This window comes from Nomia melanderi, chromosome 8 (assembly GCF_051020985.1).
Source record: "Nomia melanderi isolate GNS246 chromosome 8, iyNomMela1, whole genome shotgun sequence".
Classification (NCBI taxonomy): domain Eukaryota; kingdom Metazoa; phylum Arthropoda; class Insecta; order Hymenoptera; family Halictidae; genus Nomia; species Nomia melanderi.
Genome location: NC_135006.1, coordinates 5,816,048 through 6,273,715, shown reverse-complemented (window position 1 = coordinate 6,273,715; position 457,668 = coordinate 5,816,048). Strand labels below are relative to the sequence as shown.

The following is a 457,668-nucleotide window of genomic DNA, read 5'->3' as shown; positions in this document are numbered from 1 at the left end:
TTAAGGGTCCGGTAATCCTTTACGTCTTCGGACATCTTAAAAAATTAATCTCCGTTCTGTCTGTTCCTTTATCCCGTAGATTAACGTTTTGCGCCGATGAAAGAGCTACCCGACAACTTGACCCCGCGATCGTGTGGAGTGGGGTACGGGTGGACGCGGGTCCCGGGGGTTTCGGGGGCGGAGCAACCCTTATCAGCGGTGAACACTCGCGACCCGCGCAGCCTCCGTGGCTCCGACGACTTTCCGGAGAGGATTCACAGCCAACTACCGCTCCGTTCTTGTACGTGAATGTCCTTGCTCGATACCTATCTTGGAATATTGCCAAAAGACGACTTATCTGTCTTCCGGCTGACAACGGCCACCCCCGTTTTAAACTAAAGACTGCTTTTCTCTTGTCTTCGTTACGGACTTACAGTTCGCTGGAAAGCGGAGATGAATGTACAATGTTTTCTATGAGAACATCTACAGTTCGAAATACAAGTTTAGTATTCGAAAATGAAATCTTTTGCAAATCAAAGTCACCTGTCTGCGAATCGGATACACTCGTCGCTAATCAAAGTTATCTGTTTGTAAATCAAATTTACTTGTTGGAAATTAACACTAAACTTACCGACATTTCATACACAGATATTTCTAAAGTCACCAATCAAATAAGTGGTTATAAAATAAAGGTAAACAAGTTAGACGATAAATTTTCCTTATTGGAAATAGAAACAGGACGGAAGTCAAAAACTGAAAAACTGATTAATCGGACAATACAGGAATTGATGTGAAGTTAAATGAATGAAGAAAAACGCAAAATTTTAAATCAAATTTTAAAACCGGTCAGGTTACCTGTTTGCAAATCAAATTTACTTGTTGGAAATTAAATTGAACCGTTGCAAATCAAATTCACCCTGTTGAGACATTTAGGAACATATTTTTGTAAAATATTAAATTCACGTTTTAGTTCTAACAGAGTGAATTTGATTTGCAAACGGTTAACTTTGGCTTGCGGAAGGTTGAATTTAGAATGCCAAACTTGTACGGAACTCTGTAATTTGATGTATTTGCCTTGCACTCTGTATGTATTTCATTTCTACACATCAAATTATAGAAGAAGGTCAACCTTTACAAGTCGAAATTTACATTTGTACATAAGCAGAGACCTTTACAAAATCTCTATAAGTGACTATTTCTTTTCTGTTGCAAGTAAACTCGTATAAAATGTAGTGTACTTACTGAAATGTATACTTGATATATTTTTAGACAATGAGAGACCTTTAATGATATAATTTCTTTATTATGTAATAATCTATGCCTTGTTGACTTTCGCTAAAAATACCTGTTTAGCGGTTGAATCGATTAAATCCGGAACTAAATATAGGTCAATATGAAGAGTTTACCGGATTAAAAGTGAATTGAAACATTTGATAATTGTTATCGACGTTCTTCGAAAATCGAGAAGATTAAAGAAATCTCTGTATCACGATAAATTTCGTTGGAAGTGTTTTTAGTATATCACTATAAGTATTGTATGAGAGCTTGATCGAGAAACTACAGATATTAATGAATTTATAAAGTACGTGGCTGAATAAAATTTTCGTGTCTCTCTTAATCAAATAGCATTTATTAAAGAAAACAGATTTATTAATTAAACATATACCAATATATTGGCATCTTGTTGATTTTTTTCATTTTGCATAGCAAAGTGGCGAATAAAATTAAGTAACTAATTAACTTAAACTTTTATACACACAGGCGTGAAAGTTCAACTCATTGTAATTTCAAAATTACCAGGTATATTCCTTTTTATACGATTATTAAAACTATTGAATGCATTGATCATTTGTATTTATAAGTTGATATTTGTTAATTTTATATTACATATATTTTTTTATAGACACGAAAAAAAATTCGGACTATAGGGGGTTAAACTTTATAATTTATATCAAATCCTGCATTAATATTATATCTGTTATATTATTATTGTATTATTATTGTTATATTCAAAGCTGTATCAAATCAAATGGCGACATGTGAGATATATCGAGTGCAAAGGGTTGAAACAGGTGAGACTCCTTCAGTTAGACGAGCACCGGAACTCGAATAGTTCGAGAAGAGTATCCAATATCTGTCAAGAGTCGCACGTGGAAAACAAACACTAATAATGGGATTAATATGGGGCGGCTGGTTGACGGTGATAACGAAAATTGATTTCACCCTCGTGCCCTTCGGCCCCTCCCCTCTCCAGCCCCTGGTCGACGTGCTCCTCTGTGCTCACCCCGAGCATGGGGATTCCATTTGAACGCGTTGACGTTTCATGGGACACTGCGCAAAACCAGCGACACGCCTCTTTTCTATTGGCACGGCCTGCTCGCCGATAATTCTTTTACGTGTCCGACCATATTCCATTGCCGTTAAGTTTTTCCGGGATACTTTGCCTACTTTCTCATGCAGCGATATTGTGATCGTCAACGGACCAATAAGTCGCAAAACTTGTTTATTAACAGAGTAAAAATATTGCAATTATTTTTATAACCTCGAGTTTTGTAAAATCATTAGAGTGGTCGGCTCGGGTCGGGTTTTTAAAATTTCTGAAATTGTAAGGGATAGAGTGCGAAGTAAAAATAATAACTAGATTGCAGATAAATATGCAGTTATGGGAGGTTTGAAAAATTGGGCAGTAGGTGTGAAATTTGGAAAAATATATAAAATATTCAAAACTCGGTGCTTTTTATAGTGTTCAATAGAAAAAACTATTTTCTTTCGTAATTTTGTTTTTATAAATGTATCCTGAAAAATTTGAATTTGCGGACAGATTTACGATCTAATAATAATCAAATAATCTTTTATTTAATTTATGGTTATTTTCTTCACTCCAACTTGTACAAACAAACTTACTTTCACTTAAATTCGATTTTTTCGTGAACCCGATTCTGATCATTGGGTCTCAACATTTCCATGTTCTTGCACACCGCTAATAATCATTATGCATTTTTATTCAGCATATCAGTATTACGTTATTAGCGTTGTTATACAATGACAGTGTTATTTATTGTTGTCATTAGTTCCTTACTCTGGACTAATTATGTAACTCCTTATCATTACGTTTGTTTATCTTTCTCTTTGCTAGAGACCCTTGTTTCTTAACAAATAAATAAATAGATAAATAAATTACTGTTAATATTTGTTCCAATTTTAAGCGTCGCTATCTACAAAGGAAAAATTCTCAATAATTAAAACAGAGATAAGCTAAAGTATCAGGTAGCGTTGCTCCGTCAAAAATAGTCGGTAAAGGTGGAAGCGATTGTTTAATGGGATCAATGTTAGAAATAAAGTTTTATGTTGCATTCATAATTTATTTTTGTAAAAAGTATTCACTAGGGGTCTCAGCTTTGTTTGACTGCGACATTATTTCGGATTAATTTAATTAAACGTAATTTAATCCTTTGTACTCCGAAAGTACTTCAGTAAAAATATTCAACATTTTCTGATGAGATGCAGAGGACATATTTTGAAAGCAACTTAACGAGACAGTATATATAGATTAAGGAGCACAGTTTTTTTTATTCAATGTTCCTCATACTGATGTATTATACAAAGCTTAACATTTAATATTGAATTTTATAATTTTGTATGTGCTGAATCAAGTGGCCGCTGAGAGTGGCTATTAGAGTGCCAAAGGTTAACGTCTTTTAATATTGTTCTTCGTAATCTGCTCGCGAATTTGTGTTCCCAAGCGACACGTGTGTATATAAGTGATATCAAACGAACAAAGTGTTTGACTCGTCGAAAATTTACTGCCTTTAAGTAGAAACAAAATATTCCCGGACATTCCGAAATCTTAGGCTTTAACGCGTTCAGGTTTTAAGCCAATGATAACGCGTTTTACGTAATTTCTTCGCCGCAATTTTGCGTTTCAATGGATCGACAACGACGGAGTTCGAAATTTATCGTTGTTCGACGACCGTACGAGTGTATTCCACTGGCACTCGCTAATACCCAATCCTTATTCGTTGACACGCACAAATTGAGCTGTGTGTTACCGAACCTGTGGGAAACCGCTACAAAACCTACCCCACGCGACTTTTTGCCGACGCATTTTTAGGGCGGTTCTTACGATTCGATGGGAATTCGGCACGGCACGCGTGAATTCTGAACTAGAAATAAATCATATTTTCTCATTCGGTCTTTTTTGTCGTACATTGATCGTATGCCACCAACACACCAATAATATATTAAGTAAAAAATACTTAACATTAATGATTGAATTATAAGTTACTTAAATTAAAATTAAGCTTATAACTATCATTATTAAATAAATATCTATATTATTTAATTAATTAAACTTAACCCGATTTTGTAAGGGTATATAATTAATTCAAGTGCCACAATAATTATTAATCTCGATAGTTAATTTTCAAGCTCTTGTCCTTTACTATATTTATTTAATATCAAAATCTTTAACATTATTGTTTAGATTGTTCATGATCAAAAGTCTGTTATACACACTTCGAGATTAGACTAAAGTCAATTAGATGACTGAATTTGGACATGTGTTGGTACCTTACACACCGATAATTTTACCCGAAAGTTCTTCCATATTTTATTCACATATAATATTAAAATGTTTCAAACAATTTCATCTAACCAGAATGCTTTTGTAAGAACCAATACTGCCTTCAGATAAAGATTGATAAAGTGCTAACACAACTTAATTCGTGAACGGTTCGCAAACGCGAGTGTACTCGTGACCGGTCAAAAAAGTGTTAGCCATCTGCCATTAATATGGACTATTAAAGGCTTACCAACAATCTCATGTCTACGTGACGTCATCATGATTTGTAATTTGTATTGCATAATGATATGAACATTTGGCTCAAGTGTCATTTCTGCATTAAGTTAAGAACTATAATCAGTGTCTTAGAATTTTTGCAGATTTTCATAGAACTTACAAGAATAAATGGTCAAGTCGGACAGTAGAAGGTTCATATCGCTGGCCATGTTGATGAAAATTTATGTTGTCGGGGGGAGGGTTGAAAATTGTTTCGCACCTATTGGAAATATCGACTGCGCTTTTATTTGTAATTTACCACGCGCTCTTGCCGCAGAAGTATTGTACACCATATGCGGTTGCAATGAAGGATTAGCGAAGACTGAAAAAGATCTACCCCTCGAAGGGTCGCGGCGCGATCTAGACACGCGACTCTATTCAAGGGTGACGCCACGTGTCGTTTATACGCCTTTTATTCCCGGATCGAGGTGTAGATAAAGTTAAAAAGCGGGATCCTAATAGTAGCATTAAAAAAATATATATATCTATTAAATTTACCACGTATGCAAAAATAAAGGGCAGAGAAGTAAAAGATTTAACCTTGATCGGGGCGTAGGGTCTTTTTCCAACCAAATCGAGATTAATTTTTGCTGTGATTTTTTTCAAGGGACGGATGAAGGTTGAAATTTAAATAGTTTCAGTTGTGATACATTTTTCGATTGAAAAATGTATTTCATTCTGTTTAAATATTTATACGGGTTTAATTGTACTGAAAATAAATATTATCGGCGTTTTAATAATCTTCAAATTACGATGCGTGTTAAAAAAACAAGAAATTGCCTGGTTATCTGAGCTCACTTATTAACATTAAATTATCTTTGTCGTATGAAAATAAGTTTATAAGATTGTATCATTATTGTATCTACAGCGAAATATGCATGAGAGAATTGATATGTTTCACAATAATATTCTTGTCAGTGATTGTTTGAGTAAATATGCAAAAGTTAGTGTTAGTATGTAGTTGTTACGTTTCTGAATATTGTAGTACATAAGTGAAACAAAAATTATTTCGGATGAAATTTCATCTATGATTGCCGTTAATGTTAGAAAATTGAGTAAACAATCTGTAAAAGTAATAATATTTTTATTATTGATACAATAAAAAGATAATGTAATTATTACTAATAAGATTATTCAGCTCAGAAAAAATCAATGTATGGAAACACTGTTTTATTTTATTTAAATAGGGTTGGAGTTACAAAGGGTGACACTGTTTTTGTATTTGAAGAATTATTCTTGGAACTGTTATGATTTGTTTGGAAGATATTGTTTGTTTCGTTCCTTGGTTTAGAAGAAACAAGGAAACGATCGTGGCGAAGTCATTCTTTCGTTATCTGCGCGGAGGCTTGTGACTAAAAGTCTCCACCTCCTTCCTGTTCCATCCATTAACATCTGCCTCGAAGATGCTTCCTGCACAATTAAAGAACAAATAACATCGACTCAGCGCCTTATCTAATCGGGCCCGTTATCGTACGCGCGATGTAAAATAAGCCTAATTTTTTTTGTATTTCGTTGAAACGCGATTGCACGAGGCCAATTATTTAAATAATGTGACGCACAGCGAAAGTATTTTGTGAAAATGCATTTTGGAAAAGCATATTTTGGTAGATGAATGTGATTAAACGAATAGAAATTGGTATGATATTGTAATTATGAACATGAACATTAGCTATTGTTAATGTTAAATTCTAAAAGTATTGAAAATATAATTTAATATAACAGATATTATAAAGTAATAACTAATACTTCAATATTAGATTCCAAAAACATTGAAAGTATGTTTTACTGTAACAGAAAATAATTAAGTGTCCATCAATTTGACTCAATATTGAACTCTAAAAATATTGAAAAATATAACTTTATAATTTTCTATCATATATTGAGTGATAATGTTTTAATATGAAATTGCAAAAATATTGAAAGTATAACTGGATAAACTAGAAAATTATAAAGTACCTACTAATTGATCAATACTAAATTTTAAAAAATATTGTGAACGTAATTTAATATATCAGAAGATTATAAAGTACCAACAAATTTAATTTTATGCATTTCAATCTTTAATGAAGTATGCAGGTGCTACGACTGTTCATGTATCTATTTATAAAATACACGGATATATAAAACGGAATGTATAATTTCAACGCTTAGTCAAAATTAGACTAGCTCCCACGCAGATTGGCCGGTAATAGCGCTCGAATGAACACGATCGCAGATTTAATCATTTAATCGGGATCGTATGATGACACTTCCCCTCTGGTTCATCCCGCTGGAAAATCTGTAGCACCCCACGAAGGTGTCACAATAAAACAGCCCGTGGCTGGTGGCCACTTGACAACGGGTGGGGCTCACTGAACTGTCACCCCTAATGTATATTAGACAAGGCTCCCTTTTTCGCTGCATCCCCATCGCCAGTTGACTTTTTGGGGCATGGCTAATAAGAATCTAATTGTTTGGGAATTTTATGAGTGAGAGAAAATATTTTGTTTCGTTAAACAATTTACGAAATATGTAAGAAATCCTGTGATATCGAAAGTATATTTCCTTATTTCAATAAAACACATATCTTCATAGTAAAAAGTTCATCAGTGCATTTGAAAAATATTGTACAATGTGTATATAACTTTTTAGAGCATGGCTAATGAGAATTTAATTGTTTGGGAATTCTGTGAGTGAATAAAAATATTTTATTTCGATAAACAATTCGCGATGTGTGTACGAAATCCTGTGATACCGAAAATATATGTCCTTATTTCAATAAAGTATATATTTTCTTAATAAAAAGTTTATTAGTGGATTTGAAAAATATTGTATACCGCGTGTGTATTTGATTCCTTAATGTTCGAATTACGTTGCACTTGTGTCAACAAACAATAAATATCTTAATTGCTCGTTGAAGATATCGTCTCGGTCAATAGTAAATGTAATTTTTTGAGATTAATGGTGCAATGTGTTTATGGCGGGGCTGTTAATCGAAACGTCAATGTTCATGGATTGAGATACAAGGAATAATATAATTACGTATAGCCGTGCAAATTTGGTGTGAATTTGAAAGAATTTTCTTTCATCATTAGAGTGATAAATAGAAGTGGAACTTAAATATTTTCAATGTAACAAATTAAGTGAACACTTTTTTAGATGCATTCTACTTTATTTCTAATATAATGTATTAATAAAAGTATCCTGATAAAAAATTCATTTCTATTTCATTTCCGCTTTTATAATATGGTCCATAAAGATTTAAATTTGTTTAAACATTCTAAATCTACTTATTATTCATAAAATGAAGTTTAAACACATTCTACATTTTTTTGTCACATCCCAGCGTTCTTTTAATTTCTTGATACATGCTCTGAAATACCCAGCTACATATATTTACCAATTATTAACAGACCCAGTACACACCAATTTTTGTTAGAAAATATATTTTTGTGGAACGTTTTATAAAAACAGTGAAAATATATAGAAATGATATTTGAATTGTGCAACAAGAAATTTGAAATCCGTGATTTTGATGGATCTAATCGTCTTAGCATTAACCTTTTGGCCTACAATATCATATCAGATTCTTAATGAAAATTTCAAACTAAATTTGACAAATGTAAAAATACTATATATTTTCTTTGAATATACATTATATATTACTTCCCTATCGTTAATCCTTGGGGTAAACGTGGGCACAGAATAAGTATAAAATTCTCAATGTTCCTAATAAATTATTAACGATAAAATACTTATGTAATTGTGTTAGTCACAGTTGTGATAGAAGTCACAGAACAATGGTGATAAAAAGAATGTTATTTCAAATTTCCAAAGACGAGTGATACTACATTAGTAATGATTAAAATTCTGTTGTGCAGTCAATATTAATAAACATATGGAAAACGTATTATTGTCTTTTCATTCAAAAACAAGCAGAACATTCCGGTAGATCTAATATAACATGGAAAAATTCAATTCACTTTGTAAGCAAGGGTGTAACCGAATTTTCTTATGTCGTTCAATAAATTGTTTTACAATAAGTAAATATTTTTGTTCAATCGATGTATTTATCCACCGGCGAAGGGTCTAACAACGGCCTAAGGGTCTCCGGAGAGCAGAGGGATGCTGGATACGTGTGGAACAGTATGGGACGGTCCAGAGAGGAGCTCCACCCATGAGGCCTGCGCTCCGCCTTCGCAAAATTCATTTTCCCGGGGGTTGTACCGCACTTTCTATTAGTTAAATCGGCCCGTCTGGAGTCGTCGGTTGGTTTAACGCCGGCCACGATCGTAACCCCGGGCAAATCTGTCAGTAAAGTGTCTCCGAACTGTCGTGACACGCGAAAGTTACTGCCTGATAATTCTTTTTTCTTCTTTCCCTGTTGGCCGCCGCGTGGATTCGCTGGTGACACTGTGAACAAAACTTACCCCCTGGTAATGGTAAGACGACATGTAAAATCGAAACATACCGTGTCAACTATAGTAATTCGAAGTTTTGCTTAGTGCAACCGGTAAAACTACTGTGCGATCGAATTTTCGTTTTGTGACATGTAAACTGAAGAAATCTTTTTAATGTGTTTTTTAAATCTTGTGTGAATTTTGCGGTTGTTTAAACTTCAGAATTATAATATTTTTATTTAAATATTTGCCGTTGTTCGACCTTCAGGAATGGAATATATTTGCATCACAATAATTGTGCTTGTTTAAACTTCAAAAGTGTGATATTTTTACATAAATATTTGCCGTTGTTCGACCTTTAGAAATGGAATATATTTGCATCAATAATTGTGGTTATTTAAACTTCAGAAATGTAATATTTTTACATAAATATTTGCAGTTGTACGAACTTCAGGGATGTAATACATTTACATAAAGAATACATGGTTATTTATACTTTGAGAATACAGTATCTTTGCATAAAAATTTGTTTGTTTGGCATAAATCATTCAAAATGTGTTCATAAGATAAAGGTCTGGAGCTGTTTTGACAAATTTTCACGAGAACGTTGCAAATTGTGTAAATGAAAATATGAATATGTGTACCGCTACTCGGTTGTTCACACGAGGACTTTTACTAGCGAGTTTTATTTTTATTTTATGATATTCGGACTGAGTTTTTTCTTTTGGAAAATTGATTACAAAAATTTAGGCGTTTTATTCATTTACTAGCATCGTTAGTAACGATATTTCATAAAATATTAAAACCTTCTTTTGTATAAATATTTTTGTAAAAAATATTCCTGTGTTTGTGTTTGAATATAGCCTCTCGTGAAGAGATATTTTCGTGAAACTACTATTACAAAGTCTCAAACAAAATTCCTGTTTTGTCTTTCTACATAATTTGCTATGTTCTCGTGAAAATTCGATAAAATTATTTCAAATTTCCATTTATTCGACACTTTACATAGACTTTTACTTTGAAAATTTACATAGAATTATTGTAACATTACAGTTTAAACAAAGGCAAACATTTCGATTGCTAACAGAATAATTCCATAACAAACGTTGATGGTTGAAACTTCGAAATCGATCAACCATTTATTTCTACACAGTTGTATCAATTTTTACCCTGAAAATGAAAAATTGATGTAAAAATATTTTAGCACCAAATTATTGTGAGACATAATTATTAAATTATCAATCGAAATTTAAATGAAATTACAGAATACTGTAACACAATTACACATCGATAAGTTAAAATTAAAATTAAAAACCAAATTAAAAATTCACATAAGAATATCACAAAATTCAAGTTCAAACGAGTGCAAACATTTTGATTGCTAACGTAAGGGTTGAGAAAGCTTCCTTCTCGGTGTTCGACGCTTCAAGAATCGTTCAAGCGAGATTCACAACGACCACCACGGAACGCAGTAATTGACGCGTGCGGCTTGTATATCTACTGAATGTCAGGGACAATAGCATAGAGGGGGTGTGATATGAGCATCCTGTTGGCGCTATGTAGGCTAATTTCGTCCGCGATAATTCAATGAGATTTCCCGCGGCTTTTGTCATCGGTCATTTAATCGTGTCATACGGCGCTAAAACGTTCGAGGATCGGATCCTTGTGAATTTAAAGATCGCGAAACAAAAAAATAGTTGTGGCAAATTCGAACGAATGAGTCGCATGATTCGTCGAGGTACCAGAAAACCGAGGCGAGTAATTTACAAATTCCAGTCGATGCTGACGTACAACGGCTGCGCCGGAGGTGTCGTCGACACGGAGAACGGTTCTCCAGCGGAGTCCTTGTTGTCTGCCGAAGGAGAGCTCGCCGAGGAGGTCGGGGATTCACCTGGAACGCCCAGGGACACTGAGGAAGAGGCGACGTTATCCGACGAGTTTTATTCTCACGACACGGACGACGAGGATGATCAAGGGAAGAAACGAAGGGATCGCACTAACTCTGTGAGCTCATTTTTTGTTCGCTCTCGTTTAACCAGCTAACTGTGTTTAATGAGTATATAGGTCATCTTAAAGCTTGAAATGATATTGATTCTTTCAATGAAGAATTATTTATTTTCTCAGATAAACAATTCTTCTTCGTTTTGCTTTGGATTTTCATTAAAATATACTCTAAGTGCATTCGTTTTGTGTTTGACGAGTATACACTTCATTTTTTGATTTTATTGTGTGCAAAACAAGAGACTTTTTAAACTAAATTCCACAGTTAACAGGTTAACATTAGATTTACGGAACCAGTCAGTTCGATGGACACTGAATTTTTTAAACATTATTTGGCGACGGTTTCAGTCGATTTTGATTCACACAATTATGCGAATACACATTGTGATTCTCTGTTGTTGAGGCTCTAATTTCTACGATCTATATGAACGAACATTTAGTTTTCTAGGAACAATAGAATAAAGTATAGAATAAATGTCCGTAAATATAGTTTTTGAATTGAGTTGTTGACGAATAATTTTATTTTGAGAATTAGGAATTAGGGATGTATGTTTAGTTCTGTTTCGCGTGTAATAGAAGTAATTCACGAGTTAATATGGTGTGTTACTCATAACATTGTGTTTCGATGAGTAACGTACGAGTAATCGTATGAGTAAGGACTGTGGTGACACGGTTCTGATATTGAATTTTTACTAAATTCAACATTTATTTTCACAGATTTCTCATTATTTAATATCATTATTGAATTATTTATTGACACGCCTAATAATAATTAATTGAAGGTATCATTTAAAAGTCATTTGATTTGAAGTGGGTCCACTATAGCAAAAGGGGATGAAACATACTTTAATTACCCTAAATATCGTTATTACCTTCTATCATCTTGCGTTTTGCATAATTTTAAGAATTCTTATTTGCACAGAAAATTATTTTTTCACTTTCATAATAAGATAAACTTCGTACCTTTTCTTTTAATTGCATATTCGATGGTTTTTAAAATCCTCTGTAATAATTTCGTAGCTAGACGGCATTTCGCCCACTGGGGGTGGCCATCTCGGCTCGCCGACACTTCGAGTGGGAACTCTAGGTGTCCGGAAATTATTCACAAACAGCCGTGAACGCTGGAGACAACAGAATGTCAGCGGTGCCTTCGCCGAGCTTCGAAAATTGGTGCCCACCCATCCGCCCGATAAAAAATTATCTAAGAACGAAATTTTACGTCTGGCGATACGGTAAGCACGTTTTTGAAATGTTAGAAACCTGCTTTCCTATAAAATCATAATAGCTGTTTCTTGATATTTACTAAGAGAACAGAAACATAAAAAGTATCGGCTTCGAAGTCTGCAAACATATAACTGAAAATTATAATAAAAATAATCTTGTTATAGTTCAATAAAATGTTCACGAATTATTTATATCACATATAATTCTCAGGAAAGATGTGTCGCTATTTGTTTAAAAATGTTTATCAATCGATTCATGCAAATAAAGATGCAATCTGAATATTTTCAATCTATCAATTACAAATGATCTTATATAATAATCGACATCCATTATAACTAATCTTTCTAATCTATCCATATAATCAATTTCACTTTCTCCATCTAATTAATTTATATCTTTCCAACCCAAGTGTCATAAATAATTCATTAATGAGCAACATTTTCCAGGTACATAAGACTGCTAAGTAACGTTCTGGAGTGGCAGAAGGCGCAGGACCGCAACGAGATCCCCCAGCACGAGGTGCGAATCAAATGCGAGCCGGCGTTCAACACACAGAATTCAACCGTATATTCAAATAAGCCGTCAGTAGCCTTTTTAAAACAAGAGAAACACATCAGCGAGAATCACAATGCCTACAGAACGAACTTTACCGTGCAAAAACAGACTCAACACCCTGTCTCCCACATGGCGTGTGATAAGAACGGCAACAACCTGCTGATGATCGCTCCCAGTGTCCACAATATGTCCGCTTCGATGAACAAAAGGAGCGTGACACCTTCAGCAATCGTTCAAAACACTTTTCCACCCGGTACATTAACTAACGGGAGTCTAATACGTCCTCCTAGGCCTACAACTTTCCCAAAGTCGCCTCAAATCAACGTGCAAACTGTAAACAGTTCGAACATCCTGACGAATTGTTCATCGAATACTAATTTGAGCAACAATGTGGCCACGGTGAACGGAAGCATGTCGAACTGTGGTCAGAAGAGGCTGAAAATTGAAAGGGAGGATGATGAACATTCTAATCAGGTGAAAGACTGCAAAACTTTATCGTCCTCTGCTCACAACGTACCAGTTAGGAAAAGAGTGAAAGTCACGTTCGTCAAAGACTCGAATCCCGGGTACCGCAACGACTTCCGGAACGTCGAGCGGAAGTAAAGTATGGGCGCCAAGTCCAGGTGTTTCGGTCGTGAGTATTTTATATTGGTTGCCCATCGAATCCCTTGAAAGTAGTAATGGTAAAGCGTTTGTCTTTGGAGCGCCAATCGAGTTTAAGGAACGATTCGAGTAATTGATTTAGGGCAATGTTTTGATTGTTGACGCGTTGTTGACGGTACGCGCATGTTTAGAAAAATGTAATTATTTAACTGAATAAGATTTTTTTTTATTAAAATTTAGTAACAGAATAATGATTTTGAAATAATTTCGTTGATTATTATTCTTTAAAGTGTTAAAGAGGATGTTTTAATGTGTTAAGAAGGTTTTCTGTAGTGAGCTGAATTGTATATTGAAATCGTAAGTGGTAGAAAACAAGAAAACTGTAAATTGATCTTTTGTTGTTTGAATAATTAAATAGTTTGTGTAGAATTTTCTATTCTAGATATGGAAATTTTTGTATGCAAAGTGTGAATATCTTCTATCGTTGGTATTTGTGATATGGAAGACTCCAATCGACGCCTTCCGTCAACAATGTGTTAATACGGTGATGTAAAGTTCATTGTTAAAACAATTTCTTTGTTCCTTCGTTCGAACCTAAACAGAACAAAGGAATCGATACTCGTATAGAGTATAAATTATAAAATAGTGAAATCAAGTTGTAAACGTGTTACTCTGAGAAATGTCATTTTCGTTTGTTTGGCGATGAAATGATAGGTTCAAGAAGTATCAGTATACATATATGAAAGTTCAAAGTAATAAGTTATCATAAGAAGATAATAATGGTACTAGATTGTAAAAGAAGTTATTTATCATCAATTATTTCTTTTTAATTGAATTATTCTATGATACAGGGGTTCATTTCTGATGTACCTAAAGAAACTAAATTTGAACAGAAACGAACCCTTTTTTACCATGACGTCACCAACAAGATTTTTTTTAATAAACCACCAAGACGTGTTACATGAATCTCTGTACAGAAATATTCACGTTAGTTCAAATTCTTCAGTATTAGACTGCGGATCTTTATAAATACATAATCAACAAGTATTTTCAAAAACTTATAAAATACAAAATCTAATAAAAATTAATACAATTTTATTTGTCCATTAATTTACGAAAACCAATAGCAAAGAAAGTCAAAATTCATTGAATTCCTATTTCTCTAAATTCTTATGCACAAACTTGTGTAAAAAAGTTCTGCAGTCTATAATTATCTATCAGTCATCTATTAGTCTATTACTTGTTTCAATGCAAAGATTATTTTTTCTTCAAGTCATTTCAACAATCGCCAGTCTAGTCAAAAAGAAAATCAGTCAAGGGAAGAGAAAAAAGTGTAACCAGTAAAAAGATCAAAGTATTAGTCCTCCATAGTAGAGAAGTCGGCGACCACGAGCACGCAATGTATTTCGACGCCGATACTTACCGCGGATCGAATCGTTGTCTTTCTCAAAGAATATTTTATTAGTTAAATCGCATTACATCGTTTGTACAGTATTAATTGCATCCTCTGTTCAAGTAACTCGCGTTCAATTGCCACCGTGCGATGGTGCTGTATCTTTAACAAACACTGGGAGAAGGTATCGAAATGTCTCCGAAACTCGTTAAGATACATCAACGCATTGGCATCGTGATCGAGCACCGGTAACTTGCACGATGACGTTCCGAGTCACACCCGTTACGTGGAAACTTCCGGTCACTGGTATACACGTACCCAAGAATCTCACATTGAACGTGGCGAAAGAGGATCGTTTAAGGGGCGTGACCATTCAACGTTTACATTACACGTAACACTTTATACCGATAATTTCTTTCTACGAGCTGGCTAGCGGATCCACTCGAAATAAACGAAAACTATACGAAACGCAGTGCAGCACACCTTTCGATATCCGTACCTAAGTGTCCTCGAGTCCATTCGAGCAAAACGGAACCAGGAGAATGATCGACGAGGATCATTATATTTTCTTGACTTGATTTCGTTGAAGGAATTGCAACTCTAGAATCAAAGACACTTCGTTTGTAAAAAACATCTAAATACACAAGACTGTCAATGTTGCTATGCTTTGATTTTGTTAAAGAAACTGCAAAATTCATGGAATTAAAAATATTTTATCCACAAGAAACCCATTTGCCAACAACTTTATCACATCCTTCTGATTCGATTTCATTAAAATAGTGCACAACTGGCAGAACTGAAAATTTTTTATAAGAAATTCATGTGTTTAAGATGTTACACCTTCTATGCTCGATTCATTCCATCGAAGAAACTTACATTCGCAGGACCCAGAAATATTTTATCCATAAGAAATTCGTCTGTTTACGTCAGGTACACTTTGTATCTCGTACTGTCCCTTTTCTGGCGTTCCAAGAGCACTTTTGAACGAGCCGCAGCATAACGATCATCGTTCCATTCGACTGGTGGCACCGGCGTTGCTGGCCTTTCTTCCGTTTGGCTGAAAGCTCTTCTTGGCGGAAGTTCCACCATTTTCTGTGTACTTTTGCAATCGACGCTAGCCCTTTTTGCACTGATACTCACGTAACTCGCGTCGCTTGTACGCGAATCCCTTTTCACGGGGCTCACTTCAGCATAGCTTCCTCTGGACTTGGTGCTAGCATCCGAGTTCCTTTTTTGTAAGACAGGCTGGCGGCCATCTTGCGTGCTGTCCGAACGCGAGGTTCTCGCTGACCGGGTTCGACGGACCTTCTCTTCGTGGTCGTCGGAGTACGTCCTCCTCTCCTTTAGCTTTGGTTTCGCTGTACCTAGATCTTCGCTATACCTTAGTCTCTCATTGAACTTCTTTAGACGTTCTTCGTACTCGCTGTTGAAGACTTCGCTGCCTTTCTTCTCGCTTTCCTGCTTCTTCGGCGAAGACTCCTCTGGTTTTTGGAAATCCGATTGCACCTTCGTGTCCTTTAACTGGAAGTTTATGATTATGAGCTTCGCGGATGATAATTCAGAAATAAATGCAAGGAATTGGAATCATTGATGAAATATACAAAATGAAAAAAATGTAATATCGAATTATTTAATTGATTTATTAAATTAATTATTTAATTAATTTAAATGACTCCAATAGTATTTAACGTGTTAATTATTTGGATCTTGAAAATGAAATTTTGGAGGATTTATAAATTATTTTTTTTTATAAAAGTTCTTAATTAGTCGGTTGTGGGTTTTTAGAAAACTTATCATAATAAGCATTCTGAAACTATGCGTATTAAACGTTTAGATAAATTTAAGGGTTGAAGATAAAAGATGCATTTTGTCAAAATGAAAGTGAAAGTTTACTTGTTATTTTTATTGTTTTTTTTTATTAGTAATTAGTAGAGTCTTGTGTTTCTCGATAATTATAGGAAATTTCGTTTCATTGATCAATGTGAGCTCACCTTGATCACTTTTACTCTGTCGTTGAACTCCAAATCTTGACTATTCCTGCGCACAGGCTGATTAGATTTATCTTCCTCGCTGCTACTCTTGCTGATCCATATGTTTTCACGGCGAGCATGCAACGTTCTCTTCGGCCATTCATTCTCTGTTTTGAAATCATACAGATCTTGCATACGTTGCTTTAGTCTGTTCGTTTGCTCGGCCGAGTCAGGGGATAGCTTCTTCGACGGTGAATCTCGATTAGATCCTGCTTCATCTGTAATTATTCATCCTTTTAATTCACGTTTAAAATGTAAATTAACTTAAGCCTCAGTAGATTAAGTTCTATAAACCAATACGATCCTGACTGATCAATAAAAGAACAATTATCATCGTTTTCTTTTACTTCATATTTAAATTCGGGTGACATGACTTCATATAGAAATTTTCTCGCTGACATATCGAACAAATATTATAGTAGTACCTCAATTAACTGAGTCGCTATTTTTCACGATTTATGATGTATAGCCTTCGTTAAGTTGTAACTCAGTAACTCAAATTTTCAGATAATAATTTCAAATACATACGACCGAACTTTACAAATATATTATGAAACGTTTATTCTCAAGTGTTAGCCGACCAATTAACTAGAACTATGAAATGCCTTAAACTGACCTATTGCTGAATTCTTCTTTCCCAATTATTAAAAACGTTTCCATACAAAAATTTGAAAAAGTTAATTCGACTGTTCGGTAGTTCTAGTGTTATTTAACTCTATATCAATTCCCATATTGTCCGATTAATCAGTATTTCAATCTTTATGCTTCCTTTTGTGCCTGTTTTCACTAAGAAAAATTTATCATCTAATTTGTTTACCTTTATTTGGTAATCAGTTATCTGACTAGTTACGGTAGGAATAGGTGTATACAAAGTGCCGCTACGTTTAGTGTTAAATTGGACAACCGAGGTTCCACCGTATAATGTTCGAGCATCGATCGCGCCCCTCACCTTTCTCCTGCGCAGCATCCCCGTCGACCTTAGTCGTCGGCACCGACGAGAACTTTCTCATCGGCTCCCACTTGGGCGATGTGATTTTAACGTCGATCCGCTGCGCGTCCGCCGCCGACGACGTCGATGACTTTCTTTCTGGGTTCATACGAGGTAACGGGGACGGGGACGGATTCTTGACGAACGTCAACCACCTGGCAGCCGCGTATTTCGTGATCTCGCTGCTGCTGATCCTGGCGAGTGGTGACGTAGCGTCGTAGCGGAACCTTGAGGTGTTAATTTGCGGTAGCCACCTAAAGGTATTCGTTACTGAGAAAGCCGTCATTGCCGAGACCCGATGCGATTCGCGTGTCTAACGCCAGAAACGGTCAGTATATAGTATATATAATATATGTATATGCATTATATATACACGTATATAATACGATTTCATTTTTTTTTTGCATCCTATATTTATACCGAAAAAAACGAGAGCTCTCACATATACAACATTCGTTTCATATTATTCTTTTTTTTTCTCTAGTTTCTCTATTCCACAGCAACGACCGACATCGACTATACATACACGGTGCGGTACATCGAACTCGCATTATACGACAAATGTAGTTAAACGTGTTAACGCAGCCTGCTTTTCTATTACGTCTTTTTTTTTATCGTATCGTCTATTAATCCGATTTACAACGAGGTTAGTGCAACGTTATGGTATATTCATTAGTTACTTTTTGTTTTCGTTATCGTTAACTTATCCCACGAGCGTGACGATCGACAATTCTCTATCATTATCGTTTATGGTTATCGATTATTTTAGTGTTATTATGTTATGAGTATTCGTGTTAGTCTATGCGTTCACGGAATCGGTCTCTTTTTGACTAGGAAAATGTGCTCTGTCAACCTCGTCGCGATCATTCGGGGGTCTGCCTCCGTATGCCTTCGTTCCTCGACGAGTTTTTCGTTCTTTGCATGATGGACGACGTCCGCGGCGCTATGGCTCCTGCCGGTCGCCGTTCTGTTTCCAGGGGTCGTCGTCGCCGTCGTCGACGTTGACGCGTCCTCTTTCTCTTCGGCGCCCTTCGTCGCATCTTCCTCCTTCGTCGGTGTCAGTTTCTTTGGAGTGGGCACGGTGGGCTTCAAAATGTCGTTGAACGCCTCCTCGATGTCCACCGTCACCGAACGACGCTTCTCGTCGTCTCTGGCGGACTGCGGTGATTTCTTCGACGTCGTTGGCGTGCTTCGACTCATGTTCTTCGTCAACGGTATCCACCTAGACGGGTCCAGCTTGCTGGTGTCCACGATGTCTGTATGCCTCCTTTCTTCCACTCGTCTTTCCGTGTACTTTTTCAGACAATCAACGTCCGCGCTACGGCTCCTCTGACTACGAGGAGATCGTGAGGGTCTTCGCTGACCAGTGGTGCCCAACGGGCCAGCCCGCTCCTGCAAACGGGGTATCGTTAGTAATATGTTGTTTCTTTGATAGAGGAAATTGGAGATCGTGACCTGGAGCTGCACTTCTTAGGAGTTACTTAACAGCAGATGTTTCATTGTGTTGAATTATTTGATAAGTTTGATTTCTTAGATGAAGCGAGAAGCCTACCAGAATTACGAGAATTGTTTTATTTTTATCATTTCTCAGTTGCAAAGTAAACATTTTCAGAGTTCATTTTTTGGAGGTTCCCTCGGCTGTGCATCGAAGTAATTTTTATAAAGTAAGAAATCAGATCAACTTCCTGAACATCGGAAAGTCGGGATAGACTCAGTCAACTAAAGGCTAGTTAAACCCTCGCCATACGTTGATCGTAAAACACTAATGGATTATAATAATATTTACACATTATTATGAATTATAGATTACTTAGAACATTAATAGATTATGTAAAATAAAGATCATTTTGTTATAATCAATCATTCACATGTACCAACGAAGTAAAATTGACTTTTATTAGATCAAGCTCAAGAAACTCTTACGACATCTCTCGCATGCCTTTGTATGCTAAGAAGTTAAAAGAGGCGCACGTCCAGTTCACGATCTTCCGTCGACAATAAAATGAGAGGGTCACCTAAGTGAGGTGTAGTTTCGCGTAATCCGATATGTGTAAAATACCATGTTCAGCGGAGGCCACGTGCAAGCTGGCGCCGCAAGCTCGGGGATTAATTCTGGATGTGTGCAGCTCAGCCACTTGGCTGCTGCACGCCGCGGCAGGGTCACCGCTCGACGAAAGGAATCCGCTCCAGAATTCGTTCCCTGCGGGAAGATTCGTTTCAGAGATTCCCAGTGGAAATCGCGGGACGCGGACCAAGCAATTGAAGCGTAATCGACAGACCTGGCAGCGCGTTACCATCCCACGCGTACGTCACCACTAGAAGCTTGTTCGCGTCCGTTGCTCTGAATAACCGGGCGTGCGGCTCCCTAAGAGCGAAATGTATCTTTATATCTGCAACAAAATTACGGGTCATTTTGCGGCAATCTCGGTTTCTCATCGGGACAGCACAATTGAAATCGTTAGCGAACCTCCGAGATAGTCGCCGTTCCCAATGTCGCCGCATTTCTGTTGGGTGAAATACGCGAACATTATGTCCGAGACATATCTCAGCTTTTTGTTCATCTTCTTGATCGCGATTTCGAAGGTTTTCAGGAAGTATATTTCTTGGTCCTGCATTATACTCCAAACACCTGAAAATCAAATTCCGATCACTGGGTTGGTACGTGTCGTGACTTTTGATTTGAAAGTTTTGTTTCTGTAGAATGTACATATTATGCTGTCGTTTAATACTCTTTTTGGTAGTTGTAAAAGTAATTTGTTTCATTTACAGTTGGAAGTTGATTAAAAAAACCATGCCTTTCTTGAAGTAAATGTATTTGGAGATGTATTTTTTACGAAATTTTGTCGGTTAATGCTAGTACATCAGGAATTTTAATTTTGTTACAAAGTTAATTGTTTTTTGTTAAATTGCTAGAAACGAAAACATTCGTTTATTTGTTTAAAGAAAAAATGTCCATGTGGCCTTGGGTCCTAGGTGTCAAAAAATGACACCAGATTCTTTTACAAACATAAATTTTTGAAATTTAATTAAAGGTTAAAATAGCAAATTAAAATGGAACATTTCGATACTAACCGAGACCAAATCCTATAATATGTATGAAGGCAGTCGTATTCTGTTTTTCGGCGCGTGTGTTCGCTTCGAGTAGAATAATCTCCACGGTCACAAGGGTCCTTTTCATGTAGTTCTCGACGTCGAAGATAGTCTGACTAGACAGCGAGAGATATCTCTTATTATCCTTCGACTTCACACGCTTCACGGCTTCGTCATAAAGCGGGTGGTAATCTTCACCGTAAAATTTTGCCCATAACGCACGCAATCCTCGTTGCTCCTCTGAATTGCCGGAGTTGGGAGGTCCATAACTACACAAGTACCATGGAACTTGCAGAACACGTTATACAATCAAATAAACATAAACAAATAATAATAAAAATCTTTCTTTTCAGTATATATGAGTGTTAATCTGAATATTTTTATATTATCTGGATCCTTTAAATAAATAAATAAAGTATTTTGAAAATTCACTGTTACAAATCGAAAAGAAACTTGCGATAACAATGGAAACACTATAATTCTTAACAACGTCTGAATGAAAGTAACGTAATAACACTAAAATTTTTGTACTTCATATTTTATGGCAAACTTTAAATATATAATCTTTTTTATTGTATTAAACAGTAAAGCAAATTTAAAAATTCAATCAGGCTATAGTGACTTCCATTGCGCTATTGAAAGTTATGATATTCGTTATCAGTGGTCGACACAACAGCGAATGAGTTCATAAACGGTATGACGGTTTATTCCTTTTTTAAATAGAACTTGTTCGTGAAACTTGACTCACCCGTTATCCACGGTGTTTTGTAAAGGTGTAATAAGAATGTCTTGGTAGTCCATGACGCGTTGTCGTTCGAATCTGCGAAGAATATAATAGAAAGTGAGACGAGTGTTCCCATGTGACGGGAATGCAATTTAATGGTTGGTAATTGACAATTCAATAGGGATGTTTTTTTGTTAATGGTAAACGTTAAATAAACAAAGTGAAACCTTGTTCCCACGACACCTATAATGACTCCTCGCGGCTGAATGGAGTCTGGATCGGTACTCACGACGCCTCTGTTCTCTCGCGAGCCGTCGTTTATGAATTCGGTGTGAGAGGACATCGCTAACATCGCGGACAACTTGATCTCGTCGTAGGACAAGCATTTCGTCAGGACCTGTCGATAACAAAATTCGTTTTAGTTTATGATTAATCTTTCAATTATTAAATTGGAATTAATTTTTCTTCAATAATATCTTCATAATTATGGAATAATTAATGACAATATTATTGATACTATAATTAGTTTGCGCAGTGCTTAAATCGTATTTATGTTTTTTTAGAAGATTCAGTTTGATCAGATTAAATATAAAAAAATTGTATTTTGTTTTAACTCAGCGATATACTGAGAAATAGATTATAATTCTCCATTTTTGTCAATCTTGATGCATTTTGTATCTACATGGTCATGCATGGGGGCACCGCAGTATATAAATTCTCAATCAAAACGATTCAATAAGAATCGGGGTCGCGAGACAAAATGGAGGCCATATTGAACAAGTAATCTATTCGTACTGTTATCGAAGCTTTTGTTTCACGTTCTACACCACTTTTATCAATAATAAATTACTTCCACACGACACGAATGACTTGACATTTCGTTCAATTGTGAGAAAATATTGTTAATAAACATGGATCATAATGTTCCCATTATTTCTGACAAACACGAAAATATTAAATTAATAAGTTACAATAAAATATGTTTACACTTCGTTTTTTTACAATACATTTCAGTGAAGAGAGAAAAATATTCAATAATAGTAGAAGACACGTTTCTAGTAACGTTTCTTCAATTAAAGATAACAGAAAGTCGTACGATTTTTTCTAATCACATAAATAATTCTCAATGTCCATAAAAATATTTTAACCCTTATGTTAACGACCAAGTACCGAGGCACCTATTTTGAAATTTTCCTCTACTCAAATTATTACGTTGATATCAAATGATTATTGAGAAGTGGAAAGTATGACAAAGTTGCTGTGGATCTCCATTTTTTAAATATTTTGTGTCAATTTGTGCTTTAGATGTAACAAACTCATGCAAAAATGTTGTAACATTAGATTTTGAACAAACGCAAACATTTTAGTCGCTAATGTAAGGATTATACAAATGGGACTATGCAAATGGTTCGCGTATACATTATATATGCCAACAAAGTACTAACCAAGGGTTCCTTTTCGTGGTCGGTACCAACGTTTTCCCATCCATCGACTCCAGTCTTTCCATCGATGAGTTTCCATCGATCGTCGGGTCCATAGAAGTGCACCGCTCGCTTCTCCAATAAACGGTGAATAAACTGTATCAATCCCATATCCTTGTACACCGCCCTTTCTATGGCGCTCCCGTACAATTGTTTGTGCTTCAGCCATCGCGCGAGCAATGGCAGCATCGCCTCGTGTATCAACGGATAAACCGAGTTCGCGTTCATCTGCGATGAATGTGAGAAAAAATGAAATCTTACTGCAAGATCAAATTTTTATTCATACAAATTTCTAATACAAATTTATTAAAATTGAAATGTAAAATAGATATTTATATATTTCAGCGTAAAATAAAAAAAAATTATTTTATTAATGGCAAGATAAATATTTATATAGATATATAGATAAGTATTTTTTAATTCAAAATGGCACTGGATTTTATTTTTCATATTTTATGGTTTATTCTTAATAATTTCATATTTTTTAATATTATGGGTCAATATTCAAATTTTCGTTATTTCACAAGAAGCACTATTAAATCCATTTCGAATGTAACCTATTAAAAATAGTAGAAATGTAGATGAAAGGGGAACAAAAATAGAAAGATAACTGAATAAAAAAAAATCCAACAGGACGATCTCTGTTCAACCGGCAATTATAAAAACGAGAACAAGGAAACGTGATTGCTCAATAATAAAGGATAAACCTCGAGTATATCTGTGGCAATTCCTCTGTCCCTCAAAGTAGAGCACCTAGTCGTTTTAATTGGGAAATTTATAGGGAAGGCCTCGCTTCGCTTGATGATCTGTGCCAGGGTCGTGGGCGTCGGTGCAGAGACCTCCAGGCATTTCCTCAGCAGTTCCTTCGTGTCCTCATCAAAAGGCACGCCGTTGGGCGCTCCCAACGTGTTCTCCCAGGATATCTCCGGCGCCTCCTTCAGCAACGCTTGCTGCCTAGCGTCCTCCATTCGTCGATGATTCTACAAAACCAAAAGGAAAAAACCGAGGATAATAAAAACAACCATAAAGATTCATCGGGAGAACGATTTCTGATCGTGAACTTTTCCGTTCGGTCAGGAAATCAGAGCCTGGCAGGCTCGTTGAACGAAGCCGACTTAAAAAAAGAAGGGTTCGAGTAAAATTAATCTGTCGTACGCTTCGTTAAATCGTGATCGAACGTTCTAACATCTTGTACTAAAAAAAGCAGACGTCTTCTTCTTCTACTTATTTTGCTTTTTTTTCTTCGTCAGAAACCTATTTTCCGAACGGTCACTTCCTTTATCAACGAACATGTCCGCAGGAGCTAAGAAAGGGAACGCGCTCCGTAGACAATTCCAAGAAAATTTCGCTGAAACCAAGTCGCGTTCTATTAATACGCGCGCTGATTAGAGCAAGGACGCGATCTCTTTGATAGTTGAGCATGAAATCCGTTAAGTAGCGGAAAATGTATCCGTTCACCCTAAGCGAGCCTACGGGCAGGCTCACCGGGTCCCCGCAAACGCGGATTTAACTTCGTTTTTCTGTTTACCGATTCTGCCACCTGAGCGACAGGGGTGAGCAAGAATTAAAGCTAGGCCCGTGGTCGTGGAAGAATCGACGCGACACCGATTTTTTTTTGTTCGCTGGTAAACAAGTGGCCTCTTCTTTATTTTTCTTTTCGTCCCTGAATCTTCGGTAACCTGGGCTTCGGGACTTCGTTGGAGATTCGTTAATAACGTAACAAAATGTTGTGTTTTTTATTTTTACATATTACTCCTGGATGTTGTGAATTTGCTGATATGTTTCGTAGGCAGAATAAGACTGTTAGTTTTTTACAGAATAAGTGTAATGTAGGCGTGAGTAGTAGATGATTGTAGATTGTAATTGTGGGTAATTTATTTGTGAAAGTGAGACTCCATTTAATGAATATTTTTTAACAGTTGTTGGATGGATGATAATTTAATCTAGATGTCTAATTGTAAGATAATAAATCATTTTTCCTTGGAAAGATAAGGAAAGGTACGTTTTACAAAGTGTAAATAAAAGAGAATTTATAGACACTGTTTAGTAAATACCCTAAAATTTCATGTGAAACTTTTTATACAACATTTTGCTGACCGTTTGAAGATTTCGTTTATTTAAATTAACGAATGGAAAAATTTTCGTACTCGAAATAAGCGTGAAACATTTATGGTCATTGCAATTTAATATAATACTTAATCGTGAACAAAAAAACAATAAATTGCATGAACTTATTGCTTAACCCTCGCATTACCGGTAATTCTAGTGACTATATAAATGACCATGTCTGGGTCCACGCGGATCCATGATCAGACCTCGCCGAACCAAACATTCTGAATTTGCATTTCATTATTTTTATTCTCTTTCTTTATTGCTAAGCAAATGTTACATCAACTAAACAACTGACCAATACAAAAACAGTAAAATAAATAATAGTCATCAACTTTGAAACTGAACGAACTTATGCATGTAAACCTTACAACTCAAATTTTATACATAGAAATCACTTACATTTATCGATTTTTACAGCTCGATAGAAATATTACTGTTCGCCGATTTTTGTGCGACAAGCATCCAATGGGAAGATGAAACTCACCCGACGGATGCAACAGGCGAACACCGACATGTCAGCCGGTCAGTGGTACTCAGCTGGTTCTGCGTCAGTCGAGGTACGCGGAAATCGTCGCGGAAATCCCTATCAGCGAGCTGATTAGGTGTTTCGAAATCGCGTTCACGTGACTCAACCGAAGAATTCGCGAGCTCTCGGCAATTTTCGCAGCTGGCTCAAAGTGCGGTCGCGCGTCCGCACGAGACGAGACGCAGAACGGAACTTCTGCGGCCGAGCGTGGAACACACATGCGTGTCCGCGGTGATCCGCGCTCGCGCAGATTTTCTCGTCACCCCGGGATCACACTCGAAGGAATACGTTCGCGGTCAGCGATAAGCTGGGTTTCGCGATGACTCGGTGATCTCCTGACCCCAGAAACGCTTCCGGTTGAGATGCTCTTCAGACGTTTCCGGACTGATTGGTAGTGTGTACCTATGCTGGAGAAAATAGAGAATTGCGTTTGTCTTTAACGTTTTTCGTAATTAGTTTGACAGAAACGCGTGCTGTTGGTTTATAGTGGAATTTTGATTGTTTGAAGTAATTAGGATTAGGTGGTTTAGATGATTAAATGGGTTTAAATGGTTGTTTGTACCTCTACTAGAAAATGGGAGATTGTGTTTTGTTTTAATATGTTTTAAACTCAATTTGAGGAAAATGGATATTGTTACTTTATTGTAGAATTTGGGATAAATTAATTGGGATTAACGCGTTCCCTACCAGCGTTTATTTCGGTGTGGACCCCGCAATGGTAATATTTTACTCAATCCAATAAATCTTCTGAACAAAACATCAAAAAAATGAAATTGAAATGAGTTGTTGACTTCCTAAATATAATGCTGCAGTTTATAACTTTAAATAACAGTACCTATTAGATTAATTTCATTTGCTTTATGTAAAATATAAGATTGCGCCCGTCACAAATATGTGACACTGGTAGCGAACGTGTAAGATGGTTTGGATAATTAAATAGTTTGAATAATTGGATATTAAAACAAATGCTAAACGATGCCTCCATGCTTTGGTAATCAAAAATTCGAGTAACGGAGGTTGTTCTATTTTGAAGTTAAAAAGGAATGACACTTTTCACTATTAATATTCGATGTTCCGAATAAATCTGAACATACACAAACTATAATTTTTTCATTTTGTTTTATGATTGTACTCTTTAAGTTACTTTAATACTGCATTACAATTTGTAAACAAATAGAATCAATGTATGTAACGATAACACTATTAAATAAATAATTCTAGACACTTAATAAGTCTTCTACTGTAATATTCGGCTACTATCGTCGCTTCCATTGATGATCTCACAACACAGAAAATATCATTGCTTCTGTTGCCGTGACATTTAAATGGTACGCATGACATTTTAGCAGTTGCATGTAGGAAGACATGAATGAAGATGTTGTAACCGGTTGAGATCGTGTTTGAGAAACAAGTGCACTTTGTCCCGAGAGAGTATTGGTACTGTTTAATATTAATACGAACCTTTTGAGTCATGAGTGTGCCATTATTCGAGTACTTAAAAGTCCAATTATTTTTCAGAAAGCATTATATTTTACAAAAATCACTTCTCGCCATAAAGACGAGCAGAAAATTCTGCGTCAAATTCCCTTTAATCGTTCACGATCCCTTTCCTCTTCATTAAGCCCGTTAAAGGAGTACATGGTCACACTTTACAAGCGCATGACGTCACTCTTTTTGTATCTAGCAAGGAAAGTTTTTTAAACAGTATAATAAATAATAAAGGTTCTATTTTAAAACGACATTACGCACTAAGGCAGAAATTTATAAAACATCTTTAAATTGCAGCTCTGCTTTATCAGATATATATAAACAAATATATCAATATTTCATCAATCATAGTGAATTTTCATTAATGAAAAGCATACTTATAATTACTCTCATATAGTTCACAATAAATAATATGCGAATTTTATATCTCCAAAACAATACTCCCAAAATATTCAAATACAAATACAAAATCATACAAATTTATCAAAAACTTTACCCAGAACGAACAAAAATCCCGCAAAAATTCAAACGAACCACATTTCCCGCGCGCACTCAAGTTCCATCTAACGACAATGCCGGTAATCCGTCCATCATACCGACAGCGCAATTCACCGAAACATCTCTCTCAAATATCACAATTCCCCGAAGAATCTTACCCGTTTCCTCGAATTACGTTGAACAAACACGACACGCCGTGTTGAACTCTTTAATTCCGAAAATATTCCGGGACACTTTCGTCCTCCAGAACCGGTTCCACATTACCCGGAATATCGATAAAATCATGCTGTACTCTTCCGCGGGGAGTGCTCGAATTTCTTGCTAGCGCATCATGATATGGTATCGCGGCGTTTAAACCATCGAAGAAAACATTCCAAATCCTATCAAAGCATACGATCAATAAAACAAATCCCTTTACCAATAACTGAACGTTTAGAAGTCGTAGTAGCTTTCGAATGGTTAACAGTTAGCGACCTTCGTCTGTTGGATGAGAGATAGGGATCGATTCGCATGGTACAGCAGAAATTTTTCGAGGTCGACTCGGTTATCAGGCGAGGGATGGAATGGTATGTAATGCACGCGCGAGCGAGGCCTCTGGAAACCGCTGGAATGGATGGAAATAGGTGGGCGAGAGGGACGGGAGGGAAGGAGAAAAATACGTCGATAAAACTGAGGTGAACGCCAGCACGGTGAACGTACGGTACGCCGTACCCCCATTTTGGAACCGAGTAGTTAAGTTCCTCTCTCCACGCGAGGCGGCTCAGGGACGACTCGAGACACCGGCCATCGCTGAATGATTTCTTAAGCCCGGCACGCCGCGCGCCTACTGATTATTCACCGGCGGGCATAACGGGTCTCTTAAAAAATTTATTTTCTTAGTACACTCCATTGAGGCACCTGCGACCCGCAACGTTTCCCGTTGACACCGGCGCGCCTGGAACACACTGGAGTGGATCGGCAATGGGTCAATCGACTAGGTTCGGTGAATGAGGATTTATAGGTTGATTTATAATTCAGTCGTTCGGTAGGTTCAAGAGAGTAATTCTGAGTTTTGAATGTTTTTGGTTTTTGATCCGTTGTTTAATACTTTGTCGTTGAAGGAGGCTTTAATGGTAATTTTGGGGTTTGGCATATGAAATTTAAGGATGCGAATGCATAATTTAGTTGTTTAACATGTTGACTGTTGTTATGGTCACTGATCATTAGTAATTAGACAAAATATTTAGCAGTGTAAATAACTCAACAGTAGTGTCACGTAAGCATTGTGATAATAAATAATTAATCATTGTTTTTATGTATTTGTATTACGAAAGAATAAAGAATCTAGTATTTAACATTTGGATGTATAATTTAGTTTTTAAGGAATAATTGTTTCTAAGATTAAAAAGATCGTCTTCTCGGAGAGTTAAAACACTTGATTAGTTTTTTATTTATAAAATTGTATCGAATTTTCCTGCATTCTGTTTTAGTGAGTTAATTTGATTAATAAACAGTTGTGTACAATCAAAGTATTACGAAATAATTGAAGAAATCGAGGATTAAGTAGAAACTTGTTTCTTTTCCTAAGAATATCAATAAAGGGAGAATGAAGTATCCATAAAATATTTTTTTGATGGAGGAATAAATTGTTCAGTGCAGTCGCCGATTTGTTCAGTTTACCTACACGCAGGAAAATGTCGTTCGTTGAAATCATTTTACAAGGTTTGGTCTCTGTTGCGTTGGGAATACATTTGCAGAAATTTTGTGTAATTTGGGATCTTAACAATCTGTACGTCTGAGATAAGAATCCTGATGTCGCATGTGGGATGTTACTGATTCTTTTATTGCTTGTTGAAATACTTTTAAATTTGTTATGATTTTCGGAGTAGTAATCCTGATAAGAATCGTGTCGCGGCAAACATTCAATATGGCTGCCAAGGGAATTTGTGTATGCTGAAATTTACTGTGCATTTAACTGATGTTTTCATATTTTAGACTGATTTTTTGTACATTTTATAATGATATAAATTACACTATATATTTTATAAAAACCTAACAATCAAGAATTACAATAATATTTCATTTCCTCATGATACATCTTTAATCGGTTAAAAAATGAAAGTTCCACAGCGCTACTTAATCTATCACGCAGTATATCTAACGAAGACTATAGAATACTAGATACCTGAACCGCTCATTGATCAAATCGGTCATCTCCATTTTTAGAGCTTTGAAGCTTGATTAATTTTAAAAATTTTGTAACGATATGGTAAAATACGTTGCATAACGTTTATTTAATTTTCCATTTAACAAACTTTTAAAATCAATGTATATACTATTGCATCACTTTTCTCCATTTCTTGTTTTTTAGAGTTAACCGATTTAGCTACTGAGTGGTCCATTATCAACGCTAATCCACGCTTCGTTCTGATAGTCTATAGAGTCTTTTCATGTTCCGCCGCGGATAACTGGACAGCGTTTCGACGAGTTGCGCCCGCTATCCTCAATTCGAGGAGCAAAAGGTGAACCCATAGGCGCCTCAGCACCGGCTATGCAAGATCGAACTCTAGGCGTGGCCTCGCGCGAAACATTCTTCGCAATGTTCCGGAGCGCTACTCCCTCGAACGCATCCATCGAGAACGAGGTTTTGACACGCGATAATTATTCTTCCGCGCTTAAAGAGCGTAGTTGTCAGCGTGGCCCGCGGTGCAACGGAAAAAGGAAAAAAGAGAATACCCTCGAACCGGATTACAGAGGAGGCACCGGTACCAACGTGGAAGATAACGAATGATGGCAATTTGTATGTTAACCGGGGAAGAATTCGTGGCGACCACGGAGCCACGGTAAATTTGCATTTCCAAGTCGTCTGTCTTAACTTACGGGCGGACATATTTTGGACGATGTTATTAGGTTGGCGAGCGCAAAGCCCCATGCTTCTGAAGGTGAATAATAGTTAACTGTAAGCGTAGGGGAAATGTATTCCTCCGCACGTGGATTAATTCAACCCGGAGATATGTTTAGCTTGAGATTGTTAATGATATTGTTTTAAAAGTCTTCGGTGCCTTTGTTAGCGTAAGGTAGGTTTGGGTAGCAGTTTGGCTGTCGCGATGTTAGAGTGACACGTTAAAGCTGTATGATTTGCGATAATGGAAAGCTTATGATGAATGTTTGTAGAAAGTAAAATTATAAAAGATTTTAAGTTAAGAAATGCATTCACTTTTTCATTGTGTTACATTGTAATCATTTCTTAATAAATGTATGTAATATATTGATGGAAATGTAATACAACTTCAAGGAGAAATGTTTACAAATTTTACTTTTCAATTCTGTAACCGAAAATTCCAATTTCAATGATGTCAATTAAAAAAAATATTATATGTAATTGATTACAAATAACATCTCATTGATCCACCAATTAATATTCTAAAAACTATCAAAACCTCCTTTAAATTTCGTCTCAATCTAACGAACCGAAAATGTCACGAGAAGATATTCTGTAGTTCTGTAGTCAGCCATGGGTCACTGAATGAAACTATCCAACTGAAGTATAATTCTATATTCGTTCACTTCCACATTCGCCAAATATTTGTCAGCAACGATTTCATACTTTTTACTTACTGAAAACCTGTGGTACTTTTAATATATTGAAATTTCTATAACAGAAGCAAATGATCGAGCCAGAGAAATTTAGACCTATTGTAGACAAACAACTTTTGTCATAAGAGTCCAGCATCAATCTTCGATTCATCAAATTTGATGTTTGTCCGTTCTTCAGAAACAGATTAACTCCTTCCACTGAAATGACGAACGCAGCTCGGTTTTCTGTGTCAAAGAAAGCAGTGACAAGCTGTATTCGTCAAGAATGTGAAGCACATTAGTGACACTAACTTTGCTAGTGGTCGCTGTGTGATGATAGTGGCAGTAGAGTGTTAATCATGAAATAAATACTGCTGTTTACTAATAATCAATTCTTTGACTAACAAAGTGCAAGTCTCTAAATTATCCATTGTTCTACGAAGCCAAGATAAATTAAATTGTCTGCTTGTGCAACATCGCCTGCAAATAGAATACAGTAGAAGGAGTAACCCTTTACAGTCCTAAGTCTTTCTGATTCCTTACCCTAATGCTCCCACGAACGTCACTTAATCCTATTATAGTAAATATTGCAACATGAATATCATAAATATCATACTATAAATATTTATAATGACAGTAAATTTCATGTCATAAATATATATAATTACAGTCAATTTTATTTCATAAATATCTATAATTACAGTAAATTTCATATTATAAATATTTATAATTGTAGTAAATTTCATATCATAAATACCATAAAAATACCTAATTATGATAAAAATTCTTAGAATAACTAGACATTCAAATAAATTCGAGTTTGCCTGGACATGGGATTTCAAAACGTTAACAATGAACACAGAGGTCGAACTGTATTCCTGAAGCAGCGCTCCCCAGCGTGCGCCAGGAGGAAGGATCGGAGGAAGCGCGGATCGATGGAGCCGCCACTGCCGCTGGGGCGCGCTCCTTTGCTACGGCCCTGACGCGCGGTCTCACGGGCGAGGGCCTTTCAACTCGAACCGTATATCCAACTATACAGTCTCCCGTAAGGTGTGGTTCCCGGCGTTCTGGTCAGAACTATGCTCGTCCGGAATCAACAAGTGCTACTCGAGACTACGCCGGGAAAACACTTGACCTAACCGAACTTAGCGAACACCTTTTTCCATCCCCCCACGAACCACAAAGAGTATTCGAAAAAGAAGGAAGAGGGGGGAGGATCCACGCATAGCGTGCCACGGAGTAGGACCGACAGTCAGTGTCCACAAATCGGCGTGGATCGACGATCCGACGGAGATCGTGTCTCGGTTCGATCCGAGGATCAATCGTCGTCCCGTTTCTTCGCTGCGATTCAGTTGTCTCTCATTACCGGGAGACCCGAAAGACGTGTTCGCGTTGTGATCGTTTCTTGGTGATCGATGAAGAGGTGAACTGTTGCTGCGATCATCCGCTGGCGTCTAGTGACGCGCAGCGCTCCGAACAGGACCGCCAGGACTCAAGTGCGTACGACGGAGTTCCGCTGCACGTGACTCTTCTCGCGCGAGTTTGTTTATACAGCAGGTTTTTACGGATACCAACTACATCCACGATGACGAGGGACCGTGAGTACCTTGTTTTGCAAACTATCACGCCGTAGGAACGTGTATTATTCGTTTACCACTTGTTGGCTAGCTAGGAAGAGTCTCTAGCGACATGTCTTGTTTGTAGCTTTGATTGGTTTTGTAACTGTACTGATGAATAGCAAATTGATATCGAAAACGAGATGAGGAAAAATGGAAGTTGACCAATTAGACTCGCATTCCTCAGCGAATGCTAGACGGACAATACCTTGTTCCGTGGGGATTTCGTTGTGTTCGGGGCTGTAATTGTTTTTCATTGGCTTAGTTGGGGAGCTTGTAAAAGAGATTCTGATTACAGTGAGGTTTAAATTTGGATTTCAGAAGGATTATAGATGGAATTGCGATATTTAGGTTAACAGGTTGATTAATGGATTTCCAAAAAACAATGAAAAATTGATTCAGAATTCTTTTATCTCCAGATTATTCGAAGTTCATAACTAACATTGCTTAGTTCGTGTACATTAAAACACAGAGACAATCCAATTCTGCGAATGTAGTGCATTTAACAAGAACAGACGTCCAACGAATTTCGAATGATTCCAATTCGTTAAACCTCGCACAGAAAGTACAAAGATTGACTGGTTATAGTCACGGATCGTTAATTAACAATTTTGCTTTCGACGCGTTTCCCTTTTCCCGTTGGAAAGAACCGAAGCGCTTATAAACGGTTCTACCTATAATCGAGCGTTTTCGGGATAACGGTATTTATCGAGCGAAACGTATTCGATCGGTATCTTTATGAAATACTTGTTGCGAAAGTCGGGCGTTAATCAGCGAGCGGACGGTTTCGCTTCGCGAGGCTCGATTCGGCGAACGAAAATTCCACGCGTTTCTAGATGCAAGAGGAAAATCTGCGGAAACTGTCTGTCTGTCCGTCCGTCCGTCGTCGCAGAATAAAAGCGACACGACGCGACACGACGAGCTCGCGCTTCATTCGAAATTCTATGGCGGATGCTTACAATGAGAGAAAGAAAAAAGGAGGAAGGAACGGGTTCCCTGGCGCACCTGTCACCGGTTGGAACGTTTTTACGGGCGTGCACGTGGCACGACCGCCGGCCCGCCCCCGACAAATGAAAACTGCTGCATTATTACGCGAAATCGAGTTTATTCCGCTGCGTAACGCCTCGCGCCGCAATTAAGAAACAAACGCCTCGGTAATATTTTAGAAAGTCCTGGCGACGGCCACAGCTTGGAAAGTCCAACGAACTTTCTTTTACCAACGATGGCCATCTTCTAAATCGATCGCCTATAATGGTGCTCAATTCGATTAAACTGTATCTTATTTAAACCAGACATGTTATCTTATTCATGGCGAAATATCGAGCGTGCACTTTTCACGAAATATGTGGAACACTGGTGAATGTTTCGTAAATGTTTTAGTTTCTTTACTATTGAACATTAGCGGTTCGTTTTTGAGGCGGTATAGATGTATTGTACTCAATGCGAAATTGAAATGTGTTACGAGGTTCGGAATATCAGACACGGAATAAAAAATTCATAAATAAGTAATGCGTTCAAGTTCTGCCTCATGAGTAATTCAGAGCTTCTTTGACTTGACACTGAATTCTGTGTTATGCTTGAAAACGGTTTAGAGAGAAGGAAAATTTGAAATATATATATATGTATATTCTGCCATTCAATATTCGAAATAGTTGAAGATATTGTAGGTTGAATTGAAATCCTAAAATTATATCTTGAATTGTTCAGCATGAATAATTCTGAGATTAAATAAAATGATATTTCACTTTTTCATTATTTGACTCAACGCTCAAAATAATCGAGAACGTTGTATCTGAAATATCAATCTTAAGATTGTACCTGAAATTGTTCTACATTAATAAACATGAGCTTCCAGTAGCTATGTACTAGATAGCTATTGTCGCAAGCTTGCGTAAGTCGTTAACTAATTCGCGGTTCACCAGTCTGGCGTAAGTAAGTAGGTACAGGGCTGCATCAACGATCATTTTCTAAAATGCAAAACAACAATTTGCGAAAGGAACGGAACGGTTGTAATTAGCTAGGCAAAGCATAGAATATGTAAATAATACACTGTTTTCCCAGCGAGGAATTTCTGGGACGAGAAAGGAGCCCGCATACACGGAAACAAAGTGGAATGACTGAAAGTAATAAAGCAACTTGCGGTTCAACATGGAAACGCAAGAATCCAGGTGTAGCTATACACAGTGCGCGAAATGATTCTTGCCGACCTGCGTACAAGCTGGTCGGGTATAAGTGATAAGAATCAATGAACCGCTGTGTATACTGCTCACAGAGGAATTTCTAGGACAGTAGAGTTACTATGGCGACATGTTCGCCAAACACGAAGTCTACGACCCCGTCGTCGTATCGAGGAACGTGTTTGGATACGTGGAACGTTTGATGCAAATCTACGACATTCGTCCAATGAGGGAATGAAATGTGGAATATTACAATATATTTTTATAAATAACGAATATTAGTAGAATATTAATATTAATGTGGTGATTTGAAGTTTTGATTTTCTCAAATTTTATATTTAAACAAAAAATGATTATTTTGTGACATAATTGATCGAAGGAATAAGGACAAATATTATAAATAAGAAATAACAGGTATAACGAATTAAAATGAAATCAAATGATGAAATTAAACGAATTAAAAATGAATGTCTAAGAAATCATTGTTTTCAAGGAAAAAGCAATTAAGAAGGAATGTTCCTTGTGTATATATTTGTCACCGTTTTTGATTTGTAATTCTAAGAATTATTGAAATGGTTATGACGTGTATTCATTAATTTACGAATAAGTTTGTCATGTTTTATCCTGATTCTGTTACATTAGCCGTTTCCCTGGGTATTTTTGTTCCTGGCATTGTGATCTGTCGTCGGCCATGAAAATTAGGTGATCGACAAGAGACGCGTTATTTTATTTGCACAAATGACGTGTAATATGTAGTATGGCTGACTCATAAACGACCTTGTCATGTATAATTCATGCGTTGGCGCGCGAACATAGCCTTAAGCCGATAGGTGGACTACCGCGCGTCTTTGTTTTTAGCTTTATTTGCGGCACTTCCGTGTAGATACAATGAAATTGGTAGCTCACGCGTAAAGCACGCCTAGTATTTTGGAAAACATTCGAAGGACAAACGTTTTACCTTGTTCCCTCGATTTGCATCTGGTGAACACCTGCGTCGCTGTCGCCGGCATGTTATTCTAATGATTTGATTCTTTTTGCTCACTTTCGTAGAATGATGGAAAATTGTCGAGAATAATTTTAAGTTTAGCACGCTGAGAGTTAACATAACATATTATGTTTAATTGCCGAAGGAATAAATTAGTTATTTCTTTGCTTTCGAAATGATCGATCTCTATAAATTAAAAAATCTTTATTTTATAATGCCCCATTCGTTTCTAAGCTCTCTCGTAACGTCTAGCTCGTACTTCTACATATAACGCTATAAAAGTAAATTATGAGAGAGAAATTATTGTACAAACGAACTTTCCATTTTTTTTATTTGATTAAATATTGTTTCATATAACTGCGAAACTCTCTTCGATGTTTGTAATAAATTATTATCACCTCTTTCAAAATCTCTAAGCCTCCTAAAATATTTATAAATGTAGATCTGGTAAGATTAGTTTCAGACAATTAAAAATGAAATTTGTTTTCTACTTCCATTTTACCTTTAGATATTACTATTTTATTTAATATTTTAAGACATGAAGAACAAGCCAAGCCATTCAATATTCAACAGAAGAAAAGCACAAGACAATTTTTTGTTTTCTAATTTACAAAAAAATACCATCGTGTTTTGTACTGAAAATTCTGTTTCACCTAGCTGAAAGAATTCCTGCAGCTTTTACGAACCCTTCAGTTTTCCCGGAATACCGACAACCCCGGGTCAAGCGAAGGAAAGGTTAACAGACATGTATATATCGAGTGCCTGCTATCTAACTTATAAGGTAGTACCGTTCCGACCAAATTAGAAAATTTCTTCGGTGTCATCAACAAGATTGAACGCAAGCGTGCACTAGACCGATATTTGAGAGTTCGCACAATAAGGGGTTAGTAGATTTCAGGCGATTCGCAAAGTACAAAATTTTTAGGTCACTGTGGATCAAGAATTTTACGATTTTGTATACATTTTGATAATGTTTGAGAATGGCATACTGTGATTTTTATTTAACTATATTTATTATTTATTAAGCTATTGTATATTTTTCTATGCATGTTCAGTTTCAACGATAGCCAGGAATTACCTCGTTGCATTTATTTGAACAAAAATAATCAAAGATAATCTTGATATAAATGGAGGTCCTTGAATTGGAGTTATATCGAAATCCCAATTTGTTCTTTATTACCTACATTCGTACAAATGTCAAAAGTAGTACAACATGTCGTTCTTACGGAACTGTAAGAAAATCCGATATTTCTGATACTAATCGTTTATGGGCCCATGTTTATTAACCCTTTGCATTCGAAAGGTATATATTAAGAATAGTAAAATTATAAAGTTTCAAATATAATATTAAACTTTGACGCATTAAAATAAAATAACATTGTTCCTTAATTTATTTTATTTCTAGTGAAGAACTTTCGAGCGCAAAGGGATAAGTCCTCTCTGCTTGTTCCGATGAAAGTTCCTAAAGTGGGCGTTAAATTTTTTAAACGACATGTGTGACAATTTGGAATAGTTATTTTCGGAAACGCTCAAATGTTTGGTTGCAGTATCTGCTGCACAGATGCGACCGCGATTCATAGATCGATGCGTGAGCAGCGCGGCACGGGAGAATAACCGCAAAACACCGCGGCGGGAAGCCTTGTGCTCGTTCCTTCGAACAATGCCGTAATGATACATGATAATAACCGGCGAAGCGTGATTACCGTGCTTCTTAACTCTTGATCTGTCATTCAAACGCCATTTTAATGAATGGATTTTTATCCGGTGGCTCTCCATTAGGACGAGAACCTGTCGGGGAACAATGTCCTCGTTCGGCGCTATTGTAATACTCGCACGCGCATTCTTTTTTCCTTTTCCACGTGTTCATGCAGTCTTGAATACTCTCGGTAACGTAATCGAACGGTGCATCGTCTGTTTTACACTTCGAATTAACGGGAGAATTGTTTGGAAAACTATTTAATTACTTCTCCTACTAATCTTTCACGCTCGAAAGTTTTCACTAGAAAATGTTGAATATGAAATGGTGAGAGTTACGTGATATTTTTTTTATTACTAATTTGAAGAGGAATTACACATAAATTAGGGTATAAAGATATTTTATTTGAATATTTCATGTATTGATGTATTATACAATGTTTAATAATAAATATTAAACTTTATAATTTTACTGTTTCAAACTAAGGGGTAATCTAGAGTTGTCTCCCTGCTACAAATCACTAAATTAGAAAATTCCATTTTTATCTGCTTTAGGTGTCCCCTTATTAATTGCTACAAATGTAGTGCCATTTCGTTCTGAATTTATCTCTCGAGATAACTAGGGGAATATTTTAATAAGGTTCCGGAAGAATATATTTGCCTCATTTGTATTCTTCTTTGTTTGAATTTCATTTGAGTGAATCCTAAGGAAATCTTCTTAGCTGAGCAGTCAAAGGATTGCTTATGATGAAACAGACGACAGTAAACAGTGCTAATAAATACTAGTAATTAACGTACAATAAAATGTAATAAATGAGACTGAATTTCATACCAAGTATTATTCAAGAATATTGTTTTTCATCATTTCTTTGTTCCAATAATGTAGACATTTTGTATATCGTTACTAATGAAAGTCATATTGCTAAATTCCTAATGATCAATATCCTTAGATAAAAACTTATATGCGCCAAAACGAATTGTACAATTCAAAAATGCCGGTAGTCAATATCTCAATTAGTTAATGTTAATACAACCCTTAAAACGCCAATAAAAATCCTTAATTATTCAGCAGAAGCTCGTTTGTTCCTATTTCGTGTAATTAAGGACTTAATGGAACGGGGATTCAAGATCCGAATATTAATGTCGATGATAGAAAAAAGTATCATTGTTCTGCGCTTCGAGGAAGGAGGTTTCTTTCGATATAGCCGTGACGCGTGATGTGAAATATTGTTCGCGGTTTAGCAAGCATCGTGCCTCTTCCACGCAAACTGGATGCACATTTACTTCATCACCAAGACTGGACCGAATACTTGTGATAGTTGTGGTGCAGAAAACTCCATTAAACATATCCTGACTATCTGCATTGAATTAATATTAAGAGTTCAGTATGGATAACCAAATAAATTTGTCATGTTGGAAGAATTAGATTTTCTCAAAGATATTGGACTATGGATATCACTTAATATAGATCAGATTTGTGTTGCTGTAACTCCTCAGTATGGTTAATAATAATAATTTTAACAATGCCATGACTTTAAAAGCATAACAGTAATAATAATAATAATAATAATAATAATAATAATAATAATAAAAGATTTAAAAAATATTAAAATTGTTAAAAAATATCTCACAAGATGAGCTAAAAAACAACAATATTTAGGGGCATTTTCAAATATTAATATTGCTAATATTATTATTATCATTATTATTATTATTATTATTATTATTATTATTAGGTCATACCGTAAGTAATGTCGTTTCTGATCTTACTTTGTTAGATCTTAATGCCATTTAGTAAGTGGCATAAAAAAATTAATCGAAAAACGGGAAATATACATAAAGTGTTAATTCTTTACACTAGAAGTTAGCATCAAAATGGACGTCGTTATTTATCAAATGACCTAGTAATCGTGCCTCTTTTCCGCGGTGACAGATTAGTAGGCGCGCACGATCGAGAATTTTCCCGACGTGACGTCAGACGGAATCGTGGAAATATGCAGACACTCGTTCGCGGTGTTGTAACGGTATGTAGAATTCCATTTATATGAAGCAGAAACCAATAATGCCCTATTATCTGAATTTTAGCTGTGAGCTTCTATTATATGAACCAAAAATCAATAGTATCCGATTATCTGAACTTTAGCTGTGACCTCCTCTTATTATATGAAATAAAAATCAATGATGTCCAATTATCTGCACTTTTGCTGTGAGCTCCTATTATTATATGAATCAAAAATCAATGATACTCAATTATCTGAACTTTAGCCGTGAGCTCCTATTGTTATATGAATCAAAAGCCAATAATGCCCAATTATCTGAATTTTAGCTGTGAGCTCCTATTATATAAACCAAAAATCAGTAGTATCTCATTATTTGAACTTTAGCTGTGAGCTCCTATTATTATATGAACGAAAATCAATGACACCCAATTATCTGAACTTTAGCTGTGAACTCTTATTATACTCCACTTATACGAACAGTTTCGTTACATGAACCGCCTCGTCTCCCAACAGGTTCATACAAATGGAATTTCACTGTACATCACTGCGGCAACCGTGTCAAAGGGACACGCGACGCAAGAACGAAGATTTTCGCGAAGAGTGTTTTGCACGTACGTGCCACGTCGTACTAAATAAATTGAGGTGCATTAGAGGAGACTCAAGATTGGAGGGCGCGGAGCAGGCACGTCGCTGCGATATTATAATATCTTCGCTTTTGTCGCGCCGCGGCGCACCGCTAACTTCGTATTTCGCGAGAAAATAAAAGGCTTAGGGAGTCGCTGACTTTGAAATGCTGCGTTGATGTTGAAGGTGCGGATGTTTACCGGAAAGAAGCGAAATGTGAAAGTACAGAATGTAAACTGGTGATTGTTATTATGAAGCAGTAAAATGCTGAAGATGAAATCTACTGGTACAGACACTAATTAGTGAACTATCAGTTGTAAATGAAATCTTTATAGAAACTTAGAAGCGTGGGTATTTACGGGATAAGTAAAATATAAAAATATGAAATGTAAACGTAAATGATATAGTAGAAGTGATTTGTACAATTAAGTAAATAAATCAAGTAGTACAAGAGAAAGATTTGATTAACTCATGCTTACTCATGCAGATACTATAAAAATCAGAATAAATATCAATTAAAGTGTCCTTTAAATTTTGATTACGAATTAGACAAGATGATGAATGAGGACCTCGCAGGAAAATGTTTAAATATAAGATGTATTATGATCAATGGGACAAGCTGAACGACTCCGTGAACGCTACAGAAATCCGACCCGTGAAAGTTTTAGCGGATCAAGGTATCGTTGACACCGTTTTCTTAAAAGTATTTTACTGTTGCAATAAGTAACACTTGCCTCACCGTTGTCCTATTCTTTACATCACTGTAGATATTTTGAAACCTTGGGAATGAAAGAAACGATTGTTTAAATAATATAAGAATAGTTCCAAGTTTTCTGGGTCATTGGGATTTGTGGATTCTGAAAATTCGGAAAGTTTCAATGAGTTTCGCAAGATGAGAGTCTGACGGATTCCACTGGGGATTTTGGAGCTGACGCAGGTACAGGAGGGTTGCTAAGACAATACTTTTCTCGCACCTATTCCATTCATCAATAACTTCTATATATACCTTCTTTAATTATTTATCGAACCTTCTTGCATCAAGTCAGAGTCTACTAAATACTTTTTAAGTTTCTTTTCTTTAAAGTAGCTGCAGACTTAAAATTTTCCAGTATCTGGAAAATTTGAAAATGATTAAGAGAATTAAGCAAAATTATAAATGAGATTGGTTCGAGATTCTCAGAAAAAAAGAAATGTTTTATATTGGTTTCAATTAGTCCAAGGCCATCGTGATCTTAATTGCTTCGAAACCGCTTATGCCAGTTACAATGGATTTGCGATTGTCTACCTTGAGCTTGACTGACTCGAAATTGTATCAGTATTGGTTCAATTTCATACCCGGGTGATAGGTATTCAGCTAGGTGTATTACGGATTGGTTCCATTAACACATTTGTAATTTAAATTTGATCATCCCAATCGTCTTGGCTGCCTAAAATCGTGTATATTCATCAGAACAGATTCAGGATCATCCAGGACACTACTAGTTGTCTTGAAATTGCTCGTATTAATCTCAATTGAAATTGTGCTGTCCATATATTGGTTCCAATTAATCTAGAACTCTGCCACTAGATGTTCCACTTGATCCTAGAATTTTCCTAAAGATCCCAGTTGATTTCAAGTTGCATTTAAGAATTAAATTAATGCCGAGTTGCCTTTGAAGATCTCATCTGTTACTGTGGCAAGTCTAATTGATTTCGAGGTGTTTGTACCAGTCCTGGTCAGTTCTAGAATCAACTACACTATATGAAGTTATTTTATTACATATATAAATTATATTTAAATGATATATAAATTACTATTCGTATTAAATTATCTTATCTATTGTTAGCTGGAAAGTCCCGTTGTTCTCTTCGGTGAAACGATACAAGATTGAAAGTTCTAAATTAATAATTACACATTTAGCAAAATGTAATCAAACAAAGTAAATAATACGTAATTTACGGAGATTAATTTAACGAGGTAAAATTTGTCTTCAAATTTTATTAAACAAAAAACGACGAAACTTTTAACTAACATAATATATAGAATTTCGGTGCTCAAGTGTTCTTTGTATTGAATTCTATTGATCTTACAGAGTTCAGATTAGATCCATAAGTTTATGTCTCTCCGCGTTAAGTCTCACTGACCCAGAATCCTTTGAAATCCAGTTAAACAACTGGTTTTCCGTCTGTCGAGTCTCGATCTCGAGCGATCGTTAATCGATGTGGAGCGGCTCCACGATTCACGATGATTCAACATGCGTCTAATAGCTACAGGCTACCGAGAAGTGAATGACTTAGAATTAGTGTCCGAGCCGCGCGCGACCCACGCATGAAAGACGCTGACTTTCACCTATTCAGCTCTGCCGGACGACCCACAGGATTTCTTTCCTCTTGCGTTCTTAAACGATCCTAAAACACCCAGTTGTTTCTTATGCAATCTTTTTTAAATACGACACTGCGGGCTGTTGCTTCACGTCGATAAATTCTTCGACTGTGTGCTAATAGAAGGATTCTAATCGCTGTACTGTAAAGAAACGTGCTAATCAACGACTGTAGATTACTTTTACTGCTTTAGTTTCCTTTCCCTTTTCGAATATTTTCATTCTTTATATTTTAATACCTTTTCTATATTATATATATATGTAATGTACATCAGTATTTGTAGATACTGAAGTGTCATCTTAGTGAAAGTATCTTTCTCCAGTGTTTTGGCAGATTTACAGAGTTTCGAGGTATAGCGTAATAATTATTGTATCTTTACGAATGCATGTTTGAAAATATTTTATATTTTAGAATGCCATATTTGAAGAGTACCATTGGAGTTACTGATAACCCCTACCGAATCAAATCACTATAACTCAATTAGTCGATGATTATATGCAAATCTTTCTATATTATAAATAATGCAACCTAATGCGTTGATATTCAACTAGATAAGCGTGCAATATGATAACGCGATTCAATGAAGTAATTTGATATTAAATTCTTTTTGTTTTGCATTTTTCTTTGTGAAATCATCTAGTATTCGACGTGTCAACAAGTCTTCGGATAACTGTAGAAAATGCACAAAATTGACTTTTTCTTATTCAACAGCAAATGGATTAATATTTCATCTTCAGTCCGCAGGTCGGATGAGTCACTGTACGATGCAGGAATTTAGAATTGAAAATAGTGACGCAACGTGTGTATAACTGCACCGAAAAGAGAGAGACAATGGGTAACCATCGCAGTTCATCCGAAGCGGTGACTAATGCCTGCGTTCCCGCGTTAAACAGTTTCAGTGACGTTGCAGAAAAACACACCGTAGAACGCGCGCAACGTTTCATCGCGAACGAGCCGCGAATTCTTGGGAGTCATAACACAAGGCTCGCTTTATTGTATATTATCGGGAAATCACTTGATGGCGAGGCTGAGGAATGTGGGTCTCATTGATCAGTTTTCATTTTTTCTCGCCTCATTTTCGATACTAATCTGCTATTGGTCAATATGGTTACACGTAAACGATCAAAACCATAAAGAAAATCCGTAGCAAGAGAGCCCTCTTGTCCCCGTGCCGTTCTGCTAGACATCAAGTGATCTCCCAGCAGTAAGTACTGTTAGTCTCTTTTTTCCATAGTAGCGACCATCAAGCTTGCACGGGGGCAAGATGAGACGTCCACACAAAGCGCTCGGCCCGGTGGTTATGGCGGCTTAGTTTTGGCACGAATTGTTATTGGTTAAGTCGAGCAGCGAAGAACGCAAGCGAAACAAAATGCGATAAAGTGAGATGTACGAACATTGGCGTCGCATTTCGTTTCTGCACGACGAGAACTTTTTGTGTTTACCGGATCCCGAAGACCCGGAGACTCGGCTATGTTTCCTAGAAGGATCCAGGTGGGATGATGCAGTTGATTCCCCTTGCCCCTGTGCAATTTTAGTTTGGCGGTCGCTACTATGGATGTACGATTGAGACAACGTGGTGGTAGTAAACATTAACAAAAGTTTATTACTCTAAATGGTTAACAGGTGAAAACAGGTGTGTATCTGCCGATGCTCACTGAAGATTTCTTTAGACTACGTTTACACTCTCTATACTATTCTCGATTTCGCTTATCCTGACTTCGACTACGTTCATACTGTCTATACCTTTTACACTGTCCTCCCGCTGAGTTCGCACGCCCTTTTAACAGTCATCCCCAATCACTCTTTCCTTTTCTTCATAGACATCTCTTTTCACTAGCGCCCTGTGCCTTGCATCAATAGCTAACATTCTCACAGTTAAGTGTACACTTTATTAATCACGTTATTCGTACGGTCCAGTCCACGGTTCACACCTCTTCAGCCACTCGAATCATCCTATCTGCAGTCATACTTTCGCTAAACATACCGGCGCCACCCCGTCGTAAAACGACACTGGCCACAAGTCGAAACAGTCAGTCATTTATACCTTAAGAAACTAAACCTTACAATACATAGTACTTTGATCGATCGACAGACTCTTTTGACTGCGGGTGGTTGTCGCTTTCGTCGCAGCGCGCTTCCCGTCCCTACATAGAGAAAAGAGGCGGACAGTACAGTCCACCAATCGTGAATTGGCCGATTATCCACAAGCTAAAAGTACACACGAGCAAGGGGACTCGGTCACATGTTTTAACTCGGTCCTTGCAGGTCAAATGAAAGAAACTGAAGGGAATAGAGTTGCCCCCACCATGACGTTACCGGCAGTTCTACGGTTGTTTCAAGGGAGTCGTAGAAGAGGTAGGAAAGAGTGCGAGACAGGTCTTGATCTGGCCACACTGGTTACATCTCACTTCATCACATTATATTCCGTTTGCTTCCTTCGTCATGCGGCTCGGCCAATTACAACAATGTGTCACATCCGAGGTGTCACAGTTATTCTACAGCTATTAACGCGAGCATCCTGAGTGGAAAAGTCCCCTGGCCCCTGTGACTTTTTAGCTTGAGGGTGGTTGATTAACTCACGATCTGTGGATGGTACATGCAGATGTTCCTAGAATTAGAGTGACATCCTTGCGCACGAAGTTTTCCTCGCGCAATTATTACGAAGCTTGTAGGTCGCGGGAAAGGGGAATCAAGTAACGTTCATCTATCTCGTATAAGGATTGATCGTCAGTAGAATCGTTTTTTGCTGGATGACTTGCCTCGCTGGTGCCCGTAAGATGCTCAGCTTGGATTTGGTGTGCCCTGATTTCCATCTGAATATCTAGTGGTTGATGACGTTTGATGATTCCTGTTCTTTGCAGACGAATGATGCTGTAATGAAGTTTTCGGGCTTTGATGTGTACAGTGGAATGTTGCAAATGAATGAGATAATTATTTAAATAAAGAGAGACTGATGTAATTAAAAAAAATTTAATCTACATAAAAGGGTTAACTATGGTATTCCTTTTTTTACAATCGTATATATGTATTTCAGACGTTTAGAAACCAAAATGACTCCACTTTCTTAATTATTTCAAAGCTCAACGCCAAAATATTTATTTGATGCAGAAATAATATTATTTTACGAATTCTATCAACTTTTATTTTATAAAATTATTTACTTTGACAACTATGTAGATGGCTCATTTAGTCTCCTTTCAACACATATTAGAATTTTATAATCTACATATTAATATCTTGTCAGATACGTATTCAATGCTCACATAAATATTTATATATAATGTAATCTAAACATTTATCCATCAAATGTGTAAATTAAGTCTGTAAATGTTTATATATAATATAATACAGATATTTATTCATCAAACATACATATAAATCCTACATGTAAATGTCTATATACATCGAATGCAATATTTGTTGCAGACACGAAAGTAACGCTTTTAATCTCCTTGAGCTTCCTCTCGGCGACTGTACTGGGTTTGCCAAATGGAGCGCCGCAAAGCGCATGCAAGGACTTGACGCCCCGTCACCCCGGAGGCTCGAACCAGGAATCACATCCTCCGCCTTACCAAGTGCTGCCGGCTGCGGGACAAGGCAGGGTCCGCCTGATTCTGGGAAGCCCCCAGGGTCTCGCCTATGAGGGCTTCATGATACAGGCGCGCGACGCAGAGAGCGACGAACTCGTCGGGGAATTCGCGAATTTGCCTGAATCAGCGCAAACCATCGAGTGCACGGACGGTGTGAAGGTAAACTCGCATGACCGCGTTCCTCGTACGTTTCCGCGCGGCGAACGGAACTGATCACTCCGGTTAGTTAGAGGATCTCGTTTCTTGACGATCGGGGACAATGTTCTTCAACGCGTCGCGTACAGGGTCACAGAAGACCTTGCTTTCACGTTTCATTGTACTCGTGACTGTTTGATAGATTTCGAGAAACACTTGATTAATTATGATTAATTGTGATCAATTGAACGATTATGCTGAATTATGCTGAATTATGATAAAATGATTAAGCATGGTTAACTATGACGAATTGATTAATTATGATTAATCAGTTCATAACAATTAACCATGATTAATCAATTTTTCTGATTAATAAGTTATACTGATTATATCTGACAATATTGATTAATTAAGATTAATTACAATATATTAATGTGTTGATAAAAAACTTGGAATCGTGTGGTGCTAGGTTGTGGTTAAAATCTAGAAGAAAGCAAATATATACTACGTTTCAAATATTTTTTATAATTAATGAAAACACAGTAGAATTGACTTTAATAAGGTACAATATGTTTATGACAATGTTTATCACAATTTTTAATTTTTGTCCTCGATTTTCGAAACGAGTGTACGAAAATGTGAACTTGAATAGAGATTTCCAGTGTAGTAATAACAACGTGATGTTGTTATAATATTGATTTGTTTCTATTGTATAGAAATATTGTGTATATATATATTGTGATGTTGTTATAATATGTATTTGTACATCCCAGCATTAAAATCTCCAAAAAAACTGCCCTGACTTCTCCAAGCGATTTTAACACTAGAACTATTGAGCAGTTAAATTGGTTTTATTTGACTTTCTTTTAAAAACTCTATAAGTAAAATTTTTAACTTACATCTCTCCGTCAGTATAAAAATTAAAAAAATAGACTTCATCTACCGAAACTTTGTACCATTTACAACTCAGTTTGCGTATTACTGGATCCGTTTCTTTAGTAACTCCACAAAGATGTATTTGTAGCCTTTTTAATAATTGTAAAAAACGAAATAAAACAATCGATCGTTTTGACACTTCCGGTAATTTTAGTGTCAATTAATGTCAAGGAAAGGTTTCTTCGAGAAACTAACGTGGTAATGGTTCACTGATTGGAAACCCCGATAAATTCGTAACAAACGTGTCTGCGGTAATATCGTTCCGATCGCGACGAAGGTTCACAAGGCTGAATGACTCATGTGTCCCGCGTTTCTCGAAGGACGCGGTGTTAAGGTTTTACCAACCGGATAAAATATTTTCCTTGTACTGTTAAGAACACGGTGACTCACACGAACACCAGCAAGAAGCACAATCTCGAGTTCGATTGGGAGGCACCGGCGGATTACGAGGGAACCATTGTCTTCAAGTGAGTATTAAGCGTCCCGCGCAGGATGTCCCCAAACGAGGGGATATTAGCTGGGAGCCTAACGCACAATAATGAATAATGATTTCAGTACATGTATCTTCGTAAACACATTCTTAAACAGTTATTGTCAATATATCTTCTGCATAACCATTCTCGCGTGCTACGCCATTTTTCTCTTGAGATCCGAACTAGCTGAACGGTTCAAATAGTTGTAATGATTAGCCTTTAACCGTTGAGTTGGAAGATTAAAGTAATACTGTTAGATAATGCTACTATCTCTTAATTATAAATTGTTATTAATTATTCATTGAAATAATAATCATATATTAGTTATTAAAACATAGTTATACATTAAATAACGAATTGCCACGAAACGAATTTGGACACTTCAGGGTTAAAATAGGAAAAGAAAAATGAATTTTGTCAAATATAGTATACAAAATTTCCAAAAATTTATAAGTTTTGCCACTATCCTTCTTGAGAACAGTTTTCTTCCTCCGTTGTTGCCTCTGTTAATTTCCGAGGATTCTGAATGTTAAAGGTGAACCGAGGGAAGTTCCGGGCAAACAGAATTTATGAGAAATATGTTTACCTTGATTTAGACGTACGTGGTACGGCTAATGCGGCATGACTATACGGTTGTTGGCCGCCTAAAGGGAATAACTGATAGGCATGCGGAAGCAAGGTTAAATCGAGTCACGAAAATCAAGTACCAGCGCGTACTTTCACATTAAATTTCCTCATAATCTCTGTCAGGTTGTCACGACCTGTTGGATCTAAAGGTCTTCCACTTTTTAGCGTCGGCTCGAAACAATACGCCGTTCTCCCGTTCATTAGATTGTAAATTCTGTATCAATTAGAACGATTGAAATGTAATGTATGCTTTCATTCGATTCGATTCGATCCTTCCTGTGCTTGTTGGTAGATTCAGAATTTTCATTGTGCAGATAATAAGTATAACGTATATTTCGTATTTTCAAAAAAATATATTCGTTGGATTTCGAAATCAATCTTTCCTTTATGTGTTCGTTCCAGTCGTAAATAATGGTATTGATGATAAAATAGAGTTAAAAAAATGTAACGAAAAAAATCTATTTTCGAAAGGAAATTTCGTATTAGATCGTGATGTGTCTAAATATAAGTAAAATAAGTGTTTTCAATGGTGATTTTGCAAATATTTTCACAGATTTTAACACTGGATTTATAGACACTGATTTATACTTCATTGCATTAATTTCGAAATAATGGTTGTAATACTGTATAAGTAGTCAAAACTTGGAGATTGCAGAACTTAAATCTAATTTATGTTTTGTACATATAACTACATCAATTGAAGACAACACAAATCTCAACACAAAGCATTATTACTTCCAAAAGACTACAATCAATCTCTCTGAATGCTGCACATTTATATTAACCACAGAACCTTACTCCACGCTTCCCTTATCAACCTGAATTTACCCAATTCGTATACCCAGCATGAAACACTAAATTTACGTACAAGACAGAACATTCTCGTGGTCGCAAAACAAAAACCACGAAACTGATTATCGGAAACGACAATAATTCCACAAACGTATCGCTCAAATCTCTCAAGACCGTACTACAACGCGCAATCGTTCAATTACTCGAAGAAACATATCACGACAGGCAACATCTATCATTGCCTTCGTAGTAATAGAACTTCCCCGAATGTGGGAGAAAGGAAAAAGGGAAATAAAAGGAAAGAAAATGGGAGGGGAACACGTCGATTCGTATTCCACATCTCGCCAGATAAGCGTATAAATTACGGGCTTCCGGGTCAATGTGATGTAACCCATTACCATCCAGGCGTGGGAACAAAAGATAACAATGTTGAGAACCGGAGAAACGCAGCGGAATGAAGGGGGAAGGGGTGTTGGGCGGCGTTAATGCTAAAGAATCATTTCGAAAATTCGGAGAAGTAAAGTTGGGTGATCACTTGGTGGCTGGGTCGAGGAATGCAGGTATAATTGGTCGGTTTATATTTAGTATCATTTCAATTTGGATGCTAATTTGCTATTCGTCGATTAGGTTACACATAGTGTTGTAGAAATTAGTCCTCAGCCTTGAACTTTAAAAGTTGTAGCTGGGACTCAAGCCTTAAGAGTTAGAGCCCTCAGGGCTAAAGCCTTGAACTGTAAAAGTTGAAGTCTTTATGCCTGAAGATATTGTACGGTATTAATAAAGCAACAGAAAATTTGATTCTTTGAGGACTTAAGCGTTGATGGCTATTAAAGCTTAAATCGAGTTTTCAAAGTTCTGAAGCTTCAGAAAAAGACTTAGCCTTTAAGATTAAACCTTTGAAGAGTTAGCCTTTAAGATTGAGTTTTGAAGCTTCAAAGACCTTTCTTGTCCTTGTGCCACTTTGCTACACATCAAGTCATCTTCCAACAGTACACGACGTTCGAAAGACAGTTTCACGCGGAACTGATTGTTTATAGTTATTGGGGCGGCGAAGTTCTAATGGGGGCCTGGCGATTTGCCGCGCCCCGTATTAATTGAGTATTCAGCGAAGAACGGGCCGGCTGGCACCGATTATGAGCGGAAAAGTTTATAACGAACGTCCCCCAACCGAGTCGGCCCGCCTCGCACCGTTACACGCGTTATATTATATTCCGCGCACGGGGCCGATGTAACCCGTGCCGCGTGCCACGCGCTCGCTCCTAATCGTAATTCATATGCCGACAGATCGCGGCGTGTTACGTGCCCGAGCCGCGCAACGCCGCACTCTAGACCTACGAGTTCTGACCCAGAAATTAAACGTCCAATTAATCGTCGTCGCTACCGTGCACGCGCCCCGTACTCGGATTTCGTGTCGGAAAATTGCGCCGGTTGCTTCACTGCTCGTTAAAGCTGCTGTCATTGTACGCTTCGATGGTATAGAAACTGACAGGATGAAATTTTTTGGGGCGACGGAGGGCGAGCGTTGATTTTCAACGTAGGATTTGTGGAAATGGAATTAGACAAATGTACTTTGATTGTTTGTTACTGATAATTGGATTTAATCAGATTTTGTAATTGTTCGCGGTTATTAATTTATTATTGGGGTTGAAGAGATTGTAGTTAGTACTGATTAGTGATTATTTAGGTGTATAAGAGATTATGCCTTTTATGTAGCATTTTGTTTAAAGTAACGTTTTAATTAGAAATAACTGTATTTTTTATGTTGTTTGTTGATATTTAAATTATTTTTAGAGGTTTAGTCAAATTAATGTTACTCCCATTATATTTCATCCCTTTGCGGACGAGAATTACTTAAACTTTTAAATAATTAAATTACCCATTTGTAGCTTCCACATTTAGATATTGAAGCTCAAAGTCTATTTTATGGTGGCATTCAGCCATAAAGAGTTAATATTTTTGTTCTTATTATTAATTAACTACATTTGCATAAAGTTCTTATATATTGAATCAATTAATATATCATACAATGTAATGTTATATAAGTTTAATATAATGTTTCATTAATTAGAACTGAAATATTTACAAAATCACCAATTTCAATAACAAGGTTTATGAAATTTCATGTATTTATTAGTCGATCGAGTCTGACTCGAATCTTCCTATTCTCCTTTCACCGATCGTACTAAGATTCCCTCAGTGATCATAGCCACCGATTCCTTCCTGCCGCAGGTCGACTTTCGCGCAGGATTACAGTACGTACTGGGTCAACGTGGAATCACCGAGAGTCAACGTTAACAAAAGATCCATCGACGTGCTGACCTCCTCCACGCCGATCACCACGCTCAGAACAACCACGCCGCCCTATTTCAGCCCGACCGTCGATCACGAGGTAAGTACTCTTTCTATTACAGCGCTCCAACCGCCGATCACGAGGCAAACGTGCTTTTCACACCCGATAATCATACCCATCGCGATCGATCACACACGGAAAACAAGGGAAGTGAAATCCTCGGGTGTAACGATCTACGAAATTAACGTCTCTTTCTCGACATCAATGTAACTAAATGACAGTGTAACTTGTTTTTGAATAACTAGTTTTACTTATTATTGAAGATTGTTGGGAGTATTAAAAAATGATTTATCGTTTTTGATATGTTATAAATTGCTTTTAAGTTGGTTGTTGATAAACATAGTGTAGGGTGGTGGAAAATATTATAGAATATTGATAGATATAATATCTTCCTTATTAGACTGCAGAGTTTACACTGGAAGAGCTTATTTTTTAAAAGTATATTATATTAACAATATCGGGATCTTTCGACCTACCTAGAGTTTAGAATCCAGCCAGATACCTGTTTACTCTATGAAATCAGAACATTTCTTAATCACACAGTCATGCATTCCAACGGCAATTTAAAATGAAAATCCTTTATCACAATTTCGTCTATAAATAGAAACAGATATTGTATAAAATCTATACATAGTAAAACAAACAAAAGTAAATTTTCTCATAGAAAGTAAATTTTTTAATTTTAATTTTAATTTTTTATTTTTTAATTTTTTAATTTTTTCTTCTTTCAGTTATATTATTCTTAAATAATATCATAAAAAAAGTATTTATTTTCTTTTCACATTCTTACTTTCATCCCATATTTTTATATTTAGCACACCAGCCAATTTTGTAATCTATCAGTAGTTCCAGGTCATTTTTACAATGTCCTTGGTGAAAATGAAAACATGTTGTAACATAACAATGTTATAATATAACATTAGATGTTTGATCTTCCTTCTTAGGATAAAATTCGCATGTATGATAAATACAATAATCTTAGGTTAACCTTTTCAACTTCGTTCACTAAAATATTTAATACTATAAATTGTGTCATAGTAGAGTCTATAGAGTGCAAAGGATTAATGAACTTTATATAAAATAATAAATTCCTAAACTATAAACTTAAAAATTAGTCTTTCCTCATAGAGTACTATCGACATACGTGAAAAAATCTAAAAAAAACGATGCCCCGAGGTAAAAATTCAACCTAAAGAAATTCCACGAATTGTTCTCACGTTGATCATCGAAGATTTCGTTGACGGTAGTAGAGAAATTTTGCGCGAGGGCTGTTGGTTCATTTATGAGTCGAAAGTATGTTTCGCTTTTTAACGAATATCGCTCGCCGGTTGGTCCTATGTATTATGCATGTTACGGTACGCGCACACTATGCAGTTAACTGTGTAGAAACGCGTAATTTGCGAACGGGCGAGATACGTTCTCCGCTTTATGGTTTATGTACTTTCGCCGGTGTTCACTTTCATATCAGCCGATCCGGCGGACTATGCCCGTAATTCTTCATCGGTCCGCTTTTTGCGAGATTTTATTGTCTGTAGGTGCAGATCCACTGGCGAGTAATTTGCAGAATTTTTTTCTGTTAGCGGCTCTAATGGCGCGTGTGACGGCGCTTGAGATTGCTGGTAATAAGTTCAATTCATTTGTGATCGCAATAAAATGAAATGGAAGTGTGAAGGCTTTTGCAATAGGAAATAATATCGCGAATTTCTTGCTAGTGTTTCTGTACCTTATTAATTCAAGTAACATCTAAGGAAAATGGGATTCTAATGATTCACCGTATTAAAATGTATTTTAAGATTTAAACTTTGAGGAAACGAAAAATTTAATCTATTAAAGATGAATGTTGTCGTTCTGAAGACATGAAACTTTCATAATTGGAATACAAAATTGCAAATATCTAAATAGTTTAACACTAACCATATCGTGAATCGGTCGTATGACCGGTTTTAAAATTTGATTTAAGATTCTGCGTTTTCTTTTATTCATTAAAATTTATATCAATTCCTAGATTGTCCAGTTAATTAGTTTTTCAATTTTTGTCTTCCCTATTGCTTCTATTTCCATCAAGAAAAATTTGTTATCGAATTTGTTTACCTTTATTTTATAGCCAGTTATTTAACTGGCCATGGTAGGAATAGGTATACACAAAGTGCCGATACGGTTAGTATTAGTTGTTCAAATAATAAGAGTTCGATAGGTAGTTCGTTGTTTTTTCTAATATTTGGGAGTTCGATATATAACTTAGCTTGCTCTGTTACATTTTCTGAGTATTTAAAAAAATCCTTGTCTGCAAAGATAATTATTTAACACCATTTCTACCGAGCTATCAAAAGACATCTTCCGAAATTTTCAGTTAAAACTCTTTTTCAAGTTTAATCGTATACTCAGAATTGGCTTGTCAACTTTTTCAATAACGATTATGAAAATAAGTATAGGAAATGTCGAAAATTTAATGGAGGAAGGATTATTAACCCTTTTAGTGCCGGACGACGATATATCGTCGTTCGCAACACTTGCGAAAAATGCTAGCGACGATATATCGTTGCGCATCCAATAGCGCCTTACTATTCGCATTGCGGGAGAACTCTGTCTCAAAATAAATTTATAAAACGTTATAAACGGTTTAATTTCATTGCAAGAATTTTTTTTGAATTATGTAAATATCATTTTTAGTTTGGTTTTTATGAGCTTTTTCCCAAACCTTAGTAAATTCGTCCGGTTATTTTCGCACAGGCACCCGTTTTTCGCCTGACACTAAAAGGGTTAAAGTGAGAAGATAATTTTAAGCGAAAATTGTCTTCTGACACCTTCGGTAGAAATAGTGTTAAATGATAAGAGACCAATAGATAGTTCTCTATTTCTTTACTGTTTAATTAGTCAATATATAATTTAACTTTTCGTGTCGAATGTTTCGAATACTTTAAAAAATCTTTGTCTGTAAGAGGTTAATTAGTATAGAAGATCTGCGACACCGCTCCAAATGTTTCTTTCTTGGATGATTTTTAATTTTCTAATGTAGAATAAAGCATATAGTTATAAGGAAATAATTTTAAGGAAAATAAACGAATATATTTTTAGCAATAGATAGAACCACATAAATAAAGGAAATAAATAAAAAAAATGTCTGTGAAACAAACCGCGAACAATGGGAGTTCTTCTCACGGTCTTTCATAATCATTAACGCGGCGGATCGTCGAGAACCTTCTGCAATTATGCTAAAAAGTAGCTGTTCGCAGTTATCAAGGATTTAATTGCATTGAACGTAATTTAATTGAAACGAACGTTTACTGCTATACACTTAAGACGCCGTTTTATTTAAAATTTGCAGAATAGAACTGTGGCAGTAAAATTTATGGAAAAATTACTTGTGTCGTATTAAAGAAAATATGTATTGTTTTGATTGATGTACAGTGAAAAAGTACAACATGTTATTCGCTAAATAACTGGCTTCATTTTGCTATAATATATTCCACAGAATAATCACGGGAAAGAAATTATTTTAACGATGCGTTGAAATAGTGGTTCCCTGATTTTTAAGGAAACGAGTAAATGAAAACTTTAAGAAATTTTAATGTGAAAGTCATAGTCCTCTTTTCTCAGTAAATTCATTGCTTGATTGGAAATAGTATAACCGCTTAAATATCTACGTTGAGTAAAATAATGATTTCGAGGCAAACAAATACTATTTAAATGTATTATGGCAAACAGATCGGATCGACCGGTTCGCAAAAGAAACGCAGACTCACCTTCTTGAGTTTTCCCAGTCACTCGACATAATTAATACAAAAACTCACGCATCTTTGCGCAAGAAAACTCGGCAATTACGAAAGCAATTACTCGAGTCCATACAAAACCACATTACCGTCGGCCGAATGTAAATAAAAAGCGTAAAAGTATAGTAGTGGGTTGAGTAACGAGTACTAACAGTCGTGGCACTGTAATTACTCTGTTTCGCGGAGTGTGTCTAAGTTGAAGGTTGGTCATCATACTTTTCCTGTCAAGACAACGGGCCTCCCTGTGAGCCTACCCATGGCTCATCGTGCCTGTAATTAACCATCGGGAAAAGATAACCAACCGGTCTAATGGAATGTTTGAGACGGTTTCACAAATCTTCGGGAGTCACTTACGAACCATTTATTCGTCGAAGTGATTGACTCTTCAAAATAAAAAGTGGAAGATGATATTACGTGCATGAAAAATTTGACAACACTCGATAAACGGGGTTAATTGCTTTGCCCTGTGAGTGAGCCATATAATTCTTTAACAAAATGTTATATGAACAGAATGGCAAGAATTATTTCAATGTCTCACAATCTGGTTCTTATTTCTACTTTTTCGGTTAGTGATTGGTTTAAAATACGTTTATAAAAATTGTAGACTTTTGTACATGTACAGATATTTTTTTATAGATTTACAGAAGTGAATATTCTTCTCCTTAATACATATTCTCCATAAATTACGTACCAGAAGTATTAATAGTTTCACGTTTCCTCATATATTCTTCGTGTTCTAAATTTGACACACAACAGTATGCATTACTAACACTAAAATGTATAGAAAATTCTATGCACTGCAATAAATCAATTTTTAACACCTTGCCATACAATAACGAGTGAGACTTGTGACGAAGATTTTTAGATTAGATTAAAAAACTATTTTGCTACTACCAATTTACTAGCTTTAAAGTAAATATGGACTTACAGTGGAATAGAACATTTCTGCGCGTTCATTTCAAAATGTTGATAGTACGATGTTGCACGAGTTTAGTAACAAACATAAATAATACGGCAATGAGTTAACGTAATTCATAAAAATTTTAAAGTAACAAGTGGAGGATAAGAATATAATTGTCCATTATCCATTGATTTCATTTATCGCTATTACATGATCCAAACAAATTTGTGCTCCCTTGTTGTCCTTAGTTATCAGTTATATTTTATCTTAACACGAAAATACAGAGTTTTCAGATTTCATTTCTTTTCATCGTATTACCCAAATAAATTCGTGCTTCGTTTCCGAGGCAGCTAGTAAAAAACCGATGCACAGTGGTCGATTTGGTCGTTTTAGGCGGCTAAAAGTGAATTTCAGGAATTTCGTCTAAGCTGAACAATTTTTGCTCTTCGAAATAGTTGAATGTGTGAGAAATAAGGTACCAATTGTTTTTATTCATTCTTGCACTCATAAACTCGTGTGCTTTTTTGAAAGTTCGGAGTTTTCGTTACGTACGATTTGCTCTTATAATACTTCAAAACATTTTTGTGTGTTTCAAAGAAATTGTGTATACTTTTTTCCAAAATGAACGTTTCTCAGGGAAATATATACTATACTTTTGATAGTATGTGATTCGTTTATTATGTATCTTTGTGTTGTTATTTATATTTAAGCGTGATTTATAATCAATGATATTCCTTACAATTGTAATACTTCATGAATAATTTTGTTATGCTGTCCTGTGAGATCCGGCCATATATCAAGCACGATTATATTCGGCAAATATTTGTGTTTATTATGCACAAAAAATTTACTGATATTTGCTCTTTTTGTTTTTCAAGAATTTTTTCTAAAGTGCGATACGAAGCGTTCAAACGCCCGGGCGCCGCCATATGCTCGCATAATTAACATTTATTAACCTATTCTATATTATATAATTGATTGTAATTATATATTATTACCTATTGCGTTATTTTTATTTATTATATACTATGTAATGTTACTCATTCTATATAAATATGCAACTTTTTATATGTATAAATATAATATTTAATATTTATTCATTTATTATGTACTTCATAACTGATTATTATTATATATTATTATATATGTAATCATATTTTCTCGAAAAAAAATTTAACATGTACGTATTTTTAACTTTGGCCAGCTAAAACGCCCAAAATCGGCCACTGTGCGATACATGAATCGCGATGATTCTGGATCGTCTCGCATGACACGAAAACGACACTGCCCTGGGTGAACGTTTCACTCACGGTATCGTCGCTGCCGTGCCAGATTGACGGCGCGATGAATGAAAAGATACGGGTCAACGTCTTTTTTGCGTATCGTCCTCATTAACCGGTCCACTTTCGAAACAAGATCAGCGTGAGAAAAGGCACCGCGCGGATCCCCCTGGTTTCTCACTTGGAAACTTTATTGAGGAGTTTCCAGAGTAGGTCTGAACTACTCCATTAAACTGCTCGACGCTGGTTATACAGAACACAGTTACACACGTACACTGCACTGATAAGAATACACATATTGTGGAATCGGATTCCTTCGGCCGGAAATATCTTGGTATTTTAGATGAAAATAAATCTTTCGGAAGACTCACCGAACTTTCCAGCGGCTGATTTATGCCCGACAATAAATGTAACATGGTGAATGATGATGTACACCTCTGCCAACTCTTTTCATTAAGACGGATCGACTGCCAAATTGATTTCGGGTTATTTATGTGACGAACGTCGAACGATTTTTCTTCCAATGTTTTTTTTTGTGTGCAGAAAAGTATTTTCATGTCCGACATGTATTGAATCGATATTTTTGTAATTTAAAATTTTTTCTATTTAATACTCAACGTATCGGTCAAATGGCCGGTTTAAAAATTTTGCGTTTTCCTTCATTTATTTAACTTCATATTAATTGCTGTATTATCAGATTTCCAATTTTTGTCTTTCTTTTTGTTTCTCTTTTTATTAAGAACAATTTATTGTTTGTCCTGTTCATGTTTATTTTGTAACCAGTTATTCGACTGGTTACGGTAGGACTAGGAATATACAATTTAACGTTAAAACTAGAGCAGTTGTTAGAATGAAATAAAAATGTGTATAGGAAAAATGTTTCAAAAGAATATTGTCAACTCCTAAAGAAATGTGTAATGGAGAAGGAAACTAGTGTTGAAAATTTTTTTGCTTAACATAATAATCAGGAATTGAAAACAGTTATGCTATCGGTTTCGGTTCTTGAAACAGTTATGAAGAACCTAAATAAGTTATAACTGTTATTCGGTATATCGGTTCCGGTTCTGGTTCTATAAATGTTATTTTTCGGTTCTTCATTTCAATTCTTCATAACTGTTTCAAGAATCGAAAAATGATACTTATAATAAAACTGTTCTTATATCACTTATATTATTTTTCATATTACATTGGTTCTAGAGAACCGGAACCGATATAGCTCAGAACCGATATACCGAGTAACAGTGATGACTTATCAGTCGAACAGTGATGTTCTCCATAACTGTATCAGTCGAAACCGATATATAACAGTTTCAAACAGTTATTTTCGGAACTTTCCTAATCCCTGGTAATAACTGTGAACGTGCTGTTATCGATGTTTTATTTTCGATGATTCATTCATTCATTTACAATGAACAGAAAATTTTTTTGTGAGTTATTACTGGTAAAATAATACAGTCGAGCATAGTCATAAAGAAGATTATATGACAAGAGGTTAATCATGAAGAACATTTTTTCAGTTATAATTGCGGGGTTCGTTTGCATTTCAGACGAAAGAATCGGAAGACTCTATATACACCGGATGTGGCTCCGAAAAGAACTGCTTCGGTTCACCCGCAGGATGCATAGAGGCCAAAAACTGCAAGGCAATGGTCGCGGTGCTGGTTCGTGGCGAGAGATATCTCTTCGAATTGCAAGCACATGACAGTAAATATGTCGCTGTTGGTTTATCCAACGACAGTTACATGGTAACGTCATTCTGCTAATAACTTATAATTGAGCTACGGATTTTTATGTATTTATACGAAATTTGAGACTGCAAAACCATATATAAACTATTTAAAGTGTAGTATTTTCTACAGTATTTACCAGGGAAAGTTATTTTTTTGTCGTTATGTTTTTATACATTTGAATTTACATAAGGATCCGTAGTGTATTACTATTCGTCGTTAGAAAGAAATTCAAATTTTCTTTCGGTATCTTTTCACGTTCAAATAAATTATCTTGGTACATAAAAAAGACGATAATAAATGAGGGTAAGTGATAAATTCTATATTTTGAATATAATAAACATAATAACTTAATTTTCATGAATGTCAAATACCAATGACGATGAGCATTTTGTTTTTTCGTGAAAAATACAGTAATTTAGCTTTATTATACTTTTTTCACATTTATTATAATTTATGTAGAATTTATCACACTTTATAAAAGTAATTTATTTTTCACTATTAATATTGAAAATATTAGAATTTTCCATGCAAGACTGGTGATAATAAATATTAGAAAACATTGGGATTTTCCTTGTAGGGCTGATAATAACATAGAAATTCATTATCCAGCATGTTCCCTATAGAATTCACTAATTAACTCGGATTACAATTCGTTCCTGTAGCAATTGTACAACACGAATGTTTTGTAATAATCACGCTAACTAAATTTATGGGATTAGAGGCGTTCGTAGATCGCAGTAGCCGTGATTTCCATAACTTGAACGTCGCGCGATTATTTAATCCTTTCTGTCTGATACAGGGCGACGATAGCGTGGTTGAGTGCACGAACGAAGACGGAGAAATAGCATTACATATGTCTTGGAACTCGGGGAAGACCAATAAGCGGCTGCCCATGGTACGTGTCACGATATTCGCAACGTTGAAACCTTCCCGCGGCGTTATTATTCCGTCGAGCAACATAATGATCTGTCAAAACAACGAGTTTCGTTCGATTACACTGTGGAACAAATTTTGACCTATGTTAGTTTTTTGCAATAGCCACTATGTAATTCTTATAGAGTTCTTTACCCTAAATACGAATCCGAAAACCAAATTGCTGGGTCAGGTCCAGTTTTCGAAAAAACTGGGATTTTGTAAAAACGGTCGAATTTTTCAGAAAACCAAGTGTTACGTGAAAACTAAAAACGATAGGCAGTTAAAATTTATCGCAAAAAATAAAGGAGACTTGCCCGATCACGTAGCTATAAAAATTTTGAATTTTGCTTATCATTAAATGTTTGTAAAGGGTGATCAAAGTTTAAAAAGGGGTAGATGCGCGTACTTTGTATGCACTTCTGTTACATTTATATGAAACGTGGGTTGGCCAGCACGAATTTGCTGTGCACCATTGGATTCTGCAGACATTTCTGAAGAGGAACCCCCCGTGGGAAGCGTGACATCGGTTTTTCTTTGGGACAGGGTAAGAAAATGTCCGCGAACGGAACTTTCGCGCCACACGGCCATCGCTCGCCAGCCACAGATATGCAGGGCCGTGACTACGCGCTGTATAGACTTGGACCCCGGTCACTTCTTATATGTATATATAATATTTAATTGTTTTATAAATTTTCATCATAGTTATAAGAAAGCTTTTCACGATCGTTCCGTTTTAAATAATTTGGTGTATAATATAATATTTTCATATAATATAATATAAAGCAAAAACATCATTGTAATCGGTTTTTTACATGGTATATCTAATAATATCATTCTCAGTATTAAATTTGACATAAAAAACTATTAAACAAAGTACGATTTACAATGGATGTTTACTGGAAGTATTTTTATATTAACACTAATACTACTGAGTATACTCGAATATTCGTTATAGTTCCAGTAAACTTGATAAGTTTTTAAAAACATTTTACATATCTAATACTTTCAAAATATTAATAATCGACAGATAATAAAGTTTATACCCACCATCTTGACTCATTCGATAGTTTCGGTGTTAATCATCGTAATAATATTACTCGTATATGTGTATTCACATATTAAACAGCAAATTATTTAAAACGGAACGATCGTGAAAAGCTTCCTCATAACTATGATGAAAATTTATAAAACAATTAAACATTATATATACATATAAGAAGTGACCGGGGTCCAAGTCTATACAGCGCGTCGTCATGGCCCTGCATATCTGTGGCTGGCGAGCGATGGCCGTGTGGCGCGAAAGTTTTTACAAAATCCCAGTTTTTTCGAAAACTGGACCTGACCCAGCAATTTGGTTTTCGGATTCGTATTTAGGATAAAGAACTCTATAAGAATTACATAGTGGCTATTGCAAAAAACTAACATAGGTAAAAATTTGTTCCATAGTGTTATATTTGTTGACGCGGACTAATAGGAACTCACCCGATTCGTACACGGAAAGCTTGACTCGTTTCCCTGCTTTACACGAGGCGGAACATTAATTTTTAATTACCTAAAATACGAGTGCGCAAATTACTGTGCAGTATACCTTTGTTGGGGACTAACGAGTTTTATTTGATTATTCATTGCCACTAGAGAGTCGAAAACGAAACGTAATCGGATGAAATCTTCTTTGCCAGAAGATCAATGTTTGTCAAGATTTGATCGAGTATTGCTTACCGCTAATTAATAACAGTTCTTGAAATTCTTAATAATTTCACGGAAAATGTTTACTGGCAGATGAACATAGTAGACAGAAAATAAATATTACCGTATATAAAAGAGGAATATTAAACGTTCTCATAGCAAACAGATGCAATCGATAATGGTAAAAGACATTAGCAACATTTTATTCAATGGCACGCCTGCTTAATGAATATTTAAATACAGTCTTACACTTTTAATTATACTTTGTGCACTATTTTAAAGCAGAAAATCTATTTACAATAATCGGCAAACGGTAATTTAAGCGTTCTCGAAAGGAAAAAGCACGCGAAACGTTTCGACGGCATCATAAGGAATAAACTTTATAGAATTCGAACGAGTTCCTCTGGCTCGTACTTGGACGAGCGTATGCTAATTGATTTTCTACTAACAGTATAATTCCTAAATTAACATGCCACCGTCATGTCCAATTAATCATCGATCGAGATCACGTCGGGAGAGCAATCGTGTTTCTGACATATCGAGGAGGCTTCCGCCGTGGTATCGAGGTCAACGTAACGCGAGCACGCGAGCAGGTGAATTTAATACGATACCGATTCGACGAGCGGCGTGTCGACGGGCGACTTTCGCTCGCGCGTAACATTGTTACACCGATCGGTCCTCCATGGGAAACGGTTACGTCGGCGAGTTCGCGGTTTTGTAATAAACACCGACTGCGACCTTGATCTATTTTCGGCCCCCTTGCAGCAGAATGGCGCAGTTCAGCTGGAGTCGAGCTCCATCAAGGATGACGTGATCGCCTGTAAATTTTGGAGAGAGAAAACGATGGTCGTCCAAGGCTGGCAATATGACCTCGTCCACACGCCGTACAACCTTCTTATCGCCGCCGGCAAGAACTTAAGAAGTGCGTCATTTATCCTCTTTTAATTCCTGTTGTGGTTTCCGGATGATTGATGACATTCGAAACTGTTGCGAACAAGGTTGAGGACATAGTCGTTCGAGACTTTCGCTTAAGAGTTCAATAAGTCCAATATTTTTCCAAGGTTTTGCTATCATTGTATCTGGCTTCGTTAGGATGTCAACGATGCATTGATAGTGGTGTGCAATTTGTAAGACACTCTGTATAGGGCAGTGCTTTCTAACCTTCTTTTGCCTCCCCCTAAGCATCTCAATTTAGTATACGTTCGTGATCAGCGTTTGTTTCAGTAGCAGTCTTCAATGTTACAATACCTTATTAAATTCAACAAATCATCTTTTTAAAATGCACATCAAATTCAAGAAAAAAATCGCGTTAACTTCTAACACTTTACAGCATGCAGTAAGATTTTAGATACAAATACATGTGAAAGGAATTTAATTTTCTGTATCTAAGATACAAAATGTTGAGTATTACATATATGCGATGCTGATTGCGAACGTGCTAGTGTCTTTAATGCTTTGATCATTTTAATTACTATACAATAAAATAAAAGTATCTAGTAAATTCAAAATACAATTTCAACTGACTTGAAGATAGGTAGACTAAAGTTAGTGTAATTCTTGTGTATATACAATGTATAATATACATTTATGTACTATATATGAAGCCCTTAGAACCATAAGACACGCAACAAATTTACTGTCAATGACTCATTCTCGAATGTCCTCGAATTCTCGGATTAAAAAAAGTGGGTCATCTTTCTCTGACTTAGTCCGAATGCATAAAACTCCATAATCTAGTGCAAATCGTTTAATATTAGATTCAAAGAACGAGTGATTGAATTTTATAAACATTTTTTGGTAAATGTTTGATTGATGCAGCTACGCAAATACTATATACCCTAATCGTTTACTTTTAAACCTCTAATTTCCAAGATTTAAATGAACGAATATCAATTTTTCGACAAATAATATAACAAACTGCACAGTAAATGTCCACAAATCTAGTGTTAAGAAACATCCTAAATAAGAGAATCCATGGATGAAACGCTTAAACGCGTGTCGCAATGTCCAGGTAACGGCGTCGCTTTCCACGATACGGAATACTTAGCGACTGACAGCGCAAAATTGTTATCTGACGTGGGTGGTTACACAGCGGCGAAGAACGTTCTGATTCGGGTGCATGGCGCCCTGATGCTGGCTTCGTGGATCGGCTTCGCGTCGATCGGTATTCTCCTAGCAAGATACTACCGGCAGACTTGGGTCAACTCGCAGTTGTGCGGAAAGGATCATTGGTTCGCAGTAAGTATCCAATTTTTCCCGTGATCAGACGCCACGAACCGGCGCTCTCCGCCTTTAAAACTAATGACCAACTAGTTTGTGTGTGATGGCATCTATTTGGCGAGTCGAAGTGAAACGAAATTCAATGCGTCCCGAAAATACTGCTGCATTTGGTTCGACTTTAAACTTGGAAACGGAAGTGAACACCTGTATTGTTAAACATTTCTCTTTTCATACATTTTGTTAACGATGCTTCGTGGTCTAAGGTCATTAGCAAGATGATATATTTAAATATTTACACCACTTAATATACTTGAATTTAATTTACAATGTTGATATACAATATTAACGGAAGAATGTATTGAACATTTTAAACAAAATAGTTGAATAAAATGAATCACGAGTATCATGTCTGATAGAAATAGTTCATGTCTCAGACATGTCAACATTTACATAGAATGACAAGTAAAGTAAATGATGTCTTAAATGTCATTGTGTGTCAAGGTGTTAGTCATGTTACAATTCTCAAGTCAATATTTGAAGCAGTTTTGATTAATTGGTTAATATGATTGTTGGTAACAATTTTGTTTTACATTTCCTAAATAAAAGAGCATTTTAAGGAGAAGAAGATAAATAATCGCAATAATATTAGAGAAATTTAACCTTAAATTCAAATTTTAATTCATCACGATTGGGTCAGCAGAGACCCGAAGGACGTAGTGGGATTAATCGTAGGGGGCGACGAGCAGAAAGCCGGTTTGATAGCGTCCGACCGTTTCCTATGGCCGGAAATGAACGGTCGACGCGGGGACGCGCGATGCCAATTTAAACGCATCCGAACGAATTAATCATTATCCTGGTATAATCAGATTTTAATTGGGAAATTTCGATACAATCGCGGTCCCTGTTCATTCCACGTGGCACGTCATCAATTATTATCTTTTAATTTTTTCATGTTATAAAACGTCATGGATTCTCGCTATGGCAACGTTCTACTTGCGATTTCGTTTATTTAACGACAGATGACATTTTGTAATCGAAGCTCTATGTATTCTCATCTAAGCGATGCAAAGGGATACTCGAGGAAAGTCAAGGGTGAAAGCATACTAGGGAACACTTAAGCTTGGCTGGTGTCCAAAGATAACATCAAGCTTATCTTTGACACTCGGGGAACACTTGAGATGTAATTTTGTTCGAAACGATTTCATGATATTTTAGTCTTAACGCTTTTAGGGTTAAAACCATGCGACCATTTTGCTTTAAAATGTATTTTGAAATGTTTCTCTGGTAATTTCTTTTTTATATTGAATTTATCGCGATGATTTTTATCTTAATTCATTATTGGTCGACGTTAACATTAATGGATAATTGTTTAATAAATCTAAATTAGTTTTCAGAACATTTAGTTTTAGACAATTAGACAATAATGCGTCAGACTCTGAAATCTGCAATAAAAAAAAGGCTCAGAAATAGCTATCATAGTTATTTATACATTAAAATAGTTTCAGTATTAAATTTCATTCCAATAGTTATATGTTTTACCACCATTTGCTACAATTAATCACATCATAGATACATATAATTTTAATACGTTACAAATGCTCCAAGAAAAATAAAACTTCCATAATTAAACTACAACTCAATTAAGTAAAAATCAATACAAGTTCCAAAATGAAGAAGCTTATATCCCTCCTCAGAACTTACAATTAAGAGGCACGAAACAATGAATATTCACCTCTAACATGCTTATCTAAGACTATACTCACAAAATAATTTCTTCTTTTTCAAATTCAAGTGGCACGCAGTCTTCATGTTGATCACCTGGTGGATGACGATGGCCGCGTTCGTCATAATATTCGTCGACCTGGGCGAATGGAGTTCGCAAAATATACACGCATCCCTTGGATTGGCTACGACGATCTTAGCGTTCCTGCAACCGTTTATGGCAGCCATTAGACCCCCTCCGGGTGCACCTCGAAGACCTATTTTCAATTGGGTGCATTGGTTATTTGGGAATGCGGCGCAGATTTGCGGCAGTAAGTTTTATCCTGATACACCATATTGTGTTTTCATATTATTTTTGTTCGTTCCCCCCTTTTCTCCCCGCACTTTCCGTTCGTTTCCTTTCTACTCGGGGACAATGGTTTAACTGGTGCATTGAAATTCCTTTCACAGTAATCGCAATTTTCTTCGCGGTCCGACTGAAGAAGGCCAAACTCCCAGAATGGGTCGACTGGATTCTGGTCGCCTACGTGGTATTCCATATTCTGACTCACCTCATCCTCACGGTAAGGACGACATCTGATATTTATAAAGCGAAGGCTCTCTGTCGCGTGCGTACTTTGCTCCGGTTGTATATTTTACCTGTACAGGTCGTTCCACTTTAGATTGTAAATGGAAATCTCAGGAATTGTGTGTCTCGTCGAATCGGAGAAATTTATTATGTACTGCGCTCACGCGTTAGCGTGGGAACCCCTCGCGCTTAATGAAGAAATCAAGATTGTTCCGTCCCTTTAATAGGATCATGTGCAGCTATCTGTTGCTTTTGTTAATTTTTCTGTTGTTCAGAGTATGCAGTTTTTAATGGATAAGTCTTAAAGTAAAAATCTTTTAACGTTCTTTTTAGAATTCAATTTTCAATTTTCAACGTTCAGTTTACAATTTTCAGTGAATTTCAGTTTCCTTCAATTCTGTATTTTAAAATTTAGCTTTCCCTCAGTAATCCTATATAGGAAGCTCTCAAGTATCCAACACATCAACAGTGAAAGTACTAATAAAGTGCAAAAAGTATATTAGCCATTTACAAACGAACACGTTTCTGCATAAGAAATTAATCAACCTTCAGTATAGAATACAACAACCACCCCAACCCTTCAGACTCTCATTACCAACAGTTATCCCATGATCGCTCTAACGGTGTTCTTCAGCCAGACTGTTCCGGCAATTATGGAGGCAGCGTTTCGAGCCAGCGATAAATAGAGACGCAGACCTCGCACCCACACGCGAAACGTTTTATCAAACGTTGTATGCATATACAACCGTTGAAATCTGAATCGTTGCGGTACCCGGTTTCAGCTATTCACGGAACGTTCTCCAATAACGAAGGAAATCGATATGTGTTATAGTTCCTCGGTTGCGCCTCCGACAAACAAGCCAGTCGGAGGGTGAATTCATTCCCGATGAAAGACATGCACTCCCGCGGCTCGATGGTCCATCCGGATGCCAGACAGGATGCCCCTGTAAGTTTCTAGGTAGTAAGAATCGGCCCGGATGCGCGATGAATTTCACCGGCAACCAGGCGATGTTTTCTCATTTCACATTCTGCCCGACAGTTCTCCGGGATGCGGAAAGTCATCTTCGGCGTGTACTTCGTGGTGATCTTCCTATTCGCCGCGGCCCTCATCGTCATCACGGTCCTGGCGCCCATTGAGGAGTCCTGGGCCAGCTTTACCAGCACTATTAAAAATTATTAAACGTTGCCAATGAAGGATACAGAATCCGCAGGACATTACATCGCCCGATTGACTATGAAGCATCAAGTCTGGACTGAAGCTTTCGGTGTTTCGTGGCAAGTTTCGAACTGTTTTGCACTCTCCAGTGATTGTCTCCATGTAAATCAGCTTGAATGCAACGTACACTGGCGAAGCGCGCATTGTCGTTTACGGGACTGTATCGGAGTGCGATTCGTATGATGATATTGTTTGACTACAACGCTGGAAGGAATTAGCAGAGACGGGGACCAGCACGTATTATCATACAAGTAGTGACGGCATAGAGAAGTGACGTAATTTAATTGTTAATACGACAATAGAGTACCTTGATACACACATCGCCGCGCGTTTTCTCATCTCAGACTGACACGGAATTTCTTGAAAATCACATTAACGCATCCGTCCATACACTCGCGACTTGCACGGAGTGCAATCGAACAACACGTTCGTTGTTCGTTTAATCGAGACCAGGAAAAGGCATTATAGATCGTCTAGAACCCTTCGAAGACATCCGTTCATATAAGGTGCTTTAATATTTAAGTTCGTGTTCATTGATAGTATATATGTTCACAGAAAAAAATATATATATGTATTTATGATAAAATTTACAGTATTAGATTTTATAATGTATTTTTGATTTTTACACCTGTCTAGGTTAATTTTTACTGCGATCGGTATTAGCCTGCGCGCTCTTGACGTTACGAGACCGTGTCAGGCTGACCGATAGCGTAGCGTTGTTCGTGTATGTTATTGACATTGTTAATAAATAAAATATATTATATTGGTAAGAGACGCACAATGTGCGGTGTGTAACGTGATTCTCGGCAATTGAGTTGCCGCTCGGCTGCTCCACGCGAGGCTCCTCCCTCTCGACACGTAATTTTTCCCGAAGTCGCCGCATCGTTAAGACAATTTCATTCCGTCGTAGCCCCTTCAAGATTTTCGTCGCTTTGAGTTTTCCCCGGGAAAGATTATCCGTTTATCGTCCAGGTTCTGAGGAACGGGACGGCGCGGCGGTTCAACTCGATTAACTGCAAGAGGCTGTTGTTAATCGGTTTAAGCGGAATCTGAATTTACTTAAACGATAAGTGAAAGTCCCGGGCTAAGTACGGCCACCGGTGCTTATTTCTCTTTCCGGTCGACAGTCTCTCCTATCCTAGTTTACCCGTTTTCTATATTCTTTTATTGGTTTTCGAAAATTTCTACCCGATCCGACGTGCCATCGCCGGTTTCACGCTCTTTGTATACGCGTTCATTGTAGAAGCTGATTGTTAACTACAGATTTCAATTCGCCCGCTGTGACACGTTATTGTTCTGCATACCGCCGAATACCTGAATAGGCGATCCCTATATTTTAAATCAGAATTCCGGTGTGTCCAGCGTATTTGTTTGACTTTTAATAATGTACGATTCAAAATAACTTGCCGTGGTTTCCGTAATTGAATTTTTAAGTCGGTACACGATTAATACGATGTCGATCGTTTACACTTGAATATTGTTTAGGTGAATTTTCAATTACCGGTTCATTTGCGAAGAAAAAACGAAATGGGGATCCGTTGTGTTCATAACGTGTTTCATTGCGTTACTAAGCATGAAGTACAAAAATTACCCGATTAATATATTATTGGTTAACACGCAAATATTTTCAATCTAATAAACAGAATGCTGTTGATCTTTCAGTGAATTAGAGCACCAAAATTGAAATGGGATATGTTCGTTTTAAACTATTCCATTTTTAAAATGATTGGTTTGAAGAATATTCGGCTGCATCGATGAATCTTTGGATGCGGTACCCAAAGCGCTTGCAGGCCCTAGGTATTTACATTTTCATTATTCTAATGAAAAAAAAACTATAAAATTACAAAATTTTAACATTTTATTCTAGTTTCTTCAATTTCCCTCGCATAAACCGCTATCTATTTTTCTCTAAAAATATAAAAACTATCAGAGTCCCTACTTAAATAATTAAGTCTCCAAAATACACTAAATCGCAACACAGATTCTTTTATTATTTTTCTAAAAACATTACTATTTATTTCTCCAAGAAAAGTATAAAAAAAGAATGTAGTTCTCTTTGAAAAAATAATACTCTTAATCACGGAATAAATTAGTCATCTTTTCGACTTCACAACGTTACCAGGGCGTGTCACAAAATGTTTTTATATATTTCAAAAATATATTTTCGTCGAAGCAACGAAACCGATTTTTCCTCTGTTTTTCGGATGGCGACGGCCCTGAGCTCCGATCGGGAAACAGCGTTCGGGGTGGAATGTTTTCAAGGGGTTAGTAACGCGCTTCGGGAAAAAAATGGCGGCCGATCGAAGGCGGTGGCGTTATGACGCATGCCGTACGGCGACGCTCGGCGTCCCTCGGCGGCGCCACCGTCGACCAACCCCCGCAGTTCGATTGGAGACACCGGCCGGCATCGACGGCTGTTGCGGAGCTCCTTCTTTCGTCGAGTTCGCGTGTGTGCGAAACTCCTTCTGGACACCGCGTTTCTCTTCCTTTTGTCTCGAGGAACGACCGTGAGACCGTTCCGACAGGTACGACGATTCGACGGTTACTCGTTTCTCAGCGGCATTCGAATTTCACGGTTTTTCTCTTCTCTTTCCCGACCATCCTCGCCTACTTTTCTTTTTCACCCGATACGTTTCTTTTTCTATAGCGCAGGCAGCCGTGATAAACCTATAAACACTTATTCCTAGACACTTTCACACTTTATATTGCAAATTATGTTTCACGTATTTCTAAATTCCTCGTTTATTCAAATTTAATTCTGAAGATTCATCAAGACGGTTTCCATTTTTTATTTAAGTGTCAATGTTACACTTCCAGTGACACCACTGCGTTTCCGGTTCCGCTTACAAGCGGCGAACTTTAACAGAGGTTAAAGAAGCTAGGGGAGCGCAGCTCGAGGCACTCGTCAGTTGCCACACGAGCGCAAGCTCAACGGGTCGCGTCGAGGAATCGCGTCCGGTCAAGTCAGTTGTTTATTTTCTTTACCGGAAGTCGTGTTACTTCTTAACCCGCCAAATCGACGTCTGTTCGGGTATCAGTTAACCTAAAACCGTCCGGCTCCGGTATTCCTTCGCGCAACCGTAAAATTTACGAGTATTGACGATCGGTCCAACCGACTGTTTTGCCGGGTACGCAAATGGACATCCTTCCCCTTAAAATATTCTCCTCTGATGGGAGGTCTCTCGAGAATTCGGTGAAAGATACAGGCGCACGTCGCAGCACACAAAGGCGCCCGGTATATCAGTTTCGTGCCCGCGTATTTGCTACTCCACTTTTCCGTCCGCGAAAGTGCATTTCCCTTTGAGCCGGACTGGCCAGTGAAATATGCGTATCGATATATATTGATATGCATACGGTGTCGAGTGAATTTGCATCGGACATCACTGGGAAAATAGAGATCCTTTTCTGCAGTGTCCGGTGACGGATAACGGGAACCGTAAATATCGCGAAGGTTCTCATTACACGCGAGAACGAACGTTGAAACTGTAGCGAAATGTCAAAACGACCGTATTCCTTTCCCGTCGAGGACGCCGGGTCGAGTTGAAAGAAAACGCCGCGGTCTGGCTGCGCAACTCTGTCACACTGTACCTGTATACGCGGCTGCTTGTGTGCGAAGGCACGAGGTTGGCCGGTCGATGTTTTTTGATGCACCGGCACACATACCGACAGCCGGAAGACAATTGTTCAGTTTTTGTCCAGTTGTTGTTGTTTCGATACCTGATACGCTTCCCGTGTCACCTTGACACGCGTTCTCGTACCGCCTCATACCCAGTCGCTGCGAAACGGTTCACGCTCGCGTCTCGAGACACTTGACCGAGTGTCTTCGCGTTGTCCACAGGAGAAGCAGAGTAAGAGAAAAAAGTGTATTCACTCCGGACATATCATCAGTGTGTCCGAGGTGCTTGGTTGCGCGCGTTTCGCCGTAAACGTCACCGGGCGAGTGTCGAGAGATCTATTGAGGTTATAGTGCGCGTTCGACGGCGAGCACTCGATTAGCGAGCGAGCAATCGATCGAGAAGTTGGTCGCGCCGTCGAGTCGAAATGCGAAAGTGAACACTTGTCTCGGGGCGAGCGCGTGCACGTACATCGCGGGACGATGGCGGAAGTTCGTGTTTGCCGGTTCCTCGTGATCCTCGCGCTGCTCACAGTCGTATTAGTGCTCGGCCAGAATCCAGTCGAGGAGAAAACCACCTTCGAAGCCGCGTTTCAAGGTAAGTCGATTTGACATGTAAATCTGTAAAGTTCGAGTATTGAGCCTAGGACAGCAACTCGGTGTTGTCTATGATACCGCCAAATGCTCGACTTGAACTTGCACGTCTGATGAATTATGTAAAGGCTTATAATTTACTGTATCTTTTAAATTAGTAGAAATAACTGGAATAGTTTGTGGTAATATGTAACTGTCATATTAAACAAATACATTTTAAAATGTCTTTGTAAATGACAATATTTGTTAAAATTCTGACTAAGAACCAATTAGTTGACTGCTGTAGTGTACGACACCATGATCTTGTTTGGGTACGAAACAATAAATTTACTGTTCCTGGGTTAAAAATAAGTTTTGAAATTTTTTAAATCAATTTTGAAATTAAGAAAAAGCATAGAAATTCGAGCGATGATGTTAGGATTGTCAGGATTGATTTGGATCTGGCGCCATCGGTATTTCGAAGAATAGCTTGGTATTTTTGAACCGTCATAGACCACTTGATTACTAGAAATACTACATATTAACGATTGTCAGTATGTTGTCGATAATTAATTGATAATTGACACTGAGATATTGATAGAGAGAGCAGGAGTGATTAGAGTAGAATATAATAATATATCAGTTAGATCTGTTTATTCTCATTTGAGTTTATTGTTGATAAGTTAATATCTGTTAGCTCTGACGTAAATCAGCTATTTAATAGTACTTGCGCTTGGTCGAAATTTGAATTCAGTTTTTGCAAAGGTGGGTTACAAAAAAAGTTATTATATTATGCTTCAACTACGAATAAGGCTTGACTACTGTTTGATTATTATTTGCTTTATCTACTTTAAGTGTAAATGCGTATGTAACCCTAGAAGCTTTTTTATTTGGAAATAAGACTCTATGTCCTTCTATGTTTTTTACTCTATTTTTTCATGTAGATTTTTCTTTTGTAGATAATTCAGAATAAGTTTTGATATTTAGTAATAAATTTTCAAAATGTAATCTTCACTCAATTCCGTGTAATATTATGTCCTTTTAAATACAAAATTCACTCCCTTTCTTTAAACAATTATTTTCACTTGTATAAAGCATGTTTCACTTTAGAAGTCTTCATTGAAAGTAACTCTTAATTAATCTGGACTTTTGAACTACGGACCCGAGATACAAAGCTTAACGATTCAATATTTTTTACTTAACATTTTACGACTCGTGAAGGCAGTACACGTGATAAATGTTTCTGTTCTTGGCAACGAACCCCAGAAAGCCAAGGGTAGCTGCCCCATCATCCCTTTCCACGAAGGAACACGAACAATTCGTCAAAAAGTGAATAATAACTTTCAATATTGTCTTTCGTCAGTAATAAACAATATCAAAATTTTCATTACTTTATTAAAAAATTATAAGACGGTGAAATAGACTCTATACAATTATTTAAATATTTCTGTAGAAAACCGTTAGCCAATTCGGAAACAAAAATTGATATTACTAAAAGAACTGATTAAAAATGTTTCGGTTCAACTCGAAAACAAAATGGCATATTATCGAATCGTTTCGATTATCGCAAACAAGTAGCGCGTATTGTTAATAACGCGGTGCGAACGACAATACTGTCATCGACGAAAATATTATTATTATTCACGCGTAACAAGTGTATTTACAGAGCGCATCGACGTTTATTTCGATTTCGTCGCGTTTTCGTCAACCGCAATGAAAATTTTAATGCCGCCTTCTGGATTTATTTCCCGTTCCGCCATTACTGAGCCATTTGTCATCCCCCAGATGGCCGTTCGGGTAACATTTTTATAACGAACACACGCGTATCCGTGCGGGCTGAAACTTAATTAACGATCGCATATTTGCGAACCGTTTTATCGGGGCTACCGGCAAATGAATCCGTATTGACAGAATCGTTCAGACGCATTACTAAATTTTCGAAACTATTTTGAATACGCAAATGCTCCTGGCGACTGGCTGCAACGGCAAATAGTGCGCCCGAAGAGTGCTCGTGCGATTTCGAATCTGTTTCGTATTCCGTTGCGATTCATCGCCGCGCGACACGCTCGCTCCGAAATAAATCGTTTGTTCGCGTGTACAAATGGCGACGATCGATTTGAATAATTAAATCGTGTTCTTACTAGAGCTTTCTGCGATATTGAACATTGCTTGAAATGTGTCTTTCGAGTGGTTGGTCTGGACATAGAAAACCGAGTATACCAGATGAAAATGTATAATGTAATAGATAAAAAATAGATGAGTTGTTCGAAACTTTGGTATTCTTTGCGTTCTTCAGATGACTAAGAATTTTTCATGAAAATACTTATAAATTAGTTAATACTAAAAGGATGTTGGTCAATTTTTCATCAGCGTTAAAAAATTAGCGTCTTATATGAAATAATAGTGTATGTAGTCATTTATTGAAACTGCTATGCTTTTTAATCGGCAAATACGTAATCGCCAACTTTTAGAAAGTATACAATCATTAGACACAAATACTTGAAAACAGAAAATTGAAGATTTTCCTACTTTACAAAAATGTTGTCAGTAACAAGTCTTCGTTTAAAAGCCCTCAATGAGGCGTTAACGAAAAGATTAATAACAGTTTAAAGCCATATTAGAACGAAATCAAACTGAAACATAAATAATATCCTTACCTTCCAAAAATTCTTTCAATAATAAGTCCATGTTCAAAAGCGGTCGACGAGGCGTTAACACTAGGTTTACCGACATTTTTATATACCTATCTCTATTGACACGAGTCAATTTGATCCATGAACAAAATCACACATTTTCATGAAAAAAAAAACACCTTAAAAACGACATAGTTATACACAATGATTTTATAAATGAAACTATGAAATATATGGATAAAAGTCAGTAGAAGAGGCAGAAAAAAATCTAAATGAATCCTGTAATTTCTCTTACGAAGTTCGAAATGAGTCAAAATGACCCGTCCGGAAAACCTAGTGTTAACACTTAACGGACGGGTCGAATTTACCCTGTCTTTCCCAGTTTCCGGGTATATTTACTAACGCAGCCTACTAAAGATTCAAGCAAAAACGTAAATCTACGTGGTCCGAGCTAGGAAGTCACAATGGAAAAACGTAAATTTACGTGACCCGTCTGTTAAGTGTTAATGAAAGGGTTAATGGCAGTTTAAAGTCACATTTGTACAAGACCACAGAAAAACACAAATTAGAATCGGTTTCTCCTGTCTTTTACAAGAGAGTCGGAAGAAAATAGCAGGGTTGGCAATTACCAGGATCCGAGGGAGTCGCGATTCACCAAAGGAGGCGAAGGGAACGGGATTAGTCGCCGACTGGGTTCGGTTTAACTTCCTGGTTGCGCATTGTCGGCGGAATAAACAATGGGCTCAGGCATTTTCGCTTTCTGCCGCGCGTGATTTAAACGCGACTACATCCCCGTGTCTGGAACCCCGAGTAAACAGCGTATTGCGTCGTGTTAATGTTAATGGCGCACACGCCGCTCCCCTTGCGAGATCTCCGAGGTACCATTTGCTAATAGCCAGAAAGCAATTAATATCACGGTCAGTTGCTGCCCTTTACTCGCCACGGATGCGTGGTGAGCTGATTAGCTGGCTGCAGCCTTACGGCCTAGAAACATTTGCTTATGTCCGTCTATGCTGCGTTGCTCTCATACACATGGAGCCATTATTTACCGAAACAGGAAACGTGGGAGGAATATTTTCCTTTTATCCGGATTCTTTGGAATTTCATTTGCTCTAATGTGCGGGAGCCTTGCATTGTGGATGATCATTAATGTCGAGTAGCGTATTGTTTCACGTTTCATTGTACGTTTGGACTAGGGAATTATGTTGCTTTTAATGAATCCTCTGAATGTGCTTAATTTTACTATGGGAATAATCAAGATTGCTTTTTGCGCGTTTCTTTTTTACAGTTCCTTAGCTAACAGTTGATGAGCGCGGGTTTTAGTAATTTTACGGAGTTCGTGGCTTAGTGCAAAATTGGTCTTGCGTTAATGGTATTCTCGACAAGACTTTTTAATGTAGGTTTTTTAATTGGGGACTGTTGAGTGAAGAAATTTGGTTGTGTAAATTATTGTGTAGAATACAAACAATTTCAATAATTATAGTGGAATACAGGACTAAACATTTTTAGAAAACTATTTTCGAAAATTGATCTAACGAAATTATTATTGTTTGAATGTGAACCCATCAACATGAATAGAAGTTTGGAAATCGATCAAATAAGAATTCAGAACTCTCGTAACAATGAATCCTAAACTGTTGCAAGTAGAATAAGTAAATCATATTTAGGCCTATCAATAAAATGTTTAATTTTTTTTCTTCACATAATCCGCTCGCGTACAGCATAAGAACCATACCAAAAGTCACACAAAATAACATTTCAAACATACCAAGTAGAAATAGTCAATAATAGTCAGACGTCTGAGCAATCTCAATCATACAGGTCGTTCCCTGATAAAAGAATCACGTTCCTAACCCGATTTCGCGGGTTTTGACGAGACTGAAATACGACGCGAAATCACAGAATCCAGTTCAGTTGGATATTTTTCTCCTTTCCATAACACGGGGAACAAACGACGTACATAATTATGTATTTCCATTTATCCTTGCAAAAACAGCAGCCGAAATTGCATTTCCTTTGAGAAACAGTTATCCATATTACCTTCCTCTTCAATGCACCAGTAAACTGTTGTTCCACGCTCGGAACCAAATTTCCCCGTGCAAAGGTTGCAAACAAATCTTCTCGACGTAACGAGCATCGTCAAAAGACCAGATTAAACGTGAAATTGATTTCCGTGCGAACGGTATTCCGATAATTAAATTTTTACCCGAGAGATCGGCCTCTCCACGTGCACCGACAAACATTACGCGCCCGGGGAAGTTGTTCGATACAATCTCTTTCTCGCAGCCCGTTTATTCCGGCGACCATCGGCCCGACTACCTCCAGTTACACGTTAATCAGAGGATCCCAGGCTGCACCGCTTCCACGTAGCGTCGCGACGCCGTCGTCGTCGAAATGGAACGGCATCGCGTAAAATTCCGTGTAACCCAAGCCGTTCTCGGCGAGCGACGGCGTCGGCGGCGTCGGTGCATTTTTATCGGGCGTCTTCGATCCGGTCTCATAAGAGATTTTATCGGGCGCGCCGATGAAACTCTTCTCGAGTGCATTTGCGAACCGATGATTGCTTCTTCGGCGGTATCATGTTCGACGAGGCGCCACCCGGCTACCGGATCGCAGCAGAAAATAAGCAAACGGTAAAGAGTCTTCCCCCGTTGTCCTTTTTCCTCTCCTTCTTCCTTCGGGGGATCTGAAACCGGCATGATTTTGGTATTACGTTGGCAAAGCTGCGCTGAAACGAAGGTAGGTTGATAAGTGTCTCGCCTTCGTTCAACATTGCTGTGGTTCTTGATGTTTATGTATTTAAAATATTGTTGAGAAACCAGGAACGCGTAGATTGGTAAAGATTTTTTTATTCCTTCGAATTCGACAGTACAGTGAGTGTAGAAGTGTACATAGTGGAAAGTAACCTCTATTCTTGATAAACTTGATTTTGAAGGTATTTTTAGAAATAATCATGCTTTTGGTATGGGTATTGTAGTATCTAGGATTTTTACCTTAGGATATTTTTAAGAAACGTGAATGCGGAAATGCGTGTGAGCGAAGAACAATAAAAGAGGAAAGTCTAACGGTCGAGGGAAAATGGCCCGCACAACATCGCAAGTACAAAGTTTTCAGTTCGACTTTGAAGGAGTATGTTTGAGCGTTTGCAAAGAGTGCGAGCGAGAAAAATGATTGTGGGGGAAAGAATGATTTTTGAGTGCGAATATCCGAAAGAGAGTCTGTGTAGAGGAAGTTGTGCGTTGGCCTTTGTGACAGTAAGTTGTGTTTTGTTTTACTTATGTGGAGCTAGTATATAGTTTCTAATATTTGGACTTTACATTGCTTAATTATTAAAGTATGTATCGATTTTCTAGGTTAGAAGTTAGCATACCAAATGCGACATTACTTATAAGATGACTTGATTATATTGATCATTAAAATGACTTGGTTATATTAATTCCTATACTAATTGCAAACACACAAACAGAAAGTACCAATATAATATCCGTATTTTAAGTTTCGATAGGAGTCTCGGTTTTCTTCGCAGGGAGAGATCCTTGGAAAAGGAGAGATGAAGGGGTAGCAAGAAACAGGGTATAAAAGTAGAGCAAACAAGAAGGCGGAACGAACGAAATTCGTTCGTTTGGCGGAAGGGCACGTCTTTCCCCCCTTTCCTACTCGAAAATACATAATTCACCGGTGTTTGCTGCGGGACTAGCATCGATCGATCGTTAATCCATTTTCCTTTCTACGTTGCCTATTGTCCCGAGCCGGCCAAGAATTACACCTGGCGAATGCCGTAGCAGCGGGGGAATTAACGCGGACCTCGCGATTTCGTTTTGTCGCGCGTTTTAACTCCCCCTGTCGACTGGCTGCGTTGCTCTTTACCCGGCCCTTGTAAATCCTCCGGCTTTTCGATACGGTTGCCATTCCCTTCCCCTGTTCTCCTCGTTTTTAGTAGTGGCAATGACCATTGTTTTAGCCCCGTGAGTGCGTTCAATGGCTTATTCCGGACAATGGAATAAATTGGCCGGACCGAAGCTGCGGCGAGCTACCTGATGGAATGGATTGTTAAATTCGTCACATTTATGCGCGTGGACGGAGATTTTTTCTTTTACCGTCGAACGAAAAGGCGAATCGTGTTTGAGGATTGTTGCGATACGGGTTGTTCTCTTGCAATTTTCGTTTTCGCTGTAGAATTTAGATTTAACCAGTTAACTGCGTTTGACGAGTATACACGTTATCTTAAAACTTGAAATGATACTAATTCTTTTAATGATGAATTATTTATTCTTTCAGTTAAGTATGTAATTCTCCTTTCTTTTGCTTTGGTTTTTCATTAAAATATATCCTAGGTGCATTCGTCCTGCGTTTGATCAGTATACACTTCATCTTTTTATTTCATTGCGCGCAAAATGAGAGATTTCTGAAACTAAATTCCACAGTTAACAGGTTAAATGCACGAGAAATCGAATTTGGGTATTTTGGTCTAAGGAACTTCGTTGAAGTTACATAGTCTTGTTTGGATTTCAATTGGAAGAAACAGCTTTAACATCAATTAAGTTCAGTCTTTTTACTTATATTTACCGGTTAACTTACTAAGTAAGGAAATGAAAATTATTTACATTACTTGAACACAAGTGTAACCGCAAGACCTGTTCATTGTTAGGTAACCTACTGATGGTGATGGATACGAGACGCAAAGCAGATTCATTATATTATGCATAATATCTGTATATAGAGAATTAAAATATTCATACTCAGTGAATTTATTGTCTCCAAAAGTTCACATTTTTTTAAATACAAAGTATAGTCAAATAAAGGGTGGCAAAATTCACATTTCAGTACCATATTTTTTAGTCCGGCGACCAGTCCATGCTTATAGAAGACTTGTGTCAAAGTGTTAAATAATTTTTCCTGCGAAATTCAAATGTCCTCTTTAAGTTGCCATTTCTGAAGCATCAAAATTGTTCCCGGCTCCAAATCTTCTTCCCGACGTGGCAAGCCGCAGGAACATAGGGGCACATCGAAAACCAGTCGTATCTTTCCGTGCGACTTGTTATGTTCTAAGGGAAGCTTCCCTTATCGAATGCACAGTTTCGTCGCGCGTTGATATTCGTCGCCCGAACGCCGCTCTGAAATCTTCCCGAAACGAGAAAAATGTCCTCGCTCGACGCGGCGAACACGCTATACGCGTCTCGCGAATGTTTACATGTCGTTGGGTGCCGAGCGCGTCTGCCTAACGCGGCCGAAACGGAATCGATTCCGGCGCTGACGATAGCTGCGAGAGAATTTGCATCCGCGCGACGTTACATGTCGGCTTTCGTAATTGTATTTATTGCAGTTTGTTCTCCGCTCCGTTCGACGTTCAAGTGAAATACAAAAACGGGGCGGGAATGTTGGGGAACAGTATTTTTTTCCCTGCTTTCTCGTGAAGTGCAGACTCGGTAGAACATTCTCGCGTTCTGCATAGTTTCACCCTGCAACGGTTATCAGTTCAACTATGCACAGCGTTTCTTGCTTTCCCGGGAATCTACAAGTGAAAATAAGAAAAACGTGTTACACGAAGTTCGTTTGTTAACGTTTCGTTGTAAAGCTGTTGGCAAATATTCAACGTATTTTATGTGTGTTTGTACATTACAAAAAATGTCTTAATATGTGATATGTCAAACTTGTAGATGATTGATTTTTTGTATTATGAATTTAAACTTGCTGCTGCGGACATATTCGAAAAGCTCGTCGCTGAGGTGGACCATTCTTTTAAGATTTATGACGATAAGGGAATCGCATTACCGTTTAAACGCATGATGGTAACGCGAAAATAACCGGCATTCTCTCCACGAGAGATGTACCTGTGCAGTATTCGTACATCAGAGTGGTTCGATCCTTCATGCACATTTCACGTTATGAACGGGGCAAGTGAATAATGGACTTGGACTATTCCACGAGAGTTTAAATTGCGTTCCATGGATGACACCGTTTCTTGAGTTGTTCGCCGACCTTAATCGTGAGCTTATAACTTGGCCACTTTTATGACCTTAACATACTCTCAGAACAATAAAAGCAGATAGTTACCAATGATAAGTATTGAGTCTTCTGAGACTTAAGTTAATCGAGTGTGTTATGGGTGTAGTGAAAAATTCAGTATCTCTGGTACAGTGATTGCCTTGAGTTATTTTAAGTGTCTTAACCTGTTAACTGCGGAATTTTGTTTAAAAAATCTCTGGTTTTGCGGGCAATAAAATCAAAAAATGAAGTGTGAGTATGTTTTAATTAAGAACTAAAGCAAAAGAATGAAGAATTACATGTTTATCTGAAAGAATAAATAATTCACTCCTGAAAGAATTAGTATTATTTCAAACTTTAAGATGACGTGTATACTCGTCAAACGCAGTTAACTGTTTAATACATGGGATATATTCAATAGTTCGAGTGCACTGAGTACCTTTAATATTGGTTATTTTAGTTACCTATCCAATATATTGAATTTTTTAACATCTTCTATACTACACAGCTAGGCATTTTAATGACTTATTCTATATTTAAAAAGCAGTTTAATTGCATTTATTGAAAGTTTGATTAAGAAATCCTTAGGCATTGGTTATTAGTCTTCGAGAAATTGTTTAATAGCTGTTATAGATCACGTGTTAAGTACTATATCTTTAATATCTTCGAATTGTGAATAGATTTATCACTATATATACCGCGAATATTTTCCGAAATATGTATTCAACATATATACATGTATAGCAGAAGCTTCCTACCACAAAGTAGTAACATTTGACGTGCAATTATTTGGAGCGTAACATCATCGTCATGTGATTAATATGTTCATTCAATTGTATATCATGTCATCTTGTTTCGTTTGCTTCTATTTACGATTTAACGCTGATTAATGGCAGCACAGGTTGGTTAACCTGCAACTTGTACGTAGAAATGCCTATTAATCTTACTAAGGATTGCTGATTGTGACGCTTGCGTATTTCACATTGCAATGCCTAAACGAACACTTCGACGAATTTAACGTATCCGAGTAAATATGACTTATTCACAGGTCAATTAAAATGACTGACTCCACTTTTTGTTTCCAAAGTCAATCCTGTTGCTGTTCTCAGTTTATTTATACCTTTGAAATATTGAAGTAGGAACACGTAGACTAACAATATTCGTGTACTCTCAAATTCGAAACTATCCTTAATGAAATGCGAAATGCTGGACAAATGTAATGGTGTTAAGAAAATTTAAAGAATTAATACCTTATCGATTGATCACGAGTTAACTCTTATTTCTACAATCCGTTCACAAATTATATAGACAGTTTACACTTCAGTCATTGTTATCTGAAGGCAGCAGGTTTTTATATGAGCGTTTTACACCGTATCCGTTAGATTAAATTGTTTCAATTATTTCAACATATTATGTGTAAATAAAGTATCTAGACTAAAGTTTAAAGGAATAATTTTCGGATAAAATTACCGCTCAGTTACTTGTTAAGAAGGTCTTATAGAAAGCAACATGATTAACCTTCATTGGATCTCCGTGTACCTAAACTGTACATAATTTCATCAGGTTTCTCCACTTTCTTCTTTTTACGCGAAACACAGTTAATCACTCTGGCAAATGAACAACTCATATGTTGACATTGGTACACGCGTTGACAGTTAGGGACGCATTGTGTTACGACGCTGTCGTGCAAACCGTTCGCCGTCGGTCGCATCGAATCAAACGGGGACGATGGTCCCGAACTTAAGGCCATGGTACACAGTTTGCGCTGCTCATACAATGCATCGCCAATTCGCAAGCTCTACATAGCGCACAGATAGCATATATACCTTCTGATTGGCTGATTCAGTGCAGCCTACGGCTCGAGGAACAATTCGGTTATCGCTTTTCGTTCGGGACACACGCGGGCGCTATCCTGTTTATGGGCGGACACGATCGTTTCTCTTGGTTTTCAGAACCAGTCAGATTTACTCAGCTTTGTGTATGATGTTATAATTAAGTTTTTCTTTAATTTATTCGGTAATAAAAGAAATAAGAAGAAGATTGATTGAACTGGTAGTTTAGAAAAGGTAATTAATAGAATATTCTTTTGTTCTTGGAGTATACGGTGAAATACTGTATCGATTAATCTATTTGCGTAGGAGTGCAAGCTCTCGCAACATGGAATTGCTATTGTATATTGAACAAACAATGATTAATGATTAATGATTAGTAATTAGGCAGTAATTAGTAATTCGTAATTAGTAATTAATTATTAGTAATTAGTTATTAGTTATTAGCTATTAGTTATTACTTATTATTTCCATTTGAATATGTTATGATAGTAAAATTTTCTAAGATTGATTGAATAAAACGAGAAAAGATTGACTAATGGAATCGGTAGTTCAGAAAACGAAATTAAAACTATTGTTTTTCGACACATACGGTGAAATACTGTATCAATGAAATCTATTGGTATCGCAAATTTCTCGATACAGAATTTCGAGTGTGCACTAAAATAAATGACTAATTTATTCCGTCCTTTTACTCCCCCAAGGTCTCCAGTTTTATTTCTTCTTTTAGTATTGATTCAATTGATTGAGAAGTTTCACAGTGCTTCGAAACTTTTCATCGAGGTTTCCTTGGAAAGCACTCGTAGTTCCTTCGTTAACTTTACATGAATTCCTCTCTGTTGCGAAGAATTGTGTCAACACTGAGTGAGTTGGATTAAAATTTTCTCGAAATGGAATAGTCTTCAACAATAGGAATAAACAAATAAAAATTAGTTTACCAATAAAAGTCACAAAATCACAAATAAACAAATACATAAAAGCGGAATATAGCATCTCCCCTGAACTCAAAAACATTACAATATTTCCACTGTTATTCTAATTCATTCATACGTTACTAATAATTTTACTATTTTCGTGAACGATTTCAATTCAACAATTCCGTGCAGTTAATACTCATGTCCCTATTCGTGAAAACATTAAGAACCACCGCTCGATAGCAACATAATTCCGTCGCATATTACTTCATTAGCCAAGCTTTGCCCGGGCGGGTTAATTAGCTGTTTATCATCAGCAAAAACCGTCAGTGACGTGTAACGACCGACGGATTTCGGGGTCGACAGAACTTTCGCCGCACGTTCTGAGTAATTTCACGGCCATTACGGTTCTCCGGTGGATCACCCTGTGGATCCGTGTCGCGTGCCATTCGAGCTCATTCGGCCGGTTCTTTTATCGGAACTGTATCGGATAATATTTTCGTTGCACGAGTTATTTAGTCTTCACCGGCACGGCGAGTTCGACACAACGGGGTCGTTCCCCGTTCGGCGCGCGATCGTTACAGAATTGATCGCGTACAGGTGGACCCACGCCCGTTACTCGGAGGCTAGCCGCTCAGCGTGTAAAATATTGAACGAACGCCCTTCAGAGCTCTCCTGGCGAGAAAAAAACGCGCAACATCGACGGTTTCACTTTATGAAGACGTTAGCCGCGTTCCAAATAGCTCCCGGCCGAAGTAAACATTTTTCTCCCGGGAATGTTTCGAGAGGTATATTTGTCTTTTTTTATTAATCATTCTACGTGCTTCTAGATGGTTTAGTCTGTTTCACAAATCTTGAGATAGAGTAGAGATTTTTAACACTAAACTACCAGACGGGTCAAAATGACCTATGCCTGATTTCTGCATTTTGCAATTATTAAAAAGATAACGGATATTTCTCTGAGAAATAATTAAACAAATTGATTTAACCATACGCAAACTGAATTATAAATCAATTAAAGTTTCAATAGATACACTCTTGAAATTTTTATAGAGGAATTTTAAAAAGTCAATTTAACTGCTCGGTAGTTTTAGTGTTAAAGAGTTTGGGTTAAAACGTGGTTGGGACTTAAATATAGGATTTGTAGATTGGAAGGTATGAATTGAAGAGATGTATTCTTTTGTTGTTTGCTATTATAAATAAATAAAATAATGAAGTTTAGGGTGAGATACTGAACTTGTTTGCAGAGAGAAGGATGTAAGTTGAACAGATGTATTTTTCTTGGTTGATATTGTATAAAGCAATGAACTTTAGAGTGAGACATTGGTACGTGGAAATTTTAGGTACATCATTTAGTTATTATTTCCATAGAAATTAAAAATATTTGGATGAGAATACTGATGATTAGTTCTAGTTAAATGTGGCTTTACTTTTTTATTACCGTAACACTGGAATTGGCAGTACCAATCGCTGCACCTTTTAATTAAGTGGCGTTTCATCTAGGATAGATAAAAATACATTTTAAAATAATAATGCTATCATTCATTGCTACAATAACGTGACATGAAAACCAAATCACAGTGAAGGTATATTCTTAATTGTATTTTGATCACTTTCGATGGACTATGATATTTTTGTACAATATGTAACGTACGTTTAAATATATTTTCAGAACGTATTTCAATTAAACCTATCACAGTTAAGACGAGTTCAATATTAGTCAAGTAAATTCTATGGTATTGGATAAGTTAAACAGTTCGAATGATATCTCTATTTTTAATACAAGATTGGGAACTCCAGAATTAAATTTGTTTATAATAGTGCTTTCGTGGATCTCTGTTTTGGACACTGAATCCTTTTATCAGTGATTCCTGTAATAATCTATAATTATCTAATTATATTATAAAGAAAATATCTTTAACATTATTATCTGTATATCAAGATATTACAGAAATAGTATTAGCGAATGTTAATAGTGACTATACGCATTATTTGCAACATCTGAAATGGCCAGTGCTATTATTCATTGATACTGATTACTTGTGTTTCAGACAATGTGTATCAACAGCCCTTTGTACCCTGAATGTTGTATTTATATTTATATTGTACACATGTATTTGTATCTCTGATTGTCCTTTCAACAGTAATTATTCGGGCCGAGCACAGATACCATTATTAATCTTCTTTATCGTTGCCAATTGAATCTGAAAATATAATTTCACGGAATATCATTTGTCACGTGTTTATATTTTAAATTTTACTTTTATTACTTTAAAGAATCTCTGGAGAGAGAAGCACATATAAAATATTACTCTTATAAAAAGGTCAGGGTATTTATGAAGGTGGAAGACACTTAGATGACGACCTTTTTAATTGCTTTCACGTTATTGTTACCATTCTTAGTCTTGCCCTATTTTCGTGCTTTAATTGAAATTTAAATCGCGGTTGAATCTAAATGTCACGGAAAAGGAACTTTAAACCGGTTTACTGTCGCAATACAAGAGCAAATATTCAATAATATTACAGTTAACAAAAATTGATACATCAGATATTGTGTTCATTTGTGGGAATCATTTAAAAGAAGCTAGTATCTGTAATAATTCCATTTGAGAATATCAGCTTACTTCTTTCTTCTTCTAAATTATGAAATTACACGATATTGTACAAGTTATATGTTTAATATTTATAACATTTTGCAGTAATAAATAGTTTTACATGACAAATTGTTACATTTACCTTAACAAATGCTATCATACAACAAAACACACAGACACATAGACAGTCCAATCTAGAGAAGCTAATTTTAGTTTTTAATTTCTTCTATCACTTGTCCTGCAACAGAATAATTTGCATCATATAATATGCTATGCTGTTTGTTTCAAAGAAAATCTGTAAAAACCTACTTCTCATAAGTTCAGCCTTCCGCGAAATATTTCAAATTCACGAAATAAAGGGAATATCATGTCTTTTACTTTTTGTGTTCTTTTTCTTTCGTTACATCCCACGTGGGCATCCACTAACGATCGTTTAAACATAGAATCCAATAGAAAGTGCATTGGCATTCGCAGGCGTAGTTGTAAAAAAATGTAATGGTCTCGCAGTCATGCTACTGCTCAGTTACACGCGCAATGGGAATTCTGAATTTAGCGGCTTTTTTTTTACGGTGCACTTCGAAAGCACATTCAAGCACTTCTCGTTCATTAATTTGCCTGAATTTCTCATCGCCCGCAGGCCGCGCTAGGAAAAAGTGTCCTATGAGCTTCACGCTTCAATTCACTTTTGAACAAAAATCTTTCTTTTCACGTTAGTTCTAGGTTCGTGTATGCATTTATTTGTTTGGAAAAATTGATAACAAGGAATAGATTTTAACGTAGAATTCCATTAGTGCTGAATTATTGGGTCCTCGAAGCCTTATAGACCTTCTAGACTGAACAATCCTCATTTTTTTTTTTCATGGTACCTCGGTACCGTAATCTAAATGTAATTGAGATAAAAAATGGTCCCATCGACCCATTGGTTAGCAAACTGGAGGCTTGGTCCCAATGAGACCTCGACTATGGAATCCTGTCACTGCTAAGCCCTGGAGGTCCCTTTTCTTTTCGTCCGCCCAAACCAACTGAAATCGACTTTTCCATCCTCAAGACTGGGATACCATAGTCTGGACTCTGTTAAGAAGTTGCCTAACCTTCCTATTGGTCAGCCATTTGGAGACTTGATTCCGTTGAGACCTTGACTCTAGGGTCCTATCACTGTTAGTCAGTCCAGTCTTTGAAATTCTGACGGTTCTTTAAATTGAACAATCCTCATTTTTCCTTCTTGACACTTATATATCATATCCTAGACTTGCTATTCTATTTACTTAGGCCTTTTACAAATGGATACTCCGTGAATATTCTATTTCAAAACATCTCTACCTTATTACTGCTAGAGTTCCAAACTTACTATTGCAACTATAAAAGTCAAATATCAGTACTTCCACCGTGTACTAACAATATTAAAGCTAGTATTGTAGAAATAGCGCAGGATTTCTTTCCATTCAAAATCGATCGACCTTTCCAGAAAACCCGGTAGCATGTTCCCCTAAAATGACCACGTCGGAACAACCCTCTCCAATCGTAAATACTCTCCACATTCTCCGAAGTGTCCTTCAATAACAAGAAACGGTAGAAGGGCCGTCCCGATCGCCTTGCTCCAGCTTCCTCCTAGCCTTTAAGGACCTTTCCCCTGTTTCCGCAGTAATAAACCTCCACCTCTCTGATGTCGCTGAGAGCAAGGACATGCCTCTTCCGCGTTGCTCCCCTCTTCTTCTTCTCGTCATTCCATGTTCTCCACGATGCCCGCCCCCTTTTCTTCTATTTTCATCTTCGCTGACCGTGGAAAATGAATCTAAATAAGTAAATAAACGGACCAGAATAAACGACACGACGATGTTTTGAGGTAATAAACGTCTGTTACACTCACGAGTCGCTCAGTTGGTTGTTTCCTTATTCCGGATGTCGCTGACACGACGTTCGCGGAAAGAAGATAATGTTAGGGTTCAACCCTGTCAGGATACAATTAGGTTTGATTAGTCGTTTCCGATCTTATCGAGTTAACCTTTTGTTGAGAAAATTTTAGAATTTGGGGTTTTCAACTTTTAAAGAATAATGTCGCTACATGAATGACGAAAAATTTTCTTGCTTTGAACTTAAAGATGTAGGTAAAGAACTTCATTACTGGAACAAATTAAGCTAGTGCTTACGAGTTTGACGTATAAATTAGTTTTTCACGGAAATGGTTTTTGATATATATATGCTGTTAAATATTCTTATTATTCATCACTAGTTATTCTTAAAATCTATTATGTCGAGTGACGACATTTTTAATTTTTCGTGGTCTTCCTTAATTTGTTATCAAACAATTTGTTACGTTTCATGCAATTCGAGTATTATCCGTAGTCCACCCGCACGATATTTCCCGCTGGATTGTTCCTTTTCCTATCGTGTTTATGGAACAAATGGTACGCAATGGGCCAGACATTTTTCTACGGTAATATTGGTTTGTTTTTATTGTGACTCTGGAAGATAATATTCAATAACGGCGTGCCTGAAATTTCTGGTTTTTATGGGTTTGGTTACACAGTGAGCATGATACAAATGTTTCTTTTGAAGTGTAAACTCTGTTGGAGTTTATGAAACGTTTTATTGTATTGCGTTTTCCGCATTCATCTATGCGTGATCAACTGCAATACACATCTGTGATATGTTCCAAAAAAAAGGATTTCTCTTTTACGCGATGAATTCGTCATTTTGAGGCAATATCTCGGCGTTGAAATGAAAGATTCCGGAAACAGAAGTAATGAAGAAGAAATTGGTTTTTATTGTAATGCAAAATGTACAGGTGCAGAATGGTAACATACATAGAAGTATTTTCTTAAGCTTATGTTCCAAAGGTTATGTAATAACATATAATATTGTTATATGTAAGAAGTTATTTATGTTGCATATATTTTGAAAATCCTTATTCCATTTATTGAGAGTATCAGAATTATTTAATAGTGAATATAATTTGATATTAGAGAACATGTTCCGTCCGATGCGGAACAAAACGGCGAAAATCAACAAATGCCAACAAATTTATTTTCAGGATTAGCTTTTTTTGAACTCAGTTTATTTATTTTAGTTACAAGGGGGCAATTTCACCCTAAACCATGATAAAATCATTTAGTTAATCCGCGCATGTCCAGACAATAGTTTTGGAATTTTTACTTCGTTCGTACAGACAACCGACCATATCATAAACCGGGAATTTCCGAAGGGTTGACGCGAACCTCGTTCGTAACGGTTCCGCCAGACATGAGTCAACTTGGAGGAAATTTCCAAGGCAACGGCAAATATTCGAGGATCCCTCGCACGTGGCCATTGCCCTCATCCTTGCACCAAGAGGGCTGGCCAAGGGGCGTCGTCCAAGACGCCCCCGATTTTTGGAATTATGCGCTGATTGGGTATTTTCGACTTTCCAATCAGCGCACTCGACACAAAACCTGTAGGTGTTGTATAAAAACACCTACAGTTACGCAGTTAACATCCGAATAGTTCACATTCTACACTCAATCGTTCGGTGTGACAAGATACCGATCAGACTCTCAGACACTCAACCGTTCGGAGTAACGAGATTCTATCAGATTCTACAAGTCCATCGTTCGGGACAACTACACTCCAGCTTCACACTCCGAAGAAGCATCTAATTCGAAATTCGAGAATTCGTTCGTCTCGAAACGCGCAACATCAAAACGGGTTCTCAGTATCGTGAGAAACCGGTGGTCTGATCTCAATCATTCGGAGATCAGAATCGAATCAGTCGATTTCTGAAGAAATTTGGAAATCGAAGCGTCGCGAGTATTAACGAGACCTAAAATTAAAGCTGGGATTTACAACCCCAGCCGAGGAATTAAATCCGCGTTAATAATCGTGTACGGGTGTGCAACTATCGAGGTTGCCACGCTGCGACGTCACATTTTTGGCCCTTCGAGCCGGATCCGCTACGGAACAGTTTTTGGTCCTTCGAGCCGGATCTGTGACGTAACATTTTTTGGTCCTTCGAGCCGGATCTGTGACGTAACAGAACATGCATTTGGAAAGAAATTCTATTTCAGTGGATTATAATTATTTAGAGACCAGTCTAAATGGATTAAGTTCTGTACTTCGAGTAGGATTATCTGTCTTTATCGTTTCTATCATTAATTATGCATGCACATGCAAGAAGAGATTGAATCTTACATATAGATTAAATTCAATCCGAATCGCGAATAAAGTTATTCTTATCAATTTAGCTACTTATTTCTTTGCAAAATTTATCAGTATACATTATACTCTGTTCATGTTTTCCAACGATTATAAAATAATCTTCAATCTCTTCAAATAAAACATTGATATTCGCAGGGAATAATATATTTATTTGTTATTGAAACGGCGGATGCAATAGCACAAACATCGATGCGATAAATTTAATTGTAAAATATGAAACTTCGAACGGCATGAAGCCAGCAATACAAACTTACTTTAAATATCTTGTCCATTACCTTTCCAGGATACTTTTACACATCCATACTTTATGCTACTTGGATTGAAATTAATAACATCAATTAATTTTTCATTTACACCATTTGTTTCAAAATAATATAATACACGTGAATTTCGACGCTATATTACAGATTTTACTTTATTCAAGCACTAAATTCCATGTAAAATGGAAAAACTGAACAATAAAGCTTCGAATAAAATAAATACCATAAATCAGTTTTACTTAAAACGAATTTACGAAATAATTTGCTTTTCACTGTGTACAGAATACAATTTCAAAACTGTTTTTCACGGAACACGAAGCGCATTAATCCTTCTGTTGGCAACCAAAATGTCTGCACTTTTCCAAATTTTATTATCATGATATGGTTACTTAAATTCGTCATTATCGAAGCAAAAAGTTTAAAAAAAATGGAAATCCAAAGCACTTTTGTTAAATTTTCACGAGAAGTGAGGGCTAACACGTTGACTGCCACGAGAATTTTGTGCATTTTGTATAATACAGTGAACGTTGGATAATTGCAACACTGAACAGGACCGGAAGGTTACAATTATGAGGAGATAGAATCCAGTCCACTCCAAGAAACAAACATTTTAGCATGGCAGATGTAGAAAATGACAGCGCGGATGAAGGAAAAAGAAAAACTGACAGTCTAAACGTTTTGCAACATAAAATGCTCGCTATGAGCTGGAGACCTTTAACTCAAAAATCACACTTTTTTATTTTTTACTTTTGACGGAAGAAATTTTCACCGTCATGTTTATGTTTTTTTTCTGATTAAAATGACACCAACCACGATAGAATAAAGATCATAATTGCTGGTACAATAATTGATTGAAGTTTCGGATATAGAAAAAGACTGTGAATAGAAAAAGGACATTGAAATCGTCGAGTTCGACAATAGTTGGATCATGTTACACTCTTCAACCGCGGCCTGTCGTCGAGCGGTATGGTGTGTTAAAAGGAACCTGGTGGGGATATTTGGAAGATTGCAATTGAGAAGAGATCTTCGATGTTGCAATTATCCAGTGTTCACTCTAATACTTACTTTTTTATAACATATAGTATTAGAAATAATTATTAATGATTTAGTATCACAGTATTCATGTCACACTATTATCTAAATAGTTACTTTATTATTTTTATTAATTATATTTATTTATATCAGTATTAATGACCAGATATTACAATACTCATGTTACATTATTACTCAGTTAAATACTTATGGTATTAATTATTTTTAACCCTTTCGCTACAATAAACGAAATATTTCGGTTCCATGATGTTCCATGATAGTATCGTACTTACGACATCAATGATGACGAGATTTCTCGTCCATAGCATCGTTTCTTCGACGTCGTAAAACCGATATCTCATTCAATGTAGCGAAAGAGTTATCCGACATCAATTTTCTTATTGCATTTATTTTGAAGCAATTTCAAAACTCCGACAATCGGTGACCACTGTGATAATCAACGTTGATTATGTTTCCGTATTATAGCAACAATTGAAAATTATTTAGTTCCGCAGTGAACGATATCCTGTAGAAAGGAGATGAATCGACGTGAGCCGGAATGATCGCATTTTTCAAGAACGGTCGAGTGAGCGATGGAGGATATTTCAGCTAGAAATTTCCCGTCAAAAGTGATGCCCCATTCAATCTGTTTGCTAATTGGACGGGATATCTCTTCTCCGGATAATTTCATTCGCAAAAACTGCGCGCTGTTTGAATAATCGAGATTCCGATGCGTTTTCTCCCGTTCCTTCCGCCTGTTTCCTTTTTTCTCTCTTTTTTCATCGGAATGAAACAACATGGCGCCGAGCAACATTCTAATTGGGCTGTTACGCGACGCGATACAACGACCGCGCGCGTGTGACTCGCTCGATCGCGAGTAATAAATGGCCGCGACGCGAAAACGCCGATTTTATCATCGTTTCGACGTCGATGCATTTCTCTTCCGCCCTCATTTCTCTGGTCTTAGTTTTCCGTGAGTAAAACAAATGCATTCGTGGACAAGGTGAGCACCGCGATTTTGTTTAAATATAAATTTATAAATATGATTTTTGAACCAAATGTATGATTATTTCTGTGATGGCAGATACGTACTCGTATATTGTTGTACACAATGAATTTAAGTAAAATCATTAATTTTCAAAATGCATTGTTACTGAAACAATATTAATGGGGGTACAATGTCGAGGCGAATAAAGAAGTGAAATGAAAATTTCGTTTGAACAAATCTTCATTTTGTCAATAACCTGTTTGGGTATCATACATATTGTGTATATGGTAAATTAAAATGAAATCGTTTATTTCTCGTTTCGCTGTGCATTTGTTTTTCAAATAAATAATTCCTAATTTTTAGAATTTGGTTATGTTTTAAGATGAAACTGATACTTTGCTATTTTTTGAAATTATTTTATGCTTCAAGGGTAATATTTTCAGCGACTGAACATTGTGTGTTATGAAAGAAATCAGATGCGTTTGAATGAAAAGAAAATACTGAATACAGAGAAGAAAAAGAAAGTATTGAATATAACTGAACTTATTTATGCTACAACCCAATAATCGATTCAGGACGAGATGTCAGCGCGAATTGCATAGTCGTCGATACGAAATCCGGGGGAATAAGATGTCTCGACTTTAGAATGGAATATTACGTCTTACGAGGCGAACGCATGGATCCTCTGTCGTGTGATACTCGGCTGCAGCTGTCGAAGAGGAATGGACATACGATATCATCCTTTCTCGGAGATTATTGGTCGATGGCTGTACCTACTTTGTTGAAAACAGTATTGCACAGCCAAAAATATAACTCTTTTGTGTGTAATACTTTTGCAATATTCTTTCTATTCGTTCACTTATATTGGCACATTTCTTTAAAATTAATCTACAGTATACTAAGTTATTCCATAAACTACGTACGTAATTTCTTGTACTAAATTAATTAAAAGCTGTAACAACTGGTTGATAAAGCGACAATCAACAAATAATTAAAAAATAAAGAATCAGCGTATGAATAAATGATTGACTCATTAAAAATAGAATTTACTCAAACAATCGCGAGCTCAAAAGACAAAAATTTTCCAATCCTGCATTAATAGACTACCAAAAAAAAGACAAAATTGATTAAAATATAGATGAAGCTAGATGGTCCCACAAGAATCAAGTCCGAAAGTTGACTCATCAAGAATTGAAATAATCAAATACTTGATCGCGGAAACAGAATTTCTTCAATCCTGCATTAACAGAGTACCAAGAAAGAAAAAATTGAATAAGAATACAGATGAAGCCCGAGGGCTCCGCAAGAATCAAGTCTGGAAGTTGGAATAAGAAATCGCAATAACGCTAAGACTGTGGAGTAATTAATTGGCCAGCGTACAGTCGATTGAACGCCGCTTATTCGGCCAGGAGGGACGTCCATTCGGTGTTCCCTCGCGTCCGTCATCTTCTTTTTCAATTAATCCCGACGGAAACCGTGTACCGGCGACGTTGTCGGATTGGCAGTTTCCCTAGTCAGTTCCAGGAGCGGTCTGCCCCGTTCACGTGGAGTACGACGAATTTTAAGGCGTTTCATTGGCAGTCATGTAAGTCCCTCGTGTACCGAAACGCGCTGGAAACTCAAGACCGTGTCTCTCTTTCTCCCTCTCGCAGCGTTTTCACGCACGGCGAGAAACAAAGTCCGTGTTCATTTAATTTGACGCTTTTCACGGAGCAAATTTCCATTCCCCTGCGTGCGACGGCTTCTGGAGACTAGCAGCTTCAAACTCTACAAGAAGAAACGTAACTTCTGAATTTCCTGTTAATTAGCTGGCTAAGCACACCCCCTCTCTTTCCCGTCGCTGTAGTGAAGCGTACTTTTAAACAGGGAGAAGAATACTTCAAGATGGAAGAATGTATTTTTCACTCTTAATAGAGATTGTTTTCTGTTTGAGACTTTAAGAATGGTGTCTGTGTATGGTACTGAATATTGATATCACTCTTGGAAAAAGAATAATGAAAGAATACTAAAATAAATCTGAATAAATAAACATACTTTCAATCTTTATCCTCACGCATCTTCATATGTTTGGGAAATGTCTGTAAGAATTGTACCAGGTCCGTTCGTTAATTGATTCTTGGGTGAAAGCGCGACCGCGCCACGTCCAGGGGTAGTGATGAATACCGGCCGCGGCCAGCCCGGATTTCTCGTAAATATTGCAGCATACACTCGCTAACTTAATAATCATTATTCAAGCGATGCGAGAGTGAAGCTCGTTATCCATGTTTCCCTTCCGATCATCAATTATTTGGATAATTGTTGCAATGCGGACTGATGTTTTTCGGTAATGATCGAATGTCGGTGTGTTTTTCGGCTGAGCCCGGTCCCCCGTTGCACGGACGTCAACATGAATAATTTGTACTTTCGAGTGAGTCGTTAGTCACAGTCAGGGAATTATTCTGTGTGAGATTTTTCGGATGAACTGTAACGAACTGCCTCCTTTATAGTAATTATTTTACTGATAGAGTAAGAGAAATATTGAAGAAATAATTCAGGTAGCCAGTAAAAAAAATCAATTGAATGTAACAGCGTATTTAGTACATTTGAAACTGTTTGCTTGCTTGTAATGTTCACGGTAAAACTAAAAAAAGTGAGAAATTCCCTTGAAAACAATGGAAAATCTATTTCGTTGGAAATGTTCATACGCCATGGCATTATTTCTGTTATAAAAACAAAATCTTTCCATTAACAGTAGGTTCATGGACATTTATTCTAAACTTTGTTTTATTGTTTTTAGAAAAATTAATACTTGTTCATTTAGATTTTAGGAGTTAGAGGCTAATAAACGCACAGTTAGCATTATTCGAAATCGACGTAAACATTTACCAAATAATATTTATAAAATTCAGTATGTGTCAAATTAACTTAGCGTTAAATAAGTACCAAATTATCTTCGATCAGCAGTGTACACGTTTCCTTGGTTATCGTCGATTATTTTATTCGACCAAGTATTTCATTCGCTAACGACACCGCAATCGTAATTTTCCAAGAGTCCGTCCTCGAGAAGTTGTCGCGTTTAACGAGGCCGGCTATCGCCGGCGAAGATTTGTAAACCCCAGGGAATCAATGGCGAAATATCAGACTGGAACACGAGATTCCATCTTCGGCGTACGGTTCATTAAGTCCCTCGCGGGACCGAGCAGCTCTTTATCCGCGGGACGCATCGAGTTTCTATTAGTTTCGTCTGATCGAGTTAGCCAGAAACTTCTACGGGATTCGTTTCTTCCCGTTCCGAATAGGAAACGAAGTCGGTCATCGACTCGCGGCTCGTCATTAGCTTCTTGCGACGATCGATCGATCTTACCCCGTCCCGTCCCCGTGAAAAAATGGAATGGAGGGACGAAGTAAGGTTTCTTGTCTTCGAATCACCCTTTCTTCTAAATGAGACACCGCGATGATCCTTGGGCGAGCAGCGATAGAATTTATTTGTTGTTTTAAATTTGAATGGTTGATGTTATATTAAGTTAAGGTTAGTATTTGAAAGGTTGATTTAGTAATATCTTAGAATTAGTATTTGAAAGGTTGATTTAGTAATACCTTACAATTAGTATTTGAAAGATTGATTTAGTAATATGTTAAAATTTTCCCTTCCAATCTATGATCATTAGCAAAGGCATGCAAAAAATGAAGTGAAATAAACTATATCTCATATCCGTGTAATAAAAAAATGATCAAAGCACAATGATAAAGGGAACAGTGCTTAGGAGAAACATTATTACATTTTTTCCTTCATCCTTGTCATATCCTTTCAGGCAGTTCAGCAGTTCCTATAACAAATTTCGAGCTGTATATTTAAAAGATTCGTTACAATACTCGGAACCGTGAAAAGGTCTCGAAGGACCGACTTCAATGCCCAGACCGTATCAATGGTCTCAAGGGATCGACTATAAAGCTCGGGCCCGGTAAATGGTCTCAAAGGATTGACTGCAACACCGAGACCCGATAAGTGGTTCAGAAATATTGATTACAATACTTAGATTCGTGGAATGGTCTTGAAGGATGTGCTGCAACGTTCGGACCCGAATAGACGCTTCTGAAAAGATTGATTGCCAGATTCAAACTCTCGTTATGCGTGTAATCATCTTCTGAGAGAGTCCCAGAAGATTAATTGCAACTCCCAAGCTTGTTACGCGCTCTCAAAAGATTAATTACAACACTCCAAACCGTATCGTCTCAATGCTCCACTCGGATCAATTTAAATCGAAAATTTGATTTGTACCATTCTACAAATTGTAAATTAATTTTGCATGGCGGGTAAATTGAAGACATATTGGATAATACTGGATGATATTGTAACTTGATTAAAATTTAGTACGATGTTAATGAATATTAAATACTCCATCGAGTAGGAAATAATTCGTATAATCGGTTAATTGTTAATCGAAGTATTCGTGTCGACCGTTATGCTAATGCTTTTTATATTTTCACGAAATGCTATAATGGAGATTTAAATTATTTACATCATAGGGATTATCTTTTTGTGTGATTAATGGTGCATTCTTTAAATTAGTAGTGGTGACCTCTTTGAATGACTATAAGCGAGTTTTTTGGGTAATTAATGGTGAATTATGCAAATAAAGAGAGATGAACTCTTTGAATAACTCTACGTGAATTTTTATAAATTTTCTGCAGTGATGAACTTTTTGAGTAACCATAGCTGAATTTTTCAAATATTTCAAAGTCATTCAAGCAACGGATGAATAATTCCAATAAACAAACAGAATAATTCTCTGCAAACAATATATGCTACTATCCAAATCAAATTCAGATGACAAGATTTACCTACCATCTCGCCATCTTACATTTCAGATAGGCAATCGAAATAATTTTTTAATTAACTAATCCCTGTCGAAACTACACCCATAATAATCAAGCAAACATTACCAATTACTAATCTCTCCTCCGAAACGATCAGCCGCGAAACTCGTAGCAACGCTCCCTAACATTATCTCGGTTGATCGCCTGGAAGACGATCGTCGGCTCGAATTCGAAACTCGTTTCGCGTGGATGAGGCAATAAACCTCCGATCGCGCACGGCTACGAAGCCTCCGGCTTGTCGCGAGTGGTTGTCGGCAGTGGATTATGAACGAAGGATTCGAATCGGAGAAGAGAACTCGCGCGGGATGAGAAACGAAATGTGTCCCGTGCATAAACCGAAACGTTATTGGATAATAAAACGTTGTGTACGCTTCGGTTCCTAGCGAGCCGATACACCTTTTCGTGGATATATAGTAAGCTACAACGAACGAATTTATTCTACAACTTCGTTTATATTACAAGTTCGCTGGTTATACACGAAAATTTCTGGCCGAAGCTTTTGTGTTTCATGTATTAAATTAACCAGTTAACTGCGTTCGCGAGTATACACGTCATTTTAAAATCAAAATGATATTTAATTTCTTCAACGATCAATTATTTACTTTTTCAGGTAAACATGTATTTCTTTGTTTTGCTTTAGTTTTTCGTTAGAATATATTATAGCTACATTTTCGCTGCGTTTAACGAGTATACACATTATCTGATTTCATTGCGAGCATTATCAGAGATTTTTTAAATTAAATTCCACAGTTAATGGGTTAAGTGAAATTGTATCTCATTCAAGTAAACTAATTGAATTAGTCTGTTACTGGTCTCGTATCGACAACTATTGTAAAAATTTCAGTACAGTATAGGCTGAGCTTTAAATTTTATATAAAAAAGGTTGAATGGATTTACCATGTATTATTGAGAATTATAAAAAAATAGTAATTGTGTACATCAACAGAGAATTTAATTTGTACGAAACACGCTGATTCCTTTATAACTATCTATGAAATGCATTAAATTGCATGAAACATGAAAACCGTATTGTTCGGAAATTTGTATCTGATTGAATCCTCTACTGATGCAAAAGTGTATACGATTACTGGACAGCGGATGTTTATGCATTTAAGGGCAATTTAAAAGTACAAAATTGTACAGAATGCGCAGGATACGAAAAAATATATGAAATATCTAAAGTGTAGTGTATTTTCTATCCTAAGTTCACTATCTACCCTAATTCTATTTTTCTAATTATAGCTTTAAAAATTTTAATTTTCATAAAGATCCTAGTAATTACTATCTTCAAAACTCTAAACGAAATACGGAAGGCCATACAATTACTATACAGCGGATATTTATGCATTTACGGGAAATCTAGAGGTATAGAACTGTACCTTCAAAGATAAAATTGTACCTCTAAAAATATGAATGAAATATGGAAAGCATAATGCTTTTCGTAAATTATCTGTCTTAATTTTGTTTTTCTATTCTTCTTGTTTTCCTTTTTTTGTCTTTCTCCTTTAAAAATTTGAATTCGCATAAAAATTCAAATAATTACTATCTTTTTAAAACTTCAAATGAAATACACCGAATCGCATAGAACGCGAAAAGCGATATCGCTTGAAAACTCTTCGTCCATAGCTATATTCCAGTATACAAGCTAACCCGAAACGAACAACAGTGTACTGTGTCGCGAGAACGGTCCGCGCTATCCGTGATTGCGTTTCGCTCGCAGCGCACCGATAAAATCGACGCGTACACTGGCCTAATTGCGGTTACTCGACTGCCCGATGGCTCGCGAATCTCGGCCAGCACTCCCGGACACGCCGGTCGAAGTCAAATTTACCCTGCTCTGAATAATCGAAGGAATTACTTAGGCACTTGAATGATTTCAGCCCTCGGTCGACTGATCGGAATTATTAATGGCTTATGTGGACAGTTAACGAGAATGTTAATTTGTTATACGGATTGTATCGTGTCGCGAGTTCGTTAACTTTATCATCGACAGTAATGATGCTAAATAAACTGGCCGTGTTTCGAATGGAGAGTAGATTTGGACAGTAGATTCTAGGGACATCCGGGAATTCGCATTTTCGGGGAGAGGTTCGATGAAAGTAAAACGCTATATTGCTTCTTATCGTTAGAACGGTTAAAAAGGGATAAATTCGAATGAGATTGTATTGAGATTCGTAGAGGTTTGTATTTCATTGCTTTTTAGAAGATTTCGATATGTCGTGAATCCTTAAAGTTGTCTCGCATTAGTTTAACTTTTCGAAATCCAATTGGAAATTGTATTATGTTGTATTAATTGTATTATGTTAGTCTTCATTTGTTGAAATTTGGATTTTGATTTGGACATACCTTGGAAGTTACTGAGCATGTCCATTTTAAGATCAACTGTGTTAATATTCAGAAATTACAGCGGACTTTTCGCATAGGTATATTATACGAGGATAATATTAAGGAAACTACATAAGTAGCAGATAAGTAGTGTATCTTCTTTTCATGCATATATGCTTTGCATAGTAAACTTTTCTATAGTAAAGTTCCTTTAGAACTGGAGGCACTAACTTAAACTTTCTAGAGAATATTTTGCGATCACATTAAAACAAGTCATTTTTTATTTTCAACTGGAAGTAACAAGTAAGTTTCTTTCTGTGAAAACGATAAATATAAATCCAACCATTTTCTTTTAAAAACACATTATTACTGAAATAACGTTGCCTACATAAGATGAAACATTAAAGTATGTAAGTACGCAGTAAGATAAAAATTTCATTTGAATAAAACGTTATTTTGATAATGGCCAGCCTAAATATAATATATCTGCTCTCGTGTATACAGTAAATATAAATGAAAGCAGGCGGAAAAGTTGCCATTTCGATCAATAACCGCGGAAAAAGATCTCTCATTCCAAATATTCCTTTAGAAGAAATCATTGACCCAACTAGATTTCGGCCACTTCGCTGTATTGATATTTACATTTATGCGGAGGACTTGCAAATATTTTATTCCTTTTATTTCTTATCCCCTTTCTAACAATTGCAAACGGTTCGCCTCACTATTCTTTAACCGGCGCATCCCTGTTATTCTAATTTTACCGCGAGGTTAAAGGTAACGATTCAAATGATAACGAAGCAGCCGGGGGCCTTGCTTGGACAATAATATTCCGTCGCGGATGGAATTTTAATGCTTTCGTTATTTACATTGCGACCCAGTTCGATTTATGCGCTGCTTCTGGCCATCCTCGTACTGGTCATTAGCGCCAGGTAATTAGACGCGGCCTGCGACTTATGGTGAACGAAATATTCGAATACGTGTGCGCATATTATTACTATCATTATTATTAAATACATTATTATTCCTGTTACGATCATTATTGCTAATATTATGAATATTATTAATATTATTTGATGTCTGTCAATATTGATTTCTTATCTCTTAGTTACTCTTTTATAGGAGTAGGTAAGCTCTTTAAGATATATCGAAATAGAAGTATAATTTTCAATACATAGGAAAGATGCAAATATTCATTTGTATCAAGACACTTACCTATTATATTAATATTATATTTATATAATAAGACAAATTAATTATATTTCCATGTTTTTCTGTATGAGTAAAGTGTCAGCATTCAAAGGTGAAAATACGTATTCGGGAAGAAGAAACTATAATAATTGCTATCAAGACAACAGTTAAAGCAACAGTTCAACTTACAGCTCGTCAACTTCATGGACGACATAATTGATTCGAAACAGAATCCGGGCTACCGTTTGTAGCCGACAGGTCGGTTCTCCAAGATCCCCAGTTATAATTAAAGGGACATTTAATGAAACTCAACGGAAGTCGATCGCGCAGCCGACGCACGAAAACCATTTTAATTAGTTTCCCCGCGTCAGGTTCAAACGCGGCCCGCTTAATTTTGTCCTCCACTTAACATCAAAATTGAGCAACGAGACTGACTTCCTGCGTCAGTTGGGGTGCTCATTAAGAGGACCCAGATTGCGGCGTTTCTTTGCCCGCAGCGGCGATCCTTGACACGATACTGTTATCTAATCGAATTCGGGACTTTCTTTCTCCGATTCGTTTGTTGCGCGTTTACTACCAGCATTTGTTTCAATAGTAGTTGCCACGGTTACAGTATCTCATTAAACAAATTCATATAATATTCAAGAAAATGAATCTGTACGACGTCCTGTACATTATACAAGTGTTAATGTATACTTACTTTTTGTTACGTTGCCATAACACACGGGAAGAATAAATACTCTCGAAAAAAGGGTGGGATCTTGTCCGGATTTACAGGCAACCAAAATTGCTTAGATTTGTGCGTTTTATTATGGCACGCGATGACGAGTCCGAGTTGGAAAAACGAGGTAAAGGTTTTCACTTGTTCTTAACGATTGTGTCATTAGGATAATTCTGTTCTTCTTCCTAGTTGATGGAATTCAGGAAAACTCGGAAAAGGAAGAAACATTTGTGCCTTGATAATTCGCACGGGGAGTTGGAGTGTTTAGGCTTCGTCAAACGTACAAGATATTTACAGAGTTCGGTTTACAAGCAAACGTAGTTATAATGCTAATGGAGCATCTCGGTATGAATAATCGTTGCCTTTAGATAGAGGTGATGATGAGACACTATGGTCTTTTTCGACCCAAATCGAGATTAATTTCTGCTGCGATTTCTTCTAAGGGGGGAAGCATATATTACGATCAGCGAATTGCAGATCTTTATGCAAGTTTAACATTTTCAGAGTATAACACTTATGAATATATTGTATTATTTGTGTTTCGAAATTCTAAATCAATGCAGTTATATCTGCCCAAGAAACATGTTGATACTGCAAGTAGAAGAAATCAGTGTATCGTCAGACAAACGAAGGATCGTTTCTAGTAGAATTGAACAGTTTCATCAGACAAATTATAACATTCTATTTTTCGCTGTTCCGATTAGCGACTAATAATCGACTACTGTTGTAATCACCAAAGCATCTTTCTAATTTGGATAATAATAAAGTGAAGAACTAAATTTATAGTATACAATTCAATATTATAATATTGGCCAAGAAGTTTTGCCTTACTTCCCAATATAGCGTTTATATTATATGCAAATAAATATTACAAATAAGCAAATTAAGAAACAATAGAAATCTTCTCAATAAAATAGATAACGTACAATTCAATTAACCTTAATTCAATGAAATAAATTTTTTCTCAAACTTCATTCAAAGATTGAAATGATACTTTCTGTCAAACCAGATACTTTGTTTCACTACGTGGGAAATGCCATGTGTAAGGGGCATAAGGTTAAAATTACGCATTTCACTTGTTCATTCTTTTCTGTTCACGGTCTACGTATGAACGAAATACGTAACGGGCCTGGATAAAAAGAAATAGTACGGTGTAAGGGAGATCGCGTGTGCAGGTGTTGCGAAAAGCTCATGGAATGCCGCATTCGAGATCTTATTGCGTCTGCAGACCGTACAATCCCCCGTTCACTGACACAATTCGAACACTGCCGTGCGCCATTCAGACCATCAGAACAGTTCCCGTGGAAATTCAGGTTAAATCTAGATTATTATGTTGTCATACTGGCCGTGCGCCATCTGTGCTATCAGTATAAATGAAAAAACCTGTCAGGTTCTTTTGGAGGAATACCACAAATGTTCATGATTATCATGAGTCACTGACATTTGTTGCGCTGTTTATTACATTGTTTTTAGAGCGATGGGCGTTCATTCATATTGTAGGGATTGTATTTTAGAAAATCCCATGGGGTGAGGCAGTAAAGGGATAACGGGCTTACAAGACTCACAATTCAACAACGAAAGAGTTTATTAACAAAATAAAAGTAAAGAATGTAATAATACTACTCGCACTGCATTCACTCGCTTGCTGGTTCTCGTAAACTTTCGAAATCTCTCTTAGTTTTGTTAACTGCTCTTGTAGGCTAATACCTGTAGGCTTAAACTTAAATTGTTTAGAACTTCGAATTTTAGATATTTGTATAAACCCTACCGATGTAATATAGTGATGTTTACTTTCAAAATGCAAGAAAGAAATTATTAAATTTCATGACATGGTGCAGGTATTCGAAACTCTATTAACAGATACCTATTTAATGTAATTATTTAACTGAGTAATAAGTTGGAGATCGTAAAATTATTTCTGAACAAAATTACAGTTAATAAATGTAATTAATAGACAGATACGTGAATAAAATCCATATTAATGTTATATATGTACAATCTATATTAAATATTACAATTTGAAACTTTCCATATCAGTTTCTATTTGTTGCCCTCATTATAAGTCATTATTAATGTCGAATAAAAATTCTGTTGTATGTTCCTTTCCTTTTAAAAACATGTATTTTACGTCCACGTCTTACACTGAGAATGCACGCTTTACAAAATTCTTCTCTACACGCGAACGTCCGATATGTACGTCTAGGAAATATGCATTGTGCATGTACGTATCATAATGTGCTGCTAGAACAAAAGAGGGTTCTGTACACGTAAATGGTACAAGTTAAATGGAAAGCATTAATATGCCGCGGTTATTATCCATAAAATATGAAGCACAAGTAGTTCATAATAGTAAGAATATAAATAATTAAAAGCGTTCAATATGCATTACATCGTCACAATTAAACTGTCAATTGTGCGAAACAATTTAACCAAAAATTGCACAATAAAAGAACTTCTATATTTAACCATGTGTCTCTATGAATTATTTCGTCAAAATTTAAATTTCTCCAAAAATCCACATTATAATTATAAACAAAACTAAATAATGTGTATATATATATAACAAGAAAAATCTTTTAATCAGCCCCAGATTCTATGAATTCATAAAACTTTGAATCTATATAAAGATCAACAGCTGTGACCAAAGTCAACTAATCAGAATATTTTAATAATAAAATAACTGTACGTTGGTTTAATAATGTGAGAAGGCAGGTGTGAACGCAGCATGAAGATAGATAAGTGTAGACATAGAATGAAGATGATTGACGACCACGACGTGCCGCATCGACGCTTGAGAGTGGCAAGTTCGAAAAGGAAATGTTGGGAAGGGAAATTTCGAGAAAGGCCTGGAATGTAGAAGAATGTGTGAGAAGGTTCGATTGAGATCAGTTTCCGATTCAGAAGTATCAACATGTTAAGCGTCATAAAAATCTTGATCGTTTTTCCGTAGAGTTATTCGTTTGTATTAAAAAAAAGCAGGAACAATTATTAATCATTTTGTGTTATAATCCTTGCATTACATTATCATCAGCTTAGTTACGTTATTAAACATTTCCATTCGACATCAGTCACGTTGTATATTACGATTGTTTTCAAATAATTCAGAAGCGTCGGACATCAATGACTGACATGGCGCTTAACGTATTGAAAGATCGACCGGCACGTCCGCGGCATAAGTTAATTATGAAAGACCGATATAGCCGCACTCTGTAAAATTAAAACTCTTACAATAATTAATAAATATTTTAATAATAAAGAAAGTAAATTCCTATTCAAGTTTCTACAAGAAACACTCCACACAGACATTTATTTCCAAAAACACTCTCAAGCAGCTTCTAATGAAACTCAACATATCATGTTTCTCCCGAAAACTGAAACCAATTATCAAATTGCCGTTCGCTGTAGGGGAGCGAGACTTGATCACGTGTCGAATCGAAATCGTTTCGTCGATTAGCGGTGGCGTAATTATGCGTGTAATCGGAACTATCTCGCGCGGAGGGAAGAACGATCACCTCGCGAAATGAATCGCGGCAGGGGTGGCGCGTTGCGCGACCGTCATCAGGGGGACCGGAAGGATGCGAGGCGAGGGGTCGGCGTGTCGGCTCCGCGTGGGCGGTGTTGCATCGCGGTTAACGATATAACAGCCGAGCAAGTTTATAATGGGATACACAGAGCTATAGATAGGATCGTTGGGTCGGACCTACAGCTCGCGGTTGGTATAACTAACAAATGAGACTTTGGGAAGCGATGCGAGCACTTCTCGATAGTTTGCCTCGTAAGATAGGGATGTCGCACGGACGTCGAGACGACGGACGTTGCACTTGCGTCGTAGCGTTAGAGACAAGGAATGTGACAAGAGGCGAAAGGAACGTGGTAAGTAATGTATTAGGTTGGTGCATATGAAATGTCGGTTTTTTTTTTACATCTGAACGTTTGTCTCCCTGTTTTCGTTATTCTTTTGTCTTTGGCATAACCTAGTTTATAGTCGCACTGTCCATTGCTAGAGTCACATTTCAACAAAGAAAATTTTCTCAAAAGTATTCCCTTTTGTTATTTGTTTTGAATTTTATACCGATATTCATGTGAACCTTTCTGAAATTGGCAAGGTGAAATATTATATTTTTTTTTCAGTGTTTCGCAATATTGTTGTATGGTCAACTTTTATTCTGGTAGCAAGTTATAGATACAGTTGGATTCGTTTCAACCAATGCTTTCAGAGCATCATTTTTCACAGACGTTTTGGGTCTTCCCGGGGTTCATTTTGTAGGGAAAAATCACCAGACCGAAAATTTTCAAACCAACACTGCACTTTTCGATCGTTAACAGTATTCTCTCCAAAAGCATAACGAAAACAGGGAGACAAACGTTCACATGTTTTCAGTCCTTCAAAGTGGATGTTGGCCGATAAGAAAAAATACGTGTCAAATATTTTATACTGGTTTAAAAGGTTCCTTTGTAAGATTCACGCGGTCACATACACTCTGCGTTTTCACGCCTCATTTTCATCGTTCTAATCACTCACTCGCTCAAGCATTCTTTTTTTGCGCTTCTCTAGGCACTCGACTTTTCCACAAGCAATCACCCTTATTTCCAGACATATCGGTGCCATCCCGATGCAAGACAACGCCGCACAGTGCGATCAAACCCCCGTGTTCTGAACAAAACGTAATAACTTAAAAAGTACGAGTTATGCAAAAGAAATGCACCAGACAAAAGTCGTAAGTCATAGGACTGAATATGGTGGTTATATTTTTTTTACGCAGGCCCAACGTTGTCAGGTTAGCTGTGAAGGAGTGTGTTCGACAGTTTGTTGAGAGCGCAAGTTAGAAGAATGCTTGTGGAGGAGAGAATGATTTTCAGTGGTGAGTGTCGAAAAGAGAGTTTGATAGAGAGTCATGCGTTGGCCGTCGTGGCAATTGTGTTGTGTATTATATTCAGTCGTTATCCAAATTACTTTATATACATTTCCACCCTTTAGTCTTAATAAACATTCATATTTATTCAATATCTACATATATCCCTCGATTATTTCTGTCCTCCATTACACTATGGTAATTTAAAATTGATTGGACTGTGGCGGTCTCGGTACTGCCTTACGCCACTGTCATTTTTATAAAGCACTACTAACCGTCTTTCCCATTGTTCCTCATTTTCTCTTCGCGCAGATTTGTTCAGTCCTGGTATGCATCTGGCGACCAGATCCATGCGGGTCCAAATTATCTTTTCTGAGTTTTCCCAGGTTTCGCTCGGAGCTGTTCCAGGGCAGGCCTTTGCGAATCTCTTCGCGTTCTCTTTTTACGACGATTTCCATAACGTCCGCCGGAACGTTCATAGTTTCGATGCTTGTGCGATTTCGGCTTATCATTAAATTTACAGACATTTGCTGTATTGTTGTTCTATCGTTCTTAGAAAAATTGGTATTCATTCAGTTAGATCTTGGAAATTAGAGGTTTAAAAGTAAACAATTATTAGGATACAAATTGGTGTAACTGTATCAATCAAAATCAATTCATAATTACCAATAATAATGTTTATAAAGTTTAATATGAGTCACGTGTATTCGTTCTGTAAATCTAGTGTTAAAAAGGTGCGACGAGATGGAGTCTTGAAGAGGGTGAGAATAGAACCTTCGAAGGAAAGTAAAGGAGCCCAGGGGGTAGGATAAAAGAAACTCAGAGGAAAAAAGGTGAGATAGCCGGGAAGAGACAAAAAAGAAGCAGAATAATTGGAAAGTTAGCGAAGATTTCTATGCCGAGCTTTCACCAGGCTCCCTGCTCGAAGTTTACAGCTATTTTTCGAAGTTAATACTTCTCCCCTTATTTCAATGAATTTTAATATTCTCGCCGGCTACTCGACCGCGTATTTATTTATTTAATGTTGCCTCAGGAGGCTATTCTTCTAGATGATTTTGTTTGGGGAACTTTTAATAATAAAGACTTAAGCTTCGCACATGTTTCTTGTTTCGCAAGTGTACTGAATTAATTTTTTGAAAAGTGCTTGTAAATGTTGGAAATTTTTCATTTCTGAATATTTTCTAATGCTTAAATAATCAGCTGTTACATTTTATTTTATATGTTGTCTCAGAACTATAATCACGAAATGTTGATTACCAACTTTTTGGCACCAAGAATTGTGGTACCAAATAATTAATATTGTTAATAATTCAAATTGATAATAACTAATTGTTAATAATTAATTATTATCGATAATTGATACTTTGTTCCTTTTTATCTTTGCTACGAAAGAACAAGTGACACATAAAACGTCGAAATTTTTCGTGGCTGGCAACGTATTAAGGGGTTAGTCGGGAATTAAGTTATACCAACGTTCTCCCAACAAAGTTAACCATACAAAGGATACTCTGGGCATTTGAACCTGCTTTCCTCGAACCAAATGATCGCCTCAACAGGAAAGACTTACCCATGATTTCTCGTACATTTAGAACCAACCCTCCGCAGTGGTGTACATATATTTTACGATCCTCACAGTAGCGACACAAAAAACCCGACCGCAAACAAGTATCGTCTCCTTGACCACACCCACGAATACCAGAAATAACAAATGAGACTTCGTCCGCGGGCGATGCAAGTACTTTCCGATAGTTTGTCTGCTAAGACACCGAACGACGAACGGGGTTGGCGGTTACGGGCAAGGGGCGAGTATGAAATGGTCAAAGAAAAAGAAAAGGGACAAAGGGTAGTGAAACAAAGGCTAACAGAGTAGACAGAAGTAAAAAAGAAGTCGAAAGTAGGAGAAAGACGAAAGGGATGTGTCCGAGTCCTACAGGAGATTGCTTTCACCCGCGAAGCGACCCGAAACGGGGACAGACGTTGATTTCCTCTCGAAGGTGGTTGCTGCCGGAACGAAATACTAGGAATACCGAAAATAACAATTGTTCCGATCATTTTTACGAAGACAATCGGTAAATGGAACCTGTTTTGATCAGAAAAATTGAAGAAAGTTTCTTAAAGAGCCACGTGATTAACGAGTTTCAAGTTTCAAACGTTCTACTTATGAATAATTATATGTGATCGAAGATTTTTGTTGACAGTGTATTTTTGTCTTTGATAGTGTAATTTTTCTCGATGATAATTGTTACATCCAACTAATCTAAATTATCCTCACCAATAATAGTTATCGATAATGAAAAACATTTTCAATCACTCATAATTACCATTTCCAATAAATAAACATTTCATATATTTTATCTAATAAATAATTATTATTTTACAACTTTTTGATTTACTTCGTAAAAAACAGTGAAACTCGGATATGGAGGAGGTGAAGATTTCAGAGGTGAAGACAGAACGGAACGAAGTGCCCGCAGAGTGAATGAAATTGGAAAATGTAGGCGGTTGGGATTGACGTCGCCGTCCGGGACAATGCGTTTGTGTTTTCTGGGTGTTCCCGTTTCACGTGGAATCGGGTTCCCGTTGCATTTTGAAAATTAGACGCGAGGGACAACGGAAATGCGATGCTGCCTCGCCCCCGGGATTGAACGGAATGTTCAATCGAGCGGTAAATGAATCATGAAATTCGTTTAGTTGCGGTTTATGGTTGCGTGTGAAGGGCGGTGGGTTCGAGGTGGTAGGCTGGCTATCGATTGGGCGGTTTCTTCCGTGGACGTTTACAAGGATATACGAGGGCAACTTTTGCGCCGCATTAAGTGATACCTTATCCGAGTCGAATGGATTTCATTAATCTTGATCCCACGGCGGCCGATGGCTGCTCTGGGCGTTGCTGTTTTAACGAGAGTTCTCTCCCGTCAGTCCGACTGCTGCCCGGTTTTTAGGGGGATGGATTCTATCGGCTACAAATCATTCTGGGTTTTAGGCGAAATAAGAGAATTTAGGGTTGGATTCTTTTGAAAGGTTGATTAATGGGCACGGTAGCCTGCTGCTTCAATCTGTTCAGGGGAAACTATTAAATTCTTTCAAGGATTGGAGTTTTTAGTCTTTAAATGTTTGAATTTTAAAGTCTTCTGAATTTTGAACTTGAAGGTTCGAATGTTGGAAAGGTTGAAAGTTCAAAAATTTGAAAGTTTTTAAATTCCAATATTTGAACATTTTTAAAGTTGAACATTTGAATACTCGAATTTTCGAATCCCTGATGTCCAGAATCTCCAAACATTAAATTCTCGAATCACTGAGCTTTTAAGTCATTCAACCTCTGAACTTTTGAATCTTCTAGTCCTCGAAGCCTCAAAATCCTGAATTCTTGAAAATTTAAATACCAAATCCTTGAATCTCTAAATAATGAAATCTGAAAATCATCGTATTATCAAGTGAATACTTACTTCACACAATACCAAAAACAAATTGACGTACATTTGTACAGAAGAAAAAAGTAATCTCTTATCATTTCAATGAAAGTGCATGTACAAGCAACTGATGCATCTGTAGAATAATTAGGACAATATCCGGTCACGATAGTTCCTGACACGTATTTTTCTTTCGGCCGAAACTGTGTCGTGTCCACTTTTCGGAACAAAGGCATGTGCATCGTAGCAGTTGGCGCATGAGAGTTAAAAAGAACTACAGGACTCGGGAGTTGTCAAGTATTTGTTAACTCGAAACCGTTTGTCCTATAAAACTTCCGCGTACGAGACTGCGTCGTACAATGTTCTGTTGTTCGTATCGCGACCATAAGTCGCTTCGCGATATCAATGCTTGTTTTTCTTGTCATTTGTTCTTCGTTGCTTTCTATTTTTCATGGTGGGAAGTCTCTTGAACAATTCATGCAACGTTATTTCATGAATACATTCTTCTTTACTCCCGCTGTAGCCATTAGACTGATCATTTCCCTTGTGAGATAAATTAACCCTTTGCCGTATGATTTATTTTTCAATTGTGATCGATACAACAAATTTGTCAGAAACAATTTAATGAAAAAAGGGAAAACTTCTATGTGTATTCTATGTCTACATTTGTAATACAATATAATAATTGATAACAGAAGAATGATATTTCATTTGAATTCAAAAGAATTGAGTAATATTTATATTTGTTAAATTCTATTTAAAATGTTCACCATGAGTCTCATATGTTATTGTAAGGCAAGTGGTTAATACACAGTTACTATATCGAATCATTCAATTAGGCATTAGATTCAGTTAGAAATAATTTTCTCAAGATACGATAAAGATTGAGGAATTGTCCATAAATTCAATGTTTCAATTATAAATCAGTTTTATTTTATCTTCCCTTAAGAAAGCAATATATATATTGAATAATATACTATTGTTCCTGTTAAAAAGAGTCATAACACAAAATGAATAAAAATTACATACATTCAACCGAATTTGAGCTTTACTCATTTCAACGAGCTGAATTAATTCACGAATTAATTGATCACATGAAAATAATTTTCTTGGAATAACCACTAATTTTATATTCCGCTACAGTCGATCGTCTCTTGAAATTGCTTTGAAACTGGGCCGTACGCAATAACAAACCGTTATTATTATCATTCGTGTGTTTACGTATTCAGGCTCGATCGTAGACTCGACTGTGGTAATAAATTCAGTCACACAATAAGTGCAGTCACGTGCGGATCGTTATCAGCGTTATCAATACTTTCACGGGGACATCGGAAAGTGTGGCACGTAGAATTTCACCCATAGACACGATCCAATTCACGTCACTCTCGATTGTCTATTTCACTTTTCTTTTCTGAGTTTCGTATAGAAGAAAACGAACATTTCGAACGTTTCAGAATTGAAATTCATTTAATCCTTTGCGACTGACTATTTTTTAAAGTATCAAACAATTTATTCGTAGAGACAAATTATTTATGGAATCCTTAACATTAGAAATAACAGTTTATGTAACAGACTTTTTTAATTCATACATCTTATATTTATAACGCAGACATTTCCATTGATTTATAATCATTTATACTACATACTAATAAATGAGTTTATTTAACCCTTTGCACTCGTATGTCATGTTGGAGATGACGTTATAGAACGTTAAAAAATGTTTTAAAAAGTACCACATTTTAAAAGATTATAAAAATTAAATATTATTATAATAATAATAAATAAATAAAATAAATATAAAACTTCACTTAATGCAATGTACATTTCTTAAAGCTGCGTATCGCCAGTGTTCGTCCTCGAATCATTCAAGCTTACAAATTTCATTGAGATATCAGTTATACAGCCATCGACGATCATTCTGATTTCATAAAGTCCCTATTCAATTCTTCACGTCCCATATAATTCCCCGATTTTTCTTTCTCATCGAGATCGACCTGGGTTCCGTCATGCACCATATAAAATACGACTGAGAGCTGGCTGGACCCGGATATTGGAATTTTTGCCGGTTGTCCGTTACTATCGTCGAACAACCATGGAAGTATACTGGATTGAGCAACGGACCGCATGATCCGATCGCTGATCGAGCCTCTTCGCGTGGCCGATCCTCGTTTGCTCGAGGACCGCGGCTTTTTTCGGCTTTCCCCAAGACTGGTTACCGAATCAGTCGATACGCGATCACCGATCGATGCTGGATTTCATCGGTTTGACCGCGGCATGGTGGAATCCATCGATACTGGTTTCGTCGACGATGTTTTTGGCCACGGGAATTCATTAAGAACAAGTTTTACTTTTATTCTGTAGTACACTTGGGATGTATACAGTGGGTCAAAAAAGTATTGGCACACCCAGTTTTCTTCGAATATCTTTAAACTATAAAGTAATCTATTAATATTAACTATGTTTATTAGTGCCTTTTGATATACATGAATAGTATGGAATTTTCGTCTGTTTACTTTATTTTCGTATAACAAATAACTGGGAATTCTCAGTAAACATACTATTCATGTGTATCAAAAAGCACTAATAAACATAGTTAATATTAATAGATTAGTTTATAGTTTAAAGATATTCGAAGAAAACTGGGTGTGCTAATACTTTTCTGACCCACTGTAAATCTACAGATTCTATGTATTTATTGTATGCACTGTTGCTTTTTGAAAAATCCAAGCTGGAATGTGTTAATAACGGAAATCTAACGGCGTCGCGTCCTTCAAAGTTTAGTGTCGATCAATGTTTGCTGTCAGTTAACACGTCTGCCGTGTGATACGTTGGCGTGTTACAGGCCACTATGGGCCAGACAGGGCGTGTCAGGCATTTTATTTTATATTGAAATTTTCGCATCAACGAAGTAGTTATAAATTGTTTGGCGGTGACATTCAGCGTCCGGAATTTTCGTTTCTCTCTAATATAACACGCAATAGTGCGGTATGACATTTAAGCCAAAAGTAAATTTTTAGAAGGCTATACCATTATTTGATATGCCAATAAATGAGGAAAAAAGTCGTTATCCGTAGCGCGACGACAAGCAACATTCAAATATTTGTCCTGCTATTCGAATCGAGCCAAAACTTTGAAGTGTACAATTCTAACAAGGTTAGTAAAATAATAAATCTGAAAAATATTTGTATTGTAATTCAATATTTATTTAATATTTTATATAATATTATATAATATAATATTTCAAAACTTTATTATGATAATTTATTATCTAGATGCTACAATATTTACTTTATATAAAATATAATGTATTATCATAGATTTATTTATTTATTTATTTATTTATTTATATTGTTTTCATTAATAAATAGCAGTATTTCATTTCACGCAGTATCGAGTCATAGGTTGTTAAGGTGTTAACTTTGATGCCGAAGGAACCTGATTTCCGTGGATTCCCGTCTAAGAGAACGTTGTCTGTGAAACCTATATCGTTGACCCCTACGTAACTCGGTTAGGACTTATCCGGCGTTGCCTTCTTCCTCTTCCCGATTCCTCTATAATCCCGTATCTTCGGTTACACATCGATGGAGCTCCGCGAACGTTATCGCAATTCGTGTAACTTCACCTGGAACAAATCGAATTGCACGGTTAATTTTGCGGCCGACAGTGTACACCCACTCGTCTGCTGAATAGTTGTTACGAATTACTCGGCGGGTAGAGGGCAACTGATCACATAGAATATACCTTTGATTGCTTACACTGGGATCGGGAATGTGATTTTCCAATATAAAATCATCGACTTTAGTGTCGATTTATTATCCTTTATTTTGTGATTTCAGTGTTCTTTTATTATTATTCATTTCGTAAATATTATCTTTGAAAGTGACTTTCTACTTGGATTACTTTGTTGTGAAAAATTCGATGTTCTTTCGCGTCATCATTTCACTTATCTCTGTTTTTATCTATTTCAATTCCTTCTGTTTCTTTTTATCTATTTTCATTTCTTTTGCTTTTTATTTATTTTATATACTTCTGTTTTTACTTCTTTTAGTCATTTATGTACAACATTAGGTCATGTAATATGGAATGTCGAGTTCTTTTAAAAAATTCTTTCAACGTTATAAATTTCTCAAATCCTATTTTAATATTCATCGATAAATATATATTCCGTAAATGCACTTATAAAATTGCAAAAAGAAGGACAGTTTCCATGTATTTTATTATACAAAACCGTTTAAAACCATTCAAAATATTCTAACCATTCAAAAATTAAAAAAGAAACGAATATTGTCAACATATAAAAATTATATAATAAAATATAACTTACAGTAATTACAATCGTCATCTTAACACATTGTTGACGAGTTAACTCGTGTTTGCACTTGCATTAGCCATTTCAATTTTTGAAACGCAGGGCAATATGGAATATTGCAAGAGCAAAATATTCAGAATTATATAAAAGTTATGTCTAAAGTCTAATTTCAATTCATTATACACGAATAAAGTATATTGAAGTTTATTTAGATTGTTTCACTTGTATATTTAATTACGAAATAATAACCGATGACATAGTATAGCCACAGCGAAAAATTGCCGGTCGGTAATGTGTTTATCAAATATGTATACCTATAATATGTTTGTAATATTTGGAAAAGTTTTAGCAAATATTAGCAAATTACGTTTCTATTAAGATGAAATTGAATGTCAAGCCTGTCTCGACGTAGGACCATAAATGATTAGACTCTCAGCGAATTATCTTTCTACGACGTAGCATCCGGGGAAGCGACTAGCTGCCTCCGTTGCACGATGCGTAAATATTTATTGACGGTTTATTACCTCCGCGGATTATTGATAGGTTCCGCGGACAACTTCGGCCACGGCACGTAATCCGGATTATGCGTTCGCGAGGATCCAGCATTCAGGATGCGCGACGCGGCTTGCATCCCGAACGCCTTCGGCGTTTGCTCTCCGACGCTGCAACCGAGAACGCGAAACCGAAATTACTTCGGTGTTGATAATTTGTTGACTAACACCTTGACACCTGTGATGTATAATGGCGTGCGAAAGTTTTTGGTCGGATGGATTCTTCATTTTGTATTCTAGGAGCGACGCTTGTAATGATTTTGATCAATATCTGTGAAATAGTCAAAATGAAAGAAACTGTTGTAGTGGTGTTTGTTATGTTTTGTGTACTCTGGATGAAAAGTTTTGTATATTATTGTATAATTGGATGATTATTTGAAATTATCATCACCTCTTAATATATTAAATTTGAAGGATGCTGTTGTGAGTGAAGTTTCATTATAAGAGAATTTTGTTTGAATTGTTTTAAACGGGTGATGATTAATAGTTATTCTTTGGGTATGTAGTTAGACTTTTAGGGGATGAGGATTGAATGTCAATGAATTCAGTATCCATATAGTAAATATTAGTTTTGTTATATATTATAGATTCTAGAACTTCAATTTCCAAAATGACATACAGTGTCTTCCTTTTTAGATGTTTTTATTATTTTCTGCTTCCTCTTGGTTTAAATGTATCCATATTCTAAAGGAGTTCATGGTTTCATTATAAAAGTACTTTTACATTGTTCGCAATGTTTCTATAATACGTGTATTACATGGCTGGCGGGTAGTGGCTTGTTCCGCTGCACCGAAACACGTGTCGGACGTGTCTCGAATATGAAGTGTAAGAAATAAATCGAGACGTCTCGGTAAATCTAGGATGGGGATCAAGAAAGGCAAAGTTATAGCCAGGGGGCTTATAGGAATAGCGACTGATAAAAAAAGTGAAAATGAAACATTTGTAACTTGTCATACAATGGGTTCCACATATTGTATTTAAAAACATCTTGCTGCAGTAGTACATTAAATATCTATCGATCTTTAAAATTTCTAAGTACCAAATTGACGACTTGTTCCAAAAGATTCGAATTTTCTCTACATTCATGATACGCATTATAATGGGTGATGAGACGTGGGTTTATGAGTTTGACATGTCAACCAACCAACAAGCTTCGAAATGCTGCTTGCCAAATGAGTCAAAACTGAAGAAACCACGGCAAAATCGATATAAAATTAATTATTAAAGCCATTCTGACTGTTTTCTTTGTCTATCGTGGTATTGTTCACTTAGAATTCCTTTCGCATAGTTATCAAAGAAGAATTATTGGATTTTGCATTACGATAATGCACCATCGCACAAAGCGGTCATTGTCATCGAATTTTTCACAAGAACTCAACGAATATCATCGAGCAAACACCGTATTCATCAGATATGGCACACTGCGACATTTTCCTGGTTCCGAACTAAAATTACCAATTTATGGAACACGTTCAGAGTCGATAAAAACTATAAAACGAAAATCGCTGGTGAAGTTGAAAGCCATACCAGAATACGCGTTTAGAAAGTGTTTTGACGATTCGATTGTTCGTTGAAAAAAGTGTATCGCTTCAAACGGGGTATACTTTGAAGGAGACAAAATAAATTTTGTTGATTAATATAATATTTCGTGTTTTACTGACAATGTCCGGTTACTTTTTCACGAAATGTATATCTATTGTAGTTCCCGTATACTACCTAAATATCGGGAAGGGAATAGCGACTTTATTGAATAATCTATCAACTTGCCCGGGTCACGTCCATTTACCCTGAATCTTCTTCCCGGGAATATCAAAATTCTCGATTGGAGACCGTCCCTGCCATTCGAGATAGAAGGGTCGTGGGTATCGTTTTGTCTGTGGAATTCAGCGCGTATCTCAGACACCCTTCGGACCGGGTGCAATAATATTCCGCAGCCGTTGGGTTTCATGTTTCTGTAAGCCGTAATGGCCGCCCTTATATTGGATTCCCGTTCCGCTGACTGGCGGGCCGCGTATAACTGGAACAAACAGGAGTGTCTGCGAAGATAAAACTCGCGGGTGCGGGCGGCGACGCGACGCGATCTTCAGTGAACAACGGCTGCCCCGGAAAAGTTTTCCTGAAATGCTCACCGGGAGGCGTCGATTTTCTCGCGTTTGTCAGCGATTATCTATAACAAGAAATGTCAGCAGAGGTGAACGGAAAAGTTGGAGAAGTGAGAAACCAACGGCGCGATGAATGCAGCTTTTATGCAGTTTTTATGCAGCTCTTGTGCTTATAACGATTTTATTGGAATCGCGGCGTTACTTTTGTTGAGGTATAAAGCAAATTCAAAGATTGTGAATAATTATTACATAGTAAATAAAGTCTTGGTTCTTTGAGTGTTCTCGAATAGATAAACTATTAAGGTGTAATGGGACAAAGTTGATACACGGGAGAAACTGAATTTTGAAATGTAAATTTTGGAATAATTTTGAATTTTAAGTTAGAGAATTGAAATTTTAGTGTGTCAGGAAAATGATTGAAATATGTTGAAATTGGTTAAGACAGTTAGTAATTAATATTAATAAATGGTACTAAGAACGAAAGTAACTTGTTAATATATACATATTCCTTTTCGGTGATATTATTTTATAAAAATAAAACTTTTGTTACATCTGATCAAATTATATTAAATATGAAAATATTAACATTTAGGATAAATATTTATAGAATAAATCTCAACGTGAGTTTGGAATCTCAAGACGTTTAAATTCGTGTGCGCGTGTCGGAGAACGCTTTCGTCGATCGTGATCCGGGGGATTTTTCTCCCACCGAATATCGTCGTTAATGAGAGTAATTAGAGGGTTAATTTGTATCGGATTCCACACGGCCGAGTTTCCAGGCGATACTCTTTCACGGTTAATTACTGTTTTATTGGATCGTTCGGCTCCCGCGGCGCATACCTTTCGTTAATATGAATTTTATTAAATTTACCAGCTTGTTGCTCTGTCACGGAGGCTCGTTTAATTGCGCGTCCACGGAATTTAGAAGGGTTTCGCAGGAGTGATAAGACGGAGAAGAAAACTCGAGTGCTTGATGAACGAATTTATGGCTTCGTCTGATGCTCCTTGTGTCTCTGGTGCCTGTTGCAGTAATTGTTATGACAATTGATTATTAGAATATCAGAAAATCTTGGTTCAGTGATAGACAGAGTAGTTCGTCTTCGTTTTTAAAATGTAAGTGGCTATTAAGGATTGAATTTCTTTCGGATGAAAAGAGATTTGTAGATTCATTAAAAAAATAGAATTAGATATATACTTTTTAAAGGAATAATTTTGTTAATTGTTTAATATTATAAAAGTCAAGTAATATTCCTTGTTTATCTAAATTTTGTAGAAATGTCATTGAAAGTTGAATAGCTTCGTTACATGAGTATGCTCTAGTTTTCTCTAGAAATTTGATTTAATATCAAGAAATTTAGAATTTTTAATTTATCTTAATCCTCTGATTCCCAAACATCTTAATTCAAAGCTATTGCAATTTCCATGATTAAACTATGTTTATGTTCCTACTTTAGACACCATTCTAATCATTCATCATCATCTTAACTAAATTGAGAACCATGCGGCAACATTGACCTCTTGAATAAAGTCAACAAGAGATAATCGTCTAAAAATATTCCAGACGAGAGAGGCGTCGTATTTTCCGATTTTATAATTGGTACGCCGGAGAAGGTTGGCTCTCAATCTAATTATCCTGCAATCGCAGCTCGATTCATTAACGAACGCGACGAAGTCTTCAAGGATGCGGATAATCACCATAGTCACTGCAGTTCCTCGAGATCCCGGCGACTCGATTCCTGTCGTACGGCGCGAAGGAGATTTTCGTATCAAAGAGGTGTCGGCGCAACAAGTTCCGAGCGGGTTTCCGTTTCACCGCGGCGACGATGAAAAGGAAAACGACTGGCAGACACTATTTTATACCCGGATAAACTTATTCAATCTTCCCTTTACGCGAGATGGTCCTTCGCGAGGCTCATTCTTTCTCTGCCTCGAGCCTGAGCCACGATTATCGTCCTTCGACCAAAAATTACTGAATATCTCTTATTCGCTTTTAATGCGTTAACACTGAAACTACCGAGCACATAACCTGTTAACCGGGGAATTAACTTTTATTACTTTTAACATAAGAAATTGATTTAGCAATACGAAAACTGAATTGTAAATCACTGGAAGTCTTAATAGATGCACTTTTGGAGTTTCTAGAGAGGAATTTCGAGAAATCAATTTAACTGCTCGGTAGTTTTAGTGTTAAAGTAAGAAAAGAAAAAAGTTTTTCACTTGTCGATTATTTATTTTGACAAGATAATTAATGACACATTTAGAAAATATATGAATCAAATATTTCTAGTGTACGAAGATATATTAGTTTTATAAGTTTCCAGGATGAAAAAAGTCGTCATGTCTGTTTTATAATATTTTAAAGTAAGTAACTTTAGGTAATTGATTTAATTGGATGTTAGAATTTAATGAGTTTATGACGTTGTTAAGGAATTGTAAATGCAAATTGATTGCTATTATGAGTTCGTATTTTATTGCGCGGGAAGTATTAAATTAGATGCGTGGGATCCTATTGTACTGCTTGATTCTATTGTGGGAACGGTGTTGGAAAGTGGCACAGAGAACCAATGAGTGCAGTAATAAAGTTTGTTTCCCTATAAACTCTTAAATATTTCATATTATACACGTGAAATCGCAAGTTCCTTTTACATAAATATTTTTAAAATATTACATAAACATATTCTTACAAAAGTAGGTTCTAAAATTGTCAGTAATTCTTTTACTACTAATTCTACATTACATCGTTCTAGCTTTCTAATTTCCAACTAAATCGCTCGCACACAAAAATCACCATTAAAACACAATTTCTCAATACCTTATCAAAAACACATTAACGACGACATTAAAATTGTCCAATAACATTACTATTTACTATTTAAGCTTCACAAGTGAATTAATGGGAAACATCTTCATTTATCCGTGCTATTAAGTCTCGTTCTCTTCGATGCACGAAACAACCCCTTACAATTCGCCAAGGCGCCCACCCCCGCGCTCGTTACTTTCGCGTGGCCGGTCAGCATACAATTAATCATGTCGACATTCGTTGGACTGCCACAAGATCCGGTGTTTCTTTTCACGAGCACGTTGTCAAGTATTTTCGTCGTTGAAATATATCGTGGAGTACTCCCGGTACACGATGAATGGCCATGCGAAAGAACGCTGGCTTGTTGTAATTCTTTTTGACTGGTTTTACGACGGTTTGAGCTGCCCGGAGACACGAGGGGGCAGAAAAGGAAGTTGTTAAGATAGTATCTTCAAGTAGACTTCAGAAGATTCACGATGAATTACTATCCCAACAATGTCACGTCCCGTCCCCCGCGCGCTCTATAATCTCTGCCGTTCCGGCCATATGTCGCCGTGTTACGAGCGGCACGAATCTTCCGTTTATGTGCTCCGTAACTTACAGATTAAACTCTTCCAACGGTTAATTAAAAATTAATTAACCAAAGAGCGGATTCAGCGGATCTCTTGGAATTTTACTGGAATAACCTGTGTCTAGGGCCTGATTCTATGCACCCCCTTTGCGAATTTGCAACCCCCTTCTGTAATTACTAGTGATAAGCTTTAGTAGCAATATTTTTCGCGAATTTTAACGCCAGACTTACAAATCTCGTTAGTTATAATCTAATAATATATAAAATGTGCAAAATAAAAATGATTGCTTACAAAATTACTTGTATAATTTCAAGAAATTTAATATTCGTTATTGAATTAAACTTCTATCATCAAATTTGAATGATATATTTCAATAGATTGCGGAAACAAACTGTTTAATCTAGTTTACTTACTGACGATGGCATTTGTAATAATTATCTCAATATTTTACGAATATGTAGATCCTATTACGATGTACTACTAATTTCTTTGCAGAGATTTAAATGGTGAATCCACTGAACGATTTTCCGTGTCCGTGGTTTTAGCTTCCACATGATTGGCCGTTTTCTTTGAGGAGAATTTTCAAGTATCTTCCGTGACCTTTTCTTCCTTCCCTTTTTTTTTGTAATTCTAGGATGAAATTTCACGTCGGTGGTAATGAGAGAAATTCAACCCTTTATCCCGTAATTTGCAATTCCACTCTTTAGCCGGGGCGAGGCGAATTAGTACTCGGCATCGAGTATCGCCTCCGACATCGTAAAAGGCGCGCTAAAATCGCGCGGAATTCTTCTCATGAATGTTTCATGAAATTTACGAGTACGTGTGCCGTTCACCCGTTAACAAAGACCAACACCGGCCCGGCTCGAGAGGCCGCGACACGCGGCGACAGACATTCGAACACGTCGCTCGCCGGGAATCTAGGTTCGAGTGGTTTGTCGCGGTGGTGAATAATGAGAATGAAATTTTTCAGCAGTGATCCCAGCGGCGAACGATTAGAATGTCGGTTTTTTCGCGAGCTTCTGTGCCGAAGTGTTTGATCTCTTGTTCAGCGAGCATTAAACGTTTCCTTGGTTTTTATTTTCGAAAGAAACTGCGGAAAATCGCGTTTTTAGGTAGTTGAAGTTGAATGACGAGAAAGTATGACGAAGCAACAATTACAGAAGCTTAATGGGGCACAGAGGCAAGCAGAATCAGCCATATGCTCCACCTCGGTACGCGGTTCGGCCAATAACAAGAACGTGTCGAAACTGAGCCGCCATAACTACCATCTGAGCGCCGCGAGTGGACGTCTCCTCTCGCTTCTGTGCACTTTTAAGCTTAAGGCTGATGGAACTAACATGACAGGCGAATAGTACCAGGAATGAGTCAAAATGACCCATTGATAATTTCTTCTTTTTGGAATGATTAAAAAGTTAACAAATGTTTCTCTGAGATATTATTAAAGAAATTGGTTTAGCAATAGGCAAACTGAACTGTGAATCAATTAAAGCTTCAATAGATACACTCTCGGAGTTTCTATAGAGGATTTTCAAAAAGTCTATTTAACTGCTCGGTAATTCTAGTGTTAGAGGAAACTTTAACCAGTTAACTGCGTTTGACGAGTATACACGTCATCTTAAAGCTTGAAATGATACTAATTCTATCAACGATGAATTCTTTATTTTTTTCAGATAAACATGTAATTCTTCTTCGTTTTGCTGTGGTCTTTCATTAAAATATACTCTAGGTGCATTTGTCCTGCGTTCGACGAGTACAAGCTCCACTTTTGATTTTATTGCATGCAGAACGAGAGGTTTTTCAAACTAAATTCCACAGTTAACAAGTTAACAGAGAGAAACAACATATTCCAATGGAATTCAGTTTAACAAATTTTTTAACGAAATATTTTCAGTGTTCTTAACATGAATTGTGCATATATGCGTTTCCAGGGAGAGGTCTGAAGGGGTTGGAACGCGAAGAGGGTGGAACGATAGCGTTTTATCGGGTAATAAATCGAACTCGAGAGATACGCGCAGGAATGCGTGACTCGTAGAAACCTGAAGATTGGATTGTACGTCTGCGTCCGTTTCTGATTTATTTCGTTGATATTAAGGGTCGCGTGGAAAGGGCCGGGTAATCATGCAAAAACATACGTAGCGTTCGTGATTTATGCGCGAAGTTGGCCTTAATTTCTGCCGTCGCGTATCCTGATAAAACCTGACTCCTTTTTTTTTAGTTGTAATTATAAAGCTGACGGCTGATCTCTTGCCGCCATTATAAATTGCGCAGAACGTATGTACGAATATCGCGACGTTTTGTGCGAGCTCATAGTTTATTTGTTGTCGAAGGTAATTACACAAATATCGCGCAGGTATTTCGAGGAGATTATTGGACGGGTCATTTATAAAACGCGAGTGTAATTTCCGGTACGTTTGTGATTTAAGCTGCCGCGGTTTGGAAACCAAATTATAGAATAATTAACCGTGACTGTGCTTTTTTATTCGTTTAATTTTTGAAATTAATATAATTGCTGCGAGAATTTGATAATTATTTACAACACTGATTCCTCACGAATTTGGATGACCTTGAAATATGTTGTCAGTCAACATTTTAAATAACTTTTTCTTATACATGTGGCCGTCGCTCGGTTTTAGGTTTCCAGATATTTGCAAAAGTATGTCCGGGTATGGGGAGATTTCGTACTTATTTACAAAAAGAGTGACCCTCGTATGACCTTGATCTTGACATATATTGTTAAGACCATTGTTTTAAACACCCGGAACTTTAAACTTTTTGGAAGTGAGTATTAGTTCAAAAGTTACGAAGCATTAAACTTTCGTATTGAATTAAAAATTTTCGTCTTCATTTTCATTTATTGCAGTTGTTCTTTATAATATGTGTATTCGAAATTGTCACTAATACCAATCACTTTTTAAAACTTAAACGTTTTTCTTTTATGTTATTCTCAATACATAAATTCCATCTAATTCTTAATTAAATAATCGTACAAGGTATTAATAGCAAGTGATTCAATATTTCCTTCATCTGGAATTCTCGATTGCAATTATTACTGATACTGGTTAAATTATTACGATATTTTTAGTTATTAACTGATGTCCATGGATTTCGAACAACATCGTTTACGAGTGTCTTTCCGTTCCTTTTTTCGTCCGGATGTGTGCAAATGTGATTCGTGCGACGATATGGTGACGTCTTGACGAGATGGTGTTGCAATTATATTGATTATTAATTCATCGAGGCGCCCCATCGAAGTAGATATAGTCTGGATGTAACGAGGTGGCAAGATTGACGTGTCAATTTATTGGGCCTCCCGTTACAGCACGCACGCATCAAAACAATTATCTGGACAGAAGCTTGCTGCATGGCTGTCAAGTATTAAACAGTTTAATTGATACAAGTCGTGCGTATCGGGATCGGTCGCGGTTGCGGCTCGGACGGCTCGCGTATCGCGATAACGGGGCCGAGAATACAAATAGCATTACCGTTCGAATAACCTATCTGTACGTTTTGATATTCCCTTCAGTATCATAATTTATCGTCCGATGAGTTATTCTGGCAACTGAAAATCTACTAATGATACAATCATATTAATTATCGCTTAGTTAATGTAAGTGAAGAACATCATTTTATTTTAATATTCCTTTCAGTATTGTGATTTATTGTTCGCTGGATTATTTTAGAAGTCGAAAATCTGTTCGCGAATGAATAATTTCAGCGATTTCATCGTTTCAGTAAGAAAACGTGCTGTTAACAAAATTAATTAGGGTATTATAATTTCCCTTTGTTCTATGCAAATGTGAGTAATCTTTTATTTGAGAGCCGTGTAATTTATTTCAGCGAGGAAACAGGCAGAACTGGCTTCTGATTTATTTTTTCCTTCCTTCCCATTTTTCTACCGCTGTAGTATTGTTTTGCTTCAAGGATCATTATGCCCCCGTCTGTTCATCTGGTAGATTTCCGTAAGAAAACTTTCATAAAAATGAAGACATTTCAACGAAAGCACACACAGCAGACTAAATTAATAATTTTAAATAAGTGCAACCTAACAATTCCTAGTTTACAATTCCTCTCATTTATTTTCGACGCACAAAATACATTTTATGTATTCTATACACCTGCTTATGTATCTATTTAATTTTATTTAATAATTTCCTTACAAGTCTGACTCGATATTGCACGGCAAAGAGTTAAGATGAAAAACATTTAATAGCAAAGGGGCAAAAATACACAATTCAGTTATTCGCCTAGATGTTCCTACAATCACATCAATCGAAATCGTACCAAATATTTTCCAAGTAATGTTAATAAAATTCGATACACGTGAAATCGTTGCATTCTATAAACACAGTGATAGTAGATAGTATTTATGTATTATCCAGGCCACTTTTGTTTTCTAACTAAAAGTCGTGTTGATCAGTCATTTAGATTGTGTCTGGGTTAGTATTTATTTAATATCATAACACGTTATTAATATTTTATTATTATTATTACTATTATTATTAATATTTTATAGAATGTTTTCTTATTAAATGAGATTGCCTGATTGGTCTCCCTGGGCTCTGACACACCAAGAGGCTCGTGACAGGCGATTTTACTGCCACAGCTGCTCCCCAATTCCATGGGGTGAGCAACTGCAACGGCCCGAGGTTGAAATCGTGTTGAGTAGATGGAGCGAACCCAGGATGACCGCATCCTGCATTTGGCAGGTTTTATTATTGTTATTATCATTATTATTATTATTATTATTGTAATATATATATATATATTGTAATAATAATTATTGCTGTTATTATTAATATTTCATTCTTATTATTATCATTTTTATCACTATTATTATTAATATTCTATTCCTTCAAAACAAAGTGAGTCCATATAATACGTAAATACTTACCTGATAATATCCACGAAGCGTCATCGTTGCAAGACGAGAAAGGAAAACAGAAGAAAACCTATCCCGTTGAAAAGAAGCGGAACGAATTCGTCATCGGTTCCAACACCCGTGGGAAATACGGGATATCATACAGACATACCGAGCAGCGGGACGAGGCGTAACGTTTCATTCAGGTTTCACGGGTGTACGGCGCGTCACCGCGGCCGCGGGAGAAGTAGGGCGTGACGGTTGGACGACGATAGACCGATTTTCCGCCAAAAACCACAAGCGACCCGAATCCTCGACGCGCGCGAGCTCGGCCGTGTCTGCAATATTCGCCTTGCGCGCCGTTTCCCGGGACACCCGCGGTTATAACGAAGCCCTTCGCAATTAACGCGCACTAATGTGACTTGTTACGATGATAAATCATTCCCCTTCGCCGCCCGGCTGGGCGCGCGAAACGATCTGACTGAGCCGCGTAGGGAATGCACCGTGCAACCGGACCCGGCTGTTCGCGAGATAATGGATCCGATAATGGTTACAGCTCAATTTCATCGAAACGTCGGGAATTATTTAGATTGATTGTAAGATTGGGGAACGGGCGGTCGATGCTATGTGTTGTGTGCATATGAAATGTGAGCGAGAGAGGGTGATTCTGCGTGAAAACATAGAAGAGAGAATAATGTTTTGCTATTTAAACCTTTAACACGTTAAGCGCAACGAAAATCTTTACCGTTTTTCCGTAGAATTACTCTTTTATAGCAAAGAAAAGCAGGGATAATTATTAATTATTTGGAGTTACACTGCTTGCATTACAGTGTTATTAACTTGGTTACGTTATTAAACATTTTCATTCGACATCGGTTATCTTGTCTGTTACGATTGTTTTCAAGTAATTCAGAAGTGTTAATTGAGCCTTAGTTTTGAAGCGGTATAAGTCAATGTTTCTATACATTGAGATATTCAAGGGTTTGCGTTTGAATCTGCTTCAAAGTATTAGCTACCGTTGATACGTTGACAGTCACAGCAAATTGCAGGTTACCGGCCAATTTGATTCAATCATATCATATTGAAATAAACTATCAAACATTAAAAAAATGATGATGTTTAATACCACAAAGCATAATGTTTAAATTTTTCACGTGTTTCTGTTGATATGTTTATGTTTATTCTTTTCAATTTACTAATAAATTTTCTGTTTGTGTAGGCCAGCCTTGATTTTTATTTTTGTTCTTAGAAGCTACTTATTTTCGAAACATAATAAAGTTTCTGCGAGCTAACTCGTAGTTGGCAATCAACGAGTTAATCAAATCGAGTAATGTTTATCAAATTGTAAACTTGTTAAATTGTATTATTGCAATGATAATTGATAAAATTGTTAAAGAATATAAACGATTTTTTAGTAACAAATGGATTTATTCCATTTTCAAAGAAAACATTTTTGCTATAACATTTTGCAGTTAAACTTCTTTTGATTAATTTTTGAGAATATCGTACATCATTGATTGTATGATTACAAAAATAAAAGGAGGATATACCATAACTTATTTTTTATCAACTCATATTTTTCCAAAAATGGACTTATACCACTTTAAAAAAAACAGCTCAATTAGTAAGAATCAGATATCTTGCGACTGATTTTCGTTCTTAACACTTTATCTACCACCTGTGATCAAGGCAATCACTTACTAGCTGACAATAGAATTCTCGCTGAGGCCGAAGAGAGTATGTTATTACTTGCAAAGCACTGTAACTTTAAAATCAAACTATAAGGGAACCTCGTTATGTCGTTCTGATTTTATCTATTTGAAAGCAGCGTAATTTTAATAAATTACACATTGTTGAACATTGGTAAATTAAAAGTCGATTAATAGGCTAATCGTAATTATTAATGTAAATGGAATATTCAAAGTGACCGATATGTGGTATTCAGTTGGAAATATCGAAGTACGCGAACATAAGATACTTCATAAGAGTCACGTAAAAAATAGTGCGCCACTGGTCTTTGTTTAAAGATATTTAAAACAGTTGTTACATTAATAAAATAACTCTTAACAAATAATAATCTTATTTTTGATAATGATAAAATGATTGTTTCAAGTGAAAATTGTAAAGTATGAAGTGGCACAGAACAAAACAGTTTCAATGAAAAATAACGAAATTAGCAAATTTTAAAATGAAATTTGAATTAATAAAAATAATGAAACAGTATGCTTTAAATAGTAAAACTTCAACTCTCCCGCCGCGTGACATACAAATTCGTCAGTCTTTGTTTGTCAAATATTTCATTGAAAAATTACACTGCGGTTATTAATAGAAGTTTAAAACATTTCGCCTGTGTTCTAACAGATTGTAATGCCACGAAACTCGTCGAAATTTGTTACGACGTTGAGGGACAGAAGAAAAGAGTGTTTCGATCTTTGTAACATCGTTTACGAGTGATGCTCGTTAAAGGAACATCGCGAGAACGATAAAAATCTGGGGCAATTATATCCGAATGGTATCTTGTTACCATTCAAAATTTAATTGGCTTACGCCCTTTTAGCAGTACATCCAGGAGCAAATAATAAAAGGACGCGGAAAATATTTGTTCCTCTATTTTCCTTCGTCGGGGCAGTCTGTTCCCGACGGATCGATATCTGGTTAAAAGAAGTCACCGTGATTCTTTCGGTTGTAGTTACGCGTGAAAGGCAGCGCATGCAAATGATTTCTCATTGACGGCGGAAACACTTCCGAGGAATCCTCAAGCTGCGTCTAATAACGCTCGGGGTCCTTGCACGAATCAACTCAGGAAAATGGACCCCGGTTTTCTGATTATTCGTAGAGAAAAAGGTCTGATCTAGTTAGTTTCCCCCTTTTTTATTGGGTTGTTCGCGACGGATTCGAGAACTTTCCAAGGAATCCTATTTTGTAAGGACTTTCGTAGACTTTCATTTGATTAAATTGTATCAAAATGTGCAACAGCTATTTTGTTCGAATTTTAATTTAGATTTGTTAATGTACAATTTTTTAGTTGTGCTTAATATTTCATTTTTTTTGGGAAAAGGAGTTGCCAAAGTTAAAAAAAAGCAGGTTCTTAGAAATTTTATAATGTCCTTTTTGGGAAACTGTATTTCTCTTGGTCAAGTTATATAAAGTCGGAATTATTGAAATTTTTGTGTTCTCCATTGAAAGCTTGGGTTGATAATTGTTTTCTGTTTAAAATGAAAATATCAAGTATCTCAACCCTATGAGTCATTCTTCCAATTTACTTCTCGTACTGCCAAAAATCACTCTTGCACAAGAATCAATTTATCCTTTCACCAAGAACCACCAATTTTCGATTATTCTTCTAAAGTAAAAACGTCAAATATTTCAACGCTACAGGACACCATCTTAATTGACTGTTCGTGCCATCAAGAATTACCCTTTTATAAGAATCAGTTTATCTTCTCACCAGAAAACCATCAGTTTCCTATTTTTTTTTAAACAAAAAAACCGAATACTTCAAGACAGGCTTCCGAATTAACTTATTATACCTCCAAAACTCCGTGAACAAAAATTATCTAATCTTTTCTTTAAGAATAATCAATTTTCTATTTTTCTTCTAACACAAAGCCATCAAACATGCCAGCGCCACAAGAGGTCCATTTAATCAATTTATTATATTAGCAAGAACCACCCTTTCATGTGAATCGGCTTATCTTCTCGTCGAACGGTAATTGCGAGGGTAAATAGCAGCAAGGTGAAAATATTTGCTCTTGTTCTCGGAAGCGGGCCCACCTTCTATCGTTGGATCAATATCCGTGTAAAAGACTCATCCCCCGTTCTTTTCCCTCGCTTTCACGCGCGCGGGATAAATGGACGTTCGAATATCTCCGTCAAACAATTTTCATCGGTCCGCTATGAGTTTCGATGACGAAGGGCTGGCGGGAGAGGGACACCGTAAATAAAAACAACAACCGTTACCAATTTGCAAGCGCGTTTATCCGTTTATGTACGTGCATCGCGATCCAACGTTTGAAAGATACCGCGTGTTTGTGCAATTTGTTAGAGATCAACAATTAAGGATAAACGTTTGCTCTTTGTTTGGCTTGCGTTCCGCTTTTATATTGCGTGTGTTTGCAACTTTTTCTCTTTTCGTTCAGGCGTTTTGCACTTCGAGCGACTTTGCTGATTATATCTAATAGTTGCTACTTTTCTGTGGTTGTTATTTATTATAGTTGTTATTTGTTATAATTTCTGTCTACTACAGTTACTGTTTGCTATAATTGCTACTTGCTATAGTTGCTATTTTGCTGTGATTGCTATTTGCTATACTTTCCACTTTTTATACTTACTATTTAGTATAGTTACTATTTACTAAAATTGCTATTTGCTATAGTTTCTATATTGTACCAATAAGTAATTTATCGTGCATCGTTGCATTTAGTGTCCATTTCAATGGAAATCAAAAGTTGGAACTGTTCTAATACTTTTTCAATGGCATCTGTCGTGTTTGTTTTGCAAAGCAATTGGTAGATGTTTTTAACTTACATTTTAATGGACATTTAATTTTTGTATAACGTATAAGCTTTCAAAGCACGTAATTCATATACATTGTACATATTTTTTGAAACTATTTAAATAAAAGGCAATGGTACTATTTGTATGTGATCTTTAAACGAGATCAAAAAAACTTATATTAAACTATTTTATTCATTATTTTGGAAACAAACATTTAATGATTATTTATTGATGAATCTCATAATTTTATACACTGCTTTGGAAAAGTAATAAAAATCTAATTCAATGATATTTATGTACATACTCATACTTCTATTCAAGGACCAGAACATGTAACATAACGGTGTACGAGAACCGAGAATATCGGGTTAGGTTATGTCGCAAATTTTTCTTGGAATTAGGTCAGGATTTTGAAACTATTTCTTGATATACGTATATTGGAATTTCTGAAACTTCGGAATCATATTTCACAGCGAATTTTGTTTCATATGATCAAAGACTGGAATATTTTACCTGTAAAACATTCGCATATTTTTTTGCACGGTTTTAAAGTATAAAAAGTAAAACATACACATAATATTTTTATGCGAAAGAGAAATATGAAATAATTCTTTCTGATTATTCATTTTCAAATAAAATAAGACATAATGTAATTCATAACATTACTTTTTAGCAGACCAAATGAGGCAAAGAAGAATTCATTTCAGTGGCAACAATTTTCATAAATTATTGAAAATATTTAACCAAGCAGTAATTGATTATCTAGTTAACTAAACATTTACTCAACAATGGGTACGAGCACGAAATCAATGACTATCAATATTGATATTTCTATTTGCCGGTTTACATTTCGAAAATATCGCGCAAATGTCCCCATTTATGAATTGCACGCCAAATAGAAATTGTTTAAGCAGCAGTCAAACCTCGATAATACACAAAGTGCACAATCGTGGGCCGCAAATCGTGCCATAAGTGAACTAACAAATGACTCCATAAAACAGTCCAAAAATCTAATAGAATATTTCTCAAATCAATAGTTACCATTCGATAAAACTTATAAATTTTCACACGTTACGCTTTAATAAAAAGTTACTTTTATCAAATAAACACAACTGATTAATCCATTTTCCAACCCCACTTTGCCCGAAAAATCTCTAATTCGTTCTGCTTGCATTATACTACTAAAATCTCCAATTCACCCTATATATTAAATGAAACAATCTCAACCAATGAAAACATCAAAACTCGACACTATTAAAAATACATACGCATTTAACAAAAAAATTCTTCCACTTATCCCTCTAGTACCCTACAAGATCGTATTCTTGCAATCAGCTTACCCTCTACACGAAACAATTCGAACCAATGAAAAGATCAACGTTCAGTACCAACAAAAATACCCACCCGGCCGTCGAAAGGTCAGCGATCTAGTGTCACTGCGAGGGTGGATCAGTTCGCGTCTGATTCGCGAGGCTCAACAAGTGCGAGGACGTCGTTGACGGTGAAAGACGACGCACCGTGACGGACGGAGGCGGGCTTCTGCTCTTTTGATGTTCCGGCTGGAGGGTCCGGAGTGGACCCCGACCCCGTGGAGTCTGGCTGAAGCCGTCTGGGGCAGCCAGACAGGCTGGCAGCCCGGCTTCGTAGACGCGCGATCGCACGCACGCCACCCTCAGCCCGGCCTGCAGACTTTCCACGGGTAATTAAACGTTTATTTTAATTACGGCAGCCGGGGCCGTCCGTTGGTTAAGGGGAGACGAAGCCCGGGGAACCCGTCGACGAAGTGAATCCGCCGGATACGATCGGTGAAATTGTTCGGGCGTAATCGTCGCGATCGTTTTAGGGTACGTTTACAGAGGAACTGCGATGGAAGCTGGAACTATCGATGAGGGCATTTATAATTTTGGAATGTATAGTGTTGTCTTGAAGTATATGCTTTAGTCATTTCTAGTTTTCGAAAATATAATGTTATCTAGAATCATTTATAGTTTTCAGAAGTATAGTTCTATCTAGAAGTACATATATAAGCTTTGGTGCTTTTAGTCATTTATAATTTTAAGAAGACGAGCGAGCAAGACAATAAGTGACTTTGAAGAATAATTGATATTTACTCATTATTGAAGCTTTATATGTTGCTAGTAAATGGTTTGATTATGAATCAAAAGTTTGCATTTTTACACTTTACTTTCATTATTGCTCTGAGCGAGTATCACAACATATATTTTGTTTGTAGGTATATACTTATTCTTGTTTCATAATTTAAGCTATGCTTTTGTTTTATAAACATTTCATCCAATGTGGTTTGTCAAATATCACACTATGTCGCTCGTTTATTATGAAATTCGAGATAAAAGTGAGTCTAAATCGTAAAACTTACCCAGGTTACGTCTGGTTTAGGTAAGCCTGGTCTCCGAACAATCTTGATTTATAGAACTTCACCCCGAACTATCCTGGATCAATAAACTTGCTCGTCGAACTATCTTATGGATTTTGGTTTCAACAAGATTGGTCTGGGTTAGCATCGAGTCTCTTGAAGAACCTCGTTTACGGATATCGGTTTCTGAGCGACCTTCGATCTGTACCAATTGGGTCTCTTATAGTCACTTATCTCTTTTGATCGTAATTACCTAATTCTTGATGCTTCTAAAATCTAGAATACGTAGAAATTTTTATTTTTATTATTTCCCAATTTACCTTCCTTACTCTAGTATAATTGTCTATCCTTCTGATGCTTCTGAAACCAAGAATTCGCACAGATAATTTCTATTTTCATAATTTCCCACTTTATCTTTTTGATTTTGACGTAATCATTTAGTCTTCTGATGCTTCTAAAATCGAGAACTCGTCTGTTCCCTCTTTGAAATCTTCCTCGATCAAGATTATTTCTGAATTCTTGATAAATTTTCTGCACTTCAATTATTACTTTGATCGATCCATTTATTACAGTTATACTATTTTCGCTCTATTCTAATTTATTTATTTTGGCTTCACCTGTCTAGTGCCCGAATACCTCTAAAATAAAGATCTTACTCGTCTCGTTTCTGAGACGTTCCGAAACTTCAAATAATTTCTGATGTTTCATAAATAGTCCGCGTACGTTCCAGTTACATCGCTCTGTTTTTGATCGTTTAAACTTCTATTTTGATAGTTTCTGAATTTTCATTTTACCGAGTAACGTTTCGTCTACTTCTCATGTTCCACTTGTTTCAACTACGTTAACAAAATACTCACTGCCCAGTTGACTTGGGTGCTACGTGCATGTTTATTTCAGTTATTCCGATTTGTTCAATTATTTTCACTGTTTTAGCCATTCCCTCGCCTTTACCTCATTCAACTGCTTCATCTGGTTAGCCTGATTCGTTTCCCCCGTCTGTTTCTATTGTTTCTCCGCCCCTTTTTCCTCTTCGATTCCATTTATCTCGTTCAATTGACTTGCTCCGCAGAATGGCCGTTTAACTTGTTAACCAGGGATGACGAATGAGCTCATTTGTATTCATCGTCTTTCTCGTCATTTGTATTCTGCGGCTGATTCTTAGTTCTTTCATTTATTTGCTCGGAGTTCCTTGCATTGAATTGTATTGTAATGTTCACAGGAATGTAAATGGAATTATAGTTTTATCCGTAATATATAGTGGCGAGATAAAATGCCTCGGGTAATATTTTATTTTCCTTTATTTCCGTGGAAGTTAAAAATAAGCTGTATTATACAGTATGTGAAATGCTGGGAAGTTCTGTAATTTCTTACACAAGCTGTCTTCAGTTCTTTTCTCGTGGAATTTGAAGAATAAATCTAAAGAATAAGGAGACAATATACATATGGACATTCGTTGTACATATTTATATTTTTATATTATATGTACATATATTAGATCCTCTTAAACCTGTAATTAATTTTAATTACTGCTACCTTTTTCTATCTCCACCCACTAGGCTTTTATATAACGTTTCACAGCTCCAGCTTCTCAACAGGAAAGCTTAAAAACACACAACAATAAATAATGTCTCAATAATTTTCTAATAAAAAAAAACGTAGTTCACATTAGAAGAGATCATTAAATTGGTGATTTCTCGAAATCGACTTTCTCAGAATTGGCAGAATCAAATACAAACAAGTGTCCGAGGCAACGTCTTCTCGCGTGGAACAAGTCACTATTGATAGGGGTTGCCTTGTTGACCGAATCACAAAGCTCTCTCTTTCTGTCTGGAAAAAAACGTGTCGGCGTTGCTGCTATATATAAAGGCGACACGCACGCGTGCCTAGATTTGTTCATCGGGCGTGAGCTAACCGGGCGACATGTGCCGCTCTCCACGGTCACGCTTGTTCTGTTTCGCCCCGTGCCACCCCCTTGATGAATCGGACCACAGCTCTGCCCCCTACGAACGTATACCTTCGTCTAAAAATACATGCACATATATCATTTTTAATGGAACTGTAATATATGATGTATATTATTACTGTAAAACGATTTTTATTATCGTTGAATTATACAAATTTAGCATTTTTTTGTTAAATATATCGCTTTATTGTTAAACTCTATTACGCTCGTATGTGTGTACAATTTATTTTAATAGTATCAAATGGGACCATTGTACTATTTAAGAGTATTATATAAATAATATTTTCTAAGTAATATTTCTTTTGCTTCATAGAATTCAAAGTAGCTTACTACTTATACTTATAGCAAAGTATCTTAATTAAACGTCTAAAACCTAGAGGACAGATTTGAAAGATTTGAAGGGCTAATGACTCTTCACTCTTGTCCAGATTAATCTAAATACATAATAAAATAATTCATTTTTCAGATGCAACTTACAAACGCAATAATATGAGTGCATATATATATATATATATATGTATATATACATACAGATTAGCAACAGATAACTGTTTTTATTTTAATTACGAAGATACAACTACTACTTTGTTATAGTTAATTAACATATTTACTGAACTATTGGTAAAATATATTTCTCAGTACAGTACAAATTACAATATACAAATTTCAATCAAATTAACACGTTCGTGACCACGCGTTACATACACTCTGTGTGACACTGTTGATTACTGTCACTATGACAGTAACATATGTTTGGTGTATCGTATATCCTATTGACTCTTCGGCTCCATCAAAATGTCACATATACATGACATTTACGTAAAATGCTTTGTTTGGTTTATTTACTATGTGTATACATATCACGTGAAACAAGAAGGGCATTGTCTACAGTAAGGGTATTTCAGTTTTCACCGTAGTTGCGAACGTGTTAACCAGTTAACAGCATTTGACGAGCATACACGTCATCTTAAAGCTTGAAATGATACTAATTCTTTCAATGATGAATTCTTTATTTTTTCAGACAAACGTGTAATTATTCTTCGTTTTGCTTTGGTCTTTCATTAAAATATACCCTAGGTGCATTCATCCTCCGTTTGACGAGTAAATACTTCATTTTTTGATTTTATTGCGCGCAAAACGAGAGATTGCTTCAAACTAAATTCCACAGTTAACAAATTATCCCGTTGCAAATCGTATGTCTTGTTGGAGATGGCAATGCAAATTTGTTATAGAACGTTTGAAATTGTTTAAAAAAGTAGCACACTTTAAAATATTATAAAAATGAAATCTTATTATAACGGTAATAAATAAAAGTAAATATAAAACGTTGAATTCTATCGTCATAAATTACTCTAATTCGTATCTCTAAAAATAAATATAAGTTTACACCCAACAACATTGAAAATAAATCGAGTGCAAAGGGTTAATTAAAAATCTTGTATTTCTTTCAAGTCGTTACAAGAACTTTCCGACCAAGTACTTTTTTGTGGAATTCTACACAATTTCTCAGCGTGTATAAATTCCCCACGATTCGCTCATTTCCGACGGCCAGCGTCCTCGCGCGGCAAATTTGCGCACGCACGTGCGTGCGTTGCACATGCGGGATAACGCCGCGATGGGAATCGATCCGGCTGCGCTGCGCTCACGATAATATCCGGCACGCGGAATAATAGCCATCACTGCAACACTGTTTTCGGAGAAGCTACGAGCTACTGAATTTTTTATTCGCGCAGAGAATTATCCGTCGTGGCTGTTCAACAAGATACTTGCGTAAGTCTCTGGCACCCCCCGTGTCCGATGTACGCGGTATCCTATTTTAACCCATTTGTATCACACGATAGACGGAAAGATATACCTATCTCGCAAAATTTTGTGATTAACTTTGTAAGAGAAAGAAATTTAATTTGTGATAAATGGAATGCGAATCTTTATGCTTTAATTCTAATTCGACACTACATAGAACCAATGACTTATTGGGCTTGACATGTAATCCGTATTCTTTATACTTATTGTAACAATAGATTTTTTCTGGTTTCTTCATATATTTGTTGTAATATTTAAATGAAACTATTTATTGTCAAAATTATTTCGGATATTGAACCTTTTGAAAATATTAACAATTGCAAATTGAAAAAGCTAATACCCGTCATTTTATGCTATAAAAAGCACTAGATTTTGAATATCTTATTATCTTCTTATCGTATGCATTTTGTGCTATTGTGCACACTCAAATGCCCCGTAAATGTATAAAAGTCAATGGTTTATTAATAAATAATATTTATTTAACGAAAATGAACACAATATGTTCGTATGTATTACTATATGACTAAACTTCGTAGCATTTGCGTCACTCCCCATATGAACCTGTTAAAGAATCGCTCTTTTTGTTTCGACTGTTACCATAACGTCTCATACAACCCCAAGAAGGAAAATCTGAAGCTACACCTATGAAAAAGAGAAATGTTGTAAATTTCATCCATTTTTCATCATAAGCCCCCTTTGGGGATTAAAGTACTCCAATGTAAAAATGTAGCTAAAGCCTGGTTGGTTCCCATTGGGGGTAATAAACTTCTTTAACTCTTGTGCAGTGCTAGGGCCAGTTTGACCCGAAACGAATATTCAACTTTCCGTCCGTTTTTGCGTTACAATTATATGTAGAATAAATTTTTCTGTAACCCTTTCTATATGTTGCCTTGTAGCTTTACCCGAATATGTCATTTCCATTGAATAACACAAAGACTCCAGAATATTTCCTCTAGATCATAAATAATAATAAAAAGTTTGTAAAAATACATAGTTTGCCAATAATTGAACTAATTTTGGTATAAAATAAAATTTTCCAAATGTAATTTAGAAACAAAATCAGCGAAAGGTAAAAAAATAGTTTATTTCCTTTGCTAGTAATTATAGTAACTAAAATTCTAAGTACATGCAACGTTACATTTAATCGTACATTATACTCACATTTTATCACATTCTCTACCACATTCTTATTTCATAGAATTTCACAAAAACCTCTGTTTATACAAACTGATAATTTCTCGAAGTAGTTTGAAAAAATGAGGCTCGAGCAAAAGCAAAATTCTCCTCCTGAAAATTCTAGTAACTTGAAGATACAAATAATACGTAACAATTAAAACTTACTTTCTACTCTATGCATTCATAATTCCTCATAAGCTAACATTCTTAAATTTTCACGAACATGTATCTATTTTCCATTCAATAATAGAATATTCTGCAATAATTCATAATTTCTCAGAAAATAAAATAATATTCTCAAATTCTTACGAACATCTTTTACTCATAATTTCTCGCAAATGCAGAAAAATCCACAGCCCAGTAATAAATCCTATGCATCAGCAACGAGAAAAACGGGAACAGAGTCCCAGTTTATTCCGAGGAGCAAGTTGGCTTGTCCCAGGCGTGTCGGCTATCGGAAAATCTGGCAGGAAAACGAGGTTTGAAGTCAGACGTGCACGGCCGCCAGCTCCTGATCGTCACACACGGCGCTGCTGACACAGCCACTGGCCAGAATGTTTGTTTTAGAACCTCAGATCGTTAATCCTTGACGGTCCAAAGGCGCGGCCGATTAAGAGCTCACCGTATCAACGGATCCGCGTCGGAGGATTTGTTCGGGAATTCGTGCGAACGGGTTCCGTGCGAGATCATTTGCACGCTGACACTTTGACTGCTATGTCATTAGAATTCGGGTGTTAGCATTTTTTACATAGGCCAAGTTGAAAATAGTTGGCCCACTTTTTTCAGAAAAAACTATTACATCGCACATATCATTGATACCTAACAAAACAAAGTATATTTATGAAAGGAAATTACATACACGAAGAATAGTTAACGCTAAATTTACGGAAGGAGCAAATTTGACTCATGCTGAATTTTATAAATTTTATTTAATAAATTTTTGGTTCGAGTTTGACAAAAAAACAATTGGAAATATATTAGATCTACCGGAAAGCACTGTACGTCTTTTAATTCCCAGCGTGATGGTAATGTGTCAGGTCTATTTCTGTAGAATCACTCATCTTTGGAAATTTTAAATCGCATTATCAAGCAGAATTTTCCGGTAGATCTATCGGCCATCTCATCCGGAACTACCTTAAAGTTAACCTTTTATCTGGGGATAACAGGTTAACACGTCATCTAAGTTTAGTTTCATTTTTCAATAGATCTTCGCTTTCGTGTTTATTTAATAAATAATCGTGAAAGTACCCAGTTTAAGGGGTTAAACATTAATTTTTTGGTGATGTATCGATCGAATAGAATTTTGTTGGATGTATGAGCTGTAAAAAGGACAGTAGAGCAATCATTATGAAACATCAATTTTTCATTCAGCATAGGAGTTTTGATGAGTATTTATTTGACAGTCAACGTGTTAAGATGCGTTTATACTTTCGTTTTTCATTTTTTTCAGATATTTTTACATCAATTTTTGCTCAGAATATAAAGAATTCACGCAAAAGTATTGTAATACTGAAATTTGAATAAATTTGAACATATTGGTTGTCGATATAAAGGTTAAACCAGTCGTCAGAATTTTCATCAAGAAAACGGCCACGTTTGTTGCAGCGGAATTTATTCGAGCTTCGCTCGCGATCTTCGATCCTGTAACCTGGCGCACCTCGTAACCGCATCCTTTTTTCCGATACATCGACATCGTCCTGAAAAATAAAAGAAAGAAACGAAATCCTATAGATGAAACTGTGGTGTCTTTCTGGCGAATTTTGTTTGTTATTTGGAAAGTAGAATTCAGTTTGATATATAGCGAGATTGAGCTGGCGAGTTTCTTGTATTAGTGAAAGCAATGGAGTTTGTTTTAAATTTATTAAGATATTAGAACTTTTGTTTGTATTGAAATTGATTTAGATACATTTTTCTCGAATCATAACCTTTATAACATGTGGGATGTTTTAAAAATTGTGGTGGCATCTGAAGGGGTTGGTTATATATAGAAATCTTTTACGAAAAAGTATAGAAACTCTAGAAGAACACAATTTCCTCATTCATTACTGAAATAATTATCGAATATTTGAAAATTCGTTGTAGCAATGTGTTGTTTAGAGATCGACCATAATGTCTGTTCATGGCTGATAATTTCTACTTCTTATGGACACTACGTAAGGAGTTCAAAGTCGGTTACCCCAAAAACGAAAGTTTTTATGGAAAAATTATGCAATATACGTATTCTCAATTAATTTTTTCATGTAGACACCAGTATTATTTTCTTTTAGTATTTCTCATTAGCCTTTTAGGTACGGTGGGACTAGCCGCGAAGCTATACCTCTATATGGCAGGATTTGACATGGTCTGTATATCATAAATGTAGCACTACCATTTGATATTGATAGAATTTTCCATTGCGCAATTATGTTAGATTAGACTATAATGCGCATAGCTATCAGTGACAGAAAAAGAATTGTGCCGCTACAGTGGCGTATAGTAAAAAACTTAAATAAATCTACGTTTCAAATAAAAAAGACTTCGAAAACTAATCTCAACTTCTGAACTTACATTTCTAAACCTAGGTAACTTAGTAATTCTCAGATATCTCTCTAAATCACTGCCAAATATCTCTTTAAACTATTTTCAAGTATCTTTCTAGGTCACTGCTAAGTATGTTTTTAAACTATTTTCAAATATCTCTTTAACTCGGCTTCAGATATCTGTCTAACCCACAATCGAATATATAATTCCCTCTAAAAAAAAAGAAAACCATCCATTCAACGGTTGAATCGCCGAAATTTCCCACCCCCACAGGTAGATCTCCTAAACCGAAGCGTAAAAATGTCCAAGTTAACGATTTCCAACTTCCAAAGTTTCCCTCCCCCGCGTAAGCTGATTACCGCCGAAAGCCGAAATTTCCTGGAAGCCTTCTGTGTTTAACCACCGATCGATATTCGCTCGTTGCCGATGGCCTCTGGCGCGCGTTTCTCTCCCCCGAAGTCAACTAGCGGGTCCCGGCTAGGCCCGAGCCGGCCAGGCTAGGTCGGCTCGGGCCGACGCGACGCCCACGCGAAAGAACGGAGCAACACGTCGACGCGATTAACCGGCCAGCGAACAGATTCCCGGATTTAACGTTTTCCGAATCGCAGCGGCGCGCTGTTCATTCGCGAGCCGGACGACGCGTCCGAAAGCAAGCCCCGTTGCTATAGAAACGCACCCCCGCGTTCCGCTGCGGCTGTTGCCCGACAGGGGTTCTCAAAACCCGTCAGTTGGTTCTGGTGCAGTTGAATGGCATTCTGGATTGGGTTTAACCCATTCAAGACGAATTACACGTTAGGTATTCAATGGATTATTAACCTGTGAAGTCCAATCAGATACTGCGAGTGTCTGTAACGATAATGAATTTCTATTATCGAATGGCGGTGAACAGCTAGGTTACTTTACTGATTAGTTCTTCAGATCTCTATATAAAATACCGTGAATTTTGGAACCAGTGGAATAATCGTTATATAGTTGATACTATTGCTATATAGATTTATTTAAATAATTGAAAACAAATAAATTATTTAAAGATTAAATTCACGTCCATAATTAAAGGTTGAAGGTGTGCAAAAATTGAGACTTGTGTTGCTTTTGAGCTGAGATTTCGAGTAATCTATAATCAATATTTGCGTTTTTAAAAAAGATTCTGGTTTCAAAGGGGTTAAAAACGGCCAGGGATTTGAGGCACAAAGGGTTGCAATTGTGTTGATTTGGAGTTTTCGTTTATTGTACGTATTGTTAGTGGAAAAATTGGTTTTCTTCTGTTTTTTTTTTGAGACTGTAGGATGATTAGAGAAACCGCAAGATAAGATGTTAGAGTTGCGCTGATTTGATTCTTCGTGTATTATTGGAAGAAAAATTGTAATTTGTGTATTTTAAACATTGTTGGGTGATTACGGACTCGCGAAACAAAAGATTGTAATTGTCCTAATTTATTTACTTTTTTGGAGTGTTATTATTAATTTATAGCTTTGCAAAGACGATATTTGTGTAGAGGTAATATGCTTATTGCTCGTTCTATTTATAACATTTAATGATAACTTGTTTCTTCTTTGGAGCCTGTTTCGTAGTTTGTATTGTTGCTTTGGGATTATGTGGGGCTCTTGCGCAATGAAATATAAACTAGATTGCGAAACTCCACGTGAATTTATATTTTCACTGAAAAGTTTGGATTGCGAGAGGGAAAGCGTAAAAGTGTGAAGTGCGTGAAATGTCCAAGAATGTTCTACATTATACTATAAGCATTATTACAGTATTATTAGTGAAATTTTGTATTCTTTGAAGTAAATTTTTCAACGATAAATTAATGTTCACAAGATGATATTTAAAATAGCTATGATACATAGAATCTAACAAAGAATAGCAAGCATTAAGGAAGGTTTCTTTTTTGTCAACGAACAAACGATGATTTACGACGACGTCAGTCTGTTTCCAGTGAATCTTCCATTGAAGTAGCATGACGAATAGTAAAGATTTGTCGTTCATTCATTTTTCATGTCTGTAAGATATATGAGGAAACAAAAGCATAGAATGTAACGCATCGCCAAGGGTTGAGGTCATCCAACTTTGAAATACAGCTTACCGCTACTATCTTACTATGTCAGATCCATTCTCGCGTTTTCATTGCATGATGTTTCGGAATGCGGATTGATTCTTATCCTACTGTCCCACTGATACAATGCGAAGGTGTCAAAAAATACTTCTATATTAAACACAAGAAATACATAGAATAAGTAAATAAGTTTCAAGCGAAAAAACCTACAAGTAGTACAACATTAAAACGAACAGACATCGAATTTGTATACAAGTATAAATCTTTATACGCTGATGAAAATATTATGCAGTAATCTGTTAATCTCTACGTAAGCTGAACAGTTTACTGAATCTTATCAAATTTTCAAATACTAATTTTACGAATATATTGCATTTCGGGGAATCGTAGATACTACAAATAAATAAACTTATGAGTACTATAAACAATAAATACTACGATTAAAGAAACTTATAAATACTTCTAACTCGCTAAATAAACGATCAATCTTCATTTCATTAGCTATTACAGTACATAAAACACCATCTAACAACTATCCCGTTTAACAATTTTCCCATTTCAAATCTCCCTCGACTCTCATCTTTCACTCAATCCTTCTCATTCTTCTCAACAAGTTCAGCTAACATCCTTCATCCCCTCGCTGCTTCTCTCATGACACATACATTTCCACGTGTCCTCAGCAACATACAAATTTTCATCCCTCTCTCTTCATTCTTTCCTATCAATCCTTTTCGACAAACTGCTGTCATCCTTTCGTCCGAACTTCATCCATCTTATACCTAATACTGGGAAACGTCTGCCACGCTAAAAGGCTTCCACATTCAGTCGGAAAGTGGGACAAACTGGCCAATGGATTCGATCCGAAAGAACATCCGACCGTCCCGAGACCACCCGACATTTCCCCAAATTCAATGTTCTTCTACGCCGTAGAGTCTACGGCCACGGATTTCTGTGCGCCGATGCACTACCCGGGATGAGCGCATACGATATCAAGGCTGGCTCGAGTGGGGATCGAAACGCTCGGGAACAAACTGCCCCTCTGAAACAGAGGTTCCCAAACATATTCGGCCCCCTTTTCGCAAGAAAAGTTACTTACCACCCTACTGGAAATCTTCCTAGCTCGACTCTGCGGGGACGATGCCCAATTCAAAATTGATTTCCGTCGAGGTGACGTGATCTTAAATTTTTACTTTATTTTATGTTGCTTCGCATATATGTTTTATTATAGCATAGAGAGAAGGATAGGAGACTCTGGTACAAACTGCAAACGAAATAAAAATGATGAAATGATCTTTTTTTATGAATTTCGAGTTTTAAGGGAAAACGAACGTTACGAAACTTAGCCAACAGCGAAATTAGTCAATAGTTGTGACTACCTTCAACATCTAATTCGAAATCTGTTAATAATTTAAATGTTTCTATATTTTCGAAGCTAATTTGAATAAGTGGAAAATAGAAAATGAGTAGAAGACAGTAATGAAATAATAAGAACGAAATATCGATTATTGGGAACAGTATCTAAAGATTAAATTATGCTAACTATGCAAGGAATGGTACTGTTCATTTTGGGAACCACTGCTTTAAAATCTTTCGAATAGCAGATTCAAAGACACGACCCCGCCTTAGCGATCCTTACGAATACGTCAGGGTAAGACGCGCCGATAAATGATTCGTCTCTTTCATCCCTGAAATTCGGCTTATTTGTCGGGATTGCGAGAGAGGCGGGGACGCGTTCTCGGACAATCGGATCGGGCTGGGAGAGTTCCTTCGACGATTTCCCTGGAAAGCCATCGCCGGCCAATCTAGATGGTAGCCGGCGCGGTCCGGGACGTGCCGGGTCCTCCGGATCGTCGACTTATTGTTAGGGGTGGCTTTTGACCCTGCGGCAACTTCTCGTGTACTGCGATAAACCCCCTGGAGATGGAAATCGGAACCCGTATTTACGGACGCCCCGCCGCCACGCGAATTTCATCCCTCGTAAAGAGTGCACACCGCGATCAGCCTACATCGAAGTGCAGCCAGATGAACGGTCGTTTCACTCCTTTCTTCCGAACCCCTTTTATTTCACTGTGGTTAGCTTATTAACTCATTGTTTTGAGATTTCTTTCGTAATTGCCTTCTTTAAAGTGTATTGTTTTCAATTCTTTGCGGTCGAGAGTGTTTGAAAGCATTGGAAATTTGTTTCGAAGATAAGTACAATATATTAGACACTGATTTCTGAGGTACTAGAAAATAAGAAGATTATGTATTGGCTTTTTAAAGCTTACATAGTTAAATGTTTATTATAACTTTTGATTTTAGGTAGTAGGTTAATAATTAATTGTTATAACGATTGAATGTTAATAGGAGAAGGATAATATTTAACCTCAACTTGGAAAGAAAAAGTAATTCTATTTATTATGTTCAGTTTTAAAATTTCATTCGGTGAATGAAGAATTGAGTCAATAGTAGGTGAATTGATGTTAAAAATGAGTTGCATGTGTTTGAACATTAACATTTTGCTGTTGGGAAAATCATATTACAGTCTGAAGCATACTGACGCTCAACAGCGAGAGACTTGACAGGACTATAAAATAATATGCGAAGCGTGGCGAAACTCATTATCTTTACAGTTTTTATAAGGCATCATTACATAAAGGGGATTGTTTTGCACGTTATCATTCTTTGTTAGAATACTGGATTCTATATTTGAAAAATGTTTGTTTCAACATCATTCATGAGTTATTTTATATCTTATCTGGATAATATTTTTACATTTATTATGTTATTACTATTTTATTTTTGTAGTTTATGTGTTGACCTCACATATATATAACCTTTTGTAACCTAGCCTAATCTTTTGTTGACTGATAGACATATAAATACCGAGATATTTTGTAAGATATAAGTTTAAATATTTTCTCATAATAACATTCTCAAAATTTACCCAAGACTCGCACAATATCAGGAAAATAACGATCGCCAAGACTTTGGTCTTTACATCAATACAATTTTGATATTATAGAAATCATTGATACGCCAGGTGTATCACTTTATGAATTTGCTAGGGTTTGCCGCTACTGCGATGCAAAGTATGTGGTTCCTACTGTATAATTATCTAAGAATATCGTATAAAATGTATTACTACAAAACTCAGAACGAATTATTTTGATCCAACTCTTTTATATATGGGATGTTCCATTCATTCCAATCTTTCCAATGTTTCCACTATTGTTCATAAAATAATGATTACGACGAATATAATAAACAATCAGAGATCCATACACTAAAAACTACTCACTATTCTCTTTCAAACACCACAATTCAATACAACGAAAAAAAGAAAAAGTATATCTTCAATATAAAAACCAAAACACTTTTTATCGACGCTAGTATTCATTCTTACGAGCGCAACGAATAAATATATATATATATGTATATATTCATACATACACATACATACATACATCGATTCATCCCGTCATATTTTTGTTATGGATTCACGCCCCGCGCTCGCCGAGGTATCGTTCCTCGTCGAGATGAACTTTCCGGAACGCGCAAAATTGTTTACCAAAAAAATATTGATCCTCGGCCTGCGATGACCGTTCAACGGAAGGATTTTCCAACGAGAGTCAACGAGGATTTGCCCCGTTAATATCCGCAGGATATTTCGAAAGCTATACGGAAGCAGATAACGGGAATTTGTTGCCGATCCCTTCTCGGCGGAAACAGTTCGTGGGATTGATTTGCCGCGATACTAAGCCATTTAGAAGATTGAAAGACCTTTCTTCGGTATCTTTTCAGGTCACGGGCCGCGGGGAAAAAGCGTATAGGGGGGTGGAGGAACAACGACTTCGTCCAGTTCGCAATTTTACTGTAATCGGATCGCGCGGACATTGAGAACGATCCAATCGACCGAGTTTTCCAATTCTAGTCACCATTAACGGAAACTGTTCGATCTTTCCTTTGTCTTTTTCTCATTACGTCCACACGATTCTGTTGTTTAGAGGTTTCTAGCTGTTTCCAAACACGGGTATTAGGTCGCCGCTGATAAGCGACCGGAAGTCTTTTCCAGGGACAGTTTAGGATGGTTTTGGGGTCGTGATGGCATCAATCGGATTCCTGCGCAGGACGTCTCATTACAACCTGGTTAACATAGCTGGCACAGCTTTGTACCGCGTTTACACGTCTGACCCTTGGCGGATGTCGCTAAACAGCGGGATCCATTGCACTTCAGCCTGTGGCTCCCGTTTGATCGTTTTCCGTGTCGTGGCTCGGTTAAGGGGTCTATCCAATCTGTCGTGAATCGATTCTTCAAGACTTCTGGAATTCTTTGGGGCACTTGGTTTTCAACAGTTTATTTTAGAAATTTGGTTGTTTCATTTTTGGAACAGGGGTAACGTTAACACTTTGATAAAAAGTTGATTGTGATGATTTGCATGAAATAAAAACCGGAGTATGTGTTTTTATTTATTATTAATTACTTACTATTTATTACTTGTTTATTAATTGCTTGCTTGTTGTTAATTACTTATTATTTTGTGTATTTGTATGTTTTTAGTCTATTGTTTATTTACTGTAGCTATCTGTTATTTAATGGTTAAACTGTAGGTTGTTTCAAGTAGACATTTTCATTGAATAGGTAAACTAACAATTACTCTTGATTGCTTAAGTTTAAGGTAGATACGCAGTACTCATAAAATTTACCTTCTGTTTATGTATATGGTCGATATGAATCTCAAAGGACATTTTAGCATTTATTTTCAAGTAAACAGGTAATAGTAGATCTACTCCTCCAATGTAATATAAATAAACATGTACCGTTAACATTAATTTTCAGTTATATCTGTAACGAGAGAGGGAGTTTCAGTATTGATTTTCAAATTAACCCATAGTTTAAATAAATTAAATGCACAGTTTAATACTAGAATTACCAGATGAAATAAAATAATCTATTCCCAATTTCTTCTGTTATAATGATAAAAAAGTACAGTCGCTTTTTTGAGAAATTTTTAAATGAATTGATATAACAACATACAAACTGAAATGTAATTCAATCGAAATCCCAATTAATGCACTTTCGTATTTTCTATAAAAAAGGAGAAATTAATTGTTTATATTCTTTGGTAGTTCTATTGTTAAAACTCCAAATGATACAAAAACGACGGCAATAGTGTAAATTAATTGTATCGTTAGTTCTTCTCCAGCACCCTGTATCCACTCGGAAAACTCCACGATCTCTCTTTCACTCGTTTACACAATCGAGAGTACAAAATGCGGGTCAGGCCGCACAAGGGACGTGACGAAAGTTCCTACCGCCACATGGGATCCCTCATTCACGGAATAATAGAGCACTTGATATGAGTGACGACATCGCTGACGTTAATTATCCTAATGAGCGAGGGAGCCCGTCACCAGGACTGACGAAATTGTCTTCGCGAAATTGAACTATAATTGTTCTTTGACTTTTGGTCGCTGAGCAACAATTTTCGGAATACGTGCGTCCAGATTTTCATCGCGCATGAAAATGATATATTAATTATTTAATTAAAACAATTTTTTTCATTATATTTTCAAAATTAATTTTTAAGCAAAAAAAGGTGACTATAATTGGATTAAAAAGTAGCGAAGATAAAATTTGCATCTTCAGACTTTCGAGTTTGAACAAATTATTCAAAAAATGATATCATGTGAAACTTGGGTCTAAAAGATTTTTTTTTTAAATGTAAAAGTTTATTGTGTTTAATCAAAGTTGTGGTGGAGATTTCGCAGTGAATTTAAGAAATATAACTTTTACAGTAATTTTACTCCTAAAGTGAATATGTAATTTCTGTTTTTGCTAGGACGTAAGCAACGTAAATATAACTTTTGTTATTTCATACGAAAATGTCTAATCAGTGAATCGTTCGTTTATTCAATTATTTATTTATATATTCCCAAATACCAGTCATCTCTACCGTATCGTTAAAATGACTATAAATTAAGTATAAATTAAATTAAGTACAAATTAATCATGGAAAATTCTAACGTTAAATAGAACTTCAACATTACTTGCAAGTTAATATTGATGCTTCACGTTAACACTGGCGGACCACATAAATGCAGCTAATTAAATTGCGTGATATTTCTAAAATGGTTAAAATAATGTGACGAGATTTTTCGTTGGTCAGCGGCCTGTAATTAGTTAAACTAATATCCAAATTATCCAATATATATTCGATATCTTTCAATAATTAAACCAATTAAATCTGACCCGTCTCGAATCAATTTCAGTCACTCTATCATCCGCCGAGCCAATCGTCATTCGCGTTTCTTCCGACGTCCGTTATTACCATTCAATAATTAAACCAATTAAATCTGACCTGGATCGACTCAATTCGAGTCGCTCGGTCATCTGCCTAACTAGTCTTCATTTGCGTTACACCTATCATTTAAAATTAAAAACGCTTCTATTCCGTTAGACATATCGTTACATAGTTGTATAGTTGCATTATACTAGTAAAAATAACAGTGCAAGTTTTTATACCTCTAAAGGAAAATGCCAGACAATTTTACGCAATAATTATGGTAGTATATGAAGTAATTAAATTTTCGCACAATACTAATTATATATTGCATGCCCTTCATTACTAAGAAAATCAAGCATAAGGTCAACAGATTTTACAGAAAAAGATGTAGTATTAAAGGTATATGTCCATGAAAATATGATGTTTAACTCTCTAGAAGTGCAATGGTTAAAATTCAGTGACTAATTCTTCACCAACGTAGTTGGTAGTATGGAACATTTTATGGTCAGGCTTATTGTGAATTATATAAAGCTATGAAAAATTCCAAGAAACTTATTATATCCTAATTCAGAATACAAATGATATTTCACCAAATTTTCATAAGATTTCGCAACAAAAATGAGAAATTATGTTTAACTGAAGAAGTAATACTTTCGATGAGACTTTAATCCCTTCCAGCTCATTGGAATAAAAATCAGTTTTACTTCGTTACAGGTAGGTCCAAATGAAAGATTGTCTTACTATTAATGTTTTATTTTCAAAGTAAATATACAATTAACAATAAGTAAAAAATTTCTTTTTAAATTCGTAAATTAATAATAACGTAAATAAAAAGCATAGTCGCGAAGAAAATCGTATGGCAACGGGTTAACCTTCATCCGCCCTTTAAAACTACCAGACGGATCAAATTGACCTATTTTAGAATTTTTAGTTTGCAAGTATTTAAATTATGACACGGCTTCCGCGAAAAATCGTAAAATAAATTTGTGTATTTGTACAGATACAACAATAATGGACCCATTAAACCTCCAGAAACATATTGTTCTAATTTTTACAAAAACTTAGAAATAAGTAACTCCAATTGCTCGGTAGTTTTAGTGTCCAAAAGAGTCACAGCATAAATTAATCTTGATTTGGGTCGAAAAAGATCCTAGGATCTGATCAAGGTTAATGATCCATAGTGCTAGCGGTGGAATAAAATTACGCCACAAATAATAACTATATAAATGTGATGGCGTGCAACAAAATTTTTCGGTTCGTTTTGAAAATTTGTTGGTCAGCCACTCGTTATTTAGCAAAGGCTCGAGGGAGAATGTGTCTGAACGCGCGAAACAATGGCGGCCGGAAGAATGGCGTGACACGGCGAAGCTCGGAATTTAACGGAGTAATCTCTGAAAATGTTAGCAGGCGGAAAGCGTAAAAGTAATTACACATCTCCTTGGGCTCCTTTTTTTGTCTGGAATGTTGGACTGAACCATTCGCCGCTGGGAAATAGTTCTTTTAACGGACTTTTCATTTTCTTCGTTGCCGAGAGCTGAACGTTGGTACGTGGAAATTTTACTTTGCGCCGGGCGCTCATGTTTGGGGACCGAATGGAGATTAAATTAGATGTGTGCTAGAAATGCAGAGAGGTACGTCGAATTTAAGGGTATTGGATTCTGTGAAAACCGTTGGCTACGTAAATTATGCGATTTTAAAAGGAATATGTGACTTCAGTGAATGTGAATATTGGATGTTTGATCTCTTACTTTTTCTGTGTTATTTTGATACAATAAACAATTATGAATATTCCGAGTATTATACATTATTCTAAATCATAAGTAAAAAATCGTTCGGAATACTGTTAACTGTACCTACTAATTTAATTTATTTTGTGAAGGTTATTGATCTGTAAAAGAATATATTTTCAAACCTCAATGTTTCCAAAATTACATACACGAACTTAAAGCATTATTAACTGTAAAAGAGACACTGTCAAAATATATTATTCAACTTTCGAAACCTCAGAGTCATATATTTACATTTTCAATTGCCAAAAAACTCGAAGCAATCAACTCACATAACTGACATTTGCCAGCATCAACTGACCACCACAAAAATCTTGAAATCTAACAATTTCTTCCGAACATCAACGCACGATTCAAAGATCCTGAGTTCCAACCACCGTGGAGATACTTAATGAAAACCTCCCCATAGACAGTCGGCAGAGTTTTAATTAAGAAACGCGGGTCGATGCGGAAGCGAGCTCCGGTTCTCTGATCGACATCTGCTCGTTTCTCACTTTCCGATAGCCACCGTGCAACCTTTAAATAAATTATTTCGCGACCGGTATGCACGCCAGCGGCAGAGGGAGTTCATAAATAACGCTGTCGTCCGAGGGCGAATACATTCATACGTCTCCGTGGCCATTGTCGGCGAAGAGTTTATCATTATTTATTACTCGAACATCAACGGGAAAGACCGGACCTCGGGAAAGTTATCGGGGAACCGGCATTGCGGTCGTAAAAACACGACTTCACGAATCGTCCATTTTTCTTCACTTCGCTTGTTTACCGACGCCCCATTTACAAGCTTCGAATATACTGGGTGGGCCGAAATTCGTGGTGCAAATCAGGTCAGGCAAATAGTACGGCTTAACTTTTTAGTAACTTTTATTTTTACGCTACCGTGGACGTGTGGTCTCACAGACTGTTATATATGTATAATAAAATATCGTAAATTTTTAAAGCAATGAAATTTTCGTTATATAGTTGATACTATTGGCATTTAGAGATATGTAACATACTGTCGACCGGCAAGTTTACGCAAGAGTTATCCCGTGTCACCGATTATTATTCCATAACTAAATGTGAAAGTGACACAATCTAAACAAACTTCAGAATACTTTATTTCTACATACTGAATTGAAATGAAACTTTAGATATGTTGTATAGAACTTTGAATATTTTGCTTTTGTAATATCCTATATTGCCCTGTTTTTTTTTCAAAAGTAGTTACAAATGTTGTGTTATACTGTTTTCCTGATAGAAATAGGCCCAAAGAAAACGTGTATGTACGGTTGCTTGTTACTATTTTAAGATTTTGTCAAGTATTGAAATAATAAAACAATGTACTGTAATGTGCGTTGGTTTTGAAAGGATTGAAGCTTCGATTTCGAGATAGTTTCAACTAAAAGGTAATTATAATGCATGTAAGTAATTGGTGACTCATTCTAATATTTCAAGCATTAACAATGTGGAACGCTATGCAAGTAGTTGATCATAATTTAATTGGCGTAATACAGTATCGTATAGGAGAAACATATTTCTAAACTGAAATAGACTGAGTTAATCCGAAACAAGGTAAATCTGATTAAAATTAGAACCTTCAATTCATCAGTAAATACTACTTGTTTTAGTTACTTTTATGTTAATTTAATAATTAGTATTCGATGACTAGTATTGCGTTACAGAGTTATTGAACATTCAGAGCTTTTAAAATTAAAAAAAAAGACATTGCTACTCGGGGTAGTTTTAAATCTAGTTTTAATGTACCATGAATTTCGTTTCGTCCACCCTGTATTTCGGCTTAGTCTGCTGATACAACGGTTCCGCGTGAAAACAAGAGTCGACTGGGATCGCGGCAGATCTCGATCACCGCGGATGCTTGTCGAGAGGAATTCACCGGAACGCGGATTTATAGGGTAATTTAATTTTGAAACAGGAACAAGGGTAATCTTGAAGTTTCTATGGTAACTGGGGATGTTTTCGAATTCTTGGGCGAATTTTCTGATCTGCGTACTGTTCACTGGTTGACTTTATTAATAAAAAATGGAGAAATATGTCTAGCATCGATTGAATTTGATGAAATGCGACGAGAATCTTTTTAACCCTTTGAGTGCTGAATACTTCTAGTCGAAACGTTCCGTGTGCTAAATATTCGTTTGCTCAACTGAAGATCGATGAATTATGTTGATGTATACAATTAATTACCTTGTAATTAAATTGTAATTGTAATTCCTCAGTTTCACCAAATTGAATGATACCATGGAACGCGTATATTAATCACGTACATTATAATTCACCATCACCATCACCATCACCACGTACGTGTGAGATTAAATAGATCAAAGAACACATACAGGCGCTCACAGTCCACAGTGATGACTTCCGCTAGGCGTGGAAAGCATATATGCTCCAACAGCACACAAAGGGTTAAACATTGTTGACGAAAATATTTCGTTCTATTGATTTTGGAATTTGAATTTTTTTGTTTGAACGTGATATATTTGGATTTGGATTTATTGAATATCGATTCTACATAGAAGAGTTCGAAAGCTAATTATCTCAGAAACAAAGTTCCCTATGGAAAAAGTCTTCCTCTACATTATCGCAATTTTTCATGTTGATTCACTTTACTCACAATTAAACCACATTTTCAAAGGCTTCCATGCATTTAAACCTTATGTTCCCTTATCACAAGAACAATATTTCATACGTTTTCAATAAAATGTAGATTCTTCACCGGTGCAAACATATATTGCAGATTTTCATGCATTTATGGGAACCTTGGAAGTATAAAATTGTACAAAACATGTATGGCGTGGAAACATATATAAAATGTTCAAAGTGTAGTACTTTCTGTAGTATTTATTAAGGAAAGCAATTTTCCATCGCAATCCTTGTTCTCTATTTATATTTTTAAACATTTCAGTCTTCTGTTGGAAGAGAGTGCAACTCAAAAAAATACGATTTTCGAATTTCTTTCTCTAAGTAATTTGACTAATAGAGTAACTAGTACAGTAAAAGCGAATACTATTCATCACCTTCATAAAGTATATTTATGTAATACTAGAATATTTGATTGATACCGACAATTAATACGTAATCCTTATAACAACGGTAACGATAAATCATTTTCAGTTTCTTCAAATACTCGGTACAATATTAAAGTAGAACTATTCTCTCTCGAAATCATTTCGTATATTTAATTCTCTGACATCAACAATTGCAAAGAAAGAAAGCTACAATCAGTAATTTTAACTGGTACCTACAATATTTGCAGCGGCAACGTCTATTCGCGTTCAAAACAACCTTCCTCCCCTTCCAAAAAAAAAAAAAAGAAAAGAAACAAAATCTGGTGCTGTAACTCTACTCCGCTAAGCGACCAATTCAAATTTGCATAAACCTCCCGAGTCCATTAATTACTATATATTTCAACGAATACATACTACACGCCTCTCACGCTTAAAAGTGTACAGGAGCAAGGGGATTATTCAACTCACGATGCTCAAGGTCGCCTCGGCTTTCGAAGCATGGTTATTATTGTTGTACGCCAATAATAACTATGCGTGGAAAGCCGAGACGGCCCAAGCATCGAGAGTGTTAAAGTCCCCTTCCCCTGTGCACTTTCAGCTTGGTGATCGTTGGGGTAATGTGAAAGCTGCATTGTAGGTAGTACTGTATACATACATACAGTATTCTCGCGATTAGTATATATGTATGTACCCGGTCCGATCTACAGGATGAGTATTTACCTGGTAGTTATTCCCACCATTGAGGGGCGACTCCTCTCTGTAAGCCAAGAAGTTCGATCGAACTGACGAAGTTGCGATGTATCGAACTCGTTCCTCCAGCACGCACGGCTGAACCAACCCTTAGGACCTGAAGGTGGTTAAAATAAACTGGTCGCTAAGGAGTTGGTCAGAGTAAACGAAGACAAGCGAGTAGTCTTCGAGCGAACGTGAACGAGAAAATACGTATCGAACTAAAGACTATATTGTACAATATTTGTATATAATTCTAAATAGAACTTTGAAAAGAGCGTTGAGAACACAATTATGTCGCGGGTGAGCACCTCTGGTTCCAACCAGCGCAACATTGGTATCAGAAGTGGGATTCGCAGCCACGCAAGTCCCACGAAAGATGTTCCTTCATCGTTGGAGAAGATGTTCGAAGCTCTCCAACGTAGTTTAAGCCAACAACTAAACGATCAACAGCGATCTTTCGAGGACCAGATGGAGAAGTGGCGGGTCCTATCTGAAGAGAGGGAGGCTTCCTGTAGGACAGCCCTGACAGCTCGTGAAGCTGCCTTAGAAGGAAGGGTTGCAGTGATGGAAGCGAACCAACAGGTTATCACGTCCACTATAGAGACATTAGCACGAAGGATTATAACAGTGACCTCATTCGTAAGTCGCGACTCTGTAACGGCAGATCCGTTCGGACTCGCGGTTCCAACTCAGCCAGCTCTGCAGTCGACTCCTCTTGTCGAAGACAACAGCGGACCTCGCGGCATACCGGATCTGAGATATGTCATGAGACCATCCGTTTTCAGTGGATGGTCTCATGAAAATTACACCGCGATCGTTTCGGCTTTGAAGTTCCGTTACGGAACGAAAAATCTAACAAATTTAAATTTCGTCCTATTTCAAAATTATAAACAGCAGAAAGGAGAGTCCATTTCCGATTTGACCAGGGAGATAGAGAGGTTGGCGCAGGCCGCCTTTTGTGAATGCTCTGCCGAGATCTGGGACAAACTGGCGGCCTCCCAGTTCGTGTCAGCCCTGGCCAATGAAGAGATGAAAAGATCGTTGAGAATCGGCAGGTTTGCATCTCTCAGAGCTGCCGTTATTCGGGCTCTGGAGATCGAAGCCGTCGAGAGTACTTCAGGGTTCACCGCTGATGAAGTGCGGATATTAAAATCTGTCCCTCGTGTTTTTGAGTGCAATGCGGCTCGAGAAGGCACCTTGCGGGATGATCGACCAGACATGACGAATAGAAGTCGAACCAGGTGGCAAGGTCCCTCGAAGAAGCCCGAGAAGCAGCCGAAGTGCTGGATCTGCGGGAAGATCGGACACTTCCAACGGGACTGCCGGCTGACGGAAGAGAAGATGGATTTCACGTGGACGGAGGAATGTCAAGTGGCGTTCGAAGCGCTGAAGAGGGCATTGGAGAAAACACCTATTCTGGAGTACTCTCGGATGGACGCGGATTTCGTTCTAGATACCGATGCTTCGAATTTCGCCATCGGAGCAGTCCTGTCACAAATGCAAAACGGAGTAGCGAGGGTCATCGCGTATTTCTCTAAGATGCTGGGGAAAGCAGAGAGAAATTATTGTATGACCCGAAAAGAACTTTTAGCCATAGTCAAGTCCGTAGAGCATTTCCATCATTACCTTTATTGACGGAAATTCCTTAGCCGCACCATTCATGCAGCTCTGACCTGGCTCCTGAATTTCAAGAATCCAGAAGGTCAAACCGCACGTTGGATTGAACGGTTACACGAGTACCAGTTTGAGATTAAACACAGAGTAGGCAAAATACATGGAAATGCGGACAGTCTTTCAAGAAGACCGTGTGGGAAACACTGTAAGCGTTGCTTGCGTTTGGAAGAAAAAGTGAATGCAAACGAACACTGTCTCCTCAGGACCACATACCGAAACGAGCAGCTAGAAGAGTGGAGAAAAGCTCAAGACGGAGATGATGAAATTAGCTTGATACTTTTGAAGAAACAAGAAGAAACGAAACCAAGCTGGCAGGAACTTTTGTCTTCCTCGCCGGAAACAAAATACTTGTGGGCAATTTGGATTTCCTGGAAATCAAGGAAGGTCTCTTGTGTAGGAAATGAGAATCTACCGATGGGAACCAAGTTTCTTGGCTTCTGGTTGTGCCGAAGAGCAAAATTGAAGAAGTTTTGAAGGAATGCCGCGACGCACCATCGGGTGGTCATTTTAGAATCAAGAAGACGCGTGCCAAAGTTCGTCAGAGATTCTTCTGGTTGGATCACCGGAAAGCCGTCGACAAGTGATGTCGACGATGTTATACTTGTTCGGCGAAGAAGGGCCCCAAAGAGGGGGGAATAGGGGCCATGAAGGTTTACAGTGTCGGTGCTCCATTTGAGAGGATCTCGCTTGACATTGTGGGTCCCTTGCCCAGGTCTTCGGCCGGAAACAGGTACGCGCTGGTTGTGATAGATTATTTTTCGAAGTGGCCGGAGGCTATTGCGCTACCAAACCAGCAGGCGACAACAATTGTTAGAGCGTTGTTGCAACAGGTGATCAGCCGGTATGGAGTGCCGCTATAGTTGCATTCTGATCAGGGTCGGAGTTTTAAATCTTTCATCTTCAAAAAACTGATGAAGATGCTGGGGATAAAGAAGACAGTTTATTTCAGAACATCAGAAAGACTAGGACGAATGGATTCCAACGTTTCTTCTTGCATATCGGACCTCCAGACATGAAATCACAGAAATGACTCCATCTATGGTTTTCATGGGCGGAGAAGAAGAAGATTTGCAAAAGTTTAAAAAATTGTCGTCCGCAAAGGGTCAATGCAATGATACCACTTTTTTGTAAGAGTTTTTTTGTAAATGAAACTTTTACTAATGCATTTGCGAGATTATTCTTATTAAAACAAGACCGAACATGACATACTTTAAGTCACAATTTACTAGAAGAAAATAAATTATAGTAATTTTTTAAATACGTTCCGAAATATATCGTGTTTGGTCTCGTTTTAATGAGAAAAACTTTACAATTCAGTTGGTACAAGAGAAAAATAAAAAAGTTTCTTTTGATTGTTTCGAAGGTTGGGCGTCTCTCGACAAACTAGAGCCCGGCTCTGATCTTATCTTGACTTCGAATCAACACCACTATATGATTAATACCCGAATACGTACATACAATCCCAGAATATCTCGAAAATATGATTCCGCATCCAAGAATAAACGAGTTCGAATACAATTCCCGATTCAGAGGGGCGTCTATAATTAAATCCCGCAAGGCTAATAATATAATTGTATCTGGTATTTCGGCTCGACATTTATTACGTCAGCCCGGTTCAACAGCCCGTAATTCCTTGGAATGGCGAGCCCGTCCATTTTTAGTCGGTATCTTCGTCGAAACCGCGGACGGCGGTTCATTTATCTTTGAATTATTCCGAGGACGCGGAACGCTGGCTCAGCGTCGTTCCTTTTCGCGTGAAAGCTTTAAGGATTTCGCCCTCGCGCGCGACGCTGTACGCGGCGCCCCCGAAATCGACAAAGCGACCCAGCTCGCTGGAATAATTCACGCCTAACCGCGAACTTCCTGCAGGATTACAATTTCCTGGCCCTCGTAACGCCACGGCTCTCTATATCCTCTTACCGTCCGTCCGTTCCGGCATGATTGCCTCCGGCGGTGGTTCCCATCGGCGATAGTGACCGCCTTAAACCGTCCCATTCGACGTCGGTGTGCTCCAGCCTTAACCCCTAATTGTGGCATTGTTTTAAAGGCAATGGATTTCCGAAATTTTGTTATCGTAACTGTATGAGGAGATTTTAACCCTTTGCACTCGACAATTTTTCACTAGAAATCTTCAACTGACAGTATTTCATATATTGATGCTTTTTGCAGAACTTAATGTTATATATCGAATTTTATGATTTTCTATGTCGAATTAAATGGTGACTGAGAGACACCTGTCGAGTGCAAAGGGTTAACACTAAATTTACGGACATTTATTCTACACTATTGTTCCTAGGAGACTATATGTTTGTTTATATAGATCGCGGAAATTAGAGCTTCAAGAACAAAGAATTGTAATGTGTATCGTAGAATTGCACGAATCAAAATCGATTTAAACTGTTACTAAATAATATTTAAAAAATTCAATATCCGTCAATATCTGAGGGGTCCGTAAATCTAGTGTTAAAAAATTCAATATCCGTCAATATCTGACGTGTTCCGTAAATTTAGTGTTAGACAATTCAATATCCGTCAAATTGACGGGTTCTGTAAATCTAGTGTTAATTATTTAGCTTGTTTTCTTGTGTTGTTTTACTTACAAGGGAACCTTTTCAACCAGCATACGCCGATTTTGATGAAACTTATACGAAACATAGTTTTCAAGCAAATATTTGATACGTTTATTCTTATCGGCCAACATCTGCTTTGAAGGGCTGGAAACACCCCTCAAAGTTGAGGATTGAAAGGATATTTTTTACAATATCTCTGAAACTAAGAGCTGTAGAAACAAAATTTTCTTTCTAAATTGATCTTAAAATGAACAATTTAGATTTCTTTCTTGTGCCCCCTAGTTTCAAAGATATGTAAAAAAATATATTTTCAACCCTGAATGCTAAGGAATGTTTTTACTTGTTTAGACTAAATGTTGGCCGATAAGAAAAAGTACGTGTCAAATATTTTCTTGGCAATTGTGTCTCACAGAAGTTTCATTAAAATCAGCGTGTGCTGATTGAAAAGGTTCTCTTGTTAGACCAAGTTGAATAAAAAATGAATTTTTTTAGTGACAAATAGCTGTAACGTGTGTGGAATATCGATATACAGAAAAACAGTAATTAAGTAGATCTTAGATTTTTGAACACATTATTTACGTGTATAATGGAAAAGATAAAAATGAAATGAGAATTCTCACAAAAAATGGGAAATAACGAACTTAAGAAAAAAACTAATGGTACTACAATGCCTAAACCTTTCGAAATAATTAATTTGATTGTTTCCTTTTCGGAAGATCGTTCATTCAATTTCTATTCTTTTCGACATAAGCGTGGATAATAAAGTGCTAAGAATCTACTATTAGACCAGTTTCCTACAGTTTTACTTCCTTCTCGAATACGAAATCAACACACATTTAACTCCTTGTCCTACAATATTGAATCAGACTCTCGATACAAATTTTCAACCGAATTCGACGAATCGAGATGACGCTTATTCTGTGTCTGCGTTTATTTTGAAGTCTGCTAATAAACAAGTAATATTTCATTTATATGAAAACTAAAAGAATTCTTCTCTTTTTTCACTAAATTATTAACGACAGAGTAGTTTTATCAAGCACAGTTTTGAAGGAAATCCCAGGACAAGAAGTTAATCGCGAATCTTTATTCAAACACCACGTTATACGGTCTCAGAGATTTCTAACCGACCTGATATTTATTCATTTCCGATCCCAGAGAGTGCGAGATCTCTCACGCCGCGGTTTGTTTCCATTTCAGGACGATGCGGGCACGGGTCACCGTGCGAGCAGCTCTGCTACGAGCTTCACGACGGGATGTACGAGTGTGACTGTCGGGACGGCTATATTCTTCATAAAAATGGATACAGTTGCGCCGGTGAGTAGACTCGCAAAGTTATCCTGCTGCCGTAATCTTGCCTAAACCGTGTTTCTCGTCCCTTTCTTCAGCGAATCTGTTTATCCGACGTGCCCCTTTAAAAAATGGTTTCCGGTAACTAAGTACTCGACGCCCCCAGACGCTAGATCGACTTTCACAAATTTTCCAGCGAGCTAATACGGCTTTCCAGCTATCTAACACGGTGTGCTTTATGAAATTCTATGGGAACATTACGATCCGGCCGAACTTCCGGCCGCCATTTGCTTAGGGAGGGAAAGGATTGAGTTAAGAACGGAAAATACGGCCCCGACCCCACTTCCGCTCGTGAATACGAGATTTTATGTCGATCGTGCTTTTACCTTTTCCCGTGGCTGTGGGAAAGTTTAAAAGGGGATGATTTGTGTTCGAAGGCGGTTATTGATCGAGCGATCTTCTTATTCGTATGACGATGTGTGTGGAATTATTTTTGTGAAACTGTGGAATTTTAGAGAATATTTATTTAACACTGGTGTTAGGATTTGTGACTTGAAGTAGCTAGAGGATTGCACAGGAAGAATTAACTTATTTTTGTTCGGGTGACGATAGACGTGGGAAAATCATTTCTGTGAAATTATTGAGTTTTTTGGAATATCTGGTCAATATTAATGTTAGAATTTGTGACGTGAAGTGATAAGAGAATTGCAGAGAAAATGTTTATTTATTTCATTCGTGTTTGCTGGTTTTTGTTGTGTTGTAAATCTGTTGTGTTGGCAAGTTATATAATCGTATTTCAGTTAGCATTCCTGTGGAATTGACTTTCTTATTTTGCGTTTCATAGATTTCCCACGGCTAAGTAATGAATTTTTAATTGTTGCTGGGAACGCGGTATTTCTTTCTCTTCGTATCGTAGGCTATTGATTTCTTAATCCTATAATTGGATGACATTTTAGTTATAATTTCACTATTTTCCAGCCGATTTGTCGTTTCCCGTATCCTCTGCAGCTATTAAAACGATATTCTCATGCTTCGTGGGCAGGTTGATCCTTTCACAGAGCAAGAACAAATTTAGAATGTCGGGCAAACTATATTGAAGTTTATAATAAATCAAAATCGTACAATACATTTTTACTATGTCGATGATTATAATATACAAAGTATACAACGTTAATATATTATTATTATTTATATAACTAATACCTCTAAAATAAAAAGCTAAAGTATCATATGTTTCGCATATGTTAAACATCTATATTATTTCTGCTGGCATTAAAAGAAACAAAAATTAATTAATTTTTGGATAAATCCGCATATTGATTTCAACATGTACATCTGGTAATAAAAATATCCTTACAAAATTATTTCAAGTATCACCTCAAAGTCATCATTTTTTCTATATCATATATCATACATTTTCATTACTCTCGTATTATGCGTAACATTTATGCACAGCATATTACGATTACATAAATCAGATACTAATCAGAAAATAATATTGAACTAACTAAAACAGAAAAGTCCTGTTAATTCCCAATTCGTTGGTATCGTTTTACCGATATCGTTCTCACCGACTAATCCAATCGATAACACGTTTAATAGTATATCGATTAACATTTGAACATTTATTCGTCGCTCGGAACGCGATCGCATTTAATGTACTATTGTGAATGATTAATTTAGTAAATACAAGCTTGAATCAAAATTAGTTATCGTTCAATACTCAATGCCAATAAAACAAAGTAAAAATACAAGGTTCCACTATCATTAAAAAAACATCAGGTTCTACTGTCTCATGTCCGAAACACTATCAAAACGCCTGTAACAAACTTCGGGAAAAATAAGTTGCGAGAGGAGACCCTGTCAGTGAATTTTTAACCCCCCAACGTGTTTTTACTTGTCGCGAAATGGCGGCGGATGTCTTCCCGGTTGCAGACATGTATCCGTGCGGGGGTGGGAAAACGGACCTTGGAGTCCGTTCGAGCGCGATAAACGCGCAATCCGACGTTCAATTTCGAGCGGAGCCGGCCTCCAGCCGCCAAGACACCTTCCTCCCTGTTCCACTTTCTTTTTTCACTTATCTCCGAGTCGACGCGTCGCGATGCGACGCTACCAACGGCTGAGATTCAATCTCGGCCCGTCAAAATCGCCGCGCTCGACCCACGACCCGATCTAAATGGGGTACTTCGTTCGCGGAAATTGCTTTAAGCAGTTTCCAATTGCGTGCGCCAGGTTTCGATGCTTCTGCACAATGACAACACTTCGTTACTTTCGTATTTTAAAACCTTGGCATGTTCTTGGGACTTTAATTTCTTCAAATTTTCGACTATTTTGGAACTGTAAATATATATGTACTGACGAGGACGTGGGAGAATTTTTATCTATAAGCTGGTTTCTAGAAAGAGTAACATGCTTTAAATAATTTCGATGGTTTATTTGGATGTCTACAAAATGAATTTATATTTTGAAATAATTGGAACTTGAGTTCGAATGGAAATAATCACGCCCTTCAGCAGTTAGAAATAACAGAATATTTTGACAAAGACTGAACGGTTTTCGAAACGTTAAAAGAAAAACGAAACGGTCAACAATTTCCAAAAGTTAAGTAAAAGTACATTTTACTTAATTCTGTTCTATTTTCATTAATATGAAATTAATCACTTCAACATTAAAGTTCAACAGTCACATCTACTTGAGCATATTACAAATATATCAATAAATATCTCCGTCGTTCCCTATTCCGTCAATCCCGTATCACATAAATCACATCTGTTAATGAACATCTGTATTCATGTATTTTTTCCAACCATAAGACAGAAACCTTCAATCTAAACAATCTTCATCCCGTTCACCGATGCAAAAATTCAGTGTTCGGTCCACTGGAGAAACAGTGGAAGCTTTGTCGAAATTGTTCTTTGCCCGCCAAACCAGAAGATGAATTTCTGCGGGGGACGGTAAAACGAATCGAGGGGCCGGGTGGCGAAACCAAACTTTGATGGGAGGTTGTTCGCGCGTGAACGGCGCGGACCATTTTGCGCACGGTTGAGAAACCGCGACGCGTCACGCGGCGTCCGCTTCGGTGGGCTTCCGGTCCTCTGGCAACTTATCGGAAGTAGTTAGACCTGGAACGCTATCGTGATCTTCGGAGCGGGAGGATCGTGCTCGTTCGATTCGAAAACGAAACGTTGCATCGCGTTTTCCGTGAACGTGTCCATCGATGCGGAGGGCAATTGACTGAGGGGGTTTCAAGAGACTTGTTCTATGCATAGGTTACTTTTTGATGAGTAAAGTTGAAGAAACGTTTGCTTTGATTTTGAAGAAATGAATAATAATGGGTATATATAGAGCGTTAAAAATGTAGAGCGATCGTGACATGGCGCGTGCAATGATTTTAACATCAAAAATGATAAGTGGTCAATTGTGTGGCTTATACAATTTGAATAGAATATATTTAGGTATGGCGATATGTGTTATATCTATAACAATAGATATCGCTGTGTTCACAAAAGGTTGGTTAATTGTCTATTAAAATTGATAAAGTTCAGTTGAAATTTTGTACAAAATGCAATACCATCCCCTTTGCTCTTCCACATTTAACTATTACTGTTTCACGAATATTAATGACATTACAAAAAATATATTTAAAATACTCCGAAACAGTTACACACACAAGCAAAAGGCGACGAAACATTATCGAACAAAACAGATAACAAGTTCAAATGCACTGGGAAATAATCCATTCAAACGAAACTCGTTCCTAATCTTTGTCAAAAAATGCTGCGCGAAATGTTTTGCCCTACCCGATACTTTCAGAACTTTGTTAGCTGTGGCGCCTATATTATTAGAATAAAATTCCGTCCACCCCCGCTCGGAACAGAGCCCGTAACGCACATATTATTCCGATCCTCTGCCACGGCTCCTTTTTCCCCGTTCCTCGTAGACGAGCCGCGCATAATGCATACGAGGCTGCAGAAGAGGGCCGGGGAAGGGTGAGCATTGTTAAAAACACCGTCGCGCCTGGCAAGTATACGCTAATAACATCGTAGAGGTCCGGCGGGACCGGTAAATAGAGCAACACGCGGTCTCGTCGAGAGGCCAAGTGGCGGGCGCAACGGTGCATTGTTCGCATTTCGACTGTACCCCGTACAACGGCCGCGACATCGAGGCAACGCTCTCTCATTAGCAACCGCCGCTATATCATTTTTCCTGTTTTCCTTCGACCAGCGAATTTTTCTGATCGAACAACAACGGATTGACTTTTGATTTATCTGATCATCTAAAGTTTCGAATGTGGAACTGTAAAATGGATATTTCATTCTCATAGCTGTTTTTAGTGGATTGATTGATTTGGATTGATGAATTTGGAATTTTTGTTGATTGGTAATGGCTATTCAGTGGATTTTGATGAAGTTTATTGAATTTTAGATAATGTATGAAAATGGAAATGAGAATTTTGTTTCTTGCATCTACTTAGATGGGTTTATTACTTTTATTTATAATGTTCGTCATTTTTATTTTATTTTCTATAGTTGATTTAAGGAAGCAGAAGATTTTAGTGATTACACTGCTCAACACGATTTTTATTACAGAAGGTTTAATGAATGATTTTAATATAATAGTATGCCTCATGTTGAATTTGAATATGCAATCCGTTTTTCTTCATCACCCACATTCTTCTCTCCTGATGTACAATGCTTCCGCCTCCGGTTTATACGCGTGACATTGAGCATCATCGTCGATACCTTATGTTCCGTGTAACTACTTTTCACCCTCAATTGAAAACCAATTGTATTACGGAACTTTTTTCAACTCACTTCGCAAGGTAGATGTCTGTTGTATCGAGTGCTGAAATTATATTTTCTCCTAGACGCTTAGTCTTCAAAATAAATTTAAAAAATATTTACAAAAATCGGTGCGTTCTGGGTGCCGTTTTGCCTTTCATCATTGTTTAAACATGTTTAAATGTTTATAATGTTATCCAAATGTACACCATTGTGTTTAGAGAGATTTATAGAATAGTACTGTGCAAGGAAAGTTTGAAAAATTTTCATAATTAAGACACGGCAAATGCTCAGCTTTGAAAAATTGAGAATTTCTTAAAAATTGTTTTTTTTTCAGAAACCGTGAGTGATAGAGAAACACGAATTGCATATTCGAATTCAGCATGACTAATACTACTAAGATCATTCATTAAACTATCTCTAACAAAAAAAAGAAGTTAAATTTTGTAGACCAGTGCCAGTATTTCGTGAGATGGGTCTTTTAGAAGACACTAAAGTCTACTTTATTTTCTAACGCAATTTACAATAATTCTTGACTCCTATTGTAACAGTACAATTTTTTCAGAAGACTCCATCAGCATGTAACAAAAGACCATTCCATTTAATACAAAAGTTTTATTCAAATTTCTAATTGTATTCCGAAAATCCCCAATGTACAGTCACTATTATCACAGAAATGTAGCGTACACGCTGCGAATGTCGTGCAAAAGTTCCCCATTGCAGCATTAAAACGCGAGCGAAACGAATGACAGGACTTACCGTCGGACCTAATGTGTACTCTAAAAATTTGCTATTCGCTTTCCCGTGCCGCTTTGTGCGGCGTTGAATAGCCAGCCGCGTATGCACAGGCGATACAAGGTTAGTCCAATATGAGAGTGGCGCGGCGCGAAACGCAGTCGAGGCGATAAAGGGGCAATCATCGTATATACAGGGTGTGTCGGTTCGGGCAGTACAATCAGGCATGAGTGAATTCCTTATGAAAAAATTAGCGGGGAACGTTGAGTAACGATTTTCCATTTGAAACTTCGTTTACACCTGGTAACAATGCAATTGTATTCTCGTCTTTCTAATCACGCAAACGTTGACGCGCAGATGATTATTAATTAATGTTTTTGTTATATGATTCGACTAACGATTTCAGTTTCTTTGTAGCTTATTTAATTACTTTTTGGTTTTAGACAATAATTTTGTATAATGTTTGTAACAGTTTTGTTGTACATAATAATGATTATTATTATTATCATTATAGAGGCTTTAAGAACTTTTTATAATTATAACATGTAAAAAACAAATTACATGAGAAGATGCTATAAAAGAATCAACACCATATATTCTTTATACATATTTTTTAGAAATAAATAATTCAGCATGTTCAAAGGTTTTCGGCCAGAGTATTTAAAAAGGATATAATGTTTGCCTTTTAATATAATAATAATTCAATGTATAATACTTAACATATTATATTTACTATTTTGTAACCATACCCTTTGCATTAATTACAGCGGTACATCAATATGGTATAGACTTAATTCCAAAAACAATCTATATTTTATATTATTATAACATTGTAATAACTATATATATAAAATGAGAAACTTAAATTTCTCGTAAACAAGGCCTCAAATGGGAAAGTGTTACCTTACATTTCTGATTTATTTTTTCACGAGAAATCCACCCACGATAGATTATACTACTCAAACTGACAGCCTGTATACGTTGCGAACGCATTTTGCGCTGCTAAAACGATCGCTTATCAAAGCGTGCCGCTGCCATCTTTCCCCGCTTACTCAAGATACTCGAATGCCTTTTCGACGGGCCGGTTTCAAATATGATCCATCCATCTTTCCATCTTATCTGCTGGCTGAATCGTTCTTTGCACAGCGAGCGCACTTTTCCACGCGAAACGGGTTTTTTGATAACGGAGATCGCGATTTGTTGATTCGAAGGGTCGGATATTGAACGGGGTAAATGCACGAATCTATGAATTGGAAAAGGGATTGGAACTGAGGATCGAAAATTTGAAAGTAATTGTGAAAAATAAAACTTTATTTTCTGTATTTATATTTCAGAAGAATGTTCTCTCTTTACAATATCAATAATAGAATTCCCTTTCCCGTAGTGTTCCAAATTTTTGAATTTGTAGTTACTACAATTATGAAGGCGCTCTTGTGAAAATTACCTAAATATGTTCATTGATTAATCAAACTTCATTAACCACGTTCCTGCGAGTTCCGTAAAATATTCAAAGCGAGTCATTTTCATTATTCAATAGTTATGAATATACTGAAGCTACCGTACGCACAGTACAGCCGCCTGTGGACTAAACTCCAAAAGTCGACTGTTCACATAACGAAATTTGAAGGTTACCAATGTGTTACTAAGTACTTCCTGCTATACAAAATGATGTTCATTTCAAAAGTAAAATTTTTGTGCAAATAAATTCCGTTTCTTTATTTATATAACGTTGGAATCGAAACGCAAAATATTCATTGTCATTTAAAAAACTTCATAATATTCCCATAATGTAAAAAAATATAACCACCATATGCTTAGCTCTATACCTTACAACTTCTGTCTAAAATATTTTTTTTATATCACTCATACTTTTTAAGTTATTGAGTTTTGTCCAGCAAACTGATTTCTTCCCTTGCAATCATCGAGAAGATACATGAGTTTTTCAGAGAAATTACTAAATAACCTGATTTAGTAATATACTAACTAAATTATAATCCAATGAAAATCTCAATAAATACACTTTCATAATATCTCCAGATGAATAAAAGGAAGTCAATTTGATTGTTCGGTAATTCCAGTGTTAAATTTCAGATTTTACAAAATTAAATTCAACCTCTGAACAAAATTGTCCCAGCAATATTGTTTAATATATTATATTTAATAAGGAACATCAAACAAATTCCCGAATAGGTCTGTAAAAAGTAAAAAAACTGATAATTACATAAGATATACAAGGTAAACAAGTACCACTGCATAATGTTGCACGTACAAGACTAGAACGCAAAATTCATTTTTGCCCGTGGAACTCAGCTCGTCAGTAACTCTCCTAAGTCTGGCCAAGCCAGACTCCACTGAGGGCCTTACGGTCTTGTCGCAGCTAACCCATGGGCATAATCTCGAGACAGTACCCGACCGAGCTCAAAGCTCTGTAATTCCGATGGGTTACAGTTTAATCTCCATCAATTCGCGCCACTGGCTCGTGTTCGCGAACTCGTATCCCCTGAACTTCTCTACCCTTAGCTTCACGATGTCCATGCGAACTCGCGATTCGTTGTATCTTGTCTGGCAACTGATGATGATGTACCGTGAGTCAAGGAATATTGATTTACCGTTGGAGCTCTAACTGATTTTGTAACGAGACCTTCCAGTAACTCCAAGACGCTCTATAATTTCCTTGACGAACATCATGAACATTAAGCAAGTGTTATGTTATAACGTTTTTTGGATCTTTCATTTTTGTCGTTAAGACTTTTTCAAGACGGGTTGAGATAGTGTTCCGCCCAAAACGGCGAAAATCCTGGAAGGTTCGTTTATGATATGGACGTGCCAACAAATTTATTTTCGGGAGTAGCTTTTCTGAACTCAGTTTATTTATTTTAGTTACAAGGGGCAATTTCACCCTAAACCATGATAAAATCATTTAGTTAATCCGCGCATGTCCAGACAATAGTTTTGGAATTTTTACTTCGTTCGTACAGACAACCGACCATATCATAAACCGGGAATTTCTGAAGGGTCGACTCGAACCTCGTTCATAACGGTTCCGCTAGACATGAGTCAACTTGCAGGAAATTTCCAAGGCATCGGCAAATCTTCGAGGATCCCTCGCACGTGGCCATTGCCCTCACCCTTGCACCAAGAGGGCTGGCCAAAGGGCGTCGTCGAAGACGCCTCCGATTTTTGGAATTATGCGCCGATTGGGTATTTTCGACTTTCCAATCAGCGCACTCGATACAAAACCTGTAGGTGTTGTATAAAAACTCAACCGTTCGGAGTAACGAGATATCATTCATTCATTCACACATTCAGTCCATCATTTGGGACAAACATTCATTCAGAATAGTCAGTAAGTTACGGAACAGAAACGAATCGCAGTTCAGAATCACTCAACCGTTCGGAGTGACGATATTCTCAGATACTCAACCCTTCGGAGTGACGAGATATCATTCATTCATTCACACATTCATCAAGTCCATTGTTCGGGACAATCAGTTAAAATCAGTTACGAATCACAACAGAAAGGAATCGTAGTTACGACAAGATACTGATCAGATTTTCAGACACTCAACCGTTCGGAGTAACGAGATTCTATCAGATTCTGCAAGTCCATCGTTCGGGACAACTACACTCCAGCTTCACACTCCGAAGAAGCATCTAATTTGAAATTCGAGAATTCGTTCGTCTCGAAACGTGCAACATCAAAACGGATTCTCAGTATCGTGAGAAACCGGTGGTCTGATCTCAATCATTCGGAGATCAGAATCGAATCAGTCGATTTCTGAAGAAATTTGGAAATCGAAGCGTCGCGAGTGTTAACGAGACCTAAAGTTAAAACTGGGATTTACAACCCCAGCCGAGGAATTAAATCCGCGTTAGTAATCGTGTACGGGCGTGCAACTATCGAGATTGCCACGCTGCGACGTTACATTTTTTGGTCCTTCGAGCCGAATCTGCTACGTACGGAACATTTTTTGGTCCTTCGAGCCGGATCTGTGACGTAACAGGTAGAATTTTTCAGTTTTCTTTATATAGTGGAGTAGTGGAGCTTATGCAGTGCAAAGGAGTAATTTCTCCTACTGGAATGAGGTGTCTCTGTGTTCATTAGCTTCCTTTGGCAAAGAGGGTAGTAGAAAGTTGTATGCGTCAGAAACGTGAAATGCAGTGGTAAGAACTATTTTAGAGATTATTATTTTGGGGAAGAAACATTAAATATCGTAAATGGAAGTGTTTAAGAATTTTTTACCAATAGTTTTTGAGTATCTCACTAATAAAAATAATACAAAATGGTCATGTCTTCTTCTAATCTATAGTATACTACATAAAAAAATGGATTGTAATCCTTTCGCTGTAGCCATTCACAGAAAAAGTTACTATCCACAACCTGACTTTAAAACATTTAAAATTTACATAATACGACATATATTTTTATGCGTACAACATTAAAAATTGCTAAATTCACCATTTAAACATCCAATAATTCATCGTTATACTCTACAGAAATATTGGGTCATCCCACAAATAATGCGGGTGTTTAAATTTCTTTTACTTTTTAAAAATAAAGACAAACAAATCTTTTCTTACAATAATTATAATGCGTAGATAAACACGTTTATAGATAATAAAGGAGAATATGTTTTAGATTAGAAACATAAGTTTTGTTTATCGTTATTTTTAATAATAAAAGAAATACAAAACACTGCATCGTTTATGGGATTACTTAATACCTCCAATGAATATAAATAAAATCTCATTCATTAATGCCAAAGAAAATTGAAGTTTTATATATAAAAACTGCATTAATAATGCGGGAGTTAAAAAGAAAAAGGATGTTGGATGTCGATCACATCAAAGTCGCCAATATCCGGAACCAGGCCAAGAATATTATTTAGAGATTAATTGATGGAATGGCAATGTCCAAATGGAGTTGGGGTCAGACGTGGGGGGAACTCGATAAATTCTCGTCTAGTTAACAAGATCGCGACACTCAATTAAGGTGATTTCAGTGCACGGCTAAGATGTCTCCAGCTATTTTGGATTTCAATATCTCGACATTATTGAAGTTCCGAAGAAGTTTCTTCTGGCTCTTGCCATGCCTTGGTCTAACGGGATTGAATGTAGGAGGTGTACGGTAGAAATCTTTAAAGAGTTGTGCAGTAAGTAGAGGTCACGATTTTCGTCATGTTCTAAAATATGCCTGACATGTGATACGTGTATTAAGGAATTAATTAAGAATTCGTGTTTTTAACAATTTATAGTAGAAATATTAAGATAACTAAATCATTAAGAAACAAAGTTATTTTATGTTAATATTTTACATTTTATGCATTATACAAAGGTTAATATTATATGCAAGACTTTATAATTTTACTATATCAAATCAAGTGATGATTGAGAGTGATCTGTCAAGTGCAAAGGATTACTATACGTATAAAGTGTGTGCACAAGTATTTACAGTTTTTACTAGATTTTTCTATTTACATCTCAATTTAATACATTATTGTATCGATATAATATTTTAGTACAAAATTATACTACTATTAAATATTCAAATTGTAACTACTGTGTTAACTTACTTCTTGAAGAATAAATTAACTAGAAATAAATAAGTAAATAACAGTCAGGAAATACAAATATTTGTAAGCATTATGTGCCATTGGGCAACTCTAAAATTAACATACACGTGTCAATAATAAATAATAAAGTAATAAATATTATTATGAAACATAGGTTTATTCAATTTACCAGATGTCACTGATAATTGTCAATATTTACTAGTAAATGTAATTACTACGTGTTGTTAATCACATTAACCAAAGGACGCGGTTGTTGTTAATACTATCAAGTAATTATTCATACTAACCGGATTTATTACATGAACCGTTACATATTCACAAACACATGAAATAGGAACTACCGACAACAAGAAGTTCATTAACAATTGAACATCGCCAAGCAGTTCTGACGGTTGTCGAACTTCAAAATCCGATCGTGACGGACGTTTCTTATTGCATTACCGCGGCCACGTTATCGGAGATACTCGACGCGCTGTCGATTTCTGTCGAGTATCCGTTGACGCGCGGCTTCGTGCTCGACAGTTTATAATTAGCTCGCTGTAATTCAGTTATTTGCGTTTGGTACTCACCTTGACGTTGGTAATTGCGGAATTTCGGAATGATTGGTGAAAACTGGATCATGAACGTTTGTCATGAAATAATGGGTGGCTTTATGTTATCGTTAATGTTAGTGCACTGAGAATTACTGTAAAAGAAGCGCACCTAATGAAAATAGTATAATAGAAACGATGATCGCTAATATCATAGCAGTAGATTGGACCTTAACACTATTTCTATCGAACATCTCAACCGAATTTCAACATCTCAAGAATTTCATTCTTCACCTCAACTAAATTTTGGACGTTTTCCTGCAGTTAATTTTATTATCGTTATTGGAAAAGTCGAAAAGTCATTTCAAAATACACGACTAAATTTGGGAGATAATTTAAAGGCAAAGTTTCGAAAGGTGTTTATCAACACTTTGTCTTTCGACGACATGATGAAAATTCCAGCAAAAATTCTGTGGACATTAATATTTTGACAGTTGTTGGACGCGTTCGATAGAAACATAATAATGTTAAACTTCACAATGAAATTGAAATCTTATTTCGAACTAACCGTAGCATAGAATAAATGTCAAAGAGTAAATCTATATAGAAAACTAAAACGAAAACTAAGAACAAAATTTTTCCACCTAAAACTTCCCAAGATACCAAACTACAAAACTTTTCTCGGCGCGCATTTATATTCAAAAGTATTTACGATTCTTCACAAACAGGTAAACCTCCGTAAATTTGTAAATACCATCATCTCGTAAACGAGCCACATAAATTGTACTCTGTATGTCCACTTACTTTTCCATGCAGATTAACATGCAAAACTTTCCTGTACCCATCATTGCAATTTCCTCGTTCAATTTCAACGAATTTTGGGCGTAAGCTTGTCTGTAACGAGAAACATTCCTTGTTTTCGTCTGGAAAGATGAGATTGTACTGTTTCGAATAAAAGGGGACGAAGAAGATAAACGAAAGAAGAAATTTGACTTTCGTGCGGTTGCACTCTGTGCGTGAATTCGAATACCGGGAGTCCCCGGTCTGCTTCAGTTCATGCAGTATGAAAAAGAATCGTTCCACGAGCACGGCGAATCGTTGTGCAGATAGTATCGCGGGAATTGCCTTTCTTGCCGGGCCGTCCCGCCCGTTCCATTTCTTCGATGCAATTCAAGTATCGAAAGAAACACGCGGAAATGAACACTCTCCGAGGGTTCCTCTCGGGTTCGATCTCCTATTACCAGCGGAAGCGACCGCATCCGGCTGGATCCCGTTGTTCGATTAACGTTAAAGTCTATTTATTGCTCCTCCAATCGGCTACTTAAATAACTCACGCGAACGGACGAGCGCGCCGCACCATGCCGTGCTGCGTAGGGAATTATCGTGATGGAACAGCGAACGATAATTTCGTGGAATTTCGCGCGACAAGCGAACACCGTAAGTCGCTTACCCGTTGAAGCCCGTTACCGTCTCGTGAAATTTTTACAATTTTCTCGGCATCAGAAACTCGATTTTCCTGTCTCTTTCGTTTCTCTCGGTAGTTTTTATTAACAATTCTTGCCTGTATTTTTATTCTAATTTCTTTCTTATATTGTTGTATTTCAGTAACTCTACGTTTCATGAAAATCAGACATGATAGAGATTGAATGCATGTATTATGGAGTTTAGTAATGAAATGAAATTTCTGTGCAATTATAATGTAAATAGAGTAATTCAGTATTCGAACTATCGAATAGTTTCAGTGTTGTCTTGTTATATTATTTTAGTACCATTTTGTCTATAACATTATATATTCTTCAAGAACGAACTAAATTAGTATAAAGTGGGGCCCTGGACTTACATTCTAATTGATTCTGGAGTGTGCGATATAAGTCGAAAAGGACCTACGTTCTATAATCGACCCATTGTAATCGAATCTTTTCTTTTTTCTTTTCATTAATCGCGTAATTAACAGAAACAGTGTCTACTTATTTTGCATCTAAATGAAATCGGTAACGATGAAGGAAGCTTTCTTTTCTGGCTAGCCCGTTAATTCCAAAGTGAGCGAGAAAAGTCCCCACGACGCTGTTTTCGCCGAGAACATCCATTTAATCCGCCTACAGTTCAATTTTCTACGGTTTATTCAATCCACGTCGCGCAACAAACGCTAGGAGCAATAAGCTTCATCCGTTGTGCTCAGAACGAACTGCATTATTCCCGCCTTTGACACTCAATTATTCGGGATTCCAGTGATCACGTGTCTCGCCGCGCGTTTTTACATGTTTCCCCTCTTATTTCAGTGACCATTCATTCTGGCCTTGGGGATTGAACTCACTTAGTCGTTGATTAACCCTTCACGGGCGGCGTCGATGCGGAATACTAACTTTGATACCGTTCCTAGTTCCTTTATTCTTTTCTTCATCATTTAGTTGTCGTTTGTTTTTCTAGCATTAACTAGGTTTACGGATATTTATTGTACAGTTTATTCTATTATTATATTCATTTAAACGTTTACGAAATATTATTTATAAAATTCAATATGGGTTCGTGAACCTAGTGTTAAAGGTAGCCACGAAAAATAAAAAATTCGACTTATGAAAAAAGGATGGTAACATTATTTTCTTTGGGTGTATTCTCGAAATACGAAAGCATTAAATAAGTAATCGAGTACATTTCAATTTGATGAATTATAAATCCATTTTCGGATATTCCATTTTTGCCTCGGAGATGAAACGAAGATATCAAGAGTAATGGATATTAAATATTTCGATGATTGAAACATATATGACATCGCATCCTTTTGTACATATACGATGAATTCATTTCGAACAGGCACGAAATTAATTTCAATAACCTAATATTTAAAACTAAACGTTACATTATTATTGTGAACGGCCGTTGTACATTTTCACTTACGTTTTACTTAAAAAATTTAAAGATAAATTAACCTAATTGAATCTGAAAGGACATCGTTAATTTTTAAGTATCACATCCAACTTGAAAAATTCAATGCAAACAGAAAATCAACGATATTAATTAGTATAGACTAACACAATTAATATAATATTATAAATGTATTCAAAAAACTACACGAGGATTGAAATTTTCTAAAGAATTAAAGTGGCAGTGCGTTTGATTGAGTTTTGAAGCGTGCTTACCGCGAATATCGAGAAACGCTGTTGTCTAAATACAACCCAATTTTCGTTCATCGATCGAGCAATTGGATCCAAGTGTCGGACGATAAATATTTGTCGCAACACGAGTGTGCCAGTGCTTCGACTGGTAGCTGACAGGTTCAGCATTAATCACCCGAGCGACATTTACATAGCGTCGCACTGTTGAAAGGTGGAGTTCTGTTCTTTCCTGCCATTTTCAAATGTTAACAACGAAACATGAAATTCACTTTTATAGGATCGTTTCCTATAAAAATCCCTGATCCATTACCGTAAATTTATTACCTGCTAGGTAGTGTAGTAAACAAGTTCGACTGCATGTACAAACATATTCTAATTTTAAAATACGATTTTTCAACGTCTCCCTGCTCCATCGAGCGGTAGCTTAAATCCAAAAATTAGTATTTTTTAATACTATATTTACGGAATCCGACAGATATTAAATTTTATAAACACTATTTGGTAAATGTTTTTGTCGGCTTTCATTGATGCGATTATGATGCCCCAGTTTCCAAGATTTATAAGAGTGTACACTTATTTTTCTAGGGACGATATAATAAAATATACAGTAAATGATCGTAAGTCTAGTTTTAACCAGTTAACTGTGGAATTTAGTTTGAAAAATCTCTTGTTGCGCGCGCTATAAAATCCAATAATAAAGTGTATACTTGCCAAACGTAGGACAAATAAATTTATTTATAATATATTCCAACCGAGGATCCAAAAGCGAAACAAAGAAGAATTACACATTTATTTGAAGAAATAAATAATTTATCATTGAAAAAATTAATGCCATTTTGCGTTTTAAGATGATATGTGTATTCGTCGAACGCAGTTAACTGGTTAATTATGTATTATTGGAAATGCACGTAACTGCAATAAATACGAAGTTATTTCTGATCAATTTAATAGCTGCATTGTTATTTCATTGTTACGTGATAGTGATAACGGAAAAAAATATTCAATATATCCCAACGTATTTATCTTATGACCTAATACGATAAAAACTATGCAGATTTATATGAACACAGTTTTCAATGAACATTTTTTTACGACATTGTGTGATAGCCACAGAAAGAATTTTCAGTGAAAATTTTTGTTGACCAATTTTCCTCCATAATTTATTAGTTACAATGAAAACGGTGTACATTTGTACAAACACGATTTTCCATGAATTTTTGTAATAAAATTGTGGCCTATAAATGTTTATTTACCCTGTTAATACGGAAGATGTTTATTAAATAACAGTATACAATAATTTTGTTTGAAGTTATTATTTAAAGAAAAATTATTAAGTTCTTTTTCGATGTAGCTTTTATGCAATTGTGCTAAAAAAGCGGTAATTTAAAAAATGTATTAAACAATAATCGGTGTATAAAGTGTTAAATGTTCCAGCATATTCAAAATAAAACATAAACCGTAATATATTTATAAATAATGAAAATAAAAACAGGCCAAATGGAATGTGGTTAAAATTTTAGGAGAATTTCATTTCGCTCTCCCTTGGATATAATACTTTCATTAAAAAGTACATTTCCAGTTTAATTCCCTTTTTCATAAAGTACGCGACGAAAATGATAATTTCCATTAATATTCATCTTTGAATGGTGTTCATTAGAAAATTAAAAATTACTATAAAGGTCTATGAAATTGCTTTTGCTCTTCAAACTATAATGTTCTTTTTTTAAAAAAAAAAATACTTCGTCCGATGAAATCACTTGTTGTTATAAATCGATATTAGTTTAGATAAGTCTGAGTTTAATCGTTGCCACAGGAATTTTTTGAATAATTACCGATCGATTCGTTTCGAGCCTCGCACGCGGAGGCAACTGCAAATGAGAAATGCCGTCGACGTTCCTTTTTAATAATGAAATTACGAGCAGCCGTGGAATTCGTCCCACTATGGGCATCATTTCTAAATCGACCCAGCAATTGCATTCCAATCGAAATTGCCAGGGCGTCGGGCATAGTCGATCGATTGCCAAGATCGTTTCTGTGGAGTCTCAGAAATATTTGAATATAATCACCGCGGAATTGTCGTGCTATCAGGATATCATTTGTCACTGGCAAATAATCCGCATGTTCCCTTTTATAGCTTCATTTTCTCCTAACGAAATCACGAACTGACAAATTTCATGTTGCCTGCTGGTACCATACTGTTTCTAATTGTAGGCACTTCTAACTATTACTATTAGTTTAGGAATGTTTAGAAAACATTAAATTTTCATGTCATTTGCGAATAATTACATCAAACAGAAATTCCTTTTATTTGTTAATGAATTTAACATATTTATATTGGTTTAGAAATTTCTTCTTATTAGTTTCGGAATATTTAGCTGAAATCAAATTTTCATAATGTCATTTGCGAAGAATTGGATTTAACAGAAATTCCTTTCGTTAGTTAATAATTTAATAAGTTAAAAATTTCTAACGTGTATTTAGATTTCGAATTTTTTTGCAAAATTAAATTCCTTCCGTGTTAATTACAGGATCTCAAATTGAACCGAGATTTTTTGTTGTTTAACAATGATTTTAATACATTTAATTTAAATTCGCACAACGTTGTTATTTGTCCAAGCACATGAAAATATGTACGTTGCAAACAAATTCTTAAAATGGAACCAATTTTCATGTACTTCAGCGGAGGAATGAGATATTAGAAAATCTATCGCCTCCTTGATGCCGCACTATAAATACCATCCACCTCTCCCGAGCTCTCGACGAAGTATCCAAGTTCTACCTATCTGTCTCAGAAAATATTCTAAAGTCCCATGATGCTCCGCTGCTTCACCTCGGAGCGAATAGAACTTAGACTATTCGAGAGACTTCAAAAGTGATGGAACTTGGAAAACACCAACAAAATGCTGAACCGAGTGGAACTGAAAAGATTTTCAAACTTGCAGCTACCTTTGCATCCTGTTCGAGTTTTACCGAATCCCATTTATTTTCGTGCTTTTCAAATAGTTCTATCGTAAAACGTTATATTCTTATATTTACAAAATATAGAAACATTAATTTCTCTTCATCATATCTATATGTTTCATTAAATCCATTACCATCAAGTAAGAAATTGACAAATCGAATGTCGCCTTAATATTATAGGAAAATATAATATTTACATTGATGGAATTCAATTTAAAATCAACCTAAAACCTTGAAAATATTAAACAGACAATATTACCAAATCGAAGAATACTACCAAAATCGAAAATTAGCAAGAGATTTTACAGTTATTAAGATAATTTTCCTAAAGATTAAAAATTGTCTCATTGGAATAATTTCTACCACTCCCGAAAGAAATGTAAACTTGTCCCAGACGATCGAGGAGGATTAGTCGAGCCATTACAAAGGGTTCGCTTCGAAAAGGGTTTTTGCAATTGACACGAGCCGACGACCGACTGGTTCCCCCGAGAAAAAGTAGACGTTCGCTTCGTTATCGAGCGAAATTCAATAACGGTCGTATCTCGGCCTATTATAGTATTCGCTGATAAGACTGAATGGAGGAACAGTGGATAAAGAGGGAGGGGAGAGGGAGGGGTGAGGGAGAGGAAGAGAGGGAGAGGGGGGGGGGGGATACTCAAGGCTAGAAAGGTCGAAGAAAGAGAGAGATCAGAAGATACTCGAGGCTAGAAAGGTTGAAGAAAGAGAGAGAGCAGAAGATACTCGACGCTAGAAAGGTCGAAGAAAGAGAGAGAACAGAAGATACTCGACGCTAGAAAGGTCGAAGAGAGAGAACGAGAGACTTAGAAGAGATAAGTAGGACCAAGGGATAGACGGAGCTGGGAAATGAAGAGTATTCAATGAAAAGATGATGGACGACGCGAAGAGCTGGATGTAACATGGCGAAGAATGAGAAGCTTAATATTCTCTCTGGACAGGTATAAGTAAGTTCTATAGGGTGTTCTAAAGCGAACGAAAGAGAAGAAGGAAATTATGTTAACCCCTTGCCTTATGGTGAAAATATTAAAGTAAACTTAACAAACATAAATACTATACGATTCTTATAAACTTTAATTAACATTTTAATTGCCACGTCACCTGAATTTAGGTGACACTATTTCATACATAAACCAGAAAATTAATTTTCAAGTATATTGATTATAAGAAGGGCAGTAGACCAATCGCTATGAAGGACATTAACTTCTTAGGTTCTCATTTATTAACCCTTTGCACTCCAAAGGTGCCTCTCAGTCACCACTCGATTGGTGCATCAAAATTGTAAAATTTCGTATTTAACATTATGTCTTGAGTAATTTGTCGATACGTGAAATGTGGAAATAAAATACCATTGTCCCCCTTACTTTGTGAATAGATTCCTCGTTAAGTTACTTTAAAAAAATGTCATCTATATCTCATAAAAATAAATTGAACATTTCTAGTGACAAATTTTTGGAGTGCAAAGGGTTAAGGAACCTGTCCCGACAATATGATAGTTTCAATTAGTGTTTTTTCGACAGTCATCGTATTAAATACTATTCTCCTGTTACCAATTATTATACCGCTGAGCAAACGTGGGCATAGAATATGTCCAAAATCTTTTTCTTTTCTCCAATGAATTATTATTGGAAGTAGGGTAATTCCAGAACAAATGGTCACGTTTTCTTTGAAACCCATTGAAACAAAAACGAAAAGAATTAGAACGTCAGACTTGATTTCTAAACAAACTTCAATTATTTTCTTACGAAATAATCAATAAGAATTCAAATTACAAATGAAGAAACTTCAGCTATTTATAGAAGATAATTCAAGTAGCCGTCTTCCCCGGAATTACCCTAATAGCAAAGTACATAGTTACCAGAGGCTAATAGCGGAAGTTAAATTTTATACGATCCATGGGTATCAGTTCAATATTGTATTTCGTCTCATAACATTTTTGATACTGTAGTATTGAATCGGCGATCTCCGAAATGATGTCTCTCATGGTAGCAATAAACGAGCGATTGGCCGCGATGGAAATTGTTCCGCCAATGAGACTGCACCGACGTTATAGCGGACGAACTTGACCGAATAAAGCGATTTTCGGTAAGATTCTTATACTTCGATCTTCACCTTCCAGCGCTTTGCGCTCGCTTTTACCCCACCTCATATCACGTTCTTTCGTCGAACCTGGCCGTATCGAATTTATGGCTCAAGTTTTCGCACACGTCGGATGCCTTTCTCTCGAATAACAATATATGCAGTCAGTCTTTCGTGCGTTACCGCGGTAGTTTTACTCTGCGCGGACCATTTGTCAAGGGTACATTGTGCTTCACAGTTTGAATGGTAAATACAGGTATACTTGTAGTGTGAAAGAAACTTGATGCAGTTGATTGCACAGCAATTTTGTCGAAATTATGAGTTTTTGTAACTAGTAAAACATGCTTTTAATAAAGTTGCAGGGTCTTTGGAATTATATTATTAGACTACTTTCCCTCAACCGTAACGATTTTCTCTTTTATTGGCCTTCGCTCACACTCATTTTTGTATTCATGCTTCTTAAATATATCCTAAGCTAAAATTCCTAGATACTATAATAATTTAATATAATCTAGAATCTATATAAGTTTGCATTATTTATATTATTTGTTTAATTTAACTTGTAACAGTTATTCGTTTGCAAGATATAAATTTCGTTTATTCAAATTCGAAAAATAAGTAGGGACGGAAATTATGTGACATTAATCGATGATCTGAATTACCTTAATTGCCTTAATAATACTGAAGAATTAATTATTAATGCGTTTTGTTAGCAGTCATTGATGTTAAAAGGTATATTCATCGAGTTTCTATAGATAAAGTGTTAGGAATGTTAATACTTTGCACTCGATTTACTTTCAATGTTGTTGGGTGCAAACTTGTATTTATTTCTAGGAAAATGAATTAAAGTAATTTACAAAAGTAGAATTCAACGTTTTATATTTATTTTATTTATTGCTATTATAATAAGAATTAATTTTTATAATCTTTTAAAGTGTGATACTTTTTAAAATAATTTCTAACGTTCTATAACAAATTTGTATTGTCATCTCCAGCATGACATACGAGTGCAAAGGATTAATAGGCGATTGTTTTCAGCGTCGATGCTATAGAAAAAGGTAAGGTCCAACCGGTAATTTCTGATCACCCAGTAGACATCGAGGTTCACAACCTGAAGTGCTAGGAAGAAATATATTTTCTTTTTCTCTCGTTTCGGCAGTCACGGCGCAAGTTTGCGCTATTACCATTCCATATGCTGATCTCCGGCGACATCGTGACAGCGCGGAAGTGAAATTGCTCGAGCTTCGCCGAGCCGGAACGTCGTCCCCTTTCGAACTCGAAGGAGTGCCCGGGAAATTTCGACGTGCGGGCCATTTCTCGCGGGAAATAGTCTGTGTCTGCCGCCATGGGAGATGAATATTGTTCACTTGGAACCGGTCAATCACGTTCGTACGAGCTTGAACTTCCGGTGCTTGCGACTCAAGCCTACGAACACTGCGAAACAATTCCGTACACGCAGAATTATCCGTGCTAAGATCAAAAAATTAATTCTTTGCGGACAGAAATTTTTTTAAAATGAGAAAGTATCTAAAACTTTTAGCAGAGAGTACTAAATTGTACATTTAACTTTTAAACGTTACAGAAAAAGATTTTTCAAAGAAATAGAATTTTAAAAGTCTTCCATCATTGTGCAATGTGAAGTGTAGCTTTGAAAGATAGTTAAAAATTGAAGGTTTAATAGTTCTTTCTGATTCAAATTTTCCGTTCATAATACGTAGAAACTAGACCTGATCAAAATCAGAACTGGTGTCGTTAGATCAGACTGTATAGCTGAAGGCTTTACCTTGATAAGACCATGTGCTTATGCTCCAATCAGTGCTAATTATAGGGTTCCAAGGTGCTTAGCGACTCTCTAGACCGAATAATTCTCATTTTTCTTCCATGACACCTAGATAATATCGTACGTACCCTTTTTGCGCTACAAATTATCCTTTTTTCATATTGGATAACTTGATGGGCTGTGCGTAAATGAAACCAAATGAAACATAAACTCAATGTCGTTTATAGAATGTTAATGAACGGAGTGCTGGTTATTTATTACGTATTTGTCATGCATTCTGTCATATTCTGTACCTCTGGTAATGTAAACGGCTGTCCGAAACGTACACATTTAATTGTGGCAAATGAAGTTACCGTTATCTTGTTCGGTTACAGTTAATCAAGAAATTATTTACGCGTTCATCATCGTCAATAATTATTCATATTGTTGCGTTTGACGATTATGTCTGTCATGGAAAAAAGATTGCGGATATAGATATTTGTTACTTGATATTTGTCAGATACATACTACATATATGAACCTAGTTGACAAAACAATATGTCGTAGCTTAGTATACATGTTTACTGTTGTACGTCATTGTTACGTCCGACTTATTCATCTCGAATTATAAACTAATCGACAGCGAAGCGACTTATGATAATCCCATAATTACAGACCAGGTGCGCGAGCACTCCGAAATCTAACTAATCTGTATAATGGTTATCATAAAACATTTGGATGCCACGTGTAACGCAGCGACAAGGTGCAATCGTAAAAACCCTTAACCATAAAGACCAAATAAATAGTTACAAATCACGACGATAACGAAACGAACCTAGACTTTTGATAATTTCCCATTCTAAGACACAAAATAGACACACCCGCGACCAAAGACAAATCGCAACTTTTCTCCATCAGAACTAGACAGAACACTGAGAACCCTCTCGAAAGACACAAGTCCACAAACGTCGCGAAGCCGAACTTTGTACGAGAGTCCTCAAAATCTGTGTAGTTACAATAAATTGTTTCTTTTAATTAACAACTCGCCGTGTATCATTCCCAATTTACACAGAAACCCTTCCGTATGTTACGATAACGTAACAGTCATATTATTGAAAAATTGATTCCTTTTGATATAACAATATTCTATGGAATATTCATTGGGAATAAATCTCGCAAAGTAAAATTAGTTCATTGAAATAAACCAGATTTGTGATTTTAAGGTATGAATAGTCAGGCGGCGAGATTCACGTGACTCGTAACTCGGTTTCAATAAACGGTTCCGTCTAATCGGGAGGCACAGAAATTTAATTCAATTCCCAGACCAGAAATTCGGCCGCATGTCGAATCGAACTTAATTACCAAACTTGTTCGCGCGAAACGTTTTACGAGCCGCTTCTAATCTTTGCACCCTCGGGGCGCGTGGGATGAATCCACCGATCCGCGAATGCAACAACGTATCAACGGTCCCCACCGTTTTTTCCCATTCAAATCCGACGTGTTGCGCGTTGCAACGCAGCATCCCATCAGACAAATCGAAATTTCGATCGCGTAACACTATCGGGAACAGCGGAATCGTTTCGGAATTTCGAAATGTTTGAGACCTCTTCATTTACCTACTAACAGCCTTCGCACATACACGAACGCGTATCTGCTCGATTTTAATTTTAAATCTCCCTTTTCATTCCTTTCCCTTTTCAAATTAAAAAAATATTTCATTCTTTTTTCTTCTAAATTTTTCATGCTTCTCGAAATTGATAGACACAAAATGAAGCAACAATTTCATATCATTTTACGTTATCAGATTTTGGTACTTTTACAATATTAAGAAAGCATATTCAATATATCACGATTTTAATGAACATATTTTACAAAGCTTTAACTACTTTTAAGTTCTAGAACTTCGAAATATCGAATAGAAAGAAATGCAGATATAATCGATGTGTAGATCTTCATTCACCTACGAATCTATAAAAGAAAATACCTAGAGCTCTACATCGCAAATTCACCTTGTTAATAAAGAATTTATATTTGAAGTACCCTTTACGACCTTTTCTTTTAGTTTTCACATTGTTAAGTAAATTCCTCTCTTTCCGCAATTTTGATCGCCACTCGAAAGTGTTAATAAAACTCGGAAACAATAGCGGAACGTCCGGTAACTGTTCACGGTGTTCGATCAAATCCTCTTTTATCGTCCCTGATATCTCGATCCAGGGAGACATAATACCGGCAACCTTAACGCACGCCACTGCCATTCGTCACATTTTGCGGGTCAGGCTAATCGTTTCGATGGATTTCGCGGTCGTGTACAGCGGTCGTGCGGCCTTCACCACGAAACGAGTACACGCGTGTCCGCAAATGAGTTTGACTGGCCAAGCGCTTGTGCGGGTAGGTTGCACGCGTATCGAGCGTCATGGCACGTTTACAATGCTCGATCCTCTCTCGTTTCGGAAAAATTCAAGTCCGAACGAGTAATCGTCCATTCTCGGCAAACTATGTTCACTCGATTTTGGAAACAAATGCTTCGTTCGCCGTACATTTACGGACACTCGCTCGATTTTTGAAACAAATGCGTTTTTGGCAAGCATTTCTGAATGCTTAACGAATGGTGACGCAATTTTAAAAACAAATGCTGAAGCAAGATAGAGCAATTCAATTTTTAAATTTATCAAAATTCAGGGTAGAATAATACAAAGTCCTTCTAAATAAGTCTATTATATCTTTGCTACTTTTTATTCCAAATATGAAAGTTTGACGTCATCGGAATGACGATATCCGTCTTTAAAGGGTTACCTGAAAAATACGTGCAGGACTTTAGAGACTTACAATCATGAAACGTGTGAAGAAATATATTTTTCGCGGAATAGAGTTTCAAAAGTCTTCTACCACTAAGAGGCAGGCAACCCTGGAAGCGTAAAAGATTGGGTTTACCTAACTTTTTTAGTCTATAAGTATTTAGTAAAGAGCCATGGTTTTTATAGTGAATATTAAGAAACACTTCTTATGTTTTTCATTGTTCAAAAAGAACAAAGTAGTAATATTATACATCGCTGCATCGATCTGAACCTTGTTATCCTGCATTCAGTACCAACATTTCTAAGCAAAACGAGTGTTCGTAAAATTAGTATCGAAAAGAAGATGAGGAAAGATGAAAATTGGACAACTAGACCCACAATTTTCAGCCTAGTCATCAAATGCTGAACAATATTAAACTTGCTGGAATTTGTTTGACGATGAATGGTTGCTGATCATGCATTCGTTTGATTGGTGTAAACACACTTTTACGACAGTAACACGAATATCAAGCCGGTCCTGTGTCCCGACCAGACAACAGGGATTTGGTCTCTCTTCGGTCGGTTCGATTAAATTTTCCGGGGAGGAAAATGAAACGAGCCCCAAAGCATTACCAGCCGCTGCTCCCTGCGTTGCAGCGCAAATTACGCGTATGAGGATGCACAAAGGGCCCGTCGCTTCGAAAATTAGTTTATTATCGGATTGTATCATCAGTACAGATTCTGGAACGGATTTTGTATACCCGTGTGTAACTGAGATTAGATCTGGTCTCTTCTTTTCACTACCTTTTGTTGCCTGAGAGAATTTTTGGAGATTTCTCGAACTTCGGAATTTTCTTAATACTGAAACTACCAGACGGGTCAAAATGACCCATTTCTGATTTATTCTTTTTGTAATTATTAAAAACATGACCGATGTAGCTCTGAGAAATTATTAAAGAATTTGATTTGGCAGTACGCAAACTGAATTGTAAATTAATTAAAGTCTCAATAGATGTGTTCTTGGAGATTCTACAGACATATTTGAAAAAGTCAATTTCGTTGCTCGGTAGTGTTAGCGTTAAGGTTTACATCGGGATTAGAAGCAGCAACTTTTCTGATTACCAACATTCTTCCGAGATTTAGCTTAAAATTGAAACCATATTCTTTCAGATCTTTTGATATTTAGATGTATCTCATTTTTCCGTTCTGATTTATTTTTGTTTTAAAAAGATTCCTATAATATAATGTCCAAAATATTACAGAAGTTTGCTGATTCTTCAGATGAAGATATTAACCTTGAAAAATTGAAAATTGGAACAAAAATTTAAAAAATAATTGCATTTTCTTATTCAAGACGTACACTACTCTGATACACCAATTTTTCTCAATTTGCACACGAGATTAACAGAAGACATACAACAATTAATTAGAAAGAATACCCCGAAATTTGATACCAAATTCTGAACCGATTATCGCTGCCCATTATCGTTTTCGCTGCGAACGATTTGCAATAGCTTCTGTTACAAATTGTTGCACCTATCGGTTAACATTTCCCCTAATCAACAGACTTTGCGCAACGTGATTGCCACGGTGAAATGCACTTGTAACTGGCAGCTTCCTAGTATCCGTTACGCGTAATTGTTTCGTGCTTTAGCCGCGGCGCGTAACGCAGTTAACTGGAATAGCAACTTCTCTGAATAATCGGGCTTATGCAAATATGAAATTACGAGAAATATTCGGATACGAGTCGTTCGGTTCACATTATAAATGGAGTCCGAGCGTGTGTAACCGTGAAAAGGGACGGGGAAAAGGGGTAAAACGGAGTGCATGATGCTCGAAGATACAGGAGGGACGAATAAACGTTGCGGCGTTTAACCGGTTGATTGATATTTTACAAACAGCTCGTTGCTTCATAGAAATTCATTCCTGTTGAATTAATAGGGACTTGATTTAATTAAAACACTGGCATCGAGCCGCAAATATTATTTTCTTCGGGGGTGGGCACATTGTGTTGGCACTCCGCAATACTTCGCGTTACACGAGTGCTTGAGAATATTTAGTTAGTTGCAAACGCTCGTCTGCGATTTAAGGGAAAAAAGGGGAAATAAATTGCAAGCTACTCCTTTGTGATTGTTACTTGAAGCATGAATAACATTTTCAAAATTATGATAGGGGATGGAGGAGAATAACTTTACGCCGCGGAAGCTAGTGGAAAATGTAGAAGGAAGCTCGTTCGTAGGATGAATGGAAGGTAAATTGACTTCAGGAAATTTTATAAAGAAAATCATATTATTAGATTGTATTGTAATATTTTTCTTACGATTCAGGTTAGTTTCTTTACATTTCTAAAGTTATTCTTCTTTTATTCGGATTATTTAACTTTCTGTTATTGTCAATAATTATATTTTTCTCAACAACGATAGCAGCTTAACGGTGCAAAATAGAAGCATAGGTCCAATTGGAATCTGTAGGTTAATGATTAATATTAGTTTCTTTTTATTAAAGATACATTTTCTTACTAATACTTTGTATAACAGCTAACAATGTACAGTGTTCTGTCGCCAATAACGAACGTGAAAATCTGAGGCGCGTCCTGATTGGTGCGTCGGCGGAATTCCACTCGTACATAAAAGAGATCACTAGTGAGCCAAATATTATTTTTCTTTTTCCTGCAATCGCATGGCGAAAACTCTGTATGGATTACATTTTGAAAATAAAAATCGAGCAAAACACAAGAAACGTATCGTGTAAATATTTTAGTATTCTGAGAACTGAATTTTCACACCAATAAAACCACACTTTGTAAGCATATCTCCGTAAGCAATGGCAACAACGACAAAACATAGAAACATAGGCGACACTGGAATTTATAGGTCATGGATTAATATTAGTCTCTTATTATTAAAATTATCTTTTATTGTTCATATCTTGCAACTACGCCTTCCTCAGTAATAATAGCAATGATAAAACATAGAAGCGTAGGTCAAATTGGAGTCGGTAGGGTGATGATTAACGGCAAGGAAGCTCCAATTCGGAGGGGGTGTAGAATTTCAGGTTGGGGTCCGCGACATTTACGAGGCGGCAGGGCAATTGATATTGGACAGTTATGTAATACCATCGCTTGGCATCGTTTTCATTTGACGACGTCTGGCCCCCCACGATACAGCCGCGTTTATAACGCGCTCGCGTCGCACGACTCGGCCGATCTGATTTTGCGGCGCATCCAGCCGGGTCAAGTGAACCGTTCTCCCTCGCCGATTTCTAACGTTTACAAGCACCGATAATCCACCTCGGAACACGCTTTCGATTTTAAATGAATTTCTAATGAAATTATAATAGTAAATATTTGTTACTTAAAATTTTACATTAGGGTTAATGATATTTAGCTTGGAAATATACGGAGAGTTCCTTTACTTTGTGGAAGGTTCCATTTTGAATAATTAATTTTTTATCAATTTCGAAGTAATTGGTTTTTGATGAGAACCGATGGAACTTCGATGTTAACCTAATTTATCGCATCTTTCCGTCAATGAAATCAATGTTTTCTTTAACCTAATTTCCGAAATTTCCGAAACACCGTCCGTTGCACTAGAGTTGGCACTTGGGACGGCATAGAGACAAGTGGGGTTGCCCGTTATGTGCTTTGCTCATAAGTTTAATCCGCTATTTGTAATCGTATTGACGAATAACAAATTAGTATCGAAAATTAGATGATAAAAGATGAAAACTAACTAATCAGACCAAATTGCTAACTTTCGTGCAACGGATGGTACATATATAATAAAATTTTTGGAAATAAACGAATTTTATCAGAAACCAATCTTGAAATCAAACAAATAAAAATCCTCCTTTCAGTGAGATTCGAATAATGACGTTTCCCATGAGCATATAAAAATTCGAAGAGTTTGAGTTACGACACTGTTTTATTATCATGCTCTAGCTTCAAGAATATAGGATCTGCTCCTATCCCGGCGGCCATTTGCATTCGCCGTTTGCGCCCACTCGGAGGAAGCGATTCGAGAGGTGCCGCGCCGATAAACGGGTTCGTCAACGGGCTGTTTTATCTGCCCGGCTGATTTACCGCGCCTTGAGCGGCGCAGCGCGTCGCGGAATTACACGCGCCGGTTGCTTTAGTATATCGGTGGAGCGGCTGACGTACGGCACGCGTCTATTTTCCCTCGGCCTCGGCTAAATTGTAAATTTCTCCCGTAAGCGACGCGCTAAATCTACAAGATAAGTACGCCTATCGCGACCCCGACACACCATTTACCCTTTTGAAATACAACCTTTGAAGAAAAGCGCGGCGTGTGCGTTTCATAAACGTTTCAATTAAAAGTAACGCGCGCAGGGTAGATTAATCCTTCAGGGATGACGCCCTATATTATCAGTTTCTATTAATTCTTTCTGTGTCTCAGTTTCATCTCTGAGGCGAAAATGGAAAATTCTGAAAGGAATTTCTAACTGATTAAATCGTTATAACGCTGTATTAAGTATTTAATCATTTCGTGTTATATCTGTAATGAAAAGTTACAAAAAAAATATTCACCGTAAAATTACAGAATGAAAATGGCTGACGAAGCTGAACAAAACAGATTAACCCTTCAGGGATGACGCTCTATTTTCTGTTTCATTCAATTTTTTCAAATTCTTTCTTTTTCATCTGAGTCTCATCTACGAGGGAAAACAGGAAATTTTTAAATTGATTTGTCATTGATTAAACTGAATTAATTGATTCGACACTGGATTAATTATATAATAATTTTTAGTAGTACTAGGTTAAATTAAAAAACAAATGTTCCCCGAAGGATTATAAAATTCTCAAAGAAATAAAGATGGCTGATGAAGCCGAGCAGAACACGCGATGCGGATTAACCTTTCACGAGCAGTTCCCCGGGTTTTCAATTCTTTCATATTATTCTTCCTCCGTTTTTTCGTATAACTGTCTTTAATTCTAGACAATAGTGCCAAGGAAATGAAATAATTGTATTTTAAACGCGTTTCCCATAATTATAGTCCAATCCATTGTATGGAATTAATAGAATTTCGATTAACTCGTTCTAAAACTTACCTCCAGTTGAAGTTTCTCATTCAACACTTCAACAGTCATTCCACATGAAATTGCAACCAAAAGCACGTAATACTAACAATAAGTTATTATCATATTACAGTATTCATAAATACATACACAAGTGAATAGTGAAGCTTCACATCAACTTAATCATTATAAAAAGCAATGAACCATCGATCGTCATAAAAATCGAGGCTACTCTAAAATTCTAAAGAAAAATTCCCAAAATATGTAGCGCACAAACCTATATCTACATACTCATCTTCGTGGAAACAGCAATTTTAACCCTCTTAGCCGTAAAATAACCCATTTGCTCGGAATCATTCCTGGAATCGAGAACAAGAATCTATTACCGAGCGAATCGAATTAGAGATTAAATGTTCCGATTAATACTGCAACGAAGGATTCCGAAATTAGCGGGTCTAGCCATCTATTCCCCGGGATTGCGACTTACTCGCAGCGTCATTCGAGGTACTCGGCAATTAGAATAATAAATAGACCCGTCGCTTGATAAAGAGCTGCGACGAAATTCGCGAAGATGCATAATTCGCGGCATGGGTCGTACAAAATTCACTTTGCATATCGCGGCGCTGCAACAGAGGAATTAAAAACGCTGGTCTATGGTGATGGTGCCAGTCTTCGTGAATTTTCGTGGAAAATACAAATTTTCTAAAGGATTTTCGGGAAACAATGCTTACGTAGAAACGGATTTTTTTTAATAACTTTCATAATATTCAAAAGGATAAAATAGCAGTATTCTGAAATCCTTATGAACGTTTCTGTGCTTTATATTCTGTGCATTCGTGTTTGTCATAAAAGCATAAAATTCGTTGCACAGTGATGTGCTAGTAAAAGAACGCTTGGGAATTCAGCTTCGGGAGCGATGAAAGATCAACTCTTTAGAAATGGCACATGGTACCGTAGTCTGTCGGAAATTTGAATATTTTTATACTCTTCATAGTTATTTTTGATTCTTTTTAATGCAGGCGAAAATTGAGATTAAATAGTAAATAAAAAAGAAATAAAAATGTTTTTGAGCGCTAACAATGAGAACCTTAAAAAACATTGTATCATGTACAGACATTGTTCCAGAAGAATTAATTCGTTACATTCGAGTATAGGAACTATCACAGCATCTATAATGTCTAGACGTTGTATAAACTGCACCTCCATTGCCACTGTTCAGGTTCAATTCATTCATTCAATTCATTCAATATTTAAAAAAGAATAACTTGGTGCATGAGACACACAATGCGTATTATAAAATAAAGGAAAATCAAAAACATCTAATACATTTAATAAAAAACCAAGGCAAGCCAATCTGCACTAGTTGCAACACAATAAATTCAATGAAAAACGTAATTATATTCTGCCAAATGTATCAACAAGAAAGAAGAAGATTCAAAATCCAAGGGAACATCAAAGATGCTGCACATGCGTCTAAGGACTCTTGCAACAACCTAATCCAGTTTCCAAAGCACAGGAAATTAATTAATTTCATTTAAATTGATGGATATGCGTGTATATATAAACCTTGTAGTTGCTAATAACCCCCGTGAGGCTAATGCAACTTATAAAATAAAAAGAAAATGTCGAAAGTGTATAAACACAAAGAAATTTTTGTATGAACAACAGATAATGAAGATCGAAGGAAGGTATGGATTGGAAAGGATTGAAAAGTGCAAGAAGCACAGGTAGTTCCAGGAAATTTCCAAAAGATTGAGGGATACATAGAAATTTCAAGCGGCGGCTAAACGCGCGGACTGGATTAGCGAGACGTTCGAATAAGCGTTGGCTTACGCGCCGGGCCGAGCCGTTCTCTCTTCAGACCCGCCGAAGATTATCGTTGAAACTCGAGCACTTCGGGATCAGAAAGTTTCTCGTGCACGCCCGGATTTCCCTGGAAGAGGTTCGACGAAGCTATCTCACGGCATACGTCCGACCAATGACAGGACATTCTACTTTCTATACAGTCGCGTTGCCGATACACGGTAAACGTTTCTGTGGGTATTTTTACAGAGGAGCGAAGAAAAGTTTCGAAGAACTTGAAGCGAAGAAAACATACGTAGTGAAGTTTGATGAAAAGTTATAAATGAACTTTTAATGGCCCTTTTAATTGCATAATATTATAATGCTTTTCTTTTGTGATTAAGACCTTATCTCTTCGACGTTTTCGAGTTTTTATGTGTGGCGCGTTTTTTACCCCACGTTAAATTGTTCAACAAAATAAAATTTTTAAGTTTTACAAATTAATAATAATTAAACTTTTGAATAAGTGATAACGGAAAATATATTGTAAAAAAAATTTAATTTAGGGTGTCGAATGGATTTTGCAGTTTCTGACTGAGTATAGCTTTTTCGCAAACCCCTAGCATTTGTTAGGTAGCAATTAGCACTGTACACTTGTATTTGAAGAATGAGATTAAAAATGTATTATAAAGTTAAATGAAATTATAAAAAACTGTAAATTACTTATACACTAGATACATGAGCGTGAGCAGCGTTTGTTAATGATTACGAAAAAAAGTTTGAAGTTTCAAGGTGGTTCTGCACGGAAAATAGGTCGAAACTATAGAATAAAATTGTTTTGTAATTGGCTTCGTTTGTATTTTTAAATCAGAATATTCCTCGAGGCTACGCGTGCGTACTTCACTGCACCAATTCGAATTCATGCTAAATTTTTAGTTTGGGAATCACATTAGCTGAGCTCAACATTTTTTCATCTGTAATTAAAGTTTTCCCATAGTAATTTTATATATACTTAATGAAATTTCAATTTTAATAGCCAATGGTACTTTTTACGTATAACGAATATACTCGTCGTAACGCAAAAAACTAGTATTTCTTCACGATAAGTATACTCGTGTTGAAATTAAGTAGATTCGGTGTTAATCTATATATACTTCCTCATTAGTCAACTTCAAAGAATGTCGCCGATATCTCATTCAAAAATATCGAATATTTTTAATAAAAGAATTTTTGAGTGCAAAGCATTGACAGCAATCACATCCCCAAACAACAATGCATCAAACGTCTTCGATCAATCAAAGAACGTGCTATCGATGCACAACAATAACCAGTTATTTGCCAATCTACACACAATCCCCCGAACAGCGCGCGCTCTCAATGACAAAACAAAAGCGTCCGGTAACAGAAACAGCCGGTCGCTCCCCATTTTCGTTGTCCCGAACAATTTTTCACAACCCTATTCACCGCACGGGTTCATTCATCATTCGAATTCGGTCCCGCGAGGAACGATAAAACAATTATTCCACGCGGCAATATTAAGCGATTCGCGCTTTGAGCGTAAAGGAGGGCGGGTACGCGCCATTATTTCCAAGATCCATTCATTACGAGCGACGAAGCCGTCGGAAGCCGAGCGACGCGTTCGACACGCTCCACCGATACGATCGAGACATCGATTCTCTTGACGGCAACTAAAAACCAACGACGAAAAACGTCGAAAACGAATAAAGTCTCGCTGGGAAACGGGGAATTCGAGTCTTTTGTGCGCCCTTCTTTCTTTCCTTTTTTTATTTTTTTTTTGTTTTTAATTCTTTTGTCGTCTGCACTTCAATTTTTTATTTCATACTTTTTTCCCGTCTCCCTTTTATTTTTCCATTTTTCAGTTCTCGCCGAAATGAGTTGTTCGAGCTGGCGGAAAGATAGAGGCCGAAATAAATTCGTCCGCGACGGGAACGAGCTCGGCCGGATGGAAATTGAAAAATGACAATCTGTTTTAATTAACGTGTCTGTCGCGTGTTCTCATTAATCCGGCGGCCAGTGACGCTCTCTCTTTCTCCCCCTCTCTCTCTTTCTCTATCTTTCCCTCTTTGGCCCGGCGACGGTCGGTTTATTTATTGAAATTGAAGTCGCGGTTTCATTAAATGTCGCACAATTATGAAGCTGATGGTGTGTGGATTGTGGAAAAATTTTTCGATCCCTCGTTTCGTCCGTTTGTACGTCTTGTGCAAAGACGTTCCAGAAAATCAATCGATGTATTGTGTTCCCACAAGATTAATATATTTATTTGTACGAATTATATTATCGTATAAGTAATTAAAGAGTTTAGATAGTTATTTATTTAGTCAGTTACAGAAGTTGTATTTATATAAATTTTCAATTTTTGCGTCATTGTATGTACCGGGTACTTGAACTGTTGCTGGTCAATGCGCTTGACACAAACGACAAGACTTTAAAAAATCGACCAGAAAGAATTAGACCTTGCTTTTGTAAGTAGTATAACAGCTTACACGAATCTCCTCTGTTTTTCAATTTCCCAGACTCTTTCGAAAAAAAGAAAGTGAAATTTACTTATATTATAATTATATTAGATTATAGGTAAGTTTCCTTCAGAACACAACAGTTAACACTAAAACTACCGAGCAGTTAAATTAGCAACTAAAATCCAAAGTACTCTTGGAGTTTCTACAGAGGAATATCAAAAAGTCAAAAGTATTTTTATTGAGACTTTAATTGATTTAAAATTCAGTTTTTGTATTGCTGAAACAATTTTTTTAATAATTTCTCAGAGAAACATCTGTTATCTTTTTAACAATTGCAAAAAGAAGACATCAGAAATAGGTAATTTTTACCTGTCGAGTGGTTTTAGTGTTAATCATAAAAAAAATAGTATTCGGTACAAACTCAAAATATTCGAGCTGAATTTTTGCCACTTCCGTTCGAGAACTTCGTCGCGTGTCTGGCTCGATATTGTATGTCAAAGGGGTTAAACCGAACACGCGGATGCCGGGTGAAGTTTCCACGACGCCGGATTAAAACGGTGCAAACGAGCGACGGCGGCTGCCGGCTTTCATCTCTGCGAAATTAGTATTTCGCTTTTAACGAAAGGTCTCGCATCTGTCCGCGCACAAGGCTTATTAAATTTTAAGTGGCTCGGGATTACGGGTTGGTCGTGTATCTACTCGCCTACGGTTCGAGAGGGACTCCTCGAGGATCGTTTATATTGTGCATGATAAATCGACGGAAAATCGGTGCGCGCGAGACGGAAGGAAACGAGGAAACGCTCTCGAGGACCGCTCCAGGCACCGAACGATTCGAGGCAACGGCAATTAGCCGCTAATTGCTACAATCGTGCCGCACCCTGTCGTCTCCAGGGGCAAGGAGGACAAAAAAGAGGGGAAAGAATCAGTCGAAAGGCTACTCGATGTCGAAACCCACGGCTGAGATCTTAGATTACCTCGCGATCGATCGAGAAATACGCGACGTTCAATTATTTTCCGTCTTCCTTTCCTTTGTCTTTCCATTTTCGAATGGACAGTGAGTACGATTTTTGGGAGATGAATAGTAACTGGGTTAGGTTCCAGTAGTAAAGAAATTATAAAAATTTCGCGTTGAATACGGTAAATTAATTATATGAATGAATGTTGATTGGTAGCAGAATTTGTGTTTCTAAATAGGGTTAATGGTAAAGAATACGTTCGAATTTCATGCGAACTCCTCGTTTTTTAATGAACTTTACGTGGTTAGAGATCATAGGATTAATATTATTGTTTGACTGATACAGATTGTTTTAGTTTTTTGTTTATTGGGATTGTTTATTGTGAAATTTGTTTAACCCCTCGCGCTCCTATGTCGAGCGTGACTCGACATCAGTTTTATTCACAGATGTGCTTCTTTGTCAAGATATTTTAAAAATAGATTATATTATTATGTTATCTTCATAAACTATCTATGTTTTAAAATGCATTTCAAATAAAATATCATAATGATACAGAGTTTTCGAGGAAAAATGCAATAGAAATTCGGAGTGCAAAGGGTTAAAATTCGAATATATGCTTTACTCCTCGATCCAATCGAGAATTTAATCTCTGTTAGTGTGGATCACTTTGATATTTTTATTTGAACTATATATTTTGTTCATACCCGCATTCAAATATTTTTTCACTTTCTGCGAATATCATCAAGATAATTTTATAACAGTATCAAAATCAAGAACATCGTACAACGAACTTCTTCGAAAACAAATTTCCGTTTCTTCTTGTTTTTGCAAAATAAGTTTACAACAGAGATAACCTATTAAATAAAACACTCGATATAAAATCGTTTTCCATTACCCATCTTGTATCATTCCCGAATCCGGGACCGTTCGAATCCATTAACAAACTTGCACATAATCCGCGGGAAACTCGAGACGGATTTCATTTCTTCGGGTCGCGCGAGCGCGTCCTAATTTCTTGCCAGAGAGCTGTGCAGATTTTTCGATCGAATTTCCGTCTCGCGTTTCTGGCCGGCGTCAATTACCGAAACTCGATCCCTGCCGTCGACCCGTATACTCAGCGCAGGCCGCGCCGCACAACGATTCCGCCACTGTTCGCGAACTTCCGAGCGAAGTTGGCCGTTTTGCATTTTCTAACAGCATCGCCACTGAGTTGCGAATGAATTCTGTTTCCGGGAGGGTTTGTTTGCTCCAAGATGGGGCGCTCGTAAATCAGCCTTAAGATCACCGGGAATTAACTTGCCATTCGGGTAATGAAATACTTCGCTTCCCCGAAGAAGCGTGGCTCGAATTTCTTTGTTTTCTCGCTAATTCGACAACCTTTTCTATCTGAACTTAATAACAAGAAGAAGAATCGCTGAGTTCCCTGAAAAGTTCCAGTAGATTCGAATAGATAAATAAGTCTTTACTGTAATTATTTCTTGTGAGTTGTGAATGGTTTTAGTATTTCTGAAGTTTCACTATTAGTAATAATAATGAGAAGAAGAATCTTGGATTGTTAGTAAGGTCTTACAGATTTTTGAGTACATAAATAAGTCTTTGTTGTAATTTTTTCTCGCGAGTATCGGATGGTTTCATTATTTTTTCAGTCTTGTCACTGATGATGATAGAAAGATGAATCTTGGATTGTTTGAGACGATCGTGTAGACTTGTACATTAATAAATAAGTCTTTATTGTAATTTATTCTTGTAAGTTTTGGATGCTTTCATCGTTTATTAAGTTTTTTACAGTAATATATAATTTGAATTATTTTCGAACATAGTATAATTGAAACGGTACGATTCGTCCATCGAATAATGAAATTTTTATTCTCGATTTATTCGAGAAAACTTCATTCCTATAAAAGCTATCAAAGATTAATTTTTTGGAAATATGATTATCACGTCGCGTTGTTCATTATATAACATCTAAAGTAGCATAACTGTTGATAGGTTTAAATAAATGGAAAGATGAGAAAACCCTGCGTTTCATCTAAATAAAACAAACAAGTCATTAGAAATCGTCGCATCGGCAACGATTTTAAAATCCGATGTAAATCATAAATTTAATTCTAACACGTTTCAAACTTCATGTAAATGCGACCGAACTATTCCGAACTTACCCCGTAACCGAATCCAAAAAAAACAACCATGATCACCTTAGTCACTGCTCCAGTATTCAGACCGGTGGTCCGAAGTTCGGCTCAGTTTTCGCAAATTCTCTTTAACGACCCGTTCTGTTGCAGAGTTGAACTCGACGTCGCCGTCGACCAGCGAGCTCGGCGACTTGGTGGAGGAGGTCGAGAACGACGAGCTGAATAAGGACACGGACGACGATGAGGATGCGGTCGAAGACATCCTTTATATGCGCGGCGCGTCTTTTACGATACACTTAGACCCGCCGCCGGAGAACGCTACTACGAATTTAACGAAGATTAACGACGAGACCAGCGCGCCTCTGGATCGAGTCGAGTTAGGAGCCACGTCCCAAGTATGTATGCACCTCTGGGTCCCTTTAGGTCTGATACACACCACAGTGAGCATTGGACAATTGCAATGCTGAACGGGCTCGGAAAGTTGCATTTATGAAAAGGTAGGACCGAATCGACCCCAAGAAACGAAGATGTTAGAGACTTTTAAGATGAGCTTGAGAATTTTAACTTAAAAATCAAACTTTTTTATTTTTCACTTTTGATGAATGAAACTTTCACTATCATGTTTGTTGTGTTCTTCTGGTTAAAATGACACCAAACACGATGGAATTATGATCATAATTGCTTGCATAATAAGCCATTGAAGTTTCGGATATAGAAAAGAATTGCGAATAGAAAAGAAAGGGACGTTGAAAGCGCCAAGTTCGATAATAGTCGGATCATGTTACACTATATAACCGCGATCGGTTGTCGAGCGCTATCGTATGTTAAAAAGAACTTGGTGGAGATCTGGTGGTGATGACGATATTGCAATTATCTAATGTTCACTGTATCAGTCTATTATCAAAATAGCGGCACTTGGCTTATCACGTTCATGCCGACACTTTAAATCAGATTTCGTCCATTTGGCGGCGAAATTCTTAAAATTTTTGAAAATATTGAAATTATCTATGAGTAAATTAATTTTCAACTGTATGGTAATTTTTTCTGTTTACCAAACCAATTTCACGAATTATTTATTATATAGTATATACACGCCGTTTAGTGTGATATCGAAGTGTGAGTCACCGGTTGACGCATCGGTGTTGAACGTGTTAATCATGGGCGTGCTGTAACATTCGAAATATACATCCTGTGTATTGTTCAGGAGATGTGCCCTGAAATGAATGTTGGATTATTGAGTGATAGAACTAGTAACACATTGCACTCGATAGGTGACTCTCAGTCACCATTTGATTTCATACAGTAAAACTATAAAGTTTGATATTTAATATTATACCTTATATAATGCATCAATTTGAGAAATATTAAAATAAAATAGCTTTGTTCCTCAGTGTACGTGTAATTTCTCTTCGAGTTAGTTTCACAAAATACCGTCTTTATCTCATTAGAGAATGTTCAAATATTTCTAGTGAAAAACTTCGGAGTGCAAAGGGTTAAATTGTGATGCAGGGAAGTTTGGAATATTTAATATTATTTCCCTTTTCTGAATTGTTTTTATAATTGATTAACTAATTTTGGGAAACGGTGAAATTGTTTATATGCTTGGAATATACTACATAAACATTTTTCTAAAAATGTAATGGTAAAGGTCGTAATAAAATTTAATGCGACTTTACTTAACTTCTAGTGCGTTGAAATTTTTTACGGAGATATTCGGATTTTCTTTTATGTTAGTTACTCTTAAAAATGATGCTAAATTTTAGCAGGTTTCATTTATCTCTTTAATTTTTATGCACAAGTTAAAAGCACTATATATGTGTATAAAGAAAAAAAAATTTTTTAAGTTTGCATGGAAAATTGAATCTGTTCTATACTGTCTTCGAACTTCTTTTGATCTCGCGGATCAGAATCGATAAAATAAACGTGTTCATTTTAGTGCCATCTAAAACTGGAAGTACTTTCCCTCTAACTTAATATTTCAACGAGCATTTTGATAATTCCAGATTCGGCGTATGGCACGGAATCTGAAATGACTCTGAAAGGAGATAATAGATCGGTCGGATGTGTGCTCGTAAACCCAGAATATAGTTTGCCAAGCCTTAGTGCACTGACTACGAAGTTTATAGCCCTGACCAAAAGTGGTCAAAGAGTGTTTGAGATAGGAAGTAAAAATATTTGTAGGATTCACCCGACTATTATTTTCAAATAATCATTCTTAAATTGATAGTAAAATTGCGGAACAAGATTATTTCATTTAATCATGTTTTTAAATGTGTTCTAAGATATACCTTACCTATTACAAATTTACAAAAAAATGATTATCTTGCTACTTATTATAAAGAAATTTACAGTTAATTTAAAAAGATAATTGCTTTTATGTTAATAGAAGGACCTTCCGAAAATTTCATTTATTCAGTTCCTCGAAATTAAGAAAACCATTTTATTTATAAGAGTGTGAATGAATCCTTTGAATATATAATATTTACGATCAAGATCTGTATTCCGCCTATGCTGTTTGCATTTTCTGGTAAGCATTTTTCTCCCTTCGCCATAAAGTTTAATGCACCGTGGACCAGTGTGTCCATGTAATTAAACATCCCTTGGAGACCTTTTAAATCTTTATGGGAGAAGAGCCGAGAACTTTTCCCTAAGAGCTGTAACTTTTTTACCTTTAAAATATTATCCCGGCACACTGCGAATTCTTCAACTTTCTGGAAGGCCGAGCTTTCATTTAATCGCTGTTAATTATATGTTATTCCCAACGACAACGAAAAGACCAAACATTATTACATAACATCTCTAAGTTTGAGATTTTTTCTTTTTGGTAAATAAACGCTTACTTTATATTATGTTATATTTATTAATCTCAGTCTGGATAAAAAGAAAATTGAGACACAGAATATACAAATACAAACGAATATTTTAATACAATGATTAAACAAATTTTGCAATTAATTGGCTCGCTTCTTTATATCGTGTTATATATGTTGAATTATATAAACATTATGTAGACCTAAATAATTTTTCAATACTATAATATAATTAAATCAAATTAATAGTAGAATTAACTATAGATACAAGTTCACACAAAAAATATGAACCTTTATTCAAGAAACAAAATTATATTAATAAATTATTTTAAAGAACACTCAAACAGATCTTTAAACGATTCTTCATAACGAATTCACTTGTATAATTCGATACTTTTTGCTAATCATTCAATGGATTAATGCAAATTACACCATACAATTACAAACAATTTCAAAGAATATTCAAATAATTTTTCAAACGATCCTCTACAATGAATTCACGCGCATGATTCGATATTTCTCGACAGTCGTTCGGCTCGCAATGCTCGACCCAAAAATCATTGAACCGCAACAACCCGCGACTACATACCTATACATCGTACAGCAACAAAAAACACGTCAAAAAATTGTTGAACATTATTTTTTCCCAGTTAGTCGCGGATCTATTTCATTCGCCGGAATTCTCAACGCAGACCGCGAAATTGGACGATCCTCAATTTATTTCGGAACATCCAAGCGAAATTTCATTGGAAATACACTCTTCTCGCTTTTTATTTTTCATATCATTGCTTTTTCTGGTCGATGATAGTTGCTCGTTTCTCCGTGAACCCTCTTTTCACTGAGTTTTTTATTCACGCGCGTTTCAGTTCCGAGCGTCGCACTGTTGGAAAGTTATTCCGGATAATTGGAAAATCGTTGAAGTTGTTTATCGAGCTGGCTCGGATCTCGGCGTCGGTTCCTGTATAATTTCGCGGCCGGTACTTGCATATCCGGTCCGCTAGAATCACGTATCCGCCGGTCGCTCGCCGGCGTCGAAAATTTCCGACAGCACCGCACGAACGCGGCAACTTATCGAAATAGAAATCTGCGGTGTTCGAATCACGCTGTGAGTGGAAACGATGAGAATTCCAGTGATGGGTTCGGTGTACCGATGAATATTGCAATCATTGATAAACTGTTCATACATGATGATTTTTTCGTTGCGAAGCACTCGTTTGTTGAAATTAACGGTTCGATCAAATATTATAATATATTGAGGTATATTTGCTTCGTCGATTTGTGGAAGAATGGAATGTAGGTTGTGACAGTTTTATTCTTTTCTTTTTGATAAAGTGAATGTAATGAAGTAAATGTAGACTCGATGGTTTTTTTAAATAAAGTTCCGTGAATTTAACGTAACTTTATTATTCTTTTCATATCAAAATACATTGAGGCAAGCATACAGATTTTTCAATGGTTGAGGAAGGTTTATGTTTGGAACGGATTAGTAATCAATTAAACGAATAGATTTGATAATTTTTATAAATTTAAAGTATCCAATATATTTCTTTTAAATTTAGGTAATGTATCACATTGAAGAACAATTTTATTTAAACATTTATACATTTTCCAGTTGTGGTATTTTTCGCGAGTAGAAATATCACATCCGTTTACCAAAAATTCTCCGAAAATGGCCAAAAATAATATATTACAATAATTTCAAAAATAGTAAATTTTTCTCGAATCGTTGCGCTGTAAATAAATGCAAAGCGCAGTGATTTGTTCGTCCGCATCCGTTTACGGAAACTGCACGTTTTCATCGAAATCCCGGTAGTTTGTTAGACACCAGCCGTTTTCACGCAACCCCAGACTTCCTCCGTCCTTATTCAAAAGGTCTTCCGGATAAAAACGTCGTGACGCGTGCAACAGGTCCGTGTACAAGCACTAGTTCGTTCTTCGGCCGGCCTGGGTCTCGTTGCTTCCACCCTCAATTCGCGATAACCACGGGAGAAGTATGGATCGATTAACGGTGCACGAAGCTTCTGGCTGCAGACGGTGTCTTTCCTGAATAATACATCGACCAGGAACAATGGAGACATTTTCCAAAGTTTGTCTGCATCGGAACGAGTCTATTCTTTATTTCACGATTTTCGTGAGTTTGAATTATTACAGAATATTAACAAAAAAATTGAAAGCCGTTTGCATTCAGAAGCCCAACGAAGTATTAAGTATAAAAGAAAATATTATTTAATTGAAAATAGATTCTATACGATGATCAAGGAATTGTCTTAAAGATATTTAGAATTTTTTAATCTTTGGAAAAAGTGCAAAATTGGAGAAATATACAACAATGTTTAATAAATATTCAAATGAACTCGTTTACTCTCTACTTTTCTATCAAATAAACAATTTATCCAATTTCAAAGTTCTTCAATATTTAACGTTTAAATCTCCCATAAAATATATCCCCGACAATGAACAATATTTGCATCCCCAGAGAATTAAACAATTCCTCGCATTATCCTCATTACAAAAGCAACCTCGTCGATTCACCGAACGCATTCGCGAAGACCCTTACAAATGACATTTCCAAGCACCCTCGAAATATCGCCAAAATTCCCGCTCGCGTCCGAAATGAAATTCATAAAAACGACCCAGTTCCCGAAGGAGCGGGACACTCGACGCTTCATAGCAGTCTCCTCGAGTCCTGGAGAACGCTCGAGCGCGCTTACTAATCGTGAACCGCAATCCGTTCTCTGTTCCAGGGGCCGAATTTGGAGCAGAAGCTTCCGTCGACGATGAAGAGTATAGTCAGCACAGAGCCGGCTTGCTCGTTGGATTGCGGCTCGGCTGGAAATTGCTACATCGAGCAGTCTCGAGGCGACGACGTCGAGCTGGTGGCCGTCGACGGGGCCGAGAACGCGGCGGATGATGCCGCGGCGGTAGCCGCCTCGATGGCGATGGATCTCGAAGGGAACGACGTCGCCCCGAGACGGAAGCAAGGGTCCTTCAGACAGAGATGTCAATGCCCCCTTGGCAGAGGCGGCGATCGATGTCAGCTCGGTGAGTGATTTTCATTTAGCTACGATGCACCACGGCGATATAAGTATTCGGGTACTTGGCGCAACCTTGCTAACCCTCGTGTTAGCAACCGACAAGTTTACATTCGTTTGAACTTTGATATTAAAAGGTTTTTGTGAAATTTTTTCATTGTCAAAGTACGAAATGATGAGGTAATTCTTGCGTTAACCCTTTGACTCATATGTTATGCTGGAGATAACAATGCAAATTTTTTATAGAACGTTGGAAATTGTTTTAAAGAGTACTACATTTTAAAGTATTCAAGACAGAATTTAACGTTTCATACATATTTTATTTATTATTATTATTATAAGAAATTAATTGACTTCCCTAAAATTAAATACAAGTTCACAGCCAACAACATTGAAACTCAATCGAGAGCAAAGGGTTAATGTTAGGTACTGGAAAAAGTTCGTTTGGGTTCTTAAATTAAAATTGAAACACACTGAACGTTTTTGTAAAATTTCTTTATTTGATTTAATTCCAACGGCATATACATAACTTGCTGCTAATAGCAGTTTCATTCATTAAACTAGTAAAATACTAATTGACATCAGACCTGAATTCATTGCCAACAAAAAAACCGCGCGCACTTTTTCCAGTACCTAATACTTACCCCGTTGCCCATGTGTATCGCGTCTCTGCAACGCCTCACGGCTGAACAAGAAATAGGGGTGAGGTGGGCTGGTATATAGAAGGTATCTTATAGTTCGTTGGCATCAGCTAGCACACTTACGAGGGCAGATATCTATACTTACTTGGGTAAGAGCCAGTGCTCGAGCGGGCCCGGAATTCATTGGGCGGCGCTCTCTAGAGATTGATGGAAGAGGATTCGATAGGGGTTGTTTAATTATAGCTCGAATCGCTTTTTTCTTAATTAGACTCTTATTCAGCGGGGTGGATTGGATATTTCTGCAATACATTGACTCTAGTATTTCTTTGTTGATTGGGTGATGACAAAGCAAGGTTTGGAGGTTGATAGATTTCGTGGGAGTTTTAATTGATGATGGACGTAGGAATTCATGAAATTTTATTTTATTTTTTATGGAAAATTTGATTTTTTAGTAAAATGATACAATTAGAATATCGTTTCCTAATACGTTAGAATTAAAGAGCTAGGGTTAGAATTTTACTATATTTTTCCATACATATTTTGAAGTTACAAAATGATGAAACAGTTGTAAATATCGTTATGCAGTAACGAAATTCTGATTTGCTTGTTATAGAAAAACTCATTAAACTTAATCTTCTTTCTATCACATACTAAACAACTTTCCCTCGTCCTGCTGACTACCCCTCAAACGATATCCCGCGAAAGAGAATATTCGCAAAAGCAATTTCCCGAAAACTCTTCAAAAAATCATCGTACGTTTCATAGTATTTTCTCGTTGGTTAAATATTTCCGCCGCGCTAATCTCGTATCGATCCGACGGATCACCGTCCGCTCGGTACCCGAAAATCCTCAACTGTCGGTTATTTATTTGGCGCCCGGGTCATCCATTTTGCGGTTGATCCGGGAGACTATGGACAAACGCGGAGATGCATCGGCGTCGACGGGTGGTCGGTCGCTATGAAATCCTGGGCGAGGCTCTAAAAGCATAGATAATCGGAAAAAGAACGATCCTCTGACCTAAAACTCACGCGTGAATCTGGTATGTGGCTTGATCCTCGAGCGAGAGACGCGACGTCGTTGAGTATATATCACGGGTAAATAAATAAAGAGGAAGCACCATCGGGCGTGTCTCTACAGCATTTCTCTCTTTTTTACTTTATTCTTCTCTTTTTTCCTTCCAATATTTCCGTGCCAGCGAAAGAAGGGGGGGGGGGGGGGGGTAAAACATTTCCCGCGAGCACGCCGCGGCCGTCTTGACGTCGAATCACGTCGAACGGCGTTTATTTATTGGGTCACGTCGCGCAGAACCGATTGAAGGCGCGATATACAATCCCCGCAATGACGATCGATAAACTGACGAACCGCGAAACCTCGGGATCATTCCGTGTCCCGTCTCTTCGGTTTTCTTCCGGGTCGGTCGGTAAATACGCCTCGTCCCGAGAGAGACGGGCATGAAATTTTGATGTCTACTGTTGGGGGTTTCTAGATGTATGATAATCTAATCGTGAATTGTGATTTTTTATTGATTTATATTGTGTACAATGGTTATTTGAGTATTTGGATGGAGTTGTTTGGTAATATGATTTTCATTTTAAAGTATTAGAGTTGATATTCAATGTAGATTTTAATGGCCATGTATTCCTTAATTGGTTTGTAAGTTCTTCTTTTGCAAATATAAGTGATCTTTTCGTTTATCAATTTATTTTGGGTAAAATTAATGTACATAAACGTATTATTTTAGTGAATTCCATATATTTGGGATTCAAAGATAAAACATGCTTAGCCATATATTTTTCATTTCAGTATGTCACAGTAGATTGCTTCATTTATCGATAAGTGACGCCAAGTTTAATATTCTTGCATTTATTATTTTTTAAGTAAAAGTTGTTTTCATATGTTTTTCCTGTTTGAAGATGTAAATAAATAAGCAAATCCTGCGATAAATATATCACTTCGTAAGAATAATTAAAGATTCTCGTATTTATCAATTGCAGTAGATCCAACGATGTCATAAATACTGAAAGAGAAGATATAGGAAAATTAAGAATCTAATATTCATTTCCCAGGACGGCCATTTATCGAAACCACAAACGCGAGTACGGTCTACGTTCCTTTCGCATATTCCAGTCAAACAATTGGAAAATTGGTCAAATGAACCTCGTGTAGTTACTCAGCAATGTAAATTATACTGTCGAATGAAAAACGAACGTTCAACTTATGCTAGACGAAAAAATGACGTATTTTATTTATAAAGGATAGTATCTAGGATTACTAAACTCCTTATTTACCAACTTTTAAAAATATTTTGTTCTAAAATACTTCTACAAGACACGTTGATTCCTTTATTAAATCTAATACAATCACTTATATGTTTCAAACGCATTTCTACCAGATGCGTTAACTTCATTAATCCTTCGAAAATTTCTTGAACTTCTAAAGACTCCATAAAAAGCTGAATTCTGCACCAAAGTTTTAAATGCTAGAAAATAAAAACATAATATATAAGTGTTTCTTTATTCGAATAACTAAATTATTCATTTTCACTTCTCGATTTTAGACACCAAAGCCATTACATCGGCATTTACCAAGGATTAAATCTAACATAACGAACTGTCAAATTAATTTATAACAGCTACAAAAATTAATTTATATTTTACAAATGTGCAAAATATTTATAGTTATATGTTGTAATTTATACCGCACAATTTTACGAAATATTTACAGTAACTATGTTTTCTTTGAACAATCTTCAAGTATATAAAGCAAGGGTAGCAATGTAAAGTAAGAACGACACAATGCAGAGCGTACAGGGTTCAACCCAACGGTGCAATTCGTCGGTGAATTAGTCGAGACGATAATGCACGTCTTCGCGACGTAATGCGATTCAAGCGCGGAGCTACTTCCGGGAAGCTCCTGGATGAGGATTGCGCACGCTGCGCGCATTGTGGATGGAACGAGCGGTACTGCAATGGCTTCGGTGACAATACATCTATGTAGTCGATACGAATGTGTTCGCGATACGGAAAACGTCACTGTACTGGCCGGATTTGTAATTAGTGGAATGTGGATTTTGTATGTCCGTGATTAATGCAGCAGCTGTCTTGTAACCAACGATGAGAGTTGGGGGATGATTACTCTAATTAACGAAACAAGTCGTAACTATCGGAAGAAATTATTTTATATATTAACTATTGTTAAAAGTAGAAAGGGCGAATCATTTAGTATTTGAAACTTGATCTTAATTAACCTTTTTTCATTTATTTTGTTTTTGTATTTATAATGAATTACTGATTCTTAGTTTGTATTGTGATTTACTGAACATTATGTTTGTCTCGCAATATTTCATAAAATTGAAGGAAGAATATTCGAAATTTTATATATAATTAGTTTCAGTAGTTTTTATTTCGCTTTAAACATACTGCCGACTCGGCGGAATGAATTTTCATTTAATTTCTGGGTTGTATGGATTCCCCTAGGAAAATAATGAATTCGCAGAGTCATCCACAGTCTAGTCACGAGGCAATCCGTGCTGCGTTAAGTTTTATTTTTGCCCAAACAATTTTATGTTTCCGGGATTAAACTGGACTCGTGGAAATAATGAAAAAAGTTCGTATGAATACGTGTCTCATCTGACCTTGTTCCCAAGTTGCAAAAAGTCTTTATTGGGTTGGTACATATGAAATGTCGTTTCGTGCGGGGTATAGCGACATTTGTGTTAAAAGAAAGTATAACGTTACTCGGAAAACATAATTGCGACTCGCGTAATCGGGAAACTTGCAAAATAGAAAGTTGATATTATTAGGTCGTCCCACAAGTTCGTGCCGTGCTGTGTTAATACTTCTAGTGTTATGTTTTGTAATAACAGAGCGATACGCGACTAAACTGTTTCAGTTTAGTCAGCAGAAAGTATTCGAGGGCGACAGGTTGTGAAGTTATAAAAATTTGATGTTCAGTAAAATATGATTTTATATGGTAGAAAAATAAACGACACCAACTTACAGGGCGATTTAATATTCTAAGTAGAGTACAATCGGAGACAGTAATTCTATTTATCACAATAGATTCTTTGAAATTATATAAATTAAGTGATCGACGGTTGACACTTCTCGGAATTGAAACGAACAATGAAAGCGTTATCGAGACATTAACGGTATCTTCTCCTAGCAATGCGAATTACTTTCCGTGTTCGTCAAACGGCAGTAAATTAGAAACATAAATTAGAAGTGTCCGACTCGATTCACGAATTTCATCCTCTGAACTTCCCGCGACTAACGTTTGTCAGACATTTACTCGGAGAGTGAGACACTGGTCTAGTACAAATAAATGTTTGTTCCATTCAATTATCAGCTAACTTTATCTGGTCGGATTTCAAATTGCTCCCTATTACCCTCTTTTCTGTAAATACGTTCTACCCTGCTCCCCGAATTACCTGATGAGAACCCCTAAATTGGTCTACTCGGCTATACGCGTATTGACGCAATCTGAACGATGTGTCTTGTTATAGTCTGTATTTCGGAACTCGGGAAATCAGTCATAATGATTCGATGAACAAATTAACTTCATAATGTTTTTAAGATATTAATCTGTAGGAATATATAAAAGAAAAATTGATTTTTCGAAATGTTCAAGCTAGAATAGGTGTTCAATGGTTAAATAGGGCATTTAAAATGTTCCAAGTAAAAGCATATTTTCAATCATAACGAAACGCTAATATTCATTCATTGTTATTAGCAACAAAAACTCGCCCCTAGAACATTCATATGCTCGTAAATGGAAAAATTGCAAACTTAGGAACAACAACTTATCCTCCAACGAAGAAACCATCGCCAAACTGAATTACAGTATTATTGAATACAAGTAGCAATGAACTGTATTTTCAAAATGAAAGCTTAAAACCCCCGGGGGAAGTCTACGAATCCATACTTCAAAATTTCCGAACTCTTCCGCCGCATTGAACAACGTTGTCAGACACGTGAGACGCGTTCAATTTTTCAAAGAAGTGTTTCGAACAGCGTTTATCCAGCCCTTGGCTAGGGAGAGAGAAGTGGCTCGCGTCTCGGGGCGAGGAACGTCTGGAAATCCGGCTGATTCGCACACCTTTCCCGCACCTTTGTATTTACCGGCAGCGTATATTCATCGTTCAGACAATAGGCGACGGCAGCGAGAATCCGATGGGGGGTGGCGGTTATCGGTAGCAATTAATCTCTCTTCCGCGGGTACCGGCTTTTCAACGGAAATCAAGGGAAAACCGTGGCTTCCTCTCTCTTCCTCCGCGTCTATGCTTCCACCAATCTCTCACTCTCTCTTTCTCTCTCTAGGTACCTTCGAAGCTGACAAAGATTAAAAAGATTGTAGTCCGTCCGTCGCCGTTAACATCCATCTCCTCTTTTGTTCGCCTCTCGTTGAGAGCTCCACCTTGATCATCGGGCTACATAATCTCGGCATTGGCTTCCTCCCGGAAACGAGAAGAGGCTCTACCCTACTGACTGGATCTTCTTCCTGCTTTTTCTCTTTCTCGTCCCTACCTATTTCTTTTCTTCCGCTCATTTACTGTTCTCATCTCTCTTTCTTCTTTCTCTCTTCTTTAATTTTTCATCTGTCTCTCTTCGTATTTTTCTCCCTTCTACTTCACTTTTCTTTTCCCCCTCTTTCACACTTTTCATCTTTCTTCCTTCCACTTTTTCTTCTCTCTCTCTCTCTCCCTTTCTCTCACTTTTCTATTTCTCTTTCCCTCTTCCCCATACACTTTCCTTCCCTCTCATTCTTCTCCACCTCTTTCTCCATTTTCTTCTCCCTCGCTTCCTGTTTTACTTTTTTTTCTGTGCCAGAATCCGGACGCTGGAGTTCCGCGCCGGTTTGTGTACTCCTTGCCAGACGGAACGCTTTTATCCGCTCAACTCGAGCCATTGTCGGCGAGCCTCGATCGAGAGGGCCGCGTAATTGCGCTTCTTGAACTTTCGTCCGAGACAATCCTCGCTCGCCGTTACACGGCCACTTCTTGCTCGGATCTCGTTCCGCCCGGAACTTTTACCGCCGCGGCGCGGCGCGGTGCGGTCCGCGCGGAACTCGTTGCTTCGAATTTTTAACGATAGCTTGTTCGAGGCGTTAGGCGGATCCGTCTGGATTATTTAGGACGAGAGGGCTGTCGCTCCTCTCTCCATCGAACTTATTCCAAGTGAAATTCAGCGTAATTTGAATTGCCAACTGGCTCGTCAGATTCTTTCCGTATTATTAAATGGGAATTTTTTATCTTGGACTTTAAGTTTGGAATTCCATTTTCTATACTCGCATGAAAACTTTGAGTGAATGGTTTGGTACGTGCGATATAACAATTGTTACATATATATCATTCTTTATTCAGACTTGGAAACTTATTTAGGTGTTACCTAAAAACGATCGTAAGCAATACTATTAAACTTGGTATAAATGATTGAAATTGGATAAGTGGAATTGAAAACAATTTGTTTAATAGTATAGGAAACTAAATGACAAAATAAAATTGAGATTACACCACGAGTAAAATAATCGGCACTCATGAAGGCATCACAGAGTTCGTTTGGTAGACAACTCATTAATCCAGCAATATTTATAACCAGTTTGAAACAAATAAGTGCGTGAATACAGGTATATTTATAAGTACAAGATAAAACGAAATGATTAATATAAATCAGAATTGGTTCCGCGCAATTAACAGAACGTTCCACAGAATGTTTCATTCTTGTGCGCGTAGAAGCGAGATATATTTCAAACGTTGCGCCCAGAAACTCGAGTGGAACGATCACCCGAACCGGAGTAGTACGAACAGTAATTAATCTTTTGGTCGTGTCGCGAACCTTTGAGGACAAAACCGGCCCGGTTTCGTTGTAACGTCGAAAACAGAGCCCGTCGAAATGAGAACGGAGAAGTTTCCTCCTCGGTCGTCGCTCTCGGGGACCAGATGAAATCTCCCGGTCAACTTTTTACTTCTCCGCCATACCAAAGAACTTGCGAGAGATTCGAGAACGGATGCGACCCACGGATGTCTCTCCGAGACTTCCGGAAGTGTTCTTATTCGCACATCGATTCCGCGTTAATCGCAAAAAAACTGGCTTTCCGTTGCTCGACCGATCGTCGGACTATATTTTGCCTCGAGAACGATGCGTTACGAAATGAATTGCGCCGGAAATTCTTTATAGCGAATGGTGATGTTTCTGTCCAAAAAAACGAACGTGAAAGCATCGTTCTTTCTTCGTTATATTAACACGCGTTCCTGGTGATTTCTCAAAAATATTACTAAACATGAATATATAATACACTTTGTAAAGAAAATTTTGTTCGACTGTTTAATATCCGCTTAATTTTCCTAGCTTTCCTGAAATAAGTAGAAACAGTATTTGAAACAATCGTTATTTACAGCTTTGTATTTGAAGTATTTTAGTTACGAAATTTAACACCGCATAATAAAAAGAAGTAAAGAAACGCAATACGCAAGAAAACTTAACACACTCTTGCAATAATAAATTAAACAAAAATAAAAACACAACATTCTCATCAGTTATAGCAGAATATTCCGTAGATACTCCATGTAATCAGCTGCCTCAATTCCGCTATTCATTCATCACCTGGCAATCATAGTCCCACAAAATTCTACAGCATTCAGTACAGAGTCCTGATCAGGAAGTGAGGTTCGAGGAAGTTTCGCTCCCCAGATAGTCGAGAATGTAAATCAATTTATCTGTCCAAGAATACATGCCGAAAGTCGAAAACAGTTCAGCCAAGTAAATATGTAACGCTTAACTTCCCGCCTTGCGGGAAAATATCGGAATTCCCGTTTCCCAAGGAACTACCGTCCCCTTCCGCCCCTAGCGTTCAGCTGCGTCCCTGGCCCTCCGTTTTCCCCGATCAAATTAAAGTTTCCTTTCCACGGTTGTTTCGCGTACCTTTGAAGCTAAACGAGCAACTGGAAAAACGCGATAGTCTCTCTCTCCGTCTGATTCTCTGTCGCTCCGACTACCTCTTCCATTCGTTTCCGGCGGCGACATGAATCTTCGACACCGCCGGAAACAGAAATTAGTCCGGTTGTCCTACGCAGATGGAACTTCGGGCGGCTATCTCCTAACTTTCGGAATTATTAAGCAACCGCATTGTTCTGGGCTAAGTACGGCCGGTCCCCGGCGAAGTTCGTCACTTTAATTGTCCTTTCATGCCGGCTGGAAACTTTCGGCCACCGTCTGGTTACGAATCGGTGTCCCAGGGAAAGTCTGCGGACTCTTTCTAATTGGCCCGTTTCAGATGCTTTTGGAAAATCTGTTGCTGTAATTGGTTCCCCTGGACGCAGATGTTCTCGTTCTATTTTTGCTGGACTCGTTGGCAAATTTTGAACGAGAAATGTGCAAGGTGACTTAGTACAAGGTTTATCACCTGCGGACGAAGATTCTTTGAAACGTACAAAACCTTCAGCAGATGAAGCTAAATTGTATATCGATTGCTTAAACAGCAGTCTTGATGTTTGAGTAATTAAATCATTTGTTTGTGACTTAGCACTGAAACTACTGGACGGGTCAAGTTGACCTAGTTCAGAGTTTTTATTTTGTAAATATTTAAACTATGAAGGCGCTTTTTGGTTTGTGTGTCTGTACGGATACAAAACTGGGAAACCCTTTGAATCTCAAGAAGCTTGTAGTTTTAATTTTTGTACAAATTGGAAATAAGTGACTCTAATTTCCCGGTAATTTTAGTGGTAGTATTACAAATATGAACATTTGATCCGGCCAAAATGTCGACATCCGTCCGTAAAGGATTAACCGGTTAACATTCTCTCTGTGTACAGTGGGGACCCAGACTTACGTTCTAATTAGTTCTAGAGTGGGCATTGTAAGTCGAAAAGGACATTAATCGGGTTACACAGAATATGCATGTACTTACGCATCTGTGCGAACATACATATATGTACACGTATTTATTAGATCAGTAGATACACTTTCTTTTAAACGTATAAAAATGATAAAAGAGATTACATTTATCTAACGTTCACGAAGAACCGAAGAGACCACGATGTTCACGAATAATACTGGAACGTATTGAATGACCTTCTTTTATTGCCATTAAAACACGTTCTTTGTTTTTAAGAAACGCCCTCACAGTTTTTTTCGGCAAATCTATTTTTTAGTTAATCTCAAAACCTTACAATCCACTAGTATCTCTCCTTTTAACAATATAATTTAAGGATGAGAACATCTGACGCTGTGGTGCCATTACGTATACGTAAATAATGGTCTTAATTGTCAATTAATTGCACTTGTGTACTGAGGTTTACCGTAAATATATTTTTATAAGTTCTTAAACTGTATATAAACTATATAATCTGAAATTATTTACCCATAAAAACGTTATAAAATTAATCTATAGTAAAACGAACCCTTTACTCGAGCTTCAGACACAGTTGAAATTAAACACGTACAGCGAGAAATATTGGTTAAAAACAATTGAGTACCGCGTTCCGCGGAGAGGAGGTAACTTCGAAAAGCCCCACTGTATAGAGGTGAAAATATACCCACGATTAATAATAAGGTAAATAAATGGTTGACGAATAGAAGATTTCTAAAGTTTGTCTAGCACTACTATCTGTGATATTTTTTACGTGGCATTTTAACAAATTTCGATAAAATCGATAAATTTGAATGTAGTAGTAAATGCAGAAAATCTTTTTCTACGTTCTACGCCAAAAATGTATGGTGTGCAATCGTACCCCTGTGCACGGTTAACGTTGAAATATTTTTACACAAAGAGAAGGTTAACTATGTTTGACGAATATACCCGTTATCTTAAAACCTAGCACCATGCCAATTTTTTCAACAATTATTTATTTTTTTAGATAGACGTATAAATCTGTTTCATTTTGCTTTGATCTTTTATTTTTATGTATATTGGGTGCGTTTGTCGTGTATTTCACGCGCACCGACGTTGATTGTTTTTATTGCGTACCTCATAAAGAATCGCCTCAATCGCCAGTTAATTTTATACGGAAATGTCGTGGAGTTAGAAATTTAATATTAAGCCCTGTGTAGTGCATCAACCTATGAAATATTGAAATAAAATAGCTACTGTAAAACTTTGGAACTGCAAACGACTAAGCTAAAAATACAAATAACGTTACTTTTTGCCCAAGACTCTATCTAAGAAAATTAATTTTGAACATTTGTCAAATAGTTACGCAAAATGAACTTATTTTCTTCTTATATAGTAAATAGTTATATACTGACAATTCTTATGATTCTCTGCACAGGCACAACAATTATTTTATTAAATCTCAAAAAACATCCTGACGTTTCAAAGGTCCATCAGAACAACTTGCATCTAATCACTAACTAAGAAAATCTACATGTTCCGAGAATCCGGCAGGAAGCTTCGCGTGAACCAAAAATCCAAGAAAATTTACATAATCCTCGATGCTAGTAGAAAACCCGCTGATCCAAACTGCACGCCCTAGAGCAGTAAAGTAAAGCTGCGCCGCAAAACCGGAGGCGATGTGGACGCGGCTTAACGTGATCCAAACTCCGACACTCGATAAATTTCCAGCATGGCCGCGACCACAAGACTCGCCGTCCGCCGGCGGCGGTGCCCGTATCGATAAAATTCGCGCTCTACCGACTCTTTTTGCCTATTGATCTGTTTACACGTGCCGGCCACGCAATGGATTCGTGCCAAGCGTCAGGACATGAAACGTGAACGGGGGTAGTCTGGGTTTCTAGCGCCGTTATAGCCAGGAGGAAAGTTTTCCGCCGTGATCTTGGAATCCTCTTAAGATCTTTTTCGGTTCTACACTTTGTTCTACTTTACTGTCCGCATGGCCCCGCCCGGACAGAGATCCTCGAGTAAGAACGCGGCGGCGCCGCGTCTGGAATCCTCGGGCAAACAGAAACAGAGGGCGGAACGTATCTCCGGGTAAATAAAAGAAAATCCCCGGTAACTCGTTCGTTTCCTGGGGAACACATAATTTTCTGGGGATAAATGGTCGATTCTATCGTGAGAACTTCGTTTCGGTATTGACCTTTCCTGATTTTCCATTTTGGGTCGAGAACGGATCAGCGGTTCTTCTTTTTTTTATTTGACCATCATTTAGTATTTTGTTAGATCGTGGTCTAACGTCAGTGAAGTGTAATTGACCTGTACATAGTTGACGGTGTTTCAAACTGATGTGCCGCGTCAGGTGAGTTACAGGGTAATGGGATTAGTAGCAGTACGCTTTAGTAAATAATTTCGGTAGGTATATTTTTTTCACTTCTTCTCGCATTTAAATACTTTTTTAATATCTTTAAATTTCAGTGAGAAAAGATTTAGTTTTTTTGCATACGTACATAATTTCATCGAATTTTCTATTTCATGTAATTAATCACTTTAGTAAATGAATCCTCCATTTACTACTATTCTACTTTTCATTTCTAATTAACTTCTGTAATTCTGAACCAATCATTCGGTCGTATTAATCATAACAATTGTTTTCACTTGTCTATAAACTTTCAACGTGGTACCACGAGGGCTAGTTTAGCTTAGTTTGGGAACCGCTGGGGTAGAGGATAGATCAGTCGAGATTTTAATTGTTATGGATACCACCCCGGAGATCGAGGAATCGAAACGTTCCCGGCGCACGCGAACAGGAGCAAGATGAACGAGAATTTCCGAAGCAGTTAAAAGATCGCTTAGCGTCGTGTATCAAATGGTCGTCTGAAAGCGCGCTCCCGCTGGATCGAAAGTTAGGCATTACACGGCCGGCGAACTTCGAATTGAGTTTCCCAGCCAGTTCGCGGAAGGGACAAACTGATTTGCATAGTAGATCCCGAAAACCAGCCTGCGAATTATTGGGTAAAACCGTCTACTGGCTTCGATCATTTATGGCTGGACACGGGGCGGAAGTTGCCCGGTCGTCGAGCAACCAATTACAGAAAGTTTTCGACTATACAGATATTCGGATCTCTGCGAATTTCTTAGTCTGCACTACCGTGCATACTAAGTGGTACCCCGCATATCGAGTTTCGGGATTCATAAGCCGAAGAGTTTTTATGAAAAATACTGCAAGTGCTAAAATTGGAAAATATGTTGTTCTTTTTTTTATTATTCGTGCCTACAATTTAGGCACAATTTCTCTTTCTTTTAAGTAATTTCACTAATAATAATGGCGATACTAACAGATGATATCATTACGATATAAAGATACAATACATTCAATGTAACGTTAAGTTACCTTCTTCTTTCTTCTGAAAGATTTGAAATTTTGCATTTGTTATCTCTTCTACAAATACTCTTCGATTGATAATTTATCATTTTGTAGTGTTCATTAATTTTAATAGGTAGTAGTCAGTTCATAGTTCTTTTTTAGTATTACACAGAATGTTTCAACATACGCTTTAGTAGGTGCTATTTACCAACTAATGAATGCTATCCGAATGATTTTTGCTTTTCAAGTACCATCCTATGAAGGGGCTTTTTATAACATTCAACAAAATTAAGTGGCGCTTTAAACGTGGCAAGCGATGGCTGAGGTAAATTTTTGTAGATTCATACAGTTTTCATGAAAATCGGAAATTTATACACCCTTTTTTTACATTTTTTACATTTTTTTTCTGGGAAAAGAGTGTGAAGTTGAAAGTATTATAAAAGAACACAAATATAAAAGGTATTCAAGAGCAACAGGACGTGAAATTACGACAATCTTGTATCTAATAAAACATTATTGTAGGAGAAAGAGAATATATTTGTATAAACAATATTTTTACTACACGACTCGCAATAAAACAATTTCCTCAAATCAAATCGCACTCACTATATATACCTTTGGATACATTCATCTTACGGGTACATTTTCTAGAAGATTCGTTCGTCACCATGCATTAACTTCACTTACACTGCCAGTCAGAAGTTTGGAACCACTTAATATATAACGTCACGAATTAAAAATTATATTGTAGCGTTTAATTTAATCACTAGAATGAAATCTACTGCGATGATATTCTTTTTCGTGCGATGTTCAAAGATGCACTCTGTGCAATGGTTGTAAGCGGAATGCCTATGGTTTTTTGTGAATCCGCCAGCTCCTCTCGGCAGGCCGAAAATTATTCGCATAAAATTATTCACATAATGAAAATTAAAGATTATCAATGTGTTGCTAAGTAGTCTCTGCTATACAAAATGATTTTCATTTCCAAAATAAGAATTTTGTGCAAATACATTCCGTTTCTCTATTTATATAACGTTTTAATCGAAACACGAATTATTCGTTGATATTTAAAGAACTTCATAATATCCCTATAATGTAAAGAAAATATAACCACCGTATATGTTGCTCAATACCGTGCAACTTTTGTCTGAAGCATTTTTTCTCTTTAATATACCTTATAAATATGTGAAATAAAATAACAAAAATTGTATATCTTTATATTTGACCAATACACATATGCCCATATACCTTTATCACGCACAAAAATTCTCCAACAACAGTTGTTTACAAAAAATGGAAGTTTTTTTTAACCGATATATGGTCCCAAACTTTTGACCGATGGTGTGCATTTAGAATATTCTAGATCCATTTACGCAACATTGAATGTCGCAAAAAATCAATTTAGTCTAGAACATTCCACATGCCTTGAATATTTATTTAAAATACGCGCATACGCACAGTTGCGCAGTTCATCTACTCACGCATATTCGCTCATCGATACACCTACCTCCACGTTATTTTATATGGTAGAGAAATAAACGGCACGAACTTATGGGGCGAACAGATATTACGATAATACATGCCCGCGTGTTTTGAAACACTCCGTACGCAACGGAGCGACGCAACAGTCTCCCTCTCAGCCGCGTCGAAAGTTTTCTAACGAGTTCCGCGGGCCTCGAATCCCAAAGAGAGCTCCAGTCCTCTCTATCTCAAACCGAGTAGTTTCCAGCGAACGCGGAAACAAGTGCCGGAGGAAGTTCGACGCACGGCACGTGCGAGAAGAAACTACCGGCCGAGTTTTATGGAGAATAATCCCGTCGCGAAACTTCTTAAATAAAAATCCGCGAAAACGCGTCGCGCCTAGGATTATTTCGCAAATGCGTCCTCCGTGTTGGATACTACCCGGCCGTGTTATGGAGTATACGTGAGCCCGCGCCCGTTCATTACGCGCCACCGGAATAGCGACATTAATTTCACTTGGCGATCTTGGAAAGTAATAACCGGACTGCGGATTTTATGTTACGAGTTTATGGCTGGGAAATGTTTCATCGAATAATGAAGGGGTTTATTGTTTTAACGAGTGTTTACTCCTTTATTATTCGATCACGTGTCTGAAGTTACATATTCAAGAATTGAGCTCTTTTCATTGGGACAAGAAGACTGTTATTAACGATTGATCGAATATCAGTTTCATTTGTGTGATATCGACTATGAAAATCCAGTTGAAGTTTGGAGACGTTGTTCTCTGATGATTATTGTATTCACTTAGAAGTTTGATTTTTGTGCATGGTAGATGTGGTTTGAAGAGTGACAAATGCTAACTGCGCGACACTTGACTAGATGATAAAGGAATTTTGATTGTTTGTTTCATTTACTTCTTAAATGACACAATTACTTCTCATTTATAGTTTTTCTAAATCATTCTAATTTTTGGTTAATTGTTTTCCATTTTTATCAAAAGTAGGTCTGTGATATTTGGTTTTTAACCCTTCCCACTTGTATGACATGCTGGAAATAACGATACAAATTTTTATAATCTTATAATAATAATAATAATAAATAAAATAAATATAAAACGTTGAATTCTACCGCTGTAAATTATTTTAATTCATTTCCCAAAAAATAAACACAAGTTTACACTCAACGACATTGAAAATAAATTGAGGGCAAAGGCTTAAAAGATCCAGAAATGATAGTGCGGGTATTAAAACCTGGAAAACATAGTCGATCCTATCTTCTTCCCCTTCCAGTGTTCAATTGTAGCCGGCCAACACAGCTTGATCAATATTCACGCAATCAAGGGATACATGTTACGGGTTTTCCGATAAATTAGCAAACACCAAAGATCAACATTAATAGCGACAAGATAACGTTGGTGTGGTTATCGATTAGGTTGTAACCGGGATTCGTGGTGGAGCATATCTGCCGACCAGGCGAGCTATTCGATTATCTTTCGAGCGACGGAAGTAGCCAATCCTACGAAGATGAAGCTTCGTCTTGATAATTGTTTATTCGCCCCATAAATTAATTTCGACCCGTCTCCGGTTTGTATACTGCCGCTCATGTGTCAACGGACACATGGTTGTTCTAAGGAAAGTGGAAATTATAATGTAAACCATAAATATGTAACAAAATTATTAAAATAATTGAATTATATAAAATATAATATAATATATACAATAAATATATAATATATATACAATGATATATATATAATGATCCCAGCTGAGCCCCCAATTTTATAGTGGGGCTACTATTATTATAGATATTGAAAAGGTGGATCTTCAGTAAACAGAGAATTAGGAAACAATATGGACAACACGTAAAAATACAACTTAATACCACGAAGGCCAACACACGACTCTCTATCACGCACAAAAATGTTCTTCTCCGCTGTCTCTCACCAAAATGTCCTTCTCGCACGCATTCCCACTCGCTTTTAACACACACCCCCATTCGCTCTGTCTTTCTCACCCTTGCACCCTTCTCACTCTCACCTTTCGTCCATAGTCAAAATTCACGCAGTCACGTACACGCTTTTCTCACGGTCCAGTCGCTCAGTTCCAGACACTCTTCCTCGTATTCTTTCAGCCACTCGAGATTTTCTAAACGCAGTCACACTATTTTCCAAACATCCCGGCGCCGGTCCGTCGCAATACGATCTGGTCGCCCTTACGCACGCACAACAAACCATTCATCCTACAATAAATATTCTAGATACTGCATATATAATATAAAATAATATAATATATAGTCCGTCGGCTACCATCGCTACCGGCGAACCGATAAATCTGGATGCTGATATGTTGATAACGGTTTACATGAAAAATTTCATTTCTATGGTTTAGAAACGTCTGAATATCGACTTCAAAAGTATAGAACTCTATGATTTCTATTTCAAAATCCTTACCAGGACCTTTCAAAGGTCACGTCACGGTTAAATACCTCCCGCCGTGATATGTAGTATTTCATACTGTATAACTTTTGTTTGGCACGTTTGTTCGTATCACTGATATTTTTCGAGATAATTCGGTGTCCTTAATTCGGTCCCCATACATTTTTATTTAAATAAAACCTATTTTTAGCTCGGAAACTATTGAGTTTTGGACCCATGTTTACTGGGATTTTCTACTCAATTTCATGAGTTGTACACGTCGTATCATTTATTCGCAATAATTTATAAACACCCTCTATATGTATTTACATATATAAAACAACAGAATTCTATGCCCTTTATATTATTTTATAGATATACGTTATTGAAATAACTGTTATTCGCAAATAACAATCAGATTGAATTTATTTGTTATTTTAATTAACAAATTTTACCTAATCTAATCAAGCAAGAACGAATAGGTTAAATTTTCGTATTACCTGTGAATGATGAATATATTTACAAATACCATGAAGACGTAAGGGATGGCGAACCAGCAGCCAGTTGGTTTACACCAACAAATCGGTCAGCGGAGGCAGCACTGTTCCATTACGAGCACTTCCGTGACGTTTCACCCAATGGTAAATGGAACCCCCAAACGGTAATGGATAGATGGGTTCACGGTGTGGCGTTTCAGTTTTTAACACACGAATCGACCAGTCTGTGTTTTTATCTTTTTCACTTCGCTGTCCTTTGTTTTATTCAACTGAAGACTGCGACAGAAATTAGATCGACGAAATCGATTGTGCAACGAGAAAAAGTAACGCTGTGTCAAATGAAACGATAAGACGATGGAATTGTAGTTTTTAATGAAGTCTTGCACAATAATCCTAAGAAAGTAAATTTTATAATACGCTTGTCTAAAGAGGTATTGAAATCATCATTTATTTTATTTAATAATGCTTTAACCCTTTGCTCTCTGTAGTCTCCACTACAACGTCATTTATATAATAGTATACAATATTTTAATCAACAAATTTGAAAAAACTCCCCTGAGATTATTGTATTTCTAAAATATTCCAGTTTTGTTCTAAGAAGAAAAATGAAGAATCTTAGAAATGCTATAATATTATATATTCGAATTCTAATTTTGAATTTTTATTATAAAAATGGTTTGTTGCTAGTAAATTAAAAAATCAGCATTTGCAGTAAGGCTTAATATATGTTATAATTAAACTACGGATCTCCACGCAAATTCATATTTTCAAAAATATAATATAATTAGAGATACAGAATTACGACAGACAATCGTTTTCCTTAATAAACATTATAAAAATCGTTGCACCTTAGATTCACATTAGCTGCATATTATAAAATTCGTAGTCTAGTCGCAATATAATTCAATATTAGTTTCAGCAAAATGCTTTATCGCGGAAATGTCTAATATCTTCCAAAGCCATTATTCATAACATTTATTTGTACATTACAGCGGATGTGATAGGAAAAACAACAAGAATTTTCAGTTAATCCAACGCTAAACATTTTTCTTTGCATATTCGAATAAAATATGAAAAGAAAAATTCGACAAGAACGTTTATAATTTAAATAGACAATCCGGCTTCAAAATAATTTATTTCGAGTACAGAGCGCAGTTTATAAATTGGACTCAGAAAATAGCAATTTTCGATCGTGCCTATCGCGCGCTCAATCGCCGGATTTCCTAACAAGGAGAATTTTACTGCAGGAAGAAAACCGGAAGTTATGGCCGGAGATGTAATCGCAGGGCGCGAGTAATTGTGTTTTTCTTCTCGGGAATGGTGAAAGGGCTTCTCTAGCTTTTCTCCGAGGAGTGGGAAGGGAAAAAAGAAAAAGGTCTCTTTTTACGATGGAAAAATTGGCCGGAGATAGACGGTATCCCGTAGAAACCGGTTGAAATTTTCAATAAAAATGGAAATAAGAAGGTACTTTGGGAACTTCGACATCGTCTGCTGTGTAAATAGTATTTCGTATGATTGATTTCTTACGTTTTAGTCTTCATTATCGTTTGTTTTTATTAGCTGAATACAATAATTTACTGTTTGTAAAATAATATTGGCCAGAATGTACATTTACAGCAAACATGAAATATGTATATACAAACGTACATTATTTGCCTCGAATCAGCATTGATCGGGTAATTTTTTTTTATTAAACTTTGTCTGGAATGTTTACGAAGAACCTGACCCAATATTAAAAAACTAACTTCTATCAGCAGAAAACATATTAACAATATCTTCGAAATATAATATCTCTATATGTCTCAAACAAATTTTGAAATAGTGAAAGTCACACAAACTTAGCAGTAATGTAGTTCCTTAGTTATTCTTCAGTTCTAATTGCGTATAATTTTTAAATTCTCACATACACTAAACCATAACATATTTATATTATTCATAACTACATCTCCACATTTATACATTTCTTCCATAAAATTACTTTTTAACACATTGTATGCGTTAACAATAAATAAATAATATTTATTTCTATTTACAATGGAAAATCTCAAAAATATACTGCACAATAAATAAAGAAATCAATTTTAATGAATGTAACGTAACTGAAACAAGCAAAATGGTCCACATTTAACCTTCAAGTATAAACATGCGGTCTCACAGACCTCTATATAAAATATCACAAATTTTGAAACCAGTACTTTCGTTGTATAGTTGGTACTATTGCGGCGTACTCTCTATTTAAAAAAATAAAAACAAATAAAGACAATAAATTGGTTTATTAGTTGATAGAAACTAGAATATTCGGTAATTTTTAAATTACTTTTTAACATACTTACCATACTTAAAAAGGTTAATGTATTAACAATTCAAATTCTCGACAAAGTAATAATCCGTCCAAAGACAGTGAGGCGCGTGGTGTGAAAGGAGTTAGACGTCGAGAAAGACATCGTTCCCCGGTCGTCGCACAAAGCAAAGAATTGAAGACACGGCCCGTGCTTGTTCGGCAGGCGTAAATAATCAAAAACGGCTGACGAAGGCAACGCAGCGAGACGCGAAAGCCCGTGCAACCAAAGCCAGCAATTTATTCAAGCTTAATGCAGCGTTCCCTCTTTGCGCCGCTCCTATAGAATCGTCGTCCTCCTAGTTTCTAACTTGGCATTGTTGCCCCGCCAGGTTTACCAGTCGTATTTCCCCTGATTGATACTTCGAATGAAGGGTCGCCGAGAGCACTCCGCGTTCCGCTTCACCCCCTTTTTTTCCCTTCCCCAATGGTTTCTGTTTTCTTCTGGCATCCCGTTTCATCTTCGACGCGACCTCGATTCCCTCCCGCTTTCTTCCGGTTTTAAATCCGTGTTTCTTTACCTCCAACTGTGAATCTTTCATTTTCTTTGTTCCTTCTTCCTTAGGGTAGATTTATTTTTCCAAGAGAATTTGTGGACCTTTTTTAGCTTCTGATGGAATGGTTTGACACGTTGAGTGCGTATATGTTCTTGGTAGGTATAATTTGATATTTTATTATAATGTAAATTGATAATAATAATAAATGAATAAAACTATAAATTGAATATAATTTTTAATTTTTGGAAACAACGAGAAATTCCGGTTTCGTAACACAAGAAGTCTTATTTTGTAGTTATCTGTAGACTTTTATATTTTTATGTATGACAAATGCTAGATGTTATTTTTAATTAAAAATGAACTTTTGATGAAAGGGAATTATGCGAGAAGAAAAGATTTAAAATAACTAGAACTAGAAATTTAAAGCAGTATAAAATTTGAAAAATTTCTTTTAAAATGTGACAGACTTTTCGTTTGTAATGTTACTAATAAATACATAGGTACACTTTTCTTTTATATAATTATCTTCATGTAATAGTCATATAATCTTGATAATAATACTGAAAGTTAACGATAATAAAAGTTAGCAACAGTATTTCATAGTGATGAGAATTGATGTAAACAGTTTTCGATTAATTATTCCTGTATGAGCATAGCAATCGCTGGAGTTATCGGCCGTCGGAAATATATCTGACAAAACTACGTAGCATGTGGCCCGAAGTGCTCTTATCTGGGTGCACGTATGCTCATACATCATTTCGTGACTAGGATAGTTTCTGTATTTATGTTTGGTGCTATGAAGCAACCTTAACGAAGTCTGAGCGTGACCATGTGATAGATAAACTATTCAATGAAAATAGGTTCCAGATATAAATATAAATATTTATCACGGATATTAATACATAAATACATATATAGAATTATTTACGATTACGTAGAAGATGCAATATTATTGTTTCTCAATGAAATGAACAATATATTACAGAGTAAAAAGTATTTACTTCAAATATTTCTTAAAAATCTGTTAAAATAGTATTGTTTAAAAATTTGATTAGTAATAAATTTCCAGTAAATGTTCTGTAAAATATAATTTTCTGTTTGGAGGTGTATTTTTTGAAATTCCAATGTCACCGACGATTATTTTAAACCGTAGATGATTTCTTTTTATTATCGCAGCATTAAAATCAATAAAAAGGTATTTTCAATCCTATACAAGCTTTCTCGAACGAATTTTCATTCTGCCAGAATGTACAGAATGATTAATGATTCACGACACGAATGACAAAAAAATTATGTAATTCCGCGTATGAAAATCGAAAACGCAGAGTAAAATTTGTTCTCGATGAAATCCTGTTTTCCAGGAAATCCAATTAAAAAACTCATCTGGCGTATGCTTTTCGACTTTCTGCGACTCGAAACGCGTTTATCCGGTTGCGAGGTCGATTACGCGACGTAACAACATCGAACGAGCTCGCTTGCATACCAAATTAATCAAATATAGCTGATTTCTGTATTCGCAACGCAGAATGTTTATTAAATACTCGAATATTTACCAATATTTACAGTCGACGTGCGTGAAACTATTAAGAATTGTTTTCTGCGATAAGTGCGGGCACGTTTGTAAATTGATTGTTTGGTGCACTTAAATATTATGTTACAGTTTGCAAAATTTCTCTGACCGAGATTGCTTGTAATAGTATGAGCTTCGATTACTTTCCGAAATTCTATGTAATCTGCATATTTCGACAGAAAAAATAATGGAACATGATACCAATAATATTTTCAATATAAAAAATAGTAAGAATTATATTATAAAACATAAAAGTAATAATTTTAGGAGTTAAATTTTGGAGATTTTCAACTAAATGCACATTATGTTTTCCACTGAATGTCTATCTAGGTAAAAAATCGATAATTACAAACTTTACAAATTTTTCATGCCAATGAAAATATATTTAAATAGTTTTAAAAAAGAGCAAAAAGTAAAAGAACGAATGTCTCAGCATAAAAACGAAGTAAATCTCTTTATTTTACACTACCAAACCTGTTCGACTATTTTCTAATAATTCTATTTACAACTTACAACACCACAAGCGTCTCACATTTCCCACCAATAACACACCTTCCTACTACCTGATTCTATACAACAGTATTTCGCAAATCAAATAACACCTGCAATACCTCCAAACATTAACGAAAAACATTCGTAAACGAAATTCCAAGACAACCAAATTACCTTCGACTGTCGGAACAAATTTCCAATATCGATTCTCTCTAAATTCAAAGATCCCCGCAAAATTAATAAAAAAAATCGGCCCACATGTTTTATTCATGCGCGTCAGAGAGAATTGCCGTCGAATAAATTTTAATGCCATTAAATTGTTACGCCAGTTTTTCCGCCGCCTTCCAGCGATGGTTTGATGGAATTACCCCTTTTTCTCCACCCCCTGCCCGTCGTCCCTCGGGCCGGTTAAAAGTGCCACGCACAGAGCGTGTACTCCATTTTGCATGACTTGGTCGTCACGTTCGTTTTAGTGGCGGCGTTCGTTTCATCGGTGACCAACTTTCGTCCCGCGCCGTTACGGGGGAGTTATAATAACGGCGCAGGAGTAATAAACCATGTTTATTACTGCCCTTATTATTACCGAACGCGTAGGGAAAAGTGCGGCACAATGGGTTCGCGCGCCGTGGCACGCCAATATGGCGGCCGCGGACCGCGGGTCCCGTTCTGCAGGTTCCGCTAACTTCGCTCTGCTATAAAATGGTAAAAATCCACCGTTATGAATACTTTGCGAGCGCTTTAGTAGCGAATAAAATAAACCGGCAACAGACTTGCGGGTGAGTAATTGTTTAGCGTTTCCTTTGAGTCAGCATTTGTCATTTTCTTCCCGTTTGTTTGTCGAATATGTGTATTTCATGTGAAAAGTGGTGGAACGTATTGTATTGATGATGAATTAACACCTGGCCTTACGATTTCTTTCACAACTATCCTCTTTAAAGTTGTTATTCTTAACACTAAAACTGACCTATTCCTGATGTTTTCTCTTTGCAATTACTAAAAAAATAACAGATGTTTTCTAAAAAATTATTAAAGAAGTTGATTTAGCAATAGACGAACTGAATTGTAAATCAATTGAAGTCTCGATAGATCTTAGAGTTTCTATAGGGAAATTTCAAAAAGTCAATTTAAGTGTACGGAAGTTTTAGTGTTAATTAATTGGTAATGAAAAGAATTCTAGAAGTCTTGTAGGTCTACTTTTAATATAAGGATTAAATGTTCACGAGAGGAAGGTAACATTTGATTTTGATCTAAAATTAAAAAATGACAATTGTGTTTGTTAAACTCAGATTCGATGGTTTTATTAAACTATTTAATATCTTGCAAATGGAACATTAAGATAGTGCGTATCCTGTTGCTTTTATATGAGAAATGAAGTATATTTTTGGAGGCGAATGAAAAGGAAAAACGTCGTATTTGCGATTTATCATTTTGAGATTGAAATACCTAATCCAAATTTGTTGCTTTTGTTTACATTAAATGTGTATAGTAGTAATTCGGTGTTTCCCTTAATTAAACACTGATGTTGCTTTAACGCAACACACCACTTTGCTGTTGACTTTAATCAAAATTGAATCTGATGCAACGGATCATCGACTAATATTATTGTATTCTCTTAGAATCAAATCTGCGAGGTACTTAATCTCACATTCTATAATACCGAATTTTCAAACAATAATTGCAAAAGTATCTATATTATTATCTAAAAGTATCTATAGTATGTATATTAAATGTATCTTTCAAATTAACAGGCCGACGAATCTGTTCTGAATGTAAAACGGAGTCGCATTGAATAGAACAATGCTCGTCTCGACTGTTCGTTAATTATACGGACTGTGTGCGTTCGCGGCGCAAACGATTGGAAAAAAGAACTCGCCGTACAAAATGTAACGTAGTATAAAACCAATTACGTTACATTTCCGACCGAGCGGAATTCCTAATAAGGCAAGCCGAAATTCCATTTTCTCGTGGCCGCTGCAAATTTGTGAATAGAAATCAATGTTTCCGGTTGAATGTTTGTTTCCTCCATTACTCCTTCTCGACCGTACGTGCCCGGGAAATTTGTAACAATTACGAGTCACCGGTTGCGAGCATTACAAACGCGTTGTACCTTCGCGACTGCGACAGGCGCTGCGAAGTCACGCGTATTATCTCGTAATCGTGCACAAGCGATTCCGGTTAATCGATCGTAAATACCGATGGCGCCGATTTGTCCCGGAATAATCTGAATTTAACGATATTTACATGATTTCGGTTGTGTCGCGCGGACCAGACAACAGTAGCAGAGACCACCGCGCGCATGGTTAATCGGCTCGATCTGGCGTGCCAGCCGGCCATTTTGGACGACGGCCAAGCAACTTGGTCACCCTTAACTGCGCGAACGGTTGGCATTCCTTTTCGGATGGTTCGTTGTACTTTTGTCACAACTGCCGTAAAAGATACACCGTTTGATTGTGATTGTAGCCGTAATTATTCAATTCTGGGAAGAAAAATGGATAGGTACGATTATGCTTTTATAAGGTCGCGTTTCGACATTTTACAACGTACAATTTTAATTTATTATAGTTCTGGTTTATGATTTCCTGTAGTTTATATATAATATTTTTGAGAAAAATTTCGTTCTGCCACTGTACCGTGGCATTCTGGCATTTATAGAATGACTATGGATTGAAGCCTTCTAACAATACTCTTTTATTTTATAACAGTAATATTAATTATACTTATGGTTTTTATATTATATTACATTATACTATAATTATAATTATAATATTTGCACAAAAATTGATCTTAATAATTTCACGATATCCAAAATGAATGTAACTTTATTTCTCGTTCAATATAAGAGCTTCGAGGCTTCGTCTTTTTTCACGGGGCAGATGCTTCGTAGAACTAAGAGCCAGAGACATGGTGCACATTCAAGACTGGAAAAATAAAAACGTCGTTGAAGATGCTAGCTTTGATGGGACTTAAAATCTTGTTGGACCGGTGAGCTCAATTTTTTCGTCCCTGAACGTCACGTGCTCCAAGAAAAATGGTAGCTTTACCCTATTTCGTCGGAAATTGTAGGAAAATTAGGAGGGATTCTTCCCTTTAAAAGGGTGCACTGCTGCTTTATAGTATAAGGGTTTATAATTAATCTTAAAAAGGCAAGAGTGGAAGAGCTTCGCAAGTTTATCGTTTTAAAAATATAAAGTATATAATATTTCCTTCGTCTAAAATATTTCTTAAAAATTCTGAATATTCTAAATGATTATATACTCTAATAAGTTCTTTAGTCTTTCTAATCCTTGACATATTAATATCTTACGCATTAAATCAAATCAATCTTCCCTTTTATTTAAAAAAGAACATTTATCTATAAGTCGATCATATTATTCAATAATTAATATTAAATACATTTAAATGTTTTTTTATCAAAAAATATAATGAAAAAAGAAATCGATAACAGGGGATTAACGAAAGAAGGTGATATTATTTTATTTTCTAGTACGAATTATTTATGTTGCATCTTGGTGCAAAAGTTGCATAAAATTGCATTGTACATGTTATTGTTATTAATAGAACGATTTAATCTCGTACTTTTGACTGCTAGTGTCAAATATTTAAATTTGATTAGCCTTAGAGTTCGGACGAGTTGCGTGTATCCAGCATGTCTCGTACAGGCGGAGGTAATCAGATAATTGAGGAAGTTGTCGCGTGCGTGTACATCGTAAATGCAACTGCAGCCCCGTACAAGATGTTCAGAAGACTGTGATACATCGGTTGATAGACGTTATCAAGATAAACTTTCATCGAAAATGCCACTCAAACGAAATCATTATCCTTCTCTACCCCTCTCCAATTCAAATTAATATTATCTTAGGAATAATAGATTTTCCAGCCAAATCACTTCCATATCCCTTTCTTTCAGATTCATACTTAATTACTCTCCACAAAAATGATAAAGCAAAACAATACATAAATCTTGAAATATGTTTTTTCTCGAAACAAATCGAACTGTTCCATTTAAGACCCTTAACTCTTTTTCCACCTTACAGTTTTAATTAATTTTGCAATCAGTAAATTTTTTAATTAATACATTCCCCAATATATTATTAAAATTAACACATTTTTACTAGGAACAAAGATAACTTAATAAAATATAGATATTTCTTTTCGCTAGTGTTCATTTATACAATAAATATCCATTTCATGAAATGAGAAATCATCGCAGGTGATAAAATATTATTACCGATGAAAACCCGAAATACAAGTTGAAAGTTATAGCGAAGACCGCGGTATATCGATTGTTGGATACTGTAAGGGGCTTAAATCAAGCAAGGATCACCGCGATCCGTTTTAACAAGAGGCGAAAACAACACGCGCTGCCCCCTTTTTCTCCCCGAGGTTTAAACGTTAGTAATTGCTCGGTTGTTTGCCGATAAATCCAATCCCGGCTGGCGGTTTAATTGGTCGTCGCGGGTCTCCTACGCGTCGCTATTCGTTCGGCCGAAGCTCCGGCAGCCGCGAGGGCCGTCTGCGCCCGGTAATGACCGCCACGATGGACGACGTTTTCCCATTAAGCTCGATTTATACTGCCCTATCAGACGGGAACGATTCCTTTCGAACAAGACATTCTTATAAGGAACAAGATACGAATGTTTGTACACAACGTAACGAATCCGTTCAGCTACGACACATTTTTGAAATATAGGTCTACCGGACAGTTCTGTCTGTTTTTGAATTAACAGGTTAATTGCCAGTGATATTTTTAGTTATTAGTTGATATTGTTTTCTCGAATATTTTTTGTTAAAAATAATATAACAGTGGGATACTTCTATTAATTATATTTATAGTTACATTTATAATTTATAATATAGTTACATATATAATAAACACTAGATCTACACACATTCGATCTTCGAAACTAGAGGTATAAAAGTAAACAATTAGAATATATATTTGTGTAACCACATTAACCAAAATCGGGTCAATCGTTTATTAACATTTTTCCTTTTAATTGATTATAGTTTCATCGAGTCGAATTCATAGATGACTGCCTTTGACAATTCTATTTTTAATAGTTCATAATTGCAAAAGGAAGAAATCAGGAATGAATCATTTTGTCCCATTTTGTAGTTTTAGTGTTAATCAGTTAACTGCGTTTGATAAATATATTCTTTCAACGATGAATTCTTTATTTGTTCACCTAAACCTGTAATTCATCTTTGTTTTGCTTTGGTTTTCCATTAAAATATACCCTAGGCGCATTCGTCCTGCGATTGACGAGTACACGCTTCATTTTTTCATTTTAGTGCGCGCAATACGCGAAATTTTTCAAATTAAACTCCACAGTTAACAGGTTAGTATGCAGCCTATTGTTGCGTTACAACCACGCAGAAGTTTCGAGTCCGCGGCTAGCAGTGCCGTTTCCGTTTCCCGAGTTTTTTTTCGTCCTTTCACTGTTTCCCTGTTTTCCCAGCCGCTGGGCAGACTATTCTAGCCCCTTCGGTTAGGCCGACGAGAGCTATGTATGTTCTGTGTCCGAGCTGCAACAGGCTGCTTGATCCATAAATGCAATACCCTCCTCGTCGGTTCTTTCGCGCGCATAAAACGCACTCGCCGAGCCTTTGATGCGTGCTGTGAGCTGCGAATGCATTCGTGACCTTTCGACATGCATGTTCGAAATTAGTTTAAGAACAAAGAATACGGATTTACGGCTTGCAGAGGTCCGAGGTAGATTTTTTTGAGATTCTCAGATATTTTGATTTTTTTATTAACTTTTAAGTTCTAAATAAATTATAAATCAGTGCTGAGATATAAACATAAATTATCCGCAATTTCAATTATTAACATGTTAAGCGATACGAAAATCTTGACCGCTTTCCCGTAAAGTTATTCTTTTGTAGCAAAGAAAAACAGAAACAATTATTACTTATTTGGCGTTACTATCGTTGCATTACACTATTATTAGCTTACTTACGACATTATACATTTTCATTCAACATCGGTTATCTTGCATGTTACGGCTGTTTTCAAGTAATTCAGAAGTATCGGTTATCAGTGACTGATATGGCACTTAACGTGTTAAACATTATATTAAACAGTATACTGTGATTAAAATGTAATACTGAAGGACATACAAGAAAGAAGATGCAGGTAGTTAAACGTTTTTTAGCGGTCTGACAGACTGTCACACTTAAGGGTTAATTTGTTGGAAATAGGTATATAAATAGATGCTGAATATTATGTGAATCTGTAGTATTACTTTTTAGTGAATTTTTGGATGTTGAATATTTTATTAATATGTTGATCAATAATTCAGAATGATGCATGTAATTTGAACATTTCATTTGTTTTGAATGGTAAAAAATATTTGAAGAAAATGATTTAATTTGAAAAGATTGTGGGGCACGTAATGCTGCGCTTATAGATTTACACACACTAATTGTCGTCCAGCATGGACCCGTCCTTTTATATACTTTTTGGTATCCACGCTGGATACAACTGACGATCAACGGACGACCGACTCTCTCCACGGTCCGCGCTGCTGCGCTACATTCGTGGCTGTCCACGTCGACCGCCACAAAATAAATATTCTGACGAGTGAATGAATTTTCTTGAAAAGTGTTTTCGAATGAGATTACAGCGGATGATACACACCTAAATTTCAATTTTGGTTCACATTAAATATTCAGTCTTGTCGCAGACCAAATGTTCAATCTCAACTGCAGTTGAAGTTTCAATCCCAGCTAAAGTCGAGTTGCAAGTCTTCGAAACGAAGTTTGCATGTTGATGAAAATGAAACTATGAATTTTGATCGTGATTAAATTTCTCGTTGAAGATCGAATCTCGAACAGTTTCCGAACGGTTTGCGAAGCAAGTTTCGAAATTTTAATAATTTCACGAGAAACAATTAATTAAACTTATTTATTAGTATACTTATCCACTGCAATACACGTTAAGGCAGAATATTAAAAACAAGTCATTCTGAGTGTTAAATTGACTTCTACTGTTAACTTAGAATTAAACCATCTTAAAAATTTCAAATCGAACTGGAAATATTTAAAAAAAAAAGGAAAATTAAACTTGTGTTAAAGGATTCAATGAAATTTCCTTGAAATGGAGGCAAAGTCAAAACATTCAATGAAATTTTCTTGAAATCGAGGCAAAGTCAAAACATTCAATGAAATTTCCTTGAAATCGAGGCAAAGTCAAAACTCGACTTGCCCACTTAACATGAGTTACTTCGAACGACGTTGAAATCGTGTCATGAACCTCGCGATCTTTAGCACGAACGCTTCAAAGGTGCCGCAATGATCAAGACAGATAATGGCAGTTTCGCGCCGATAATGTGACAGCTGAATAATGGTAGTATACTTGCTCCCAGTGTGATTTAGAGACAACGTGCAAAAGCTCGTATTCCTTGCAGCAGACACACGCAATCTAAAATTCCCAATGGAAACCACATTGAAGTTTCTCTTCTGCTAACGGTACTTCACATTTCTTTCCCAGTATTTTTTACTTGAACAAAATGTACATTCTAACATTAACAATAAGCAAACACAGGGCAATCAGTACAACACGTTGGTCAACGAATATCCAACAATAACTGATTTCGTCGAATTATTAAAAAGGATTGTAATAAGATTAACAGTGTTCACAATTACTTGTTTAGTAATATAGGTGACTATACAAAGAATAATATAAAATAAAAGGCGTATTATATACTAAATAATTTATAATTAGATTAATTTCAGTTTCTTCAGACATTCGTTATAGAATTCAAGTGAAACCATTTATTTTTAAAATCATCTCGAATATTCAATGCTTTTAAAGTATCATAATTACGAAAAAAGAAAACTGAAACTAGTCATTTTGACTGGTACTGTACTCCTAGTATTTATGAAATAAGTAATACTTGTAAAGCACATATTAAATATTAAAAATTGGGAAGTATTAGAATCTAAATCTAAAACCCATATTAGAAATTCATACTTATGTAAATTAACAAATCAGTCACTTAGAAATGAATGTTTTTCAAGCTATTGTTAGCTTAAATATTTTCAGAAGCTACAAACAGAAGAGCTTTCTAACCTAGAAAATACGAAGAAACGAATAAATCCATTCATAACAAAAAACAATATTATTTATTCTTAATATTCAAAAATCATCTTAAGCGCATTAACTTCTGGGCGACTAAAATGTCAAAGTGAAAAGCATTTAAAATTCATTAAAAATATTTGTCGAAGTTCGACAATATTTAGACGTTAACGCGATACGGAAATAAGAGAATAGATGATCCTTCTATTTTTGCAAGCGGCAACACGATTAATCCGAGTCCAAAACATCCGTGCCCCAAGCAAGATATGTGTGCAATGCAGCCAAGAGAAGATAAAGATAAAGCGCCACGAAAGAGTGCACCCGTTCGTCCTTGCGATTTCCCTTCTAAATTACGTAGGAAATGGCGCGTTATCTTCTGCGAAGAAGTTGTAACTTCTTCCTGGCTCTTTTCTTTGCTTGGAAGCTTTTAACGCGGCGCGCACCGGGAGAAGACTAACGGGAAAGTTTGACGCGAGTGGTTCTCCTCAAAATTCTTTGTCAGCAATTTTTCACCGAGTAGGCATTACTCGCACTTCCGTAGCAGCACGCTTGTACTAATTTCCGTCTTTGGAGATACTTTCGTCAACGTCTTATTAAGAGGAAAAATTAATTTTCTTGATTAAGCTTTCCGTTCAGTTAAAAACTAAATAAAGATACCTTTCTCGTGTTTACCTTATGTCTCACTTTTATCGAGAAATTGTATAAACAGTTAGAATATGTTAAATTCATTGGTTATCATTGAATATTAGAATTAGAGTTAATTAATTTGATTAATTATTATCGAGAAATAGAATAAGAGTTTATCGATTTCATTGATTAAACTTAATAATGAAAATCACAATTCATTAATTATTATTAAGAATTAGATATCAAGTTTAATGAGATCTTCCTGATGCAATTCACGAAGGCAAGAGTTAACAATCAGTATCCCTGGATTTAATTGTAATTTAAATTTTACTCCGCTCTCCGATCCCCTTATCCAATATAAATTCCCAGTAATCCGCAGTCGAATGATAATCCATAAATCCGATCGCACGAATTTTACGATAATTATACCATGAATATTCCGCAAAAAGGCTGAGTCCTCGTAATGTATCGCAAAACTTTTCAATTTAAATTATTAACTACCACTCCATCGGATGCTGCCGTTTCCTTTGAGATTTCGCTGCACGCAAATTAATTTTATGACGCAAGTTACAAATAAATTCTCTCCTGCAAGGAGAGGGATGAACATTTTATTAGATGACCAGTCGGTCGAGAGCGTCTTGAATATTGAATGAAAACGCCTTTAAAATGGAACTGGTTAAAGAGACTCGGAATATCTTAAATAAGATCGTAACTGTGTAGCGACTCTTTTAATATCGTAAGAACGGGAAGCAATACTTTTTTCCCTCTCTCCCTTATTCTTCCATTCTTCCTTCTTCCGATTCAGGAAAATAGCGGAAGATAGGAGGGTCCTAGGAAAAACCGTGTCGTCCAATTACCATAAGTTCCCGTAATGGAACGCGTGTTCTCATCGCGCGGAACGTAATATACGCTTCTTGCGCGCAGGAATTTCGTGAACCAAGGGCGGGGGTTGGTTTTCTTCTTTGTCCGAATGAACTCTGATATTCCGACGATGCGAGAAACGTAGTTCGTTAGGTCAGTGGATAATTAGACCCTGCACTTAGCCCCCAGCCGTGTAGCCATCTTGCGACACAACCGCACGAGGGACGTGCTCTCTCTCGCGTACCGCTTTGGAAACTTGTGTCCCGGGGATTTTATGCGAATTACCTTCCCCTAGGAAAAGAAACATTGCCACCAAACGAGGTACAAATGATTTTTAAGTTCTTCTTTCGAATTTTTGAAAGTCCCAAGCTTTCGATGTGGGTGAACATTGTTTTGGACACGTACACTCAGCCCTCAATTTACACGGCACGTTTTTAGACGGGACTCCTTTTTACACGGTAAATTGGAACACTATTTACGCGGTAGCTTTTATGCGCGATTTGAATTTAGCAACACCGAATAAAATATAGTTTTGTTTTCTGAAACGTCTTTTGTTTGGTTATGTGAAATAAATGATTAACTCCATTTTTCTAATTTCTTAAGATTTTATCATTAAAACGCCTGATTGGCTCTTAACTTTCTATATTTAATATAAATTTCATTATGACTGGGTTTAGTACCACGAAATAATAAAAAGTCTTTTAGTCATGGAAAAATTGCAATAATAGTAAAGATTACTTCAAGAATATACTATTTTATGTATTTTACGTACCTCTTAAATTGAAGCTGTACCTGTTTTAGTCAAGTAAAATACATTCTATAATGATGATTTCCTTGGATGATTTTCCTGATTTGATTTTGCATTTAAATCAATCGAATCAAAGCCAATATGTAACTGTTGCGTCACTTTTCTCTGCTTTTTTTGTGGAGTTAATTGATTTGTCCAATAAGTAGCTCAAATATATATATAAAATTTATTTCAGCTTTCCTTTCCAATATTTTGGTTACTCTTCTATTGACACTCTATTTATGCGATTTTCATTCGTGTCAAACAAACCTACGTGGAACGGATTTTCGCGTAAATCGAGAGTCAGGTGTAACATGGGAACTGACGTGAGGATATTGATGGTAATCTGATGAATCTTTCGGTAATGGTCAAACACAAATCCTGTATTCAAGGTTTCCGTTACTAATTAGACATGAGGTGCATAATGGATTACCTAGTCTAAAAGACCAATCACCGTGTGTGTAATACTTAGGAATTTATATTGGTTAGGAAGAAAAAAGTGGCTTGTTTTACTAGTTAGCAGTAAAAATGAAAGATATGCAAAAATTCAAACTCATATTAACCCTTTCCACTCTCAGCTGCCACTTGGTTTAATACAGCAGAATTATTTTATATTAAGCTTTGTACAATGGATGAATATATGAAATATTGAAATATAACAAATCATTCCTCAATTTATGTGTAATTTCTCGTTCGGTTAATTTTGAAAAATGTCATGTGTATCTCATTAAAAAATGTTAAATATTTTTGATGAAAAACTTTCGAGTGCAAGGAGTTAATTTCCAGCTATGACCACGAAAAATAGTAACCTCATAATCAAGATCGTTGGAATTACAAGACCGTTAGCTCTTCAATTGCCACGTTGTCCGAATTTGGATGACACCAATTTTTACATAAACTTAAACATTAATTTACTTGATGACGTTTCCACCGAATTGAATTTTGTTGGATGCATGAGGTACAAGGAAAATAGTAGAACAATCGTTACGAAGAATCATGACGTTTTAGTTTCTCCTTTATTAACACTAAGTTTAATCGCTCCCCCTCAGCTCGCGGCTCAGTCAGTAACAAAGACATGCCGAAACTAATTCAGCCATTACTATCGAGCTGAGCGCCGCGAGTTTGATGTCCTCCTTTGCCTTCCTACCCTTTTTCAATGCAGACCAGCTGGGATCACGTGAGTAACCAACTGTATATACCACGGCATTTGACACCTTCGCGTTGGCATGGTAATTCATATTCTTATCTGACAACGAAATTCTTAAAATTTTCGAAAATATTGAAATTATCAATAAGTAAATTAAATTTCCAACTATATGTCAATTTTTTTCTATATACCAAAACTGTTTAACAAACTACATATTTAATGGTACACGTCCTCTTGAATGGGTTAATTCACCGCGCCCGAGTACTTGTTGATATCCAGGTCGACCAGATACCAAGCCAGCAGCTACGCTTCCTGTATCATCTCAACTCGCGAGACCTGTCCAGGTTTTCATCAGCCACGTCCGTGTCCCCGATGTCTGGCCGCTTCTTGTCTCCGCGTCTAGACGACTCCGGGGAACGGTGCAAAGGGGAGCCGGGGGCCGAGGGCCGAGGGCAATTCTTTCGCGAGAAAAGAAAAGCTCTCTCGCAAGAGAGACCGACGAGAGGGCGCGAAGAGAGACGAAGAGAATAGTGGATAGATGGATGGAGGAAGAGAGACATCAGCGAGATCAACGACCCTGCGTCGCTCGGGCTACTGGTTGCCTGGCTTTTTGCGTGTCGAACTGTCGGCCAAACTCGCTGGAACAATTACACGATCGGTACAGGTGAACGGGAACCCGAAAGTATCGGAGCGGGAATTTTTTGGGAACCGAAACGGGTCCCGAAAGTGCTTCGAGGCTTGGCACTATTGGGATATCTGGGAATTCTGGGGTCTCGAAACATGTTTCGGGATTAATTTGACTCTCTGTGATGTATTACATTTATATATAAGATAAGTGAGTAAACAAATAATGAATAAATAATTTGTGCATTTGATATATTCAAAAAATAGAAACTCGTGGATTAGTAAGAAATTGAACATTTATAAGTAAACGAACAAGTAATGGATAAATAATTTATACGCTTGAAATATTTAAAAAAGCAGAAGCCCACAGACTGATAAAAAATTGAAAACCTATAATTAATGCATCAAAATTTAATGTATAATTGCTCGATTTATGTTCTAAGAAAGTGCAACAGTTCCAACGTAAAAAATTCGGTCAGGTCTTCTTCCATCTTTATTAAAATGTTCAATAAAGGCATAGATGAGGAACCTTCCAATCAACGGTGTACAAAAATTCAATTCCTAATTCTCCAATTCTTCTTTTTAAAATATCTCACAATTCCGACGTCAAGGGTTCGCTGAAGAACCCTTTCTAGCTTCATCAATATCGTCGGTGAAGCCTGTCCGAGATCCTTCCAATCGATAATCCATAAAAATCCAAGCTCCCCCGAAGAATCGGTGTAACGAGACCAAAATCAGAATCAGCAACGAATAACGGGAGCAAATAGATTCGTTAGTTTCGTAATCCCGTGGCCGGACATATCTAATAATTTCCGAGGAGAGACATCGAGGAAATTGGCCGCCGCGCTGCCAACCGTTTCCCTTCGGCGCGGAACAATATGTCTGGGAAGTTTCAGAAGAATGGCTGGTAATTTTGGAAAATTCCGCAGCGAGGGACCGCGATGACGAGGAAATATCGCGATAATTTCATGAGAGCTCGGGAAATAAACAATCTTCTTCGAGACGTGTCCGTTTTCGTTACCGCGAACAGGGAAAAATGGGAGCCGCGCTTTATGAAGGGACTTCTCTACACCGTGACGGCCTTTGTTTCTCCGGATGCTACTCCGCGTTGAGATTTATTCCAACGTCGGATAGGAAACGGAGATTTTCTGCTTTTGAATAAAATGTAATCCGATTAGTTGGAATATGAATTTTTATGCAGTCGTGTGTTTACATTATTAAGAATGTAATTAGGAACGTAGAATTATGATTGAAAATAGTTTTTTTCTAGTATTAGAATGATTGTTTACTAGATTACTTCATTACTTGATTTCTAGAATACGAATCTTTAGGTGAATTCTCATTTTGAAGAATACACTTAGGAAAATATTATACGATTGGAAATTTCCTGACACATTTGATTACTAAAATACAAAGCTTCAAACAAATTTCCATTTTTCAGAATGTAATTACACAAATGTAATTACGATAGAAAATCATTTTCCTAATATATATAATTGCATTCTCTGCAATTTTACACTTCTAAATTTCTCATAACTGTGTTGAACGTTTATTTACTTATTTATATATTCTTTTTACCTATTTATCTGCTTTCAGAATTCTCAGCTCACTCGTATTATATCTCTATTTTATCCTATTTCATTTGTGTTAATTATTTCATATTTTCTACTTCATTCTTATATTTATATTTATACACCTTAACTGTTTCACCTTATTATTCATCTAAATATATTGCATGTATGTATTTATTAACTACGCCATCTAATGACGGCAGATAATGTCCTTCATTCACAAATACGCATATACTTAAACAACTCGAAGCACGTTTGAAATAGCTTAAATAGCGAACAACCGCGACGAGAGAAAGTGTGCTAATTTATGTCGGAAACTGCGCAATGTCTTGCGTCTCCGTCATACGATAAAACTGATTTAACCGTACACGAAAATTCACTCCATGCGTGGTGGGGAACAACAAAAGCTCGCGAATATGAGAAGCGGAAACGGCTCACCAAGGAAATTGAAGGGTAACAATACGCGAAACGAAGCTCGCGGTTGGTCCTTTAACGCTGAAAACAATGCCGCTCGTTGTGCCGACAAGGAGGACCGAGTGAGCTCGCTCGTTTCCGTGTTGTTTTAAACCTGTACACCGTATGTACCTATACTTGTGTGCGCACATTTGACCGTACACACAGCTGCAAGACGTGTACACGCGCAGAACGTGGACACGGGAATCTATTTAAGGATTGCAATGGAACGTGAACTTTAATATTCGTCTATTATCCTAGAAATAAAAATTTGAAGCTTTAATTTTAGCAGAAAATCCTCTTCTTGGAGAAATTAGGTTCGGAAATAAAAAGGTTTTGATTTTAAAGTTTTGTTTTTTAATTTGTGGAACTTTAATTAGGTTTTGATTGTGCTGGTTGGATTTTCTTCTTAAGAATGAGACATTCTCTAATTGAGTAAATGTAGACATCTTTTCCTTTGGTACGAATTATAAGTTTGTTTATTAATATTTTAATAATATCGAGATTATATTTAATAATATTCACTAACATTATTTATTGTTAGTAGTAATATTTGCTAATACTTAGATTAAGTTAGTGTATTAATATTTAGATCTTTTATTGCAAAATTAGAAGGCGTTATCTGGAAACTCATAAATATGTTGAAGAACGGGTAGTAATCGTTTTTGAAAGTGTTCTATGATACTTCCTGAGTATCACCAACGATAATTCAATTTGTTCTTTTTTCATTAATTCTAAGTTTGCAGCAACAGTTTCTAAAAATAAGCATAAGCTTATAAACAATATCTTTATCACCGGAATATTTTCATATTTTGATAGTTTCTAGCCTTGTACTTTCTTCTTCGAAAATATTCTCGTATCATTAAAACCATTCAGGACACTTCGGGCTCTCAGCCATTTCATCTTGAATTTTTCATGCTTACCAACCTAACGGGAAGACGATAAACTTTCATACTTGTAACGGATTATCCAGCACCGTTACAGGGATGAATAAACTATGCGAAACGTTCGACTGCCTTTGTCTTTTATTCTTTCAGAAGCCGTATCGTAAGTGGTCGCGAACTTTTAAGTGTAAGTGACGAGACGCGCACCATGAAAGATACATTGTGAGCCACTGATGCACAGCCTTTTACGTACAAAGGTTATAGCATCGTGTATTAGTTACGGACCTTCCTAATCATATAAATTCCCACCCTTCCACTCATAATTTAACTTCAAAAGTTCATACCAAACCCTACTATTTAACTCTTTCATCCTGAGTAGTATACATAGCTACCAAGAACATTTTAAATGACCGGGAAAGCTAGAAAACGCCTAGATAAAGGAAAATTGCACCACACAGAGATTTTTGCTTATGGCTGACAGCTTAAGTGCTACTCAGTAATAAACTCATATTTAAAAAATATATTATTAATTATAGTTTTTAATTTGAATTTTATAATTAAACATAAATGTTTATACATTTCTCTGTTATTATTACCTTCCACTTACCTCATAAGTTTATTTGACCACAATTGATAGTCTAACCTTAAAAACCACTTTGCGATCTTCTCCTACACAATTCATTACGTTCTCGCGAACATTCGGCAAAATAGATTTGGGTAACAACTATTTTAATACTCTCGCATCGATTCGCGCTCAGAAGATATGCAAAGAATCAACGTACAAGTTTAAACAAACACAAACATTCCGGTTGCTAACGTAAGAGTTAATATAGAAAACTGAAGTACAAAGTAACTTTCACACAGTAAGAAAAGAAATTACAGTTCCCGATAAAAAAAATTAGGGACATCATTAATGTTATCTTCGAGAAGATCAGCAATGAATCAGCAATCTAACTCTTGTCTGATTGTTTCCTCATATTAATTTTTTATAACTCAACAAGTAGCAATAAAAACCCTAATTCTGTAAAATATGGAGAATTTTATATTTATTGTCTTAACCCTTTGCCGTATTATTTGCTTTCGCTACTGCGTTCGTATAGCATTTTACTAGCGACAATTTGGAAGAAATGTAACAAAATTTTCTGTTCTACTTTAAATGGAAATTTCATTTGAAGATAATACATTGATAATAGCAAAATAGTTTTTTGCTTTGAAAATTAATTAAATTAGTTAAATTATTTTAGAAATCTTCATCACGACTCTCACTCGTCATTGTATGGCAAAGGGTTAAAGCACCTGTCACCAACGATGACATGTCTCCAAAATCAATTACTTGCGTCAAATTCTCAAATAAAACACTTCATATCAATAATAAAGGTGCACGAGATGTCTCCCCGATAGCATCGTTTCTTCGACATCGTGAAACTGAGGTATCTCGTCCATTGTATGTGGAATGATTAATGAATATAGTTATATATTAGTTTCCTATATTTTCTTTCGTTTTTCTAATCACTCACTTTCTGAAATTCGAAGGCGTGCCGAGGGTTGCGCGTCACTGTTGTAAACGATTACGCTAAGGCGTGTTCCTCGCGAGATGCGAGATGTTCACGGGAAGCTGGTTCCGCTCTCGCGGATGGAACAGCTCTTCCGAGCGCGACGCCCGCCGGAAATTGCTATTCGCGTTGCTTTCTGTTCTCCCTTGCGTCGCAAAAAGGGAACGTTGAATAAGAAACTCCCGGTACCGCAGCGCGAGATGTTCCCGGATGATGAACGAACGCTTCCCGCCCCTCTGAATTTATTAAGTTCCGCGTCGCCGGGGTTTCCGCGCGTGATGAGCCCTGCGGCCGGGTTCGAACGCAGTACTTCCGGGAAATTGGGAACGGGCGACGACGTGAGCCCGTCTTCCCCGGAACTGGATCGAAGTTTTATGCGAACTACACGTCGCGACGGTGATTTTCGAGGAAAAAGGGGATCGGCTTGTTGGGGGCTTTGGAGAGCATACGGGGATTCTTTCTTGTTCGAGGGAAATTAATTTGCTGTGGGTACCTTTTGTGCTTCTAGATGATGTAGGTGAAATGTTCGTGATCTGTTTCGTCCAGCAGATTTAGTTCTAGGTAATTAATTTAATTTTCTTAACACATTACTTATTGCTAGTGAATTAAACATTGCAGTCGATAGTTTTTTCGGTACATGTATTCATTATTTTCTAATGAAACATTGAGTGAACTGTTGATTCTATTAAATAGGAATAACACACGACTCAATGGACGGAACTATTTTATTGTAACATTTTGTGTCATTGCATAATATATGATATCGAATATTGAATTTTATCATTTTTCTGTATCAAACTGTACGGCGAGTTTGAGTGGCTTCTCGAGTGTAAAGGGTTAATACAGCACGTCGGTAGTATTTAACAACCAGTTGCCTGCAAATAGGCTTCCTAAACGTTAGACGTTCAATGTTTTATTTTTTCGACGTTTCATTATTCTTAAGGTTAATTGTTGTAACAAGTCTTATGGATTATTGTTTTGTCTTAAGTTTGTATTTTATTGATTGATTTATGTGATGAGGTCCGTATTAACATTTATATCGTATGTGAAACTAAGAATCATCAGATTCGCTTATTTCTAGAGATCACTAACATTCAGTCTCGTCCTTTGATACTAGCTGCCATATTTGAAGTAAAAGAAAGGGAAAAACGATGTCAAGTTTAAAGGAAATTACAAATTTATAGGAAAGAATAGCGTATGGTTATTTGTTCTTCATTATAATTTCTAATAATTGGCAACAAATTGTCCAGAGTGTTGAATGGGGAAGCTCGAAAAGTGGCGGGAAAGGGGCGAAGATTCAAAATTACCGAAACTATCAACGCGTTCTGCGGCGGTTAATTCTTTGCGGCGCAACAATGCGACCGCATTGTTTTTCGCTGAAAAAGGCGGATGAAGCGTTCGCTCGCGCCATTGTTGGCTGTCTCGGTGTCTTTTTCGTGTCACCTTACCACTTCCGGTTATTCTCCACGGGCCCTCGATTATTTTCTATTCAAAGCCGGCGCCGTCCGTTCGTCGAGTATATCGTTCCCCGGCAGAAACTTCCTTTCTTTTCAAACATCTCTCTCGTCTAACTCTTTCTTTCTTTCTCCCACAATTTTTCTCTCTGTTTCTCTGTATCTTCCTCCATTTTAGTCTCTTTCCTCTCCATCTTTTTCTCTTTCCCTCTTTCTTCCTTTCTATTTTCCTCCTTTTTCCCCTCTGTTCGCTCTATTTTTCTCTCTCTTACTCACTCACTTCCCCAATTCTCACAATATCTTACAAACTGCACGCAGACTCTCCTCTGAGCATCCTTCGAAACTGTGACGCGAATTCTTTTTCCTACCACCTCGTCGTTCTCCTTCCCCAACTTTTCCTTTTCTTTCTTGCAGTCGTGACCTACATACGAGGCGATAGTGAATCGAGCGCCCCGAGGATTCCATCCCCGCAGGGTTTCATAGCAGCGTTTCATTGTTGTGGTTCCTCTGTCATGTTACCCCTTCGAAAAATAATGCGATCGATTCCACCGTGTTCCTTTGTGCAGGCGAGCGGCGCGGGAATTTTCGTGTCACGGGAACGCGGAATCGTATTTTCTGTATCGCTGACGAGGCAATTTACCCCTTTGAGCGGCGAAAATTGAGATATTCCCCGTTCCATATTTTCCTGTAAAACGCGGCGCGCTTATGGTAGTTTGGGTTTCCTTCAGAATGACCGCAATTCGCAGTGCCGTTTATATTCTATTGGCAGTTCATCGTAGATTATTTGAACATTATAATTTTATGCTTGTAACTTAATGTTTTTATAAACATTTGACTGCCCTGTCGTTCATGAGCCCCCATATTTAACTCATATCTCGTACTAGATTGCAAGAAATAACACCTATACGATTTTACGAAAATTTTGATGAAAGCAGCCATTCAACGTGTTCTGGCAGCCAGTGTTGAGCAAATAATATTTAAAGTAACGAACAGAGAATGATGAATTAACTGAATCCGTTTGTTATTTACGAATAACGAATAACTAATATATTCATCATTTACAAACAGTGAATAAACTGAATTTATTCGTCATTTTCAATAACTTTTGCCCAACGCCACATATAATAACATAAGAAACCTAAAGGACATTGCCTTGCTATTGACCAAATTTATAGAATCAAATAAATAACATCAAATAGTAAGTAATCAATAAATTCTCTCAGCAGAAATTCGTGAAGCTGAACTTCAAATTTACATAAAATATAACAATATACTTTTAACAAGCTCCGCGCCATGTCCGTCACTGGTGACCGATGTCGAATGACAATCTTTAATAACGTAATTAAGTTACCAATAGTGTAACGTAAGTGTTAAAACGTCAAATAATTAACACTAAACGTACCACGATTGGTCAAATGACCGGTTCCAAACTTCGATTTCAAATTCTGCGTTTTCTTCCGTTCACTTAATTTTATATCAATTTTTATATTGTCTGATTAATTAGTCCTTCAACTTTCGTCTGTCCTTTTGTTTCTATTCCCACTAAGAGAAATTGATCGTTTAGCTTAATTCTTTTTATTTTATAACCACTTACTTCACTGGTTACGTCAAAAATAAGTATATATAATAATTATGCCTGCTTTTTTTTGCTACAAAAGTATAACTCTACGGAAAAATGTGTTAAGATCTTCGTGGCGCTTAACGTGTTGAATTACAGTTTTTTTAAGTGTTGTGTAAGTTGAAACGCTCAAATAACGATTAGTTACTTATTAGTTATTGTTATTGAAATAAATTTCATTCGAACGATGACCAGCATTGCCAACGGTGTCCCCGCACTCACCTAGCACGAAGGGATAGCAGCCCTAAACCGTCTTTGACCGGAAGCTTTTTCTCCCCGACGCCGTAACGACGTAACTTTGCCGGGAGGCTCGCGCGCGTGCCTAACGAGCGTGGAAGTTTCGAGGGAGCCGTGCCTCGCGCTCGTTTCGCTTCGCGAACTCGTGCCCGTGGACGACCGCCGATGCCGGCGCGAGGGTAATTCAGCGAATAAGTCGCTGGCCCGGTGGGGAGGCCCCGTCTAATTGCGCGACACCGTTTTTCCGCCGACCCGGCCGAGTTTTTGGCCGTTTCGCGCACTGAAAACGAGACCCGCTGGGTATCGCTGCCTTCTCGAGTAGGGCAGTTACGTAACGCCTCCTTAGGGCGGAATGGTGTCGGTTTTTCGGGGGTGTCTTGGCGAGATGATCGCTTACCGTGTATATACTTGGCGCAACGCGTGCCAAAGGAATTTTCGTGAAATTCTGCACTCGGGGCTTAGACGGCGATTTTTTGTGGTAATTGAGACTTTTAAATTGAAATGTTGAAAGGCGAAATGTTGGGGATTGAATTGTAAAGGGTTAATATTTTAGAAATTAAAACCTGAGGAATTGAAACAGCAAGAATTCATACTTTAGAAATTAAAGTGTTGGGAATTACAGTGGTGGAAATTAAAATGTTAGGGATTAAAATGACACAAATCAAAATATTGAATTGTAAAATGTTAGAAACTAAAATTTTAATAATTGAAATGGTAGGTAGAAAATAATTCGGTGTCTTTTTGAAATAAATTTAATGTGTATTTAAAAAAGTAGTTCCGAACAATTTTTGAATTGGAATGTAAAGTTATAAAAATCTTATTAAGTTTATTACGACTTTGTTTCATTTTAAAGACAGAACTGAAAAATCTCGAGCTAAAATAGAGCAAGGTGTTTAAATTCAAAATAAATTTCTAGATGATTGGGAAAAAGGCACTAAAGCAAACAAAAGCGATACCGGACGATTATATTTTATTTTCTACTGATTACTATAATTTATTATCATTATAATAGGAGGATTTTAATGAGTTTAATTAACTGTGACGGTGTTTGTTGAAAATTTTGTTATGACATTGTCGCTGGCTGGCTTTAGAAAGGGGAAAACTGAAATGGTAATAATTGAACTCTGTTTCTTATGTATTTATGTTGAACATAATAATGTGCTTGGCGAAGAAAGTTTCTGCCCTAGCCTTGTTTATGCTAAGTAACCAGATGCGGTCTAATAATAGTAATAATAATAACATAAGGTTATTAGAGAGTGTAAAGTCATTATGTGATGAGTAAGATTCAGAGAAAATGGAATAAGCTGTTACTAACACTGTAGCGTAGCTGTTCCTTCCATTGGGCTGTAAAACTAAAATTGGTACTATTCAATTTCTCGTAAAGAATAATGCGACGTCGTGCATAAAAAAGTTCTTTAAACATTAGGAACCATTACATTTTTGTTTCAATAATATCTTTTATGTCTATCATAATCTGTGAAATGTGCGCATAAGCAGGAAAACATGCACTAACTTTCGAAAGCTGTTTCCACGAAAAGTAGCAAGGGAAAGATTTCCCTAAAATTTCCACTAAAATATCCTAAAAATCTTAGAAGTTCCAAAATTAGGATTTTCAAATGATCAAAACTTTCATTTTAATATTTCCCTGCAAAATTAATTATAAAAGATTGAACATTCCATTTAAAATCAAGAAAGTCAACATTCATTCCTCCACATGCTTGCTATTAAAAAACGAAACTAATTATCGTATTATATTTTCAACGCAATAATTACGCACAACAATTATTTATGTCACACATATGTATCTTCCTTATCTTCTCTCTCACATTCTCCCACAGTCCTCTCAATCTCACTATAAACCTTGGAATTCCCCACGCACCTAGAGAAAAATAACACCCTTTCCCAAATAAATCTATAATTTTTTATGCTCCACATATTTCCCTTCCCTATCTTCCTTTTTACATACTTTCACAATTTATTTCCTCTAATCTACAAAGAGAAGCTTGAAATTCTCCGCGCGTTTAGGAAAGATAAAAACGGCACCCTTTCATAAACAAATTTGCATTTATATTCTCCGCCCAACCGCGCAATATTCTCCCTGGAAACAATGGAGCCACTTACAGCGGTCGAAATTAATGCCGCACACCATGCATTACCAAACAAACGGAATAACACGTCTCCGGTACGTTCCCGCCCCCGAAACCGTGTTTACGAGAAACATACGTTCACAGAGCAACACGTGCGGGGCAAAAGTGCCACCTTTTTTCACGTGGAACCGTTCCTTCATGCGCAGCACGTGCTCCAGCGTTTCGGAGGTGCGGAACATTTTTCCGTGAAATTAGCAACCTGGGAATACTCCCTGCTGGGAGCGAGCGAAAGGGAAAAAGGGAGAGAGATAGTGCCGCATTAAAATTAATCGCACGCGGGAGTGTCAAAAACTGAGAGTGTCTGGGTTGAGACTCGACGCGGATGGCAGAGTCCTTTCAATTTTCCGCTCGAAGGCCGGAGATGTATCCCACGACCCCTGGCAGTCCCGAGCCACTTTCATCGCGCGAAACGTCGTGGAAAAAAACATGGCCTCGCGTGTTTCATTATGGCGCATGCCGTTAAGGCTTCTAAGTGCTCTACTCACTTTAAAATATTTTACGATGCATCCAGGCAGTTTTAGGTTTCGGAACACGGAAGAATTTTGATTATTTGAACATTGGTTTATGAATGTTCGATTATTTTCAACGCTGGTTTTCTGAACGTTAGGTTTTTTAACGTTTTATAAATAAATATTTGTAGAATACTTATAATGAATACAAACTCAAACGGAACCAGAATCATTTCTATAATCACTAAATTCCTTCATTTTCATCATCTCTTTCAATAACGCAAAATCAAAACATCTGTTTATCGGAATTCCTATATAGCCTCCAATTCTTTATCTTGTATAATCAATACACCTCTTGTTATTAACAATAATACTAAAATTAAAAAAACAATATAACTCTTTGAAGCATATGTTCCAACATTAGCGTCACACGACAAACTAAAACGAATCGGTAGTGAAGACAAACTGACGCTGATGCAGCTTTCATGAAACCTAGGAGTCGATGCATGCACCAGAACATGTTTCAACGAGTGTAAAAGGCTTAACGGCCGCGTATTTTCCTCTTTATACTCGATTTTTCCCCATCTCCGCCCCTCGGTCCGAAGACGTAGAAAGTCGGGGATAAGTATCAGGAGGGTCAGAGCCGAAGGGTAGCGTAACTCACGCACCCGGCTATTTTTTCACCCGGCAGCGACGTTTACGAGCGGCTCTCGATAACAAACAACGCCACGCCACGCCGCTGGTTCGGTTCGACAATTTCGCACGATCCTCGTAGAAGTTGGAAAGTTCTCCGACTGGATTTATGTAGACTTCTTTCTTTCTTCTCTTTCGTTCCCTTCTTCTTCATCATTTATGGCAACTGCGCGCGAGGAGAGCGTGTGTGCACTACTTATGTAGTCCCCCAAATAATAGCAACGAGAGCTTTATTTAGCCCTGCTGCAGTTCTCCATTTGTCTGTGCGTTCGAAACAGTATTGAAAATATACACTCCGCAAAACTATAAGACACCTTGTAAAGTCGCATGTATCAGTATTGTGCACTGCTAGTGAATCGTTATTATTTACCTTAAAAATTGTTCTTCTGCGGAATATTGGGTTTATGATTCTCCAAATACATGTATGATTATAAAAATAGCTCTGACTCGCGGCAAAACTATAAGACGGTCGCTGTTTAGTAGTAAAACTGTAAACTTCTATTGAAATACAAGTGAAATGAAGAGCTATTGAACAGAAAATAATTAAAAAAATGTAAATCTCTCCCCAAAAGAAAGTTAGAGGTTGTAAAAGGCAAAGGTGATAGCGCAAGTTATTAATAGAAGATAATAACGTCTGTCTTATAGTTTTGTTGCCGAGTGTAGAATTCAATTGAGTAACAATTTTTGTATACTACTTTCAAATTCGGAAGTATTATTAATGAAATGAGAATATTAAATTGGAAATGGTTGAATGAAATAAAATAGTAGTAAGGAAATAAAAATGTGATAGGATTGAAAGGGATCTGGGATACGTAGCAAGGCTAAAGTTTTCACTGGACGGGGCGAGTTTGATCGTCAGTTGTATTTGAGCGGTAGAATGTATCCATTCGTGAATGGGTTTTTGTTACTTTTGTTGGATGTGATGAATGGCGTAGAAATTGGAACGTGCAGTATTGTAGAAGAAATTGAAAATTACATTATTTTTATTTGCTTGAAGGAATTATAGTTTGGCGGTAGATTGAAGGTAATTGTCTTTAAAAAGTTTTTTATTTATTTACACATTAATCTTCAAGTTTCATGAACGCTTGATAAATTAAACGTTGCTTTTTCGAATGTTTCATAATTTAAACTTTAGTTTCTTGTATATTTGACAACTTTAACGTTTGGTTTCTGAACATTCAACAATTTAGACGTTTTTTCGTCGAAAGCTTACTTAACCAATTTAAAGACACACAAAAACAATATAAATCAAAACAAAAATATTATCGATTCATAAAACAAACAACGAATATCCCGAAATTCGGCGCGTGCTTTTGAACATTTCTAACATTTTCCATTTCACCTAACCCAAGTACAGCGTGACAACAAAAGAAGAATGTACAAAGCCGCGTACCGTTGTCCAACAAACCGTGACGCGTTAAGAAAATCTGAGAATCCATTTTCCCGCTGCCTGTGTGGCAGGGGGATCAACAAGAACGGAAACATTCCCGATTAGGCGCCGGGGGTAAGGGCTCTCTCGCGGGGATTTCCGCGATAACGAGGAAATTGTCGATAAGCCAGCCGTCTGTGGAAGCCCCGTGCCCGTGTATGGTGCGTGCCGTATCGCGGGCTTCGATGGAAATGGTAATAAGCCGGCGAGTCAGACATTGTCGGGAGGCAATAGCGTTGCCGGACACGCGAACTCGTGAAATCCCTTTAGTCACGGAATCCACAGCCCTTCGATCCTCCTCCGCCCCCCACGCCACCCTTTTACAAGCCCTCTTTTTCCAGCCAGCGTAATTCCATGCACGTAATTCCATCTACCTGCAGAATGGCGCTTTTATACAGGCAACGGCTCGAACAAGAGTGTCCGTGGAACGTTCGCACGGCCATTACGGTATATCGTTCGCAAGATCATCAACGGAGCTGCCACGAGAAGCCATCGGCAATTTCTGTTTGTCATGGTGGCAACGTTCCTGCGCACGGAACACTGTGGACGTGTCCCTGTAAATTAAGGAGTTACGGTCTGGGTTAGGTTCTGTTCCCCAGGGAAAAATATCGCGGAATTTCTTCTTGTCGATAAAGATACTAGGCCCTCAGCTTGAATTTGAAATGCTTTTGAAGGGAGAGAAGAGAGAGGAAGTTGCTGTCTATCGGTAGGTTTGGGGGAACTTGAGGAATTGTTTGGAAGTTCGATAAGGGATTTTTGTTGGGTTTCTGCGTGGAGGATTTTTGGTTTAAGAGGGTTTCTTTGTTTTGGTAATATACTTAACACTAAACGTACCGGTAGTTTGTATATACCTAATACTACCACAACCAGTCAAATAACTGGTTACAAAAAAAGGGGTAAACAAGTTAAACAATTAACATTTCTTAATGGAAACAGGAACAGAAGGAAATACAAAAATTGAAATTCTAATTAAACAAGCAATATAGGAATTGATAGAAAGTTAAATAAACGAAAGAAAACGGAGAATTTTCAGCCAAATTTTAAAACTGGTCATTTGATCGGTCGCGATACATTTAGTGTTAACATATTGTTGACCGGTCACGTGTTAACTCGGGTTTGTATATGTATTAACTATTTCAATTTTTGAAACCCAGGGCAATATAGAGTATTGCAAAAGCAAAATATTCAAAGTTATATAAAAGATACATCCAAAGTTTCATTTCAATTCATCATGTATAAGTAAGATATATTGAAATTTATTTTGATGGTTTCACTTTCATATTTAATTACGGAATAATATTAATATTTTGATACTTATGATTTTTATAAACAAGATTTTCAAACGAAAAGATAGAATTCTTTGATAGTTAAAGAAATAAAAAGAAACTTTGTAATTCGATTTTACTCTGTATCTGTCGTAACGTTGGTAGTAGGGGTTTCAAATTTGTCACTCTTTTTTAATTAGTAAAAGTAGATTTAATTTAACTGTACATTCAGCTTTCTATCTTTAATATTATTTGATTAATCAAATTATTCGTTTGCAGTTTTCAATTTGAGATATTGAATTTCTCAAATATTGAAGTAATAAAACGTCAAATCTGAAGAAAATAACCACTGATTTCCATTTTTTTGAAGAAATTCCTTGTTCAATCCAATAACCAAAAATCAGATGGATCTTTTCAGTCGACAATCTAAAAAGGGGATTTTTAGTGTTGCAGTCTATATTCACTTTAACCCCGGAATGCCCGTAATTTTTCCGACACGTTTCGCAGGAATGACGAGAATCTTGCTTCGGCGTCGGACGCGATTCCCGACCGACCAACGATCGGTGTAAAAAAAACACCGCGGAATACTCTTTTCGGACGCATTAGATTGCAAACCGAGCGTGTGCACATTCGCCGATCTACATGGCTTTATTCTTTTTCACGTCGACCGCCGACAGTAACGATGTTCCGCCTTTCTTCAAATCGGGTTAGCGTCGAGCGAAGCGTCACTTAATACCGTTTTTCTTAAGCTTTAGTCACGTTTCCGGGAAATTGAGTTTGCCACCTCTGACGTGTATAAATAATAGACGCGCCCGCGCGGAATCATTTTTAACGGAAACACGATTCCGCGCCGGGCATGAACGACGATATTGCTATAACGTCCCGCCGCGGGAAGTAATTTTGCAGTTCACTATTATATTGTTCGCCCTAACGTCATCGTTGATTTAAATTTATAATCGCTGGTAGCGATAGATATATTGATTTCTTATGGTTCTGATTTTACTTGCTTTTTCATGTTGCTTTAAAATTTATTTGCTAATAATATTAATTTTACGCAATTCGTTATTTTAGTATTTTCTCCTATTTATTCGCTCGAAATACTTTAATGTCAGCTGTATTTCAAAAATTCTGTGTTTCTTTACTAATATCGTACGTTAGTTTATCCGAATTATTCTTTAACACTAAAACTACTAGACGGGTCAAAATGACCCATTCCTGATTTCTTCATTTTGCAGTTATTAAAAAGACAACAAATGTTTCTCTGCGAAATTATTAAAGAAATTGATTTAGCAATACGCGAACTGACTTAAAAATCAGTTAAAGTCTCAATAGATGTACTCTTGAAGTTTCTATAAGGGAATTTCAAAAAGACAATTTAACTGCTCGGCAGTTTTAGTATCAACCTCTCGTCCTATGACTTCTTTCACGACTGCACTCGATAGAACAACTTTATTCCTACTAATTCACTAGGAGAAGAAACACATTTTACACCCATTCTATATTTCTATTTACCCTATAGCACCACGATTGATGATAAGCAAATAATATTTCAAATTCGAAGAGATTAAACGACATTTACATTTAATAGATTCCGTTTGAAATCTTCGCCAATTTCACACTATATCGTAGCGGGTTGACCTTAACGTTTCAAATCATCCAATCCACACATATATAAAATACACTGTGACTGCATAAAAACTACATGTGTACTAAAAACAAACTGAAAATATACTGAAAACAGACCTTCTATCTTAACAAACTCTACCAACACCAGCCTTGTATTAAACAAAACCAAAGCGCACGCTAAAAGCAGCTTTGTACCTCGTATTTCCTCGAAACAAACCGTGTGTCCGGCGACTTAAGAACGAAAACGCCATGGTCCATTCGAAGAGGAAAAACTCCGCGCAAAAATGAAGGTCGGAACCACCCCCTAGTTTCTCGAAATAATTAATTCACTTTACCTCCGGCGACGTAAACAGGCAGAGCGGCTGCTTTTTGTTCGTGGCACGGTGCACGGTAACTCGAGGCGTGGCTGGTCGAGCTAATGACCGACCAATTCTACCTGCGCGTCGCCTATCCGCCGGACGCGTTGAAAATTTCCCGCGAGCGATCCGGCTGAAAAAGTTTCGCTGTTAGCTTTTTCCGTCGAGACGCCGTTAAAAAAGCATGGTGGACACCGTGGAACGCCGGGGAAAAACGGAAACGGAGGGGGAAAAAATACGACGCCGGAGAAATCTGAAATTTTCCCCGTGCGTCGTGGTCGCGGCTCGAGAAAGTTCTCTCTCCTTTTTTTTTCTTTTTTCCCTGTTTTTTTTTCTCCTCGGTTCCCCGCTCTTTTTTTCGACGGTACCAGCGTCGACGTCGTCGAAGCCGGAATAATTAAGTGTCAGACTCTCGGCCGGAAGTTGCAGAACGTATACAACGGACGAGATTAAAGAAGTGGGGGAGGGGCTCTGGTGGTTCTTTGAAAGCGCCGCTGGAAGGGAGATTTTAACGAACCGGCGAGGGGTTCGTTATACGGAGAAGTTCGCGAGCAACGCTGGTAACTTCCTTTCACGTCGAGAATTAAATCGATCAATGTTTTCTGTGCGTTATTGATCAGCTGGCTTCCGTAGCGAAGCATTGTAATGGAAATCGTGATCTGGTTTTTGAGAGATCTGTTCGTAATGGGGAAATTTGGTGTTAAATAGAGAATGCTTGGAAAATGGTTGTCTTATTTTTTATTTTTACTGAGTTTGGACAATGTACAATTACAGGGATCAGTGATTTCTATGTGTTATTAATCGTTTAAGTTGTCCACTGCCTTTGATTGTGGAGCATTATACTAAAATTAATCCATTTTACACACGATGTGTAGCGTAGTATGATAATATTTTAACTTTAATGCTGGAGATGTTTCTATTTTTTAATATTTGTAGCATATTGTAAGATTCATTTTTTTAATATTGCAATCCATTGTTAGCTTTATAAACTGTATTTTTCACAAGATGTTCACTTTTGATTAGTTAGTGGAGTTTCGGTTGATCGATAAATTCAATTTATTTCCAAGAAAGAAGTTCCTTGAATGGTATAGGTTCACGCAGATTTTACTCGTCAGTTTAAAAAGCAAAAAAATTGAAAGTTCGTGGAAAGCGACAGTTCACTAGTATCGTTCTAATAATGGATCGAGGATAAATGAGGGTTGAATTTCAAGTCGCGTCGTTATTAGGGAAAAATAGGAAGGAGTGGCGTTCTAAGAACAAAAGGATAAGGTCGAATTCTCGGGAACTTGCGTGGTAGCTCGTCGTTTCGGGGATGTATCGACGGAACGATTATTTCTTACGTACATATGTACCGCGGGTCGAGTGGTTAGACAGCTGCTGCTAATAATTGCCTGACAATGGGGCTTCCCTCTGACACTTCCCGTGGAAAAGACCGGCCGAGACAGGAAACAGGTTGCCAAGGACGCCGGAAATTTTAGAAACTCTAGAGAATGGAAGAAAGAAGCTCCTCTTGCACACCAATTACAAAATATATGAGAACTGTGATGTAATAATGTACATTGATCTTTTAAATTTCTTTTTGATCTGTCGAACATGTAAAGTGTATAAAATAGTATATCTTCGATGTATATGTATAATCTTTATTAGTAATACAATTTTTGCATAACTAAAATAATTCTTATTATTTCGTGGTATTGAACTTAATAATAAAGAAATATTTTTGTTAAAGAAGGTAACAGTGAATCCAGTGCATCAACGATAAATTTATAAAAACTCTAAGAAGGAAGTTAGTCAGTGAACGGCTCATTTGTTTGGTTTAGAATATTTAAAAAAGAATTATTCATTGTGGTGTACATCTTTAAGGTTAATGGACACGAATACAGTTTGTAATCTAAATCTCAAGAATAATAAGAAGAATATTATAAATTTAATTTAAATTTCAATATTCCCAGCACTACGTTTATATTTTTATTATAAACAGCAGACTTATAAACAGCTAATAAAGTTATAAACAATGAAAATATTTCGCAGTCAAATTTCGAAATGTTAGAGGTATATAATAAAGACAAAGAGAGAATTATTAATGTATGTGGAAATTTGATAATATTTCGTGTTGAGCAAATGTGCGAATTTTCCGAGAATCGTGAAATTTAAGTGATCCAGTATTTAATAAAAAAATCACAACAATTAATCCATTTCTACAGTGAAATACAGTATTTGCCCTGTCAAATGAATGACATTCGTATGTCAAGAGCATTGGATATCGAATCCAAAAAAAGTAGTTTGCATGGCTCGTCAAAGGAAGAATCCTGATTCGATAGCATCGCGGCGTAGAATCGAAGTATTTGATCAGAGCATAGACAAAGGTGAACATATCAAATAACGATAAACCAATTAGTTTTACAATCCGTGCTTATCGAGCAGCCATTTTTATTGTCGTTGAAGATTATACTACGTATAAGCAAATGTCAATAAAATGAAATATTTCTTTCGTGTGGTTGTACTTTGACCATTCTTTCTCTATTATCCTCGTAAAATAGTGTCGTCGTTTTCTTCTTAGCTAAATAAAACCAATGTTTGCAATTCAATTGAATGAACATCAATTAATTTTCCTTGTGAATCTATTACACTTTTATTTTTTCTGCCTTCAATTATAAGAAATCAATTTCTTCAAGAAAATTTTCAAATATCTTCATTATAACATTCATTATTTCAATTATGCTAAAATAGAGCTGTCATTTATTTTTAATTAAATGAAAACAGTATTTTTAACTGAAGATAACGAAAATCAGTTGAATGTTCCATGTAATATTGATTGTTCCAGTATCTACACAATTCGTTAAATGTGGGTCTGCGTTGAATTTACCTCAAACAACATTATTTTCCACGGCACTGGCATTCTGGTACATAGTTTACACGATGATAAAATCCAAACATTAATTGCAAATAATCCTGGGTAAACCCTACGAGAACTGACCTATTTGCGCCGCCCGCGTATGAAAAATTTTATCTAAATACCAACGTTTTAAAAATTATGAGAAACCTAATATTATCAAAAAACCTAATATTATCTAATAATTACAAAAGAAAACATTAAAATAATAAATCTACTTTAATCAAAATTTTCAAAAAATTACAAAACATAGTGTAATAATTATTCAGTCAATCTTCTTGCCATCTTGTGGACTCTACAGAAATTCAGTTCGCAAAATGTGTCACAAGAAAAATTCAATTTTAAGGTCCAAATTTAAGAATACTTTAAAACATCGATTTAAAAAATTAGCTGCTCCCATCAGCTTCGAGAACGAAGCAGACTTCAAACATACCTTCGGAAATCGAAGATCAAAAGCAGAAAAAACGCGAATGGAGAATTAACGCAATGCAAATAGCAATTACCCGGCGCGTAAACATTTCGCGGTGTATTTGCCTATTAGAATTAAACAAGATCGCGCGAACTGTACTCAACCCAGAGGAAAATGCGCTGCTCATCGATCGTCCGTTGCGTTTGTTTATCGTCTTTTTTTTCTTCTTCCTATCGTTCTGCTCCCTTATTTTCGATAAACATCGTTAACATCGAACGCCTCTCGCCTGCCAATGGCTCCCGCTCAATTCTGTTCTCCGTTGAAGGCGTAGAGAATATTCCTCGTGAGGGAAACACTTCGGATGAAGGTGAACTCGCATCCATCTTGCGTGTTTCGTGATAAATTTGTTGGGAAATGACGCGGTCCGTGTGAATCATTTACGATGAATTTTCATCTTGTCGATTAATTTATTCTATAAATCATCTTGTTCAATTCATACTGTGCTACTGAAGCTAATAAATCTGTCGAAATTACTAATTCGTGGATTCTTTAAGAAATTTATTCAGTTTATCAATCAATCTTTCTTAGTGGGAGCAGGAACTAACGGACAGATAAAAATGGAAGAACTGATTAATCGAACGCAGAATTTGAAATCGTATTTTGAAACCGGTCATTTGACAGGTCATGGTATGTATAGTGTTAATGTTATTTCAATGACTGTTTACAGTAAATATAATTTCTAAACGTACGCAAAGAAATTGTTATTGTACTTCCTTTTAAGTGTTACGTGAGTCACATTATTTATAGAAAAATACGATTTTTTATTTACAAATATTTTAGGTTTTATTTTAAAAATATGTGGAATAATTACAAAATTTGTTTTTTTACCAGGAAATTATTAATAATAAAGCAGTAACAATAAAGCATCTCTTATGATTTTAATAAGAAAAAATCATAATATTTGATATGTTACACTAGTGAAAATATTCGAGGACCACGAAAATAGAGGAAAGTTGAAATATAGAAAGCTATTTTCTTTCATCACGTTTCGTACACTCATATACTCGGAAAAAGTATGTAATCCATCCAAGTATTATCTCACGATTTCCCTCGGTTCCACGGTGCGTTCGACACTACAAACATTACGAGGAATCGATCACCGCCGAAATAGTTTTAATTCCAAGCTCCTCTGATGCGGGACAGAAAAGTAAAATCTCCGAAACCAGAAAAAGATAGGAAAAAACTATTTCCATCCCCGAAAATACGAGAGTTTTGTGCATCGACGGCCGATTTATGGATGTACGAGACGTTCGTTGCGAAACACGGTGTGTCGTGATGCCACCAGTATGAGGGAAAGGGTGTCAACATTGATGGAGAAAATCGAAGCCTGTATTTCCATGTTCTCGACTTTAAAAGAGTCCTGAATCGTTAGTTCTAGAATTTTTCAACGGGAAATTGATTTAGGAAAGTCGAATTCTAATAAAATCTGGATTATCAACGAATTGTATAGTAAGATTGAACCTAGATGAAACCTTCGACATGTTTTATTTAAATTTTATTAGATCATAATAAGTATACAAAATGCATCACTCGTTTCATGTAACAAATGACTGACTTTTCAAAATTTAACCTTATTTTTACAAAAATGTTGATTTTTTAAAAGAACCAAAAAAGATCTTGGAAAGGAAAGAACGATCAAGATTTAATTCTGACTTACATTATTCTTATAATAAATAATTTCACAATATTATTTATTAACAAATTTACGCTTTTCAATTTTCAATTCTCGATTTCCACTTTTCAATATCCAATTCTAAATCTTCACTTCTCAATTTCCAATTCTCAATTTCCAATTCTCAATTTCCGATCCACAATTTTCATTTCCGAAACACACAAACAGTCACAAACGTAAACTGTGCGTTCCCTATCTATCTACTATCTAATTGGAGCGTCGCATCGACTCGTTAGGCGTCAGAATTATGGGGAAATGTAAGCGTTGTCGGGACAGGCGTAATCCAAGTGGCAGCGTGCGGTGCACATGCACCTGTGGCGCACCCTGCCCCGCGTACCTAATCGATTGACTATCCGCTGTGACGCGACAAATTGTGTTTGCACGGGAGCTCGGCCGCATTCTGGCCGTGGCACAATACTCCGAGACACCCAGTGTGTGTCCGCCTTTAACCCCCTGACGATCGAGGTCGCGTTGCTCCATCATTTTCGTACTCTAAAATGTCCATTTTATACTCGTACTTATTGGTGCTAACGCTTAACACGTTCGCTACCGGGGTACATATTTGTGATGATAAATATTTCATATTTTCTGCAAAGAAGAGTAAATTACATTTACACATGTTTTCATTTAATACTGTAACGCATGGTGCAATATGCAAAACGTCACGAAGATTTTTGATCTTGAATGTGATTTGTATTTTGTAAACACGATATATTTTATTTAAAAAACTATTATACCTGATATTCGAAGAAATGCTGGTAGCAAATGGGTTAACACTTTGAGGTAGAGAACTTTTCAAACTTCTATAAATTCTTTCTAGAAAAAGCTGAATTGTAATCCTTTTTCATTTCGTTTTAGTTTTTTTTTTGTTTTAACCTGTTAATCGTGGAATTTAATTTCAAAAATCTCTCGGTTTGCGTGCAATGAAATCAAAACATGAAGTGTGTACTTGTTAAACGCTGTTAATATAAATATTAAACCGACGGAAGATTTGTAAAACTAAATTCCATAGTTGCAAATATTCCATCAGTAAACTCCATTATTTTTGTTCACTTCTATTCTTTTTATTCGTTTTAGTTTATTTTAAAATTAACCAGCTTCTCGCATAAACAATTGCTAAATATAAGAAAATATAATAAACATTATAGATAAACTTTATAAATAGACTTTAAGAGATGAGATACAAAGAAAACTACTAAAATTTATTGGTATCTGAGAAAACGACAGACTGTACGACGTATGGAGATTGTTGTTGAAGCCGATTCTTTTCTTTCTTTCTTGTTCATGCCCCTTTTTTCCACTGACAAGCTGCCGGTTAATGAGATAACCCGCTTTTCGACCTGGCCCCGGTCATCCCCGAGAAACACGATACGAACGAGGGTAGATGAACTACGATCCCGTGTAACGCGGCACAACGAAGCGTTTGCGATCCTGTTCCAACAGCGGAGGGTTGCTCCCTATACCCAGTCCTCTCCCATTAGGGTGATTTCGTTACCCCGTTGATACATTTTCTAGAAAATCGAGTTAATTCAGGCCGTTTTGAGACTTTGTTTTAAGTGTTGTTAGCATACCACGCGAACATTCATGGTAATTTACAGTTTTAGAAGGGATTTGAAAGTGGAAAGTAAAAGAAAGTGGGTTTTGTTTTCTTTTTGCGATTTACTATTTTACTTGCTAGTTTTGATGACGTAATGTATTGAATGGAGTAGTTTTTCGTCGTTGTGTATTCGTTAGAACTTTATCAGTTGAATTTCTGGTTACCATAACTATTCAAAAATTGTGGCTTAATGCTGAAATATTAGATGTTGTTATTATTAGTTTATTTGATATTGTATTATGCCTCTAAAAATTACAATTTATCAGAAACTCGACTGATGTATTAAAGAAATGATCCAGTTTCGAATAAGATAATTAAATTCAGATCCATCAAACATTGAAACTATTCTAACCCTTTCGCTCCGAACACCGGATATATCCGGCATCCGCAGAATGACCCTCTGGAAACGAACGTCGGATATATCCAACATGCACGATAAATTATTAATTGATTTATTTAAATATAAAAATAAATTATAATTAATTAATTTAAATATTAATCACTGTGTATTATATATTGTGTTTTATTTTATTACTGTATATTATATATTATGTTATATTTTATTATTGTGTATTATATATCACTGTATATTATATATTACTCTTCCACTATTTTTAATTGTTAATGAAATGTGTACACTTTCGGCGGGGGGTCCCGTTCAGAGGTGGCGCTACGGAGAACCGAATCGCCGTAACGAAAGGGTCAAATGAAAAATTCGTGCGATACAAGCGCATAAAATCCGTAATCCTCTAATGAGATTACGAAAACAAGAGTTAAACCGACGTTACTTTCATCCTTAAACGATTTTAGTAACACATCCCTTATTTTTCGTACGTATACTTTTTGTATATTTGCACTCAATTCATAAATATTGTACATATATACGTTTTACCGATGCGCCACACAGAAACTTACAAATATTTAAAGTATAACGTTATTTTCAACTCGACCAACGACAGCCACAAATTACTGTTTGTCCCGACAAATTGAACAAGACGCAGCAGATTGAAAATAACGCATGAATTTATCAGGGTATGCAAACTTTGCGGATGTACATCGGAATATTCAGAATAAACCAGAGCGCGGCGAATAGATTGGAATATGCCGGATAAATGGAAATGTGCGAAATACATTGAAACACACGGTATAAGTCAGAATATACGGAACAAAATCGGAATACGGAGAATAGATCGAAAACCGTGCATCATATCCTTATATTATATCCCACACGTGCATATTCCTTATCTCGATACTCTCGTTTCATTCCGTGCTCCGTGTGTGCAAACGTAGAAAATTTATTTCACCGACGGCGCAGTATATAAATATTTAAATTAATTCTCAACGATTCGAACGAAACTTATTTACGGCCCTGAACATGGGCGTAACGCGAGTCATAATTCAATTTTCCCGCTAGCGGTTCGCGGTTTCCATGTTCACCATATTGGAAACTAATAACAAAAAATAACGGGAATTCAAATGTATAATGGAGATTTGATTACGTTTTGCATATAAATAAACGCGTTTTGCATATTCTTTATATTTAACGTTTTTCAAATAATTTCTCTTTCGTTGCAGATGTTAATATAATTTTTTAATCATTTAGATTATTCTGATATTTTCCGTAACTGTCTTTAATATCATTTTTTATTGAAAATGGCAATAGACGCTTTTCAAATATTAACTTGTATTTAAATTATGAAGATAATTTTAAGTTTAATCATTTTCTCTCAATTGGTTTTCCTACTTTTCCTATGATAATTACTAGATTAATTTAGTGATATATGTATTCATTTTATAATAAGTTAGTAAAGACAACTTCGACAAAAGTAGCGTTATTTATTAAAAAATACAAAAAGAATGATAATTAAATTATAATAAAAGAAGCAAAGGTCCTGGGAACAGAATCAAAGTCAGTGACATTTATTGACGTTCCCCAGAGGATTAAACTCTCAATAAATAACTTTAAAACTATCCTGTATAATCTGATTGCGCATGCAGATTCTGTGGTATATATCATGAACATCCACTACTTACTTATACGACATGATGACGCGTTTCAGTGACATAGTTTCGGGATACAATAAACTTCGTCTCGAGCTCTTTAACGGGCATACGATGATTTATGGCGACCCGCGCATCATTACTTTCATTAGCTTCGGCCTTTGATCGCCCGGGACGCGATACATCATCCGGGCTCGAATCACCCGATCAAAGTTGCTGAAGCCAGTAATAAAACACGATGAAACGGTAATTTTGCGAAGACTTGACGAAGTCTCCATGCTATCTTCGAATTAAGTAGGATCACTGGTACTCTTCATTAGTTAACCTAATCTCAATAACTATTAGGCTAGAAATGTTTTTCTATTTATAGCTCTTAGTAATTTTACAAAATGGAAATACAAAGTGCCCTAGTTTCAAATGCAATTTCTAATTATTTTGAAATAAAACTATTTATTCGCAGCTTCTTTACATTTATTTGTATAAATCTAAGTTTGCATTAACATTTCCAATCTATTCAATTTTTATCCTAACAAAAAATATTCAGGATATAGTTTTCAAGAGAAACTTCTAACAAAATCCCAAAAATGAACGTATGTTCATCCGCTAATCCGACCTCATTCCGAAAGCAGTCTACAATTGTTCTTGCATGAGTTCACTGATCGCGTTAGAACGAAGCCATATCCTCGAGGCAGCGCATTATACGAGGCCTGTCAGCTGCAATTATCAAAGAACCCAAAATTGGAGTCGAACTATCAGCAAGCATACAAAATTACGATAATATTTATACGAAGCCATTAATAAAATAAACTATTCAAAAGTATTCAAATTAGCCTGCCAGTATAACAAATTATTCAAAAATATTTAAATAACTCTACGGAGTCGCGTCGTGGTTATCCAACATGGCGGAACAAATAGGATCAGGATGCGCAGAGTTCTCATTAAAATTTTAATTACTTTTTGAATAATAATATCGATGTTCGTTTCCATTGAATATTATGAGGAAAAGCTCAAGTTGTTCCCTAGGTTGACCGGAGCTTCCAAATTGCTTGAAAACAATTGCAAATAAGGAAACTGATATCGAATCAAAATGTTTAGTAACATAAGTGACTATATAATAATATAACACTGGCAGTGCGATACCAAGTCTATAATAATTATTTCTAATACAATTTGTTATTGTTATGAAAAAATAATATTAATATACAGCTTTAAGTATAAACATGTGGTTTCACAGACGTGTGTATAAAATATCGTGAATCTTGAAACCTATAAAATTTTCGTTACGTAGTTGTAACATAGTTGTAACGAAAATTTGTATTACTGCTATGTGGAGATATTTAAAGAGGCAAAAACAAATATATACAATAAGTTTGTTTATTAGTTGCTACAAATGAGAACATTTTACACTAATCGGTCATTTTTAAACTTCTATACTTAAAGGTTACAGTGACTTATTTCTATTTTTTAATAAAAATTAGAACAATACTCCTCTGGTTTTAATAAGCAGTCCTCTGGTTTTGTATCTGTACAAATATAAAAATTTAATTTAAAATTTTTCCCGAAAATACCTTGATAATTTAAATACTTACAAAATAAAACTTCTGAAATGGGTTAATCTGACCCATTCGGTAGTTTTAGTGTTAAACGTTAAAATTCTCGTGGCAGTCAATGTGCTAAATGATCGACGAATCACCGTCTCGATCGTTACAAACATATTCGAATAGTTCTTTATTTAGATATGGCGCGCAAACATGATCGTCGCATTGTCGCGGCAATAAAGCCGGCTTCATTGAACACGCGCTGTTCGTTGGGGAGTTTACATTGCGTCTGACTGTCACGGTCCTGAAGCGATCTCTCATTTCCGAACTACGAACGGATGGGGAAGAGTGCGACGAGAATCGCAGCTTATTGATTCCTGTCCCCGATTCACGGGCGCGGCGGAAAATTAAATATCTGACTGACTTTGTTCCGAAATTTCGGTCGATTTGAATTTGAATAACTGACTTCTTTTTGACGAGGAATATTTCATTTTGGTCGACGAAGGATAAATCGTTTTATTCAGCTGTGGCGAACTAGTCATCTATTTTAAGAATATTTTTACAGAATGCGAGGTAGCATAGACAAAAACTTGTGATGTTTAGGAGAAGATCACGTATTTTAGTGACACGTAATTAATTGACTTCGTTCCGAAATTTCGGTCCATTTGAATTTGAATAACCAATTTTGTTTACGAAGTATATTTCACTTCGGTTGACGAGGGATAAAACACTTAATTCAGCTATTGTGAATTATCATGTTTTTATCACACAAAATGGAATAACATAGGTAAATGTTCTTGTTTAAAAAATATTAAACATCTTTACCATACAAAATTAGCATTATCCCATGAAAATACTAATTCATTGTTTTTTAAATATTTATGTATAACATATGCATGATTCAAAATTCAAATTTAAATTGAAATCTATAAATTCCGCACAGAAAAATCTCTACATCCCGCGCAGGTTCTGGAAACGAGAAAATCTTATAAAATATACCCTCGAATATAAACCAACTTGTCTCCAGGTCTTAAACCAACAGCTGTCCGGATACTTCCAAGCAACAATCTAAAGAACTCCGTCCACGTTCCCGCGAACCCAATTAATTCAACCTCCTCGCCAAAGACGGCGGCCATGATATTACACTCGCAGGCGTACGTAAAAAGTGCAGCAACCGCGAAATTAGAAACGAAGACACCATTAGATAGCCGGCAGCCTCGCAGCGTCTAAGAATTAAAAACATCCGCGCTTTTAGAGCAGCCGTAATAACCGAAAGAACAACCGCAATAACGGTTTCACGGTCCAGAAGCGAGCCGCCAGCCAGCCCCTCCATTGGCCTTCTTTCTCGCGAAATAAATAACGGCAGCGATAACGAGCACCGTAAGACATGGCGGGGGGGGGGGGGCTCCGAAAAAGAGGGCTGGGAACGTAAGAGCGAGGGGTGGCTGCCTGCCAATGATCATCGAGGCGAATTAGCCAGCCGCGTCGTACTTACCTATTCGACCGGTTACATCGCTGCCAAGTGTGCTGGGAATCCAGACAGTCGAAACAAATTTGCGAACGATCTCGTGGGAGAAGACAACGTTGCAGATATAGAGGGTGGGGTTAGAAACGCTAATTTTCTTTTGGAGACTACTTACATAATGATATATATGTAGAGAATATGACACTAGTGATATGTAGAGTATAGTACTAGTTATATTCAGAAAATATTGTATTAGTGATGTATAGAGAATATGATACTAGTGATATGTAGAGAATAATATGGTACTAGTGAAATATGGTACTAAATGATGAAAGAGTTTTACTAAACGTGAGTCGAAAAATTAATATCTAGTTTGAAGATTATAAATAATCCTTTGACTCAGTCAAAATTACTTAATCATTTTTTCCTTTATTGATTACAACAAGATAATTGTTATCGTTGGTATCGTGGTATTCATAAAAAGAACTATTAGGTGTTACTAGGGGTTTTGTAAGTAAATACTCTAAACCCAGAAGCTAAAGAAGTACACGTTAACTAGATAAGTAGATTACTGAATTCTCTGGTAAATACTAAAAACGTCAAGTAAATAGTATCCTAATTTCAACTAGGCCACTTGCTCGTCTTAAAAAATATCAGCACTAATTGTTCAGTACTAATGTAAGGTTATACATAAGAAATCTAGCGTTTACTTTTACTCGTATATATTTACTTAATACTCATAAGCATTCACTTTTCTTTATGCAAACATTGTCCCAAGAGAATCGTTTGAATACTACCGTGGATATAAACGTGCATTTAGATACTACCACACGCGTACCTCTAGGTGTAACCGACCTAACAGCTCCACTGCGAACGAGACCGCGCATATCGTGCTAAGAAAGCCTGTGCACCAGTTGCATCGTTCGCAATCGTTTACCGGGAAGTTTGCGCTGCACGTAACAGAGCGGTGCTGTTCGTTCCCCGGAAGAACCATCGGAAAACACGACCGGTTGTTTCCGAAAGTTTCCCTTGTAACCTTTTTCTAACCCTCTCGGTAACCGTTGCGGCTACACTCATACCCGCTTCGTTACGCTTAACGAGGAAGAACGACGGCGCGAACTGCGACTGAGAATTACCCGGTCGAGAGGAAATTTCTACAATCGTGAACCCTTTACGGTGTGTTTTGAATTTCGATGATTTGACAATGGTATTGATAAGTGAAGCGAAAAGGACGAAGAAATTTTAAAGGTTGGAACTTTTTAGGTAGTGCTGATTAATTAATAATTGTGAAACTGATGATACGAATAGTAGTTAATAGTAATGCATTGCTGAGCGTGCTGTTATTGTCTACATTGGCCACCGCGCGTTATTTGGACGTATGTATTTAGATTTTCAAATTAAAACACTCCTGAAGCATTGAGAAGTTTTAAACAATGAGTAATGATTTAATAGTGATGATTCTTTAATCTATATATGTTCACTCTAAATGGTTCCAGCTGAAAACTGAGTGGATAATAAAGGAATTTTAAAAGTTAGGAAAGAAGGCATTGTTAAAGGAAATAAGAGATCTTGCGTTATAATTATGTTGCAATTTCGAGACAGAATTATGAGGAAAATTTTTATCGAAATTTAATTATATAGTTTGGGTATTGTTCAACATGTATTGATTGAAGTTAATAAGGTAACTGCGCTTAATATGGAACACTTGATTTAAAAAGTTTGCTAAAGGAGATATGCATTTTTTTTAATGAAACCTGCATTAAAATATGAAGAAATTAATAACCATTCATACACTGATCGATCAATTCAAACCACGGTAAAAAATGTAAATAAAGTCAAAAACAGAGATCTGAAGAAATGACTCCTAATATGGAATACATAGATAATTAGTAAACAAAACTCATTCTTATCACGAGAAATGAATATTTATGGAATTAAAAAGTATAAATAAACGAATTTTCCTCCTCTTTAATTTGATATTAGGTCAATTTAAAAATTTTTTTTCTTTTATACGTTGGGTACATGAAGGGTACATCGGGACCATTACATTCTACGTAAACACAAGGCATTGGACATATTTGTTTTTATTATTATCATTTTTGTAATTACCACCATAAAATAAAAATATAACCTAATGATATGTAACATTAACAAAGAATGTGCACCCACTATGAGACGCGTTCCATATTATGAACTCATGTATTTCGATAGAAAAATAATAACTATTCTATAAGGAAAATAAATTTGCAACAAATTATTCCTAAATAGTAAGAAACAAACATGTTCAATGATACGTCATGCCTATTTATATTAAGAAATTCGATCATTTTACTCGTCTATCAGAAAATTTAACATACTACCAAACACAATAATGCTTTTCATTCAGTGACGCATTCTTAATTTATGTCTAACTATTAATATGATTGTTTTCTATTGCTAATTAAATGCTTCCCATGATAACTGACACATCAAGCCATTTATTTTCGAAAATATTGTGGCGTTCTATGTTAGACGGCGTTACCCTATCAATTTTTATTTAAGAATGATTGAGCTATAATAGGTTTACTGTCACAGCGAATTTTATATTCTTTTTCGTATTAGTGTAACGGGTTATTTTAACTGCACTTGTAAATACCGTCACAAAATTGAAAAGTTCTCGTGGAAACCGAATTCTAGAGCCATTCGTTTTATGGGTACAGTTTTACGCGTCTCTTTTCAGCAAATATCCAACATCGCCACCATTACTAACCACATACACGCCTGTACGCTATCGCCTGAGCGAATACATAAATATACCTATGTTTTAAAGTGTAATGGACTTTTTATTTGAATTTCAACCAGCTAAAACCTCTGCTCCGACACTAATTTCCATTAAATTCTTTAAAAATGCTACTGCAGAAAATCGATGGAAAATCAGTTTTTTACGAAATTCCACATTTTTCCAAAATATATACCTACACAAATAATTACAAATGTCACATTGAAAAAAAGTGTACAATAAAAATGATTCTTCTACATTTTACCCGAATACATAAATACAAAAATCCAAGTTTGAACATTGAAAGATATGTAAAACAAACGTTGCATCAAATTATTCTCTCACATTTTTGCCTAAGTATATAAATAAATAAACAATAAAAACATAAATACTGCAAAAAAAGTGTGAAATGAGAGTCCTATTAAATTATTTTTCTACGTTTGGGCTCAACCTGAACAAAGCACAAGACAATGAAAAATTCCAATTATCACTATAAATAACATGAAAAGTACCTAATATCATTCTATATTTCACGCTCCATTTTATTTTTCACCAGGAATTCTACAAAAGCGTCAATCCCAGTCGCGTGAGCGCTCAAGAAGGCAAACCTGTTTGAACAGTTTCCGAGGCTTTCTAATTAATAACGTATCGCGAGAAATAAAGGAAAAAATGTGATCGCGTAATTAGAATTCCCCGCGCTCGGATCTTCGCCGATCGGTAGATTAAATCGCGAAGTGGATCCGCGCGACCTGAGCCGAAGGGTTTTTATTCAAAGCCGACTGGCGTCGCACCGTGTCCCATGTGGATGGTGTGACACGTACTTACACGAGGACCGGTAATGTCAGGGACGTTCTCCTCCGGTTAGGGTGGCTCACGACAGCACGTGAAACCTACGCTTTTTCTCTTGATTATAAAATCGATAGCGCGTGAACACGCGACACTCGACTCGCGCTGCACCTCTCCCTCCTAATGATTCGCTGCGATCACAAGATAGGCCATATGCTTCTCGCCTCAATTTTCGTTTCAGCCGTGCCATTACCCCGGGGAGTCCTAATATTTGTATTCTATCGTTATGAATCTTCTAGGTATTTGATAGGGTACTGAATTTATCTTATTTCGAGTAATTCCGAGATTGTACGTGTATTTTCCATTTTGTCTGTATTTCAGTTAGGTAGTAAGTAACGTTTTTCGCGAGGACCTTTTTCTTTTGTCTCCGGGGTAGGGAAGTAATTAACTGGACTTTTTACCTTCAAATTTAAACAATCCTCGTTCGTGTTAAATTTCCATTTATTTTAAGTTTTTTAATAATCTCGAGGTAATACGTGTATTTTCCATTTAGCTTGCATTTCAATTAGGTTGTGCTATCATTCGCGAGAATTTTCGTATGTTTCTTTCATTGATATCACTCTTCGAGGCAATTCAGTCATTAATCAGAATTTTTATCTTTAAATTTGAATAATTCTAGAGCATACCTTGCAACCATATATTTCTCGCTTCAATATTTAGATACTTCCGTTTTCTACCAGAGTCTTCTGCTATTCATTAATCTAGAAAATATTCAACGAAATAAATTTGTTTATTTCAATGAATTATTACTTCATATATTTCTAATTCAAAACACACTGCACATATTCCACTAACATACAGTAATACATTCTCGTACACTTTTACATTTTACAAACTTACTTTTCGTAATTATATTTATTCAACTAACAGCTTAATTAATTCAAGTAATATACACATATACATTATAATATTGTAATATTACTCTATAGAGTATACAGAGTACATTAATTTTTATGCATACAATAACATGTACAAAGCAAAGTTATATTCGCTACAATCGAATCTCATCCGGTTGTCAAGACCAAGACGAATTCAATTTCATCTCTCCCCGTTTAATTATTTCACGCCCAATTAACATCTACGGTTAGTTTTTCTGCGTCGTTAGTCGTCCACGGGTATGTGACATCCGCACGCCGAACAGTGCATATTAATCGATAACAACGGCCCGTTAATTCCCGGTGATAATTCTCAGGAGAAAACGGGCCGGCCGGCGTGGCGCCCCACGGGCAACATATGTTTCTAATGGACCATCGATTCAGCATACGATTATTGACGGTGTTCGTGTCACACGGGCCGCCCCGACCATCCAGTCTGTTAATTGTCGGGGACAAGTGGGACTAATTATGAGTCATTCCCGGCGACGGATACTACCGGTGTTCACGTTCGTCTTGCACGTCCAGCGAGGTTTCTCGTATTTAACCCCTTGTCCGATTTACTTCTCAACTATGATCGATACAACTACTTTATCATTAGTAATTTATTGAAAAAAGAGAAATTTTTAGACATATTCTATGGCCATGTTTGCTCTAAAATATAATTATTGGTAACGAAAGAATAATATTTAATTTGAATTCGAAAGAGTCGAGCTGTATTTATGCTTGCTAAATTTTATTTAAAATCTGCACCACAAGTCTGATACATTGTTACAAGACAAGGGATTAAGTTAATTCTGTTAACCCTTTAACGGTGTTTCACGAGTATACACGTCATGAGAAAATAACCGGTTTAATAAGAATCTGTGTTGTTTATTGCACATGGGTCAAAATGGAATATTGCTTTGTTATTATCAATATTTTATCTTTATCTTTGATGGTTCTATTCTTCTTACCTTCACATAAATATGTCTTGTCACTTTCGCAAGTTATTAGTAGAAAATTTATCATTAATAGTCTACTAATATTGGCACTTTTCTAATTCGTTTGAAAGTATCCGACAAATACGAAGATTGTAATTTATCAGAACATTACAAATAAATAAAACGAAAGTTGAAATTTTCAAGTTAACATATATAACAATTGACCTAATTATCTCTATGTAAGAGAGCTAAAGCTTTAAATAATCGTAAGTGTCGACAACTCGAATTTATTAAAACTGATTCTTCATTTCCGTGAAGCCGCGCATACTGCGAAGCAACCGTTGGAATCGAACCTGATCGATAATCTCGACGCGATAAGGGATGAAGGAGATCTTGGCGGGCGGCCAGGAGGAGCTGGATTCGTTTCCGGTCAATTTGAAGTTATTTTAAACGCTTCGACCGGGAGGAAGTGCACGGCCCAGGTTGCTGACAGAAATGAGTTAAGTTCCACGGCGACGTTGCCAGGAAGAATTTCCGCGTTTGGTGATTTTTCGCGGCTGCCCGTGGCGGCGGTCGTAAACGATTGTCGATGGAAGTTTAATGTTTCACAAGTTTTATGGCCAGCCGTACGAAACTCTTTCTTCCATTGGCTCGCACGCATAAAAAGAAGTATTAGCTTTTACTGGGAATTTTGAAAGGATATACTTCGTTCTACTTGCATAAAGAATGAAGTATTCACTGGATTTCCTGGTAAATACTTCAATTTCTTATACGTAACAGTTAATGCGTTGTATATATAAACAGTATAAAGTAGAAACAGTAATTACTGAATTTCCTGGTAGATAAAGAAATGTCGTATGCATTACAGTTAGTATTTACTAAAAACATCAGGTAAATACTACTGCATTGCCAATATGCCACTCGCTTATCTTAGTTTCTACTAATTTTTTGTAGTATTTACTTCGAATTTTTCAGAATTTACTATCTATTACTGCATAGTAAAAGATTATGCATAAGAAATCTAGCATTTGCTTCTTCTTTCCTATACTTAATACTTATAATCATTTACTTTTTCTTATGCGTACGATCTATTAATAGTCGAACTATTATGGAGTGGAACAATAGGTAGTTTATTACTATTCCGGCATGAGAATTTGTAATATCGTAATGGCTAGAAATAATAGATAGGACAAGTCTTCCGTCCGACATGCTGGAATATTGTTTGGATACCATAATTGGTACAGTAGAGTTCCTCGTGATTGATTACATTAAATTGAAGGGAACGTAATGTTTGTTTCCGACGCGTGAATAAAATAATATTATTATGGGTACTGTTTTCTTCGGTTTCGTTCCATATTATTTTATTACATTTATTATTATTATATTATTTTTATGGTTTAATACCGCGATTCGATTACCTTGTTTACTTAATTCCATTGTATCACATACAGTTCTATCGTTTCATTTTTATTAGTTTATTGTATATAATTTCATTACATTATGTAATTGATTAAATAAAATAACAATCGAATAACTTCTGTATTAACCTCGTTAAGAAAGGGCTGATCAAATTCTTGATTCTTCGAACACTTAAAGCTTTAACTAATAAACCAACAACATATAATTGCGAGAAATAGAGTCATCATGATTGTTCGCGTAAAAAAGTACGACAATAAAAATCAAGATAGAACTTAATTACATAATCACCAAAGAACTTATTAAATAAAAATTTAATTTAACCCTTTGCACTAGAAATGTTACTCTCACTCACCACTTGATTTCATACACTAAAACTGTAAAATTTGATATTTAATATTATACCTCGTATAATGCATCAATTTGAGACATATTGAAATAAAATATATTTATTCCTCAATGTATGTGTGATTTTTCGTCGAGTTAGTTTCACAAAATATCGTCTTTATTTCGTTAAAAATTTCTGTGTTCAAATATTTCTAGTGAAAAACTTCCGAGTGCAAAGGATTTATACACATTACAGAAGCCTTACTCGCTAAAAAAATCTTACAAAAATCAAAAAGGTACTTACCTATTTAATTACTAAAGAACTTATTAACTAAATATATAATTTAATTCAACGTACGTCGTAGACGATCCGCTCACTAAACAAACAAAAAAATCAAATCCCTCGAGGAAAAGGAAAAGAAAGGTGGAAAAACAAATAACTCAGTCGCGGAACGATGAAATTCCACGCAGCGCGTCTCAGTGGAATCTCGCAACTCTCGCGCGTAGGAACAGCAGATACGCGCGCGGGCGAGATTAACCGAGATGCAAAGCGAGTTCGGGAATCCCGGAATTTCAGCCGGTAATAATGCTGGTTCCGTCTCTTCCCGTTCCGACCCGGCGCGTGACGATAAAACGGGCTCCCGGGACGACCGGAAGAAGAACAAGAGAGATCGAGTTGGTCGAGGGTGCTGAGAAGATGAAACGAAGAAAAGGGGTACAGTGTTTCAAACGAACAGAATTCGCGACGGAAGCAGATTCGAGGGCTTACATGTATAGGGTGATTAAAAAAGAGATTCAAGATTTTGAGGGTAATATCTGATACTCGTTAAAAAGAAGGAAAAGGTATGATAACCTTACAATTAATTGAACAATAGATTACCTGTATTTTTATAATATAGGATTACTATAATTCTATTACATAGTATTACAATTATCACCAGAAAAGAAAAACTGATAAGATAAACCCTTGTTTCCACACCATGCATTCGAAAATCAGTCACCTCGGTCGTAAAAAAACCGTTTATTATGTTGGAAATCCAATAGTATTTCCATATATTTGAATCAAACAAAAAATTCAAACTTCCCGTAAAATCTAAATAGAAAATACACGTATAATTGAAACTTAAGTTAAAAAACATATAATATTAAAATGAACAAAAATTAATACCTAATCCTCATTCGTTAGAACTTTTTTCTTCTATTTCATCTATGCTATCTACCCCCGTAATCTTGAACTCTTTTTTCAACGCCCTGTAAAGGATGACGGGGTGGATCGTAAGTGGCCTGGTTTGCACGTGTTCACGGTGTTCGCGGTCCCGATGAAAAATGCAGCGGCGGTAAAAGAGCGTCGGATATATTTGCGGCGGCGAGCAAAGGGGCGCTGGCGGCCGGTTCCATTAATGGCACCCCAGCGCAATTTCACCGGGGGATAATGGTTTTGAACACGCTCCCGCCACCAACTAGCGGCCCTCTTCTGCCCCCGCCGCGGCAAGAGTGCACTTTCTCTCGCAGACAGCGGGTGAGGAGTGGCCCGAACCGGTGAAACGCGGCGGGACGAAACGTAACCGTGTCCCCCAGGTCCTCCAGTCCAGATCGATGCAGGACCTATTCAAGGAACAACATGACGCTCTTTGGAAGTTAGTACAATGGGCACTAAGACTGGTCTTTGTGACTCCTTTCTTCCCCTTTTTTGTTTCACCTTGCAGATCAGCCCCTTATAGGGGAGGCAGGGTGTAGTTCGAATTATTGTAAATAATTTATTATAAAATGTTACTCTATATTTTATATAAGTTTATATAAGTGAAATTTTGTTATAAATTTTATAATAAAGTAATAACTTTATAATAAATTTTGAAAGATTATTATAAAATTTCATATTCAAGTTTTCATCGAGGCAAATCAACGTAAATATTTCAAACTTAAGTTTATTTAACGTTGAAACAAAAATTTAATGTACGTAACTCAGTGAACTGTCTGAGAAATCCAGGGTTGGCGAAGATAATCTGGTAAAAACGTTAGACAGATTGTTTAAATTAAATGGAGAAAAAGCTGGACTCCGAGAAATCCCCAGGCGGGCTGAAAGAAACCGACTTTATTTATCGCCACACTTTTGGGAACCCAGGAAACTGTCCCCGCTCGTTTTTCACTGTTTTCCTAGCCTCTTCGGTCTCCTCTTATTTCGCGATTTACATACCGCCCATGGTACGCAATTAATTCTTCTGGATTCCCTTGATCTACACCGAAATTAGCTCCCCTTCGTTTAATCATTCTCGCGCTCTCATTCTAATTAATCAATCGAACGACACCACGCTTTTTGCAGCTAATTACCGATCCCTTGAGATACGCTTTATCGATGATATTTCTCGAATATCGTCGCAATTATCGTTTTTATCGGTGTTGCAGCGTTATTCCATTTTCCGCGGAGGTCAAAGGATATTATTTTAGCCACTAGATTCTTTGAGCGTATAATTGCAAGTTTATCGAGCTGAACATTTAAGTCCTAAATTTAATTATTGAACGATACGAGGAACTCGTGACATTAATACGGAAATCTGTAACAGATTCATCTGAAATTTTAAGAAGAGAATGTTATTATTAAAATACCTGAGAAATTTTTTATTCTTTATTTTGGTTATAAAATATTGCACTTTTAAAAAACTGAATAAGTATTTTACGTAATAAATGTTATATTACATATTTATTATATATTACGATAGTAATATAATAGATACTTTGTGCTATATAATATGTAATATAATGAACTTTATAATAACTATAATAATGTTATTTTATGTAATAATGATGTTTCACGTGATAATGATATCTACGAAATATTTAACTCATTGCATTAATAATGTTTTATACACTCTTATCTGTTGCGTGAAACCTACCCCTTTATGTTCTCTACTTTGCAAGAGCATGTTCAACTCACATTTCTATGTATCTCGGCCACTTGGTAATCATATAGTATGAGCATTATAATTTGCGATAAACCACTCGTTAATTTGACGTATGTGCATCAGGTTAAATGGAGGAAATTCGTGATTGAGGATCTTGCTCTTTGTGGGATCATGCAACTCATTAAAGCGATATTTGATATAGTTACCGTGAAAATTTCTTTTTTATGTTACTTAGATATTTTTTGAATAACACTAATTTATAATATACGAAAAGAGTTAAAGGTTGTTTTCTGTTTTTAATTAACCTATATGTGATTAACAAAATATCGCAAGAATTTAATTTTATTTTACTTAAAACACATTAATATTTCTTTTCGATTTAAATTAAAAACGAGAAAAACAAGTGTTCCGGCACGGTTTATTTGGTTAAGACACATATCATAAAAAAACGGCAGCTCAACCACCTAAACCCCGAGCGCACAGCCACCGGTACCTTTGCAGGTCAGAAGGGACGACGTACCCCCTACCTCCACTACAAGTAATGTGGACATAGGTTAAAAAACGGTAATTAGCAACACCCCGAGCGTTTTAGCCTTCTAATTTGTCACTAAGGACACCGCCCCATATCAGTATTTATATATATATATATATATAGAGGCATTGAGAGACAAGACAGACATAATCACAAGTTCATTACTAATCACGCTGTACTCACTGGACAACACACACACTTTAACTTTGTATACACATACACATTCCTTTCACTCAATATTGAACAAATACAGTCCACTTTCGAACGAGAAAAGGAGAAGCCTTTTTTCATCACAACTATTTCACACAAGGTTAATTCGGCGTGTGAAAGTGTTACACCACGTCCACTAATACTGCCTGGACAGCGTGCACGAACAACAAGCAAAAAATATTCAGTTTGAAAGTAAACTTTAAGACTTATTTTCCAGAGTTACTGTCAATATGCAATTAAAAATGAGAATAACACACAAAGGATATTCAGAAATATGAAAGTAAACTGTAAGGGTTGTTTTTCTAGATTACACTCAATAGGCAATGCATAAAACATTCATCTTTATATAACAGTATATAAAACACCCCTCTTTCTATTACAGTACATAAAACATTCCTAAAAGAAGCTGAACTGCTCATAAAAAAATACAAAAAAAATCATCCATCATTTTTCTTGATCTCAGTGTTCGCTCTCGGAACTTAAACTCGGAAAATGCGAACTTATGTATAACACGTTCCCCCTTTCGAGTCTCCTGAACCTCCGTCTCTTAAGAGATTACGAGACGGAGGACGCGACGAGTGAGTTGTCGCGGAAATGCTGCACAAACTCTCTCTCTCTCTCTCTCTCTCTCTCTCTCTCTCTCTCTCTCTCTCTCTCTCTCTTTCTCTCTCTGGGATGGGCAAGAGTAAGAGGTTGCGTGACGAAATCCAAAAAAGGGATATAAGACGTCGCGCGGAGTATCAAGGAATAGATCAATTTGATACAAAGGAAGTTGAGATTGAAAATCCAGAAACTGAAAACCGTGGAAAAAGGAAGGATACGAAGGAGGGGAACCGCAGGAAATAGAAAAGTAAATGAAACCAGGATGATGGGAGCGGCGCAGAAGGGGGGAGTGGATGTCTGACGAGCTGGCGGGGAAGAAACCGAGAAAAAGCTCAAGAAGATCTCGCCCGGAAAATAAAAAAGGAAAACCAAAAGAGGAAATGCGGAGGACAAGAGAGATGACAAGCAAAAGTAAAAATCAAAAATATACCAAAGGAAATCTTAAGGGTCTATTAATGAATTAAGGGAAAGGAATGATATAGAGGACTTGATGTCAGGGATATGAAGTCGTGTAGTTTGTACTGTTGGGAGATAACTTGATGTTTAGCGGATAGACACGGAGTCAAAAAGTGTCCTTCTACAGATTTTCAATCTGTAGTTTTTATTGGTTACTTGTATTGCAGGAATTAGGTAATGAAATAAAAAGAAAATTGGGTGAGAACAAAAGAAAACTGATCGATCAAACAAATTCCTGAGCCCAGTCATCAAGTGATCTCCCTACAGTACATTAGCTGACGGATTCGTTTGTTGTTATGTAAGTAGCTGGGAATGATAGTGCAATTACTGTTTCTTAATTCTTAAGAGATTTTTATAAAATATTCTTGAATTAATGGGATATTCATATTACAATTGATAATATTAATGAATAATATTATTAATACAATATACTAATATCACTATACTAATAATAGTATTATTAACATTGTAATATTAGTATTTAATTAATCTAAGAACATTTCATAAAAGCTTTTTTCCCTCGGGGTCTCAGAAATAGGAGATAAACCACTGTTATTCGAAGTATCTTTCATGTATTCCGAACTGAAATAGACAGCCTTAAACTCTTTTTTAAATAATTTATTAATCTTTTTGAGAGTTTTTATCGTACTTAAGATTTACTTGTCTGGATACAAATTACGGGTTAAGTGAAACTTTGATACGTTACTTTACAATGAAAGTTATTACAAGTAGTTAAACTTTCCTCGTATTTTCTGTAAGGTACTTTAAATAATCGTGTTATGGCATACATTAAAGGTTATTAATGATTTCCAAGATCTTCGATTAAATCTGTATCTCACTTTTAACTCTTTGAGGGCTGTTTTCACTTGTTCAATATGAATGATGATCGATTAAAGAAATACATGCTATAGAATGTTGAAAGAGCTACTTCTAACCAAAGCATCATTGAACTCGGAGACTGTTAATTCGATATTCATCCTAGTAAGCACATTTACCCTTTCTCGACCCACTAAACGAAGTCAAGATCAAGAAAAAGAAGGTCAAAGGGTTAATCCGCTCTCGAAGCCACTTCAAAAGCGTCGACTGATTACTGCACTAAAGAATCAAAGTCAATATCCGCAGCAGTTCCGCATAAAATGGTTTTTCACCCTTCATTTGACACATCAAATACATTCACCGGAAATTCTGCAGTTCACTTAACTATTTCTACTGAATTTTCATTTTATTTCCAATATTATATTGCATTATATTCAATATATTTTTTAATATCAATTCCACAAAACATGGAATTATCAGTGATAAGTTTAAAACCAATCACAAGTAGGGTCCGTTATTTAAAATTGTTTGAATTAAATTTTTTGAAAGACATATAATCAACCTTCACTCTTATAATTAAACTAACTTATAGTTACAACCGAATTTATTTACACTGAAAACTAATAATTACACTGTAAACCTTTATGAAAATTCAAATTTTTAAAGATAAAATTATAAAAGTAGGATTAAGACAAGAAATGCTTTTTCCTAAAAAATATTCCACAAAACGTCTCACTTTCGATATTTTATATATGTTTTCATATCGTGCGCATTTTATGCAACTTTCCAATATACTACAATATTTCCCATAAATGTATCAAAAATGTAGTCTGTTGATAATTTCTGTTCCCCAGTTTCTGATAGAAATATAAGAAACTTCCACTGTTAAATTACAATAATTTTCTCCATGTGACCGAATTTATTCATATCACAATCTAATGCTTCATTGGACCCATTAAATTAAACGTATATCAGGAGCAAGAAAAACCTCAAAAAAACGAAGTTTTGGTATACATATGTATATACGGCCACGCGCGAGTCGGCCGCATCGCATGCAAATCTGAATGCCTCCCGTACCGTTAACTGAATTCTATTTTTTCCGTTTCCAAACAGGAATACAACGAGCTGTTTATAATTATAATAAAATCTTTCTGCGAATTTGACCACGTCGAGAAACTTTGTATTTCACGTGGTCTGTTGTTTAACCCTTTGAAAAGCTGTCATACATCTGTGAGGAGTTTCGGAACATTTCAAATGAAAATCGTGGTTGTGTAGAAAAGCATTATATTGCAATTGATTTCGAGCTAAAGTTAGTTTAATTATTTCACAGTATTAATTATGTGTTAGGTATATAATACTATTTACGTGAATTACGTTCTTTATTGGTAAAGAAATTGAAAATAAGTTCCAGAGATTTTACAAAAAGAAGAATGAATTTCTTTACAAAAAGAAAATATAATAGGAATTTTTAAATTTTCAAAAAAGTTTTACATAAATGTCTAAAGAAGAAATATAAGGTTGTTGACATAACTGAGCACTCGTTGGCGTCTCTGGTTGGCGCCATTTTTGTTTTGCGCATACGATCGATGGTGATTCGATTTAAGGCGATTTGGAAATTCTGTTTTGGTCGCGTGTGTAGAAAAAATTTGCTGATTGGTCGTGCCTTTTTGTAAAGTTTTATTTTCGTTGATTTAACTTTTACATTACTTCATTCCTATTTGCACTCTTTTATTTACATTCAGTCAACTTTTATACTATTTTATTTCCATTTTCCAGTGGATTTCGTGCAGTATTTTCTTTTTACGATTGTACTTTTTATATTGTTTTATTATTCCTAACCGGCGTTGTTCATTATTTTCAGATGCTTTGCTCTAAAGCACTGATAGGAGTTTATTTATTTAATGCTGCATAAAATGGAAACCATATTACTTTTGAGTTACACATGAATAATGAAACGGCATTATAATTGTCGTTTAATTCTTCATCTCGAATATACGTGTATCGAATGCTTGTATACGTACAATACTGCTCACTGTAGTTACTGTTTCTCGCTTATTGTTTTACGTTGATTTATTTTTTATACCGACAAACGTGATATACTTGTTTTCCCACTGCGTGCAATAAAACAACAGAAACGTATCCGTCGTGTAAATCGAGGAACGGTCCTGTATACTCTATTTCACATCGTTCCTGTTCAACTATTTTTTCATGGTGTAGACATTTGTAAACATATTTCCGAGTACATTATTTGCATAAACTGTTTTACAAAAGATAAAACTAAGAATTTCATTTGCTATTTAATTAGTACCGAAACTGAACAAATATTCCGTATACGAAAAACAAATTTAATCAACCTTCGCGAAAGATCACCCTTTAAGTATATATCACGTTTTTTATTAACTTATACATACACTTTTAATAATTTATACGTATATAATAATTGATAATAGAAGAATAATGTTTACTTCAAATTCAAAGGAATTGTATATGTTTATTAAGTTATTTAAAATGTTCATCACGAGTCTCGCACATTATTGTAAGGCAAGAGGTTAATGAATTTAATTACCCAATATTTAACATCAGATTTATAGAACCAGACAATTCCACAGATAGTAATTTTCACAAACATTATTCGATAAAGTGTTACGGCTATTATTCCAATCTTCTCTCTTAGAAGCTTTAATTTCCAAGATCTATACAAATAAACCGTTATTATTCTAATAACAAGACACTAAACTATACAACAAACGTCTGTAAACCTACTGTTAATTTCATTTCATTGCAAATTAAAAATCCGTCTCCATCGATGATGACCAAGTTCATAAGAAAATGAATGAGCAACCATTCAAATCAGTTACGACCCATAAAGTCTCGCATTTGCATAAAAATGATCTCGCTCCGATCATAGTAGTCACGAAAATGTGCCGAGTCGATAGGGCCCTAAACCCCGGGGCACTTCTGTCGTTTCTATTAAACGGTTACGGTTCTCGTCTAGCTATGAACCGAGATCGGGATTTAGTATAACGCGCGGCGTCGAACAGTTGCCGAGATTCTATCAAACTTTCGGAATGGACTCGGTGAACCGCAACGCGATGCGACGTGCCGAGAAACCTCGTCGATCGCGCGCGGCACTCTTCTGTTTGGTGTGGCTTGCAAATCTTCGCGCGCGATAAATCGCGCCCCGAAGCGGTCGAAGTGGTTAATTGAGGCCCGGTTCCGGAAACTGGTTCTGGCGACCGGCCAAAGCGACTGACCCTGCGTTGGAGAACGGAAAGACAAAGTTACTGATATCGACGACACGATGATTTCCACCGTACTGATGGCGTTTAATCTTTGGCGCTCGATTTATTTTCAATGTTATTGGGTGTAACATATAAATAAATGATACGCACATGAAAATAAAAGTCGTAGATGTACAATATTTTACTGTTTTATATCGATTACAGATATAAATGTTATAATATATTTAATGACAAAATTTTACACTTTGCAATGACAAATTTTAAATGGCTCTTCTCCGGAGCCCTCGAGTGTAAAAGGTTAAGTGTTACTACAGACTAGTGCTTAATCTAATCTTAACGTTAAACTCCTTAAATATTACTCCTATATCACTTATATACACCTGACTCTTGATTTACGCGGACCTTTTTACGTGAGTCTCTGTTTTACACAGTAAATTAGAACACTATTTGCGCAGTAGTTTTTACGCGCGATCTTAACCCTTTGCACTCCATTTATTTTCAACGTTGTTGGGTCTAAACTTGTATTTACTTTTAGGGAAATGAATTAAAGTAATTTACAGCTGTAGAATTCAACGTTTTATATTTGTTTTATTTATTATTATTATAATAGGATTTATTTTGTATAATCTTTTAAAGGGTACTACTTTTTGAAACAGTTTTCAACATTCTATAATAAATTTGTATTGTCATCTCCAGCATAACATACGAATGCAAAGAGTTAACGCTAAAATTACCGAGCAATTAGATTGACTTATTTTCAGTTTCTTAGAAAAATTAGAACGATACGTTTCATGAGATTCGAAAGGACTCCTAGTCTTGTATTTGTACAAATACACTTTCATTTAAAATCTCTGGCAAAAATGCTTTCATAGTCTAAATACTTTCAGAATGAAAATTCTGAAGTGGATAAATCTGACCCGTTTGATAGTTTTACTGTTAACCCTCCAACCGCGGGAACATGAAATTCGCGTTCTATTACGTCGTGTAATATGAAAATATGCTCTATTCAATTCTGTGCACTTCTGCCAACGTGTTTTTAACCCTTTACCCAAGCATAAATATTACTCAACTCTGTTGAAGTCAAGTTAAACAATACTCTTCTATTATCAATAATTATGCTTTAGGGCTAGCTAGAATATGCTTACAATTTTTCTGTCTTTTCAATAAATTATCAATGGTAATGTAATTGTTGTCGATCATAGTTGAGAAATAAATCGTAAGACAAAGGATTAATGAATATATTCCTTTTTGAATAAGTCTAAATATTCAGAATGAATAAATTCTAAATTCAATGAAACTATTTCAGAGGTTGTATAAAAAACAAAGGAATAACGACAACAGAAGTAAAAACATTTATGAGAAATTTTGTAGAAAAAAATTGTTTTTCTTAACTAATATTACAAAAACACGACACTTCCAATATTTTACATATTTCTCCGTGTCGTGCACATTTTATGCAATGTTGTAACTTTAAGTTTCCATAAATGCATCGGAATCTGTAGTCCGTTAATTACTGTCATGAAATTTTGCACTTGGTATTTTAAATTATTCACTTTTTTTTCTTGAAAATTCAATAATTGTAAGTAGATTGTAGTTCTTTATGAGAATTATAGTTTTCTAAATATACCATTTTATAGAAAAAAGAAATAAAATACTAAGTCAGCTAGAAAAATCCATTGATTAATCCTGTTACTACATCGATAACAATCTGTACAACATTTAATGATCACATAATAAACACAATATATTCGCTTTCAAACATACCACATAATTGAACAATTTCATAAAAGATTTCAAAATGATAACCTTGTCATACCGTTCGTTACATTTCTCAAACACCGACTTTTACTTGCAAATTAATTCAAGCAAAAATTTATATCGAAAAACGCGCGCGCGTGTTTATACGAGGTCAATAAATAAATAAACGTCGTCTATGAAACTCGCATTTCATCGATAGACGAGACCAGCTGTTTTTGTCGGAGAATATTACCCGCCCGGAATACTTTTTCGCGGCTCCCCCGATGGAACTTCCGCGAGCTTGATTGTCCATTGTTTACCGGTGGAACTAAGTGGCTTCAAAATTCGCATAAATCCCGGCGTCGCAGGAGGAAACAACCCGTTAAGAAGCTTTATTCTCGAGTTCCGCTCTTTGAGGATTAACTGAAGTGCCATGAGACGTTCTTAACGTTTCATTGTTTATTAAAACGCGTCGAGCGTTCCGGAGGAGCAAATAAAATTAATGCGAGAGACGCCGTGTCGCATGTACGCTCCCGCGTCGAATGGGATTTAGAAGTTTGCGGTATATGTATTGTAATACCTTTCTAATATTTCAATTCATTCTCTCAAACCTGCGGAGCGTTATTAAGGACTTAGTTCTTATCGAACGCGGTTGAATAAACTAAACAGTGTGGGAAGTTGAATGAGGTATTTCTCGACATGCAGAATTTTATTTTGTTTGAGAAAATAGATTTAATTATAGAATTTACTAGAAAAAGGAAGAATTGTGTATTTATAACAATTGGTAAGAGAAAATTAATATTTTATTTGAACTCAGAAAGATAGAATAAGGAGTAGATATTTATATTTGTTAAATATTGTTTGAAATCATTGAGACGAGTCGAATGGAATATTGTAAGACAATAAATTAATGATAATGGGAATTATCGAATGCCTATATCTAACGATAACAATAAAATTGTACTACTGTTTACAATATTTATAATTTTATTTGCAGTATAATTCAATTTGAAGTATTGTCCAATTTTTTGTTGTCGATAAGTTGATACTTTCTGTGCCGTTCAACTGTTCGTTAAGAATGATAATGCGAATCATTACGGTTAAGTAATGAGTGCATATTCATATAGTTTTGCAGCGTTCCCCGACTCGCGCTTTACATTATCAATTAATTAAACGCGTTAAACGTGTGCTGCATTAGCGCGTGTAAGTAAACCTGTGGATATTCATGGAAATGTAGATTTCTATGTGAGAGTTCGCAGAAACTGTTATTAAACTGGAATTTGTTTCATTTATTAAGGGCAGCTCTATCAAACTGCCCGTGAAATAAACAAATCTCGAACTGAAATTTAATCAAGTACTTTTCTACAGCGGATTTACCCACGGTCGCAGGTGCTACCAGTGCGGTCGCAATTTAATTGCAAGGAACATCGACCATTTACAAAACATACGCATAATTAAAATAAACAATACATAAATGAAGACACATTAAAACGGAGCACCTTCGATAAAATACAATTGTATATCAAATATACTTACATTCTGGCGAATGATTTCATTTAATTTAGACTACCATTGCGTGCATTTACAGCTTATATTGTTTGCTGTTCAATATTACGTTCAATATTCATCAGTCAAATTATTAACATCAATCGATGTAACAAATTTTCATAAGTACGAAGAAAATTATACAAAGACAGTTACATAAAGGTAAAACATATTTGTAACTTTAATGTATATTACTTATAAAAATGTTTAAATACTACAAATAAATGTTCGAACTAAAAATGAAGATAGTAATATAAAAACCGGATGTTTAATCGACACAAAAACTCTTCCTTATTTAAAACAAATCTATACTTGAGAATAATATATTGATCCATCGTATACAATTCTAACCCAATTATTTAACCCTTTGCAATTCCAAAAATCCTCAATTTTTCATTCCAAACCTTGCATCAAGGTTCCTTAAATCAATTCTAATTTAAAAAAGTACCATTCTAATTAATCATTAAACGCTTTAGAAACTGCAAAACGGTATCTATGTATAATATAATCACAAAAACACGACTAAATTTAATGCGAATTGATAAAATACATAACAATTGAAATACACACTTGAATATTGAATATGTTTCGCCATCATTGCAGTTGATTTCATCAGGAATTAAAGAAACACCGAAACGCAAAGTATAATATTCAGCATAAAATTCCTACAAGTCATGGCTTAGGAATAGCCCACGTTTTTTTGAAAGAACTATTACATCATAAATATCACTGATACCTAACAAAACGAACGATATTCATAAAAATAAATTACATATACGAAGTACAGTTAAATAGACTTCTGTACAAGTTTCAATACACCACAGAAAGCAAATGAAAATATAGATACTCAACAATTTAACACTAAACGTACTGGCACTTTATATATACTTATTTCTATCGTAACCGGTCAACTAACTGGTTATAAAACAAAGGTAACTAAGTTAAGCGATCAATTTCTCTTAGTGAGAACAGAAACAAAAAGATCGACAAAAATTGCAAAACTAATTAATCTGACAATATAGGAATTGATATAAAAATAAGTGAACGAAAGAGAATGCAGAATTTGAGATTGAATTTTGAAACCGGTCATTTAATCGGTCGCTTAGTGTTAAATGAAATCGGGCTATCTCACCGCGAATTAGCTTACACCCGAAAGCTTCTACGTATTCAATATAACATTGTAGGCCATGAAAAGCTCTCAAATCAAAGAATTCAAATAAAAACTAATGTCGAGTCTGTTTTGACATAGAAACGCAGAGGTTTTTAGGCGCCATATTTGTTTGGTCGGTAACAAATGCAGACGAGAGCACCGACGAAATCCCTCTCGTTGTTTCTCCGATGTCGGTTCCGCAAGTTAATACGGATGAACGCTAAAACCATGGTGTACTCGGACGCGTCACGCTAATCCTTTATAGAAATTCGACCCAGGGTCGGCAGGTCGTGTCCGTTTTGCGGGCTAGGCACGATAAAAATGCAACGACACGATCGGATGTGCATTGCGGTCATACGTGACGTCCAGACGACACATGTTCGTGCAGGCACAGGTCGCAGTCTACGATCCATTTCCCTCGATTAACTTCCCCTATCTACCCTTTTAATTTTAACTTAATTCGTTCGGACCTGATCTTTGTACAAAATTGTTAGTTACATAAGTAACAACAATGTACCACCAGTCAATGCATCATCAGTAACGTTATTTCGAATAAAATAGTGGTAGTATAGATACTACTGCTAGGAGATCATCCGATGGCTAGGCTGAGAATCAGGCTGATCAATCAGTTTTCATTTTCCTCACCCAATTCTCTGTTGGTTTTATTTTCTAATTATTGATTTTTACACTAATTAACTAACTACTCGTCTATACAGTTATATATAACTAATCAAAAACATGAAACTATAAATTGGAAAAACACCTCTTGCCTCTGTACTGTTCCGGTAGATATAAGGTCATCTCGCAATTGTACGTTTTTGATAGAAGTAGGCTCAAAGGAAAGATGTATATATAGCTGTCTGTCACAGTTTTAATATTTTGTCAGATATTGAAGTAGTAAAACAGTGTACACTATAACGTACCGGGTATGAAGGGGTTAATGTTATTATCCCCTAAGGTTTGCTTATTACGGTAGAGCTGATAATTGCGTGCAATCGAAATTAAAAATCAACTGAGCGTCGGTGTACAAAAAATCGAGGGAACATTGGTTTCTTCTAATTAAGTAGCAGTTTTTTTGGAAACTTGTTAGTGGAGACTTTTTATTGAAAGTTGAAAAATTTTTCTTATTATCAAACACAAATGACATAGTGATATTGAAATGATGTACAAGGGAAAAGTAAATCTGGTATAGTGATAGTTAGATCGAAAGATCAACTATGTAATTTATGTTCTGTTTGCAAAATTATTTATTATTCTGTATTTTCTTAAATTTTAAATATTCTACAATTTCGAAGGTATTTGTATTCAGATATGTTATACAAAAATTCACTGTACTTTCAATAAGGTATACTGTATAATTATAACCTAACTATAATCTAATGTTTTCTTAAGTAAAATACATAAAATAGCATATCCTTGAAATAATTTTCAAAATTATTCTACCTTTCGGATGACCAATGGTATTTTAGTTATTTCGTGGTACCAAATCCAATGATGTGGATTATTCCGAACCTAAAAAGTCAAGAGCCAATCGAGCCTTTTTAACGATAGACTCTTAAAAAATTCAAAAGAGTAGAATTACTCGATTTGACCAATGAGCTACTCAAATCACTGTGCCCAAAGAACGATTGGAAATGCAAGCCGTGATCTTCGGATTGGTAACAATGAAACATCGTGGCCCGGTTTGTCGGGGTAATGAGAGCTGATCCGCAAAACGTCGTAGCCAGGGATACGAGCAACCCTGCCAGAATGATGCTGCTGATTTTTAACGACGTGGGAATACAAACAACGCGATTTCTCGGTTCGTTACGCACGTTCTGCATACATGATGTTCCGGGAATGTTTGCATAATTTTTGGTCTCAGCCCGTGGATCCATGGCGGTTAGGGCGGAGGTTTCCTGCCGGTCAAGGTCGCCGGTTCTTCTAGTAACGCTATAAACCGCTATTTTCACGGTACGTGTTGACCCGAGAGTGTTCGATAGAGGAGGATTCAATAAAGCCACGTTTTGTAAGGAAAAGTGAATTTTTATTGACTATCCGTAATTTATTTTATTGTGAACGCCGCCTTACGTTGAATTTCTTACGTTATTTATTGTACCATCAGATACTATGCAGTCTTTGTTAAAAATGTTTTGTTCAACCGTTGCATTAATTGTATATATAAATGATTAAACTATTATTGAATAGTAAACTATAAGCAAATTAAAAACTGAGCTGTGCAGAGTAAAAAATCGTAAATAAAATTAATAATTTATCTTTTAAGTTTCGATTTTTGAAGACTTTACAGACCACATATTTCATTGGTAATCAGATTTGAGCCAAAATAAAGATACAATAGAATAACAATGAAGTTATTATTAATTTATAAGTTACAATTTGTTAAGTTAAAAACACAAAATTGTTATTATTTATTACTAATAAAACAACGATGGTTCTTTCTTCTTGTCAATTTTTTTCACTCACAATCCAATAGAACTTGATTGTTAAAATTGCAAATGAAATATACGATCCTACAAAGGTTGTAGGTCACGTTCAGATCTCTGAAGGCTCTCCACATAGAAGAATTCCAATTGGCTCACTTCATGAACCTGTTGGTAACATTTAATTTTACTTTTAAACAATCTTTTCCTGTAAATAATTGCATTGACGTGGATTGAGATGATAATGTCAGCCTACCCACTCAGTGCAGAAATTAATGGGATACCGGCACATTGGATGGGTACTACAATTTGTCAAAGGCTCATTAAAAAGTAAATAGCTGTTGTTTTTATATTATAACAAACAAACTCTTAGAAGTGCACACAGGCATGCGAGTCATTTTCGAGGATTATTCTTGCATCTACGCGCTGTCTGTAATTATTAGTTGGTTTTCTATTTCTGTGCTCGAAAGTGGTCGAATAACAGACCACTTTGATTTTATTAAATCAAGGTTTCATGTCAGGGTAACAATACTTAACTTAGATACAGTGTAACTATTGTTAAGAATGAAATTACAACTTCTATTATTCAACAATATAAAGGAACATAAATAAAAATGTCAGATTTTATATTATAATCGTTCGTAACAAACACCACTTTGTGTTAGTGGCAAAGGAAACTAAATTGCTCTGCTGTAACGTTCAAGAAATTAACGAGACCTTTCTCATGTTCTCTTTTTATACTTTATAAAGAAAATATGCTAATTTTAACGAAATAGTGCAACTACGAACATTGTCGTAATGTTGTGTCTACATAACTGTTGTCCAGTTACTTTAATCTCAACTATCTATTACATATTATCACTTCATAAACTATCATACCAAACTATTTGATATTAATATTTTAATTAACATTTTAGTTAAATATTTTAATAATTAATATTTTTATTTAATATTAATATTAAATAGCGTAGTATGATAGTTTATGAAGTGATAATATGCAATAAATAATTCATATTAAAGTAAATGCACAAAAGAAATATTAATATTAATATATTTCCCAATTTCGCTTTCACACAATTTCCAAATGCCACTTCTTCCCCCAGCAGAAGCTATCACCACCATTATCAAACCCACCTAACTAACAGAAAGCAATGAATAAATCGAATAAGAAATAAACAGACGGGGGAATACCCCGAGCAATTCCCGGCGTCTGGCAGGAATCCGCAATACCGCAGTTCGTCGAATAACGTTTATTATGCGAGTGGATTCACAGATCAGGAGGCGTTATTCCATTTCCGGAAGCGTCAGGCGCAACTTTTCCCATTCCTTTCGCCGCGTCTGATTTATCGCCCGCCCTTACACTCGCGTGTACTACCAACCGAAGGCCTCCCAACAACCGGGTACAGTACTGTTCCCTTGACTGATAGTCGGCTCCGCTTCGCCAAAGGTAAAGGATGTTCCTTAAGCCTCGCACGTCCCCGGCAACCACGATTCCCGGCTTCCTGCCCCGGCCCCCTTTATCCTCGCCCTCCTCGACTTTAACCATATTTCTTCGTTTCCTGGGACGCTCGAGGGCGACGCAACGCGGCTTTTTGTCCACGGAAGCCTGTTCCTTGTCCCTTCGACCGAAGACGAAGCGTGGCACCGTTGCGCAGATAGGATCTACGTTTCTTTCGTGCACGAGATATTGAAACTTTTTTGCTGCGCATCGTCTTCTCCTTATGTACTACGAATTCCCCTTGGCCAATGTTTGTGATGGTTCTTGGCTTTTTTGTTGTGGGGTGTCTTTTTGAATATAACAGTTTTGTAAATGGTACTTGAGTGGTTTTTGATAGTTTGCGGCTGTTAGGTGTTATTCTGTGAATAATATATTTATGGTATATGCTGTTCTTAAGTAATTAAGGATTAAGAATTTGTAAGAGTTTATCCAAGCAGGGCTCTGGCGAACAAGAACCATTTTTAGAAATTGTTAATAAATTTTAATATGATACATTTTACAGGGCGAATATTCTAATCTTTGTCAAAATTTGTGTTACGTTGAAAAGAAGCTTGATAGTTGACCGTCGGATAATCATTCATATTTAAAGGAAATTGAAGGAACATATTTAACCTTCTTGTTTAATTCATTGCTACATTGACTATGCAATCCCCTTGCCTGCGAAGAAACAATTAATAATAAAATAACTCTTATCGTCCCAATCAGAAAGAAAATAATACATCAACGAATCAAGAAATTCCTGATTAATCATTTATTTCTCAAATAACCCGCAATTAATCTACCAACCTCATATAATAATTACAAATTACAATTGCTCCGTAAACATTTCGTAACCCTCCCAAATACAAATTGCGATTCGCTGATAGGGCCACCAAAATGGCGGGCACCGCCTGTTGGGTTGGTAACAGTACACCAAGCGAATGGCGACGCTTGTCACGGTCGATTTCCTCGCGAAGATCGTGATAATAAAGCTACATCATCCCGCGACAAGTGAACTATACCTACACACAATAACGACGGTAATTATTTTCGGTTGCAGAGGCGGAAGTCAGGTCGCCGCGTTTCACGGGCTCCAGTTGGCTGGCGTTCCCCGCGCTGAAGGCTGCCTACAAGCACGTCCAATTAGAATTGGAATTCCGGCCGGAGGCGTGGGACGGGATCCTGCTTCTTGCCGGGGAGAAGGACGATCTTCAGGGCGACTTCATGGCGTTGATACTGCATCATGGCTTCATCGAATTTAGGTGAGAATATCTCTCGTGCATAGGACTAAGGGGCTGTATCCTCTCTAGAATTAAAAGCGAAAGTTTCTGTTTCATTATAAATCTGTATACATTCTATCTAAAACCTTCCATATTTCATGTTATATTCTGTGTAGCCTAGGGATGATAATAATTAACCCCTTACCTTAGAATATTTCTTTTTTAAGTTTTTACTTGTAAAAATGATATAGTAACAGCAACCTTACAATAATATTCATGCTGCACTTTATACACACAGTAACGCAAACCACGTATAGATAAAATAACACAGCATCAAAAATAATTGTCCAAAATCTTCTGTATAACATTATGGATCGAACCAATCGTGTTCGAGCTCAGGAAATTCGTGACACCATTAAATCCTCGTTACCAAAGGCTCGCGTAAGAAGGAATTGAATTCGGGAGTTGTCCCCGACAAATGGTCTCGTCGAAAATCAAAAGGACGACCGATGAGGAGTGTCGGTACGATCGATCGGAACGATATAACGAGGGGCCAGCGTGCGCCGCGGACCGTGGCAGCGACAACGTCGTCGAATTATGCGCCGCAACTTTCCCCAACTTTCGGCAGTAACTGAAGTTTCATGTCCCACCAACTTCATTGACCCATTAGCGGCCGGAACATCAAAGGATCGGTGCGAAACCGCGATTTACTTCAATTTGTCGCGATACACGCTGTCCCTGCCGCTGGAGATTGGCCGGGAAGATGGGCAAACTCCGATGAAAACTCAGCTGAAAGACGTGTCCTTTTAAAGGGCGCTTTCGTCCCTGCAAGAGTTACGTACTCCGTTGCATTAGAATCTTGAGGCAGAGTCAGTGAAGATTTTAACGCTAGGTTTACGGACACTCATTGTACGGTTTATTTCACTGCTCCCAGAAGAATTCGTGTTCGTTCATTCGGATTTTAGAAGTTGAAGGTTTAAAAACGACATCTGGTAACTTGTCCCTGAAATTGAAAAGGTAAGTGCGGAAAAGAGTCACGTCCACTTGCGATGAACGTTGAGACCTCGGTTTCAGTCGCTTTTGTAATTGGCGGATTCGTGTAAACGAAGAGTGTAAATGAAACAGAATTCATAGCGATGTCGCACGATCAAATATAAACATGCAATAAAGAAAATGTCAGTTTCATTCATTTCAATCTTACTTTTTCAAACGTAGTGCTAGTAATTGTTCAGATTGTTGTGATTAAAATGAGTCTAAATACGATGTAAATCGGACTAGTTTTGCCGACTTAATGTAATTAACAAAATTGAAGGTTCATTTCCTTAAAATCGATAAAACTAGTCAGATCTACATCGTGCTTGGAATTATTTTAATCATAATCTCAACCATACACTGGCACTACATTTGAGAAAGTAAGATTAATATTAAAGAAATTGATATTGATATTTATATTCGAATCGGTGTGACAAATTGTCAATCAAACTCGTCGTAAACACTTATGAAATGATGTATATAAAATTTAATATGCGTCAAATTGCGTAAACCGTGTGTTCAATTTAAATTGGTGAATTAAATATTATTCTATTTATATTGATCAAGGAAATGTATTTATTTAGGAATGGAAGTTAATATTTATTAAACTTTTGTGGAAAAGCATGTGGTGGGTATATAGAATTTGTTTCCTTGTTAAGAAATCATTAATTCTTTGTGGTCCAGATGATTCTTAGTTATTCAATTCCTACAGAGACTAGTAACACTATTTAATTACCAATTCAAATCAGAGCTGGATATTATTCTAATATCAAATAATAATTACATTTTGAATAAATTTTTCGAATAAAAGTTCGAATAAATAGGAATGGACGTAAAAATTAAAAAAAAAATAAAAACCCAAATCAATTCTATGAATTTGCACGAGAACAAAACACCATTGTACAGTAGAAAACTTCAAAATGGGTACCGTGTTGTCAACATAATAGTTTACAAACATTTTCGACGATCGAAACCCGTCAACGAAACCATACCCCAAATTTCGCGCTGCTTAAAATGGTTTTCTTCGGCGTCTCGTGGAAACCTGCCACGGTACTCCTATGAAGTATCGCGTAAATGAACTTGGTCGGCAGCGTATATTTCTCCGAGCAGAGTGAGTCGAAAATGGAGAAGTTTTCTCGTGGAACTTTTACGGGACAGTTTTAGTTCGATAACATAACGGCGAGACTTTGACGTGGACATTAATTAAAAATTCCAGTCGGGAGCTAATTTTTCGTTTACAGCTTAATAATCCATGACTACCGGCCCGTCGACAGCCGATTTATGAACCCAGAAGTTCGATGTGAACCTCGATGAAAGCTGCATCCTTCCCCTGCGCGAGAATTAACCCCTTATCTTATAATACCGTGTCAGACTCGTAACGAGAAATTGAAGCAGAATTCAATAAACACAAGTGTCACAATTTTTGTTTATTTCAAATGTTATGTTACCGCAACATACGAGAGGAATACTCCCAAAAAAGATGGTAGGATCTTATTCAGATCCAGAGGAAACCAAAGTTACTTAGGTTTGGTGTGTTTTGTTGTATCGCACGATGGTGAGTTCGAGTTAGAAATACGAGGTAGAGGTTTTGACTTGTTCTAAACAGTTGCGTGTTTAGAATAATTCTGCTCCTTTTTTTGGTTGATAAAATTTTAGATAGCTCGGGAAAGAGAGAATTTGGTAGTAGAGAGGGAAAAACATTTGGGCCTTGATGATTCACGTTGGGGGTTGCAGTAACTAAAAATCTGGACGTCGGACTGTCAGCTATATTTAGGCTTCGTCAAACGTACAAGATGTTTACAGAGTTAGGTGTAAAAGTAAACGCAGTTATAATGCTAACGGAGCATTTCGGTATGAATCGTTGTCTTTAGATAGAGGTGATGATGAATACGTTTTCAGATGGACGCAATTATGGTACGATGTCATGATGGGAACGTTGAAGATAGTTAATACGAATATGTAGGGTGTTTAGTGGGATATCATGTGACATCAAATTAAATGATTATTTATTGAATTAAATTATTGATTAAATTATTATTTAATGAATTAAATTATTGATTAAATTATTTTCCTGTTGTCGAATAATTATACTTTACAGCAAACGAAGATGTAAAGTAAACCCAGAATTCTTCTTCTTTTTTCTAGTAAATTATTAATGACATTGTAGTTGTATCGATTATGGTTGAGAAATATATAAATCATAAGGTAAGGGGTCAATTAGCAGTGAAGTAGAGCGGGATCAACGCGGACTCCGTTAATGAATATGTCGCGTCGGAGACACTTGTCACATCGTGACACGTATAAATGCCATGTAATAAAGTATACTTGTTGCAGCTTCTCGCGTTTTGCGACTGATTATTGCATCGAGTTTCTATGGGTTGTTTTATGAGGACACGAAGAAACTTTCGTCGATTAGGAATAATATAATAGAACTAATAAAATAGAAACATTCATCATTATTGGGAAAATTTGCTGCCACAAATGCATAATGATTTGTTAAATAGTGATTACTTGAATATTTATGAAAATTTTTTTATTAATAAATTCACAAAATTAGAATTAATACAATGTTGCATTAAATTTGATTATAATTTAGTTCATCGAATCTGTTCATCGTAGACTGTTCGATAAAATTTCAACAGAAGGTGGAACAAAATTTAATATAAATACATTATTTCGATTTCCTCGACGACGTTCAAAGATTTTCCACGTTGTATAAGATATTCCTGACTAATGAGAGTAATAATAATTGACATCTTGCAAGATGGGAGCTGGGAAATTTGTTCAGATACGGGTATAGCTAGTTAATTACCGGGATGACCCAGATAAAGCGATCGAAACACGGTCTCCATAGAAACTCTCAGCCCGAACTGTTGGTGTAATTTATTCAATGCTGGTAGGATAATCGTTCATTGTTCCCCTGCTTCGTTTCCATAATTCATTAACCGAACGCTAAACGATCGACGGAGAGATTTATCGTTCTGTTAAGCAGAATGTTCGCGGATTAACTGGTCGAAAGAACGACATAAATAGGCTGTATAATAAATCGGCGTATAAATACGGACGTTGCTTCCACCTTTAATCGACCGGCGAATCGAAACACTACATAAAAGCGTTTGAAAACGGCAAGCGGTTATTTGTATATATTAAATAACGCAATCACTCTTCCATTTATAATTCGAATATTTTGTTTACAGAATGATATTCTTCTAGAAAAGTTCTAATAACGAACAGACAAGTATGTTTTCGAATCTAGCAGATAGAAAAGTTACTACAACTATAATTCATAGTTTATCAATTTTTCAACATTCCTTTGTTTATAAAAGTCGTCTTAACATCTTATACGTAGGTAATCCCATTTATCTTAAGCTTGTTAAATATTTTTTCTTATTTTTAACAATACAAAAAGAAAATTCAAACAGAATTTGCAATAAAATTTTGTTTATTCAAAGACACACTTTTAACAATTTTATATGGTTCTATTTAACAGAAAAACATAAATGATCTTGAAATATCCAGAAACATGATCTTGATTCAAAACGCAATTACCATAAAATATTCCCTCGTTAATCAAATTTTATTCGAAACTTCTTTATCACGAAAGATAACAGAACCATTTCGAAATGCAAGATAAACGAGACCCGCTGCGTATTGTACGCTCTATAAATGCACGAAGCTCCACAGTCAACCAACAACTGTTAATCTTATAATAAGTAACAAACAACTAGAGTTAGTCATTAGAAGATAACAAGTTAGAAGCTTTTGAGGGGCTCGATTCAAATCAGTGATTCTAAAGCGAACTCTCGTCAACGATTACGTTTGCACGGTGGAGTCCATTATGCGACAATCTCGCGGAACGTCTAAGCATCTTTTCCACTGACTATGAACAGCAAGAACTTGGGGAATAAAAAGCGAAATCTTTGCGCGAGCGATTCTGAAAGGGTTGCGTCTTCGTTATACTGTCCCGTATAACACGTGCCAGTTGCCGTTCGTTCTCAACGGTGAAACGAAATCTCGGAGCATTCGAGTTTACTGCCTTACGTACTCAATTCAAGTAGTCTTTTCTTCAATTAACCCCTTTCCTTATATTCTGGAATGAGACACGTGACGTATTCTAATTGAAAGTAAAGTTCAGTCTAAATGGAATATCTATAATTCTCTTCTTATTAATGCTTTGTAATAATTAACAGTAAAATAATTACGACCGAAATGGAATGTCTTCGCTTATTTCCGGTCGAAATGGAATGTTATTTTCTAATTACTAATATTTTTTAATTAAAGCTATCCGCCTACTTTCAGTCGAGATTGAATATTATTTCGTTCTTATTAAAATTTCGTAGTTGAAGTAATTGTTCGTTCCTTTAACCGAAACGAAATATTCTTATATTCTTTATAAATATTATTATATTCTTCTTATTGATATTCGACAGTTAAAATAATCATACGTTTTTTTTAGTCGAAATGAAATATTATTTTCTTTTTATTAATATTTGGCAATTATCGTAATTATTCATTTATTTTTAATCAATATGAAGCATGGTTTCCCTTTTCATGAATATTTCATAATTAAAGTAATAAATATAGATCTAGTGTGAATTCAGAAGACCTTGCTCCTTTAGCTAATTAATAAAGACATTTTTTAGTATGCAGTTATATTATGTTTCATTATTTTACGTTATATATTTGAGCACTCACAGACAAGTTGAAGAATCACTTTCACGGTACACCAGTGTCCGCATTATAGATATTTGTACGGCTGTGTTCTGAACGGAAGATAATATCCAGTGATCCGAAATCGGATAGAAATAGAAATTGTATCTTGAAATCTGGCCAAAAAATACAGCGTTAAAGGAATCGTGGTCTTACATTGCTGTCTTCTTTGCTGTTTCATCGGTGATCTACATATCATAAGGGTTTAAGACTTCTGTTAAAAAAATGTAATGGTTTGAAACGAGGAATAGAAAATGCTAATCTGTTCTTCTTTCACTATTGTGTTATGTAAACATATTATTATTACTATTGTTATTATTATTAATATTATAATCTCTTTGAATCGAGAAAAATTGACCACAGAATCAACACTTAAATTTTATAATGTCAATTTTATTTGCGATAAAAACGTCGGGTCGTGCATTTAAAAAAGATAAGTTTGAAAAGGTCGAAGTTATTTTATTAGAATATAAATTTCAGCAAGGAAATTAGTTCATTGAAAAGTGATTCGCTTGAGCCAATTTTCCTGCGTTTATTCAATTATATTTCATCGAGTTAACAAAAATTTACTGTTCCCGTGGTAATATATAGCTGCTAACAAATTCAATGAATTCTTTAAATCACTTCTCGCTTGCCCGTGATTTAAAGATCTATAAATCTCCGTTACAGATGCAGTCGTATTTTCTCTTTAAGGCGATTAATTTCTAAAGAACGTTCCTTCGTGCAATAATTTTTACTAACTCTTACGGATTGCGCTGTGATTTGAAAATTAAATAAGTTCTCGCAAAACCGAGTTATCGATCCAACCATATTTCCTCCTTACACAATGATTATAATATTATTTAAGCAATTCAATTATTATTATAGATTAATTTCATGGATTCACTAATTATTACCGCAGTAATTATCACTGTATGAAAAAGTAATTAAAAAGCTCTCCATGCAAAACATGTTCCAGAAACAAGAACTTGAATATCAGTTAAATTAAAGTGGATGTCCTCAATTTACACTTACTACCGAAAAATGTTACAAGTATACAGTTACATATTTAAAACATTGACAGCATTGAACATTACAAGATTAAAATATTTCACTTTACATTTAACATCATTAAAATAAGAACATTTCTTTTATTTTTCTTCTATTAAACATTTTATTTTATTTAAACTTTGCAACATTGAACATTTTAGATACTTTAATATTTTCATATAATGTTCTATATTCCTTTATATTGTCATTTATATTTATATTCATTTACGTTATCGGTTATATTCATATTTATATTCATCTTTATCGTTTATATCTATATTTATATTCATTTATATTTACATTCATTTAACATTTTAGTTACAAACACTTTTTCCTGTAATTTCGCCAAATTCTACAATACAAGGCTGATCCGAAACAAGTTTCGTTTTGTCTTCCTCGCTGCGGGAAGGACAAAAGGAAGAACCCGGTCTATCAGACGTTGCGCTCATTATCGAATCTGCAACAGTCGTAGCTGGTTACTCGCAACGGAGCTTTATTAAGCTCCAGAACGTGACTTTATTCCAGTCGCATTGTGTAACATCGACGTCGTGGAAATGTCAAGTGCAGTTACATACAACGTAGCCGCGATTGCGGAAAAGTGTGGCTGGAAGAAGGTCAAGGTCGCGTCTTGTGATACGCCCTGGGGAGCTCTTAATTATTTCGCTTGGTCTCCCCGAAAAATGGGACTCCGCCAGAACCGTAACCTCTTGAGCGAAACACGCGAAACCTTCACGCAATAACATCGACCAATAAATACTTTTCCGAGTTTATTATTCAATTATAATCCTTTTATTGTATGCTGAAACAATGATAACTATATTTCGTTACAATGTTGCATTTATTATATTCACACTTTACTTAACGAGAGCCTATTAACACTAAACGCACTTTAGCTACCGATAATATTTTTGCGACAAGAATATAGGTGATGGTTAATTTAATATGGAGACAATGCACAAAATAACTTTTCGGTGATAAGAAACCGATTATATATTTTTATTTGCTTTTAACGAGAAAAGAAAACTATAGATGCATTTTTTAATTTGGAAGTATCGGTCACTTGACCGGGCGTGGTACGTTTACATTAGAAATATTGAACATCCTCCAATGAGATTTGGACGATATTTTTGTAAACCGAGTTAAAGAGAAAACATACGTAAATTAAGGAACATAGATATTTAATGTTTCATGTACTGATGCATTATACAAAAGCTTAATATTAAATATCAAACTCTGTAATTTTTATATATCAAATCGAGCGGTGAATACGAGGCGTTTATCTAATGCAAAGAGTAAATAGGCTTAAATGAATGTACTGTATCAGAAAGTTTCATTATTTTCTTATATATAATGTTCTTGAGAAAAATCGTTAGATTATGTTAAACTAGGTGATTTACTGATTCATATTTATAATTGGTATTGCCGTTAAGAAGTTTCTTGAAAAATCATCGGTTGTTAATCATTGATCTCTGAAGAATCATACTTCAATTGTTAAGAGTTAAAATGTGAGTTAATAATATTTATATTAATAAGACAAAACAGAACAGTGACGAATTCTTAGGATTTGATTATTCTAGTCAAATTTACAATTCATTTATTATTTAATGAATTTTTAACAATTACATTTATGATTCTTTATGTATTATAAATATCCTTGCATAATATAATTCGAAACTATCAAAAAGTGAAGATGAAAAGATCGGCGATCAAAACTTGCAAACTGCAAAGTATAAGAGAACCCGGACGTTCGAATTTTCAAACTCAAAGATTGAAGATTGGACGCTGAAAATTGATGAGTGAATATAGATGGTTATTCACTCGAAGATCGAAGATCGAAGAGCTTAAAAGTATGAACTTGGGTAATCTTGAGTACTTACGGGAAGTTCAGTCTTTGGAAGCACTAGAAAATGAAACTACATAGATCAGTTGAAGCGAAAATAATAAATTTATCAAAATATCGAAATTGAATAAAGACGATTGCTATTCAAATTTGAATATTAAAAAAATTCAAATTTTTTAAATCAAAAAGTACGAATAAAATGTAATATAAAAACGTTAATATTAAACAAAATCCAACCTAACCATAAGTTTTACCTGCATATTCAAAAATTTCAAGAATTTTAAGCTAATTTAAAGTAATTTAATTAATAAAAAATATTCTATAACTATTATTTTATATTCCGTTATAAATATGTTTGGTAAAAAAGTAATGGTAAACGATTATTTATTAATAATGAAATTGTATTTATATTTATATTCATTTATATTATCATTTATATGATAGTATTTAGTAATTTATCATTGATCGATAATTCCAAACTGAAAGGATATTCCGAGCTTCAAGTTGTAACAACTCACCACGAATTCTTGTCGAGATTAATAGATTACGAGAAAGATGTCGAAAGGAAGTTTTCGATTCGCATGGTGCAACGCGGCAGAAAACTTGCAGACAGCACACGTGCCACTGGCGGCGTGCTATTAATTACGTACTTCGACTGCGTAGGATTTACGGTGCACTCGACGCAACTCGTTAAAATTTCTCATTACCATGTCGTTTACCCCCGACAGTGATAATTGCCGCAACTTAGGATCCGACCCTTGGCGCGGTGGTTGAGCACGTCTCACGCGGAACTTTCTGTCTTTCCTGCCTTGCAGAATTGTTTTCGGCGCGGGGGCAAAACAAACCGAAGAAGAACATAAGGGAATTAGTAGTGGAGTCACTAAATGGGTATCGACAAGATTGTGATATTTATTATTAATCCTTTGCGAAGGAGAATTTTTTAGATTTCTAAAAAATCTTGTTTCTATAAGAAACTGAATTATGTATTGAAGTCTTAAATATTAGAATAGAAGAAAACTGTATATCAATCTCCCGCTAGTTGGATAATTAAAGTATTCATTTTAAGCTTTCAATTTTAAAAGGATTAAATTAAAAGAGTCTTATAAGTTACTTTTACATTAACTGTAGAAACTATATGAATATCTTATTTCAATGAAAATGATTGTACAAGTTCCTTCAAATGGAATAATATTTCTTCTTCGAGTGCTGTAAACGACTAAGCATGTTTGAACGAATTTTAAAGCTATGCTGGACATTTCCATCGGATATAGAGTACCGAAAATTTTTATTACAAAAATTTTAAAGGAAGATGTAATTAAAATTTGCAATGCGTCCTTCGTTTGATTTTACGATCAGACACGTTATATATACGTAAACATAAATACACAGCGGAATAATCGAAGTTCTTGGATGACCTGAGTGAAGAAAGTTGACGTGATGTTGATATTTGTTCGCAGGTTCGATTGTGGCAGTGGAGTCGGCACTGTTAGAAGTACGCAAACTGTCAAGCTCAACGAATGGAACACGTTGACTGTCTACAGGCACCGATGGGACGCTTGGATCCAGCTGAATCAAGAGAAACGTGTGGAGGGCAGATCGAAGGTAAGGTCACCGCTTTACCCTTACGACTGTGTTGAAGCAAGCGGATTGCGATCGTGTACAATTGATTTTTGTCAAATTCACTTTCGGTTTGTGACAAATGTAATAAACAAAAGTTATTTCTTTTGAATTAGGATTTATACAATTTTTCGAAATGTATGAATTTAGCTTAGCGTCAAGGGGTAGAAGAAAATTGTGTGAGGTTCATAAAACTCTGAATAACATTACTGTAACTCAATCTTTAAAAATGTGATGTTGCATAAGCTTGACGCATTAATCCAGTGATGAAATGTTAAGAGTATACTTACTCCGTACTTTACTACTCTCTACTTTGTTATTCTGTGACTCCTCTACTCTACTATTCCCTACTCTGTTATTTTGCTAATCTACTACTCTACTACTCTCTACTTTGTTATTTTGTTATTCTACAACTCTCTACTTTATTATTCTGTTACTCTACTACTCTACTACTCTACTACTCTACTACTCTCTACTTTTCACTCTATTATTCTACCATTCTATTACTCTACTACTCTACTACTCTACTTCCATCTACTCTGTTATTCTCCTACTCTACTATTCTACTAATTACTATATATTTCTACCCTCAACTGAATCTCCTTTACTCTCCATTCTCTTCCCATTACTCACCCAAGCAACAAAACAAAACTCTAATTTTACTTATTCTTTACATTCATCATACACGATTCACCTTGACAAAATAGTAAACTAAAACCAGAAATCTGAAAGAAAGTAGACAAACTTTTATCCGAAAATACCGCATTCTCATAGTAACCAAACTAATATCTACGACCAGCAATTCCAATATGAACGCACCGCCGACAATTGCCTTTCCTTGACACGATTTTTCTTTCACTGAAATAAGGGTCGCATTCCCCCAAACGTTTCCCTTTAAATTCCGAGTCGGATGACGTCTTTAGAAAGACGGGCGAATCTTTTCACCGACGTTACCGCGTATTCTTGCCTCGCCGCGGATCCGACGTCGTCGTTATTCACCAGCATGCAATTCCATCCGCGAAGCGACGCCGCGAAAACGTTGCTTCCCAGGGAAATCGTCCGTTTAATGACAAACCTACAGGAACCGGGCTCCCCGCGATCGTTCCTCGAGACACCGACCGGGCGGCCGACGGGCTGCGAATTTTATGACGTTAATTACCAGCCTCCTCACTCTCTGACGTTCCTGTTTTTCCTTCCGCTTCGAACCCACGCGCCTCGCGATTTCTTTCGCGGCTACTCCGCCATTAATAATGTGATATTAATGGAATTTAAATATGTTTTACTTTAAAAAAACATAGGAATAGTTAATTGAATAAAATACAAATAAATAGAAACGATATGGCTCACAGTGTACAGGTCTTTTCACTTTTCAGGTCAACGCAAATCTGTCTCTCTAAATTTCCCGCCATCCGCACTTAAAAATCATTCTCTCTCCCACAAGCATTCTTCTTACTCACACTTCCAACAAATTCTCAAACACACCCTACTCTCACTACCACGCACTCATCATCCTTGCTTACGCATCCCTCGGGAAAACCCATCAAACCTTGGGTCTGGTCTCCATGAGTCCTTTTCTCTTTTATGGCCCTCAGAATATTCGCTGCCCCACTGTTTTAAAACTACGATACTACAATAATTTCCTACAAGAAAATGGAATTCTGTTTTTATTACGCTCGCTCTTGGAGAGGAAACGTTCATCATCGGGGAGTAATACTTCCTTTGTTATCTGAAGGAAGAATTAATAATATTCGTATTTTATAAATCTACAGTAAACTCCTGTATAACGCGGTTAATACCGTACGCGTTGTATGAATTCGCGTTATAAGAAATCGAGATTTTTATGAGGATTATATATTAATCGTGTTAAACTTTCGGCTGTTTTAGTTGTATAAGTTTCAGTTATATAAGTTAAAATAGAAGTAATACTGACAATGTTTCACAATCTTCTTATATTATTTTTATTTAACTGAGATTATTATCGATAATCGATTTTCTTTCGAATTAAATTTCTCCATCAATGCGATGAAAAAAGTCAACGTTAAAACCAAGGATTGAAATGGTTCCGAAAAAAACTGTTTGAAACTGTTATCGGTTCCGACCGAAATAGTTATGGAGAACCGAAGTAAAGTCATAACTGTTATTGACTTTTCTGAAAGTAATGCAGAACTTCAATACAGAACCGAAATGCAGAACCGAAAGGTAACACTTATAGAACCGATATAATATCGGTTTTCAATCACCGGAACCGAAATCGATATACAGTGAACATTGGATAATTGCAACATTGTCATTACCACCATATCCTCACTAGGTTCCTTTTACTGCGTCATAGTCCTCGACGACTGGCAGCGGTTGAATGTTATAACATGATCCGACTGTTGTCGAACTCAACGATTTCAACGTTTCTTTTTTTTATTCTCAGTCCTCTTCCATATTCGAAATTTTAATCGCTTATTATACAAACAATTATGATCATAATTATATCGTGTTTGGTGTCGTTTTAATGGAAAGACATAACAAACATGACGGTGAAAGTTTCATTCATCAAAAGTCGAAAATAAAAAAGTTTGATTTTTGAGTTAAAAATCTCAAGCTCATCGCGAGCTTTTAATGTTGCCGAATGCTTCGACTCTCAGCCTTTCTTTTCCCTTAATTCGCGTCGTCCTTTTCTCCGTCCGTCATGCTAAAATCTTCATTTCTTGAGGTGGATTTGATTCTACCTCTTCATAATTGCAACCTTCCGGTCCCGTTAAGTGTTGTATTTATCTAATGTTCACTGTACTGAATAACAGTCACGACTTTATTTCGGTTCTTCAAAACTGTTTCGACAACCAAAACTAATATCATAACTGTTTTCAAATCCTGGTTAAAACACGCAGGCGTAACAAAATTATATTAACGTGCGATCACGTAATTACAGTATTATACCCGTCGGTCGTCGAACGATGCGTTCTATAATTAATACCATTAATTCACAGAGTGTCCTCTAGAAGTGTCCCGACGCTGCTAAGAAATAATGGTGCAAGCGAGTTCGGGAAAGTGGAAAGAACAAAACTTTTAAGGCCAAGCAATGTTTTCCACTCGATACATAAAATAAGCCAATTAAGAAGTTCGTAAATTTACGAGAGCTTTTCCGTTTTCCTGGAATTTTAAATGCAGTACCGGTACACCTGCGAAACATTAGCTCCGATGGAGGAGAAAAATTTCGCGAGAATAAGAGAAAACGGAAAGGCAGGCGAGATGTTTGTTCGAAGAGAAGAAATTAACTGCATAAATAACAAATTTAATCGCTTTCCTGCTGAGCGAGAATTTAATTTTACAAGTGCGCCCCGCGAGTTCCGGGGAAAGAAATTGAGAGGAGTTGAACTTCAGCGATTCCGTTAACACCTTCATTTCTTTATCACCTTCGAAAATTGTTTGCCTTATTTTGAATGTTTAATGTACTGATTGACACGGTCTATAACATTAAAACGTGATGACACTAAATAATTTCGCAAACAATTTCATTTAAAATGACCGCCGAGAAGTCACTAAAAAGTGATTGAGTAATTAACCCCTAAGGCCGCGAAACAGATTAATCGACGAAAATGAATTACCTGTTCTAATTCTATTGATTCAATTCATACCACAGTCAACATGTATTTCTTTATTCAATTAAACGAAATCTCAAATGTCCATAACCTTTATAACAAAACACATTCACCATTAGATTCGCAAAATTCACTAAAATTTACTAATCAAACACAAAATCTTTAGGATGAAAATCTTCCCCTTAACAGAATCCAAAGAACAGTCCAAACATTCTGCTGTCATCACGAGTGCCCCTGAATCATGGCATTCGCAGATACCAGAAACGATAGACCGTCCGAAGGAGAATGCGCGTCTATCGAAGCTAAAACAAAGAAATTATCATAAAAGGTGTAGCGAGGCAAAAGGGGGAAAAAAGAAGAAAAAAAGGAAGAAAGACATAATCGCCAATTGTATCGGAAAAGGGGATCGGGAAGAGAACAGAATTGACTTACCTTAGACCAGAGCGCGAACAAAAGGATGGATGGCTTCGTTTCGACGTCATTGTGTCTCATTTGTAAAATAGGGAGGAAAAAAACGAAGGTAAATGATGGTCGGGGGATGGAAGACGGCGAAGAAGAGACGGAATAGTCGCGAGGAGTGAGGGTGAAGGGTGGAAAAGGCGGGGACAAAGGTAACGTCGACCCGCGTGTCGCGAAAACCCCGGGTGGTAGCTTGAAATAAAACCGAGACGAGTAAGTGCCGGCGTGATTAAAACAGAGCACTGTAGTTAACAACGGGACGCGTGTATGCGTTTTGTTGGTAGTGCTAGAGAGGGACGGAGAGGAATAGAGGGTGGAGGCAGAGAAAAAAAAGGGAAGAGCACGAAGAGGGAAATATCCGACTTGCTCGCGCGCCTGAAAGACGGGAAAACGTCAAAGAGGATTTTCCGGTGTTTGCGTCGGAAAAGGAGAATATTACTTTCGATGCTTCGAGAGCGACAGCCGTATCGAATTACGCTCCCAAATGGAGCGTGAAAACAGCTGCCGAACTTTGCGCGGAACTCAATTAATTTTTACCGTTTTGATTCGATGATTTCCAATCGAGAAGACCTTTGCGCGCCTTTCCGTGTGAGTTTATGCATTGCGTTGGTAATGTAAATATGTTTGGATATGTTTAACCGCTTGTCCTATGACTTCTTTCACAACTGTGCTTGATGAAAGTACTTTCTTGTTAATTATTTAGTAGAAAAACAAAAGATTTCGATGATTATTCTGTGTTTGCATTTACTGTAGAAGTTAAGATTGGTCGTAGATATGTAATATTTCATTTATACGAAAAATAAATAAACAATGTTTAGATTTGTCTAATTTAGTTGAAAATTTTCATCGCGAATCTGACTCGATATTATAGGAGAATGGATTAATATGGTTTCTGTGCTATTGGCTCTTGAAAACAAGCAAATAATTGTGCTGGATTTCTATTGAACAGGAGTTCAATAGGTTTCTGTTCGTTAGTTATGTACATATCGCGGATATTTAAACACATACTACACATTGAAGTTTTAAACCTATCAGATCATTCGAAACCATCCAATTTTCTTCATTACTTTTTCTGGTCGAATACCCCCATAACGGAGATTTCGATCTTTCATACCTAAATTCGAAAGCTACAAGTGAATAATTTAATTATTAACATAAAATATATCATTTTCTTTTTCCTAGCATGTAAAACCTCAATGCATGCCACAGCTGTTTCCTGACAAAGATTTTCGGCAGTTTAAAAATTCTCGTCCGCGAAGGATTAATAACGCAACTTATCACAGTGCAAGTAATCCGCAACAATGTCCATCGCGCCTCCAAACAACGCCAACAACCGCGACAGCATTAAATTCGAATCGCCCTGTTTAAAGACAGATGGCCGGGGCAGTGAGGGATGAACGGGTCGAACCACGCCCATAGAAGCTAACGTGGCCGCGGCCAGTGTAATCAGTAAAATGTACCCCTGTGTCGGGGATGGCAGCGAAAGTCGTCCATAGTCCGGTCGATTAAGGAAATTCAGTCGCGATATTATACTCGTACCGGTTGTTTATCGATCTCCCTCCTCCCGGTACTCTCGCGCAGCTAATTCTACCCTAATTCATGCCCGGCTGCCATAATGGAACTGGGTCGGTTGGAGTCCAGGCGTCGCGTTTGTGGCACGGTTTTATTAAAATTTTCGTAATACTTAGCACGACCGGGTTCCCATGGTTAATTAAAGCATCCCGCCGTCTAATATTGCGCGCGAGCTTCATAATGGATTACAAAATTCGTTTAATTCATTTTACACGCCTTAGCAATTACCTCGCTACACGGGGCTCGGGGCACGCGTTCATCTTAACTAGTTAACCGCGTTCTTCGAGTATATACGTTATCTTAAAATTAAAGTGATGCTAATTCTTCCAAGGGTAATTTATTTATTTGTTCAGATAAACATGCAATTCTTCTTCGTTCATCAGTTGTTCTAAGAACAATAGCATGAACCGTACAATAAACATCCGTAAACCTAATGTTAAATGCAACAGATCGTTTTCAGAAAGTGTATATAAAATTCGAGATAAACAATCGCGTTAACTTCCTACAGCTTACAGCACGCGTTGCGAGTTTAAATACGAACACACGTGAAGATAATTTCATTTTTGTTACGCAAGATACGAAACTTGTTAAAACGCTCGATTGTTCATGATAATTTCGTCTGAACAAACTCGCGAAGTTCCCGGAATTCATTCTACGGATACCCCGGATTGGGATATTAATGCTGTTCTCTTGTTTAGCGGGCTTCGTCGACACTTCGTTAGCTTATTTTGAAGCTACTATAGTTAATGGATTGGATGATTAATGTCGGGAAATTTATTAACGAGACTTTCGCCTGACGTTCTCTGTAATGAGCTTGTTATTTATCTGGGAATTTTTGAAAGCTTGTTGTTGTTTGGTGAAGTTTGATAAAGCGTTGTAGGTTGTAGCGATCGTTCGATTGTTTGGTACCTGTGGAACGAGATTGTGTAATTTAGACTGATTAAGGATAATAGTTAATTGAATAAGATAATTAAATTTTGAAAATCGTAGTCCAAGTGGAAATTTATGTTTTTCATTGAAAGTTTCGTGTAAAATAATAAATAATAGGATTTATTTTTTAATCATAATGTAATATTAATTAGAAACCAATAATATTAATAAAATTTATATTTTACAGTTTAATTTTATTCTTTATATTAAATTACATTCTGATTGAACATTAAGGGAACATTGAGTCTAGGGCCCCCTCATTAATTTTTATTATGTTACATTAAATTTAACTTTTAGTTAAAAATTACATATTTCAAAAAGCGGAAAAAGTTTCATAAAAAATTAATCATGCTGAATACTCGTTTCACTTCAATATGTATGAAATACTCATTTAAAGGTCACATTCAAAGTTTCATTTATACATGAATGTACATTACAGTTCAAAAACTTGGAAGCAGTCATATCCTTTGACAATTTTCATTTTAAAAAATGTTGTTTTTAATCACGCTCATAAAAGAAAGAAAATTTAAAACCGAATGGTAAATTATAGGTAAAAAATATTTCAAAAAATGAATAAGGAAAGTGCTCAACATTCACTTAGAAATCATTAAGAACCATTAAATTGACTTTATTATATACATATGATATTCATAAGTTTTCACGTGGTATAATCATTTGATTGTAATAACGATCCTTAATTTTATTCTTTTTACAATTTCATGTAACACAATATCCACACTTTTGAAAGGTAATGTTTTTGTATAACGTTCGATGCAAATGAAAGTACTTGTCGCGTCTGTAATATATTGTGAAAAAGTATAGTGGCGTTATACAAAACGAAATAAATTAACCTCGATGTTTTTTCAATTGAAACGTGAAGCAGAAGCAATTGCCATGAAGCAGTAAAAATTTGTTGTACAACGAGCTATATATCGCATGATTAAATTACTTTTCCTCGTGCATATGACCTGGGAGATAAAATAAAAAATAAATTATTTGAATTGTTTGAAAAGCATCATTTTATTTTAAACTATGTTTTCTATTATTTATGTATCCGATTTCAAATTCTTTTACCGTCTGCGCACTTCATTTTGTACAATTTTCCTTATTATTTGTACAGTATCAAATCATTTTTTGTATTACATACGTTTTCTATTTTAATCTTTTTTTCTATTTGTAAACTCTAGTTTAAACAACTTTATTATTTGCAAATTCTAATTTAAACAACTTTCTGTATAATTTCTATATTTAATTTCAAACAATTTGCTTTACTATTCTTCTACTCGGTTTCAAACAATCCTCAGTGATTCAAATTTTCCATCACAGTCACCTAATTTTCGCCATCCCAATTGTCACCGGCGCAAACATTCGTGTCACTTCAAAAATAAAGAATCAGGATAGGTGTTCGTATAATTGCATCAAATGATCAATCAAAATCGGTATAAAGTTTTATCAACTAACGTTCGTAGAATTTCATTTTAAATTTACATTTAATAATATAATAATAGAGTTTCTATGAATCTGCTGTTTAAGTTGTGAATCTTCAACCAAAGAAGTACATAGATTGCAGAAAGTCAAAACTGTCTAGAATTACGTTTTGTTACATAACAATGAAGTTTCCTTCAAATTTCGTTCTGAAGAACTGACCGGCATTTTGTTCTGGAATTAAAAGTCTTTAAAAGCTACTCTCCCCGCCCGTCCTTGTACCTGTCCCTGTCTCGGGCGTTTCTTGCTACTCGTGCTCTCACGGTCGACCTCTCCTCATAAGACTTGCAAATTGTTTCGTTAGAAGTTAGTACCGGCACAGCAGCAGGAGAAGGAGGCGCCACTTTCTTCGAGAAAAAGTGCTTTCGAGTGTTCCTTTAAGAACATGCCCGCGACCAAGTTCTGCGAAACAATCGAAAGATAGAGTGAGAGAGGAGAAACCCGGAGTCCACTGAGAAAACACGTTTTTCTATGTGCTGCATAGTAAGCTGTTAATAGTATCAATATATAAACTTTCGCAACTCAGTTGTCAATGGATAAATAATGTTTTGGTTGTCTGAAATCAGATAATTGTACTATTTAGTTTTATAAAATACTTGCTCATTAAATGAGTTCAGTTGAATTAGGTTCAAGTAATAACTATAAATTGAAGTAATAGTTATAGTTTAAATCTATAGACAGTGAGCAAATTTCAGATAATTTTCCAAATTTGTAATACAGATAGAATACCACAAAGTTCTTAATTATCCAGTGCATAATGAAAGAAGTTCACTGTCAACCAATATCATTAGTAAACTAATATATTAACACTATAATCACAAACGAATGTACACAATTGTTACTACACCGAGATCAGTCTAGTTCAAAATGTTCTATAAACAAAATTAATTTCTCAGAATCCAAAAACGTTCAATAAAATCTTCCATTTCGAGGACAATAGTTAAGAATAATATTTCATGTTAAAGTGAAATCTGTTGTTTCATCGGGTAGAAGCCAAGAAACAAAACTAAATTGCCGTTGCTTGACTTGACCGATAAGAAACCTCGAGCCGAAGAACAATAATCAATGGTTGGCTGAGAAGATCGCTGCTCGAAGACAGGGTTCGTCTGTTTTTCTCGAGGGGGGCGAGTTTAATTGCCTTTAAAATCAGCCAGCGAATGGGCCCGCGAACCGAGCCCACTTTATCTCGAAGTGCCATTAAGCACTCGGTGTCCTAATGACAGCGTCGTAATTAGAGGAGCCAACCCTCGACCCTTCTCCTTTTTTCTCACCCTCTCTCTGTCCCTCCCCTCGTCTATCTCTATCATTTCTGCCCTTCTCGACGATTCTTTTTATTTTTCTTATTCTGGCCGCGAGACAGTCCAAACACAAAAGGCAATGCGTTTCACGCCCGTCGACGCGTCTTCTCGTTCATTTTGAGCCGTTTCACAGCTCTATCGAGACCTACGGTGTATTTAAATTATTAACTCTTTCAATCCTACATTATACCTCTTATTATAATTTTTATTAGCATTTTTAAATTATAATATTGTAATTCTTAAATTATAATTTTATCATTTTTAAGATGTAGTTTCATCATTTTTATATTATAATTTTATAATTCTTAAATCATAATATTACAATTTTTGGCTTATAATTTTTAATTCATAGAAGAATCACACGCAAAAGAAGTATAAATCAAAATAAACAAATATACTTTAATTACTTTATGTATTATATTTTAAAATAGGCAATAAAATCGTCAAATGTTTACGTAATGTTTTGCAGTATAGTTGCAAGGGAAACAAAATTGGAGCAGGGGAGTATGTGGCTGGCAAAAAAAAAATTGAGTTGAAAGATGTTAAACTTTAATAGTCGTAAAACTCCATTATTTGAAAATATAAAAAATGTTACTCTCATTTTTGTTTATTACACTTGCTGTAGATATATTTTCTGACATATTAGATTAACAGCTCTATCAATATTTTCCTTAATTTTGCTAATATTCTATTGTTTCATAGGCTAAGTTAATATTATTAAAAAATAATAAACCTTTAAGGGTTAAAATATATTTCTTTATAATTTAGGCAGATTTAAACATAAGTACAGTTTCATATAAACAAAAATTAAAAGACAACATATTAAGTACGATGTTCCATTTAATATCCGCTTTTTTCTGGTAGAATAATTTCTTGCGTGTTATTATTAAAAGGACGCTTTGGTTTAAAAGCTACGTTGCTCCGTGTAAATGAAAATGAACGTTTCTAACAACGCTGCAAACTCAACAAACAACAAACTCAAAAAACATATTCGAAACCTCATTTTGCTACTCTGGATGATCACTATTTTCGGTCCTTTGAAAACCTTTTTGAAGAGAATTTCCTCCTACAATGTTGCAAAACCACAGAACTGGCTCTTATGTTGCTTTAAAATGAAAATTTCGGTTTTCTTCCGAATTTGATCTCGAATAATTACCAAAATATCCGAGAAACCTTATAAACATTAGCACGAAATAAATATTTATCTATTCGTATGAATTATTTTTCAAACCATCCAAATTCTACATCAATGAGAAAGTAGACTTTGTTTGAACGAATGTATTTTTTCAAAGGATCTAACAATAAAAGTTAGCCAATTTCAAGAAAACTCCTTTTTAGCCGGAAGATCCTTCGTTTCGCGGAATTCAGCGTCAAATCGCGACGAGTACCTGTCGTCAGATGTTATCGTTGTGAGAGGAACGAAAAAGAAACAGAAAATTTTTTAACCAGCTTGATACAACAAAGCAAAGTATATACGGAAGTAAGCCGCTCGAGACACAAAGCACGTTTCTTAAGCATCTAATTTTGCCCGACTTTGTAACGGGTCACGGGATAACTAGCACTTTTCACAGCTGCTTTATACTTTCTTCCTGCTCCATTTTTGTTTCCGTCAGACAACGACCGGCTAGGCAACACGGAAAAATAGGACGGGACCTCGTGAGAGAGCACGCCTTGTCGCCAGCGTATTATCTGAATAATGCGAAAATCATTCGGCAAAAGCATCTGCGTACCATTTCTTTCTTTTTCTTCTATTGTGATGTCTATCATCGATCATAAGTTATCAACTGTTAAAGTTTTGTTTTATTCGATTATCGAGTTTATTATGAATAACTGTTTATCAATAGATAAATCTTAATTTTTATATTACATATAATTATAATAATTATTTGATTTTATTATAGAATCTGCTATGGTGTACAATTTATGAATAGATTAATTTATATTTTTATAATGTACATAATTATAACAATTACTTTATTTTATCATAAAATCTATCGTCATACTTCGATTCTTCACAAGTCCGTATTATAATTCCATAAAATATTTCTATTTTTCATTTTATGAAATTAATCACTTTGACAAACGTTCATTTGTCATTGAATAAATTTCCTTTTGCTTCATCTTAGAGTCTACCATAGATCATAACTTATTCATAGATAAATTTCGTTTTATTCCACCGAGGAATTCATCATAAATCATAATTATCATGAGGCATCATAACTTTCTATCATAGATCTTCATCAGTGTTCAAATAGATTACAAGACAGAAGTTGTATTTACATATTTACACATTCATACAATTTATTCCACACAAATTTCCATCTTGTACGCTTCTCTCTTTTGCATCTCATTTTCTTCCCGTGTTCCATTTCTATTCCTTGTTTCATTTTACTCGGCATGTCCTCTTCGTCTTCATTTGTTTCGCGTTCATTTAACCCGTTAATGGACTCGCATCTTTTTGCCACGAGCGTTAAAAAACGAAACGGACAATCCTAGAGCACAATGAACCGGAATTTGCGAACACATTTGATTCCCTCGGATTATCAAAAAATCGTATCGATGGACGAAACGATTCGTGCGTCCAGCTCCTCCCCGTTTAATTAGAAATTTTCATCTCCTGCTAGGAAAATGATGCTGAAAGTAAGGGTAATGAAAAGGCGAAGCCCGAGAAGATGAGGGAACGTTTTAATCCTTTAAGAGCTACGGACGTGGTTTATGCTTTTAGTGTTCGGCGTTTAGTGGATCGCTTTTTGATTTGTGGCAAGAATATTTTTGATAGATGTAAGCACTGGATGTAATTTTGTAATGAAAGAATGTATTTCTTTATTCTAACCCAGTTTTCTAACCGGATTTGCATTTGCTGTTTAATTATCATTTTCAATAATTGCTTTATCCTCAATATAGAATTTTCAGTAATTACTTATAATTCTGTTATGTTGCTACAACACAGGGGAGGAATACTCCCGAAAAAGAGGGTGGGATCTTGCCCGGATGCAGAGGAAACCAAAGTTGCTTAGGTGTAGTGTGTTTTATTCTGTCACGCGATAGCGAATCCAAGTTGGAAAAACGAGGTAGAGGTTTTGACTTGTTCTTGGCGATTGCGTGGTTAGAATAATTCTACTCTTGTCCTTGGTTTATGGAATTTAAGTAAACTCAGGAACGGCAGAATTGGGTAGTAGAGAGAGGGAAACATTCGGGTCTTGAGGATTTACATTAAGAGTTGGAGTGACTAAGGATTTGGACATCTGACTGTCAGAGACGTTTAAGCTTCGTCAGATGTACACGATATTTACAGAGTTAGATTTACAAGTAAATGCACATATAATGCTAACAGAGCATTTCGGTATGAACAATTGTTATCTTGAGATGAACACGTTTTCAAATGGATGCAGGCATGGTATTATGTCACGATGCGAACATTGAAGATAAAATTAACAATACTGGTAAATAATAGTGATCAGAGCAAACATAACAGAAGGGATAGTAATAGAAATGATCATGATGTCAATAATAATATATAGGCTGTTTAACAATTCCCACTCGAAATTATTGTTACTCAGTAAAACTTAATACATTCATATAAATCAAATTATTTCTAACAGAACAATACATAGTATAAATGATAACTAATACAACAGTTACTGTTTAAATTAATATTAATTAAATCGTACACAGTCGAAATCCCTTCGAATCCTCATCCTTCTTCGTTTATCTCCATAATGAAATTTCGCGATTAACGGGTTAAACGCCCATGCCACATTTCCTCTGTTCTCTACGCCATGAATGTTTCACCGGGACAAAACGAAAGCAGCTTGAAAAGAAGTACACAAGGACGCAGCGGCTTCACCGGTCCCTGCGGAAAAATTCATTAAAAAGCGAGTCTCGGTGTCCCCGTTTACCCCCTGCTAGAGTCACGGGGGTGTGTGCAAACTCTCCAAGTCGTCGGAAATTAGCCTCCCCCTCGGACAAGGGTCGGGGAGCCAGATTAACTGCATCTGACGGCTGATCGCGACGTTGCGGGGCGGCTGTTCAAAGCGTCACCGCACCGGTGAATCCGATTGTATCATGCCGCCTTATAAAGTCGCAGAGAAACGTCGGATTATCCTTCGCCCACCCCTTCTTCGACTTCCATGCCCTGTCCCACGTGATTTCCACGATGTACACCAGGCATGGCAACATTTCCTTGTTCTCCGGCTAAGCTATCATTTTATCTCAGAATCAAGAGCCGGACCAAATTATTAACACTAGAAACACGTCAATTTGACACATACTGAATTTTACAAACATTACTTGGTAAAAATTTATGTCGATTTTGATAGCTGCAATTACACGAATACATATCCTAAAGGTCTATTTTTAAATCCTTAATTCTTAAGATCTAAACGAACCAACATCAATTCTTCAAAGGAACAGTAGAATAAACCGTGCAATAAACGACCGTAAACCTAGTGTTAAATAAAACAAATTAACGTTAATATCAGAACTACCGTACCAGTCAGAATGATTGGTTTCAATTTTCTTCCTTCGCAATTATTGATATCGTGAAAGCATCGAATATTCGAAATAATCTTGAAAATAAATAGTTTCGCTTGAATACTATAATATAATGAATGTCTGAAGAAATTGAAAATAATCTATTGTTACAATTTTTATAGAAATTATGTATTAATCGTATCAAATGCTCGGTAGTTCTAATGTTAAATGATTTAAAACAAGTTGCTACTTCATATTTCATTTATTTATGCCAACGTATAAAACTCTACATCAATTTTATGACATAATGTACGAATAACAATTTAATATAAAGTTTGTCCTTGTTCTTGAAGTACGAAAGTATCAATATCGACGTTAATATCACTTAGGGACAATTGTATAGAATTTTCGAGGTTTTCGTTCGCTATTCTTGTCCGGACTTTTTATTTATTATATTTCATCTTCGAACAAAACTGTACACACATACATGTGCTATCGAAAAGTCAAATAATTTTTCTTGAAAAGTCGGGTTTTGTATATTTTCCTTCCGCCAAGTAAAATTTGTTTCTAATAGTAAACCATACTTATTATTAAATCTATTTCGGCGAAATAGATTAGGACTGGATCAAAACAAGCGGAGAGCAGGATCCGAACTGCGAGTCATCGCAATAGTTGCTCATATGTGCTATACACCGTGCGTTAATAGAAAGTTAGGGTACTTCACACTTTTTTTACTGCTCCTGATCAAGGCAACCGCTCACTAATTAGCTGCCAATACGGCTTTTGCCGTCATGTAGAAGTGTACATTTTCACTTGCAAAGCCTTATAACTTTAAAATCGAAATATAAGGGAATCTCGTAATATCGTTCTGTTTTCTTTTGCTTTAAATCAACGTAATTTTAATAGGTTGCCGATCGTTAAACATTCGAAATCGAAAAGCCGATTAATAGGCTTGCAGTGGACAAAGTGTTAAGTATTCTACGGATCACCTTTGCTTCCAAGATAAAATGTTAGACCTTAACAATCGACAATTCTCTATTAACTTTTTGCGGAAAAGACTGTTTTAAACTTTTAGCATCTTTACACTTTAACAAACGTTAAGACCTGTCTACTTTCACTCCAAGTAATTTAGATCATTCCTTTCACGTGCATTCTTTCCATCAACGCAGAGGGGGATACCAAATAGAGGGGAAACGGGAGAAGTGTTCCGCGTGAAAAATGGCGAGCACGACGAGACGCAAAGAGAAATAAATTGTACGGTAGGTACACACGACCTCCAACCATCTTTCGGGGATGATAAGGTTGTTCCGCGGGGAGCGCCGAGAGAACGACGTGGACCGAGTGCGTGATGAGCACTCGGTTTTGCCATTTTTCGAGGGGATTTGGGAGAATGTCCCTCGTTTTGAAACTTCGAATTGGATATTTGTTACTGTTCTTAGGGGTTGGAAGGGTTGCACAGGAAATAGAAATTGTTGTTTCGGATTTGTTTTGTTTGGGAAAGAAGCTTATTATATTGGAAATGAAAGAAGAAAAAGAAACGAATAAAACATTATGAATTAATTGTTATCATCATGAATTTGGTTAATTGAATTTCTAAATAGTAAGTTTTCTGTTAACTGCGATGTTAACTTTTTGTTTCCTGCTATTGAGTCAGACACGTGAGATTGGTTTTAAAAATTGAATCGTAAATTTATAATAAGCATATAATTTATATTTTATTAAAAATATTAATGATTTTCTTGGTAATAACAAGGCAATTCTTACGAGTTCAGTTACGAAATAAATTATAAAACAAAAGGTTAATAGAAACGAATATAATTTTAATAATATTATTATATTATCGTGTATTATATGTATGTGTGCGAGATTAATTAATCGCAATATTCATTATGAAAATTCTTTTCCCGTTCTCTTGAAATTAAAAGGTGACCCAGATTCGTGGTCATTAGAACTGATGATTCCGCCGAGGCTTGCAGAAAAATAATTACACCGTTCGAGGGGATATCGACGGGTTCACAGTTTAATTGCTAAACTTCATAATAACGTGAGTCTAGGCGGATCCGGAGTGATGAGCAACAATCCCTAAAACATGGCGATCTGCGTTTCTACATTAATTAATGAAGCTCTTGACGATCTACATCGTGTAAATCGATACAATCCACGGGAAATAGTCAGATTTCCCGAAAATTGTTAACTACTTCGTAATTACACAGCTGCACCTAATTGGACATTCCTGTAAATTAGCCTTTCATGTATTGAAATTAAAGGGAAACCTTTGTTATTACAAAGCAAACAATTTATTAAGTTATAACGAACAACAAAATATATTATGAATGAATAAAATATTCAAATATTGTCTAGAGTCTTCCTACCTTACGTGATAAATTTATTAAAAATGATTCATTTTTCCAAAGTTAATTTCTAAATTTTTCATTTTATTCGAGATTTCAAACTGTTACATCAATATTATACTGCAACTGTTTGTGCAGTTATAATGTATAGAAATCATAAACTGAAAAATACATTAAGAAAATACATTTCATTTAACTCTCAAGCGTATCTTAAAATCCATAATATTAAAAATACAGAGTACTTCAAAATAATTAATATCACTGATACAGATAGTATTCAATACAATTAATCCAGTAATTATCTTTCTTTTCCTTCGTTACTTCATTTTATCAAGCTACCCTCCTTGAAAGGAAAGACAGGATCGCGTGTTTGGGAAATGAGTTCTCGTGCAACCGAATGAGCGGAAGTTTCGACATACGAACATCAAAGACGGGAAGCGACTTAAATTTGAATATCTGGCAACTGCAGATCTTTCAACCAATCACAGACGAAATCTCATTTACGCTGACATTCTGAGTATTTTCCCAATCTACAATGTTAATCGGACTCGTTTCACTTTTGTAGTCCATCAATGTTGAAGATCCTCGTTCGCAATTGAAACACTTGGCACATTCAAAGAATTTTCCATTGATATCGTGCAGTACTATTATTAACGACTGTGCTTAAAAAATATTCAATTTGATGAGAACGTATTTGAACCATCTTACGCATAGCAGTACAAATTGATTTCATTGAAAATTTTTAGCAAATCTCATCTTTATAATTCTGTTTCCTAAAAATTGGACAGTACGGAATCTGTTCATTATTATACGTTATTAACCCTTTGCAGTTATATCTAATTTATTCAAATAGTTCAATAGTCGATGAATTTTTGCTACAAATATTTGCAATATCATAATTACATCACACATAGCTATAATGCCAATGTTTCACGAATGTCCTCAAATAAATGACTAAAGTGAATCGTCAATGCGATAATCATTTAAAAACTTTATAATATTCCTATAACGTAAAAAAAATATAACCACCATATGTTTAGGTCTATACCTTACAACTTTTATCTGAAGCATTTTTTTTATATCACTTCTACTTTTTAAGTTATTGAGTTTCGTCCAGAAAATGGGCATTTGACTGCATTGTGCGTTGTGTAGAAACGAAATCCGACATCAATGTTCGTACGTCTCACTTCATCGTATTCTGTTTCACTTGCGTTCCTTGTTGCACGATTCGGCCAATAACGAAGATGTGCTGAAACTAAGGCATCACTGTTGCCATAACTACCGGGCCGAGCGCCGCAAGTGGACGTGTCCTCTTGCCCCTATGCACTTTTAGCTTGGTGATCGCAACTACGGAGTGGGGACGCGAATAGTAGAAGTTTCACAGTGGCGGAAAACGAGACGGAGTATCAATCGTTTAAGCTTTATACAATTACGAGCGGCCCTCTCAGAAGTTCATTCATTGGAAGTCACGTTTCCGGTGTATGGACCCGGCCGCTTTTAATGGGGAAAGCTTGTTATCGAGATGGCTCGGGATTTCACAACGAAACGCAGCACCGACCGATTCGACGATACTCTCTTTTATTTTTTTCCCCTCTCCACCCGCACAGCCAGTCTTTACGCAATAATACAGCTTTAATGCCCCTTTCATTTTCCGCGTTCCCTGTCCTCGACGTAGTCGCTTTTAATCGCGAGCAGGGGATTTTTAAAACAATTTTGCTGAGAATAGTCGGGAAACGTAGAACAAAAGTTTGGTAATGCGTTGGATTCTTTTGAATTGGTTGGATATAATACTGGAATTTAATGGTTATTTTTAAATTCTTTTTGTACTTTATGGAATTTGTAATTCATCCTTAGTGCAATGTAGAAATGAACGAATTATTTTGGGGATTAGTTTGTCTCCTTCAAGTGCCTTGGATTTTTATAACTTTGGTGGAAAATGTGATAAATGTTTTCTGTGAAAATTTCCTGGTAGAAAATGAATTTTATATAATACACAATAAAATGACACAATTTTGTGAACAATATAAATTCTATGTGTCGGTTATAAAGTGGGAAAAATTCTCTGGGCTTTTTATTTCATTTAAATGCGACACGAAGCCTTCTTGGGTATTTTTTATATTTAGAGCTCCTATTTAAGAGAAGAAATATTTGCAATAGTGTTCCAATACAAATTTTCCATTTTGTTGTTACAATATGTATGACAAAACAAGAATTTTTTGAAAAATATAACAACCTATAGAATGAAGATAAAAAGCTGCATGTAATTAAGTACATTTTTCGTTCTATGAATATCCCGGTTAATCGAATATCATTAAGACTGTCGCAATTCTCCTTAGAAGAACGCTAAAATCGTTAACTGGAAGTTCAGTCCGGATGCACCTCTCGCAAAACAGTCAGGCGCTACGTTCGAATGACATTAAAACTTGAAAGTCAATTGCAGTTTATCATTACCTCACGAACAATCTCGTCTCCTAACTTTCATCCAGGTAACAGCAAATACCTTTGAAGTAACAACAATTTGTTTTCATACATATGTCATTAATTTCTGCAGAATACGATTACAATTGCACTCTTCTGTACGCCGTTATAAATTATTTCGCATTTGTGACTGCCGGAAATTGAGCTCAATGTTTTTCGGGAAAATAATGAAAATCAAATAACAGAGCACGATTGATGAAACAGGAACATTAACAACAGAGGAATTATTATCGTCGAAAATTGAATCAATTTCTGTTTAATCTCTCGAGCCCGGCAAATATAATATTTCCCGCGGCAGAGTTGGGTTTTTTTATTTCCCAAGGAAATCTTCCAATTTCGAGATACCTACTAATTGAAAGTAGGAAAAAAAGTCGGAAAATACCGTGACGAAGAAAAATTACGTGCGAAAATCTTGCTCGACTTCGCCGCCGTTAACCGAAAACCAAAGCGAAATAAAAAAGCTCTTGAAGAAGCTCGATAACTGTCATTATCGGAACGCCGGGCGCAGATTCTCGGTTAAAATTATTGAATCACTGGGAAAGGAGTGTCGACTTTCTGTTATACGATTTCTGTGTCGATTTATGTTTCAGAAAATAAATTAGATCCGTAATAAGATTTTATACTGAATCTTGAAATGTAACATTATTGATTGATACTTAGGTGAATCTGGGATTGCAAAAATCTTAATCCATTTGTGATGGATACATTTCAATTAATTCTTAATAAACTAAAATAAAAATATGAAACAATTATAAGCAATATATAATAATACATATAAAACACGAAAGTCATTGAAAATAATAAAAATTATGATTTAATTAACTAATTCATACAATTAGAATACAGTAAACGAAATTGTACGATTATTCGAAACAATGACGGCATATAAAAATCCACATTAACACTAAACCTACCGAGCAGTTGAATTAACTTTTCGAAATTTCTCTATAGCAACTTCAAAGGAGCATTTATCGAAACTTCAATTGATTTACAATTCAGTTTGCGTATTGCTGAATTAATTTCTTGAATAATATCCCAGGGAAATATCTGTCATCTTTTAATAAATGCAAAAAGAAAAAAACAGAAATGGATCATTTTGATCCATCTGGTAGCTTTAGTGTTAACTATAAATAAATTGTGCCAAGATTTGAATCTCCGGAATATTTTTCATGCAATTTATCAGTTCGCAATAGTTTCTAATTTTACACAAGAATGCGGAAAAGAAATTCTACATGATTACCAAATTCCTTTGCAAATTCGCTCCGAGAAAAATCTACTCACAAGATGTTGCTCCTCATTTATCTATAAAAGAAACACTCGCAATTTTCTATGAACGCGAATTTCATGTTTTCCTTGTCGACATTTCGCCACTTATTTTCTCAGGGAACGCACGAAGTTCAAATCGCATCTGAGAAGTGCGCGAACTTTTAAATCAACCCAATATCTTCGCGAGCGCCGACATTTTTCCGTACCGATCGCTACGTCGATAGGTCTCGCGACGGAAGTTTAACAGCCTTCCGATGTGTGATGCGAGGGCGGAGGGCAAAAGATAATTCCTCGGTCGATGCACCGCGGAGAAAGTTTCGAGACTTTTGTAAGTGCATTAACTTGAACACTGTGGAATCGTCGACGGCATTCTCCTACAGTTGCTCGCGAAAGCATGCGCCTATTTGTCTACATGTATGATATTATTGTAACTTAATAACCAGTTTTACGTAGCAAAATACACAAACTGGAAAACATATAATATCAAATTACTTCATCGAATGGTTTTATTCTTACTGCACGTTTACCTTGCGGAATAACAACATATTAGGTAGGCGTATTTATTTATAATATAAAAATATTTGAAAATAATCATTATTTAATGGACTGAATTATAGTAATTCGATTTGGAGGGGAGTCACCGATGACCCCCATAGCATTCAACGTGTTAACCCTTTGTAGTTGAAGCTTTTTTCACTGACATTACCAACAACTCGAAGTAATTATAGTAGAAAAAGCATATTAATATATAAATATTAATTTTTATTAAATAGCATTTATTTCATTTGTACTTTACATGTTTTTTAAGATGTTAAAAGTAGAAGTTTGATTTGTTTTACGTATGACTAAAGGCTGCTTGCAATGAAAGCTTTAGAGAATATATTGAATAATAAATAAATTAACTGAATGTAATTGATATAAATTGAAATGAGTAAAATTAACCATGCTGCATTTTTAACCCAATCACGTTCTAATTGTTATTGCGCCGTTTTATTTGTTTAATCAATATCCAATTAATCCTGTTCTCGCTTTGTCCAGAGTATGTTTAAATTTGAGAATATTATGAACGTATTGTTACATGTCAAAAGTGTTTTTACACTTTTAGTAACATTTTAAAATTTTATTATATAATATTAATTTGACGTAGTCAAGTGGTAATTTGACAAGCGTAAGAGGGTTGATACTTTTCTGGCAAAATGTATGTAGTTTCTTAATTGAATGTATATAGTTGTTCCAACTGAAAATATACGAATTAAAATTTAGTACCATGTAAATTATATCCTGTAACTAATATATATTTTAAATATATTTTAAATACATGGTTTAGAATATCATTAACTTTAATGATTAATGGTGTAGAATATAATATCGAAATATTATTTCAAATACATTATTCTTTAATATTAATGTATTAAAGAAGCGGGCAAATACTTTCATGAGCGACTATATATAAACGAACACCGTTGAAACGCGGGTATAAGGAACTCTTGTCACTATACTGAGACGTTGCCTCAGCAAATATGGGCTACCTCGGGATGCATAATTCGTATAAATTGCTACCATCTCCGACTGCATTCTACATCCGCGTCAATCCCACCTGAATGTTGCGTAGTGATACGGAATATCTAACGTCTGCGAGGTGAAAATGGGAATATTATCATAATTATTCCAATCCGCAGAATGTGTGTGAACTCTTGCAAAACATTTTATATTATTGCACTTAATATTCTTGTTTTAAACAAACTTGATTATTTTAAAAATATTGAGATATTTTAATTCGCAATGGAGGTAAGGTAATCTTCGGACGCTATTTTGTTTTAGAGTACAATCCCCATTTTGTTTAGATTTCAGAAAGGAATTGCCAATAGAATTATTTCTTATCTTCAAAGATGTATGTCACACTCATACTGTTACTAAATTGAAAATGTAACGAAATTCACGAAACTGCTACTCAATAAAAGTAAAGCAGAAAATGAAGAAATCTCCATTCTATTTAACAATAAAACTGAATGATTTTAACTTTTACAGTTATCTTAATTTTATAGTACTTAAAGTGTTGAATTTTTGAACTTTTGATTCTTAAATCTTCTGAATTCTGAAAGCTTGACGCTTTTGAACTCTTCGCACAGCAATCTTTATACCAAATTTACGATCATCTTCTTCGAATCGCCACGGCGAATTTGATGTGCGCCAATTTCGGACAATTTCGCTTTCGGCGGTGTATATACTTACAAACGGCTGCGAATAATTGACAAAATTGGGGATCGCAAAGCGACTCGCTGCGTTATTCGGTTACGAGCGATTATTTCGCTCGATCAGAAACACTCGACGCAAAGCGTAACCGTGACAGCGGCATTTATTGCGTGATTCGTCGAGACGCGCAACGAGCCGCGTAACGAGCCGCGCATGAATTTTATTAGAAACAGTTAACCGCGAAAGTACGTCGAGTTATTGCAAAATCAAGTGCTCAGCTCTTGTAAATGCCGAACCAGCGAATCGATGGATGTGGAATTCCTTCGTAATTACTCGCTCCGAAAATAATTTCCTTGTCGTACAACCGAGTACTGTAATCTGCGGTTCACGCGATATCTTGCCTCAAACGGAACAGATGTTTGTATTAACCTCTTGCACTGAAAAAGCGTACCACGCACGTTGAGATGTTTTTGTTCAAAAATTTCCAATATCGTCTTATATGCATCGATAATCTTGTTACATTACACACACTAGATTCTTTTGAAATGTATCACTCTATACAAAATTACTAACACTAGGTTTATTGCACGTTACGGTTTATTCTACTGCTCCTAGAAAAATTCATGTTCGTTCATTCGGATTTTGTAAGTTAGAGGTTTAAAAATACATAATTGTAGAACATATTGGTATAATTGCATGAAACAAAGTCAACGTAAACATATACTAAATAGTGTTTATAAAATTCAATACGCGTCAAATTGATACGCACCATAAACCTAGTGTTAATAAACAAAATTGGCGTACATGGCGGCGTAAAATAGATAACAAGAAAATTCTTTGCGCAAGGCTTTGCCAAATCTCTGAATTAATTCCCAGTAAAGTAAACAATCTGCAAAAGTAAGCAATTTTCACGATTTATTTTCGGCTGAGTATTGCTAATACGGGACTAAACTTTTTTGGATTATTAAGGGAGGGTTTTGAGGTACTAAAAAGACCTTCTTATATTCCATAATTTGAACATAAGATTCTTAGTCATTAGAATAACGAAAATCAAGTTTTCGAGAATTCATCGTGCCTGTATGTATGTGTAACGGGATTGACAGCTAAGGGGTTAACAGTTATGTACCTTTATTAAATAATACTGTGTAGAAAAGCACTAATTAACCCTTAACGGACCAGAAGTATTTCAAGTTTACTTGCCGCCAAAAAATACCGTAACATAGGTAACAAGTGGAAACAAATTTACAGAAGTGACCTAACACAATACTGAACGTGTTAATTGTAAATATTACTATAATAACAGTGATAAAAATAATAAAATTATTTTGTCACCAGTAAGTAAAAGTGCCATGCTGCTTATATTGGTCCGTTAAGGGTTAATACTGTGTAATTAATTTCTGGATACATAATTAATTATGAGATATAAGCCATATTATAACAAAACAAAACAAACATCAATATATAACCTTTATTTTCTTCAAAATTTTAATATGATTCAATAATCATATTATTTTCTAAACAAAATATAAACAATAAATATCTGTTTTCCTTACATAAATTTTATCTGGAATTCTCAGGATTAATTCTCAAGTATCAGTAAATTTTTATGTTTTTACCCCTGGAAGCAATTACACGTTTCGATGGTCAAGATACGAATATTACTTCAAAATCTGTAGCTAAGAGCACAAGAGTGGCCGCTATAGAGAATTCTGCGAAAGGTTTGCCTAGTTACGTAAACCGGACACTTTTGGATTTGATTGCAGGGCTTGTTTGCGAGGATTACCTTCCGTGAGCCGCTGTTCGTCGGTGGTCCCGGAAACACAACCGGCCTCGAGCGACTTCCGGTGAGAACCGGATTTAAGGGCTGCGTCCGACATTTGGAAGCCAATGAACACCGCTATCGTTTCCCTCTTACGCCGCAGGGGGACGCGACGAATGGTTTCGACGTCGGTGAGTACAACTTACTAATTAAACGTTTGTGAATCTTGCTCCTTCCGGTGTTAATTCCTTCCTCCAACTTTACGCCGTAGAACAACTTCTTCGTCCCGAAAGTTTTCTTAAATAATTAAGCGCCATTCTACCGACAATTTATCTCGGAATAAGATCGTCTTATACGCATGAAACTGTGAGTATATTTATAGGAACAAGTATAAGAAATAAAAAAAAGAATAATATTTCTTTTGAATGCTTAATAAACTGGTTTCGTGTGTCGATAGATTCTAATTTTATTTAGAACTTTGCATATTTGCGAAGAACCACAATGGAACTTTTTCTATGTAACTGGTTTTTATAACAACGGATAATAATTTTAACTTTTTCCATGCAACCTTTTTTTAATCACACTAGATCACAATTGGACTTTTCTTTTAGTAACTAGTTCTTGACAGTTCAGAATAAAAAGATCCCATAAATATTATAAATGTTCTTTTAAAATTCAAATGTACGAAGTACATTCCAACCAACTTTCTGCTCCTAAATTCCCTATAAACGCACAAAAATCTCTATTCTACCAGTAACCAATTACTTCACTAACAAAAGCGTAAGTTCCTAAACTATCCATTGCTCTAGGAGCCCAAAGAAAGTTAACACTACAGCTACCAGACAGATCAAACTGACCTGTCCCAAATTTCTTCTATCACAATTATTGAGATACAAGCTTTTCTCCGAAAAATGAATAAATAACTTGATTTGGTAACGCATGAACTAAAGTATCAGCCAATGAAAATCTCAATAAACACACTCTTATCATATCTTCAAAAGAATAAAAAGAAGTCAGTTTGACTGCTCGGTAGTTCTAGCGTCAAGTCGCCTACCACGCAAAACAGTCCTCAAATAATCAGCAATGGAAGGGGTTAGATCGAACCATTGAATAGACGTAATACACACTAGCAGCCCGCCGAGATCCAATCAAGGTGAGACACGCAAACATGAGCGTCGAGGCCTGTACACCGAATATCCCGAGCGCAAAGCAATAATCTGAAGCAGCGAGTATCAGACCAAGGACCGCGTGTTGCTCCTTATCTTGGCACGCCAAGAACGTCCAGAGACCGGTCAATCGACTACCAAATCTCCATTGAAAGACCCAAGAGGATACGTATAATCCTTCGAAACGTAACCGCTCTCTCCGCGGGGGCGGCAGAAGGTCGGCGGGCGGCTTTTAAGGGCATTCTCGGTTTCTGTCCGAGACGATAGACGTCCGACCACTCCGCGGCGTACGTCTCCATTGTTGGTGCGGAGTGCACAATGCATCAAAGGACCGCGCATTCCCCAAGCCAATGCATTTTTTGGTTGTCGAGCAATCTTGCGCGGTTCTCCTCAAAAGAAAAACGATGCGAGGACTGTAAATCGCAGAACGAAATGTCAAAGCGAATGTTCCGCGATTTGTTCCTTCATTTTTGTGCATGACTCCGATAAGTGCCCGCGGTTCTTATTTGGTTTGGAGACCAAACAGTGGTATTCGGCCTCTTAGCTTGGGTTTTTGATGTTCTTAATGTGTGTGAGGTATTATACTAATTTTTGGAGAATGTTTTGGATTTTTTTATCATTTTTGCAGCTAATTTTAATACTACAAAGTATACAAAGTTATAATTAAATAATTAGAAAATAAGAAATAAATTTTCCTTTATGAAATCGTTGATTTTTATGAATTAATTTAGAGAAAAATGTAGAACAGAAATTTCTCAAATTTAAACCTTTGAAAGAATTGTATCATATATCAGACATGAAATGAATAATAAATAATAAATAATAAATAATAAATAATAAATAATAAATAATAAATAATAAATAATAAATAATAAATAATAAATAGTAAATAGTAAATAGTAAATAGTAAATAGTAAATAGTAAATAGTAAATAGTAAATAATAAATAGTAAATAATAAATAATAAATAATAAATAATAAAATTAGTTAGCGGGTGTACTGTGTCGATATATTCTATGATAAAAGGCAATAAAGTGTTTTACAATGTGTCAATACAGATATTCATAGTATATGATTTCGAAAGTAAGTAGACAGCTTATCGACGTCACGCTAACAAAATTCATCTTCTTTGTATTAAAAACTCGCACAAGGGGTTGGAAGGTACTCGTCGGTAAATCGAGGCCGTGTACAGCGAACGCTGGCGGATGCCCTGGCTAAATTCATGTGACACCTGTTGTGTACCGCGATATACGCGTTAATTCACGCAGCCGATACAAGCTGGCTTCCTCCCGGCCAGAACAAAATGTAACTATAAAACACCTAATTATGAATCGCTGCATTTTAATTTCGGGATTACTGTCAAGGGAATTTGCGAAATCCAAATGAATCACCTTGATAATGTAATTCTCCTGTTTATCCGATTCGTTCTCTGCTCATTATAACACGATTGTGTCGTCATCGAAAAAACTAGCAATCTACATTCATCAAAAATTATTATTGAAAATAATATTATTCATTTTACAATACTTATAATTGCATTTCCTGTTATACCATTAAAACAATTTTGTACGAAACTTTCACAATACAAAGGATGTTCAAGAATATTTTTATCTCACGTTTAAAATATTGTAATTAATATCACATTGCCCGTTAGAATATCACTGCCCATTAATAATCACTTCATTTTACATATTCGAGATATTAAAAAATATTTTTAAATTATCCTAGTTTGTTATAGCGAATTTATATTATACTCTTATACGAGATTGATATTCTCTTAAAAATCGACTCTCGGTTTTATTTGCGACTCGCCATCAGAAAAATCCGCGGAGCCCAGTGAGAAATCGATACTCCTTGCAGAAGTGGAATAAAACTTTAAAAGAAGTACTGAATTCACCTATTCGAAGCATACAAGTTTGCCGGACAATTCGGCCGATAACTTATCGCAGTCTTCGTTCGGTAATCGACGGCGTATAATGCATAGGAAATTTTTGTCGAAAAGAGTAAAAAAAAGGAGGGGTGACGGCCGTTAAATTGGGAAACTTCGACCCGGCGATTTCGACCAGACTAGGAGTTCACCGCCCCCCCCCCCCCCCCCCCGCAGTTGGATCACCCCGATTCTGGCTTGGAGGAAGCGAAGTTCTAATATTGTCTGGACCTTTCATTATTGCGGGGTCCATACGAGTCACGCTTTCTCTCTTTTCTTCTTTCATTTAATGTTCGCCGCTATTTCTTCCGGTCGAATTGCATTTTAGCCGGAGAAAGTAATCCGATTAATCCACCACGAAATATTACAAAGTATGGATTTATTTCGAGGGAAGTTTCTCCCTTGTGATCATCTCACGCCATTTTGTATAGAACTGAATCTCTTTTCTTATCGAAATTATGGAAAATTTTGTAATGGAAATTATTTGTTAAATCATCTGTATAGTTTAATTTATAGGTTTTATAGCATTAGTTGTTTATTGTGTTGATATATATTGGTTGTGGTGCCGATCATCTCGCGCTAATATGTATGGAATTAAATGTCAGTTTTTATCGAAGTTGAGTCAGTTAAATCATTTGTATATCTTAGTTTATAACTTATATAATATATTAACGTATGTATTTAGTTATTTGCTAGATGATACATGAACCGTGTTTTTTAAGTAGTATAAATCCATTTATTCATATATTGAGATATTAAAACGTTTTCGTTTTCATCAACTAAAGAAAATTGGTAAAAATTAATAAATTCGAGTAGGTTTCTGATAACTGTAAATACGTTAGATTTTATTATGTAAAAATAATTAATAAAATTACTAAAGAAAATAATCGGTTTTATTAGATTCAAGTTGACTTATACCACTTTCAATTATAATAAATTATGAAAACTATGCATAATTGCAATTTATAATTTATAGTTTAATTGCAGTTGGCTATTTTGAATAAATAAGATTTCGTTGAAGTTTTAATTTTCGAATCTTCGAAAGGCACACTTACAATTAGCATGAATCGTACGAAGCTCACTTTGCTTCAATTCTTATAGGCAACCAACCTGAGTTGTAAATAAATAAAATATTAGTGAATTGTATAAGTTATTTCGGGACTCAAGAGCCGTTAATTTCTTGATTGATCGTTCAAAAAGACAAGTGATATACCCACATTTGACACCGAGCACGTGTCACGGAGCAAATCGAACACAATTATTAACTTCAATTCATTTCATTTGAGCAATAACACCGTTATTTTGTTTATAACGTTATTTTTTTAAAACATTGGTGACTAGAATTCATAATAATTAGAAAGTGTTTTCAACTATTCATTATTAATAGTGTATTTTGATTAGTTTATGAAGATATTGTACATCAATGGCTGTGTTATCATAATTATAAAAAGATAACGTTTATGACTTACTAAAATTCTCATTCACTCATTTTTGTTTTAAAATAGACTGATACCACTTTTATTGTAAAAAACAGCTCGTATCTGTGAATTGATAACACCATTTTTTCATAGATTTCCTCATTGTTACTAGGTATTTTTATTTTTGACACCATACTGTAATTTCATTTTAGTTAACTGATCTTTTGAAAATCTCACGAAACTCGAAATTATTTAATGAACCCAATGATGAAAATTAAATCTACAAAGTTAAGTTCTACAGTCAATCTTCTTCTTTCAACTTCGCAGATCATAAATTTAGTTGGATTAATATGTCCTCATGAAAACTTATTTTCGAATCTGGTTCAGGAATTGCGTTCACATATTAAAGTCGCAGTCATTTTTACATCATATTTAAAAAGGTCTTTAATATAAAATATTTTATTCGCTCGCTTTAACTCACGCATTATGAATTCTTCGACGCCCTGTAAAGTTGTTTGTTCTTTTTTCTTACACCCTGTATACAGTGTAAAAATGAGTATGACAGCCTTCGGTGTACGAGCTCACGAGTTTTTATATCCCAGTTACAGTTTCGAACACGTACTAGTATATTTCCTAGGAGTTTTACTATCTTTCTCTTCCAAACTCGATTTTTTCTTGTTCTAATGAATCCCGATAAGTTTGGATCGATAACTTTCTTCGAGAAGTTTCTTTTATTTCTGCGCGCTCCCGTCCAGTCTCGTTCTTGTAACTTCATCGTATGTACTTCCGAGTTGGAAATCCGCCAAATATCCTAAAGAACAATTGTTCGAAGAAAAAAGATACATTCTCACGTCGTGTTTTAAACAAAAATTCGATACACGTACGTCATACAAAATATAAAAAAAAGTTAGTGTTGATTATTTTCTAATAAAGAAACATTTCTAATAATTACAGTTTTTAATTTTAAACTTATAAAAAACGTTTTGTAATATCAAAACACGAAAGATAAAATAGAATCCATTCTGCGTCAAAACTGAGACAGAAACGCGGAATACAATTTTTTCACTGGTAACCTCGATTCCGAAAAAATCCATTTTGAAAAGTCGTCGACCGGCAGTTTGACTAACTACTAACAAAACAAACTCTTTTTCGATCCAAAAGTTATTTTCGAGGAAATTGATGTTCCATATTGTTTACTTGCTTTTTTGTCTACGATTTTGTTTATAATGCAGTCTCATACGCAAACAGCTTCACTTCATCATTTCAACTTATTTTTCCAAATAGAATCCTAAACCTTCCCAATTAAATCCCTACTCATAGAACATCTACGTATGCGAAAATCAGCTGAAAGATAATAACCTTTAGTTTATATCTCGAAAACGAATACACCTATCGAAATGAGACAACTAGGAAATAAAAGTACAATTCATTAACTACGGAATCCATATTCATTTTTTTACATAATCGCCGTTACGTTCAACAAATTTTTATAAAACGAGTTTCTTCATTCCATGCACAAAAAATCCTGGTGGTCTACTTTTAATAGAGGAAGTCACTCGATGTCTTGACTTCATTGTCCACATTGAAACAAATACCTCTGAGTGTCCTCTTCAATTCTAGGAGAATATGAAAATCGCACAAAGCCAGATTTTGATTGTAAGGTACGCGGAATAATCTCAAATTTCAACTTCCCAAGAGTATCTCGTTGACATCGCGTCCACGTCAAACTTCACTCTACATGGCACTGCTCGTGACTCCGTAAACCAAGCTTACCAAGATTTAGTATGCTAATAGAGCAACGATGCAAGTACAAACTGAGCCCTCAACCAAAGTAGTATCTTATTTGATTCTCAAGATATACGCAAAAGTTTATTAGCTTTCAGCCGCTCCGTTCTTCAATAAAAATGTCCTCAATAGTTCAAAGAATTCTCATGAATGGAACTCAGCTCGCGCTGAATGTATAGCTAATTAAATTCAATCTCCCGACAGTCCCGCATCCTAAACGCAATTTTTCAGGGCGTTTTATCAAAGCCCGCACCCTCCAGTTTATAAAATTCAAAAACTCCCGACCAGCGCGCTAAGGGTTTTTACCGGCAGAATTCCTACATTTTTCCGTAGGCATTGATTAACGTAACACCGGAAAATAGGGGTGAAGGGCGGAACGCATCCGTGAGAATGCGTTAAATGAAATTCTGAGCGGAGGCATGCCAGGAATAATTAGTCCGGGGATCAAAGTCGGCAGAAGAGTGCAGGTCCTCCCTGGTTAATCGCGCGTTGACGCCGCCTCTGCGTCAAGGATCAACGTTAATTATCAAGCGTTAATCAATTATCGGGTCAAGAGAGGCGCGGGATGCTTCCGTCGCGTTCCTCGCGGCATCGAAATTGCTCCTCGACAAACAAATTGAATGGCTCTGTCATCGAGTGGAGTTTTTATCAACCAGCGCAGCGCGGCGGCCCTCCCAGTAAATAAGCTCCCCGCGCATCGCCGTCATCGATGTTCGGTCCATTACCGGGCCGGAGTAATTAACATATGCGTGCTTGTTGGACGACAGAGGCATCAGTGTGTATACTGTTGAGGAAATTGCCGTGGAAACTACCCTTCAAAGATTTTATGAGTTTTTCGGTGATACTGGATTTCACACTAAAACTACCAGACGAATCACAATGACTCATTCCTGATTTCTTCTTTTTGCGATTTTTAATAATTTAAACATATCAGGTATTCTTCTGAGAAGTTATTAAAGAAATTGATTTCGTAATGAGCAAACTGAATTATAAATCAATTAAAGTACCAATAGATACACTCTTGGAGCTTCTATGGTGGAATTTCAAAAAGTCGATTTAACTGCTCCGTAGTTTTAGTATTAAGTTTTCAGCAGTGAGCTACAATAGCTATCTTAAAAAATAATATATTTTCGATTGTTACCAAAGGAATATTAAGTTTATAGTGCGTTGGGGTCGCGGTCTATCCAGTGAATGATTTAGAAATCGCGACTTAGCGAAAAGAGTGGACTGTATTTGAACAACTTAGTCGGGTTACAAGTTTTCTAAGTGTGACTCTCCTAGTCGGTGGTTCCTATACGAATGAATTTTGAACTCGCGAGTGTTTCTCAGCTCCCCCTTGGAATTTGCAATTGTCCACTGATTGGTTCTTCCAATTTTTGAAAAAGTCCAATCAGCGAACCTAGGTTAGAAGACACCTTCCTTTACGCCCTCGGCGTGTTTCCTTGAGGAAGGGGTCGCGAGATTTTCCAAGGGGGGAGAGACGCTAGAATTCGGCGGTGGTGGGCGACACATCTGGTCAACACCAGAGACGGTTTCCTGACCCTGCATCGGCCGCGGAAACCGTTGGGTGACCCATGGTTCTTGCTGACATGCTCAGGCCGTGAAGGTTTACAGCAGGGCAATAACTATTGAGACGAACGAAAAATACGTGCAAGAAACTAAGGGTATCTACAAATGCTATGACAAAAGAGTAAAAATTGTAAAGAGCGTACCACCCGGCGAGTGTCGTCCAGATGGCAAAAAAAAACTAAATTAACGAATTCTCAAAAATAGCTGTGCTTCTAAACCCTGCCATAAACCCCGTACAAATCGACCCGAACATAGTGTATATATATGTGAATTGGGAGTAATATATGAGAATATAGGAAACTCTAATAAATAACCACGTTTATTAATAATACAATAAGTAATGTTCAAATATAAGGAACTATATAATAACGACACACAAATTCCTGCCACGAAGGCCAACACACGACTCTTTCTGCACAGACTTTCTTTCGGACATTCGCACTCAAAAATCATTCTTTTCTCTTCTTTTCATTTACACTCTCCACAAACTGTCAAACACACGCCTTCAAAGTCAAACTGGAAACCTTGGACTTGGCTTTCCTCTTTTATTACCCTTCACTCACACTCACTCTCGCATTCACGCTTTAAAAAAATATCGTAAGCTATGCTAAAAGTCCTAAATACTACAATTATGTAAAAATTGATGTTGTCAAAAATTTTGTTACGAAAGAACTCGAGAATTTTGATCGTGATCTTTCAACCCTTAAATAATAAATATTATGATTCTTTTAATACCCAAATAAGAGATATTTTCAACAAACTACATACACTTTTCGCGAACAGAATGCCACAAAGGGCACGTTCAGGCCCAAAAAATCGACGATATCGTCGGCGTGTTTTTACGATCGCGAAGATTCAAGTAAATTCGTTGGGGTAGGGTTTTCACCTTTCCGCTCATGCGAAAGTAGAATACGTAGTACTCCGTTGGATTCACGAGGGAGCAGTCGGGACTTGGCTAGAAAGCCGGTGAAAAGAAGCTGTAAGTAGCTTCCGAAAGCGAACCATTTCGAGTACACGGGGCTTACCTTGACTCATATTGATCGGTCGTCTTAAGGAGGACCGAATTGAAGGCGTCTCTTCCGCGCGACGGCCACGACGAGAAACTCACCTTTAACCTTTCGCCGCCCAACGTCAACTAATCGACTCGACATTCAAAGTTCCATATATTTAATTTAATTTTATATTTAATAAAATATTATCTTATATGGTAGAAAAATAAACGGCACGAACTTATGAGACGACCTACATGAAGGTACAATTTCAGTGCTCCCTAAATGTTTCTGAATAAATGATTAACACGTAGAATGTCTTGTCACCGGTGACGCATAACTAAATTGAATTATTTATAATTTGTATTTTGCTCTGTAAAATCAATGGAGTTATTCAACGTGTTAAAGTACCATATTAAATTATCATTAAGTAACATGTTAACAAGCTTCAGTTGTAACAAGCTTCAAAACGAGAAAACAAAAATACAAAGATATAAAGGATTAATTTTCCGACGTGGTAAATCAAGGTATTCCGAAAGTAATCGCTTCCGCGTTGTATCAACATAATACTGAATCGGTACGAAAACCGGATACCATCCTTTTCCGCCGGAAGCTTCCGTTCCCGCGACTACCAGCCGTTACGCCCGACGTTTTGAATTTTATTTCGTCAGAAATACATTTTCGAATGCATCACCTGTGCGTCGCAGACGTGTACCACATTTTTATCTCAAAGTTTGCATTAACCCGATTTTTTTAACTTATATGGATACATAGGTGTATAAACCGCATTATCGATGTATTTTTATATTGTTGGGAAGCTTTGTCAGTTTTATTCAGATTCTTATTGCTACGTTTAAGCGGCTTTTAAGACAATGAATATATTAATGAACGTTTGTGATAAAAAATTTGTAGCTTTTTGGTGTAAATAGAATATTAGTAACATCGAAAAATTTGTCACAGTATTATAGATTATTTAGAAAAATAATTGAAAGAAATGGTAATAATGGAAAAAACTTTCTTGAAAATAAAAAAGGTTCACGCTTTTTGGGTAGTACTTTATAATGTGTGACTGAAGAGAAATATTTGGGTCTCTAGAATTTTATGCTATAAAAGATTAATTATAATTAAGTACCTTTTCATTACTATGGCTAAATAATGTTTGCAATGAAACGTTCATTTTATATTTTACATTCGACGCTTTATTTGATTCATTAAAGGCTTAACTTTATTTTGAAACTGCAACAGAGGTGTTAACTCGAGAACATTCCTCTTAATAGAGATAGTAGTGTTCAATGTGTTAAAAAGCAACGGCTAGATTTGACGCGGTGAAATTTGATAAACTGGTGCCTGGTAAATTTCACTCGTGTCCCAAAATTATCGGAGCGTACGGGCGTCGTAAATTAAATTTCACAAAGTAGACGAAACATTCCCTCTAGAAAACTGCTCGTTGTATGTGTTATGGCCCTTGGGATGCAGCCTCGTGTCGTTTACTTTGAAATTTGTTGAACAGTGCCAAAACTATCCAAAATTCTCGTTTCCAGTTTCATTTATTAAACTACATACGTAATCCTGCCTGAAGTTATATAAAGCGTATTACAGGTTCACCCTTTTTTAAATGTGCAACATTGGCCAAAAATAGAAACGCATAGTATTAGTGAATTGCAAAGTAAGATATCCCTAAATTAATAAAAAGGGAATATAATAATCTTAGAATATTTGATAAAACATACCAAAATGGGACGCGAACAGTTTATAGAAACATTGACCACAGAAATGTTATTATATCAATGTACCATGAGATTCTCCCTTATTAATCGTGAATCCTAATCTCGAGCTATTAATTGCAAATGAATATTTCCTATAGACAATGAACATTAATTGTATAGGAATGCAATTACCCTTTGTGTGACGTGTAATCAATACACTTTGTCAGATTACAATTCACATTAGGAATATGACTCTTTATTATAAATTAGAGAATTAAAATAATTCTTATTGTATTCATAAAATATATAAAAACTTTTAATCAATTTTTATACTATAATATAAATAACTATAATAAATATATATATATTTACAGTTTTAAATAAGTATATTAATAATATATTGTACTTAGAGTGCCGGTTATTTTTATTTCTGTACTCCAGTCAATCTCGTTTAGCTCATGTGCAGCCCAAAAGCGGATTGTACACTCGAAGCGCATTTGATTGCTCGATGCAATCGGGCTAACCGTCTCCGTTTCAAACTTCTCCTTCTTCGAGCATCGAATTTGAAAAATTGAACTCGCTCCCCGACAAAAAACTGCGCCAAAAGCGGTCACACAGCACGAACCAACGAGCGTTTCATCCATCAGGAGCTCTACAACCGGAGGTTCGATTTTTCAAACTGCTTGTGTATTGAAAGAGACTTCGATTCTACCTCGTAGATTCACAACGAAGCATCGCGACCGCATCAAATACATCAAATGTAATATCGAATCGACGGGGTAAAGCAGTATTATAATTTATTATTATAGCATTTATAGATGGTATACCAATAACATTAAAATGAAAAGTTATATTCAATACAAAAAGGATAAATTATTGTCATTTGTATGTTGATGATATTCAGAAGTAGTGAACAAAGAAAAACTTTATTAAAACTAATTCTCCTTAGGTTTTTTAATTAAGTTGATTAATCAGCATATAGGCAAACTTAACATATTTCGATTTAACTTAAATATGAAAGATCCTTTAATTAGGATTCATTTCTACCAGTTTCTAAGTTTGTAGGGCACAATTGAAGAGGTATCATTTACTTGAAGACCGGTTTTACTGTTTTATTTATTTAATTAAAAAATAGCCTAACAGTATCCACTTCATTCAAAATTATACAATATAGTTATACAAAAAATTGTATAACATTATTCATTTCATTAAAATCTTGCACAATAATTTAATACCCTTTCCATAACGACTATCCAAAAAAATGAAAAGAGTAAGAAAAGACACCAACAAAACGTCATATTTAACTCGACTGATGTATGTATCCGTAAAACTGACGTATTTTTCCTCATCGATCCGAAAGTTTCGCACTGCATTCGATTTCCGATATCTGGGGAGCAGGACAAAAGCCACGGTATTTTCATGGAATATTTATCCGACGCTATTCGCCGAGCGTGAAAAACTGAAGGAAGAGGATCGATGTTTCTCGACTCGGTGAATCCACGTGAATCAGTGACCGGCCGACCGTTTCGTTTTATCGGGGTGGCTCGATTTTCGTCCGAGCTCTGCGATATCTTACCGTATCGGCCAACGAGGAGGGGACTGATACGATTGATTTATTATTGTGGTTGCAGAGGAATGCACCGCGGACAGGTGCAGCAAGGTTCCCTGTTCCCATGGTGGGAAATGCTTGACTACCGGCGGTGACACGGCCGTTTGCCTCTGCCCTCTCGGATACACCGGTGACCTATGCGAAACCAGAGTGGATTTGCAGGTGAATATTGAAATGTTACTCACGATTAACAATAGAACTATCTCTGGTAGTAAAGTCGAGTGAGTTCTAATTTTTTATGAAAATTGTAAGAATACATTTATTGCAGATTTTAATTCGGTTGTATTTAGTTTGAGTGTATTTAAATTGATTTATTTAATTACTTCTTAATTTTTAAGTTACTTTATTCTATTTGATAGTTCTACTGTTAATTTTTCAATTTTATCACTGAATATTTTCAATATAAAGTTATACTGTATATGACTTTGTTATAATTCTTAGTTCTTTATACATTAAACAGTTTCATGAGTCATAAGCATTATAAGACTTCACAGTCTATACTTCACAAAAGATTATAGTATCAAAAAATCATGTACCCAAAGAGAATATTTCAGTTCTATATTTTAAGAAAATCTAAATATACATCTAGATCTTTTACAAACTTTCCAAAATAACGAAATTTTATTTCCAAGTCTCCAAAACTCGTCGTATTCCTCAAGAACAGAAACTTTCTCGCTATAAAATGAAGCTCTTTAGCCTCGACAAGATTACAATTTTGTGACCTGTTTCGAGAAGAATAGGATTATTGAAAAAGATAACTTTCCGGTGAAGGAAGGAGGAGCTTAATCTTAGGAGGATAGTAAAAATCGAGAGGACGGGGAAGATGATTGAATCCATGTGGCCGAGCGCTCCCTGAAAAGTTTTATGAGGTGTGACCAGGACCCGGAGCATACTTCGTCTCGATGCTTATGACCCCCGGACACAACGTTGTCCTCTTTTCCTTTTCTGGGGAGCAAAGGCGACATCCTGGTGATAACCTGATCCCGTGGGTCCCCGCAAGAAAGTGACCCCGTATTATGCGAAAGAGACCACTACCCCGGAGGATCCCACAGGTTCAGGGAAAGGCATTTTCTCGCGGTGACGCCATGGAAAACATCTCCAACTTTGCTTATCGTGTTTCACCGATGTGACGAACAACCACTGCCATCAGGTCTCGGTTTTCTTGCCGTGGTAAAAGTGACGTTGCGAAAAAATGGGAACTGTCTTATGGGATTCCTCAAAAATATTAATTCGTGGCAAGAAATTGAATGCTGATGGGACATTAAGTAATGAAATTCGAGAAAAATGTGTTGCTCCGAACGTCTTTTCCTTGACTGAAAAATATTTTGCTGTTCATAAGTGTGTAGTTATATAGGAGTATAATTTATAGAATACATAAGATTAGTGTTATTTTGTAATTAATTATTATTGAATCGTGGATGTTTAAATAGAGGTAATAATGTCCTAGCAGAGTTTCACCAGATGAATAATAAGATATTTTTTAAAATTAACGGAAAATCCCTTTGCCACATAGGTATAGAACAAATATTAGTAGAAATTTGTTTTTTCGTAAAGAGGTTCTAACCAGATATTCCTCACTTTTCAAATTTTGTATCAAAGTTACAAATGAATGTTTTTCTTTCGATCGAGTATTAACTTCTATGTAATTCAACTAGTATACTATTAATATGCACATTAGGTAATTATTTGGGCAATGTGGTAAAGTTCAGTAATGCACAACCAACGAACGTGTTTCTTCAATATTTATACGTTTGTTACGATGTGATGCAAACTGAAAATCAGTCAGCACCACTCGCCCCAAACGTTAAGTTCGCGAACGGAACTCGACGTGGCGCGTATTAATCAAATTGCGGTGGTCGCATTTGCGATTCCAGAAACTTCGCGTTCTGGACCTTCATGTCGGAGCGAATGGGTCGTAACAGCGTGTAACGGGCTTTCGAAGTCCCTGACCCGATAAAGCTTTCAGAAAATTTCGATTGAATCGCCGGGAGTGTGTATTATATGGAATTAAAGGGGAGGCAAACAGGTACTCCGTAGATCGAGAACGAGTTTGAGTTTCAAGTGACACTTCTTAACTCTGGTCCTTTGCGGCTGTTTGTCGGACGAGTTTAAAGGAAGTTCCGGTTCACCGGGAAAGACAGTTATTCGTACCACGGGAACAAAGAAAAAACCGACGATGATTAACCGGCTCCTCTTGAAATTTTTCAAGAAACTTCGGCTCACCGATACGTTTTTCCACGTAGTATCGAAATTCACGAAATCTTTTTAATCTGCAAGAAAATGTTTCGAGTGTACCAATATTTGATATTTTAACATTTGGTACTTGAATCTAATATCAATTTAATATTCATCGCTACAGGATGAAGAATTCAGATTAATTTAATAATATCCTGCCATCTGTTACAAAAATGAGAAGCTTAACAAAATATACATTGAGTTACACTTAATAGTATTCGATAAAAATAAAATACTTGATTCAATAACACGATTAGAAAATATTTTGAGTAGTATTTAATAATGCTATTAGAAAATACTTAAATAGTATTTAATAATACAAGCAGAAAAAGTAACAAAAATGGTACATAAATGCATATAACAAAAATTCTGTATTTCCTTCGGATTAATCCATCATCTTTCATCTCCCGGACTCTACAGAGCATTAATGAATCTCGAAAGTCGCGCGGCAATAGTAAAAATGTAAAAGTTCCGGCGAATCCATCAAATATTCCCTCTTTTCCAAAAGGTTCAGTTTCAGTCTCTTAATATGCAACATACGCCGAGTGTAACGAGAGGAGAATCATTTAAAAAGTCCATAAAAATCGCGCTCGCGCCACTTAATTACGCTCCGCCGGCTATATTGGAATTTCGAAACGTTAGGCACGGAAGGTTCCTCAGCCGAGTGATCATCGAGTGCGTGAAATCGTCGAGAACGCGGGTCGTATCGGAATTAACGTGATTTTCGCGATGCTTCTCATTCCCCAGATAATCGTTCCTCATTGCGGCCTCTTCCTTTTTCAGTGATCGCAATTTTGACACGTTCGAGCGGGCATGAAGACGCGGCGCCGATCAATTTGTCCTCTCATCCGCGGACGGCACTTCGCGTGTACGTCGATATGCACGCCGGATTATGGGCGGATCCGTGACGATATCGATTATAACCGGCGTCGGAAACATTAATGCGTTGACTGTCACGGGGATTTTCAGCTTTCTGTATACATATAATTTATTCTTATAATATAGTGAAGATAAGTGGCATTGGAAGCAATTATTAATGATTTGGTGCCGCAGTTATTATGTTGCACTATTGCTGAATTGACTAACAAGGAAAGGTATCGAACTCGGAAATTAAAATGATGAAACTTTGTGTGTATGTAGAGTGAGTCAAGCCTAATACATTGCAATTTTTTCGTACCGAATTTCACTTTTTACTAGATCATTCAAACTACATCGAGGACTTCCTAGAACCATGTCATGCGATACGAGCTCTTTATGTATGAAAAACATTACTGTTCCGTTTTACCTGACCATTCCGTTTTTACTCTTTCCTGCATAATGGTGATCGATACGTCGACAATTAAAACAACGTAAATATTATATTAATTTTCTACACCAGAAGTTAACATGAAATCTGACATTATCTATAGGATAGCCTAATAATTTAGAAGCTCCGTTCATCAATAGCCGCGTCCTATAAAATTGATGTTCGCCTGTTGACGAATATTACTTCCAGTATACTTGCAGAATAAATTTGATGCTGCCGGCTGTACCACCTAGAATTGATATCGTTCACGCTTCTTTTTTCGCTTTTCAGCCTTTTCCTTCTTCCTACTTCATTCTGCTCCTTTATGCCCGCGATCTATCGTTTTAATTTCTTTTTGCACTCGCTTTTCTTAATGCTCTTTCGCTGCAGGCCATTTGAGAAACGTTAATGAGCTCCGGGAATGTTTCAGATCGAAATTTATTATTTAATCTGACTGAAAATATTTTGTTGCTTTTGTTCATTTGCGATTGACGTTTGAATTTATACGGTCTATAAAATTTGATGGATCATGAATCTTTTGAAGATGAATGTCGCAATATTGTATTAGATTGTTGTATCTAGATCCTAAAGTTGCAAGCAGTTTTACTATTTAAATAAGACCAGCGTTTTATAAAAAAGGATTTTAATAGATTCAAAAATATTCGTTCAAAAAGGGTTAATATAATTCTTCAGATTATAAGATCATTAACCCTTTACGGTCGAATATTGTTGTAAGGGCGACATCGAGCTTGGATATTCAAAATCAAAAACTGTAAATGAATAATTTAATTATTCAACTAACCAGGAACTGACATGTGACTTTTTTTCTTTTAATACTTAAAACTTCGTTACATAAATAAGTTTTTTATGAACAGAAATGTTAAAAGAATAAGACAGTTTCGTCTGCAAAGAGTTAACAGAAAGTTGTCAACTGTTAAGGGTTAATAGGCTGCGGATCTTTACGAAACATAAATCTTCAGAAACTTCTAAAATGTTCATTCAAATCACATTTAATGGAATTACAAAAGATTTTCAATTCCCTGAAATCTAATTACTAGACTACGTATCTTTATACATTTTTACGATTCTTGAAAGTTCTGAAGATGAACTGCGAACTCTATCGATCACGTTTCCATTCCAAAAAAAAAGAAATCCTAATGCCAGTACTGGCTGCAACCGGAATTTCATCTTAAAGCAATAAAACGCGATGTTCGGATAAGAATATTCATCATTCGCCGATGGCACTGGATTTCCGGTTTATCCCCGCCTCGAACCCCCTGTGCGAGGATACAATTTTATTTTTATCACTCCACCGCCGTGTTATACTTGTTCCCGTTCGTCTTACCTTTCTCGCCGTTCTATATATACACCTACACACGCGTTTCTTCTTCCTCCAGTTCGCGGACTCCGCGCCACTGAAATTTATGTGAAGATATAACGCGGCGCGCACACGATCGCCGTGAAAACACGCCCGCTTTAATTTAGTGGCTGTATCCCCTGGCCCGGCTCGCGAGAAACGGTCTTCCTGTTCGGTAACTACGTCATTTTCGGAAATTGACGCGGCGAGATAACTCCGAGAGAGGGTGAAAGTAAGGTCAATCGATGGCGGCTTCGCAATTCTGTAGAAGGAGGAGGGATTATACAATTTTTTGATGGATCTCACTTTTTCAATTTCTTCTTGAATGATGTTTTTCGATTTCTCAATTTTTCCTTGGATTGTGGCTTTCAACTTTTCCATTTTTTCTCGAATTTTGTTTTCCAATGTCCCTCGACTTCTTTCAATTTTTCAATTTCTCTTAAATTGTATGTTTCGATTTATCAGTTCCTTTCAAGTCAGATTTTTCAATTTCACAATTTCCTCTATATTAAATTTCTCAATTTATCGATTTCTTTCGAGTTGCGTGTTTTAATTTATTAATTTCATTCAAGTTCGATGTTTCCATTTCCCAATTTCTTTCAAGCCAGATTTCACAATTTTTCAATTTTTGCATCTCACAAATACCTTCCGTTTACCAAAATAATAACGTAGGTACGAAGAAACGCAAACTCCTCCCCACCGCATCAGCCAAAAAATCCCCTCAACAAAGTTTCATTCCAAATCAATTGTTTCGCGTCTATGTTCCAAAAGCATCTTCACAAATCGCCTGTGTCCTTACATAGATCTCGGTAAAACCAGTAGAAAAAAGAATATCAAAGGTTCTCGAAACGATTCGATCATTCCCCCGACCATCGTGACCGCGCGATCACTTCAGCCCGTTGAGGGATGAGCGAAGACGTAAGAGCCGGTCGTAGCCGCGGAACGATCGCGGACGTCTCGGAACAACGGAACTTTCGTACTGAAAATCTGGAGCTCCGTGAGATAACCGTTGCCCGATGGATTCTCTGGCTTGCAGGTGCCGTCGTTCAACGGATCCTCTTATCTCCGTTACCCGGGATTGGCGGACACGTCGCTATCTTGGTTGGAATTGGCTGTCACGCTGAAACCGACCGCTGCGGACGGCGTTATACTTTACAACGGCCACCACAGCGACGCGACCGGTGACTTCATCGCGCTGTACTTGTCCTCGGGACACGTCCAGTTCACCTTCGACCTGGGAACGGGCCCAGCCACCTTGAGGTGAGTCCAATCCCCTATTTTTGGCCAGGACTGTGCAAAGTTTAATTTGTCGGCTAGACTGAATGCAAATTCGAATGTGCAAGAACATGATTAGAGAAATGGAATTAGTTTATTTGTGAGTTATTCTTATAATAGAATTTATAATAAAAATTAAATCACTATTAGTATTAATAGGATTCTCTAACGGACATTCTAAGAAGCTGTAGTGCTTCTGGTAGTTTATATATTTCTTCGTAAGGTGTACATTCTGTGCAATGTTACGTTTCCAAATTTCTAGACATTTTAATTGAAATATTAATATTTGTAAATGTAATTAAAATTTAATGTTTGATCTGATGCAATCAGATGTTCCGTTCATTTGTTTATCATTAATTATTATCCGTGATATAAATAAAACAGACGCAAAGAAATTCTCCAGAGAAAATGAATTATTTTCGATAGGCAGTAACCGGGTTAATTAAGGCCTATTGTAACCGCTTCAATTTCATTTTACATTTTAATACATTACATTTGAATCATCGCCGATAATACACGATCAGATAACATTTTACCCAATTGGGATAAGTTAAGGATAGATGGCTTAACAAAACTGATTTTGAAATGTAATTTCATATTCCGCGTTTCCTTTTGTTCATTTAACTTTACATCAATTCTTGTATTATCTGATTGATCAGTTCTTCAATTTTTGTTTTTCCTTTTGTTTCTGTTTTCACTAGAAAACACTTATCATCTATCTTATTTACCTTTATTTTGTAGCCAGTTATTTGACTAGTTACGGTAGGAAAAGTGTCGGTATAATTAATGTTAAATAAAATTTGGGTTCTATCCAACACCGAACAAACAGTAATGGTGAAAATGATAATTTCGTTTCGGCTCCCGAGGACCATCTTTCAAAGAAAGTCTCGTCTTGAATAGATTAAATGCAGATTGAACCATCTCAATCGGAATTACCTTATGACTCTTCGTAGCGGAATGTTCCGCCGAATCGACACTCGATACCGATGGACTGGCCGCCATTTTGTTGAATGCGCCGCGCCAGGAATCCCGTTTCCAGCCTCTCTTCCTTTCAATTTCCTCGTTACTCCTTTCGAGCCGGTGCCGTAGCCTCTAATTGAGTCGTTTGCATGCTGGCCTCTGGGCGAGCGGATAAGGGACGTGAACGGATATTGTAATTTTATTGGGAACGCGCATACGGTAACTGGGGTGAAAAAGGGAAGTGGGTCGTCGGTCGGAACCGTGCCCACCTCGTTCGCGCTTGATTAGACGGGGGAAGTGTATTTTAATTTGTTGAAAGTTCGCCGCCCGTCGGGTCCGAGTTCAGAGCCGCTTGCGGCGTGGCTCAGAGGAACCGAAATCACCCCTTTACTCGACTTTTTATGGAAGCTATGCAACGAGGGTTATGATGTTTCAACCCTTTGCCTCGCCTGTGATCGGTTTCATCGTGGATAATTATTTTCTGGCTAGGTACTCTTGTATTAACCCTTTGCAGACAAAAGTTTTTGCGCTGTAAATATTCATCATCTTCTAATGGAATATTGATAACGTTTTTTTTTGACCAGTGTAAAGAGAGATTATACATTGATAAGATTGATGAGGAGGTGAACCTCGATGACCATTAGGTCGACCATGCGACAATACACAGACTTATAGACTAACGCGAGGGAACGCCATAGATGTGCGCGAAGTACATATAAGAAAACAATCGAAAAATACGCCGGAACTAACGCGTCTCAGATGATGTTCGTTTGTTCATCACGTGCTTATTGCCACGGTTTATATGAACGCCTCAACATACATAAATTAAGAAATCGAGATATTTCATTAGAATATCTCGTGTGCCAATACGTTATATTTATGAAATTAAATACGGAATACTTGATGACTTAATTTCTTCTAACTCTGTATTCGGAGTTTTCATTACAAGTCCAATTCACTATTACAGTACAAAGAAATTAACTGTACGTATTAATAAATATTTTCATCATAAAACAACAGATCAAATACGATACTCCTAACTTCAATGTTTGAACTTTTTAAAGTAAAACTGTTTTGACACGTAAAATCTAATCTCCATCGCGTTTAATGAATCTAAACGAACAACTAACCACGAATAAACTCATTTAACTTACAATAAAACTTCTTCAAAGTAGAAAAAATTGTGGATATAAAAAGTCAGTGTGTCAGAGAAATAAAGGAACTGCGCGTAGGAGGAGCTTGAATTTAAAATAAAAATATCGGAGGCCCGCGTGTGGAACGTGATCCCGTTGATTACGTCTCTTGTAACGCGGTATAACGAGTTTATGCGCGATGCGATCGATTAACGAGCCCCGACGCCGGCGTCGAAAGAACCGGACCCCGATCGTTTAATCCGTCCCTATCGCCGGTAACGATGTATCGGCGTCGATCGGTCTCGTCGCGAATTAAGCCGCTGAATATTCATGACGGAAAATCAGTAGGTGCGTTCTCCGTGGAGAGGTCCTCGGCGATAGTATCCCCTTCCATGCTTCCATTTTTTTCTATTTTCGATGTCAGGATTAACCCTTTGCCCGAGGGAAATTCGTGAGATGCTCGGGAAACTACCACAGGACACCTTTGAGAATATTCTGATACGATTCCCTTGCTTGCCTTGTTAACACTTCGGGTGACGTATCCATTTTTTGAGGTTGACTCTAGTTTTTGGTTCATTCGTCTGAGATGGAGGTACTTTTTCGGAACTATTGTAACGTACCAATTTCTACTTTACTATTTATTTTAATATTTCAATTTAATGTACTTTATTATTAATTTGCTATTTAATTCAATACTTCAATTTAATTAATTTTATTATTAATGTACTGTTTAATTTACTATTGCAATTGAATTACTTTACTGTTAATTTGTTGTTTAATTTACTTATAATTAATTTACAATTTAATTTACTATTTCATTTTAACTTATTTCACTATTAATCATTTGGGGGAACTAACAGAAATTTTCAGTTCATTGTTAGGTGCATATTAATATATTAATTAATTATTATATTGTTTCTGTATTATATTATCTTAATTCTATATTATAAAATTAGTATACGTATAATGAAAAACTTAAATGATAGTGCGGATTTCCGGTCTGTTAGAGAGATTTCTGCAGACTCCCCCGATCCTTTTTGGAATTTTAAAGAGCTTTAACAAGCGGACAATGCGAATTTGTGCCGACGAAACAAGAATGAGCTGAAATTAGGATCAACCCTTATGTCCTGCAGATACTCGACGTTTTCATTAAAATAATGTAACGTTTGAACAGTCTCGAGGTATTCAGAGTGGAGATTGTAGTAAACAAATTAGAACGATGTTATTCTGGATGTAAAGGAGTAAGTAACACGTTGAGCGTAGAAAGAGTTTAGGAATGCTAAAAGGCTGAATTGAGAAGGAATTTATTTGAACTTGCAAACGAGCAGCCTGGATTAAATTTACAATAACTTAATGCCGGTGAATCTGTGAACAGTATCCTTTCGCGAATCGTGCTTGAGTATATTTGCATCTTGACAAGTAAGAGAGTATGTACCTTAGTATATTAGTTCAGTAAATAAAAGTTAACATCAATCTTTTGTTTTCATCATTTGTTTCATAGCTGAACTAGCAAAGACTGCTTTAAAATGATCGGTAAATCATTAAATATCATTAGTTCTGTAGCAGTAAAAGGAATTATACACTCATTACTGTTTAAATTGCAATCAATATACTAATGGATAAATTTACTGTGAATATTAAACATTCATAATGTTTCTCTCAATCCGAGTGACCCAAATAACATTTACATTTAATAAATCCAATTCAAGGGGATAAAATCGTAACTTCATTTTTAAATTTAATACAAGTGTCTATTAAAAATATGATTATAACATTTATGGATGTCAGGGACCTATTTAGTGAAGTGGTTCGGAAAATGTTGAATTCGTACGAATTCTGCATTCGTGGTGAAACTTTCCCGCCGACCTATAAACTCTAATCAAACAACGATCGATTATACGTTTATAAATATACCTACCCTCGATCATCGAAACTGACGGAACGAGAAACCCTGTGAAAAAACGCGGAAAATTATGGCAGGTAGTAACGATAACTCTCGCAAGAGAGGGTTAGGAATTTTTCAAATAAATACGACTACGTAATGGAGCAGCGGGGATTTATAATTGCGGAAGTAGAGAGCCGGTGAGTGAATGGTACTTGAAAATAATGTTAACTGCACTCCCGTTAACATGGAACGAAGCGTGACAGAATGAAAAAGTGTAGGGTGTTAATTGCCATAAAATGTCGAGTGTAAGGACGTTGAACGCAAATAATTGAGAAACGAAGATTAATAAACTTTCCCACTGCATCACTACAAATCAAATTTGTTCCCTTTCGAAAGCCGATTTCGTTACTGGAAAAAACGTCATAAATGGTTCAACCACATTGACGTGAAAATTTGGAATGTGAAACATTTTCCCGGCGGTCCACGGATCATCGAAATACATTTTTCATTGTAATTAATGCGAGACTTTCCACGATTCCTCGTGATCATTCTATTTTCCTCTCTTCTGGTGGAAATTATTTTTTAACAACGCGATTTTCTGTTTGACACTAATGCCTCTAGACAGATGAAAACGACTTGAGCCATAAAGGCATTGAGGAACTGTTAAATCAATCTATTTTTACGCGCGATATAATAAAAATCTTGTCGAATGTTGAAAATACTATCTCGTAATTTGTTACTCTATTTGTCTCGTAAATAGGTTATAGTTTTAAATGATTGAAATCGAGTTTTTTTATTTCATAATACTAAATTATTTAATTTTAAATAATTTAATCTACATACAATCAGTTGAAAGTCAATCAGACGCATTGACAGTTCAATTTTAAAGAATTGAAATAATGAATTTTACTAATTTATCTAATGATCAACTCCATACGTCATCGATGATTTTAGTGAATTTTTTTTATAAACAAAAAAGTAAAAAAGTAGTAAAAAACTACTGTTTCAGCTATTCGGTGGTTCTGATATTAACCAGTCTTTCTCTGCGAACAATAGGAACATGAAACAAAGAAAACTTCGATCACGTATAATAAACACCGTGAAAGGGGGAATAAAGGTGGTGCGGTCCGTCGTTATCGATCAGATGATAATTAAATTACCGTTCGCAACAATGGACCATTATTATATTTCTTGTTGGAACTGGCGCCAGAAGCCCCGGTTCTCTGTGGAAAAATATTTCACGTTAATTAATCTCGATTCATTTAACTCGAAAGCTGACCGACACCTGCTTTACATACGACGAAACGGGGTGCGCGTGTTTGCTCTTTTTATGAAACCCTTCGATAAACTCCGCTTTTTTATTCGCTTCGGTCTGATACGAAAGGATGGACGGCATTTCGGCAAAATAATATCCTTCGGCAAACTTCAGTCACATTCGTCCTGCCGAACGCCATTATCTTCATTCCCCGCTCGACCCACTAATCTCTGGAAATCTCTCGTTGAAACCGTGGTCCATAGCAGGTAAGGGAAGAAAACTTCAATAAATACGGAAACTTTTGTCGGCTCGTTTATGAGCAGATTACGGATCTTCATGTGAATTGAAATTTTTAAGGGTATAATTGAAAAAACAGAACTACACGATAGAAAAAGGATTTTTCTACTAAATGCTATAAAAAGCGCTACACTTTGAATGTAGTATGCACTTCTTTATACCCTGTGCACTTTATGCAGCCAAATTAAATTATTGTAATTCGCTCAACTAAATGACGATTATCTGAATACTTGCCTATATTATGAATACAACATAAAGCGGTAACATTTAACTGAAGAAACATGCGACAATTATTTCGCAAGTCAGTTAAATAACTTGATATTTATACTATCCTATAGGATATAATATAGTTTTTAACATAATTTTATCCATTAAGGACCAAGTTTTTACTCAAATCGAAATTTAACGTATCGATAAAAACATGACACAACCACTTCTTTTTATTGCGACATAGACATTGATGTCGAAATGTTCGTAATAACAGGAATAATAAGTAGTATGCAAAAGTAGGATTGCTAAGCAAGATTTTATTATTGTAGATTTGTCATTTATTTGCGGAAAAGTGCAATGTCCCACATGGTAACCTTAGAGCGAAATGGGTTAAGAAAGATGATGCGACGGAAAGAGGCCTTTGCAGATAGGCGGAACCCAAGATTACTTAAAAAAGTGCGCAAGGAGGGGGTTGTCTTAGGCTATAAGGAGAACTACATGCGCGATTGAAGAGGTCAGTGGTTCAATTGTTGTCAATGTCGTAGTCGAAAAGTCAATATACATATTTGTCAATCGAGTCGCGTATTATTACTCGAACTAGTAATAGCTTTTACTGTAATTTTTGCTTATAATCCAATCGTTTACTTATAATCGTTTTTAAAGCCTTACAAATATTATAGCCACAGTACATTTCACATTTTATTACTCAGTATGGCTACATATTTTTCACACTTCGTGCATTACGTACCACGATCGATCAAATGAATAGTTTCAAAATTTGGTTGAATATTCTGCATTTTCTGTCGCCCACTTATATCAATTCTTTTTCTGTCCAATCAATCAGTTTCTCAATTTTGTCTTCCCTTTTGTGTCTGTTTTCACTAGGAAAAATTCATCGTTTAATTTGTTTACCTTTATTTTATAACCAATTATTTGATCACTTAGAGTAGGAATAGGTGTGTATAAGGTGCCGGTACGTTTAGTGCTAAACGCACGTGAAACACAACACTCCTCCGGAAAGTTTCCTTCGCAACGGCTCCGGGGACCGTTCAATAGATGACTTTCTCTCCCTTCGAACGTGGCCCGCCCCTTTTCCGGTGTACCCGCCGCCTCAGCGAAATATTATCCGTGAGCAAACTTCATTCGCATTCACGACGTTTGACCGGAATCACGGCGACGGGACTCTATTCTACCCGGTTTTTCCCCGGCTATAGATTTCCGCTACCCTCGCCGAGCAATCCGTCGGGGTTTTATTACGGAGCGCAGACGCTTCCTTCTCCGACGCGGAGCAAGAACAGATTGACGGCCATCTTTACTACGGAACAACTTCGTTCCGCTGAAAAATTTACCACCGTGTTATCGCAAGTAACATCGAATAACGATAACGCCAACTTTTGTGAGACTCGAAGAGGCAATTGAAACGGAAAGCCTTAGGGTATGTTGAATATTTCGAGTCTTTTAATTGGGGTGTTTTATTTCTTAGTTCCTGGAGTTGTCATGGGAATGTTTTTCAAGTTGTAAAATATTTGTAACATTGATTTCTATCGGAGAATGAAAAGAAAATTAACATGAAAGTTAAGATTGTTTTCGAAGTGAAAATTTGGGAATAAGTATTGGTAACAATAGTTGTTCAATAAAGTAGAATTTAAAAAATTCTGTCTTTATGGTTCTAGATTGCGTAACTCTTTAAATTTATCTTTTCCTTCTTTTATTCATTTATAAAATTACAGTTCACTTCACTGTTATTAATGGTCGCGTTTACAAACGTCTACAGATAACACAATAGAAGAACAAAGGCTACAGGTCGAATGTAAATACAAATGATTAATAGCAATGTATATTGCGCTTACCATTACATAATATATGATACTTTTTTTAAATCACTTGTGATTCAGGAATATAGTCACAATTCATTACAATTATTTTATTGTTTGATCGCTTCGAGCAGGTGATACAGATTAAATTCGTTGCAGTAGACTCGGTGCTTTGTATATAAATAGTAAGGCAACTCTTATACGTCGGTACTTTCTCCCATTATCGGGAATACGAGCTATTACGCGGATTGAGGCATCGAGGATTTCCATGAGTTTCCGGTCGTGCCCGCCCCACCGCGGTATTCCTCGACAGTTTTCCTTGATCGGTCGCGAAGCAGGCGAAGAACAGCGGCGGAATCACTCGAAACGATATCGAAGATGAAAGCTCCGGAATGGAATATTGCTCCGCGATGGAATAAATATCTCCTCCAACGAGATATTTACATCCTTCCCGCGACGATCCGTTTTCCCGACGATTTACTAGCCGCCCGCATTAAAACTAATTCAAGTAGAATTCAATAAATCCAAATCAAGTGAATTCTTAAAATGGAATGATTGCGGTTAACGAGTTTTGAAACTGGAACAACTTCGGAAAACTTCTATTTGATGAAAATAGGTGTTAGGATGGAACGCGTGAAAATGTTAGATGCGTATATACTTGATCTTATTTAAAATTTTCTAGAGAATGGAAAGTGAATTTTATTTTTAAATTCTAAAGATTGAATATTGAATTTTACTTCATTGTAATATTGAATATTAAATTTTATTTTATTGAAATAATGAATATTAAATTTTACTTTATTGAGATGTTGAATATTGAATTTGATTTTGTTGAAACAATGAATATTAATTTTCAAATGTTGATCTTCTTCGTTTAAAGTCTACAAAACTGTATTGTTTCTGTTACTTACTGTCAGCATTTTATTTCACTATCTGAGTATTGTTACTCTTAATATTTGGAATCTGCGAAAGTACAATATTCTTATCACTTGTCTCTATTTTACCTTGTTCTCTAAACAGTGTTATTTTTAGCATTGACAATTTAGAAAAGCAAAATGTTTCTATGATTTATTGTCGCAGCTTTATTTCCTCTTCTAAACATTATTTTTTTCCCATTTAGCGCCGACAAAAACACGATACTTCTATAAATTATTTTAATTACTTTAGTTGTTTTTCTAAAGATTGTTACTATTATATTCTTCCTTCATTCTTATGGAAAGTATGTTTTTCCTAAACAGTTTCAGTAATCTCCTTCAATCTCTGCGTTACTATTGCTTCAGTATACACTAAAGCTTCATCTTATATTCCATCCTCCTCCGATGTTTTTCTCTTTTCCAGACTATTTCGTTTATCTCTCTAGTCCCTTCCTGTTATACCTAGCATCCCATCCCCTTTGTTTTTCTTCCATGAACTTCTATTTTTCTTTCCACTTGTCATAATAATTACAGGAAATGCTCTTCTCTTTTATTCAACATAACGTTCTCATTTTTCCACGTTTACAGTGTCCAGCACCTTTGTCCTCTGTATCTACATTCTTCAATTGTTCTAATTCGGTATTTCACATTTATTTTTTGTCTAAGTAAACTTTGAAAATCTCATTTTTGTGTAGTCTTTTTCCCTTCTAGTCGTGTTTGTACAATCGCCGTGGAAAGCAAATTGCTTCTCCAACCAAATATGAATGTCTGTTATTATTGAAAATATTGAATTCTCTTTTATAGCTGTGTGTAACAAACTTCTTCAATATTGTCTCATATTTAAATATGCACAGAACAAAGACGACGGTTCACTATCGAAACAATTCGAAATATAATAAATTCCCCACGATTTCGATGTTATATTCATCAAATTGCAATTACACGCAAGCATTCCATTGATTCCAAATAAAGTACCGAAGTGTACCTTCTACCGAAATTCGCACGATTGATCTTAAAATATATATAGAATGAGGAAAATTGTACATACCATCAAAACAATTTTAAATGTGTACAATAAAATTCCCGAAATCCCAATATTAAATTTATCATATTACAATTTAATATTAAAATTTCATTTCAAGCAACAATTTAAATAGTCATAAAATAAAGGAAATCGTGTGCTGAAGAAACAATTATAAATATATTGGAATTCTCAGAGTCCCGATGAACTTATCGAATTCTATAAGTTGCAGTGTCTATATCATTTTGTACATTATTTCTAATTTCTTCGTCTTCTTGGAATTTGTTGTATAAAATGCTACATTGTAACAAAGGGCTATCCTCTCTAAAAAATAGATAAATAAATATGGTCTCTAATAAATAGGTAAATATAATTTCTAGTAAATGGGTAAATAAATATAATCTCTAATAAATAGATAAATATTATTTCTAATAAACAGTCGAAATTCCTGAGACTGATGGGCCACGTATCGATCGTTGTTACAGAAGCGAGAATCCGGTGCGGCTCGGCGAATGGGTCGAGGTGCTGGTGTCGAGGACCGGACGCCTCGCGTCCCTCGAGGTCGAGGACGATCCTCCGCAGGAAATCCTGGCGCCAGGAGCTTTCACGCAACTGTCTCTCCCCTTGAATCTTTACTTGGGCGGCGCGCCATCAACGGACATGTACTCGCCGAAGATGAAGACCACCGCTAGCTTCGTGGGCTGCATTCAGACTGTCATTTTAAATCGTCGTGAGGTAAGAGAGTGGCACTATTTGCATAATTAAGTGGCTCGGAATAATTGTGGTCCGACTACTATTTCTAAGTTCTCGAGAAAAAAAGTTTCTGTGAAATGTTCTCAGATCAATGAAATATTAATATTATCATGTTATCGATAATATTAATTGCTATTAATTATTAATATTAATAATTGTAATACAAATATGTTATAAATAATATTAATTATTATTAGATATTAATATTAGTAATTGTAATATTAATATTTCATTAATCCCAGAACATTTTACAAAAGTTAGTTTTCTTCGAGAAGTCAGAAGTAATCTTACCTAGATCTAACCATTATTATTTCGAGCCACTTGATTAATCTTACTGTTTCTCTGAATTATTTTACACGGTATTATTACAGTAAAATCTAAGGAATGATAGGGAAATTTTTATGAATATAATGAAACTCTTAGTGTGCGATATATATAATTGAAAATAATTTGTGTTTAAATTTAAATTTAAATTAAATTTTTTATTTTTTAATTTGTACTTTTTTCCATTTTTTCGAAAGTAGATATTCTGAACGAACAATTAAATAGAGAATAGAGTGTAATTTTAACAGTTATTACAATAACATGAAACAATGTAGCTCAAAATGAATTTAATTAAAATTAAAGTTCAATCCATCAGTTTCCGATTGGTAAATAATTGCGACATGCTTACGGAACACGTCCATACATTTGAGAAAGATGACAATTATCTGAAACATTAATTCCAGATTCTCAATCAATTGAACAGTAATGTATCAAACTGTTTAACCTTAGATCATTAACCTTTTGAAAAAATAAAAACTATGTCTATCAATCGTGTAGTTTAATTTATTATGTTATCTACTTTTTGCATCATTAATTTAGAACAGAAGTGCCAAAGTTTTTTTCATTTGTAATTTGAACACAGTTATGATATCGTTTCCGGTACTTGAAACAGTTATGGAGAACCTTAATAAAGTTGTAACTGTTATTAGATACATCAGTTCCTCAGAACCGAAACCAACATTTCTCAGGACCAATATACATCTATCAGTTATAACTCAATTTCGATTGTCCATACACATATGCATATACTTCATACTTCAACCCTATATAACAATTGTCAAACAATTACTTTCGAAACCTATTCAATCCCCATTAAAAACAGTATAAAAGAAGGACCACATAACCTGTTCCCAGTTCGATGCTCATCATTCAGATAACACTCGTCGTTAACAGTTAACTGGCACTCACTCCGGTCAGAGCGTATTCTTTTAATGTTAAGAAAGTGATAGACTATTCTTAAAATTAAATAAAAGTATTCAATACTCAATTGGCTTATTATTTTTACACTAAAACTATCGAGTTAAATCGACTTTTGAAATTCCTCTATAGAAACTTCAAGAATGAATCTATTAAGATTTTAATTGATTTCTAAATCTGTTTGCGTATTGCTAAATTAATGTCTTCAATAATTTCTCAGAGAAACATCTGTTATCTTTTTAATAGTCGCGAAATGAAGAAATCTGGAATAGGTCATTTTGACTCGTCTGGTAATTTTAGTGTTAAACCAAAGTTATTCGAAGTATCAATATCAGCGTCCCAGTTAGCAACAAAAAATATCACTGGCAGTCAACCTGTTAATAACAATTACAAGGGGAAAAAGGAGTAGCGCCGCTGTTGCATTCCCATCGAATGTACCTCCGTAGTACCAGCCGCACCGTCTCCGGGCATCGTTGAAAATAATGGAGCACGCTCGCTTAAACCGAAATACTGAAACCTTAAAAAGCATTTTGCCGCGGCAAAAAGTATTTATCAACGCTCCGGATGGTTCCATTCGGTGGAAATTATCTTGCAGAACGGTCGGGCATAAATATTTGTACAGCATTAAACCGTATGAATGCACGCATTGTACGCTTTGACTACTTCTCCCCTTTCTATACTTACTGACAAACCGTTGGCAGGACATCGAACCACTCAAGTTGCGCGCTTTTTTTTTAAATCATATTTAACACTAAACGCACTACCGGATAAATTCATGCATTTTCCTTCGCCCATTCAACTTTCTATCAATTCTTATATTTTCCCATTAATCAGTGTTTCAATTTTTGTCTTTCTGTTTTGTATTGTTTCTGTTTTCATTAAGAAAAATGTATCGTCTAATTTGTTTGCCTGTATTCTATGACCAGTTATTTGACTGATCACGGTAGGAATAGTTGTATATAAAGTACTAGAACGTTTAATGTTAACCTGTTAACTGTGGAATTTAATTTAAAAAATCTCTGATATTTCTTGCAATGAAATCAAATCATGAAGTGTATACTCGTCTAACGAGTGCCAAATACACTTATAATACATTCTAACGAAAAGCTGAAGCAAAATGAAGAAGAATTACATGTTCGTCTGAAGAAATAAATAATTTGTGGTTAAGAGAATTAGTATCGTTTTGATTTTAAGGTGACGTGTATACTCGTCGAACGCAATTAAGGTTGCATTAACTGCTGTGGTTTTATCGAGCATCGTCTCTGTTGCACTATTTTCTGCAATAGTGGTTTTCGTTCAGCAGTGGATTGATGTTATGTTTGATCCGGAGGTTTTTATATTTGGTACAATAGAGAACCAAGTCTCAAACAGCAAACATTTTAGAATTCAGGTAAAATTTGTAAAATAGACTTGTAAGTCCGGTATCCCACTGTACCGTCAATTACGGGGAACCTGGCACTCGTGACGTCATAGGAGCGAAGACAATCGCTCCGAGAAATCCAATGGCGAGTCTGGAAACAGCTCTTCGCGCTCTTCGTCGCGCAACCCGATTGGTGGACGTTAGCGCCTCAGCCAATCAGGCGTGTGCCTTAGACTCTGACCACTCAGACGAAAGTGCCAGGTTCGGTGCAACGGACGGTACATGAAAATAAATTGTCTAATGAGATTCTAATGTGTGGAGAGGGCTGTATTATTCCACTCTGTTTCCCAGTCCGTCGATACTCTTTTCTTCATGCGTTTTATCAGGCCATCCAAGTGTAGGTTCGTGTATGTATCTGTATTTAGATCACTTTATTGCACGAAAAATTGTCGACTTGCATTCTTGCTTTGCTGCGCCGCGTAAGAACTATCGTCCACTTAGAAATTCACAGACGCGCGAAACGTGGAACTGCGCTCCGTCTGAGAGGAATTCGCAAACAGTCTTGCGCCCGGAATTCCTGGAAACGGCTAATTATCTAGAATTGATCACTGTTTTCCGTTGAAAAGCGGTGATTAAAGCGGACCAACTGCAGTTCGATGGTAATTCCGACGATCGATCCCGGAAACGTATACGTTCCTGGTGCGATAGGAAATCGTGGCGAAGTAATCGGTGTGTTCGTGGGTGTTCGCCGAGTGCGAGGGTTCTATTTGCGCATTATTGATCGACAGTTTTGATGCTGTTTTTTCAATGAGCTGTAAGAGATGGGTGTTCATCGTGAGATTCGAATGGGAATTGTACTTACTTGATAAATGAAGATATTCTGTTGGATTAATGAGTCGAAGAATATCAGGCATCTATTTGCAATGCCTCAGTGACGTACGTAATTAACGTAAAACGAATTACAATACCTTATTTATTCTTTGTTTCAGTGAATGTTTCAAGTAAAATAACTGGAGAAATACACGGTTTTCTGTTTTACTTGAAATGATAGAAATTATTTATGTAAAACAAACATGGAGTTTCATTTTAAAAGAAAAGTGTAATCGTATTTTACAACTGTATCGATGAATTCATGAAACAATTAGTACTGCACTATGATAGAGTCTTGTCAAAAGTGTATAGATTTCTTTTACGATTTTTCTTCCTTCGATAAGAACAAAGTGACAGTTTAACAAAATTATAACGAAGATTTCAATAAAATGAAAATTAATTTATAATTTACGAAACTACGTTTTCGACTAACTTATTGTCCTACGATTGCTTTCGCAACCGCACCGAAACATTTTTGTCATTAATAATTCATTAAGAAAAGAGAAGAATTTGATACTTATTCTATATACATATATATTCACTCAAACAAATTAACGATTAACAATGGAAAATTAATATATGTAATTTATATCCAGAAAATGTAAATGACATTTAGAATTGTCAGCTTATTATAATTCTGTTATATTATTATGCTATATTATTATAATATTAAAGAGATCGAAAAACACATATGCCCATGCATACTCCACAACGATGACTTTTGTCAGACATATATATGCGTCCATAGCGTTCAAAGAGTTAAAATAATTTTCCCTCTACACAGATCGGAATTCTGGCTGAAGCGCTAGGCGGGGTGAACGTCGGAAACTGCGGACACGCGTGCGAGGCGAGGCCTTGCGGAGACGCGGAGTGCCGTCCTCTTCGGGACCGTTTCACCTGTCGTTGTCGGCCGGGCATGCCGCACCCGTGTCCGGCGCCAGACGACAACACGATCCTCGGCGCTTCACCAGCGAAGTCAAACGTCGGCACGCGCTACGAGAGATCCGTGCCGAGCTTTTCCGGCAGCGAGAGTTATCTGCATTACAACGACGCCGACACGATGAAAAGGTATTTTATTTTAGCTTCAAAAATACTAGATTCACCAGAGAGTTCTGTCCGATAATTCGATCTCGAGTTTCCAAATATGAGTGATTCTACGGAAATGGAATTCACAAGTTACCATCCCGCTGAGAACAAGGCATTAGTATTAACGTTGGAAATTGTATTGGTCGATAAATATTAATAAACGTAGATTGTTCTTTTTATTTGTAAACGGACATAATTTTCCGGTAGACCAGATATATACCATCGATAAATCGTCGATGGCATATTTTTTTTTTTATTAACCTCCCGAATGAAGTTTTCCGAGATTGAAGCACAAGGTGAATTACCAATGTATGAAACGGCCATCGAAATATTCAAAATATTGTCCATACTGCGTCGCGCATGCGAATTATAATTTCCAGAACTGCTTCCATTGAAGAAGCGCGGCTGCATTGATTTCGAGTCAATTTTTGAGGAATTTGTATTTAGTAAATATGATTTCGTGTTCATATCCGCGATACTATCCGGTTGGTTGGAACTTTGATATCTTTTACCCCTTTTTGTTCTACTTTCCCTTTTATGTTTTTTTTCTTTTTTGTACTGTTATTTGTAGAAATTATTAACCAACGGGAAGTTATTTGTTCTTTTATATTTGTTTTGGGAGAGTTTAGATTGTGCTTTTTTAGATTTAAATAGAATACACATAAGATTACAAAAAAGAAACAAAATTATACATGTAGAAAATTATCCCGGACGAGCCCTCAATATTGTAGGAAATTGTTCCTCACGAGTCCCAATATTTGTAGGATATGTTCCTAAACGCGTTTCGACAGTAGAATTCTTTCGGAGCGGGGAGATAAGTTCACTAATAACACTTCCGCTGTGATATAATATTAAATATATTTGTACTGATCTCTAAACGCTCGCTCGCTGATCACTCCAAAGTATCGCACACAAGTCTCGCCCAAAATGTCTTGCACTGAATGTATCGCACCAAATGTCTCGCGCCCACACATTCCCACTTGCTTTTAAAACACACCCCCATTCGCTCTGTCTTTCTTACACTTGCACCCTTCTGACTTGCATCTTTCGTTCATAGCTAAAATTCATGTACTCACGTACACGCTTTTCTCACGGTTCAATTGCTCGGTTCCAGACACTCTTTCTAGCATTCTTTCAGCCACTCAAGATTTTTCAAACGCAGTCACACTATTTCCCAAACATAACGGCGCCGGTCCGTCGCAATATGACCCGGTCACCCGCACGCACGCACAACGAACCATTCATCCCACATATAATAATAATATAATAATAACGTACAATGATATACAATAATATACAGTAACATACAATGATAGACAATGATATACAATAATATACAATAATATACAATAATATACAATAATATACAATAATGTACAACAATATACAACAATATACAATAATATACAACAATATACAACAATGTGCAACAATATACAATATAGAATAATGTATAAAAATGTGTAGCAATATACAACAATATACAATAACATATAACAACATACAATAACATGCAATAATACACAGAAATATACAAAAATAATATAACAAGCAAATAAAATTTTCTCCAGGCTAGTTCATCGTAGAAATCTGTTCTTTCAGGATAATCAGTTACAGAGTGGACATCAATATGAGATTCCGGGCAAGCAGCAGTAGCGGTTTGCTGCTGTGGAGTGGTCGCCAGGCGGATCCGCAGGAACAAAGGGACGAAAACGACGATTTTCTTGCCCTCGGCTTGGATCGCGGTTATCTGACTCTAGCGTACAATCTTGGCTCCGGCGAAGCGGTTCTGCGATACAATTTAACGAGACTGGACGATGATCTATGGCACCGTGTCCGGGCAGTCAGGTACACCTAACCGCGTCCGAGAGAATTTCAAACTAGCGACCACATTGGGAAAGTTTCAGAGCGACGGGAATATTTTTTAATCGAGTTACGCGTATTCTGAAGTTGACTGATGTTTTTTCCCCAGGAACGAACAGTGGGCCTCGCTGGTCGTTGACAGCGGCACTGGCGTTTCCGCGTCATCGCCCGGACAGCTCAGGCAGTTGAACACTGACACGGGTCTTTATGTTGGTGAGTGAACCGCCATTATGGAATTGTATATTAATACGGTGAATGCCATAGGGGTCGCCGGTGACCTCCAAGAAAATCGAATTACTACAGTTTATTCAATTAAATGACAAATACTTGAAAACATCTCTACATTATGACCGATATAAAACGTTTATAGTCTGATCAAGGGATTAAAGGAAGTATGAATTTATTGTGTTTACAGAAGAAGACGGTATGAATGTATTTGTTATTGCTTCCGATTTTATTGGAGTAAAAATGAAATATAAACTTTTCGTTGCAACATTATATAATATAATGTTTATTATCGTAATTTATGTATACATTATAGAAATACTTAGAAACATAATACGAATGTGAATTAACCAGTTAACTGCATTTGACGAGTATGCACTTCATTATTTGATTTTATTGCGCGCGCAATAAGAGATTTTTGAAACTGAATTTCACAGCTGACGGGTTAATATGATAGCGCGTGTTTATGTACGTTTTTCAAAACATGTAAATGTCGTTTTAAGCAAAAATGCTTAGCAATTCACGTCTTCGGTAACTTCTACGAAACCGTATTTCTACGTAGGAACGCAACTACCGTAGATGAACTGCCGGCAACTTGCACCTGAACCAACCTGTACACCCGTGTTTAGTCCTCTTTGAATTATTACCGAAATTACGAAGTGGGTCGTCCTCGCATATTCACCTCAGATCACAAATTCAAAGAAACTTCTAACAATAAGTTGTTCAACACGCTAAGGAAGGATTTGATTTATTATTAAAGTCTCATAAACTTATGGATGTAAATTTTAACTCACTACACTTTACTTCTTGAAACGCCCCGCATACACCCAGCCTGATTTTTTCGTTCTTATAACTTTGAATCCGTATGAAATATGTTTATTTGTTGATTCCACAACTTGAAATTGTTTCAATATAATAAAATTTACATAGTTAGTATTGCTTATTATCTGTACATAAGAACAATATTATTTATCTACTGAATATCATTAGAATTATATTTAAAAGGTTTGAAAGACGATAAGATTAAATAACATTTGAATAAATCATTGTAATTGAATGTATAATTCTTAACACGAGAACCTTCAGCATTTTATACATTGATCATTCAGTGACAGTCAATGTTTGAAAAGAAAATTGTCCATTATTATTTTATCCTAGACAAACTATTAGTTTTTGTGACTTGAAGCTTTGGCGATTAATTAGTTACCATTTTAAAATGAAAATTGAATAAACCGTGCAATCTCCATATGTTAAAAGAAAATTTTCCATTATTATTTTATCTTCAAACTTAGGTGATTAAGTGATTGCCAATTTTACACTGTAAACTGAATAAACTGGGTAATTCCCATGTGTTAACAGGCGGTGCACCAGACATCGTGAGGACAACGGGAGGCAGATACACGAAAGGCATCGTTGGGTGCATCAGCGACCTGGTACTCGACTCGGACTTCTCCGTGGCACTGTCGTCACCGGCGCAGGCCACCAACACACACTCGTGCATCCCCTGAAAGACACCAGTACCGTCCGACACTAGGTGGTTAGGTCCGCTCGGGCCATTACTAGGATATGAAAATACATCACGATGAAAATTCGCTCGGCGAAGCCGAGGACAAAAGCGGCGACGATGCAGCGGCGTTCAAGGCGGACGGCATCATCTGCAGGACACCTTGAACGCTAATCCGACCGTATCGACGTGCGATTTATACACGGATCATCACCCTTTTTGTACAGACTCATCAACGACGAAATTCTCCTGAAGAGAATGTAATAAATCTTAATGAAAGAAAGAAGAGGAAGAAAAACAGAGGAAAAAAAGAGAGAAAAGGAAACGAAAAAAGAAAAAGGAAGATGGGAAGAAGAAACTGTAAGACTATGTCAACAACGGTTGAATTAGTGACGACAGCTTATAACTGTAAATATTAAATCGAAAGGTAATCGCGGTGTGGAGATCTATCAGTCGCCTCGCGACGCATATCCATTCTGTGGCAACTTCCGGTCGTATGTCCAATGCGGTCGCATTGGGAATCAAATCCGAGTACATGAATGAACAAAGATACGAGAACGTTCCGCTGCTTGACATCCACAGATTATCGTCACTTTCTTTTCTTCTTACTCTGTGCTCCGGTTTAATCACCTTTTCGTTTTTGTTGGCCCACTCCGTTCGCGTCGAAAACTTTCCAATGGGAATTTCGTTGCCGAGTTCCCGCGCGTCGGACGGAAGTTGTTACGTGAGGAACGTGTCTAGTCAGCCACGACTGTCTCCGGCCGGATTAAGAACTCGACGGGGCGCGCCTCGAAGAGACCGCCCCTCGGCCTAATAAGATTAAAGTATGGTAGAAAGTGCACAACCCCTCCGCGTCAATTTTTATTACGCCCTCCGACCGGACGTCGCGCGAAAGCTTCGATCACGAGCCATTGTCGGCTTCGATCCCGCCAAGAGTAAAAGGGGATGCGCGGCCGAACGGTGCACTCGTGCCGATTCCCTTTCGGGCTACCTTAAAAACATTTTCAGCCACTTCGACGCGCCACCCCAGGCTGAATCCGATGTCTGCCAAGGGTTTCCCACCGTTCTCTGCGGTAGCTGCATCGAGCTACGTATGCGTTCCGCGTACAGCTTCGCTGTACCTGCCGGCTGATCTAGTCAAAGAGTTGCAGGCTGTTCCTTTGTGGGAACAGTAAAAGTAGCAACTGAACGCTTCCTTCTTTGTTTTGGAATTTGATCTAGCTTTTTGTAATACTTGATGAGATTACCTTCCACGCGTTTCAGACATTTCTTTTTATTGGATAAATAGACAGTTTTGCAATTCTGATTAATTCATCTAATTTTGTGTTTGCTACTACATATGTAATCGGTCACTTTTACACATTGTTTTCTTATGTTCTTGAAGCTGTACATCTCAGCGTTTACGTATAATTTAAAGAGAGAAGGTGAACTTTTCGTTTTGAGAATGTATATCCCGCGATGTCCCTTCTGTGACACGAAAGGCCTGAAATAACGAAAAAAGAATTTTCTGGAAATATCAATTAGAAAGCTTCTTTGGCTGTTTGTAAAGAAACTGCTTGTAACACTTGATCGTGGACCATTCTGAATAGCATACGTAGCGCCGTATAATTTTCGCACGTTCGAGCGGAGGCCTCGGACGCTCGATAGAGAGGTATAATAGTCGAGCGAGTGAAATTAAATCAATTACGAAAGGTACAAGAAGGACCAAAAGCAATCGACATCATCGACGATGCAAATAGATGGAATCCCCGTGATGAAGTTAAAACGCTATGCGCGGAGATAGCATCTTCCCTTCAAAAACGCGTTCATTGACGCCGCCATTTTGTTTACCTGGCGCAGTGTCTCGAGGTGGTATTCCCGTTTGTAAAATTAAAATACAAGCATTTTCTTTCCAAAACCGAAACATAAAACAATCAAATTCAATTAATGCATATTCTCTCATTCCAATTCAATTAATAAACTCCATCGAAATAGATTTAAATCGATTAAACTGAATCCCTGGAACAAAATCTGCCTAACAAATTCCAATTAAGCAAAAATTGTTTCAATGAGGTACCATTGTGTTTGATCAACGTCAAATCTTTCGCGTATGGATGATTAGCGGAATGAAATCGTATATTAAATTAATCGAATATTACTTTGACCGACGCGTCAATCGAATTTGGGTGATATAACTTTTTGTGCAGATTTAAAAGTGAATTTTCTCAATAATATAGCAAATCGAATTTTGTTGGATCAGTGATATGCAAGAAGACTAAGAAAATAATCACTAGGAAAGATCTTGACTTTCCAATTTCTGTTCCGTTAAGAAAATTGCTTTAATCGTACGAATAACTTAATGAGTACTGATTTGATTAACTCAACCTCGAATCTCTTGTTCAACTGTACCTTCTAAAAGTACAACAATTTAGTTACAATTTTGAATGGGAATACTTGTCTAAAGGAAGTTTGATCATCGTTATCTACGACAGTTATTGATGAATATTTTTCAACCAGCAAAAAACGGTGGCTAAGCAATGAATATCGAAGGTGCCGTCTCTGCGCACGGATTATTCGAAATTCGCGTCGCTTTTGCGTCTAAACGGGCAGGCACGCGGGACGAGGAGGATTGTTGGCGTGCGTGCAGGGAGAACCCCGCGCGTTCGTGTTCACGAGAAAACCACTATGCTTCGTAATTGTACTTCCACAATTGGCAGCGTACGCTCCTCAACGTTTCCGCTTAAGAAGCACGAGCCGCACGTTCTTAATGGTTAAATATCTGTATAAAGGAATTTAGCGACTTAATACGGAGATATCCCCGCATATTTTCTTAACTTGATAGGACTTTTTCAAGCAACCCTGAGGAAACGGATCTAGTACACGTGTTAACCCTTCCGGCAACGTTATTTGAATGATTATTGGCACTGGTACACGGTGAAATGAAAAAGAAATTACTAAGAATTCTTTTCATTTAGCACTGTTAAATTTGCAATGTTAAATTTCTATCATATTAACACTAAAATATTTGCACCATTAAATTTGTATCATATTAATGCAAGTACAAATTAGCTTTGCGGAAACGTTACATGAGTATTGACAATTTTATCTTAACTCCAATTCAATTCGGAATAAGATATTACTTTATCTTGTTTACCAGTCGATGTTTTAACTTTTTGCACTCGATTTATTTTCAATGTTGTTGGGTGTAAACTTGTATTTTATTTTTATTGTAGTAATCTACAGCCGTAGAATTCAACGTTTCATATTCACTTTATATATTATTATAATAAGATTTAATTTTTATAATCCTTTAAAGTGCGGTACTTTTTCAAACAATTTCCAACGTTCTATAACAAATTCGTATTGTAATCTTCGGCATGATATACGTGTGCAAAGAGTTAATATATTTTAGTGACATTATTTGGTTCACATTATTTGATAAAAAAAATAACTGAAATTCATGCCGGGAGGATTAAAGAGAAGGAGAGAGCCGATCGGAATCGATCAGCGTGGTCAATACGTATACACGTCATATCGTAAGGAATACGAGGAAAGCGGAAGGACAGAAGCGTATAATGAACGAATTGGGGGATAAAGAAAGGAGTGTGGTACACTTTAATTTCTCCGTTTGCGTCGAGAAATGATTTCACCGGGCGAGAACCGGACCGTATCGAATCGAATCGAACCGAACACATCAGAAAAGCAATCGGCTGTAGTCAATTTTGTACGAATGTTATTTTCTTGAAATTATATAAATGAAACACAAATATCAAAGGTGAATGGTAGTTACGTAGAAAGTACAATTATATAAATATAAACGATTACACGTGAAGTCTAGCGATATATAAGAGGCGTATGTATCCCGGCGCGGATGTATTTTAGCCTGCCTCGAGGGCTACCACCTACTTACTTACTTCCTTTCGCCGGTACACCGTTTCACTTTGCACAATTCACCCGCAACGTGTTGTTAATCGACCTCCGTGCGACTCTACGAGCTTTGTACACATGTAAATTTACACAACGAGTTTCAGTTTGCGCGGCCCCGCTGTGTCGCACTTTCTTCAACGAACACGCGACGCGACGCAACATTCAACGTTCTGTCCCAACTGCGATTGAATTAAAGTAGATTGATCGCTCAAGGCGTTACACTGTTTATGCTTGCTACACATAGTACAATTAATAAATTTGTAGCTTGATAACTCATTTATAAAGAGAAGTTGCTTTCTTGTTTCATCTTTACGTTTACTGTGAAGACCAATTGTTTATGGGAGAAGAATAATATTTCTAAGTTTAGCTGTTTGTTTCTTTCTCGTTTAGCGAAAAAGGCACTAAAGTTAGCAAATTTAACAACGTTTTAATGATAATTTGATTATATAATCATCAGTTTTAGAGGGCATAATGATGTACCCACTTATAATGATTTTATGCATTTGTCAAAAATATGAGGCGTGCCTGAATAACAAGATTGGAAGGAAATTATAAATGTTCCCAATTTAATCTCGGTTTAATAATACCATTGTTACAAACAATTCGATTATTTAGTAAGAGGTACGAACTCTATGAAAATACATAACTCTAGAGTAATGTGAAACTTAGTATTGAAGAAAATCCTATAGAAACAGTAAGAAAAATTTCTGCGAGCGATTAATTAATTTTTCTTCAACGACCAGCGGCCAGTTTCTTTGCGCATAGAGAATGCACTTGTCCCGACGTTTTATTAATTGTATTCCCATCACCACTGGATATAAGGTTCCTGAACGATGTTTGCTGTTACTGCGTGACAGCGTGTAAGAATTTTCATTTCTCGTTTCAAACTTCTCATCAGACCATTGTACATTACGATTGATTTTAACAAACTTAAAGTAAGGCAATCTTCTCGGAGTATTTTAATCGTACTGACGCGTCGTGGCACTGTAAAGTATTATGTTTATTCTACCTTAAGTTCAGGATGCGTGTCAGGTTGTTTCAATCAAACGATAATTGAAAATAAAACTGTGAATTATATGTCTTCGTGTATTATCACTTGTAAGAAAATATTTAATCGGACAAGCGGAACGTCTGTAATCAAAATTACACCGATATTAAAAATAATATATTTACCATTTTACTAGTTCACCATTTCATTCGTTCAAGAAATTGAATATCTTTTAATCGACTATTCTTCCACTCTTTCTATTTATATTTCCTAAAAGGTTCTGCCCACCACACTTTATACGACATTATTATTTACCTTAAATGTGTGTGTAAATAAATTTTACAATAATAATAATTACAATAACAAATATTTTACTCGATTAGATATTTTCTTCCAAAGATAATATCACATGCTCGTTGTCTTAAAAGATACGCTATAATTGCGAATCAACCTGACAAAGCCATTTATTCGTGCATAACTACCCTTAGAGCAGACCTTAACTCTTGTGCACCGTTCAGGGTCGATCTGATCCGAAACGAAACTTTTGCTTTCAGTAAATTTTCATATTAGAAACTGCATTAAAAAAGTCCTACTACCAAAAATGTATTAAAAATTCATCTTGAACTTCTCGTAAGTATTACCCAAAAGTTTACTAACGCAATAACTGTAGTGTAACGGTACACAAGGGTTGAACGACTCTAAAGACAATTTACAGACCTCGTTTGTCTCGGAATTAAAATGAACCGCAATTCAATTTTTCCAACGACAACGTTAAGTTCATGGAAAAGGGCAGACGAAGCATCGAACGTCGAGCCTGTCCATTTCGTCTCGCAAAGTATCCGGAAACCGGAAGAAATTGTTTTCGCGATCAGCGCGTACGTTGCAAAACGACCAAAAGGAGCAAAAAAAGAAAAAGAAAATAAAAAATAGGAGTAACGAAGAAATAAGAGACACGGCTGACATGCGTTTTTTCAAATCCGGAACGAGGAGAAATCGAATCGCTGGATATCACAACCTTGGACGGAAGAATCGAGAATATAAGGAATGGGGGTAAACGGGAAGATGGGAAAAGAACGCTATATTGAAAACGATAAAACAAAAAAAAATATCATACATATTAATATATAATAGATATTATATTATTACTGAATATTATATTAATATATGATGCTATATATTAAATATTTCTATTATGTCCGTCTGCAAAGTCTATTAGAAGAGTCTATCCTGTCAACCTATTCTTGCGACCCACGTGAGTCTCCTCGAATATATATGTATATACATATATGTAAGTGTGTGTATGCATGTATGTATGCATAATAGAATGGCCGAAAAGGGGAAAAAACGAATTTCTTTTTTCACATTTCAATGCTACTGGGAAAAGTGGGGAAACAAAGACGAGCACGAGTCTATTGATGTAAGACGACTTTCGTCGAAGACATTTGAGATTGTTCTGTCGCTCTCTTTCTCTTTTGGTCTGTCACACTTTCTCTCTGTCTGGCTCTCTCTCTTTTTCTCTCTCTCTCTTTCTCTGTCTCTCTATTTTTCTCTCCCTTTCTCTCTGTTTGTCTCTCTCTCTCTTTTTCTCTCTCTCTCTTTCTCTGTCTCTCTATTTTTCTCTCCCTTTCTCTCTGTCTGTCTCTCTATTTTTCTCTCTCTCTCTCTCTCTCTCTCTCTCTCTATCTCTATCTCTCTATCTGTCTATCTGTCTCACCTCGGGTAATTATTATTCGTGTAGGTCGACGATTAATTCCAGCGAAGGAGCTTATCGGATTCGAAAATATCACGCGAATGCGCACTGATCATTGTTTTATTAGAGGACCGTGGCATCGAAAACGCTTACCATCGTGCGCTTAAGTTTGAAATTGTCTCGGAGAAAGAATGTTTTTGGGAAGGAAACTTAAAACATATCTTTCGCATTTACGTAAGGTCTACGTAAGTAATAGTAATCTTTAGATTTTTCGATTGTTAACGACAGAATGGATCGTTTCAGTCACCGTCTTTCGTTTATAACTTCTGTTAAACGAATTCCGTTCCCACGAATCATTTTTCCCAAGTCATTAACTTTCCTTTCGTTTTTACTTTCTTTGTGAAATCGTATATTGTAAGTGTTACGTGTTTCTACAATGTAGACGATTATTGTACAATTGTTTAAGAGAACTACTTAAACGTGTTGCGTACGATAGTGTTTATACAAAAGAGATTTATGGGATTTCCAAGAGTTTCTCTGTAACTTGAATTGTCGTCCTACGTTTTATCGGTCGCCATATCTGAGAACACTTGACGATTCGAGGTAAATCTATTTCTTCGATCTAGTGCCACGCGATGCAATAATTTAACGAGTTGTGTATGTATATGTTGGAACACGCAGTGGTATAAATTCATATGAGCAAATGTGTGTGTCTCAGCCCATGTTGTCGAAGCATCAATAAAAAAGAGATTTTGTAAACCAGGTGGCTTTTTCATGTTCTAATTTCCCTGTTCATTTCAAACATGTTTACATTCCTTATCCAATTTTCAATTCATAAATTTATCCATACTCCATATTTCGAAATTATAATTTCAAATTATAAATATACAGTCTTCACTAATCAAAATTAATAATGTGAAATAAAAATTTACAAGTAATAAAATAAAATATTTATTTTGATAAAAAATTATATTTTCATTAATTATTTGTATTTGTTAGATTGTCCGGTAAGTTTTTTCGCAATTTTCCTTGGAACTTTCCTTGTACAACTTTTAAAATGAATTTCCTACACTATTTCTTCCTTGAGTGACGTCACATCCTGGTTTCAAGGTATTTATATGCATATTAAACATATATAATCTAGAGTTCGGTTATCATATTTACTTTCCGCCCACGCGAAGTGTAAGATACATATTGGTAACTTATGGTACTCGGTGTAGCATGTTCTGAATTACCGGCTGTAGTAAAAATCAAAGGTTTTGCTCTGCTCTCTACGCCTAGAGAACAGTCAATAGGAAAACTACATCAAGCAGAATGATCGAAATTGATCAAGTAGTAAATGTGTTAAACATTTATCCGTTACAATGTTGCCATGTCTTCAAACTCCCAACGTGCATAACTAAATATTAGTATTTTATGAATTTATATCATACAATAAGTACATATATTAACGAGTTAAAGTTATTAATACATGGTTTTAAATATAAATGATTTATATTTCCTGAAACATTCTAAAAGATAATTATTTTCAGAACGTGGCACGAAAATAGTAAAGGGGTCTTAGGACTCCTGAGAGCGTGTGACAAAATTTTACATTACATCTAATATTTATCTTTATACCTCGTCAATGACAATACCATCAAAAATCCATAGTGCACTACTGAACAACTAACGAGGACACCGAGGAGGGGTAGCACTGGACGATGCTTCAATGCTTTAATTAACTCTTTCTATATGAAGAGGACGCTTTCATCAATAAAGAAGAACAGGATCGCTCGTCGGTAACAAATAGTTATTGGCAAATAATAACAATGAAATCTAACATCTCCTACAGAACATTATTGAAACTGCCGGTAATTTAGAATCGTCAACGGAAAATGTCGTTGTATGAAACATCTGTGTTAATTTTAAGCCCGTGACTTTGGTGACCTCAAGTTGAGCATATAAAACCGGATGTAACATAAAATATATTTTTAATTATCCAAGCAAACGTACGAAATTTTTAAATAAATACAATTTATAGATTGATCTTCACCAGTTAATTACTGTAGGCTAGCAGATGACTTAACACATTTTTAAATATTACAGTTACTTCATGATTTATATTTTTTGGTGTAAATATAAATGCACATTATTGAAATTGTTTTATAATCTCATTTTTACGTATTTTGTTATCTTTGTCAAAATCATATATCATGTTATTATTACAATAATAAACACAAAAGTTCGAGTTAGTGTATGATCAAAGTTTACGTTAGACAATTGTACAGTTTGGCAATAATTTTGACATGAGTTGCGCTCTATTTAAATAGTACGCAATAAACACCGAAAGAAGTTTTATTAATGAATTAAAATATTTACAAAATGAGTATAGTTTGTGCTGCAAGAAATTGTAAATACTCGTTAAATGCTGAAGATTCGTCACATGTAATTTTTATTAATTTTCCGAACAGCGATACGTAAGTCTTTATCAAATATTCATATCTATTTATTTACGTACGGTGTCTTATTTCGATATTTGATCACAAGAATTGACGATTTATAATCTAAATATTTTTTTCAAATTTTTATATGTGAAATATCTACAATTATCTTTACTTATCTTTTTTCAAATTGTTAAAATGTATAAAATATTATTTATATAAGTGTAAACAATTAATTTCTTTCAGGTCTAAAGTATGGGCTCACCATTGTGGCAGAACAGACCTTATAACAAAATCTAATGAAGAATTACATTTAAATTATTATATATGTTCTCATCATATTGAAGACCGTTATTATATAAATAAAACTGATCCTATTCTAATAGACCAACATGCTATTCCTACATTGTTTGGACCAAATGTTCTAGCAGAAAAGAATGCTCAAAATATAGTTACTAGAAATGAACAAATAGAAGGAACAGACAATGTAGTACTATCGTATTGTGATATAGATGCTGAGATAGATCAGTATCGTGATATTAGTATTAGATTGTCAAATTTATGTAGAATTTGTGGAGAACAATCTTTGGATGGTTTAGAGATATTCACTGATAAAGGTATAGAATTGAAATTAAAAGAGAAAATGAATTTACATCTACCAATAATTCTTAATGTGGAAGACTTAATGCCACAGAAATTATGTACTAATTGTTATAATAAACTGGAACTAGCACATTTATTAGTCATTACTTCTTTAAAAACTGATATGAGATTGAAGAAATTTTTAAATATCAATGAAGAAGTATGTACATTTTTGTGTTATACTGAGAATATAACTAAACAACTTTATATTTTAATATATTGTGTTGCAGTTAAGTTATGACAATAAATATAATGAAATAGTAAAGAAGTGTTCTTTACAATTAGCAGAAGAAATGTATGCAAATGGAGCAGCTCAAATTACGTCTATGGAACTATCGTCTAATAAAGAAGAAGCAATAATAATAAATCAAGATAGTCAGGATATATCTAAAAAATTGAATTACTTACAGAATATTGATTCTGAGAAAGCTAATTGCTCAAACAATGTGAAAAAAGAAATGCAATCTGAATTAAACATACTTATTGAATCATTTAGTGAGAAAAATGAAGATATTTCAACGGATAAAACTGAACAAAATGAAATAACAAGTGGCATCAATGAAATTACATGTTTTCATTGCAAAAATTCATTTAAAGCTCACGAAATATTTGAAAATCACAAAATGTTATGTGATAAAGAGGAAATTACAATACAGAAGCAAAAAGAAATTACTAATAATGTGATCGGTAATAAATCAGAAGAGGAAGTAATTAACTTTCAGTTTGATATAAAAAGCTGCAATATTTGTCATAAATGTTTTGACAATGAAAAACATTTTGCTGAGCATAGGTCTTCAAATTGTAAACCTTTTCTGGAAGAACATTACAAAATCGCAGGCAAATCAAATACAACTGAAAACGACTACAATATTTATGAAAATCCTGACAATGTAAATATTGTTACAATAATGCAAACGAATAAAAAATGTGGTCATTGTCAGTCCATTTACAATACTAAAAAAGAATTATTAAATCACATCACAGAATTTCATAAAGGTCAATTGTTATTTGCATGTATTATTTGTAATAAAAATTATGAAAAATGGTCTAGCTTAGATGTTCATGAAGCTACTCACAGGGTAGATAAACCTTACTTGTGTGATCTCTGTGGAAAGAGTTTTAAACACTCCAATAATTTAAGAGGCCACAAAAGGATTCATTTAGATGATTCAAAGAAAAAACGGTATATCTGTGAAATTTGTGGAAATGCATTTAGATCTAGGTAGAGTTTGTACGCTTATGAGTATTGCTTAATTTTCAAAATGAATTATTTATTTTTCATTATTCAGCTTATTGTTACATCTACAATGTAGATTTCATTTGGGAGAACATATGAATCAACATAATGGACAAAAACCTTACTGTTGTGAAAAATGTGGAAAAGCTTTTTATAAAAGAATACAATTAAGACAACACAAATTGTCTCATGGTATGAATAAACACATTTGTCCAATATGTGGAGCATCATTTAACCGTAAAGGGAATATGAGTACACACCTTAAAAGGCATAATAATGAAAGTGGCACATACACATGTAGTGTAAGTACACTACTGAAAACATTTCATTGATGACAAAGGTAATATATAATTGTTTTATTTCCCCTAGGTCTGTGCTTGTAAATGTAAATCAATGAGTGAATTGAAATTACATAGGAAAAAACATACAGAAGAGGATATTCTGGAAAGTATAAAGAAGAAATCTACTGATGGTATGAGATGGCAATGTAAAATTTGCAACCAGATATTTACAACGCGAACAGTTTTCTTAAATCATGAACTTATACATAAAGCACAAAAGGTGAACGTTGAATGTGATATTTGTGGTAAACAATTAGCAAGTAAGAATTCTTTAGTTTATCATAAAAAATCGATGCATTCTAAAGAAAAAGCACATATGTGTCAGTATTGCGGGGAATCGTTTGTTTCTAAAGAGGCGCGACTTATACATGAAAGGACACACACTGGAGAACGTCCGTATGTTTGTAAAATATGTAAAATGGAATATAAATGTTCCAGCAACCTTAATCAACATATGAAAATTCATTTGGCCATTAAACCTCATAGATGTTCATATTGTAGTAAAAGTTTTACACGTAAGGGGGCATTAGCTGTTCACGTAAGAATCCATACTGGCGAGAAGCCATTTGCCTGCGAAACTTGCGGCAGAAAATTTTCGCAAAAAAACGATATGTTGAAGCATACAAAAACACATCGTACAAAAATTTTAAAACGCGAACAATGTGATGAAGTTTTTACAAGAAAAAAGGATGTAAAGTGATCTTGTAGTTCAAGAACATATAAAAGCTTAGCAATAAGTGAATTTTTTAATGTGAACCATACTGCCAAATGCACTATATATATTTTGCTATATTATACCTTATTAGCTAATTAAATGACTAATTTAATGTGGAAAACTATTTCTGCAATTATTTAAATAAAACAAATATTTAAATTTTATTATCAAATTATTCAGATTACCATTGTGTATGTTATCTTCAGTTACAGGTGAAATATGATTAATTCAAGTATGGAAAGAAGTGTATAAAACAAATGTTTGAATTGATTTAATAATAGACTGTATACTGAAGTAAAATTTAATTTTTTAAATAAAGTAACTTATTAACTTAACAAAACTATCAGGAGCAAGGTATTAGAAATTAATAATTCGTTTTGTACCGACTAATTCTCAATTTACACAAGATAATTAGAAAGCGCAGGAGAATAAAAGGGATCGTAAAATATCACAACACCATTATTATATATAGAATAATACTCTTTATTGTTTTTGATAGTTTTTGTTGTTGTTGTTGTCCATATCGTGCGTTATTCCTTTACTTTTCATCAGGTTAATCGTTTTTGCGCTGCATTTGTTATTTCCATTTTTGTTTTTCTGTTGTTGCTGATTTTTGCTGCTGGTATTTTGGTAAAACGTTATGCGATACAACTTCACAACTTTGAAACAAAATTAAAACGAATGAAAAAGAAAATACGACGTGTCCAATCACTCGAGAACCTTTCATCTCGTGTACCGTATATTCGTAGACCACTTAGGACTAGAGTAATTGCGATTCGTGCTTCTTTGCTTTTCTTTTTTTTCTTTTGCAATCGTAATAAATTAGCGAACACTCGCGCGTAGTGACAAAAATTGCGAGCTCGCATTCCCCTAGTTATTTGTTTTTGCTGTCCCGCCCCACCCCATACCAACCCACCCCGATACATTACGCCTTCTCGTGTTTGCATTCCCCATGAAACGTTTCTTTTTTTTCCTTCCGTTTTTCATTTCACTATACGTTTTCTTTAGACGTGGTCTCGTGACACGGATACGAATTACAGTCGAGTGATCGGCACACGTTCGAAGATACAACCGTGCATCTTAAAATTTTCCTAGCTCTATTAAAATGGCCGCACACGCGGCTCGTATGGCGAACGTACCCCATCAGGACGCATCGATTTTAGGCGAGTACAGCTACCAATGATTCTGTGTATAATTTATTGCGAACGGCTTTAATGCATCGATGGAATTTTGCATTCGGCCCTCACCGACATACCCGAGTCTCGTCTAACGTGTCTCGATCGCCTGAAAATCGACGAAGTCCTTCGGGAACGTGCATTCGCTTCACGCGCCCGGCGCGATTTCGATGCAACATCATTTTTCCTCGCGTCACCTTTTTTTTCCTTTTAATTAATTAAATCTGTCTTTCTGTAACCGTCTTCTCCGCGCTACTATTTACAATGTACAGTGTCGTGTGTTTTCACCTGTCCTAGGTCACGCGATTACGAATGGGACTCGTTCGTCTCGAAAACCGTTCCAGCCTAACTATGATTCTCCCCGTCCGTGCTGATCCGGATGGTCAATAGCGAACACGCCGAACCAACGCGAACACGGTGTCCCTTTTTCGAACTACGAAAAAAAGAGACCGTACGCGCGCAGACCGGTCGTTCAATTACAAACGTAATAATAATAATATTAATGATATTAATGATATTAATAATAGTAATAATAATAGTATTAACCGTACAAAAAGAAAAGGTTTGATAACGCTGTTTCGTTCGCGAGGCGGCCCACTCGAACTGTCGCTATACATCAGTTTAATCCGGGTTAATTGCTAACTAATTCTCGTTCAGATATCGTGTAATAGGAACTTAATCGTACGTCTTCGCGCCAGCCCAATTCGATTAACTCTTCATAGGACAATGGAATTGATATACTTTCATTTAAACTCTCTTTGAACAATAACAAAAAAATACGCCTGTATATATATGTATATATATAAAAAAAAAGGAGGAGAAAATGAAAAAATCAACATACCCGATAATAAGAAATGATTCGCTCGAGAGTAGTATCAAACTTCTGTCCCGTAAGGAGTTAAGAACGCAACTCCAGTCGAGATTGTATCGTGACCACTTCGTGAACAACCGACCGCTCCAACAAAGAGAGCGGGAAATTTAAAAGAGCTAGGAATCTCTCGCAAACGCGTCTATTAACCGTGTTATCTACACTCGACGAGCACGTAAAAACGTTCTGGAAGAGCTGCACTGTGGATGAACGTGGATGACAACAACAGAATGGTCAGTTATTCAATTCTTACTCGGTCGCGATACATCTCCTCGCGGAGGTGCACGTGCGTTGAACTGAATTTGAGTGGAGAAAAGGGCCTCGTGGGCCGCCTGCAAATTACTTGACGCCGCCTATTCGAACGACAACGAGATTGCGCGAGTCCCAGTTACCGCTTTTATATCACTTATCACGGTAAATATATATAATAATCTTATATATATACTTCTTGTTTATATGTATATATATGTGTATACCTATATATGTATATATGTATACATATGTATATGCATATAATATATAATATCTTATATGTATATTTTCTTCACATTATACCTATTATATCATCTTTTATTCTTCGCTTAAATTTACGTCTGCGCGTGCGCTATTTATACTATTTACAATGATTCCACTTTTCCATTCATTTAAATCGATCTGTTAAATCGTAGCCCCCCGAAGTGTTCGTCCCACACCCCATTTCAATTTCACAACAGAAATACGCGCGCTGGTCCAAGTGCGCGCGTACTTCTTTCGGTTGTCGTTCTCTTGCACGGTCACGATTCGAATTATCCGCATCTAAATCGCCTCCGACGAACATAAATCGGCGCTTCCTTCCCTCTCGAAATCCGCCCCCGTCGCTGACCGAGCTTCCCAGGTACTCCACCGGCATCGGTATCGCACACGCACGCGCGCGCCAAGGTACATGCATCCGTGTAAAAGTATGAAATTATTTCTCGCCCCCGCCGTGCGCCATTTTTTCATCCGCCAAACGATGCAAGAACATCAACGCCATACGCCACGCTTGGCATTCCGGTCAACAACCGGTCGAAGACACCGATTATTAAGTGACATGAGTATTTTGTTTTTCGTGTTCGCTTACGTCCGCCTCTTTCTTTTTTCGTTTCTTCGTGTGAACGTCGGTGACGTTGGTCCGTATAGCGCGCGCGCGAAAATTTTCTACGGAGTCGCGCACGTTTTACAAACAAACGAGGACCGCTTTTTCTCGTGCTGCTATGTTCGGACTACCAAGCTGAGCTGACGAGAAGGCAATTGCGAATCGGCACGCGCGAGACGTAACAACGCGATGGACGAAATTTGTTAACAATCTAGCGTACGCTGATGAGGCTCGCGTATGCCGGCCGCTTCGATGTTCGCACTCACTCAAATCTCTCTCTTGTTTTGTCGGCACACCATGCAAGAAAACAACTTCGGGCGTTTGCATATACGCGTCTAATTTCATACAACGTTCATACAACATCAGCCTTTTTCTTCCGTACGCGCATGCTCGTGTAGATGACATTGCAAATACATTGCACTGAAGCGAATCGTACGTGTACGGAACGCGGAGAGATGGTTTCCCTTTTGCGGATGTTGCTTGGCTGAGATACTTGGTCGTGAGTAGCGCGTCTCGAATCGGCTGGATGACTGTCCAAGTCGCGTAATCACTGTTAAGCGTGAAGATGATAAGGAAACCATTCCCCACGTCGAATATTAGGAACTTACGTATCGTTTCAGTTTAATGTACGTACCTACCGTATGCCCGAGATTCTGTGCGCGGTTGAAAACAATATTGCTCGTTGTTTCACATGAAAATCAGTGAAACGTCTGAATGACGAAAAACTTCGGATGTGGCGTGCCGGGGGGGACCGGCGATCTGGAGAATCTTTGAGACCGTGATTCGCGAAAGAAAAACCGAATGGAACATGAAGATTTGCCATAGCTCATGATCCGCGGTTGACAATTACTTGACTTAGCATGTACTTGTGTACCTATATACATCAAACTATTTAGCGTGTCTTCATGTACAGTCGTGTTTCTGTGTGTGTGTGTAACGTGTGTGACTTCTCTCTGTATACAAATTGTATGCCCCCCCCTCTCTCTCTCTCTCTCTCTCTCTCTCTCTCTCTCTCTGTATATTCCGTGTAAACATGTCGGCTTAACACTGAATTAATTACAGTTTAAATCACTTCGCGTCGTAAAACGTTATTGTAGCCTATTCTTCATTATCTTCTCTTTTTTCCTCTTTTGTTCGATTCCCGCAAAGTAGATCAGTCGATTCAATAAAGTGTATACCTACCGTTCGTTTAATCGTGTTTAGACTCGCTTTAAACGCTTAACTTCAATTTAAGTATAGCTGCTCTTCGTGGGTTCGGTTCAGTGGACGTTGAGGACGAGATCGCGCGCTCGGATCGCCGTTTCTCTTCGCGAAGGGTGCGTGTCTCGTCGAGTTTTTTTTCTAATAAATCTCGCACCGCCGTTCCACCCCAAGTAAATTTGGTCGCCTTCGCGTCACCTGCCCGTCGGCCACCCTTTATTTTATATACGTATATGGTACATTACGGGAGATCAGTGGCGCACAGTGGCCTCCGCGCGACGATCCGAAGGGACCGGTATTTATCCCGATTTCTAAAATGCAGGTACATTTGTTTAAGCATCGTGCGCCAGAACAACAGTTGCTTTTCATCGAACGCATCCCCATCTAATGATATCCTGTGGCCATTTTTCATCTTTTTTATTCCTTCCCCCGGTGCCCTTACCCGCGGCTCGCTGAGTACCGAGCTTGGTCCTTAACTCTCGCTTGCCGAGCGCCCGGATGGGACTACGTTCGATCAAACCGTGTCCTGTTCACGACGTCAGGACGTATTCAGACTCCTCGACGAAGACTGCGGGCGATCCGTGCGAATGTACGCACATGGCTGTGTGTATACAGAAGTAGCACCAGGGTGTAATCGTCCTAGCACCATATCGATTTTTCTATGTACGAACATGTCTTTCTCTGTTTTAAATGTGTTATGTTCTTCGTTTGCCTACGTGTAGGTATTTGTGTGTGTGTATAATGCGGACGTGTGAGGTGTATCCAATATGCAAGGTAATGATGTGTAGTATAGGCCACGGCGGTTACGTTTTATATGTGGTAAGTGTACCGTTAGTGTATCAAAGTGTATGGCATTGATTAATCGTCGGCTGGTTTCATTAATGTCTTTCTAATCTGAAGGAAAAAACATTATTCAATGAATATTCCTTTATTTTCGATTGGGCTGTCACAAGTGACGCCGAAACATCGCCGAAGAGTTCTCAACGCCGGCCGGCTAGGCGAGCGATACAACAGAAAAAGGGAAAGAGATGGCTTCATCAACGCTCGCGATTTATGAAAATGAAGGAGAGGGATGAGATGATTTGTTCTTCTGTTTACTGTTTTCAAGTCTGTCCAGGTGGTTCGTCGCGTCACTGTTGTCGCTTAAAAATTTGTAGAAGAGACTATCCTGTATTCGTCAACCGCATCGCCGGCCCGGGGGCATGGACGTTGAAAGCTCTAAGACTTTTCGTTCTATTTTGCTTTTCCCTCTCTCTCTTTCTCGCCGGCTCTCTCTCTCTCTCTCTCTCTCTCTCGCTCTCTCTCTCATGCACGCATACATACACACACTCTCTCATCTCTGTCTGACGTGCCGGTAGCGACATTTCGAGTGACCAGGGAACTCATACGTGTGCCGCCATACTCGCAGGTGCAACTGCAAAAACAGATCGTTTTGATATAGTACACGTATTCATTTGAGGTGGTCATTGAGTACCGGAAAAGAACCCGATCTCGCGTTTACAGTATCAAAAGAATAATTATAATTTTTTTTTTCGATCATCTCCAAATACATGACAAATGTATACTACAAATCAAATTTACTTTGTAGAAGATCATGCAAATGTTCAAAATCTAGTATTCTCTGGTAGAATAAATTTAAAACGCAAATTCGGGTACTCATCAATTTAGAAATAGTAATCACCTCTCAGTATCGTGTTCGCTAAAAATCCCAAACCATGCGCCATGAGCCCCGCTACGTCTGCACCTGCGAGCGCAGCGTGTGTCACATGCGCACCCCCGTTTTCCTCTCCCACAAGGAGCGGAGACCGACGACGGTGGTGTGCTCGGTTGCGGTGGTTGGTAAGTGGAACGTAATTCAAGAGAACCAAAATCGGTGACGTAATTGACACGAACGCTAATAAACAAGAAAAAGAAGACCTCCTGGAGTGTCGCCGACCAGGCGTCGCACTTTCGAGAGAGGGCCGACTATGTCGCGTTCTGCACCCGCCCGCTTCACAGTTCTAGGTTTCTTAGCCGCGCAAAGATTATTTGCTCTGTGGCGTTAACGGGTAGAAGTCGATGAGGTGACTCAACGATGTCAAAATCGGGGGCTATGATCCGACGCACATCAACGACTCGTGCGTACTACTGCTGTTTCCGGTGCTAACGCACGCGCTGCCCATGTTGCTACTGCCGCAACTGCCGCTGGCCGGCGCTAGGTGTTGTTGTTGCTGTTGGTGATGTTGCTGTTGATGCTGCTGGTGTTGCTGTTCCTGTGCCGTCGTACTCCTAAGGATGTCATCCGCGGACAGGGGTGTCAGCTTCCATCCAGGCATGAAGTCTAAGTCTAAGTCTGGACCAATATCCACGTCTAGTAGCTCGTTGTTGTTCAGTGGATCGAGGGGCGACTGACTCGACAGAGACAGCACGCTACCCCAGTTAATCGAACGGCTATCATCGCTGTCGCCGATGCCAGAGTCGACGTCGGTCTCGTTTGAGGACGTCGGCGGCATCGGGAACGGCGTTAGCCTGCCCTGCTCAGGAGGTTGCAGTTGAGCGATCGGCGCCGGTATCACCGGCTCCATCGGCGGCGGACTTCTGTCCCTCTCCATTTCTCGTTCCAGGTGCCTGAGCGTGTTGCAGATCAGTACTGACCGATGAAGGCTCGGATCTGGGAATTGACGATACCTCGCCAATTTACACATCGAGATGTTTAGGACGGCTAGCCGCCTCTGCCTGTAACAGGCTCTACCACGCCGACACCAACTCGACCTCGAGCCTTCGCAGCACCTCTCGTTCGCCCGGTAACTCGAGCCAAGCTCCAGATAACTCTTGCCATTCTCCTCTCGTCGTATCGTCGGCGGCTCGTAATGGTGAGGTGTTCCCCATTGCGGTTGGGGCCTCGACAGTTGGCTGTAACCGTTATTACCGACCGGACTGCTAGATCCTCGTTGATGGTGGTAATAATGCTGAGGATGATGATGCAGGTGCGCTACCGTGGATGACGGTGGCGCTGATGTTGGTGTCGATGTATGTTGTTGTTGCTGTTGTTGTTGCTGCTGCTGCTGTTGCTGCTGCTGTGACGTCTGATGCTGCTGCTGTTGCTGCTGTTGTTGCTGCTGCTGACTCGCCGATGTCGGTTGACAAGGATTTATCTGCAGGCAAGGCGGACTCACTTCCATTTCGTAGTATGACGCCGGTGTTTGGCTCAGCGGGGGCGTGTAACTATCCTCCATCGCCCACCAGCTACCCTCCACCCGGCCTAACTTCGACGGGCTTTCACCCATGTCCATGTCGAACTCCATGCAGCCCACACCTCCCTCCAGTTTACGTTTTCCTGCCGTGGCCTGCAGACCCATCATTGCACAACTCTGAAAGTAAATAAAATCCATTATTGAATAGTCGGATTGCGCAGAGGTATGGCGTGACTATTAAATATAAGAGTATGAAATAAATACATCGCGTGTATATTTTATGTGTTCGGTTCAGTAATGCAATGAAAATTTCCGCGAAGAAAGCGGTGTACCTTTATAAATGTCAGGATGGAAAATTAAGTCGAAATGACGCTCCAGCGGAGCGCCATTTTGTGACGAGTTCAAATAAATCTTTGTCATTTGTACAAATGAGAAATATTGGAAACGATAAGCTAGGAGGTTCTTCCCGTAGACGATTCAACGGCATGACCACGAAAGACCTTGCAGAATCTCGATACTCTGTTACGAGCAAGAGAGTAGGCAAAACGACATGACTCAGAGGGTCGGCTCGCTGACAGACGTTGGAGAATGACGTCAGACGTCTCCCTACCCCGGCCTGAAAGAAGTCATCGTTGGAATGGATGATCGAGTGGGCTCGGAAGAGAGAGAGAGAGGGAGAGATAAAGAGAGGGTGACAAAGAGAAGGGGACAGGGGAGCACAAATGGTGAATGGGTGGGGGCAGAGGAGTGTTGTTACTCATTGGTTCAATCAACAAGCATGCGGGACCCTTGTGAAATGCTCTTCTTCATTTTCCTCCCGGCCCTTCTTTTTATTCCGCCCACTTATTCTTTTTTCAAGATATAAGTAAAAAGTTCGAATTAAATTGTATATATTTACAAAATTATGCACAGGAGTTTTCGATTGAACAAAAATAAATCGTTGAATTTTTATGTTCTTAAATATCAAATGATTTCCTTCGATTAAATTATTAGAAGAAAATAGAATTAATGACTCCACAAAGAGTCATTTGCCATTTTTAAAACGGAATCCGTCTAAATCTTCCAACTGTGGTAGTCCCGTCGTTGGCATGCAAGTCAGTTAAAACGTAATCAATCCATTATGTGTAATCCGAAACAAATGGTAGCGCACGTGGGCATCAATGATTTATGTCCGTGCGAGTACGATTCAGCGACCGTACGAGTGAAAGTAAGTAAATAATCGTTCCTCCCTCCAACCTTGCTCGCTCGACCGAGCCAGCAAAGAGGGAAAAGAGAAAGAAAGAGGATGCATACATGCGGGGAAAATTCGAGAGGTAGAAAAAAATCGTGATCCCGTTTGAGAACCGCTGACCAACGCAGATGGTTGCGCAAATTACCGCGAGATGTCACCGCCGACATGTTCATCGTTCGACCCGTCCACGTGGTCTGCGTATGACGTTTGATTTCACGAAAAAAAGTGTAAAAATAGAGACGGTACGAGTCTACGAGGAGCGACATCGCGGCAGGGTGTTGCGCGTGCAGTAGCTTGACGTAATTTAACATTTTAATCGATGCGTCTATGTTTTTCCGTTAACACAGCGAAGTCAAAGAGCGACATGCGCTCTACTGACGAGAACGACGAGAAAGAGAGGGGAAAAAAGTTCTGAGGAAACGAGCAATGCCATCGGAGACGATGATACCGCGTGTTCACGATACGCGCGTGGCAAAACAAGCCAGAGGTTTGGTCACGCGATTCCGGCTCGCGCGAACATTATCTAAAAAGAATATGCATATATATCTAAATTTCTGAAAAATAAAATTCAGAAAAAAAAGAAAAAGATAACACGATTGCTCTTGTTTGTTTTGATCATATTGCATGTACAAAGCATGAATGCTTCTTATTGAACGTATACATTTTTCGCCGTGACTACTAGCCACGGCGGTAGCAGAAGCAACAGCCAACGTTTCAATCTCAACTCGACGGTGCACATCCGCCGTGGTGGCCTACTTGGAATACGACTCGTTCGCGAAGGTTCTCCTTCCAACAGGGTCGACCAGTCCCGGAGCTCTCCGAGAGACGATTCGCAGAATCGTGGGGAAAACAATGACAGATCGTATCCGCGAGCTTCGGTTTGCCTTCCACGATGGTGAAAACGTGCTTTTCTTTGGATCTGACACTTCATCTGCATTGTTCCAAATTTCCCGATACAACGTTTTAATTTTATTCAAAAAATAGTTAAACACATTTTATTATAATGTTTAAACATATTTATCTCGTGTTAATCGATAGATATGGTTGAATTTATCATCGACATCCAAAATTAGAACCCAGTTTTCGAGCTTCCAAAAACTGTTTTATCCACTCAAATAGTCTTCGCGTTGTTAACAGTTCTCTCCCACCCCTCTCCCAAAGCGTACTCGTAAAATAATTACTCGCGTATGTATACATGCCTATAGATGAAGACTTCAGCTAATGCGCTTGAGAATCCGCCGCTCGTCCTCGCCGGCGATGTTTGCGAAACATGGCCCGGGCACTTGTTGAATCGAGACGGCCACCGGGTGGTTGCTGCAGGGGGTTACTACGTATGGGATTTTCTGCGTGTGGCAGAAATGCACGACTCTTAACTGCCCATAAATCAAAGTCAAGAAACACACCCGCCCCGGTCTTTCTCTCACTATCTTTTTCCCTCCTTTTCTATTGCTCTCGTGAAATTTTTCAGGGGTTGCGGTTTACACGGTTCGCACTCCCTCAGACCAAGAATCTTTTGAGCCTCACCTCAAACCTGAATCGCTGCGCTGATTCAAAGGGTACCAACCGTGGAAAGGCTGGCTTTTGTTCGTCCTCTTCGACTTAAATGGCAAAGACTTTTTCCACTGTTCGTTGTTTGAAGCAAGTCGATTGCAACAATTACAATGCTACTGTGCTTTTGAATATACAGCCTTCTGAATTTTAATATCTTGATTTGAAAACACAAAACAAACACAACGTATTATTTAAGTCTTCTAATTTAGATTTTTATTGAAAACATTTCACTGAAAATTTCTAAAGTAATGTATCTAAGGATTCTGTTGTCGCTGTTGAGACAACAAAGTTTTTTTCTAAAAATTGAACGCTGCATAACAATTACTTAAAAAAATAATTAATTAAGAAAAAGGTTTGCATTAATTACAGAAAATGTTTCATTAAAATGTGTTGCGTTTTAACGTTTTAAATTTAATATTTATAATTTTTACTATTTAGTTTTATATTGTACGTGTTACTGACAGTAAATGCAGAGCTACGACAAGACTGTTTAGTAGCATCTAAAACAAACGCACAATAAACGTACCATTGTATTGGCGAAATGCACAAGAAATTTCGTGGCAGAATTTCTATAAACAAGTTCGCCCTAATTCCTAGTTTATCGTCAGGAATGTGGGTCAATGGAATGAACGTGAGAGAAGTACTAGAACTAGAAAAGATTCATGACGACTGCGCCCGCAATAAGATAATGTTCACCGCATGAAGCCTATCTACACGAGTTGCACTATACGCGCGAGAAGATTAACCAAGTCAACTTTTGCGTCATCCTTCATGAAACCGAGAAGAATCGTATCTAGTATAAAAAGAACTTGAAATGTAAGGTTCGAAGGATAAACGGACCAAATAAAAAAAAAAGAATAGTATAAAACTGAGTAATTGTTACAAAGAAGATTATTTTTAATTGTGATATTCACACATATAACATTTAGTCAAATAAAAGTGTCTTTCAGTAACCCTTAGAAAAAAGCAAAATTTTTGTATACGTTCAAATGTGTTCAAATCCTACGCGCACAATAGGGAGAGCGTAGAATGTGAGAAAAGAACGAACGAAAAGTAGAGAAGGTTTGCGGTGGATCCGGCTATGCCTGACGATGAGGTAATGTTTGCTACACGAGTCAAAGCTATCTAGCCAGCCAAAGAACGAACACACATGAATCCGTGCTCGAGCCAGTTGGAGCCCCGTAGATAAAACCGGCGAGTGTATGGCGCCGTACATTCCTAAGTTATATGCGTATACGCTAAGCATGCGCGAACACACTCATACACGCTATACCGAAACATCGGATATTTAAACGTAACTTTTAATTTTTTAAAAGCCCCCTAACAATTTCCATTATCCATATAAATTCTATGTATACTCGCAAAAAGAGGAACTTCATAAAAATATTAAATTCTTGGGAGGTTAATTTCATAACTCGGTCACACCAACGGTGTGAGAGAAAAAACATTGGAAAAAATGTAAAAAAAAAGAAGATAACGATACAAGGAAAGTTGAAGTCGGAAATAATTTAATATTGCCGCCTCTGAGCTCGGTTCCTAAAAGCATCGATATATTTGGACGGAACCGTGAAGACCATTGGCGGCGTCCTCCTCATCACTAAACCCACGGAATCTGAGTTCCCGTAGAATTCGCAATTGTGCGCCGCGTGAAATGTGAACGAGTCGTATCGGCGCGAATTTTCTGCGCTGCTCGCCACCGCAAGAACGACATCGAGGCGACGTTGATGCCGGCGGTTGGCAGTCATGACAACGTGACGTCAACCGGCCGTGTGTTATTTTCGAAAGGGGACTCTAGCGATGCGCCGCCTGCCGGCGAGATCGTCAACTGCAAAAAACAGCTCGACAACGGCGTCGCGCGCGACGCTATCGGGTCAAGAAACAACGACGCACGATACAAGCCGCTTGCGGTAAGATTATCGAGCGTAAGTCGCTGGGAATATTTAACTACAAATGCGAGATCAGTTAGCGACGATCAGAAGACAAAAATGCCTTGAACACCAATTATTTCGCGAACGCGGTTATTAAATGCAATTACAAATATATACCAATTAGTACACAAAATGGCTTCTAAATATTGCTTATCTTTTATTGAATTGATTATGAATAATGCATTCATAGTACTCGTATAATACTTGTCACGTTTGATCTCTACGAAAAAAACCGTTTCACTTTCAGCTCTTTATTGCTGTTTCAAAAGTCGACTCTTTTATTTGCTTGTGTGAGACTATTTTGGGAACTGACCGTTAATCAACTATCAATTGTACAATGGCACAATTTCTGTTTTACAGAACGATGTTAATCTAGAATTTTGGTCCACGAAATTTCTTTAAAAGTGACTTTGGGTTTCGCGCTTACAATCCTGGAAGCTGGCTGAGCGTTGGCTTTAACAGTGTAAAGTCCGCGGCAGATTAGGGGCGCGCTATCTCGTCGAACGGATAAGATTGTCGGGGAGCAGCCAGTTAGACTCAGGTTTCAAGGACTCGCAAAATACGCTCATTGCGAGTTTTGAAAAATTCGGGGGCATCGTTTCTTAGCATTCATACAATTTTTGGTTCACCTAACACCATTGGTCATTAATATGACCATAGTTCGCACGAAACAAAAATTCAGTACGAAAGGTATAGAGAACATTTCTTTATTAACATAAAACTAAATAGGTAAAAGATAGTATACCTTGCAATCTTCAAAATATTCGTCATTACATTCACTGATTTTGCTTCATCTTTAAATGACTCTAAATGCAGAATGGCGAGAAAATATTCATATGTAAAATGAATTTATTTTTGATAAAATGAAAAGACATCAAAATAATTATAGCATTCAGCATGTGTGAAGGAAATGACGTGACAAATTACTAAACAGGAGGTAAAGAGAATATATTCGACTATATAGTGTAGAATCCAAATTTAAAAGCTAAGGCTTGGTTTATGATCTTTGAATAAGAAAAAAACTGAAAACACGGCAATCTATATGACTCTATTATACACCGCCAGAAAAAATGACAAATAAGAGCTGTACCCCGCGAACATGATCGCACGTGTTAAGGGTTCTACCTTGATCACGCGTCCGGGAAAGTTGGACAAAGGAGCAAGGGGTAAAAGTAATCCCCGACGCATCCTCGTATTGAAGACTATGTTCACTCGCGTGCTATCCTAAAAAACAACGGGGAGCGAAAACTATATGCAAAAGGATTAGATGTACACGTCCCAAGGAAAATAAAGCAAATACAGGAACTTGCAAATCTTACAAACGAGATCAAATAATCGATCATGACAAAATAATAATAATTTATTATTTCTATATTTCAAACCTACCCTTGAATTCCTATTCATATGCTTTGATACAACTCTTTCAAATTGATATATTTTGTCTTTCAACTGACGACATACAATTTTTAAGAAATTCTTTCTTTTTATTTATATACATGCCACATAATTACATAAATTAATATTTAACCCCTTAAATTAACTAAAACAGATCAGTATCCGATTAAGAAAAACCCCATGGAAGCACCATCAATTACAATCCACTTGTACCCACCATCGAAACTCCATAGCAATCTGTTACTTTTATCTACACTTAAAAGTACAATCGAGATGCGCCAATATATTGTATCGAATTGTGCGCGGGTACACATCCACCACTCGAATTCCCCCGTAAACGTACATATCGCGTATGTACAACGTTCACGATAAATACAGTACCCTATATACCGTGGCAAGGAGAACCTACGGCGCCGGTCGGTCCTACATTAGGGGATGAATAAAGGAAGGATTCCGAAAACGGAGGGTAGTTTCCCCCATGCAAGCGGTTCTCAGGACGCTGCGCGCCTGTATTTTCTCATCTCAACAGGAAATCGACCGTTCGAACCGCTGCGAGGCTAAATTTAGGAGGGATTGGCTGAGAACCAGGGCCACGTAATCTAGTAGGGCGCGTGGCATCTGCGGTGCCCTAAACGAAGGGTCCCGCACCCCGAGCGTTCAGGGATCGCGGAACGAAAAAGGAACAAGGGAGAAAGAGAGAAAGAGGAAGGAAGGGAAGGACAGAGAGTGGATGGGGGATAGAAAATTGGAGAAGAACGTGGAGAAACGGAAATGTAGTTGGCTTCTTAGCGTTGGTCCGTAGAAATAAGAGATCGAAAACGAAGATGCGATATTTCAGCCCTTGAGAGGACTACGGATGCTTTAATTGGTTCGAGAGAACGCGCCGGATGCAGTAGCCCGCGTCAGAGGGAACGGAACCGACTTTCTTTCCTCCCTCCTACTCCGACCTCGTCAAATAAATACCTTCGCCCGTCAAGGGTGGAGGCGGTCGAGCGATTTTTAAGAGGTACGCGAACCAACGAATCAATTTAAAGAGTTTGATACGTTTAACTGGTGCGAGAAACACATTCATTGCCGAAGGAATCGTTTCCTAGAGACGGTTTAGTTATCTTGATCTATGAGGATGGAATGATCCGAATCGAAAGCTTAATGCGATGGCAACTGTAAATACTATTTGTAAACAGAATTAACTATCATCACTGCAAAGTCTTCTAATTGCAATATTCTGAACTCTCTTCATCTTCTAATTACGAAATTCTCAACTCTCTGCATTTTCAAATTACGAAATTCTGAACTCTCTTCATCCTCTAATCACGAAATTTTAAACTCTCTTCATCTTCTAATTTCCAAAATTTGTCTACAACCAAAATGCTTTGTAGAGATCGCCAACGATACCCCAGCGAAAGCGTCGAAGAAAGGGGTCAATCTAGCATCCGCGGCGTCTAAAGAGACAGGGAAGAGAGAGCGCGTTCACCTGACACTCCGGTTTGTTCGACTGGCTCGCTTTTGTTATAACAAAAAAGATTGTTCACTTTCGAGCCGAGGATCCACGTACAGCTGTAAACACGCACGTGTACGCACACGTGGGTGGCTACCTTTGTCGTGTGGGAAGAAAGCCGTACAGGGGTGGTGAAAAAAACGAGGGACCATATGGCAGACAACGAGCGGGCACCCCTATGTGTGGGAGCCCCCGGCGGGGATACACGGCGCTCTCCCTTTCACGCGCGCTCTTCTTTCCGCCTCGAGGCGAATTTCTTTTTTTTAACGCAGCATCTTCCTGCTTGCACGCGCGCGCGATCCAGCGTCGATCTATCGCGTCCGTCCCGCGGACGGACACATCTCCTTGTTCAATCGATCGATGGAATCGAATCGAAAACCGCACGCAGCCAGGGTATTCCTTTCGGACCTCGGCCCCGTTTTATTTCTAATAATTTCATCAACATCGATGGGGCTTGACTGATCGGCCGCGACGATAGCACGAGCCGTGCAATTATCCCGGATTGTTTCCCGCGCCCGGCACTCCGTGTTCCGCGGAAAAATGAAACCGGCGACGCGCAGTTTTCCGTGTGACGTGTGATAACGCTTTTGACATCCGCTTACTGACCCCCTTTCGATCATCGGCCAACTTATTGCATCGGTGTCTCGTGTATTGTACTTTGACTCCACGGCTACCTGTGTTTTTGATACGCTTGTTTAGGAACGACAAAATTTATTAGTTGAAAACAATGTTCGTAGACGTTAGCTGTGTGTTTGATTTTTAAATTTGATTTAAGAATTGACAAAAGAAAGGTTTGAGTAGAGTAAATGATCTGAAATGTTCACCTTCAGTCTTAAGATGAATAATACAAAGATTTGTGTATTAGTATTGAGATTACATGTTCGTTAGAATGACGTCGTTCGATGTTGATATTTGAAAGATCAGAAGGTAGGTCCGCTGAAGAGAACTTCGAAGGGGTGAAGCAAAGGAGAACGGATGAGAGGAAGCACGAGCCAGAAGGCACAGGTCTTAGGTGAAACCTGTTCGAGGCGAGTGGGCGCGGAGAGTGAAGTTTACGATGTGGCCATCGTAGGACAGTCAAAGAAGGAGAGAATAAGATGGTTAGGTGGTCGCAGGTGCTTCTACCAGCCACGGTAAATAATACACATGCGAATGTAGTCCTGCATTCACGAGCGCGGCCGCTGATGAGTGGGCCGGTTCGCAAGGTGCATTTGGCGCGAACCAGCAAACAGGCGAGTTTTGCGTGACGAATTCTGAGCTACCTGTTGTGTGTATTGTGTCGCATGCGACACACTCGTTGCGGATGGGACCCCTCCAAGCCTGAATAACTTCTCCCAACGTTAAAAGCAGTAGCTAACATTTTTTTCTAATTTTGAGAACTGTATCGTCTAATCAAAGTGCGCTTGGATTTTCGAAATACTATTGGAAATGTTGCAAAAACCCAATGAGAAACATATGAAAATGTTAAATCAATTCATGGGATTGAGGTGTTGTACGATTTCCATTTTAGCGCCAAGCGATATCGTATCGAGGGGAATTCCATTTGTAGCAACCAAGCAGCACCTGATCCCTCGATTGATTCGAATTGCCAGAGATGAGAATATCGATAATGGTAGCGCCACGGTACGCCATAGACTGCGTTGTTCCGATGTTCTAAGTGACGATTCAACACGTGACTAACCCTTTTACCGCCCCAATACGGGAGAGAGGAATTCGATGTGGCGATAAGCGACTATTGAACTGATATGCGCTACAATATTCCCTAATGAATTGTAATTTACACTGATTATTTACTCAAACCTGTAGGTTTCACTGCTAAACTCATCAATATACATTAGAGCAGAATTTTCGTACACAAATGTGTATCACTTTTTCATTAAAATAAAATTACTAATAACAAACTTGCTTAATAAATTTAAAAAATGCAAAGCATTTTACAACCAAAATTTGATATAGAATTCTATACAAAAATCCAAAGACAATAATTTTACTGTCTTGTTTCAATCCGCATACAATACATACATTGACCGATACCAACCACAAGAGACAAAACAATGCCCATGCGAATTACCACTCACGGACTGTAAATGTTAATCTAGTACCCAGCGCAACAACCTCCCGCCCCGCCGTTCCGACACTCCTTAATCCGGCGGAAACTTGGTAACCCTAAAACCCAGTGCGGCAGGGGACGGAATTTATGATTCAGCTTTCCGGGGCCCAGGGTTCTCCGTTACCCGCGTCCCGGCAAGAAACACCCCAAAAATGTGTCCGCTAGGTAACCGTGGAACGTCGTGCCTGCCCTCGCAGGGACGGATACCTGGGTCCAGGTAGAAAATGCTGATCGCCGTTTCACCCGGTCCCAGAACCCGGGTCGGGTACGTTGGTGCCTTGACGAGGGTCAGACGTTGGGCTGCAATCGGGGGGATCCTCTCTGAAAGGCCTCCCTTCGTCCTGGCCAGTCGACAGTGGTTCTCAGAGTCTCGGTGCCGGGCCGACTATTAAAACGTGCCAGCGTAAATGGCGGACAATTTGAGAGCGGATAACGCGGGTTTATTTCTTTTTTCCATCATTCGAAAGTTCCTTAACCCCTGGCGAATGGACAAGCGAACATGGGTGTGTGGAAGACGGAGGGCCCTACAGCCACTATCCTTCCACCGTATCTCCCCCAAAATATTATCGATCCTCTATCCAGGGACAGTGCGTAATTCGAGGAAGTAACTCAATTCGTCGATAACACAGCAGATCAATCATGACGAGATTTCGCTACCGCTACTTTTAAAGTCCCTTTTTTCCGCCATTCAAACCGCAGACGTGTTCCAATCCTCCTCCGACCCGATAGGCTCTTCCAGTGGCCACGATCTTAGCGGAAGGTCATGGTTTACGACGAGCCGGCATGCTATCCGCGAAGGTAAATAATGACATTTGGCACAATTTACCGCCTAACAGTATATCCTGGGCGTGCCGTGAATCGCGGAGGATCGGGCCATCGCGCGCAGGGGTCTGTTGTCCGTGTAACACGCGTTCTTCGCTTATCAAGATGCGAATAACGGATCGGATTAGCACGCAATTATCGGCGATTCATAACACGATTCGCGGTTCGATGAACGTTACGCGGTGAAATCATTAGATTCATTCGGTGATAAGATCTGTTCCGTGCGATAAAATCGTGACGCTGACGAATGCGTGTTTTAAACTAAGATGGTAATTGTGATTTAGTTAATTACCTAGGCTCGAAGACATAGATTTGGGAAACCAATGGTGATACATCACTGAGCAAGAGGATTACGTCATCAAAGTGTAAACAATCTTCAGAAAAAATGACGACACCGAAAGTACCTTGTAGATCTTTTCCTTGCCATTAAATTTGACTTATGCGAATATTATACGTCTTACATAATTAATTTTTTCAATCACGTACTTTCACATACATAGAAATGTATATAATAACATTTATATAGTATCTCCATTAAAATTTTAAAATGACATAAACAAACAATTAATGCGACTGAAAAATTATTAGAAATATGTTTCATTGTATACTTCTAAAGTTTTAAAACTGTATTCGATTCTTTCATTCCATCGTCAATTATCACTCAAAGTATTATGACTATTTAGAGAAACAACAATGTTTTAAGTGTTCAGCCGTTTCGAAGAAGGATTCAGCAATAATCTTGCCACGTCCAGCTTGGTATTGGGATGACGGGGCCCTGAGTTGGCCCAGAGCCCCGCAGACGAGGCTTCGGAACTGCGGTCCGTATTGTTGGATTCGGGGTAGGACACAGCCCGTATATACCCTCGCCGGTAGAGAAACGAGGGTTGGAACCTTTTATGCCGAAGGGTCGCCAGTCGGCTATCGGCTCCGGCTCCTTTTGTCTGGCTTGTCGAAGCGACAACGGAGAAATCCCCCTCATCAGGCAGACGGACGGGCGAACAGCCGTGCGCCATGTCTGCCTGCCTCTGCCTGCCTGCCTCTGCCTGCCTGCCTGCCGGTCCTATGACTGACGACAGAAGGCCGACGCGAACTTTGCATCCTGGCGATCGAGAAGCAACTTTTACCGAGCTTACTACTAGGAATCGGCTCGTAGTGGAAGAGAGTGGAACTACGATCAGACAACTGCACCACTTTCCCTTGCAATCCTCCAGTTACTCGACGCCGAGGAAAAGGAGAATTCTTTCGAAAAAATTTGATTATTATTCCCTGTCTAAATACGATGCAGTCAAAGAACATAGTGCAGATAGTTTCTTCCAAATTTTTCTATTTGTACTTTATATTAATTTATTGAGAAAATTGTTAAACATCGATTATCATAGAACTACTCATCATCCTCTTTTTGTATTCCGTTACGACATTTTTTAATCGGTAACTAATGTTATTTCTGGTAATATCAGTGCTACGGAATATTCAAAAGCGGAACAACAAAGTTTATGAAACTGCTAAGTTGTCTAAAATCTGATAGAATTGCGTAATAAATTCCCGAGGAAGAAAAGATCCTAGAAAATGGCGGCGCGCGAAGTGCGTGCCGTGCCCGGCGGGTCATCAACGCCGGGCCGAGCGGCTAGGCTCGCGTCGGGGAAGGTCTCTTTCCTGCCGATGCTTGGAACCAAGTGGAAGAGTTTACTGTTAGCCGGTACACGTATACATAAGTTATACGCAGTCAGAGCAAAAGCCTAGGATCGCCGGTGATAGTCGCGCGACCGGCGAGCCAGCCAACCAGCAACACAGGCAGCAGCCATCGGCCGGGGCTAGAGAGATGCTAGGCCAGCGGAGCTGGCTGGTTGGGTGTTGGTGAAAGGTGTGGCCGCCTCGGCTACACAAGAAAACGAGAATGCAATATTCCGGCAGCCTGTACACGTTATCCACCGCTGCAAATACTCGGAGCTGAAACATCGAGGAGAGAGAGAACGAAAGAGAGAGAAAGAAAGAGAGAGAATCGCTTGATATCGGGGCGTAATCGTTCTCATCCTGGTGGTTGATTGCTGCTACTACTTCGAGCTGATAGTTGAACATGTAAAGAAGGGAAAGAGATAGAGAGGGAGGTAGGGGACGATATCAACCGAAAGAACACCAGTGTACAGGTGGTCGAAGCGAGTACGATCGAAGGAGTACCGCTTAATGGGATTCAACGACCTCTCATGCCCGTGTTCAGACGCCAAGTGTCATCCTGTTGGTCCTCCCCGGGGGAAGGTTAGTCCCGGTTGCCATCCGATTCATTGGCCACGGGTATTTCGTAAAAGAAAACTTACGTTGATTCAACGAGATACACCCGCTTTCCAATGGTGTCAAGGACTCGTTGTGGAAAAGAACCGAAAGATTGCCGGGCGCGACGGATCATCTCGTTGCAAATTTTTGAATAAATGTTACCGATCCTGTGGCACTGAAGCAACAAATTATACAGCACGACATAATTGTTTATCGTTATGCTCCGACAACAACGTGATTCGCGACCGTTGATGCATCTTTCATTCCCGTTGTCTTTGTTGCACCGTTTGGGAAAATACAAACAGATTTTTCACGCGATCAATTCCTGCGAAAGAAGGAAAAACGGCAATGGAAAATATTCGCCTGTAGCGGTACTGTCCTTGCACGATCGCCTCGAGCAATACCGGCCCCAGCCGTAACTGTTCCCGTATCCTGCCTCGGCTATTCCTAGCTCGGTACCGGGCAAACTGCAACTACATTAAGGAGATTATCAAATATTGAAGAATACAAGCGATACGAAAGTTCTCAGTATCATCCCTGTTGAATGAATTTGTACACAAAATTACGGGAAAATTATCTTGAGCAAGAAAACGTTTAAAACATTAATTTTCAACAATGGTATTAGTATGTTTGTTAAAGTGAACGGTTATGGAGATTCATTCTAAAGAATATTTAAAATGGAAACAATGTTTTATCAGTTAACAATAACGGTCAAGTTAATAGCAATTCGACGCGTAAACATGGCCGACATCTTGCTAGGAATAGATCGAGAGTGTAAGGAAGAGAAACCGAGTCACCCTTACAGGTGTATGGATTGTTCACAGTAAACCGACCTGACCCTGTTGTAAATTGATTTGGGACAAGTGTAAAGCGTGTTCCTGTCTTTATGAGTGTACAGCACATCACAGCTACGTCTCCGACTCGCGGACCGTTGGATATCGCGTACACGCGGGAACTCAGATAACATATTTCGCATCGATAAAACGAAGTTCCGTGAAGTTAAATTAAGCAGAAGTGCTTGCATGATTGATACTCAAACAGTACGCTACAATTTGCGCAAGTTCTGTCAACGACTGTAACCAGAAATGAATACTGAGTATTTCTGTCTGAAGTCACAAACATTTCACCTGTCACAAATTTCTGAAGATTTCTGATGTTTCAAGTGTTGAAGAAGAATGAGAATATTGGAAACTTTTCAGTTTTATAAATCTCAAGTCTCCAAGTACCATTGCTCAAGTCCGATACAATGACGATCGACCGCGTCGAAAATCGCTTGCACAAGCTTGACGTTTGCTATGAGCGAATCGAAGAACTCGACACCGGGCGAAGTGTTCGTTGTCAGCAAGTATGCAACAACCGGTAGGCATCGTGCAAGAATCTGACACCCAGTACGAAAACTGCAAATCTATATTAGAAATTCTCTCGATTAAAGTGAATAAAATAAACATTTGCTAAAAATCTCATTGATGGTGGAACACAATTAATTGAAATTCAGGATCCTTCCCTATACATCCCCATTTTTTAGGTATAAGCTTTTTTCCTATTCATCATTTTCAAATAATGAGTTACGCCTATATTGATAATAATTCTATTTCTTGTTAATGGAACCTGCCATACCGAAAAATCGTACGTGTTACTCGTCCCAAAGTTGTACAATTCATCGTATGATAAATGGTAACACGTACGGACCCCCTTACCCTCGTGATCGCTTTCACCGGATGTAGCGGACGCGCCTAAGGGCCGATTTCGCCGATTCCGTTAAGTAAAGAGATCGGTCCCATTTCCTATCCGAGGAGCAGTCAGGTATAATTATTAAAAACGTCCTGCGTAGTACGATAAAACGCGCGAGCGTCGAATTTACAAGTGTCAGCCCGCGCTCTCGCTAGCAAAAACCGGGGGCAAAGCAAAACAACAAGGCGACGCCGATACGAAAATAAAATCCATCCCAGTACTGCACGACGCTTGCGGCCCGTCCCGACGGCGCAGCCAAGGTTACGTGCGACGAAGCAACGAGTCTCCTCGTGAAAGTCAAATTTGTAAAGCCCATGTACACGAGAGAGCGCGGCCCGTTCACGCGCGCGCACGCCGTCGAGCTACCAAGAGTGAGCAAGCGTACGCGAACGCAGCGCCATCTGGCGGCGTGTGAACGCTGTCATTTTTTCGACGCCGCGGCGAAGCAACGCGCCGCAGCCGCCGCCACCGCCGTTCCCTCAAGGCTGCGCCGTTACGGCTGACGTCTTTCGCCGGTGGCCCATTGCTCGATCCCGACGAGTTGTATAGCAATTAAGATGGAGTTCGTTTGGATGATGCCGGCATGTATCGCGTGATTTCTATGCAGAATAACTATACGCTGGCTTGTATCGGTGACTATAGAGACTTCAAGTTATTTTCAACAAGTTGATATTTCTCTCGGCTGCGCGTGTATACCTGATAAATGATCCATGCTCAAGAATAATAAACACGGAATTAAATTGTTTTCAATAACGAGCCACCAGCTACGTTAATCCATTATGGCGTCTCAGCGATGGACACCATTGCGATACAACGCTAGTCAACATATATTTAGAAACGTGAACCGTGTTCTATTTCTATATAACACGTCGGACTTAAAAGTCCAGTAAACGGAAGATATGAAAAAAAAAAAAATCAGCCATGATAAATTTAAGCCCAAATTGACTTCTTATATCACTTTTTGTTTCGATAATGTCAGCATATCGGGCGAATGAGTATAAAATCGAATGGAATATCATTCGGCGTAAACGTGATATCGCAAATAAAATTTTTTAATTTCACTTTGCGTTCTAGCTTCCTAACAAAAAATTCGCATACTGTGTGTGTGTTATCCATGAGAGTACGATATCGCGCGCAGTCTTAATTTTTTGATAGTGCTCATGCTCAAGACTGTATCGCAACAACGCTGAGTCGTTGTCGATATCGGCAAAGTAGCTTAGCGCTCGATGATCCGACGCACGGCAAAGTAGTAACGGCAAGAAGACAGCAGCAAAGGCAGCAAAGGCAACGTAGACGTCGTAGACGCCACGAACTGGCTCTCTCCCGCTGCTGCTGTTACTGTTATTTTTAACTCGACACCGACGCGCCGAGTCCGTAGTCTAAAACCGTCGACCCTCCTTCCTCCCTGAACTCCGTCAGATCGAGCAACAAGATTCTCTTTTCTACTTCTTCATCTTGCACTTATAGACTTGAACATTTGGAAAAGATAATTGTCCACGTTTCGATTCCTACTTTTCAGATCCGAGGCGATAAAGCACAGTCGATAGCGGGTTGAGGTCACATTTTTGTTATTGTTAGAATGAAAAAATTGTGCTCAACCTTCACTTCTTTCAACTACGTAGTTAGAATTTCGCAAAGCTTATCTGTGCAGCTATGCAAAGTTCATCAGAGACTTCAAACTTTAATTGATGTTCCTTCTTCGCGTTGAGGAATTTTATTTTGCGTGTTATACATTAATCAAGTTATATATTTACAGTTCAATAAGTTTACTAAAAAGTATTTGTAAGTTGAAATTTATTACATTTCTGTTGCAATTACGTGTATATGACAGTAGTGCAGAAATTAATTATGAAAAATTGCAACGAATTGTTATGAGTGGAGAGATATATTTAAAAAATGTTAACGATGCTTGTAGCAAAAGAGTACTGCAAGTAAAGAAAAATTTGTTTCGAAATCCAGTTTTCCCGCCAGTCAAACCGGCAACGTCGCGTAACCACAGTAAGCCAAGAGAGAACGAGACAGTCACATACGGTGAGAAAAGAAAAGGGAGAGGGGACGAGAAAGAGAGACCTCGAAACGTGGCAACACAGCACCAATGCGCTGTAGACTCGGTTCCGTACTGATACCCACGCTCTGAGGTCTCGCGCGATGTCGCTCTTGCGCCGAGCAAAATACCTCTGCACGAACTTTCTACTAGCAGAAATGGGGTTGTCAGCGTAACAATTCTACAATATATTGAGGGTGGACTTTGATATGCTATTTACTGCGGAGACAATATTTTTCAATTTTTTAAATATTATGACAAAAAACATTAAAATATTATCATACAAAACACTTAAATATATGTAGAAAATAAATTGAATCATTTTTCACTTGTTTAGCTCCGTAAGTTGTGATATGCATTACCGTTTGTGGTTTTATCCGCTTTCAAAATAATATTTTGTCAGTACAATGTCTGTAAAAACATCAATAAAATCATTTCACGCCAAGTAATTATTAATAAACTATATTCTTGAATTAATTTTTGGCTCTATAAATCAATTTATCATTCATTTAAATAAAAATTTGATTGTCTGTTATAAAACGGAATATTTTACTAGGAAAATATTCTTGGTTGAAATTTGAAAGGCTCTATAACCGCCGTTTCTTCAATGTTGGTTGGGGCAACTTTCTAGTTTAGCTGACGTGTGGCGCGCCCGTACGTGTGTAGTGTAGCTCACAATATAACTACGTGTGCGTGCGCGTTCGATCGTGTGCGTGCGAGCGTGTATGCGTTTATCGTATGAACATGTGTTTGTTTCTCCTTCTCTCTCTTTCCTTCTCCGTCTCTCAACGTGCGCGCGTGTACTCTTTCGAGCGTGTGGAGGAAAACTGGTTCCAGGAGAATAGAGCAACTGCGCCTTACCAGCAACAGCACGAGGAACGAAAGCCCCGACACCCTCGCGCGTGAGTTTAACCTCGTACCCGTATATACCATGATCCTTTCCACTCTTGAATATTTGGAACGTCTACAAGGACGTACCGCAAGGTGCCTTTCAACGAGTCGTAGTCAACTTCCTAGCAGCCCTGGGTTTCTCTTCGAGTATGCAGATTCGCGAAAGAAATGCCCACATTATACAAACTGTTCTATGTATATACATAATACATATCTCTCATTTTTTAAATAAATCCTCGAAAAAAATAAAATGTTCTCTATACTTAATAAATTGAAACTGAATCGTCCTTACGCGAAATTTTCTTATAAATAAATACAATATATTTAATATATAGATTCTTCAATAGCATGTATATTGAATTCATTCTTTCAAATATGTATATCTTCCTGATACACCTATTTTGCACGTCAAAAGATGTTTAGACTGTTTGATCGACTGAGCATCTTTCCATTGTCAAGCATTTAATAGGGAAATACTCCTTTCTTTTTCCTACATTTCCATTTTATTTCTCTTTCCTTTTTCTCTATCTCCACTTGCACGTGTATATTCGCATAACACACGTTGCCATACATTACGTACATATGTGTATATAGCGTACGTATGTATATATACGTATATACAGACGGCATACACACGGAGAGAGCGGCGGTGCTCTCTCAGTAATATACGTATCCTCGTTTGACTTTGGGGTAGTTTCACCCTCGCAGGCGGGCAACGGGTTGATTGCACTGGCGGCCCCGCGTTTGGCAGCGTTCTCGCTCGCTCTTCTCTTTTTGTCTCCCCATCTTGCTCTCTCTTTCCTACTAACGATCACCCTCTCGCGCCCCTGGCTCCCACCATTCCTTCCTGTTTTACTCTCGTGTTCCAGTACCGTTTTCTCTCTCCCTCTTTCCGTCGCACACCCGATTCCACCCGTCTCTGTCTCGCCTCTTTTTCTACCTCTCTCACCGCCATCCTTTCACTCCCTCTATTTCTGTCGTTTCCCCATCTCTCTTACTCGACATTCTCCCACTCCCTCTCTCGTTTCGTCCCGCCACCTCTTTCGTTCTTGCTGACAAGCCAGCGAGCGAGTGAGCGAGCGAGGGGGTGGAACGAGCAGAGGTTTCCATGGCAACGCCCCATACGCGAGTAATGTGTCTCTCTTTGTCTAACATGTTCTACGATCAGCTTCCCCTCCAATCTACTCTTCTCCTTCCCAATCGCGCTCCATACTCCACAGTTCGTGCCCTCTCTCTCGCTTGTTACCTTCCCCTTTCTTGTTTTATTCGCCCTCTCTGTCTCGCTCCACTCCCCTCTGCGCATGAATACATACGTAGACAGTGTCTCTTTCTCCCTTGCTCTAACGTGTTCTGCGTACAGACTCGTTCACACAGGACCGGCAAGTCTGTACGATATCGAGGCTTCTCGAGGAGGACGAATAACGGACGCTCTCGAAACGAGGATTCCGCGATGGGCGAAATCGTCGTCGGTGCCGCGCACAGAATTGCAGAAAATGATGGAAGAACGTTAATGCATTCAACAGCGGGCAGCGTCGTGATAACGAAATCGAAAGAGATTTTTCTCGCAGTTTTTGCGTCGGGGATGGGCGTGGCTATACACAATGGAATACTTTCCCATACGAACAATTAGTTTTAATAGTGAATTTTGATGTTAGGATGTTAACCACGTTCACAATTTCTATCTTACATTGAGAAATAATTAATTTGTAAGTTCATAGATTATAAAATATATAGTCGAACATTTTCAAAATGCAATTATTATATTTACAGGCATGCAAAAATGTAAAAGTAATGTAATTACTTAAATGTAAAGTAAAATTGCGGGACTTTTCTGATAAAATTGTTAAACAAGGAAAACGAAAAAAATGGAAAGAGGGTGCGTTTTGAACAGCGCAGTAGAACGATCCGGCTCCGAGTCTCCCCTCGACGTATAGATTTTCCGTTGTGGCTGAAGCACGGTTGGGTTTTTTCAGGGAAGTTCAGTACGGAGTGGTGGGAGAACTCTGAAAAACGAACCTTTCTCAAAATGTTGTCTGAGCCAAACGGAAATATAGGGTAGACTGAACGCGTGCGACGTGTTTCGTAGAAGCTCCGTTTGGCTGTATAGCGAAATCGGCACAGGTCTCGTTAAAAACTCTTTTGGGGGAAAGTTGCCACTTCCTGTCTGAATATGTCTCATAACAGTGACTGAACGGGCTAGACACGCTTTCAATGTCGTAAATGTAAAAGTACGCGAATGTACACGCTTTTAACTACATCGCGTACAAGAACTTATTCACTCTGCGGCTGGTGAATGGGTTTTCTTGTCAACGTACTAATTTAAGTGATTTTAGGCAGGAGAAATACGACGGTGACCGCATGAATGGCGGTGCCTCGAGGGTAATTATTACCGGTGAGCGTAGGGATCATGTCAGCAATTAGAGGGACCGCCTCTAGTCGCGGTGAATCCAACAGTAAGCGCCATTAAGCAAATAACCGCGAGGCTACCACTCGTTACTGGCCAGTTTTGGCTGTCAAGAAACATCCCCGGATGCATTTTGTTTTCTGTTTACATGGTCCCCCTTATCTAGAGCATCTTTAAAAATATGTCTGCACCTATAGTTGACTGATGTTTCTCTTTACAGTTTTTTTTTTCAAATCAAAAAAAAAGAAGTTTTTTTTTTTCAAATCAACTAAGAAGCAAAATGGAATAATCGTGTAGTATGTTCAAAGATATTTAAGTTATGTCCAGCTTTTTCTCCTAACTCGAAATAAGGAAGTTAACGTCAGAATAATTTTCCCGAATTGAAACTTCGAAAATCGGCTTAGAATGCGAGAGCTGCTGTATTGCTGGCGTGACACAGGCAGCGAGAAAGGGACAGGGTGAGAGAGTTGGCGACGTGGAAGGGAAAATGAGAAAGAGGAGAACGATATCGGCCGATCCACAAGGAAGAAGAAGGTATCAGTTACGTCCGTGTGAAACTGGTTTGGAAGGATGTGACGCGTACACGCACGTATCCGAGCGATTGGTACACCTTGAAAATTCTTTTGGCGCGCGACTGATAGTTGCCAAGGATTTCATTGTAAAAAATTTTGAGAGAAAGGTGTCCGCGAAATTGAAAAAATACTCACTTTTAATCGTCGAGAAACTACAAGGTGAAGAATTCTGCTTATTTCATAAGATCTATGAAATATCGCAAAGCAGTCAATACTATTAAGGCATAAGCTAAACGTGCGACTCCTTTATTGAACATCCAACCCCAGACAGATATCAGAAGCAACAAAAATAAATTTGATGTGATTTGAAGCTGTGAATCGAGCTACAAAGTAAACTACATTGTTCGTTGATAAATCCACGATTCGGAGACGATTCAAAACCGATGTCGCGGTTGTTCAGTCCGTCGAAAAATTCGAAAACACAATACTACATCCACACAGAGGTCGCATCAACGTCTCCCGCCGGCGACCTTTCTATCAGATTATCCTGTTGTCTGAAAAGAGCCTGAAATTCGTTGAAGCGTCGGTAATGGCATAAACTGTATACTTCATGTTCAGCGACTTCTCTCGTGCGATATATCCAGCTCATTCTGAAATACAGCTGTACAGCCGAGTCGTACGGTGGGCGCGCACATACACGCCCACACACACGGCCATATTGCCGTTCGTGAACCGTGCATGCAGCGTACACCACGATTCTGTATCCTTGTACATATAGCTCGTAACGTATGTACATATGTGCAGTTACACGTACATATATCATATATACATACATATATGCACATATATACACCAGTATATACGTATATATGTACGTATATACGTAGCCATAGTTCGGTACGTCGTGTATAAGAGTTAGGGGCGTGGTGGTAAGGGGGACGAAAAGGGGGGAGGCGAAGCGATGGGGGCAACGGCAGTTGAGTGGACGCGAGGGGAAGGGTACAGAGGGTTGACAGATAAGGGGGAAGTAGTGAGCGGGAGTGAGAGAAAGAGACAGAAGCAGAGAAGGGGTGGATGGGTGGTCGGGCAGATTGGGGATGGCGTCCGTTCGATAGCGAGCGCACGTGGCCACGCTTCTCGCAGCCGCCGTCGTGGCGCCAACGTCCTATTAACCCTCCACCCATCCGCCCACGCGGCGCGCACACAGCTATCTACACCCTTCTGCCACCATCCGTCCCCACCACGTTCCGTCCGAACCACCACCACCTACCACCCTCGCCATTGCCAGTCGAGAATTTGCACCGTCGATTTGCGCAGGCGTCTAACTTACTTAAAGGACACTGACTCTGGGGTGGCGAGGTGGTGGGGTGCCTTTTTTGGACCGTGAGCGAGGGGAGGGGTGGAGCGGCGGGGGTGAGGCCGTGGGCAGGAGGGAGATCAGCGAAAATAACGCTGAACAATTTCGGGAGATACTATGAGTTTCAGGTACCGAGGGAGAATGTCTGGTCATTTTCAAGGTGGATGAACGTATTTTGATGATTTTACGTTCACCGAGACCCTGGGGTGGGAGTAATTTTTCGACCGGGTACTAAATGCGGCACACACTCGCTCCTCCGTTCGAGCGATTGAAGAGCGCCACCGCGAGCGAGTAGTAATTGGCGGGTTGTTTCGCTAAAGGGAATAAAATCGGGCAAACGGCATCCGCCGAGCGAGATAAATCGTTGGCAGTGAAGGGAAGTAGCGTCCGCTCGCGAGAGGATTATGCAATTTCATTGCATTTTCTTCCTGGGTGACGTGACGCGAGAAAAAAAGACAGTGATGATCGCGTAAACGCGAGCACATGGATGTAGACAGTTTTATCTGTTATTTAACAACACTTGTAAAATACTGTTTCCGTGGTACAAACATTTTTCATATATCAATTATAGCGTCAGATCTTTAAAAAAATATTATTTAATTAATAATAGTTTTAACGTAATGTTTTTTAAATTATTCTTTTCGAAAATATTTCTATAGCTTCAGGGAGTTCTATTCGAATTTTAACCGATGTTTTCTTCCATCCATGTCCTTTACGTCAAAAATCTCGAACAGCTCGCACACGTCAGCCAGTATTACGTAATCACAATTTCCTCGTACCCTCCCCCTCCTCTTCATACCACGCCGCGTTGCTCACGCTACTTGAACTTCGAAAAAAGACCGTTCCACACGGCAGCAGCAGCAGCAGCAGCAGCAGCAGCAGTAGTAGCAGCAACAGCAGCAGCAGCAGCAGCAGCAGGTTTCCTCGCAGAGATCGATGCCCACAATTCGTCGAGCGCTATCGAACGGAGAGTGTGACCTGTGAAAGACGGAATCGGTCGTCCTTTCGAAAACGACACTGGCGACGGCGACGGCGGCGACGTCGACGCACAGTCGGCAACGTCGACGACGAAGTGGAAAGCCTGATTGCGTAACCTCGAGTCACAGTTGAAAGCACGTTGTCGGTGATAGTCTCCCACCAGTACGCCCCGGCGCAACTGCGTGGACGTAGCCTCGTTACGCGATAAGGCGTTCCTCGTGTGGGTGGGAACGGCGAGCAATACACGTGATTACATTTTGTCTCTCGCGGCAGAAGCCGCACGAGGCTCGGTCCGGACGGAATGTTCCATGAATGTTGCTTCGGAGAAATTTTCAACGTTCTTTTTGGACAGGCAATTTCGACGCTTACGCGTTAGTCCTGGCGTCTGTTACTAGAATTATTCTCGGACAATTATATTACGCTTTCCCGGCCCTAGTCCATTGAGGATAACGGCGAACATTTCATGCGGGTCGGTTGAAGTTGCGCTAGACTTTTGAGACGTCTCTTATTAAACTCAAGAGATCCGCGGATGGACAAGGGGAGAGGGGAAAACTAGATAAGCGTACACGCGCCGTGAGACGAAAAGAGAGCGCGAGCGCGTGAGTCGTGTGCGAGAAGAATTCTTGCGTAAGTATCCGGGTATTTACGTGTGAGACAAGAGCTAGCAGTGCTAAGGTTGTGCTTGGACCCTATGAACGTACATGCCATCGTGTGTCAGTAACTATGACCGTACTGTGCTGCCACCTGTAAGAGAGTGCGTGAACTATCGCATGCGGCTGGCCTTTCGCACGCGATAGGGATCCCAGTTGTATGTGTTACGACGCGTGAGGTTGTTTTCGGATCCTGCTGCCCGTGCAACCTTAGATAAACGCGTTTACGAAACACACTAGGAATGAATATTAGGTACTCCATATTTCTGGCGACTATAGTATATTGTATACGTTCACGCTCGTTCCAATAATTCAGGACTATAGAGTCTGCTTTTCAAACGATGTTGGTCACAATGGCTGTCCACCGCAACCACGATCATTCTAGACTAATGACATTTAAATGTTTGAAGTGAGCCATATAGCTATTATGAATATTACTGTTTGGATTGTTTTTTTCAAGATACAAACTATAATGATCTAATTTTCCGAATCATATTATTATTTCTAATCAGTAACGAAATATAACTCTTTTCAATATTACACCAGTTTCTTCATTAATTCACTCTCAAATCAAATTTCACTGGTAGAAAAGGATAGGAAGCACGAGCAGTGGAGCACGGGAAGCACGGAGACGCGAAGCTTGTTGGCGGCACGAGGACCACCGCTGGAATGCATTTACTACTGAATGGAGAGTTCGTATCTCCGTCCGGTGCGGTCTCTTTTTACCATCTCCGTTGCACCCACGCGGCTACCGCAAATTTACATATGATAAACAGACGCCCCCTTCTCTCCTCCGTCTCTACCTCACCTGTGCTATCGCCCCCACCCTTCTTCCGTAGTTTGTATGTACAGCATAACTATATCCCTGAAGGGGTACTCGTTCCTGTTCGTACGTGCACTGACAAGAGGGCGGTGCCACCTGTGTGTAGGCGCGTGAATTTACAGTTGGCCGGATCGACGAGGGGCAAGCTGGCCGGAGGGATATGCAGGGGGAAACGAGGGATAACTTGAACCACGTGGCGATCTATTTGTCACGCGAAAGTGACCAACGTCGAGTCAAGTTAGGTTACTGATGCGTCTTCGCTTAGCTCTGCAAGGTTTGGAACTCGCGGACACTTCGAACTGTGAAACCTGCTACAAATTTAGGGAAAATAGAATATTTGTCCTTTTCAACGTCACGCTAATAGGTATAAGAAGAAATAATGCAGAATGTACTTATGTAAGATATAAAAGATGTTCACAAATGAGTGAACGTACAGTAGAAGCGGGACAAAGGTACAAAATTGGTCTTCAAACTCAGTACTCTGTTGAAAAGAAACTCTAACCTGGCATAATATTCAGAATGGTACAGTTCAAACAAAACCTTTATAAGATAAATGTTAGTGTCAACCATGCTTCAACTAAATTGAACTTCAAATAACTCCCCACCATTTGAGTACATAGCAAACGAAATAAAATGTCAATCGAAAATCCAAACGATCAGTTCGTGGACGGAGAGTACGCTCGATGCTCGGTTAAGTTCCATGGGAGCATGACGACCAAGTCCGTCGGTGCGGCGTCGCGGGAGGCGACTGACTAAGATTGTACACCATTCGATTGAATCGAATCGCGGAATCAAACGCGACGCTGGGGGTGGAGGAAGGGGGGTTGCGAGAGGGGACAAGTACGCTTAAAAGTGAGACAGAGATACGAGCCGATAGAGAGACGTGTATATATATACACGGGGGGAGAGAGACAGAGAGAGGAAGAGACAGAGAACCGTGGAAGCACGTGCTACCGAAAGGAGTGGTGGGAATGTAAGTTATGCGCAGCACGTGATCTTCGGAGATCCGTCCGAGCATTTCTTCGCTTGGGGGACGTTCGCACATCCCTCGCGCGTCTGTGTGCGCGCGTTCGAGCGAGAAAGAGAAAGAGACAAAAGGAGGAGAAGGAGAGCCGCTGACCAAGGGACTCGTAAATCGCACGGATGTGTTTGTGAACCCACAGCTCCGCAAAGGAAACGTGCGCGTTGTGTATACCGGTAGGTCCATGCGGTGTCCGCAGCACACGCCGCTTGTCCCGGTAACGCGTGCCATTACTGTGGAACGGGAGAAACTGCTTGGGTCTTACGGAGCCGCGAAAGGGGGCGTAGAGAGTTGTAAAACAGAGCTGCCATTCTCGAGTGAGAACGCGTTCAAGTTGTCATCGGTTGCCGGTAGTCGTCGAGACCGAGCGTCGGTCACACAACAATGAGAACGTTTAAAACGATGAGACCCATTCGCGTGTAACGCGTCATCAACGTCCGCGAGAATACCTCACGTGCAACATTACGTGTCTCGCGCGACGGTACAACGACCCGTTTTCAGAGTCGATCATACACCGTCGTCTGTCGTCCCGCTCCGCGCGGCGGCACACATGCCACATTCAAACGTGGTACGCGACCAACTGCTCCGTGTGGCATTCTTTTAAAATACGGCATCCACGTGGTTCCTGCCGCGACTCTCTCTCTCTCTCTCTCTCTCTCTCTCTCTCTCTCTCTCTCTCTCTCTCTCTCTCTCTCTCTCTCGCTCGCTCTTTTACGCTCTACGGGACGATCCGCTCGCACACCGGTCCCCGGCGAACCGCCCGGGCCGGCCCACCTGCCCGCACCCCCGCTCGGGGCTTTCCATGTTCGGCTTTTTGCCGATAGGGAAGGTAAACAATCGTAGAGAGTGTCACCTGTTATTGTCGTACGCAAATAGACTTCATTCACAGGCGGCGGCCTCGTCGTACACACGCTCTCTCATGTGCCTGTTGTATACTCGAGTTCAACCGACGCCTGTCTAGGCAACCGCGGTCGCCCGTACCACGTACTTACACTACCAGAACTTTCCGTGTGCCCGAACAGAGAGAACCTGTCGTGTTTGTTTCTTACACTGACTACCGTCAGAAGTTCAAGTGAGAGTCGGGGAATCTCGGTTTTCTTTGCGTGGAAAGGGAACGCGGTATTGATAGCAACCGCTCTTGTATATCAGAATATAGAGTACCAAGTTCGATTTCTTAGACATCCGATGTTATCGATACACTATTCGTTAGAGGATTATACTTTTAGCTCGACTGCAAGTTTTCGACATAAGAGGAACGCTGCACTCAGGCGCCAGCCCACGTCGGATGGCCTACGCTTACCATCGCCCGACCGAAATCGACTGAGCTGCGGAATGGAAACGACGACGAAGACAAAAGCGTATCACAAGGCCGACGAGAGGTAAAGCGAAAGTGCACAACGATCCGCTGGTGGTCCAAAGGGATGGTCGGAAGGAGGCGATGGGTAGGGAAAGGAGGAGATCGTACACAGTTAGAGGGAGATTCGCTGGTGGTAGAGAAGAGTCACAATGCAGCGACGCAAACTCTGACGACTTGTATATCGTTCGTCTCTCTCCTTTTCCCACCTCTAAATCTCTATCCCTCTCCCTCGTTCATCCACGTGTGTTTACATCGTACTTTGCTTGTTATATAGGTACGAACGGGCTGCCACAGTGTAAAGCGAGAACCTCTCACGCATACACGTGGATCATCGCTTTTCTCTTTCTTTCACTTCCACCTCTCTCTCTCTCTCTCTGGCTCACCCTCTCTCACCCTTCACTCCGGCAAAGCGGTAGAAAGTACATAAACTGTTCTCGTTCACGTCGATATCGTGTCAGCTGTTGCTTCCTCCGTCGCGTTACTCCTCGCGACACGTCACCTACCGCGTAAACCCCCAGCGACCATGCATTATTACAACGTAATCGTGGATGTTGCGCCGGACGCTGTAGCGGTCGGAGAGAGAGAGAGAGAGAGAGAGAGAGAGAGAGAGAGAGAGAGAGAGAGAGAGAGAGAGAGAGAGAGAGAGAGAGAGAGAGAGAGAGAGAGCGCATGGTCGAAGCGCATTGCCAACAACGATAACGCGCATTTGTTATAGGCCACGGGGAACCCGTTTCGCTGGTCGCGTGTCGTAAACGGTCCCGTATTGTTTCGTCGACACGTACCGACCATTTTGCGTGAGAATGCGCGTTCGTAACTGTACCGACTGCCAATGTCACGGGGAGCTGGGTTGTCTGCTTAATGCGTGCGGGAACGGTGACCTGTTACCACTGATCGGCGGGAAAAAATGGAAACTGAACGAGTTTCCGTGCGGAGAAACAAGAATCATTCAGTAGTGGGAGGGCACTGAGATTCAAGGTCTTAAGGATAATTTCGGATTGGAGCGAAGTGGAGTATATATAAAATACGAATTGTACTGAAAATAATTGATTTAATAACTAAAATGTAGATTTGTAACCGTGTGTAAATCTTGTATTCTGAAACTTAATTCATTTGTTTTACTCTAACTTAATGCGCTTATCCTGCAAGGCGTTATTGAAAAACGCTGAGAATGGATCACATCAGACGATCTAAAATTCGAATCGATGTACAACTTCATCAATATTAAAAACAATCATTTCCGACCACAGGAACGTGGAAAGCTACCGGCAGCCTCATTCAGCCGCAAAACAATAAGCACGGCACGAGCCGATGATATTATTTCGGTCATCGGTAAACAAAGCCAGTCCCCGTGCGCACTAATAGAAGTACAACATAAGGGCTCTGGAAAATTGAAAAGGATCGCGTAGACTAGAATGGGGTTATGCGAAGGATTAAGGGTTCAAGGCCATGTAGCAGCGGGGTAGAAACCGTTCGATATAAATGTGGAGTCAGATCGTTTTGCCGACGGCGAAACAAGGGTCGAGTGTCACGAAGGCCGACACCTGCTCTCGCATGAGGTGTACAGCGAGGATTCTATGAGGAAACCGCAACGTGCGGCAGCCAGACAGGTGCCATTATTCCTGTTTCATTATATACCAAGGTAGCAAGCGCCTAAAGAGGGCACGGCATTTTTCTAGGCCATTGACCCATCATCCGCCGATTTCTCTCTTGTAGCCTTGCTTTTCAGGAAAGAAGACTAAAGAATGAAAATTGCCTCATTAATTCGAAAATGATTCAAAGTCTAGAGAGATGCAAAAATGGCTCTCACGAACAAAGTTCATACGCAAATGAATCATTTTACAAATTTCTCGAATAATATGATTGCAAACATTGAATAGAAGTAAAAATCATTTCTAATGTATAATACCTGAAAAATCTTGCTGCTGATATTTGGACCATTTCTGTCTCCAATTATCAGAGCATGATTGGAGCAAAAGTTCAACAAATACTGAAGTCAATTTGATGTCCCGATACACTCTCCTCGTAATTACAAAAGCATTATAATACAGTGAACCTGAATTTTGTTTGTTTGTTTCGGAATAACGGATAGAAAAGCACTAACAAACAAACCTCATGTCTCGCCGGTGTTTTCTAACCTTAACCTACCGCAAAGAATACTAAACTCGAGCTTGCACTCGAATAGAACGACGGTTATCGATACGTCTTGTTGCGTGGAGAAGCCGAATCGATGCATACACACAAAGGCCGCCCAGGGTAAGGGTAACGGTTACTTTTCGTGAATGGCGGTCAACTATTCAATGTGAATGGCACTATTAATGGCACGTGGACGGATTCCATCGACGTTGGATACTACCCGCTGAGACTCTTGCCTTTCTTTCTAAAGATAATACGTTGTTATGACATGCAAGACGCAACTATCTGTTTCAATACTTAGAAATAGTCTCCTAAATTTTCCATGAGTCACTCTCTACGTCAGAAGCTTTCCACTTGTAACATACAATAGCATGGAAAACGATGAAACTTCACCGATGAATGAATCGTGGAAGGTTTAGCGAAGGAGTCGTGTATCGCTCCATACATTTATCATGACTTTATTGTGTGTTTGCCCTTCGTTGAAAACGTTTCAGCAGTTTCAAAGTAACGAGCGGGAAGAAGCGCAAAGTTACTGAAATGTAGAGTCGCGCATTGAACAACAATGTTACTTATAACCGAGTACAACGTACAGCCACGATAAGTACGTTTTGCAAATTATGGGACATACTCAACTGAGTAGATGTTGCAACGTTCACAATCCCCACGCAATTATCAACGAAAAACTAAACGTGCCGTATTTCGCGTCATAGTATAGTCGTTTATTTCTTTCTTCAACACGTTGAATGGAGATAAATTGCAAAAATGAACGTTTAAACATTCATGTTTAAACGAACGGTGATACTTATAGTCAGATGCAGTAATGCAATGTGTTGGGTATGATTTGAGATTTCTACTGTTAGGTGTTTATTTCCAAGAAACATATACCCAAAAATACTAAATGTTCGAAAAATGTTTGATATTCACGAAAAATGTTCAAAACTATTTAAAGACTGAATCATCAATCGTTGGTGATTTCTTTTTTAAACGAGAGACCAAGGACGCCGAAACTGGATCAAGTTTAGCTTTATTTTTGTTTGAGATTCGAATCTGTCCGGCGGCTATCAATCGGTGAACGATAGGAGTCGGAACCATTCGGAGCGTTACGTTGGAATACGTGTGGTGCGCGAATTACGATGACACGAGGCGGCCGCCACGAATTTTTCAATCGCGACTAGCCCGGGGTGGGGCGGTAACGTAAACAAAACGGTGCAGAGTGCAATGCGAGGTTGCATGCGCGTGTACCGACCGCCACCACGTGCTTCGTCGGTGTCTTTGCATCGAAGGGGGACAGTGGGAGTTGCCAGACACGGCGTAACATTCGTAATTCGTGATTCACCGATGTTATCAGCAAACGCCGAACAGTGGTGTAGGTCGGATACGCGTGCGGGACGGACAGTCCAGTTTACAAATGTCTCGTGAAACACTGGATACCCATACCGTTACTATTTGAATACACCAAAACGTTGTTGTTGTCTTTCAAAACGTCCCTGTTTGATCGGGGTCGGGCATTTGAAAATTTTCATGTAACGCGAAAACAATTTTCCCAATTGTTTGCGTACTTACTTACGCGGAAAATGTGCTCACTGAATAAATTCTTGAATTGATTTTTCAGTCCAGCACTAAACATTTAATGGAAAGGAAATATGAGAATCTACTTTAAAGTTTCAACTCTTTCCAAATAGCTACAACACGCATATAGGAACTTTGAGTCTCAAATTCTTAACATGATTAACTTACGTCTCCGCTATTAATCCTTAGATAATTTTACTAAAGATAAAGTAACATGTATTGTTGTTAAGTAGTTACTATAAGGCTTTCCGGGAACAATTCCATCGAAATTCATTTCCTTGAAAAGTATCAGACTCAGGATCCCGATTTCTAATTACAGTAGATAATAGTAAGTTCTGTATTTCAATTGGTCGGATGCATCAACTTAAAGGAACCAAGTGATTCATAGTACCCAAAATATTTAGAACGCAAAGAATCCCATCATGAACCGAATCTTTAGAACATAGTATCCAAACATTAGCCCTAGAAGACCAATGGGACATCATCCTCAAGAATCGGCTGAAACTTCGCGTCGATTATCCTGGATGCATCCACGGCCAAGGACGAAAGCCTGGCAAACTTTGGGTCGCGTTCACAGGGGCCGAGAGATGCCGCGGTGCCGCGTGCGACCGGGTTCTCCGAAGGCATTCGACTCCCACGCTGGTCGCGCGTTGTGGTCCATGTGTACACGAAATACACGTGTGCACGTACACGGAGACGCAGGGAGGCGGCGGAGGCATCACGTTGCGCGCGGGACCAAGGGAAAGGGGCATACGCGACGGCACAGTTGCTCCGCATGCATTTAAAACGGGGACGCGGCCCGTAAATCACGTAGTAGAGCCTCGGCTCGTTGCGGTGCAACGGCGAAAAGGACATTGCGCGCCACCGCGATCGCCGCCACCGCCACGTGGTTTTCGCGGCAAAACTATGCGGCCGCACACGCCGGGCGAATTTATGAATGGGAGAAGCCTATTGACAGATCGCGCGTCGATAACTCTCTCGTTAATGACCCGTGATGGTGGGTGAGCGGCTCGATGCGCCGCAGGAGGACGACGACGGCCAAGAGGAGGAGAAAGAGGAGGCAGAGGACAGACGAAGGAAGGAGGGCGACGGGGGAAACTCAGACTCGCTTTATACTGTCGGTATCCGCGTCATACGCTGTTCGGTCATCGTAACGAGTTTTTGTCCTGACCCTCGATGGAAAACGGTCCTTTAAATACATTCTACCTCGCGGATCTTTATTCCTAATAATCCATACCCCTGTTTGATGATATCGTTCTCTTGCTAATTTTGACGTAGTTGGACGTTTCCTGGGTAAACTATAGTAGATGCTATTGGAAAACATCCACAGAATTATATGTATGTTGATTAACTAACGGTTCAGGGGATGATATAGTCGTTTTTGGGATACTGTTTTGATAAACAATAGAATTAATAAAAAATGTGATTTACATGGGATATCTTTTGAGTTAAAATGGTTGGTTTTAGTATGAGAGTGCTGACAAAATTTGAATGTCAAAAAATGCAATTTGATAAGTGAGAACAGTATAATGCAGTGTGAAGAAAACTTAGAAGATTTTTATAAGAGATTGCCACATCACGCTAAGCTATTTTTTGCCACTGCGCTGAAGAAATAGAAATAGTAAGTATACATCAACGGAGAAATTAAACAAACTTTTTAACATAAATCGCCTTCCGACGTTTATTCATTTGAAGAAAAATTGTATGATACTGGGATTAAGTAAATATTCAATTTTGTCTACAATTTTCTTTTCGCGAAATTCACTGACATTTTATAATTGAAAATTTTCAATACACTTTACGTAGTTAAATTGTAAAACCTTAAGTTCACTGAAACTGTTAGAAACGGAACGTATGTTGCTAAAGTTTCGATGCAGATAGAGAAGGAGAAAAATAACAATATCACATTTTCCTGTTAAAAAACAAATGGTCGTTTGCCAGGATTAAACAATGTTATCACAGTTTCTTTTATAACATCGATCAGTGAAACATTTCGGAAGGAAATATGCCACTTTTAACCTGTCACTGGGAAAGAAGATTCTGTTTCGTGTTATATGGACAATCGAAGATTGTACAAATGCCAGTTATTAGGAAAAGGAAAATAGTTGATAACAATTCGAAAAACTAATAAAAACTTTAAAAGAGATAAACAAGATACTCGCTGCAACGATCCGACGGATGCTATCGCTCGACTATCCAACTATCACCTTTCAGTTATCATTATCTCCTAAAAAGCTATGTAAATTTCTTGTGCACCAGATACAAAATCACCTGTCCTTCTATCAAAAAACTAGAAAATAAATTTTAAATCTACATTAAACAAAATTCAACATCACACCGTCGGAACGTTGACAATTCAACGACACTGCCGAAATTTTTCAAGTGTACATCGCACATGGGATTGCATACAAGAAACGAATAATTTGAAATATTTGCGTTGCCCTCTGTATCGACTCCGACACCGTCGACTTTATACAGCTCTGACGCAAGAGCACGGAGATTTCAGACGACTCTAAGTCAATGTTTCACCAGCATAACGATTTCAAATATTCCGCCGGTTTCGATAAACGAAGGATTCCATCGTTTCGGTGTCCTAAAGCTGGAATACCGCGTGATCCTCTCCGCCAAGAGATTTTCATCCGACCCTAAAATAGCGCGGGTGATATTCCTGAAGTGAAGCACGAATTTTCGAAATTTCATCAATACCTGATATCACAACAAATTTTTCCTTCCTGTCCGATTTATATAAAAGAGGAGTCGACCGTCGTCAACAGTTCAACCCTGAAGAAGCGGACCATCGAATGTTACACATTTAGGGGCAGAAGAAAGAGCGGAGTAAAGAAAGCAAAAAAAACGAGAAATCGTTCCTATCGCGACCACGCGATCGTCAAGGAAAAAAGGAACAAAAAGCAAATATATGCTTTTAAAAACATCCCTTGGAACAGGCGGGTTGTTGTCGTCGCGGTAACCATGACGACGTTGCCCCCTCGGTGGTTGGTCATAACCGTGCCCCCTCCCCGTCACTTAGCGAACTCTCCACCGTACCGTTCTCCTCGCGCGGAGCACCGTAGCGAAGCTAGGTTTCCTCCACAGCGCTGGCCAAGTAAAGAAGAGGCAGCCTCGAAGCCTCCGGTCACCTTTCTCTGTCTCTCTCTCACTCGCTCTCTCGGTCGATCCTTCTTCCTCTGTTTCTCATCTCTTACACGTACGCCTCTCCCTCTCTCCGTCCGTCTCTCGCGCACCAAGCTCACGCTCGCTCGCTCGCTCTTTCTATCATTCTCTCATTCCTTCTGTAGAGGTTTCTTTCTATCTATCTCGCTCTCTTTTGCTCTCCCCCCTCTAACTGACGACCCACGACCCGCCGTCGTTACCACAGCCACCTCGATCGCCCCCTCGGCCTCACCATCTACGCCATCCAGCCGCGGCCACCGTCCTACTACCTCCTCTCCTTCTCCGCCGTCGCCAACCTCCTACCTCCGCGGCCACCTCCTGCTCCGCTCTACCGCCTGCCGTCACCTCTCCACCCCGCCCCCCGCCCCGTCAACCCGCCCGCCGCCGCTCGTCCCCAAGCCCAAGGAAACGCGGGATCGCTTCGAATTCAAACTACTGAACACGAGGTTACCACGCGTCAAATCTGACACTTCGCCACGACGTCAATGCACCGCCATATCGTTTTCTAACCGGCACCGGGAACACCATAGGCAACGTGAAACCTCCGCGATTTTCATGTACCGATCATGTTAGCGAGTGTAACAGGGCTCGGGTTTTCAGAGAACATGACGAGACTCGTGATTCAAGCAGATCCGTGAACACTGACGAAACTTCTGATAATGACTGGCAAAACAGAAAAAGAAGCGAGCATACTTCGTAATTTTTTTCCTTTTTCAGTTTTTGGTTTAGCAGTTTGAGGATGGCCGATTGAGGTCTCTGTGCCGACGGACGGTTTATTCTTCATCGATAACACGACCAATTGGTATCCTATCGACCAAGTCGATCAACGTGTAGCATTTTGAGAAGAAATCATAAGAAATTTTCGCGTTAAGTTTCGACAATGTTCGTGGATATTCCTAGGATTCATAGGCGACGGCAGCCGTTCAAGGCGTTACGAGAATGAAGACCGTTCCCTTTCGTTGTTCGAGGCGAGAGAGTTAACGATCGTGTCCGAGGAAAATTTGTTAGCACACACTGAGAACACTTAGGCTCCGGGTACAGTATGCACGACGTCGAATAGACCGAGGGCAATAGAGTCCCTCGATGCAACAAACACCGAACTAAAAAAACCGAGGTTGGATTTTCACAGGGAACGGACGCACCGCCGCTCCACCGAGGTTTGGTGTCGAATTCACGTAACGCTCTCTTGGCTGGCCGTGCGTTTAGTGGCGAAGCGGACACAGGTTGGGCACAATTGTTGAGAGAAAAAATCAAGAAAAAAAAATAGATGTGCGAAGAAAGAGATTTAACGCAGCACTGCACTCACCTGACCAACGTCGCACCACATTATTATTTCGCTGGCACTGACGACAGCATCTTGGATCGCTTGTGTACCATACACAGTGTAGCTCGATGGTTTTTTGTTTGCGGTGAAGTAACAGTACGTGAAATCGAAGCTCCACCGTCGGTGTGCGCTCCGGTTTTATATTATGTACACTTTTGTTCGTTCTTTTTTCGCTTATTTTTTTATTTCACAGTCTCACGAATTACACTCACGACTGCTGGCTCATTTGTCGCCGTTTGGTTATGTCTCGCGTCTCGGTATACAACGTCTCCCGCTTGCCCCGTCGAGTAACACCACACGATCACTTCGAGTGAACGACACGACTCTCACCGACGAGCTTAGTAGCGACTGGTTGGCCATGCAAAGCATTACTGAATACTCTAACAACAGTACTCGCCGAGTGTCGCCGCTCGGTTTTCCCCCGAGCGCGCGCTCGGCCGTTTCCGTTGGACCTCGGCCCACCTGCACTCTAGCACGACGGCACGGTACCCAGGACCGTAGCCTCCATACACTCGGCCCTTTCTTCGTTCTCATGTTTACCTCGAGCGATTCGTTGCGAACGTTCTATAATAAATGAATATTTTAGTATTTCTCTAGATAAAATTGAAATCGTTTACACATGAATATAAAAAGGGATTATAATATAAGAAGTATCGTTAATATTAATTTTTTGAGAAGAAAAAATTGGTTTGATTTTTAATGATTATTATATAACTTATAGATTGAGTCATATATATTTTTGTTCAGCATTATTGCAAATGATACGTGAGAGTCAATATTTTCTATTGTTCATGAAAGAAAGAGATTCTCAATGAACGTAAATTAAAGAGTACTGGTTATTTTACAGCCTGTAACATTGTAATAACGGGAGCGTGGTCGGTACCTTTAATGTTCCCGAAGAAAGTTTCGGAATTTATTTTTATACGCTACCGGTTGCCTGTGTTGCTGTCAGCAACCATTGTATTTACCGTGTGTTTAATTTATGCAAAATTGTGCACAATGAGTTTTGTCATTTTCGATGGGACACCGAATGATTTAGATGTTTGTTCGAATAATTTTTTTGCTGCTGCACGCGTTTAACAATATGAATCTATTAGACCATTAGCTAAATTGATTCGATATATTTATCAAAATGAACAAATTAAAACAGTCCCTGTGTACCGATGATTTACCGAGCGGTCGATCGGACTTCGAATTTAATAAATTATTTTTAAAAGCCATTGTACTCCGAAAAGCGAATAGCACAATATTGTCGACGTTCAAACGGTGGAAGATTTCGTACGAACGGAAGGACACGTTCTATTCACGCCACGTAAATTAATTATATAATTAATATTGAATATCCTCGGATTGTTTATGCCATTTAGGTAGCTCATAGAAAGGACATCCATTGTTTAAACGCACAGTTTCAAAATGAAATCAATACTTCTACACAACTGGTTTCTATACGTTATTTAATAATTGATATTTCATATCGAAAATATCTGTTTCGATTTGGATGAATAACTATTGAAGCAATTTTTAGAGAAAAGATAAGGAAAATGGCGGACTACAATGATACCAAGGTCATGTTACATGTTTCACTAACACAGGAAAAAATGTATACTTACGGAGTATAAAAATCTGAATAGAAATCATAAATAAATATATATAATTTCAGTAACTTTATTGCTGGCAATTCTCTATTTATTTGCATTGTGTTTGAGTCAAAAATTTCTTTTGACAAAGTTATTTTCAATACAGTAGTATATATTCAAACCGATGAGAAAAATAATTTGGCGCGAGAAAGTGCGCGATAGTCAAACGTCGCTCGATGAAAGTTACGGGAGAATGGTTTGACGAGCGATGAAAAATTTGATCCGGCGCAAAGAACTCAAAATGACTTAGACCATTCGATAGATACCGAGAACTATTTCGCGGACCTCGCACTTCTCGCGCCGTTTATCAGCAACTTTGTCAAGCAATACGATTGAATTATACGCTTCCATGAATAATACCAATATTAAATAGAAAAAAATCTGAAATTTTCCTACTTAAATTACACTCCCTAATAGTGTTCCAAACTGCGCAACTCTTCAAATCGATAAATTAAAAAAAAAATGTAGACTTTCCATATTACTCGGCTAATAAAATATTTTACAACAAAACAGCCTATAAAAGTGTACATAAACAACATGCATAAAAAATATTATTTTTTTTTTAAATAATCACAAATAATAACAACGAAAAAAATGTAAAAAAATAGAACTCAATTAGCATTATGAAAATAGTATAGACGATCGATATCGAACCGAGGTTGCAACTCGATTTTGGTTTCGAGGCTGTGAAACGGGGAACCCGTAGACTCCGGGGCCCCCGAGTACGAGGGAGTTCTCCCAACGCCGTTAGCTTCGAAACCCGCCACTGACTGTCAGCCTGTATACGGCGAGCAGCATAAGAGTTGCCGAAGGCCTCGACTCTCGCGAGCCAGCAACGAGCAGCAGACAACGCCGCACGGATGCCGGCGCGCCACCTACCACACGGCAAGCAGCCTAAGAAAATTCACCGCGAACATTTTTATTCGGTACCGGGTAAACGGGCAGCATCATCGAGACGGTCCGTTCGCGAAATGACACCGGCCAGATCGTAGCATCGATCGATGACGGCCGTTGCCCGTTAGGCCGGGTAATTTCATGAATTTTGCGCGACATTCCGTAGCTAGCTCGAGGTACCGAGAAGAGTGTACGCGGCATATCGCGCGGCGGCTACAGTCGGTAGCGAAGCAGTTCTAAGCGAAGTCGTTTTCTCCGTGAAGGCGCGTCGAATATTTCTTCTTTCCTTCCTGGCGAAGAATCGTTGCCCGTCTTTATTCATTCCGCGCCAGAATTATGCTCACATGCGGCACGGTTTTCTCGCGCGGTGGTATGTTTTTAATGGAAAGAGAACTTCGACTTCTTGTGCTCGCGTGAAAGTCCTACAGAGCCGGCCACGCGGTTCGTACTTCGATCGAACCCGTCGACTCGAGGATCCACGAGCAGGCATATGCGAAGGTATCGAGGCGAAGTTAAAGCGTTCGAGAAATCCGTTCCCGTTCGCGCTGGACGATCGACAACAACCGGGTCGGTCATGCAGAGCTCGCTGTTTTCAGAGAGAGACGTAGACTGCTCACTGTGACGAGTCGCGAGCCGTGTGAAGCGTTTTGCCCGCATCATTCGGAATCCATGGTGTCGCACAGGCTACGTAACAGAATTCAAAGACGGAGATTCTTACCAAATGTCACACACCGAACAGACGAATTTGTTTTTCCTTGTTTCTTGTCTCTTAGTGCGAAATCTTAACCTCTCGGATCGAACGTTATTATGGTTGCGAAGAGAGGGAGGGAAAATGAGAGGTGGTACTGAGTGGCAGCGTAGAAGTTTCAACCGTGGTGGATTATTGTTGGCGCGAGAATGCGCCAATGATTCTGACCGCGGAAACAAGCGCGTACCGGCCGTTTAAACCCGCTCACTCGCGGCACAGCCGTATGCGGCTAATAATATACGCGTAATACCTTTGCTGCGACACAAAGAACAGTACCAGGAGGACAGTCGGACGCGTGGCTTCGCGACGGAAGTAAAGAGCCAGTCCGGTTTACGATTGGTTAGGCATCGTGCGACAGATGAATTGTGGCCAATGAATGTCCTTGCTCTCTGGACGAGGCCGCGGCGACATAAGCAATACTCATAGGAATATTATGAGCGCTTGCATGCTTCTATGAACGTCTCTCTGTTCTAAACTATTCTGTAAACCATTCTCCAAAAACTGTATACGTGATCCGTACTAACAGATGAATTATTTCATGAAATTTGTGTACTAGAAGGAAGGCAGTAATATTTTTTTCTATATTGATTCCAATTTGACTTAACTTTTGTTGTTACTTTTGTATCGAAATGATGTAGACTTTCCATGGATATGATTACTAGACTTTCTCATCTAGCGGCGGAATGGGAACTAGACGTACCTAGATGGTACCGGGGTGGGGATAAGGAAACATCGAGGAACTCGCGGGGCGTTTTACGACCGTCTTCGAAAGCTGCGACTCCTGTGTACTTCCGGCCTGGATTCTAGAAGCACCTGCAGGCGGTTTTCTTTTCGCGGAAGCGAAAAGATAATTCAGCAACTACTAAAAATACCCCGATAGCGTTCGCGTGTAGTCTGTGTTGTGTATCGATTTTTCTTTATATCGTTGAATGAAGAAGTCTTTTATTGCCGTTGACTGTTTGGATTGTCGTTGTCACAATAGATCTTTAATTGAAGTTGTTTATATGAAATTAATTAGTGTATGATATTTATTTATTTTATTTTATTTCAAAACAAGGTGTATAAGTATAGTGTTGAGAAAGTATGCAACAAAAACGTGTTACGATGACGACGCATCGATATAGATCCTCGGGTTAGTTTTCCCGCCATTCTCTTGCTTGATCCCGCAACTGGAAGTCGTCTTTCAGCTACATTCTCCTTATACTTAAATTTGTATATCCGCTTCTTGCTTAATTTAAAGCAGGTTAACTAATATATTTTACATTTTTATTCTATGCTCAACTCTAAATGAAATAAATGTATAATATCAAGTTTCTTCCATGTTACGTATTAAAGACTTATGCTTATTTGTACGTGCCCGTAACGAACTTAGTTTAACTAACTGAGACTGTCACCGACTATCTATCGATAATCCTTCAAATTTACATTGTTATCCAATATCGAATTTCAGCAGCTGGAAGTCTCCAGCTCAGCCGAATTAAAAGCACCTGTTAACACACGCTCGGCTCCACACTGACATCCGGACAACATCGACAGGTGCTGTAAGTTAATCAACTAATTCGGCGATTCGCGCGTGCACGTGACTTCCGTTTATTTTACTTTTTAAAGTAATTATTCGTTGAGATAACGAGTGAAATAACGTGACGTTAGAACAAAATTTGTATACCTCCGTAATCTTGTCAGTGTCAATATCAAAAAGATAATAATGATTTACACGCAATCTTTAATTGCCTATATCGCACCCATTACAAATTTGACTATTACTCCTGACATATTACTGATACCCTCTTGATTGAACAAAGGTTCATTATCTTCTCTTAAAGCTACAATATTACTGTACTACAGAAAGTACACGTACAGCCCGCAACTGCTACTCATTATCAGAGCCAGAAGCGTTAATGCGAGAGTACGTACGGGTAGGAATAAGAACAACAAAGTGGCCCGTGCTAACCTCGTTGTTCGGAAGGGCAGTCACGCTAATAGCGATGATCGGATCCTCATTATGGATTCCGATCGTGGTCTTCGATAGAGATCGGCAATAAGTTTTCTCTGCCTTCTACCGGAATCCCTTCAGCTTCACCGGCAAGTGCCACGAATTAATTCGGATCGAATCGTTCGAATTAGCCCGTTAAGAAGTCCCGGCGAATTTCGATTCGGCTAGTGACCGAATCGAGTGTTTATGTAACACGAACTCGGATCTCGACGATCACGGCCGCCACGTAATATAAACAAACTGATACCGGCGAAGCATTTCCCGATCTCGTTAGACTTATGCAAATCGTCGTCGGCAGGTCGTTGTATGTTCCCCGCGGGTGGCCGGTATTAGTCACCACCCATACCCGCGACGACGGCAACGAAAAAAAAAGAAAAGAACAGAAATGGAGTACAGAAAAGAAAAAGGAAACAGATACGTCTGCCCGCCAATGTCATTGAGCGTGAACGACGACATGTATAATTACAACAGACATTTATTAATTCTTCAACGACAACATAATACATACGAACTCGTAGCCGGCGGGACGGCTTTGCCCCCGCGTTGCGTTACTACACGCCGGTTTCATTCATGCATTTCGTGAACTAACGTGTATCAATAAACCGATGAAACTTATTATTCATTAATTACTCATTGTCACGGGCGGTTGCGCAATCCAGGAACGTCATCGTTTGTAACCTTACCATCGACCCCAGCGGCGGATGCGATCTTTCGCATTAATGAATTAATTAATTCTTAACGATTCGCAGTTAATGAGAGACGCGATGATAGAAGAAGAGCGCAACCGAACCGCGGATATCAGCGGCGGCGCGTCGCGTCTTATCGGCGTACCAGGACCGATAACGCAATCTTTATCGGCGATAACGTAGTTCTCGAGTCTTGCCGGCTATCTTGTTTCCAATGCGCGAATGAAGATTAAGCGCAGCAGCTATAGACGTGTTTTCTTATATACAAAATCTAGCTTCTGTACTATAATAAACACAAGTTTCACTGTATACCGGTAGGCACAAATTTCTCCGGCACGGTAAAAAGCGGATTAACCGGTAAACGTAAATAACGATCTGTTACAATTCGGGATTTAATTAGACATAAATTGTAAAATGGGTGGATCCATAGCATATATGTTTCCAGAATAATTGACATAAACTTAATAAAAATGTACGTATAGGGAGTTCCTCTTCCTTCATGTCTTAACTTTGTGCCTTTCGTTTTACGCGTACTGACCTCGTTACTAATACTTCGCAGCGACTGTTGCTTCTACATTAGTACCGTAGGTAGTAAGAACTACAAAGTGGGTCTGGGATGCAATTAATTGTCGATTGATCATTGTTAATTAAATGCAACCGTGATGAATAAAGTATTGTCGGGAATTTCATGTTCGTTGTGTTTCGCGTGTCCGAAATTCCACGGCGAGGGGCGTGCCTCTCTCTCGGCGGCAGAGCTAAAAATCAACACCCGTAGGAATGCGACGAACGCGAAGGTCGGATTCACTGGATCAGATTCACCTAGATGCTACTTTCAATTAATTCCCCGCCGGCGGAAGGGTCGACGTCCCGAGAAAGGAGGATCGTAGTCCCATAAAACAGAGTCTCGGTTCGCCTCTGTCTCCTCCACCTACTCCTCTCGTTTCTCTTTTCGCCTCTTTAACCCTGACCTCCCGTAAAATACACTGAGAAAAAGACTTTTCCAACGTGTACGCACGAGCGGGCTGCCGCCGCCGGTGCTGGCCGAACTCATGAATGGACCCGCGGCTCTATTTACGAGCGCGCGACCTGCTGCTTTTATCGCCGTCTCGAACCACTCTTTCGCCCGGCTTCGCCGCTTTTGGTGCCCCCCGCCACGGATGCGCCGCCGACCGACGATTTTATCCTACCAGATGCGACATTCCCGAACGGTTGTTTTCGCGCGGATGATTCATTCTTCCTTCCGGAAGGGGGAGAATTTTAGGCTCAACGCTTACTTCATTGGTCTGGTAACTATCGATGTCACGAATCTAGAGATCGCGCGGGAATTGTATCGCGGTGACTTCTAATGCGAATCAGTTTAAATTAATACTAATGTATAGGTAATATTAGAAATTAGGAGATTTAGGAAAGTGGTTACTGATGTTTAACACTTTGTTTGCTTTAAAGTAAACAACGTAGTAGAGTAGCTGAACTTTATCGTATATATGAAGAAAGTTTAAATTTAATTCAACAGTAATAAACGATACCTTTTGTATTCGACATCAGAAGGCTTCTAGGATTAATCTTTCTTTGCTTTCTACGACATAAACAAAATTTCACTTCCATAAAGCTCGATTTCCACATTTTTTATTAGAATTTTTGCAAACGATCTTGAGTCGTGAAATCGGGGCATTGGGCAGTCAATAGGAAAATCGGTTCTTGTTCGAAATTCTTGTGACGCGTTTTTCGCTCGCGTTATTCGTTCAATATCGCGACAATGTTGCTAGTTTCACGCTCGGACATTTTGCATTCAAAATGCTCGGATTCTCGTAAAGAAGTGTGACCGTTCGAGAGAGAGAAAAAATGGAATGCTTACCGATGGTCTGCAAGGAACTGCGTTGCTGTATTCCCGGTATTCACGATCTTACAAAATACCATCACGTACCGGTTATAATTCGATTCCGGCAGGCCGCGTGTTTTTCGCGTGTGCCTCGTCAGTGGCAAGGATCCGCCGTGACCTACGACAAATTTCACGGGTCTCGGTCGTGGCTGGTTCGTTCACGTGACACTCGCGTATCACCCGGAATCATTATACCAGCGAACAATGGATTCACCAACACAACCGGCTGCGTACACGCCACTAGAAAACTCCAATGGCAAGAGTTGTCCCCAATTATGCGGGCCACGTTGTTACCATTGGATTCTTCAAATTCTCCTTGTAAAAGGGAGCGCGTACAACTGCTCGTACAATACCTACGTGACAATGGGCTGCGATGAAGGGAAGACATTTCGCACTTCCTTCTCTTCCTTAAAGTACATTTGAATACATAAATGTAAATTAAAGTAAATTAAGTTTAAAAGAAATGCACCTTCGAGTTCTTGATGCATATATCCTTTTGTTAATTGGATATTTTTACAATCATAATATCAACACGGTTAACCCTTCTATGTGGTTTTGGTAGTGAATACATACCTGAATCTTTGTAACTTCAAGTAGCTCATCGCTAAAATCCAATTAAGGAAATAAATTATTTGAACGTATTATTAGTCAAATTAATTTCTATGGATGTAAATAGTACTTATGATTTAAATAATATTTAAATGCACTATTTTTCTAAAGATTAAAGTATATTTATAGTTTATTCATGTTCGTATAATTAAAAAATATAACGAATGTCTAAATATGAAATATTTTGTACGTGCCTTTTAAATTTCCAGATAAGAGATAGCGTAATTAACACGTTTCTAGTTCCATTCGAGCATAACGGTTCAGTCAAATATGTAGAGTGTGTAATTGCATTTGTCAGAAGTATATTTAGTATGTTTAAAGAAAAGAATGTTTTCCTTTTCATTAACATTTACGTAACATTGTAAAACTTGTTCTGTTTTTTTAGTCATTGTACTGTTTACAGTTTCTCTTTAACTCCTTTGTTAATGCTATTCCCTCCTATGCGTACTATATCATAAATAATTAAAATTCGCGAGAGCAAAATCTTAAATATGGATCGTTACTAAATCGTTAATTTATTAACCCATGCGTCGTTAATAATTGTATTCCATGTTAAGCGTAGGGAGTGGATTTTCACGTCAAATACATATTTAGATTTACCACAATTAAAAGATCGTGCACAAATATATTTGAGATATTCCGGCAAAAGTATGCGAAAGGAAGGAAAAGAAGCGTTTCATGTCACACGTAGAATGCTGTTGCACGTGTATATTATCTTGACGGTTTATGACACACGGATTTTAATTGCACTATAAAAGTTAACGTAAACCTTGAAAGCCGTTATGAATTAAAATGTTACAATCCGGTGGTTATATCATGACCAGTTCTGCTTTTTCAACTGCAGCTTTTAGTGTTCATCATTCAGATCGTAATACTGAAATTGATAGTTAACTAAACACTCGAACTATTTAACGGTATCGTAACCGTTTAAAATATTCGTTCAGAATTATTTCTCAAACCTAATAAACTTACAACATGGCTAGCTTAAATATACACATAGATATAACCTAGGATAACGCAAACGTTATCATTTAAACAATGAATGATCTTTTAAAAATAAATATGCGAAAGTAAGTAATGTTTCCAAATATTCAAATCACATTGGAGATCAAATAATTGGTTCAAATAAACTTATATGTACAAAAAACACGTCCATTAAATTTTACGTTTCGCAAATTAGCCTATATAAATATAAATCTGTATAAACAATTGTAATTCAATTATTATTGTTTACAGCGATACAAATTTAAATCAAACTTGCAAAGTAAATTGTAAATGCGAGGTTATTTATTATCTGCACAATCGATGTTACAGAGAGTTGAACTTTATTGTCTAAACAGAACACGGGGAACGTTTGATTTTGAAGTGTGAAAAATAAATATAAACTGTGATTCACAGCAGTGCAACGCGGTGAAAACAGAGCCAGGATTTTGTCGTGACCTACGACAATTTCAGCGGCACCCGGCGCCTCTTCACGCACTGCTATCAGTTGGGATCATTAATATATTCCAACGAACAATGATTCACGTCGCGTGCCCACACAGTGCGTACGCACAGTTGTGGTTGGTGGGGAGAGTCCGGGAACAGGAAGTGAAGTGTCGTAAAACTAATCTTCCAGATACAAATTACATAATCCTTGTTTGTCCGTTTCTCTTTTCCTTGCGGTCTATCTCTCTTTTTCTCTTCCATTAATAAATATCTCTCTGGGACGTATAAATGGACATCTGACACGTGCTATCTTCGTTCCATCGTCACCTTTCCTGCCTTTTCTACTATACATACACCGTTTGACACGATTAGAATGAAGACAAAACTCAATTTCTCAGATGAGGACACTCAGATATCGATCGCAAGACCATTGATCACGTCTCGAAAATACTCTTTGTCAATTGCCGTCTCGATTCATAATTTAGTGGAATATCTCTTGCATGAGTTGATTTTGTTAATAGATTATTGTTTCGTGGATTAGTGGTATATTTTTATTCTTATTATTTGTGTAGTCCGTATTCATCGTTCAAAATGTTAGAAATTCTGTCTTCGACTTTTGCATGATGTTAGTGGAGATATGTTTGATCATATTACGCTCGAGTATTGACATTCTAGTTGTCTCGATGTGTTTTGCTTATAAGAGGGTTACCTTTGAATCTCTTACTGTTTATTTGGTTTGCTTCGAGCGATTAAATTCCAAAGACGCAGATCATGTCGCACAGAAGTGTTGTATTTACAACAAATTTTTATTTATTTCACCTACTCTTTCCACTTTTCTTATTTTCCCGTGTTTCACTCAATTTATTTTATGTTCTGACAATTTTTCACAGATTTCTTTTAAGAATCGATAGTGGAAATAACTGACAAAATTTAACTAAAATATGTTATTGCGTAAATATTGTATAATATACTATTGTCATGCATAAAGGGTGCATAAAAAGAAAAAACTTCAATTGCGTCAAATGATTATGCTGATGAGAAAAGTGGATTATCGTTCAATATGATAAACACACAAGGCTAGTAAGTAATACAAATCTTCGGTCAGCAACCTATTACTTTGGAATCGATGATATAGTGCATAGTGGTATATAATGGTAATATAGTGGATTTTAACCTATGACAAGAGATAAAGTAGCAGAAGTAAATGCATTTGTGAGAGAGATGTGTTCCGAGAGATCGAATTAAATACTTATTAAGCCAATAAATATATTTATTTTGTTATTCGCATTAACACGACGTATTCTAATTTTTTCGCGACAATTGGACTTCGTTCCTTTGCAGCAATAAATACACATACCTACGCGGTTTATCCATCTTATCCAATCCAATGCCCTCAATCCCATTATTGGGCCATTCACTTCCAGCTGTACCATATAAATCCGAAATAACACCATCCGCATGAATCACAAACGTTTCGCTAATACGAGACCAAAATTCCTGAAAACTATCAACCGAACGGAGCGTGAGTGGAAGAACGGTTGCGAACCACTGACGCAGCATGCATTCTGTCTAATCTTTCAGCCCCGTGCAACAGAGTAGTACGACCAATTAATCGAGACGCATTAACGCCTTCCATAAGCAGCCGATTACCAAATCGGCCGTACAATAATGTTAGGCCGTATATTTATTGCCGGTGCATTCGATTCCCGGCGTACACGCACGGTGCGCGGTGCGCGGGTACAAAACGAGAGCCGAACAAAATGTCTTGGGCCTTATAAGAGCCCGATACAAATCACCTAATCTCTCCATGCCTCTTCGTCTTGTCGTTCCTCATTCCCTTACGATCCGTCCCACTCCGACCTGCCCGCGTGGTATTCGGTCCCTCTTGTTCCCTCTCGGTTTCCACACGATTCCTTCGTCTCTATCCACCGGTCGGTCTTCCTCCAGCCCGTGCGAGCTTCCGCGACGGCACGTTTGTGGCCACGACCTGCCCCAATGTCTCTTGCTCTCTTTCTTCTCCTCTTCTCTTTACTCCGGAACCCGCGGAGTGCTCGACCGCCTCGGTCCTCCTCTAGCCGGCGGCCTCCTCTCCTTCTCTTCTGATGTCGCACGCGTTCATGCATTATAAATATCTCCAAATATCTCGCGTTCCTTATTCAATCGGCGACGAGGACCCGAGATGCGGTGTGGACGCGTGGGTGGGATAGAGACGGAGATCGCTGAGGGACTGTTATTCGGTCGATGCCTTCGCCGGGCTGTCCGTGTGTGCGTGCCGCGTTGTGCAGTGCCAGAATTCTATCGACGGACCGGGGACCACCGCACACGCGGTGGCCCAATCCATGCGTATCGCTTTCCAATTTCCTTCGGCTCGATTTCGATTCGGTGATCGGCGAGCGCGAACGGTTTTACCCTTTTTCAACGTGGCCACGTGACCACCGGTGACACGCGACACTGTTCGCGGTTGTAAGTTTTATTAACGCTTCCGGAATGATCAGTACGCTTGTGGTAGACTTTGTTGCAATTGCGGAAAATCATGTTGTTTGTGGAAGAATATAATGTCATGCTGCTCAGATAAATAGGATCGTTTTTAATGTTCGGGGTTTGTGACCGGAAATTAAGCGGGAATTAATGTTTGATATTAATTTGGAATTAAAGTTTGGTGTTACTTGTATTTGGTGTATTCATTAGAGCTTTCTTTTGTAGGCATTTTGTAAAGAGAAACAGAGTGCGTATAGTCAATCTTCGTCCGACCGCTTACGTTAATGTTCCAGCGTAAGGACAGGTCATAAACCATAAACTGCGTAGAGGGTAAAACCGTAGGAGCACTAACGGAAGATTTAGAAGAAGGGGCCTGTTTGTTTAGCCTGTGGTTTGAGGTGATTTTCCCCTACTCGAAGAGTTGCATGATTGCCACCTTCGTAAACGGACAGTTGGAAACAGCACTCCTCCGTTTCCGAATTTCAATATATTGAATATATTCAGTAACATTATTAGTAACTTTTGGGATTTACTTGAATTATTACCACGTTTGATCCTCCACCCCTCCGCATCCTACATTTTTGAAATCTTTATTAAGAAGAAGTGAAGTTACAATGAAGTATAGCTAGGAATTATTCAATTCCAATTTGAAATACACGTAGATTGATAATGGTATCTTGAAATGTTATAAATAATTTGGCTGATCAAATGATTTCAAACTTTTAAATGCTGATGGATATATAATTCGTTAATTCTAAACTTGAAGACTTTCTCATATTATTGTTTTGAATGGAAAATTTTCCTTCATTAATCGCGACTTGTCTTTTCTTATCATAAATCTCGTTTAACATTAAAGAAAACAAAAATTTGGAATTTCTGATGCAAAGGAAAGAAATTGAATTCTGTTATTATTAACTGAGATAATGCTAAAATTATTACAATAAATTATACACGCGTCGCTGTATACGACTCCTCGTTTTCATTTTAGCAGTAAAAGAAGAAATCTAACATTGAAAAATGCGAACAATTCAACGAACTATTTTTAACAAGTTCTTATTTAATGTTTTTTGCAGGATACTATCATTCCAAGACTGTATGAACCGTCCACGACCGTGCATTGTCAAAAAGCAGGAAGACTCGAGCGACGTTGAATTGTATCACGTATCGACATTTCCTCCATAGATCTCACTATTTATCTGTGCAATACGTATGAGCCAGGAGCCTCAATAAAAGTCATCTTAATATTCATACGATCAGTCGCGGTACAACAATAATTATACAGAAAGACAGATATAAATCTTGCTTACCCGTGAGTTGGATATCTACATGTATTTAAAATGTGCGCCGAAGAAGCGACGATACCGTTGAAAACGAGTCGCCGCCGCTTCCTTTCAGATATAAATAACGTGCAGCGGGTAAAAATGAATTCCTCCTCAAGTATAATTATTACTTCAGTTTAAAAGCAAAGCGACAATTAATTATTATTTCAATGATCCAACAACCGCGCATTCCATCGTAGGAAGCGGCAGCAAGATTTTCAAAACACGTGTTGCCTGAGGTACAGTATCTCCACGCTGCTAACGACGATTATAATTCAAGAACGTTAGATATACCTTTGTCATTTTTGTCAATTGTCAATTAATTGCGTCGACGTGACTCTTGTTTTCTTCGTCCTCAAGTGGCACGTGGTGCGATTGGGTCACCGAGTGCGACGGGAAAGGACGCGGGTCCATTCTTTTTTCTCTTCCTCTCTACGGTCGTGCATCACCGATCGAGCCAGCGAATCGCCACCGGTCCGATCGATTTATACTTGCACCGAATTAGCTCGACGGCGATGCAACACCGGTCACGCGCCCGTCTGACCACACGCTGAACCGTTACTACTGCCGGCATTACTTACTTGTTTACCCGTTTATCAGGGCCGAAGCGCGATCGTATCGAGTGGGTTCCTTTGGGTTGTTTAGCAGGACCATTAACACGCGTGTGGGATCAGCCCCTCGTCGTACGCCTCGATTGTACAATCACTTGTACTCTGGGGAAGGGAAGAAATTCATCAATCGACGGTTACGATTGTAATGCCGGGCTAATAGTATTGATGGTAGAGAATAAAATATCACTTCCCGTTAAGCCATCTTAATTGTGTGGGTGTCGTGGTGATCGATGAACATTTCGTGCAAGTCCCCGGGAATTGATGTAACAGATACGGTACTGGTACTATTGTGGTAACCGTTGTTGTTTATTTTTGTTACTAGTGTGGAAACAGTTTGAATCATCGTTGCGTTTATTTAACTATTTGTGCCCTGAATTATGGCATTGGTATGTTCATTGTAAATCGATTCATGTTGCTTGAATAACAGCATCTAATGGTATATAAAACTTGACTGAATTAAATTTAGAAAGCCTAATTGATTGCAGCAGTATTTCAATGAAAATTCTACTTCTGAGTATGAAAACCATTTATAACCCTTTTGAACGACCATAATAGGGTTCCAATTTTATTGAAATAACGATAAAACCCTTGGAATGATATTTAAAAAATCTTAAAACCTGTCATTTGGATTGGTAGCAAATAGAAAAGCATGTAAAATAATTAAATCCCTTTAAGATGTCGCCATACTCAGTTTTTATAATTATGTTTCGATTACACACCTTACTAGTCATAAAAATTCAAAATAAACGTTTGAACAAGATTTATAATGACAACTTCGCCAATCGTTAAGATCTTGACACACAGATTATCGACCATGAGACGCCCGCAGTATTTGTTTATTTTCGTGTCAAAAATCGTGACAATCCAGCTTGGATAACAAATCAGATAAATTGTTAAATTCTCCAGACTCCACGGGTTCGAATGGGGTCACCGAATTGATCCGCGGAGGCTTCGATCGTTCCGGAAAAGAAACGAACGTCGCGCGGTCCGGGATTTCAAGAACCGAGAACCCCAGTGATTGGAGAACGCAAGCCGCGCATTTTTATTCCGCGCGGTGATTGACGGCCGGAGGAGGCCTCCAAAACGATCGACCGACAGAGTATCGATCGAACTTAAAAGCCCTCAATTGGCGTACCTGCCGACAGAGGGCATGTCGCGAAAATACAACTGCGTTATTCGCGGTCGTTGCGTTTTCACCTGACAAGTGAATCGATCAAATTCGCTGCCCCTTCCCTCGACGAACCGCGCCGCCGCTACCTCCGTGCTCTTTCCGTCGACGCTTCGAAGAGTGTTCGATAGCGCCGTGACAGCGACATCAGCGCCTCGCGTGCTTCAGTCGAAAACAAAAAATTTGGTTTATTCGGTTAAATTGATTCGCCGGTTTATATGACACTCTTAATGTCAATTATACAGTATCACAAATTTTGTATGCCTCATTGACAATATATAGTTGTTGGATTCATTATTTTGATGTACATATATATTCATTAAAAAAAGTTGACATTTTGTTGTGAAAATGAAACAAGTGTATGATAATGTTTAAGGATCTGTTAAATGCGAAGATTATTCAAATTGAATACAGTTCTATTTTATTTTGCGTTTATGTAATACTGTCAGAGTGGAGATAGAGTTTTTTTTATGATAAAGTTGACTTTGCGGATGATATTTATGTTGTTAAAAATTTAATGAAACTGTTATGGACATGTTTTCAAGAACATGAAATTCAACGTTTTTGTTAAAGGTTTCATTAATTCAAAAGTAAAAGGGGAGCTTGTTATTATTTTCCCTCATTTTTATTTTACCGTGTTTCACATTTATCTGCATAAATATTCAGTGGTTACCTATGGTTATCGTTTTTGCATGCATTTTTAAATGCTTAAGTATGTTAAATTAATGTGTTAAATACTTTGTAATTTATGAAAGTATTCAATTACTTTGAATTATTTTTTATCAGTTTGTTGAAGACGTTTATTGAATATAGTGTAATTATTATATTTAGTACAAGATTAACAAAATATTAAAAGAATAAATATCTCATTGTAAATGTTCAAAGAATTAATCTAGTACTTTTACACATTGAATAGAATAAAAATTTGTCTGTACATAGAAAATATATACTAAATAAATAGTAAATTAACGTGTTAAGGTTTTGCAAGGAATGAAAGGTGATTAAAAACAAGGGTACTATTCTGTCATTATGGGATTTATGACAGAATTTTAGCTTACGTGCGGTCTAAAAGGGGGTGAATCAGACTAAACAGACCTGTCGTCAAAAGATTAGTGATGACCGCGCTGATTCATCTAAGTAGGTATCGGTTGTCATAGCAATGTATATTTATAAGAGACCAGTAACAGTAAGGAACGATAAACAAGTTAACTCATAATGAGGATATCTTTGAATGAGGGGACAGGGTTCAATTAAACATTCACCTCACAATATTTAAGGAATGTAATCTCTTTTTAAAAATCTCGAAGTGGACTAAGATTTGTGTTGGTCAACAAAAATAAGTAAAGGGAGTAATTTCAAAACATGTAATTAAAAACATTATCTTCATAACAACCTCTTTTACTTATAATTTACGAAGGAAATTGTATTCTTATTCTAAGATCTGAACATTAATAACAGAAATACAATTCAATCACTTCAATTTCAAAAAAATAAAGAATATTAATTTTGTATTACTTTTTCTACCAGAATTTTTCATAACGGGTTAATATTATAAAATGATAATATACTCGAATATCCAATTATTATTTAAAAATATTATTTACACATACTATTCTCAAATAATTCGATGCAAATAATGTCGAAATGTATAACGAATACGTTGTGCAGGAAGAAAAATATTTTTTCAAGTGTTCCTTTCTTAAAGTCACAGTACGTTTCGCGTACGTGTGAACGTGGCTTCAGGCATACGGGAGGTTGACTCGCACTACTGGGCAGCTCAAGGCTGCCCGCTCGGTCGCATTCCAACTTTTCCACCAGCGCCACTTCTCCTATGCCTCGCTGCAACGTCCGCGTGCACACACGGTGCAACGAGTTGCACGGGGCCGGCGCGGCGCGGTCGCATCTCCTTGCTACATTATGTCGCAGTATATAATCGGCGCATGCACCACCGGGTAGCTTGTGTTTCCACGTGTGCACCGATCTGCAGCGATGGGTTCAACCAAGACGTAGCCAAGTTACACGGACACGCCGAAAAATGCGTCCGCGTTGCACAATGGGTTGCGAAGCGTGACATTTTTCATTCACTTTGTTGGCCTGAAAATATCGCGTTGAATGGAATTTAAAATTGAAAGAAATCTCGGGGCGCATTAAAATTGCATTACACGCTAGTTATAATTCAATCCGTTGGGCCATTGTTTCGATTATAATGATTGTGGCAGTACAAATTATGAACAAAATATCTTTGCAGTGTTATTCGTTGTCCTCTTCTTTATAAGAATTTTGGTTGCAAAATCTATTAGCTCCTCAAATTCATGTGAAATTTTTAAACGAATGAATACCTTTCTGTTGTCTTTTCTATTATATATATTCTAAAATGAGATACGTGGTTAATAATTCACTCCATAATCATTTATTCGAGGTACATTCTAAGAGAAATTTTAAAATTTACTGTTCATCAGTTTATCAACTTTCTTTACTTTTTGTGTGAAGAATTTAATCCCGTTCTCAGTTTACAATTTATATAAGTTACAAGTTATTCCGGTCTGGCATTTATTTTCCACTGTCATAATACGGACAATTAATTGTATGACTCACAAAGTTGCATATCATTTATCAATTCCAGTATTTTTAACAATTTTTTAAATGATAATTTAAAATAGGTTATAAAATTAAATAGTGTTTCGCAGATTTCATAGCTTCCCAAAACCCTCTGACGTGAGGAGTACGAGGAGGGTGTGCATAAATATCATTGTATTTTACTATTATCTAGAAAATTTTCCATGTGTTTTTGGAGTTTATCATCTTTTAATTCCGCCAATTCACGAATTTTCCAGTCCCTACGAAATTTGCAGCATTATGCAAGTATATTTGGAACCATAAACTACGACGCGATACAAACCTACAGAGGCAATTTAAGAAGAATTTAAAGCTTAGGTCAGTTGTTGATCACAGATCCAGAGGCTGCGCCGAAGGCAAACAAATATAAATAAGTAGGTTTTTAGCGTAATCGGGGACCGTGTTGTTTCCTTAATACACATGGGGTCCATATAGTCAATCGCGCAGGTAAGAAACAGCCGGGTTAAGGCGAGACGCTTAGCAGGTACGTTGCCCACTTAGTATTCCGGGCTCACGGATTTCGCTTTGATGTATCGCACACAAGTTTTAATTATACCTTTCATTGTTTGCTTGCGGGGTATAAGACAGCATCGTTTACAAATACAGTACAAGGTAGCTTAACAGCCTACGTGCAATAAACGCCATAAGTGATCAAGGCTGAGAATTAGTTTTAGATGAGATGCTTTACTGGAAGAATAATACAATGTATATGATTGAATGCTATTTATGTTCCGTACTATCCTCCCATCTATTCTCCAGTCTACTATTTCTTCTGGGGTGTAATATTTATGTGTTGTGTTTTCCGATGGAAGCGAATAATTTTCGCTATTTCTAATCTTGAACTGTAATTTGCAAACAAATTTTGGGTGGTAAGCGATTACTCTGACCAATCATACGAAACAATCATTAAATTGCTTTTCTACTGAATAATGTAGAATAGTTTCCGAAATCGTAGATAACACTAAACAACACATGGTTCTATGGACTACATTAAATTTTGATTTTATTTTAATACACGTTTGATATTCAATAGCGTTTGCTGAATTTTCCTATTCTTGAAACCCTTGTATTTATCTTCTCGTACTTCAAACTTAGTTTATCGATTACTTTTGGAGTAATATAAAGTACAACTGTGATCCTGAACCATTTATTTTGTATTCTCCAGCGGTTATCAACATCTGCGATTGCTGTCGCTATGGAATTTAGTTATTTTGTTTTCAGAAGTCGAGATAATCGTCTGTGTCATTAACGATCTTGAATTATTTGTTTGTAAAGGCTAATTCTTATGAGTTAAGGTAGAGTGATCTACATGTAGCAGTGTGTGATGTTTTCTGAAACATTTTTTACAGACTCCCCTAGTACAGTCTACATTCATATGGCCGATATTCAAATAATTAAAACATGCATGCATCTCATGTATTATACCGCGGCGCGGGGCAGGTGAGAGTTTCAGAAAATTCGAACAACTCTACAATGGATGATCTCCTGCACATAAAGAGCAAAGTGCTCGTGAATTCGTGACGTGAGTTGTAACTACTTTGAATTTATTTTGTCTTGCGTTTAGGACCGGTGATTTATTCGCTATTGGTTTTATCGCGGTGAATTTTTTCAAATATTTACATTGCAGTCCGAGAAATAAAAAGATGTCTTTCAAGGTAATATTTACATCAATGCTACACATTTCTTGCTCCCATTCACATCGAGAATTGTTGTCCAGCTTAGTAGCTAATAATTAAATCGTCAGACTCTCTCAGTGTTCGATTGATTCGCCGAGCGCCTTTAAAGCCAATAGGTTACTTTTTGTGTCGTCTCTTGAATTACGCAAGCTGGACAACGACTTTTTTGGCAACGCGGGCATGTTATATAGAGATTCTATATGGCGATGCTTTAGCATATTTATATCTCCAAATCTAGTCTTCAGTCTGTCTCAAGGAAATGTATAATTTTTTCCCGAAATACTAAAAGCTTCAATAGTATCTGCTGCGCGACCCTTGATGACAGAATTGACGTAACCAAATTTTTCTATATTATATAGGGATTCGTTGTTGAGGATTAGTGACTCGAATTCGTCCTTAGATTTCACCCAGGCGCCGCATGATCCATCAAACGTGGGTAATTCTAATGTTATATACAGTGTCTGTACTTAAGGTTGACACTATGGGCATGGGATTTTGCGACGTGACATTAAAAATTGGTTGTAATCAGGTTGGCACTTAGAAATTATGTCCTCTGCCTTTGAAATTAAATCGAAATACAAATGCTCTAAAGAGTCGCAGAAATCTGAATGTTCGCACGCTAATGGAGTTCCCTCTATTCTCGTCTCAATGGTACTCCGAATTTCATCGAATTTACCAAACAATGGCACCACCTTTTCTAAACGTTGTTTTAACACCATCACTGAATCGTAGTTGTCAAATGCATCTAGGAAAGTTTTAAATCGGGTTAGGGAGGCATTAATTTGTCTGCGGGCGAAGATCAAGTGCTTTAAATTTTCTGAGTTGAAAGAGGGAAAGTGTACAAGAGGATGATCTCAAATCTGTAATTTCTGTTTTCCTACTTGCTACCTTGAGTAGGATGGATGTCCATTGATATTCACTGATGTATCAGAATTTACCAAACGGTCAATGATGGTCCTGGATGAGTACACGACTTTGCAGTTTATAAAATATTACCGACTCGAAAATGAGTGAGTAGCGGACAAAATGAATGCTGTTGCGTGTTTAAAGCTACCTGTTTTTCTATGTACTGTTTAGAAATGAGGATAATCCCCAAAGTCTCTAACTACGGAATTTCCAGGACTAATAGTTTTCTATTGAAATTATAAGAGAAATTTTCTGTGAGAATGGTTGTGTTCCCGAACGGTTTCGTAAGCAAAAAGAGTAGTCGCGTAGAGGTCGAATCTATCGGTAATTATTTTACGAGGTGTCATAGCCTATTGTTCTGAAAGTCATAAACGGAAAAACTTGTGTCATGAACGACGAGAGGTTCCCTGCGAGGACGTATAGAAATATGAATGTATAGAAATTTCAATGGCTGTGACAGGCATTATAATAATGTCCTTTTAAATAGGTTCTACCAAATCCAATAACAAAGAGAATATATTTATGGAATATCCTGAAAATTAAGCTTTAAAACATTTAAAATACGCCTAAACACAATCCAAAATGTTGTTTCTTGTAATATCATTATTATTATTTTTCTTCTAAATTACGTGATATAATTATGCCGTCCATTAAGCTTTTTCAATGTTTTATTTTCTTCTGTTGACAGACTCTATGTGTAAAACGAATCCACACGGAACGAATACTTCATATAAATGAAGGGATAGTACCCAACTCCTCATTTATTCACACTTACTTATCAACCTCTTTTTCACCCAACAAAAATCAAAAACTGTCCAAAATCACTCATTCAATTTCAGATTGCTCCGTACAGGTTACTTTATTAATTAGCGCAGTTCAAAACCCCCATTCACTGTCATTACAATGGTCCCCCAAAATCCCAGACTTGGTTCAGACTCAGTCACAGAGATTGTCATCTTCGGAATTGATCCTTCAAAATTCGATTTTGTCTGGATCAATAATTTGAATAGGATCGTGACCGTACGAAGATCGTGCATTCTTGGGCCGGATAGGGTTGAAGAAATGCCAGGGTGCCAGAAATTAGAATGATATCGGTCAAGTTCGTGTCTGAACTAGTCGAACACGTTCGAACGTGCATATGCACACACCTGTGCGCGATTATACTCATCCCTGCTATATTATATCCTGCCACGTATATCCTCTGACGCGTGTCTAGGTGGATTAAATGTACGATGGCGGGCATGTGCGCGCGTGCAAGTGTGGGCCTGTTACGCGTCCCCTGACATTTCCATGTGGTGGTAGATACACAGCTAGACCGAAGTACCCCTGTACACGTGGTATCCTAGTTATGCTATATTATGTATATATGTGTGTACTCATGGACGTATGCCTGGATGGATTACGTGTACGCGAGTGATAGTGCACACGTATGTCGGAACAACAACACGCGGCACTGTATGCCCGTGCATATTCATGCCCTCTGTATCGGATCGTGTCATGGGTAATGTGTTTCTTGCGGATTCTCAAAGAAGCGAATGTAAAGAGTTCGCGGATTCCATTCCTTGCCGCCTGATTATTCGGATCTTCTGGTTTACCTTATCGATCTCACAAGATTTTTGCAGTACCCTTAGTTTTCCACTGCTTTATTGCGACTGAACTGCGCAGGTTCATGCAAAATAGCGTTTCATCGGCGTACTGTACAAAGATTGAAGTTAAGCAAGAGTTTATTTTCCTTGTTGATGATATTAAGATGATAACGTTGAAATCTCAGCTTTTCAATTGTTTTATTAACTCTCTATAAGCCCGTATGATTTTCAAGTCACACGTTAATATACTAGGTTAAATTTATTTGTTTAGTCTTTTACCGTAAAATGACGAATGAAATTAATTAACTAATCAACTTAAACTTTTATACGCACAGGCGCAAATGTTGAACATAATTGTAACTTTAAAGTTACAACATACATTCGCTTTAATACAATTATTAAAAATATTGAATACATTGTTCATTTGTACTTATAATGTGACGTTTATTAACTTCATACTGCGTAAATTTTGTTATTGTCACGTATGAAAATTCGGTCCATAGGTCAACCTTTGGAATTCCCAAGTGATGATATTGTAATTATATTTTTTAAATGTCGATCTAGATTAAAATTTGTGCCTTGTTTGCAATTGGGTTTGTAGTACACTGCTTGGCAATGAAAATTTAATTTTAGTTTTTACTTAGAATTTATTTAAACAAGAGCTAAGAAGTATAGATAAATAAAGAAACCAATATAGAAAAACAAATTGGAACAAATATAGAATAATGAACAGGCATATGAGCTAGATCATTCGTATTTTTAAATATGAATGAATTCCTTCGTAAAGAGTTTTATTGCACACATTTGATTTTACGTTATAAACATACTAAAGATATGTATAAAATTAATCATTAATACTGTTTACGAGTATGTACAGCCTTACTCTACTATAATAAAGAAAACAATGCATTGTTATTGCTACATTTTCTTCAACATTTTTCACGGCTAATATTCCATACAATATACAATAAATTTCGTTTCTTGTGGAAGGGCCACAAGCAAATCATCTATTATATATATTAATTAGTTTCCCAAATACATCAAAAACTTCAAACATGCAAACCACAGCACAATTTTTCTCGCTTTCGATTATTCCGAAAATCATTAACAAAACAATGCATCCCATTATTTTTACCATTCCTCCTGCAACGCCCTGCCACCATAAATTCCGCGCAACAAAAACTCCGTTCCCTGCAAATAAAGTATAATGAAACTGCACAGAATTCTCGTTAAACATATTAATCCACAAAATCCGCCACTCCAACAAGCAACAAAGCTTCGCTCCTGCCAAACAATCTTCGCATTCCTGTAGAACAGTTACAGTTCAAACAAACAAGCGCGGTCCTGACACACACACACAAACACACAAACACACATGTAACGCAGAGCAATCCGCAAGTTACACGGTGTCGCTTCATACACTCACGCGGGGATGCAGGCCTCTAGATTGTATTACGTCTGCATCAAGGTTGGATCGAGAAGAAGAGGGTGGAGAGCGCAGGGAGCGCGCTCGCGTGCACTTGGTACACGACCGCAGGTACACACGTACACGCGAAATGAGGAGCTAAAAGTCCGGTCGCCTCTCGGCCGCTCTCATCAGCAGCTGTCGCCTCTACTTGTTGAATCTGCTTTTCCTCGTCCCTGCCCTCTCGCCCTTCCCTCCCTCCTTGCAGTCGCAGGGTACACCGGCTCGCCACCCCCGTCGCCACCGGCCGACGTTCAACTGTCCGTTGTTTTGCTTTTTGTGCGCGCGACCGGCCACGTTCTCTGTTTCTTTTTCGCCGTGGCGCGCGATCGACGCGAGCCGCGCGGTGACCGTCGCTTCCTCTACGTCCCTGTTCAACGTTGAAGCGGTATCCCCGTTGGCGTTCCGTCGGACCAGATCGATTCCTGTTCCTCTGACAACGGACGCGCGTTTCAGGAAGAACGAGCACGTGCGTCCTACGGCAGATTTACGCGACCGACCACGCCGCCGGGTTAATTGGCGCGCGTGCGCCCACGGATTAGGGAGCCTCCTGCGACCATTTCCGGAAGATCGAATTCCGACAGCGGCAGTGGCTGCCGGCGAGGCAGGGGATGATCTTCTGATGGGACTTCGAACTCATTCAGATTAATGCGGCCATTGACCACTTTGCCATTGTCAGTCGATGGTTCTTTTTTTTGGGTTGGTGAGAAGGGTGAAGCGGTAGGGGCGGGGCTTAAGAAATAGAGCGGTTGAGCGTTATTGGTAACGCTTGATGATGCAATCATTAGGCACATTGGTATTTAGTCTGAAACTGTTGTGGATAATATTGGAATGCTTTAACACTAGAACTACCAAGCGTTTAATACGATTGGTATGCTATCCCTATAAAAATTGTAACAACAGATTATTTTCGGTTTCTTCAGACATTCGTTATAATACTCAAGTGAAACTATTTATTTTCAAAATCATTTCGAATATTCAATGCTTTGAAGATATCAACAATAGTGAAACAAGAAAACCGAAACCAGTCATTTTGACTGTTATGGTAGTTCTAATGTTAACATAGTGCATTGTATGGAAGCGAATATGGATTTGTTATTTTAAAGCAGTTCATTGAATTTGATTTCATATTAGTTTTAATGTTGTGAAGTTAGGTGTAGTGTGTACTGTGTTATTTAAAGTATCAATATATAAATATTTATGCACGTGAGAAAATAAGAACGTCGACATTGTTAGGAATTAAAATACTGAAACATGTTTTCAAATTGGCAGTAGGATAATAATTGTTATGAATATTATGATTTTATTGCCTAATGAAATTTATATTCGTAATATACATCATATAATTAGCATGGCGGTGCAGTGGGCGAGGCTCAGTAGACTGTTGTTATTAATTCTAACGGTGTATTAGTAACAAATGCTTATTATACAACAATTATGTTCTTACATGTCTGGTAATAGGGTCATTTACCTCATAGAGGGTGTCCTACGCCACTGGCGGAGCTATGTATACTGTGGACCAAAATTAATAGGCCAGGGTTCACAACTAACGAGGGTTGAAAATATCGTACAAAGATTTACGGGAACCAATAACCAATAGTTATGAGTAAACCACCAGTGTCTATGTGAATACTGATTTTAATGGAATAATTTACAGAAACTGAAATCAAGTTAAAACTCATTTATACTATTCCGAATTTTATCAGACCTCAAATAAAATGTAGTCTTATCAGAGATTATTAAAATTATAATTACATTATATTTGACGTCTATCTAATGTTATATACATAATGTTATACATAAAAAATTCATAATTTCTCACCTTGGATTTGATTATAGGGTCAATTATCGTAGACGCATGTAGCACCATAAAAATGCCATACATATTTATAGAAAGTTTTGTCTTTCCAATTCGAATTCAAAATATTTACATAATAATATATGCTGTATAGACGTTAACATAATATTAAATATTTTACGAAATATTTAACTAATGCATCGAATTATTGAAGTTATTGAAGAAAGAAACATTCACATATGTTGGTCTATTCCATTGCGCAAAAATCGAGAAAATTCGTTGTAATTCCGTGGGCAGTATACGTTCGCGAATAAAAGCAAGTACATTTTTGTATTTTGGTTAACTTTTTTTATAATTCCTCGATCACGTTTGAATTGTCAAGAACAAAGAGGACTGTATTATTCCCGGCTTTCCTGCGTAAATTCCTGGCTCTTGCCGAAGTAGGGCATCCCGTAGAAGCGGAACACATCTGACGTTTTCGTCGCTCCGCTACGTTAGATTGAGCCAAAGTGGTTCGCGCTATTTGGAAGATCGTAGCGCAAGCGTGCATCGTCTTTTGGCGGTCCGCTCTCGACGCATGTGCATCGATTATGCGTGTGAAAAACTGCTCGCGTGGAGGCGCTGTCCTGCAAGTTTTCGAACATTTACGCACGGGGGAGATTATTCGTCGGGACAATAAACTGTGTTTCAGTAAACTTGACGTCATCGTGTTGAACAGTCATGAATACACTTTTTAAACTATTCAAACGATTATTAGATTACTCTTAACTAAGTAGCTATTTTAGAGTATTTGTTAATATTCAATATTTAATTGTAGAATGTTTAATTTTAATTAAAATACTTAAATGACCGTGATGTTGATATACTGTGTAAACATTTAGCGTTTACAGGTCATTTTACAGTGTTTGTTCATTGAATCCGTGACGTACAATTACCTATACATTAAAATGAAACAAAACTGAAAATTTTAATACAATTTCATAAATTGTTTGTTTTATTTTTTATATTATTTATTTTGTACTTTCATTGAATGACACATTGCAAATAGTTTCTGTTGTCCTCATGAGAATTGAGGATTTTATATCTTCATACTCAGTTTGTATGCAAAATTAAAAAAAAAAATTAAATAAGTGGACACACAATAGTTTTAATTTAAGCAAAATTAAAATTTATATATTGAGAAACGATAACGTACATTCAAACAAATTTTTCCTTTCAATGCTCATTTACAATTTTCAAAAGCAAATGTTCAATTTCACAAAAGCGGTAGCTCATTTATTGTTACATAAATAAACAGTTCTATTGCAAATACTTCCCTTTATGCCTAGTTAAACCAAACATATTCCCCTCACTCAATCCCCGTTCCGCAAACAACAAAAATAATCAACAGCAAAGTAATTCGTTACCAGAAATATCAGTTTTCATTTTCAGTTTCAAATAAGTTACGCCCCGCGCTGATGGAAACGGGGGGAATTCCCACTCAAAGCGGATAAACGCCGCACGATGGAATGGGAGCGCCGGATAGCTTCCGAAAAACAAAGACCACGCAATGAAACGCCGCGAAAGAAGGAAAAGGACAACAGGAGCGACGCGGCTGAGAAGCAGAGAAGAGGACAGGGTGCCGGAGGTGGTAGCACGAGGAAGTGCGCTGGAAGTGGAAAGTTGATTTACGTACTCGGCCGATCTTGACCCAGAGTTCGTTTTTGCGTGTACATGCCTCTCCGCGGATCTGTATATGTATGTTGCGTGCATGTGTGCGACACGGGGGATTCCAACAACGCGCCATCTATCAAGGCGGCCCACCTGCTGGCGGTGGCATTGAATCGGCAAATAGACAAAGGAAATTCCGCCAAAGAAGAAGAAAAAGAAGAAGAAGAAGAAAAAGAAGAAGAAGAAGAAGAAGAAGAAGAAGAAGAAGAAGAGGAAGAAGAAGAAGAAGAAGAAGAAGAAGAAGAAGAAGAAGAAGAAGAAGAAGAAGACGGAGAAGAAGAGGGCAAGGAGGAAAGAGATAAAAGAGAGGGTGCAGAAGAAAGGGAAGAAGCTACACGAGGAAAAAATAGAAGAGTATATGGAGCAGGATGGTTGCAGGAAAAGTTTCTTCGAAAGTTTCCGGATGAAGTACCGTAAGAAAATTACGAAAAAGTTTTGGGAAACAATGCGTGTTCTCTTTGTCAACTACTGCTCCGATCACGGCAGGTGTACCGGTATTAGGAAGTCGAAGATCACGTAACTTATAATTAGCTGTTAACGAAGTTCTTATAATTCGAATCATTTTGAAAATATCTCTTTTTTTCCTTTTTCTATTTCGCTTTTAGAGACTGGCTGGATGTATTTCGATGTACTCATGGCTATAAATTAGTGACGTTGCCGTTCGATAAGAAACTGTTTCCATTGCGTAATTATTGAAATTAACTTTTTCAATGTTTCAGAGAAACTTCTATATGTAATACCTATTAGCTTTGCAAAACAAGCTTCGTTTGACGTGTGCAACTTATTTTTTGTCCTGGTTTTAAACGGAGAGTGTTATCTGTACGATTCTACTGATGATACTCTTTATTTATAAATAAGTATAATTTACAAATTATAAATTAATTTACGGAATAAGCGATAATAAATGTTGTAGTTACTTAGAAAGAAGTTATTTAAATTACTCCTACAGTTTTGTTAACAGAAAGAAAAATTCGTAGCAAAAGTTGTTAATACAGTGGGCAACATTTTTTACACGCGACCTGTTTATGAGATTTGAAGGTTGCCTTCAAATTTTTTTTAATGCTAAAACGTGTTTCTGATCAGCCACGTTTTATAGTCGGCTACCAGACAATTTCAATCAACTATAAGTTCATCAAGTTCAGAGACATAAAAAATGGTACAAAGTGAAAATCCATTATAAATTGAAAAATTAGGTGAAATTATAAGATTTATTGGAAAACCAATGATCTGTAGGAAATCCGTAAGCGTTGTTCACGTGGCTTATCTCAGGTGACTCACTCTGATACATACACGTATCAGACATATCTAAGAATCTCTACATTTGCCAAGTGAACAGCGCTCCAACAATTATCAGCGTACAACTAAGAAGATACCACGTACACTCAACCCGCAAAAGTAAAAGGTGTCCAAACGATAATCAAGTCAAATCCCAACTGAGCCACAATGATGGGACGAGAGTTCCCAGGGACTCCACTATTATCGACGAACATTCTTCCGGAACCCAACAACTGATACCTAAAGCATGTGCTGAGTCATCACCAACTTGTACCCAGTTGCTCAGAAACATGTTGATTCGTCGCGTTGGCGATTTGTGTCCGAACGGTTATTTACCCATGTAAAGCGTTTCGATTCTTTTTTGAAGGGAGGAAACAACGATAGAAGATAGCGATAGGGAATCGAGATTCGATCAGCGACGGTTCCGGTGAAAACTCGGGGTGGGTTGAGGAACGGTCGTCGAAGGAAACGGTTAAAAACGCCGGGCTCACTGGAGCAGCACGCGAAATTGAAAAAAAGGGTAGAAGGAGAGGCAAAGATACAGCATGTTTTATGATGGGAGTGCCTCGTGGCTGACGATGCCGGTTGCTCTCTCGTCGAAGTGTGTCGACCGCCTCTCCCGTTCTTTTCTGGCCGGCGCGGCTGATCCAACATCGTGTGACTCACAGTCGCCGGCTAAGTGTGCCAGGCCGGCGTTCACCTCTTCCTCGTCCCACGGCTCGTGGTCCTCTCCTCTTTATCCTCGTTTGCGAGCCCCGCCACTGGACCAATCCCGGTCCACTCCCGGAGACCTGCGCGATTTTTACTAAAAAAAAAGACAAGTAAAAGAGGAGAGGAAAGGACAAAAAAAAGAAAAGGCGTCAGCGTCACGGTCCGCTAGGCCGCGAAGAGAGATCGGAGGTGTGGCTGTGCATCGGTAGGCAGATATGTGCCAGCGATGAATGTGGCCGCGCGGGCTCCCGTCGCCGGTTTTTGATCGACGGATTGTTTGCGTTTGAAATCAGCGGCGGGTTTCCTCGAAATTTGGATTGGACGTTTGAGGAAAAGGGTAGGATGATTGTGCATGGAAGAGTTATACTGTAAGAAAAAATGATGATAATTGTATGGGAGTAGAAAATTATCGTGTACTTAACACTTGTGCTTTGTTTATATTCGATTGGTTTGTGGGTGAATTTTGCTAATGTGTTTTATATCTGAAATCAGGGCTTAAATTTCATATAACTGGAAATCTATGAATGTTTTATTAGGAAGTAATAAAACGATTATGAAATTGATTGATATTTTTAAATAAAATTGTAAGTGTTGCTATTTAAGAATAGAACGATTCCTCGAATGTGTGTGCTAATTGTAGGGAAATATTACGATATTTGGCGTTAAAGTGTATTTCCTTTAGCGAGAAGAAAATTTACGAACCTTAAATTCATTTTTGTAATTAATTCAAATGAGTTATTGAGTTCAATTTGGTATTGTAATGAAAGCTTTTTGTAGAGGGCGTTTCATAATCTATGGAGCAATTTTGGAGGGTCGATTTTACAGACTAAACTGATGATATGAGTTTCTGTGTGGTAGTGGGGCAGTAGGTCAGAGTGGGGTAGTAGACCAAGAAATGTACCCCGTTATTAGGTTGTTGGCCCTTCTACTGTGGTTCCTTCTATATTTATCGCAGCATAAAATCGGTTTGTAAATAAAAAGTTGTATCTTATGGAATGTGTGCATAGAACTCTAGCATATAAACAATTAAAGATACGAATGAAGTTTAAAAGATTAACTTTTGTCTTAATAAAAAGCTTTCTAGTATTTCAAAAAGATATACTGTATAATCATCGATTATTACAATCATTTCTGACATAAGATTACCGCCTACGAATATGTATGCAAACTTACATGTTAATTTTTCAAAATACAAATTATGTAGATTCACCTTTTGGTAACGATATTACCATGTATTAAATATTGAGACCGACAATATCATTTCACATCTTGAATCTTTCATTCGAAGCTTTCATACATTTGAAACTAAAACCAATTTTCATTACCCTCAATATATAAATGTCATAGCTTAATGATTAAATTACGAATGCGGTTGCCAATTACCAATTAATAACTAGTTATCTCTGGACTATCCGTTTCATGCACTTATATTATACAGTATTATATAAAATACAATAAAGGACAAATTTCAATTAGTTTCGGTAAATTTCATTGTAAATTTGTAAAAAGGGAGACAATTATCAGTTTTTCACGTGTATCGTTATAAATTACATTATAGATATTATTTTAACTCCTGAAAAAATTCGAATAGGATTGCTAATAGAATTATAAATACTTGTTAGCTAAACAGTTACTTCATTGTGAGATAAGAATCAAAAATAAGGGTGCAGACGTCTTCGCTCGTACGCGTTACGGTCCCTTGGCCAGCGGGATGAGAAAATCGCGGGAAATTCAGGCGTGGCACCTCCGGAATTCGATCGCAGACAGAGCGAGGATGTACGCGGCGATCGGGGGATCGTCTTGGCATACTTAAGATCCCAGGAACACCGGAGTACTCCTAGTGACTTCGTCCGACCTTGACTCTTCCGGAACTCACCCCCTGGCTGAGTGATGCATGGAGGTCGCAGGGAGCAGCGATTGCAATTTTGAGATTTCGTTCATAGGAATTGGATTACTCACAACATAAAACTATCCATTTCTAGACATTTCTAACATTCTTGCTCCCAAATAGGTGTAGTAAAAATAAACAATTATTTACAAAATTATTATTGATAAATATTTACTATTTATCGCATACATACCTTTATAAAATAATTTATCTTTTGTATTTTATAGAAATTCAAATTTAGCTGATTTTTATTAGATCTGTATTTTCTAATTACCCAAATATTGATGATAAAACATTGAATGCACTCTATTTGCTTGACAAAGATATTTACTAATTAATTCTGATTATTGGAACACTATAATTAAATTTAAGACGATCCATTAAAATTAAAATTTTATTCTTTCAATCCATTTTTATATTAGGTATAATACTGAATACATTATTTTACAAATAATTCTTTTTTTAATACAAAAGAATGCAGTTTGCACATTTTTCCCTGGAGAAGGTAAGATGCTTGCTGCAAATGGTAAAGGTTAATGAAGATAATGAATTAGTAATTAAAATACGGCTTGCATTTGGTAATTTTAATAGTGTAGATTGTATCGCATGAAGGATGAAGGATTGTATGTGGTAATAAATAAATATATAGATTCATTAAATGCATTTCGTTAAAATCACATTTCTCTCCTAGAGATATTGACTGGTACGAAGTGTTTACATTTTCATATAATATGTTTGCGCAAAACACGGAAGGACCGGTAGAGTCCATGCGAATATTTTAACCTTGGCCAGAGGCTCTCCCTTTCTCTCGTAGCCTCTTTCTACGCAGTGACCCATTTAGGTATGGACAAGGTCGTTTAGTCTCCCAACGCATTCACCGAGAACGGAATCTACCTGCTGAATTATCATTCGCAGTTGCATAACTCACGCATTCTAAACTAGCGCGCGTAAACAACATCGTTCCCGATATACTCATTTACAAGTACTGCCCAAATTCGGAAACAGTTCCCACGTAAACTTTTAGTAACAATATTTCCGTGTAACAGTACTAAGTTTCCAAGAGCTTTACAGTACTCACGTACAGTTTAACAGTAATCGTGTTAATAAATAATTTTATCCATAATTAACTTAACCATTGTTGCATTTGTAGAAATATTTTATGTACTGAGTAATAAAATGTGTGTTAGTCGTAAGAAAACGTTTATTTTCTTATTTTTATTTGTGATTGTTTGAAAATTTATCAAGTACATGTGCAAAATGAATAGAATTTGATTGAAAATAGATACAACTGTAGTAATACATAACAAAACATAAATAGTATCGGTTTATTGTAGTTGTTTAAAAGTATTGGACATAAGTAAATTGTCAGTCAAATGATACTGAAAATCGAGTTGTCTAAAAAATGTTCGCAACTGAAGTTCCTGAAAATAAAACTTCTAAAAAACTTCATTGTACATTTACAATTTACTTTTACACAAAATTAGATACTGCTGTTTCGGTTCTGTATCGTGAGTTTTATCCCATGTTATATATTTTACCCAAACAAAATTTTTCTGCCCTCCGAACAATATTCGAACATTGAATCGAAACCTTTGAGTTCCCCCAAGTTCGGTCGTCTCGCCATGTACAAGGGGTTCAGTGATTCATCCGAGTTCCCTTCCCGGGCAGGAGTTTCCCCTATCGATCTTCATCGGTCCCGACTTTTTCACTAGAACGATCGTGAACCTGATTCTTCATGTATTCTCGCAATGTTCTCGTGTATAACACATTGTGTCATCGTCGCGTCAGTTGCAAAAAATTTTGTGTATGGTTTTGTGCAAAAAAAAATCAATCACTAGATTACTTTGCGTTTCTATCAACCACAAATGTGTGAAATACAAAATACAAAAACTTTCAAAAAGGGTATATGTGGTAATATTTTAATTTCACTTTCAGTTTATTGAAACTTTTTATGGGAAAAGTTAATTGCTTTTTAACCTCAATATAAATATAATTATAAACATAATTATTTATAGCTAAAGATGATCTTAATATTTATATAAATATTTAATATTTAATATAATATAAATATAATATAATATATTTAATATAATATAAATATAATATAATATATTTAATATAATATAAATATAATATAATATATTTAATATAATATAAATATAATATAATATATTTAATATTTTATATAAATGTTTATATTTACATAAGCTTATTTAATTAATTATTGTACATTTATATTACATTCACCTTAATTCGTTAAACAAAGTTGCTTTGATTTCGTAGGATTCTTATGGGTGCTGGCTCGACAGTCAACATCTTGAAAAGTTTTTGCCATTGGCGTCGCATAGTCCTGCAGCCTTCGCCGTCTTCAAGGATCGTGGCTGGTCTTTCTGTCGATCGCCTGACCACGGCGAAGTCGAGCCAAGGACGGCCGGCGCGCCCGAAATCCTGAAACCGTGGCACCGATACCACGACTCGATCGAACAGAACCGATCGTTCTCGCTTACATAAATGGCGGTCTCCGTCCGTGGTCGCTGTGTCTAATTCCAGGACGGACAGCACGGACAATTCGAACTAACGAAGGGTTGAAAAATCGATGAATCCGAAACCTTGTTACCGACTGTTTCGGATTCATCGATTTAGGAGACTGGTTAATGAGTCAAGGTTGCGGAGAACTATTAACGCAGAAGAGTAATGGTGGCTTTGTGACCATGGCAAGCAGGGTGAAATTGTTCCAGAAGGATAAAGAAAATTTAGGAGGTTCAGAAAATGTGATGTAATAATTTATTAACAAATTGACTGCAAAAATAAATCGATGTCTGTGAAAAGAACTTTTGAACTATAAGAAATATTAAAGTTTTATAAAGAAAAGTAGCACACAAAAATTAAGAACAAAGTGTTTATCATTCCAAATTCTATTTTTATTACGGATTCATTTAATGAAAGGTTATAATTTAATATTGTTGCATGGAGTAAATTGTAATAAAAAATTCTACGACGAACAAATCATAGAAAATTTGAATTAATTGAGTACTTGAAAGTAAATTCCTGCATAATTATTTCGTTCAAGAGCTTCATTTGAAAGCGTATTAAGCTTTCAGTTCGACGTTCTTTCCTCGAGGGTATCGTACCTCGATAATTTTTTATAGAGAAGTGATCTCGAATAAAAGACATGCGTATACGTAATTAATTAATGTTAGTTGTAATTACATTTACCGTACTCCACCTATCAGATGCATGTTTATTAAAATTTAATGTTTTATTTTATTGATACCAGCAGTATGCATATTTGTTAATTATAAATGAGCACGAGGAAACATGTTAACTTTATTAATAATGCATTTCAAAAATTGTAAATATTAAGTGTTGTAGGAAAAATATATTATGGTCGAACCTGAAAAATATAGGTATAGTATTCATCAAAATAAAAATATTACAAAGATACTTTGTGTGTTTGAAGAATGAATCAGTCTTTAAAGATTTATTTTATGGGAACGAAAAGTGCAAATAATTTTAACTTTTTAAAAAGTAAACTACAAGAACTTTTTTTATTCTAAAAGATTAACAGTTTTACAATTTTGTGCTTCTTTTTCCTGTTAAATTAAGAGAAATAAACGTAAACTAGTTCACACGATACATAGCCGTTGTATGCACGTTCTATGTATAAAGCTTTCAGATCGATATCTTTCATCGTTTCGGAGAAATCATGTTCACTACTTTAAAAAATGGAGTTTCAAGAAAAACAGCTTTAAAGTTTTCAGATAACTTTAGTATGTAACACTCGTGTACTGTTCGGTTCACAAGCATAGGGCTTTGTCAAAACTTCCAACCTGAACAAAATTTGTTAAAACATTTTTTCAAGACTACTAATATTACGAGAACATAAAAGACAAGTTTTTAAATCTATCAAAGTGGAATACAGAATCTCCTCATTATTGTGAATCACATATTTATTAATGCCTTGCCTTATCACCTTCTTTCATCAATATACTCCATATTACCATTCTGTCATTAACATTTAAAAATGAAATATTGATTCGACAAACAAAGAACTTAACCCAAATATAATTCAGACATAATCCAGACTCCTCAAATCTTCATAGTTCATTATTGTGAACTTTTAGATTTATCAACAACCAACAAAATGTTTCTCAATGTTTTTTGGTTTATACATTTTTCTTAAAACTTTTCCCAGTGAAATGATAATTGTTACGCCATCAGAAAATCGATAAGAGTTCCTAAAAACATGTATATCCCTTTTGGACATAGAATCACGATTCGGAACAATTATCTTACAAATATATCACTCTCCACGAGTCATAGCAATACGCAAGTGATTAAAACTCAATGTCTGTTATGCATTCAGCATTTAAATTATGCTGCATAATTTTTTAATAACTTGTATTTTTGTTAACACTCGTATATACATGTGGGCGCGTCTCATATATGCGTATATAATTCACATTGACTTAAATCATAGTGGCCAGCAACGAGAAAAAAAATGATATGAAGGAGGTTCGTGGTAAACAAGAGGTTAAGAACCACTGATCTAATCGAAAGTAACAAACATCCATCTGGCTAGCAGTAAAAGCAGGCTCGGCCCGTTTAGAGGCAGCGCAGGTTGGTGGAGGTCGTCGCGCGATGAATCGCGGACGTTTCCGCGACTTTACCGCGCGGCAAAAGCTTTCCGGGGTTGAAACTCGTTTGATTAGCGGTAGCCGCCGCGCGGTCAGTAGAACGATTCTGCCGGTGGTCAGGCCTGCATCGAGTTCGTGCACTCAGAGCTAATCGGACGTAGTTCATCCCTCTCGCGATACAAGTGTTTGAGTTTACATGTCGAGCTCGGCAGAGGACCGAGAGGAGGGGGAAAAAAGAGAGTGAAGGGAACGGAATAACGAGGGTGGAGGAGCGGCGGGCCGATCGTTAAGCGTCGCGCACACCGATTCCCTCTCTTTCCGTTCCTTTCGACCATGCGGCCCTCGCAATAACGCGAAAACGTGGACACGCGCGATTTACATTAGCCGCTTTCACGGAAATTGTGCGCTTCCCTTTGAGCCAATTTTCCTTTCGACCCGTCCCGCTCCGTCATCTCGATCCGCTGCGTGGTGGATCGCTTTGTCGCGTGCGCAGGCGAAAGCGCGTGCATACACTGGACATTCTTCGTTTACTCGACAATGCGACGTTTATGCGCGGTCGGATCGCAGATCAACGAATTTGTAATCTACATATGGGATTCCGAGTGATTTCTGATGGACAAACAGGTAATGCTTTGTGGTTCGGCAGATACAATCGTGGCAATTTGAATTTTATTTTGGTCCCTTGTGCGTTTTTCAGCATTATTGACTATTATTGGGATTGGTCATAATTTTTCAGGGTGTTTTGTAATCTGGATAACGGGGAACGTTCGTTTTTTATTTCGGTTTTGATACTTTTTCAGCGTATTTGTTGTAGGGGATTCGAATAAAAAATAATAACTGGGTATTATATTTTTATTGTATCATTTAATTCTGTGTTAAGTAATTGATTATGTATTATTTAATTTTGACACCAAAGTTAATCATTTAAAATGTTCATACTTATTGGAGAAAAACGATGTTACAGTGTAAGATTTTGTATCTTTTACTATTCATCTTAGAACACGTTCACTAATCATACAGAAAATGAAAATATACATTTATTCAGATTAATTAAACATCAAAATTTCAAATAAACAGAAGCTTTGAAATTGCGTTTTAGTTTGTTTTGTATATATTGTATTTCATAGAAATACCTATAAATATTTTCTGACTCATTTAAAAAGATTGGGAACGAAGAAAAATTGTTTGAAAGTTGTCAAAAATGAAAAATGAATTTTATTTAATGTATACTGTAGTGTTAATAGATAAAAAATGAAATATAATTGCAAATTAATAGATTAGGCTGTGTTAAGATATGCCTCTTTCTTCGTATAAAGGATGCTATTATTTTTAGTTACTTAAACATATGACAGTTAATTATAGTTCGAAACGGATTATGGATCGCTTGGTATCAATGAACGCGACCGATGCGTGTTGTAGATGAGTTGTAATCTGTTCACCCTATCGATAGTATGTGGTCTGATAATTAAATAACGGGGCTGACGCTATGGCGGACAAATTGATGTCCCCAGTCAGCCAGTGAGTATTGTACTGTTTATTTTGAGCCCTCTCCGTCTCTGTCGCAAATATCACTTTAATCCGTTCGGTCAGTGTGTATCGATGATTAATTTTGTGTTTTTACTGTGTGTTCCAGCATCCAATATGAGATACTGTATTCTAAACATTCGTATAAAAATAGTGAAATTCAATTTAAATAACGTGGATCACTCGAATATTAAGTTTACTTATTTCTAGACACGTAAAGATATTTGGTTCACGACTTAATTGATTCATCTATTTTAGTTAGAATATTTTAGAACATTTTCAAAATGAAAATTCATGATCTTGTCTAAAAAAGAACTTCGACATCCTTGAAATGTACTTGAAAATTACATCTAGAATAATTATTTTTCTATTATTACTTACCTTCTTTCGATTCGAGAAATTTGTCGTGATTTCATCGCAGACACTACTTACGAAATTCTAGGAATAATTACATCATACAAAATAGTTTCTGTAAACCCACTTCTTCCTGCAATAATATAATTTATTATTACGATTTTATTATGTTGAGAGAACTATACAAAATAAAAAGTATAGACTGAAAATATATATATATTGTCGAACAGAAAACAACTTCAAACACAAGTTTACACAATTTTATTTGTAAACAAAATTCTCCTCTAAACTTATATTAATTATAATTTATTTCTACTGTGACTTAAACTTAATCTACGAAACAATAAAGATTTTCTGTAAAAATGTCCTCAGCAAAAATTACTCGTTGTCAATTTTCGAATTAACAGGTTCGACGAACCCACGCCCTCAGGAGGCTAACCAGAACCAGATACACGTGAATATTTTAAACAGCAGCAGGTGTGAATAAATAACTAAATAAATAAATAAATAAATAAATCAAACTGGTCATTCAAGGTCACTTTCCCCACCGGGTGGCTGTACGTTCGCAGGAACAGAATGCCAGGATAAAAAATCTGCGTGTTGGAGACCTCGTCGACGCTAATTATCTTCGGCAATTAATTTTTGTTACTCTACAAAAGAAGAAAACCGTATAAAACACGGGGTCTCGGGATGCAAAAATTGCCAACTAACGAGGGAACTTTTACTTTCGAACGAAAGGTGAAACATAGCGCGATAATTGATAAACAGTCAAATGCATTCGACGGTACAATGTAAAGAAACCGCGTGCGGTATCGTTTAATATATTAGCAGGTTCCCCGCTTTCCGCTTAATTGGCGGGTTTTGATGAATCACGGGACACCGTTGATTACTTGCTGATTATATCAGAGAAGCGCCGCCATCGCAAACGAAATATCCGCGGCCTGTGATCCCGCGCTACTATCTGGGACGATCGGCAGAACTTCTGCACGGATAGTTGGCTACTGTGCTGGGAACCGATGAAACGCAACTATTTCTAGAGCGCGAGTGTTCCGCGTGCATGGACGCGCGTGAACTATGGGTGAAGATCGAGACCGACTCCATTGGTCGGGGCGCACGGAAAAAAGTAGAATTACATTATTCACCGATTGCTGCATTGCCACTAATCGATGCTCGATAGGGTTCACGGTGTCGCGGGCAATTCGGATTGCCCGATGTAAAGCCGATTGTTCGGGTTTTGGTAATCAATGCACGTTGAAAAAATAGTATGTAGTCTATAGTAATAAATTCAAATTGACCACATTTTTTAAATTTTTTCCAAAAATGTGAAAATGATAAATGTTTATTTTGTAGTTCTCATTTATAGCTGTTTATATGAATCATGTCCTTGTTTAAAATAAGGAATTTGTTTTTTAGCTTTTAGCGCGTGTTTAAAATTGCATTAGCATCGAGGGACAGGTAATTTTTTATAATGAAATAAGACTTCATTGCCGAGAAAATCGATTTTGAAGGTTCACTTGATGCGCACGCTTGGGTCATGTCTATAGTGAGTAGAAACGGCAAGAATGATCAGACACATTAATCAAATTCTGTTTGCACTTATACGACAATTTATATAAAAAATCAAGTGAATAATCAGGAGCAAATACATTTGAATGAATTCTAAATTGTAATGTATTGTTTGTGAGAACGTATAATTTAGGTTAGTTTGTTTTGCAATCAGAGTTACACTTTTAATGTTATTTCAAAAATGAAAGTTTTTAAGAAATACAATTTTTTATGTGTATCCTATAAGCTTAGTTTTCCATGAATACTTTGTATTTGTTAATATCCACAGCCTATTGCTAGAGAATATCTTGTATAAGTACGTTACATTTCGATTTTATTGCTGAAATCTCTAAGATCCACTACCAGAATTGTAGACTTATACTTAAAGCAGAATTCTCTTCCATGTCAACGATTAAGTCGAGCGCTTCGCGTGGCTTTAAATGAAGACTAATTCGATGTTATTTTCACCTAAACAACGAAATCAGTCAGCCATCCACAGAAACCGCAGTGGTAACCAAGACATCAAGTCCTCCCCTCTATTGTGGAGCACAACGCTATAGTTTGGTTTTAAACGAGCAACTAATGCTTTGAGTTTCATTAAGCATATATTAATTATATATCTTTGTTATAAGATATAGGCTGTTTATAAAGTGGAGAAACAATCGCGGAGCGGGTCAATTATTTGATAACAACAAATAAGAGTTTAGAGCAGTATTACTCATATGTTCATCAAATTCTACTCAACAACGCATTAACCCAAACTTAAAATTCATTTTCCTATTAGTGAAACGTTCTGTAAAAAAATGTTAATGTAAAGGTTCCACTTATTTATTTTTTAAGCTGATTTATCCTTTTTCAAATTCCACTAACAATTCAGTAGCACTCTACATTTTCATAATAACACATAAAAAGTGTTTGAAATCTTATTCTTACAATTCTAATAATTTATTCATAAGACAAAGAGGTTTGTTAATTAAAAATTCTTTTAATATTCACGAGACATCGGATATTACCTTTCCAATTAAAGAAAAACCACTTAAAGAATAATCTAAAATAATCAGAAATAACAGAATTCAGCAATAACAATGTAACCTTTAAGGTTAAAAAACGATCCCAAATCACCCTAAACCTGACTTTACTCCGTTTCCCCTTCTAAAACAAAGATATTCTACCAAAATACATCGAACTGTTAAAAAGTAGTTTCAAGATCAACAACAACGAAACGAACTCTTGTGAACACACGTTCGCGTAGATGCATATGCGGGCAGGAGCCACGTGGCGGCGAAGGCGCCACGCAAAGACATCGGAGTAAAAAAAGGCGCCCGGTTGCTGTCGCGGGTGCAGGGAGTCGTGGATACAATTAATCCGTTCCCGGGTTCGAAATCGCATAATTTCCGTTTAATTCGCCGGCGTGCCTCCGCGAGAGAGCGCCGACACGTAGAATGAATCGAGGGAACGTGCACCAGCACGCTGCAACTGCAGTGCGGGACTGCGGCGTTGCATCTGCCGAGGTGGCGTCGGAGGCTTCGCCAGCCGCAGAGGCCTAAAAACCGTGCGAGCGGGAGGCGGTTTTCAACCGTCGACGGGGACAGAGCGAGCCGCGGCGCCGATGGTGGGAAAGGGACGAGCATAAAAGTCCCGAAGAAGAAGACAGACACAGAAACCGGACGAGGAGAGAGAAAGGAGAGCCACGTGGTTGCCGGTTCATGTTAACGTCATTGCACGCAGAGGAAAGAGAAACACTCGTCATTTGTCTCCCTTTACCTCTTTCTTCTCTGTTTCGTTCTCCGCCGGTCTTTCTCTTTCCGCGATCTCGCTCGCGCCCAGTTCACGTACCATTGTTCTGTCCCCCTTTATCGAGCACCAAGAGGCACAGACCGTCTCCGTCTCTCTCCCGACGATTCCTTTCCTTCTCCTTCGGCGTTCCTCCTCGTCTGCCCCGCGTAATTGTCCGACTGTTCGTCTCTCTCTTCCTCCGTGCTTCGGCTCTCTACCTATTTGCTTTTTTCATCGCGCCTCTCTCTCCCGCTTGTTCCCCTTGTCTTGCTTGACACGAGACCATTTCTCTCTTTTACTCTCTGTCTATCTCTCTCTTTTTCTCTCCGTTTCTCTCGTTCTGTCCTTCTTTCGTACATCGTTCCGTTTCTCTCGCGTAACGCGCGATCTGGCCCGAAACGAAACTTTTTGACGTTTTTCGCGCACCCACCCTAGGAATATGGACATACGTCAACCACGTGTGTGGGGAATGCGCCAGGACCGTAACGGGAGCGCCGGATTGGTTGGAACGGCAGCCAATGGCGTTGCGAGTCGGTGACGGAGCGGGGAGCAGTGCGAGGGATGCTGTGTGGAAAGCAGTTGTTGGAGGGGAGGAAATCCAGCGGGATGAGGGAAAACGGGAGACGGACGAGGCGCAGGGCCGTAAGGCGACACGGGGGGCTCACGATCGAAGAAAAAACCCGGCCTCGAATGGATCCGGAAGTTGATTAGAAGAGCGCAGATATCGCCGGATGTATTTTTATCCCCCGGTAGCGAATCGTAAATGGGTTGAACGTCGGTCACGATCGAGTTTTCCGTTTTCTTCGATGAAAACGCAGGAACAGAAAGTTTTGCGAAACCGCTCGCGATCATTATTCCACGATGATACATATATTTTAGTATCCATACTGATCTTAAGCCAAGCAACGATATACTGTACTCTTAAAAATGTACAACCCCTAAAACGGTCGCCGTAAAACACCCCCGCGGAAAATCGTCTCCCGTGAAAAAGAGCTTAGAGCGCTCGTAACGAAACTTGACGTACGGCACTGGGTGGAAAGGAAACGGGATGGACGCGGGGTCCCGGGGGACCAAGAGCAAGTGAACAAAGGACGCTTTGAAGGAAGAAGAGGAAGACTCGTGGAGAGAGCCTCGCCTCGTCCCCTTTCCCTGATGGCTGGCAGAGAGGGATCTCCGCTCATCTGTTCTTGCCCTGCGGTAGGTAGGTTAGGTGGATACATTCGGGCTCTCTTTTTCTCTGTTTCTCTCTGTCCCTCCCCCTCTTTACGCCGCCAACCCCCTCGGACACCCTGTGCCGCCGGTCCCCGCTCCGCGGCGGTGGTGTACACTCGCTGCTCTAGCGTATCCAACGAAAGCCAACCCCCACAGGAACCACGAAGCAGAAGGATCCTTGCGTTCTCGTTAGCTCTTTCGTCCCACGATATTCCCCTAGATTCTCGTAACCGTTCGTGTTTTCAATCGGTTCTACGCCGAGCCTCTTCACGGGAAATCCAAAAAGGCTTCCTGCCGGTGGTATTCTATCCGGGGTATCGTTCGTTTGGCGAGGCTATGGCCGGTCCGGTCGAAGATCGCGCGGTTCGCCCTCGGTCGCGACCCAACGACGCTCGATGGAACAGAAAGCCAGAGAACACGCCCGGCGGAAACTGGAAAGCGCTGAACGCGCGTCGCGCGCCAGAAAATGCTGCATTGCGCTCCGGCCACCGCTACTGTTCATTCCGCGACCCAACCGTTTAGAGGTTATTTTTTAGCGTTCTGGTCAATGTCCCCACCCTCCTTCAAACGGCCGGCGACCAATCGGGTGTCCGGATATCAGCGGAATCGCAATACCGGAGCACGTGTCGCGAAAAAAACACCCTAGAAAAATTCTAGACGGCTGTGCCGAAGAGAAGAGGAAGAGGAGTGGAGCGAAAGAAAAAAAGGAAAAGTCCTAGCGGCGTATAATACATAATCCACAGATGCGATGGTAGAGCATCGTTCTCGGGGAGAGTCCGGACAACACCGCCATCGCCGAGTCTCTATAATATTCTCGGAGAGATATTTCAGAGAGAGGGACTCCGGCGAAGCCTGTCTAACGACGCTGGAAGACTAGAAAGAGAGAAATGTACGCACGCAGCAGGCGCGGCGGGCCGCGCATGCACGCCGGCTATGCAGTAAGAAAGAAAGGGAGCAAAGAAGAAGGGAACGTTCGATCCTCGTCCCACCGGTTCTTCGATCCCCTATCTTCCTCTAACCCTTCCTCGCACGGCCCTCCTCCGTCCTTCTCCATCTACCGCCTACTCGTTTATTCGCCGTCCTCGTCCCGCCTCGTTTCGCCTCTGTCATTTCCCAACGGTCTCCGTTACTCGTTCGCTCGTCTCGCTATCACTGTCCTCGTTCCTCAACTGTCGACTACTTTCGTCTCTCCGTATCCACGCTACTCTTCGTCCTGCTCCCACCATCGCTAGTACTTCGCATGCTGCCACCTTCTCCCTTCCTCTTTCTCACGCTCCGTCCTCGTCGTTGAGCATCCCTCTATCCTCGTCCCACCGACCAATCCCCTGACTCCCACCACCACACGCGCGCTTGATCCGAGCATTACTCGCTTCTCTCGCTCGTCGCGTCGCTCCGTCCTTCTCGCGCTTCGCCGTCGGTAATATTTCTCGTCCCTCTCGCTTACTCTGTTATTTCTCTCTGACTTCCGTGCGCGGCAGAAACGAGTGCGGCAATAGCTGGTTTCGAGAGACAGAAAAACAGGCGGACAGAGACGGCGAACTGGAGTGAGGAGGAGAAAAAGAGCGAGAGCGGTAAAGGGGGAGTGGGTAAGAGGCGCGGCGGCCGATACTCCGTGCGAGTCTAAGATAGGTGGTACCAGGCGAGACGGGAAGAGAGACGGACAAAGAGAGGGTAGCAGGAGCAGGACGTGAAATCGTGTCCAGGCATTAACGCGTCTCTCTTTTCTTGCTCGCCCCCTCTCGCTCGCCGACTGTATTCTCGTTCTTCTATGCCGGTCGCACACCGGCGCGCCGGGAGAGAGATTTTAATTTCGCCGGATAAGTATTTATCTCGGATGTATAGGTCCCGTAATGGACAACGTGTATTTTCGGCGCGGTGTAAATCAACAGAGACTTAACTAGAAACACGTACCTATGTATGTCTCTATGCGCATGTGTGCACACGTATATGTAATATACGTATATATAAATGCATATATAAATTCGCATAAATCTATTTAAATATGTGACCGAGCGCGCCAGCCAGGAACACGTTAGGTGTACGTGTACCAAGAGCTTCGCAGCCTAGACACCCGTGTTCGTGAATACACGTGGGGGCCTCTCGCTTTGACATCGAGGGAAGCGTGTCTAAATTGGGAGCGGGAAAGGAGGGGACGTGCACCGGGAGAGAGAAGGTGTAGGAGAACCGCCGTGAAAGGGGAAAGCTGGCGAAGGAAG

The 457,668-nt window shown here is 37.2% G+C and overlaps 7 protein-coding genes and 1 long non-coding RNA gene across 26 annotated transcripts; 4 read left to right on the top strand and 4 right to left on the bottom strand.

Moving 5' to 3' along the window:
* Positions 1 to 10,782: 10,782 nt before the first annotated feature.
* HLH3B (Helix loop helix protein 3B) lies at positions 10,783 to 13,613 on the top strand. Its single transcript, XM_031975639.2, has 3 exons — positions 10,783 to 11,199; positions 12,217 to 12,428; positions 12,867 to 13,613. The coding sequence occupies exons 1-3, from the start codon at positions 10,783 to 10,785 to the stop codon at positions 13,576 to 13,578; spliced, it is 1,341 nt and encodes a 446-aa protein (XP_031831499.1). The 3' UTR covers positions 13,579 to 13,613.
* A 2,269-nt stretch (positions 13,614 to 15,882) lies between these two features.
* On the bottom strand, positions 15,883 to 19,595 carry LOC116426484 (uncharacterized). Its single transcript, XM_031975476.2, has 5 exons — positions 19,542 to 19,595; positions 18,843 to 19,381; positions 17,951 to 18,243; positions 16,963 to 17,219; positions 15,883 to 16,492 (listed from the first exon to the last, which is right to left on the bottom strand). The coding sequence occupies exons 1-5, from the start codon at positions 19,593 to 19,595 to the stop codon at positions 15,893 to 15,895; spliced, it is 1,743 nt and encodes a 580-aa protein (XP_031831336.1). The 3' UTR covers positions 15,883 to 15,892.
* On the bottom strand, positions 19,232 to 26,160 carry LOC116426548 (ADP-ribosylarginine hydrolase CG3568). Of its 2 annotated transcripts, none has more exons than XM_031975638.2 (10): positions 25,796 to 26,160; positions 23,992 to 24,264; positions 23,249 to 23,512; positions 22,031 to 22,200; positions 21,828 to 21,899; positions 21,062 to 21,348; positions 20,457 to 20,618; positions 20,269 to 20,379; positions 20,005 to 20,189; positions 19,232 to 19,381 (listed from the first exon to the last, which is right to left on the bottom strand). In XM_031975638.2, the coding sequence occupies exons 2-9, from the start codon at positions 24,250 to 24,252 to the stop codon at positions 20,005 to 20,007; spliced, it is 1,512 nt and encodes a 503-aa protein (XP_031831498.1). In that variant the 5' UTR covers positions 24,253 to 24,264; positions 25,796 to 26,160; the 3' UTR covers positions 19,232 to 19,381. The 2 variants fall into 2 exon arrangements, with proteins under 2 accessions (XP_031831498.1, XP_031831497.1); XM_031975637.2 differs by having other exon boundaries at positions 25,881 to 26,159.
* Positions 26,161 to 32,482: 6,322 nt separating this feature from the next.
* LOC116426572 (putative ferric-chelate reductase 1 homolog) lies at positions 32,483 to 68,602 on the top strand. Of its 4 annotated transcripts, none has more exons than XR_012999231.1 (12): positions 32,483 to 33,061; positions 46,348 to 46,670; positions 47,958 to 48,049; positions 51,704 to 51,863; positions 59,323 to 59,520; positions 60,305 to 60,400; positions 62,872 to 63,028; positions 64,118 to 64,344; positions 66,119 to 66,359; positions 66,499 to 66,611; positions 67,399 to 67,562; positions 67,656 to 67,807. XR_012999231.1 is itself a non-coding variant. In XM_031975689.2 (12 exons), the coding sequence occupies exons 1-12, from the start codon at positions 33,049 to 33,051 to the stop codon at positions 67,794 to 67,796; spliced, it is 1,872 nt and encodes a 623-aa protein (XP_031831549.1). In that variant the 5' UTR covers positions 32,483 to 33,048; the 3' UTR covers positions 67,797 to 68,602. The 4 variants fall into 4 exon arrangements, 3 of the variants coding, with proteins under 3 accessions (XP_031831549.1, XP_031831548.1, XP_076226337.1); XM_031975689.2 differs by having other exon boundaries at positions 62,875 to 63,028; positions 67,449 to 67,562; positions 67,656 to 68,602; XM_031975688.2 differs by having other exon boundaries at positions 67,449 to 67,562; positions 67,656 to 68,602.
* On the bottom strand, positions 41,742 to 44,969 carry LOC143174831 (uncharacterized). Of its 4 annotated transcripts, XR_012999234.1 has the most exons (4): positions 44,665 to 44,969; positions 42,890 to 43,063; positions 42,631 to 42,814; positions 41,742 to 42,297 (listed from the first exon to the last, which is right to left on the bottom strand). It is a non-coding gene; the product is annotated as an uncharacterized LOC143174831 (long non-coding RNA). The 4 variants fall into 4 exon arrangements; XR_012999232.1 differs by having other exon boundaries at positions 42,631 to 43,063; XR_012999233.1 differs by having other exon boundaries at positions 41,742 to 42,282; positions 42,631 to 43,063.
* A 1,617-nt stretch (positions 68,603 to 70,219) lies between the features above and the next one.
* On the top strand, positions 70,220 to 365,189 carry LOC116426547 (pikachurin). 6 transcript variants are annotated; one of them, XM_031975635.2, is made up of 15 exons: positions 70,220 to 70,357; positions 71,671 to 72,043; positions 158,608 to 158,724; positions 195,550 to 195,794; positions 200,954 to 201,251; positions 288,130 to 288,331; positions 298,358 to 298,502; positions 322,376 to 322,562; positions 334,562 to 334,701; positions 340,453 to 340,676; positions 350,666 to 350,915; positions 355,190 to 355,473; positions 357,094 to 357,339; positions 357,464 to 357,567; positions 358,939 to 365,189. In XM_031975635.2, exons 2-15 carry the CDS (start codon positions 71,929 to 71,931, stop codon positions 359,085 to 359,087), a joined length of 2,706 nt encoding a protein of 901 aa, XP_031831495.1. In that variant the 5' UTR covers positions 70,220 to 70,357; positions 71,671 to 71,928; the 3' UTR covers positions 359,088 to 365,189. The 6 variants fall into 6 exon arrangements, with proteins under 6 accessions (XP_031831495.1, XP_031831496.1, XP_076226334.1 ...); XM_076370219.1 differs by having other exon boundaries at positions 70,226 to 70,357; positions 71,721 to 72,043; XM_076370218.1 differs by having other exon boundaries at positions 70,226 to 70,357; positions 71,532 to 72,043.
* Positions 365,190 to 367,407: 2,218 nt separating this feature from the next.
* On the top strand, positions 367,408 to 371,491 carry LOC116426469 (uncharacterized). 5 transcript variants are annotated; one of them, XM_031975457.2, is made up of 6 exons: positions 367,408 to 367,658; positions 367,980 to 368,126; positions 368,337 to 368,892; positions 368,963 to 369,954; positions 370,022 to 370,271; positions 370,339 to 371,491. In XM_031975457.2, exons 2-6 carry the CDS (start codon positions 368,032 to 368,034, stop codon positions 371,008 to 371,010), a joined length of 2,565 nt encoding a protein of 854 aa, XP_031831317.2. In that variant the 5' UTR covers positions 367,408 to 367,658; positions 367,980 to 368,031; the 3' UTR covers positions 371,011 to 371,491. The 5 variants fall into 5 exon arrangements, with proteins under 5 accessions (XP_031831317.2, XP_031831316.2, XP_031831319.2 ...); XM_031975456.2 differs by having other exon boundaries at positions 367,756 to 368,126; XM_031975459.2 differs by having other exon boundaries at positions 367,408 to 368,126; positions 368,963 to 369,915.
* A 535-nt stretch (positions 371,492 to 372,026) lies between these two features.
* On the bottom strand, positions 372,027 to 416,909 carry tara (SERTA domain-containing protein 2 taranis). 3 transcript variants are annotated; one of them, XR_004234931.2, is made up of 4 exons: positions 416,573 to 416,909; positions 413,306 to 413,887; positions 377,064 to 378,732; positions 372,027 to 376,796 (listed from the first exon to the last, which is right to left on the bottom strand). XR_004234931.2 is itself a non-coding variant. In XM_031975683.2 (3 exons), the coding sequence occupies exons 2-3, from the start codon at positions 413,324 to 413,326 to the stop codon at positions 377,473 to 377,475; spliced, it is 1,281 nt and encodes a 426-aa protein (XP_031831543.1). In that variant the 5' UTR covers positions 413,327 to 413,887; positions 416,573 to 416,909; the 3' UTR covers positions 372,027 to 377,472. The 3 variants fall into 3 exon arrangements, 2 of the variants coding, with proteins under 2 accessions (XP_031831543.1, XP_031831545.1); XM_031975683.2 differs by having other exon boundaries at positions 372,027 to 378,732; XM_031975685.2 differs by lacking the exons at positions 413,306 to 413,887; positions 416,573 to 416,909 and adding an exon at positions 378,888 to 379,112 and having other exon boundaries at positions 372,027 to 378,732.
* Between the last annotated feature and the right edge of the window lie 40,759 nt (positions 416,910 to 457,668).

What these genes read in the sequence shown, in the direction of transcription:
- HLH3B (XM_031975639.2), top strand. Translation starts at nt 10,783, where the DNA reads ATGAGATTTCCCGCGGCTTTTGTCATCGGTCATTTAATCGTGTCATAC. An exon ending in GAAGGGATCGCACTAACTCT is followed by an intron (nt 11,200 to 12,216) that starts GTGAGCTCATTT and finishes ATAATTTCGTAG; the next exon opens with CTAGACGGCATTTCGCCCAC. An exon ending in ATTTTACGTCTGGCGATACG is followed by an intron (nt 12,429 to 12,866) that starts GTAAGCACGTTT and finishes AACATTTTCCAG; the next exon opens with GTACATAAGACTGCTAAGTA.
- LOC116426572 (XM_031975688.2), top strand. An exon ending in TATCCAACGACAGTTACATG is followed by an intron (nt 59,521 to 60,304) that starts GTAACGTCATTC and finishes TGTCTGATACAG; the next exon opens with GGCGACGATAGCGTGGTTGA. An exon ending in CGCCGGCAAGAACTTAAGAA is followed by an intron (nt 63,029 to 64,117) that starts GTGCGTCATTTA and finishes CGCAATGTCCAG; the next exon opens with GTAACGGCGTCGCTTTCCAC.
- LOC116426547 (XM_031975635.2), top strand. Translation starts at nt 71,929, where the DNA reads ATGGCGGAAGTTCGTGTTTGCCGGTTCCTCGTGATCCTCGCGCTGCTC. An exon ending in TCATTTTAAATCGTCGTGAG is followed by an intron (nt 350,916 to 355,189) that starts GTAAGAGAGTGG and finishes CCCTCTACACAG; the next exon opens with ATCGGAATTCTGGCTGAAGC. An exon ending in TGACACGGGTCTTTATGTTG is followed by an intron (nt 357,568 to 358,938) that starts GTGAGTGAACCG and finishes ATGTGTTAACAG; the next exon opens with GCGGTGCACCAGACATCGTG.
- LOC116426469 (XM_031975457.2), top strand. Translation starts at nt 368,032, where the DNA reads ATGAGTATAGTTTGTGCTGCAAGAAATTGTAAATACTCGTTAAATGCT. An exon ending in TTTTAAATATCAATGAAGAA is followed by an intron (nt 368,893 to 368,962) that starts GTATGTACATTT and finishes ATTGTGTTGCAG; the next exon opens with TTAAGTTATGACAATAAATA. An exon ending in GTGGCACATACACATGTAGT is followed by an intron (nt 370,272 to 370,338) that starts GTAAGTACACTA and finishes TATTTCCCCTAG; the next exon opens with GTCTGTGCTTGTAAATGTAA.
- LOC116426484 (XM_031975476.2), bottom strand. Translation starts at nt 19,595, where the DNA reads ATGTTTACTTTGCAACTGAGAAATGATAAAAATAAAACAATTCTCGTA. An exon ending in AAACAATTCTCGTAATTCTG is followed by an intron (nt 19,382 to 19,541) that starts GTAGGCTTCTCG and finishes CCCCGTTTGCAG; the next exon opens with GAGCGGGCTGGCCCGTTGGG. An exon ending in CCCCGAATGATCGCGACGAG is followed by an intron (nt 18,244 to 18,842) that starts GTTGACAGAGCA and finishes GAATACCTTTAG; the next exon opens with GTGGCTACCGCAAATTAACA.
- LOC116426548 (XM_031975637.2), bottom strand. Translation starts at nt 25,910, where the DNA reads ATGTCGGTGTTCGCCTGTTGCATCCGTCGG. An exon ending in ACCACGAAAAGGAACCCTTG is followed by an intron (nt 22,201 to 23,248) that starts GTTAGTACTTTG and finishes TGTTATCGACAG; the next exon opens with GTCCTGACGAAATGCTTGTC. An exon ending in ATAGGTGTCGTGGGAACAAG is followed by an intron (nt 21,900 to 22,030) that starts GTTTCACTTTGT and finishes TATTCTTCGCAG; the next exon opens with ATTCGAACGACAACGCGTCA.
- tara (XM_031975683.2), bottom strand. Translation starts at nt 413,326, where the DNA reads ATGTGGTGCGACGTTGGTCAG. An exon ending in TGTGGTGCGACGTTGGTCAG is followed by an intron (nt 378,733 to 413,305) that starts GTGAGTGCAGTG and finishes ATTTACTTTCAG; the next exon opens with AGTTGTGCAATGATGGGTCT.